General features: G+C 43.9%; 1 protein-coding gene across 1 annotated transcript; it reads right to left on the bottom strand.

Moving 5' to 3' along the window:
- Window positions 1–54,216: 54,216 nt before the first annotated feature.
- On the bottom strand, window positions 54,217–438,855 carry LOC132436391 (transmembrane protein 132D-like). Its single transcript, XM_060029294.2, has 5 exons — window positions 438,834–438,855; window positions 436,852–437,728; window positions 323,090–323,236; window positions 167,747–167,930; window positions 54,217–54,420 (listed from the first exon to the last, which is right to left on the bottom strand). The coding sequence occupies exons 1-5, from the start codon at window positions 438,853–438,855 to the stop codon at window positions 54,217–54,219; spliced, it is 1,434 nt and encodes a 477-aa protein (XP_059885277.2).
- Between the last annotated feature and the right edge of the window lie 3,646 nt (window positions 438,856–442,501).

The raw sequence follows: 442,501 nt of genomic DNA, 5'->3' as shown, positions 1-442,501 counted from the left end.
CCCAGAGCCAAACCACCCCGGAGCACCCGAGGCTATAACTTCATGACAGCGGCCGAGATTCAACAACCATCAGACGTGGGGAGACTTGCCCAGGGCCTGAGGCTTCCGGCAGGTCCGGAAGCTTTCCCAGGAGCCAAATGTTTGTCCTTTACTCATATACAAATGACAGCAAATAAGCCAAAGGCCCAAGAAAGTCGACCATTTAAGAATATGTAAACAAGCGACGCTCCAGGCATTTGCTAAATACTGGGGCTTCTGAAAACGCTCCTATCTTACCCTAGAGTTTTGGCCAGGCTGAAAGCAGAAGGCCACAGAAATACTCCCTCAAGCCAAGAAAGAAGCAACTAACGCAACCACAGCAAAACAGATCTTTGCTTAATCGGTGTATCTAATTTTCTGAATGAAGATGTCTGGCTGATCAAGAGGAAGGGTGAAGATGACTGGCGTTCTGTGCCGGACACCTCCTGTGTCTTGTCTCGTACGCGCTCACCTGTGATGGTTCCTCCTGCAGTCAGCATCTGCAGGCGTAGCCCAGAAGATTGTCTCCGACTGCCACGCTGACACCTGGAGGAACCTGTTCATGGGGGTGACCAACCATCCCGAGGTGCCCAGGAGGGAACAGCACCCTAGGATGTGGGACTTGCAGCACTCAAAGTGGGGCAGTCAGGGCAGCTGGTCGCCTCCTGTCGGCCGCAGGGATGCCCGTGCACACTTGAAGCGCAAGGGCGCTAAGAGTCCTGGTCGCCCCTGGACCAGTGGGGGATGGGAGCTGGTAGGCGATTACTCCCCCTCGTGGTGTCCTGGGCAGATGATTCTCAGGTGCCCTCTGCACGCCTCCCGAGGGTCCTGAGCAGGACTGAGCCCTGTGGCCCACAGCTCTCTGGTGGCTTTCCTCCTTCCCTGCGTCACTCTCCCCAGTCCTCCAAGCCTGCTCCTTGGGATAACACTGAAGTGAGGTGGACCCTCCATCTGCACGTGGGCACGTGGCTCAGGACTCGCTGAGTAGAGCGTCTCATTTCCTTGCAGTCTTCAGTTAGTTGAAGGTGCAACTGGCCGATAAAAGTTCTATCCACAGCCGTTGTTGGAGCTATGGGAATACAGGCTGGTATGTATTTCCTCCAGGGTTACTAAGGTGGGGGAAGATAAACTTAGAGCTGTTGGAAACCATATTTGCCACCTAATGGAAGAGGCTGCCTGAGAACAAACCCGGTACTTAGGGAAGTAGAGCCAAGAGATGGAGAGAGACAGGTCCTCGGGACACCTCTTGAGCTGCTGGATCCAGCAGTACCTGAAGCTCACAGGATTTTAAAGTTATAGGAACCAACAGAGTATTGTGTATATTAAATTAGTTTGAGTTGGGTTTTGGCCACTTGCCAGAGAAAGAGTTCTGAAAACCCAAATTACTAACAACAGAGTTACGTATGACACTGCCCTTTCTCCAACCAGCCTTGAAACGTTTGTTCTCATCAAGTACACAGACAGGGACAAGCAGCCTGGAACTCTAGCGGGGGCATGGCTTGTTGCTCTCCCTCTGCCCACCTTGTGATTCAGGACTGGCTCCGTTTCCTCCTCCTGACAACAGCTTTAGCTCAAGGTAATTCTTTTCCCTGACACAGACAGGGGTTGAAAATGATTTAGAGCCTTTATTCTTTGCCAGACACTGTTCCAAGGACCCTGTGCACATTATCTCATAGAGGCCATGTGACCGACGTGTGAGGTAATTTGTATTATTATTCTCATTTAATAGTTAGAAAAGTGAAACTCCAAGAGGATAGCTTGTCCGGTGGTATTCAGTAAGTGACTGATGGAGTCCTATTTCAAGCCTAGGCCGCCCACCTCCTAGCTTGGGGTCTTCACTGTTACACGAGGTACGGGATTGTGTTCTTGGCCCTTACAAGGCATATTTCCAAGGACTGAGGGAGACTCTGGGCTCAGCAGGTCAGAAAAAGGTTGTCTGTGGTTAATGGTCTGATCTTTGATGGTGGACAGACCAGCCCACTGTAACCACTCGTTATGGGGTGACGTTGGGCACTTAAGCAAAGACCTAAATGATTCCTCTCATGGCCATTCCTTTGATTATCCCACTTCTTCTGGGATAGACCTCATCCCGCAATTGGCACAGGTCTTGGCTGGACCCATCACAGCACCTGGCTACAGTGACCTGTCCAAGGATGTGCCCTCAACCCAAGCTGGACCAATCAGAGTCCTGCCCTCAACCCAAGCTGGACCAATCAGAGTCCTGCCCTCAACCCAAGCTGGACCAATCAGAGTCCTGCCCTGGTATTTTGCTTCAAAGGAAAGTCTATGAAGAGGCATTCTTTCATCCTCTCTGGTCATGGGTCTCCATGATGGAAGAAATACATGAATTTCTCGTGCCCGTGCTCCCATTGCCACGGGGAAAGCTTGCTGGGGGTAAGAGGAAATTATGTGAACACAGGAAAGACCAGCCAGGATGGAGAGATCAGAGACTGAGGACAGTTCCTCGGTCTTTTCTGATCACTCACGATCTCGACAGTTCAGGGAGTATCATTCAGTTATTTGGGAAAATGCCCCCTGATTTGGATGTGTCTGGTATTTACTCATGATTCAACCGAGGTTATGCATTTTGGGGAACAGTGGTGTGCCTGTCTCGGGGGGACATTAGCACCACTTCAAAACTCTATTCGAATTTGAAAAAGAATAGATACATGTGTATGTGTAACTGAGTCACTTTGCTGTACACCTGAAACTAACACAACATTGTTAATCAACTCTACTCCAATATAAAAGAAACATTAAAAAAGAAAGTTCTATAGCTTCCATGTATAAGTTCTAAATGAAAACCAATCACCATCATCGCCTTTTATGATTGCCAACCCTGTGCCAGGTACTGTGTGAATTCCTTCATAGTCACGAACTCATTAACTCTCACGAAAATCTGATATGATAGGTACTATCACTACCTCCATTTACCAAGTTAGAAACTGCGGGTCAGGGAGACTAAGTAACCTGGTAGTAAGTGGTTAAGTTAGACCTTGAATCCAAGTCTTAGTGACTGTATGTCCCATATTATATTCACCCTTCCTCGAATCTGATATTCACCCCTTTCTGCCCATACAGTGTTCAGTGCTGCAATGTGTCTACTTTTCTAAATTCCCTTGAAGGTGCCTGGCTATGTGATACCTTTTGGACAACAGGAAATAAGCTAAAGTGTTCTGGGAATATTTTACTTTCTTGATATAGTTTGTACTCCTTTCGGTTTCATTCTTTGTCCTGTTTGGAATGTAGACCCGTGGCTGGAGGTGAGGCAGCCACCTTGCAACCATGAGGCAACAGACCTGAGCAAGAAAACCAACCTGCTAAAGATGGCGCCGCAAAACCAAAGAAAGAGGCTGAGCTCCCTGTTAGCATTGCTGAGCAGCTACAGCAGCTCTGGACTCCAACCTGTGGACTCCTTGTCACAAGTCCAATCACAAAAATAGAATTTTGGTTTTGTGTATGTTGCTACTGTCAGATCCTTGTTATTTTTAGCAATGTGGGATCCTGACTGATCCCCAAACACAAACACAGCTTCCTTCTGTTTAAGGCATGCTAGTTTCTAAACTTTTTTTGTAAAATTTTTAGTCAAATTTGGGGGTCACCAAAGTCAAATGGCTCCAGAGGGTATATACCATAATATAAATAATAAATAACATAAATAAATGAGTTAAATGTGAACTAGAAAGCTCCCTCCCAGGCAGAAGAAGAGCAGCTGTTAGATTATCTCACTGTTGCCTTGTGAAAAAGGGGGTCAGCTACCAGTTATTTCATTCTCTAAGAGAAGCTATAAATCCCATTTTAATATAACTTCTAATGTAACAATTCCAGATTTTAAAATCTTGGCCACTATGCTAAAACTTTAAGGCCAAACACAACGTGTGTATTGGCTGCACGTGACCCAAGGACCTCGAACTGGCAACCTCTGACTTAGAATAAAAAGCTGGCATCATGATATTTATTTATTTTAGGGATATAGGAGAAGAAAAGTGCTTCAAGAAAGCAGGCTGGAACCTTGTGATCTTTGAACCAGCCGTAAAAACAAACAGCAGAAACACGTTGACAAATAGAATCTTCTCACATTGCCACTGTTCATCAACACAGAGGCTGGAAACCATGCAATATTGTGACGGGAAGCCCGTTCTTCCGGCCTCTGCTGTGTCTCTAACTGTAGCACCCACACCAATGACCCCCACCTTCATTCTGATGACAAATGGTTGCCCCCAGACTCAGCCTTGGACGCTGACTTTTAGAGTTGGAAACAGCAGCCCTGACTATTTTAGTAAGAGCACATTAAAATCCTCCCCTCACCCAAACACTTTTTTTCTTTCTTTTTTGCAATATTAGTTGAAGTCTGCAGGGAGCAGGAAAGCTGAGTCCCAGTTTATAGTTAGAAAAACAGAGAGGGAAAAAAATTATCAATTCTCCGAGATCCAGCAGGAGGAAATTTGATGTTGTCTGGAGCACATGATGGCTTGGCATGACTTTCAAAGTTTTTCTCTTTCCAGTAGTTTCTGGCTCCAAAGAAGGTGTGTGTGTGTGTGTGTGTGTTGGGAGGTCTGAATGGTTTTTGAGTTGCTGTTACTTGCAATGCTGGTTTTCAGAATCTTCGACTTCCATGGCTAGAATGGCCACCTAACCAATCAGATACCAGCTGTCAACTCGCGGTTCAGTCACTGAGTGGAATCTTGCTGAACGCCCACCTTGGTCACAGAGAAGACCCAAAGGGGTAAGGACAGAGGGAGAGAAAGGAAGCCTATGTACCCGACTGATTCCACTTGCCACTGGTAAATAATGACATAAAAACACATTTGAAATCTTGTCTCTGCCGCAGAACTGTTGCCTGGTCAAATAAACAATTGGTTCTTCCAAAGGCTGTATGCACTTATTTTAGTGTAGTTCAAAGTCTGTAGAAATACATGCGTTTTTCAAACCTGCCATGAACTTGTCCCTCTTTTTTGTTTATTAGGATACTATTCACATAACAATAATATTCAACAATATTAAGCGTACAGTTTGATGGATTTTGGTATTTGCATACAATCGTCACAATCAAGATACGGAACAATCCTTCACCCTGTGAGTGTCCTACGCCCCTTCTTATGGGATTCCCTTCCCACACTCCTGACCGCAGGCGACTACTCATTTGCTTTCTGTAGTTATCGTTTTTTTCCCCCCAGTACTTCACACAACTGGAATCCTACAGTATGGAATTTTTAAAGTTTACTTCTTTCATGTAGCATCATGTTTTTGAGATTCATTCATTCCTTTGGATGGCTAAGAAGCATGCCCTCGTACGTGTATAACACAATTTGTTTATCCATTCACCACTCACTGGACATCTGGGCTGCTTCCAGGTTTTGGCTTTTATGAATAATATTGCAAAGCCCCGACTTTTGCCTTGATTTTTAGCACTGCACCTCACACTGATGGTCTTGCAGATCTTACTTAGAAATATATAAAAATAGAGAGAAGGAAATAACTTGGCTTTAAACAAGTTTGTCACTGGTATCCGTAAAACTATGAAAGCCACAAGAAGGTTGATGCCCTTGGTGTTTATGTTCCTTATCAGGTTCAATGGCCGACACGATTAGATGGGAAATCATTCATTCAGCCAACAAATGTCAACTGAGCACATTTTTTTTTGCGGTACGCGGGCCTCTCACTGTTGTGGCCTCTCCCGTTGCGGAGCACAGGCTCCGGGAGTGCAGGCTCAGCGGCCATGGCTCATGGGCCCAGCCGCTCCACGGCATGTGGGATCCTCCCGGACCGGGGCACGAACCCATGTGTCCTGCATCGGCAGGCGGACTCTCAACCACTGAACTGAGCACTTTTGATGTCAAGCCCTGTTCTAGTATTTGGGGACACGATTATGAATTAGACAGAAAACGTCTTGGTCCTTTTGGAGATTACAGTTTAAAATAGGGGGTGGGGCAGGAGGTGCACAAAGTGAAAAAATAAATGAACAAGAGCACTTCGGGTATTTAAAGGGCCTGATGGTGAGCCCTGGTTTTGATTGCGTGATCAAGGAAGGCCTCTTTGAGGGGTGTCGATAGGAAAAAAATGTGGTCGTTTAGGGAACTCAATTGACAACTGTCTTTAGACTTAATTGAAAGAGACCAGGCATAACCTAGGACAAATTATTGAAAAATAGGCTTCTTTGGGGCCGCGCTCTAAAGACTCAAAACAAGCACCATTTTCATGGAAATGACAAGATTGTTTAAAGGTAAAACTAGCCGGAAGCAATAAACTGGACATTTTCTCATAAGCGGACAAAATGTACGTATGACACAAACCGTGTCCCACTAGTCACAGATCTGTGGTGCATCTGGGAAGGTGCCCCCAGGTCTCCTGCTCCGAAGACAGAGCCCGTCACCTGCACGTACGTCTTCAACCTCAGCAGATGGTGACCTTGATCCTCTGCATGAGTGAAGAACATCAGATGCCCCCAAAGGAATAACAACGTGAATTAGAGACGAACAGATTCACAACCATGGTGTCAGTTTTCATTTATATCCAGTTCCTGTGTGGTTCAGTGGGTTGGTTTTATATTCTTTGTTTACTGTGTGTTCTGCCGAGTTTAAAGCATTTATGAAGATCTGATATATTAAACTTGTGATTTTAATTGAATGCTTGGAAATTTATAATTGATTATGTTTATAATCAATATTTAAATCTCATCTGTAAAATCTGTTGAATTCAAAAGTATTAAACTTTTTGGGCTTCCCTGGTGGCGCAGTGGTTGAGAGTCCGCCTGCCGATGCAGGGGACGCGGATTCATGCCCCGGTCCGGGAAGATCCCACATGCTGCAGAGCGGCTGGGCCCGTGAGCCGTGGCCGCTGAGCCTGCGCGTCCGGAGCCTGTGCTCCGCAACGGGAGAGGCCACAACAGTGAGAGGCCTGCGTACCGCAAAAAAAAAAAAAAAAAGTATTAAACTTTTGAATGGGAGTAATATATGACACTTTAGGGTGTGTTGACTCATTGGTTAAAGATTGATCAATTGGACAGGAGAGACAGTACGAGGAGTTGTGAGCACTGTCTTCTGAGAACAATGGTGCCAGTGGGAAATTCTCTCTCTCCACGGCTTTCCTTTGCTGCCTTCTAGTCATAAACCTTCTCAGGCAAGCATGCCCCTTTGGGTGTATGATGTCTACTAGCAGTGCCAGCCAATTTTCCAATAATACACGCTAATTTCCAAGACTGACTTTCATTGGACCAAGCTGGGTCCCATGACCATCCCTCAACCAATCACTGTGACCAGAAGGATAAAATTTTCTATCCTGCAAGACTTGAGCCAGAGAGGGTTGAATTGGTCCATTCAAACCACAAGCACACACGGGATACTCCTCTGCCCCTCCTCAAAAAACCTCCAGGGGAATGGCCAGGCCGAACCAACATACCCTAGATTGATGAAAAACTGCAGAGATAAGGAGAAACAGCAATTCTGAGTTCCTGGCAGCCCGTGCAGATGACAAGTTTTTACTGAATTCCTGTGCTTCTAGACTGTTCTTATTTCCCCCCTGAAAGCCAGTACAGTTTGAGAACTCAAATGACGCCCTTCAGAAGAGAGGTGAGCAGATCTGCTGACCGGCCTGGTGACCCCGCCCACTTTGGCGCTCCCAGAGGAAATTCCCTGGATTTTTTCAAAAAATAAATTTATTTATTTTATTTATTTGTTTTTGGCTTGTCGGGTCTTTGTTGCTGCGCACGGGCTTTCTGTAGTTGCAGCGAGCGGGGGATACTCTTCCTTGTGGTGCGCGGGCTTCTCATTGCTGTGGCTTCTCTTGTTGTGGAGCACGGGCTCTAGGTGCACGGGCTCACATCAAAGGCAGCATGTGTGTGTGTTTATATATGTACATATAAACACATATATGAATTATTTATATGCGTGTATTATTTTATTCATGCATAGTGAGACACAGTGTTCCTATAGAAGCACATATAACCGAAACGAAAGTGGTAAAAAGCAAGGCTTGCTTTTGCTACATCATGCATGTTATTTCCTTTCTTTTCATCCCATTCTTTCTCTTGTTCCCTCTCTTCCGCTTTCTCTAATTCTGGTTAACCCACTAAATAGATTTCACAGTCCACTAATGGCTCGTTACTCACAGTTCAGTCCCTGACCCAGAGAAGAGGTTTTTTAACCAACGAGGAGGGAGCGGTTGGGGGGATGAGCTTCCAGTGGTCGTTCCTTAAATTTATATGAAGATTTCTCAGCGGAAGTGGGCATGTGCGTTTTCCAGGAGAGAACCACAGGTTTTGTCAGGTTTAAAGACCCTGCCACTCATCCTGAGAGTCACCCTGTCTGGGTGACATCATCCACAATCACATGGTCACCAAGGTGACAGTGATAACCCTGAGCTCTGGGCTCACAGCCAACAGCCTCTTGGACATTTCCAACTGGATGTCCATTAGTTTCCAAACTGTTTCAATTTTTTTATTGTGTGAAAAACATTTAAATAATTTAATACATTTAATGCCTTTCTTTCAATTTACACTATGACAAATTACAAAGTATTGCTCACTTCACAAAACAAAACCATTTCCAGATAATTTTTTTTTTTTTTTTTTTTTGCGGTACGCAGGCCTCTCACTGTTGTGGCCTCTCCCGTTGCGGAGCACAGGCTCCGGACGCGCAGGCTCAGCGGCCATGGCTCACGGGCCCAGCCGCTCCGCAGCATGTGGGATCTTCCCGGACCGGGGCACGAACCCGTGTCCCCTGCATCGGCAGGTGGACTCTCAACCACTGCGCCACCAGGGAAGCCCTCCAGATAATTTTTGACAGTATCCAGAAGTACATAAGCTACAACCGACAAACCTGTACAGCTGGGAGGAACGATAACTGCAGGGACCCAGCAGAAGCATCTTGACCCCTGTGGGCCAACAGAGGCCATTCACACAGTCCTTGGGCTGTTCCAGGATGACAACTGCAAGTCCTCTGCCCCAAACGAGCTCCTCCTATCATTTTCAAGCCAGAAGCCTGAGAAGGCATGCTTTTTTTTTTTTTATTGAAGCATAGTTGATTTACAATGTTGTGTTAATTTATGCTGTAGAGCAAAGTGACTCAGATATATATACATATATATATATGCACATATATATTCTTTTCCATGATGGTTTATCACAGGATATTGAATATAGTTCCGTGTGCTATACAGTAGGACCTTGTTGTTTATCCGTTCTCTATATAATAGTTTGCACCTACTACCCCCAAACTCCCAATCCACCCCTCCCCCACCCCCTTCTCCTTGGCAACCACAAGTCTGTTCTCTATGTCTGTGGGTCTGTTTCTGTTTCTTAGATAAGTTCATTTTTGTCGTATTTTAGATTCCACATATAAGTGGTCTCATATGGTATTTGTCTTTCTAACTTATTTCACTTATGATAATCTCCAGGTCCATCCATGTTGCTGCAAATGGCATTATTTCATTCTTTTTTATGGCTGAATAATATTCCACTGTATATATGTACCACATCTTCTTTATCCATTCATCTGTCGATGGACACTTAGGTTGCTTCCATGTCTTGGCTAGTGCTGTGAATAGTGCTGCTGTGAACATTGGGGTGCGTGTGTCTTTTTGAATTAGAGTTTCACCTGAGTATATGCCCAGGAGTGGGATGGCTGGATCCTATGGTAGCTCTATTTTTAGTTTTTTAAGGAACCTCCATACTGTTCTCCATAGCGACTGCACCGACTTACCTTCCCCCCAACAGTGTAGGAGGGTTGGGAAGGCATTCTTGGTGTCTGCTCGACACCCACCAAATCAGTCACCCAAACTGTGTCGGTTCTACCGATTTTACCTACTAGACATCTGCAAATCCTTCCCTCCCGTCTAGACTTTCTGCGGTTTCCCTGGTTCCGATTCTCATGATCTGTTCCCTGGATCGTCACCATCCCTGTCCACTGGCTGGCACGTCACTTTGATCTGTCAGGTCTAGTTTCTACCGCAGCTACCAGAGTGGTCTTTGAAAATTTCGAATTGCTATGCCACCACTGACCCGTCTGAATCTACATTAGTCACCCAAACACCGCACTACGGAACGGCAAATAGTAACACTCCTTTGCAAGGAAGAACCACACTTCGTCGTCCGGCCCCTGCTCAACTGTCCAACTTATGCTACGTCCCACCTCTCACTGGAGTTTTCAGCAACATTTCCCTCGAATCGACAATGCTCTTGCTCTGCAGAGCCAGCTGGCAAACTTTTACCCATCTGCCAACTCTCAGCTAAATATGACCTCTTCTAGGAATAATAACAACACAGTAGTTCTGCTGGGCACAGAGCCCCCTCTTCCAAGGGCTTCATGTGAGTTAGTTCATCTGACCTGCACACGGCCCGACCAGGGAGGTGCTGTGTGTATCCGTATTTTACAGATGGGGAAACAGGCACAGGCTGAAGTTCACATAGCTAATGAGAGGGCACGGCCAGGACTCAGCCCCAGGCAAGTCTGGCTTTGAACTCACACTTTGCTCACTTAAAAAATGCTTTTTATTTGGAAATAATTTCAAACTTACAGAAAAGTTGCAAGAATAATACAAAGAGTGCCCTTGACCTACATTCATCTACTGTTAACATTTTACCCAGTTGCCGTAGTTTGTTCGAACCATGAGTCTATTCTCTATCGTCACTCTATCAATTTATCTATCTATCTATCTGTGTTTTCTTTTTGAACAATGTGACAGTGAGTTACATACATCGTGGCCATTTGCTCTTAGAGACTCAAGTATGTATTTCTCAAGAACAAGGATATTTCTTCTTGAGAAATACATACTTGAGTCTCTAAGAGCAAATGGCCGTGATAACCATGGTGCAGTTATCATGGCCATTTGCTCTTAGAGACTCAAGTATGTATTTCTCAAGAACAAGGATATCCTTCTTGAGAAATACATACTTGAGTCTCTAAGAGCAAATGGCCGTGATAACCATGGTGCAGTTATCAAATTCAGGAAACAACATTTTATTTAAATTCATCTAATCTTCCTTCCATATTCCAATTGTCTCCACTAACCCAGGAATCATGTTTTTCTCTCCAGTACAAGAGCCAGTCTTAGATTGGGCATTGCATTAGGTGTCATGGTTTTTCTTTAATTTGGAACATTTCATCATATATCGCTTATATGTGGAAGCAAAAAAATGATACAAATGAACTTATTTACAAAATAAAAACAGACTCACAGACTTAGAGATCGAATTTATCGTTACCGGGGGTGGGGGGAAGAATAGATTGGGGGATTGGGATTGACATATACACACTACTATATATCAAACAGATAACCAACAAGGACCTATTGTATAGCCCAGGGAATGCTGCTGAGTATTCTGTAATAACCTAAATGGGAAAAGAATTTGAAAAAGAATAGATAAAAGAATTTTGGAACACTTCCTTGACCTTTTGTTCTCTTTCACAATATTGACATTTTTGAGGAATACTGCCAACTTTTCAAAATAAGATGTTCTCCATTTGGGGTCCGTCTAACAGTTTCCACAGGATTCGATAACTCTATGCCTTCCCAGCTGGGATGCTACCAAGGGGATATTGTATCTTTCTTGGGGGAATCCCAGCCATAGGCACTAGATGTCCATCTGCCCCTCATTAGTGATGTTAATTGACACCCTGGTCAAGGTGTTGTCTGATTTCTCCACCCTAGAATTACTACCTTTTTCCTCCTTGCAACGAATAAGCTTTCTTTGGGAGACACTTCAGACCGTGAGAACATCCCACTCCAACAAACACCCCTTCCCACCCTAGATTTAGCATGACTGACGATTCTTGTCGGAATCAACTTCAGTATGATTGTTTCAAAATCATGACTTTCCTTTTCTAGCACTCTCTCCTCGTTTCCTGGCCAGCACCTGCACATATGCCATGATTTCCTTCATTCTTCCAGATTTAGGCATCCCTCATCTATTTCCCCATGCTACTATAAGAGTAATGTATTGCTTTGCAATTGTTTCGTTTACCTAGCTTTTTCCTCTATTAAACCTACAAGCTAATTGAGGGCAAGCACCCCACCTTTTCCTCTTTGTATCCACAGCGCTTATGAAGAGCTTGTCCTAAAATCTGCTTTTGAATGAGATAAATCTGTAGCCTAGTGGGGTAGACAGACCAATGGCCCCCCCAAGATGTCCACATCCTAACCCCTGGAATATGCTGCCTTACATGGTAAAGGGAACTTTGCGGATGTGATTAAGTCGAGGCTCTTGAGATGGAGAGATTAGCTCTTTGGCTACCCCAGACCCCTTCCTGGGACCCTCAAGACATGCCCATTATACAGCAATTAAAGGCAAGGGCAGGCTTCTGGCATTGACTCTGTGTCTGCTGCCTGCCTCTGCTACCTTTGTTACATATTTGAATATCACCTGTCCAAAACCCCGTGCCTTTAATATTATTATTTAGTTACTCTGTACCTTTTATAAATTCCAGCTTGATTGAAGTATAAAATTGTAAGATATTAAAAGTCCACATGGTGAAGATTTGATCTATGTATACATTGTGAAAGGATTCTCCCCATTTAGTTAATTAACCCATCTATCACCTCAGATATTTATTTTGTGTGTGTGTGAAGATTTAAGTTCTACTCTCTTAGCAAATTTCAATGATATGGTACAGTGTTACCACCTACAGTCACCACAGTGTACCTTAAATCCTCACACCTCATTCATCGTATCTACCTTTGAATCAACTCTCCTTTAAAATCAATTCACGTTATGAATTATATGAAACATTTAAATAGCTACATAGTTTTTTTTTTAATTTTTAATATTTTCAGCTGTGCCGCAAGGCTTGCAGGATCTTAGTTCCCTGACCAGGGATCGAACCAGTGCCCCCTGCAGTGGAAGTGCAGAGTCTTAACCACTGGACCCCCAGGGAATTCCCTAAATCAATTCGCTTTAAAACAAACAAGCAACACATTCTGGGTTTCCGTGGCTGGGCTGGGACATTTTCCCTGCGGTCCTGCAGCCTCTGTTGCTAGGTGATAGGGTGTTGAAATAGAGCATTTCTCTATATTCCTGCCAACTTGAAAATTCCATCAGCCGAGGTCTTAATGCAGAGACTCCAACCCATCTCATCTTCAATCTGCATTTTGATCAGTGTCAGGGGAGGGAAAGCAGGGGCAGTCGGACTTGTTAACTCTCCAGTCCTCTTAACTTTCTGCTCAATAAGGCAGGCGCACCACGAATGTGCTTGAAAATCCCCCCGATGGGACCTGAGATAGGTCCGGGCTCTGGCAGGAAGGCACTGCAATGAGCAGCAGTTTGCCTTGGGCTGGCCGCCCTTTCAAGAACCTCCAGCCACTGCTGCAAGGGCGTTTTCTCCCCCAGACAGAGAAGCATTCCGGCGCATCCAGGGAGAGAATCGGCATTCCTGGAGGCCGGCTCTCTCTCTCTTCTGTAACACGGAAGTTATATCCTGCGTACCTGGCATTTCCTCCTATAAATGTCACCCCCACCCCTCCCCGTCGCCTTCCACTGCTCTGAATCACACAGGTCTTTGCAAACCATTCCCAGGCTTCAGTGTCAGCTGGCTTCCAGGTAGGTCAGGCCACCTGGAGGTAGGGGTGGGAGGGGTAGGAGCGGGGATGCTGGGGGATGTCCCCACTCTTCCTGTGTCTTCCATAGCATCTCTGGTAGGGGCCGGGTCCCTCCGTGGTTCTGCAGACACCGCCTCCTCCGTTCATCCTTCCAGACCTACCACTAATGGTACGTGCTGTTGCTAATCTCTCGGTTCTTTCAGCATCTCCCCTTTGCCCTTTCAGCTCCTTGACGCCAGTCCCACATCTTAAGTTGCCTCTCTGGAGCCTGCTGCCTTGGTTTCCAGTGTCCTGATTGGACTTTGCTTAACGCCCTGACTTTGTATCCAGCCTGGCGCCAGGTATGGGGAGAGAAGAAGGATTCAGACGTGATGATGTATCAGGTGCAGGCCAGAGAGACGTGCGTAAGGCATCCTTGGGGGAGCGGGCGCTCACCGATCACAGAGTTTAAATGTGGCATTGCCCACAGCAGAATCCGAATATGGTGAGATCAGGGGTTTCTGCCTACAGACATGGACATAGATGCTCTGTAGCTTCTTCTGTCTCTCCCCTGAGGCTGGATCTCGGCGTTCAGGTCCCAGTGATATGTCACAACCTCCTAGGCTCTGTTGGGGAGACAGGAAGAAGAGCTGTACACACTAATCATTTCTACCCTCGACTTTTCTGTGCTTCCAGCTGACTTGGTGAGGCACTTTCATAGTTCTAAACAAATATGATAAATATTCCATCTGAAAAATGAATAAGTGCTTTTCAAAACTGCCAAATCAGAAGGAAGTTGGCTTTTCCCAGAACCCCAGGCTTGGTTGACTGTGGCCGCCACCAGCAAGACCAGGATTTCCTGGGACCCCCTCGTTTTAACTGAGAATCAGCAGAGAGGCAGAGTTATCAGGTGAAGTTTATTGGGGTGACTCTGGGGGTGGTGGTGGTGCTCCAGCATCTTCGCCTGTGCGCCTGGGATGACGTCGGCTCTGATTTCAGCTGGGAGTCATTTCATGGACTGGAACCTGACATGGGAAATGTATTTTGCAGGAGTGAAGCCCTTTAGAAGTCGGGAGATGATACATCACAGCTGCCCATCCCAGGCAAGACCATTCAGAACATTTACTAAGTTTCCGGTTACTCTTTCACTGTTACAATTTTCTTTGAAAATCATAATTCATCTTATGTTTAAAATGCATGACATCGTCACGTTTCATCGCCTCTTTTCTGACAACTGAGAACAGCTTGATAGATTGCTGGGTGGTCCGCAGACCACAGTTTGAGATGTTCTGGGGATGCAGTGAGGGGGAGTGACAGAGAGACAGTGCACTGGTGGGATTATAGTTCAGTAGGGTAGCAGAGACACAGGCAGGTACCAGCGTCCAGAGGGACACCTGTATCATTCAGGTTTGAGCGCTACCTTCCTGCACGTTTTCAGAAACTGTGGAAAACATGCTTAAGTTTCCCCAATTTTGCAATTTATATTAGAGAGCTAGGATGAGATGACATAGATTTATTCGATAATTCAACAAATATTGACTCTTTTTCATCCATGAGGATTCAAGATTTACAGAGAGTGTAGAAGATGGATCTCGCTTTGGGGTACTCTTTCTTCAACGTTTGGCATCCTCAGATCATTTAATGAGGATTTGGATGCAAAACACAAATTTATAAATAAAAAATAATATCTTAAAATGTAATAACAATGATACGTATATTACTAAGAAGGGTTGTATTTCTGATAATTCCCTGTTACATCTCTGAGTCAATGACAGATAGCTTGCACCCTAAGCCATTTTTCTCACTCACTTGGTTACTTTTCTCTCTCTTCCTTCCTTCCCTCCTTCCCTCCTTTCTTTCTTTTCTTTCTTTCTTCCTTCCTTCCTTTCTCTTTCTTTCTTTTTCTTTTCCTTTTCCTTCCTTCCCCCCTTCCTTTCTTTCAAGTTTTTTTTTTTAAAATGCGGACAATTTTTAAAGTCTTTATTGAATTTGTTACCATATTGCTTTTGTTTTATGTTTTGGTTTTTTGGCCGTGAGGCATGTGGGATCTTAGCTCCCTGACCAGGGATCGAACCCACAGCCCCTGCATTGGAAGGCGAAGTCTTAACCACTGGACCACCAGGGAAATCTCTCTTTCTTTCCCCCTTTCCCTCTTTCCCCCTTCCTTCATCTCTTTCTTTCTTCCTCCCTCCCTCCCTCCCTCCCTCCCTCCCTTCCTTCCTTTCTCTCTCTCTCTCTCTCTCTCTCTTTCTTTATCTTTCTTTCTCTCCCTTCCTTCCTTCCATTCTTTCTTTCTCCCAGCTCATGAGAGACAGCAGGTAGAATGCATTGGTTCTAACAGCTCTGTATGTCTGAAATGACCACAGACCCAGAGCCTTTGATGTGGCTTTTAATTGTCAACTGTTTCCTTAGAGTTATGTAATTCCTGCCCCTTTTGCCGCACACTCCCTAAAAGGACATATTCCCAGGACATCTTTGATCACATTTACACCTCTCTGGCATTACAGAGTCAAGATCAAGAAGCATATTGTTGACCACAAAATAATGAACAGAATATGAAGTCATCTAACGTTTCTTTCTCATTCACACAGGGAACAGCATACACACAGAACTGTTTTGTTTGAAACACACGTTATCAGTGATTGCTTACATTTGTAAAATAAAATATTTGTGAGAATACACAAATACGAATGATTGCTTTTCCACATAGAAAGCCACCTGATAAAGGAACTTACCAATACCGTATTGCACTCTCTCCCCAAGCATCTCTCGCATTCAATTTGCACCTGACTTTGCAAGCTTCTTAGAACTAGTGTGCTAGGTACTCATTTTATGGTACAAGGAATACATACGTCTTTGTTGGTGATTATGTAATTTTGATTTCTTTACCTTTAACCATGATGCTAGTTTGGCACAAAAAGCACTATGTTGCTCGTGTTATAACGGGTTTATCAGAGAGAGACTTCTTTTGAAATGTCGCAAATATTTCCATGGCTTCCTGTCAGTTTAATAAAATCCAATTTTCAGGGAGTCATTATCATTCTTACTAGTTGGTCTTTTCTCTTTCATGAAAACTCATCATATTGGCAGATTCACCAGACTCAGTACCTTCAGATCTACACTTGGGATCTGTCCACTCTTTATGTTAATATCATCATTCTAGATAAAATACTAATATTGCTATTTTAATCACTCAGTTTGACACTTGGTTAGCCTGTGTGGAGTCACTGACCCATTTTTATGAATTCGGAATATAATGACAACACGATAGAAGCAATCCACCTTGCATACTTAACAAATGTCAATGAAACCCACAAATTATATAAAAATACAGTAGCTGATGTTAATTCCACCCTGATCACTGAATGTTCGCTGCAAATAAAACCCCAGGCCATCTGGTCTTTGCAGCGCCCACACAGCTTGAAAGTTATAATGATTATTAAGAACAGAATGCGGTTTCCTTGATAATCACAGCCCATATTTACAATGTATGACATGTCTAACTCCATTGCTTTTTCCCCTGCAGCTGTCAAAGCACTTGCTAGATGGCTAGATGCAATCTATCAGGAGTAGGGTGTGGAATTTATAGCACAGTGTGTTGGTGGAAGAGTAGTTCAGTTTGGCTGGAAAAATACTTTTTTTTTTTTTTTGCGGTACGCGGGCCTCTCACCGCTGTGGCCTCTCCCGTTGCGGAGCACTGGCTCCGGACGCGCAGGCTCAGCGGCCATGGTTCACGGGCCCAGCCGCTCCGCGGCATGTGGGATCTTCCCGGACCGGGGCACGAACCCACGTCCCCTGCAACGGCAGGTGGACTCTCAACCACTGCGCCACCAGGGAAGCCCAACGCCATAGACTTTTAAAACAGGCTTCAAATATAAAACCCCAGAACTTTCTGGTTAGCAAAGCTTTCTGCAGACATTTAGCATGATAACTGAATTATCTCAAGGAGCTATTTCAGAGAGCTGGGAAACATTTATAATAGATCCCTTCTATGTTAACAAAACAAAGGCAAGCATATCTCACTTCTAAACCAATCCTTTATGTGTTTCCAGTAATTTTACAGTCTCTTATGTAACTGTTAATGTGTAAGAAGTTAGATCATAATCCCACTCTTTTCTTTCAGCTTCCAGTAAAGCATTACTCCCCAGAACTTGCTGGTTTTATGTCGAACTGCTAGGTTCTCCCTATATTTACCTTATCGTTTTGGACAATTCCAATATTTTTTCCTGACTTTTAATTTTTCACAGCCCCAGCAATGCCAAGATTTTTGTTAGGATCTTGTTTAAAAGCTAAAGCTTTGAGCAGATTCCGAGACGAAACTTTCTTCTTCCTCTATGGGCTCAAACCCACTTCTTTTTCGCTGTTACCCTAAATCCCTGAGTCATAAATTTCTCTTTGCTTCTCTCTACAACCTGGATTGATTCTCACCTGGTGGGCACATTAACACGCTGGCTGGCTTCTGTTCCAATTATTTGGTACCTTGGCCATTCTGGACCATGAACTGTTCCGAGTACCAGCTCCCCTACTTAGGAAACAGCTAAACAATCCCCTGAATCCCCTGAATCCTCTGCCCTCTTCTCTCCCCTCAGGTCCTAGAACTTGGAACTTATACTCCCTTCTTGAGAAATAGTTGGAATAGACAGGAAAAACCGAAATGCCCCTCATTGAGAAACAGATTAAATAAATCACGGTACATCCACGCCACAGAATACTACAGAGCGGTTAAAGCAGAATGATGCAATTCTATGTATGTGTGATATTGTGATTCATAATACGAAATACATATTTGGTCTTCTCCATGGTTCCTGACTCACAGCTCCCCAAACCCTTGGAATTTCTTCAGCTCTAAAAACAATGGGAGCATCTTTTGTTGTAATATTTGGTCTCTCATTCTCAGTTCCTGAAAAACTGTTTCAGAGCCATAAAGATGAAATGGGTGTCTTCTCATTCATAACAAGCCCCCTTCCACCTCAACAGCGTTCATGCTAATGAGGTGACTTTTGGAAATCCTTTAAAGGTGGGGAAGCTGGCTGCCAGGAGAACCACCCTTGAATAGAGTGTTGGAACTTTCAGTCCCACTTCCTGATTTTCTGGAGCAAAAGGGAGAGGGGCTGGAGGTTGAATCAATCACCAATGGCCACTGATGGAGTCAATTTTGCCTATGTAATGAGGCCTCCATAAAACCCCCAAAAGGATGGGGTTCAGAGACCTTCCAGGTTGGGGTATCAGAACACATCCACGTGCCACTGTGTCAGGGCCCAAACTTCACTAGGACAGAAGCTCCTCTGTTCGGGACCCCACCTTATGTATCTCTGTCTCTGCCTGTTGATTTGTACCCTTTAATATCCTTTATAATAAACCAGTAATCTAGTGAGTAAACTGATTTCCTGAGTTCTGTGAGCCATTCTAGCAAACTAGATGAACCCAAGGAGTAGGTGTGGGAACCTCTGAGTTATAGACAGTTGATCAGAAGCACAGGTGATGACCTGGACTTGCAATCGGTGTCAGAAGTGGGATGGGGGGGTTGTCTTGTAAGACTGAGCCCTTAACCTGTGGCATCTGATGCTGTCCCCAGGTAGAGAGTGTCAGCATTGAGTTGAATTGTAGGACACCCAGCTGGTGTTGGAGAATTGCTTGCTGGTGGGGAATTCCACCCCTCCCCCCAAACAGACACACATTTGAATGGATTCCTGAACTTTTAGTATGCTAATCTGATATGATCTCCGAGTTTTAGGGTTAAGTGGAAAAAGCAAGGAGCAAGACCCTACAAATAGTGTGATACATATTTGTATCAAAAAGGAGGGGGTTAGAACTGGATGGGCATTTGAACTGTTGCTAAGTAGAATGAGTAACTCATTCGGATGAGCTGGGCACTGGGGTTCACGTGTGCCTTTACATCATTTCACTGTCAAGACAGCATTAAAGTTAATATATGAGTCCTATAAGCAGACAGCCTGGGTGCCAATCCTGGCCTCTCCACTTACCATGAGTCACCACAGGCAAGTTATTTAACCCCAACGAGCCTCAGTTTTTCCGTCTCTACAGTGGGGATAATAATAGTATTTACCTTATATGGTTGTTACAAAGATTATGTGAATTAACATATAATAGTATTTACCTTATATGGTTGTTACAAAGATTATGTGAATTAACATATGGCTCATACTAAGCACTATATGAGTGTTCATTATTATATAATCCCTGGTTGGAACGCTTTACCATGGACATGTAAAGCCTTTGGTAAATTAGGGGAAAATGTGTGAAAAAAATAGATGAAGGTAAAAAAGTAAAACACTTCACACTCAGACCCTGATTTGGACTCAGAAGACCTCCTGTCAAGCCCAGGAAATGAATGATCTTTTCTCTTCACTGCCTGCTACCTCAGCTCCCAGCATCACCAAAGATGAAAGCAGAGAGAAGCAAGGCTGCCTAGAGAAAAAGACAGTACTTTTGAAAAGGACTAAATAACAGTGTCCACACGCAATAAACACCAAAGGACACGGTACCCAGAGGTTCTCAAGTTGGGGGGCTCCAGGCATCAACTTGAAAGTTGACTTGAAAATTCAAATGGACACTTGGAGCCTCCAGCCCACCTTCTATGGTGAGACCTTTCCTGGCCTGAGAAACTGAAAATAGCAAGAGCTCCACACTCTTCCTGTCAGTTCAGTTCAGAGCCCACTTCCTCTTCACCTCTTGGTCATGACCCTGTGGTTCTCTTTGTACATCCCTGTGACCCCTGCATGGCCAACGCCAAATTCCCTTCCTTCCCCTCCCCCTCCCAGAGGTAGCAAACATACCAGACTTTTACTGATTGTTTCAGAGTAAGAGAGGGGTCTGCTGGGCAGAAGAGGACAGACAACAGTTCCCCTGCATGCTGGACAGACTGCCAGCAGCACAGAGTTGCACGTCCGACCACTAGGGGGCGCCCCTTGACCATGGAGCGCCATCGTTTCTTCCTAGTCCCTTCTCTTTTCTTCCTTCCAAATGTCAGTCTCCAGCTTCTAGGTTGTTGCTTCTGTTCTTGCAGCACTCGCTTCATATTCGTCCCCTCCTTCCAGATGATGCCTCGTCCTTAGGTTTAAAGACAGTAGCGGGGGCTTCCCTGGTGGCGCAGTGGTTGAGAGTCCGCCTGCCGATGCAGGGGACGCGGGTTCGTGCTCCGGTCCGGGAAGATCCCACGTGCCGCGGAGCGGCTGGGCCCGTGAACCACGGCCGCTGAGCCTGCGCGTCCGGAGCCTGTGCTCCGCAACGGGAGAGGCCACAACAATGAGAGGCCCGCGTACCGCAAAAAAAAACCCCAAAAAACAAAAAAACACAGTGGCAGGGTGGAGACAGTGCCCGGTGGAGGGGGTTGTGGCTTACTTTCTGTCCTTCAACAGCTATTCAGGTGGCCTCCTGAATCTGTCAGCAGTTTCCCGAACCCAGGTTCTCTGATACAGCTTTGCCTCTCTCTCCATCCCTCTGCCAGGCAGGGGCGGGGTTGGAGGACCGTTGAAACAGTCATCCAGATTAGGCCTCCTGTCCTATGCCGACAGGCGGTCGCCACAGGCCCCCTTGAGGATGACCTACTTTGCTGTGTCAGAGTCCCATCATTCTACAAATGGAGTGTTAGGAAGCATCTAGTGTCCTGGAGAACGGGGGCAGTTAAAACCTGGGGGCTGCTAGAGCTGGGCCCTCCTAACACTCCTTTGGTTCTAGGAAGGAGGTAGATTTTTAAATCATGTGACGGTACTGAATGACCCCACGAGGGGACTGCATCAGGAGTAAATGACTAGTCTGCCTTGGTGACTCACGATTAGGACAAAAGCCCAAGGGTGTTTTTTTTTTTTTTTGCAGAACATGTGGTTTCACCTTCTGGAGTGTCATGTTTTGGAGAATAATCGTTTTCAGTTTTAGACTAAGTTGTGTGTCTCTCCCCACCTCCAATTCATATGTTGAAGCCCAGTACCCCACTCCTCCCTACCACCTCCAAATGTCTTTGGAGATTGGTCCTTTAAGGAGGTAATCAGGGTCATAAGGGTGGGACACCCTAATCCAATAGGACTGGTGTCTTTATCAGAGAAGGAGGAGACATCAGGGTCCTCCCCACTCCCCCGGCCCTCACCCATGCACAGAGGGAAAGCAATGTGGGAACACAGCAAGAAGGTGGCCATCTGCAATCCGGGAAGAGAAATACTGGAAACCAACACTGACGGCACCTTGAGCTTGGACATTCAGCCTTCGGCAGCGAGAAAATAAATTTCTGTTGCTTAAGCTGCCTGGTCTGTGTTATTTTGTAACAACTGCCCGAGTAGGTTAATGCAGTGAACGTGTGAAGTAAGTGAGGGTTGATCTTGGCATCTGTGCAGGCCTGTCTCAGACCTGGGTTAGCAAGGTCTCCACCTCAACATCAACCACGTGGCCCCTGGACTCTGCAAACCCAGGTCTTGACAGTGCCACCACGTGGCTGCAGGATGCAACAGCAGTTGTGAACCTATCACAGGGCGACCTGTACGGGTGGGAAACTTCCCCCTCGCTTCCCACCTATGCCCCCTATCCTCCTCGTTCTCTGAAAGCCCCTGTAGCTCTTGGACAATGCACGAGTGGGTGGCCATGGAAAAGAAGATTCTAGACATCCTGATAACAAGGCAGGTGTGTGCTTAAGAAATTAGTTTACAACAGTACAAGAGGTAATTAATTGTATTTGTGTCCAAACTGGTGAAGCGTTTCATGAGATAACAATGCAAAAGCAGCTGCAGCAGTTACTGTTTTTGTTTTTTTTTTTTTTGCGGTACGCGGGCCTCTCACTGTTGTGGCCTCTCCCGTTGCGGAGCACAGGCTCCGGACGCGCAGGCGGCAGCCATGGCTCACGGGCCCAGCCGCTCCGCGGCACGTGGGATCTTCCCGGACCGGGGCACGAAGCCGTGTCCCCTGCATCGGCAGGCGGACTCCCAACCACTGCGCCACCACGGAAGCCCAGCAGTTATTGTTTTGAAAAGCATTTTAATTTCTTCCTCCTACAGCTGAGCAACAGCTACTATGAATTCAGTGAGCTTTGGGACTGTACTGTGTGTGTGTTTTTTTTTCTCTTTCTGCCTCTTTGGATACATTCTCTGCCCTTCCCTGTCCGTGTCCTCCCCCAGGAAGCCGACGTCCATGAATCAGATCAACAGATCTCCTTTTCCCACTTAGATTCTGGGCTGGCTTTGACCAAACGAAGACAGTGACAGGAAATCAGACTGGGTGCAGGGAAAGGCGGGGGTATTTATTCCTGCCTGCCGGGGTGCTGCCTGGCCCCTGGTGCCTCTAGTTCCTGTATACACGGGCACAGCTACTCAGGGGCAGTGTCTCTCCTGCTGTGACTCTTCCTGGGGTCCAGCACCAGCTCCTTCTCGCTGCCCCTCCCACCCCAGGAGTTAATGGTTTCCCGCTGTTACTGTTTCCCGGGCTCTCCACATTGTCTGCCTACACCTCTGAAAATGCCCTCCGTTCAATTCTGTTCAGTTCCCTCTTCCAGTTTCCCGCTAACCCTGAGTGGTATAGGATAATGGACTCCTTATTCTACTCTTGTTCACCTGTCTTGACTCCCCAATCCGCTTCACCCGAAATGACAATCTACTCTGTAGGAAAGAGGAACGTTTAGCTGTTCAGCTGGATGGAAACTGGTACCTAAGGATCGTCTGTTCTTTTTCCAAGTGTGTGATTTCTGTGACGCTGCATGGCCTCCTGTGGGACCGAGGACCCCAATACTGTGACCTTCTCCAGCAACTCAGCGAGTTTCCCCACAGGCATCTTGATTGATAGATATGCAAAGTCTTCAGGAAAAACCCACAATGCACGCTTGGGGTCTGGAGGCTGGTGGGAGATCATTTCAGCTCCCGGCTTTGTGCTCACCAGGACCCACGTTCCCCGGTCAGCCAGCGGCAAGAACTGGATATGATCCATTTGCTCTGAACCAAGTCAAGCACTGACGTCCCTGGTACCCACAGTTCTACGCTGGCCCGGTGGCTCCTTCACTGCAATGGGATCTGACTGTGCACCCACTGGAGCGGCTGCCATGAAAAGGGCTAAAGGCATCATTTAAATATTGCTTGAACGTTGGCAAGAACGTGGAGCGACTGGAACTCAGACTTGGTGGGTGGGAAGTCTGGCTGTTTCTAATTACAGGAATCGTACACCTAGCTTATGACCCAGAAATTTTACTCACAGTTACAGGAAAGCCATGAAAATACATGACCACGTGAAAACCCAGAAATGTTCACACCAGTATTCATGTGAGCTAGAAACTGAAAACGTCACAGGGAAACTCACAAACAGTGGTATATTCAGACAATGGAAAACTACTCAGCCATTAAAAGGAAAGAATGATTGATTCACACAGTAACATGAAGGAGTCTCAGATATATTGCACTAAATGAAAGAAGTCTCCCACACATACTGAATGATTCCTACGGAGCAGCGAGCTCCCCTGACAACGCCTATAAATAGCTGGCATCTGACACCAGACTACCGGTGTCTAGGTCGTCTGCTGGTTTACCAGGTGCTAGGGCTGCTTCACACCTGCCAGGTAAAACGCAACGGCAGCAGCAAGAGTCAGGGCCCCTCTGCAGGTACCCTGCAGCCCTTGGTCTCAGCACATCTCTCCACGGGACGATGAAAGATCAGGGGAACTTGCCTTCTCTCGCTGCTTCCTGATTCATAATTTTCCCCATTAAAGCCCATCCCTTAACACGTATCGTGTGACCCTGTGGACTTCGCCGTAACTCCCTTTGCACAAGAGGAGGCATAACGTAGGTCTACAGGATGTGCGTCTCTGTAACATTTAAATAATCTAATTTTTAAAAATTATTATTTATTTATTTAGGCTGCACTGGGTCTTTGTTGTGCCACGTGGGATCTTTAGTTGCGGCATGCGGGTTCATAGTTGTGGCATATGGAGTCAGTTGCAGCACGCATGAGGGATCTAGTTCCCCAACCGGGGATCGAACCCAGGTCCCCGGCACTGGGAGTGCGGAGTCTTACCCACTGGACCAGGGAAGTCCCTACATAATTTAACTTCGAATTCCAAGGGCAGTTTGACAAGTTGGGAGCCGGCCCACGCCCCGCATGCAGAGTTTCTAAGATATGCGAGCTCAGGGAAGTGCAAAGAATCACCTTGGCCCAGAATACTACGGAGGCTGCCCTGAGCACAAGGGCTCATGCACTCTGTAGCTGCTCAGGGAATGTGTGAGGAGGGTTGGAGGGAACCCTCCAGAAGAAGAAAGCTGTCGAAAATAAGTCTTCTTCCTCTGATCCTCTCGTAGTGGTTTCCAAAACAATCAAGCCTTTTGCAAAAGGTAAAAATGACAGCCATATTCACAGAGAGAAGATGACAAATTCAGAGCTAATAGAAGGAAAAGTACCAAGTCATGATGATTCTTGGAAAAATGTATTCTCTTTTGAAAAAAGTTAAGTTATTAGCAGTGGGGAAATTGCAGCTTTTTCTATGAGATAGAAAGAGAAGTTCCCACCGCAGGTAATGCTTTCACTAGAGTCCTCTGTTTAGGCTTTTCATTTCATCCCCTCATCCTTTTTTCCCCAATAATATAGTTCACATACCATAAAAACAACCCTTTTTAAGGGTGCAATTAAGTCGTCTTGAGCAGATTCACAGAGTTGTGTAACCATCACCACTTCCAATTTTCATCACCAAAAACAGAAACCCTAGACCCATTAGTAGCCACTGCTCTTTCCCCCTCCTGCCGGACCTGGGCAACCAATAATCTACTTTCTATCTCTATAGATTTGCCTCTTCTAGATATAAATGGAGTCTCACAATATGTGGCTTTTTGTGTCTGGCATCCTTCACTTAACAGAACGTTTTCAAGGTTCACCTGTGTCGTGACATCCCTAGAGCCATCTCAGGGCTCCCCGGCGTTGGCACTATTGACGTTTGGGGCTGGATAATGCTTTGTTTGGTGGTGCTGTGCTTTGTACTGTAGGCTGCTCAGCATCGTTCCTGTCTTCCACCCACTAGATGCTAGTAACACCCCCTCTCACTTTGGTGGCAACCAAAAGCGTCTCCAGATATTGCCAATCGTCCACTGGTGGGGGAATCGCCCCTGGTTGAAAACCACCGATCAGATCAAACCTCTTCCCAAACCTGTCCCCCAACTCCCATTACCATCTAAATAAATAAAATCTGGGAGGTTAAGTTACTTCCTGAAATCACACCGTTCGCTAGTGGCCGAGAGAAGGACCAAAACTCTAGCACTTGATACCTACTTTGTCTTTTTAGCAACTACCTTTCAAACTTAAAATCAGGCTGCTTTTTACCCAAATAGCATTTTCCTAAAGCAGTGTTTTTTAAACTTCATCATGCAACGAAATCATCTGAAGGGCTTGTTAAAACATAGATTACTGGTCACCACCCTCAGAGTTTTTGATTTGGTTGTTCTGGGGTGGGGCCCAAGAATTTGCATCTCTATCCGGTTCCCAGGTGATGTTGATGCTGCTAGTCTGGGGATACCACTTTGAGAACCAGCGGCTGGAGGAAGCTCATCCTACCCTTTATTATGGACTAAGACTCTCAAACACAAACATCTGCTGTGGCCAGGCAGGAAACATAACCATGAGACATGGTGGTGTGAGGATGTTGTAGCTGGAGCTGTGGCAGCCATTCTGTGACAGTGAGTTAAAAAGCCAAGAGATCACTGGAAGCCAGGTTGGAGCCCTGATATCAGGGGCTGCTGACACAGCCGCATCTGGAACTGGCAACCTCTGGGCATGTCGTCTTGTAGAATGGATTGTAACTCCTATTAACCACTTTTAGTCTGTTGTTCTATTATTTTTATCTGATAGCATCTTGAAAGATCCATTCCCATCTTAGAATGTAAATACACTGAGGGAAGTTACTTCATCTGTTTTTGGTTTATCTCTGTATTTCCATTATCTGTTACCGAAGAGCGTCTGACATTCAGAGGGGTTTCAAGATGTACTTATTGAATGAATAAGTGAAAGAATGAATGAATTTTCTGCTATGACCCTTGTCAAGCTTCAGTCATCCATATATACCATTTTCATTATTTTTGCCATGTATCTAAATACCACTTCTACTTTTTTCTTTTTTAACAAAAATACCCTTAACCTTCTTCCAAGCAAAATATTTGCAATCCCAGTTTTGATATGTTACTTATATTTTTCTAAGAGAGTAAATGAAATCCACACATACTGTGTCTCAGGAACATCCATCTATGTCCCACCTAGAATCCTCGTGCTTGCTATGGGCTGTAGTCATGTCCACACTTCAGGATGCCCTGCTGGACCACAGCCAGTCCTTAATTGGGTCCAGGGCAGTCTGACTTTTTCGTGAATAATGAGGAAGTCTCCAAATCCCTTTCTCATTTAGAGCTGCTCCTTCTAGGTCAGGGGTGAGGTGATGAGGGGAAATTGTTCCTGAATGCTCTTATCATATGCAAACTGTGAATAAATAGAAGATAATGACATCTGAGGCTGGCAGAAAAGATCCTCAAGGCAGTAACTAATTCACCATCAGATCTGGGGTACGGATTACAGTGAAGAGAGCAAAGCAAATACGCCCAGTAGGTATTTGTTGCTCTAAAGATTAATATACCTTGTCTCCTCCAAAAGTCTCTAAAATGGACTCTGGTTTTAGAAAAACTACTTTTGAGGTGAAGGACATGATGCTTTGTGCTCCTGGACATTTCTCTTACATCGCACCTAAAAACTGTAAAAAGGATGTTCCCTAATGAGACATTATTTCTCAGGCCAGTTCAAGCAGCCTTTTTCTAGCTGCCTCTTTTTGTCCAAACCCCGATTATTTCTCACCAAAGATTTCCAGGGGCTTTCCTGGTGGCGCAGTGGTAGAGAGTCCGCCTGCCGATGCAGGGGACACGGGTTCGTGCCCCGGTCCGGGAAGATCCCACATGCCGCGGAGCGGCTGGGCCCGTGAGCTATGGCCGCTGAGCCTGCGCGTCCGGAGCCTGTGCTCCGCAACGGGAGAGGCCACAGCAGTGAGAGGCCCGCGTACTGCAAAAAAAAAAAAAGGTTTCCAGCCTGGGGGACTCTTCAGCCCATGAGTGGGTGATCTTTTCAACACCAGCAGTTTCTGACTCTCATGTTGCACCGATCCAATCTTCTTTTGTGATTTATACTTATGCCGATGTTCAATTCTGCCCCCTTTTCCTTCCCACAGCCGCAATTTCCTCGCCAATGGTTTGGTCCTGATTCCATCATTTTTGTAGCTACGTCATAGGCTGTTACTTTACATTTATGAACGGAGCGAGAAACGTGCGTGGTTATTTTTATGACTGTCCATAATGACTCATGCATCGATCGAATCTCTAGGAAGGGGTTTTAACTTCTGCCTAATGGACTGTCCCCCCACCGCCCACCCCAAATGCTCAGCTTTTTAACACTCTGCCTGTGCGGGACAGGTGACGAAAATCTGTCATTCTTTTTCAGATGTTCTTTTAGATATTGTGAAGAAAGCCAAGCCTATCCTCCAATTGCTTGAATTTCAGAATAATTTTAAGTTGTGGTTCAAGACAAGAGGGTGATGCACATCTATTTTAATAAAAATTGGACAAGGATGAACTTAGCCTGGCTAATATAAATACTCCTCCAAAGTCATAGTGAGGCCGTCTGGAGAAACGACGTTCTGCTTTTGCAAGGGAGATGCAGTGTGGTGGGCTGGTATGACTCCAGGGGGGACACGCAGAGCCAGGTTCTGATGCCACCTCTTACTTGTTCATCTGATATCAAGCATGTCAGTTAACATTACGTATTTCAGTTTCCCTATCTGTCTTACAAGTTTTTGTAAATGAGGAGAATATAAGAAATTATTCAGAAACCTGTAAAGTGCTACATAAATAAAATCACCCTAATAAGGCGAGGCCAGCTTGACCAAATTTATTACTGCTGCAGAGGCAATGGTGCTGTGTCTACCTAACTTCCTAGCATTAGTATCCTTAGCCTTCCAAGCTTGTTTTTGTCACACCCAGGGACCGTCTAGTTTTAGCAGAATGGAATCTCCTATAGGGGTTAGGATGGAAGGCAAAATATTTTGGAGAGCCCACAACCCCCTTTCAAGCTCCTTAGAGCAGCACGGGGCTGGATCTGGAGACTGTCTCAGTGATTCCAACACGGTCGTGCCTCCTCCCAGCACTTGACTTGGTCACCGTCTCTTTAGCTGGGCAGTGGATCCAGTGAAGAGGCTTGTACCAGGGACCACGCTGTGTGGAACCAGGTATTTTCAAAAGCTAGTGCGGGAAGATGCTCACATCCGGAGAAGCATCTGGGGAGGAAGATGGTCAGGGGAAGAGGAGACTCTGGCTCCCTTCTTGCCATTGGCCCCAGGGAGCTCCTGTGTGTGTGGAAAGTGGGTGGAATCTCCTTGTTATCTGATTAAGGCTTCTCTCTCCAAGCTCATGCATGTACTTGAAGTTCCATGACCGAGTCACACACGACGTGGCTCCACTGGGCCTAGCTCTGACGCCTGAACTTCATAAAATCTTCCCACCACGTGGCAAAGGCCATGGAGAAAGTGGGTCTCCAAGAGACGTCTGAATATTAGAAACACAAGCTTTCTACGCTACAGAGACGACCCCTGACCTTCTGGGACTTGCCATCTCTGCTTGGATGACTCTCTCTACAACCCAGCAGAGAATACACTTCTAATTACATGCATTAAAATCCATTTTGAGGATGGAGAGAACGTGAAACATCCTTCTGTCAGTAATTCGCTTTGCTGAAGGGCAGCCAATGATGGCAGGCCTGGCACTGCTCGTCACAGCTGTGAGGACCAAGTTCAGAGGGTCGCGTCTAAGAAACGAAACGACTTTCCTCGACACGCGCCGTGGGCACTGCCCGGTACCAGCTGTGACGAAGCAAAAGGCCACGTGCAGAGGTGTATTCAGCCTGAGAAGAAAAGCTGCCATTTGGGAAACAGTCTGTCAAACACGTTGCAAGGAAAATATGCCAATACAGCCAAGGATCGCCTTCAATGGTCGTGCGCGAACTTCACCGTTACTCTTCTCTTTAACATGGCGCATGGCTTGGAGATTCCTTACCAAGGAAGGCACCCAGAGCCCTGAAAAGTTTGTTGGTGAAACCACAATGGGTGAGGTTTAGTCCTCAGGAAATGGGGAGTTGATGGAACTCAAGGAAAAAGGAATGACATTAAATACTTATAGGTGGAATCACAAGGAAGGGCTTCTCTCACTTGTAAGTTAGGTTCTAAGTCAATGAATTCATTCATTAAAACAAATGTTTACCGAGGGCCTAATGAGTGCCTGATGAGAAATGTCCCCATATGGGCTCCATCAGTCAATACAACAAACAAAAATCCCTGTTCTTATGGGTCATGTATTCTACTGACGGTAAAGAGACAATGAACAATCAATACGATAAATAAGTACGTTACACAGTAAGTTGGAAAGCGATCCATGTTACGGAAAAATAGATCAGAGTAAAGGAGGATGGAGAGTCCGTGAGATTTTAAATAAGATGAGTAGCCTAGGCTTCCTTGAGGTGATATCTGAGCAGAGACTTAAAGAGGATGAAAAAATAAGAGTAGTCAGAATGACTATCAAAAGCCCTGAAATTGCTTTAAAAAAATTATAGAATACATGATATGGGTGAAAAAAAAAAAAACAACGGCTGCACGTTCATGCCACGCACGTGCATTTGCTACTGGGCTTTGCTGACGTCGCTACCATCATGAGACCGATGTCTTCACCCCTCGCACCTGGGTTTGCTCCTGCGGCTGCTTTGGCCAACGGAACATTAGCAAACGTGAAACAAGCCGAGGTTTCCAAAGCACGTGTGCAGTGCGCTTCTTCCCTTGCTACCCCTGGAACCCTGGGACCACGGTGAGAACGGCAGGAACTAGCCCGCCCGAAGATAAGAGATGCATCGCGAGTCACACCCACACCTGAGCGGGACGCCAGACCGTAGACCGTCCTGCCCCAGATGAGCAGCCAGGTGACTGCAGCCCTGTAGATGTCAACTGAGCTGGCCTGGGGTGAGGTGTGGCTCAGAGAAGAGCTGCCCTCTGCCACACAGGTGGGGCTGGGCAAAATGTGGTCTCTGGAGGAGGATGGAAAACCCATCAGCAGGAGGAATGGGATGGAAGAGGAACAAGCAAAAGGGGCCACAGTCCCAACAACGACTCCCAGAAAACCCAAGCCCAAGCTGCCCCTTCCCAGTGCCGGGGAGGGGGCCCCTCCGGAGGCGGCTCTTCTGGAGAAGATAAAGGAGCTATAGCTTCTCAAGCTGCGGTAGGACAGCTGTAAAGAGTTTCCAGCTTCTCTCCAGTTTGGGAGTCAAGACACAGGGGGCGGGGGGATCCCTGGGGTCTTGCTCTGTGGCAGACGAGGAATCTGGTGTCATCCTCATCAGCTGTTTCAGGATCCAGAGGTGTGGAGGGACGCTGGTGCTGCTTCCTTTATTTCCATCCTACCAAGGCCATCGGGCGATTCAGGCCTGGAGAAACCATGGCTTCTCTCTGTCTGTTTAGAAGGCAAACAGACCCACAACGAATTGTACACTTTCTCACTGGCTATGCAGTGCTCACGTAGGAAGCTGCTGACCTGTGGTCTTATGAAACATGAACTTGGGTCTGATGAAGACGGGGCAGCTTTTATGTTGTCCCCAGCTTCCAGGAAGTGACACCAGGGAGGTCAGAGCACTGTCATAAATGGCAGATTCTACACCTGCCATTCTCTCTGGACCACTGACCAGTGAGCTTCCTTCAAGAGATGTCCAATTTATTCTCAAGCAACACAAACAGGGAGGAGAAGGCAGTCTGTACTTAATCTTCTCCTCCCTCTATATACGTTCCCCGGGCAATGAATCCTTTCGCATGGTTTCAACAGCTAACTTACATGAAGGCAACTCCAGCTGGGCACAGCTGGCCCACAGTTCTTTGAGGGACACCCTGACTCATGCCGAGTGCCTGCGTATGCATTTATCCGCTCGTTCACACACTCATTCGGCCATTCATTTATGGATTTCTTCAACACTGACATGCTGAGCCACTACTGTGTGTGTGCCCTGCACTATTCTAGGCATTTGCAAGATGCTGAGGCCAAGATAGTCAGGTCCTTGCTTTCATGGATCTTAGAGGGAAGCTTTCAGAGAGTGTTAAGCTCTGTGAAGGAAATGGGGGGAAAGATTAAGCAGAGCAATGGGATGGCTTAAGATGCGGGTGGTCAGGAAAGGTCTTTGAGAAAGTGACATTTGAGGGCTGAGTGACGGGAAGCAGGTGGCCGTCCCCGGACCTGGGAAAGAGCATCGCAGACAGGAAACAGAAAGGGCAGAGCCCCTAAGCTCCTTCTTTAGTCTCCTGGCTCATCCAGAATTGGCCTCCAAGAGAAAGGGAAAGAAGACCAGGGTAGTCATAACACGGTGAGTAGGGGTAACGTGGTCAGAGAGAGGGGCAGAGGCCAGAGGACATCAGGCCTTATAAACCACGGAGAAGAGTTTAGATTTTTTTTCCCTGGTGGGATGAGAAGATACTGGAGGGCTTCAGCAGTGAGAGGACATGATTTGATGGAGTTTATGGGACCACAGAAGGAAATATGGACACTCATAAGAAGGATGTTGCAGTTATCCAGGTAAAGGATGATGGTGGCTGGACACAGGTCGTAGTAGTGCGGCTGGGGTATGTGAGCAGATACAGGAAATGCTGCAGGCAATACGTACTCATTATAAACAAACTAAGTTCAACCATTTTTCTGCAAATCTGTTCCTTCTCTCTTTTTTTTTTTTTTTTTTTTGCGGTACGCGGGCCTCTCAACTGTTGTGGCCTCTCCCGTTGCGGAGCACAGGCTCCGGACGCGCAGGCTCCGGACGCGCAGGCTCAGCGGCCATGGCTCACGGGCCCATCCGCTCCGCGGCATGTGGGATCTTCCCGGACCAGGGCACGAACCCGCGTCCCCCGCATCGGCAGGCGGACTCTCAACCACTGCGCCACCGGGAAGCCCCCTTCTCTTGCTTAAAGATCAGGTGCTGCTCTCCACCCAGAATTCTGGAAGCCTCTGAACTTCCTCCTCCTCCTCCTTTTCGGACACCGAATCAGTCACCCAAGCCTGCAGACTCCATCGAAAGACAGCCTCTAAAATGCACCCTCTTCTCTTCAGCCCCGTTTTATCATGTCTCGCTCAGACTATTACCGTGGCTTCCAAATGGATCTCTCTGCCTCTGATTCCTCACCCTGCTTTGACTGATTCTGCAACATGAGGGCGATTTTTCTGAAATGGAAATCTGAAGATGCCTTTCCATTTCTGAAATCCATTCAGTGGCTCCCATCCCTACAGGACAAAGCCTGAACCTCGGCAGGGCACACGTTCTGCTCCCCGGATGATGCTTTCCCACGTCTCCTGCCTTATTTCCCAGTGAGCTCCAGCCCTAACTCTAAGCAAGCCTGCCGCGCATAGGATGCAGGCTGTTTTCCCCTCTACGCCTTGTTAAAAGCCATTCCCTGTGCCTAGGATGCATTTCTTCTAAACCACATACTGGATGAAAGTCTGTGTGATCTCAGATGACCCAGCTTCAACGTCATCCTCTGACCATCCTCTTCCGCCGCGTAGCTGTGACTATTCCCTCCTGTGTGTACCTGCTATACTCAGTTTACTTTTCTATCATCTCCCATGCAATTCTTTATTGCACTATTTCGAAAAACTGTTTTTCTTTTAGTGCAGATTTCTCTGTTTCTTACTGCCACCGTGTGTTTCATTCATCTCAGTGTACCTAGCACCTAGTAGAGCATCTGACACACATCAAACACAGAATATAGCCGGTGGAAGGCATGAGTGAAGGTAAGAAGAATTTCTCTGCCACCCACGTGAATGAAATGTGGGGCAAAAGCAATTGACCTTCCTGTTGACCGGTGCATCCAGCAACCGGAACACTGTCAACACCAAAACCAACCACGCTTGCCCTGGTGGGAAGGTGCACAGGTCAGGGTTCTCTAGAGAAACAGAACCAGTGGGACGTATGAGTGTGTGTGTGGGTGTGTGCCTCTGTGTTTGTACACGTATATTTATATAGACATCTATAGATATCAGTGGATATCTGTATCAGATATCCATACCTGATATAGTGTCTATATCAGATACTTTGCTATATCTATGTATCTATCTATCTACCTTTGTATCTACCTATGTATCTATGCATCTATCATCTATCTATATATCTATGTATCTATCTTTGTATCTATTATCTATCTCTTTGTTATCTCTCTACAGATCTACGTTTTTATGTATATCTATGTATCTGTATGTATATTTGGCAAAGATATATATATTATAATATAGAGAGAGATATTAGATATATAGATATGGCAAAGTGTCTGATATAGGAACTATATCAGATGTATCTATGATATAGATCTATGTTTTTACAACTATGTATCTGCATGTATAGTTGGCAAAGATATAAATATATTAGAATATATATAAAGATATTAGATATATAGATATGGCAAAGTGATGTAGGAACTGTATCAGATGTATATGTCTGATATACAGATATAGAATCAATTGATAGCTATTGATATCTGTCTATGTTTCTATCTATCTACCTATGTATTTATGTCTTTGTCTATCTAGAGAGATTTTGCGGAATTGGCTCACGAAATTGTGGAAGCTGGTAGAACCAAAGTCTGCAGGATAGACCGTCAGGCTGGAGACCCAGGGGAGAGCTGATGCTGTGATCTGAGTCCAAAGGCAGTCTGCTGGCAGAATTCCTCCTTCCTTGGGAAAGGACAGCCTTTTTTCTATGAAGACCTTTACCTGTAGATGAGGCCCACCCACTTTACGAAGGGCAATCTGCTTTACTCAAAGTTCACTGATTTATAGATTGACCTCACCTAAAAACTAACTTTACGGATGCATCTAGAACAATGTTTGATCCAATACTCAGGTACTGTGACCTAGCCACTCTGACACCTAGACTTTACCGTCACACAAGGGAATGACGTCATCCAGCTGTTTGATCCTGTGCTGCTGGGGGACACATTGCCCCAAGGCTTAGTGGCTAAAGCAACAACCATGTTATTGTTTCTCGAGATCACGCGGGTTGGCTGGAGCCCATCTGGGTGGTCTCCTGCTGGCCTCCACTGGGATTTCTCATGCTCTTAGATAGCAGCATGGCTTGGAGGGGATGGCTGGGAGGCAGAGACTCCCCTCTCTCTCCACACGGCTAAATAAAGCTTCTTTATGACAGCTGGATTTAAGAACAAGTATTCCAGGAGCCAGCCCGTGTGTGCACTTATCAAGCCTCTGGTTGCATCACTCTTGTTAAAATTTCATTGGTTAAAATTGCCACATGGCTAAGGCCAGCTTCAGTGTGGGAGAGGACAACATGGGCGTGTCAGTACCAGGAGGCCTGTTAACAGTCAACCACAGCAGTCAATGCCAGGCTGCATGGCAGCCTTTGATGCCAGAGGGCACGTTATAGGTGGAAGTGGTACCCTTGCTGCTCCCTGAAAGGAGAACTTCCTGTCACTGTCTTCTCACCAGTGAGAAAGTTCTCTGGAGCCAAAGGCCATTTCCTGTCTTTGTTTTATCACTGTTCATCTGTAAGAACTTACCTTTGCCTGTGCCCCAGGTGCACTTCCATTTCCACAGCACTGGAGCTCTTAGATTACAGAACTTCTAGAAGGAACCTTGGTATATTTTAGGCCTGAGGTTACTTACAGTGGCCTTTCAGCCACATTGGGCTCATGGAATTTGTTTTTCTTTTTTTCTTTTTAACATGTATCTGTTGCCACCATTTCAAAAAAATGAGAGATTTTACTTTCAAATGATGAATATACTAACAAAATGTGGCAGATCTATATAATGGAATATTATTTGGTCATAAAAAGGAAGGAAGTACTGTCCATACATGGATGAACCTGGAAAACATGATGCTAAGTGACAGAAGTCAGTCACAAAACACCACATGTTCAATGATTCCATTTATATGAAATATTCAGAGTAGGCAAATCTATAGAGAAAGAAAGATTAGTGGTTTCTTGATGCTGGGGGGTGGGGATGGAGAAACGGGGAGGGTGAGAGCTAAAGGGCACAGTGCTCTTTTGGGGGCAATGAAAATACTCTGAAATTAATTGCGGTGATGGTTGCACAGCCCTGTGACTCTACTTAAAAAGCTGAATTGGAGGCTTCCCTGGTGGTGCAGTGGTTGAGAGTCCGCCTGCCGATGCGGGGGACACGGGTTCGTGCCCCGGTCCGGGAAGATCCCACGTGCCGCGGAGCGGCTGGGCCCGTGAGCCATGGCCGCTGAGCCTGCGCGTCCGGAGCCTGTGCTCCGCAGCGGGAGAGGCCACAGCAGTGAGAGGTACCGCAAAAAAAAAAAAAGCTGAATTGGACCCTTTAAATGGGTGAATTCTATGGTATGTGAATTATATCTCAATAAAGCTGTTACCAAAAAGAAAAAAAAGAGAGAGAATTTACCTAAAAATCTGGGTTTCTAGTTTCTGTTGAAGAGCTACTAGCTCCGGCAGCACGGGGGCGATGTCTGGTCACAGGGACGATTATTTGGGGCTGAGTGGCGGCTGGCCCCTTGAAGTGGGGACCTTCTCGCCAGTTTTGCAGAAGGCCCACCACTCCCTGTTTTCCCTCCGAAATTAAGTCACGCGCCAGATGCGGTTTATCGTTGAGCGAATGTTGTTTTTCTTTTCGTGGAGGCACATTTCCCCGTGACCGTGGTTTTAACCCAAGAGAGACAAGAAAAGCTGGCCTGGGAGAGGGATGTGCTCCTCAGACCCCCCACCTCCCCGCCACAGAACCCACTCGTGTCACTGCCCTGCTCCGTGCCACCACTGAGCCTACAGTCCTTGGCCAGACCGACTCGAGTGGAGCCAGGCAACCCTGCATCCCCGTCAGCAACAGGGCAGGGAAGAGGGAAGGATCTGGACAGGCTCCAGGAGAAGTGGGGATGCTCTCCTATCTCATGCCTCTCGCTGTCAGAATTCCTCACGTCTCACAAATGACCAGTACGGAACCCAGAAACTGGTCTCATTTCAGGAGCGCCTGTCTGCCTTTGCATTTCAGTAGAGGCCCGAGGTTTTCAGAGCTACGCTCCTCTGCCAGCTGTCCTTTGTATGAGCTGTTTCGAAGCAAAAGAGAAGCGTACTTGCTGATGGGCTTCCGTGGGGCAAAAGTGCTTACAGGAGTCGGGGGCTTAAGGGCTGTCACTCCCGGGCACATTCACGGCATCCCCATAACCTACAGAAGGGTTACACTGGGTTTAGTCTCTTCATGGCTTTCATATGTGAAGTTCAAGACCACCCATCCTCAAGCACAACCCACTCTAAGAAGATGCACTTGTGATCACATCCTCAGGGTGGTTTTGTTTTCCCCCCCAGTGGCCTCTTCTTTTTGGCCCTGTATTGTTCAGCGATAGCTCACTTAGCTGAGTCTGACTCAGAGAGGGCTTCGTGCTGCTGCCCTTAGCACACTTCCTCTTTCCTACAAAATCATCTTTGGTTGTTTCATCAGAAATGCGATACATTAAATTCTGGGGAAATCTACCCAAAAAAGAATTCGTAAAGACGATCCAAGACCACAGAAAAAGAATGGAGGCACAGATGGAGAAGATACAAGAAGTGTTTAACAAAGAGCTAGAAGATCTAAAGAACGAACAAGCAGAGATGAACAATACAATGGCTGGAATTCCGGTGAAAAACAGGACAGGTGTTCGGGTGAAGGCAGGATAGGGGCCTGTGTGTTTCTGCCTCAGGCGACCTGAGCTGACCCAAGCCTGAGCCTCACACGAGAGGAATGGGGACTAATTTGCTAAACAAAGCAAACAGAACCTGGGTAGAAATTATATCGTGGAATCTCAAGGCTAAAACCAATGCACGTGAGCTGGGTTGAACCTGCACTTAAAATGTTTATTTTCTAAAATTACAGAATCATCTTGGAATTGAACTTGAAGCTGATCTTACAGGTTAAAATTCCCACTTCTACCTCCACGGAGAGAAGATGCAGGAGCTCATTTACGCCACCCCAAGAAATGGACCAAAGGATACACAGAGCATCAGGAATACGGATGATCACCTACATATGAAAAAACATGGCTAAGGTTTCAAGAAAAGACGATTTCTGTTATCTGTCAGCACTAGGACAAAGGGTGTGGCAGGACAGAAAAGAAGAATCACACTTTCAATTCAAAAGAGCCTTTAAAACAAAACAAAAGAACAAGTTATCACATGGCAAGTTCTTGATTAATTGTCCACCTAGAAAGTGATTTTTTCCCCCAAATATATCAACAGTTGGTGATTTAGTACGTCCAACATTCTAAGCTTGCTTCTCAAAATCAGCTGGTTTAAGATTTCCCATAGGAATGCTTGAAGTTTCTATCTATCACCTATCTATCTGCCTTTCCATCTGTCTATCCATCCATCATCTATCACCTATCTATCCATCAATTCATCTATCTCTATCTATCATCCATTATCTATGTCTATCTGTCTATTATCTGTCTTCTATCTATCTGTCTTCTTATCTATCTACCTATCATCTACCTATCAATCTATCTAGTTTGATAGGTAGTTATATCTAGTTATATCTGCCTTTCCATCCGTCTATCCATCCATCATCCATCTATCATCTATCTATCCATCCATCCATCAATTCATCTATCATCTCTATCTGTGTATATCTATCTATCTATCATCCATCTGCCTATTATCTATGTCTATCTGTCTATTATCTATCTGCTATCTATCATCTATCTACTTATCTATTATCTATCTAATCTATCAATCTATCTAGTTTGATAGGTAGGTAGTTATATCTAGTTATATCTGCCTTTCCATCTGTCTATCCATCATTCATCTATCATCTATCTATCCATCCATCCATCAATGCATCTATCATCTCTATCTATCTGTCAGTGTATCTATCTATCTATCTACCCATCTGTCTATCATCTATCTGATCATTTCCATATCACTGAATATAAGCAATTTTGCTCTGAAATAGACTGCATATAGAGCTTCTGAAACAATCCAGAGACCCTGGAAAAGCGTCTTATTCTAATGAAGTGATCTTCCCCTGACAACACCGTGGGAAACCTCTAAACGGAGCTGCCACAAGAAATCCTCAGACCTGTCGAGGGTTACACTAAAAAGTCCAGATCTGGTATTGAGCTCCTTGACTCCCACTGACAGCAGAGCTCAGAGCCTTGAAGTCTGCAAAATGCCCGACCCTTCCTTGAGGAGGTGGCTGGGATTCCCGTGGAGGGAGAGTAGGTCCAAAGGGGTCTCATTTGTGCACCTGTTCAGAGTGCAGGAGCCTTTGCATATTTGAAATCCAGGTGAGCCAAAGCCTCCCTTCTGGCACACCTCCGGCTTAAGCCCTGCTCCTCTGGCCTGAGATGGGCATCTGTGTTTGCAGCCTCTGTAAGGAGCCCTCCGGGCTCACCCAGCCTTGGCCCAGCTTCGCCTCCTTGACGCCTCTGCTGGGCCAGACTTGACCTTCATTCCTCCCAGGCCACCGCGTTTCCCCCTGTGCCACTGGAAAGGGGTCCAGACATCCCCTGTGGAGCAGAGAGCTCCGGGCTGCCTCTCTGCACCTCCCTCTGCATGACCGTCCACCCCATCCCTTCGGCAGTCTGCATTTTCACGGGTCCCCACTTTCTGAAGGAGGGCTCTCCCTTTTTTTTGTCTTCTTGTTCATCACAAATTGTGTTTATCTGTGATGAGCACTCTGGAGAACGCTGGAGCCAGACAGCCTGGTTCCAAGCTTGGGCATGTGCCCCGGATTCCTCATCTGTAGCACAGTCCCCTTATGGGGACTTTAGGAAGGTGAAATGAGGAACGGGTGTAAGTGCCCAGGACAGTGCCAGGACCAGATGACCATAAAAGGTTAGTACACTTATCATCATTTGCTAAAATGTAACAACAATTGCAAATTCATTGCAAAAATCACAACGTCATTTTTTTCAGAACTGATTTTGCATAACATTAGTATCTCATGTTCTTCAGAATTCATTAAATTAAATATTTATTCATAGAAACACTATTTATAATAGCCAAGGCATGGAAGCAACCTAAATGTCCATGGACGGATGAATGGATAAAGAGGATGTGGTACATACACAGAATGGAATATTACTCAGCCATAAAAAGAGTGAAATAACACCATGTGCAGCAACATGGACGGACCTAGAGATTATCATACTAATTAAAGTCAGTCAGACAAAACAAGTATCAAATTATATCCTTATATGTGGAATCTAAAATATGCTACAAATAAACTTATTTACAAAACAGAAACAGACTCACAGACATAGAAAACAAATTTATCATTACCAAAGGGGAAAAAGGGGAATGATAAATAAGGAGTTTGGGGTTAACAGATACACACTACTATATATAAAATAGATAATCAACAAGGACCTACTGTATAGCACAGAGAACTATATTCAATATCTTTTAATAACCTATAATGGAAAAGAATCTGAAAAAGGCTATATATATATATATATATATATATATATATATATATATATATAAAACTGAATCACTTCACTGTACACCTGAAACATTGTAAATCAACTATACTTAAATAAAAAAATTTTTAAAAACCTAAAATTTAACACATTTTAGATATTATAATTTTACATGTTATACAAATCTGTAGTAAATCATATATTTCTAACATGACACATGTGGAACAACTACTGTCAATTTAATATAAATAATTAGTTGCTATAGGCTCTCCTACATCTTTAGATGTGAGTCCCCTCCACCCGGAGAGAGCTCCTTTGCCCCTCTTCTTCACGGGTGCACACCTAGCCCCTCTTGCACTTAGGTAGGACCATGTGACTGTGTTCCAGCCAATGGCACATGAGCAGAGGTGCATCCCTTTCAGGCCTGGCCATCAACCATTGGGCATGATTTTCCATGCTCTCCGCAGCTCCACCAGATGGCGCTAGAGGAGCCCCAGGGACGGAGGCGCCACAACAGGGAAGCTCGGGTCCCTGAATCACCATGTGGAGGATGACAGCCAACATCAAGACTGGACTGTTTCACAGAAGAGAAGGAAACTCTGATTGTGTCAGGGCCCTTAAACACGGAGGTTTATTTGTTCCAGCCGTAAGCCTTACCCTAACAGATGCAGACAGAGAAGGGGAATGGGAGAATACTAAGAAAGTAGCTTCAAGGTATTGGAGGAAAATGGGGCTGGAGGGATTTAGGTGAGGGTGTCAGGGATGTAGTGGTGATGTGGGGGTGAGTAGGGAGGAACTGGAGTGAAAGTCTGAAATAGTATTACTTAAAAGGTATTTAAAAATTAGCGCAGGTTATAAACCTCTAGCATAAGCATGAAGCCAGAACCTTTAATTTTTAAAATAGTAATAAACTCAGTGGTGCAAAGTGGACGCTTCTTCTGTGTACGACTGCATCCTCACAGTTAGAAGCGATGGCTTGCAGCTCTCTGCCTTCTAAGAAGTGATGCATCATTGTGCGACACTGGAGCTTTACTTGTGTCTTTTCCTGTAGAGTCATACTTCTAACGAGTATAAAACAGAGCAATTGGGAATTTCCACAAAGAGGGATACCTGTGCTTATCGGGGTAGGTAACAATCTCTCCACTTGAATGCAGTCATATGTCAAAGCAGCATGGTCTGATCACTTGTGTACAACCTTCACTGTTGGTCACTCTACCCATGTACCACCTGTCTTATCATTTACTACAATGTTTCTTTACATCTTCTTTATACTAACAACTTTTAAATTTAGTCTGGTCCCAAGGAAGAATATACATAAAATCACAGTTGGACGTCCCACACGTGTTATCCTAGTAAACATTAGAATAAATAGAAACCTACTAACATAGAAAACGTTCTCACCCTCTAGAAAAATGATGTTATTCTACCTTAGAAAACACTGCATGAAAGGATCCAGGACATGAATTTTCCTTAAAAGCAAACTGCTCAGTGTGTGAACCCTGGAGGCCTTCCAAAATCACTATTGTGTTCTTTCAAAGTCTTACCTCAGGGGTGACTTTTCCTTTGGAAATGGCATTCAGCTGTAGGTTGCTATTCAGTGAGAGACTGTTTCCCAGTTCTGAGCCACGGAAAACACAACAGTGCTCACTGTTAAATTTCTCTGAGCTCATGATTCTCGCCCTAAATACCAGATGCACCCCACCCAGTGAAACACATCCTCTTGACCCACATTTGGGGTGACCACACATCCTGGTTGGCCCAGAACAGGTCAGCTTTACACCTGTCATCATGAATACTGTCTCCTTCCATTCTCAAAAGTGGCCCAGTGTGAGAAATATACTAAATTATATTCTACCCATAAGCTGTCCTGATGACACTATTCCCTCAGCATCTGAAATCTCAAACACAGCATCTGTAACATCTGAACTTCATTTCTCCTCCCATCCCCCATGAACCTGCTTCTTCAGTATTTTGATGAATGGAACCACTGTCCCCAGATACGCTCAAGCCACCCATGGCTGATCAACCAAAGGGTTCGGGATTGCAGGATAAGAGGTCGTTCTATTGGGGGAGGGTAGTGCTCCTGAGAGGAACTCTCTCTGGTCCTCAGTTCCCCTTGAGAGAGGAGAGGAAAGCCCTTGAGAGGTTACTGTCCATCAAATCATCAGATGCTAAATCACCTACAGCATTTGGAGGTGTCCAAGCTGTCCCCTCTCACAGAGTCAGAGGCTGATGACCCGCGATCTGAAAATGTGGGGGCCCATGGACCAATAAAATGCTTGGTACTGCTTGGAGGTAAAGAAAGTGAGAATAAAAGGATGGTCTGATGTGAAAACTCTCAAGTTGCCAACTGAGAGTAAGGAAGAGGGTTCCTGCTCAGGCTTTGGAATCGGGGCCAAGAGATTAGATAACGGTGGGGGTGAGGCATGCTTGCTGGAGGCAAGAGGGACATGTAGAGGAATGTGGAGCACAGCCCCACCCATTCCTGCAAAGTGCAGCTGGATATGAAGGGCTGTACTGGCCTGGAGCCAGCAGTCCAGGCATCCCTACTGATGGATAAAACGTGTGATGTTCAATCTGGAAGAAGATGTGCATGGCCGCGGCAAGCCACGGGAGGCCACGTATGTGCGTGGCCATGGCAAAGCCACTGGAGACCATGTATGTGCATGGCCATGGGAAACCACGCGTGTACATGGCCACGGCAAAAGCCACGGGTGACCACGTATGTGCGTGGCCAAGCCATGGGGGGCCACGTATGTGTGTGGCCGCAACAAAGCCACAGGAGACCACATTGGGTTTTTCTTTCTCCTGTTGTGTCACCTCCAAGCCAGAGACGTTTGTTCAGGAGAAAGGGGTGTACGTGACACTTCTTCATCTAAATATCAAGAAAGGCACATCCAGTTGGCTGAGAAGTTGGCAAGATGGCAGTGGTAAGCAGGGCAACGTGCCTCCAAGGAGGCCGACACCCTGGTTCCTGGAAGCTGTGCGTAGGTTGGGTTACGTGGCAAACGGAAATGAGGTTTCTAGGTTCCTAGATGGAATCAAGGCTGTGATCAGCTGACCGTGAGCCATGGAGATCGTCCTGGGTGATTCCAGTGGGCCCAGCGTTGCAGTGGAAAACAGAGGCAGAAAAAGAGAATCAGAGAGAGCTGTGACCTTGGAATAACAGACCAGTCAGAGACGCAAAGCTTTGCAGATGGAGGCAGGGGCCACAGACCAGGGGCTGAGGGGGGCCTTTATTTACTTACTTTCTTTTTAAAAAATATTTATTTATTTATTTGTTTATTTGGCCGCACCAGGTCTTAGTTGCGGTACGCATGCAGGATCTAGTTCCCTGTCCAGGGATCTAACACGCGGCCCCTGTATTGGGAGCACGGAGTCTTCACCACTGCACCACCAGGGAAGTCCCTACTTACTTTCTTAAAGGCAGATTTTAAATTTTAAGTGGGAACATCTTTGAAGTTTTAGCCAATACAACTCCTGCTTTGTGCATTTAGACAAACCTTCCCTAAGGATATTGAAACGTAAAAAAATAAATACCTTTTTAAAAGCATTTGCCTAAAGCAGACTTTACAAACCTAGGATTCTGTCCCTAAAGGACGACTGAATTTCATCTGTCCTAAGACTGCTCTTTTCTCCTTCCCATGTGTAACATCTCTGAAACCAGGACGCACTTTACAATTAACAGTGTCAGCCTTGGGTCCTGTTTTTAGCTGCAGCATTTTTCTTTCTTAGTGGTATTTGAAATCAATGTGAAAATCAATGATGGATGAAATCAGATGAAATATGAAAATGGATTTATTCTTTCATTTTTTATAAGTATTGTATTTTACTATTTTATTATAGCTGTTTGTATTTTACTATTTTATTATAGCTGTTTGTATTTTACTATTTTATTATAGCTGTTTGTATTTTACTATTTTATTATAGCTGTTTGTATTTTACTATTTTATTATAGCTGTTTGTATTTTACTATTTTATTATAGCTGTTTGTATTTTACTATTTTATTATAGCTGTTTGTATTTTACTATTTTATTATTTGTAATCCTTTCTGTTTTTATGAGTTTTGCTTTCACTCAGAGACAAAACTGGAATCACCACTGGTTTCAATATTAAACCTATTTTTTCCTAGTTTTTTTCCCAGTTTTTTTCCCCTTGCTTTATTGGGATATATTCGACATACAACATTGGGTAAATTTAAGGCGTACAACGTGATGGCTTGATACAAGTATATATTGTGAAATGATGACCATAATTAGGTTAGTTAACACCTCCACTTCCTCACATGGTACTGGTGATGATTTTATTTGTAGTGAGAACATTTAAAATCTGCTCTCCTAGCAGCTTTCAAGCATATAATACAGTATTATTATTTTTTTCTACATGATGTACAGCTTTATTTTTTGGGAGGGGGTACATTCTTTTCTAAAATTAAAAAAAATTTAAATTGAAATGTAGTTGATCTACAATGTTTCAGGTGTACAGCAAAGTGATTCAGTTATATATATATACACACACACATTCTTTTTCGGATTCTTTTCCATTGTAGGCTATTACAAGATACTGAATATGGTTCCCTGTGCTATACAGTAGGTCCTGATGGTTTATCTATTTTATGTATTGTAGTGTGTATAACACAGTATTATTAACTGTATAATCACCAGGCTGTACCTTCGAACCCCAGAACTTACTCATCTTAAAACTGGAAGTTTGTATCCCTTGACCAACATCTTTAGAGGATGATAAAGTCAAGGGAACAGATTTTCCCCTAGAAACGTCCCGGAAGGAATGCGGCCCTACTGACCCTTTGATTTCAGCCCATACTGGCCTTCTAATCTACAAAACTGTAAGATAATTAATGTGTGTTACCTTAAGTCAATACATTTGTGTATTTTTTTTACAGCTGCAATGGAAACTCATGCAGACTTCAAGGGGGTTTGAGCAGTCCCGTCACTAGCCATCTACGGTCTACAGCAGCCAGAGACCTCCCGCCACGTTCAGACAGATGGCGGCCCCGCTCTGGTCCAGGCCTGCTGGCTCCCGGCCCCATCACGGTCAAGGCGCGGTTCTCGTGTCCCCACAGCCTTCACCGACCTGCCCCTCTCACCGCTGCTCCCAGCTCTTCCCCGACGCTGTCTCTCACTCACTGCTCTCCACTGCTGTTGCTCTGGTTCCTCCCACACACCGACGGGTTCCCACCTCCGGCCCGTCCTGCCCGAAACGGTCCCGCCTCTGCTCTCAGCGACGCGCTCACTCGGCTTCGAGATCTGGACCCAGCGCCACTTTTCCAGGAGGCGCGGACATTTTATATACACATATATATGCGCACACACATACACCTTGCTGAAAAGGCACAGAGGAGGAAGATAGGATATATGTATGAAAGTATTATATAGGATATAGGACTACATATATATAAAAGATAAATATAGAATATATATATGAAAAGAGGATATCTATATATGTGGAACTATTATATAAGATATAGGACATTACACTACATATGTATAGGATAAATATAGAATATATGTATGAAAATAGGATATTTATATATGTGAAATTACTATATAGGATATAGGACATATATGCTACACATATATAGGATAAATATAGAATATATATATGAAAAATTGGATATTTATATATGTGAAACTATTATATAGGATATAGGATGCATATATTATACATATGATATATATATATGAAAAGACTATGTAGGAAAATATGTATATATAGGATATATAGAAAAGTGAAACTATCTCTTCTTTTCCTCCCCTATAAAGGACACTATATAGATGAAACGTTCTTTAGGATATAGATAGATAGATAGATTATATATAATATACATACATATATGTAATATGTATATTAATATGTAAATAAATAATACACAAATAGGATATTTACATAGGTGTCCTATTTTTTGCCTCCATGGAAGAAACTATGTGAAACTATATATAATATATATGAAAGTATACATATAGGATATATATCTGCCTATATGTTAAACTATATATTATAGCTTATATAGGATATAATACATATAAGAAAATATCTCCTACTTTCCTTCTCTGTAAAGTATATATGAGAAACAATGTTTGTGAAGAAATATATGTAGGAGATAGGAGATATATATATACATGAAAATAGAATTTTCTGTTTTCCTCTTCAAATCATGAGGGCAGGACTTTGTTTTGCTCACTGCTGAATCTACAGCACCTGAACCATGCCTTCTGTGCGTCAAAAACTCAGCAAGTATTTGTTCAATGATTTATGTTTATAATTTAGCTCTTCATTAGACCAGTTACAAGCATTTCAGTGCAGTTTGAATTTTGACTACCATATGGGAGCCTCCACAATATTTTCTGCAATTTGGGCTTCTACAGTCTTAACCTGGCTCTGCAAAAAAAAGAGTATTTCCATGTACAGTGGTGGCCCAAACGCTCATCTCTGGTCTTCACCAATACCTGAGCATTACCTGGGCTGGGCCTCTGCTGTTTCTTACAGCCTGACTTGTGTTCAGACCTGCTGGAGGCCTGGGATTTGGGATGGATCTCTGAACGCTCCATCCAGTTGCTCAGAGATTTGAGGGTCCAAAGAGGACCCTCATTTGCGATTTGAAACCACACGGATTCCCCTCCTTGACTGTGACCATTGCCTCCAAACTGAAAAATCTAACTCACTAGTTTTACTTGGAAGGGCCCTAAGCTGGGCTTTCATCTTGGTCACAAACACTCATTATGCTCCTGGCACCGTCTCTCCCTCTCTTCTTGGATCAAAGATCACTCCCTCAGGGGAAAGCCAGCAGAAACTTCTGCAACTCACCCTAAAATTAAAATCAAGACTCTGTGTCAAGCTCTTGTCAGACAGAAACCCTCCAGTGCCAGGCCCTGAAGGACAAATAATGAAAAAAAAAAACAACAACCTTTTGGCCAAGTATAATCTCAAATTTTGGATTCCACATGTACATTTTTGCCATCCTTTATCCCCCTATTAATTTTAACTCAGTAGAAGCAGAAGATAAGGATGTGCTGCTGGGTTAGTACTAATTATTACTGCTATCTTCATTAATGAGAATTTCTGATGTAAGTTGGGGTATGAATCACAGCAGGTGTGTTGTACATTCAGATACATTTTACATGTGATGTGCGAGCTGGTAGCTGTGTGCCTCATTTTACCACCAATGGAGGTTTGACTCCTAACTCATCATGCAAAACACTACCATTCTTTTGTTAGGTTTCAAAAGAACAATGCAATGGCTTTGTGCCAATGACATGCATCCTGTACATGATGCAGTCTTCAAATGCCTGAGCACTGAGTCAGAGGATTTAAAAGGGCTTATGACTCATATCTCATGCCTTAATGCACCTGTTGTCAACATGTTTTCCTTCTTCATATAACAATGTCCTTGTAGTCACAGAATTATAAGTCAAAGAAATAATTTCCATCACAGAAATGGAGGGGAATTAGCCAGGCTCACCATTATAGGCATGTTAGAATCCTGGAAGGTGCTGTGCCTGCAATTTGGGCTTCTGCCACCAGGAGGTGCCCATCAGGAATCCTTTGGCTGATAATGAGCACCTGGCTCCAGGTGTACAGAGATGATGCCTACTGGCATCAAGCAAACAATACATCCGAAATCCAAATTTCACAAAGTATGTGTGTTAACAAAAAAAATCAATGTAACAGAAAATACCATGGGAAGGGAACGGAAGATCTGACACTTTGTGCCTTGCTGGGTGTTATTAATGTTCAACACAAATCTGGGTTTATTCTACCATTGATTCATTCCACAAACATTTATTTATTAAGTAACTGCTATGTGCCAGGCCTTCAGTTAAGTCCAAGAACACAGAAATGAGTCTGACAAATACCCAGTCTAGAATGTCTCCAAACCTGGCAGTCTGTCCACACATAAATAACTGAGGATAACCACATCCCAAGCACAGTCACACCTTTACCTAAGAGTTAAGGTCTAAAGAAAGGTGCCTTCACCTCTAGTGAAATTACTCTTGAAAAATTTTTTAAATTGGGGCTTTTTGGACGATGAATGTATTGTTTGACCTCTAAAGAGGTTCCATCAGAGCATATCCCAGAATTTATATAGGACTGGCCTAGAAACCATATATTCTTTGCTCTTGGATTTGAGCCAGTTCTGAGACATCCATTTTGCTCCCACAAGGGGCAGCCTCTGTGAGAATGAAACTCATACAGAAGAAAATGTGGCTATAGGTGAGGGGGTGGGAGAGAGAGACAAGGAGAATATTCTCATGGTATCTCTTGAGGTTCTGAACAAAACCCCCCAAAACTAGCCCTGAATGAACTTTTCAATTACATCAATCACACTTATTTTTTTATATAAACTTATGTCAGTGTGGGTGGGATTTCCTGTTATTTCCAACCCCTAAGAATCACAAAGGATAGTCTCATCAGTATCTGAAATGCATCCTGAGGGACCCACTGCCTTCTTAAAAACCCAGCATCCTTGGGAGGCGTAAGGTATCATGTCTTCACATAATTTACAATTCAGCGCGAATAAGCCTTCCAGTGATTTCCTGAGAGGAGGTTTTGATATGGATGGAGGAGAACACAGCAGCTTACTGGGCCTCTGGCTGGGAAGGAAGAGAAAGCAAATAAAAATAAAAAGATGGGGGGCAGGGGAGATGGGCTTTAAAGACAGACCTGCTGCTCAGAGGTTTCCCAGGAGCCTCTGAACAGGTGTTGAGATGCTTCTCCAAGGACCCCTTGGCTTCTTTCTCAAGGGCCTCTAAATGACACCGAAACATTATCTACACCAAGTGATTCTCTTTCAACACCTGTGATTCACAGAGCAGCATGGTGACAGCAGTGTAGGTTGTGGATTTTGAGTTTTAAGTTGTGCATCAGGTGGTGAGTCCTGTGGATGGATGTGAAATTGAATGCAGGGAGCTTCTCTACTTTCCTTGAGTCTCTGCATTTCTGACGGTGATTTCATGACTCCCAAGATGACTCAAGTCATTCGGAACTCTTTAGGGCACAAATATCAATGCAGACTTCTTTGATGACTGGTATGGTAAGACTTACACAAATTGCTTTGCACAAAAGGACTTTATTCGCTCTTATTTAGGAAGTGGTGTGGTGGGATTCAAGTGTTTGAGCAGTGTCATAAGGAACTGACTTTTCTGCACAGCGGTCCTGGCTTCCTCTGTTGTTTTTAACTCCCTGGCAGGCTCTTTTCTCAAGATGGACCCTAATAACTCCAGCATATCCTCTCAGGGATAAGGAATAAGAACAAAAGGAGATAAAATGCTTCTCTTGCAGGAGTTCCAGCCAGAGTCTCAGGACTGCATCTGATTGGCTGGGATTGGATACTGGGTCTCTCCCTAAGCCAATGACAGTGTCCAGAGGGATGCAGAGCTTTGATTGGCCACGACAGGTCACATGGCCACTGAAAGCTGAGATGGACATACCATTTAAATTGCATGGATTTAAAATAAATGAGGGACCTCCCTGTGGCGCAATGGTTAAGAATCTGCCTGCCAATGCAGGGCACATGGGTTCGATCCCTGGTCCAGGAAGATCCCACATGCCGCGGAGCAACTAAGCCTATGAGCCACAACTACTGAGCCCGCGAGCCACAACTACTGAAGCCCGTGTGCCTAGAGCCCATGCTCCGCAACAAGAAGCCACCACAATGAGAAGCTCGCCCACCACAACAAAGAGCAGCCCCTGCTCGCTGCGATTAGAGAAAGCCCACGCACGGCAACGAAGACCCAACGCAGCCAAAAATAAAGAAATTAAAGAAATAAATTTGTAAAATAAATTAACTGAGCCACGGGTATGAAATACACACTGTGGGAATGCAGTCAGTAACTATGTATAACATCTCTGTGTGGTGACAGATTGTAACTAGACTTACCTTGGTGATCATTTTCAAATGCATAGACATACCAAATCACTAGGCCGTGTACCAGGAACTAACAAACATAGTGTTGTAGGTCAATTATACTCCACAACCAACCAACCAAACAAAAGAGATCAGATTTGTGGTTACCAGAGGCGAGAGGGGAGGGGAGGGGGAATTGGATGAAGACAACCATAGGTACAAACCCTTAGTTACAAGATAACCAGGTACTAGGGATGGAATGTACAACACGATAGACAGAAGTAACCCTGTCGTGTGTTATACATGAAAGTTAAGAGAGTGAATCCTAAGAGTTCTCATCACGAGAAAAAACACTTCTTTCTGTTTCTTTAATTATGTATCTATAGGAAGCGATGGATGTTCACTAAACTTATTGTGATACTCATTTCACGATGTAAGTCAAATCATTATGCTGCGCACTTAAACTTAAACTTAAACAGTGCTGCATGTCAGTTATATCCTCATAAAACTGGAAGAAAAACATGAAATAATTAAAAAAAGAATTTTGAAAAAGAAAGAAAAAATTTGCACAAATTTGCTGCAAAGACGTGGAGGAATTTTCTAGAGAAAACCAGGTTATTGTTATCAGAAAAAGGGTGGATGAAAGCTGGAGAGACAAAGCATACACGTCCATGACAGGAATCGGCAGTGCTTCCTAAAAGCTGTACAACCGAGAAGAAACGCACAATGGATGACATACCCCGTTCATAACAAATAACCGACAAGTAGACTTTCCGGAATATAAAATGACACGCAGAGCGTCGCAAACCGGAAGCTGATAAACGTTTAAGTAATAGACCTCCCCAGGGGTATTTGTGGTTTCTGAGATCTTTCTCTTCTGCAGGTTCACCTGCATAGTTTCCTTAGCACTTTCCTGGGGCCGTGATGGAGAGGGTCCTCAATAAACGATAAACCAGACGGAATGGCATATGGCTTCAGTGATAAGGAATAGCGACGTGGGGCAGACGCATCACAGAAGACTTCATGGAAGAAGCACATCTTCAACAGGACCTTAAAAAGCAGGAAGAGCTTGGATGGGTCAGAGCAAGCTGGTCAATGGTCTTCTTGGCCGAACTTCCCGATCGTGGTTCAATAAATGCTTGTTTGAGGAAATAATAATAAAGTTAAGTAAACCACCCCTCTGCCTAGACTCTTGCAGTGATTATCTGACATCTACAGGACTAAAACCCCAGGACCCGGCTTCCGTGGGTCCCCTGCATCTGAGTTAGACTCCCTCTCCAACTACACGTCTTCACATATCAGGTTGTGATGTTTGACTAGTGAAATGAGACCCAGTTTCCTTATTTTTCAAATAAGGATCCTGCCCGTCTCTAGAAGTCAAGACCATCACTGCTCCTGGCACGTAGCAAACGCTTCAGAGAAGGGAGTTATTTTTATCATCAAAATGAACGATCATCCTCCCACATTCAAGCCTTGCTGAGCTCCAGTAGTTTTCCAAACATCCCACGATCACTCATGCCTCTGTCCACTATCTTAGTTTGGAGTCTCTTTTTAAAAAATAATTAATTAATTTATTTATTTACTTTTGGCTGGGTTGGGTCTTCGTTGCTGGGCGCGGGCTTTCTCTAGTTGCGGCGAGCGGGGGCTACCGTTCGTTGCAGTGTGCGGGCTTCTCATTGCGGTGGCTTCTCTTGTTGCGGCGCACGGGCTCTAGAGCGCAGGCTCAGTAGTTGTGGCGCATGGGCTTAGTTGCTCCGCGGCATGTGGGATCTTCCCGGACCAGGGCTCGAACCCATGTCCCCTGCATCGGCAGGCGGATTCTTAACCACTGCGCCACCAGGGAAGTCCCAGTGTGGAGTCTCTTGAAAGCAGAGCCTGAGACCAATAGCTGTAGGCAGGAAAGTGGTTCCTGGCAGCAGATGGGAGGAAGGTAAGGAAGACAAGAAGAGGAAGGAGGAACGACAATCAAAGCTGTGCTGTTGATTTGGTTGCCCCTGAAGCATGGGGGCTCAGCCCTGCTGGGGGCTTCTGAGCAACTGCGTGGGAGGCACAGGCGTTCAGAAGGACGGAGGCGGCAGCTGCTCTACGGGGGTAGGGTTGCCCCTGGGTATGCTCACTCCCCAGAAGACTGAGAAAGCTCTCCCAGCTTTGGAAACATCCCTGAGACAGATAAGCTGAGAGGCTCACCAGGCTCTAGGGCGGGACACCGTCAGAGCATGTGCAACAACTTTCCACTTCAGTTACAGCTGAAATCACAGGGGGCCAAGGTAATATGGCCACACAGCACCAAGACCACCTCCGACCACCTTCCTTCGCGCTGTTTCCTCTGCCTGCCATGTCCTTTCATGTCTTTTTCCAATCTAGCCGACTGGATGTATACTCATCCTTCAGGTCTTAATTGAAATATTTCCCCTGAGAACACTTTCATGATTCAGTTACACATTTCCTCTTCAGCGTTCCTTGTTCATTACTGCACTGTTGATTCCTTCATTCCACAAACACCTGTTGAGTACCTACTACAGGCCTGGCATTGTTGTAAGCGACGGGGATACAGCAGCGAATGAAGGGGAACAAGGTAGCACTGCCCTCGTGGAGTTTACATCCCGGTGAGGCAGTGTGACAATAAATAAAATGAAAATTTTGAATATATAATATAGTTGAAGACATATAAATGTATGATGTACAATTATATAGACTAGACTATAAATAGATGACATATATGAATAAATATGATGGATAAAGGGGAAGCAGGGATGGAGAAAGGCAGGGCTGTGTGAAAATTTTACGAACTTTGTGCAGGAAAGGCTTTGGCAGGAAGGTAAAGGAGGGAGCGGGCTGGGCAGCCATCGAGGCGAAGACAGTTGGCAGATGGGGGAGGAGAAAGGGTTTCTGAACTGTAAGAGGAACAGCAAAGTCTCGTGGCTGGAACAGAGGTAGCGAGAGGGAACTTGGCAAGAGGTCGGACTTGAGGCAGGCGTGGCCGGCTGGGCTGCACTTGCCCCGTCCTCGTAAACACTCTGACTTTTCCTTTGAGATGGGAGGGAGCCAGTGGATGGTTCTGAGCTGAGGAGTGACATCAACAGGCTTGCACTTGGGTCATGCCGGCTGCTGCATGCGGCCAAGGTGGCCCCTGGGAAACCAACGAGGAGGTCACCGCTTTGACCCAGGAGGGTTACGGCGGCTTGGAGTGGGGTGGTGGCAGGACACCTGGGGAAGGGTTGGCTCCTGGCTCCTCGGTGTGTTCAGATAGCACTGCCAGCGGGAGAGAGAGAGAACGGGAAGTCCAGGGTGTGCCATGATGCTGCTCTGGGCCACTCGAAGGATGGATGTACCATGTACTGATGTGAAGGGGCTTCTGGAATAAGTGGGCGGCGGCGTGCCATGTAACGTGCCACAGGGCTCTGTCGTCTTCTCCCATCTCTGCCTTCTCTCCAAGCAACTAAGGACAGGGATGTGCCTCTAACTTGTGGTCCTAACATCTGAGACGGCACCCAGCGCTTAGCGGCGAGTCAAAGCTGCGTTTGTCCGCGGCCCTCTCGTGGGTGGAAACGCGCCCTGGGGTTCTCACGGGGGCAGAGAGGTCCCGCGGTCCATGCGCAGAACGGGCAGGAAGGCTGTGCCTAGTGCCGGGACCACAAGGCTGGGAGTCCCCCTCCCCGGACCGCACCCCTCACCAGCCTGGGGCGTTTGCTGGCATCTCACAGCATCAGAGGAGGTGCCGGGATGCCTTCGTCTCCACAGTGGGTGGTGGCAGCGTGACAAACCCCTCTCCGCTGCCGACTGGCATCGTGCTACAAGCTGCCTGGCAGAGCAAACTCAGTCCCCCGCCTGGCACAGCCCCCAGGGGGCCTTTGCCTTAGAGCACTTCTGCGTTCAGTGGAAAAGGAGAAAGGAGACGCCAGAGGAAAGGAAAGAGTCTGCGGCACTCACATGAGGCCCGGCGGGAGCTGGTCACCTCATCCCTAAGTCGAGGAGAATTCTGCGGCTTGGCCAGGGAAGCGGAGACCGGTTGTGAATCAAAGCTGGGGGTAACTGTATACTTTATACCCACACTGACGTTCCCCAAACGCTTTGCGCGCTGAAATCACCCCAGAGCGTGGCTGCATACGTGTTCATCTAGCTTCCCTCCCCTTCCCAGCCGGGCGGTCGGGGGCCCGGAACCTCGCTTAGGACGCTGGTCCCTCACCCTCGCAACCTCCCCAGGAGGTGGGGAAGAGGCCACAAGCACTTGGAAACGCGGAAGGTCAGAGCATCACAGACCAAGACTCCTCCCCAGACCAATTCTCATCCTGTTCTATTCCTGGGCAGGGAATGGAGGCGGCAGGATAACCAGAGCGGGATCGGGGGGCATCCCGAAGGGCCCCGTGGTCCCAGCGGGTCAACCAACACTGATGCCGACACGACAGCGGATTTCTGCGGGGGCCGGGAGGTGTCGACTTGCCTTAATGACGTCTTCATCGGAAGAGCGGCACTCCACAGACTTGAGATCGGTCACGGCGCCGTCCTCCTCCACGGAGACCACCTTCACCGGCACGGCCACCGTCTTCCCAGTGAGGACGGCTGTGTTCAGGATCTCCGCCTCCTGGAAGACCAAACACACGCTACGGTCACACCCCTGCACGCACGCAGGCAGACCGCCTTCCCCAGCCTCCCTACCAAGGGCCCCACCCCTACTCAGGCTCAAAAAGCCCGGCACTGGGCACCGGCCGAGGGGTCACGGCGGCCAGGAGAGAACGTTCCACCATCACCCAGACTTGCGCAGGGAGAGTACGATGGAGAAGGGGTATCACATGTGGGGGCGAAGGAGCGAATGTATCACTAATATTGTGCTCGACAAACCTCACCACGTACCAGGAACTGCCCTAAGCACTTTATAAATATGGACCTATGAATTCTCACAGCATCCCAACGCACATTCGTATTCACTCCTTTTTGTGGATGGCACAGAGAGGTTTTGTCATTTGCCCAAGGTCACACAGCTAGGAAGTAGTGAAGGTGGGATCTGAACCCAGGATGCTCAGCTCCTGAGTCCATGTGTTCGCCATTCCAATTGGTATAAATCCACACAAAATGATTCCAATGTCAGCAGTCAACTGTTGACCAGAGGAGCAGGGTGCCTAGATTAGTAATGATGCAGGGGGCAGGCAGAGGCTGTGAGAGACCCTCACTCTGTAGGCTGTCGCTCAGGCTTCTTTCACTTACTGCCAGTTTTCACATCCTGGCCTCTGTGCTTGTCTGGAACGCTGTGATGGCCCCAGTGACACTCCCAATGCCCCATCAATGTGACACACGCACGCACAACACACACCCAAGCACGTGTTTTCCCTACTAAACACTCCCTCCAGAGCTCAGCTCAACACACGTGTGTCCTCTGGGACACCCCCCGCCTGCCCCTGTTATTTGCTTGCAGAGGCCGAGGACATGACAGCCCCTCAGAGCCCAGGAAAGAAAGGCAGGGCCTCTCCTTCAGGCACCCGACACACCTGCCGTTTTACTGTTACTTATAGTCGTTCAATCCTTTCATCCCTCTTCTAGAAGGTAAGCTCTGCGGGCTCCATCTGCTTTCTGCTCACCAGAACCTCGCCCAGAGCCCGTGGAAGGCATGGAGAAGGGCCCAGCAGGGAAGGAACTGGAATCCACATCGGCATGAGCATCTCCTTGCTGTGTCTCAGTCCTCTGTGCATGAGGACCTTCTTTTATTAATTTTAATTTTTATCGAAGTATAGTTGATTTACAATGTTGTGTTGGTTTCAGGTGTACAGCAAAGTGATTCCCTTACATATATACATATATTTATTCTTTTTCAGATTCTTTCCTACTATCGGTTATTACAAGATATTAGAGTTCCCTGTGCTAGACAGTAGGTCCTTGTTTATCTCTTTTATATATAGTCGTGTGTATCTGTTAATCCCAAACTCCTAATTTATCCCTCCCGCACCTTCCCTTTTGGTAGCCGTAATTTGTTTTCTATGTCTGTGATTCTATTTCTGTTTTGGAAAGAAGTTCATTTGTATCATTTTTTTAGATTCCACATGTAAGTGATATCATATGATTATTTGTCTGCATGAGTCCCTTCTTGGCACTGGGTACACAGGTGACTTTTCCCGGACACTGAGCAACAATCCCTACTCTGCACTCAGTGCGCCCAAGCCCTCTCTGGCTGCTCTGCACTCAGTGCGCCCAAGCCCTCTCTGGCTACTCTGCACTCAGTGCGCCCAAGCCCTCTCTGGCTGCTCTGCACTCAGTGCGCCCAAGCCCTCTCTGGCTGCTCTGCACTCAGTGCGCCCAAGCCCTCTCTGGCTGCTCTGCACTCAGTGCGCCCAAGCCCTCTCTGGCTGCTCTGCACTCAGTGCGCCCAAGCCCTCTCTGGCTGCTCTGCACTCAGTGCGCCCAAGCCCTCTCTGGCTACTCTTACTTATACTGTTGTGGCTTGTGAACTGGCACAGTCCTGGGAGGTCATATGAGCCCATTTCTCAGATGGAGAACACTGAGTCCTAGGAATCTCATTCTTCTCTGCAGGGATTGTCACTTCTAATCACATGAAAATCAAAGTCCCTGGGCTTCCCTGGTGGCGCAGTGGTTGAGAGTCCGCCTGCCGATGCAGGGGACACGGGTTCGTGCCCCGGTCCGGAAAGATCCCACATGCCGTGGAGCGGCTGGGCCCGTGAGCCATGGCTGCTGAGCCTGCGCATCCGGAGCCTGTGCTCCGCAACGGGAGAGGCCACAACAGTGAGAGGCCCCCGTACCGCAAAAAAAAAAAAAAAAAAAAAAAAATCCAAGTCCCTGTGTAACCCGAAATCTCTGTATAACAAGACTTCCAAGTTCTAGCCCATGGCATTCTCAGTTCAGCCCCCATTCATCACACGTCCATCGTGTTCTAAGAGGTTCTGTGTCAGCACGCACACCGAGTTTCTTCTGTCAGTCTGAACTTGACTGACCTAGCCTTGGAACAGCAACAAGAGAACATCTGGACAGGCCTTAGGAGCTGTTTAGGGAGGTTCTGCATCTCTTACAGACAGGCTTGCAGAGATTCTGGTTAATTTGGTTTTCATGTGAAATCACAAACGCCTGTTTAGCCGCACGCCAGAAGAAGGCGTAGAAGTTTATCATCTTAAAATTACATAACCGTTTTCCTTATGTCAACTTTCCATTTCTTATATAAGATCTTACTTTTCCTTTATAGGACATGGTTCATTTTATACTTAGCTCATTTGGTTTAGCCTTTGGAAATGATAATATATATATACACATATATGGATATAAATATACATTTTGTTCCTTTATTTTAATTCTGAAAGACAAGACTACAGTTTGTAATGTTCCTGAATTTCAAAGACCATGCCTCAAACTGTCTGAATATGCATAGGCCTCCAAATGCCCCATTGCTTATGCACCTTTTTTTTCCCTCCCCTGTGGGTTCCCAGCCAGATTTTGTTTTATTTTGGGTACAAACATAGTAAAAGAATAAAGGAGCCCAGTCAGAATGTGGTGCTACTTTCTGTTGCCTCTGGGAAGGAAAAAGGCCAGCCGTATTTTTCTACTCTAAAGGGTAGAGATCAAAGGGAACTATTCTCACTTTGGGAAGAAGTGGAAAAAATGCATTTTAACTCTCGGGCCCAACCTGGCCCACTTCACAGGGAAAAAACAGACTAGAGGAGCAGCATTAGGACGCCAGTATCAAAGAAAACAATTTTGCACATCAGTGGTGGAAAAGTAAAGAGCACGTCTGCTCCAACTCAAAGGCCTTTAATGCATTTGCAGTCAGCTCAGCATCATGAGAAACGACCCTGCGGTAACCAATGAGCAGCTGTGAGCCCGCACATCTGGGGTGTTTTCTTATCCTCTAAACAGAAAGCATCGCTCTGCCTGCAGGATCTCGGTGGGGATGAGGGACTGAGATTTCAGGCTTGGTATTCCCCTGCCTTCTCTGGGCAATTCTTTGGTATTAAGAACCTTCTCTTAACTCTGCTCAATATTCGGTAATAACCTAAATGGGAAAAGAATTTGAAAATGAATAGGAGATATATATATATATATATATATATATATATATATATATATATATATATATATATATATGTTTACAGAGGGTATATATAACTGAGTCACTTTGCTGTACACCTGAAACTAACACAACATTGTCAGTCAACTATACTCCAATATAAAATAAAAATTACAAAAAAAGAAACCTAGATCAAATCCACCCAATAATCCGTGGATTTCATGGTTATAAAAAGCAATATATTCCCTACTGCTTTTTTTTTAAGTTGTTGCTGTGTTTCATTTGAGTGAGTTAAGTTTGTTTCTTTCACTTGCATTAATAAAGTTTTGAGTAGTGCAAAAAATAAAATAAAAAATAAATAAGGTGAAAACAAAAAAGAACCTTCTCTTGTGCAGCACGGCTTTCTCTAGGACGTGAATGGTGGGTGGATGGCTCACAAGTCTCTAGACAAGAGGGTGGTGGTGATAGTACCTGCTGAGCCCTGGCTTGGGCTGAGACGTCATCCCATAAAACCCTTGAACTCAGCTGCCTTATTGCCGTGAGTTCACCTTACCAGAGCCCCTGCGCCTAGGAAACAAAGGCAGCATCTCTTGAGAAAGCTCTGTCTCAGTCCTTACCGATAGCTCCATGCTCGCCTTCTGCCACCTGGACATCCTGTTCTTGCCAGTAAGTCCTTCCTGGGAATCTGACAACACAGTTGCAGAACTTCAGGGTCACCAGAGGATAGGAGGGAGTGTGGGTGGGGGAAGAGAAGCTGACTGTGGCACCAGAAAAAGGGACAACCTCCTGAGTGAGGCCACACATCCTTTTCTTGGAATCTAACTAATTATCATCTATTGTAAGGAAACAATAACCGTCCTCATTTTGCTGGAGAAATGATGACCCGCATCTCGTTTTGGAAAGCCCCTAGAATAGATGCTGGGGCGAGGACTCAAGGGCCACTTGTTTGGGAGGTTCAGGAAACTTCAGGAAGGGAGTGGGGAAAGGATACTGGGAGGAAGAGGCAGCCAATGAGGGTGTGTGTCCTGCCAGCAACCACAGTGGAGGCTGGACCTTAGTCCTGCAGGGGTTGATCTCTCTTACGAAATATACCGTGCATTTTATATATTTCAATAGGTTGAAATGGATTACGATATATTTCCCTGCGGGGACGTTATCTGAAATCACCCCTAAAAATAATTCCCCGGAGGGGCAAGGGAGCTGGGGTATTTATACATTCGTCCAGCCTGCTGTGTGTGTAGGCAGACAGGCTTCGACAGTCCCAAGGAAAGCTCCTGGCAGACGGTAACACTGGGAATTGGTCTGGAAGGGTGTAAGGGAAATGCATACAGCACCGACAGTCTGCTGTGACTTAAGTGTGAAGTAATTTGACATATGGAGGTCTAACGGATTGGAACCAACATTAGAGTGTTTGTTTGTTTTTTAAAAATTTCCTCCTGCTTCTAGGATTCCAATTTTCTCTTCGTGTACGAGCACCGTCATGTGTTCACAGGCACTCTTGAAAATTAATTGTAAAACAGAGAAGAAGATAATGGGCACAGGAAAACATTACATGAGACAGGAAACAGTCTAAATCACGTCAGAAACAGAAACAGACTCACAGACATAGAAAACAAACTTATGGTTACCAAAGGGGAAAACAGGACAGACGGATAAATTAGGGGTTTGGGATTAACAGAGACACACTACTATATATAAAATAGGGAACTAACAAAGACCTACCGTGTACCACAGGGAACTATACGCGATATCTTGTAATAATCTATAAGGGAAAAGAATCTAAAAAAGAATATATATGTATGACTGAATCACTTTGTTGTACATCTGAAACTAACACAACGTTGTAAACCAACTATATTTCAATAAAAATTTTTAAAAAACACATCAAGGGGACTTCCCTGGTGGCGCAGTGGTTGAGAGTCCGCCTGCCGATGCAGGGGACGCGGGTTCGTGCCCCGGTCCGGGAAGATCCCACACGCTGCGGAGCGGCTGGGCCCGTGAGCCATGGCCGCTGGGCCTGCGCGTCCGGAGCCGCTGCTCCGCAACGGGAGAGGCCGCAAGGGTGAGAGGCCCGTGTACCGCAAAAAAAAAAAAAAAACACACATCAAGAGATGGATCTGTGTGTTAGAGACAGTTTGTAACTCACCCAGTGTGCATTCTGCCTTCCTGCCTACTTACCAAAATGCCAATTTCGTTTCAGGCTGTAAAATGCCCAGCTAAAATTATTCCATTTCTCTGGCTGTACTTAAGCTGTGACACAGTTCTGGTCTGTGACATATAAATGGCAGTGACTGGGTGAAGCTTCCATGGAAGTTTAAAAAAAAAACAACAGATCCTGAAGGTTGTTTCGTGCTACCCCTTTCTTCCTTCCCACGGTGCACAGATGATGCTGGAGTTGGCGCTGTCTCTTGTACCCCCAAAGTTGGAGTTTTCTGTTAAGAGCCACACGGTTCAGTGTAGTACAGTTGGTTAAGAGTGTGGAAGCTCTCCCTGGTGGCACGGTGTTTGAGAGTCCGCCTGCCGATGCGGGGGACACGGGTTCGTGCCCCGGTCCGGGAAGATCCCACATGCCGCGGAGCGGCTGGGCCCGTGAGCCATGGCCGCTGAGCCTGCGCGTCCGGAGCCTGTGCTCCGCAACGGGAGAGGCCACCACAGTGAGAGGCCCGCGTACCGCAAAAAAAAAAAAAAAAAAAAAAAAAAAAAACAGTGAGGAAGCTCATATGGGACCATTGGGTTCAAATTCCACCTTTGACACGATTCACTGGGTGACCTTGGGCAACTTAACTCCATTTTTAAAAAATTTTTTATTAAATATAATTTTTTTTTGACTTATTGGCTTAGCTCCCCAAACCCGCGCTCCCTGCATTGGAAGTGCAGAGTCTTAACCACTGGACTACCAGGGAATCCAACTTACTTAACTCTTGGTGCCTACATTTTCTCAACTATAAAATGAGGATAACAGTATCCACCCTCGCGTTTGCCCTATAGGTTTAGGTGAGTTTATAATTGCAGAGTGTTTACAACACTGCCTGGTGTCTAGGAAGTTCTAAGTGTTCGATAAAGACAGTAGGTCCCTTACATACGAACCTTCAAGTTGCGAACCTTCAAAGATGCAAACGTGCATTCCATCAACGTCAGGCGTGAGTGCAATTGCAGCTTGCCCTCCGTCTCCTATTGCTGACGATACTTCAGCTCTACCATCTCCCACCTCCTCTCCCTCCTCCAGTCAGTAACTCTTCCTGCCTGTTCACTCGATGCCAGCCCCTGTGTGCCAGCTGTTGTACTGGTACTACTGTACTTTTCAAGGGACTGTATAGTAAGATTAAAAATGTTTTCTTAATTTTTTGTGTTTGTTTTTTGTGTATTATTTGTGTGAAAAGTATTATAAACCTATTACAGTACAGCACTATATAGCCGATTGTGTTAGCTGGATACCTAGGCTAACTTGGTTGGACTTGAGAAGAAATTGGACCTCTGCACCCGCTCTCAGAATGGACCTCAGAATGGACTTAGTGGACCCAAAGGTGCACGATGACTGCAAAGGAGTAATGTCCCCCAGAATTCCTGTCCGCTTGGAACCTCAGAATATGACCTGATTTGAACATAGAGTCATTGCACATATAATTAGTTAAAATGAGGTCATGTTGGGTTTGATAATCCAATGACTGGTGTTCCCCATAGGAAGAGAAAACACAGTCAGAAGCTCAGGGAAGATGGTCCTGTGAAGATGGAGGTGGAGACGGGAGGGATGCAGCCACCAGCCGAGGGGCATCAAAGATGCTGGCCTCACCAGAAGCTGGAAGAGGTAGGAAGTGTCCTTCCCAAGAGCTGGCAGAGGGAGCATGTCCTGTTGACAGCTGGAGTTTTGATCTGGAGATTGCTGAACTGTGAGAGAATACATTTGTTTTTTTTTTTTTTTTAAATTGAAGCATAGTTGATTTACAATGTTGTGTTAATTTCTGCTGTATAGCAAAGTGATTCCATTATACATATACATACATTCCTTTCATCTTCTTTTCCATTGTGGTTTATCACAGGATATTGAACATAGTTCCCTGTACTGCACAGTAAGACTTGTTGTTGATCCATCCTATATAGAATATCTTACGTCTGCTAACCCCAGACCCCCAGCCGGTCCCTGCCCCCGCCCCCTTGGCAACCACCTGTTCTCTATGTCTGTGAGTCTGCTTCTGTTTCGTACATAAGTTCATTTGGATCATATTTTAGATTCCCCCATAAGTGATATCATATGATATTTGTCTTTGTCTGACTGACTTCACTCAGTATGATCATCTCTAGGTCCGTCCATGTTGCTGCAAATGGCATTATTTCATTCTTTTTTATGGCTGAGTAGTATTCCACTGTATATATGCACCACATCATCTTCATCCATTCATCGGTCGGTGGACATTTAGGTTGTTTCCATGTACATTTCTGTAGTTTTAAGCCACCGCATTTGTGGCACTTTGTTAGGGCAGCCCCAGGAAACTAGCACAATGACTGAGCCCCGAGGAGAAGCAGCCTGGATGCTGGAGGCCCCACAGCACTAAGCTGGGACAGCGTCCTCTGAACACACCTGGAGACAAGACTAAAATCGTGCTCATTTCATCCTTCTGTGTTTGTGTGTCCTGCTACTCACAGATAATCACAGTCCTATCTGACACCCTGGAGGGAAGAAATCCTCATCAGTTTTCACAGGTCTTAGGCTGAAATAAGCAAGGTAAATTGCCTATTGTCCCTTAATGAGAAGAAAACCATGTTTGGACCTTCAACATTACTGTGGCTTTTGGAGATCATTTTAACATGTGGTTTTGAGACGATCCCACGTTTGTTCAACTGGACAAACATGGTTGGAACAGAACAAATGCGGTGTCAGCCGCATCCACTGCTTCCTCTCTGAACGAAAGCATCATAGATGAAGCCGTGGGCACCCCACTGGAGGAGCGGCGAGAAGGACAAATGTCCCATTAAACAAACAGAACGGAGCACAAATGGAAGCACCGCCTTCGGCTACGATGTGCGAAGCTTGGCTGCACGTCCGCGTCTGGGAAAGTTGGAGGCTTGTCTGATCAAAGCGGTACGCAGCCCCATCCCTTCACCTCCAAGCAGGGCGTTTCACATCTTTTAACTCAGTGAGAGAGAAATTTGAAAGATGGGCGTTATGAGGAGTTGGCAATAAAAGTTAACTGGCACACTCAGCTTGCTTTTACTTAGATTTGCACAAAGATAGCATCTCCTCTGGGGACTTATAAGGACAGAAGAAGAGGGTGTAAGCTCTCCAACAAACAAGATTTGAGTGAAATATCAAAGTAAATTTCCTTATAATATTTTTAAAGGAAAATAAAGAGTTCCTGGGATGGACAGCTTTTGTTTTCACCTGCCCCAAGTCCTTCTGCCTAACAGGACTTCAGTTTTCCTTTGGGGAAACCATCCCTTCTTTTTAGGACTGAAAATCACCATAACCCTCTGCCCCTGGCCACAGAAGTCGGCAGACCTCTCTGAAGCTATGACAGTCAGGTCCTCCTACCCTGGATTTGAACTTCATTCAAGAAGAGTGAGGCAAGGGCCAAGGATGTTTCTATTTCCTTCGTCCCACTGGCGGCACCTGGAAAAGTCTGTCATTTGTCCTCTTATCTGTATTTCCACTAAGGTAGTGGTTCCTGCCTTTTTAACTATTTTTATCTACTCTCTGAGAGAGCCTGGATTCATTTGATAAATTCCTTTTTAGAGGGTAGAACTTATGTTAAGTGTTCTCACCACACACACTAGTAATAATAATAATAATAATAATAGGGGAGGGAAGAAACTTTGGGAGGTGATGGATATGTCCATGGCCTTGGTAGTGGTGCTGTTTTCACAGGTACAGTTAAGTCCCCTACATACGAACGAGTTCCACCCTGAGAGCGTGTTCGTAAGCCCATTTTGTTCTTAAGTCCAACACAGTTAGCCTAGGTACCCACCTAACACAATCGGCTATATAGTACTGCACTGTAATAGGTTTATAATACTTTTCATGCAACTAATACATAAAAAGAAACAACACAAAAAATAAGGAAAACGTTTTAAATCTTACATCGCAGTCCCTTGAAAAGTACAGTAGTGCCGCACAACAGCTGGCACACAGGGGCTGGCATCGAGTGAACAGGCAGGAAGAGTTACTGACTGGAGGAGGGAGAGGAGGTGGGAGATGGTAGACCTGAAGGACCCTCAGCAATAGCAGACGGAGGACGAGCTGCAATTGCACTCACCCCTGACGCTGATGGCTCAGGTGCTGGTTCCTTGCTGGATTCAAGTCTATCCACCCTCTTGAAAAAATGATCCAGTGATGTCTGGGTAGTAGCTCTTTTTTTCTTGTTGTAGATGACACGGTAGCACTGGATTGCATTCTGAACGGCAGCTGCAACCTTCGTGTACCGTTCTACGTTCGGGTCCTGTGCCTCAAAATCTAACAGTGCCTCCTCAGATAAAGAAAATCCCCTGCCACTTCCTGCGTCGTGAATCTCTTCGGTTCTTCAGTTACTTCTTCTTTCTCTTGTTTCTCACGAAAGCACAAACACTTGTAGAGGATACACGCACGTGACAATGTACGCCAGACACGTGAACTAACTTATGTGACTGGACATGTGGACGGACGTTCACGTCTTTGAAAGTTAGCAACTTGAAGGTTCGTATGTAGAGGACTTACTGTATATACTTATCCCCAAACTCATCAAGTTGTATACTCTAAAATGTACAGCTTTTTACATGTCAGTCATACCTCAGACGTGGTTAAAACAAACAAACAAACAAAAAACAGAATCATTTTCTTTTGCTTACAAAGAATCCTACTTGATAAAGGCAACCAGGAGACTTTAGATGAAAGCACATTGTTTTATAGGGTTTCCTTCTAATTCTTATTGAGAGGCAGACTTTTTATTTCTTTAATGATTATCAATTTGTTAGCCAATCTGCAAACTGGATACTGCATTAGTTTGAGTTTTCCCCCAAAGCAGAGCCTGAGACAAGGCTCTGGATTGAGTTATTTATTTGCAGGGGGTGGGAGTGAGGAGTGAAGCATGGGAGGCAGGGAAGGAGGGAAAGCCAACAGTAGGGTGTGCACAGGCTGGAAGCACTCGTCCCCAGGGGTGTACCCTCCACACTTGGGCACAGGCTCCCAGGATATAAGAAAAGCCCTGGACCCACCTGTGGGAAGTTGTCTGAACGACTCAAGCTGGGACCAGGTCAGGGAACTGCCCAGAGGAGGGCTGAGGGCACGTGACAGGGCACCAGCGACAGCAGCTCCAGAAATGGCCCCAGGTGTTAGAAAGTTGCTCCCATGTCGGGTAAGAAATTTCCCAGGATAAACTCTGGGATGAGTATTTTACTTCATTTTTTTAAAAAAGAAACACACCTGGACATTCCCGCTTGCACGGAAATATGTGGGCAGAACTCACACTAATTTAAACAGCAGGTTTCAGAACTCAAGCTTCTTTGCTTTCCTGCTTATCATCCTTGGATAGACTAAAATAACTTATCACTGAATAAGACCAGATCAAATGCTCCACTGAAGCAAAGACACAAACACGGTGGCATCCCTACGGGTCGTCAGGAGATGAAGAACTCACACACCCTGAATCAAGGACCTGCACTGAGAGCAATGGTACCATCTGGGGAGCTGACCTTGTGCCTTTGGGAGCACAGCTGAGATCTGCCTGCAATTTGCAACATTCGTATTCTTTTCCTGACACTTCTGCAACTTCCTGTATTGCTAATAGATTTGTTTTTTTTTAAAAAAAATAGGTACTCGGGCTTCCCTGGTGGCACAGAGGTTAAGAATCCGCCTGCCAATGCAGGGGATACGGGTTCGGGCCCTGGTCCGGGAAGATGCCACATGCCGCGGAGCAACGAAGCCCGTGCGCCACAACTACTGATCCTGTGCTCTAGAGCCTGCGAGCCACAACTACTGAGCCCGCGAGCTACAAGTACTGAGCTTATGCGCCACAACTACTGAAGCCCGCACGCCTAGAGCCCATGCTCTGCAACAAGAGAAGCCACCGCAATGAGAAGCCCACGCACCGCAATGAAGAGTAGCCCCCGCTCACCACAACTAGAGAAAGCCCACGAGCAGCAACAAAGACCCAACACAGCCATAAACAAATAAATAAAAATTAAAAAAATAAAAAATTGGTACTCGATTTCTTACCATATTTACCCATTCTTCAAAATATCTTGGAACTAATGTGCAGTTCCGAGAAACACTTGTCAGTCAAGGATCTCAGTTGCAGACAACAGAATCCACCGTAGCTCATTTCAGCTGAAAGGGATTTGTCGAGTGTGGGCAGAGCCCTGCACTGTTGATGGACTTGAAGGAACGGTCTCCAGCCCACGTCCCAAGATCAAGGCCTGGAGCCATGGACTTGCCGCCTCTGCCATGATTAGGAAGCTGACAAATCAGCCAGATTGTTCTAGAAGCTCATTACCTCTCCCCAGATGTCAGGCAGCCACAGGGATGCCCACACACTTCCTTGCCCCAGCGTTGGAAACAAGGCATCACAGGTGCCTCTAACTGGCAGAAAGTAACTCGCAAGCCTGAACCCTCAGACACTTGGCTCTCTCCCAGGAGGGCTGCATAAAGTAGGCTTCTGGAAGTTACCTAGAGAAGACGAGATTTATCCTGTGGGGAGCTCTATGAACGCCAAGAGGTGCGTGCCTCTGGGGCAGCTACGCACGATAGTTTTCCACTACATATATCAACACTACATGTGCTGGTATTTTCCTGATGTTGAAACACAAGAAGGCATATTCTGTTGTCTGTTAATTCCCTTAAATTAACATTTTATCATATTGGCACTATGCACCCCTCTGATTTTGATGCCAACTCCAGTGACACAACAAATAATACCTTATGATTCCTTGTCCGCAGCAGACTGCATTCTAGGACATCGAGCGTCAAAGGGATATAAGAAGCGAGAATTTAGGTTTCATACTAAAATAAATACACTGCTGACTTAAAGACGGATGCCCAGATCAGGTCTAAAAATGATTTTTCCCCTTCTTGACAAAATAGATCATATTCAAACGTGACATTTAAAATACAGGTGAGGGGAAACCCTAAAACACCAGTATGGCATGGGTACCCATCAATCAGAAGAGATGCCTGGTCAATCAGTCTAGATGTCGGTGGGTACGCCATGCAGTGAATTCCAGCTGACACCAGAGAAAGGAAGGCTCAGCAAATATGCCATTTGCGCCTCTGTATTTTCCACCCTTGCTGTTAGGTAGGGCCACGTAAACACTTACAGTCACTAAAATGTTAGGGTCAATGTTGTTTGCTACCTCTGGGTTGAGGCAGTAACGCTTTCAGGCACAATTATCCATTCTTATCCATTCTTTCCCATCACCTGCCCTGATTGAAGAGGCTGCACATTCCAGCTGGTTCAGCTCCAAGATGGTAGAGCCTGTTAGACCCAAGTCAGTGTACGGAGAAGAGCTTCCTGCTGCCCCATGTGGGACACAAAGCAGGAGGAATAAAAATGCTTTCCTTGTCTTATGGCAATGAGACGGCAGAGCTACTTGTTACCGTAATATAACCAAATCCACCCTAATACACATTTCCCAACTCCAGTTTCAGCAAGTATATATCCATTGAGTTCTGGACTGTGCCCCCAGCCAAAGGAGACGGCTCAGGTGTGAAAACTCAACACTGCTAGGCGACTGGCCCTTCATCTCCTGGTTGACCGGCCTGATTCCTGCTGAAATGAGCTGGGGCGGACCCAGCCTAAGTCAGTGGGGGACCTAACATCTCTGTAGCCAAGCTCTTCCTCAATGTGATTCCCTCACTGCGGTTAATTTTTTAAATCTTTTCAATTCACTTCCCAACAAAGATCAATAACCTAATAAATAGAATAGTGGCTCATTACCCTGTCTTTGTCTCTTGCTTGTTTGGCCAAGCTCTGTTATTCCAGTACCCCTAATGAATACCAAACGTGCCAATTCAAACCACATTAAACAGAAGAGCCATTAGATGACCACGCAAATACTCATCTCATTAGCGATAACGGTACATCACGATCAATACTCTCTGTGCTTCTCTTAACAAGTGAAAGCATCAGTCAATTTGGCACCTGCATTGCAAACAAATTTATAAACCACTCTGTTTTTTTAAGGTACATCAGCCCTTGGGTTTAACGGCTGTCGTGTGGTATGGAGAATTATTTCAACAGCCATACGGGGTAAAATAAAACTATTCTCCCTCTCATGGGGAAGCAGGGCAATGTCACACCGCGGAGCCGCAAGGAGGCTGGCGGTCTGCTCATGCCTTTCACCAGTTAGGCTGTTTTTTGGATGCCACTGAACCACAAACCCAATGCACGGTGCGTTTACTTTTTTTTTTTTTTTTTTCCGGTACGCGGGCCTCTCACTGCTGTGGCCTCTCCCATTGCGGAGCACAGGCTCCGGACGCGCAGGCTCAGCGGCCATGGCTCACGGGCCCAGCCGCTCTGCAGCATGTGGGATCCTCCCAGACTGGGGCACGAACCCGTGTCCCCTGCATCGGCAGGCGGACTCTCAACCACTGCGCCACCAGGGAAGCCACGTTTACATTTTTGTGTGAATTTTAAAATTTTATCAAGGTTACACAACCTGGTTGTTAAAATATTGCATTTGTGATAAAAGGTTTATCATAAAATATCACGAAAAGCCATCCCACCCATTTTTGTTCTCAGGTAACCACTTTCAACTCTCCTACTACGTTATGAAGACTTTTTTCCATACATCTAAATAACATGCCCTATTACAGTTTCTTGACATAGTAGGTTCAAGTACTATCTACTGATTTTCTGGGATGATGGATGAAATCTTCTCTGTCCCTCCGCAGTCTCTCCTGTCCCTGTCCATATGATTAGGTTCCTGTTCTGGTCCCTCTATTAGCTCTCTTTTTCATTTTAAGCAAACATACCTCTCATCAAGAGATAACGTGTTGACTCCCGAGTGGTTTAAAAGTCTGTTTGCCCAGTTCTGACACTTTTCCTATGCAGAAGTGGAGTCTAGGGACCCTCCCCTGCAGTACAGGCTGGCCTTAGCGACTAATGTCTGAAGCTTAGAGTGCAGTGAAGTGATGCCCTGTTATTTCTGAGGTCGGTCATCCAAGGCAATATAGCTTCCACCCGGTTTTCTCCCTGGGGCCCCTTGTTATTGGAACGCAGCCGCCATGCTGTGACGAAGCCCAGGCCACATGGAGAGGCCGCTGTCGTGTAAATGATCTGGTCGGCAGCCCTGACCCACCAGATACAGCAATGAGGAAGCCTTCGAGGGGACTCCCCCAGCTGAGCAGAAGCCAGCTAGCCGAGTCCTGTCAACTCCCAGAACCACCACAGAAAACAACATAAATGACAATCGCCTTGGTTATGCCACAACGTGAGCTTTCTTATGCAGCGAGAGGTAACTGAGACTCCACACACTTTAGAAGATGAGAATATTAGCACCGCTTAAATGCCCCTTCAGCTCTTAATACCACACGGACCTCCCAACTTTTCTCATTTCTAACTTTTCCTTTTATCCTCTCAAGGCTGATAATATCTACATTGCGTCCTGAAGTATAATGAAGCCTCCGGTGCTTTCTACAAAGGCTGAGTCTAAAAGCTGGAAACCAGTAATGGATCCATTATACTCATACAAATATGTTCACTGGGGAGCAGAGGTTCTCCGTCTAGATGCTATTGATGTTTGGGGCCAGAAAACTCTTTGTGCTCGGTCTAGTCTCTGCACTTTACATGTTTAGCAGCGTCCCTGGACTCAGCACACGAAATGCCAGTATCATCCTCCTGTTGTGACGGCCAAACATGTCTCCAGACTTCACCCAATGCCACCTCAGTTGAGAACCACCGTGGTAGGACTAAAGAGTATCCTAGGATCCGTTTCTTTCCACTCTAATATTTACAGATGATGGTGTTACTGATCACCTGTCTCTTCTACCTTTCTCAATTTATCATTTTCATAACCTTCATTGTTGTCAAGCTCTTTACTGACCTCTCCATTCTCCTGGGGGTCTTCCCAGCAGAACTTCCCGTGCTTCTGTTCCAACAGATACATTCTCCAAGGAAACAGCATAGATGTAATTTGGGGACTTTCCTTTACTAGATTCAGAGTTTAATAAATATATGCACCAAAGGATGGAAAAAAATTTTAAATGCTAAAGCAGGAGGGAGGGAAATCCTTAATTTTCTTCATCAGCAGCAATTACAAACTCTACTGTGTACAGGGTTTCGTGCAAGCAGAACTGGCTGTCTATAGTAGATGTGCCTTTGAAAACTGAATGTAAAGAAATTTTTAAAAATCATTTTGTGTGTGTGTGTGTGTGCCAGTGGAGCGCACTGTTAAAAATGATCCTAAAATGGTAAGATCAAGGTCCGGCTCAAATGCTACATTCTTCTCAATCTCTCCAGGTAGAAACAATTGTGGAAAGTTTATTATAGATATTATAGAAAATAAATTATATATGGAGACAGCAGAGCATAGAGTGAAGAATACTGACTCTGGAATAAGGCAGCCTGGCTTTGAACCCCAGTTTCTATACCTACGAGCTCTGTGACTCCTGCAAACCAGTACCTGCGCTGTGCCTCTGTCTGTTCATCTGTACAATGGGGGCTGTAAACGTTTCCATGTTATTGGGTGGATGTGAGGATTGTATGCACGAAAAGTACTTAGAACTGTGCATGGCTTGTGGCAAGCAAAAATACATGCTAGCTATAACTGGACAAAACTAAAATTCAGGAAGATACACGCACCCCTATGTTCACAGCAGCACTACTTACAATAGTCAAGACATGGAAACAACTGAAATGTACACTGAGAGATGAATGGATAAAGCAGATGTGATACACACACACACACACACACACACACACACACACACACACACACACACACACCATGGAATATTACTCAGCCATAGAAAAGAATGAAATAATCCCATTTGCAGCAACATGGAAGAACCTTGAGATTGTCGTACTAATTGAAGTCAGAAAGAGAAAGACGAATTTCACATGCTGTCACTTCTCCATGGAATCTAAGATATGACACAAATGAACTTGTTTACAAGACAAAAACAGACTCACAGACACAGACAGCAGGCTTTGGGTTGCCAAGGGGGAAGTGGAGTGGGGGAGGGATGGATTGGGAGTTTGGGGTCAGTAGATGCAATCTATTACACATAGAATGGATAAACAACAAGGTCCTACAGTATAGCACAGGGAACGCTATTCAATATCCTGTGATAAACTATAGTGGAAAAGAATAAAAGAATACATGCTAGCATTGCTATCATCATCCGCTTTGCCTGACCTCAAGACCCCTTCCAGCCCTGCCTCATACGCTGTGGGAACAGGAGAAAGGGAGCCCAGTCTGAAGGATTTGAGCCCCAGCTTTACACAACTAAGCGACCTTGGGCACATCGTGACTGCTCTCGGGGGCCAAGTTTTCTCACCTTAAAAGAAGATCTAAATGAGATATCGTAGAAGCCTCCCTCTGTGTTTCCTGCTCAGGCTCTGGACTCAGCCTGCCTGGGTTCAAAGCCCAGCTTTGCTCCGTCCTAGTTCTACGACTTTGCAAGTTACTTAAACCCTCTGCCCCTTGTTTTTCTCATCTGGGAACAGAGTTCTAAATAGCATCTATCTCTGAGAGTTCTTTTGAGGAGCAAAGGAGTTAATGCATGGGAAGTGTAAAAACCGTGCGTGGCATTTATTAAGTTTTCACTAAGGTTGTTTATCATCGGCAGAATCATGCGATACACACCATGACAGATACGTATTCAATATGTTCTTGGCAACTGACATAGTGAGAGAGGGAAGGAGGGAGACGAAACCATCACACCATTCAGTGAAACCCTGCTGCGTGCTGGGGGCAGGCAGGAATTCTCTGTTCCCTCAGTCACTCTCAGCAACACAGCCCCTCCCACTGGGAGCACGGGAACCGCACTGACAGTCACTCTTGGATTAAGGATGTATTTTTCACACATAGCCTCCCCGCCCAGAAGCCAACTTGGTGTTCAACCAAGGAACGCTAATCTGCTTCAACGCCGGAGGAAAAAACTGGAGGTTTTGAGGCTTCTAGATTGTATCTTATCAGCGGTTGAAGGAATTTTCAAGGGCAAGGTGGACTGCGTGTTATTTTCACGTCACACATTCACTTTGGAACCCGAAATCCCATAGAAGATGGGCCTCCACTCCCATGTGCAGTGCCTGGCACACAGTGGGCTTGCAGAGAGATGTGGTTGAATGAAATCTAAAACCATGAGTTCATGCAGATGGCCAACAGGCACACGAAAAGATGCTCATCATCGATAATCATTAGGGAAATGCACGTCAAAACTACAAGGAGGTACCACCTCACACCGGTCAGAATGGCCATCACTAAAAAGTCTACAAATAATAAATGCTGGAGAGGGTGTGGAGAGAAGGGAACCCTCCTGCACTGTTGGTGGGAATGTAAATTGGTGCAGCCGCTATGGAGAACAGTATGGAGGTTCCTCAAAAAACTAAAAATAGAGCTACCATAGGATCCAGCAATCCCACTCCTGGGCATATGCCCTGAGAAAACTACAATTTGAAAAGACACATGCACCCCATTGTTTATAGGCACTATTTACAATAGCCAAGACGTGGAAACAACCTAAATGTCCCATCGACAGATGAATGGATAAAGATGTGGTACATATGTACAATGGAATACTACTCAGCCATAAAAAAGAATGAAATAACGCCATTTGCAGCAACATGGACGGACCTAGAGATTATCATACTAAGCGAAGTAAGCCGGACAAAGAAAGACAAATATCATATGATATCACTTATATATGGAACCTAAAATACAACACAAATGAACATATCTATGAAACAGAAACAGATTCACAGACCTAGAGATCAGACTTGTGGTTGCCAAGGGGGAGGGGGAGTGGGGCAGGGAAGGAATGGGAGTTTGGGATTAGCAGATGCAAACTATTATATATAGGATGGATAAACAACAAAGTCATATAGTGTAGTACAGGGAACTGTATTCAGTATCCTATGATAAACTGTAATGGAAAAGAATATGAAAAAGAATGTATATATATATGTGTGTGTGTGTATGTCTGCGTGTGTGTGTATAACTGAATCACTTTGCTGTACAGCAGATATTAACACGACACTGTAAATCAAATATACTTCAATAAAATTTGTAAAAACTTCGTGAGTTCTTGGCCACATTCATTCTTCATACAAATCCACATCGGGTTTATTTCTGGAGGAAACATCTGGGCAGGACTGCAGGATGACGCAGCTCAAACCTGGAGCATTTCTAGTCATATCCATGTTTCCTATGGAGGTTTTCAGAGCCTCCAGGTGAGGGCTCACATGGCATCTCAAGGGATGGGGCAATTCTCATACAGTTTGCTCTTGCCTTGAGTGGCACCTTATCTCTTTGTCCAGACAAATGTGCCCGGACTCGGTGTCTCAGGACATGGTATCAAAGCTTTGGTTTCAACCAGGGGCCTGGAAGGTGATGATGGTGAACTCTGGTGAACCTGGGTCTCATGCCTGATCAAAAGTGGGCGGTTTTAACTCCAGCTAAGGGATGCCTTGTAGGAACGTGGACCTGGGGGTTGCACATTTCCAGATTTTTTGAGAGAAGCCAAGAATCAATATTTTTATGTAAGATCTCTGATTTTTCTTACATTTGGCTCACCTTTGGTGAAAGCCCCTTGGAAGTCCAAACAAAACACATTTACAGGTTGTGTTGGCCTATGGGCTCCAATCTGTGACTTCTGTCCTAGTAGATAATAATCATCCCTAACAGTAAAGTCCTTTCGGATAAAAACAGGAAGAGTTTGAACTCTACTTGTCTGCACTCCCCAGCGAGTTGAGTTGAGGATTTTCCCAGGACCCCAGTTCATCTTTTTGGGTCACCCCACGACCCCTGCTGGCTGCGAATAAGGTCCCCTTTATTCTGGGCCACCTGAAGAAATCCCCTGGTATCACAAAAGAACTGCTTACTTCTGCATTACTAATTTCAAATCTTATTTAGCATCAAGTTTCAGAATTAAGAAGCTAAGTGACAGCTGTTTAATTAACTCCTTAAGCTGATTAGACAGCATTATTGAAATCCCCTCAAGGAAGAATGTGTAGCTGTAGGGAGAACCCAGGGCCATGCTGCTGCCCCTGTTTAAATTCTGTAAGATGCTAAACCCATCAGCCAAGCAGTCTTGACATCTTCAAGGATGTGGTCAAATATAGATTTTTATTTATTACATTAACGGCTACAGAAGACTCCAAATGATAACAGTCACACGAACTTCTTTAGATCTGCTAAGCAAACGTGTCCTGCATTGAAAAAAAAAAAAGAAAGAGAAGAAAAAGGAATTTATTGGGGGTTTCTCAAAAAGCACTTTATGACGTGCAGAAATCCCAAGTGTTTAGTTGTGTTGTATTAGGAGAAGGGTTTGAATTCCCCCTTGGTCCTCACATAATGGGTTGTCAATCCTCCTCCTAATTAAAAAGACAAAGGCATATTAATGAGTTTAAGACTTTAAGCCAATTTTGTCTTCAACATTTTTGTTTTTAAAGTGGAATTTCCAAGGAAGGGAGGAAGCCACCATTTTTTGCCTGATTTTAAATGTGAGTCTGAGGTTGGCTGGACATCCCTGCACTGGAGAAAGAGTACAAAATGATGGATTTTTAAAAAAAATTTCCACTTTTTAATCCGTCCAGGCAACACTGAGCAGATGCCAACAGAACATGGAGTGAAGAGAATGTCAAAGATCTCGCGGCAGAAAGAGAGGCTGGAGCATAAATTCCCATTTGCCTAAATTCTTTAGAAATGGAACGTAAGTTTAACTTAAAAATTTTTTAAATTTCGTTTTTAATTGAAGTATAGTTGATTTACAATGTTGTGTTAGTTTCAGGTGTACAGCAAAGTGATTGAGTTTTACATATATATAGGCACTCTTTTTCATACTCTTTTCTGTTATGGTTTATCACAGGACACTGAATATCGTTCCCTGTGCTATACAGTAGGACCTTGTTGTGTATCCATCCTATAGTGGTTTGCATCTGCTGTAAGTTTAACTTTTGAATTGAGTTTTAGGGGGACGTTTTCAGGAGGCTGGGGAGGCATGGTGTGACACAGATTTTGTGGGCTGGTTTTGTGTGCTGAAAATTTCACCTCCTTGCTCAAGGCACAGAGGTTTTTGCTGTTATCTATTTTCCAGACAGCTTATGGAGATGTAATTCACATATTATACAGGTCACCCATTTAACATTTACTGTTTTTTAGTTTTTTTTAAATTTTTGTTTATTTATTTATTTTTGGCTGTGTTGGGTCTTTGTTGCTGCGCGCGGGCTTTCTCTAGTTGCAGCGAGCGGGCTGCTCTTTGTTGCGGTGCGCAGGCTTCTCACTGCGGTGGCCTCTCCTATGGTGGAGCACGGGCTCCAGGCGTGCGGGCTCAGTAGTTGTGGCCCGTGGGCTCAGTAGTTGTGGCTCACGGGCTCTAGAGCGCAGGCTCAGTAGTTGTGGCGCACGGGCTTAGCTGCTCCGCGGTATGTGGGATCTTCCCGGACCAGGGCTCGAACCCGTGTCGCCTGCATTGGCAGGTGGATTCTTAACCGCCGTGCCACCAGGGAAGCCTATTTATTAGTTTTTAATATATTCACAGGTACATGCCACCATCACCACAGTAAATTTTAGAACATTTTTGTCACCTCAGAAAGAAACCCTGTATCCGTGGCTTTTCTTCCCCTCCAATCACCACCCCTACTCTGACCCTAAGCGATTACTCATCTATCTCCTGTCTCTAGGGGTTTCTCTGTTTTGGATATTTCAAAGGAATTGAAGTATGCAATATGTGGTTTTTTTTTTAAACCTCACTTTTTTTTTTTTTTTTTGCGGTACGTGGGCTTCTCACTGTTGTGGCCTCTCCCGTTGCGGAGCACAGGCTCCGGACGCGCAGGCTCAGCGGCCATGGCTCACGGGCCCAGCCGCTCCGCGGCATGTGGGATCTTCCCGGGTTCATGCCCCCCTCATTGGCAGGTGGACTCTCAACCACTGCGCCACCAGGGAAGCCCCTCACTTTTTAATTTTAAAAATTGAGGTGTAACTGATGTATAATATTATATGTTACATGTATAAAATATAGTGATTCCCAATTTTAAAGGTCATACTCTATTTATAGTTATTACAAAATATTGGCTATATACCCCCATGCTGTACAATATATCCTGGTAGCTTATTTTATAACTAATAGTTTGTACCTCTTAATCCCCTACCCTTCCCTCTTCCCTCTCCCCACTGATAACCACTAGTGTGTTGTATTTTTTAGATTCCACATATAAGTGATATCTTACAGTATGTGTCTTTCTCTGTCTGACTTATTTCACTTAGCATAATGCCCTCCAAGTCCATCCATGTTGCTGCAAACGGCAAAATTTCATTCTTTTTCATGATTGTGTAATAGTCCATTATATATATATATATACCACATCTTCTTTATCCGTCCATCCACTGATGGATGGACACAGGTTGCTTCCATATTTTGGCAATTGTAAATAATGCTGCTATGAACACTGGAGTGCATGTATCTTTTCAAATTAGTGTTTTTGCTTTGGTTTTTTGGATATATAACCAGGAGAAGAATTGCCGAGTCATAGGATAGTTCTATTTTTAGTTTTTTGAGGAGCCTCTGTACCGTCCTCCATAGTGGCAGCACCAATTTACATTCCCACCCACAGGGTAGGAGGGTTCCCCTTTCACCATATCTTTGCCAGCATTTGTTATTTGTGTTCTTTTTGATGATAGCCATTCTGACTGGCTTCCTTTACAAAGCATAACGCGACCACGGTTCATCTATGGTGTGGTGTGTATCAGTGCTTCAAATCCTCTCATGGCTGAATAATATTCCTCAAGGCATGGAGTTTTACTGTCTTCCATTTTGCAAAAGTCAATTCTAATGCTGTTCAAATCAGAGTTTGTAAATTAGGGCTCCGTAGACTGAATCCAGCCCACAGACATGCTCTGCTTGGATTGTACAGACTTCATTCTTTTTAATGGGTCACAATATTTAAAAATTGGTACATATGCAAAAATCTGGATTTTTGGTCTGTCCTGAAAAATCAGAGGTGCAGGCAATTCTGGGGCATCGTTCAGTGGGCATGGAGTAGTGACCTCTCTCCACTTCACCAAATTCCACTTCTTTGTACAACATGGACGGCCACAGGAGGCTTTGAATCTGGGGTCCGTTGTTTAGGTCTTTGCAGACTGGCAACACGTGTAGAATTCAGCAATGCCAGGATGCAAGCATTGCCCAGTCCCAACACTAAAGCTAAAATGTATCGTAAAGTATGAACGACACAAGGGTAAGTACCCAACTTCCTTTATTTATTTATTTATTTATTATTATTATTTTTTGCGGTACGCGGGCCTCCCACTGCCGCGACCTCTCCCGCTGCGGAGCACAGGCTCCAGACGCACAGGCTCAGCGGCCATGGCTCACGGGCCCAGCCCCTCCACGGCATGTGGGATCCTCCTGGACCGGGGCACGAACCTGCGTCCCCTGCATCGGCAGGCGGACTCCCAACCACTGCGCCACCAGGGAAGCCCTGTGACACTTTTTTTAAAGTAAATTTTAAATACAGTGATTCACTGCCCTCCCTGATAAGGAAGTCTGACATATGACAAAAATACCATTGAGCGCACTTAACATATATCAAACATTGACAGCTCTGGACGTTGGTGAGGGTTCTTCTAAGAAACTTAAACTTCATGTATGGCCTCCAAACAGCAGTTCCATGAAACTCAGCGTGAATATTTAATTTATGTCTGTTGACAGAATCCTCTTGCTATTGTAAAGTATTTGCTCTTTGAAAATGGGGGAGTTTTTGCCTATAGCCTTGAACGAAACCAGCTGTCAGACCCTTTTCCCTATCACTACAGAAAAACGCATGTCAAATTGTCAAAGGCGACAGAATTTTCCATAGGCTGGGAGAAGTTTATTGGTTTTATGAAACCAAGGAATTAATTCAGTTGAGGTGGAAAGGACATACAGAATTAAGAAACATGAAAGAACTTCGTTTAGCTGAATGGGTACACCTAAAAGTGGGTCTAGTTTAGCATCTCAACCCTCCAGGGGGACTGTAAGTGGTTCTGAGTGCTTTTCTGACCTGCAAGCCACAGGGATCTCAGCAAGACTTATTGGTGGGGCTTGGAGCCCAGCCTTGATTATCTATGCTAATGAGGATTCAGTGGTACGGCTAATTTGAAATGGTGTAAAGTCCAAAAGTCGTTTGCAATTTGGCCCCGGAATACATTATGTGCTTTTTCCTTTTTTCACCAGACAACTTCTTAATTATGTTTTTCTTAGGCTAATGTCAAAATGAATTTGCATGTCTTGAGCCCAAACTAATTAGGAAGAGAGCGGACACAATTAACGTTATTCTGGGAGGCAGGGGAAAGTCCATCTGGGATTTTATTTTATTTATTTAATTTTTTTGCGGTACGCGGGCCGCTCCGGACACGCAGGCCCAGCCGCTCCGCGGCATGTGGGATCCTCCCGGACCGGGGCACGAACCCGCGTCCCCTGCATCGGCAGGTGGACTCCCAACCACTGCGCCACCAGGGAAGCCCCGGGACACACAGTTTTGAGGGTATTATCCCGCTGTGGCCCCCCTTTGCCTGGCAAAGCAATGAAGCTATTCTTTTCTACTTCGCCCCAAACTCTGTCTCTGAGATTCAATTCGGTACTAGTGTACAGAGGCCACATTTTCAGCTACAATATTCACATTCTGGTCATTTCCAGAATACGTCTCCAGCTCTGACCTTTCCCATGAGCTCCAGACTAAGATGTTCCCTACCTACTCGACCTCTCTGCCGGGGTGTCTCAAACTCTCTGGGTCCGAGACAGAAGTCGTGATAGACTCCCTCAAACCAGCTCGTCTTTTCAGTGTTCCATGCACTGGGCAACTGGCTGCTCCCGCCAGAACCTCAGGCACCATCATTCATTATGTTCTTCAGCTCATCCCCCAGGTCACATCCATCCACGAGGTCCTGGCCGTGGAAATGGTCCTGTGGGCATCGTTCCAATACGTTCTGTCAACCCAGCCACCTCCTTCCAGCTCCACTGCCATCACCTTAAATCAAGCCACCACGATGTGTAGTAGTCAGGATTATGGAAAAGCCTTTGAAGCCACCCATCTTGTTTATTTACTCCACAGGAGAGCACCTGTCACTCTCAGACATCACTTTTTCCCTCTGAATTTATTGCCTGTCTGACCACATCAGAACATAAGCTCTAGAAGGGCAGGGCTTTTGTGTGGCTTCTCACCAGCCCAGAGCTGACCCCAGGAGGCAAGTGGGACTTGCATGTCAACCTGCAGAGGATCACGTGCTTAACGCGGGACTCATCAGCACTCCTTGAGTTGGTGTTGAAGTCCTTCCCATAAACGTCCATCTTCAGCAGACACTCTGCATCACGGCCAGGTTCTCTTTGCTATTTTGTTCCGCGGTGAAAACTAAATACATCCTTGGTGGATCCTCGTAGAAATATCTCTAGCGCTCCACATTTCCTGGCTGGAATTGGGAAATCTTGTCACATCCATTACAGCTCGAAGTGAAAAATGAGTCACACGTCTAAAGCAACCAGACTTCATTGGACTTTGTCCCATTCAGAGCAAGAACTTAAGGCAGTGTTGCTTCATTCGCTGGGATCGCCAAGCTGTGACCACCGTGTGTCACCATTATCGTCATTAGTTTTTATTTAGTTCAGCTGGACTTGGGCAGGAGTGTTCCTACTGATGGGCAGCAAGGTAGCATCTGCCGCTGACGAGTTCGGCTGGTCGCAGCACAGTATTAATGAGCCCAAGGCCATGGGTTCACCCTACCTGGCTGCAGTTTTGCTCAGAATCAGCTGCTAATTTTTGGAATAAATATTCCAAGCAAAACAGAAAGACAACGACATCGAATATAAATGTATCTCATGACTTTCAAACCAAATCTTTCACCCAGATTCTGGCCAACAGCTTAACACGTACAAGAGGAACCATGGACATATCAGAGCCAAACCGTCTTGTCTTCCTAACGCTCTGGGGCACTCGAGGTTGAGTCCAGAACACTGGTTCTCAACCAAGGCTATGGAGGATAATCCCACAGGGAGGCCTGAAAAACACCAATGCCAGCGATCCCACCTCGAACCAATTATATCAACATCTGGGGAGGGAGACTCAGACACCAGGCTTCTTTTCATATCTTCACCAGTGATTCTAACCCAATGGTCCTCACACTCTGCTGCACATTAGAATCACCTGGGGAGATTAAACATACTGATGCCGGATCCTGCACCCATGGATTCTGATTTAATTGTTATGGGTTGCAGTCCAGATCTTGGGAGGCTTCAAATCTCCCCAAAGTTCTCATGAGAACCACTGAGAATCACCTGTGTCCATAAAGGATGGTCACTTTCCTTAGTGGTTCAAAAGCACCCTCCACTCTGTCTGATGTATAAAACACCTGGCCCACGCACCAACATGGCCCAAGACAAATGACTAGACAGAGAGTGCAATCGGCAAAGCCGTGTGAAACAACAGGTTTACTGCTCAATGTTGAAGGAATATTCAAAGAGAGTGATGGTGCCGTTAAAGGAAAAACAGAAGCAAGGGAAGCCGGCTGAGTGCAGAGCTAAATTCAGGAAGAACCACGTGGGCTCTGACTTGCCTGTTGGACCCGATCTGGTCCAGAGGTTTCAAGCTGTAGCCCAGGCGAGGCACTGCCTCATAGCTCCAGCTCTTCTTTCAGGTTTCCACTCCAATACCATCGTCTCAGAAGGGCTTCTTCTCAAACTGATTTACTATTGTTTGTCCCAGGTCCCCAGCCCTCCTCACAGCCCTCCCCACCCCTCCCCCATTGCGACGCCTCCTTTTTCATCTTCAGTTGGAAATGATCTTATTTTTATACATATTTAGTTTTAAAATGTAATTTATTAAATATTATTACATGATTTAAACACGAAAATAATTAAAATGACTGAGTAATTAAGATGAATTATTTAAACTTTTAAAATGTCTACCTCCTATGCTAGACTTTAACATGCGTGCGCACAAGAAGGATGTGTGTTTTGCTCACAGCTCTGAGCCCATCCCACGATGTAGTGATGCACAGTGCTGGCTTTCAATCATCCTTGAACGGACGGATGGATGAATGTTACCATGGGTTTTAGAAGAAAGAATTCTTTTCTTTCCTAGACTTAGTCTTCTTTTCATACTCAAACCCCCCAAATGGTAATTTTTCTTTCAAAAATGATGTCCTGCTATAGTGGTTTTGAAAGCTCTTATATCCTAACTCATTATAGGATATATTTTTGGTGAGAGCAGGATTGATTCTGTGGAATATGCTTCCTAGTATATTGGAGAAACTGAAGCAAACAAGGTGATAAATACCAATGAAACTTGGGAGAATAGATTGAAATCACAAACTGATATTAATTTTTTTTTTTTACGTGATTGGGTCTCTATATTGCCAAGGGGCAATGGATTAAAATAAAAACAGCAAAGTATATATTTTAAAAATCACTACCGGGCTAAGTTTTGGAATAAATATTCTAAGCAAAACAGAAAGACAATGACATCGAATATAAATGTAGCTCATGACTTTCAAACCAAATCTGTAATGAGGGCTGTAAAGCCTACTTTGTTTTCCTGACCCATAAGTCAGAACTGCGCATACAAATAGGATTTGAAATGTAAATTCTGCTCAGCCTGTGGCGAAACGTGACTTTAGGAGTTTGGCCATTGAGAAGAATTCGTAAAAGTGATGGTAGAAAAAAATTCAGTCTAATCCGTATCTTCTTTATTGCAATGCAGGAAGGATGGTCAGAAATTAAAGAATGGAAATTAAAAAAAGGGAAAAGCATGAAGATCATGCTGTTGGTCATTTGCAAATCTAGGGAGGTTTGGAAATGGGGAATTGAGAAGCCATTATGAAAAGACATGATTGGTCTTATAATAATATTCTTAGAAAGTCCTGTAAGTAAAGGCTTCCAAGCCTTTCTCATTGTACGCTCTGCAGCAATGTTTAAATAGCTAATCTTTTCTGACTGGTTCCAAGAGAATTTATGTTAATGCCCCTCTGTGCTCAAGAGAATACATCTAGGCTTGACTTCCGCTTTCCAAGACTGTGCTTGAAAACTCTACATTTCTCCAAAATCTGATTTATAATCACCTGTAGACTTGTTCTCACCTGCCCCGAACACAAAACCCGTATTTCTTTGCTCCTTCTTTACAAGAATGAAGTACATTTCATGAAATTTCCTACTTTATCTAAATCTCTTTAAAATACCATAGGCACACAGAATCACAAATCCATAAAGAGTGCCAATAGTAATGACTTCTTGTGTTAATTGGATAGGTTTTTAATAACTGATATAGAAGTGCTATTATTGTGGGTGCATATAATGATTTTTATTCTCAAAGGCAATCTATGTGAGTGAAATCCATTATCTCAGAAGTATTCTGATACGGATAAATCTGTGGAGAAAGGGCTAGGCATCTCGCCTGCTACTGTTAGCTCCATTAAACATGCTGCATGATTAGTTGGCCGAAGACTCTCATTAGATGTACATTAAATGGGTATTTAAGGCATATCTGAGACACTTCATTAAGAGCGACATGGTAAGCTTTACTGCATACCTTTAATAAACATTCTAGTTAAATTAAAACTTAAATTTATGGTCACTCTTACACTTTCTTTGCGAATAAAGTATTGCCTTGAAGTCTATTCTATTTTTTTTTCCTCCACAAGGACCAGTCTTGGCCATGTTACATATTTCATAACTGCTGTGTTTGGGTATAATTTACATACAATAAATTCAACCACTTTAAAGAATCTGACGTTTTAGTAAATGTATACAATTTTGCAACTATCACCACAATGCAGTTTTATTTTTTTTAATTTTTTTAACTTTTTTTTTTTTTTTTTTGCAGTACCAGGCCTCTCACTGTTGTGGCCTCTCCCGTTGCAGAGCACAGGCTCCGGACGCGCAGGCTCAGTGGCCATGGCTCATGGGCCCATCTGCTCCGCGGCATGTGGGATCTTCCCGGACCGGGGCACGAACCCGTGTCCCCTGCATCGGCAGGCGGACTCTCAACCACTGCGCCACCAGGGAAGCCCTTAACATCTTTTTTAAAAAAATTATTTTATTTATGTATTTATTTTTGGCTGCGTTGGGTCTTCGAAGCTGCACATGGGCTTTCTCTAGTTGTGTCGTCGGGCTTCTCATTGCGGTGGCTTCTCTTGTTGCAGAGCACGGGCTCTAGGCGCGCAGGCTCAGTAGTGGCACGTGGGCTCAGTAGTTGTGGCTCGTGGGCTCTAGAGCACAGGCTCAGTAGTTGGGGCGCATGGGCTTAGTTGCTTCGTGGCATGTGGGATCTTCCCGGACCAGGGCTCGAACCGATGTCCCCTGCACTGGCAGGCAGATTCTTAACCACTGCGCCACCAGGGAAGCCCTTTTTGTCACATCTTTATTGGAGTATAATTCCTTGACAATAGTGTGTTAGCTTCTGCTGTATAACACACACAGTGCACTGTTAGAACATTCCATCACCCCTACGAAGTTCCTTCTATCCCTTGGTAGTCAGCCCTGACTCCCAATCCACAGCTGATTTTTTCACTAGTTTCGTATTCCTAGAAATTTCGTATATGTGTCGTCATACAATACAGCATCTTTGGTGACTGGTTTCTTTCACTTAGCATGATGTTTTTGAGATGAATCTATGTTGCTGTGTATATCAGTCATTTTCCTTTTCACTACAGAGTAATATTTCATTATGAGGCTATAACACAACTTGTCCAGACATTTGCCAGTTAACAAATACTTGGGCTGCCTCATCTGGCTGTGATGAATAATGCCTAATTGAATATTCACATACATGTCTTTGTGTGGACATATGTTTTCATTCCTTTTGGAGGGTGGAAATCCTGGGTCACATGGGAGTTTATGTAACTTTGAAAATCTGTCAGCTGTTTTCCAATGAGGCTGTACCGTTCACCTTCCTGCCAGAAAAGTATGCAGGTTCCAGTTTCTCCACATCCTTTCCCACACTTGATCTTTCACATTTTAGCCATTTTAGTGGGTTGTATAGTTGTATCTCATTGTGATTTTACTGTGCATTTACTAATAACTAGTGCTGCTGAATATATATAGATTTTATATTTTATTTATTATTTATTTATTTATTTATATTATTTATTTTTGGCTGCGTCGGGTCCCAGTTCCTTTGAGGCACGCAGGATCTTCGTTGAGGCATGGGGGGGGTCTTTCGTTGAGGCGTGAGGTCTTCTTTCTAGTTGTGGTATGCAGGGTTTTTTTTGTTTTTTTTCTCTTCTCTAGTTGTGGTGCGCAGGCTCCAGGGACACGGGCTCTGTAGTTTGCTGCATGCAGGCTCTCTAGTTGAGGTGCACGAGCTCAGTAGTTGTGGCACGCAGGTTTAGTTGCCCCACGGCATGTGGGATCTTCGTTCCCCGACCAGGGATCGAACCCGCGTCCCCTGAATCGGAAGGCAGATTCTTTACCACTGGACCACCAGGGAAGACCCTTGAATATATTTTTAACGTGCTTATTTGCCATTTGTATATCTACTTTCATAAAGTGTTTATTCAAATCATTTGGCTATTTTTATAGGACCGTTTGCTCTATATCCTGACTTATAGGACTGACATTGAATTATAAGTGTTTTTAATACACACTGGATACAAATCCTTTGGAAAAGATGTTAGTTTTTGAGTCCCTTTGGTGTCCTTGAGTGACTATAGTATTGGCATAATCCTGGCCTCATAAAATAAATTGGAAACTTGCTTCTAATTTAAAAGAGATTGTGCAGGTTTGGTATTGTTGAATTTTTTAAATTAAACACCTTTGTTGGCGTATATCTGTCATGCAATCAACCACACATATTTAAAAGTCCACGGTTAAGTGTTATATGTATACCAGTGGAACCATCTTTACAACCAATACAATAAACATATCCGGCAGCCTCGAAATTTCCTTGTGACCCTTGGTCATTCTTACTTACACCCCTGCTACCACCTCTCTTCCCCACCCCATCTCCTGGCAAGTATGCTCTGCTTTCTGTTATTATAGATTGGTTTGAATTTTCTAGACTTCTATATAAATGGAATCATTACATAAGTATTACTGTAACATTCCACTAAGTTTGAGAAAACCTGTATTGAGGGTTGAACTGAGCCCCCCCGCAAAAGATATATTCCAACCCTAATCCTCAGTATCTGTGAACCTAATTTGGAAATGGGGTCTTTGTACATGGGATCAAGATAAGATGAGGTCTTAGGGCTTCCCTGGTGGCGCAGTGGTTGAGAGTCCGCCTGCCGATGCGGGGGACACGGGTTCGTGCCCCGGTCCGGGAAGATCCCACATGCCGCGGAGCGGCTGGGCCCGTGAGCCATGGCCGCTGAGCCTGCGCGTCCGGAGCCTGTGCTCCGCAGCGGGAGAGGCCACAACAGTGAGAGGCCCACCTACCGCAAAAAAAAAAAAAACCAAAAAAAAAAAGATAAGATGAGGTCTTACTGAATGAGGGTGGGTCCTAATCCAATGACTGGTATCCTTGTGATAAAAGGGAAATTTGGACACTGACACAGAAAAGGGGGAATGCTACGTGACTGCTATGGCAGAGACTGGAGTAATGCATCTACAAGCTAAGGAGTGCCAACGATTGCAGCCAGCAGCGTTAGGGCTAGGGCTAGGGTTAGGGCTAGGGCTAGGGCTAGGGTTAGCGTTAGGGTTAGGGTTAGGGTTAGGGTCAGGGTCAGGGTCAGGGTCAGCGTTAGGGTTAGGGTTAGGGTTAGGGTCAGGGTCAGGGTCAGGGTCAGCGTTAGGGTTAGGGTTAGGGTTAGGGTTAGGGTTAGCGTTAGGGTTAAGGTTAGGGTTAGGGTTAGGGTTAGGGTCAGGGTCAGGGTCAGGGTCAGGGTTAGGGTTAGGGTTAGGGTTAGGGTGGCAAGGAAGGATTCTCCCCTAGAACCTTCAGGGAGACAGCACGGCCCTCCTGACCCTTTGATTCAGACTCCTACCTCTAGAAGTGTGAGTAACTTTCTGTTGCTTTAAGCCATCCAAACGTGTGGGAATTTGCTAAGGCAGCCTTACGACACTAATACACTTTGTCTGGAACAATTGTGATTTCAGTCCCCCGGGTCTGGACCCAGATTTCCTGAACATACTCCCTCTCAACAGTTTAATAGAACTGGTCTTCTCTTAGCAAGGAAAAGTGAGAAATGGCCACAAGGTTTGCAATCAATGATGTCTGTCTCCCTGTCCAAAAGGATGGATATCCATTCTTTCGCATTAGAGATGAAAGTGGACTCAGTGTTATTGCAGAACATTTGGAAGCTACATCTAAGCCTAAAGAAGAAAATAGACATAAGCAGGAATCCTACCATCCAGACAGAACTACTGTTAAATTCTCATTGCATATCCTCCAGGATTTTTTCCAATATGTATGAATATCTGTTGGTTTCATGTATAAAATGACTCCCTAGCTTGCTTGTGCCATGTGGATGCCTCGCGTTTCCTATTCTACTGCTCATGTACACGTGTTCGATCCTGGTCCAGTAAATTGGTTGGAATTTCCCCCAAGATAGCAGTGATTATGATGCTCAAGTAGATGTTACAACACAGAGGGGCTGAGGCAGTTGGGCATCGTCAATTCTTAGAAAGTCTGTGCTGAATGAATAAGAACTTTAAAATTATCCCAAAGGAGCTTGTATCCACCTAGACAATATAATGTGTCTAAACTAGGACATCAAGAAGCTGAAGAACGACGCAAGTCATCAGAATCAACGTGCAGAATACCTTCCTGATTTGTGATTTAAAAAAGAAGGCTTGGTGATTTTTAAGTGTTGAATTCACCTCTGTCATCATTATATTTTTATGGATATTTTCTCCCTCAGACTGAATTCTTCAAGGTCGAGGCACTGGGCCTTGTTTATATTTGCACTAATGCCCAATTTCTAAGGTACTTACTTCAAGTTCAATAGACACATACCTAAGCCTATACTTCCCCCACAAACTTGGTTTGCTTCAGTTTTCCTCATCTTAGCGAAGCACATTACCTTCTCTCCAGGTGTTCAGGCTATCAGCCTAGGAAGTTAACAGACATCTTCACTTCCCTGTGCATCACTGTTCTGTCTCTATTCAACCTTCTGACTCTCCCCCTAGCCAATCCCCCTCTCTCCACATCCATCCCGATCCACAAACACCCTCATCCAAGCCACCATGTTCTCCTGCCTGTGTTCTGGCAACAGAAAGGACTCACTCATTGGCTCACGCACCTCCAAACATACTCCAGCCAGAAAACTCCTTGTAATCTCCTGGCACCCCATTCCGCTTGCCCTTCCCCACCCCTGGCCCCAACCCAACTTCAATACTTTCCATTGCTCTTGGAATAGCAAACCTTCCTGGACTGGCCCACAGGTTCTGAGTGATACAAGCCATTGGCTACCTCTTCCTCCACTATTTATGACACTTGCCCTGCTCTCTGTTCTCCAGTCGGAGTCCTGCTTCCCGCATCTCTGTGAGATGCTCCCTCCTGCCCCAGATTCTCTGCATGTGCTGTTTCCTCAACCTGGAACACCGTTCCATCCCCTGGGACCCTGGTTCCCTCCCATCTACCCTTTAGATCTCTAAGTATCACTTCCTGGGAGAAAGCTCCTCTGACCTCTCTTAATAAGCCAATCTCTGTACTGTAGCTCTTCTAGCACGTCCTCTCTCTCCTTCATAGTACTTGCCAGAGACAAAGTTTTAAATTTATTTGTGTAATTATTTGATTAAGATCTATCTTGCTCACCGGATTCTGTGCTCTCCAGGGGCAGAGACTGAACGGAGTGCTGGGAAAAGAGCAGAAGACCAAAGATATTTCCTGAATAGAGGATGCACAGAAGGTGCCCATGATTAAAAAGAGGAATGCAAGAAGGGAGAAAACCAAACTTATTTAAGGAGAGAAAAACATGCACTATCTCCTTTGATCTCACTATTCTGAAGGAGAGAGAGAGAGACCCTGAAGATTGAGCCACTGATCCTGGGTGTTTGGTCAAGGGATGTTTTGTGACATCCATTCCTAGTGGTCAAATGGGTCTCAACTGGGACACTAGAGTCCATCAATCAAAATGTCGTTGCAAAAGTGGCTGTCAGCCCTATTCTTTCCTATCTCTGACAAATGGGATTTTACAGCTTCTCCCATTGACTAGTTCTACAGTTGAATCCTCCCCCATTCAAGAAAGGTTTCCTTATGTCTAAAAAATTTGCTTTTCATCTTAGGGGAGGAGTAAGGTTTCAGAAGCCTCTTATTTTTGGTGAAATATTTATGCATTTAGAAAGGGTATAGAATGTGTGTATATGGGTACATGGATAGATAGACAGATCTATCTATGATAGATAGATATAGATAGATAGATAAAGACCATTTGTAATATGTCCCTTACACTTTTTGCTTTAAAATCTATTTCACTTGATAGTTATATAGCCACACTAACTTTCCTTTGGTTAGGATTTGTTTAGTATACGATTTTACAACCTTCTACTTTCTTTCTGTGTCCTCATTTTGTAGGGGTGTGTGTGTGTGTGTGTGTGTGTTTAACACAAACATACAACTGCTGTATTATATTTTTAAAGTTTAGTCTGACATTCTTGGTCTTTTAATTGCAGAGTGTAATTCATTTTCATTGGTTATCATTACCTATATGTTTGAATTCATTTCTTTTGTGATTTGTATATTTTGTGCTTCCTATTTGCGTAGGCTTTTAAAATGTGTGTTTTCTTCTCTTCTTGTCTTTATTTTTTCTGATTTTTTTTGATTGTGATTTTCTCCTGTCTTTCAATTTTTCTTCCTCTTCTATTTTCTATACCCTCATCTCCCCACTATTTTCAGTAATTACTCCAGAGATTTTATTTTTAATGGTCCATTGATTCGTTCTTTAATCATTTAATTGCTATTGAACTGTGACAAAATGTCAGACCGTGGGAATGTGAAAATGAATATCTAGCATCCTTGAGGACACTAGAGTTCAGGGAGAGAGGCAATAGTTTTCAATTAGCGTCTACAAGTGTGGCCCAAAGCCTGGCTTTCCCATAGCTTGTGTATGGAAAACACTGTTAACGGAATGCAGAATCTAGACTTCGTTTCATGATTCTGTTCAAAACCAACGGTTGGATTCAGCCCTCCAGCACAGCAAGGCGACGCAAAGCAAGCACACGTGTGCACGCGCCCACACATTCACACACGTGCTTCTGCCCCCTCTGGTCAGAATAGATGAACCATCACACAAATCTCTAAGCGCTTTTCTGAATGTAACGTAAGCACACGGAGCGTTATAGTTGTAGCTAAAAGCACTTCTACTCGCTCACAGCTTTTCCTCGTGGTGGTATTTCCTATTCAATTTTACAGATGAGGACTTGTGAGTTTAGTAGTCAGCAGAGTTGAACCCAAGATTTACGAGCAAGTCTGGCCCTCTTTCTCTTATACCGCAGTTGCTGGATAAGCATAATTTTCATACAGGACATATTTAGGTGAGAGTTGCCTTGTTGTTGGTAGGCTGTAAACGTGTATACGGGTTAGAAGCCCTGGGGGCGGGGCTTGCAAACCTCAGCTCAACCTAGTCCTACCCTGCATGCACGTGCAGGTGCTGAAGCGGTATAATTTTGCACCCCAGGTTAGAACAGCTGCAAAGGGTTCGACCTTTGGTTGATCACTTGGTCAACACAGCGCTTCATCTCCAGATACTTTGTAAGTTTCATTGTTATCATCAGGTGAGATTTGATTTCCATTCTTGTATAGGTGAGTTTAATGAAAAGTAAATTTGATTCTTCAAGGGGATTTTCTTTAGCATGAATAAGAAATATAAAATGTCAATATCATACAGCAAATTACTCTTGACTAATTTTTTTTTTTGTGGTACGCGGGCCTCTCACTGTTGTGGCCTCTCCCGTTGCGGAGCACAGGCTCCGGACACGCAGGCTCAGCGGCCATGGCTCACGGGCCCAGCCGCTCCGCGGCATGTGGGATCTTCCCGGACCGGGGCACGAACCCACGTCCCCCGCATCGGCAGGCGGACTCTCAACCACTGCGCCACCAGGGAAGCCCTTGACTAATTTTCTAATGGGTTTAGCTAACAGCCAATTGAATACACCTTAGATAAACACTTCTATGACCCCCGCATCTTGGAATTTTAATTAACTGTTGAAATGCTCCCGTTTTGATGGATTTCATTTTCTTGGGTAAATGAAGCAGGTACCTGCCTTAGGTTTGCATCTGGGATCTTAACACCCCTCAGGGGAGGAAGTGCTGGGGACTCCAATAGTCACAGTCACTGTTCCCACAAGGATAGGGACAGTGGTGAACAGTGAGGGGCATCACGGAAAGTGACTGCCACTGACCACAAAACAAAGGGCAAACTTTAACATGTCTACATGCATGTTGAGTCTACTGTGGAGAAATGAGAAAGGGGCAAGAAATGAAGAGGAAACTAGGAAAAGTGAAGCGGGTGGACTTAGAAAGATCGGTTTATTACACCAGAAAATAAAAATTTAAACAGCCACTTAACAGCTCTCTCTTAAGCACTGAACAGTATTCCATTGTCTGGATGTGCCTCCGTTGGGTCATTCATCTGTTGAAGAACATCTTGATTACTACCAATCAGGGCTCAGTTATGAATAAAACTCCTCTAAACATTTATGTGCAGCTCATTTCTTATTATGTGAGTATATATTTCTGGATAAAGACAGGTTTTGCCCTTGGTCGATTTCTGATGTCAGCTGATAAATTAATAGCTGTCACTGCCCATATTTTTATGGGGTTGTGGTGTGTCTGTAAAGGGCAGTGACAGCCAATGTAGTAGGAGACAGGGCATTGCTATGGGCTGCAAAGCAAGTAGTGGGCAAAGTGGCAAAGAGAGAAGAAAATTGACACAATATGAAACAGAACGTGAGAACTGTCATCCCAGAAGGCAGACCTGGTCCACGGATGGGTTCTGCTTAGCCTGCCTAGTGTTAAAAAACAAAAACAAAAAACAGAGTTACTTGCCAGCCTTTAAAAATCAGGAAGTTTCACCTAAAAATAAGGAATTAGGGATTTTATTGAAAAAACTGGAAAATCTGCCCACTTGAGGTGTTATTCTGGCGGACATCATTTGACCGAGTTGAGAGGCAGAGGCTCCTCTTAGGCTAGAACATGTATTGGCTGATTTGTCATCTTTCCTGCCTGGCCCTTTTCATAGCATCCACTGACTTCTACAGGCATTTACGTTTTTCATCTCACGAAGAAGGGTACCATGTTCATAGAGAACTTAAGGCAACTGAAGTTATTATTTTAGAGTAAAGATCACTAGAAGAGAAAGGAAGGATGGTGTATCATGGCAGGACGCAGAAGCGTCGAGGCTTTTTCTTTTCAACATACGAACCTAAGCTGGTAGAAGAAGAGAGATGGAAATCAGTGGAAAGAGATGGAATAATAGCTCAACAAGGTCACAGAGGAGACTGTACACAATAGGATCAAAAGTTCTCATACCCGAGGGACTTCCCTGGTGGCACTGTGGTTAAGAATCCGCCTGTAAATGCAGGGGACACGGGTTCGATCTCTTGTCCGGGAAGATCCCACATGCCGCGGAGCTACTAAGCCCATGCACCACAACTACTGAGCCTGCGCTCTAGAACCCATGAGCCACAACTACTGAGCCCGCATGCTGCAACTACTGAAGCCCGTGCACCTAGAGCCCGTGCTCCACAACAAGAGAAGCCACCACAATGAGAAGCCGGCGCACCGCAATGAAGAGCAGCCCTCGCTTGCCACAACTAGAGAATGCCCGCGTGCAGCAATGAAGACCCAACACAGCTAAAAATTAAAAAAAAAAAAAAAGTTATACCTGAGACATGCCAAATACATTATTATTATTATTATTTGTACAGCAGAAACTAACACAACATTGTAAAGCAACTATATCCCAATCAAAAAAAAACCAAAACCAAAACCAAAGTACATTATTATTTAGCGATAGGCCAGTTTCGTTCATTTACTGGAATGGGAGGGTCTTTTATGGTCCAGAATAAATTATATACTCATACAACCAATTTTTTTTCTGCTCATTAAGTTGGTAACAAAGGTATGAAAACTGTACATACTATAGTATGGATTTTTTTGTTTATGTCTCTTGTTCCTTAATCGAAAAGGTGTTTCAAAAGCCTTCTGAGTAGCTGATTTTGTTTTCTAGAAAAATGTATGTCAGCAAATTGCTAAAGCTAAAAATCTGGGAGTCAAAGTACAGATTTTCTTTGGGAAGTGGACAAATTGTTATCAACTTATAGTTCACTAATTCTTCAGATTTGGGCTTAGTCGTAGAGGTTTTTCTACATTTCAGGCCTCAGAACATAAACAGGCAGACCTCACACGTGCGGAGGGCAAGGGTTGGGATCAACATGTAAAATGATGACACTTACAAGGGATGTCTAGACCAGATTGCCAATTTCTCCCTCTCCGGCTTTCAGAATTCTCAACACATATTAAGCTATCAGCCTCCTAAAATATTACTAAAATAGGTCACGCTCTGGATTTGGCAACTAAATGATATTTTCTGGTATATAGATGACCACAAAACACAAATCCTGAACTGCTTTCTCTCCTGTAATACTGTTCTGTGGCTTCTCATTCTTTTTCACAGACAGGAAACAAAATTTTAATGTAAATTGTCCTGATAAGATTCACAGGGACGCAGAACAGAGGATAGACACAATACTATCGAAAATAACTAGACACGATACTATCTAGAATAACCGGATATAATACTGTCTAGAATAATGGGGCAGAATACTATCTAGAGTAACTGAAACAGTCATTAGCTCTCAGGAAAGTTCCCTCATAATGGGGGGGATGTCCTTCCACAACATCTCAAGTCAAGGTGCAGCGTTGGCTAGTGTGGAAACAGAAAATGATTCTGCCTGGCTAGAAAGGTGTCACTGCAATTGGAGGCTTCCAGCCTCAAAGAGCAGTTTTTCATGATAAAACTTGAAAGAATAGAATAGGAAACTCGTTGTGCTTTGAAGCAACAAAGTTCCAAGCTAGCAATGACATTTTAATAGATAAATAGGATTGCACTGATTGAATATTTACATACCTATAACACAGAATTTAGGTCAAATCTATAATTATTCTCTATCTTGATATCATGGAGTGGAACCTCTGCAAGTCTATTTGCAAAGAAGGGTAAAATGTTTTCATATCAAATTCAAATACCTAATAATTCCAATCACTTTTGACTTGTGATTTTGAGACAAAGGATGATTGTTGAGGAATCTACCTGTGTTGAAATGTCTGCTGAAGGAAAACAGCATTTGTTCCCTTAATGCTGAAACTGTCATAGATGGTTGATTTCCCCATCAACTTGGTGCCGGAATTCAATATAATCCTCTGATCTCACACTGATTAACTCAGCTATCATGAAAGGATGCTGCAGACACGCTTAATATTATAAAATAGCGAAGATATTCCTCCTTGCAAAATTCATTCTCCAAGTAAAATGAAGATAACTCTAATGGATTAATTTTAAAATCGAATTCAGAATCTCATCGTGGTATAGCATGGAAATCGCTGAAAGCGCTAAATGAGAACGAAATAAATGGTTATTTACTGCCACACAAAGGACTTAGAAGCTAATGAGAACAGAGAGGTTTTTTTTTTAATTAAAAATTCTGTTTTAAATTTTCTTTTCAGACAAGATTGGTTATTACAGAAGCTATCTCATCTCTAAAATCCCACGATGCTATAAGGGAGCTCATTAAGCATAATAAAATCACCTTACAATCATGTAGGCAGTCACGTTTCAGAATACTGAATTAAATAGAAAAATCACGTTCATAATCAGTGCTTCCTGGGGAAGCCCTAAAATGCTTTCCAAATCTTTGACTACCCGAAGTACCCTGTCACATCCAGGCATCATACAGTTGCTTGAAGAAGGTCTTCTTAGCATTTAGAATTACCTGCAATTACTATGTCCATTTATTAGTTTATTCATTGTCTGTGTTGCCCCCCCAGAGGAGGCACCACCAGGAAGGGGTTGGAGGATACACTTGCTTGTGGAGGGAGTGAAGGAAGCTGTTGTCCTCAGGAGGTCACTGTGTGACAGGTGAGGGGCTGTGGTCCTGGCCGCCTAGCCTCCGTCTAGCTGCCTCTGCTGGCCTTCTTCCATGTCTCCTTCCAGATGGAATCTCCCTCCCTTTGCCCCTGCTGGGTGGCCTGGGTAGTGCCTGGTATGGAGTCCCTTTGCCCTACCGGCTTCTGGTTTGGTTCCTGGATGGGTTCAGCCAGTGGGAGGCGCCAGAGAAGTGGGAAGCTCTTGATGGTGCCCATGGCCCTCCTCCTTGCAAGTTGTCCCCTGATGGCTCCATCCCCTTTACTGAAGGTCTCTGTAGCTGTAAGTCAGCCTTGGCCACACAACCCTCTCTGCCTCCCACTTCTGATAATTACTTTCTCTTCTCGTCCAGTCGGGTTTCAGGGGTCTGCTGTCACTATTCGTATCACATCCTGTGAACAGCTCTGCTAAATTCTTTGTTAAAATCGCCTCATGTCTCCTAATGTGAGTGAGTCATGTGTTTTCTACTGGGACCCTGAACGATCCACTGTCCATTTTCTAAATGTGGTTCTAGGGTTTCCCCTGTGATCCTTTAAGCCATTCAGTATCTTTTCACATATATTCCTTTTCTGTCTCTACCAGCCAAGGGAAATATCTGTTATTGCAACTGAGAACCCCAGTAGACACAGCAATTGGTCACTCCACATGGGCAAGACCCTGGCCCAGCTATGGGGACTGGCACATAGTAGGAACTCAGTATATGTTTGTTGAATGACTGAATGAGTGTGGCTAATGAAAGAAGACTGATGATCCAACATATGTCACAATTATATGCAATGACTTCTGGGACATTCAAAGTTGTTCCCTTGGAAAATCATCTATTTACTTCATTGCTCAAAGTATTCTTGGAAAACGATGCGACCAACAAAGGCTTAATTTCCCAAATATACAAAGAACTCATACAGCTCACAAACAAAAAACCAAATAACCCAATCAAAAAATGGGGAGAAGACCTAAACAGATACTTCTCCAAGTAGACATCCAGAGGGCCAACAGGAACATGAAAAGATGCTCAACATCACTAATTATCAGAAAAATGCAAATCAAAACTACAATGAAGTATCACCTCACACTGGTCAGAATGGCCACCATCAAAAGTCTACAGATAATAAATGCTGGAGAGGGTGTGGAGGAAAGGGAACCCTGCTACACTGCTGGTGGGAATGTAAGTTGGTGCAGCCACTGTGGAAACACTATGATGTTCCTCAAAAAACTAAAAATAGAGCTGCCATATGATCTCGCAATCCCACTCCTGGGCATAGAACCAGAAAAGATGAAAAGTCTAATTCCAAAAGATAATGCACCTCAATGTTCATAGCAGCCCTATTTACAATAGCCACGACATGGAAACAACATAAATGTCCATCAACAGATGAGCGGATAAAGAAGACGTGGTCCATATATACGGTGGAATATTACTCAGCCACAAAAAATGAAATAATGCCATTTGCAGCAACATGCTGAACCCAGAGATGACCATACTAAGTGAGGTAAGTCACACAGAGAAAGACAAATATTATATGATAGCATTGATATGTGGAACCTAAAACATGATACAAATGAACTTATTTACAAAACAAACTCACAGACATAGAAAACGAACTTATGGTTACCAAAGGGGTAGAGGGAGGGAGACATTAGGAGTTTGGGATTAACAGAGATAAACAACAAGGTCTTATTATATAGCCCAGGGAACCATATCAAGATCCTGTAATAAACTATAATGGAAAAGAATCTGCAAAAGAATAAATGTATTATATAACACAACACTGTAAATCAACTATACTTCAATTTAAAAAAATTCTTCAGAAGTCTTCTTTCGGAATTACTTTTAGAGTAAAACAGTTCATTATCTGTGTAAATTGCGTGGAAGCAAGCGCTTACTTCAATTGGCTCAGCAGCACGAATCCTTCTCAAGTCCAATCCTCTTGCACATCTAATGAGGGTTTGGGGCAGACAGAGCACTTCTGCACAGGGTGAATTAAAAGAAGCCATGAAGTCCCCAAGCTGCTCTTAGATCCGTGGTCCCTCTTAGACCAAATGTCTGCTTATGCTTAATACAGGGAGGGATTCATTCATTTTTCTCTATGGGGTGGTTTAAAATGATTTAATGACAGAGCTGCCCACTTTCCCCACAAATATACGGTGCTAGTGGCTGACCCTGGGGAGGATAACCAGATCCTCCAAAGACAAGAACACAAGCCTGCCTGGTTCTGGTCCTTTGGGCGAAGTTCATGTACCCCAGGCTCATGAGATGAGAGGACAGTGGGAGTTACTAATTCATAGTATTTCTACCCCAGATTTCCTGATGCAGAGGTGTTGTATTTTACATAAGAGGTAGTTTAGGTCAGCAGGTGCATAAGGTAAAACTCTGTGTAATCAAAAAGAGTTTTGAAAATCGGCTTAATTGCCCATAACTTTCAACTTCCATGGTTTCATGTGTGCAGCCCTGCCCAAACAATTCTCATGCACGATGAAGTTTGGAAGCACTGAGCAAGATGAAAGGAAGGGGTGGGAAGACAGCTCTCATGTGGACCCTATAGGCCATTGAAACTCCTCCACCTTGAAGTTCACCAACAGATCCCTTGCATGGATGAAGGATGGATAAATAATTCTCAAGTGTGTTCCTACTCGTCTGCAGGAAGTCCTTCAGTTTACCTTACAGTAAGCCTCTGACTTTCACATCTTCACATTTTCCTTGAAGACTCCATGAGATGGAGAGGCTGCATGTGGTGTTAAAGTGTTAAGGTCATGGTTTTGGGCAGAAACTCGGGCTATCACCTACCTTCACTCTCCCCTTTTTATAGGACACAAGGCTGGACTACATTTCCCAGCTTCCCTTGCTGTGGGCTGTGGTCACGTGACTCAGAATGTCCAATGAATGGGCTGAGATGGAATAACGAATGCTCTTTGGAGCATCTCCTTTAAGAGAGCAAGGGTGCCTGCTGCATGTTCTTTATCGACTTGTGTGCCTGGACGTCCGATGTCATGCCTCTAGGGCGATGGCAGAGACACAGGATAGAAGGAACCCAGGCCCCTAGATCACTACTTGTATGAGAGCTCCTTGGTAACTGCAAGTGTCAACCTGTAGTTTTATGCGAGTGAGAAATCCTTCTATTATAGCTGGGCCACAGCAGTTTAGTCTCCCTAACTAATAATACGAGGTAGTCAAGTCATTCACCTATTTAATAAATATTTATGGATCTACATGCATATGATGAAGAGTACAGAGCCTCCCCGACTCGTATATTTCAAATTTTCAAAACCTGAGAAAAATGAGAGGATTGTTTAGAAAATAAAAGGAGGGACGTAGGCATAAGATCTCAGCCCAATAAAGAAAGAGAAGAACCAGAATATGGACAGAGTGTTTTGTCTAGAGCAGAGGACTGGTTGTGGGATTTGCTTGTCCCCCTGAGATGGAAGGGCTGTACCCGTGTGTGTGTGTGTGTGTGTGTGTGTGTGTGTGTGTGTGTGTGTGTGTGTGTGTGTGTGTGTGTGTGTGTGTGTCTGCAGGGACAGAGGGCAGGGGGCAGGGGGTACCAGGAGAGAAGGTGATTTCTGACTTCAGGCTTCTCGCCATCACCGCTGGGGAAGCGTGAGCACCCACAGATGCGACTGGTGGTGAAGCCAGGCAGAGCAGACCACGGGTCGCCTCCTGGAAAGATTCCAAGTTCCCAAGCGTTGCCTGGAACCCTCAGACAGCTCCCGGTTCACGCGACCAAGATTACCGAGGCAATGGCCCCCCAGCAGTGACCAGACTGGGTGGGCGATCCGAGGACCCGATGGGCCCACCCCACCCTAAGTCCCAGTACTCTGAGCTCATTCACCACACGTTTAAATGACTTCAGAAACAAACAAAATGACACCAGGGTTAATTTTCCAGCCAAACCATAAATAACGGGGTCTGGGAAAAGTAATTAAGTTGAGTGACAGCAAAACAAAGAAATAGTTCTTGGGGAACTGAGCCTGTCCACTGAGATCTATATCCACTAGAGACAGGCTTTGGGTGTTGAGAAAAACGGAGACCTCAGGTCTCCTAGTCAGGAGTGGGTTTTCTGTTCCGTGTCTCAGCTGAGCAAAGGGTGGGCGTAGCAAGGCAAGTAGCCTTGGAAGGAAGTGCAGATCTAGCTGGGTCCTTTCTGGTGCCTCTTGGGGGATGCCTCTTTTGTTTTCACTTCACATTGTGGGAGGGAAAGGGACCTACTTTCCCGCAAACTCAAAGACTCCTAGCTGAGCATCTATGCTTCTAGGTGAGCTGGGATCTGGTAAGTCTTCCCACGGTAACAATTAAGAAGAGAAATAAACGCACAGTTGTGAAAAATTAATCTCCTACCACAGCCATTTGAATCGAAAGAGCTCTTTGAAAGGAACTGGGAGTGGGCAATAGAAAAACTCAAAACGAAACCCAACCTCGCAGACTCTCCCCGAAGGGATCGGACTTAGGGATGTTGGCTTTCTCCGCGGAAGTGGAGGAACTGATGTAGCGATAAGGCCGATTACTGATATTATCTTACTGTGGGAGGGTCTGGTGCCGAAAAGAGCTGAAGGCACAAATCCTCCAGCCAGGGCATCCCCACCATGTGGGGTTTTGTGGGAAATTACCCAAAGGAGAAAACTGCGTGACAAAGCAAGACTCAAAATGGAGGGGGGCTTTGAAGATGGTGCCTCTGTCTCACGGCATCCCTTTGAAGGGTGGGGAATTTAAGTATGAGCATGGAGTGTTACGTGGCCTTGGTGCAGTCCCCAGCTCTGCCACTTACTGGATCTGGGACTTTGGCAAATCCATCTTGTCCAGTTAATCTCTCAGATCCTTCAGTAATCAAACGGAACTAAATAAGAGTATCTAAATTGTAGAGGTGCAGGGAGGATTCAATGAGACCACGTCTGTAAAGAACTCATGGCAGTGCTTGGAACATTCAAAGGACTCAACAAACGTCATGGAGTTTTGTTTCTCCTAAGAGAGCACGCCTGACGAGAACAAGGCTCTTATGACCACTTCTGGGATGGGCCCTGCCCAGGGACACGTCTGTGAGTCTCCTTTCTCATCTCCCCCACCTCCTGCATCTCCTTATTTATGTTAATAAGGGGATGCATGTCTTTTATTTATGTTAATAAGGAGATGCATGTCTTTATTTATGTTAACCAGGTTGCAATCCAGTCTTTCTAGCCTTGAAGTCTCCTCTCTCTCTCTACACTGTCCCTGGGTAGTGGTCAGGACCCAACTCAAGCTGAAGCTGAAAGGGAATTTATTGTTTTGCAACTGATGAGTTCAGGCAAGGCTTGATCCAGGGGCTCAAGCTGTGTCCCCCTACAGGGACCTGATTATACCCCATCTCAAAGCGTCAGCTTGGCAAGAGTTAGCAAATAAAAATACTGAGTTTCAGATAAACAATTTTTCCTTAGTAAAATTATGTTCAAATATTGTATGGGACATACTTATACTAAAAATTATTTGTTGTTTATCTGTATTTTTGTCTGGCAATCTTATGGCTTTATAAGTTCTCAATTTCCACCTCTCTCTCACTGCACCCCCTAAGTGCAACCCATCTCTGTTCTCCAAGATCAGCACTCTTGCGAGTAAAGTAGCCACAGTATTGCCAGACTCCAAGTCTTCCGACGATGTCCATAGAGGGAGAGGAAAATAATTTACAAAGGAGGGAGTTTTCTCTTTTTCAGAAGCGCTAACAAATATCTCCTTACTTCTCATTGGCTCTGATCGGGCTTACTAGCCGTTCAGGAACCAATCACTATGCCCTGTGGTGTGGAGCGTGCTGAGTGGCTTACATCGCGCCGGGGCCACCCCTGTAGTTGGGGGAGGAGTTAATCCCACCCAAGTCACGGCTGATAGAGCAAGACGGCACCGTTTGAAGGATTCTCCCATAAAGCGGATGGCTAGGTGCTGGGGGTCAGATGAAACGTGTCCATTTCCCCAAGTAGCTCTTCTCTGATAGGACACATCTTGTTTTTATTGTTTAACTACCAGCAGGAATCCTAGCTTTGAGGCTTCCTGGGATTTTAGGCACTGTCCACAGGCAATTATGTGAGCAGATTCTCCAAGAGTCCACTCTGATGTTCTAGAACTGGGTCAGAGACCCACCACGTGGTACGCAGCATCCTAGCTCACCGGGAGAGGCCACGTGCCCACACGTGACATGCCAAAGGGACTTGGCAAGAAATGAGCTCACGGAAGAGTGAACTTACCTGTGTTTGACAGGTAAACGGAGCTTGGCAGTAGAGGCAGTTCTAGCGGCACTCCCCTCCCCGTTTTGACCACCATCCGCCTTTGTCCTGCTCAGGCCACCCCATGATGTACTGCCAAGGAACCAAAGCCTCTTCCCATACCAGCCTAGTCCAGGGGTGAACACGTGACTCAGGTCTGGGCAATCGGAGCTTCGCATTCTTTCGGGCACAGCAATGGGTCTACATATGGCTATGTGACTTGTGCAGAGATAAGGCAGCAGAAGAATGTCACTGGGGTTTCTAAGAGATGCCACTGGATTTGAATCTAGGAGGATCGAACTTGAACTCGAACTACTGTGGGCATCCGGACACCACATGGCATTAAGCTGTCTGGGAATGGAGCGGGCTCAAGGGATGGAGAGAAAGCAGATTCCAGTGACCTTGTTTGAGCTCCTGGATCCAGCCACACCTGAAGTCAGTGCTCACTGACTGTCCTATTCCCTGTTATTTACATGCGATGTAGAGTTACACGAGCCTTTTCTACCTAAGCCATTTTGGGTTAGGTGATCTATCTCTTGCGACTAATAGAGTCCTAACGAATGCAATAATTAAGAGAGGATGCACAGCCCTCACACTCTGCTGTTTAAATAGGACACACTTTTTTTTTTTCCATAAAACTAGACACATGTGTTTGAATTCTATTCGAATCCCTTCTGGATGGCTAATCCTGGCCAAGTCATTTAAATTCTCTGAGCTTCAGTGTTCTCATTTATACAGCTGGGCTAGATCCCACCTAACTTACAGGGACTGAGGGTTGTTTTTGAGAATTAAATGAAGTCATCTACATAAATCAGAGAGTACATATATGAGCCACAGTCAGAACACTCTATCCAAGGTAATTATTATTATTATCAACATCACGATTAATAGTAACTGGAGTATCAAACATGCACGTATATAAGGCGACTCTATTCTGGACCTATTCTGCAAAAACGGAAAAGGTGCATTCCATGCCTATAAATTGCTTATCCTCAAATTAAGGAATAAATCATTCCTAATATATATTGGCTTATAGTAGGCCAATGGGAGAAATCATTTCTGAATGGGAAGTTATGTGACAGTCCTAAACGAACTCCCATTGACATCTGCAAGGGGAAGGATAATGACCTGAGCCACGTGTTCACTTTTTGCCTCAGTGCCCGAAGCCAGTCAGTTTGCTAGTCGGTCACGGAAGACAGGCTGCCTGCTTTGCGTTCACTCATTTGTTCAATTTTTCATTTTCTTGTGTAATATTTCTAGGCACCCATTATCTGGGCTCGAATGGCACTGGACATGCATCACCTCCTTTCAAAGAACTTACAGCGAGAGAAACAGACAGAAAATAAGCAAACAAATAGATCGACTGGATACATTTAGAACATGATAAGTGCTACGTAGTAAATAAATAAGATAATGGGGTAATGTGTGTCTTTGGTCCAGTTTCCGGAAGCAGAGTCCGAGATGGGGTTTTGGGGTGTGTGGCTTATCGAGGGAGTGGTCTTTAGGAAACACTCTACAGTAATGAGGGAAGCAAGAATATATCTCAAGCAGAGTCCGGGCTTGGTGGACCCTCACGGGCTTCTAGGGCATCAATCATACAGCATGAGCGTCCACAACTTAGATGCATACCTCAACCAACCGTTGGCTCTGGGCCGCCCTCAGGAGAGGGAAACGGGCGTAGGAACATCGGTGGAGATGCTGGGCTTAGAGCTGGGGTTCCCAAATTGGCAGTGAAAGAAGAGGGCTGTGTGTGGACGCTCGGGTCACTCTCGATTTGGGGAGTTGAGAAGAGCTATCCAAGGAGACCAAGAAGGAGTGGGCCACGAGGTGGAAGGAGAAAAAGCAGGAGAGCCTGAGAGAACCGCAAGTGTCTGGAGGGAGGGAGGCACGCACTGTCTTAATTCCGCGGGCGCTGGTGGTGGTCAGATGAGAAGAGAGGGGACACCACTTGACTGGGCAGGCTGGACTTCCTTGGTGACTGTGATAAAGAGTGGTTTCAGCCACGGGGAAAAAAAGTGAGATGTGAGCCAGGCACCAAGACACGCATTGAACAATGTTTCCAGGAAAGCGGCTTGTAGCTGGAGGTGGAGGGGAGGTCTAAGGGAGGGTTTTTTCCCAAACTGAAGCCTAGTTCCCGAACCATATATGTTACAGGTGTACAAGCTGGTGATTCGCAATTTTTCCAGGTTATACTCCTGCTATTATTACAGAATATTGGCTATGTTCCCCGTGTCGTACAACACATCCCTGTAGCTTATTTCATACCTAGTAGTTTGCACCTCTTAAGCCCCGCCCCCTATCTTGCCCCTCCCTCTGCCCTCTCCCCGCCACCACCCCGGTAACCACTAGTTTGTTCTTGATATCTGTGAGTCTGCTTCTTTTTCGTTCTACTCGCCAGGTTGTTGTATTATTTTTTAGATTCCACGTATAAGTGATGTCATACACTATCTGTCTTTCTCTGTCTGCCATTTCACTTAGCATAATGCCCTCCAAGTCCATCCATGTTGCTGCAAATGACAGAATTTCATTCTCTTTTTGTGCCTGAGGAGTATTCCATTGTATATATACACCACATCTTCTTTAACATTCATCTGTTGATGGACACTTAGGTTGTTTCCATGTCTTGGCTGTTATAAATAGTGCTGCTGTGAACACTGGGGTGCATGTGTCTTTTTGAATTAGTGTTTTCCTTTCCTTCAGACATATATCCAGGAGTGGAATTGCTGGGTCCTATGGTAGCTCTATTTTTAGTTTTTTGAAGACCCTCCATTCTGTTTTCCACAGTGGCCGCACCAATTTATACTCCCACCAAGTGTAGGAGGGTTCAAAGGGAGGGTCTGTATTAGTGAAGCTCGCCTTCAAGAACAGAAATGTAACTTTCTCACAATTCTGGAGGCTAGAAGTCTGTGATCAGGGTGTCAGCAGGGCTGGTTTCTCCTGAGACCTCTCCCTTTGGCGTGTAGATGGCTGTCTTCTCTCTGTCTTCGCTTGGTCACCCCTCTATGTGTGTCTGTGTCCCAATCTCCTCTTCTTATAGGGATACCAGTGATTAGGGTCATCACCTATTTAAAGACCCTATCTTCAGTTACATAATCTTCTGTGGTGCTGGGGTGAGGATTTCAACATATGAATTTGAGGACATTACATTACAGGATACTACAGCATATTTTCTTGTTGATACAAATGGGAGAAATTGACGATGCAACAGAGAGGAAGAAACCTCAGGTGGCCATGTCCTTAGGCTGGTTAGAGGGGATGGGTCCAGTGGCACCAGCACAGGGGCTGGTCTTTTCCCGGAAACCCCTGTAGCTGAAAAATTCCCTCCAGAACCTATGCTTGTGTATTACTGCCTGTCATGGCTGCTCATGTACTATTTGTGAAGAGGATGTACCAACAGAGCAGAGTTTCAGCTAATTTCTTACGGTAATATCCTTGATCACGTCAAAAGACCTTCACTGTATAAGCGATTAGCTTTGAAAATATCAGTGCACACAAAGGCATAACAAATGAGTTTTCTAATTATTCTTCCCTTCCAGAAGCATCAGCTGTTTTGGCCTTTGACAGGAACCTTCTAACCCTTGTAGGTATGCCATTAACTTCTAGGTACGTACTGAGTTCTGGGCATGTTAAAGGTATAAGGCGGATGTCCCAAGCTCAAGTGTCTGCTGGGTTGGGAAAGTTTATGATGGGTGAATGGCTACAGAGGATCAGAGCCATGAGATTCTGGGAAGTACACACTGCAACTAAAGAAATAATTGTGGAAGAACGTGGGTTCAGGGCTGCCTGATGGGTCTTTCACAAAAAAGGCAGCAGGACCCAGGAAGAACTTGAGTGTATCCTTGTCGATATGACCCTAGAGGCTCCAGTGTGCCACCTCTGGTCTGGGGTACCAGCACCCCTTTCAGAGGCTCATGGTTCATGCAGAGGAGGGTGGGAAGGTTAGCAAAGTCCACGCCTGAGGCGTTCAGAGCACAGCTCAGGACAGGGCGAAACAATGACAATAACGTGTTAATGCTTGTCTTCTAGGTACCTCATCCTCCAGACCAGTCCTACCCTTCCCCAACCTGCTCAGTGACCTGGGGGTTGACCAGCACGGCATATCCATGGCTCCTTGGCCTTGGGTTTCCAGTTGGGTTAGTCCAATGGGGAGCTCCAGCAGCAGACCAGAGAGAAGGGAGAAGGTAAATCTCGGGGTTCATTCCCCTGCCTGAGCACCTGCTCTTCTCTGCAGGGTCACTGCCTGAGCACCTGCTCTTCTCTGCAGGGTCACTGCCTGAGCACCTGCTCTCTGCGGGGTCACTGCTCGAGCACCTGCTCTCTGCTGGGTCACTGCCTGAGCACCTGCCCTTCTCTGCGGGGTCACTGCCTGAGCACCTGCTCTCTGCGGGGTCACTGCCTGAGCACCTGCTCTTCTCTGCAGGGTCACTGCCTGAGCACCTGCTCTTCTCTGCAGGGTCACTGCCTGAGCACCTGCTCTTCTCTGCGGGGTCACTGCCTGAGCACCTGCCCTTCTCTGCAGGGTCACTGCCTGAGCACCTGCTCTTCTCTGCGGGGTCACTGCTCGAGCACCTGCCCTTCTCTGCTGGGTCACTGCCTGAGCACCTGCTCTTCTCTGCAGGGTCACTGCTCGAGCACCTGCCCTTCTCTGCTGGGTCACTGCCTGAGCACCTGCTCTTCTCTGCAGGGTCACTGCCTGAGCACCTGCTCTTCTCTGCAGGGTCACTGCCTGAGCACCTGCTCTCTGCAGGGTCACTGCCTGAGCACCTGCTCTTCTCTGCAGGGTCACTGCCTGAGCACCTGCTCTCTGCAGGGTCACTGCCTGAGCACCTGCTCTTCTCTGCAGGGTCACTGCCTGAGCACCTGCCCTTCTCTGCAGGGTCACTGCCTGAGCACCTGGTCTTCTCTGCAGGGTCACCGTGGGCTGGCTGTGTCCTCTGCCTGAGGCCGTCGCTTGTGCTCAGCGGTCCTCTCCACCTAGCGTCCCTCTGGATTAGAGTAACTGCACCCTCTGCTCATTTCTTGAGATCTCCGGGTGGAAAAGTTTCCTTGCTGTTACTAATCCTGACACACGACACTGTGCTTTGTTGCTTCCCTGCATCCCTTTATTGTACTCTTCTCGAATGCCCCCATTTTGGTGTCCTTTCTTTTTTCTGATGGGATCTAGAACACACCAATAATGTTGTTGACAATGTTCTAACTGGTTGGAACTCACTTCATCAAATACTATATTATTTCTATTTCGCAGGCAGTAAGACTGAGGTGTAGACTTGCCCAAGGTCACACAAATGGTAAGCGGTGGAGCTGGGGTTTGAACGCAGGCAGCCTGTCTCCAGATGCTGTGCTCTTGACTGCCATACAGAGGGAAGCCCTTTATACCAAGATAGGAGGAGGCCACAGTGATCAGGACAGTCTTAAAGATGAGCTATTTTAACCGTGTCCTGAAGGATGGACATAGGCAGAGAGGAAAAAAGGAAGAAGGAAGGAAGGACACACCAGACGTACGACTGCTGTGAGCAGAGGAGGGGGTTCTGTAGACGTGCCGAGGGGCTGATGAGGCAACTGTTCTCACCCGAGAGTAAAGTACAAGTCCTAGAACAGGGGAAAAGGAAGCAGAACGACACGGCAGGCAGGGTTCTCTAGAATCACTAAGATGGGTCAGAATATAAGACAGTGAGTGTAACTAGTCAGTATGATATCAGATCCAAGTGACAGGAAATTAGTTGAAAACAGACTAAGAGAAAGCAAAAGGAACTTGTGGACTCATGTGACTGGGAGTCCAGGGGTGGGCGTAGCTTCAGGGCGCTAGAGTCTGTGACCTGAAGGAGACCATCGGTCCTCGCTCTCTCCATCTCCTGGCCCTGCTTGCCTCCATGATGGTGGTCACTGTTAGGCAGCCCCTCCCCCAAAGTCCAGGCTGCCATCATCCTGAAAGATACAGTCTTGGTGGGAAGAGAACGGTCCTCTCACAATCGTTCCTACAGAATCCAGGACTTCACTGTGAGCTGCCTGGCTGGGGTCTACTGCTCACCCAAGGACCAATCACCAGGGCCAGAGGGATGACATGCTTTCATTGGTCATTCCAGGACCAAATGACCACCCCTGGAGCTGGGGGGTGGGGGTTAGCCCCATCTGAACCATGAGGATTAAGGGTGGGGCAAGGATGGTTCAATAAAGAAAAACTGGGTTGAATGTCAGGCAACTAAAAGAACGAACGTCCACTATAACGGTGGATGGCAAGCCACAGGAAGTTCTTGAAAATGAGGCGACACGGAAGATCTGTCTGAGAAATCTGCTTTTGCTCGGCACGTGGCGTGTAGAGCTATATACGTGGCCAATAATCTACAGTGTTGTCTAAAACACCCGTACGCCCTTCTTCACCTTACCTGAGCCCCATCTCCCTCGGAGTCACACCCAGCATTCTTCCTATGACCTGCGTAGCCGTGCGCGAGGGGTCGTGTTCCTCCTGCATCCTCATTGCTTCTGTGAATACATCTCTTCTCCCCTCCCCTTGGCACCTAACCTCCAGCCACCACGGCCACCTCCGTGGGTCTGCATCACTCTCCCATGGTAGGTTTTTGTCCTTGTTACCCTCTCTGCTTGCTGGGCTTTGCCCCCGAGAAACCCAGGCGCTCAATCACTGTCTTCCTGCAAATGTCATGTCCCCAGTGACGTCTTCTCAGACCGCCCTAACCAAAATTTCTGACCCCTCCCCTTCCAGACACTGCTGTCCCTCTTACATGCTTTATTTTATTCTTGTTAGCACCTATCACTAACAGAGCATGCATCTTACTCGTCTCGGTTATTATGTCTTCCCAACAGTGATGTCAAACAAAGATTTTTTGTTTGTTCATCGCCTAGCTTGACACCTAGTAGGTGCCAGGTAAATAAGCACGTTGAGTTGATTGGATGAATTCCACCTCCATCTGCTCCATTGGGGGTTCTGTCTTGGCTACTAAGGTCACTGATGGCCTTTGTGTTGCCCTATCAGACGGACATTCCAACCTTCTTATCTTTGCAGAGGCAACATGAAGCACAGATGTCTCCTACCTCCTTGAAACACTTTCTTGTCCCGGCTAATGAGTGTCCAATGACCACCACACAGTGCTTCCTCTTCAGCCTCCTGGGCTGGCTCTTCCCTCTGTGCTCAGTCTCTCCGGAGCCAAGTGCCAACAGACTCTCTCCTCCTTCCGTGTTCATCTCCCTCCATCTCTGCTACGACCGCCCGATCTCACCCAGACAGACAGGTCTCCGAATGTTGCTGTATCTTCTCTCTCTCTGGACCATCCCACATCCCCATCCATTCTTCACCCAGCAACAGAACGAGCTTTCAACACCTCTCCCTCACTGCTTTAAAAACCTCCAGTGCCTTCAGATCACACCTTGGAACCAAACCCAACTTCTCACAAGCCCTGAGACAGGGCACCCCCCAACTCTCTGAGCTCCCCCGTTTCCTTCTTTCTCTGGGTCATCACATTCCAGCCACAAATGCCTTCTTTCACTCTTCAAACAGGCCAATCTGGTTCCCGTTTGGGATTTTCCACTAGCTGTTCCCTCTTCTAATTACACTTTTTTCTGATCTCTGCGTTACCAGCCCTTTCATCTTACTCAGATCTAAAGACTTTGTCGGAGGGAAACTTCCAGATACCCCAGCCTAAGGGGGTCCTTCCTATTGCATTACCTTACGTCCTTTCCTGAACAGCACTTATTCTGATATTTTCTCCCCACTCCTTTTTTTTCCTCCCTCCCCTCCTTCCTTCTGGATGTCTGTTCCACTAGAATGTTAGTTACACAGAAGCAGGGACTTTGCCCACTTTGTGCTCCGCTACCTTTCCCAGGCCTAAAGTGGTGCTTCGTACGCAGCAGACGCTCAATAAATATTGTAGAATGAATGAATGAATGAATGAATGCATTACGTGTTCAGGGCCAGCATGGCAGAGAGAACTGAGAGGGTTATCAGCATAGGATGACTGCAGAGCGGGGAGGGGATAAGCCTGGTGACTTCGTACTTAGAATCCTCAGGGACCCTTGTTCTCAGTGCTGCTTCAGCTCCTTCCCCCTCAGTCCCACTGGCAGTCTGGTGCTTTGTGTCTCATTATTGGGTTAGACCCAGACCCAGCTTCCTCCAAGCAGAGACTAGATCTAATTTCCATGCTGTATGCAGAGCCCAGCAACTTGTTAGTGAAAGTGTCAGAACAACAGGGCTTCCGCTACTGCCACTTAGTAATGGATGGAACGTGACCAAGCTCCTCCAAAAGGGAAGGCAGAGGCGTGAATTCAAAGGGGTACCATCTGATGAGTGAGTGACACTGACAGCCGGACCGGAAGGGGAAAACCAGCTGAGGAAGCGAGGAAAGGGTCTCATAGGGCTCTGGCTTCTCAGAGTTGCACTTCGTTTTGATTCTCGGTGCTGGTGTCCTGTAGGCAGATAAGTTTATGCTGGTTCTTCCTTTGTTCTTTTCTCATTTTTCTTCCTGCAGTGATGCCTCATCAGCACCTCTGCTAGAAAGGTAAGTGTTGTCAAGAGCAGGTTCCCACAACCGAAGCTCAGTAGCCGCATCAGAATCAGAAACCCAGCCCCCGCCTGCCTGGCCTGGTTACCACAGAAACCGCCTGGAGCACAGGGTACCACCTGAGTTTAAATTCTCAGACCGAAGAGTCAGGGATGACTTCTGGAAAATGAAGGTATTTAGACAATCTATCCAAGAACTGACTGCATCATTAGGCAAGATGGTACCAGCCTGCATGTGTCATCTTGTATTTCTGTGAAAACAAAGCTTTGCGACATCCCCTACTTAAATGCCATTAGAATCAAGTCTAGACAAATCTCCATCAGGTGACAGAATATGAGATGCAATCGCATATTCAGAGGGCTTCCCTCTAATCTCTGGAAGTGCCTTCCATTCTTCACGGTCAAAAGCCCACAGGGTTGGCCTGAGCGTGAGAGCGTGTGTCAAGGGAACGGGTGGGTGATAACAGCTTACGGCTCAAGTCGCAAAAATAAGTGCTTTACTAGGCAAGTGAGATTCTAAAGTGTTCCACCAACAGAAGGCTGAGCTGCTTTCAAATTAGCCCTCATCCTCCAAGTTGGTCACATGTCAAAATATTAGCCTCCATTTGGAATTCATCACAGATAATGACAGTCATGACAAGGTTCAACTTGCATTTTAAAACTGGTTGTCACTGAGTATCTTCCAGGAGCATCTGCGGGCCTGGTTTTCTGAGATGCAGGGATACTTTTGCCACAGACAGTGCTTCCCCATGACAGCTGCCTCAAAGGCTTCATTGTTGAGAGCAAATAGAGGAATAAGGCTCATTTTTTATAATGCCACAGACGGGCACACAATGGTTTTGTTGCTGTCTTTTGGTTTTTTTTTTTTTTGGAGTATATTTTCCCTAAAGCTGTAGCTTTTAAGTCATGTTTGTGAAGCTGATTTGAAAAAAAAAAAAGACCAAACCATGTTTTACTGGGACTCAGTGATGCTGCCAAGGGAAACAAGACAAAAAACCACCTCCTAAAAAAACACCACCACCACCACCAACACCCCCCCAAAAAAACCCAAAAGCAAACAAACAAAAAAAAAACCCAGACAATCCACTCTCAGAAGATTGGGGGCTCCCTTTAGTGGGTATTCAAGAAGACTGTTATCCTCAGCTTTGTAACATCACAGCTAAAAGCAGGGATAGAGAGTTCTCCTGTAATGTTCTGGCTCGAAAAATTATACCTCTTCTGTAGAAGGAGAGATCTCAGGAAGATCTTCCTTCTCCAAAGTTGGGGTGGTTGAATGCCAGGTACTAAAACATCTCAGGGGTGATAGGACCAGAAAGAAAAGGACACCCCAAGCCACATAGCACTTGGCTCTTCCGAAGAAGGTCCTTGGGGCACCAGAGATGACACCGGAGCTTGCTAGCAATGCAGAGTCCCAGGCTCAACTAGACCAACTCAATCAGTCTTCACTGTAACCAAATCGCTAGGGAATCCATATGCAGATCAGATCTGGGAGGTACTTTTCTATCAAGTCAGGGGATTAAGTCATCAATAACCCTTGACTGTAATACTGAAGGATCACCTACCAGCTTTTTTTCCTTTTTTTAATTTTTAAGGGGTATAGTTGATTTACAATGTTGTATTAGTTTCTGCTATACAATGAAGTGAATCCGTTATACATATACATATATCCACTCTTTTTTAGGTTCTTTTCCCATATAGGCCATTACAGAGTATTGAGTAGAGTTCCCTGTTATACGGTAGGTCCTTATTAGTTATCTATTATATATATAGTAGTGTGTATATGTCAATCCCAATCTCCCAACTTAACCCTCCTCCCCCATCCTCCCCCACCGTCCCCAGTAACTATAAGCTTATTTTCTACCTCTGTAACTCTATTTCTGTTTTGTAGACAAGTTCATTCGTAGCTGTTTTTGTTTTTAGATTCCACATATAAGCGGTATCATATGATATTTGTCTTTCTCTGTCTGACTTACTTCACTCAGTATGATAATCCCTAGGTCCATCCATGTTGCTGCAAATGGCATTATTTCATTCTTTTTTATGGCTGAGTAATATTCCATTATATATATGTGCCACATCTTCTTTATCCATTCCTCTGTCGATGGACATTTAGGTTGCTTCCATGACCTGGTTATTGTAAATAGTGCTGCAGTGAATGTTCGGGTGCATATATCTTTTCGAATTATGGTTTTCTCTGGATATATGCCCAGGAGTGGGATTGCTGGATCATATGGTAATTCTATTTTTAGTTTTTTAAGGAACCTCCATACTGCTCCATAGTGGCTGTACCAGTTTATAGTCCCACCAACAGTGTAAGAAGGTTCCCTTTTCTCCATATCCTCTCCAGCATGTATTGTTCATAGATTTTTTGATGAATGGTCATTCTGACCAGTGTAAGGTGATACCTCATTGTAGTTTTGATTTACATTTCTCTAATAATTAGTGACATTGAACATTTTTTCATGTGCTTCTTGGCCATCTGTATATCTTCTTTGAAAAAATGTCTATTTAGATCTTCTGCCCATTTTTTGATTGGGTTACTTGATTTTTTTGATTTTTTTTTTGATATTGAGCTGCATGAGCTGTTTGTGTATTTCGGAGATTAATCCCTTGTTGGTTGCTTCATTTGTAAATACTTTCTCCCATTCTGAGGGTTGTCTTTTCGTTTTGTTTATCGTTTCCTTTGCTGATTCATGATTCATTTTGTAATTTGAAATCCCACAGATCTTAACATCTTAACACTTAACTCATGAGCCCGTTCACAAATTGGATATTTCTTTACTATTGAAACACAGTCTTGTCCTTAAGTGTGTTTGCACCTGACTTCTAATACAGGACTCACCATGTCTTTACTTTGCCAGTTATGGAGACTGAAAACACACCTAAATTAGACGTCCTGTACTTGCCATGGTAAAGAAGATACATTCTCTTTGCTGTGCGTCCCATCGTTGTGGAATAGAGAGGATGAACTTTAAAGGACCAGCTTTCCCCTAAAAATGGGGAGCTGGGCATGAATGTGAAAAAGCATGGTGGCTACTTCGTTCCCCCTGCCTCTCCCCCTACGGGAACACTTTTACTCAACATTGCGGGCTCTTCAAGCTTATAGAAAACAGGACAGAAAACTACAATGAGGTATCACCTCCCACCAGTCAGAATGGCCATCACCAAAAAGTCTACAAATAATAAATGCTGGAGAGGGTGTGGAGCAAAGGGAACCCTCCTGCACTGTTGGTGGGAATTGGTACAGCCACTGTGGAGAACAGTAGGTCCTTGTTAGTTATCAATTTTATATATAGTAGCATGTATATGTTAATCCCTATCTCCTAATTTATCACTTCTCCCCGCATTTCCCCTTTGGTAACCATAAGTTGGATTTCAAGATCTGTGAGTCTGTTTCTGTTTTGTAAAAAAAAGTTCATTTTTATAAGTACAACCACTATGGAGAGCAGTATGGAGGTTCCTTAAGAAACTAAAAACAGAGCTACCATAGGATCCAGCAATCTCATTCCTGGGAATATATCCAGAGAAAACCATGGTTTGAAAGGATACATGCACCCCAATGTTCACTGCAGCACTGTTTACAATGGTCAAGACATGGAAGCACTGTATGCATGGAAGTATCTGTCAATGTCCATCGATGGATGAATGATAAAGGAGATGTGGTACATATATAAAATGGAATACTACTCAGCCATAAAAGGAATGAAATAATGCCATTTGCAGCAACATGGACGGACCTGGAGATTACCATACTAAGTGAAGTAAGTCAGACAGAGAAAGACAAATATCCTATGATATAACATGGGGAATCTAAAAAAAGATACAAATGAACTTACCTACAAAACAGAAACAGACTCACACACTTAGAAAACAAACATCGTCACTAAAGGGGAAAGGTGGGAGAAAGGGATAAATTGGGAGTTTGGGACTGACATACACAGACTACTATATATAAAGTAGAAGAACAACAAGGACCTACTGTATAGCACAGGGAGCTCTGCTCAATATTCTGTAACAACCTGAATGGGAAAAGAATTTGAAAACGAATAGATACATGTATATGTATAACTGAATCACTTTGCTGTACACCTGAAACTAACACGACATTATTAATCAACTATACGCCAGTATAAAATAAAAATTAAAAAAGAAAAAAAAGAAAACAGGACAGAGTCTGCTCCAACAAAAGATGCCCCTGCAGTGGAATACCTGGGTCTGGAACTTCTCAGAGGATGGCCCTGGGGGAGGTTTCAGTTAGTGACACGCAGGGTCCCCACTTTATTCCTCCACCAATGGTTCTGAGGACGTTACAGGGTTTGATGCTGATGCGATTTGATCATCCTTCAAACACTGCCAACACCTCCACCTTTTCTTCCTTTTAACAAAGAGCAAGAAGCCTTTTCCTGGCAAGGAGATGCACTGGGATCGTTTGCTTTATAATGCTGTTATTTTTACACTTACACTTTTGTAAGCAATCATAGCAATAAAAGCGATATAAAGTGTCGTTTAAAACATATTTATTAAAGGAAAAGTTGAGTCTGTTCGAAGAAGAGCACGGAGCTGTTAGCAGAAGCAGGAACACAGAACTGCCACGCAGGTTGTACTTGCGTGACTAAAACGGGGCCAAGCCTGCTGTGATCTAAACAATAACGTGTTTATTCATATTTAGTATCGGTCTATTTCTGTGCCACTTCCCAGCTTTGAAAAGACGCTAAAAACGCAAAACACGTGCTCAGAAAATGCAAACTCCTTGTAGAGTTGAGTTACCAAAACAAATGGTTCAAGAGGGACCCAGGGCAGCTCAAATACCGCACCCCAGGGGATGGGAGGACACAGAGATGAAGGTCAGAGGGATCCGTGTTCCATCTTTTTTCATTCTGCAGTCGTTTTCAGATTGCTTCCAGGTCCCACATCCCCTGTGAGTCACTAAAACTATTCTTGAGATCAGGGAACTTTCCCGCCCCCAAAGGAGTAACGTCTACAAGGGTGTGGAGCCTAACCGGGTCTTTCAGACTCTGTCCATTTAGGAAAAGAATATCTACATAACTCCCTGATCATTCTTGCACGCAAACTTTCTCTTTATATTGTTACCCAAAGATAAACTGTTTGCTACCCAAGGCACCATTTCGTTGAATAGCAGCTTTGATGGGAACTGAGTCATTGGTAACTCTGAAAACCATAGTGTCAATCTGCCGGGAGTGTGCAAAAAAAAAAAAAAATTTTTTTTTGAGATAGCTTTCAAGGACACTGACGATAAATCTTGAAAAGAGAGCTACTTACAAGCCAGGGATTTATGGAATCTGCCAGTCACTTGTGTCTTTGCTTTTGTCAATAGCAGTACAATTTGCTGTTGGTGCGGAATTAACGACCGACCTAAATCCTAGCAAGCTATCAAAATCTGTTTCTCAGATAAAGTCGTGCAGGAGTGCGATACATATATCAGTGCCAGGCACGAGGCCACTCCACAGAGGGGACTGTTTGCGACTCCTTTCAGCGCCGGACAAAGTGGGGAATCAGAGATGAATCACAACGGACTTACACGGAGAGTTTTTCAACCATCACTAAGCGCTCATTGTTTAAGAAGTACAATAACAGGATCGCTGTCTCCTGGTTTCCTGCAAACTATTTAAGGATAATGACACACAATTTGTTTACCTAATGCACAGCCCAAGAATTACTGACAAGGCCAACGTGATTTATTGTTCTTACATTATGCAAAGTGCTCCGGGGAGATCACGGCTCATTATGCAAAATCAAAACCATTGCTGTTCACTTGAATGAGTCCCAACGTGTCATTGCCAGGTACCCTCCTTGACTGACGACAGCGTTTGTTAGCGTGCCGCTGCCGAGGAGTTCACGGCAGGACCGAAATGCAAGTACGCAGTCTTATGGGGGGAGACGCAAGTTTGGACCAAAGGCTGGGCTTCCAAAGCCAGCACGAAGAAAGCAGCACAGAAGGTGCTCAGTAATAAAAAGGTGAACTTCAGGGTCTTAAAATACAAATGCAAGACAAAAAGGTGGCTGTGTATAAACAGAAACTGTAGAAACAAGCCTGCCTTTCTCCCTTTATTTTTCTGGCTAGAGGGATTTGGACTTGTGTGCCTGTGAGTCTCTTTAAAAAAAAGATTTATTCTTCTCAACTACCAGACTTAGCGGTATCTCTGTCAGATTAGAGTTTCATCATTACTTTGAAATATATATATATATATATTTTTTTGCGGTACGCGGGCCTCCCACCGCCGTGGCCTCTCCCGCTGCGGAGCACAGGCTCCAGACGCGCAGGCTCAGTGGCCATGGCTCACAGGCCCAGCCGCTCCGCGGCATGTGGGATCTTCCCGGACCGGGGCACGAACCCGTGTCCCCTGCATCGGCAGGCGGACTCTCAACCACTGCGCCACCAGGGAAGCCCTCTTTGAAATATTTGACATAAAAAAAGTTCATTTGATTAGCGATCTACTCATATTATCACAAAAAATTTCAACATTAAATTTGTCAAGGGAAAAAAGAAGAGGTAGCTTCAACTGCTGTACATTTTTGAATGCTTGTAAAAAATGATTAAAAAATTTTTTTATCAACTGCTCATCAATGCTATCAAGAAATTGAAAGATTCATTAAAAAAAAGATTTGATGCGGCCATTTCAAGAATAAAACCAGATATTTAGAAGTTATGCTCAGGCATGCCAGGTAAAGTTTCTCATTAAGAAATTTAAAAGGTTGTATTTGGAATTTATAAACAAATTTAGTATCTAACGTTTTTCTTAATTGCTTCTATTGTGTTTTTCCTATCATAATCATATCCTCATAAGAAATATACCACTTTTTCAGGGACCCCCATAGACGCTCTGAAATGCCTCTCAATCCCCCCCAGGGCTGCTCAAGTGTATACGGATGATAAAGCTTGGTACATGCGGATACCGAGAATGATTTCATAGGAGTAAGAACCCCCCTCTCCTCATATCATCTTTGAAAACTCCCATCTCTCTGTAGAGACAAATGTCCAGGCCTTAGTTGAGTATCAGCTTTCTGGTCGACCCTCTGCCTTTTGCAACGAGTGAATCCAAGCCAGGGGTAGAGATCAGAGAACTCAGGAACAGGTGGTCCCAACAATAGGTCCTCCTCAAGACAGACATGGTCCTAGGCTAGCTTGAGTCTGTTTTCTTTTTTCTTTTTTAACTTTATTGAGGTGTAGTTGATTTACAATGTTGTGTTAGTGTCAGGTGTACAGCAAAGTGATTCAGTTATACATGTATACATATTCATTCTTTTTTAGATCCTTTTCTCATGTAGGTTACCACAGAATATTGAGTAGAGTTCCTTGTGCTAGACAGTAGGTCCTTGTTGGTTATCTACCTTATATATAATAGTGTGTATGTGTTCATCCCAAGCTCCTGATTTATTTCTCCCCCCACATTTCCCCTTTGGTAACCATAAGTGTGTTTTCTATGACTGTAAGTCTGTTTCTGTTTTGTAAGTAAGCTCATCTGTATCATTTAAAAAAAAATTAGATTCCACATATGAGTGACATCATATGATATTTGTCTTTCTCTGTCTGACTTGAATGTAAGTTGGTAAACCACTATGGAGAACAGTATGGAGGTTCCTTAAAAAACTAAAAATAGAACTACCATATGACCCAACAATCCCACTCCTGGGCATATACCCTGAGAAAACCATAAGTAGAAAAAATACATGCTCCCCAATGTTCACTGCAGCACTGTTCACAATAGCCAAGACATGGAAGCAACCTAAGTGTCCATCGACAGATGAATGGATAAAGAAGTTGTGGCACATGTATACAGTGGAATACTACTCAGCCATAAAAAAGAACGAAATAAGGCCATTTGCAGCAACGGGGATGGACTAGAGATTGTCACACCGAGTGACATAAATCAGCTTGAGTCTTAATTACTCTCTCCTTTACATACCAACCCAACCCCTGCAAGCCCTCAAGTGCAGTGCAAGCTTTCACAGCACATTTCCTTGAGGCCTCTATGAGTTCAGCACAGCAGCAAACTTCGTATCACAGTGGTGGACGTCAAATGAACGATGAACTCAGAGCTGGGGAAGGGGAATTCAGGGACTGTCATTCCTGGGAATGACTCAACGACAGCAACCACACACACGGCCCCGAACGCCCCTGGGTGATGCTATGTTACTGCTGGGTGACTAGAGAAGGTCAATGAAATACCTGGGGAGGAATTCTTCAAAGAAGGGAAGGGATTAGTACAGAAGGGAGCAATAATGATTTCATTCCAGACCACACACTCTAAGACTCCATCCTAACCCCAGTCTTTCAGCTGGGTCCCAGCCACTCTTGGCTTTGAGATGAGAGAGCACAACACTCTCAACTTTCTAGGGTCAAGTGACCATTTAACTGCATTTTGATTCCTCCTTAGGAAACAGGAGAACTACCGCTATTTGAAAAAGTCACCTGTGGCACGAAGGGCTTCTGTGGACTTTGGGTCCGGGAGGAATAAAGAGAATTTGGCTTTAGAAAGAATCATGCTTTCCTTCCTTCAAAGAAATCTACTATGTAGTCTTAATAGCCAGCCCTGGATGGTCCAGAGGGTAAAAGAAATGCAGAGAAATGAGCAGAAGACAGGATAAGCGTCACGGGCATCAACAACTTGCTCAATATTTATTTAGAGATCACTTTGTTGTTGTTGCTGTTTAGATCAGAGGTCTCCCACAAATGCCTAGATGGGGCCAGAAATGGAGGGGACTGGGTGGGTCCTGAGGTCAGCTGGAAAATGCAGTGTCTGAATCGGACAAGCTCAGCTGGCTGTGACCAAGCAGAGTTCTCACCTGCACTTCTGAGTTTTACAAGAGAACTCAGACATCCAGAACTGACATAAAATTTGCCGATGTTAAACTTAGCAGTGAAATTTAATTTCGTTTTCTTTTAGAAAAAAGCTCTGTGAGTAATCAAAATGCCCTTCAATAGGTGAATGGACAGATAAGCTGTAGTTATTGTTTATAGATTTTTTGATGATGGCCATCCTGACCGGTGTGAGGTGATACCTCACTGTAGTTTTGATTTGCATTTCTCTAATGATTAGTGATGTTGAGCATCTTTTCATGTGCTTTTGGCCATCTGTATATCTTCTTTGGAGAAATGTCTATTTAGATCTTCCACCCATTTTTTGATTGGGTTGTGGTTAAAAATTAAGTATTCTTTAGGGCTATAAAGAAATGAGCTATCAAGCCATGAAGAGACAAGGAGGAACCTTAAATGCACATCCTTAAGTGAAAGAAGCCATCTGAAAAGGCTGCCTACTGCCCAATTCCAACTTACGACATGGAAAAGGCAAAACTGTGGAGACAATAGAAAGATCAGTGTTTGCCAGGGGCAGGGTGGGGGGATGAATGGGGGGCACAGAGGAGGCTGAGGGAAGTGGAAATACTCCATATGAGACCATATAATGGATACATTTCGTTACACGTTCGTCCAAATCCACAGAGTGTACCACATACAAGTGGACCCTCAGGTAACTTATGGACTTCCGGTGATAATGGATGTCAGTGTAGGTTCATCACTTCTAACACATGTACCACTTTGGTGGAGAATGTTGACAAGGGGGTCATGCCTATGTGGGAGCAGGGGGTGAAAGGGAAATCTCTGTACCTTCCCCTCAATTTTGCTGTGAACCTAGAACTGCTCTAAAAATATAAAGTCATAAAAAAAGGTCCTGAGTAGCCAAGCCCAGCATATCTGACTCACGGGACACCAGTCTGCAGCTTTTGATTCAAAAGGAGACGTTACTATCATCTAATTAGTGTGTAAGAAAGACACTTAGGGAAATAGGATTTTCTCTCGCAGATTAATGGTCAGTACCTAAAACTCGGTGAAGCCAATAGCACATTAAGTAAGTAACTCTAATGGACCTTGGCAAAATAATAAATGTTACGGCAAAGGATTCTTTTTTCCATTTCCTTTGCTTCTTAACGAAATTTTAGGAATGAGGACTTTGTACTCCTTTAGGAGAGAACTGCCCAAGAGTTCCAGCAGCTTGCGAAACATCATTGCTAAAACTGCAAACCTGGAGTAGAAATGGTAACCACACTTCATGCTGTTTGAAAAAACAGTCTGAGAATTCCCTAATGGGTACAATCTTTAATATTTGATTTTTTTGTTTGTTTTTGGTAGAAAAGCCCAAAACCTAGGAAATCTTTTAGCAAGAGATTAAATAATGAATCAGAGCCAATACTTTAAGGGTGTTAGGTCAATGGGAAACCCACCATCTCTAAAGGTGGAGCTTTTGGTCTCATGAGTGAAAACTGAGAAATCGTGCAAAAAATTTTCTGTCCATCCTTCCCCACGGCTCTGTCACACGACTTGGAAAATCGATAGTAGTACAAGTATCCTATGATGATCTCATTTTATTTTTTTAAGGAGCTGCGTCCATTCCCTTCTAAATGACAGGACTTCATAAAGGACAGAGTCAGGTAATTCCGTTGGATCTGAAGTCGAGTACGTTAATGTAGCCTGAATTAATTTTCTTGGTGTTGAAGTGCAAACTGGGCTAATAAAAGTGACAAACTGACTATTCTAGAGAATAACGTGCGGCTTATGAGGGATGGCAGAGCATAAATGAAAATTAGCCTCAAGACAATGTTAATTATCCTCTATCCATTAGCAGGAGGGGAACTGAAGTACTCATTTTATAGCAAAGAAAACCCTGCTGGCTTCCTAAAGGGAAACTATAGTATTTAATGTTCTAATTAAGGCTAACAATGTAGCTGTATAGAGAGAAGAGGAAGTGAAACACACAGAGTATATTCGGGATACAACCTGTGAGTGCCACCTTGTTGAGTTCTTTTAACACCCTCATCATCCCTCTAATTTGTAAGGAGGTGAGTCACGAAAGGCGTTCAAGACAGGTGCTATATAATGGCAGTCATTTCTACGACACACACACTGACCCTGGCAACACACAAAGTCGGTGTATCACTGCCGATGTAATTTAAACCAACATAATTGTGTTTACAGTGGAGTCATAATACAGTGTTTGTTTTTTCCAAAACAAACAACAAAACATGAATATCAAATGATTGATTTTTTACAACCAACGGCCATTTCCTTAGGTCTTTTACCAAGTCCAACTCCCTACTCCGCTGTGGACCTTCAGAAGACGGCTGAGACGGGCTCACGCTAAGGCTGCTGGTGGATATGTATGGACTTCCCAGTGGTGTGAACCTCAATTCTGTGGATGCAGAGGCATCTGTTTTGCAAAATTTGCAATACTGTGGCTAATCTAGATTGTCAACTCGCTGAGAACGGAGAGGAACTCCTCGATGCCCAGCGGCGGAGTGTAGCGCTCAGATGTATCCAATTATCTTGTATGTCTAGATAAACGGGACCATGAAACCCCTATCCCAACCCTGAATCTGCTCTGGTGGTTGGATGCTAACAGCTCACAGCTCAGGAATCCCTGAGAACTGCCTTTGGCCAATGGGACCTGCCTCCCCTGGTATTATCTGGAAGGTTCTGCTCTTCTCGAAAGCCAACCCAAACCACTGCCCAAGTTGGACTGATCGGGAAGACAAAAGACCGTCTTCTTGGCTTGAAGGGGGCTCACGTCAGTGATGCATTCACACCCTGGAGCTCTCCATGGGGTCAGGCTGAGGTTGGGCTTCCCTGAACCTTTGCCTGGCTTCTCACTCTGCTATCTGGTTCCCTTCCTTCTCTCCTTACAGGTTTCTCCTGAGAACCTTCCCTCAATTAATCACTTAGACGAGAAACTTCATCCCACTCCTAGAACACCCAACCTAAGACAGAGTCATAGCCGTGATATCCCTAACCCAGAAATAAGAGTGAAGAAAAAGCTAAGGGTTCCTGAGAGGGCAGCTGTAACCTGACTCCATCCTGGGCTGAATTCCAGAAGGAATAAGGTCACCTTCAGGTAAGGGTGGGAATACGAGGGCAGAGGGAACAGAACCCTCCCCCCAATTCCATCCCAGAGCATAAACTAGGAGCTGACAAGGGGTAGCCCCTGAAGACAGCAGCTGAAGTATAAAAAGAATCTGCATGAACAGACTCACAGACTCAGAAAACAAACTTATGGTCACCAAAGGGGAAAGGCGGGGCGGGGGAGGGAGGGATAAACTAGGAGTTTGGGATTGACATATACGCAATACTATATATAAAAGAAAGAACCAACAGGGACCTACTGTACAGCACAGGGAACTCTACTCAATATTCTGTAATAACCTAAATGGAAAAGAATTTGAAAAAAAAATAGCTACATGTATATATATAACTGAATCACTTTGCTGTATACCCGAAACTAACAGAACATTGTTCATTAACTCTACTCCAATACAAAATAGAAATTAAAAAAATAATCTGCATGAAAATAGGGGTTGAGACAGACACGGACCCTGCTACATCTCCCAGTGGCACAGGGAGTAGAAAGGGCACAGTCGTGGCTCGGAAAGCTGGCGTGTCTGCAGAGGCCAGTGGTCCCAACGAAGACCAGTATCATCTGGGTTGACCCACAACCCCAGGTGGCAAGAAGGACTGACCCGGAAGTTCAGTGACCTTCTCTTGAACCCAATGCATGCTGCAGCAATAAGAAAGTCCATGGAATTTGTACCGGATCCTGGAGAAAGTGTGAGTTCAGACTTTGGATCACCTGAGATATAAGTGGAATGCAGGAGAAAATGAAAATCAAGTTGAGAATTAGAAAACTACATACATTTACATTTCTTGCATGGCTAAGTTACTGAGATAATGGTTGTACCCACTAGGCTTCAGAAGCATTTCAGGTCCTGAAAACCTGTTGGCTGCTACGGCCCCAAAGCACATGCTATGAAAGGTCAAGTATCTAAACTGAAGCACAGGGCTGGTGGTGCTTTTCTCACTTGTGAGGCCAGCCAGAAGGTGGGAAACTCCCCCAAAGCCCATCAACCGACGAATGGATTAGCAAGATAGGGTCCATCCCTACAAAGGAATCTGATTCAGCCATAACAAAGGGATGAAGTGCTGACAGACACATGCTACAAAATGGATGGACCTCAAAAACATTATCCCAAGTGAAGGGAGTCGGACATGGAAGGTCACATATTGTATGATTCCACTTATATGAAACGACCAGAACAGACTAATCCATAGAAACAGCAGCAGGCAGATTGGTGGTTGCCAGGGGCAGGGCGAACGGAGTGGGAGGAATTATTTCACGGGTACGGGGTTTCCCTTTGGGATGACAGAAATGTTCTGGAACTCGACAGAAGGGGTGGCTGCCTGACTTTGTGACTGCAACTGAATTGTTCACTGAAATGGTTAATTTTATGTTATTTGAATGTCACCTCAACAAATTATATTCAAAAGCAATCATATTACCTTCATGCCACTAAGACAGTATCCTTAAGTGGTGACGCTGTCCTTTGTGCAGGAGGGACCCGTTTAAATCTCAGATCGGGACCATAACGCAACAACAGGTCAACAGTAAACCAGACAAAAGGTACCATTCTGATGCCAAGAACTGGGAAACCAACCCCAGGTCACTACGATTGATCAATGACATAACTCGAGAAAAATATGTCATCGTAAAAGGGAAATGATTGAAATTCATTTTCACCTTTATTTTCTCAAGTAAGTTCCTATTTTGATACTTTTATATTTAAATCAAGTTGCCTAAAATATAGATGTGAAAAGAACCTACTTTCTCCTTCCATCATTCTAAAAATATAATTTCAGTCCACCTCAGTCTTCTCTTCCTACACCAGCAATATTCTTCCTTCTGCTTCTGCAGTTTTTCCATCAGAATCTGCTTGTCAGAGAGGCTGCTAATCTAGATTTTTCTTTAGCCATAGTTTGTGGTAGAAATGATGTAACTTTTTACTAACCACATCTCACAGTTTCATATTCTATTTATTCAGATGGGTGCTTTTTAAAAACATGTTATGGAAGTCTCTGATTTTCTTCTTGCTAACAAGAGAGGTGTTTTTTTTTTTTTTTTTAAATGAACAGTTTATAGAAGGCTGTGGCCACCAACCCCTGAGTCTAATTATGGAGAGAAGGTTTCTCTAGTTTTGGGTTCATTAGGGGAAAAAAAATCAAACTAAAAATAAGGTAACTAGAATCAGAGTTTCAGACATACCAGCTTGCTACAATCCACTTGAGATCGTTATACAGGGAAACCAGCTGATGACAGACGCAGAAAAGAGTGCAGAACCCAAAATATATGTGGGCCATGGTGTTTCACTTGTGGTGGCAACTAAAATTCAGAAAACATCACCATGGCCATATTTGAAGCTGTCCTGATCTTCTTATAGATCAGCTGAGATATATTTTAGTTACAAGGAACATGGATAATCTACTGGGAATGTGACCAAGGAGACAGGCGTGAAGGAGTACATCGTGGGGCTATTTTTAAGAGTGAAAAGTTGGAAAAACAGGACATGGGTAAATAAACTACCGAGGGCTCAGCACACTGAGTGCTACTGTAGTGGCAACGATGCTCTGTGCTCATCACATTGCATCCTCTTCTGGGTACCGGAAACATAAGATTTCTGTCTCCCTGATTCTTAGGCTGGGAGCATGTGATGGAGAGCTGGCAACTGGGAATAAGAGCAGGGGACGATGCACTGTGTCTGTTCAAAAGCGGTGAAGAGCAAGTGTATGCCCCTAGGACCCAGATCGTGGAGCCTAAATAACGTCTCCAATAAAAGGAATCAGGGATCCTTGGAGAAATGGCAGATTCCAGTCTGTGACATGAAAAGTACCAGGTGAGCCTGGGAACTCTTATGATGGCGGGACATTTAAAAAGTGCTCCAAAAAAAAGGATGGTGACATCCCCCAAAGACACAGGACCAACTGGAAGCTTCTGAATGGACACATCTGGGATCATTTGAGCCAGAAACGAAATCATGAGAGTGATGGATTATATCCCATAGAATGAAAGAAATACCCACGGGTCCACAGCTGATATAAACACCTAATGGGACACATCAATGAACCGCAATTAATAAATATAGACGCAATGATGGAAACAGAAAACCAGCAGGGGCAAACACCACGGTGATGATTGTTTCGGAGTACAATTATCCAAAGATGCTACGATTTGTGGGCAAAGTGTGACAATGAATAGGATATTTACATAGTGTCAAAGTATCTCTAGTTATTTAATACATAGGGGAAAACAGAAACGTTACAGTTGATACATCTGGCAGATGCTATCCTAACCAAACGCCCCAAGCTAACCTCACCTGTAACAGGATATGATGACATCATCCACCTGCCAATACAACACACCAAGAAAGGCACAGCATAATTTCCATGGTGTTCAAGCCAAAAAAGGACATCCTGAATTTAATCACAAGGAAACATTAACCAAACCCCAACTGAGGCACATTTTATAAAATAATTGGCCAATAGTCATTAAACACGGCAAGGTCATGAAAAACTAAGACAGTATAAGGAATTACCCCAGAGTAAAAGTGTGTAGCCCTGGGCTAGCTCAGTCATGCCAGAAAAGGACATTAATGGGTGGAATTCAAATAGGTCTGTATTTAGTCACAGAGTTCCATATCAATGTTTATTTCCTGGTTTTGATCAGTGCACTGTGGTTACATAACACACTTTGGGAAGTTCAGTAAAGGGACTATGGGAACTCTTTCCATTATTTTTGCAACATATTCTTAAGCCTAAACCTATTTCAAAATGAAAAGGGAGCAAATACAGTCCATGTGTTTCCTTCACCCCTCTCTTTCCATTCCATGGTATTCTTGGAAACCATGCATTGAGGTGGGAGCGTCACGAAATGGAAAAAGCCTGGATCCCTGAGTCACCAAATGAAAAAGCTCCTTGCCAACCTGACGGTAACTCTACATGAGTGAGAAATACATTTTTGTTGTGCTAGGACCCTGAGATTTCAAGGAACGTTTGTTACTGTATTATAACCTACATTATTCTGGTTAACATAACTATGTGATAGTTAACGGGAATAGCTGGTTCTAGGTGTAGAGACGTAGGCTGATCTCTAGAAATAGTGCTGGTTAAAGAGAAAGGAAGTTGCAGGACAATAGTTTCAGAATGACACCTTTTATGTTGAAATAAAATTCAAAAATTCAATATAGGTTTCACCTGTGCAAGAATGTGTACGTGTATGAGATGTGGATGAATGTGTAGGAAATGTGTATATGTTACATGTGCATGAATGTGTGTATGAAAGTCTAGGAAAAGGTCAAGAAGGATACACAATTGAAACAGTGGTCATTCCTGATGAGGGGAGAAGGCGTCAGAGTGTATACAGGAGGGGAATTTTATCTGCATATTTAAAATATGATAATATATTCAGAAATCGTTCTTGTAATTAAAATTGAGAATAAAAGCAGGCCGTCTGTTAACTTGTTGACTTCAATGAAGTGATTTGTAAACCCACGGCAAAGATGTATTTTCATAACAGACATCATTAGTCTGGTAGGACCAGACTCTCTATTTACTGTATAATGAAGTTGCATCTCCCCAGAGGATAGAGGCTCAGAGTCAGAGCAAAAGGCAGAAACAGCATAAAGTTCATTCCTCTTAAAATTTTCCTTTAACTGTCCATAAAGTACAGTGTAGATGGTTTCATGAATCCAACACAATACAGTGATTCTCATGGACTTGAATGTTAAAGAATCACTAGGCTAAAGAGAGAAGCCAGACAAAATTCTAGTTGCAGACGTTTGGGCTAAGTCCCTCCAATGTTAAGTACACAATACCTAATGGTCAATGGCTGGAGAAACATCCCTGCATGGTTTCTTTTATTTTATTTGAATATTTTCTGTCTCTAGTATAAGGCATGCTAAGAGATGTGTCCGTTGTTGGAAAATTAAGTAAAATAATGAAGTTTCACCTTCCTGGGGTTCATTTCCAAAGACAGTTCGTAAGTTAAAGTAATTACAGCCCAACTTCACTTTACGAGGCTTTCTTTTCTCTTTCTTTCTTTCTTTTTTTTTGTAATTGGAGTATAGTTGATTTACAATGTTGTGTTAGTTTCAGGTGTACAGCAAAGTGAATCAGTTATGCATGTACATATATCTACTCTCTTTTAGCGTCTTTTCCCATACAGGGCATTACAGAGTATTGAGTAGAGCTCCCTGTGCTTATACGGTAGGTCCTTATTAGTTATCCATTTTATATATAGTAGTGAGTATATGTCAATCTCAATCTTCCGACTTATCCCTCCCCCACCTCTTACCCCCTGGTAATCGCAAGGCTTTCCTAATGGGGGCTACATCTTGTCTGTAGTCTTTGCACCTGGCTCTTCCTTACAATGATCTGGAATAATTACAATTCTCTTGCTTTCTTCTTGTTCATCCAGACGTCTTGTCTTAATCTGAGCTACTGAACTGCGACTCAGTCCCCCGTCTCTCTCCCCCTACCCACACCTGGATGGACCAACTTTTGAGATACTTATTCAATACTTTTACAACAGCAGGTAGGCAATAGAGGAAGATGCTCAGTAAGAATTGGGGGCACAGGCTATGAAGTTGGAATTTGAGGTCTCTTCAGGGTTAGTTTTGACTTGAATGTTAAGATAGCCCATGGACCACAGGGTTCCCTCCAGCCACTCCAGGGCTCCCTGGTTCCCTCTGGGGTCCTGTATCATTGGGAGAGGGAGGATGGTGAGGGAGAGAAGATCGCTGGGAGAAGGGCTCAGGAATGATTATAAGGCCATTGCAGAGCAATGATTCCTGGCCTGAGCAGAGGCTGGGAAGCTGGGTAAAATCAAAGTAAGTATCACTTCCAAGGGAGAAGGCAAAAAGGTTTGCTGCAGGGAATCAGAAAGACAAAGTGAATGGGTTTGAAGAAGCCCACGTGAGAAAACCAGGAGGTTAGGGCACATAGGGGAGAAAGCGCTGTAATGTGAGTGCACAGCGCAGCCTGTGGTGGTGAGGAAGTACTGCAGGCTGAGATGATTAGAGCATGCCTGTCACATAGGATGGGGTTTATAATCAAAAGAATATACATATATCAATGGAACAGGATAGAAAGCCCTGAGATAAGCCCACACACATATGGTCACCTTATCATTGATAAAGAAGGAAAGAATGTAAAGTGGAGAAAAGATAAGTCTCTTCAATAAATGGTGCTGGGAAAACTGGACAGCTACATGTAAAAGGATGATATTAGAACACTCCCTAACACCATGCACAAAAATAAACTCAAAATGGATTAAAGACCTAAATGTAAGGCCAGACACTATAAACCTCTTAGAGGAAAACATAGGCAGAACATTCTATGACATAAATCACAGCAAGATCCTTTGTGACCCACCTCCTAGAGAAATGAAAATTAAAACAAAAATAAACAAATGGGACCTAATGAAACTCAAAAGCTTTTGCACAGCAAAGGAAACCATTAACAAGACCAAAGGACAACCCTCAGAATGGGAGAAAATATTTGCAAATGAAGCAACTGACAAAGGATTAATCTCCAAAATATACAAGCAACTCATGCAGCTCAATATCAAAAAAACAACCCAATCCAAAAACGAGCAGAAAACCTAAATAGACATTTCTCCAAAGAAGATATACAGATTGCCAACAAACACATGAAAGGATGCTCAACATCACTAATCATTAGAGAAATGCAAATCAAAACTACAATGAGATATCATCTCACACCAGTCAGAATGGCCATCATCAAAAAATCTACAAACAATAAATGCTGGAGAGGGTGTGGAGAAAAGGGAACCCTCTTGCACTGTTGGTGGGAATGTGAATTGATACAGCCACTATGGAGAACAGTATGGAGGTTCCTTGAAAAACTACAAATAGCACTACCATACGACCCAGCAACCCCACTACTGGGCATATACCCTGAGAAAACCGTAATTCAAACAGACACATGAACCCCAATGTTCACTGCAGCTCTATTTACAACAGCCAGGACATGGAAGCAACCTAAGTGTCCATCAGCAGATGAATGGATAAAGAAGATGTGGCACATATATACAATGAAATATTACTCAGCCATAAAAGAAACAAAATTGAGTTATTTGTAGTGAGGTGGATGGACCTAGAGTCTGTAATACAGAGTGAGGTAAGTCAGAAAGAGAAAAACAAATACTGTAGGCTTACACATACATATGGATTCTAAAAAAAAAAAAAAAGATTCTGAAGAATCTAGGGGCAGGACAGGAATAAAGACGCAGACATACAGAATGGACTTGAGGACACGGGGAGGGGCAAGGGTAAGCTGGGACGAAGTGAGAGAGTGGCATGGACATATATACACTACCAAACGTAAAACAGATAGCTAGTGGGAAGCAGCCGCATAGCACAGGGAGATCAGCTCGGTGCTTTGTGACCACCTAGAGGGGTAGGATAGGGAGGGTGGGAGGGAGATGCAGGAGGGAAGGGACATGGGGATATATGTATATGTATAGCTGATTCACTTTGTTATACAGCAGCAACTAACACACCAGTGTAAAGCAATTATACTCCAGTAAAGATGTTTAAAAAAAAAGAATGTACATATATATGTATAACTGAGTCACAACATTGTAAAACTCAATTATACGTCAATAAAATTTTAAAAAGAGATGGAAGAACATGACTAAAGGACAAACTTATGTCCACTGGTGCTATTCACATTCTTTGTATGATTCATTGAACAAATCCATTCTCATCAGTAAGAAGAGATATGGGTCCCTGTAAAGATGCTTCCTCTCCCATTTCCCGAACATAGCTCTGATGTGGTCAGCAGAGCAATAAGAGAAGAAATCTGTCGATTTCCTCCCCATTAGCCTGCCTGAGTGTAGCAAATACTAACAGAGCAGCCACAGATCCTCATAAAAAGGAGGGAGCCACCCACATATGCCTCTTATCGCCAGTCAGATCACATCCACGCGAGCAAATGAGGTTGATCCGTCCTTTAAGGAGAATCCTTCAACTAGAGAAGGGCAGGGTTAATTAAAGGAAACAGACTAGCACACTTCAACCTATTCTCGGGCATCTCAATTCCAGCCTCAGGTTTATAAACCTTACTTCTGGTTCCTCATATCCTGCCACCAATTTTCCTTAGTATAGAAGGACATGGATAAATGCCAGCAGAACCACCCAGAAAGTCCAGCTGGTATTACTGAGGATTATAACGACATTATTTTTAATAATATTCAATGATGAAAAATACAGACATACACATGATCAATTATGCCATTGTGTGGGACAAGATGTGTGAATAAAAAGTAGAGAAGAAAGCAAAAGGAGAGAAAAATCTTTTCCTGGCTTTTAATTTCCAAAAGTCTACACTGGAATAGAAAAGAAAAATACAGCCAGTGTTAAGATTTGAGGGAATACTCAGTGAGTAATAGCAAGGGTCCTTTAACTTCCTGAATTTGCTTTCTCAAGCTAAAAATAGGGGAAGATGATCATCGAAGAAGTGGGGTTGGCGGGTTTCACATAGAGTCTTTGACTTCAAGCTAAGAAAAGACGGGATCTGAGAACAGAGAATCTATTCCATTACTTGCTCCCTGTGGCAAGTTCCCAGGGATGTGGAGAGTCTCCGGAGAGAGGAATTGCCCGAGATTTCACTAGGCTGCCACAGCATCTTGGACACGTACCATGCCCTGAGTTGTAGAGAAGCACACAGTTCTTGTGTGCCCAGGAGTGGCTTGGAAGTAGCCGAGAGAGCTTCGGGACCTGAAAAGATGCTTTACTATACAGACGAGGGTAAAACGCTTTTCCCAGTGGCTTGTGTGCACGGGAATTTTCATGGACCAATGTGTAAAAGCCAGATGGGAGAGCTGGCATCTCAGAAGACGCTCACATGAACAAATTATATGCACTCAGATGTCCCCGTCTCCATACGCGTTGGAAATACATTCTGGGACTTCCCAGGATGTAAACAATTCAAGAAGAAAAGGGGAGGTGGGGCTTCACAGTGACGGAGATTAGGTTTCTGGTAACTAGCCTAGCAGAACTTGGAAACTTGAAACAAATCAAGTTACTGAAAAGTAATAAAAATATTTATCTTGCGTCTTGAAGTTTATGGCTCAGGACACCGTTCCCATGGATTGATCACGAACATTTATGTAATCAGAATAGTGAGGGATACGGACCAAAGTTCAATGTCTCTTCCATGATTCAGAACACACTTCAAGACGTTCGGTGCCTCACATGCAAATTATGGGTACAGGGAAAATCACTGGTTGGCAGATCTCTACGTCTGTTTCCTAATCTGCAAAACAAGGTCATTGGCTGAAATATTTTATAAAGTGAAACAACGCAGTGAAGCTTACTGTAAAATCATAAAGCTGGTCATAAAGTTGCTTGCCCTGTGTTAGTGATTTGGGGCTCGAGCAAGGAAGGCATCGTGGGGAGGCGTCTCACCATGGGGTGTGCAATTGCTTAGCACAGTCTCCTGCTCAGGACAGAGCCTCTCAGCAGGGCCAGAGCCTTTCTCACTCACCCTGTCCAGACAGCAACCCTTCTGTCTCACAGTGGGAGCTTGGTGGACAGGTGACACTAGCAAGGGCCGCAGGAGGGGCTCTGGGAGGGTTAAGTATTTCTTACACAGAGTTTCAGCTTGCCTTCCTATTTTCAGTAGCACCTCACACTGATTTCCAAGATAACTGGAACCAAGTCCTGAGCTTTTTTATTCTCTCTCTGCCACACACACGCTGCCTCTCTCTCTCTCTTAATCAACATATCCCCCAGACCGCTCTGCACGTGGTTAGCTACCTCTGGTCTGCTAATTCAGTGACCACCTGAGAGGCTTCTTTCCACAATTTCAATATTTTGTTGCAATCTCTTATATGACTGTTTACTTGTTTCTTCAGGTGATGGGTGTTTGAAAAAAAGATTCTTCACTGTTGCAATGGTTAATTTTACACATCAGCTTGACTGGGTTACGGGGTGTCCAGAGCGCTGGTTAAAACATCACCCTAGGTGTTTCTGTAAGGATGTATTTGAATGAGATTTTAACATTTAAAGCACATGGCTCTCCATGATGTGGTGGGCCTCATCTAATCAGTTGAAGGCCCGAATAGAACAAAAAGAATGGTCCCTGCCAAGCAAGAGAGAATTCTGCTGCACACTGCCTTTGGACTTCACTGCAACAGTGGCTCTTCCTGGCTCCGTAGAAGACGGCCTTTGGACTCACACTGGAACATTAGCTGTTTGTGTCCTCAGTCTGCTAGTCTACTCTGTAGACTTCAGACTTGCCAGACTCCATAACTGCTCTTTATAATAAATCTCTTCATATATATATATATATATATATATATATGTGTGTGTGTGTATATATATGTGTATATATGTATAAAATTCTGTATACGTACATATAATGTATACATACATTAAACATGCATATATAATGCATATATGTGTGTGTCTATATATACATATATATGTAAAAGTAAAAAGTATATATAGGCAGAGACCTCATTCCATTGTGCTTTGCTTTATTGTGCTTTGCAGATACTGTGGTTTTTTTTTTTGCAAATTGAAGGTCTGTGGCAACCTTGTATCAAGCAGGTCTGTCGATGCCCTTTTTTCCAACAACGTTTGCTCACTTTGTGTCTCTGGGTCCCATTTTGGTCATTCTCTCAATATTTCAAACTTTTTCAGTATTATTATACTTGTTACAGTGATCCGTGGTCAGTGATCTTTGATGTTACAACAATGACTTGCTGAAGGCCCAGATGATGGTTAGTATTTTTAATCATGAAGTATTTTTGAATGAAGGTGTGTGTAGTGTTATTTTAGACATAATGCTATTGCACACTTAATAGACCACAGTATGGTGCAAACGTAACTTTTATAGGTACCGGGAAACCAGAAAATGCATGTGACTCACTTTATTGTGCTATTTGCTTATTGGCAGTGGTCTGGAACCAAATCCACAGTATCTCTGAGATCCGCCTGTATATATACTATTGGTTCTGTTTCTCTGCATCACCCTAATACAATCGTAAATATAAGTAACAGTCCACCACAGAAATCTAGATTTGGCAACAATAACGCCTTTTGACTGTGTTGTATGTACTGGGAGAATCTGAAGGCATTATCCCATTTAAACCTCCCAATGGTGTTGTAGAGAGATGCTTGGACTTTTGACAACTGGATTGTCAAAAGGAAAATGGCAGTACAGGTATTTTTTAATATGAAAAGTGTTTTCAGCTTTATTGAAGCATAATTGACAAATGAAATGATAATATAGTTAAAGTGCAGAATATGATGATCTAACATATGTATAATTGTGAAATGATTATCACAATCAAGCTAAAGAACACATCTATCACCTCACCGTTCCCTTCTTTTTGAAAGAACACTTTACATCTACTCTCTTAGTAAATTTCAAGTAAAAAATACAGAATTATTAACTATAGTCACCACGCTGTACACTAGATCCCCAGAACTTATTCATCTTATAACTAGAAGAGTGCACCCTTGGGCCAACATCTCCCCATTTCCCCCACCGCCAGACACTGGTAACCGCCATCCTACTCTCTGTTTCTATGAATTCAACTTCTCTTTATTTAGATTCCACATATAAATGATACCAGAGAGTGTCTGTGTTTCTCTGTCCAGCTCATTTCACAGTCTCATGTCTTGGAAGGAATGTAAGTTGGTGCAGCCATTATGGAAAACAGAATGGAGGTCCCCCCCCCCCGCCACCCCTGCAATTTAAAATAGACCTACCATTACTATCCAGTGATCCCATTTCTGGGTATATATCCAAAGGAAATGAAATCAGTATCTGGAAGAGAGATCTGCACCCCTGCACTGCAACGATTGCAAACTTATTCACAATAGCCAAGATAGGGAAACAACCTAAATGTCCACTGATGGATTAAAAAAATGCACTATATGTATACAATGGAATATTATTCAGCCATAAAAAAGTAGAGAATCCTGCCACTGGTGACAACAGAGCAGATACTTTAATCTAACTGCACTACACCAGAGTTACCTCTCTAATCACCTCTAAATCACCTTTATGTTCTGTTCTAGAAGCAACAAGATATTCTTTGGGCAGGACGAAAGAATCTCCTGCGTTATGTACTTTGCCTTCATGCTTTTCACAGCCATGCGGCATGATCAGTGGACGAGTGTTAGAAGCTTCCGAACCATGCTCTTGTTTCTATGTCTGAGTACTGTGTAAATCTGGATAAAACCTGTAATTCTGTTTTACTGAAGTGTATCTTCCTCCCCATAGTTCCATCATGTCCTAGGTGTGTGAGGCACTTTAAGGCATCTAAGAAAGAAAAGGCACCCACTTCTTCCAAATAAATCATAAATCGTCACTCAGCCTGTGTGGAACAGAAAGCAGAGCCTGAGGCAGAGGTTATGTGCTATGAAAGCACGAGGGGCGTGCCAGCCTTGGGGCAGAAGCGCCGGAAAAAAGGAGAGGGGCAGGGAAGGAAGGAAACTGATGAACACACGTGAAGGAGTGGGCCAGTGTTTGATATCAAGCATGAGAAATTGCCCAAATCTGCCAGACTCTTTTCTGGGAGACCATACTAATGGCTGCTTCTCAGATCCGTCCACCTGGGGAGGGGTTTATCCACTAGTTTCAATCTTTTGTTGGTCAAAGGTGTGCCCTGCAGGATGCTAATTCCTCTTTGCTTCTGGGTAGCGTGTGTGTACTTGTCCAGAAAATGTTGCACGTTACAGAGTGAACAAGAGAGCCCTAGGGCGGGACAGCACAGGCCTAAGGTCAGGCACTGTTTTCTTGTGCCAAAGCAAATTCCCTGGTGTCATTAGGGAGTTTAGTGCTACAGCAGCTGAAAAAAACAGCCCAATGTCCCTGAACCAGGTAGACCTGGCCTTCAGAGAAGGTCTGAAATGGCACAGAGATGTGTAACTGATAGAAATTCTGTAGTCCAGCTCTCTTACCCTGCCCTCCAAAGGCCATGGTGGGTGATTCTGGCCTGGCTAAATTTCACAGTGGGTACAGGGCAAGTATCCTGATAATAGTGTTTAAGCGCCTGGATCAAGCCATACCTGAAACCTATGTGCAGACTGTTTCTTATGGAAGTCGACCAATATCTCTCTTCTGTTTCACCTAGTTGAATTGGGTTTACAGTCACTTGCAACAAAGGGTTCTAACAGTTTCACATTAGACGGATGTTTCTGAAAAGCACATTTTGGTCCAAAATGATATAAAGAATCATTTACAGAAAGCTAGGGCAGCTCAGAAAATGTTTTAGGTGTGACAACTCATGACAATCTCCACCATCCCGTCTCTCATCAAACTGGACATTTTTAATGAACAACTGACATTTTAAAAAAAAAAACTCCTGGAACCTGCAGACACTATTAATAATCAGATCTCATTTTGACATCTTCATTCGCACTAAATTTAATTCACTGCTGAGACAAAAGGGAAGGGTACCCAACATCTTTCTCAGATGTCCTTCAGGATGTTCTCACAGCGGTGCTAAAGAAGAGGGAGCTATCATTTCTATGAACATTTTGTGCTGTCAAGTTAAACCAGTTTCTTCAGTGAACCATCAGGCAAGCATCATACCTCGAGCCCTTTCCTTGTGCTTTCAAAATTTGAAATTAGTCAAACACAAAGATAACTTGAGTGCTTTAGAAGTTGACCAAAAAAAGTGCAAAAATGAAGGAAAAAAAAAACCTCACTTTTTTTTTTTTTTTTGCAAGTCTCCACATTTGGAGTTTGGGCACAAAGAAGCTTCAGAGAACAATGGCTGCTTTAATGGGCCTTTCACAATGTACCGGGAAGCCGACTCATCTTAGAGGCGATGGTGAACACCTGAGCAGCTACTTTATGAAGATGCAGGAGTGTGGGGTGTGAATGCAAAACTCCCACTGGCCAATCAATGCTCAGAGAAGCCATGAACCCGCAGAGCAAAAGGCACCTTGCCAGAGAGTCACCCTGTAAAAGGAGAGAATTCTGAGAGTCATAAAAACGGGAATGTCATGGACCCGCTCTGTGAAAAGACATCCGATGTTGTTTGGAAGCCAGGGCCAGGGATGGAAGAACAGGCCTACAGATGAGCATGCTGGGCCCCGCCCAACTTAAGAGCTCACACACATACAAGTACCTGTTAAGGACCTTGCATTAGTTTCCCGTTGCTGCTGTTAACACGTGACCACAAGCCCGGCGGCTCAGAACAATGCAAATGCATTCTCTTTCACTTCTGCAGGTCAGAAGTATAAGAGCAAGGTGTCCACAGGGCATGTGCCTTCTGGAAGCTTCAGGGGGAGAATCTGTCCCCTTGCCTTTACAAATATCCAAAGGTTGGGGCTTCCCTGGGGGTCCAGTGGTTAAGAATCTGCCTTCCAATACAGGGGACGTGGGTTTGATCCCTGGTTGGGGAACTAAGATCCCACATGCCGCGGGGCAACTAAGCCCGTGCGCCACAACTACTGAGCCCACGCACTCTGGAGCCCACGAGCCACAACTAGAGAAAAACAAAAGCCCTTGTGCCACAACTAGAGAGAAGCCCGCAGGCTGCAACAAAAGATCCCACGTGCCGCAACTAAGACCCAACGCAGCCGAAAATAAATAAATAAATAAAATTTAAAAACATATACATATCCATACAAATCCAGAGGCTGCCAGCATTCCACGGCTTGTGGCCCCTTCCAGCATCGCTCCAATCTGTTGCTTCCCTCCAGCCTCCTCTGAAAAATCCTCACGTGCGTGTCCTACTGTAGCCGATTCTCTGCTTTTCTCTCCTTTATCAGGACTTTTGTAATCACATCCATGTGGATGAAGACGGCAACCACCTTGTGTCACACCCTTAACCACATCCGCCAAGCCCCTTTTGCCCTGTAAGTTAACATTCCCAGGTTCCAGAGTTAAGGATGTGGACCTCTCGGGGGCCATTCTTTATCCCACACAGTCTTGAAAGTGGATGATTGAGATCAAGAGCACAAACTCTCATTCTAGAAAGGACTGTCCCATTGGAGCAAGCCCTGGGTTTGGCTGTGTCATTTATTCAAGCTTCTTGCTAATGTCTGGTTTTTTTTTTCCCAGAGTCTGGTTTCTCAGGTCCCTGTATTATAAGTATCTGGATCGTCTTCTGGGTGCTTGTATAGAGCACATCCCAGTACAGAGCTCGGGGCTGGGCTGAGGGCTCACGGCATTGTCCCACTCTTCTCTATCTCTTAACATTTATTCAGTAAATGTTGAGCAAAGACCTTTGGGGAGATGTTTAAAGAAAAGAGACTCATACAGGAGACTGAAGTGTCCCTGGTAATTTACCTCATCATCAAACTTGCTTCCAAAGCATAGACATTCTTCTTATTTTCCAGATTGGGAACCTAAGCACTTCTGTTGTATTAGGCACTGTTCTAGGACTTTTATGTATTATTTACTTACATCTACCCTCCTCCCCAAGCTGAGTGGGTGGGTATCATTGCCTCATTTAACAAATGAGGAAACTGAGGTTTAGGGAGATTAAATGAAATACCCAACAGCAAGAGCAAATAAGTGGCAGATACAGAATTCACTCTCAGTCTTGCCTAATTTCCGGGCTCTGCCTTTTAAGCACCACATTCTATTGTCTCAAATGATGACGTCTCTGGGAGGGAACAGAATATTTTAAGCGGGTGCATTGTTTTTTGTTGTTGTTTAATTTTTATTTTATACTGGAGTATAGTAGATTAACAATGCTGTGTTAGTTTTGGGTGTACAACAGAGTGATTCAGTTATACATATACTTGTACCAATTCTTTTTCAAATTCTTTTCCCATTTAGGTTATTACAGAATATTGAGCAGCGTTCCCCGAGCTATACAGGAGGTCCTTGTTGGTTGTGTGTTTTAAACATAGCAGTGTGTATATGTCAATCCCAAACTCCCGGTCTATCCCTCCCTCCGACCTTCCCCTCTGGTAACCGTAAGTTCAAGTTCGCAAGTGCATTGTTAAAGACCTTCACAGCACCAAAAGGCCTGGAGAGCTATCAACTCTTTTCTTTTTTCTTTTCTCTTTTCTTTTCTTATCATCTATCTACAGCATTTATCTTAAGGACATACACTGTAGCTACTGTGAAACCTAGCAGATTCCCAGGCTCCAAAGGCTTTGCTTATGAAGAGGCAGAGCAGGGCTTATCCATATTCATAAGGCTTGTCTGCCACACTTCCTACGGCTGGGCTGGTGCCTCTGAAGGGCTCTGCCTCAGTTAGCCAGCGGCGTACCATACGGAGCGTTTATTCTCAGCATCCTTGATCCGTGGATAAGATGGCGATGCTCTGCTTCAGGCTGCGGGTCAGCTGAGCTCAGAAGGTCCACAGAACTTGGCTCCAGGCTCCACATGGGGTTCAGGCCTGCTCCACACTCTCATTCTTCTGGGGCCGTTACATCTCGTAACGATGTCAGAAGCACACGAGGGCAAACCCAGCCACGTAAGCACATTTCCAGGACCTGCTCCGCTCACCTCCGCCAACATCGCCTTGGCCAAAGCAAGTCGCGTGGCTAAGTTCAAAGTTAACGGGAAAGGAAGTGAACTCCACCCACCAGCAGGCAGGGACGCAGCTATAAAATACGGGACGGAGGGCTGGGGTCCCAGTGTAATCTACCACAGCCTGTTCGTATCTGGGTTGTTTTCCCTCACTGATGGTGATTCCCTCACTTCTGCATCTGCTTTGATGGAGGAAGAACCGAAAAGTAAAACCCAAAGTATTCTACTCCACTGACAAGTTCTTACTCTTCATTCCATCCCCATATATTGAATCCACCGCAAGCTCCAAGCGTCAATGTCTCCACCCGATTCTTCATCTGCACTGTCTCACTGCAGCCCACCTCCCACATCACTGGATACTCAGAGCCTCGAAGCAGTGCCCTTGACTCAAGACATCCCCTCTGGACTTCACACACTGGCTGGGGTGATCCTTTAAAGTGTAAACTCCCTACCTTTCACCTCTGCACGTACAATAAAATTCAAATTCCAGATCATGCCCTAAAAGACCCCATCTTCTCCAAGCCCCTGCCAACCTCTCTCATGTCATCTTATAACAGTCCCCCACTCTGACCTCATGTCCCAAGCATACCTGGGTCCTTTTTTTTTTTTTTCAGCTCATGAGTAAGTTATTTATTTAAGCCATCTCCTGCCATAAGCAAAGGATGAAAGATATCAAGTATAATGGTCATCACCGGACACAGGAAGGTGAGCTTAAGGTCCCCTAACTTTTCTGGTCCATGTGTGCAGAGTAATGGCCCAAACTAGTGCTGTGGTCCCCACTGTAGTGGTCCAGGTTCTCTTTATTCATCTTCGTAGCCAGTTGGAAGCAGATTCACATGAGGGTTATAGACAAGGGTATGGTTACCATCTTCCCAGGGAAAGGGCTTGGATCTGATGCGGAGATGGGGGTAGTCGACCGCCTCTGGTCTGTCCTCCTCTCCGTGGCGCGACTTCAGGAAGACGTCCAGCATGCTCGCTCCACCCTGGGGAGCGCCACGCGGCAGGTGAGGGCCTTCCACATGCGAGCTGTGGGCACCACTCGACATAGACCGACTCAGCTGCAGCCGGGAACGACCCAGCGGCCCAGAAACCCGGGATCCAGCTGCTGCCGCCATTTTCAACCGGGATCACCGCCTACCTGGGTCTTCTCATTTGTTGTTAGCACTTGCTGCTCTCTTTGTCTGGTGCCCTGGGACCCCGGATCTTCACACTGCCAGCCCTTCTTGATATCCAGGTCTCTTAAAGGCTAACTGTGCTTATAGAGAAGCCCGCACCTTCCCACGTCCACACTACGTGCACCACCACGCACTAAACTGTTCTCAACTGTTCGGATTTTGGTATCACTTGGGCAGTGCCGGTCTCTTCCTTAGAAAGGAATTTAACTGACAGCTGAGACCTTATCCGCCCAATTCAGCGTTGTACCCCAAATAGGAAGGCAGAGACCTTATCCGCCCAGTTCAGCATTGTACCCCAAATAGGAAGCACAGTGCGAGCTTGTGTTAACAGCTTGCTATATACTGCATCGAATTCAAAAATGATCAAAGGCATCTGAACAAGAAACTCACACGTGCTCCAGGAAGTTGGAGGAAGCATGGCTTCATAGAGATTACCGGAAACTAAAGCACTATTGCTCTAAGTCTGAGCTGCTCATCAACGTCAGCGGACGCCTACACGCATCGCTGATATCTGGGAAGTGGAAGCTTGATTTGAGTTTCACGGAGTCCAAGTGTCACTGTATTCCTGAGGCTTGGCCAAGGGCCCCCAAAGAGTAGGGGCCCCCTAAGAACATTGAGTTCTGTGTTAGTTACCAAGTCAAAGTGAAGGAATTGGGCCCCCGAATTGGGCCCCCAATTTGAGCCCCCAAAGAACATTGGGTTCTGTGTTAGTTACCAAGTCAAAGTGAAGGAATTGGGCAGGAATGTATGTCTGAGGACAGAGAGCTATGCGATGTATTGCAAGGCTGGTGAAAGACAGCATGATAGGAGTGTGAGCTTTGGAGCTGCACTGTCTGAGTTAGAATTTGGTCAGTTTCTTAACCTCTCTTAACCTCAGTCTCACCATCATTAAAATGAGGACAATAATAGCGCCCACCTCCTAGGTTATCACGAAGATTAAATGGGTTAGTTCATGCAAAGCCCTTGTGAGCACTGCCTGGTACAGAGTGAGCAATCCATCTGGCTTGGCTATTATTAGTATAAATAAATATTAATTTGGATCAAATTGTAGATACAAGCAGAAAGAGGGGGAAAATCATAATTAGAGCTGTTAAATAACACTTGGTATAATTTTCTGTGCTGCCTTCTCAAAATAAGGTCTTCTGTAAATGCTACTTCAAATCTCAGAATTCAGCAACTCACCCACGAGCCAGCTGTCAGGGAATGGGTTTAACTCGTAGAAGTGGTTCTGTTCAGCCATTTCTTTTTCTCTGACAATGTTATCTCAGGGTTACCCGGTAGAAAAGTTACACTGCTTATTATAACCACAGTACAAACAAGGCCTGGGATTTATATAACACCCCAGATACCAAAAGCTAAAAAGCACATCTAAGTGATGCAGTCCTGTCTCTTTTCACAACATCCACTCAAAATCAAGAGTTTGATAATATTGTCCCCTGAGCAGATAAAGAGATTAAAAAGAAATCAAAGAACTTCTTCAGGGAGACCCAGGAGAGAAGTTCCATAGCTGAAAAGAGGTCTGAAAACCAATGTTAGCCTACCAAGCCTTCGGTAATTTACCCGCCTTTACATTTTCAGTTTGTTTACTTATGTTTCATCTCTTTCCAAAAAAGGAATTGGAAATATATTTCCAATTAAGAGATCCCAAACTGCATCCCATGGAACAATTACAGATGGTGGTCATCGTGACTTGGGAAATAGCCACTGGCAAATAGGATTCCACGGTGAAGAGAATCTTAACTCCTCTCATGCAGAAAAGGATCCTTACTTACAGTTCCGGGTGGTCTGACTGTGGAGAATCCTGCTAACTTTGGTTCGCCCAGCATCTTACATCCCTGGCAAAGCATCTTTTAAAATACAAAATCAATACTACTCAGGGCACCAGTCTTCCATGAATCATCTGTTTGGGACACGCTGACTTGAGGAAATCACGGTGCAGAGAAAAATGAGGGTGATAATGAGAAATCCAGGGTCAGGGGAGTGCGTATCAGTCCAGACCACCACCCTCTCTGCGTCCAGCTGCTACAGGCGGGATGCAGACGTGGCCATCAGCATATCCTACAGGCCAAGGGAGAGGTAGGAGTACAAGCGGTCCTAAGGATCAGCTTATGGACAACAGGTAAATCTGGAAACAGGTAGTTTTGGGGGACTTGGTGAGCCTTTAACCCAGGCTTCTTCTTCAAATATTTCAAGATCTGAAATGAAGAAGCAACACAGGGCACCGAGCAAAGACTACCCTGGATTTTCTTCCCTGAGCAAATTTAGCGATTCCAAGTGCAACGCGTGACATTCATAGAGGCACTATTTAAACTTGTTTTAAAATTAGTGCTACTAGTTTGAAAATGGTAGTGTATATTAATGCAGAAAGATTTTAGAGCTTCTAGAAGTAGAGAGAAACTCAACAACACCATGGAAAGGATATAAATTTTAGAAATGACAGCAGCTATAAGGCACCTACCGTGCACCTAACAGAGAGCGGGCATTCAGCAAATGACTCCCTTGTTGTTATTATTACTGCTATTTAAAAAAAACAAAAAACACCAGTGGAAATACCACAGCTTAAGCTTCAATGCTGTGCTTAGTTGGTAATTCAAGCCTAGAGATTCTTCTTGGCAATGAACATCTGATTTATATGAAGGTCATAACCTTAACATAACCTTAACTCTTCTTCCTATTTCCCAAGCACCCCCAAATTTACATATCGAAAACTAAATTTTTTTTTATTTCTCCCTGAAATCATGCCACCCCCTTCTTCACCTCTCCAGTTCATAGCAAACGCCTCCTTATTTCCATTTATTTGAAATCAGACACAGACTTATCAGGATCCTCTTCTTTCTCTCGATGCCCCCATGACCATCCACCAGCAAGGCTCAACAGCTCTCATTATTATACAGTTAGTCCCCTACATACGAATGAGTTCCGTTCCGAGATCGCGTTCTTAAGTCCAGTTTGTTCGTAAGTCCAACAAAGTCAGCCTAGGTGTCCAACTAACACCATCGGCTACATAGTACTGTACTGTAATAGGTTTATAATACATTTCACACAAATAATACATTAAAAAAAGCAAACAGAAAATAAATAAAACATTTTAATCTTACAGTACAGGACCTTGAAAAGTACAGTAGCACCAGCTACATCACTGCTGCTTTTACGCTTGTTTCTGGACACCCTGGGCTCGAAATAAAGGTACTGTACTGCTGTACTCTATACAGTACCGTACAGTAAAGTACACAAAAGCACAACCACTTGCAGAGGATGAAAGCACACGACAATGTACGCCAGACACGTGAACTAACTTACCTGACCGGACATGCGCACGCACACTCGCATCTTTGAAAGTTCGCAACTTGAAGGTTCGGATGTAGGGGACTCACTGTAACCTCAGGGAACTTGACTCCGCCCCCTTCTCGCTGCCCCTCCCTCTGCCATTGTTTCCCTGCAGGACGCTGTAAAGTAGTCCGCAAATTCTCCTGCTGCCTGCATCGCTGCTCTCCTCCAATACAATCTCTACTCACAAAGTATTTAAAATTCATAAAATATATATTTAAAATTTCTCTAATTGACACCCCCCGAATTCTAACCGCTGCACTTGGAATAAAACCCAGATGCCGCTTCAAGCTCATCTTGGGACACTTTTCTCTGACTCTTTGCCCTCGGGCCACCCTGGCCACTGTGAGCTGTTTTTTGCCTTAGACCCCACCTGTAGAAGGTTCCTTCTGTCTGCAGCGCCCACATCTCCTGAACTGTGTAGGACTGACATGTCTCTATCCCGCAAGCCTCAGTTTAAACACCACCTCCTTAAGGCTGACCTTCTCTGATTTTCCAAACTAAGTGTCCCCCTTCCCCAATCCTTAATTCTCCATCACTATATTCTGTTTGATATTTTAAAGCATGTTGTCTGATACGTGCAATGTTCACTTATTTATTTATTTACCTGTTCATTATCTGTTTCCTACATCTTTACCGCTAACATCACAGGAGTGGGATTTATCTCTGCTTTATTCACCAAACCTTACACTATACCTAATATATTCAAGACACGTGCACACACACAGATGCACATATTTGTAGACTATATGCACGACTGAACGAATGAGGAAAACTCCAGAAAGGATTCTTTATGAAAAAGGAACGTAATTTGATTTCATGGTACAGTATGGAAATCATTTGTAAACCATCCGTGAAAGGATGATTCACTGATTAATTCCCTTCCATTTTCTCTCTGTCGCAAAACCCACTTTGGCCAACATATCAAAATACAAGCAGGGCTTGCTGACTATTATTTCCCTTGAAAATAATCAACGACCCCTTGCCTGTTTAGAAATCATAAATTGATTGCAGCTGCAAAATAAAATCATTCTCCAGAAAGAGCAGAATGCCACTAAGTTAATTCTCAAATGAATAATAAAACACGATAAACAGCCCATGCCACTTAGATGTACTTATTAACTAGAGTTCAGGAAAAGAAAGAGCAGTCATAATTCAGCCAATCTTTCTGGGGCACTCCCAGCTACACGTGCGCAGAGAATGTTCGATGGAATGAGAATGTCCTAGGTAAGTGGTCTCTACCCACCAGGACGGGGTCAATAGCAGACTCTAGGTCGATATTGATTAATTCTCCATTTTAGATGTTCATCTAAATGACATTCTTATAAGGGAAGTAGGTAGTTGCTGGAAAGGAAGTAGGTAGCTTTTGGTCAAAATTTGTAAGGAAAATTAAGTAAGGATAAGTAGCTTACGTAAGAGGAGAGCCAAAGAGTTAGTCCTCAGGATGTACGGGATGCTCTTCTGAGCCTCAGTTTACTCATGCATTGGAGGGAGGCCGACCCTTCCTCTCTTTATGTCACCTGTGTAACCTCCTGAACAAACACACTCAGAAGCCAGCTATGTAGTATGGCTGTCAAGAGCAAAAGCTATCATCATTATCTTCTCTAAAGAGTGAACTGCAGGGCTTCCCTGGTGGCGCAGTGGTTAAGAATCCGCCTGCCAATGGTTCGAGCCCTGGTCTGGGAAGATCCCACATGCCGCGAAGCAACTAAGCCCGTGTGCCACAGCTACTTAGCCTGTGCTCTAGAGCCCGCGAGCCACAACTATGAGCCCACGTGCCACAACTACTGAAGCCTGCGCGCCTAGAGCCTGTGCTCCGCAACAAGAGAAGCCACCGCAATGAGAAGCCTATGCACTGCAACGAAGACCCAACACAGCCAAAAATAAAAAAAATAAAAAAGAGTGAACTCCACCTGGGTCCTCCACCCTATGTTCCCTCTGGTTCTCTGTGAAAGTTGAGTCTTAACGTTCTTTTTATGGTTGCTGGTGACATGTTGCTGTTGTTAAACACAGAGGTTTAATAGTTGTTAAACTGTCCAGTCACCTATTTAATTACTAGTTCAGCAGTTACTTTACCACAATTAGGTACCAAATTATCTCAGTAGCTTTTGTTCCAAGATCTGCCTTTACAGCCCTCTGGGGTTTGTCTCCTTAATGTAATTCTGGCTCTCTCTCTCTCCACACATGAACGTGGGTGGCGTCCATAGGGATGAAAGTAGGATTGGGATTGGGGTGACACATGGTTAGAGATGCTCTGCAGGTGATGATCCAACCTGCAGTCTGGTTTCAGAAGGACTCCCAGCCTGACCATGTAGGGCAGAGCTGGGCTTCGTGCAGGACCCGTGAAATCTGACCTTCGCTGTCCCTAATTGCTAACTGGCCCCCGCACATCAGGAGCACTAGGAGTCTTACACACTGAACCATTAAGATGTGCTCAGTGAAGCTCTTATTGGAAAAAGAAACACAGGGCACTCCAAGCTCACTGGAGGTTAAGAGGCGGTCAAATCACGTAAAAGGGAATCCTGGGAAAAAAAAGAAAAGTGAAGCTAGAGCTCAGAAAACTCTAAGAAAGCAGACTATAAAAGCTAGAACGGAGTCACTCTCTACACTTGGAACGTTCCCACGAGACACCTGGCTGAGTTGGAAGTGGTCAGTGGGAAAAAGTCACTTGTCACCAAGCAGGGTCACAGAAGGAAACCGGATTTCTAAAAGTTTTGAGAAAAGAAAAAAAAGTTCTACGGACAGAAAATCTAGATGAGGTCTGACCAAGGGGGAAAACTGAAATTCTGATTTCACAAAGGCAAATGATTGCTAGAGGAAGGAAAGCCAAAAACATCTGAAGGTCTAAGTTTGGCCAGGGAAGGGACAGCTGGGGGGCTGTGGTGAGAAGTGGGTCTTTTTTAAAATTTAATTTTTATCGGAGTACGGTTGCTTTACAAGGCATTAGCTTCTTGCTGTACAGCAAAGTGAATCAGTCATACGTATACATATATCCACTCTTTTTTCTTTTTGTTTAACTTTTTGTTTCCTGTTAGACTACAGCCGATTAACAACGTTGTGATAGTTTCAGGTGCGCAGCAAAGCGACTCGGCCGTACGTGTACATGTATCCATTCTTCCCCGAACTCCCCTCCCATCCAGGCTGCCACATAACATTGAGCAGAGTTCCCTGTGCTCTACAGTAGGCTGTCATTAGTTGTCTCTTTTATACATAGTGGTGCATATATGTCAGTCCCAATCTCCTTGAGGGAGGATTCCTAGAGCATCAGTCAGGGTCCCCAGAGAAAACAGGAGAGCAGGTGGATAAGGGTTAATTTAGGAAGGTGGCGACACAGAGGGACCACAGAGAAAGCATCAGTAACCTGGAGCCAGCACCTGCCCTGCTGTTGCCGACCCTTGGGGGAGGAGGGACGCTGCTGGGAGGAGCAGTGATGTTTGGCAGAGGGACCGCCCCCCGCGGAACACGCAGAGAGAGAGCCAGGAGGCAAGAAGCTCCGCCCCCCTCCATTGCTGCCCTCTGGCCTCCTGCTGGGGCTTCCAGAGGCTTCTCTCTGGCCAGATCTGGCTGCAATCCAGAGGCTCTTGAAGTCCTCTAAGGCAGAATATGCAACAGGATGGCAAAGCAAACGGGTCTGCCCGAGCAAAAAGAAGGTTCCAGGCGCAAACATCTAGGAAAAGGAAGGCTTCTGGAAAATGGTATCAGCTACCAAAACAGCTCATTTCCATTTCTGCTTCGATTCCATTGTCAGAAAGTCATCAGAGCAGAAGTGAGAGTGGTTAAGAAGGAATTAGACCCACGTTGGGTGAGTAATTTGCAAGCCATCACCGAGCCTTTTTAAGCGAGAGCAAGCCTCCAGAATTGGGTGTATCACTCCGAGGGACAGACAGACTTTGTAGTGTTTTTACTGAACCTGTGAGGAACCATATACAGACAGAGAGGCCCCAGAATAATTTCCAGTGAACAAAAATGGACAGGACAGAAAGTCGGTTATGCAAACTGCAGACCAGTAAGCCTGATATCAACACAGACAGAGGTGCAGCAAAGGTTGTTAAAAATATCATGCGTACTCTAACAAAGAGCTACCACTCCCTAGAAGATGCTATGGCTTCATAAGGACACGTCATGCCTGAATAACCTCCGTTATTAATTGCTTGGATCTTAGATGCACCATCGTTTAATCATCCAGCAAGTATTTTGAGCCCCTACTATGTGTCAGTTCATGTTCCAGGTGTGTGGATACTGCATCCATCAAGGTGGACAAGCTCCCTGTGTTCAAGTCTAAAATCTAGTGGGGAAAAATACTCGCAAGGACACGTAAAAATAAGGAGGATAAGTTCCCATGATTAAAGGTAAATCAAAGCAGGTGAGCCATGTGATGGAATAAACATGTCTTGATGGCGGTGGGTACAACACTGATTTCTTCACTGACTGAAGAAAACTTATACAGAAGGACAGGACGAGTGATGAGTCAGCTGTGAGACAGGCTTGTGGAAGAGACCTCCAGGCAGGGGAACAGCCAGTGCAAACACCCTGCGGTCAGGGGAAGTTTCAGGAACACCAAAGGATGGGAGTGTGAAGCTTACCGGCAAGGGAGTTGGTTTTAGGAAATGAGGTCAAAGAGGTAGGTTGGGACCAGACAATGAAGGGGTCTTTGAGTCTTAGTAAGAACTTTGAATTTTTCTGTAAGTGTGGATGGAATTGGATGCAACGATCTTAGGCAGAAAGGACGGGTAGGTGTCTGGTGTTTCGAAAAGATCTCCCAGCTGCTATTGGGGAAAATGGGTCAGGTGGGAGTGGGGGTGTGGCAAAAGTAGAGGACAGGAGACCATGTCGTTAGGGCAAGAAATTAAAGTGTCTTGAACTCGGGGAATAGTAGAAGAGATCAAACTCAAGGATATACTTTGGAGACAAGACTAACAGGGTTATTGGTTGGCACGTAGGGTACGAAAAGTCAGTACCACGGACAACTCTTAGGTTATTGGTTTGAGGACAGATTTCAGGCTGAAAACATGGGAAGAAAAGGTTTAGGGAAAATTTTTAATTAATTTTTAGAATATGGCAGACATGTTGTATCTGGGATATTGGCCAGACAGTGATAGAGTATCTCGTCGTGTTATTGTGGACAGTGGGAAGTGATACGAATCTGAATGAGGGGGCGCCTATGATTTATTCATCTGAGACATTTTTGAACACTTACTGTGTACTACAAACCGTTTTAGATACTAAGAATAAACACGTAAGAAAACACACAAAAATTCCTGCCCCCGTGGACTTACAGTTTGAGGAACCAACCAATAAACTGAACATCAAGTGAAAGAGATGGCGTGTCCGCTGATGTCTCGTACCGGAGTATTAGCCAGATATATGATCAGGTTCTGGATTTACTGTTAAGGTAGAACTACTGGGACCAACCAAGAGACTGGATGTGAGGTCTGAGAGTGAAGGATTCCATAGTTTGGGTCTGAGCAACTGGAACGATGGAATTACCATTGACTGAAATGGGGACATTTCCAGAAGGAATACGTTTGCAGGGTGAAGATCAGAAGTTTGGTTTAGGACATGCTAGTGTGAAACGCCTACTGAACAGCCGAGAGTAGCTGTGGAAACTGGAGTTCAGGGGAGAATTCCAGGCTAGAGACATACATGGTGGAATTATCAGTGACTAGATGATATTTAACATCACAAGAAAGGATGCCATCACCAAAGGATTAGATTAGGCAGGAAGGAACTCTAAGGACTTCCCTGGAGCAGAGCAGGTGGGCAGATGAGAAGGAATGAGAAAAGGGGTTCAAGAAAGTAGCCCATGAGTTCGGAAGAAAAGCCGGCACGTATGTGTGTTAATCTCAGAAGCTTTGGAATTCCACAGAGGGTGCTGTCCTCGTCCACGTTCTGTTCAGAATTCCTAATGAACTGAATGCGGACACTGATAGGATGCTAATTACAGTTACACATGACATCAAGCTGAGATGTACCATCAAAATGCTCCACGACAGATTCAGGATCCTAAAATATTTCAAGGAGCTGGAATGACAATGGACTGCATCCAACGAGATTAGCTTCCTGGCCCCAAACCCTCACGGAACCAGAACAATCAGCGATAAGATGCAGCGGAGGACCCGCATGTGAAAAGAGCAGAGATCTATGTAATTGGGAGTCGACAATGCCACGCAGCCTCCCAAGAAGGGTCATGGCAAACTGGCCGGCATTCGGGGGAATATGTTGCCCCAAATAAGATGTTAAAGCCCAGCTCCACTCTCTTCTTGTCGGTTCATGCCCTGAATACTATTTTCGGTTCCAGGACTAAAAATTCAGTTTGGGATCAAAACTGAGACTCATGGACAATTGAATGCTGAAAAGAGGAGAAACTGTCATGTCCAAGGATACTAACCAACCCAAGGGTATTTAGGGAGGAACGCCTGGCTTAGTTAGACAGTGATAACAGTTGAAAGAACTGAGAGATATTTAAACTGGAGAAAGACTGGATTTGCCAACTCCTCCGGCAGGGAAAACGACACTTTTCAGCTCTCTTATAAAAGACGGTGATGCTAGAAGAGGCTGGAAAGGGAGGCAAGGGGTAGATCACAGACAGTAAGTAGGCTCCACGTGCCGTCTTAAGCATTCTGGTGTCTCTTCCCAGAGCAATACGTCATGTCATTCACATGTTTCAAACGGAAGGTAGTAACATCATCAAAGCTGAATTTCTAAAGGATTACTGTCTGCCACGTAGAGAGCAGAATGCAGAGGGATTAAGAGTGGATGAAACATATGTTATGACTGGAAATGAAGATAATTTGCACTACGATAGTGGCAGTGGATACGGAAGAGAAGGATGGGTTTGGAATTAGGAGGTAAAATCAGAAGTTCTTGGTACTGGGTTGGATATAAGGATACGGGACAGACGGGTATCAAAGATGGCCTGAGTGTGTAGTGAAATGGCAGAGATGCCATCCACTAGATGTTGAACATTACAAATCTCTCCTCTCTCTCTCTGCCTTTATGTATATGTCACCTATAGCTAAATTATCTCTATCATTCATATTCATATCCATATTTTACCCATATCTTTACCTTTACCTATTATGTCTATGGTGTGGGTTTCCCTAAGAGGTAGTGCATTATTCTCTATACCCAGAGAAGATCCGTAAGAGCCTATACAGTTCCCTAGAGGGGAGTGCTGTAGAGGAAATTCCATCGTAACATGGAAAATTCGTTCGCTGTTGTGAAACAGATCACCACTGATCTAACAAAATGTCAATAATTCTATTCAATGGATGGGCTCAATGCGGCAGTATTTCATAGATAAGAAAAGGGAGAGAGGAAGACAGAAACTTGCCAAAGTTACTATGAGAAGAGGTGACAGCGACAGGGGTTTTATTTCTTGGGAGTCTCGTGTATTTTCTCCTGTCATTTAGAAAGCTCCTAACGTCATCTGTCTACCACTTAGTCATACCATAACTCTGCGTTTTCGACTTCCAGTTTGAAGGTAAATGCATACAGGATCACTGCGTGAAGTACAGCTTGACCATCCATTCACATGTGGGACTGATGCTGTACGTCTGCTCATCTTCAGGCACATAGATGTGCCTTATGTCCTGCATCTCTGTTCAGAGGACAAGTGATGCTTCTGCATATTCTTACTGGCATAGCTCCACCCTTAAACCCTGCTGGTTAACAAGTACCAGACTCTTTCTAGCCGTGTGACTTTCAGTAGCTTATTATCTTTCCATGAGTCTCAGTCTTCCCATCTGAAAAATGGCCATGATGCCTCTCGTGTTTTTGTGAAGCTTAAATAAGAAGTTCTATAAAGAGCCTACCTGGTGAGTCAGGGAACAAAACACAATAACTCCCTAGATAATCAATAAATGAGACAGTCTCTTTCTTTTGCAGGATTGAGCCCTTTTCTCAGTAATGTGTGCTTATTATGATTCCCCAACTTCATTACCACAAAGGGAATTTCTTTAAAATAAGGACAGAATTTTCTAGAAAGACATGGGCCCTGGGTTCCATCACTCTACCTGGATTCATAGACTGGGAGGTTAACTTTGCCACCTGTCTTGTATCTCGGAAATGAGTTCAAACTTTTCCTATGTTTTTAAAAGATGAATCTGTTATACACAGTAAGAGGTAGGTAATACCTAACCCGCTTATATCCGTTAAAAGAATTAACTGGCTAGTCACACATATTTTCGAAGTGGAGAAAGGCAAGATTTATGGATAGAACCCTCAGATCTCTGGTAACATGCTTAGCAAAATCCTTTTCTTAATTACTCCATTGCTTTTCCATATGTTACCTTATTATACTTGCATATAACTACAAATTCATAAGGCCTGATGGCCTCCATTTCCATTTTAAAATTGTCAGGCAAACAGATCTGCATGGAACACAGGAGCAGTTTAAATGCTTCCTGTCCCACAGTTTGTTGCTGACACGTTTAAGAAAAATAAGGTCTGTTAAAAAAATCACTTTGAACTGTAAGTACGTCATCCCTCAGGTAGTAATTCTGAAGAATTCTGCTGCAGGGCAGTCGTTCCGCTGCTTTACGGTACAGCTGCCTTTTTAGACGAGGCATAAAAAAGTCCCTTCTCCCTGTTACTGTTAATATTTCTCATGTTTTTACAATTTAAAAAGCTTAAAGAGTAACTTCTTCCATCTTTTCTGATCTAGCCATGATATTCTCTGACACACACGATCATTCTATTAGTAGAAAAATGGATACACATGCATTTGCTACGGCCTTGGGGATGAACACCAAGCTTTGTGAACACATTCCAAACAGAGAAATTAACAGACAAACACAATCTAGCCTTAGATGAATTAATCAACCAAAGACTCCCCACCGGGGAGCCACAGAGAATTAAACGGATTCTGAAGGAGAGTGCTGATTCTTCAGGAAAATGTGATTAGAATTAGTTTGGACTTGAGTTTCAGATTGTCCGATGACTCTGTTTCATGTTTGTTAAAATCCCTTTTAGTGGGAAATTCACAGGCTATAAATAAACACATTTCAAGGCTTTAAACCTTGGCCGACACTCAATCTTTGGCTTCTAATATCACCAAGCATTTCAGATCAGCTATGGACGATGAGCTACAGCAGGACCAATATGTTTGCTTCAGTAAGGACCACGGTACCGTTGGTGATATTCCGAAGGTGGGAAGTAATCTGTTTCCTACTGTACACAGGTGTGTTTTGCTAATGAAGGATGGGTTCTTTCTTCACATGTCTATTATTTTGATTTCCGATCACCTTTTCTATAGGAAGTGTTTCACTGTTTTTGTTGGAGGTTTTAAGGTTCGTTTTGTACATGATATGGAAAGGTAATTAACTCCTTTCACCCAAAACCCTATGCAATCATATTTGTCCTGTATTTTTCCGCCAGGGATTTTCTAGGCAACTTTCATGTAATTTCATGCTTCCATTCTTCCTTCCCTCCTTACTATCAGAAACCTGGTTTTATTCAAATATCCATCCTTACTTACAGCCTGTGGATTCGGAGAGCTGACGCTACCTGCCCTCCTAACCGAGCACGTCAATCCTATCCCCTCGGCTATGATGAGTTTAGGAAGCCAGCCTTAGACTTTTCAGAGCATCTGGTGACTGTTCAGGGGCAGGTGATGGCTTAATCTGGAATGAGCTGACCAAGAGGAAGGACTTCCGTTTGAGAGTTGGAGGACAGCTGTTCTTTCTGTGGCTGGATCCCTTTGCTCCAGTGGTTTGGTGATAACCACGAAGGGAGTGTGGAGGACAGGATCCCACAACAGCCGAGCAGGACTGAGAGGATTACAGTGAAACAGGGTTGGCACCTGGACTGGCCACCCCAGACACCGCCCCTCTAAACTCCTTAGGGTGTGGCACGAGAAGTCTGCTCGTTGGGTCTGCGTGCTTGAAGTGGGCCCCCTGTTTCTTGCATTCTGAAAGTGTCTCAACTGATAACACACTGACACCTGATAAATTCAGTAATAAGCTCCTTAGGCATCCCACAAGCTAAAGGCCCAGGAGAGCTGGCAGTGTAAGTCCAGGCTGGGTCTGAAGGTCTGAGAAACGGGGGAGCTGCTGGTACAAATCCCAGTCTGAAAGCAGGACAGGGTGAGATGAGACGTCCCATCGCCGGGAGGGAAAAAAGACACAAATTTCTTCCTTTTCTTAGTTTGTAATGTAATATTAATATAGTATAAGATAGCATAACATTAAGAAAAGGAGAATACTAAGAGATAATGATATAATATATATCCCTCCTCATCTGTCTGTCTCTCTGTCTAGATACATATATAGATGTAGAGATATAAGTACATAGACATAGAGATAGATATATCTATGTTCCTATCTATCTATCTATCTGCTATTGATTCTGTTTCTCTGGAGAACCCTGACTAATACAGGAGGAGAGAAAGGAACAGGGGAGAGAGAAGAGGAGGGGAGAAAAAGAGGAAAGATAGTCTCCTCCACCAAAGTAAGAGTAGGGAAGTGATGTCTTCTGCATTTGCATTCATAACCTCCTCTCTGAAGCAAAAGAGAAATTGCATTTAAGGATAAATCAATCACTTCCGCTTAGGCTACATTTAAGGGATAACTGAGCCACACACTGAAAAGACTGGTTTATACAAACGGAGATGGCAGATTTTTATTTCTTATTTGCCCACATGGTAAAGCTCTAACTCTGCATTTACCATCCGTCACACAAAGATGAATAAAGAAGTTGTGGAATTGTTACTTCAAAAGGAGTTTTCTTGAACTCTACACCAACTCAAATTTCAGCATCTATTGAAATTTCCACTTTTCTTAGCATCTGTCAAGAAAATATTTTTTTTTGTTGATAACTTCCCAGAGTTAAAGAAGACTGGGAAAATATTTCAGTCCCACATGAGACAACCACTACTTTGTGAAAACACATACTTTAATGTGCTATTTGAAAACAATTTTCAAAAATTTTAATATTTTTTTCTCAATATGACTGCCACGTAATTACCAACGTGTTTGTATTTAGATTTTTTCACGTTTTGTATGAAATGAGTTTTCTCCGCTTTCCCGTATGCTTTACAGCCAACACTGGTGAATACTGAATGGCTTCTTATCTAAGACAAACATGGTCTAAAAGAAAGAAAATAAGGTTCCCTGGAGACTCTCTTATTTGGGGCTGTTTTTCACATGCTGCTCTATTACATGACATCTGCATCTGCATTTAAAAAAATTTTTTAAACATTGTTATTGGAGTACAATTGCTTTACAATGTTGTGTTAGTTTGTGCTGTATAACAAAGTGAATCAGCTATGCATATACATATATCCCCATATCCCCTCCCTCTTGCATCTCCCTCCCACTCTCCTTATCCCATCCCTCTAGGTGGTCACAAAGCACCAAGATGATCTCCCTGTGCCATGCAGCTGCTTCCCACTAGCTATCTATTTTACATTTGGTAGTGTATATATGTCAATGCCACTCTCACTTCATCCCAGCTTACCCTTCCCTCTCCCCAGGTCCTCAAGTCCATTCTCTACGTCTGCATTTTTATCCCAGTCCTACCCGTAGGTTCTTCAAAAAGAATAAAATACCCAAGAATAAACCTACCTAAGGAGACCAAAGACCTTATGCAGAAAACTATAAGACACTGATGGAAGAAATTAAAGATGATACAAACAGATGGAGAGATATACCATGTTCTTGGATTGGAAGAATCAACATTGTGAAAATGACTATACTACCCAAAGCAATCTACAGATTCAATGCAATCTCTAGCAAAATACCAATGGCATTTTTCACAGAACTAGAACAAAAATTTCACAATTTGTATGGAAACACAAAAGACCCCGAATAGCCAAAGCAATCTTGAGAAAGAAAAATGGAGCTGGAGGAATCAGGCTCCCTGACTTCAGACTATACTACAAAGCTATAGTAATCAAGACAGTATGGTACTGGCACAAAAACAGAAATATAGATCAATGGAACAGGATAGAAAGCCCAGAGATAAACCCATGCACATATGGTCACCTTATCTTTGATAAAGGAGGAAAGAATATACGATGGAGAAGAGACAGCCTCTTCAATAAGAAACTGGACAGCTACATGTAAAAGAATGAAATTAGAACACTTCCTGACACCACACACAAAAATAAACTCAAAATGGATTAAAGACCTAAATGTAAGGCCAGACACTATAAAACTCTTAGAGGAAAACATAGGCAGAACACTCTATGACATAAATCACAGCAAGATCCTTTGTGACCCACTTCCTAGAGAAATGGAAATAAAAACAAAAATAAACAAATGGGACCTAATGAAACTTAAAACCTTTTGCAAAGCAAAGGAAACTACAAACAAGACGAAAAGACAACCCTCAGAATGGGAGAAAGTATTTGCAAATGAAGCAACTGACAAAGGATTAATCTCCAAAATATACAAGCAGCTCATGCAGCTCAATATCAAGAAAACAAATATCCCAATCCAAAAATGGGCAGAAGACCTAAATAGACGTTTCTCCAAAGAAGACATACAGATGGCCAACAAACACATGAAAGGATGCTCAACATCACTAATCATTAGAGAAATGCAAATCAAAACTACAATGAGGTATCACCTCACACCAGTCAGAATGGCCATCGTCAAAAAATCTACAAACAACAAATACTAGAGAGGGTGTGGAGAAAAGGGAACCCTCTTGCACTGTTGGTGGGAATGTAAATTGATACAGCCACTGTGGAGAACAGTACGGAGGTTCCTTAGAAAACTAAAAATAGGACTGCATCTGCATTTCAAAGTCTTGAGTTCTTACTAAAAAGACAACAAATGCTTCACTCATGTCTTGACAATACTTTTGGATAGTGGAGTCACCAGGTTTTGTAGAAGCTATGTGGCCAGACATCTGAATTCTCAGTCTTGTCTAATGGGTTTGCAGGCTACTTTGCAGAGCAAATCGGCAAAATCTATGGAAGTTCACCTCTACTGGGCAACATAAAGAGGCACAGTGGAATCCATTTGAGCCCCTTCCAGCATCCAGTTCTTTCCTCTCCCATTAACAGCCACAGATAGTTCTTTGAGGAACCATTTCTCTTCCCCTGGGTTTGGAAAAATGAAGATGTGCAATCCGTATAGTCTTCAGCATTTTGCTGCCAAGAGGGAATCAGCCTGAGGATGAATCTGGTTCCTGGATGAGAATACGGATGAGAGAATTTCCGGGAAGCAGACTCAAATCAAAATCAAAACAAAACAAACAAACAAACTCGAAACAAAATCAATCTATGATATGTTAGGTATCAAGAAATACCATGACGAGAAAGAAAATGAAGATGAGGGGGTCAGAGTGATTGAACATGCTCATTAGACAGGGTGGTCAGGGAAGGCTTTTCTGATGAAGTTGGATTTTACGGACCATGACCTTGACCACATGCTATGTAATGCCAAACTCTGACCCTGACATATAAGCCAGGTGGAGCTGGATGTTCTCTCAAAATTACGTGGATCCTGAGATCTTCCAAAATTTTGAGTTGGGTTTAGGTGGTGTCTCTTGTGAGAAAGATAACTTTCACAGAGAGGAGAGACAACAGTGGCTTGGAAGTTGGCATAAATGTCTGAAAAGCCTGTGGATCGTCCATGCAATCCCATTTTCTGAGCGGTGTTTTCACCTTCTGGTAATTGCTACCAAGATTTCAGAGGTCTTGGAGACAGCCAGGCTTTGAGAAATAATTCAAGAGGCAAGGAATTGTCGGCTCTGAGATTCGGTGGCAAGCACGCTCATAAATCCGTTACCACCTCTCTCCTTCCTGTACCACCTTCAACTCTTTGATAATGAGGTTAATTGAAAGGTTAATGGAAGGTGTACCGCCAACAAATTTTTATATCATCCAGTGGATATCACCAAAGAGGAAGATGATGATGTTAACCAAACAGCACGAGGGATACTGAGGCAGATTTAAGAAGAATAAACGTCCTGAGGGTGGGGGACCCCCCAGGACTCTAGAAAGATGTGAGACATTCATTTGACTGTAAGTGTCAAGAAGGGTTTGGTCAAGAGGGGAATTCACAAGCGTGGGGCTGAGTTGTCAAACCTGAGATGTTGATCAAGGCTCAGACTCTCTGCTCTGGCTAGCCTGAATCTTGTGGAAACTCTCCACAGAGTGGAATACAATGGGAAATGCATCCCTCTGTACTGCAGAAAATACACGTTTCTCATGCTAATGTTACCTTTTAAATTTGTTTCTATTTTTAGGGAAGTCTTCAGGCAAGGAGGTCAAGCTTTACAGCATGACTGGACCCCACGGGAGGGATGTTCTCAACCTCCAGAAGGAGAAACTGAGACAAAGATAAGAAGAGGCTATGTCTACCTTAGACCAGGGATGGGCAAATCATGGCCTGCGAGCTGTAGTTTTTGTACAGCCTGCAGCTAAGAGTAGTTTTTATATTTGGGAGAAAAAAATAGTTTTTACATTTGGAAAAAAATCAAGAGAAGCATACTTTTTTTGGTGACACATGTACATTACATAAAATTCAAATTTCAGCACCCAGAAATAGTTCTGCTGGAACTCAGCCACACCCATGTGCTTCTGTGTTATGGCTGCTTCTGAGCTACAAGAGTGGGGCTGCCTTGCTGTAACACAGACCGTATGGCCTGCAAACCTGAAAATATTTACTACCCGTGCCCTCACGGAAAACACGTGCCAACGCCATTGTTTTCAGCCCTATTTGAGCTATTGCTCCTTTTATATAACAAATGAAGTATTTTATTTATTATTATCCCAAAATAAGAACCATAGTGAATATAATCTACCAGCACACATGCTTCAAAAAATCAATATAATGTCTTAACTGAATTATAAAAGGAGAAATACAAGCGAATCGTTTATAATAAAATAATATGTATTTCCACACATGCATTTGGGGGCAGGAACTATACAATAAGACATAATAGTGCATCAGATACTTCCACCTAATTGTAGAAGAAGTGTGAATAACACAACGATCGGTGCATAGGGACACAGATGCTTGTCTTTGCGACACACACCCCACAACTTGTACTGACCCTGTCCCTTATTCAGAATGTTGATTGACAGGAGCTGATGCCATTGGCAGAGCAACACAGCCATTGAGAGACTGTGGCCCATCAGGGAAGGAGGTAGGGGACGCAAAACCCAACCTTTCTCTTCACCCAATATCTGATCTTCCATTGCCCTCCACTGACTGGACCCAACCAGAATCCAGTGGACAAAGCAGCCCGCTGGAGGCAATCCATACAGGAAAGACTCCAAGGGCATAGCTCAGGGTGCAGAAGAGGGAGTGCGGGTCCACAGACCACGTGGCGAACGTGCAGACCACCACCTCAGAAAATAGCATGACAGCCCTCTCAGCTTCCCAAGCCAAAACCTTAGCACTGTACCGCCCAACCTGATAGCCACCAGCTCATATGGCTATATAAATTTTAATTAATTCGATTACATAAAAATTCAGTTCCTCCGAGATATTAGCCACCCTTCCAGAGCTCAATAACCCCACGTGGCAATGGCCGCCATATTGGAAGGCTCAGATTTTAGAGCACTTGCATCACCTCAGAGAGTCCTACTGGACTGTACCGTCTAGTCTAGGCTCTTTCATCTCTCCCGTGCAAACACGCTCCTTGTCTATAAGCAGGTTCTGACGGCTATACTTAGAAAGGACATCCCGAGACCTTCCATTTGTCTTCAATATCACCATCATCTTAGCCCAAGTTCTCATCTCTTTCCACTTGAACCATTAAAGTAGCCTCCAATACGGTCTTTCCATTTCCATTGTTGCCCCCCGCCCCAATTGGTTCTTCCCTTAGTGTTCAGTGTGATATTTTAAAAACAGATCATGAATCAGATGAGATTTAAACACAGTAAATCAGAATCCTACTGCACACACCATGGCTGATTAGGTGCCTAATCCAGTGGCTGCCGGCTCTGACCTCATCTCCCCATCTCACTATTGCCCAGCTGCACTGGACGTTCTCCATTCTAAGGTACACCGAGCTGGCCCTGCTTTGGCATCCACTTCTCCTTCTGTCTGCAAAGCCAGCTCTTCTTGGATCTCCCCAAGCTGGATCCTTCTTCGCAGCTCAAATGCCACCTCTGCAGAGATGACTCCGTCTCAAAGAGCTCGCCCAGCCCGTCCCCCTTCTTCTCAACATCCTGTTCTGTCTTCTTCCAAGCATAAGTCAGTTCTGAATCCATCTCTGCTCAATTATTTTTTACTTATTTTTTTAAAATTAAACTATACTTGATTTACAAAGTTGTGTTAGTTTCAGGTGTGCAGCAACATGATTCCACTATACACATATATATATTCTTTTCCATTATAGGTTATTACAAGATATGGAATATAGTTCCCTGTGCTGCACAGTAGGTGCTTGTTGTTTATCTGTTTTATATGTAGTAGCGTGTATCTGTTAATCCCAAACCCCTAATTTATCCCCCTCCCTTTCCCCTTTGGTAACCATAAGTTTGCTTTCTATGTCTGTGAGTCTATTTCAATTTTGTAAATAAGCTCATTTGCGTCATTTTTTTAAGATTCCACATATCAGTGATATTTGATTCTATTTCAGTTCTATTTCTATTCTATTTCTATTCTATCAGTGATATTTGATATTTGTCCTTCTCTGTCTGACTTATTTCACTTAGTATGATCATCTCTAGGTCCATCCATGTTGCTGCAAATGGCATTATTTCATTCTTTTTATGGCTGAGTAATATTCCACTGTATATACGTGCCACATCTTCCTTATCCATTCCTCTGTCGATGGACACTTAGGTTGCTTCCATGTCTTGGCTATTGTGAACAGTGCTGCTGTGCACATAGGGGTGCGTGTATCTTTTCAAATTAGAGTTTTCTCTGGATATATGCCCAGGAGTGGGATTGCTGGATCATATGGTACATTTTTACTTATTTACCAGCCACCTCCCCTGAGCGGGATACGAGCTCTGTTATCCCCTCCACACAAAGGTCAATGCCCGGCACGTAGAGGGATCTCAGTGAATGTTTTGTGAACGGACTGCCTTTCTGTAGTGTCTACAAAATGAGTTACATTATGAGCATTTGTTCACTGAGAGCAGTTGGTTGTCCAGTCTCTGGGGCTGTAATGACCACCCAACAGACAACAATAGCAGTAAACCTCCTGATTTGTTTTGTTTGTACCATGCACCTTTAAAAGCCCTGAGGTGCAGCCGCCGCTGTCTCATTATAAATCACCTCTGGAGAGGGCAGCTCATTAGGGAGCACCAAAGGCAGCCGAGTGGGCTGCAAAGAAAAGGCTGTGGCTTTATTCGTAATAAACAATTCATTTTCAGATGACTTTTCCTATTTCAGGAAGACTTCTCAATTTCATGTTTGTATGAGAGTGCTTTCTTGCATTCGCATTTTCCAAAGATCTTTTTGCACACTGAACTGATCAACAGCCTTAACTCTGTTTTCACCTAACTTTGTTTTCGCGCTGCAGTGCACGGGTTGCGAGCACAGACTCTGGAGCTCGTCAGTCTAGAATCTACTTCCAGCTCAGCTTCTCAGCTGAATCACTCGGGGCCATTCTTCAAACACGGTGTGCTTTCATCCATCTGTGACATGGGGATGAGAGGAGTACCAGTATCAATGGGTCTCTGTTAGAACTGAATGAGGTAACCCCTAGAAGGAGGTACCTAGAGCCATACCTGGTACATAATAAACAGTAGGTACCTGGTGTCATTATTACTGATGCAGTTTAGGGGGGTCACGGTGACTCAACAGAAACACAAAGCCAGAGTGCGTCTTGGGGCAGAGATTTTTCTCAAAGCCTGTTGCAGCATCTTAATTTGCACTTGGTTGAGAAAGTGTAAAAATGAAAGCAGTGCTGTGCTGTTCAGTGTGACTGAATTTTCAAAAAGTCTTGAGGAAAACAACAGAGGGTATCTGGCATATTAATTAACAGGCTGACACAGGAAAAGGGTATCACGAAAAGTCGAATAAAAAGGAGCCAAGAGTCTGCTTTCATGCCAAAAATTACAAAAGAAACTCCATTATTGGAGCCAGAAAAGACAGTTTCCCTCCATAATTTGGGAGCCTTTTCTCAAGTTCTGATCTCAGAAGGTGACTGTCACGGCCAACGACCTGTGCTAAGTTCACAAGTGATGGGGGATGAAGCAGCCAGTGTGACCCTATTCCACAGACCCATATGTATTCCAGTGGGTGGTAAGACTGTTCTCTGGGCTCCTACTACGAGTTGTGCCACGCCTTCTGCCAGGTGTACAAACGGGAAGGGGACATAGTTTGATAACAGTCACAGAGTTGGCAGGAGATAATTCAGGGAAGGTGGACGAGCCAGAAGATTAAGTCCTGAGGGTTCTAACGATTAGGGGAGGGCGCAGTGGATGAAAAGGCAGTTCATTTTATCTAACAAGAGAAATGTATTCAATTCAGGAAAGCTTATGGAAAATGCATTTATTTCATCAGAAGCTTTACAATAGTAAATTATATGGTTATGAACACATGGGTGAGTTTTGTCTGTGAGGTTTACAGAAATAGGATTTCTACTGAATCCTAGATTTACGAGGACATGCCCTGATCAGCAAGATTTAAGAAGATGCAGATAAGATGAGAAGGGAAGACGTTATTTGATGATTACTTTCTTGGAATCCCAAGAATTATAGAAGAAAGAACTCAAGACTCAATCAAGTAAGTGAAGGGTCTGGTGAAGTCTTAACTGCATGGCTCCTACCTGCCATTGTCTGGGTTACAGAGGCCCTTAATGCAAGCTCATGAGAAGAAGGCATTTGAACTGGAAATAAATGGAAAGTCAGGAGTGGTGCACCGGAGTCTAGCTGCTTCTACTTTGGAAGTGGGACTTGGAGATCAGAAGGGTTTAGGTGGGGTTCCAACAATAAGGTGACATAAGGAAGGACCTGGAAGGTCAAATGGACATCCTGAGTTTAGGTCTCCCCAAGCATCTTGGGTCCATTTCGACTTCCAATGGTGTGATCTCAACGGGCAAAAAGAACTCAAGAGTGTTTGAATTCCCCAACTTGACTACTGTCCTCGATGTGAGCAAGGAAACCATGCGGTAGACAGAGCAGGAGAGCCAACAAGAATCATGTCTGGCTCTAAGGATCCAGGAGGACCCCCTGGAGGAGGTGGCATGGGTGGCGGGCTATACAGAGAATTCTGAGTTGTATCTGTGCTCCCATGAGTGTCACATTTGAGCAAAGGCTTGCAATATATCAAATTTCACCTCACAAGAGCACGTATGACTCTTTGATCTTGCTTAAAAAGCTCTGTTGGTCTTCTCCAAGCAGCTGCAGGCCTGGGTCTGGGAGACACACCTGTACTCTTATAGCATCTCATGTAGACACCATGAAAGGCTGCCACCGCCAGGTCACTTTAGGATGAGAGTCCTCCTTTGATTTTTTTCAAGGATGACCTGTCTGTCCAGACTGTATCTCCTGATTACATTTCATCTAAAGTCACAACTCAAGTCTAATCACTAAAATTCAGTGGTCAAGGCTGAGACACAGCGAAATGAGAAACTCATCAGAAACCCAACACGGTAAAAGGGTGTGTCCTTACAAACCAGAGGAGAGCTGAGTCACACACATCCATCCCACACTTAGAACAGCTACCACAGTCACGGTACCTGAACAGCCACTGCCCAACAGGAATGAAAATAATGTTTGTTTTATTTTAAAAGAAAGAGCACATGTTAATATGTTTGAAAGGATGTTCCACTAGCCGGTATGGCATTCAAAGTGATGAATATCAGTATCATTATGTCTGAATCCTGGCAGAAGCTCAAAACACTTATTTTAGTGGAAACTCAGGAGGCAGATGGGAGAGAAGAATAATGAAGAGCTTGAGAAACTGGGCACCCCCTGCCACCCCAGAAGGATGTGTTTCAACTCTTCTAAGAAATGCAAACATTGCTCTCCAGAATCTGACACTGACACGCAGCTACAGATATGCACTAATTAGATTAATGGTGGTACTCACTTAATGACCTTTTCCTCAGAATTTTCTCCCAAAGGACAAAAAAAAAAAAAACAACAAAAAACAAAGATTGACCCACGACATAGTAAGGCATCATTTCCTGAACAGAAAAAAAGAGTAATGTGATAAAGTCCTAGAAATACATGAACGGATTTAAAAAAAAAAAAGAAAATGTTTTAAGGCCATAGACATCAGGAAAAAGTATGCAAAATATCGAGGAAGAAATAAACGTCTTTTGGAAAATGAGCTTTGAATGGAAAGGCTTAACTGCGTCTCATCTCAAAGCTTTCCTGGAGATGGAATTATATATCCTACAAAGAATAGTGGGTCATGTGCTCACTCCCGAGTTGATCTCAAATCCTTAAAAAGAGTACAAGGAGTCACAACTGCGTTTACTTTTAGCATTCTTTTCTGAAGATTATAGTTCTACCTATTCAAATATGCTGTGTGCGGGTATTTTAATATTTGGAGGTTTTACGAGAACACATAAAACAGGCACGTTTTTTTCTTCTTGGTTATAACTGGGGGAGAGGAAGGAGGTCCATTATGGAAAAGATCAGTAAATTTGACTACATCAAAACTAAACAAATACCTCCCCCTCAAACGTCTGCATGCTATTATATATACGATCTGCGACATCAGAAGGCAAACGGGAAATTGGGAGGAATATTTGCAGTATGTCGATCAAAAGGCTGGTATCACTAATACATGGAAACTGAAAATAGAAGGTGGCTTCCAAGGGCTGGGAGTAGGGGGATGGGAACTAGCGTTGAGTGAATGTAGAGTTTCAGGGTTTTGCCAGATGAAAACATCCTGGAGATCTGTTGCACAACAAGGTGAAAATATTTAACAGCAACAGTTAAATTGCTGTTAAATTGCAACAGTTAAATTAAATTTAACAGCAACTGTTAAATTAACAGTTAAAAGGGATCGAGATGGTAAATTTAATGTTTTGTGTTTTTAAACAGCAATGAAAAAATATACTTCTTTTAATGACAAAATAAGAAGCTGAATTTCCAATAGGAAAAGAAAGTTGGCTCAGATCAAATGTTTAATAAGGAAATGTTGAAAATTAAACAAAACAGGGCCAACGAAAGCCACACTGAGATATAAGTTTTGCTTAACAAATGGTCTACTTTATGATTTTAATATTCTGTGTTAGTGAAGTTGCAAGGAAATGGGTATCATTATACACAGCAGGTGGAAGAGTAAATTGGTTAAACTTTACGGAAGGCAGTTTGGTGACCGTTATCAAAAAAATACTATAGTATTGCAAATCCTTTGATTCCCATCCTTTGATTCAAATGTATTTCTAAAGGTTTATCTCAGGAAATTAATCAGAGATGTGTGCGAAGATTAGAGGGCAAAAAGGTAAATCATAGGATATTTTATAATAGAAAATCCTTTAAACATTTCAAGTTTGTGTGTTGGTATCATGGAGATATACAGAACTTTGGGGTTGGGTCTAAAACTAGAATTTTTTTTGCCAGTGCCAATAATTTTTAATATATTTTAAACAAGTTTAACATAATACATTGAAAAATGCACAGATCATAACTGTACATCTCCATGAATTCTCTCTCCTAAAGGTAGCCACTACCCTTAGCTTTATGGTTTAGTTTTGCCTGATTTTTGATCTTCATGTAAATACAACCACACAGCTTCCGCCCACCCCTGCTTCTTTTGCTCCACACTGTATTTTTTTAAATCGAAGTCTAGTTGATTTACAACGTTGTGTTAATTTCTGCGGTACCGCAAAGTGACTCAGTTTTATATATATATATATATATATACTTTTTAAAAATATTCTTTTCCATGAGGGTTTATCACAGGATATTGAATATAGTTCCCTGTGCTCTACAGTAGGACCTTGTTGCTTATCCATTCTATACATAATAGTTTGCATCTGCTCATCCCAAACTCCCAATCCATCCCCCCAACGCCCCCTCCCCCTTGGCAACCACAAGTCTGTTCTCTATATCTGTGAGTCTGTTTCTGTTTCGTAGATATGTTCACTTGTGTCCTATTTTAGATTCCACATATAAGTGCTCTCATATGGTATTTGTCTTTCTCTGTCCGACTGACTTCACTTAGTATGATCATCTCTAGGTCCATCCATGTTGCTGCAAATGGCATTATTCCATCCTTTTTTATGGCCGAGTAATATTCCACTGTGTATCTGTACCACATCTTCTTTATCCATTCCTCTGTCCATGGACATTTAGGTTGCTCCCATGTCTTGGCTGTTGTGAATAGTGCTGCTGTGGACACAGGGGTGCCCTCCCAAATCTGCTCTCAACGTAGTGCTCTTCTAAAAAGATACATCAGTTCAGTGGCTGCTGTGCTGGAAACCTTCCAGTGGCTTCCCATCACATTTAAAGATTTGCCTCATTCTAGCTTACAAGCCCCTGTGGGACCCTGAGCTCAACTCAAAGTATTCTCTCCTCATGGACTCATCGTGGTCCAGGTGAGCTGGCCTTCCCTCTGCCTCTCTAACATTTCAAGAATGTGTAACACAGATGTGTAGATAAATAGATGCAATGATATCAGATGCCTTTCAAAATCTCTCAGTGAATGCATAATGAACAAAAACAAAGTAAAGATGAAATAAAATGGCAAAAGGTCTGTTTATGGAAGGTAACGCCCCTAAAAATGGCAGAAGTCCTTTCACCAGTCAAGTCAAAGGTGAAATGAAGCAGCTTTCTCTGGAAAAGGGACTCAGCATTCCAAATACAAAAGACTGGGGGTCAGTACTCTGAAGACTTTACTCTTAGTTCCAGAGGAAGATGCTCAGATAGTATTAGTAAAAACTCACCAGACCAAACATGTTTTTTTTTTTTTTTTTTGTGGTACGCGGGTCTCTCACTGTTGTGGCCTCTCCCGTTGCGGAGCACAGGTTCCGGACATGCAGGCTCAGCGGCCATGGCTCACGGGCCCAGCTGCTCCACAGCATGTGGGATCTTCCCGGACCGGGGCACGAACCCACGTCCCCTGCATCGGCAGGAGGATTCTCAACCACTGCGCCACCAGGGAAGCCCAGACCAAACATGTTTTAATGCAATTCGTTCATTTCAGTTCAAGAATCAGTGAGCATCCCCCAATGTTCCTAGCAGCATTATTTACAATAGCAAAGACACAAAGAAACAACCTAAGTGTTCATCAACAGGTGAGCAGATAAAGAAGATGCGGTACATATACACAATGGAATATGACTCAGACATAAAACAGAACAAAATTTTGCCATTTGCAGCAACATGGATGGATGTGGAGGGCATTATGCTACATGAAATAAGTCGGATAGAGAAAGACAAATACTGTATGAAATCACTTATATGTGGAATCTAAAAAATACAACAAACTAGTGAATATAACAACAAAGAAGCAGACTCACAGATATAGAGAACAACCTAGTGTTTGCCAGTAGGGAGAGGTGGGGGACAGGCAATATAGGGGAGGGGGTGGGAGGTACAAAATATTGGGTGTAAGACAGGTTCAAGGATGTGCTGTACAACACTGGGATATAGCCAATACTTTGTCATAACTGTAAATGAAAAGTAACCTTTTAAAATTGTATAAAAAAATCAGTGAGCATCTACACAGTTCCTAGCACTCTTCTTATCTTAGGATCATTCCCTTCCCGAAAGAATTTACAACATAATTGCCAAGGAATTATTTATCCTTTGCATTCTGTAACTAAGTGATCATAATAAAAGCAAACATTTACTGTATGTTTGACTGTACTCGGTACTCTTCCAAGCCCTCTTGAATTATCATTTTATGCTTACATCAACCTTATGAGTAAGTATCATCTCTCCCCACTTTACAGATGAGGAAACTGAGCCACAGTGAAATTAAGCACCGTTGCATAGCTAGTAAGAGCAGACCAAGATATAGGTGTCTTATTTTGCTTCCCAGGAGGCCCAAAAAGATGAATACAGAATGGAAAACACTCAGGTGCCGGGATGAGGGACCTCTCTGAGCCTCAGTTTCCTCATGTGGAAATGGAGGAGGATTGTTTCAAATACTGCTCATTGCCTCAGAATATCTAACCTCCTCTTGTTCCCTTGTAATAACAAAGCCTGAGCGATGTGTCATGCTAAAAAGTCAATTTACAAGCCTTCCTTCCAACTAAGCACGTCCATGTGACCAAGTTCTGGCTAATTGGATATAGCCAGAAATATTATGTTGGATTCTTGCGAAGACTTCTTGCAAGGGAAAAGGAACTGATCCAGTGTGATTTGCATTCTTACTTTTTCTGGTAAGCAGAATATGGATATGTTGGCTGGCACTCCAGCAGCTATTTTGGACCATGAGGTAACCATGAGGATGGAATCTATACCCTTGACTGCTGAAGCAGAAATAAAGATGGAGCCTGAATCTCAGATAGCATGGGGAACCATACCAGCCCTAGACCACCAACCTTAGGAGTTCTTTTACATGAAAGAAGAAACCTACTTGTATTAAAGCCACTATTGGCCTGGGTAGAGTGGAGTGAGTGGGGTTCGTTAGGGTTACGGTAAGGGTTATGGCTAGGGCTTGTTCTCGGCCAAATGCAATTCCTAACTGATAAAAGGGTCAGCTAGGTCTTAGCTGAGATTCTTTCTAGCTCTGCCATTACACACACTTCTGTGATTACACGTATCATAGCCAGAAAGGTTGATGTAAGGTGAGAACGGTTTCAGAGACCAGCGGCGGACAGAGAAAGAGGCTCTTGTGAGCGTGGGGATTCCTGTGAGTTGTGAAGAACAAGGGGGTTTGGAACGGGTGGACAGTCCAGGCGGGAGAAATGCTGAGCGAGGGAACCAAGCACAGCACCTGGTGCAGAGCCAAGCAATGGAAGCCGCTCAGCGTACCACTAAAAGCTCATCAGACCAAAGGTGCTGAAAGGGAGCAAATTCAAATAACTACTTATTTGAGACAAATGGTCTCGCCATCCCCAGTCACAGAACCACGAATAGCCTAAACGAAGGACTGCTGCTGTCACACATGAACACATGAAATAATGTACCAGGGGAGGCTCGGTGCCTTTAAAATAAAAGAAATCGTTAATAAGAGCCCTGATCAACTGAAGGACCTCAACAACTTTGCGTTTCCTAATGAACAGTATAATAACTAACTTATTGTCCCTAGGCAACTGTCCGCGTCACCTTGTATTGAAAGACTGATTCCTGACGTCCTTTCACAACCACGACACTTGTCAATAGTTCCTAATAGATGGTGAGGGGGAGACAGCAGGCTGTCAACGGATAGGTCAACCCATCCCTCATTTCCGACAGCAAAAGTACTTTTGTAACAGGAGAAAGCTCAAATCACCGTCCTCAGTCACAATCCCAAGGCATTTGAACTGGGAAAATTCCCATTAAGAAAATGTGTTATTCCTTTGCAGAGGCCCCGGGGAAAGGCGGGGCTAGAGAGGGCTTTAGTGTGCTTTGTTTAGGTGAACCTGGGTGATCAGTCCTCCCACAGGCAATGTATTCCGTTGCATAGCAACCAGGGGGCAGGTCCTTTCAAGGAGGAAAGCCCATCTCTGTTCGACAAATCCTAGGAAACACATGGACAGACCTAGAGTCCTAAACCGTTTAGAGGCAGGTGACAAGTTATACATAGGTGGCCTGTGAATGAATTATAGTTAACTCTTTCTTAGATGGGCTTGATTAAAAAAAAATTAGTTCTAACAGGGACAAATTGCTGTTTCGCATTAAAACTATATTGACGGCTTCTCTTGAGAAGTCAGTAGATATTAAGAGTTCAGAATCCGGCTTGGTTTTCCTGCGTGGCAAACACGGCAGGGCCCTTTCACTGGGTAGGTGTTTGGCAGTCGCCTGCCACATTTCACTCAGATACTTGATCTGTCTGGTCTCTGCAGGTGTATGTGTTTGAGATCCTTGAACAGTCTCCAATGTATCATACAAACATCTCGATTAAATCATTAATACTTTTCATATAATGGAAGACCCAAATCTAATTCCTGGATTTTGATTACTTTCTAAAGAATATTCTAAAGATACTACTTAGAAAAACATTTTTACAGAATCGGCGATTTGCAGTAACTTCATCATTCAGTTTCCCCCCACCCTGGTTCTGAGCTCACTGATATGTCCCCACTGTGTCTGGGTCACGGTGTGGTACCTTGCCTTTCCCTGAGGTCTGTACTAACAACCCAGGGCAGGGACATTCTTACCATGGCTAGTGGGATGACGCCAATCAGGTCCTTCTGGCTCACGTAGATCTTGGAGACGCCCAAGTCAGATGTGATGTCTCCTGGGTATTCAACCTGCCACGTAACAAGCTGTGTGGTTGGCGGGTCACTGGCCTCTTGGATTTCTACGTCGATCTGCATGACTTCATAGGAGGCGCCCTCCGCACTGGAGAGAAGGAGAGAACAACTTTGAGGACTGGGGTGGGAACCCTTGGCAGGCAATGGACTATTTCAATGTGTGTTCACATCACCCCTGCAAAGAGCTTGTCAGAAATGTGATCCCCAGTGTCCACTGACAGATGAATGGATCAGGAAGATGTGGTACATTTATACAATGGAATACTACTCAGCCATAAAATAGAGTGGAATAATGCCATTTGCAGCAACATGGATGGACCTAGAGATGATCATACCAAGTGAAGTAAGCCAGAGAAAGACAAATGTCATATGATACCACTTATATGTGGCATCTAAAAAAATGATACAGATGAACTTGTTTACAAAACAGAAATAGACCCACAGACATAGAAAACAAACTTATGGTTACCAAAGGGGAAAGCAGGGATGGGAATGGAGGAATAAATTAGGAGGTTGGGATTAAAAGATACACACTACTATGTATAAGATAGATAAGCAACATGGACTTAACTGTCTAGCACGGAGAACTATATTCAATATCTTGTAATAACCTATCACGGAAAATAATCTGAAAAAGAATATATATGAATCCCTTTGCTGTACACCTGAAACTAACCCAACATTGTAACTCAACTATACTTCAATAAAAAAAGAAAGAAAGAAAAAAAAGAAATTCGATCCCCAAAAGAACAAACAACCTTTAACAAGATTCACAGCCTTCGTCTGGCCTTAGACACCCTCACTCAAACTTCCCAACCCCTGTTTTCTGTGAGCTTCTCAGAGTCCCCAGCACAGGTGTTTGTGGATAATTATAGGAAATGCTGATTGAATTTCCTAAATGCTTTCTTCCCTGTGCTCCTTCTAGGAGGGTGGAGGATAGGATTCTTTCCCTCACTCCCAGAAATCTCTTTGCTGCCTATATCGGATTTTCCAAAGCCACGGTCCATTCAAGTTGGGTGCACAGAATTTTAAAGGACTTTGAGGGTGATGTGGCTTTGTTACCCAGTGGGGGCGAGAGAGAATTGCAGAGAATCAGAGCTGAGGCGTGAACAGGAGAATGGGACCACAGGACCCACACGGATGAACAAGGAGACGTAGCCAGATGTTACCTGGATACAGGAGTCATTCTGACAATGATTAGTTTTTAGACAGTCTGGGTTTTCTAGAAACACATATCCAGAAATGAACCCAAGTTAGAGTATCGGGATGATTTTTGCAGCTATTCTGGTTAGTTTAATTTACTGGCTACCCCTTCTTCTTTTTCATAGTCTGCTTTTAGAAAATGTGTGCTCTTCTAAGTGACAGGTTAAAAAAAAAAAAGGCAGAGGTGGTACCAGACACTCCCTGAGGGAAGAAGTGAAGAAATACAGGTGAGAATTCACCTGGGAGGCAGCAAGGAGAGAAACTTTTTAACCCTTCGTGACCAAAGCCACTTCCACCTATCACATCCTTCTCCAGAGGTTTGAATTTCACATAATTGCAAAATGACCACTGAGTCTGACATTTAGGAGGACAAGGTTTGGCCTTTTATATACATATGACCAAGCTATTGAGACTTCTTTATCAAACCCACGCAAATGTATCAATAAGAAGCTCAGAGATAAATGGTGGTGATTTCGGGGAGCCTCCTTCTTTAAGTAAGGGATGAGGTGGGATACTGGGATATCAGGGGTGACTAGGATAAGAGGAGAGAGGGAGGGAGGAAGGAAACAAGAGGAGGAGGAGGGCAAGAAACAGAGAAGGAAGATCAGAAGTGTTGCCCAAAGAGACTGCCCCCGCCACAGAGGTTAAATTCCTGCACGAGCACTGGTCTGTCACACAGAACAGGAGTAGCTACAGTTGTTAAGAATCCGCCTCCCAATGCAGGGGACATGGGTTCGAGCCCTGGTCCGGGAAGATCCCACATGCCGCGGAGCAACTAATAAGCCCGTGCTCCACAACTACTGAGCCTGCTCTCTACAGCCCACGAGCTGTCAAATTCCTCCCATTCCGCAAGACCCACCTAGAAGACAACATCAGCAATAATTTTTATTTTTATTTTTTTATTTTTATTTTTTTGCGGTACGCGGGCCTCTCACCACTGTGGCCTCTCCCGCTGCAGAGCACAGGCTCCGGATGCGCAGGCTCAGCGGTCATGGCTCATGGGCCCAGCCGCTCCGCGGCATGTGGGATCTTCCCGGACCGGGGCACGAACCCGCGTCCCCTGCATCGGCAGGCAGACTCTCAACCCTGCAATAATTTTTAAAGTGCTCTATTTACTTCCTCTAATTTTATTCCTTCAGTAACCTTGCATGGTTGTCCTATCAAGTTTGATTTTCTCTTTTCCCTTAGACCCCTTGTCTGGCCAAGATGTAAAGGAAACAGTTTCTTTTGAGCTAACTTTCCTCTATCTGACGCGCTGATGAAAACACCCTAAGTTGGGAATTCTTCACCTGGAGACCACAGCAAACTTTAGGAAGGTTGCGTATCCTGAAATGGTAGCTTTTCTTGAATGACTCCTTAGCTTGCACGAGCGTCTCAATATTTCTGATGCAGGAGGGTGTGCACCAGGTTCCTGACAATTTCCTCTGTAAATTCTGCATATGGTGATCTAGCTTTGGAATAGCTCATCATGTGTGTCTTGTCGAGTCAGTGGAAATTTGAATTTTAATAACTTTTTGTAAATATTTAGCACTTGAGAGCTTCCAGAACGCTTGCATATTTGGCAACGTTTACCACGTCCTCATGTTTAACTGGAAAGCTAAGGGCTGTACCTTTGCAGTTGGAGTGTGTGTTTTAGCCTGAAGCATCCTGAAAAGAGTAGCCATGCTTACCCTCTGTGGCCAGCACAGAGGATGATGCCTGGCATCTGCTGTGTTACAGGAGATAAACAGAGTAGAATTAAGTAGAATTTTATATAACGTGGCTGCGTATTTTACATGCGGTGGTTCTCCGCTTTACCAAGGCACTAGCGTGGCCTGGGCAGGGGGAGCTTTCCTGGTGGTCCAGTGTTTAAGGCTCCCCACTTCCACTGCAAGGGGCACGGTTTGATCCCTGGCCAGGGAACTCAGATCCCGCATGCCACACGTCAAAAACACCAAAAACCAAACAAACAAAAAACTGCCTGGGGGAATTTTACAAATAAACCAGTGGCCACAGGCACCACTCAGATTTCTGACTGCTCCTGAGTGGCGTCAGGCACCAGTTTTGTTTTATTTTCTCTTCTTTTCTTTTTTCTCTTCTCTGCTTTTCTTTTCTTTCTTCCCTTCCATTTTCCTTTCTTTCTTTCTTTCCTTCTTTCCCTCTTTCCTTCCTTCCTTCATTCTTTTTTCCTTCTTTCATTCTTCTTTCTTTCTCTCTCCCTTTCTTTTTCTTTCTTTCTTTCATTCTCTCTCTTTCTCTCTCCTTTTTTCTTTTTCTTTCCTTCTCTTTCCCTTTTTCTTTCTTTCTTTCTTTCTCTCTCTCTCTCCCTTTCTTTTTTCCTTTTCTTTCCTTCTTTCTTTCCCTTTCTTTCTTTCTTTCTCTTTCTACTTCTTCTCCTCCTTCTCTCTCTCTCGCTCTTCCCTCCCTCCCTTCCTTCCTTCCATCTTTCTGTCTGTTCTTTTATCCAGGTGATTCTATTATGCAACCAGGATCATGAACAACTGCATTCGAGGTTTATAAAGGTTTAATTATGTGGATATCCACGCTCTTGGACGTACTTTGTGTATACTGGTATTAGAAATAGAATGTCCTAAGAGAGTGCATTTGGGAAATACGGTCAGTAAATCGTGAAGACACAGATGAACCAAGAAGAAGAAACATTCAGGGTTTCCGATGTCCCTGAGTATGAAGGTGAGGAGGGACAAGAACAGAGTTCCAGCCGAGGGGGGCAGAGGGGCTGGATTAGCATAAAGCATTCAGATGCCACTTCTGGTGGCCCTACACCCAGCCCCACCCTCCCTACCTCCCTGCTGTCCACCCGCCATGGGCGAGTCAAATAGCAACACGGATGGGCAACGCTCGATGTGTGAGCTCCATCTGGAAGGCGGTACTGCTGTCGAGTGTGGGCAGGGTTTGCTTGGAGAACAGTGCAGTCACCCACGGCGAGGCTCAGGGCTGGATATATATAGGCCTCAGAACACTGTGGGCACGGAGCTGCCTGTAGGTTTAGTTTCTCCCACGGCATAGGTGCTACCAGCACAGGTAAGCTAGGAAGCCAGCTTCCTGCCCTGTCCTGCTTGCAGCCATCCTTTGTATGGAAGACAACAGACGTGGAAGCAAAGGAAGGAACGCAGGCTCTCCTGGGCACCTCAGATCCCTACTGACTGGTTCCACATGTGCGGGTGTGGAGGGATCTCTTTGTAGTTTATTCTCTTTGACAGAGAAGATGAATAACATCTCGATTTGAGGAACTCTTCTCATTTTCCAATAACGTTCCCCTACGTGGGCCCCTTGGTACACTGGGTTCAAAATCTAAGCCTCTTAGATAAGCAACAAGGACTTACTGAATAGCACAGGGAATTACGCACATTATCTTGTAATAACCTACAGTGGAATATAATCTACAAAAATACTGAAACACTATGCTGTACGCCTGAAACTAACACAATATTGTAAATCAACTATACTTTAATAAAAATCTAAGGTTTTTTCACTAGGAAGGGCTCCCTTTGCATAAAGACACACGGTTGGTGACCTAGCCTGAGGCCTCCCCAAATTTAAGGAAACTAAAATGCCCTTCCAGGAAACAAGACACTGGGTCAGCTCAGACACAGGCAATGGCCACATCCTCCAGGGCCACGGCTCCCAACTCTAAGAAAGGAAACTGAACATGAGGCTTTGCAGGACCACCTCAGTGCATCCCAAGGCCACAAAAGGGCATCATTTTCAAAGAAGAAGAAAAGCCTTGCTTTGGGATGGTCATGCTGCTTCTTCCTGAGTGCTGGAACAACTAACCTTCATTGAGTACTTTTAATGTGATAAGCACTGTTTTAAGGGCTTTTTATGTCTTACGTCGTGCAACCCTCAACGTATTCCAATAAATAACTGTTATCTACTCGCAGTTTGTAGACTAGAAACCTAGGCTCAAGAAGGGGAAAGTATTTGTCCAGGGTCACCCAGCTACTGCATGCAGGAGCCAGGTGATCTGGTCACAGGACGCCCACACTCCTGATCCTGGGTTCCAAGCCCCCCACCTCCTTTTCCAGTGCGAGGACAGGCGTGCTTATTAGCGATGAGGATCATTAAAGCAACTTCTCACCCCCCAGTAGAAACACAGGTCAGGACGTTACATAGGGCTTCTTCAAGACCCCCAAACTGGATGCTTTGAGCGAATTCTGCACAAGCAAAGCTGGGACATTTCTGTAACAAGATGCTTTGAGATGAGCATGTCTTCATGGTCTTCTGACAACTCTTTAAGTTCCGTGATGTGTCGATAAATCAAAGCAGAGATGGGCAAACGAGAGCTTTAGATACGGAAGCCTACCATTCATTTGGAGAGATGAGAAACCAAGCAGACACAGACCTGCTAGCACTAGAACAGTTAAGAGCTAAGTGTTTGAGATGCAAGTCAATGCGTCTTGAAGCTACCTGTATTTTTCTCCAGTTTAGAAAACCAGCATATCACGGTAGGTCCTTACAAGAGCACACCAACGATCAGACCGCGTTCTGCCACCACCCACGTGGGCAACTGGCTTCCACCGCGAGTGTGAGTGTCGCAGGTAAGCTCCTGGGGTGGGTGGGGGAAGAAGAGAGTGAAATTCCATTTCCAACTTAGGTTTTTCCAGATGGCTCTCTAAAGGATAAATGGGTAAAATTTCTGGAAACAAAAGTAAGGCCGGAGAGAGGGCGAATCTATATCTGAATGATCACAATCCTTAGGAAAGAGTTGAAGATTTCTTCCCAAAACTTCAGGACACTTTCTAGAGGTCATATGAATGAGAGCCATTTATGGCTGGGGAGCAAGTTATGGTGGACAGTGTCAGGGTTCCCCCCAAATCTCCTCATATCCCTTCATCGTTTCCACATGCCTTACCCCTGGCTTCTAAGTGCTTTTTCTTTTTATAATTTTAGGTTTTTAAGTCTTTATACAATTTTTAAAGGTTACTTTCCATTTACAGTTATTACAAAGTATTGGCTATATTCTCCGTGTTGTACAATACATCCTTGAGCCAATAGTTTGTACCTCCCTGGCGCCCAGCCCTACGTTGCCCCTCCCTCCCTCAGTGGTAACCAGTAGTTTCTTCTCTATATCTGCGCTTCTGCTTCTTTTTAAAATTATATTCACTAGCTTGTTGTAGTTTTTACATTTCACATATAAGTGATATCATACAGTATCTGTCTTTCTCTGTCTGACTTACTTCACTTAGTATAATACCTTCTAGGTCCATCCATGTCGCTGCAAATGGCAAAATTTCGTTCTCTCTTATGACTGAGTACTATTCCATTGTGTGTGTGTGTGTGTGTGTGTGTGTGTGTGTGTGTGTGTGTGTGTACACACACACACATCACATCTTCTTTATCTATTCATTGGTTGATGGACACTAAGCTTGTTTCCATGTTGTAAATAATGCCGCTATGAACACTGGGGTACATGTATCTTTTCGAATTAGTGTTTTTGTTTTTTTCAAATATATACCCAGCAGTGGGACTGCTGGATCATACGGTAGCTCTATTTTTAGTTTTTTAAGGACCTTCCATATTGTTCTCCACAGTGGCTGCACTAGTCTACATCCCCACCAACGCTGGAGGAGGGTTTGCTTTCCTCCACATCGTAGTGCTTTTGTTTTTCATGACATCTACCTGTGGCTGTTGTTTTTCATGACATCATCTACCTGTGACTTTCCCCGGGTGGCTCTTCTTGAGTTTCTGGAGCTATCTTGCCCACAAGTGCAAAGAGCTGCACGTGCCTCAGTGTTTCCTGCCCTGGGAGATGGCCCTTGGCCAGCGTCTGATGGTGCAGCAGGCAAACCCAGCTCCCTGGCCTCCAGCTGGGTCAGTTGGGGGCACTGTGCATGCGCCAGAGTCCCCCCATGGGATTAGGCTGAAGCCACCCTGCACGTAACTTCCGAAACGGCACTAGTGCTTGGGTTCTTCTCTTCTTCTTTTACTCTCTCTGCTCTCTTACTGGTTTCTCGGGAACTCTTCCTTCATAAATCACTTGCACACACATTCTTGTCTCAGGGTCTGCTTCTTGGGAAACTGAAGAAATTTTTCAAGTAAGGAGGACACCAAGGGCAACTGACAAATGCCATGTGAAAGATTCTGGCAATGGAAGAGAAATGAGGAATGCGTGAAGGGGCGGAGGGGCCATTATTCAAGGTACTAAGCTGTCCTAGCTCCACTTGGAGAAATCCTTCTAACCAAGCCAATATTTGTCTGCAATGGCATTCTGGAAATCTGCATCAGACCCAGACACGGGCAACCAGATGTCTCCCAAATGCAGGAGCCGTGGTCCTCGTTTTCCTTCCCTTCACATCTCATTTTCAAGATTAAAATAAGGATATTACTCAAATTGTTTCTTCTTAGACATTATCACAGGATTAAAATTTTCCATTACTGACATCTTTTTTCTAAGCTTTTTCATTAGCATATTCAGAATAAAAACTTTTCATTATGAAGTAAAGTATACTCAATCCCTTTAATGCATGTACTTTATAATGAGATTTTTGTCCCCATAAATTTGTCTTCTCACGTCCTCTTGTTTCTGCCTTATAATACTCTGAGGTCTGGTAACCACGGTTATTCTAGAGAAGAAAAATGGAAAGCTTGCAGCTTGAAAGAAATCATGCTGCATTTCTTCCTTTTCTTCTGTGCTTCATTGCTCTCTGTCCCAATATTTACTTCATTCATTCATTCAAATGATATTTCTGTAATTCTTCTTATTTACTGGACACTCTTCTGGGTGGTAGAGATGCAGATACAAAGTGAGTTTAAAAAGATGGAGATCCAGTGGTCGCCCAGACCAAGCTGATTCTCAGCACCTCTTTCCACCTCCACACTCAGTGACATCATTTTGCTAACTTGACATTGACTAGGGGGGGAATATTTTTTTCTTTTTTAAAAAAATTTTTATTGGAGTAGAGTGGATTTACAATGCTGTGTTAGTTTCTGCTGTACAGCAAAGTGTATCAGTTATACATATACATAGATCCACTCTTTTTTAGGTTCTTTTCCCATATAGGTCATTTCAGAGTACAGATAGAGTCCCCTGTGCTATACAGTTGGTCCTTATTAGTTATCTATTTTATATATAGTAGGTGTATATGTCAATCCCAATCTCCCAATTTATCCCTCCCCCCATTACCCCCGGGTAACCATAGGTCTGTTTTCTACATCTGTAACTGTCTTTCTATTTTGTAGATAAGTTCATTTGTATCCTTTTTTTAAGATTCCACATATACGTGATATCATATGATATTCATCTTCCTCTGACTTATTTCACTCAGTATGACAATCTCTAGGTCCATCCATGTCGCTGCAAATGGCATTATTTTGTTCTGTTTTATGGCTGAGAATATTCCATTGTACATATGCGCCACATCTCCTTTATCCATCCCTCTGTTGATGGACATTTAGGTTGCTTCTGTCTTGGCTATTGTAAACAATGCTGCAATGAACGCTGGGGTGCATGTATCCTTTCAGACCATGTTTTTCTCCAGATATAGGCCCAGGAGTGGGACTGCTGGGTCATATGGTAGTTCTATTTTCACTTTTTTAAGGAACCTCCATACTGTTCTCCATAGTGGCTGCACCAATTTACATTCCCACCAACAGTGTAGGAGGGTTCTAGCACGGGAATATTTACACCATGGAAATTGGCAAATGCCATAACTCAGGGTTCCCTCCAAACCCCCAAAAAGCAGATGGCTGAAGATCTTTGCTCTTCTCAAGCATACAGTCTAGTGGGGAAGATGGTCACGCAATAAGTTGTCACTTCAAAAAGCGTAAATTGGCCACTGTAAGAAAAGATGAGAAACAGAGGTAGCTGGCGAGATACAAGCTATGTTAGAGGACCCTGGTGTAGTCAGTGAGACACGGACACGTTCCCTGGGGCAGCAGGGCTTGGGCTGTGATCTCTATACAGGATGGGTTCCAGGCAGAAGGAACTGCACATACAAATGTCCTGTGCTTGGGGGAGCAGGGTGGGTTGAAGAAAACAAAAGAAACTGGCGTGGATGGAACACCCAGAGGGCTTGGAATTGAGGCGTGAGATGCAGGGTGGGTAGAGGGAGACAGTTCTCGTAGCCACATTCAGAGCATCTTTTTTTCCAGAGTCAGCAAACTATGTCTGGTCAGTCAATTCCAGCCATAGCTTGTCCATGCACAGATCTTAGGCTAAAAACACCTTTGACATTTTTAAACACTGTCAGAAAATAAATAAGAATATGCAGACTAAAACTCCATTGTAGTATTCCCCCACTGAATAAAGTCTTCCTTACTGTAAAAAAAAAAAAAGAATATGCAGGCTACAAAGCGGAAAATATTTACTATCTCACCCCTTACGGGAAAAGTTTGCAAATCTCTGCTCTTTATCATGGGAAACGGGAAATCATTAAAACTTTAAAAAAATAATAAACTAACATTGATTTCAATATGTAAATGCTTGGAAAAAATCATCACTGGAAGAGATTAGGAGATGGGCCAACATTTATTCCCAATGATGAAAAATAAAATTTGGGTTTAAGAGTTGATCTGAGACTGTTCTGAGTAGGAAAAATAGGAAATGAAAGAGCACGGGTGCAGGCAGAACTCCTGGAATAAAAACTGTAGCTAGGATAAGAATTCACAGACCAGACTTATTTGTATAAGATAAGAAAAAGTATAGAATGACACAGAGAACTCTATTCAAAATCCTACGATAAACCATAATGGAAGAGAATATTAAAAAAAAAGAACGTATATATATGTATAACTGACTCACTTTGTTGTACAGCAGAAATTAACACAACATTGTAAATCGACTATACATCAATTTTTTTAAAAAAGTACAGAATGGTCTTAATTGAACTAGGAACAGTTGGTCAAGCCAAATTATAGATCATTGTAATGGGAGAAAAAAATGGAAACAAAAAGTGACATTCTTTCAGATGGGTTATGAGTCCTACAAAAATGTCTGCAGAACATTAGCATTTGAAACAGAGTAATGGACATTCTTCATTGTGTGGAACCACCTGTCATCCTGGGCCCTGCCCTATAGGTGCTGAAAGCAAACCCCAATTATTATGACAATTATTATTAGGCTGAACCACACCCAACACTCGCTAAAGAGAAGCACAGACCCGCTGCGCGTCTAGGATCTTTAGTCTGATTTATCTGTCCTTAGGGAGTCCTTCTCTGAACCAGGTGGAGAGCAGAAGTGGTCATTTCCTTTCTTTTCTCCCAAGTGCACACCCTGTTTTGAACACCGCGATCCTCCATGTGAAAGTATAAGTGTAGGATCAATGGGGATGAAGGTGGGGGGACGGACAGAACAAGAGGAGGGATTCTTGCTCAGGCCTCTGGATGGGGGGAGAGGAGGAGGCAGTGGTGACTCTGCTCATTCCACAGCGTAGGGGTGTGGGACAGGCTCCCCTGAAACTTGCGACCACAGCTACCCTCCATCTGACCACCCAGTGAAGGTTCCTGACCTGGGCATGCTGGGTGGGTTTGCAGCGGGAATGCGGAAAGAGGGTTTTCCAGATCAGTCCACGGATGGGTGGGGGTCAGGAACGGCTCCCACAAGGAAGTCAATCCAAGAAGAGGTGAGGTCTCCCCTGGAAACGTGGCCACCACCTTCTGGGCCAAGCAACTCCTGATTCCTCACCTGGATTCCTCCCACGGCGCAGTATGGCTTTTGCCTTCCCCGTTCTGATGACAAAGGTGGCTTGCAGAGTCTGCATTTCAGCCTACGGCTCCTTCGTGGATAGGCCCACTGCTGGGGTCTGACGGAGGGGACCCTAGGGGTCAAGCAGTCAAACCACGTACGGGTTTGTCCTTGTCTAGGAACACAAATGAAGTTTAGTAGTCAGGGCATCCTGGGGTACACCAGGACCCTGCCACCTGCCAAAGCAGCCCTAGAGTCCCACAGTCTAACTGGGAGTCCATCAAAAGGGTGAATGGTTTGAAAACATCAAGACGGCTACAGTGTTGAGAAAGGATCAGAGGTGGACCAGAGAATACCCAGTAGAGATTCAAAAGCAATGAGGTTGTAGGAGAGACACACTTGAGCTTAGGTGGGCGGTAGGAATGGGCAGGACTGATGCTCAGGGTGTACGTATACGAGCTTCTGTCTTGATTTAAAATTTTAAGCTCCTGTTGGTAGAGCCACTGTCTTCCTGCCCAATGACTGTCTCCACTGGGTACCACATTCTAGTGCAGATTTGCAAGAACACAGACACACCACAAAGGTATTCACTGCTCCTGTTAACCACAAAGACACTAAAGCATATAGACCAGCCTTCCCTGCAGCAAGGAAGGGTACATGAAGCAACTGAAAGCAGGGAAGATACTTGAAGAAATATAGGGGCTCCTTGTATCTGGACAAGGATTCTGTGATGTGCCACTGACAGAAACACAGACCTCCTTCAATGATCTCTCCTCACTCAGCACCTGCATCCTAAATGTCCATCATAAACGTCACTGCTATGCAAACTATTATATAGAGAATGGCTAAACAACAAGGTCTTACTGTATAGTACAGGGAACTATATTCAATACCCTGTGGTAAACCCTAAGGGAAAAGAATCTGAAAAAGAATGTATATATATATGTATAACTGAATCGCTTTGCTGTACAGCAGAAATTAAATCAACTATACTTCCATTAAAAAAATAGAAAAAAACAGATTGAAGTTAAAAAAATTAACTAAATGTCATTGTTGATTGCTATTTGTATATAGAATGCAGTCACAGGCAAACACCATGCAAATCTACTGCAAAGGGATATTTTTAATCTTTTAAAAGATGTCATATTTAATAAAATCCACCAATGGAATCTTGGGTAGAATTGCTTTCATTACTTGATTCACACATGAAATGACTGATAAATGGGGACATGGCAGACCTATTAGTGCTTCAGATACAGGGAAAATCAGGAAGGATGATGACAATTTAAGAACTTCAAAAACATATGACATGACTAACAAAAGCATGAGATAAGCCTTTGATAAAAGTTGATGAAGACCTAGATCACTTTTACAAAATTGATCAAAACTGAAAGAGGGTGTTTTGTTTTTCCTTCTGAAAGATTACCTCTCCCACCCAATGAATACTGGTTTCAGTCTTTATCTGAGAATAAGGCCATAATTCTTTTTTTTTCCTGCTTTTTTTAAAATTATTTTTTAACATCTTTATTAGAGTATAATTGCTTTACAATGGTGTGTTAGTTTCTGCTTTATAACAAAGTGAATCAGTTATACATATACATATGTTCCCATATCTCTTCCTTTTTGCGTCTCCCTCCCTCCCACCCTCCCTATCCCACCCCTCCAAAGGCCCTAATTCTAATTATAACTTTTGTTTACTTAAGGTGAAATAACCTGATCTTCTCTGTCTTAAGCTTCATTTATAAATGGCAAGCTCCTAATCAAACTCATTTGTAACGAATTTTATTATGACATTTCAACCTCTATTTGACATACATGGATTTTTTTTTTTAGAGTATAGTTGATTTGTTACATTGATACAATTTTGATACAATGTTGTGTTAGTTTCAGGTGTACAGCAAAGTGAATCAGTTATACATATGCATATATCCATTCTTTTTTAGATTCGTTTCCCATATAGGCTATTACAGAATATCGAGTAGAGTTCCCTATGCTATACACTAGGTCCTTATTAGTTAGGTATTTTATATACAATAGTGTGCATATGACACAGATGGACTTTAAATGATTTTTTTAAAGAGTATGTATTATCCTCAGTGAAAGAGGGTTTCCAACACTCATAGTAAAAGAGACACAGGGATGAAGTGGGAAGGATGGAGAGTCAGAAACCACGAAAGGTCTCCGCTCAAAAAGAGGAAAGAAAGGCAAAGTCCTACTTAAAAGTGAAATGTTCTTGGAGTGATCCTGGAAGCGCCCCCACACCCTCCCACCCCCATCAGGAGGTGTTTTCCACACGTGAGTTGAAACTTCTGCTGCAGACAAATATAGAAAGAAAAATATAGTAAACTCTTTCCTCTCCATATCGTGACATTTTCTTAAACATATTCACTTGGAGATGGAGAGATATTTTATTGTACGTATTTCTTTCCGTCAGGAGTTTTTTTTTTATTATTTAAAAAATCCGATTTGTACGGCACAGACACATTAGCATCCTTGCCAGGGCTGCGGACGGTTGGAGATCACATCGCATCTGCATAAACGGGTAACAGGAATGCCATCAACTCTTTCTGCCTGGCACCTCCGATGAAACCCTAGATGCGCCTTGGGCAGAACACACAAAATCAGAATACAGCGGAACTGGCAAGGAAGGGGAGCAAACTAATTATGTGCAATTAGCTCTGAATATCTCAATCTCTCCTCTTCGGGTCTCAGCCAGAGGGTCTATCTTTGAAACACCAGCTCTGCATGCAAGCTCCTTCAGCCTTGTAACTCAGACTGACAATTGTACATGGCACGGCGTTTCCCCTTAGTCTTTGTTCTTGATAATTTTTAATGAAAAATATTTCCTCTGCGATTTACTGTATAGTACAGGGAACTATATTCAATACCTTGTAATAACCTATAATGGAAAAGAAAGTGAAAAAGAATATGTATATAATAGATATATTATATACATGTATAACTGAATCACTTTGCTGTATACCTGAAACTAATACAATATTGTAAATCAACTATAGTTTAATAAAAATAATTTTAAAAATTAGTATTTCACAACTTCAAAAAATGTTTCCTCTAATCCCTCCACTTTTATTATATTTTCTTATATTTTAAGAAGAACACACTAAGAGCAAAGTTCATCTCAGCAGACGGGTTAAAGGAAGGCAGTTTGGAATGAAATTCTTTGTGTGTGTGTTTTTTTTTTTTTTTACATCTTTATTGGAGTATAATTGCTTTACAATGGCGTGTTAGTTTCTGCTTTATAACAAAGTGCATCAGCTATACATATACGTGTATCCCCATATCCCCTCCCTCTTGCATCTCCTTCCCACCCTCCCCATCCCACCCCTCTAGGTGGTCACAAAGCACCGAGCTGATCTCCCTGTGCTATGCGGCCGCTTCCCACTAGCTATCTGTTTCACGCTTGGTAGTGTCTATATGTCCATGCCACTCGCTTTGTCACAGACAAGGGTTTTTAGTACCTCGTCTTAGGGGAAGCACCACGGCTCACAAGTGACGGCCAAAGAACTGTCTCCATCAGGCAAGCAAGGTAGGATTCCCCAAACGTGCACCTCTGACAGCTACACTGAATGTAAAACCTTAAGCACGAAAATCTAACACCGTCAGCTTGATCCTGAAAGAAACGACAAGCAAAGACGAATTTTCTTTACCTAGCTGTGATCACTCGAAGCGCACAATCGAATTGCTGGAGTGGAAACAAAGGTTCTCCGTTCATGTGGACATGCAGACAGGATTATTAACTGATGGAGATGACCATGCTAGCTCTCCCAGTGGTTTTCTCAACTCCCATCTGATGCGACAAATGAAAGCACTGAGAGGCTCAGTCATTTTATTCTTTCGCAATAAGAAACCAATTAAAATATGTATCTAGTTAACTGCTCCTAGGAAAGCGAGGATGCTGTTTCTTTAGGCTTACCTGGTCCACTCCCACACGAACAAGCCACACCACCCCCCACGATCAATATGGAATCGTGCTTCAGTCCCTCACGTGCTCCAGGTCTGAGGTTGAAGAATTAATTTGCTGGTTGAGTTAATAGAATGTCAATGAATTTCTCGGTATAAATGTCAACACATTCACTTAAGCTTCATGATTTAAATATAATTAAAGATAAACTTTAAGTCAATGATGGCTTTATGGTTTGGAACAAAACTGCTGGGAAGGAGAATTTCATCACGAGTTTGTTTTTCTCCTGCAAGCAGTTGTGTTCGTTATCAGTTTCAAGTGAGGAAAGAGAAGTCACTCACATGATTTTATTGACGGCTTCAAACATCCACCTATTAACCTTCACAGTTCGGGTCACTCCCAGAGAGATTTTACAGCATGGAAGTTTATTTGGTCTTTGTGAACATTCTCTAAATGGGATATAGTAGCTATAGGCAGGGAAATGTAGTGGTTGAGAGAATGGACTGTGGACCGAATTACCCTCAGAATAGAATCCTATGTTACCAGTTATGTGATCTAATTTTTTTTTTTTGCGGTACGTGGGCCTCTCGCTGTTGTGGCCTCTCCCATTGCGGAGCACAAGCTCCGGACACGCAGGCTCAGCGGCCACGGCTCACGCGCCCAGCTGCTCTGCAGCATGTGGGAGCTTCCCAGACCGAGGCACAAACCCATGTCCCCTGCATCGGCAGGCGGACTCTCAGCCACTGCGCCACCAGGGAAGTCCCGTGATCTAATATTTAATCTCCTTAAGCTTCAGGTTTTTCAACTATAATATAGTCAATAATCACAACTATCTCAGCACAAATAATCCCATTTAATCATCATCACCAGGGCAAGGACTCCCTCATACATCCGTTCAGGTCGTGCACTGCCCAAGTCAAAGATATACCGCACTGACTGTGTGACTGATGCCCCTTGAACTGTTCAGTGCGCCACCTGCACACTGTACTTAGAGGGCTGACCACCATACCAAGAGACAGATGCGATTCTTGATTAATTACCCATTTTCATATCTGTTTCTCTTAGCAGAGAGTAAATGTTTTGAGGACAGGAAATATTCCTTCCCTTGCTTCTCATTTCCTTCCTCCCCCCTTCCCTCCCTCTGTCCCTCCTTTCTTTCATTTCTTTCCTTTCAACTGTTTCTTTTACTCAGACTTTATAGACCCTGTATGTTCTAGGTTCTCAGTAGATTAGTATTCCATAATGGCGTGATTCGATAACTGTGTGACCAATGTTGGATTTACTCAAATTCCATTCTCCCCTCCCTCTTTACCAACAGAGCATGATTTGTTCAAGTTGAAAATACCTACCCCCCACCACCAACAAAAATATAACTGACTGGGAAGCTGGGTTATGTGTATATTTCTGGCCAATAAGATATAAGCAGAAATCTATTGTGTGGAGCTTCCAGGAAACAAGATTTTCCCCTGATAGAGAGGTGGAGTTTCAGAGGGCATATGTTTTTCACCCACCCTCCTTTCTCTTTCTTTCTGGAAACACTGATGTGATGCCTGGAGGTACAGCTGCCATCTTGTGATGGTGAGATGGCACAGGAGGAAGGTAGAAGAAGGAGACCCCATTGCATCAGTTACAGCCATCATACCAGCCACGGAGTACCTACCTATATCTTTTTGTTGTCTGGGATACACAAACCCCAATGTTTTAATGGTAATTATGTTTGGGCGTTGGTTACGTGCAGCTGAATGCCATCCTAATAGTACAGAGAGGGTGTATACCTCTTGCTGTGTGTATCTGTGGTGTCTGTGTGAAGGTCTGCTGGGATACAGGAAACAAAGCCGGGAAAAGGAATGTTTGCTTTTCTGGACAGTATGTGACAAACAGAATGCTCCCTGCCCAGCTCCTTAATCAATAACCCACCTTTAAAAAATCTAACTTTATAAAAATGATCTGTTCCTCATGCTGTTTTTTTCTGTTTTTAATGCAGGTATCGGTCTTGTTGTATTAGTACTTCTGTATCTGAGCCTTGTCAGGAGAATGAGGTAAGAAACTGACGGCACGCTATACTAACCTGGAGAATACAATCACAGGGTTAACCCATCATGTTTAAATGCTCACAGGTAGCTGGATCTGATCCACGGGAGCCAGCACCCCCTCTGTCATTTATTCTTGAAACGTCCTGCCTCGCCGTTGAGAAGCAACTTGGGGCGGATCTAAATAGCTGGGTCTCTGTCTGCCAGAAAGCTAATTTGCAAAGATCGCTGCATGATGAAAGTGATATGAGACATGACAACTGAATTTTCCAGCAGCAAAGAGAAGAGCCGAAGGCATGAAAGTCATCTTAAGCTACAAACAGGGAAAGGGAGGGGGAGAAGTTTCTCTTAAGAAGAGATTAAAGCCAGGTGAGATCAAGTAATTTTAGCGTGCTTGTAAGCTCTCTTTATCTTTGACACATACAAGGATATAGGACTGGGAAAGAGAACTCCAATTTCAAACACTACAAAGGCCAACCAGGTTAAACAGTGAGGGGCGCAGCCAGCTGAAGGAAAACAGCAGTGGTAGACACTGTCGTCAAACGGAGGAGGTTCTGGAAAGAAACGCAATATTGGCAGATCTTCTGATTCTTTTAAAAGGAAAATCCATCAATCCGCTTTTAAAAATTCAAAGCTCCTGATTATTAAACATTGAAAACGAATTCAAAAGTTCTTAAAACCCCATGTAGACCAAACAAATATGTCTTCAGACCAGGTCTGGCACAAATGGTTTGCAATGTCTTCAAGGAAACTTAGAGACTGGATGTTTCATCCTTTGTTGCCACAAAGCTGTGAAAGGGATAAAGGTTTCTGGAGAATCCTCCTAACTTCTGACATCCATGGTTTCCAAGGAAGGCTGGCCCGTACAGTGCTCGTGTGAATGAGTTCACGGCCCCTTCTCTCTATAGTGACAGCTCATGGCAAGAGGCATGGGGTTGGGGTTCAGAGCCTTCTGCCTGCAGAACTTGAATAAGCAGGCTTGTCCATGAGGGGCCTCCGTTAGGTCTTAATCTCAGGATGGAAGGTATATTCTCTTCTCTCCACATTTGATAAGTCCACTTTTCTTAGTAAAGGTTTTACAGAATAAAGTAACACTAACTATCTGACCTTTAAGAAAGATGATTTTTATGATGAGGACAAAGGTGGTGATGATAATAACGATAATGATGGTGGTGAAGGTGATGGTTATGGTGATGATGGTGATTATTATGGTGGTGGTGATGATGATGATGATGGTGGTGATGGTGATGATGGTGATGGTGGTGGTGGTGGTGGTGATGATGATGATGGTGGTGGTGATGTTGATGATGGTGGTGATTATTATGGTGGTGATGGTGGTGGTGATGATGATGGTGGTGATGGTGATGATGATGGTGATTATTATGGTGGTGGTGATGATGGTGATGATGGTAATGACTATGGTGATGATGGTGGTGATGGTGGTGATGGTGATGATGATGGTGGTGGTGGTGATGATGATGGTGGTGATAATGGTGATTATTATGGTGATGGTGATGGTGGTGATGGTGATGATGGTGATTATGATGATGGTGGTGATGGTGGTGGTGATGATGATGGTGGTGATGATGGTGATTATGATGATAGTGGTGATGGTGACGGTGATGATGATGATGTGGTGATGGTGATGATGGTGAGATGGTGGGGCATTGATTAGACATGGAAAAATACTGAAGTCTATACATATCTATACTTATCTGCTAAACTTAGATCAGTGTTGTGGGCTTATCAAAAGACATTTAAGAGCTCATCTGCCCCACATTGTCTCACCACACCACGTCACGGCCATGAACGGCAGGACACTTGCCGTTGGGCCAACACATGTTCTGCAGCCCAGATTCTGACTGCGCCAATACGCTTGCTGTGATGGTACTTAATGCGTTGGCCAGGCCGAGCATGTGATACAATTTATCCCTCAGTTGTTACAAAGAAAGAAGGGGCTGTTTCAGTCAGCCCCAGGCAAGGGAGGTTTCCTGCTGCCGTTGGATAGGTGGGTGTCATACGGCAGAACTGAGGGCTGTGGAGCAGGTAGAAAAAAATATGCATTACTGCTTTTATTTCTTTTTCTCTATCAGGTCCCCAATACTTCTTTCAACTAAGAACCAGTGTGGTCAGCTGACTAATGACCCCCAAAGACACCCACATCCTAATCCAAAGAACCTGCAAATGTTTCCTTATATGGCAAAAAAGACTTTGCAGCTGTGACTAAGATAAGGCTCTTGAGATGGAGAGATTATCCTGATTATTCCGCTGGGCCCTAAATGTCATTATAAGTGTCTTCATAAGAGGGAGATGGGGAGATTTCACCACAGGAGAGGGAGAAGACCGTGCGACAGGACAGAAACAGAAACTGCAGGGGTGAGTTCTGAAGATGGAAGGAGAGGTTATAACCCAAGGAACACAGGTGGCCTCTAGAAGCTCAGAAAGACAAGGAAACAGATTCTCCAACAGACCCTCCAGAAAGCCCTAGCCTTGCTGACACCCAGTGAAACTGATTTCAGACTTCTGACTTCCAGATCTATGAAAGAATAAACTTATATTGCTTTAAGCTACACGTTTGTGATTACAGAGGTTCATAGGAAACAAATACAACCAGGGACTCCCTCCGTGTTAGAAAAACCAACTTACTAGGGCAACATGCTATTTCAAATATTTAGAAGGTCACATGCCAAGTGCTATAGACTGAATGTCTGCGTCCCTCCAAAATTCATGTTAAAACCTAACCCTGGGGACCTCCCTGGTGGTCCAGTGGTAAAGAATACGCCTTCCAATGCAGGGGACGCGTATTCGATCCCTGGTTGGGGGGCTAAGATCCCACGTGCCGCGGGGCAATGAAGCCTGCATGCCGCAAACTATAGAGCCCACGCACTCTGGAGCCTGAGTGCCATAACTAGAGAGAGAAAACCCGCACACCACAATTAGAGAAAGGCCCGCACACCACAACTAGAGAGAAGCCCACGTGCCGCAAGGGAAGATCCTGCATGCCGCAACTAAGACCCGAAGCAGCCAATAAATAAATAAATAAATAAATAAAATATTTTTAAAGACCTCCCAAACCTATGATGTTAAAAAAAACAAAACAAAATAGGGCTTCCCTGGTGGCGCAGTGGTTGAGAGTCCGCCTGTCGATGCAGGGGACGCGGGTTCGTGCCCCGGTCCGGGAAGATCCCACATGCCGCGGAGCGGCTGGGCCCGTGAGCCATGGCCGCTGAGCCTGCGCGTCGGAGCCTGTGCTCCGCAACGGGAGAGGCCACAGCAGTGAGAGGCCCGCGTACCTCAAAAAAAAAAAAAAAAAAAAACCCCAAAAAAACACCTAACCCTTAATGTGATGGTTTTAGGAGATGGGAACTTTGGGAGGTAATTAGGTCATGAGGGGGAGCCCCCATGAATGGGATTAATGTCCTTATAAAAGAGACCCCAGAGAGCTCCCTGGCCCCTCCCATTAGGTGAGGACACAGCCAGAAGAAGCCATCCATGAACCAGGAAGAGGGTCCTCACCAGACAATGAATATACGGACACCTTGAACTTAGACATCCCATCTCCAGAACTGTGAGACAGAAATATTTGTTGTGTAAGCCCAGTCTATGGTATTTAGTTATAGCAGCCTGAGAGGGCTAAGACACCACGTTATTTTTACATAGATACATGCATCTGAATGCATGTGGAAAGTGATTTCATGCCATCACTTACATGAACAAATCCTTCCAGCCTAATTTATTACCTCTCCACTACCCCATCTTTCAAACCTCATTCCAATAATAACTGTATTTAAGTGATAAAAGTTTGGGCCTCATAAAAATAGAGAAACAGAGTAGGACCTTACACTCAGCATCATGAATTTGTTAAAAAAAAATTAGGTAGGAAACTTGTTGGCACGTAAATAAACACTTCCTATTTCCCATTGGTGTCATCCGGGTCACATTTATATTAACTCTAGAAGGCCAAGATCTGGTTAGTCCTTAAAGATTTCAAGATATAAAATTAAGCCAAGTCAACTGAGGATTATGGTAGGGTAATGTTTTTGAAAAAAATTAACTGTTTATTTCCCTTTTTCTTCCTTTCACCGCGTTCAGGCAGAGAGGGTAGTTGGTGCTTAGTGTTTCTGGGAAACAAGAAAAAATGGAGTTTACTTCCTGGCTGTTAAAGGGCCTCTCACTGTTGTGGCCTCTCCCCTTGCGGAGCACAGGCTCCGGACGCGCAGGCTCAGCGGCCATGGCTCACGGGCCCAGCCGCTCCGCGGCACGTGGGATCTTCCCGGACCGGGGCACGAACCCATGTCCCCTGCATCGGCAGGCGGACTCTCAACCACTGCGCCACCAGGGAAACACGAAATGAAAATCTTGAAGGATAAAAAGAATGTGTAAGAATGCGTTTCCCCCACTGCCCAGAGAATAGTCCAACATGCTTTCTTCATTGGCCGGGGCTGCTGGAGCAGAATATCACAGACTGGGTGGCCTAAACAATAGAAATTTATTTCTCACAGTTCTGGAGGCTAGAAGTCCCAGATCACGACCGGTTCTGGTGAGAGCCCACTCCCAGGCTTGCAGACGGTCGCCTTCTTTCTGTGTCCTCACGTGGTGGAGAGAGAGCTCTCTCTTCCTCTTCCTATAAGGACTCTAATCCTATCAGACTAGGGCTCCACTCTTATGACCTCATTTAACCTTAACTCCCTCTTAAAAGCCCTGGCTCCAAATACAGTCCCTTTGGGGGTGACGGCTTCAACATGAATTTTGGAGAGGGGAGACACTATTTTGTCCATAGCAGATGCCTTGGGCTGTGAGTGGAAGGGGATTCAGAGATGGTAGGAAGAAGATGTCTCTAGGTGAGACGTGAGGACCCGTGCTGAGGAGAACAGAGTCATGGAACAGACTCACAGCCTTGTTTTGAGAAAGCCAGGAGGCATCATCACCAGGACCCCAAGAGCTATGCTGAGCATTTTCAGGTTGCCTGTTGAGTACTGCCTTTTGGCCACTGCAGCACAAGTCCTGGTGAGTGACAGCAAGAAGGACACTCCTTTTTGCCCCAAGAGTACTTAATATACTTTGGCTTACTTGACGTAAACAACCCATTGACCCAACAGTATTTCAAGAAGCATCAGAGAAGGAGGAGAGAAGTTGCTAGGGTAGCAGTAGAGTGGAGTATAATGCTTCAAAAACTCCACTTGGATGGGGCTTCAGGTCACCCCTGGCGAACCACCAAAACGCACCCCAGCTCCAGGAAACATCACAACGACCCCTACCCCGCGCTCTCCCTACCTGGGCAGAGCACCAGTACTCCAGCCACTGAGAATAGCTATGCCTTTGCATGGTCGACCAGGCGAATTCTCGAAGTGACATAAACGTCAGCCACGATGCAATGCACAGGGAGCTTGGGCGCCCTCCAGCTTACTTTATCTGTCATCATTTCTGCCACACCGAATCCAACAGTCATTTGCCACTTTAAGTAAAGGAGCTAATAAACCAACATCAAATATATTATGCTCAACCTTATAACAATTCAATAACTTATTCACTACAGCAGTCAGTAAACACAGAGCAATTTACAAAGAGCCCAGTCACAGGAGATTGTGATTCAGGCCAAACATCTGCAGTTGTGTCTACACTGCAGACTCAAAATCGGTGTCATGTTAGAACAGAGGTTTAGGATGCTGGCTGCATGTTGAGGATCACCTGGGTTGCCAGGTAATACGGATGCTGAGGTTCCGCCTCCCACAGAGTTGGATTTCATTGGTCTGGGGTGTGCTCTGGGCATGCCTTTGGGTTTTAAAAAATGTTGCCTTGCATGCTTCAAATACAAAGCCATGATTTAGAACCATCATTTCTGAGTGCAAGGAAGCTAAACTGGGGCGGTAATCCTATCAGATCTGGGGAGGAAGTGTGGAGAAGGGACCCTTTAAATCAACGTCCTCACCTGGGCAGCATATTAGAATCACCTGGATCAGGTGAAGCCTCCGCTGAACTGGAGGTCAGCATCCCCTTCTCCCCATTCCTTCCTCCCCCATTCCCCCTTCCTCCCCAATAAAACTTCTGCACCCAACTCTTTTCCTTAAAGTCCATTTCCAGGGAACCCTACTAAGAGAAAAGCTCTGTAGAATACATAATGAAGGGAAGGGATAGAGATTCCACTTTTGATATGGTAGGCATAGGAGACGTTACGGGCTGAATGATATCCCCCCAGCATTCATATATTGAACTCCTCTTCCCCCCAGTACTTCAAAATGTGACTCTTTGGGGAGAAATGACTCCTTTAAAGAAGTCTTTAAGCTTAAATGAGGTCTTTAGGGTGGGTCCTAATCCAAACCAATTGGTGCCCTTATAAAAAGAGAAGATCGGGAAACAGACACACACAGAGGAAAGGCCACGTGAAGACAGAGAGAACATGGCCAGCTACAAACCAAGGAGAGAGGCCTCAGAAGAAATCAACCCTTGAGCTCAGATTTCTAGCCTCTAGCACTATGAGAAAATAAATTCCTGTTGTTTAAGCCACCCAGGCTGTGGTCCTCTGTTATGGTAGCCCAAGCAAACTAATATAGAAGGCTTCTCTGGGCATTGGGCATTTCAAACAAGTCATAATTCAAGAGCGATGTGAGCCATGGGGACATCTTAGAGAACAGCATGCCAGAAAAGAGAAAAGCAAATGCATTAAGCTCTCAACCTATATTGAGCAATATTAAAAGAAACAGTAGAATAAAAATGAAATATTCTTCCTCATTGTTGAGATCTTGCCAAGGGCGTGGTCTGCCATATTCCATAGTGGCCCTTCTCTGAGGACCAATATAAAACATCTACTCAGGTCTTGTTACCAAGAGAAGTTGTGCATCTACTGAGTAACTAGTTTGGATCCATTTTGTGGTCACTTTGAATCTTTTACTTGATTGCATTCTTTGGGCTGTACATCACTAGGATTTTAGAAAGAAACATCTGGTCTACCCCCTGCAACTGTGCAGAACCATGCGGTATATATTTCCATTATGAATCCCCACTTGACTTTTCTGTCTCCATCCAAGTTTTCCTTTCCTTTCCTTTCCCCTAATTATTTATTTTTTAAGTCTCTTCTATCATTAACTAGAGTAATCAACCACTTGAAATCATCTGTGGAATGAAGTAGGTATAATTACACAAACTATGAAGTATTCATATCATCAGTATGTCTGAACTATGGTCACCATCTCCAAAGCCAACACATCACATGATTTTGTAATCTTATCAGTTTCTGCCACTGCTGGACGGTATCCTGAAATATTTGCGCGCATCTCTTTTAACGACATTTAATAATCACTACCGCCTCTTTTCTTTCTCAAGGTCACATCAAAATAATCACCTCCTCAAAGTGAAACGTCAAAATATAGTGGAGAACAATGAAGTGCCCTACACCTCAAAGGGTATTTTAATTAAAAGTGAGGGTATTTTAAGGGTGAGAACATGCACATCATACATCCAGTTCTGTAGAGCCAGGCAAGTCCAGCCTTTGAGGCCGCCTTCCAAGTCTAAAGTTGATCAAAGCAACGTTACTTTCAGTTATCCAGTACTTTGGGGGCAGTTCAAGCACTCTTGAAGCTAATTGAAAGCTGTGGTCAGGCTGTGTCCTGAAACACACACACTTTCAAAGTTGTCAGTGGCTAGGAGTAGGTTTCTCAGGAGCTAATCAAAGGTTTTGGGGGGAACCTGAGACAAATAATGTCAAAGCCAGCTGAAAGCTAAAGAGCTTTGGCTGAAACTAAACATTAAATAATGGGGTCTCTCCATGCTTTGCTAGCTCGCTCTTAGGGCTGTCTGCCCTGAGCAGCATGGGCCAGCTCTAAATGGAAGAATGCTACCTTTCCATTCAGCTACTTGCAGGATCCCATTTCCTAGCTATCGGGACTCGGTGAACTGTGGCAGAGCTGAGCTATTTTCAAACCTAGCCATCAGCACCATTATTGCTGGCTGTACATTTTTAGCAAGGACTCGGATGCCTTTGGAAGGTTCAGTCAACACAAATGGCAGAGCTGATGGAGTAAATTTTGCAATAAATGTCTTAAGCAGATTCAGAGACAGAAACAAATATAAGCTCTGAGTGGTATTTTCAATCACAACATATGCCTTTGAATGCTGTAGGGAGTTAATTGCCCGGGAACACTGGTGTAGTCAATCAGATAGGTCTGTTGAGAATAGGCCTTTAATTCAATCAATGGATTACGTTTAATGAACCTGATTATGCGTAATAAACGATGAAAATGTGTTATCCTGGGGAGGGCTTTCATTCTAAGATGTGATTTAATGTTGTGGAAATACTCTTTCAGTCCTGTCTAAATTTGTTCACAGCCCTGCTGTCAATTACACACACACACACACACACACACACACACACACACACACACACACAGAGAGACAAGCAAAGGTGGTTATATTACATGCTTAATAGATTTTACTCAATAAGAATAGAAAGAAGGGAAGATATTCTGCACAGTTTTTAGAGCTGCACCTATTGTCTAGGTGGCAGCAATCACCAAAGGTCTATGAATGAATGAATAAATGAATGAATGAAACTGGGCTGAAGATGTCTCTTTCCACAACAAGACATTTGGATTAGTAAGTGGGAAATACATATAATTTTAAAAGATACACGCACCCCAATGCTCAGTGCAGCACTATTTATAATAGCCAAGAAATGGGAGCAACCTAAACGTCCATTGACAGATGCATGGATAAAGAAGATGTGGTGTAGATGCAATGGAATACTACTCAGCCATATAAAAGAATGAAATAATGCTATTTGCAGCAACATGGATGGCCCTAGAGATTATCATGCTAAGTGAAGTAAGTCAGACAGAGAAAGACAAATACGATACCACTTATATGTGGAATCTAAAAAATGATACAAATGAGCTTATATATTGTACAAAACAGAAAGAGACCTATAGACATAGAAAACAAACTTATGGTTACCAAAGGGGAAAGAGGGGGAGAGGGATAAATTAGGGGTATGGGAATAACATATACACACTACTATATATAAAATAGATAACCAACAAGGACCTACTGTATAGCACAGGGAACTCTACTCAATATTTTGTAATAACCTATAAGGGAAAAGAATCTGAAAAAGAATACACACACACACACACACATATAACTGAATCACCTTGCTATACATCAGGAATTAACACAACATTGTAAATCACCTATACTTTAATTAAAAAAAGAAAACAAGTGGGAAATACAACTGTTGAACCTGAGATTTAATCACAAGCCTACATTATCAGAAACGCCCTTAGTAGTAGGGAAAAAATGCCAGTATTCCTCTCCTGGCATAGTTGAGTTTTAATAGGAAAAAACATTCCACAAAAATACGTTTTATGAGAGGTGGGTGACAAGAAGGTTTCACACATAAATTGAGATGTTACAGAGGGAGAAATATTTGCTTACAGACATAACCCACAGACCTTGCTGAGCTGTATAGTTTATTTTCTTGCAATGCCAGTGACAAACCGAAGTTGGCCTTACGTTGCTTTATAATATCTCTCTGCTATTCCCTCGACCCTGAAACGTCTTCATTTCCTCAGTTCTAAGATGACTTTTTCCCTTTTACATTTTCATCCCTTTGAAATTGGCACGATGGGGTTGTCTTTGCAAATGTGTGAACTTGGTTGTTCCACCGCTGGTGTACCTGAACAAAGGCCACCCTTAGATATTTTTTACTCAACAATCCACTTCCAGGGACATTTGAGGGAGGAATATGAGTCCTGGTTGTGTTCCGAAAACCTTTCAGTGACATCGTCTGGAATATCAAGAAAGTGTCAAACTCTAGCATTGCTGCTAGAAGGGGTGGCAATGGTTCGGAAGGGAATTCTGAAGACAACAGTTGAGAATCCTTTCAAGAAGTGCTTTCCTCTTGAAGGTGAGACGGTATTACTGGGTTGGCCCAAAAGTTCGTTCGGGTTTTCCATAAGATGTTACAGAAAAACCCAACATACTTTTTGGCCAACCCGTACATACTCTTCACAACCGGGGTCACTGATAACTCAGAGGTGACGTGACTCAAAGAAGTTAGACTCGATAGGAGAGGGTTAGAAATGCCACAGCCAATTTATTTTGCTCTATCTTCCTTTATGTGATAAAAACCTGAGTCTAAATAGGTCTAAAAGAGATCTTTCATTTAGCATAAACAACGATGAAGAAGAAAGATGGTGTCATAGTTTAAATGGCAGAGTTTTTCTTACGGCAGTCAACATATTAGTACATTTTATAACCTGTGGCACTTCAGCTCTAATAGAACACGGTAGTAACGACATCCACTTACACGAGAAGGCAATTAATGAGGTATGTTTCTAAAAACTCCAGACAAATATGTCATAAACTGCCAACTATCTTGAGGATTCCCTTAGTCGGCAAACACATGATGCAGAAAAGAAAACTTTCCATTTCTTTACAGGAAATATTTTTAAATGATCAACACTCAAAGACTGCACATTTGTGGTATTAATTGAGTATTTTTAATTTAAATTTATATTGAGATAATTGTAGTTTCATGTGCAGTTATAAGAAGTAACAAAGATCTCCTTTACCCAGTTTCTCCCAATGGTAACATCTGTGCAATATCACAGTTAAAATACTGGCATCGATTTAATCCACTGATCTTATTCAATTTCTCTGGTTTTACTTGTACTCATTTGCGTGTGTGCGTGTGTGTGTGTGTATTTAATTCTACACAATCACAAGTATTGGTTCTGTATCCATCACCACAATCAGAATACCGGAGTGTATCATGACAAGGATCCCTCATGTTGCCATTTTATGGCTGCATCCACATCCCTCCCGTCTCCCTGCCCCCCATCCCTAATCCCTGGCAACCACTATTCTGTTCCCCATATCTAAAATGTTATCATTTCAAAAATGTTATATAAATGGAATCATAAAATATGTAACCTTTTAGGATTGGATTTTTTTTCCCACCCAGCATAAGTTTCTGAAGATTCTTCCAAGTTATTGCATGTATTGATAGTTCATTCCTTTTTATTGCTAAATCAGGTGTTTTAAAGAAAGAAAATGGATACTGGATCTTTTTCAGTATTGTTCTGAGTGGGTATTCGGATAAGTGTATGAAGAATGTCATTTGTATGGTTTCTGTAAAGGATAGAAGTGATCCTTCGAGGCTAGTCGTAGCAAATTTGATATAAATCATTAATCACGCCTGTGAGGTGATAAGAGGGCTGAAAGATACAGCTGAAACTCACCGGTAATTCTAGAAGCTTACTGCATCTGAAATCATCTTTTCAACACCTGTATTTTCTTTTTACAACAAAGTTACTGCTAAGCGCAACTATGCCTCTTGGTATGTGATTTCTTGTTTCTTTCCTCCTGCAAACTCATAGATATACAAATAAATAGTGATAAAGTTGCCCAGAATACCTAGCAAATGAGGAAGATTAGGCTCTGAATGGCTCACCAAAGGATCATCTGCCTCTGAGAACACTGGAAATCACTTCTATCCTTTCAAACAATCACCCGACTTGGAATTACAGCTTTTCATTGCAGTTAGGTTTGGAACATTCTTTCTGGGGTTTTTTTAGAATTTATTTAACAAGTGCTTCTAGAGTGCCCGCTGCCATGTCTGAGGTAGATCTTCTTTTTATGATTCCCATTTTTCACGTGAGGAAATGTAAACCCGTATGGTTACAAGAGTTTCCCCGGGTTCTGTGGCTCTGAAGGGAAAACCCAGCATCTGATTCCAGGCAGTCTGACGCTACTGTTGCCTCTACTCCCTTTTCACTGTTTACACTTTTCATTGAAGTATATGACGCCTATGCCACGTGGCGTAGGTGCAGAGCTTGACAACTTTTCACAAAACGAATTTGTTGGGTAAAATCAGCAACTGGATCAAGGAACAGGAAATTAACAACATCCAGAAGTTCCTCTCCAGATACTCTGCCCTTTTGCCAAACAGTAACCACTTATCTGACTTCTCAAAGCATAGATTTGTTTTGCCTGTTTTGGTACTTGAAGTAAATGAAATTACAGAGAGTGGACTCTCCTATGTCCGACTCATTTAATAAGACCTCATCCCTATTGCTGAGTACAATCTTAGATCATTTATTCTCAGAGCAATATAGTATTCCATTGTGTGACTGCGTTGGAATTTATTTATTCGTTCTACTCTTGAAGAGCATTTGAAAAGTTTGCCATTTGGGGCCATGTTCTATGAATATTCTAGTACATTATCTTCTGGTAACATACATGCACCCGTTTCTTCTGGAGTATAATTCACTCAGGAGTGTAACTGTTGGGTCAGAATCCATAATCTGGGCTTCCCTGGTGGCGCAGTGGTTAAGAATCCACCTGCCAATGAGGGGACACGGGTTCGAGCCCTGGTCCAGGAAGATCCCACATGCCGCGGAGCAACTAAGCCCGTGCACCACAACAAGAGAAGCCACCACAATGAGAAGCCCGCACACCGCAATGAAGAGTAGCCCCCAATCGCCACAACTAGAGAAAGCCCGCGCGCAGCAACGAAGACCCAACGCAGCCAAATAAATAAATTTATATTTTAAAAAAGAAGGTGCAGACAAAGAGTTGCATTGAAAATATTTGGGGGACAGCTGGATTAGCAAAACCTTAAAACCTTATGTATAAAAAAAGATGAAAATGCAATATTCAGCTACCTAGCCGATTATGAAAATTTAAAAGAGCTTATTGAAACTTTGAGTGAATTCAACAAAACCGAACAAAGCAAAACAAATAATGAATAATAGTCAAAAGACAGCTGGCAACGAATTGCATCACAATAGGATGGGCTCCACAAAGCTGTCTGGGGGTAAATCTGCAAGAAACTAACATTAGGTAGGACTCCTGGGGATTTAGACCATGCTTTTATCTTTTCTGCAGATGAAAACATCTCAAAACTCAAGGGTATCCCTGGGTTCCTAGGAAACAAATGAAATGACAACACTTTGCTCTCCTGGCTCTATTTATGGAAGGAGGGTCTACACCAGGTTATTGTTCCACTTCTTCCTCAAGGACAAACCCTGGCTACTCAATGTGTGCTCCACGGACCAGCATCTCTTGGAACTGGTTGGAGAGAACACTATCACGCCTGCTCCAGACCTCCTGAAGCAGAATCTGCATTTGAACACAATCTCCAGGTGATGCATACATACACGACAGTCTTAGAAGCACCAGAAAAAAATGCCCTCTATTTCTTCCCATGTTAGGCTACAAGTGTTTTTGCTTCCGTTTTAAAGTATCACGTCCTATTTTAAAGTTTTGGAAATTCACAAGAGGAAGCCAATCACCCCTCCCTCCCAAGACAGAATGTGCTGATAGACCCCTTCTTTTTTTTTAAGTGGTGATGGATTTCATTTTATTTATTTATTTAAAAAAAATATTTATTTAATTATTGGCTGCACTGGGTCTTAGTTGCGGCATGTGGGATCTTTAGTTGAGGCATGTGGGATCTAGTCCCCCAATCAGGGATCAAACCTGGTCCCCCTGCATTGGGAGCGTGGAGTCTTAACCACTGGACCACCAGGGAGTCTGATAGACCCTTATAGAGCAAAACCGTTCCATTTATCTCAAATTGTCTATAATATACATACATCCTAGAAACTACAGTTTTGTCCCTCTCTGCATCCAAAGAGCATTTTAAACGGTTCAAGTTCTTCTTCAACTTACTGGACTACAGATCTACTAGGATATTTGCAGGAAAATAGTTTTGTATCTTGGTTATTCCCAGTGACCTGAAAATAAACGGGTTATGCATTCAGCTCCCGCCCACCACACTGGCTCAGTAACTGATCTCTGACTCTCCGGTTGGTTTTTAAGAGAATAAGACTGCAATTTCCCTCTTCTTTAAAAAAGCAGCAAGAATTAGTGGGAAACACAAATCACATTTCCTACGCACTGACAGGAGAGTGAGGAGACAAGATGAACGGCTAAAAATGTCTGTCTTATCTTTAGGTTTAATAATTTAGAGCTTGAATTGTTTGCTCAGAAGGCAAACCATGTCTTCTGTTGCATATTTCATGACTGTGTATTACAGAGAGCAGTGGGCTGACCCACTGGTGCCTACTTCACGGACTCCTCGGGGAGAGAAGCTTTATTAGGGAAGAGAAGGAAGAGGATGGGATCAACGCTGGCCAGCGCAGAGGTTCGCAGACAATCAACTCACTGCAGTGAGTTAAGAACCTCTTCATTAATTTCCACCAGAGACAGGCCGCTCTGTGGCGTATGCAGCTCACAGGCTGTTTCTGCAACCTCCCGTCCCTGATGTTCTGTCTACACACCGGCCAATTAGGACAACACTTCCCTGATAATTCACGGTGCCTCAGTCCTGGGTAACCAACTGGTTTATGGGATGCACACAGCCCTAATCCCCTGTTACATCCGGCTCTCTGACGCTGGGGATGGAAAGACCTCTGCCCAATTATGGAAACAGTAACAATAGCATAGAGTGACTGTTTCAAAGGGCTGAAGACACTAATACTAACACCAATACTAATACTAACCCTAATACCAACACTAATACTAACCCTGACCCCAAACCCAACACTAACACTAATACTAGTACTAACCCTGACCCCAAACCCAACACTAATACTAATAATATTAACAACAAACCCAAACCCAACACTAACACGAATACTAATACTAACCCTGAACCCAAACCCAACACTAATACTGATACTAACCCTGAACCCAAACCCAACACTAATACTGATACTAACCCTGACCCCAAATCCAACAGTAACAGTAATACTAATACTAACCCTGACCTCAAACCCCAAACTAATACTAACACTAATACCAACCCTGACCCCAAACCCAACACTAACACTAATACTAATACTAACCCCGACCCCAAACCCAACAATAATACTGATACTGATACTAACCCTGACACCAAACCCAACACTAATACTGATACTAACCCCGACCCTAACCCAATACTAATAACAGTAACACTAACACTGTTACAAATACTAACTCTGATACTAACACTTAACACAAGTAGTAACCCTAACAGTAACAGCAACACTAACCCTAACCCTAACCCCAACACTAACACAAATGCTAATACCAACCCTAACACTAATACCAACCCTAACACTAATACTAACCCTAACACTAATACCAACCCTAACACTAATTCCAACCCTAACACTAACAGCAACGCTATCCCTGACTTGAACCCCAACACCAATACTAATGCCAGTGTTGATGCTAATACTGTGCTATGTTCATACCAACATGAATGCTAATACCATGCTAATACTGAAACGAATGATATTCTATAAATAAAATAATAAAAGCTAACATAGATTGAGCATTCACTATTTGCTCTAAGCTATTTAAAGTTTTGACTCATTTAATTCCTGAAAACTTCTCTGAAGTAGAGATAGTCCCACTTCCAGGAACAGTTGAAGAAACCGAAGCAGAGAGTGGCTAGGTTGCTTGCCCAAGGTCAAATGTCTGATGAAGACAGAAGGTTTGAAGATGGGCCGTCTCATGGCATAGCTGAGGCTTATAATTCCCCTCCTACCTGGGGACATGTCAGGTGTTAACCCCACAGATGGGTTTCTAGGACATGCCGTATAGGAACCACTGTTCTCAGTGAGCATCGGGACCTCCTCTTTCAGCATCAGGATCCCACTTCACAGCACCGAAAGCTCGCCACCAGCCGGGATGCTGGAGGACCAGCTGGGGAGGAAGGTAGTTGTGTGACAGGGGTTATCACTGTTGTGGATGCCCGGATGTTCCTGTACTTTCTAACAGCAGTAAACTTTTCTAGAGTATAGTCTACACCAGAGGCTAGCCAACTATAGCCTAGGGCGAACCAGGCCTATCTCTGCTTTTGTACATAAAGTTTTATTGGAACACAGCACACCCACCTGTTTACAGATGACCTGTGTATCTCTAGTGTCCCAACGACTGGGAATGAGTACTTGTGCCGTCAAAGCAAAGATATTTACACCCCGACCATTTTCTGGTCTATAATTACCACCTGAACTTCTTTACCCCTTCACCTCCCCCTGCCCCCATGATGATCTGGAGTCCACGCCACTGACCAGAAACAGGTTTCCAGTCCTTCTGAAGTTTCTAGAAAGCTGCAGATAAAAGGCACAGAGGAGTCAACTCAGAGTGGCTTCAACCACAAAGAAAGCATTAAGTGCTTTTTAGAACTAAAAAGATCAGACTGACGCTGGCTTTAGATGTGGAGGGAGCCAGAGATTCCTGAGGTCCTCTGGTCTCCACGTGGTTGAGCCATGAGTCAGGGCAATTCTCTAGAGTAGAACCCAGGTGTTCTCACTGGCAGAGTGGGTCCAAATGCTGGGAGGCAACTGATACGATTGTCCATTATCACCTCCCATTTGCTGATTTCAAAGGACTGCTCTTGGTCCTCATGCTTCTTCTTGCTGGTGACCCTGTGATCACCATTCCTCCTGATCTTGTCACCTGACACTACCTGGGTCAACTCTCTATCTCAGGCTATCTTATCCAGAGAGGGTATGGAGCCAGGAGCCAGGCTGCGTTCTCAATCCCAGCTCCACACTCTGGGTGGGGTGCTGGGAAAGTTACTTAAATTCTGTTCATCTTAATTTATTTATTTGTAAAATGTGGGTCTTAATATCACCTATCATAGGATTCGTGTGAATCTTAATTACTTAATACGTGCTAACACACACGCATACGTACGCACCATATATACATCTAGCACATTGTAAGTTCTATATATCTGTTAATTATTATATCTGCTGATTATTAAGATCATTATTCTTTCCGTGGCTACCTTTCTCCCTTTAACCTAAGAAAGTCAACCCCAAGTTTCTGCCGTTAGCATGCTTCTTGTAATTTCATTATTTCCCTTAGGTGAACTCACGTCTACTTGCACATTGACACAGTAATGACGTAATAATAAGATTATCAGCAGATGATATGGCGTGCTTGCAATATACCCGTTCTAAACATTTTGAGTGTATTATTGTATCTGTTGAGAAAGCCCTCCCCTCAAAGGATACCGATAGGTCGGTGGTGCTCTAAATGAGACCCCGAGGCCAGCTGCCTAAGGATCACCATGAACTTGTTAGAAATACAAGTTCTTGGGCCCCCAACTATGTTTACCGAATCAGAAACTCTGGGTGGGGCTCACAACCTTTGACGTAACACCCCCCCCCAGCCCAATTTTCATCCCTTATGTGAATTTGATGCATATAAAATTTGAGGACCGCTGTGATGTGATAACCCCATTTGAGAATATCTGCACTATATCAAATGTGACAAAGTCAAATGCTTATAAGGACCAGACAGGTAATTCAAGTGAACAGACTGGGCCAGTAATAAGAAAAATAATAAGACAAGGTGGATGGTAAATGCCTCATGACGGTCCCCTTCATGTTGAAATAAGCATCAGAGAGAGGGATGTGGCTACCTGGAGCTGGGTCCCATCTCAAGGCTCTACTCATCTCCGATCTATGTTACAGACGTTTTTGATTTTTCAAGATGCTAGATGCCCAGATTTTCAGGTGAAAGCCCTTGATTTTTCAAACAAGGCATGTAATTAATTTTAATTGAAACACGATTCAAAACCACATCCCATGGCAGCAACGTAAATGTCCACTGACAGATGAATGAACAAATAAGATGTGGTATATAAAGACAGTGGAATATTACTCAGCCATAAAAAAGAATGAAATAATGCCATTTGCAGCAACATGGATGGACCTAGAGATGATCATACCAAGTGACTTAAGTCAGAAAGCGAGAGATAAATACCATATGATACCACTTATATGTGGAATCTAAAGCATGCTATAAATGAACTTATATAAAAAACAGAAACAGACACAGAAAAACTTATGGCTACCAAAGGGGAAAGGAGGTGGGGGAGGGAGAAGTTAGGAGTTTGGGATTAGCAGATACAAACTACTATATATAAAACAGATAAACAACAAGGTCCTATTGTATAGCACAAGGAACTATATTCAATATTTGTAATAAACAATCATGGAAAAGAATATATTATATATCCTTATATATACACATTTATCTTATATATATCTTTTATATGAGTATATATACATATATATATATTTGAATCATTTTGCTGTACACCAGAAACTCACACGACATTGTAAATTAACTATGCTTCAATTAAAAAAAAATCCTATGGGACAACAGAAGACTTATCTGTGGAACAGACTCAGCCTGTGGCTCTGAGTTTCTGATTTCTGATCTAGACTGTGGAAGTTCCTGGAAGGAAGGGCTATGCTGAATGCACCATCTTTGCCCAGTGTGTGTGATTGCAGAGGCACAGAATGGTGTTCACCGAATAAATGAGTGAATGAATGAATAAACCAAAACGGACACCATCCAGCTCTTTGTTAAAAACGTCCATCCACCTGGTGTGCCCAATTGTTTAAAATGGTCAAAATTTAGTGTCAGTGATTTCTGGGGATTCTCCCTGTCTCTTTCCAGGAGAACAGTGGTTGTGTCTGAGGAGTGGCTGAGAGTATGTTACGGGGTTTGCCGAAGACATACTTAACCTTCTTCGGTTTGGACGGCACGGGGCCAGACTGCAGCCTTCATGTTCTCTTTTTGAGGGGAGCAAAGTTCACAGAATTGCCGTACGCTGCTTCTCGGAAACTTGGCTACATTGAAAACTACTCTTTTCCCCCTATCCTGAAAAACTTTTCAAAAGCCCCTCTGGAAAAGTCTTGAGTGGCTGTGCTCTCATGAAGATAAATAGACTCCAGCTGGCTTGAACGCAGCCAGCAACTCACGGCAAACTGAAGTAGTTTCCCTCTTGCAGGTAACATCCATCACTCAAAAATGCCCATCACAACCCACAGCGGTGCATGTACACAGAAGGAGCAAAGCAGTGCTCGCCAAGTACCGACCCTGGGAAACATAAATATCACCCCAGAACTCAATCACTGATCTTTCAGCCTTCTCCAAAGACACATCCACCTCGCGACCAAATAGAAATATTTTTCTCGACAGGCCCATCATTTAAAATTAATATGGAAATAAGTGACAAAACTTTTTCATCATCACCACTTCGTTAACAAGGCAGAATTACAAGTTGAATTAAACGGCCTCCATCTCAAAGCGGTTTTGTGGCATTGCACGTTTTTCAGTAACAAGCCAAGAATGCTAAACCACTGATCAAACTCTGCCATCTCAGAAAGATGGGCGGGGAAAAAATAAAACTGGCTTCTGAGCTGGGAGTCGTAGCTGTTACTGTCAATTACGATTTCTGCTGAGAAGCATGAAGAGATTTTATCCTGGCTCCCTGCTGCTTCCTTCAATACGTTTTTGTAAGAACTGGGGATACAAACCCCGAATGTGAAAGGAGGCCATTACAATTGCCCGCTAAGCTGAAATACGACTCGGAAACTTGAGGACTAGACCCAGTTGGTCAATAAAATGATTGAGATCAGTTGGCTTAGAAATGACAGTAAATGTTTTTCTCACTAATCACTAACTAAGAAAACAGCTGGATCTCTGGGGGCCTGCATTATTTCTTGGAAATTTTGTGGGAGGTTCTAGAAGTGATAAAGGACTCCCAAACCTGGGCCATCCCGGAGCTGGGGGAAGTCAGAAGAGGTATCCCAGGGGGAAGGAGTTTAGAAGCAGGGGTACGTCAGTGCAGCATGTGATGACATTCTGGGCTTGGTGGCTCTGATGCGCTAAACTGTGCACATAAGATGCCCCCAAACATACTCCGTGACATGTCACATCACACCTGCTGGAAACACAACAACATTGAAAAGACCACAGATTATATGATTCCATTTATACGACATGTCCAGAAAAGGTAAATCTCTAGACAGAAAGTAAGCGTGTAGCTGCCTGGGGCTGGCGGCAGGAAGGGAGACTGACTGCAAAGGCTCACGGTGATTTTTCTGGGGTGATGAAGGTGTTTTAAAATTGGATTGTGGTGACGGTTACACAACTCTGTAAATACGCCAAAAGCCACTGAAGTGTACACACACAACAGGGGAACTGTATGAAATGTAAATTAGACATCTATAGAGTTCTTAATAAAACATGACATTGAGGACTCTGTCATCCATCCACCGTGCTCTCCATAAGCACCCCTCCAAGGGTATGAGTACTCCAAGCCATCTATGAGTTTCTACCACCAAGTAGAACAGGAGACTCAAGTAGAAATTAACTTGTGTTTTTGATTTGAATTTTATTTTATTGTTTTATACAGCAGGTTCTTATTAGTTATCTATTTTATACATATTAGTGTATATATGTCAATCCCAATCTCCCAATTCATCTCCCCCCTGCTTCCCCCCTTGGAGAAATTAACTTTTATTATGAAATATTAGAGGTGCCTTTTTTTACCCACTAGATGGGTGCCAGTTATGATGTCTGACAGTGAGAAGGGGAGCCAGAATGAGGAAGTGGTATTCTAGTGTAAGACTGGTGGGGTGGTGAGTTGCGAAAGCCACTTTGGAGAGGAATTTGGCTGTACTTGGTAAAACAGAAAATATTCATAACCCAGAGTCCAGTAACTCTCTAGTATACACCCGAGAGAAACTCTTTTTCATGTACTCATGGGGATATGCACGAAGATGTTCATTGCAATAATGTTTATCCCGGTGAAAAAGAGACAACAACAAAAATGTCCAAATAAGCCAATGAGCCAAAAAAGGATGTATTCATAGAGTGAAATACTATTTAATAGTTAAAATAATCTAGAAAAATGGTATAGATGATCTTATCTGCAAAGCAGAAATAGAGACACAGACGTAGAGAACAAATGTATGGATACCAAGGGGAAGAGGGGGTGGGTGGGAGGAACTGGGAGATTGGGATGGACACATATACACTATTGATACTACGTATAAAACAGACAACTGATGGGAACCTACTGTATAGCACAGGGAACACTACTTAATGCACCGTGGTGACCTAAAGGGGAAGGAAATCCAAACCAGAGGGGATATATGTATATGTATAGCTGATTCATTTTGCTGTACAGTAGAAACTAACACAACATTGTAAGGCAACTATACTCCAATAAAAATTAATTTAAAACGTTTAAATAACGTGATGCATATATACATTTCTATACATGGCATGTTTCTATGTGTATATGTAGATATATTCACACATATACAAATATGGGTGTGGCTTAATCTCAAAAAGCAAATTCACTGAAAGAAAAAGTTGCAAAATGATATGTTCAGTATCATTATTTACGTAAAATGAAAATAAATACACATCCACGTAAAATTTAAAGGTGCGCACCAAACCAAGGGCAGAGGTGGGTCGCGGGATGGTGAGGAAAGAGATGGGACTGGAGAAAGAAGTTGTGGCAGGAACTGCTAACTGTCTCCCGTATTTCATTTCCCTTCCTCCTGCTCACAATAGGAACCTCTGATTTGTGAATTGAGCACATGGCCCCCTAACCTCATACCATGTGCTTAGGTGCAGACATGCGACTAAGCTGTATCCACTGGAAGAGGAGAAAAAATCATTTGTGCAACCCCAAGGTCACATCCATAAGTGGGATGTGCTTATCGGCCACCTGCCCTTTCCCTTTCCTACTAACTGAAAGAAGGACTTGATGGTGCTGGGCCATTTGTGTCCATGTGGACGAGGGCACCATCCTAGAAAACAAGACAATACAAGGAGCCTGGGTCTTATAAGATGGTGTAGAGTGGACCTGCCTTCCTCATCGGGGTGGCCCGGCAGCCTGGCTTTCTGTGGGAGAGATGAACACATCTTTTATCCTGTTCACACTGCTAGTGACTCTTCCTTAAAGCACCTAAACTCAACACCCTGCATAAGGTCATATTTAAAGATGATGTTATATCTGAACATTTTTATTTCTTAACACATCCAAGAGCACATATGATAAAACCAAATTGTCTTTCATTTTTATGGAGGTGAGCTATGTCTCCGTAGTTATTTCTACATCTGTGTTAGTTTTTAAGCTTTCCTGAGACTTTCAAATGTACCCAAGAAAATATAAAGACAGTCACGTCACTTGTACACCCAAAATTGTGATCTAAGATCTGTTTCCAGGGACTTCCCTGGCGGTCCAGTGGTTAAGAATCCACGCTTCCACTGCAGTGGGCCTGGGTTCGATCCCTGGTCAGGGAACTCAGATCCCGCGTGCCACGAGGTACAGCCAAAACAAAAAAAAAAATTCTGTTTCCACAAGGGATCTATCCATTTGTTTGGTTTGTGGGTCATTTGTTTAATGTCTCAGGCATTTATTTAATGCTTCTGCCAAGCCCTGAGCAGAAGAATAACCCCATTCTTAAGCTTATAGGAATATTGCCAACACGCTCCCAGGTTTTTAGTGCCAAGGTCTATACAGAACCCACAGTCCACTTTGAGCATCTCACCACACACAGTGCATCTCAGCACAGAAAACGCAATGGGTATTTATTAACCTCTTCAAATAGCCTTTTATAAATTCCTCTTTGCCCTGTGAGCTTTCGGAGGAGTCTTGCTTCTCCGGGAGATGGAGTTTCCCATGCCCATCACTCACCAAGTGTGTGGCTGTCACTTAGGGTCAGAAACTAGACTGAATTGTGTTCTTGATGAACAGGGGTCTTTACAACTCCACCAGTCCTTAACTGCGTGATGCATTTAACCTTTCCAACGAACACCATAAGACTTAATGAAATATAGCCCCAGAAGGCAATCAGAGTGGTACCCATCAAACACTTGATTGAACACTTTCTCGTCTCTTGATTCCATTAAGCCTATCCTGGGACCGAGGATAAACAGAGAACAGAATCTGGGAGTTGAGAATTCAGGAGAACTTTAGTGACAATATCTTCACTGCCTGGGAACGTGTCTGACATAATCAGTGATCATTATGGGTTGGTTGAATGATTTTCCAATCAACAAATAATTCTATTCTGTCTCTGCCAACATTTTTCTTTTCCAAAATGGCCTAGAATGGAAAGCAAAGCTTGAGAGCAGCATCCACTCTTGAGAATTCACATCTGCTTTAGCTACACTACTTTGATTCATCTCAAGTTACAGAGCCAGAAGTCTTCCAAGAAAGCAAAGTCAACCCGCAGACATGGAGCTGACGGACCTCTGCAACCAGGGCCTCATATGTAGGGCCAATACTTTGGTTCCTACATGGGAATGTACTGGGGAAATAGTGTACGTGGTACCTGAAAGTCACAAGAGGTGAGAGGAGAGTGGATTGGGGAAACTTGTAACCCAGGAGTTCCAAGGGAGATCCAGAACGAAGACTAGGTGAAAAGGTCAAGTTCAGGGTTGGTGGGAGCAAACACATAAGGCCAAATCTCCAAAATTATTATCCAGATGAGGCAGGCTGGGACCTGGGCCCCTTTGCTGCAGGGCCTGCACCTGGACAAACCTCTCCTTCAGCAACAAAATACAAAGAAACTATAAGGGACTAAAAATAACCGCTCGGCATGAGCAGTTGGAGCAAATTATGGACAAAAAGATACAAAAACGCCAAAAACCCAACTGCTGGGGAGTGTGCGCATAAAGGTGGTGGTTATAGGACCACCCAAGGTTCTAGTATTAAAAGATGTGCTTTACACACACTAACCCATTTGACCATGTGAGGAAGGACTGCTATTCTCCACTTCAGGCACAGAGAGGGTAAGCAACCCCTCCTAGGTCACACAGGCAAGGAGCAGGGATTGCAGCCCGGGCTTCTGGCTCAAGTCTGCCTGCCCTTCCCTCCACTCCTCTGTTCTCCTGCCTCCTCACCCTCCGCGTCCAGCACAGTCTGGCACTCTCTAGACACGTGATCACGTTGAAGGATGTGAACAGACCCAGCAAGGTCAGCCTGTGGAACGACGCACTTCTTGATGCGTCCGCTGGCTCTGTGATGGTGGTGCCCGTGTCGCAGTACCACCAGGGGAAGTGGACAGAGGGGGATGAGTTCCCAGGGGAGCCCAGCCACCAAGCCTCCATTTCCATCCATTTCCACAACCCAACGTCTCCAAGGACAGAAAACAACTACCCCAGGCAGTCTGGGGGGTCAATGTGCTTCTTGACTAGTCAGGTCCCATGTCTGCACTTAGCATCTACTTTTGGAATTTGTTGTTGTTGTCTGTCTAGGGAATGGCAGAGAATGATGGGAAACTCTTAGGGGAGTCTTGATGACAAACTTGTAACAGATTTCCTAGAAGTCTGCCCCTAAGGCTTCATGAAAGAAATCAAACTCATGTGCTATCTAGAATCCTACATTCGTTTGAGCCTGTACAACTCCGGTCAATGACATTTTCCCCCAAAGGAAGAGGGGCTGTAACAGTCCCTCTGAGTCCCTCTGAGAAAATGCCCGGGAGGCAGGGGTTAGTGTGTATCGCACAGGTCTAGGAGATTTCGTCACTGGGGTACTCACCGGAAATGTTCAATCTCAGCTAGTCAACATGCTTCAACCCTTTAGTCCAAGGACGGGACATGGTCCACCCATTTCATTTTTTAACTGATGGGATAGAGAAAGTGTTTCTTTTGCATTGGCCATGAGGCTGAGAGGATGGGCAGGGAGTCTGGAGGGACAGCTGGTGAAGAGCAGAGAGACTAAGGATCTAGTCCTGGGGGTACTTCTCGCAGAATCCAGCGTCAGCCTTATTTCTGAACGGCGGCTTACATACACCAACCAATTCTCCTTTGTTTCGTAGTTTGGATTGTGTTTCCAGCCATGGAAGCCCCATCCAGCAGAATCATTTACCAGGATTGTGGTAGGCTCTTTAAAAGTCCCAACTCAGTGTTAAATACAACTTATTAAAGGACTTTAAACAAGAGTCTTCATTCGAGGTCCTTACTAGCCACCTCGATACCCAAAGGATAAAGTTCCCAAGGCTTGAGTAATTCAACTGCTTGTTATCAAAGACTTGTCAGGCAAGGCAACTGCTACAGTGAGCCTCAGATTCGAAGATTTATCTAGAAAGCTCAAAAGCAGCACATGGCTTCAGAAAACGCTCCCAGGCATGTCTCTCTTAGGAGAATCTAGACACATCCTTGAGAATACACACATATCTCCCTCAAAAAAGACAGTGTAGCAAGGACTAAATTCACAAAACAGAGGTTAGGAGTGATGGCAAAGCAACCTGAAGTGAGCAACCTCAAACAGAGAACGCATTGATCACTTTAAATAGATTTCGACCTGTGAAAATTCAGCTCACACATAACTTTTGAGGAACACACCTGGTGTGGAAAGTGCAATGCACTTGTAATGGGGAAAAAAATCAGACAAAAGCAAGGACCCCTCCTGAACAATTTGTCAATGTTCATTTACGTGTCCGGTTACCATCTCTTGGGCATCTGCTGTGTGTCAGGCAAGGTTGTAACAACTGCAGATACAGAGGAACATGAGAGGGAAAAAAGGTCCCTGCTATATGCATCTGTTAAGTGACACTGGGTTAGTTTTTTTTTTTTAATTAAAAAAAATTTTTTAATTTTAAAGTCTAATTTTAAATAAATTTTTAATGTAAATATAATTGATTTACAATGTTGTTTTAGTTTCAGGTGTACAGCAAAGTGATTCAGATTTTTTTTTTTTTTTTGCGGTACGCGGGCCTCTCACTGTCGTGGCCTCTCCCGTTGCGGAGCACAGGCTCCGGACGCGCAGGCTCAGCGGCCATGGCTCACGGGCCCAGCCGCTCTGCGGCATGTGGGATCCTCCCGGACCGGGGCACGAACCCGTATCCCCTGCATCGGCAGGCGGACCCTCAACCACTGCGCCACCAGGGAAGCCCTGGTTCAGATTTTTTTTTTTTACATTCTCTAAAAATCATAAATTCATGACGATGCTGTAAAGTGGATGGAGAATAATGAGGACATTAATTAGAACGGTTGGTCAGGAAAGGCTCTCTGCACAGGTCACGTTCAAGAAAAGAGCTCGGGCTGCCAAGTGGCCCAATTAGGGTTTCTTTTGGAGAGCAGACCCAGCAGCATTTGCTGATGGACTCAGGGTGGGCCTTGGGTGACATAAGGAAGTCCAGGCTCCTTCCAAGACTGCCATATTTCTTTACAACGCAAATCCCTCTCTGCTGACCCTACGCTCTCACAGCTCATCACTTGTAGGGATACAGAGTAAGTAGAAGACTTCCTCTGAATCTTAAAAAAGAGGGGAAGCAAGAGTTTATGAAAGATACCGGGCTTTTCTTTAGCATTCTTTTTTTTCTTCTGGAGGGGAAATCTTAATCAAGTTCTCTATTTTTAGATAATGGTGCATTAGACAAATTAATTAAAATGCCCAAACGTCCATAAAACTCAATTTGCTAATTCACTCAGAAACCCCATAGAAAGACAAGTATCCTTCTTCATAAATATACATACATTTTCATGACGGTTATATAAAAATGAAATTTCAGACCTGTCAAGGCTTTAGGTAAGTATTTGTATTTTAGAGTAATTCAGCTTTACAACCTATACTTTTTTAAAACAGTGCCTTTTTATATAATTTAACTGAGAGTGATTTAGGAACAAAGAAGGTTATTTAAGCAGACTTCAATATATAGTTTTACGAAATACATTCACATATACCTACTTATACACAAATATTTATACACAGACAGACAAACGTATATAGGTGCACCTGCACATCTGCACACACGCGCTTTGCGTGTTAATGCATACATGCGTATTTATGTGCTTTGCGTGTTAATGCACACATGCGTATTTATGTAGAAGCACACACACGTGCGTATTTATGTGTAAGCACACACACGTGCACACACCATACACACATGGCGCACGCTGGGCACGCACAGAAACTTTCAGTACTGAGATGACAGGCTGGGCTGCTTCACAGGTCATGTGCTGTGTAATCAGATTCTCATGTGAATGGCGGCAAACACCCCACTCACCCCAGACTGTGCAGTGCGCTAGCTATACCCCCAGGAGCGGCGCTCTCAGGTACAGACACAGGAGATGTGAGATCTGTTTCCAGCCCATTCATTTTTCTCCTTGCCTTGTGTCCCTCTGCCCCAACACACCCTGCATATTAATGACAGATTAATTTTCTTTTATCCATGTCCCTATTAGATAAAGCAAAGGTCCCCTTGATCCAGGAAAAACTTCTACAAGAAAAAGGCAACTCGAAGTGAATCTTCTTAAGCCAGGGTCCAACGTTTCAAAATCAACAATGAAAAAAGGCTTAAGGCTTGATTAAGACTTAATTTAGGAAGCTCAAGTTATTAACATCAGTTTGCTTCACATCACATCAGCAAAATTTAGGTCCTAACTGCAACTATAGATGGATTCTCAGGAAAAACAGAGAACGCAAGCCAAGTCATTCCCTAATTAACACAATTTTTACAGAGGTTAAAAATGTTAATTTGTTAAATATAAACCTTTAAAATGCAACACCACACTTGTAACTCTCTTTGCCATCTCTTCATCGGTAAGAATCATGGAATCCTTACAAATGGGAAGTGGCCCTACCCCTCTACCAGACTCTAAGAAGTTCAGAGAAAAAGGCGTAAGGCTTTAATAAATTTATTAATAAATGATAAATAATTTAATAAAGTCATGTATTTGTTTTATTGGACACAAATATAAAAATATCTAAACCACCATGGTGGGATGATTCGAAACGTCATCATTAATAGATGCTAAATTATTAAAATACACAAGTTCGTTTCTGGATTAAAGTCTGTGCCGTTGACCTATCTTTTCCAGAGAAACCTTTCCCGGCAATCCAGCCGAATGTAGCATCCTCCTGACCCTGGGCCATCATCCCTCACAACACACCGTTTCATTTTTACCATCACTCTTGTCCATAAGCATTTTCTCTTTGTCTCCACATATGACAACATAAGGGATCTTGCTTTCTTGCTTATCTTCTGCACTAGGACAGCACCTGACATGATACATACTCGCGGAATATGAATGTTTTCCATTTCTGTATCAGTATTATGTAGTTATTAGCACGTAGATTTATAGTTTGTTTGTAGCATGTGTCTTCCTTCGTTACGTCCTTTTTTATGAAATCTTTTGGTTCTTTTAAGCATTTGTTCTTCTAGATGAATGAGAATTATTTTGTTATTTTTCTGAATACCCTGTTAGGGTTTCAATGAGCGTAATACTGCATTTATAAATTAATTTGCTGTGAATCTACCACTTCTTGGTATCAGCTTTTTTTTTTTTAATCATCTAGGAATATGGAATGCTATTTCAATTACTTAAATCTGTTTCTTACCTCTTAGTTGAGTTTGGGAGTTTTTTCCATGTTGTTCCCAAACAACTGTTCTTGAGTTTATTATTGGGTATTTGACATTTTTACACAAGGCCATTTAATATCATTTAGAGACGTTCAGAGGAAAAATAACAAAGCATGCTCTGGGTCAGTGGCTCCAAACCTTTTTGCGTCATGAATTTCTTTGAGAATATGATGAAGTTTAGTGACATTCATGAACTCTCTGTACATATGAAATGTGTGTATGTGTGTGTGTCTGAGTTTCATGGGTTCCACGACCATGGGTTGACCATAAGTTAGGTAAACCTTCTGTAATGACTTTTTTTTTTTTTTTTTTTGCTGTACGCGGGCGTCTCACTGTTGTGGCCTCTCCTGTTGCGGAGCACAGGCTCCGGACGCGCAGGCTCAGCGGCCATGGCTCACGGGCCCAGCCGCTCCACGGCATGTGGGATCCTCCCGGACCGGGGCACGAACCCGCGTCCCCTGCATCGGCAGGCGGACTCTCAACCACTGCGCCACCAGGGAAGCCCTGTAATGACTTTTTAAGTACAGAAACTGACACACCACCAGAGAGAAATCCTCTTTTATTTAAAGAGATCATTATGTCCGTACGTCTGTCCTCCAACTTATGTCTTTCTTGGGGAAAAAAAAGAGTGAGGAATAGAGGTAAATTAAGGTAGGAAGCCTGTCCATCTGACTCTTACACATACGCATGCACACGCGCACACACCCGTGTGCTCTTAAGTTCAGGAGACGACAAGGAAAGCCATGTAAACATTTTTCTGGATCCTCTGGGAGAAAACATAAACATTTCTGTGTCTTTAATCATTTCTGTTCCAGCAACAAAAACACCATGGGAGAAAAATTTTCATCCTGTAGATGCTGAGAACCTGGTGGTGAATCACCTGTAGGAACTGTGAATGGCTGCGTTCAGCAATTCGGGAGGTTATCTTGTCAGCAGTGTTCTGAAACCCCCCTGTACTGTTCTAACTTCCGTAAAATACACAGAAGCGTTTCTTTACATGTGGAGTGTGAAGGCACTGGGTATAATATAAATAGTAAATACACGTATTTGAACAGTATTTTATTTCATATTTATATGTTACAGAACTCCGACTGCGGAGCTTAATAATGCATATAAGATAGTAAACACCATTCACTCAATTTGATACAAACACAAAAGCACAACTCAAATGCCTGAATGGCCCAGAAAGGCGGGCATGTTTATAAATGGAGAGACAAAACACTAGAGGGTTGTAAAACCTGTTAACAGATTTAATTGGGTAATTGAGCGTCACCCAATCGGTAAGGCTCCAGGAAGCTGATATGCCTTTGGAATAAATCTTTGTTTTTTTAAACACTGTATTTTAAAATACTTTTATAATGAACATTCAAATAATAAAAATTGTAATCATCATAAGCAATAAAGCTATTTCCACTCAGAGAGTAAAAGGCATACTATCACAATATAATACAAAAATTCATTTGAACGATGAATCCTAGATCATTGGTCAACATTACATGAACAGAGCCCGATAAAACGGCATCACTATTGGGTTCTCGGGATACAGCCCTTCATTTAAGGAGGTCACCCACCACCAGCGCAGAGGTCGGCTCAGCAGCGAGGGTACTGTGAATCCGGCTGCGGTGAGTTCTTGGGCTCTCACCTTAACAGCTTCCTAGGGCTGTCGCCCTGGGAACTGATGGACAACCGTAAAAAGGGCCCAGCAGCCCAAACCCGAGTCCAGTCTGAGTGAAATTGCATTTGGAAAGAACTTGCATGGCTGCTTTTAAAATCACCCTTTCATGCACTCAGAAACCTCGTTCAAAATACTGGGTCCTCGTAATAAAGATGTTGGTGCATGTGTTGGGATTAAAGGGAAGATGTCTTGGCATTTCCCGAGGACGGACCGTTCCTTTACAGGGATCTTATGTCCTCTAATACTTTGATCATCTGCTTGGATCGCCTGGCATGCTTGTTTCCACATAGAGATACTGAGGTGCGGAGAGTCTGTGTAACTCACCCCAAATACAAGTTGATTCTCTCATTTTTCCAATGAGCATATTTCTCCAAGTTTCTTTTCACCCAATTGGATATATCTATATTTATATCTGTATCTATATGATATACATAAACCTTTAGGGATATAAATGAACTCATCAAATAACCAATTACACACTTTTAATATTTTAAAAATTATGTGATTGTGACATATTGATTTGGAAATATTTGTTTCCCAGGCTGAAATTTTATGATAATTTTGTACAAACTCTCCACATATCTTTTGAACATAACTTCACTTAATTGGATATACACACACACACGCACTCACACAATATATGATATAGAAGACTTTAGGGATATAAATGAACTCATCAAATACTCAGTTATACAAATGTCTTTAAAATTATACAGTGTATACAGTGATATATTGACTTTGAAATGTTTATTTTTCTCATGCTGAAATTTTATAATTTTGTACAAACTTTCCACGTCTCTTCAACATAGCTGTCTTTGTCACAGACATAATTGTTTTAGTGATTCAAGATTTTTATAGATTATACTCCATTTCAAGTTATTATAAAATATTGACTATCTTCCCTGAGCTGTACAATACATCCTTGTAGCTCATTTATTTCATACACAGTAGGTTGGACCTCTTACCCCTATCGTGCCCCTCCCCCTTCCCTCTCCCCACTGGTAACCACTAGTTTTTTTCTCTATAAGTCTGTTTCTGTTTTGTTATATTCATTCCTTTGTTTCATTTTTTAGATTCCACATATAAGTGATAATTTGTCTTTCTCTGTCTGACTTATTTCACTTAGCATAATACCCTCCAGGTCCATCCATATTGTTGCAAATGGCACAGTCATTCTTTTTTATGGCTGAGTAATATTCCATTGTGTGTATATATAATGTATATACCATATTATGTATATACCATATACCACCTCTTACAGACACCATTTTTCAATCACAGGTTTTCAGAACACATGGTGGTTACCCCCATAAAGGTTGTTTGAGGACATGTGTAACCACTTATGATATTAACACTGTAAGTTTTACTCCAAGCTGTGAGAACTCCTTCACGTAATATATGGACAGTTGATTTTCTCATTTATTCTGTAGGTGTGTGCTCACGAGCCTTAAAAACTAACTGCTTACTGTACTGCTTTTTAGACCAAATCTTCTAAATCATGTTTGCAATCATGGTCATTTCCTCAGGAATAATAGTTTGTTAAATTTCATCCCTCCCCCCTCCCTCTTATTTTGTTTAAAATCTGTCCTGTTGAAGCTCTGTAAACCTCTAAAGCTACTATTGGTTGAGTGAGGTTCAGCTGATGTGTCTTCCCCAAATGGCTATTAGCAAGTAAATAAGACGGTTTCAGACGCTCCCTGCTTTCTAGAAATCTCGCTATGATCACACTAAGCAATGTTTCTTTTTACAATCTTTGTTTTCACCAGCACACAGGGCTACAACGTTTTTCCCATAAGCAATTATATTTAGCACAAGGTAACCCTTGACTTTTACCTTTACTGCTGTCTCAAAGTCATACGCTTTAAAAAATAATCACTTTGGTATACGTTCAAAATCAAACGTCATCGTGTAAGAAACTTCTTAAGAACTTCAATATAAGAATCCTCCCTCTTTTCTGAAGGATGACTTTTTGGGGAAAACTCACTTTATATTTGTTCATGTAAATGTCAGACACCTGAATTAACCCTAGAATTTGACTCCAGAACGTATGCTCTCCTCACCACACAGCCACTAGCCCCACGTGGCTATCCAGCACTGGAAATGTGGCCAGTGAGACTGAAAGACAGAATTTTAAATTTTATTTCATTTTAATTTAAATAGCCACAGGTGGCCAGTGGTGTCCATACTGGACAGTATATTATGAGTCCACTTCCATGTAATAATAGTGAGAAGCAAGAAAACAAAGACCACATGGATTTAAAAATACCTGGTTTATTTGTCCTGGTCCTAACAATGCCGTGGGATGAACAATGCTTGTGCCCAAGGTGCCCTCAAGCAAGCAGGCTCACATATTCTCTTATTTACCTCCCGAGCCCTTCTTTGTATGTTCTTACGCTTTCTTTTTGCAAGCTCTCCCAACCCATCTCCTAATTCCTCTTCACAGGCGGTGCTTACAAAACAGGTGTCACTATCGCGAATTACTGTTCATGTCATCTGAATAGGATTCTATTGTTTGTGATGTAATTACAGGAGCAGGGGCCAACAACTGAGCACACTGCAGTGGTACCCAAGCAGTTCAAATGTAGGCAGATCTCAGCTCCAGTGGTGAAACCCCACACATTTTTTACTATTACAGCCTTGCAAGAAAGTCTTGTGCATATCCAGCTCTTCATATACTTGGCAGTGTACCCCGGAGAGAGATCTCTTGGCATGGAATTGCTGGTCAGAGAGCACATGCCTGGATAATCACTGGGATATTGTCAGATTCTCTTCCTTGTGCCGTTTTTTATTCATCAGAAATGTAAGAGGGTGCTCACTTCTTCACGGCTATGCCAGCAGAGGATGCTGTGAAACTTTCAGTCTTTTATTAATTTGGGGGGTGAGATGTGGTAGCTCAAAATACTTTTCATTTGCATTTCTCTTTTTATGAGCAGGACTGAGCATATTTTAATATGCTTAAGGACCATGTGCTTCTACCTTCTGCAATCTGTTTATATTTCTGACTGTTTTTCTATCGGGCCATTGATCTTTTTTCTCCTCCGGTTTTAAACTTTCTTACAGGGATATGGTCAGGTCTGTCTTACGATTTGGAGATATTTTCTAAAGCTTGTTATTTTCGCCTTCTTATGAATTTTTCCCATGCATATCTTTATGTCATCCTGTTTATCTTTTTCCTTCTGAATTTTGTGTCCTAGAAGACTTTTTTCTCAGTTTCAGATAACAGAGGAATTCATCCATCTTATCTACTAATACTTATATTTATTGTTTCAATTTGTTTTGTTTTTACATTTAAATCTCTGATTCCTTTGTTATTCATCCTGGTATGATATGTGCAGAGCAGATCCAATTATGTAATTTTCATATGGCGTTTCCAGCTATTCCCATACCTCTTATTAAAAACTCCATCTTTTCTCCACTGATTGTGATCCTACTTTCTCTTATAATAAATTTCAGTATGATAAAGGTTTTTTTTTTTAATTTTCTACTATGTTCTATAGACTTATCTTGCTACCCATGTAACATACCGCAAGGACCAATACTATAACCCTGCTTTAATTACAGAAGATCTCTGATGTGTTTTAAGATCTGATAGTTATACTGCACCTTATTCTTCTTGTTCAAGCTATTCCTGGATCTTTTTGTTTGTTTATTCTTCTAAATGGATTTTTAAAGCAACTTGTGTAGCTCCAGAAAAAATATATATAATGGTAATTTTACTAGAAATGCATTGAATGTATTTATTACTTTAAGGAAAACTGACATCTTCACGATATAAACACTTCTTATTCAAGGACATGGTGTATCTTTCCATTTCAAGTGTAGGTTTTTTTTTCCTTTTGAACACTTAAGACGGTTTTATAGTATCCTACATTTTGGTTTTGAAATTTTTTTTGCTAAGTTTGTGCTTCAGCACTTTAATTATGTGTATATATATATATATATTTTGCTATAACAAGAGGGATCTTGTTAACTGTTTTGTTGTTTGCATATACAATGGCTATTAATTTTTGTGCTGATTTTTATAAATCCATTATTTTGTTATTTTGTCTTACTCTTTTTCTTAGTTTTCCCATTGATTACTTGGCATTTTCTAGATACATAATTATATCATCTGCAAAGAGAGATGCTTTCACTTCTTCTTTTCCAATTCGTATGCCTCTAATTGCTTTCATTTGTCCAATGAATGACCTGATATCACCAATGCAATGTTAAATGGTTGTGAAGAGAATGGACATCTGTATTTTGCTTCTGGTTTTAGAGAATTCCTCTCCATTTGCTAAACGGCTCTAACACTAGCTTTCTGCAAGACTTGATATTTTCAAGTCCTAAGCTCTCTGAGGTTCCGAGAGGACACGCAGCCCTTCAGCTGTTCATCCCTACGCCTCTCCCCAGCCCCTTCCATCCACAGAGACCTCGACATCCCCTCCTCACAGGTCCCCAGTCCCTGTCTTTCTCTGTTGTGTGTTCATAGCTTTTTCATTTCTTTCCTATATTTTATATGGTAGGGAAGGATGTAATATGTGTGTATAATCCTCTCCTTAAACTAGATTTATCAAACGAGAAGTTGACTGAAATATAATCCTCTCGTCCACCACCTTTTTCTGTTCATTTGCTTTGAAAATTAGTTTTTTATCAATAATCTGCATTGGAACAATTAGCCAAAATGCCAGAAAATCTCATTTCAAAGATAGTCCAAATACACACACACATATATATATAATATCAATATTATTTTAAATGTATTTATATTTAAAAAAGAAATATATTTAATATACATATAGAATATACATGTATATGACAGACTATCCTATATATAATATACATGTCTATGACATATATATATATTTATGACAGACATATATATGTGACAAACACTATGGTAAATGCTATAACAGAGGTTTTAGACGGTGAGTTAAAATGTACAAAAACACTCATTGCTTTTGCAGAGTCTAAATTCCTATTTGTTTGGGATTTTTTTCCAATTCGCGAATCGCTTGGTTTATTCCACACAATTACCACACAGATTAGTCAAGTAGCGAAAATAGAAAAGAGGGGAACGAGCCTCTCCAAGAAGTCTGGGAAGGAAGAAACTTCTTGTTTTTGAGGAAATAAAATATGACTGGGCTCTCTCTCCAAAGCATGAACAGCTTGAATAAATTGACTCGTTTATTCAGGAACCCTGCGTGGATGACATTGCTAGTCATCTATCCATAATCCAGTTCCCTTCTCTCCATTATTTAGAAGAACCTCAATTTTGCTTGGGTTGGCAAAGATCCTACCCTTGACAAACCCAAACAATGACTCCCCTTGCCTACAGGGTGGCCGGGGCACAGTTCTGCCCAGCATTTAGGACGCAAAAGTCTGCCGGGGATTCTGAAAACACCTTGCTTTCCTGCTGCAAGCGCCACCTCTGTCTCGTTCTTCCTTCAGAGGAGGAAAGAGGGGGAGGAGCCTCTGTCTCGTTCTTCCTTCAGAGGAGGAAAGAGGGGGAGGGGCTTTCTGAAAACCAAGAGGGAGAGAAAGCCATGCTTTGGGGACAGAAGAGTGGAAATGAGCCAATCTCGGACTTTCGATGCATCGCGTCTTGGGCTGTCTTCATCTGGACTAATTTTTTTTTTTTTTGAGAAAAACATAATCCTCTTTTGGGTTAAATAGGTTAAATTATAGTAGTCCAGTTTTGGCCACACAGATTCAAACACTATCTAATCAATGCACGTTTCTGGATATTTAATATTATTGGTTTAAGATCAAAAATTCCTATAGAAAGTAAGCTATGCTATTTCCTACAGTTTGGGCATAAAACTCATTTGGGAAGATGGGGTGCTTTTGCACCCTGAGAAATATAGGCTATATTACAAAACGTCAGATAAATCCCTTTTTCAGCAAGCACTATTCTAGAACCTTTAGCCTTTGGAAGATGGTAGTACAGCCCCCAAGGTTTTATGTTCCACAAATATTTATTACATGCCAAGTGCTTCGCTAAGTGCGACATGAAGAGGAAACTCTTACCTTGACCTTGGAGAGATTACACTCTATTCTAGGAGACAATCAAACAATATGCTAAATACTGTAATAGAGGTTTTGGACAGTGATCTACTGAAGTACAAACAAAAGAGTAATTATTCTTTCCATGAAGTCATATGAATTAAGTACCAAGAACATCTTAGCTGGCCACGAATTAACAATGTCTTACACTCAATAAGCACTCACAAGATACTTTGTAAATAAAGATGTTAAAAAAAAGATACTTTGTAAATGGAATTAAAGCATTTCATCCTCCAGGGAGAACACAACCCACGCATAGCTCCGAGTGCTCTGGCCCTGTGACGCTTTCTTATAAAGAACCAAAATCAAGTCACTACGACTGAACTGTGTGCCTGGGCTACTCCTGTTCAGTCCTCCTGGATCTCTTTGTACAAGCCGGGATGCCTTATTACTCTTTCTCTTGACGCCACACACTTTTTCTTCTTAGCGCTTATTACAATTTTAAGTCATGTGTTTGTTTTGTGTTTATTTTTAACGTCCGTTATTCAAACAATATTGGAACCTTTGTGAGGGAAGGGAATGGATCTCTGGCTCGTTATTTTTTCCAAACGTCCAGCACATAGTACACACTCAATAACCACGTTAGCTAAATGAATGAATGTCAGGGTTGCTGTGAATGTGTGATAGCCATATTTGAACTTGATATTAATAAGTCACTTCTTCCTTTGCAAGTAGAAGGTCTGGTTTGACACAGAGACCATTTGTGATAGGGAAATGTCAAGACAGAAGGGAAGTTCTAGCTTTATAATTTGAAAAATATCTTATACAAGAAACACAGGTGAGTAGACATAGATAAATAATGTTTTCTGCCTGGGACTAGATTCACTTCCCAATACTGTCTCTGACCCAGAGGAGCTGTGACTCAGGAGACATCTGCTGAATTACCTTTTAAAGTATAAATGTCATTCAAGGGCAGTGGGGTCTGGACCTCGCCTGCAGTCCCCACGTTAGTATCTAGGTGGCGCCAGAGGATCCACGTCTTTTGCAGTGATGCTCTCCATCCCCTCCTCCAGCAAACTCACAAGTGCATCTGGTTGCACGGAAAGCAAGCAGTGCCTGCCTTTAGGGACCATTCATGTCAGTAAATCTGGTGATCAGACAATAGGTGGAGGCTTTGAGATTTTCACTGAGATCAAGGAGAGCCTGATTCTCCCCTGGGGAGTTCAGACCTCTGCTATTCTTTGCTAATTTTTGGCCCCTCGGGGTTTCGAGGTGGGTTCTGTTTGGCTTAAGGAAGTTAATACTTTCCCTTCTGTATGGGGTTGCATAGTAACCCTCAAATATCCATGTGTACAGACTTTATGATGATGCCAAAGCGATATGCATTCAATAGAAACTGTACTTCGAAGTTTGAATTTTGATGTTATCCCAGGCTAGTGACACGCGGCACAATCCTCTCTCGAGATTCTGGGCAGCGGCAGCTGTACCTCCCATCAGCCATGCCATCACCAGAGTAAACTGACACACACCATCCTGGATGCAGACCACCATTCTGTTTTTCACTTTCACTACAGTATTTAACAAATTACATGAGACATTCAACACTTCATTATAAAATAGGTTTTGTGCCAGATGATTCTGTCCAACTGTAGGCTAATGTAAGTGTTCTGAGCGTGTTTAAGGTGGGCCAGGCCAAGCTATTCTGTTCAGCAGTTTAGATGTATTAAGTGCATTTTCAACTTATAGTATTTTCAACTTAAGATGGGTATATCGAGACATAACCCCATTGTAAGTCCGGGAAATTGTGGACTTGGAACCTCAGAAGAACTTGACCTTATTTGGAAGTAGGTTGTTATGGTTGTAATTAGTTAAAATGAGGTCATACTGTATTAGGGTGGAACTTAAATCCAACAGCTGGTGTCCCTAAATCCCAACGGCTTGTCACAAAGGCAGATAAGAAGGCCATGTAAAGATGCAGGGGCACAGATGCACGTGGGGAGAAGGCCACGTGATGATGGAGGTGGAAATTAGAGGGATGCAGCTACACCCAAGGAACACCAAGGATTCCCGGCAACACCGGAAGTTGGAGGAAGCAAGGAAAAATCCTCCCCTAGAGCCTCCAGAGGGAGCATGGTCCTGCCTACACCTTGATTCCAGATTTCTAGCCCACAGAACTGTGAGAGAATAAATTCCCATTATTTGAAGCCACCCAGTTCGTGGTACTTTGTTCCAGCAAATTAGGGGCAGGAAACTAATACACCATCTTTTTTGTATTTTCTTTGGGGAGTCACCATTTCCCCAGTTTAACCCCCAGGTTCAGGTGGGGCTGATGCCATCAGCGTGTTCCCATGGTGATCACAGGACCCATACCTGGCCCATCAGCCTCGGCTGTGACGGGGTCAGGAAGAGGGATATGACCCAGTTTTGGTCAATGAGAGAGGACTGACTCACAGAAATTCTGTGGAAGCTACTGAAGAGTCTCTGTTTCCCCTGGATGCTCTGGGATGAAGATGTAAGTTCAGGCACTACGGCAAGTATTTTGTCACCATGAGGGAGACAGGTGCTGGCAGGAGACGTGTGTGCAGCTTAAAGATGAAGACTTCTACAGAAGAATATGGCAAAGGAGATAACAACCCTGCTCCTGGTAACATCACTTAGGGTAATTCATGAAGCTTAGCCTGAAACCAGAACTAACACTCTACTTTTCAGTGGCTCAAGCTAGTATTACCTTTCATGGGCAATCTACCTCAGCTTGTACTTTCTGTTACTTACAACCAAGAAAATCCTAAATATATACATACTTGAAAAGGGCTATACTATATATATAGTTTTCTTCACTGCATCTATGTTTAACCCTACCCCATATAAACGTAAATTGCGAAGTCCATGGCCTTTTGTTTCAGAGGTAGCAAGTTATCTTTACAGATTCTATATAGCCATGTCTTTCTGTAAAATGTAAACTTATCTGGGGGCTAACATTTCTAGGGGGAGGGTTAATTTTTGTTTTGTCCTAGTTGACTATCCCTCACCATCTAACCAAAATGAACCTAGGATATTAAAACTGTTGTAAGTAAAAATTTAAGACAAGTTGGGCAAATTAGTTTCATCTTGAATGGCCATCCTTAGACCCTGGTAGTAATTTCTGGAGAACAGTGTTAAGGAGGATTCTGAGTTCATGACAGCTCAGGGGAGAAGTGTGCTGTGATCAATTAATGATGCCTGTTAGAGCAAGATGCTGTATATCTTTAACTATCACAAAGAACATTCTGAAGTTCATTTTAAAAGATTACACATTTTGGAGGGATTATCTGGGCCACTTCCATTTGCAAGAATAATTGTCAGTCATCTCCACCTCACACCAGTCAGAATGGCCATCATCAAAAAATCCACAAACAATAAATGCTGGAGAGGGTGTGGAGAGAAGGGAACCCTCTTGCACTGTTGGTGGGAATGTAAATTGGTGCAGCCACTATGGAGAACAGTATGGAGGTTCCTTAAAAACTAAAAATAGAACTACCATATGACCCAGCAATCCCACTACTGGGCATATACCCTGAGAAAACCATAATTCAAAACGATACATGCACCCCAATGTTCACTGCAGCACTGTTTACAATAGCCAAGACATGCAAACAACCTAAATGTCCATCGACAGAGGAATGGATAAAGAAGATGTGGTACATATGTACAATGGAATACTACTCAGCCATAAAAAGAATGAAATAATGCCATCTGCAGCAACACGGACGGACCTAGAGATTGTCATACTGAGTGAAGTAAGTCAGGCAGAGAAAGACAAATATCATTATGATATCACTTATATGTGGAATCTAAAAAGAAACGATACAAATGAACTTATTTACGAAACAGAAACAGACTCACAGACTTCGAGAAGGAACTTATGGTTACCAGGGGTGAAGGGTCAGGGGGAGGGACAGATTGGGAGTTTGGGATTGACAGGTATACACTGCTATGTTTCGAGTAGATAAACAACAAGGCCTACTACCACAGGGAACTCTGCTCAATATTCTGTAACAACCTAAATGGGAAAAGAATTTGAAAAAGAATAGCTATGTGTATATGTATAAGTGAATCACTTTGCTGTACACCTGAAACGAACACAACATTGTTAACCAACTATACTCCAATATAAAATAAAAAGATTAAAAAATTGTCAATCATCCCCACACAAAACTGTCACTGATAGGCTCCGCTAGTTTTTACGTGAGCACTGACAGTTCCAAATCATGTCTAAGACAGCGGAGTGTAGTTTCCTGTGATCAGCACCATGGCAGACCTGCCTGATAAACGAGGAAAGCAGCAGGGGGACAAATGCAAGCCAACAGGACAACCAGAACCGACAGGAAAGCTAGTTCTTGCTTTATATCTTTATTGGAGTATAACTGCTTTACAATGGTGTGTTAGTTTCTGCTGTATAACAAAGTGAATCAGTTATACATATACATATGTTCCCATATCTCTTCCCTCTTGCGTCTCCCTCCCTCCCACCCTCCCTATCCCACCCCTCCAGGCGGTCACAAAGCACCAAGCTGATATCCCTGCGCTATGCGGCTGCTTCCCACTAGCTATCTACCTTACGTTTGGAAATGTATATATGTCCATGCCACTCTCTGTTTGTCACAGCTTCCCCTTCCCCCTCCCCGTGTCCTCAGTCCATCCTCTAAAATGTTCATTGCAGCTCTATTTACAATAGCCCAGAGATGGAAACAACCTAAGTGCCCATCATCGGATGAATGGATAAAGAAGATGTGGCACATATATACAATGGAATATTACTCAGCCATAAAAAGAAACGAAATTGAGCTATTTGTAATGAGGTGGATGGACCTAGAGTCTGTCATACGGAGCGAAGTAAGTCAGAAAGAGAAAGACAAATACCGTATGCTAACACATATATATGGAATTTAAGGGAAAAAAATGTCATGAAGAGCCTAGGGGTGACAGGAATAAAGACACAGCTATTTCTTTTGCTGGCTTGTTTGTGTGCTGTCTCACCAAGCTCAGGTCCTGCAGGAAGTCACAAAGGCAGGTAATTATTCCTGCTGCTAAGAATCTGTCTGCCCAACTGACAAAACGGTGAGGGATAAAGCCCCTGGTAGACACCCTCATTTCTGTCTGCCTCTGAAATCTGTCTCCAACTAAACCAATACAGAGTAGGTGCGACCTCCAAGTAGTTTTTGAGTACTGACACAGGACACCCAATATTAACCTATTAACTGGCGAAACATTCCGGGAATGTTTATGTTTCCATATTTAGTCATTCCATATGGTGCCTGAAGGGGGTCTTTGGTAACTAGCCTTCATCCAGTTAAGAAAATTCTCATCAATTCCTACAATTTGAATGTGTGTATCTATTTTAAAAACCAGGAAATGGCATTCAATTTTGAGACATTTTATTTAGACGTTTATGAGACATCCGTTGAGATGCACATATGTTTTTTCATTTATTCTGCTAATCAATGATATTAATCCAGCCGTTCTCATCTAGGGGAGATTTTGCTGCCTGGGGGACGCTTGGCAATTTCTGGAGATTTTTTTTTTTTTTTTTTTTTTTGCGGTACGCAGGCCTCTCACTGTTGTGGCCTCTCCCGTTGCGGAGCACAGGCTCCGGACGCGCAGGCTCAGCGGCCATGGCTCACGGGCCCAGCCGCTCCGCGGCACGTGGGATCCTCCCGGACCGGGGCACGAACCCACGTCCCCTGCATCGGCAGGCGGACTCTCAACCACTGCGCCACCAGGGAAGCCCTCTGGAGATATTTTTGATGGTCATATCTGATGGTGGAGGTTGCTATGACATCTAGTGGGTAGAGGCCAGGGATGATACTGAATATCCCACAGTGCCCAGGACAATATCCCCCGACCCCTCGACAAAGAATTATCTACTCCCAAATGCCAACAGTGCTGAAACAAACACACCAGGCTGGAGAGACTGCTAATGCCGATCCCCCCGATGTCCTAATGTTGAATTCCTAATGAGCTACATTCCAAAATAATCTCGACTTGGTCATATTTTTAATACATGGTTTGACTTGATTTACTAATATTTTATGTAGGATTTTTGCACCTATGCTCGTAAGTGGTTGACATTTATTTTTCTTTGTTTTTCAACTATTGTCAAATTTTGTGATCAGGGTAAAGCTAGACTCATAAAATAGTTGGGAATCTTTTCTCCTGTCAAATTTGATTTATTCATTTAGATTAACGTGTAGTACAAGTCCCTCTTAGCGTGTGCATTTCTGTGAGTTTTGACAAGAGCATAGTTACGTGACCACCACAATAGTAAAGATACAGGAAAGTCCCATCAGCATTCCCCCCAACCCCAAGATGACTTCCTTGTCCTGCCTCTTCATGGTCAAATCCTCCCTTAACTTCCTTCCTTCCTTCCTTCCCTTTTCTCTCTCTCTCTCTCTCTCCCCGCCAGTCCCTCCTTCTCTATATTCTTAATTTTAAAATTAATTCATGCTCATTGCCATTAATCAAACCATACAGCAATGTCAAATAATGCTTCTCTATTCTTCTCTCATTCCCACTCCTTACTGGAACTAAGGTTAGTATTTAAGAGAATATTTACATACTTGGGGATTAGGAAATGTCCTCTACAAGAGACAACACTTCACATCCATATAATTTTAAAACTTTTGTCGGTGAGAGTCACCACCAGCAAAACCAAAAGAGGGGTGTGTGGTTGCCGTATCACCACACAGAAATGTTGCCTACTCGCCACAGGACAAGAGTGCCTACAGTGGACAAGGTAAGACACACAACGAGAAACAGAAACATTAGCAGAGGGTATCAACAGGCAAGTACCCAAAGAGAAGATGCTAAAGGCCAAGAAACATCTGGAAAATGCTCTTCCTCATTAGTAGTCAAGTCAGTGCAAAATAGAACCACAAAGATAACACTTTTCCTTATCAGATTAGCAAGAAATAAGCGAACATCTAAGTCTGGGAAGCTCACTGGTAAATAAGGGCTTTTACAAAGCAATTCAGACAAATGAATTGCTTCAACATTCTGATAATAATCTGGCCAACGTCTGTCATCCTAAACAACTCAACGTATTCTTTGACCCATAAATCTCACTTGGGAATCTATCTACAGTAATAAAGTCACTAGTAGGTAAGGATGTGTGCAGAATTATTGATACTGACAAAAATATTGGGAGGAGACTTACCTGTCAGTAGGTGAATGGCTGAATCGATTATGGTTAAACTATTCTTTTGATTATCATGCAGAGTTTTAAAAAGAGAAAGAATTCATTCTATAGGTATTGCTCTGGAAGAACATACAGAACATAGTTTAAGTAAAAATATGTTAATCCCTTATGAAAAAACATGCAGACACATACAAACACTTATTTAGACAGGTGTGGCTGACAGTTTAAGTCTGAAATGAGATCATTTGATAGTTTCCTTTCTTTCTTTTTCCTCTCCTGCATGGAAGCATGAAGAAGTGCTCCGCAGATTAGAATCAAATTAAGGATGGAGATAAGCCCAGTGGACTCACATGACGGAGGGCATTGCAAGTCTTTGCACTGGTGACAGTCTCTGTACCTGCCCTGTCTTGTCACACAAAACATACTCTCTTCTGTGACATTTTGGTGACATTCTCATTAGAGGCCTGATTCTTCCGGAGTTGGGGCAGCGAATGGATTTCAAGAGACAAATTTAGTCGATTGGTAGTGGCAGCCTGGAGCCACATCAGGGCTCGATGGGAAAGCATCAGGATTGATCACCAATGCCTTCCACACATGGGGGAGGGGATTGGCGAACGAGAGTCTGCATGCTGCCAACCTAGTTCTAGATGCTGTTCAAGACAGGTGCTCTAGGGGCTTCCCTGGTGGCGCAGTGGTTGAGAGTCCGCCTGCCGAAGCAGGGGACACGGGTTCGTGCCCCGGTCCGGGAAGATCCCACATGCCGCGGAGCGGCTGGGCCCGTGAGCCATGGCCGCTGAGCCTGCGCGCCCGCAGCCTGTGCTCTGCAACAGGAGAGGCCACAACAGTGAGAGGCCCCCATACCGCAAAAAAATAAAAAATAAAATAAAATAAAAATAATTTACAAAGACAGGTGTTCTGGGGTGGGAAACAGAAATCGCTGTGTCCATCAGTAGAAGACACTAGTACCAGATACCTTCAAAATGTCTCCATACATAAATATTAACTCCTAATATTATCTATGGTAATATCTGTTGACTTGAAATAGAAAGATGTCACAACTTTGGACAAGGAAAGCCCACTGCATCCTAATTTTTAAAAATATATTGTCCAATCAGAGCCATTTAGGGCATGAAATTCAATTCATTAAAGCCAGACAGATCATAAGTCTGAAAGTCCTTCAATTTTTTTAAAGATTTTTTTTTTGATGTGGACAATTTTTAAAGACTTTATTGTATTTGTTACAATATTACTTCTGTTTTATGTTTTGGTTTTTTGGTCCCGGGGCATGTGGGATCTTAGCTCCCCAACTGGGGATTGAACCCACACCCCCTGCATTGGAAGGTGAAGTCTTAACCACTGGACCACCAGGGAAGTCCATACTTCAATTTATAATAGCCTCCTTTTTTTCAAAAAAACTTTTTGGCCGCATCCCATGGCATGTGCGATCTTAGTTCCCTGACCAGCCTCATGGGAAAGTCTCCTGGGCAGCTTTGGCTGAGAAAATATTTAACACTTTTAGGAAATTACATAAAAATTTTCCAACCTTTTAAAAAAATCACCTTCACAAAGATGTATTATTTTCTATGAGTATTATAACTGTCTGCTACTAATGACAGTTGGATGATGATGGTGATGATGATGATGATGGTGATGATGACGGTGATGATGATGATTATGGTGATGATGATGGTGATGATGATTATGGTGGTGGTGATGATGATGATGTTGGTGGTGATGATGATGGTGATGGTGGTGGTGATGATGATGATGGTGATGATGGTGATGATGATGGTGGTGATGATGGTGATGGTGGTGATGATGATGATGGTGGTGGTGATGATGATGGTGATGATGATGGTGATGGTGATGGTGGTGAGATGATGGTGATGATGATGGTGATGATGGTGATGATGATGATGGTGGTGATGATGATGACGATGGTGTTGATGGTGATGATGGTGGTGGTGATGATGGTGGTGATGATGATGGTGGTGGTGATGATGATGATGGTGGTGATGATGATGGTGATGATGATGATGATGGTGATGATGGTGGTGATGGTGATGATGGTGGTGATGGTGATGATGATGATGGTGGTGATGATGATGATGGTGTTGATGGTGATGATGATGGTGATGGTGGTGGTGATGATGGTGGTGATGATGATGATGGTGATGATGGTGGTAGTGATGGTGGTGATGATGGTGATGGTGGTGGTGATGATGATAATGGTGGTGGTGAAGGGGGTGATGGTGATGATGATGATGGTGATGATGATGATGGTGATGACGGTGATGATGATGATGGTGGTGATGATGATGATGATGGTGGTGATGGTGGTGATGAAGATAGTAATGATCACTGTGATGACGGAGATTGTGAAGAAGGTGATGATGATGATAGTGAGGGTGGTAACAGTGTTAATGATGAAAGGACATGAGGATGGGGATGACACGAGGATGGTGATGGTGATACTGGTGATGATGGTGATGGTGGTGGTGGTGATGATAATGAAATTTCGAAGCATCTCTGGGCATGGATGATTTACTTTCCAAAAAGCTACTTGTAAGTCTTTTCATTTGTGCCCAAGGGGAGTCTATGACAAAACTTCCATAAACAGAACTTCCACTGTTTTTACCACCAAGTTTCCCAAGTATGTCATACCTTTCTCCTCCATTTACACCAGGAATATAGGTGTTAAATCTTGGGGCTGACCCTCCAATAAAACACTCAGCTTTTTCCATCCCATCATCCTCCCCTGCCTCACCCTGATTTTGGCGTAGCCAAGGCATTCCCACCTTTTATGTGATAATACTCTTTAGCCTTCAGAATTCTTCCCGTTTTCTGATGACTCCTAAACAGGAAGAATTCTTCACTGTGAAATGACTTTGGGGTTTTCAAAAACATGGATTGAAGTACATCTTAAATAGTATTTAATTCAACTATTGCTGGTGTACATTTCAATTATTTTAATTACATTTACCAAGTTGTGCGACCATCATCCTAGATCAATTTGAGGATATTTCCATCATCCTAGCAAGACCCCTCATGCCCATTTGCAGTTAATCTCCATTTCTGCCCTAAGCCCCTGGCAACCACCAATCTACCTCTGCCTCTGTAGATTTGCTTTCCCTGGATACTTCATATACATGGACTCATGCAGCATGTGTTCTTGTGTCTGCTTTGTTCCCTTAGGATCATGGTTTTGAGGTTCAGCCATGTTGCAGTATATATCAACAGACCATTCCTTTTTATTGCACAGTATTCCTTTGTACGACTATAACACACTGTGCTTATCCATTCATCAGCCGATAGGCATTTGTGTTGTTTCCAATTTTTGATTATTATTAATAATGGTGCTAAAATCGCTCATGTGCAAGTCTTTGTGTGGATATATAATTTCATTTCTCTTGGGTAGACATCGAGCACTGAAATTGCTGGGTCACGTGGTAAATTCATGTTTAACATTTTAAGACAAAGTTTTCCAAAGCTGCTGCACCATCTTCCATTCCCATCAGCGGGATAGGAGGGTTCCTGTTCTCCACACGCTTATATTGTAGGTTTGTTTTTTAATCCCTAGGTTTGTTCCATCGTAATGGAAGCTTTTATATTCCAGTTGATTTTAACCTAATTTACATTATAGGATTAAGATACACCCAGTGTTCACAGCAACACTATTTACAATAGCCAAGATGTGGAAGCAGCCCAAGTGCCCAACAACAGATGACTGAATTAAGAAGATGTGATACATATGCAATGGAATATTACTCAGCTATAGAAAAGAATGGAGCACTGCCATTTGCAGTAATGTGGATGGACCTAGAGAATATTATGCTTAGTGAAATAAGTCTGACAGGGAAAGACAAATACCATATAATATCACTTATATGTGGAATCTAAGAAATTCTACAAATGAATATATATACAAAACAGAAACAGACTCACAGATATAGAAAGCAAACTTGTGCTTACCAAAGCGGAGAAGGAAGAGGGGAGGGGTAAAGCAGGGTATGGGATTAACAGATACAAACTTCTATATATAAAATAGATAAGCAACGGGGATTTCCTGTACAGCACAAGGCATTACACCATTATCCTGTAATAACCTATAATGGAATCGAATCTGCAAAAATACTGAAGCACTACGCTGTACACCTGAAACCAACACAATATTGTAAAGCAACTATACTTCAATAAAAAATATTAATCTCTTTTGAAAAACACTTTGGAAGCAGGACAACATGCCGATGACTAATGACCACGGTGGTCAAGAATAAAGTGACCACACACACCCCCTGATATATTTTAATCCTGCCCTGCCCTCCTTTCTGAAAGTGGAACTTTGCTCCCATTTACATAGTCAACTAGAAGTGATTCTGCGATACTGATGTGGGGAGCAGGATATGGTATTTGCAGCTGACATTCACCGAACACTTTCCAAGAACAAGCATCTACTGAAGTAATTTCCAGCTTTATTGTGTGTAAAAGACCCAGTGAAGCAGCTTCCGCTGTCTCCATCCACAGGTTCACAGACTGATGTCTGGAAAAGTTCAGCACATTCCTCAGGGCCACACGGGCCGTAGAGGACTGAGTAGACACATGAAGGCCTGCTTGGTCCATCATGAGGTCTTTGGGAGGAGAGTCTGACAATTGGTGCATGTTTGAGGAAGAACGGGACATTGCTGTGTGTGGCGCACAGATTTTCAGGGGCCCATGAAACTGGCAGCTGAGAGACAACCATCTCCCCATCTAGATCCACTGAAGGTCACTGTTTGTATTGGCTAGAAATTATGTTCAGGTGCTTGTAAGTGAAACCAGAGGAGCGATTCATTTTTCTCAAATGCCCACAAGTCCAGAAGTAGGCACTCCAGGCTTGCATAACATCTCCTTGTGTCTTCATGACCTACTGCATGGCCTTCATGCTATGACTGTCTCATGGTCACAAGATGGCTGTACCATCTCAGTCCTTCTATCAATAATTCAGGAAGGGAGATTATGAAGGAGAAAACAAGGAGAAAGGAGGCTCCCTGAGCAAAAAAGCAAAACCTTTCCAGAAACCTTCTGGGAGCTGTCTCATAGGACCTCACCTATGAGCAGAGGAGACTCAGAAATGTAATCTTATAGCTGAGACACTTATTCCCCAGTGCAGAGTCAAGATTTTATAATAAGAAGGAGGATGGGGAAGGTAATGAGCAGTAGTTACCACATTAATGCCCAAATGTCTCTCATCATGCTGAGATGCTGAACACCCTCCTCCCTCTTTGATCCTGTCTTAAATTGTGAAAATATTGGAAGAAGCATTTGTAAGCATGAAGTTCTAAATAATAATAGCAGCAGCTAATACATGGTGCTTACTCTGGACCAGGCACTCTTCTCTAAGCTCTTTACGTGTATTAATTAAATTTAAATCTCACAAACATCACGTGAGGGAAGCACCATCATCATCACCATTATTCAATGGGGACATTGAAGCACAGAGAGGTTGAGTAATTTGCCTCAAGCCACACAGTCTGGAAGTGGCAGAAGTGGGAGGGGCCACGGGGCAGCACGGCTCCAACGTACATGTTTCATTCATCCGACCCACTGCCTCTCACAAGCAGAATGTGTGGTCTCGTTCAGAGACCTACAACCTCTTAAAAGATACATGACCTTGGTCAAGTCACTTTCCTCCTGCTGAAACTTTCTTGCTCATGTGAAATGGGGGTGACGACACAAACCTCAGAGGAAGCTTGTGAGGAATAAATAGGATCCCACACGTGAAGCACACAGACTGAACGATCCTCGTATTCTCAGCGCGTTTGCCGAACTGTGTGTCATCTACTCGATTTGAATCTCCTCCAGGGTAAGAACCACGATGTGTGGATGGTGAGAGGGAGACGGACAATCTAGGAGGTAAACTTGCAAGGTCTGGCCGAGAGATAATGTTGCATCACTTCTCGTGTTCAGAACATAGAGCCTAATATTATGAGGGCACCCTCTGCTATTAGTTCGATCCTGGTCATTTCCACTCCCTTTGCATCCCAGTTTTTGTAAGAAAAATGTAAAATTAAAATGTACTTTTAAGAGAATGGGCTTGAGGACACAGGGACGGGGAAGGGTAAGCTGGGACGAAGTGAGAGAGTGGCATGGACATATATACACTACCAAATGTAAAATAGATAGCTAGGGGGAAGCAGCCGCATAGCACAGGGAGATCAGCTCGGTGCTTTGTGACCACCTAGAGGGGTGGGATAGGGAGGGTGGGAGGGAGGCGCAAGAGGGAGGGGATATGGGGATATATGTACAGGTATAGCTGATTCACTTTGTTATACAGCAGCAACTAACACAGCATTGTAAAGCAATTATACTCCAATAAAGATGGTTTAAAAAAAGAAAAGAAAAGAAAAAAAATACTTTTAAACAACTGCATTTCTGCAAGAAAGTAACTTTTGTAAATTTCCTACAGGAGGAGAATAAAATAGTCGATCTTAGGATACCGCAAGGCAGTAAGTATTAAGACTTTGATTTTACTTCAAGGGTGATTTTCACTTTAATTGCTATATTAACAGATTTTCCAGGTATCAAGTCCCACTGAGTTGATCCCAATCCCCCTTTTCCCATCTTATCTCTGCTCTCATTGCTGTGTTTTCAAACCTCTCTAGGATTAATGGAAATTTCTGGATGGGTCATTTAAGCTTCTATAAAAATGTATATATGAGAGTAAATGTTTTCACCGACCTGACAAAGAAAAACCCAAAATTCATGAAGAGTGGATACAGGGACAAAAAACAAAAACAGAAGCACAAAGAAGAGAAAACCAAGAACACGGTTACGTCAAATGTAACAGAATTAGGGATAAGAAATCTGTTTCTTTTATGTGGATTTATAAATCAATTTTTAATTGGATAATTCAGCTTCCAGGTGTACTTTACAAATATGCCACAACGCAACAGCATCATGTTAACAGAACATCAAAACACCTTTCCTTTAAAGCAAAAACAAAAGAAAAGTAAAACCTTCAGGGCCGGAGTGTGAAATTTAAATGATGAAGACCAAAGAGGTGAAGCCTTCGAATTTGCATTTTTCTATTTTGTAACTTTGTGATTAATGCTATCCATGTTCAAGAATTCGTAACAAGTGTTATTGCTTGGATGAGGGATTTCATTGCTTTTACTTGACATAGAGGGTTCAAACAGAAACCTTCATTTTTATTTATTTTTTTAGCCCTAGGACAAAATCTAGTTTTCCTTAGTAGAGAACAATTTTACATATTCATAGAGGCTGACATAAAACACATTTGGCAAAAAACACCCAAAACAAAACAAAACCCAAAAAACAATATTTGGCTTCAGGAGGCATTAAGCTTTTTATGCAAATGCATGACTTGGACATTTTCTCAAGGGAAAAGCTATTAGGATTCCTCCTCACTCCTTAAGAAAGCACTTGATGAGAACAATGAATTCCTTTCACTACCGCGGGGGTGGGAACAGAAACATGCCATCAGCGGTGGCTGGATGTTCTCATCCGGACACAGAAGACTCCTTGGGAGCAGCTGAAAAAGTGTGAATTTTGTCCCTTAATTGCATTCAACAGTTCAACATCACTCGTCAGAAATCACTCATCAGAAATGACCAGGTCTTCGGGACTCGCGCCCTAATTCTACGGGAAGATGGATTATATGAGCTGGGTCTGTCCGTCGGGGTTCAGCTGACATTCACAGAAACCCCCCTTGTGGTGGAGGAAGGGGGTTCAAGATGGGATGACTTTGCAAAATCATTGTCAGCGCTGGAGAAACTGGCCCCAGGGTGGGATTCAGGAACCCACGGAGGACGACCACCTCGGAGCAGCTGCAGCCTTTACTAATCAGGAATCCAGAATTCGGGAAACAGTGCCCCGCCAGTGGCTCTTGGGACACACTTCAGCTCTCGCTGGGGAGGTTTTGCCAGAAATGCTGGATCCAGAACGGCGCTGGCCCCGCCAGATCCACGCCAGGGAAAGGATGCCCGGCACCTGCTGCTTCTCATCTTGTGAGGTAGTTTCGCATTTTGATTGCGTTTGAGAGCATCGGATGGACAGATCCTTAATCTGCAAGGTCCTGGCTGCCAGGGAGTCTGTGAAGTAGAGTTTTTAGCTTTTCTGTCTTTAAAGTCTCAGAGGATGTTGACTGGGCCAGCTGACCATTTCTGCCGCACCTGGGTTTAAATCCAGCTCTGCACTTTGCCTGTGGAACAGCCCTAGACTACACTCTGCCTCATTTTCCTCATCTGTAAACAGTGATAAGCGTCACCTTTCTCATAGGGTTGACTGTGAGAATTAAATAATCTCTATGAAGCCCATGACGATTTGCAAATGCACAAGAAACGCTGGTTCCCTGTGACTTCCCTGACCTTTCCCGTGGGTACGATTCCCCAGCTGCCAACAAGAGCAGACTGACATGGAGACTCAAGGGAAGGAAGATGTTCTGGCTCCTTAAACTTGGGGAGGGAAGTGGGGAAACTGCTAAGGGGAGTGGAGGAGACCAGCATATTTCTCAGCCAAATTAGATTGAACACCGAGCTCGCACTCTGGCTGGGCTTCGCGGATGCACACCTGGTGGAGGGAACCTGGCCTGAGATTAAGTGTTAATGCCAGTCAGCTTAGACCCACTGGGCATAGGTCCCAGGAGCTCAGGTTCACGTTCTTCTGCCTTATTCTGGGGAGCTTCCGCGGATGGGAGCTGGTCCCGCACATCCTTAACACAGCGAGTGGGAAGGACGCCTCCCACCTGTGTCTCATCAGGTCCTCACAACTTCCCCTCACGGGGGCTACTGTCCTTAGCCCATATTTGTGACAAAGGACACTGAGTTTCACAGTGATTCAGTGACTCGACGATCCCAGCAGCTGAGTCTAGAGTCTGCGCTTTTCCAGTTCAACATGCTGCTCTCCTGGATTTCCCCAATGATTATCCCTCTTGGCCACAGATGTTCCAGAAAGCCAACTTCTTTCCTGTTTACCTCTCACAGAATATGAAGGGCAAAGACACATCTGTCATGTCTGGGCTGAGAGCCTGAAAACCCAGCTACCTGGAGTGTCTCTCATCTTCTCCAAAACGATGCAAAAACAGGATTCCTTTTGGGTATTGGATGCCAACCTGTGGGCCCTACTCTACAAACCAGATCCAGCTTCCAACCACATGTTCCCACTCCTGCTCTGGTGCAAGCCATCCCGGATAATTACAAGAACCTCAGGCCCTAATGCTCCACCGGGACCCCTACAATTTCTTGTTCATGCAGCAGCCAGAAAGGACTCAGAAGAGGCCCCTCCTCTCCACGGGTTTCCCATCTCACTCTGGACAGAACTTAACTGAGCGCCGCCTGCTCAAGTCCCCGTATGATGTGGAACTGGGCTACTTGGTTGACTCACCTCCTATCATACCCTGCTGCCCCTCTGCTCTATCCCCACTGGCCTCCTTGCTTTCCTGAAGCACAGCAGCCACAATCCTGCCCCAGAGCCTTTGCACATGCGGTTCCCTCTGTCTTAGTGCCCTCTTCCCACATACGTACAGGACATTCAGGTCTCTGCTCAGATGTTACAACATCAGAGAGAACCTGCCCTGACATCCAATACAAAATTCCACTGAACCCTGCTCCATCACCTTGCTTTATCCATCTCCAAACACTTATCATGACTCCCAGGTTACGTACGTATGTATGTTTGGATTTTACTTCCACCCACTAGAATGTAAGCTTCTTTTAATGCATACATAGGTCAGAATTTTATATATATATATATACATATACATTATTTTTCATATTCTTTTCCATTGTGGTTTATCACAGGATATTATATAGTTCCCTGTTGGGCCTTGTTATTTATCCATTCTATATGACTTTGCATCTACTAACCCCAAACTCCTAATCCATCCCTCCCCTCCCCCTCCCCCTTGGCCACCACAAGTCTGATCTCTATGTCTGTAAGTCTGTTTCTGTTTTGTAGATAAGTTCATTTGTGTCCTATTTTAGATTCCACATAGAAGCGATATCATATGGTACTTGTCTTTCTCTTTCTGACTGACTTCACTTAGTATGATCATCTCTAGGTCCATCCATGTTGCTGCAAATGGCTTTATTTCATTCTTTTTTATGGCTGAGTAGTATTCTGTTGTATATATGTACCACATCTTCTTTATCCATTCATCTGTTGATGGACATTTAGGTTGTTTCCATGTCTTGGCTATTGTAAATCGTGCTGCTATGAACAAAGGGGTGCATATATTGGTTTGAATTATAGTTTTCTCTGGATATATGCCCAGGAGTGGGATTGCAGGATCATATGACAACTCTACTTTTAGTTTTTGGGAGAAAACTCCATGCTGTTCTCCATAGTGGCTGCACCAATTTACATTTCCACCAACGGCGTAGGAGGGCTCCCTTTTCTCCACACTCTCTCCAACATTTGCTATTTGTAGACTTTTTAATGATGGCCATTCTGACCAGTGTGAGGTGGTACCTCATTGTAGTTTTGACTTAAAATGCATAGGTCAGAATTTTTAAGTACAAGCAACAGAAATCAACACTGATGGACTTAGCCAGAGAAGGAAGATGAGGCAGCCCCAGCATCTCCCAGAGGAGGAAAGCCAGGCTCAGCATGAATCATCTGGGAGCAGAGGTAGACAGGAAGCTGCAGACCTGGCAGCCCACGGGCATGTGATGCTTCTAACAAGCAGAAACGGCTGAGCTCACCCGATGAAAGCTCAGTACCCGCCATGGAGGTTGCTGTTGCTGCAGGGGCCACGTGCATCACACCTCACAGCCATCCCCACCTGACCTGCTTCACACCTTTGCGTTACTCTCCTGGCCACTGCAGGCAACTGACTTTGATGGTCAAATCAACCCTAAAGGTTGGTTTCTCACCTCCTCGCTTTTCCCACACCACCTCTCTACCTCAAATGTTCTCCTCTCCATTTTCCTTGGCGAACTCTCCATTCATCTTAGGGCTTACCTCGCCAAGAGACTCCTGGAACCCCCTGGTTTGAGCACCTTAACACAATGCTCAGATAAGACACCTGTGCAGACCTATATTCCTGCCCTTGCCCCATCACTCATCCCTCCCGCTAGGACTAAGAGCCAGCATCTATGGTCTGGTACTGCTCTACGAATATTATATATAACCAATCACTTATTCTTTACAACGAGCCAGCAAGGAAGTACGGTTTATACCATCTTCATTTACAGAAGAGGAAACGGAGGCACAGAGGGTTGAACGAGCTTTGGCCAAGGATATTCACTCAGCCCGTGGCCAAGTCAAGACTTAGTCTCAGGTTACCTGGCTCCAGAGTCCAGGTCTCTATTTACTATATGAGACTATCTCTCCTGTACACTACAGTTTGTTTATTGAAATGTCTCCTTCATTAGTGAGAAAAGTCCTAGAAGGGAGGGGATTTGTCTCTTCCATCCTCTCCTTCTGTTGCTGCGTCTTCTCTTCTGACCTAAGAAGGATATTTTCATTCTATGGTAACTCACATCTACTGTATGTGAGACCCTAGAATGTCACTCAGGTCTGTATAACCCTGGAAAGAACACCAGGGATGGTGTTCCAGGTTGCTTCTCCACCAAAATATTCCCCTGGTGACACTTCTCTCGTTCCTTGGTTATTGGATATGAATCTAGAGTCATAAACTTAGATGCACAAGAAATATCAATGTCTCTGTTTTCTACAGCTCAAATCACTTTCTGATTCCAGACCCGATCCGTCCGCCTGGAGGGACACTTAGCCTTTGTTATGCTCAAGGATTTTTCCCCAATCCTCTCGTTAAAGGGTTTTTAAAGAATGGAAACATGATCATACTTGTATTTCCAAAAGATCAAAAAATTAAATTAAATTTAAAAAGACTTTCGACGATGTCAAGTGTTGGTGAGGACACGAAGTAACTGGAACGCTCCTACACTGCTGGGGGGAGGGGTGGAACTTGGCATAATCAGTTTGGGAAAGTGTTTGTCAGTGTTCATGGTCAACATACCTATTCCTTACGACATAGAAATCCCATTCCTGAGCACACACCCTTGGGGAATGAGTGTTCATGTTCACCAAAATGCACACGCAACGATGTTCAGAGGAGTATTCTTCATAACAGTCCCAAACTGGGAACCACGCAATTACCCACCAATCAACAGAATGGATAAATCTTGTGCAGTAGACACATGTAATGGAGACCACACAACAACAAAAGAAAACACTCCTCCTTACAACAGCATAGATAAATCTTGCTGCTATAATTTTGAGCAAAAGAGTGTATACTCTATGACTTCATTTCTGTGAAGTTCAGTAACAGGGAACACTAGTTTATGGTGAGAGAGGTCCAAATAACTCTTCTCCTCCAGTGGAGGCGGGTCCTGGCACAGAGGGACGAGAGCATCTGTTGGGATGATGGAAAAGTTCTGTATTTAGATCTGGGGAGTGGGGACCTGACTGCATATATGACATTTCATCACGATTGACACTCAAGATTTTGCACATTCACTGTATATATTAGAACTTGATAATTTAAAAAATTATATTGTTCTATCACCAATTAGTTGAAGAGAAATAAATTCTAATTAAAGGGTAACTCAGACATAATATCACAGAGCAGTATGTGTTTTGAGAATCAATTTACTTGTCAGTTCCATGTATAGTATGCCATCTGCTTTGAAAGCTTTTCTTTCTTTCTTTCTTTTTTTTTTTTTTTTTTTTTTTTTGCAATTCTCAATGGAATCGCTTTCACAATAGCTTCTTGGCCACTAATTCCTCATTCCAAATCCCCAGGTTTTATCCTGATTAAAAGTAGACCAATAGCTACCGGATTCACAACTCTTTTCCAGGGCTTTCCTCCTACAAACAACACTGCAGGAGGTTAGGGGGAAAGGACACTCAAGCAGGATTTGGGACTTTGGGAACGACTAAATACACGGGAATTAATAGTAAATACCCCAAACTGGAAATGCACAAAGTTAATCAGGTTAACCTTTGGGAGCAGATTCCTTTCTTTGGGGGCTCTGAAAAGCAGTACGAGAACTTCTGTTTGAAAACAATACCCTCATCTGGTAACAGAAAAATCCCTGTAAGTATAAGGTCAGTTCAAACGCCTGATGGCCAGTGCTCTGCTTGCATTTATGGTGAGACCACGTTTGTTTGTTTTTTTAATTTTTAAAATTGCACTATAGTTGGTTTACAACGTTGTGTTAATTTCTGCTGTACAGCAAAGTGATTCAGTTATACATGTATATACATTCTTTTTTAAAATTCTTTTCCATGATGGTTTATCATAGGATACTGAATATAGCTTCCTGTGCTATAGAGTAGGACCTTGTTGTTTATCCATTCTATAAATAATAGTTTGCATCTGCTGACCCCAAACTCCCACTCCATCCCTCCCGCAACCCCCTCCCCCTTGGCAACCACAAATATGTTCTCTATGAGACCATGTTTTTTAACATGACCTTAGGTCCTCCTCTCCCCACTCTCTACCTTTTCTCTTCACCCACTTTCTCTCCACCATTCACACATAGGCTAGTCTGTTCTGTTCTGAGTGTTCAGCCTAAGGGCAGACACAGAGTGTCTTCCAGGCACTGACATTTTTGAAAGTGTGGTAGATTGTTCTATCGTTTCCGAATACGTGCTGGCGCTCCCTTTGGTAGGATTCTGCCTTCCTGCCTACTGACATCAGGCTTGGGCACGTGACTCACTGTAACCCATGGAATACGGGCAGAGGTCATGGAGGGCACCTGGGGGCAGACACCTGAAGAATTATGATGCGGCTCTAAGGTCTCACTTTTCCCCAGAACAAACCCGTCCTGACAGCAGCAGCTCCTTTGCTCCTGTCCCAGAATGGAAAAGAGGAGGCCCATAGCTAAACACCACCAAGCAGAGGCTGGCAGTGAGGGTAGAAAGCAAGCTTCGGCTGGCATGAGCCCGAGGCTTTGGGTTCATCTGTTACGTACGCTGACTTCTACAAAATACAGTTCTCCTAGGAAACAGGAAGGATGCAGGTGCATAGAAGAAGTAGTGGATGTTGGAGGATCCATGATAATTTAAGAGCGAAACTTCCCGTTGTCAAGACAGAAAGTTGTTTTTTTCAAATAACTTTACAAGGTAGATATTTGAAAGGAAAGCAAGGAATGAGTAGAGATCGTGGATGTCCGATTTAAATGGCCAGGTCCTCTCCCTAAGTCTCAGGGAGAGAAGGCCGTAGATGAAGAGATTTAGAGAGTGAAGAGCACCTCTTAACTAGAAGCAAGAACCCAGAGAGGAAATGGGGGTCTGGGCAGCGCCCCGTGGCATCCATGAGGCTGTTTCTCTTCATATACCAAAGGTAAGGAATTAGAAACACTGGGTCATGAACAAAATGCATGTGACTTTTCCCTTGTGCTTATTTGGACTGTGTTCGTGGAAGGAGAGTCCGCCTCCCCCGTCTTATCCAAATGCAGCTTGTGCTGTGTTGGGTGTGAATTCCAGCACCATCAACCGTAAATATGCGTTCAGTGTTTTGCTGTGCTTTGAGACTGCGGTCATGTCCAGCACCCTGTTCCGATTCCGTCTCTGCCACTCAAGAGGTGACGTGACAGAATGGAAGGGGAATTGGGTGGGTCATCCAAAGACTTTGTGAGTCCTGGCTTGTATCCCTCAGTACATGAGGGCTGTTCAGGGACTTTCCCAGGGTTACACGGTGGGGAAAGAGAAGAATCTTGAGCCTTTTAAGTCCAGGATCACTTCTACTTTAACACGGAGGCATGGAGCTCGCTCCCAAGAACAGCTGCGCTAATTATCTGGGCAGATGTAGAACCAGGCGTTTCTGGCAAGTTGCTCACAGATCCCTTCTTCACACTTTCCTTGCTGTACTCGCGATCACAAAGGGTTGATTGCTCCAAATTCCATTTTTCAGGCTCCCTTGCTCCCTGGATGCTGGTAAGGTTCAGCCAGTGGAAGACGAGTTTAGGAGCTTTGAGAGCAGAGACACAGGAGACTCAGGATGATTTCTCTTTCCTCTCTCCCTTCCCCTCCCCTCTCTCCCCCTCCCCTCCCCCCTCCTTCTCTCTTTCCCCCTCTGTCTCTTTCTCTCTCTCTGTCTCTCTCCCTCCCTTTCTCTCTCCCCCTTCTCTCTCCCACTCCCTCTCCCCCCGCCACGTCTCTTTGTCTCTGCTTCGGGCAGCAGTCATGCCTCCCCTGTAGCCCCCCCAACACCAAACATCCTCCGCCATGACTCCAGCTCCTATCAGGTGGCTTCAGTTTCTGGCTCTGGTAAGACCACCTCCTTCTGGTTGCCTCCCTCCCTAGAGAGGTGAGTTGCTTGCTGCCATCACTGATCCCTGGGCTGCCTCGCTATTTCCTCGTATGGTTTTTGGTTCTTCCAATACCTTTTGAAGTTTTGCTGAAATGTATTATGTATACAGATAAGTTCATATAATTTTTCACATCTCTGGGAACATCCAGCATCTTCTAAACTAATCCCCTGGATTAAAGTCACCCTGTTAAACTCCAGACAAAGTCGGTGTTTTCCTGACTGGACTCTAAATCCATAAAATTACGAATCAAACTTAGATAAATGAAGACCTCAAAAATAATTGGTAAATAGAATAGCGATGGATACAAATCCCAATCTAAAAACTCGCAGGAGTGAGACCTAATCTGATTTTTCTGTAGTTGATCTTAGGGTCTATTTCAAACTTCCGTTCTATTCGAAGAAGGCCCGTCAGTCTCAATCAACTCGGGTTCTTTCACACACGCACCCTGCCTCTCCGGCCTCCCAGTCTCTTTGAACAATTGCATCTACGTTCTGAGTGGTCTGCAGTTACCAAGCATTCGAGAGGAAGGTGAAGGGAGGTCGGATTTGCCCATCGTTTCGCCAGCTGACGTCTCCGGAGATGTCTGAGGTCTACGTGGACTTCAGGTGCGGGTCTGTCCAGGTTGTTTCTACATCATGAATCTGTCCTGCTACAGGTCACTTGCATGGAGATGTCTCTTAGATACCCCCGTGCTCCTATGGGACACGTGAGCTGTTTATCCTCATGCTCTTACATCACTGGATCTGGAGAAACTCCACCCTCTTTTTTGAGTTCTTTGCCTCGTCACACCCCAACGATTCCCCAGCTGACTGGAGCACTGGGGGTGGACACTCTCTGGGAATTGCCCCCAGATAAAGAGAAGCACCTCCCCTGGAGTCATGCTCCCTCCCGGATAGAAGCTCCCATCAAAAGACTGGTCAAGGTGAATGCAAAGACCTGGTACCCTGGCTTCACCCCAGCTCCAGAGCTCCCCTTGGGGTGGGCTAGGACCTTTGTAGAAACCACATTGAATATGCCCAATCCTGCTTTCTCCATAAGCTTTTCCCAAGGACACACTTCCAAACACGCCCTGTACACACCAACCTCCATCTCAGAGCCAGTTCCTGGGGACCCCGCCAGGGATAAGTGTGCATTTCAGCAACGGGATCCTCAAGGCTATCGGCCTCCTGCACTCTGTCCCAAGCCTCAGGGGCCCTGTAACTCCGTGGCACTGCAGAACCCGAGCATTTGAACCGTCACGTCCCATTCTGATATCATCAAAAACTGCTTTACATGCCCTCTGATGGGAGGATAAATGTGGGAGGATAAAAGCGAAGCCTGTTGAGCAATGACTCAGCCTAAGATGGGTGCCCAGGTGTCCTTGGACACGGTCTCCCATGGTCTCCCCCCACTTCCGCCTCTCCCCTTCCTCCCTCTCTCCACGCCCTCTCTTCCTGCCCCCTCTCCCCTCCCAACTGCAGTTAACATGTTTAATTCCCACTTTACTGCTCACAGCGTCTCTCCTTTCCTCTGGAGAGCCACCCTCCTCTGCTACTGGTCCATGTGATTCAGAAGCTATGCATGCTTTCCTGCTCCAGAAATAAGCATCTAACCCAGGCCTGGTCCATAAACGTATCTCATATTCTCTGTCCAAAGCCATTGCTTTCAGTTTGACCATCTGATCCGAATGACTACAACGATCTAAACCCGGCATTTATTTTTCTCTGAACTGACAAGGGAAAGAGTCTCTTTCTTTCAGAATCCAGAGTACTAGGATCTAAGCCTTCAGTTTCTGGAGGCCATGTTTTCACTGCCTGAGGTGTCTGCCAGAGACTAAAGCCAACCCAGAGGAAAGAGGAGACAAAGGTGGAAAGAGGTTAAATGATGGTATCATCGTATGAACCCCTGGATCCAGCTATACCTGATGCTCCCCCCACCCTGGATTTTTCAGTTTATGAGTCAGTCAATTGCCTTCTAGGCTCACGACAGCATGGGTCGGGTGTCTGTCCCTTGCACCTTAAAGTCCTAGAGTTCACCCCAATAAATCAATCCCAGCAAATCTCACAGCAAAGCCCTACATGGCACATTTTTACTCTTAGGTGTTGCAGCTCAGGCTTCCCAGGAAGCTGATTCTGAGGTGGATTTACATGCAGAGAAGTTACTGAGGAGTGTTACTGGGACAAACGCCTGTAGGGGAAGGAAGGAAGGAAGAGGGATAGGACAGAGGGAAACATCGAACTGTGATGCCGTCACAGGGAGCCTATCCCCGGGGAGGTATGGAGCTTGGGGGGCCCTTCAGGGCTGGAGGTTGTACACAGCTATGTCCCCCAGTCACTGGCCAGGGGCTGCCTCCTGGAAAGGAGCCAGACACCCAGGATGCTGCCCAGGGCAAATCCAGAAGAGGGGCTACACGTTGATATGCACCGGCTGCTCCCATCACTCCCCACCCCAGTAGCCAGGGCGGGGGAAGAGCCTCAGGGCTGGAGCAGAAGATCTGCGGGGCGGGGGGGCAGTGCACCAAGACCCCCACCACTGGTGCAGCGAGTCCTTGAGGGGAGAGAAAATGGGAGACGTTCGAGAGAATATGGTGTGACGTGGTCAGTCCTTCCATCCCTAATACCCAGGGCTGCATGACTGCTGCTTAAACGTGACACGGCCTGACTTCCAGGGGTGTGCAGGGCGCCCTCCAGAGCCGTGCACCTTAGCTGCCCTGCTGGTTCCTATGCAGAAATGACTTATCTTTTCATTTGAAGCTATTTGCTGGGAATCCAGTGTGCCAGATGGAGGAGGTAGAGCAGGGAATGAAGGGGACAAGCTCAGTGCCGCCACGTGGAATTAGATGAGCTCATGCATTTATTAGCTGATGGTGAATGTCCACTTTTTTTTTCTGAACAACAACCAGGGCCAATTTTATTTTTATTTATTTATGTTGGCTGTGTTAGGTCTTCGTTTCTGTGCGAGGGCTTTCTCTAGTTGCGGCGAGCGGGGGCCCCTCTTCATCGTGGTGTGCGGGCCTCTCACTATCGTGGCCTCTCTTGTTGCAGAGCACAGGCTCCAGACCCGCAGGCTCAGTAGTTGTGGCCCACGGGCCCAGCTGCTCCACGGCATGTGGGATCTTCCTGGACCAGGGCTCGAACCCGTGTCCCCTTCATCGGCAGGCGGATTCTCAACCACTGTGCCACCAGCGAAGCCCTGAACGTCCACTTTTGACATGAACGTTTCTCAGACCTCTGTCCTTAAAGAGCCCAGTCCTCCCCTGCCTTCGGAGCAGTAAATATCTCCACTGTTCCACGTGCTGTGGCCAAGGCAGGTGCGTGAAACTCATTAAAGGGAGGGAATTAAAAGCTGAAGTCAACAATGTCTTTCAGGCTTTGGCTTTTCTCCTTCTGTTACTTTAAGAAGGAAAAATGCTGTAAGGGGTGAGTTCTTTATCAGAAACAGCAACTGCGCCTGCCCACGTTTAATCAACTCGTCTGGCCGTGAGACCAGGCTGGCATTAACTGTCTTCGGGAATGACATGTCTCCGATTTTGAGCATACGAGTAGCATGGGGCCAAGTCCCCAAGTGGACACAGCATTATTTAACTACCATTTTGACTCTAAGACAGAAACCTACAGCTCTGGAATTCCAGGTGCTGGGTTTGTCCTTCACAGACAGAAACTGACAATTTCTCTGTTTCTCTTCGCATCTCCCCTGACTGCAGGGAAGTGACTTTTCGGCACAGAAGCCAGTGAACACATGCACAGTTTGCTTTTCCAACTATTCAAAGTTGCGCTTCCTCCAATCTTATCTTTTCTTTAAAGAGTTATTTTTAGCTCAGTAAATAGTCTGGCTCAGGGATTTTCTACTCCAGTCATTCTGGAATCTGACGTTTGTTCCATATGCATGCAAATGGCACTCTTATGCAAACGTAATATTTTTATTAAATTGACTTGCTTTCTTCACTTAAATACATTCATTTGGAAGGGAAGTTTTATGGCACAACTGTTAAGTGAAAATGGTGTCATTTGCCGTAAATAGAAAGCAGTCGTAAACATAGGCAAGGAGCAAATAAACAGCATGATTAATTCTAAGCGTATACTGTTGCCTGCCAAAGGCCCTGCCTCTGACTTGTATTTCACTGTGAAAAATGAGGGAAGCGAATACTGGGGTTTAAAGACAGCCTGGAATGAATGGATAAAGAAGATGTGGTACATACATATACAATGGAATATTACTCAGTCATAAAAATGAATGAAATAATGCCATTTGCAGCAACATGGATGGACCTAGAGATGATCCTACTAAGTGAAGTCAGACAGAGAAAGACAAATACCATATGATATCAGTTCTATGTGGAATCTAAAAAACGATACAAATGAACTTATTTACAAAAAACAAAAATAGACTCACAGGCATAGAAGATACACTTATGGTTACCAAAGGGTAAGGAGGGGAAAGGGATAAATTAGGAGTTTGGGATTAACAAATACATACTACTATATATAAAATAGATGAACAACTAGAACCTACTCTATAGCACAGGGAACTATATTCAATATCTTGTATTAACCTGTAATGAAAAAGAATCTTAAAAAGGATATATATATGTATATATGTGTGTGTATACATGTGTGTGTGTGTGTGTGTGTAGAACTGAATCACTGTTCTACACCTGAAACTACCACAACATTGTAAATCAACTACACTTCAATTAAAAAAAAAAAAAAAGGACATCCTAGAATCAAATAGAGCCTTTCTCTGTAAGGGAATCCGCATGGTTGGAAAAGAAAGGAAATGAGGTTCACATTCTTACCCTGGGAATCATCGTTATCTACTGCTGGGTCCACGTACCTGCACTGAAGCACTTCAGCTTTCCAAGATATACACTAACGTAAATATTATACACGGTCATTCATTTGGTGATGTGGAAACAGCAACAGGATCAAGAGACCTTAGTTCCTTGTCTCTGCCACTAAACCAGCTGTGTGAAGCTACCTAATCACTTTGCCCATCTGGGTACCACTCATCTGAGCTGTAATAATCTGTAAGTCTGGCTGCCAGCAAACCATGAGCTCTGGGAAGTTGAAAACTACCTCTTATGCGCTGCTATCTTCAGGACAGGAACAGAAAGAGATAAGGTCTGTAGAACCTTCAGCACGATGCTCAGTGCGTTGTAGGTCCTTAGTGAACTTATGTGTTGAATGTCTGTGCACCAGGCACTTTACATACTAATCTCTTTACTCTTGACAATTATACAACAGAGTGTTCATTCCGTGTGTTTTACAGTTAAGGAAACTGAGGCTTACTTTGGTTAAATAACTTCTTCAAAGGATGTAACAATATATGGTGAAGTGTGTATATATATATATTTTTTAACTTTTTTATTCTGAAACACTTCAAGCCCACAGGGAAAATAAAGGCAAAGACATAATGAAAGCTTGCAAATCCTGCACCTGGATGTAAACGGCTGTCTGTGCTTTGCCATATTTGCTTCATCTCATACTGAAAGGCAGAAGTACTTCAACGTAATATAGTAGTTTGTTATTAATTCCTACACTATACTTTCTGCTATAGACTGAATGTCCCCACCCCAAAATTCATATGTTGAAAGGCGATGGCCAATGTGATGGTGTCAGGAGGTGGGGGCTTCAGAAGGTGATGAGGTCATGAGGGTGGAGCCCCCATGAAGGGGATTAGTGCCCTTATAAAAGATGACGGAGAGCTCCCTCTCCCCTCCTGCTATGTGAGGACCCAGCAAGAAGCTGGCCGTCTGCAACCCTGAAGAAGGCTGTCACCAGAATTCACCCTCACTGCTCCCTGACCTTGGACTTCCAGCCTCTAGAACTGTGAGAACTAAATTTCTGTCCTTTGCAAGCCGCCCAGTCTGTGGTATTTTGCTATATAGCAGCCCAGACAGACTAAGTTCCTATTTGACACAATGCCACTAACATATCACAAATGAAATATCTTCAAATGACCAAAAGTAATAAGACATGTTATGTACTCCAAATCTCCTAAAAGAAAGACAAGGTACCCAGGTATTCCACCCAGTCATTAGTCCCCAGCAAAGTGTGACGAAGATTTTGCAGCTCTCTTACCCCCATCTGACTTGCCTGCTTTGTATCTTCTGATAAGTGAGATTTCACTGTTCACGGTGGGAATACAGTTTGATTGAGGGGATGGGGAGGGTGCTAGAAAGAGCATGACTATTGGTGTTGGGAGGTCCAAGGTTCAAATCCCAGGTCAGTCACTTCATCAGTCTTGGGCATTCATCTATTAACTAGTGACAATTAGAAAAATATCAACTTCATAAAAATGCTTTGCAAATAAGCTACTTGAGGACAATGTTGAACCCTGCCTAGTGTTCAGTTAAGGAGCAGGGAACTGACCAGGTCAAGTTCTAGTAACCTTGCAGTGGGTGGTTAGACTGCACTATAAGTTTCCACCACACCTACTGGGGCTTCTGAGGCTTAGGAGAAGGCTCTGAGGTGTGACACATCTTTATGTCTTCATACGTTGTTGGGGAAGCAACCATTATATGACCCTACCCTCCTAACCCACACCCTAAGTGTGGAGCATTCCTGAGACGGAGGCCAGGTGACGAGCACTGTTGGTCCGGATTCTTCTTCCATGTTGGGAGAAACCTTTCCCACAGAATGAACTTCATAGTACTGGCCAAGGATGTGGTCATATCATGTGGGGTCATACTGGCCCCACCAGTACATCTGCCCTCCATGGGGTGCAATTGAGTCTTCACCTTCAGCACGAGAGGGGTCTCTGCAGCCCATTGCCTGGTGTGGGCTTTTGGGAGGCACCTGTCCCTTCTTCCTGTGAAGAAAGCATGCCAACCTGTCCCTTGTGTGTTCAGCCCTCCTTGGCATCTCCAAGCCTGGAGAAGATGCAATGGCCCTAGGTCTGTGGGCACCTGCTTCCCGTGCGTGGCAACATCAGGATCTTCGTCCTTCACACCACGGAAGGCCTCCCTTGGGGTTGGTAGGTGGATCTTCCTGACTCCCCCGGCCATGCTAGACACCAGCACAAGTCCTGTAGAATCTCAGCATATATGTGGTCACTTATACAAATGCAGCTTCAGACGACATTGACCATCAGGTTGGCTGGCCATCCGACTGGTCAGCACCTTGGAGAGGGATGCAATGGGCGACACGGATGTGCTGTCTTCTAGAACCTCACAGTGTGAAAAAAAATCTGAGCACACGGAGTAGGAGTCCAGGGTTTGAAAATGTCCATTTTCCTGCAGTGTGGTCCTCGGTAGCAGCCAGCCAGCGACCTCCTTGGGTGCTCCAACAAGACAAAGCGAACCTCCTAAGACAGAAACGATGGTCTACTCCGTGCTGGGGGATAAACGGATATGTTTGATTAGTTTAAAGTGAGTGTATGGGTCTTGTGATGAGGGATTTTCAAAAACGATTTTGCCTCTAAGTGATTTTCAATGATGCTTTGATTTCAGTCTGATCCTTATATAAGTTAAGATTCCAGGTATGATTTTTAAGTAGAAGTGAAATGCACTCCTATTAGAAAAGAAAAAAAGCGAACTCTGCTATGTTTTGAAAAATTATTAACGAGAATGTGCTGACAGTAGCATCAGCAGTGAAGCCTGCAAATTCCTCTGCTTCTCTGCAACAAGCAGGTGTTAGTGCTTATTAAAGAAATCACTTGGCATCCAGACATGCATTTCGTCCCGGAAAGTTTCCATAACTTCTTATCAAGGTTTCCCGGGCTCACCAGCAAGTGTGTCTGACTTTTGCTTCCTGATGCAGTGACGTTTAAATCATGGCCCACAGATGCTCTGTCCTCTGTGAATGCTCACTTCTTGAACTTCCCACAATGACTGAAGCTCCTCCGTGTTCTCAAGGAAGATAAAACACACAGATGCTGGCAAGGAGGTCTTCATAAATAAACATCACCAAAATCTGCTGGAATGCATCCAGCTGGCACCACGGAACCATGATAAACAGGCACTAATCATGCAGAAACATCGTTAAAACTCAGATCTGCATGACTCTATGCCTCTTGTTTCCCTGTGTAAACTTTCTGCTGCATGTCCGGTGCCTGCAGACTGAACACTAGTTATAGCTCCTACGGAACTCACACAGAAGTCTGAGTGGCAATCGCAGGGTAATACCTCATGTAAATTAATGAAACATTCAGAAAGAAGGGAACCAGCGTACGACTAACCAAGCAAAATTATTATGCAAAGATCTGTAAAAAGCCAAAGAAAGAACTTTAAGAATGAAGCAGAGGTAGAGTGAAGTCATTCAACGTGTCAGAAATCAGACACCTGACTATAGAGGTTTGTCATTGTCTCAATGCGACCTGCCTAAATCAAGGTTTTTCTTGTGTAACAGGAACGTCAGATAAAGGATGGCCAGGATTGAGCAGCAGCTTACTAAAGGCCATAGGAACCCAGGCTGGAGGGGAAACTGAAGATGTATGTCACTGAAGTATATTCTCCTAGAAGCTCCACCTGGAAAATTCCACCTGTGCTTATTACAAGAACTGTGTCACATGCCTTCTTAGTGGCAAAGGAGTCTGGGAGGATGGTTTCACCTAGAACACTGCTCTCTCCCACTGTTAGTGGGGAGGGAGTGCAGAATTGATATGAGGCAGACAGATAGCCATGTGCCACGGTGACATAGAGGCTAGAACCAATAGTTCATCTTGAATCTGGGTTCCTTGAGGTCAGTTTAAAGAGATGAAATGCTACCTCCCGGCCCTGGAGCATGCTCCCCGCTCCTCATTTCCTCGGAGACACCCCATGGGAATCATGACGGATGATACCTCCCCACCACTCCATTTGGCCCACTGTGCAGAGCAGCTAGGAGGATTATTGGATTTTGCCTGAAAAGAGGGCAGTGCAGTATAGCGCCTGCTTGGGGGCGGCGGGGGGAGTAGTGTGCGGCTGACAGATAGAGAACCAAAGTCCTCAAACTTGTTCTCTTGTCTGTCAGTAAAACTCGGAAGCCACCTCCAGAGGGAAGGATGCAGTTGTCATCATCCGCATTCATCCACATTCACAAAGGGATGCTGGTTGCATTCCTTCCTCTTGCTTTTCCTGGATGTTGACTTAACTCTTGTCGGGGTTATTATCTCCATCACAACCCAAGTCTGCGATTGCGTTTCCCAGCCAACATCCGGGAAAATGAAAGGGTGTTCAAATCGGTGGTAAAGTTATCTTAACAGAAACATCCTGGGAATTCATAAGTTGACCATTTTTCTTTCTAAACCTTTGTTGATCCATGGTTTGAGTATTTGTTAAAAGGAAGGAAGGAGGGAAGGAAGGAGGTTGGGAGGGGAAGAAAGCTGTTTTTTGCCTCTTTTGTTTTTAGAAGCACTCATACCCCTCCCTCCCCCATGCCGTGCAACAGCTGAACCAGAATACAGTGTAAAGATTCTTCTGCAACGTTTTAGGATTCGCTGTGTATTCTAGCTCTTAGCACAAACCCAGGCATGTTGCAAATTATCTAAGAGATCTTTGCAGACGAAGTGAGCAAACTTTGCAAAAACTTTTCAAAAAGTGAGCAAAGTGAGTTTCTGACTCTTGGCTTCTGCGTGTGGCAGTCCTTTGCCTAGAATTCCCTCCCACAATGTCCCATCTTTTTTAAACCCCAGTTGTGTTCAAAGAAGGGGTTAAAGCTGTCTCCTCCAACTGGACAGGACCCTTTCTAATAACAACACATGTTCATCTCAGTTGGTTGCAAATAATAGAAACCTCAACCTAACTGAAGCCAACGATAATAATGTAAAAAAAGATTTATTTCACATGCAACGAAACAGTCTAGCAGTGGCTGGACCCAGGGCTTCAAACCAGGTGCAGGCTTAGCTGCTTCCTCTAGTTTTTTTTTTTTTTTTTTTCCGGCTCTTTTCTAGCTTCATCGGGGTGTAACTGACAAATAAAATTGTCATATTTCAGGTGTACGATGTGGTGATTCCTCTTGACTGGGCGATCTTCCCTGTGACTTCACTCCATCCCCTGGACAGGCCCCGAGAGCTCCAGGCTTCCCATGCTCAGTGCCATTAAACCCAGGGGATTGGAACCGTCTCTCCTTTGATGTCTACCCAACAGTCCTAGAATTGAGTCCCAGCACGTCTTATTGACTTAGCAAGGATTCTATACCCACTCTGGAGCTAATCACTGCCCCTCCTGCGTGTGTACGTCTGTGTATCTGTGTTTGTCTGTGTGTGTGCATGTGTGTCTGTGTGTATCTGTGTGTGTGTGTGTATAAGTGTGTGTATCTGTGTGTCTGTGTGGGTCTCTCTGTGTGTATCTGTGTGTGTCTGTTTATATGTGGGTGTCCCTGTGTGTATCTGTGTGGCTATCTCTGTGTGTATCTCTGTGTGTGTATCTGGGTGTAACTGTGTGGGTCCGTGTATATGTGTGTATCTGTGTGTGTGTCTGTGTGGATTTCTCCGTGTGTGTATCTGGGTGTATCAGTGTGTGTCTGTGTATATGTGTGTATCCCTGTGTGTATCTGCTTGTATCTGTGTGTCTGTGTATACGTGTGTGTAGGTGTGTGTGTGTGTCTGTGTGTGTGTGTGTGTGATGCTCTCTTTGCTCTCCTCTTGTTCTCACATCCCCGCTGGAGCCAGTGTCCTGTCATTTACTCAACCACATGACAGGACAGTACAGGAGAGGTAGCTGGAGTTCTATTTCTCAAACATACTAAGCAGCAACTGTAACATTAACCCTCTATCGCCACTCATGTTACACCTTGTATTATAAACCTCCGTAGCGTTTGATTATCCCTCAGGCCAGAACTCCTTGAGGTTACATTCTGTGTCTCTGGGCTTTGTTTCCTGCCAGTGGTAAACAGAGCGCGTTGACTATCACGCGTTTCACTGAATGACAGTTTTGAGCATCGCTATTGCCACTGAACAAGGATACTTAACTCTTCTAGAACTACTGCATGGGAGACATTAAACTACTATTAATGTTGCAAATACGCTATGGAATTTTGGAAAAGATTAGACTTCAGATGCAGGGCTTTGGGTGTAAGGCCCTCCCCTCAGCAGTGACGGAGCGGTGGGTGTGATGCAAGTGACGGACTCAGGAGGCAAAGCCAACAGGGGCAGAAACATCTGGGAAACAACCAAGGCACGTTCCTGTGAAAGATTTTCCTTGTGAGAAGATCACACAAGGGGCTACCACTGACTTTAAGAGTTTCTCCCATTTTGCTTCCAGCTGGGGGATGAAGGAGTTCTGAGATGGTTGATTTAAGGCACTCTAGACACAATGATACTTCACTAGCGAGTGAAAAGTGTCTTTCCCAACATGATACACCAAATGATTCTTCAGCTGGTGTATGAGACTAGCTTACGAAGCCCTGCATTTGCCCTTCAACACGGCAAGAGCTTTCTCCCTAGAAATCACCTCTTCAGCCGTTGCATTAGCCAAGGATGATACGGTCTGAGAGAGAGCTGATTCTCCTGCAAGAGGATGCGCTTCCTGTCTCTCTCTGCCTCTCCTCTTCAGTTTGCCAACGCTCCCTTCTGAGCCACTGTCTGTGACTATCACTGCAATCCAAGAGCTCCGCGGCTGCACACACTGGGCGTGGCCTCCCATCTTTAATGTTGACAACCAAAGTTAAGTGCAAGAAATCCAGCTAACTCACAGCCAACCTTTAGAGAGTCTGAAAAGAGTCCAAAAGGCAACCAGCACTCACAACCCAGCTTGAATGCCTGGAACCACGGGCAACATGTCTAAAGCAAACAGACGTAGGTATGGGAGCCCCGAAGCTCGCAGGGTTCATCAATGAATACAGTCCAGTGTCTGGACTCTGGCTACTCATTCCAAGAGGGAAGCTGAGTTTATCCAATACACATGTATTTGGGTTCTATTACGTTCTAGAATTATAAAAGTGTAAGGTAGTCAAAGACAAGTATATAAAGCCACAGGGATGCGACACACAGAGCGCTGAGTGATTCTAGAGAGGAGTTAAGAATGAGCAAAGCTTGGGGGCTGGGGTGTTGACATCCTGGGTTCAAATCCGACAGCAGCACTTAAACGCTGTGCATCTTTGGGCAGAGTACTTAACCTTTCTGAGTCTCCATTTCCCCAACTTTAATTGAGAATCATACACTTGTCTCACCAAGCTTTTCTTGTTTTAGTACTACAGGAGGTAATATGAATGACTTAGTTACTATTTTAAAGATTACAGATTTGAGGTGGAAGCTGACTTCAGCAAAGCGATTACAACACATTGTGATGACAGACACACAGAGTAGAAAGGACAGAAAAGGAAGACGAGTATCTGAGAAGGAGGAGACTGGGAAAGGCTTCCAAAGAGAGCATTACTCCCCTGGGTGCTGAATTATTACTAAGAATTCTCCATGGCAGAGGGGGTCGGGGGAGGAAGGAGGGAACTGCGGGCGGAAATCACAGCAGGTGCAAGGCCATCCTGTGTTCTGGAAGGGGTCTGATACATGACCCATTAAAGCTCTTCAGCTTGAAGAGCAGGAAGCAGTGGCCTCACGAGAGGCTGCTGGTGAGATGGGTTTAGACCAGCTTGTAAGGACCTTGCCTGAGGCGAAAAGGAGACTGAACCTGTCCTCTGGGGAGCCAGAGGTTTTTAGTTCAGGGTGACACAATGGCTGTGTTTTTCCCGAAGGACAACCCTACTTTTCGTGTGTAGAAAGGACCCACAGGGAGGGACAGGGCAGGCAGGGAAATGATTTCAGGGCCCATTGCCATCACCCAGTGATTGCACACTGGGTGTGCACAACGGTGGGAGGTGAAGGGTTCAAGAGATGCTTAGTAGCTGGAACACCCAGAACGACGTGATGGACTGAACGTGCAGAAGAAAGGATATTGCAGACGTTAAGACTCGAAAAGCACCTGCTTCAGATCTTCACTGTGCTACCTAACCGCTCTGTCTGGATACGTTATTATGCCTGCGGATACGGTTTCCTCATTTCTAAAGTGGAGACAATTTTAGTGACTCTTTTTTAGGGCCCTCATGAGGATTAAATAAAAGAACATATAAAAAGTTGTCAGCATAGAGCCAGACACAGGGAAAGCGTCCAGTAAATGATAGCGGCTGTTACCACTGATTTTATTACTGTTGTCATTATAATGATTGTGGCGGCGCCGGGGAGGGGGGAGAGGAAACACACCGAGTTCTGTGTTCTCCGCACTCCTGGCGAGCCCGTCTCAGGGGTCCCCTGGCTTAGAAGACAACCCCAGTATCTTCCCTTCTTTCCAATCACTGACTCCCTAGAGTGTCTTCAGATTCCTTCTGGAACAAATGGAGCTGGCCTTCCAGATGGCTCTCCGGCTGCAGCTATAACGCAAACAGTCCCTGTGCACGAAATCAAGAGTCTGTGTTTGTCCCTAAAAAATGAAGTGGCAGGGCTACCAGCCATTTTCTTTTGAGCTGTAGATAACGTAGGCCTCTTCATCTGCTCCCTTTATCAATAAATGATCTTTGGAGCTGGGCTTTCTCTATTAATATCACCCCTCCCACCAACCCATCTGCCACCCCAGGTCCACGCCCCTTCCTTCTGCTCTGCTGTGGGACCCCCTATAGGCTGCATCTCCGAGATCCCTTACTTTCTGGCTTCTGGTTGGTTTTGGACAAAGGGCAGAAGAAGACAGCGGAAGGGGTGTTTATACCCCAGTTCTACCCTGATTTGCTGCCCTATTTCTGACAGGAGCTATGTCTCTCCGTGGTGAGAGCTCCTACCCCCGGGGCCTTCTTCCAGGGGTCCAGCTCGACCTGCACTCTGATGATATCATTTTCTCCCTCTGTCCTCCAGACCCGGGGAAGTAAGAACTTCCTGCTGCTGTTGGTCACTTAGTGGGTCTTTCTTCCTCCCCACACCTCTGAATAATCTCTACCTAATTGTTCCTCTGCATACTCACTGTGTGTCTCCTGTTTCTTGGCGAGACCTCGGCTGTAACAACAATAAATGGGGCAAAAACTCAGCCAGGCTGGCTCGTCTTTTGGTATAAGGCCTCCCTCTCCACTGCAAGGGATATTAAAAAAATTAAAAGTAAAACAACAATATAATAGTGTTGCTATTTCACAAGCTGGTATTTGCCTTACATCTGAGAAGGAAAGGAAGAGGATTGTGTTTTCCTTTGTTCTCTCTTTTTTATTTTAAGATGGGGTTTGAGTCCACTGATAATGGTATCACAAGACACAAGCTAAATTCATTACAATTTTCTGCCTTTTCTACTAAAAGATCTTCTGAAGTGGTTTAATCAGATGCATCTGATAAGGATAATGACACAGTGAGCTTTGGGCATCACACGGAGATAGAAACGGATTTGGAAGAACTGCTGATGAAACTCGGTCCTAAGGGGATTTGAACACACAGCCTTCCAAGCAGGAAGGAAGAGGCGACGGGCTAAACGATGGAGTTCCAAAGGAACACCGTGCAGGTGCTAAATTATTCCCCAGAGAGGCCCACGGTGGTTATGAAATTCATCAGATACGACCTACAGGAAGACTGGAATTGAACACACACATATAAGTTGGCTCTCCACTTCTGACAGTTTCACCCAGTGAAGTGGAGAGAGATGACATCCAGCTCACAGCTGGTAGGTAAGACCCACTGAGTCACGGACCTGGGAGCTGGAAGGCAGCTCAGAAACTGTGGACTCCACTGTCTCCCCTGAGACAGAAAAAGGAAAGATATTTTTCTGAATTATCAAGAAAGAGCCCAAGGCTAGCGTTTGCTGTCTGAGGCTTGGAACAACGCAAGTTTCCTGAATAAGAGCATCAGGGCTCGGGGCTCAGCAGGTTGTAATGATACCAGAAACACCTCCTTGTGTGTTCCCTGAACATCTCCGTAACTTTCCTGTCACCTTGGCTCCTGGTGGCTTTCTGCTGGATGGATATCCTGGGCAGCTCAGAGAATCACCCAGAAATGAGGACAGGCTGCAGACCGGCAGTTCTATTGGTGCCCCTAAAAGGATCCCTTCTGCAGTCAAAATCAAGAGAGTAGCTGTTTTGTTCAATGACCAGGATCAGAACACTCCTTCCTCATTTGCAATGCTTTGTTTTTGCACGCTCTAAATGATGGGTCACGCTAACTCAGTCATCAATCCATCAAATGTTTATTGAGCCTCCGTAACTTGCCAGGAGCTGTTCTTGGTGCTGAAGTTACGTGGTGGACAAGTTAGACAAGTTTCCATGATGGTGGGCCATGCAGACCATGGCAAAATGATTTCCATTTGTCATGGAAGTATGTATTTTAGAAAATGTGAATTGCCTGGCTAGAAGTATTCTAGAACACTGGTTAAAAGCAAGACTGCATCCAGGCTGGTGTTATGAATTCTTGAGCGATATGAATATTTGGGACTTGCAAAAGAGAAACTGAACGTCCCAGCAATTCTCAGAGGATTTTTGAAATCACAGATTATTCTTAAAATACTTCCAACACTCTTCACATCCTTTACTCATTATTACGGATAAATAAAGTGTGTCTAATAAGTACTACTTTTAGTTGCATTTACAAATAACGAGAGCCCATGGTGAATATTCCAACACTAGAAAACACCAGCGAACATTTTGGGGTAGACTATGAATAAATTTACATTAAGATGTCATACCAAGGTTAACAGCAATCACAGATTGGGGTTTGAAGTGCCTGATTTAAGGACTTATTTTGCTTCGAAGATGTGTTATATCTTGATATGTCATCCCAAGTGTTGACATAAAGTATGCTGTGTGTAAAAACGTTTTGCCATTTCTTTTATTAGCAATAATGAAACTCACTGTTAGCAGAAGACAGGGCCCCCAGCAAACATCATAAGGGACACAGTTACAAGCAAGACCCATTGGATCGCAAGGGCTTCAGTCCTACGTGCTGTGGCTTCACTGTCCCCAAATGTCCACCTTGTCCCTCAGGGCCACTCCCAGTGTCCCCTCTCTTGTTTTTCCCTTGACTTTGGTGGATTCTCCTGGAGCAGGACACCTCTGTGTGGTTTGTTGAGCTTTAATAACTTGTGTGAAAACTGTCATACTTTTTCTAGATTTCCCCACTCAGTTTTCTCAGGATTCAAGATTTGGAAGAACAGATATGTTTCTCATGACAGGCTGGGAAGAAATTCCTGCCTGGGAACGCTAACTCATGCTGTCTGGGTCAGAGGAGCAGCTGCGACTTTGGACGTGTTTTCTAACCTTCTATGGGACTCCATTTCCTACTCTGAAAAGGGCATAAAAATTAGCACCCATGTCATGGAACCGCAGTGAGATTCAATTCTTGAATGTACAGAAAGCAGTGAAAACAGCGTTCGGCATGTCATTAGCACTGAATAAATGTTAGCTGTTGTTAAAAAGGTTACAGTGGGGGATTGCTGAAGACCACCTACAGATGACGAGGGATGGATCGCTGAAGAGACTTACTATGTGTCTGCATATGCGTGTGCGTGTGATCAGTGCCTATAGAATTCAGAGAGCTTGATCAGAAGGAGAGACAGCAGGAGAGCCACACACACACAAAGGCCTATTAAGGTGATTATAAAGACCTTATTTCCCATTGAGGGGCTGACGAGAAGTACATGTTCAGATGCCTGTGGCTATAAAGGCAAACCCAGACTGCTGGAGACAGAGAAATGGAAGTGAAGTTGAGAAGCAGGTGTGTGGAGCAACTCACTGGATATCAAGCATGCATTAAATGAGCCGAGGTGATGCGGGCTTGTCGGATGTGAACGGAGGTGGTCCTCGAAGAGGTAATGGGGCTCTCTGGCTGCCAAGCTCATCACTGTGAGTTTAAGTTACGGCAGAGCTGGAAATTTTAAGGCAACTCTGCTGCGCAAGGCTGAAGGTGACGGGGGCGTCCAGTCAATGTAACGATGAAGAGTAGAGGCTTAGAGGAAACCAGCTGGATGGAGGAGGGAAAGATAAGAAAGAGCACAGAGGCTTGAAGTTCAGGATATTTTTACTGGAAGGTTCCGTTCAGGAAGATGAAGCAAAAGCCAAGAAAAAGACCGAGAACCAGAAAGGGGACTCCGAGAGCAAAGCCACGTGTCATCGGCTAACCTGAGCTTTTCAGGGGATGCGGCGAAAGAGATTTGAACAGAAGCCCTTAGAGGGCAGGAGTCGAGATGTGGATTGAGAAACCAGACCCAAAGGCTCTGTTAGTCCAGGGGCCTGAGAGGTGAGAGGGGTGTTTCGTTTGTAGATAGACATAGATGGACTCATATGCAAAAAGTAAATACAAAACAAAACAGAAAAACCAAAACCCAAAGAGAAACCAGGAAAGTGAGACAAAGTCTTCATCCTTGTGTCTCATGAAAGGATCAATCGAAAATTCCATGTTCCTTCTGACTCATTCATTTGTCTTTTTGAGGGTCTTCACATCAAACTGGAAAGGCTCGAGGGGGCTGAGCAGATGTGTAAGCTCTTCTGCAGAGACCAAGGAAAGAAGAGAAGAGAACCAAGTGATGGGTGGTTGGTACACACAGGTAGATACATACAGATGAACACGTTCTTCTCAAAGACGGAAGGTTCAGTTCAAGACTAAGCAAGGAGGCATCACAGGATAGACATTCCAGGAAACTCCAAGACCATATCTCAGTGGATTCTCCAAAATTCCAGAAGGTAGGCGTTGCTATCTCGTGTCACAGGTAAAACACTTCAGTAGGAAGAGTTAAGCGACTCTCACTCCAGGCTTCAGAGCCAATAGGTCGTGAGCGGGGATTTGAGTCAAATCTGAATGACATCAAAACCCAGGGCATTTCTCCTAAGAGGAGTCCCCAGGCAGAAGAGGTAGGAGAGAAGAGAAATTCACAAACCGAGGAGAAGTGAATCTTTGGTGTGAGATCACTGTAGGGGCCTCTTGTTCTGAAAGTTTAAAGAGAGGTATGAGGGGGAGGTGCTGTTTCAAGGAGTGCTTACGAAGCTCATTCCATAGCAGGAGAAAGAAACGGAGACAGAGACCAACAGAAGGCAGCAGAGATGGGAAAACAGAGCGAGGGGACCATGGAGGAAACCTAAAAGGAAGGAGGGCGGTTAATTTTCATCTTAAGACGGACAAGGAATTTGAAACATTGAAATGGTATCACAGCCCAGAAAAAAAAAAGTGTTCCAATCTGAGTTGTAATTTTCGCGTTTGTATGATGGAAATAAAATGATGCTCAGGACAGGGTTTTATGGCCGCCTTTGCAAAGGAAATTATTACGAAATCTATGCGGTTAATAAACGCTATTCACATTACCGCTCTCTCAGCCCTCGGACTATTGTGGAGGTTGAAGCATAACACACCCAATTAATTTCACAATGGCACTAAATATCCCTCTTTGTTAGACAGAAATTGCCTCTGCACAAACAAGACTCCAGCACTTACATTTTGGCTACCCTTGGGATACGGCAATAAAGAATCCTTTTGTCCAATTAACAATTTCAAATTGATTATAAACGGGACTTGGCGAATGGGAGGTCAAGGCAATAGAGAATTCACCCACTGAATTCCAAGCCTTCCATGGAATGAGACACGTAGTCCATACATACCCTGTCCATCTTGTGTCTTTCACTGCGTTTATGAGAAGGGAGGTCTTGGCAAATAGAGAGGCAGGCTCCGTCGCCTTTGCTTCAGGAGACCTAATCCAGGAATTCTCAGAGCCCACAGCAAACCCCAAAGATCCTGAACTGACAAACACCTGAGATTCTTATTTTAAGAATTCTGACCTAAGGGACACACAAAGGGACACTGGGTCCAGCCAACATCACTTGTTCCTCAGATACAGTGGATCAGGTGGCTGTGGACAAGAGCTCACAATGGAGACAGTCCTTCCTGGGATCAAATTTTGGTTTTCTCTCCTACTAGCCTTGAGCGAGCATATCCCCTTAACATCGAATGAACTTGGTCAAGATGAACAGCATCCCCTAGCCCCGTTTCTCTCATTAAAAACAGGGATATTCATAGTTTCTGTATCGCTGGATCAACGTCAACAGTGATTGACACAATGCAAGTCAATCGCTCGGCACAGAGAAAGCACTCCACAAATAACAAACCACTGCTAGTTAAGAATATTTTTGTTGTTGTCATTTGCTACATGCTCAATCCAATTAAATGTCAAAGACTGTCATGTCTGGTCTCCCATTCAAAGTTGGTTTGGCAGGAAGGACCGGTGTAACACTGGTTGGTTGAGGAGACTTTTAGGTTTCATATAAAAATTTACTTATCTGAGCCTCAATTCATCACTCCTTCTCATAGTGATAGCTGTTATGAATCTTCTACTACCTATAATAGCACTTGACAATGACATTCACTCATTAACTCACTCATTCAATGAACATTTATTAAATATACTCCATGGGGGAAGCACTGTCCTGTAGGTACTTCAGAGATCATTTGGGAACACTGGACAGTCTTCCTGCCATGACGAATTATGTGTACTTTCCCCCAGATTCACTATGTGTGCTCTTATCTGTTCTCACACATTACTTCCTTAGCCTGGAATGCTTAGTCCCTGGTGGCCTGTGTAGGAAACTCCTACTCATTCTTCAACATGTAGCTTACATGTCACTACCTCCAGGAAGTCTTCTCAGATATATCTAGGGTTGCATGAACAAGGGAGATTCTCCAAAGTGTCTAGTGAGATACTTTGCACTGCTGTAATTATTTACATCTCCCCCTTTAGTCATTAGCCCTTAAGAGGTAGAAATCTGACAAACAGGGAATCCGACAGATACTATGTACTTAATAAAAATGTACGTTAAATGAATAATTGAGAATAAAAATTAAAATATGCATTCATGATTATAATCCAGCCAAGAAAATAAGTACTACTGCTTTTATAAGTACCTGAATGAAAAAGTCAGTAACGCAACTCTGGCTTAGACCAAAAAATTAATAATAATTTATTGGATAATATTCCTGGGAAATTCAAGTGGTGAGTCTTGATCCAAACCTAGCTGAATTTAGAGTTTAAACTCTGTCTTCAGGTCGTGCTTTTAGCCGTGCTTTTCTCTATCTCAATTTTATTCCCAAGCAGATTCTCAAAGATGGTGATTGAGCCCTTCCAAGATTAAGTGATATCAGCTCCGTACCACCCGTGCAATGAGAGCTATTTTCCTAATAGCTCCAGCCAAAGTCCTGGGATGGGATCTTATTGGCTACGCTTGAGTCACATGATCATCCCCGACCAATCACTGTGGCCCAGGGGAGTGGGCTGTTCTGATTGGCTGAGGCTGGATTACCTGCGCACACCTGTGAAAGGGAGCAGGTTCCCCTCACACACTCAGGATGCAACAAGGGTAAGAAAAGGCAGGGATGCTGGGCAGCCAGAAGAGCAGACCTCCACCTTTCAAACCTTATAAAGAAAATGAGATGCATCATAGGAATTCGGAAATGATGACAGGGCGGGCATGGAGGGGTCAAGGCATTTGCACTTGGCCTTCAAACCAGGAAGAATTTAGACAGGTACACGGGGCTCTTATGGGAAGAAGGCACAACGGGGTGATGCGTTTTGCGTTGGAGCAATTATAATGGGCTAAACATTTGGAAATGCAGTTTAGAACCAGCTCCCCAAAGGCCTTGAGTGCTGGGCTGCAGGCGCTGACTTTTACTTGGAAGCCAGTGGAAGACCACTGGAGCTCTTCACTTGGAAGGAAGAAAGCTGGACCCTATTCGTGCTTTCGAAAGATGAATCAGTCAGCTGCGCGCGCTATGCCCTGGGCGGGCGTGGAGAGAGCGTTTCAGTCATCCAGGTAATAGGTAACGAAGGGCTGGCGTTCTAAGAAAAGCACACGGGACAAGGGGGTTGTAGAGCAGCTGGGTAGGGAAAGGTCGCTCCTGAAGTAGTTTTTCCACCCAGGCCAACTCCGCACTTCAGCCATTCGGCGTCTGGGGATGGCATTTATGAGAAAAGCCAAGACGTTTCCAAGCGCTAGCATTACGAGGCATTACGCACAGCTGCATTTTTTTTTCTGGCTTCTGCCTCCCAGGGGTTGCTTTTGCTTTCTCTTGCAGAGAGAAGAGGGCAGTGAGCTAGGAAGGTGAATTCCGTCACTCTCTGGGGCGCTCGGACCCTGAGCAAGGCCACTCGTGGCGGATTCCTCCCAACGGTGATGACCAGAGACAGAGAAGGCAGAAAAGCACATTCCTGGCTCCCTTCCTGGAGGCACATCAGCATTTATTATTGCAAAAGACACGTGGATGATGCCAATGCAAATGTCCCCCAGGCATCATTCCTGCATCCCCCGGAAGGTGGGGGGGGGGGACAATGAAACAAACAGAGTTCGTCCCCAACCCCGGCCTCAGAGAAGCTCCGAGCATCTACCCAGCCTCCGGAGACCTTCCGTCCACAGCCTCTGGTTTTCGTTTTTTCACCTTTTTGCCTTCCCAAAATGCAAATCATGAGGGCTTCATCAAAAATGCAACTAGATCCATAAATGTTTCCCCAGTTGTATCTTGGTGATTACACTTCTTTCAAACGCTCCTTAGCAGCCTCTGCGTGGCCCTCTTCACACTTCATGAAACAGTGTTTTCCGTAACGTACTTTGCAAACCGCTCTCTCCCCCGACAGCCGTGTATTTCTAATGACGCCAGGCCGAGGGTGCGTGCTGCACGCTGCATTTCATCTTGCTTTATCTTTACGATTAGATAAACCAGTTTTAACGTCACACCTTTCAAGTCTGGCTTCTTCCCGATGAACAGATTTTTGCTTTCTTGAAGGTGCCTTAATGAGGCGTTCTCTGAAAGAGGCCCAAGTGGTAAGACAGGCTACTTAAATTCTCCTCTCTTACGCTGTGCTCCAAACCTGCATGTCACCTAACAGGGCGGTCCCCAACCTTTTGGGCACCGAGGACTCGTTTCATAGAAGACAGTTTTCCCGTGGAAGCGGGTGGAGGGGGGGATGCTTTAGGTGGTACCGCGAGCGAGGGAGAGCCGGAGGGAGCGGCAGGTGAAGCTTTGCTCGCTCGCCTGCCACTCATCTCCTCCTGGGCAGAGGGGTACTGGTCTGCGGCCCCGGGGTTGGGAACCCCTGACCTAACACATTAAAACAGCAAGAAAACAAAACCTTTCCTCCCTGACTTAATGAAAAAAATTGGCCCACAAACAAGGGACCTTAAGATCAAAAAGAAAGAGTTTGGTTACATGCTGTAAAGATACAAGAGACTGTATCTTTTAAAAAAAATTTTTTTTTTTTTTTTTCCGGTACGCGGGCCTCTCACTGTTGTGGCCTCTCCTGTTGCGGAGCACAGGCTCCGGACGCGCAGGCTCAGCGGCCATGGCTCACGGGACCAGCCGCTCCGCGGCATGTGGGATCTTCCTGGACCGGGGCACGAACCCGCGTCCCCTGCATCGGCAGGCGGACTCTCAACCACTGCGCCACCAGGGAAGCCCTAAAAAAATTTTTTTTAAATAAGGTTTTTAAAAATTATTTTCTTATTTCAAAGTAACATACGGTAATTGTAGAAAATTAGGAAAATGCAAATAAGTAAAAAGGAACAAGAATCAGCCACAAATATACCGCTTGTATATAAGTTTTTTAATATAAAACAATTTGAATATTTTCTTTTTTTACTTTAAACTGTGTGCCTTTGTAATCTATCTACCTACCTGTCTATCTATCATCTATCTCTTTTCAATGAGGTCAGACTATACATACTTTGGGCGGTTTCCTTTTTTTCCTTCAACAATATGTCATAGATAGCTTCAAAAGAATTACTTTCAAGTAGTTCTTTGCTTTTCCCCCATTCCCTTTCATAGAAAGACCTGATAGCTCTTCAATACTGTACATTCATTTATTTTGAATTATTTGATATAGTTTTTTAAAAAGTGTCTTGTGAACAGCCTCATAGTAAGTTCAATCGGTTTATGAAGAATTTTAACTGAGAAAGTGTCAAGGCAGGCAACGAAAGCAGAAGCAAAATGACCAGGACTAGAGAAGTGTTAACTAGAAACATAATATTCTGATATTTAAATGAAAACAAACCACTCCAATTCCCAACCTGTCTCAGAGCTCTTGTGACTTATATCTCAATTCAACACCCATTATTCATAAATTGCTATCGTGATTGTATTCCTATGGGTGACGCGAGGGCCTGTAGTCCCACAGAATGATTGCCTTTTAGATATTTACTGCATGTTTCACCCATATGAGGCTGTATCTTATGCAGTCATTCAGAGAGAGCAAGGTTGCTACTTTTTTGTCTCCGTTAGTACAACAGACATTTATTCATTGCCTCAAATCAAGAGGTTAAAAATGTCTGTCTTGATGAATAGATAAAGAAGATGTGGCACATATATACAATGGAATACTACCCAGTCGTAAAAAAGAATGAAATAATGCCATTTGCAGCAACATGGATGGACCTAGAGATGATCGTACTAAGTGAAGTAAGTCAGACAAACAAATATCATATGATATCGCTTATATGTCAATTTAAAAGAAATGATATACAAATGAACTTATATACAAAACAGAAATAGACCCACAGACATAGAAAACAAACTTATGGTTACCAAAGGAGGGGGGGGAGGGATAAATTAGGAGTTTGAGATGAACAGATACACACTACTATATAAAATAGATAAACAACAAGAACCTACTGTAGAGCACAGGGAACTATACTCAATATTTTGTAATAACCTATAAGGGAAAAGAATCTGAAAAATAATAGATATATACGTATATGTATAACTGAATCATGTTGCTGTACACCTGAAACTAACACAACACTGTAAATCAACTATACTTCAATTAAAAAAAAGTCTGTCTTTTCTAGTTTCTATGCATGCAAGACATTTTTCCTTTCAAGTCTACAGATGTTTAAAATAATTAATGGGATGAAAAGTGATAGGAGTTCTCAAAGTGTGTCCCCAGCACCAACTGGGAGCTTGTTAGAAATGCAAATTGTATGCTAACACATATATATGGAATTTAAGAAAAAAAAATGTCATGAAGACCCAGGGGTAAGACAGGAATAAAGACACAGACCTGCTGGAGAATGGACTTGAGGATATGGGGAGGGGGAAGGGTGAGCTGTGACAAAGCGCGAGAGAGGCATGGACATATATATACACACTACCAAACGTACGGTAGAGAGCTAGTGGGAAGCAGCCGCATAGAACAGGGAGATCAGCTCGGTGCTTTGTGACCGCCTGGAGGGGTGGGATAGGGAGGGTGGGAGGGAGGGAGACACAAGAGGGAAGAGATATGGAGACATATGTATATGTATAACTGATTCACTTTGTTATAAAGCAGAAACTAACACACCATTGTAAAGCAATATACTCCAATAAAAAAATTTAAAAAAAAAGAAATGCAAATTCTCCAGACCTGTTGAATTAGAAACTCTGCGAGAGGCCCAACGATCTGTGGTTTCACAAGCCCTCCAGGTGATTCTGATAAGTGTTAAAATTTGAGAACCACTCCTGTCGGGTAACTGAGAAATTAAAAACAGTCTAATAAGAGAACAGAATGTTTATTCCATCCATCACTCAAGCAATCACTGATCACCTGTTCTGTTCAAGATACACGACGTTGACCATGCCACCGGGCACAGAGAGTGAGAATACTGCTCATTATTGCTGCTGTAGTATAGCTCTTCCTTTCTTACAGAGCCAGACAGAATGACCCTTGTATGCTTCTGAAATTTACACAACGCCTTCAGATTACAAAGGGCCAAACACTGCGGGTTTCCCGCTGGGGTAAATCTGTGTCGAGGGACTTTCCCCTCAGGAAGCTGAACGGACACACTTCAGCTTCAGTCTTCACATCACTTCGATTTTGTCACTTGTTGTCTCTGTTGAAGATCAAAACCCCAGAAGCACCTCTAAAGTGGCCTCACAGACAATGTCTGGCAAGCTGAAGCTAAGAAACTTGAAACTGAAATTCCCCAGCCCCTGCTGGACGCAAAGATAACCTCTATGAGTTACCTCCTCCCCGTCTCACTGGGGTCACATTCCCCTTCAAGCCTTTAGAAGACACGCTGAGTGGAAAAGGTATTGACTATGTAATTTTGAAGAGGGATGGAGTGCGGCTGCCGGGCCTGTGTACAGTATGCGAATCAACCTGGAATCTATAGATGGGAAGATATCGGGGTCATCAATCTTTATTCCCATGCAATGAAGCAAAGTAGCGTCTTCAGCTCTCCCCACAGACAGCTCCTAAAATGGGGTAGTGATCAAGGGGTCCAAATTTGTAGTTCTGACTATAAAAGCCATTTGTTTCGTGGAACTGTCATAAAAGATGAATGCCTTAGGGTGACGAACTTCAAAAACAATTCCTCTGGGTAACTCTGCAAGGCTCTGCCGCAGGTTTCTTTATGAAGTTACCACGCAGTTTTCGGGTATTTTTATGGGCGTGTGCGTGTACATCATTTTAGGCGATTTAAGTGCCTACCAACACACCTGGAAGCGTAATTCATACTTTGCGATCCTCTGAATGACACGAGCTAGCAGTTATTAAGGACTCCCTATTTTGCGTCAGGTGTTTAATGGGGTTTTGCTTTTGATTCCTGATTTAATGTGTCCTCCTGATAATTCTATATGTGGGGTATTTACTTTTCGTCTTTATTTTTCGGGTGAGGAAATTACTGCTATAGCAGCGACGTAACGTGCCCAAGGACACACAGCTAGTAAGCCAAGAACGGACTCAAGGCTGTTTGTCCCTAAATCCCGTATTTCTTAAGGGGGTTGCAAATATTGCGGCAGTTGTACGTGCCGGGTTCCAGGTCACACGACAACATGCAACGATGGGTACAAATCTAGAAACAGCTTCTTCCCTCAAAAACGGACATTTATGAAACGAGTTGCTCCTTCAGGGCGCTAAAACTAGCCCATACGTTGTCTTAGCACCTTTTGCCCCTAGCAAAGCAGAGGAAGGTTGCCATTTGTGGTGAGAGTCTGCAGGTAACCAGGGCTACGTGTAAGTTAGTAAATGATCAGAGAACTAGTCCGCAGGGTAAGAAGAAAAAAGGAGAATGTAATAGAGATGAGGAATCATGAGGACCCAGAGAAACAGAGAGAGATGAGAAAGTAGGTACCCGAGAATTCTGGGGACCTATGAAAGCTGACCATGTATCTTCCACTAATGTGTAAGTATTTGGATTTTCAGCATGAATCCTTGATGACATAAGCAAGCATTTGTGAGTTTCTCCTTGTGACATATCCACTTAACTAGGATATAAACTACAGTCTATGAGCTACAAGGAAGCGAACATTCAATCTTTCTTCTTCACCATTGTTTCCACATGCCTAGCACAATACCGGGTACATCACAGGTACTCCACCAAAAACTGACCAATGGGTGAATTAATTCCTTAAATACGTGTGGTTGGAAACCACGTTTCTGTACAAACAGCACAAGCCAACTCTGAACCCCTGATCTGTGCCTTTTGGGTGGAACTCTGGAGACTTAAACAACAGGGCTTTCCAAAATGCAGACACTGGCAAAGTGGATCAGTGTGCGTCCCCTTTGTTTTCCTTTCAAAGATCTGTCTTCTCCCCTTCTGACAGTTCCGATGCCTGTATTAATTCAGGTCAATGGATGACAGAGTTATTTCTCAAAGTTAATCCTTCAAAGGCATCTGCATTATAATAGAGGATTCTGGGATACGACGGTCTTCCAAACTGTAGAAACACTATTAATAACTACATGTGTGCAGAGATACATTCTCTTCTAAAATATTACCCATTAATTTGTGGAGTGCTTGCTCTGGTCTAGGTCTAGTGACGCTTTAGGTAATTTATTATGTTTGATTCCCACATCAATCCATCAATCGGGTGTAGCTGGTGTGATTATTCTCTTGCTAGGGCTATAGAAACTAAAGCTTAGAAGTGAGATATTTTGTATAAGTTCACAGAAAATAAGTAGAATAATTGGTGCTCAAATGATGTCCATGGCACCAAAGTGTGTAGGGCTGACATCCAGCTCACTGTCCTTTTGTTCAGACTAAACCAGTGTCTCTACTGACCCACTGGAGTGGAAGGGATCCAGTGACAGAAGGCTGGACGGATACACTTAACATTGTGCCACACCGGGAGGTGAAAATTCCATCAACTTGCATGGCTCACGTCGACCGTCTCTAGCCTACAGGCCACGGCAGGGGCAGTTACAGGCAAAGACTAAATCATAGGGTATCTCTACCGGCTCAGTCTACTGGTCCATTTGTCCAACTCATGTACCTGACTGTCATGCCAGGAGATATTTCCTGGAATGTGTGACATTGACCTGTAGATGTTGGTACCATATTCTAGCTTCTCAATATCTGAGAGAGACAGAAAAAGAGAGAGAAGACACACGGAAAGGCTAAGGTTCCAGGTAGACTGTGCTGGGGGGGAAGAAGCTTTCTTCTGCCCTTCTAGGTTCATCTGGCTGGTCTAAGACTTGGGAAGCAGATAAAGAGGAAAAACTCAAACAAAAGTTTAATCCCATGTATACTTGGAAGAGACCCAAGAACACTGAATAACTCACCCAAATGGCCGAGACCCTCACCTTAAATACCATCTTCAGCTAAAGACAAAAGAGGATATTGGGGTAGAGGTTTGGGACCTCAAAGGGGAGGGAAGGCAATTCACATGGAGATGGAAAAGCAAATGTTTGGTAAATAGATGTTTGCTGGGCCAGACAGAGACAATGGAACACAGAGAGGAATTTAACAAACAGACCTTGCACGTTCCCCCCTGTCTCCATGGCTAGTTCAAACTATGGTACAGGTCCTAGATCTACATTCTTTAGGCAACTAAGGGGAAAGGTAAAAACTTCCCGAGTCTTCTGTTTCTTTTTAAAAGAATAAACCTAAATGAATCGTCATGCCAAAGAAACACATTTTGGGGTGGCCTATTTTGCTCTCCTACAGTTTTTGGTTCACTGAATATTTCCTCTGTCCCTACTCTGTGCTAATATCAGTCACTCCTGAGCATACAAAGGTGAATAAAAGACTTTAGGAAGCTTGTACGTTGGAGGAGTTAACAGGAGACACACAAGGGGGCAAGACCCACGTGTATAATTATAAACTGGGTCATTGCTAGTAACAGGCTGGGTCTTGAGAATGCACACCAGGGGGACCCTTTCACTCTATTAACAAGAAAAGTGGCATTAACTGAGATCATAAAGAGTAAGCTGGACTCTGCCCCATAAGTAGTGAGGGGCCAGCATAGATGAAGATCCTGGTGTAGAAACAGCTCGGTGCTTCAGGAACCTCAGAGAAGGCCACTGTGGCTGGACTTGCCCAGATGTGGGGAAGGTGGGACGTTGAACTTAGGCAGGCATCTCCCATCTGCCACCTCCCATTCCTGTGCTACTCATTCTGTGCACATGACTCTTCATGCAGCCGGACCTGCAGAAACAGGCTTCCCTCCACAAACTGCTTCTTTGATTCAGGGAAGATAGGAGAGAACACACATAAGGCACAGAGAGGGAAAATAATGGGGTCAGACCTTCTCGAAAAGTAGATTTTGCCTTCAATCTGTCCAACACAGTATTTTCAATGCCCCCTCTTTGTAACAAATATTCTGTTTTGTCCTCTTTCATCTCTAAAGTGAAATTCATAGATAAGGGGATTATCTACATCCATAATTCAAACGAAATACAATGACTTAACCATAAGGTAATGGATCAATGAAAGGAAAGTGATTTCTAATGAAATAACACGCATGTCAATGTGAAGAGGCATCACATGACTACTTTGAAAGGCAGGAAGAAGTCATCAAAGGCTTTTGCCATTTGAAGACCTATCATGAATGTGATACCACGTAAAGTGATAGAACTCTCTGGAAAGCTATACAACTTTTGAAAAAGTTCTGAATTCAGTGGAATGCAATCTTGTTTTGCCCAGTGATTGCATCCTCAAAATTTGGTGTAGAGTAAAACGATGCAAAATACATTGTGTTTATATATAAACAGCCTCAAGTAGGAAGATCGAACACTTACATATAGGCTACCAATCTTTCATCACCATTGTACCGCAGGGCATGTGAAAATCGTGTGTGCACGCAGGACTCGATTCTCCGTTGGACAGACAGTCCCCCACACTGCAGGGCATTAAACATCCCTGGTCTTTGTCCACTAAACACCAGTGGCACCTCCCAGTAAGTGCGTCAACCAAAAACAATGCCTTCTACACATTAACAAAATGTCCCCTAGGCATACGTGCATGCGTGCGTGTGTGCGTGTGTGTGTGTGTGTGTGTGTGTGTGTGTCCACGTGTGCACGCAGTGGGAGAGATTGCTATGGAAATTTATGGGGTTGTTGCTTTCGGTTGGGGAATCACCGTTCTGAGAAGTGATACTGCTTGTGACCAGAATGACGAAGACACCAGGACGACGTCCCGAGTTTTACAGGACCAGGTGACCCACGGCCATTTTGAAATATATTGACGTATTAATAAAGGAGAATGAAAACAACATGATCAATGGAATGTCATATTCCTGAAAAGAAAAATTCATAATTTCAAAGGCATCTGTCCCCCCCGCCAATTAACCTATAAATTTATTACAATTCCGATCCACATACCAATAGTAGTTATTAGGAGATTTTCCAAGACAATTTTTAAATCCACACGAAGGAGGAATCTGTAAGAATAACCACCACGATTTTGCAAATGGTGAACCATTATGAAGGAAGTGTGGTACCCACGACTAAAGGCAGAAGTATAAAGTTCATACAATTAAAACAGTGTTAAACCTGTTCAGTGGAGAGGGGAGCAGGGGATGAAACAGAATATTGAGTCCAGAAATAAATGGACTGGATTCACATGTAGAGATTTAGTACACACCACAATTGGGCACTTCAAATCAGCAGGAAAGTAAGACTATATATTTAGTAAGTGGTCTCGGAACATTTTGGCTATCCACGGCAGAGCTGGTGGAGGGGAATCTATAAGGTGTCTGTGAGCTCAAATAGAAAAACGAGAAAATGCAAACTGAAAGAGTACAGCAAAGTGGTTACTACAAACGAAGTGAATCAGAAATGGTAGAATGTAACAGTAGATTCAATGTGAAGAATGACCCCTACCCCCCAAATGAGCCAGTGTTGAAATTCAGGATGAAAAGCTGTATGATGGTTAAAGGTCGCAGTGCCCTGACTATTCATTTTTCAAGAAATATTTAGTTTCTTCTAAAAAATAACATAATGAATTCACTAATTAATTGATCTGTGGATCCCCTGCACAAAAACTAAATTAACTCCCAAAGCCTTGGCTCTCTGACTCTGGGTGTTCCACACTTTGCTTAGGTAACAGAGTTGCTCAGGTGTACAGAACGTGGCCCAGGTTACCCTGACCTTGATCGTCCCATCACTACCTGGGGCCAGTGACTGACGCCTGCCACTCGGTTTTATGCTAAAGCTCACTTCTCTAAATCAATTAAGAGCACATCTCTGAGCTCGCCATGATGGAATACTGTCAGGCACACCTTCTCAACCTGGACATTTTGAGCCAAATAATTCTTTGTTTTGGGAAGCCATTCTGTGCACTGTAGGATGTTCAGCAGTATCCCTGGTCTCCACCTGCTAGATGCCTGTAGCAAACCCCTCTTCTGCCAAAAATGTCTCCAGAATTTGCCAAATCTACCCACACTGAGAACCACTGACATGAGATGTGATATTTGATGTCTCTTGGTAGTCATATGAAAAGAACGTACACAAACTCTTCAGCTGTCTTAAGATTGCTCCTGCACTTTACAGGCTTAACGTCCTGAGATATTCTAGGCTAACTCTCATATATGCCCCAGGCCCAAATGGAGAGGCCAAGGGAGAGACAAAAAAAAAACACTATAATTTTTTAAAGTCTTGTCTTTTCTTCACTAGATTGTCACCTTCTATTCCCAAAGTATCTCCTCCTCTTAAACCTGGCCTCTTCTTCAAGGTCTAAGTTTGGAGAGAATCAGGTAAAAAATATATTTGACCAAACTGACAAGGCTAGGGTTTGAATTGGCCCTTCATCTGTGGGGCAGTTCAGAACTTGCAGGCCAGTATTTCATTTGGAACTAGACCGAGGCACCCAGCAGTGTCTCTGCAGCCCACATCCCAAACCTCCTTCAGTGTGCTGAGAGAAACTCCTCTTGGCTTCAAAACTGACTACATATGTAGCTGTGTCCAAAATGTCTTGTATAACTGGCAAATCTCAGAGGCTGGGGAGCGTTCCTGGACCCCCACCCTAAATCCAAGAGCAGGGATGCAGGATGCTGACTTCAAATTTTAGAATCTGAGCTTCATGAAGAAGTTTTCTTTGAATGGGTCTGAAGCTACAATAAAATGTGACTACCTGCCTCATTTATTTTTATTTTTATTTTTTTTTTAGGATTTGGTATTATGCCCTCCAACCTCACAAAGACTTAAAATATGTTAGAAATACATAAAAAACGAAAGCTACACACATGGATGAGGACATATTCGCTGAGCACTGCCGGAGCCGAATTCACTGTTACCTCCTCTCTGCTCCCTGCCCTCTGTGGGACTTCCAGCGCCTGCATCTCTATTTTACACCCAGTGGGTTGGGACCATCTCAAGAACTTGGTCCTGAGATGGAGCTCTTTCAGACCATGGTGTTCTCTCAATCGCCTCTGAATCTTCAGCACCCAACAAAGCATGTGAAATGACTTTGATTTTAGTTTGTTAACAAAGTATGCTGAAAACCAGGGAAGTTTTTATTATTATTATTAAGGGAAGTAGGAAGGGATTGGACCACGTGAATAAGCCCTGGTAAAACAAAGCAAAACAAAACCCCCATTTTGCTGCAAATTTATGGACTCTGTAGCTAGATCGCGAAGGAAGAGAATGATCTTCTTTACTGGTTGAATGTCTGGAGTGGAGATCAACTCTGGAGTTTCTGGGAGGATGGAACCCTGATGGACACGACTGGCCCTCATCACCTCTTAAATATTTATGGAGCTCCCAGGATGTCCCAGGCACTGGGGATACAGGAGTAAGATAGCAAAAAATAAAATAAGATCCTGTAGCCATCTAGTGGAAGATGATGCTCTGTGGGCCAGCCCAATCCTCGGAGAGCCTCAAGCAGAGCTTTGAGTGGTGCTGTCCAATAGAACTTCCTGCAGCGACGGAAATGTTCTCTAATACATGATCATCTCATCCTGAGACCCCACATTCAAACATTTCTTTAGGGTCAACTGGAGGACTGTGGATTTCCAGGGTCCAGATAAATTTGTTGCCATATTTAGAAAGTAGGACAGTGCTAAGTGTTGGCAAGAACATGGGGAAAAAGGACCCACCCTGCAGAGCAAGCTGGAAGAACGCGCTGAAATGAAGTCGACACGTCCCCTCCTCCCCAGGGATCCCCTTCTGAGACACAGCCAGAACGATTCCCACGTGGGACCGTAAGGCACACGTGCGAGGATTCTGCTGCAGCAGCGTCTGTGCAGCAGGGCTCTGGGGCCAACCTGATGGCCTCGATGGGGATGGGCAAGCACAACGTGGTCCATGAGCTCTATGGAATATTACACAGCGGTTAGAGGTAGCTCACTAGAGCCACACAGATGGACTGTATAATCACGGGGTCACATGATTAAAGTAGGAATCAGAGGAAGATCTAGGGTACATCAGAAGTCCAGATATCTAGAACAGGTACACACAGCCACACACATGGACTCTGTAATCACGGGGTCACGTGATTAAAGTAGGAATCAGAAGAAGATCTAGATCAGAAGTCCAGAGATCTAGAACAGGTGGTTCCTATTGAACTAGAACTTAGGGAAGAGATTCACACACAAAAAGATCCCATGAAACTCTACAAGAGCCACCTTTATATAAAAGGAGAAAAATATAAAACAATTTACAGAAGGGGAAATTCAATGCACCAACAAATATATGAAAAGATTCTCAATCTTAGTCATGGCAAAGGAAATGGAAACTAAAAAGATACCAACTTTCACCTACAATATTGTCAAATTTAAAAAATTAGCCTTTACTATGTACATTGAATTAGTAAACGAGCTCTCATACGTTCCTCGCGATAATGTTAATGGCCACACCTTTCGGGAAGGTGATTTGGCAGCGTTTACTAAGATTAAAACTGCTTATACCCTTTGACCAAGTAAAACTACTCTTGGGACTTCCCTGGCAGTCCAGCAGTTAAGACTCCAAGCTTCCACTGCAGGGGGGCAGGGGTTCGATCCCCAGCAAGCCATGCGGGGCGGCCACAAAAAAAAAGACTGCTCTTGGGTGGCCCCCAGTGAGCCATTTCTCCCAGTATTCACAGCATTCTGTACCCACCCATTGCCACACACCCACACAGACACTGGACTTGACCGTGACACTTGCACTGGCCAATGGGACTTGAGGAAGTATGAGACATGAAGAGGTTTGGATCACTCCCTCTTGGAAACCTGAGACCACCCTATTGTTAGAAACTCCAGCCACATTGACAGACCATCTGTTGGAGAAATAAGGGGTCCAGCTGACCAGCCAGAATGAGGTCCCAGACCTACGGCCTTAGTAGAGCTGTTTCAGCCAAACCTAGCCATTCAAGCAATCCCAGCTGAGACCTCAGATGTCATGGAGCAGAGCTGAACCATCTCCACCACGGCTGTAGCATTACTCCAGTCAGTGGAGTGGTGAAAACTGGAGGCAGCCAGGATGCCCACCAACAGGGGGATGATGGAAGGACTACATCCATCCTACAGACTCATGTGTGAGGACCACAGAAGGAAAACTCTTACACCCGCCCATCCAAACACATACCATCCTATCATAAGTGGAAAAGCAAACGGCAGCATCGTGAATAATCCCGATTTTGTAAAAATACATTCAAATCCTTAAATAAATGCAAAATAAATGTGTGCAGGAGCAGGAGAAAAGTGGAAGACTGCATTGGGTTGATGACACGACTTATTTCAGGAAGGTGGGAGGAGGGACATGGTGAGGTGGAGATTATTGACTTTTTAAATGTGTTTTTAAAGTAATGCACTCATTACACGCACGACTCTGCTAATTAAAGAAAATCTAATGAGAAAAATGGGAGTGCAAAACCGGTTTTTAAAAAAGATCAGCCTCTGAAAAAAATCAACATCAGAAAACTCGGAAAGTAAAGCTGAGGGTGTCTGCAAGAAGTTTCTCTCACGAATTTGAAATGCAGCATCTTTTCTTTTCTTTTTTTTTTTTTTGCCAGCCTTAAATTCAGATTAATTCTGTGAAAAGTTTCAGTAGCCTTTTTCCACCTGGGTTTTCAAGATTCATTTACTATGACTGTTTGGCACTTTTCCTAGCAAGTTCCACTGGAAAGGGCAAACATCTGGTTTTATCTCTGGGAACATATTTACTGCGTCTGTGTGTTGCAAGAGGTGTACTGAATGATCAAACCTTCCAGAGCAAAAGGATTTTAATTCCTTTTGCTCAGGAATTCAAGTGACCTGAAAGCTTAAAAAAAGATCTTGTTTTCTAAATACCAAACTCATGAAACAAATGGCCCCAAATGCTGCTGTCAGATAGATCCCTGTCATTGTGTTTCTTTTTTTGTAGGAAACTTCTGCCTGTACAGTAGCATCTGGACAAATACATGCCAATAAGCTTGACTTTTTCCTTCTTTTGTCTAATATGCTGGTCTCTACTTTGCCTTCCCATTGGAATCTTCCAGAAGGCTCTGGAAAAAATACAGATGCCTGGGTCCCACCCAGAGATTTTGATCTAATTGGACGAAGCCTGGACATGAGGATTTGAGAAACAAACCTCAAGTGATTTTAATCTGTACCCAACATTAAGAGCCATTGGTGTTATGATGAATATAAGTCATAACTATTCTCAACGAACACTTAACATATTCTTATCTTATTTTTTTCAAATCCGTGACAAATTGAATTATATTTCACATAGTTTTAATATGAACTTCACTTTATGGAAGTTGAGTCGTTTGAAAATTGGTAAAAGAAGTATCATTTAATTAAAAATTCTGCTAACCAGGAACATAATTTAGAGTGAACACAAGCCTTGTGTGAATGCTAGAGGTTTTCAGAGGCTGGCATGTGTGTCTCCATGTCAAAATATCAATGCCTCACTTGAAACGGACACAAAATACAGTGTCCAGGACTCGGTGCTGTAATTAGGTGGCATTTCGTAGCTCTTTTGTAATATTTTATCAAGGTTGTAGCATTTCTTTCACAAAATTGCCCCCATAAGGTAACCCCTGATAAAAAGTATCTGCATTTCTCAATGATTTTTCTCTAATTTAGTTTGAACTTGCCAAAACACATGTGGACAAGCTCTCTTTAAAATCGTGAACTTGCCCTGAATTGATCTTTACTCAGTTCTTTATTTTTAAAAGCATGTTTTGAGCACTTGATTTACTGCCTCAAATTCCCCTAAACTCTTCCTCTGGACCATACACTTCTCCAGGGGACAGAAAGTTTGTATTCACAGTGCTAGGCACACGATAATTAATTAATTAGGTAATTAAATGCCTGCTCCCCTGGTTAATATTTTTGCCTGGCAATGTTGTTTGCTATAAAATATCATCCCATGTGCTAGAAAGGTCACAAATACTCTGGCTTATTTGAGGAAAGGTCATCAGCTCTCCAGGGACCTGACAAGTAGTGTATCTGCTCTATGAGCGGTGAGACAGACTTCATCTTGTTGCTTTTCTCAAAAGGTCTGACGTGTTCTCTTGCAACTCCTGTGTCTTCATCAGCCCAGGATACTATAACGAAGTACCACAGACTGGGTGGCTTATAGAAAACAGACATACATTTCTCACAGTTCTGGAGGCTGCAAGTCTAAGATCTGGATGCCAGTGTGGTTGGGATCTGGTGAGAGTCTCCTTCTAGGTTGCAGCCTTCTTGCCTCCTCTTATAAGGGCACTAATACCATTTCTTGGGGCTCCACCCGCATGACCTATTCAGCTTCCAAAGGCCCCACCTCCAAATACCATCACACTGGGCATTATGACAATGACTTCCGGAGGGACACAGACATTCAGCCCATAACATCTTGATCTGGGGAAAGAGTGGCATCCACCCTCCCCTCTCCTCTCTGTCCCCACTTTCTGGGAAAGTTAGAGGCAAGTTAGCATCCTTAGCTCATTTACCCAGTGTTTTCCACAGAAACTTCAAGGAAGTTTATTAACTGAAATCACCCCTAAACACAGTTTTCTTCCATTTATTAGAAATAGCTGGCACATGTCAGAAAGAATGCCACATAAGAAACCCAAAGATCTGGGTTTTTAGAAAGCGATAATAATTACAATACAAATACCACTGACGGGGCTCTTACTAAGGCAGGTGGGGGTGCTCCTGGCCCCAGACCCATTTGTAAGGGACCCTGCTCGGTCACTCCTCCCCACAGGACAAAAGGGGCAGGGTCACCTAAAACTGTGACACGCTTCTAGACCATACTATGGGGACCCAAGGGAGATAAGAATGTGAGTGTAAGTGTTTAATTTGGAAGGCGATCTCTAGAGCAACCACAGAGGAATGTGAACGTTGGGAGGGAAGGGAAGGATGCCAATACATGGTGTGTTACAGGGCACGTGAATCACTGTGGCCAACTGGGTTCGGTCTCTCTGGGGAGCCCCGTAGATCTCGCCCCAGATAACCCAACTGTGCACGGGTGAGGGAGCAGGTTGGGGGCAGCTCTGGGTGGCATGAACCCTCAACACATCCAGCCTGCCCCACAGATGAGCTGAATGCACTCCAGCCATCAAAACAAACAAACAATGACAAAAAAACCAGGAAAGTCACAGGCGACTGCCTTTGGCAGCTGTGAGGTGAGCTTTCAGGGCTACAGTGAGGGCAGTGGGGCTAGGAGTCAGGCAGTGTCCGTGTTCACCCTCTGGGGACCCTACAACGTGGTGTCCCAATGGACCAAACCCACTTCCACATCTGCACATCCTCTTCCCTGAGGATCCTCTAAAGGATGGACCCACCCTGCCCACGTGTTTACGGCCAGACCCAAGCGGTGGCCCGGGGGCAGCTCTTTGTAGAGCTGCACCAAAAGGACCCTTCAAACACCTGAATATGTCCCTTGCAGTTACTGAGACAGTAAGCGTGGGACGTGGTTGCAGCCTGCTTGTCCCACGGCAGGCAGACTCCAAGGCAGAATCTGAGGACTCACGTCCAAGAATTCTGAACTCTAACGTGGCATCCCAGGTAGTTATGAAGGTAGATTTGTCACGGCGGGAGGACAGAGCATCTTTTATTTATCAGTTTGTTCGCTTGATTTACAACTCTTGAGCATGGAGACCTATGCTGTGTGCAGCAGGTGCTGCGGGTGCCCCTCCCGTGGTCCTGGGCTTCCCTACTCAGGTGCACTCAGCCTGACTTCCAACTGCCAGGTCGGCACCTCTGTGCCTTGGGGCTTCTGGTTACTGCTGGAGTCTGCTCTGCTGCCGGGACAGCAGGCAGAACAGGCAGAGGAACGGGGCTCCCGGGAGCCACTTCCAACAAAAGCTTGGTGGCCTTTGGGATAGAAGTAGCCCAGGCTCCTCACCCTGGGGTGGACGCTCTCAGAGCTTCCCTGTCGGGGGAGGCTACAGTCATCCACAGGAGGGACGTGCTTCATGATGCCTTTTATTGGCTCTCTTCCCTTCCTGGTGCTTTCCTTTGTGTCCGCAACAAGTATCTGCACGCTGACGCTTGTCTCAGCACCTGCTCCGGGGAGAATCCAAACCAAGGTGGCGCGTGGGCCTCCATCTTGTCCCAGGCCTACAGACGTGAGGGTGTGGAACCGGCGTGACCGCTCTGTCTCATGTGCGGTGGTTAAGCATCTCACTCACTACAGCCAAGTGAACAAGGTTATGATGATCCCCATTCAAAAAGGCTTTGAGCGTGAAAGTCCTTTGTCCAGGGTCCCAAAGTAAGACATAATAATAAAAACATGCTTGTGACCTCAGCTCTGTCCCTTATTTGCTGTGCATCCTTGCGCAGGTGGTATCTGATGCTCACGATGGGGACGATGGGGAGGCCGTATCCACCTGACCTATTTACTGGGTTGCTGCGAAGGTCCAGGGAGATGATGACACCGAGAGATCAGATACGCTATAAACCACAACATGGATATCAGGATTGCTATGTCCACACTGCCGTAACCTCAGGAGCATGGAATTGGGCCCCCATCTCTTCTCTACCTGTTTATCATTTTCTTATTTCATCCTCCTTTTCCTCCCCTCCTTCCTTCCTTTCTGAGGACTGAATGATAAGAATGAGGATTTCTTATTCTATGAAAATCACAATTATTTCGAAGGAAGAATTTTTCTTCTGGAATCAAATTTAAAAAAAGATGAAATTTTCTCCACGAATGACCCTCTTTCTCAGTGTCACTTCAGCTGAACAAATACTAAGGTCTTTACTCTAGACTCAGTGCTCTGCTAGAACCATGGAGACGTCAGACATCGGCATTCCTACTCAAAGAGCCTACCAGCTCTTGGGAATACATGTCATCTTTAATCAATGTTTACTGGGTCTCAAAAAGGCTTCAGGCATCGAAAGAAAACAACAATATAAGATACTACCTTATTTATTTAAAATAAAATGATAAGGGATACTTGTAAATGTCTATGTGTCACTTGTATATGTCAAGACACACATTCACTGGCCCTGTGGTGCTGACAATGGCAGCTGTAAATGTTCTCTGGCTTTGGCCTTTTAAAGAACGCCATTGTTTATGTGTTTTCGTCCTGTGAGATCATTTGAGGGAAATGGGAATCATTAGATTAGAATATAATTATCTCTTTTTAAACTTTTATTATTTTCTAAAACACGCAAATAGTGTTTCTAAACAGTAGACAAGTTCATAATTACAGATATGCAAGTGGATTTTTAAAGTGATCATTATAAAATTCCGCCATCCAGAGATAATCACATGAGCATTTGGGTACAGGTTTTCTGAAGTCTTTTAAAAAGTATCTATAATACAACAGTTGTCCACACGAATAGTTGACCCATCCCTTCAGAACAGTGACTAAGCCCTCCTTCTTACTGTCCGTCTGGTCAATGAGAGAGAGAGAGAGAGAGAGAGGGAGGGAGGGGGAGGGGGAGAGGGAGAGAGAGAGAGAGAGAGAGAGAGAGAGAGAGAGGGAGGGAGGGGGAGAGAGAGAGAGAGAGAGAGGGAGGGAGGGAGGGAGAGAGAGAGAGAGGGAGGGAGGGAGAGAGAGAGAGGGAGGGAGGGAGGGAGGGAGAGAGAGAGAGGGAGGGAGGGGGAGGGGGGGAGAGAGAGAGAGAGAGAGAGAGAGAGAGAGAGAGAAACATAGGCCCATAGGGACAGAGACTAAATTCAAGTACCTCCCGAAATTCTACTAAGCATGCTCTTTCTTAAAGTGCTTTGGGCTTAACCTATATCAAGGATATCTTTCCAAATCTATGTCATCATATCTAATGACCGCATGCTATTCTGTTTAATGTAGCTACTATAATCCATTTGGTCAATTCCAAACGACTGTATATTTGAGTCTTTCTAGTACTGATCTACTATATGCAATACTCAGAAAAAAATAAGCTTCTATACTCATTTCAGTGCACTTGACATACTCTGCCAAACTATTTGCTGTAGGTCTCCAGATACCCACCTGGGTTTCTAAGACACACAAAAAAATCAGTTCCTCCAACTCTCAGCCAGAAATTTGCAAACTGATGACCCACAGATGTATGTTGTCTGTCCTAGACAAACAATATTCCCAGTATTTGAACATATGCCGTATGAATGTCTGAACGTCTTCCTCCTCAGAAAGATCTCTGGCCACCCTAGGTCCACGGCTCCATCCAGCAACAACAAGCAGGGTCTGAGTTTCAGTGCCCCGTTAGTCTGCACCCCAGCTTCCACAACAACCCCCCTCCCCATACCCTACTCACAGTTTGTATGCTCATTTATATTTCCTGCCTGCCCTCACTCCCGAGTCATTTCCACGTGTGACGCTCTGTTGGCCGCCATGCATTTCTTTGTCATTGAACGGCACCAACCTATGTCATCCTACAAGCATTGGAATCCGGGCCAAAATATGAGGTCCCAGCAACTTCAAACAACTGAGTCTCCCTGAGGCTGAATTTTCCCTCTGACCCTATCACCTCGTTAGTTCATGACATTTGTGAATATCAAATGTGATGACTCATGTTGAAATCCCTCTGAATACAGCACCATCCCCAACGAACGTGTGGTATAATCATCAGCGGGTGGGGAAAATCTTCCTGGTCTATTAATGTGACCACTTTTGACTGCTATATAAAAATGAGGGCAAGGGTAGGTCAAGAAGACCAGTTAAGCGACTGCCCCACCCTATGACATAACAAAACACCAAATTTACAGTATTTATGTAGACAATGCTCATTGGCTGTTCACCAAAGACCATTTCTTCTCATCTGTGGCACAGAGCTAGACTACATTTCCCAGGCTCCCTTGTTGCAGAGATGGTCATGTGACTGAGGTCCACAGAACCTGAACGGAAGTGATGTGCGGCCACTCAGCACAATCCCAACAACCTCTCCCATGATCCTCCCTGCTCTTCCCCCTCCCTTCATTCCATCCTAATGACTTTGGTAACCTTGGAAACCATGTGCTGAAGACAAGGGGACCAAAACTTGAAGGAGCCTGGATATGTCAATCTTTGCTTAGTGGAGAACTATCTATTAGCAATACCTGTTTGGATTTTACCTGCGTTGGAAGTGAACTTCACTTGTGTATGAGCCATTATCAATTTGGGTGTGTTTGTTAAAAGAAAAAAAAAGAACGTTCCATATTAAAGAGTGTCAATGGAAATAATCAATACACCAAATATATAACAGGAAGAGAAAAGAATTTTATTCATGCCAAACTAAGGACTATAGACCAGGAGACACAGATTCAAGAAGCACCTGAATTCTGTTCTGTCGAACTACAAAATGCGGGAGGCTTAGAAAGGAAAAACTGCAAAATTACATAAGTTGTTTTTCAAGAATTAGGACTGGAGTTGGCAAGAAGTAAAGGTGCTTATTACAGCAAGGAGTGGTTGGGGTCTGAAATGGTTGCTTAGTTACAAGGAGAGACCTTAAGACCATAAGGCTGCAGGTGGCAGATGCTAACAGACATTGTTTTGAGAATGGTTGGTGGTATCCTTGAGTCTGATAGAGTTCAGAAAAATTCAAGTTCTCAGTAATACAGGAACGTGTCTAAACCCAAGTCCACAATGGCCACCCAGCTCCATTTTTTTTTTTTTTTTTTTTTTCCCCAGTACGTGGGCCTCTCACTGCTGTGGCCTCTCCTGTTGTGGAGCACAGACTCCGGACGCGCAGGCTCAGTGGCCATGGCTCACGGGCCCAGCCGCTCCGCGGCACGTGGGATCCTCCCGTACTGGGGCACGAACCCGTGTCCCCTGCATCGGCAGGCGGACTCTCAACCACTGCGCCACCCGGGAAGCCCCCCATTTTTGATGCTTGAACCACAGTTGCTACATTTTGAGTGTTTAAAGGCATTCTTTTATTTAATGGTTAAAGCCTAAGCACACTGCATGTTTAACAGGCCACCAAGAGGCTATTTTGTTTACCTTAAAGTTCAAGTGAGATCACGTAGAAGCCAGAACGACTTCCTCACACCTCAATATGTAAAAATTTCTTCCATCAGTCGTTTGTAATGTCTGAAAGATTATCAGGTCGAAAAACTTCCCGGATTTAGTTATGAGATTCTTTTCTTTTTCTGTCTTTCTCTTTTTTTTTTTTTTTTTTGAGTTAAAATTAGTAAGAAAAAATAGCAAACGTCAGTTCCAAGCCAATTAAGAATAGTTTTGGTTACAAATGCAGTACTTGGAAACTGATTATGAAATACTTCCTGGGAGACACATCTCCTTGCTCACAGAGTTTGCTGAAAAGCAATTAATTTTTATTTTAAGAAAACATGAAAGAAACAGACATTTCACCAAGGAAGACATACAGATGGCCAAGAGGCACATGAAAAGATGCTCAACATCACTAATCATTAGAGAAATGCAAATCAAAACTACCACGAGGTATCACCTCACCCGGTCAGAATGGCCATTATCAAAAAATCTATAAACAATAAATGCTGGAGAGGGTGTGGAGAAAAGGGAACCCTCCTGCACTGTAGGTGAGAATGTAAATTGATACAGCCACTATGGAGAACAGTATGGAGGTTCCTTAAAAAACTAAAAATAGAACTACCATACGACCCAGCAATTCCATTACTGGGCACATACCCTGAGAAAACCATAATTCAAAAAGAGACATGCACCACAATGTTCCTTGCAGCACTATTTACAAAAGCCAGGACATGGAAGCATCCTAAGTGTCCATCGACAGATGAATGGATAAAGACGATGCGGCACATATATACAGTGGAATATTCCTCAGCCATAAAAAGAATGAAATTGAGTTATTTGTAGTGAGGTGGATGGACCTAGAGTCTGTCATACAGAGTGAGGTAAGTCAGAAAGAGGAAAACAAATACCGTATGCTAACGCATATATATGGAATCTAAAAAAAAAGGTACTGATGAACCTAGTTGCAGGGCAGGAATAAAGAGACAGACATAGAAAATGGACTTGACGACACGGGATAGGAGGGTGAAGCTGGGGCGAAGTGAGAGTAGCATCTGCATACATACACTACCGAACGTAAAACAGTTGGCTGGTGGGAAGCAGCCGCATAGCACAGGGAGATCAGCTCCGTGCTTTGCGATGACCTAGAGCAGTGGCATAGGGAGGGTGGGAGGGAGGCTCACGAGGGAGGGGATATGGGGACATGTGTACGCGTGCGTACGGCTGATTCGCTTTGTTGTGCAACAGAAACTAACACAGTATTGTTAAGTAATTATACTCCAATAAAGATCTATTAAAAAAGAGAGAGAGAGAGAGCTTTTCAGTACAAAGCGATCAAGAAAGAAATCTGTCTATAAAGTGCTAGAGCATAAATGCACTTAGGTGGACAGCAGAGAACATCTAATTATGTATCATATTATTAAATACACCATCACAGAATCACAACTGGTGCACAGAATATAACCATATGCAGCCCCCGGTCTCTGTATCACCCTGCATGTATTCCACTCATCACCTCATCACATCTTATGATTTTCTTTTTGCCACGTTACTCATTAGGAGGTCTTTTTTTTTCCTCAGAGGTCCAAAGGAAATGCAGTGTACACACAAGACAAAGTTGACTTTGCCTTTCATGTGATGAGCGTGCCTTTTTTTTGGCGATGACGCCCTAAATTTTGTCTGTAGGGGCATCTATTTCCCATTATTTAGAGACACAAGAGGCTGCCCTACCCTCGAGTACCTAAGTCTGCCATAAACCAAGCCTGGACAGTGGGGCCTGTCCATACTCTAAGGCTCAGAGGGACACATGGCCCGAGGCAGATCACAGAGTTACAGACCCGGAACTTCTGTTGGGATCGTTGTGAATTAGCAATCCTCCTTTTTCCTGACATCATTGTCTACATGGTGAGCCCAAGCCACCACATGGAGTCTCCTGAGAATAATGAATAATAAAGCTGAGTCCAGCAGTGGAAAAACCATGCCCTCAAGACACCACCATCTGTGTCCGCATGTCCAGCTGTACCTGAAGCTACGTATGCTGTGTACGTCCAGGTCCTTGAGCCGATAAACGTGTGCTCTCTCATTTTTGTTTTTGTTTGTTTAATTCTGAGTTGGGATTCCATCACTTGCAATCAAAGAGTCCAAATTAATCCAACAGTGAATGGAAAAACATTTTCTTACAGCTACGATGATTAAGCATCTATTCTAGGACAGGTATCAAACTTGGTAATGCATAAACCCACTCAAATGTCCAAAACAATATTAAAGGTGATGTCAGTTAACATTTATTAGGTGCTCGCTGTAGGCTGGACAGTGCTCTAAGTAATTTTTATGTTGAAATAGTAGTAGATACATATTGTTAAAAAATTCAAACAGTACAGTTTAGTGTACAATTAAAAGTCCCTTCACTTTCCCAGACCTCATTCCCCAGTTCTTTTCCTCAGAGTTAATACTATAGCCAGTTACTCTGTAATCTCTCGGGAATATTCTATGGAAATAAATGTGCATAGTAATAATATGCAGAGATACATGGAGGTGAGGGTGCGTTCATTTTTAACCCATACAACACCAGCTAACATGAATTGACTGGTTATCATGGACTAGGTACCATTTTAAACACATTACATTTGTTATTTAATTCTCATAACACTCAGGACGTAAGTCATCCTATGAGGAAGACGAAACACGGGTAAATCAGGGAAACCAACCAGGCAGTCGCCTTCCAGGCAGGAATTCTAGAAGCCACCCTGCTTGTGGACATGTTAGGAGATCGATAAATAACATCCCAGTTCTACACCGGAGTTTGCAACTCGTGCTGTCTTGCGATCAGGGTTAGGTTGTAGGACGCGTCTCAGGAATACCATTGGGAGGGTGGAGGATTCTTAAACCTCTCCCTTCCATGTGAGGAAAAGGGAGCCCTCCTACACTGTCAGTGGGGATGTAAATTGTTGCAGCCATTATGGAAAACAGTACGGAGATTCCTTAAAAAACTAAAGATAGGGTTGCATATGATCCAGCCATCCCACTCCTGGGCATATATCCGGAGAAAACTCTAATTCGAAAAGATCCACGCACCCCAATGTTCACTGCAGCATTATTTACAATAGACAAGACACGGAAACAACCCCAGTGCCCCCCAACAGACTAACGGATTAAGAAGACGTGGTGTATATACAATAAAAAAGAATGGAATTCTGGCGTTCGCGGCAACATGGATGGACCTAGACAGAACCACGCTTAGTGAAATGTCAGACAGAGAAAGACAAAAATTATGTGATATCACTTCTATGTGGATATATTTTTTAAAATTTTAAAACTAATACAAATGGATGTATATATAAAACAGAAAGAGACAGACACAGAAAACAAACTTGTGGTTACCAAAGGGGAGAGGGAAGGAGGGTTGGACAAATTAGGGGTATGGGGTTAACAGATACAAACTACTATGTATAAAATAAGCAACAAGGATTTAGTGTAGAGCACAGGGAACTATATCCAGTATCTGGTAATAACCTATAATGGAATGTAATATGCAAAAATACTGAATCACTATGCTCTATACCTGAAGCTAACACAATACTGTAAATCGGCTATATTTCAATAAAATCTTTCCCTCTCTGTCTCACTCCCACCGTCAAGTCTAGAGTTTGGAAAGTTAGAATCCACAGATGCAAGGTCACCCAACATTCCTGCCTCACGCTGGTGGGGATGGAGAGGAAAATTAAGAGACACAATCCCCATGGTTCAGGCATTTAACAGAAACTTGGATTTAGGTGGAAAACTAGGTGGATGCCACCTACATAGTAAGTAAGAGGCCAGAAATGGTTCTCTGGTGCCTGTATATGGACCCATGAAGAGTAAGCTATTCGTGTTTTCTTTAGCATCCTTATCCAGTTTACGGGGAATTAAGGATCAGAGAAGTTAAGGAATATGCCTAAGGTCACACAGCTAAGTATCAGGATTGGAAAATCTCTGTCTCCAAAGCGTGCACTGACTGTCATGAGCTGTCTCTCAGAGACATGCTGCATTGAAACACAGGGGCCGCCTACCTGCAGGCACACCTTTTCTTTTTGACACGACCCATGCATCTCATTTTCTTAACACTGTACGCGTATGCCTGCCATGTGGACAGGATATGCAAATGACTTGTTTGCCTTGGCATATTAAGAAGTGAACAAAGCAGTATAAACCAGCTTATATGTAATAGATTTTTCAGCTTTAATCACTGGGATTGCCTCCAATTCTATTCCTGGGCCTCTGCTGGTCTTTGATAATATTTTATTGTAGAATGATTACCCCTCCCCCCGAAAAGAAAAAAAAAAAAGACAAAGCAAGTCATATCCCTCCTCTAACCTCACCAGTATCTTCCCATCACTGAATCAAGTCAGATGCCCGTATCCTGGCCTCGGTCCTACCTCTCCTCCTCTCAGCTCTAAGCATCCTGGCTTCTTGTTGATCCCCGAACACTTGAGTGGTCTCGCCTGCCTTCAACAGTGGATGTCCAGTGTCTAGAACAGCGCTTGGCACGTGGTACATGCTTCAGCTGAATAAAGGGCAAGCATTTCCAGGCAGGGCAATGAGCATTTGAGGCCAGCATGGTGAGTAGGAGGAAAGAGGCTCTGAATGACAGGGTCCTGTAGGTCTGGAGAAGGGGAGCGGGCAGAGGCGGGCTTGGTTGTATCTTGAAAAACCTAATTTTCTCAACAAAGGGGTAAGGAATTCAGCCGTAAGATAATATGTGTTTCGACTGTCAAATGAGATTCACACCAACAACAGATCAAAGCCGTCATCAAGCTTCACCAATAATTTCAAGGATACAAATGTTTAGGCAAAGCGGGAACAGCTTCAGGACAGTCAGGTTTTTCTCCTCACTTTGCACACAGCTTGCCCAGGTGAACATCTGAGGTCTCCAAGTGGGGCGTGTACAGAGTGCATGTCACTTAGAAGAAAGCTGGCAGTCATCAAGCATCTCGGTTTTACATGCAGATGGTCACTAGCTGATGTGATTTTCCTACGAGCCATGACCCATGACTCCATCGATTCCAGTTTTGTTTTTGTGGGCAAAGAATGTCTCCTGCCATTTCAGTAAAGAAAGGATGTTGCAGCCATTAAGCCACTGCAGCCGCCCCTGAAGGTGCATGCAACCCTGAGGGGATTCAGGATGGAGAAAAGCAGGATACTGACCCTAGATAGTTAAGGTTCATATCAAAGGAATCATTTCAGTAAACCCAGACTCTTGCATCTTCCCATCCATAGAAAAGTGTTAAATTCATTAAATTGATATGTCTGGGTTTTGTGATTAGCAGTAATCTTTTGATGTTCGACTACATGTGTGTTTCCAGCAAAAACTTCTATATGTCCTGGCTCCTCCCAGACCTCTTTGGAGTGGTCCCTCAGAGCTCTGGGAGAGGCTGCCATCTACCATAAGCAATCTTAGCCTGAAGTATTACCGAGATAAGGACACTTCTGCCAGCAAGTGGCAGGAGGTCTGTCATTATGTTCCTGAATTGGTCGACTGGACCCGTGCTGGGGTCCTAGCCCCAGCTGAGGCCCCCTGTCCTGGCCAGGGAGGTTCTTTTTCTGCTCGGATGAGCACAGCCAATAAGGAAACCAATGCTGAGACAGGAACAGCACAAGCTTTATTCAATGGCCAAAGAACGGAGAAGTGAGAAGTTGGTTCGCAAATCAACTTCTCAAGCCAATTCGGGCAGAGACTCCATATAGAAAACAGGGTCAAAGTAAAAGGGAGGGAATTGGAAAGAGTGGGGGGAATGCTGATGACTTATCCAAGAACAGGGGGTGTGGTTCAGACCCAGAACTGATGCAACTCTCCTTTTTGGTCCTTGTCTGGGCTTCTCCGGTGGTTGTCATGGCAACTGTCAACTGTCATGGCGCCAGGTGTGTATGCCATTTAGCTAATGCATTACAACGAGTGGGTGATGCGGCTCAAGGTCCGCTGGAAGTCAAGTCTTCTGCCCTCTTGGACCTCGGTGGTTCTAACCAGTTCTTGTTTTTCTTTTTGCACCTGCCTCCCGAAACTCACAGTAATTGGCTTCCAGTTGAGGGAGGGGCAGGGGTATGATCCTGGGATGACCGCCTTGGTAACAATTAGTGAGTGGACAGGAAGTGAGATGGAATCACCCGGCTTCCTTCTTTCTGGAGGTGTCCCCATCACTGCCTCCTACACCGAGGGAGAGAATTGTGAACCTGCTGGTTAATAAGCCTTTCCTTCCAAACCAAAAACTGATGGAGAGCTTTGAAGGGTTTTTAAAAAGGAGTAACACAGGACACGATTAGACTGTCTTTATATCAAGGAGTTGCTTCTGATCACCCTCTAAAGAGAGGGGCGCTGCTTTAACATCCTTGGGCTGAGGACCACGGCTCGGGATTTTTTTTTTTTTTAATGGTGTGGTGGTGGGTGAGTGCTTTCTTTTTTTTTTTTAGAGAGCTTTTCTTTCTCTCTTTATTTATTTATTGATTGGCTGTGTTGGGTCTTCACTGCTGCACTCGGGCTTTTGTCTACTTGCAGGGAGTGGGGGCTACTACTCTTCATCGCGGTGCCCGGGCTTCTCATTGCGGTGGCTTCTCTTGCTGCAGAGCACGGGCTCTAGGCTTGCGGGCTTCAGTAGTTGTGGCGCACGGGCTTAGTCGCTCCGCGGCATGTGGGATCTTCCCCGAGCAGGGATCGAACCCGCGTCCCCTGCATCGGCAGGCGGACTCCCAACCACTGCGCCACCAGGGAAGCCCTCGGGTTTTTTTTGAATCTCCTTCCACCCTGGAGTAAAAATGTCAACCTCTCAACCAATGTTTTTTGAAGTGATTACAAAATAATTAGGAGTTTCATTTTGACTTTTACAAATGCATTACAAAATAAGATATGATAAATAGAAAACATGGTAGGTAGGGGGTCCAGAAATTCACTATGAACACACAGAGAACAATACACATGCTTTTTTTTTTCTTTTTGGCAAGAGATTTATTAGTGGAGAGCTTAAATTTTTTCATTCATCACCGTACCCTTCACATTTAGTCCAGTACATCCATACAATTAATATTTCCTGAATGAATTTATTGAACGAACACCAGTAAAGAGAAATTCTAAGCTACCGAGAAGGAGAACTGCTCTATTTAGAAGTGCACTTAATGGATGGGGGTGGCAGGGCTGAGATTTAAGTGCACATGCACTCAGAGAAAATGACTAAGCCCTTTAGGAGAGAATCTTAAAAATCAGGAGACATGCTGAACTGGTTTCAGCAGCAATGGGAAAAAAATATCACGAATGATGACAAGGCTGGCTTGTTGAAGAAAGAAAATTGTTTGGCCGTGTCAGACTGGACCCCCTGATGCTGAAAGAGTAAAGGCTTAAGCAGAGCACAAAGGGGGCAATGACAATAGTTAACGCAGGAAATGATGTCGGCGTGGATAATATAATGGGCAGGGTAAGGATATCTTTCGGAAACGTTCCAAAGGTCGTAGCAGGCAACTCACCAGCCAGAAATAGTCATGTGGGAAGAAAGACAATATGAATCTCAGGAGTAATAATATTATTATATTTCCCTATTGCAACTTAGAGTGTGTGTTGGGGGGGGATGGGATGGGGAAGTCGTGAACCACCAGTACAAGGAGAGGAACCAGAAAATCCCAAAGGTTTCAGTGGCTTTCGCGAAAGTAAACAGTACGCATCGACCAAACCCAGAATGCAGAAGACTACTGAAAGTCACGGGGTGCCGATTATTTTCTATTTGCCTCCCCCTCGCCCAAGATTCATGCTACAGCTCCTATCAACCCAGGGGCTGACTCAGATGGACCACATCCTCCAGGGGCTCAGATCAAGGTCTCCCTTGGCCTCTTCAGCTTCCAAATGGGTTTGCCAATGGGATTTCTGGCATGAGACTAGAAAACAGGAGGATAGGTGTGGGTTTCTTTTCCCACTTCTCTGCTTTATTCCGGATTGCCTATGGAGGCTGTATTTCTTCAAAAGTCTAGCTTGGGACAGGTGGTCCCTCATCTGTGAGTCCACCACTCACGGGGCCCTGGAACTCTGTTCCCTTCCTCCCCTTGTCAAGCAAGAGTCATGGCTTACTACCCTTGGGAGTCTCTGGGGGCACCAGTACAGCCGTTATTTCCCTTAATCCCGCTCTGACCTCACTCTTTACTGAAGTCTCTTCCATTCGAACCATCTGGAGTTTCCTGCTGGAACCCTGGCTCATACGAAGTACTTCAGATTCTTTCACAAGGTATTTGAACACATCTAGAATTCCAGAATGACCTGGGAGTGTCGAGTGACTATAGCTGCGAGGCAGAAACCAACTGTCCATTGGCTTCCGGAAAGTATTAGAGAAATTCCATCATTTGAGGCTCTTTTTTTTTGTACTTAGCTACAGGATACTGACAAATTTCCCAGGCTTGGTTGTTGTGTTTCCCCTTTGAACAGTGAAAATTAAATAGATAAAAGAAATCGCACTAACACCCTTCCCCCGTGGCTCACCTCCCCACGTGAACCCAGAGAGGAAAAAGGACATGGGAAGCCCAATAATAAAATGTTCCAGTGGTTTCTGAGAGAGTTAAGTATGTCCAGGCCCCGTTAGAATGAATATCTCCAGGGCTGTAACTGCAAGATGAGACACAGCCTACCAGGACCTTGATGACTAGAAACAATGCTAATTGCAATTTCCCAAATCCTTCTCCTTCTCAGAAATCTACTGGCTGCTTTGGGTCAGAATGTAGAGGTTTGGGTACATAACAATTCAAATACACTTTTAGACAAAATAAAATAAGCTACTCCGTCTAGAATAATGCCTCTATTGAGTATCTCTTGTTTGCCTTTATCAGCTAAGCTTCTTTGGTGGCAAGAAAGAGAGTTTGATTCAAGGTTGTTTAAGAAGAAAGAAGTCTCACATGGGAATCCAGGACCACCCTACGGAATCTAAGGCTGGGGATATACAAGGACTCAGACAAGAACCGAAGTTAGGGGTCCGTACGGTCAGGGCTCTCTCTGCTGCACCCCGAGCATCACCTCCATCCTTTCTCTATTTCTCTATCATCTTCTATTTCTCTGCCTTTGAAAAATATGCTGCCAAACACAGTAAAGTACCAGCTCGCCTCTATTCATTCACTCATTTAAAATATTTATAGATTCCTTATCACAGGCACTGTATTATTCTAGGAGCTGGTGAAACCGTAGGGAGAAAAAAAGGAAGGTGATAAAGTTACTGCTCTCATGAAGTTTGTTTTCCAGTGGGAGATACAGGCCATACAAAAACATGTATATATATAAATAAATGGTGTGCTAATGATTTATTTTGTATTTTATCTAATTACTTACTATCATATAACTACAAAACATAATGAAATCACATCCTAGAATATGTAAGTTTGACCTTTAGAAGATGGCTTTACATTGTAAATTATAAACCCCGGAGAGAGGACCTGGGTGACATTGATCAGAACAGATCATTGCACTAGAGAAATGAACAGAATACGGTCAGAAATTAGTGTATAACATGAAAAGCCATGGATATGAGGTTAAGCATGCTTCAGATATCCTCTGTGTTTCTAGAGCAGAAATGCAATGTTCTACCAGTTGACCTTGGTCCGTGAGACCAACGGCGAGGACAGAGGTATCGTAAGGAGGATGCAGAGATGCAGGGTTTTGACCTTCTTGGAGCCACAAGAACACATAAACTGAGCACACCAGTGGAGTCTGGTCCCAATATAAGAATTGTTCCTAATATTCAGATAAGGGGCTTCTTCTCCACGCTGGTGACATCACAAAGAAAACAAAACGAAGCAAAGTGGATAGGAATGAGGCATTACGTGCTACTAGAAATGCAATTTGGGGACCCTCTCTGTAGGGGAATCTTTAGGGTAAGTTTGAGGAGGAATTTGAGTATGATCTCACCAAGAGTGAGGTCATACATGGGAAGAGTTGTCTTGGTCACGGCAGTGTCACTTGATGTTTCCCCCACAGAGAGATCCAAGTGGGGAAGCAACTCACATGACCTCATCTGTCCCCTTGTTTCCAGCGTGGCTTAGAGGAGCTCCCTGCGTGGAGGAAAGAGACGACCCCAGCCTCTCAATGGCTGTCGTGAGTTGCCTGGACCACCAGCGGCTGTGAAGTCTGCACCTCTATCCTTGCTGCTGTTAGAAGAGGTAAAACACGCCCAGAGGACATGGGGTGGGGTCTTCCCAGACAGAGTGAGGCATTTAAGTGTCTGCTCCAACACTTGATGAACAAAATATGTCATTGCATGTACATTCACTCAACTGCACCCTCAATGTCCCACTTCCCCTCTCTCCCTGTTTCTGATGGACGAAGAGAAGTTCTATCACGGGTTCCCAGGAACATGCCTACTGAAAGCAGCTCGTTTGCCCCTTCCCTGTTTGCCCATTTCTGTTCCCCTCTAACCTTAAAAGAACCTAATTATAGGAATGAGATCCCTAGGCAATCTAACCGAATTCCTGACTTGTGCTCTCCTGAATGCACACCGCCCCTTGCCTAACCTGTTGATTCTTTTCCTACATTAAAAGAAGTCAGAGTAAAGAAAGCAGTTAAAGAATGACTAGATCCCTACCGCCAGGGGCCCCCTTAGCAATCCTGCAGGCAGAGAGTCAGCCAGTCTGCACACAATGGAGAAGGACGCAGAACCCACACCGCCCCAGGAACTCCCTGGTGGTCCAGTGGTTAGGACTCTGTGCTTTCACTGCTGAGGGCACAGGTTCAATCCCTGGTCGGGGAACTTAAGATCCCGCAAACTGCGCGGTGTGGCAAAACCAACCAACCAACCAACCGATGAAGAAACAAAAAAACCCAACCTCCTACCTTGATGATTCACTGAGATTCTTCCCTCTTTTTTCCTTTAAAAACTGTCACGGCTGAGCACGATCTTCGGAGTTGGTCTCTGGACGGGAATCCACCTCCCCAGATTACTGGCTTTTCTGATTAAAACAACTCTCCTTTCTATTGACACTGGCCCCTTGCGTTACTGGTGTTTGAGTGGTAACAGCACCTGAACCCTGAGCTCGGCAACACTCCTTGCTCCCCAGCTGGATTCCTCTCTGGCAGGAGACTGGACGTTCAGCTCATGAACGGCCACCACGTGCCCAACGCTTAACTGTATTTGTGTTATTATGCATCTCATTTTCTACACCAATGACCCTGGTCCTTTACGGGCATCTGATAAAACATCCCATGGGAGTGATAATAAGTGTTTTATGGCAATTCCAATGGTTTACAAGAAAACTGGGCAGGTAAAATGAGTTTATCTTCAAGACATTGTAATTTCAATCATGATAGCATTTGCTTCTTTTCTGTTTTCCCCCACACTTTCCCCTGTAAATGAGGGTACAGTTTGAGCACCTTCTGTCTACCCCAAAGCACAATACCCTACATAAAGAACAGAACCTAGAAATTGCAGCATCAAAGTAAAATTAGATTTCAGGCTATCAAAAGAGGTGCAAAATGAAATAAAGCTTCCAGGATTAAGGGGAAATTCATACTTAAAATGACAACCAAAGTGAAAACCATTTCACAGAGATTGAAAGACTCAAGGTCTATCACCTCAGGTTAGAAAAATGAGGCAGGGGAGGAGAAATGGAGGTTTACTTAGACAATCCTAAAATGCAATCTCACGTCTCATGATTTCTGAGGCTGCTAAGAAAAGTAGCTTGGGGAACCACCCTGCAATTTCTCCCCCCCCCACCAAAAAAAAATCTGATTATATCAGATAGATGTGCTCATTTCTCATTTAAAAACTTTCTAAAACCTTCAGACTTCCAGAATATCCTCACAGCAATACATGGAAAAAAATATCAAAAGTGTGCAGCAGATTCTGAATTCAACTAAGGCTAACTCCCACATGGGAGTTGGTGATGATAACTGCCTTGAACATCCTGAGATCTGGATTCTAACAGTCCAGCTCAGAACAATTTCTCCATCTGTGAAATATATGTCTTGGACCAAACAATCCCTACTCATAATTTCTGTGATTTTCTTAATTCAAGTGGTGTTGGGGACCACCAGGGAGGCAATATCACGTATTAGATCATGGCTTCTCAATTTGGCGAAAGATGGGAAATCACAGGGTAACAAATGTTAATATATTCCCCACTTGTAATATATTCCCCACTTGAAGGCACAGATCAAATGAAGAGACACTCAGAGGACATCCTCCCAAAGACTTAAACATTTTAATATAAGCCGTATGCGTACTTAGAAGCCTAGCAGTCTCAAGCTCTATATCTTTAGTCATTTAAAATCATTGCTTTTGCACACTGGCTGGAACCAAAAGCTCTTCTTCTTGTGCCATTTTTGCAATTCTGTGACATGTACTATAAAATAAAATCTGACATTTTTATACTAATTAATGGTATATAGTCAGAACTGTAACCTGGTGTATAAGACAGGTCTGCAAAGGGCAGAAACCCAGCTTCAACTGGTTTTAGCAAATAGACGTGATTGGCTCATGTATGTGACAAGCCTAGGGAAAGTACGGACTTCAGGTAGAGCTACATCTAGGTGTAAAACATGGCTATAAGGAATCTGGACCTCACCTTCAATTGGACGCTTTTCTCCGTGCATCTATTCTCAGGAAGAGTTATGCCACATTACTGGCAAATTAATTACCAGCCGCTCTAAGTTTGTATTATACCATTCCAGGTAGAAAGAGCAGAAAGAAAAAACAAAAAGCTTATTTCCTGCAAAAGTCATGGGGATGATACTCATTGAACCCACGTATATATCTCTCACTCATCTACCTATACATGTGTCCAGGGGAATTGGTTAGATGTGGACCACGTTGCTGTCTCCCCTAGAGTTAGAATATGGAGTTAGCTCTACTCCAACCAAATGAACTGAGAACTGGGGCGGACTGGTCCCACTTTTATTTAGTTACGTGTTAGTCTGTCTTTTGCCCGTAGAATATAAGCTCCATGAGGGCAGGAAAGTTGTCTGTCTTCTTTACTACTGTATCCCTAGTACCTATAATACCAAATATCACATAATAGGCACACAACGAATATTTCATGAATGAATGAAAAGAAGAATAAAAAATGATGGTCAGTCAAAAGCAACAGAAGTCCAGTACCCAATTTATTTTGTAACCTTATAATAAGTATGGAGTATCTGGTTGCAGTCCACAGATCTGTAAATCACCAGAAACAGGCTTACAGATATCAAGAGCAAACTTATGGTTACCAAAGGGGAAACATTGTGTGTGTGGGGGGATAAATCAGGAACTTGGGACGAACACACACACACACTACTATATATAAGACAGATAACCAACAAGGACCTACTGTTACAGCACAGGGAACTCTACTCAATATTCTGTGATAATCTGTACAAGAAAAGAATCTAAAAAAGAATGAATGTATGTATATGGATAACTGAGTCACTTTGCTGTACACCTGAAACTAATGCAACACTGTAAATCAACTATACTGCAATAAAATTTTAAAAAATTAAAAACCCAAATCTGTAAATCGCCAAGACTTATTCTATATTGTTTAGTACTTTCCAGTTGCCCTAATATGTACGTGTCACATGCAGAGTCTACAGAAGATTCCCCCTCTGGAGAAGGAGATAAAAATCCCAAACAGTAACATATACACACTACTAAGTATAAAATAGGTAGATAACAAGAACCTAATAATCTATAACGGAAAGAATCTGAAAAAGAATATCTATATAACTGAATCACTTTGCTGTACACCTGAAGCTAACACAACATTGTACATTAACTATACTTCAATTTAAAAAATGGTTAAAAACATCCAAAACAGCAAGTAAATTATGGACACAGCGTTATGGGAGTAGAGAGAAGAGACAGATACTCTGATCTTTGTTCAGGGGGCTAGGGATCGGCGATGCCCAGAAATGGGGACGTTTAAGCTGAATAATAAAGCATGCGTATATTTGGATAGGCAAAGCATGGAGGGAAGGCCATTGCAGGCAATGGAAAGAGCATATGTAGATGCAAAGAGAATTTGCTTAAAAAACAATCTTAAATATTTTATTCACATACTTTTAACCTACACGCTGCAGCTGTTTGATAGATTGCATTTCACAGCACCATCACTTAGCTCACACAGGCATCTACCCCCAGGTTGTAACCACCATCATCTATACCATCAAGCTTTCTTAAACCTACTGAATCAATCCTAACAGTACCACGGAGGGGGCTGAGATGCAGGTAAAGAAGGATGAGAAACAGGCAAAAAGATGGACCCAAGTTTCTGGAATGTTTCTTCTCTCTGAAGTTGCAGCTGAGAGTCCAGTAGGTGTTCCTTCTTTTCCTTCCGTTCTGAAACATCAGCGTCCAGATTCTTCCTCCTCCTCTTCCTCTTCCTCCTTCTCTTCTTGTTCTCCTTCCCTTTCTCCTTCTTCATAATCTGAGCCCTCGTTCAACTGTTCTCTTATCTCTCTGGAACTCCAAAGCTTCCACGCCCCCTGTAAATTCATCTAAAGCCTATTCCGACATCCAACACTTCATCACTGCGGATCTGTTCCTCTCTGGCTCTTCCACATATTCTATGTGGTCCACTGCCACTCAGCATCGTGGCCTTCACGCTGTCCCTCTTCTGTGTACTCTTGAGTATACAGTCCAATCCACCAGCTTCGTGAATGACGATTTTATCCTCTCCTCTGAGAGGATGGGAACAGCCGTGAGCTTCAACTTGAGGACGGCAAGTGGTGCTGGAGGCATCTATGGACCAGACATGCTGAACGGACAGAGAGATTCTAGAATCTGAAGGGCTCAGGGGAGTGCTACAGGGTTTTGTTTATATTATACAATATTATTTTCAGTTTTTAAAATGCTATATAATATGTGAAAGGTAGTGCTTTGGAACTCTTTTTTCAGGTGTTGGCATGGAGGGAATATTTGATTTTTAAAAATGAAACTGGGAATATTTGAGGAGAGAATCAATTCAGATCAATGGCAGTGACGCCAATTAAGCACTGACTGCATGCTGGTTGAAGCAATGGATAAACCAAGACATGAAAGTATGAAGGAAACGGACATTAAATAAACCTTTATTTTAAGTAATTTCTCGGGACTTCCCTGGTGGCGCAGTGGTTAAGAATCCACCTGCCAACGCAGGGGACGCGGGTTTGAGCCCTGGTCTGGGAAGATCCCACATGCCACGGAGCAGCTAAGCCCGTGCACCACAGTGACTGAGCCTGTGCTCTAGAGCCCGTGAGCCACAACTACTGAGCCCGCATGCCACAACTACTGAAGCCCTTGCACCTAGAGCCCGTGCTCTGCAACAAGAGAAGCCACCGCAATGAGAAGCCCGTGCAGCGCAACGAAGACCCAATGCAGCCAAAAATACTTTTGAAATTAAAAACAAAAATTTCTCTCCTTCTCCTCCCCAAACATCCTCTTCTTCATCCTCCTTTTCACTAATAGAAGTATCGTGTAAGAGAAAGAGAGTGTTTGAATGCTAGACCTGAAAATTCCTAGCTATGTGACCATGGGAAGGTCACTTCATTTACGGACCTGATGTTTCCTCCAGTGTAAAACGGAAGAGTATCTGTCCTGGAAATTGTTATAGAAATTAAAGGAGATGCCACATGTATCAAAGTGCCTGTAAGTGCAGACCCCAAACCACGTGTACCGGATAAACTAAGGGTTTTAAAAGATACCTTCAGGGAGTGATCAGGTACAGGCAGGCCTCAGAGATATTGCAGGTTGCATTCCAAACCACCACAAGAAAGCTAATATCACAATAAAGGTCGTCACAAGAATTTTTTGGTTTGCAGTGCATACAGAAGTTATGTTTACACTATACGGTAGTCTGTTAAGTGTGCAACTGCATAATGTCAAAAAAACAAGGTACATACCTTAATTTAAAAAGACTTTATTGGGACTTCCCAGGCGGTCCAGTGGTTAAGACACTGTGCTCCCAACGCAGAGGGCACGGGTTTGATCCCTGGTCTGAGAACTAAGACCCCACATGCTGCACCACGCAGACAAAATAATAAAAGACTTTGTTGCTAAAACGTGCTAACCATCGTCTGACCCTTCAGTGAGTCGTAATCTTTTTGCAATCCTAACATCACACATCACCGTTGCAAATATAACAGTAACGAAAAAGTTTTGAGATATTGTGAGGATTACTGAAATGTGACACAGAGACACAAGGTGAGCAAATGTTGAAAAAATGGCGCCAATAGACTTGCTCAATGCAGGGTTGCCGCAAACCTTCAATTTGTAAAAAACACAACTTCTGCAAGATGCAAGAAAGCGAAGTGCAACACAACAAGGTCTGCCTGTATTCAAAATGAGTGAAGGGTCCTGGCTCTCAGGACTGTGTCCTGATGCAACCAGGACTGTGATCCCTCCAGCAGAGGGTACCCACTCCACGCGCACTGATTGTAGCCACAGTCTGGCAGACCCAGACCTTGTCGATTTGCATGAGAAGCAAAAGGCTACATTTGGACGTAAAATTTCCCAAATTCTAAAAGCACAGGAGGAGGGAAATAAAATGTCTATGTAGCCTTGATCTGGCCTGCAGGTCACCCCATGGCAAGCCCTGATTATACACGTTGTTTACTGAAGCTACCATTTTGATCAATCAAACCAACTGCATGCTTCAGAACCTCCCTGCCTGCTGTACGGAAATGTCTAAACCTGTGCCAGCTCGATTTATCTGAGGCCATTTTAGAGGACTCGGTTTCTTTTACTTATCACCAGAAGGCTGTTTTAAACACCTGGGAGGTCAGATGAGGCCATATTTAAAAGTTAACTTGGGCTTCCCTGGTGGCGCAGTGGTTGAGAGTCCGCCTGCCGATGCAAGGGACACGGGTTCGTGCCCCGGTCCGGGAAGATCCCACATGCCATGGAGCGGCTGGGCCCGTGAGCCATGGCCGCTGAGCCTGTGCGGCCGGGGCCTGTGCTCCGCAACGGGAGGGGCCACAACAGTGAGAGGCCCGCGTACCACAAAAAAAAAAAAAAAAAAAAAAGTTACCTTACTTTTCAATGAAATTTATTGAAGTACAGTTTGCATATCATAAAAGGCACCCACTTGAAGCATACAGCTGGATGAATTTTGACAAATGTATTCAGTCATGTAACCACAATCAGGTTATAGAACAGATCCATCAATGCAATAAGTCCCTTGTGAATCTGTGTAGTCAATTTCCAGCCTCTCCACTGCCCTAGGTAACCCCTAACATGCTTTCTGTCACTATGGTTTAGATTTGCCATTTATCGAATTTCGTATAAATGGAACAGTACACTATGCACCCGTTTGTTTCTGGCTTTTTCTACTCAGCAAAATGTTTTTGGGATTCATCCATGCTGTGTGCATCAGTACTTTACTCCTTTTAATTTTCGAGTTTTATTCCATTTACGGGTATTTGGAAGTGTGTTCATAAATTCACCTGATGCGGACACTGGGTTATTGTGAACAAAGCAGCTGTGAATAAATATGTAAATATAAGTCCATCCGTCTTTTTAATAACTAATAGTGTTGAATATTTTTTCATGTGCTGATTTACCATCTGTATATGTTCTTTTGTGAAACCTCTGTTCAAATGTTTGGTCCATTTTTTAAACTGGGTCACATTTGTCTTCTCTCCTGGATGCCAGCCCTTTGTCAGCAATGTGATTTGCAACTATTTTCTCCCAGTCTGTGAACTTGGTTTCAATATCAAAAACAATATTCTGTATTTTACAGAGTTTCCACATCCATCACCTCATTTTATCCTCCTTGCCAGGGAGGGAGAAGACACGTTGTATCTTAATATTGCAGACGAAGACAATAAGAGGAGAAAAAATGACTTATTTTATGTTACACAGCTGTTAACCGACAAATATCGGGCCATTAATTAGATCTGCAGTGTTTTTAACCACCTCAGAATTCGTTCACCGAAAGGTAAGCAATACGAAAAGGACATTTTTTTCTTTCTTTTTTTTTTCTTCCTTTTTGTTCCCTGATGTATCTCCAGGGCTTAGAACTGTGCCTGGAACATAACAGTCGCTGAAATAATTGTTGACTAAATTCCTCTTTTCATAATAAAACTAAGGTCTGACTGATAGAAAACTGCCTCTCACCCGACCCCTTTCTGCATTTCACTGACTGTTCCTCTCCATCACGTGACCTAAGTCCCAGCCACAGCGATTGGTCCAGAGAGAGGCACATGACCAAGGCTGGTCCAATCAGAGTAAGTCTCAGGATTTCTGGAGGAATTAATTAGAGAGACACTTTATCGTGTCTTTCCTCCTGGATTGGAAAGTGCGATGATCTGATGCTGGAGCAGCGGTACCCAATGTGCCATGAACAGAGGTGACCTTTCTGAGAATGTAGCCAGCACAGAGAAGAGGCAGATGACAGACAGAACTTCAGTAACGACGCCAGCTTCTGAACTACAAATCCAGATCGTGTAACAAAACAACAGTAAATATTTATCATCCTCGTGTTCTTTGAGGTCAGGGATTTGGGAGGGGCTTAGTTGGGATGTTTCGGCCCAGGGTCTCTCAGGAGGCTTCGGGCACCTGAAGGCTTGACTGGGCTGGAGGACGTGCTTCTGACGAGGCTGAGACACAAGGCTGGTAAGCTGGCACTGGCTGTAGCAGGGGTGCTTCCGTGCATCCCCGCGTGGCCTTTCCATGCACTACTTGAATGTCCACATGTCATGGCAGCTGGCTGGCTTGTGCCACAGTGAATGTTCCAACGAAGCGCAAAGCAGAAGTGGCGATGTCACTGACGATCTGGCTTCAAAAGTCACACCTCATCACTCTGCTAGGCTTAGCCACTAAGTCGGACCCACACATAAAGGGAGGGTTAGTAGACTCTGCCCTTCTTTTTTTTTTTTTTGCGGTACGCGGGCCTCTCACTGTTGTGGCCTCTCCCGTTGCGGAGCACAGGCTCCGGACGCGCAGGCTCAGCGGCCATGGCTCACGGGCCCAGCCGCTCCGCGGCATGTGGGATCTTCCCGGACAGGGGCACGAACCCGCGTCCCCTGCATCGGTAGGCGGGCTCTCAACCACTGCGCCACCAGGGAAGCCCTAGACTCTGCCTTTTGAAAGGAAGAATGTCAAAGAATTCCTAAACATTTAAAAAATGTATTTCCTTGAAGTATCGTTGATTTACAATGTTGTTACTTTCTTCTGTACAGCAAAGTGTTTCAGTGATACCTATATGTGCATCCTTTTTATAATCTCTTCCCTTATGGTTTATCACAGGACATTGAATAGAGTTCCCAGTGCTATACAGTAGGACCTTGCTGTTGATCCATTCTATATATAATAGTTCGCATCTGCTCATCCCAACCTCCCACTCCATCCCTCCCCCAACCCCCCTCCCCCTTGGCAACCACCAGTCTGTCTTTAGACATTTTAAAGCCACCACACCAGCCACACTTGAAGCTCTACTTCAAGAGTTTTTTGTTTCATGAGCCAATAATTCCACCACCACCATCTCCACCAAATCTCCTAATTTACTCTTTTTTTGCACCTTGAGTAAACTAGCTGGACCTCAGTTTTCTGTCACTTTCGCTAGAAAGAGAGAATCCTAACTGATATAGAAATCAGAAATATGTCTTCTCACTCTAAATGTAGCATTCCTCCTGACACACCATAGCTGTCAAATTATGGTCTGATTTTTGACACTGAAAGGCTAGATTTTTATGTTGTACATACAACACTGGGGCTTCTTAAAAAAATCAATAGTAATGCGCACATCTCTCATCTTGCTTACCTCAATGAAATGACATCGTTTATCTGTGCACAGGAGCTGCACGAACACGCAAGGCTGCGTTTTATTCTCTTTGCATCCCCAGTGCCTAGCAAAGTGTCAGTTGTAAATTAGATGTTTCATATACATTTGCTGAACAGGGCAGATTGAATTGCACTGCTTGAAATGAGTGTCAGTGTTGAAGATGCTTAGCATTCTGCTTCTATGATACATTCTTTTCATAGTTATGATTCGTTGGAAGCTGGAGCCTCTCCATCAGCAATGCAACCCTCCAACTGCAGCCCTGTTCTTATGGGAAAATACGGTCCAGTGTGAGACAGATATGCTCTACGATTAGCGATGCTCCAGAATGCCCAGTGATGGAAAACAAGAAGTGCCGATAATAGAATTGCTCTTTAGTCATTCAGAGAGACTGATTTAATCAAAGCCTTCCAGCACCAACTGCTGCTTTGTGCCATGAGAGGCAGTTTCCAAAGAACATTAACTCTTACGTCTCCCCAGAAGCCCAATTCAGCATGCTTTTTAAAATATCTATCTATCTATCTATCTATCTATCTATCTATCTATCTACCTATCTATTTATGGCCGCGTTGGGTCTTAGGTGCGGCATGCCGGATGCTTTCACTGCTCTTCGTTGTGGCTCACGGGCTTCTCTCTAGTTGTGGCGCGTGGGGTCCAGAGCGTGTGGGTTCTGTAGTTTGCAAGCACGAAGGCTCTCTCCTTGAGGCGCGTGGGCTTAGCTGCCCTGCGGCATGTGGGATCTTAGCTCCCCGACCAGGGATCGAACCCACGTGTCCTGCATTGGAAGGCGGATGCTTTACCACTGGACCACCAGGGAAGTCCCTCAGCATGTTTGGAAATCAGCATTTACCTCCTAAGCACCGTGGATACAATGCTACCCACTGAGTTTCCTCATCTCTTAATCTAGATGCCTGTCAATTTTCCCAGTAGGAGACCACGCAACCACACACACAACTGTCCCCAGAAGTCAAAACTCTGTGTCTCATGACTATCAGTAAGTTGCTTTTCAGACTTTCACTGCCTTTTAAACTCATTTCAGGAAAGATTTTTGGACACACACCTCCCCTCGCATACTACTTATGAATAAGTGAGTGAATAAATAAATGAATGAATGAAGAGTCTGAGAAACAATGAAATTTGACCTCTGAAACTTTACTGGCCTTATAAAGTCTTGCAGGGGCACCGACAATGACGCAAGAATCACGCAAAGCGCTTTTCACGCATCAACCTCCTCCATCCTCAGGACCCCTGAAGGCAGGTGTCACTATTATGTCCACTTCACACACGTGGAGAGTGAGATTAGGAGGCCATATATCCTGGCCATCGCCACACAGCTGACAGGTGCCAGGGCAGGGACACTGTGAATCCGCATTCCCGTTCACTTAACCACTAAGCTTTCATAACTCCGGGCGACCTTACTGGAGTCAAATGACCTTTTAGTGCAGCATTGCGGCTGAGAGCTCAAGCTTGGGACCCGTCTCCCTTGGGGTTTGAGACTTCATTCTGCCAATATTGCAGGAGTGAACTAGGGAAGTGTCCTAGATTCCTTTTGCTGCTCTAACAAATTACCACCAACTGAGTGGCCATTCTCTTACAGTTCTGGAGGTCAGAAGTCTGAAATCAGGGGTCAGCTGGGCGGGTTGTTTCTGGAGACCTCAGGGGAGCAGCTATTGCCTTGCCTTTTATAGGTTTTAGAGGCGGCCTGCATTCCTGGGCCCCTTGGCCCTTTTCTGAATCCTTTAAACCCCTGATTCCATTGTAACCTCTCTATTTCTATAATCAAGCCTTCCTCTACTTCCCCCGTGTAAGGACCATTGCAATCACATTAGGTCTCTACCAGGATAACTCATGATACTCTCCCCATCCCAGGATCCCTAAGGTAACCACATCTGCAAAGACTTCTACCTGGTGAGGTAACACAGTCACAGGTTCCAGGAATTAGAACACAGACAGTTTCTGGGCGGAGGGAAGGAGGGAGGCATTATTCAGCCTACGCCAGGGAGTCACTTAGGTTACCTAAATTGTGCTGGATCTCCGTTTCATGATCCATAAAATGAGGATGGTATTTTTGCCTTTAGTGTTGAGAGAATGAATCAGATGAGCTCAGCGTACAGTAGTTATAGGTAAAACACTTAGAAGATGTTGGAACATACTCATCTCTTAATAAGTGGAAGATATTAGCAGTCGATTTACTGTTTGGAGGCGTCCCAAAATAGACATTATACTGTAATGAAAAGGGCTAATCTGAGGTTCTGGGAATATCTAAAGATGGAGGAGATGAGGGAGGGGATCAAAGACAGCAAAGCCATTGGGGCTTGGAGGGACCACAACTGCCCACCCAGGGTGGGATAGAGCTGACCTCCATCTTCAGTGGTGTCAAGCCATCTCATTGCCCTATGTTAAAATAGCCCTCGCCAATAAATACTAAATGAAATTTCCCTTCCCCATGCAAAATTCAATTCACATCTTCTCATAAACCCTGCCTAAGCCTTCTGCTACAATTTCTTAGGCTGTAACCCCATCACAAGGTCGCTCTGAAATTAGTTTGGAGGTAGTTTTCTCTGTGGCAGGCATGGGTGAATAAGGAATAAGGGAAGGAAAATTATGCTTTTTTTAATATTTGTGCTTTAAAAATAAAATTCAACTTCTGATACTATCCATTGAGTCAGAACTTGTTGATTTCCTTTATTTTATATGATTTTGATATATGTCCTAAGAGTATTATATAATGGATCAATTCCAATGTATCTTACTAAAAGATAAGCAAGGTACATTATATCTCATCAGCACTGCAAGTATTTTCATTAATCCAATCCAAAGTGAATTTAGCTTTGTGTTCTTAAATGAAAACACACACAAAAATGTACCATGTACGTAATTACTAAGATAGTCAGAAGGCAATCATTTTTCAAAGGTAATTCTTTTTCGAAGGAGAGTAAACGATTTCATGAATCCCTTGACAGCTCCCTTCAAGCCAGCCCTCGTTTCAGTCCTAAAGAAAATGTGTGTATTTCTCTATGGCAAGTTTAGGATAAAAATAAAAGAATTAAACCTTCTCGATATTTTATGTCATTAATAAAACTAATCTATGCTTATTGTAAAGACTGGCAAATGTCAACAAATGAAAGACAGACTTAAGATCCATGAGAACAGATATTCTGTTTTGCTTAGCATTGAACCCATGTACAATACAGTACCGAGCACATGCTGGGTTCTCAAAAAAAAAAAAAGGTGTATGGTCTGAATTGAAGAGAAAATAAATCTCACCCATAATCTCACTGTTATTAAAATTTTGTGGTAGAAATTTCATTTTTAGCCTTTGGACTATGTTGTATGTATGTGTATGCATATCAGAAAATTAAGAGCATTTTCTTTTACCAGTAAATCTTGAAAATAGCATTTTATTGGTCCTGTCACATTCTCCTATGTGAATATGCTCAAGTTTTTTAATCATTCCCCTATCCTTAATGTTTAGTGGATTCTAAAATTTTTACTATTAATTAAAGTGTGAAGACCATGCTTAATATTTCTGATGGATTATTTAGGATAAGTTCCTAGAATATAGGACCAAAGGGTTAATCAACATTTTAACAAATCCTGGCACATACAGATACACTGCTTTTCTGTGTGGGAACTTCTATGAAGATTTTCTGTTGTTTACAATCATACTCATGTGAAGTTGTACTAAAAGAGACTTCTCTCGAATGCAGCATAGAGGGGTTTAGGCTTTAACATGTTACAGATATTTTGTCCTTGAAACATGTCTCACCCCACTTTTTTTTTTGTAGATAGTGGCCACTTTAATTCACGCAATGATTGATACAAACCATTTGAAGGCAATAAAGCAGTTTGACACAGAATTTTTTGGCATGAAAGTGGAGAGGGGGTGAAGAGAAGAGAAAGATGCTGACATTTCTGTCTCACCCCATTTTAAGGCACCTAAACTTTAAGGAAGGGTTATTAATCTGGTGTCCATGGAGATGGAATTCAGGGATCTTGGATGGGAAAAATGCATCTTTATATATATATTTGTCTATCTAGCCGTGAACTGAAATCTATCTATCTATCTATCTATCATCTATCTACCTATCAATCTACCTATAATTATCTGCTTTTCCATCTGTCTATCCATCCATCATCCATCTATCATCTATCTATCCATCCATCCATCAACTCATCTATCAACTTTGTCTATCTATCTATCAATGTTCTGTCTAGCCTTGAACTGAAATTTAGCATATCCTTCAAAAATAAATGTAGGCAACGACCAAAGTAGTGGTGACGGTGACTTTTCAGCAATAGAAGTCACGGTGATCTTCATATCACATTGCATTTGTAATAGAGATGTCAAAATATATTCCACCCTTGACGTATATTTAAAAGCGCAGTACTTATCAGACGTGCCGCTAGGCTTCGTTCTTAGGGTTTTATTAAGGAAGCACACATACCGCATCACAATGGAAGATATTTTGAAAGACGTAAAAGAAAAATCTATGCACACGGCCATGAAGCCGTGTATGTTGACAAACATCTTCATTCCAACTCATTACTGGTATTTAACAATCATTCTCTCCACACAGCCCCTTCAGGGACCCATACTGTCGCATTTCTTTGCTAGGGCTTCACACAGGTTTTCTCTGTAAGGATCTGTTATACAGGCACCGACACGCCACACAAAATGCTGCTCTCATCCGCGTTCCATTCAGCTCCAGGCGTGTGTAATCAAAACCACATTTAGCGAGTATCTCGGGCTTCAAGAGTTCCACGAGGAAAACGGTGAGTGGTTATAGACAAACACAATACCCTTGACAGAAGCTGATGTCGACTGACTTGAAAGAATACCTTGGGGTGTTTAAAGAGTCCCACATGACTTCTGCACATCGTGAAACTGATCCTAACACAATTACATCCTGCCTCTATAGGTATTCTGCCCACAACTGAAAAAAACAACAACGCTTTTTTCTTCTGAAATATTTCAGACTTCAGAGTATAGGAAAGGGGTCCCTGACCTTGCAGAGTGAGTCATCCTAGGCACCTTATTTCTGTAGTGTATTCACTGGATCTACCTTTCTGACAAAGATGAAAGAGCTAGAGTCCCCTACATTGACTGACTGGCATCTTTTGTTTAAAGAAACAAAAGCTCTTTAAAATAGTGAGATGAAAGCTTTTGATGCTGCCTGTAATTAGAATGGCCGGTCAGTGGGTCATTTCTCCTTGTGATGATTACAGAATATTTAAACTGAAGCTGTTTTCCTTTGAGAGGAAGTTTTCTAAAACTTCTAAAAGAGCAAGTTTATATAAAAAGAAAAGGAAAATCAATTTAGAAAGAATTCAGGTAAACTGGTGCCTGATAACTTAGTGGATCCCAGTGGAAAGCTGAAAATCAAGTAATTTAAAATGAGATCTAGAAATTGTAATATACAGCCACCCCTCGGTAACTTGGGGGATTAGTTCCCACCCTCACCTCCAAATACCGAAATCTAGGGATGCTCGAGTCCCTCATACACAATGGTGTTTAGTATTCACGTATAATCTATGCACATCCTCCCACATACTTTAAATCATCTCTAGGTTACTTATGATAACTGATACCATGTAAATGTTACATAAAGAGTTGTAAATACAATGCAAATGCTATGTAAATAGTTGCTGGTGCGAGCAAATTCAAGTTCTGCTTTTTGGAAAATTCTGAAATTAAAAAAATATATATTTTTGATCTGCAGTTGGTTGAATCTGCAGATGTGGAACCCGTGGTAAGGAGGATTTCCTGTATGCGGACTCATAGAATGTGTCATGTCATGTGACTGGCCCCTACCTCTCAGTATACTTCTGAGATTTATCCAGGTTTTTTTTGTTTTTGGGTGGTTTTTTTTTGCCATGCTGCACAGCCTGTGGGATTTTAGTTCCCCGCCCAGGGATTGAACCTGGGCCCTCGGCAGTGAGAGCGCAGAGTCCTAACCACTGGACCGCCAGGGAATTCCTTATCCACGTTTTTTCATGCATCAGGAGATCGTTCCTTTTCACTGCCATGTAGTATTCCACCGCTAAAATGTAGCACAGTTTTTAATCCACTCACCAGCTGATACACATCTGGGTTATTTCCAACTTGGGCTATTACGGAAAAAGCAAAATTATGGATTCAGAAAAGAGACAAGTGGTTGTCTGGAATTAGGGAAGAAGTGGGGATTCATGGCAAATGGGTAAAAAGGGACTTTTTCTGCTGATGGAAGTGTTCTTAAACTGGATGGTATGATGGCTGGACCAAAAAATAAATTTTCTAAAACTCATTTAACTGCACACTTAAAATGGGTTAAGTTTAAGGTATATGATTTATAACAAAACCTGTTTTTTTTTTTTTTTTAAAAAAAGAGCTCTAGGTAGGAATATAAAGTCCCAAGCCCTTATTGCTAATTTTTCTAACTATGTCTCAGTTCAAGTACCATTCCTAAGAAGTGAAAGTCCACCAGGCTAACTGCTGACAAAATCAATCACCAGGGTTAAAAGACTAAAAAGTTACCAGAGACACTCCTTGAACTGGCACACAGCATGGAAGATGAGGGCTGCCAGGGAAAGGTGCGTTTAGAAATGATAGCAAATCCAAAACACAGACACTTAAAAGAAGACATCCCATCCAAGAGCACAATAATCAGAGTGAAATTTTTAGAACGTAAGAAACAAGGTGATGCTTTTCACAGTTGGACAGTAAATAAAGCTTCTGTGGATGGGTCCCATCATTTTTTCTTTTGTTTCTTCTTTTAATGTTCCATGAAATACTATTATCTTTCTAAACTGCTCCCCAGGCTTTCAGGAGATAGATGATCCAATTACAGCATTTGCTTCAGCAAAGCTGAGCACACCAGGGAGACCTGGGGATTTCGAGATGCTTGCTAGGGTGCTGACAGCAAAGGACTGTCATGGAGGATGAGAGGTCCGTACAGCTACGTGATCCAAAAACTGACTTCCCCAAAGAACTTGGCCCTCACTCTCAAAAATATCTAAGGTATGCGGAAATCTGTGCACCTTTTTTTTTTTTTTTGTATTTTTGCGGTACGCGGGCCTCTCACTGCCGTGGCCTCTCCCATTGCGGAGCACAAGCTCCGGACGCGCAGGCTCAGCGGCCATGGCTCACGGGCCCAGCCGCTCCGCGGCATGTGGGATCTTCCCGGACCGGGGCACGAACCCACGTCCCCTGCATCGGCAGGCGGACCCCCAACCACTGCGCCAACAGGGAAGCCCTTTTTTTTTTTTTTTTTGTATTTTTGTGTGCACCTTTTTTTTTACAGTGGAGACTTACCAAAACAAATATGACTACAAAAGCTCATGAGCCTTTTAAAATTAAAATAATTTTATATTATGCATACATATGTAATTATAAATATAGTTAAGTTATAGATACGGATATATATGTAGAGACAGAGATAAAGATATCCAGATATATAGATACCAATTTACACAGATATAGACGTGTTTTTTCCTGTAGGACTTTTATTGATAATGTTTTCCATGTTTGGAAGGAAGGACCCTAAGGGCTACGTATCCATGGCTGTAAACACACACACACACATTCACTGAAGTTTCAAGTTCAGAAATTTGCATGAAGACAAATATTAAGCCCATGGTTTTCTTGATGGGATGTTCACATATCACATCAGATATTTCTGCTACTGCAGATATTTTTGGTCGTTCCAATGAATGAAGATGCTTTGTGAAATCACAAGCCCAGGGCAACTCAACATTAGCCATGATCTATGACCCTGGAGCGTGTTTACGAAGTATTCTGATGAACACCAGCAAGTGGTACCATACAATTATTGTCGCTATTAGGTTATTATTTATGCTGCATTGGTGTAGCTCTAGCAGAAAAAACAGTCGCTGTTTTTTATTACAGCGCCCTGGAGATCCTATCCAAAGCAAAGGCAATTTCCCCAGTAAAGATGTGCAGCGGTAACTCACTGCTGTTACCCGCTGAAAGTGGGTGCTAAATAATTTAATTCTAAATTTGGTAGTCTACTTGGAAATGGGAGATGTTAAATACCAAATATATGGATGTAATAAAAGTAAAGCAACACAAAGGTAAATTAAGGCAAACCTCACACTTCCCCGTGAGACTGCCTAATGGGATTGTATGCGTGTCAGGAAGTGGAAAATGAGTCAGCCTGGGGTATAATTTCATAGGGAACTGGGCTCATAACTCTCCTTCACTGTAATGCCATCTGCTTGAACGATCACCGCTTCCTTTCCTAGTCTGTATGTTTCTAATGGGAGTGATACAAATAAGCTTACATTTCCTGGGACACACTCAAATGCTATTTTAGGAAGATCTTAAAGCGCTCTCTTCCAGGATGCCTGCGAGACATCCTTGCACACCTTCCTCTGGGTTGTCTTTCAAATGCTGGTCTTTTAAGTAGCAGCCGTGTCTCATCCCGTTTATATCTGTATTATTTCAGCATTTTTCTGTGGGTCTCTTTTTAGAATTCCTAGAGTGGTATCATACTGTACATGCTATTATTCAAGTTTCCCACTCCCCTTAACATTACATTTTCAGGTCAAACTGAGACAGGCTGGGAACTGGGACCTGGGACCCTCTGCTGCACTGCTTGCACCTGGACACACCTCTCCTTCAGCAACAAAATACAAAGAAACTATAAGGGACTAAAAATAACCGCTCGGCGTGAGCAGTTGGAGCAAATGATGGACAAAAAGATACAAAAACACCAAAAACCCAACTGCCACTTCTGAAGGGCCAGGAGCAAAAACAGGGTGTTGGGAGCAAAAGCAGGGCACTGCGCATGCCCCCTGCACTCAACACCACCAAAGGGGTGGGCAGACCTCCTAAGCCACGCCTCTGCCCCAACCCCTGGACCCACGCCTACCCTCACCCCAGATAAGGAACAAGCTCGCCCCCCCTCAAGGAGTGAACAAGAGAACCTGTCCCTTGTTCTCGCTCCCCACTACTGCAGCAGGGGCCCCAATAAAGCCTTTCCTGTATCTCGTATCAATTTCTATTCATTAAGGAAGGCTAAGAACCCTAGTTGGTAACAAAATTAATGTCGATAAACATTAATCACTACATGTAGGCAATTCTTCATAGTTGCTGCATAAGTTTCAATTATATGAATGTATCATTTTTAAATCAATTCACCTTTTGATGGATATTCAGGTTGCTTTCAACAGTTAGCTATTTTTTTTAAATGCAGCCATGAACACTCTTCTGCACATCCCTCCATATCCACGGCTAAGCTTTCACCTGGAGGAGAGGTACCTAGACCTGTCATTTTAGGGTCACGTAGATGCATGTTCTAAAAGTCGGTAGCCAGTAGGTCCTTGTTGGTTATCTATTTAATATATAGTAGTGTGTATATTTTCATCCCAAACTCTTAACTTATCCCTCCCCCTCCCCTTTGGTAACCGTAAGTTTATTTCCTATGTCTGTGAGTAAGGACCTACTGTATAGCACAGGGAACTATACTCAATATATTGTAATAACCTATAATGGAAGAGGATGTAAAAAAAGAATATAAATATTTATATATATGTATAACGTTGCTGTACACCTGAAACTAACACAACATTGTAAATCAACTATATTTCAATAAATTTTTTTTAAAAAGTCAATAGCCAGATATTGATAAGTATCCCTCCAAGGAGGACAAACCATTTTATAATTCCGCCAACAGTGTATAAGGATTCTGGGTTCTCCCTTATTCTCAGAAAAACATTTTATTATTTGCATCTCTTTTTCTGCCAATACGATTAGGAGAAATGATATCTTGTTCTATTGGAAACAATACCTTTGTCTGTTGTATCCCTAATGCAGAAGTGATTAAAACAAACTTGAATGGAAATGCTTCTGACAAATTCTAAATGTAAAGACGATCTTAAAAAATGACACAAATGAACTTATTTACAAAACAGAAACAGACTCACAGACTTAGAAAACAAAGGGGAAAGGTGGGGGGAGGGATAAATTAGGAGTTTGGGATTAACGTACACACACTACTAGATATAAAGTAGATAATCAACAAGGACCTACTGTATAGCACAGGGAACTCTACTCAACAGTCTGTAATAACCTATATGGGAAAACAATCTGAAAAAGAACAGATACATGTATATGTATAACTGAATCACTATGCTGTAGACCTGAAACTAACACACTGTAAATCAACTATACTCCAATATAAAATATAACAAAAGAATAAAGACAATGGGGAACCTTTGCTCACACTTGATACAGACTCCATGTACAACTAATGTAATTCGTCTGGTACTTTGAGAAATTGTCAGGAAATAAAGTATAATCTTTCATATCTAGGAGGACTTGGGTATATGTGCCGCATATACTATGTAGTCACATTAACAACTTAAGGACAATTAATAGATGGGTTTTCTTGAACTGTTTTTTTTTTATATAAGATGCATATTAAAAAGTTTTCTTTTTTTTTTACATCTTTATTGGAGTATAATTGCTTTACAGTGGTGTGTTAGTTTCTGCTTTATAACAAAGTGAATCAGTTATACATATACATAGGTCCCCATATCTCTTCCCTCTTGCGTCTCCCTCCCTCCCACCCTCCCTATCCCACCCCTCCGGGCGGTCACAAAGCACCGAGCTGATCTCCCTGTGCTATGCGGCTGCTTCCCACTAGCTATCTATCTTACGTTCGGTAGTGTATATATGTCCATGCCTCTCCCTCGCTTTGTCACAGCTTACCCTTCCCCCTAGAAAGCCCAGAGATAAACCCACACACATACGGTCACCTTATCTTTGATAAAGGAGGCAGGAATGTACAGTGGAGAAAGGACAGCCTCTTCAATAAGTGGTGCTGGGAAAACTGGACAGGTACATGTAAAAGTATGAAATTAGAACACTCCCTAACACCATACACAAAAATAAACTCAAAATGGATTAAAGACCTAAATGTAAGGCCAGACACTATCAAACTCTTAGAGGAAAACATAGGCAGAACACTCTATGACATAAATCACAGCAAGATCCTTTTTGACCTACCTCCTAGAGAAATAGAAATAAAAATCAACAAATGGGACCTAATGAAACTGCAAAGCTTTTGCACAGCAAAGGAAACCATAAACAAGACCAAAAGACAACCCTCAGAATGGGAGAAAATATTTGCAAATGAAGCAACTGACAAAGGATTCATCTCCAAAATTTATAAGCAGCTCATGCAGCTCAATAACAAACAAACAAACAACCCAATCCAGAAATGAACTGATGTTCTTGACTGATTATTTCAAAGTTTGTCTGGTCACATGCAGGATTATGTAGAGTCTCACAACAGTCCAGCGAAGGCTGACATTGTTGGGGCCGATGGTACAGAACAGGGTGTTTTGCCCCTTGTTCCGTCTCTGGTGAAATGTGAGATGGCTACTAGCATAAAAATGAGAAATGAATATTAGATTTCCTGAATCCTACACCCATTCTCTTCCTACTCTCTGTGAAGCCATTATCTTTCAGATGGTAATATGTATGACTATTACAAGCCGTAAGAGCCAATGATAAGGATACTGAAAGCATTTAAGGCGTCAGAAAAATCCCACTCACCACAGGAAAGACATAACATTTTGATAACTTTATACCATTGTCTCAGGTTTTGTTGTTATCAAACTCAGGTTCCGGATGTCCGTAGAGCTGAACTGTCTTGCCGAAGACAGATTGCTAGAAAATACCTCTAATCAAATTATTATATTAATTAAAAACCTCAAGATCTTTTTTTTTCCATCACTCGATCTGTTATCCTGAGTCAAGAAGCAGTAAATTGCAATCATTAAAACTGCTTTCTAAAGCAAAACCGAACATTTTTAAACAATCTATAATATCTCCATTACAAGTAATTTTTGCCCAGAACAACAACCAAAAAAAAGGCCAGATCTTTCTGGCTTCAAATTTGGACAAGTCAGCAGATGAATTAAGCATCCCAAAATTGTCAGTATGCCACTCGGCGATGACAAGGACAGATGTCCAGACTCTATTAAACAATCTTCCCAGCCACGCTGCATTATAACTTTATTTATTGTTTGTTTTCCATATCTTATCTTTTCCTAATTAAAAAAAAAATCTATGTTTACTATGGGACTTTTCCAAAATACAAGTAATATTGCCATCATAGACAACAGCCTGACTGAATATCTTCTAATTTTCCCTGTCCTATATTTATTGATAAACAAAATTGGTATTATCTCGTAGGCCCTTTTGTAATCAACTGATTTTCATAACAGATTTATCAAGATATTATTCATATGCTATAAAAGTCACCATTTTAATGTTTACCATCCAGTGGTTTTTAGTTGAACAACCGTCAGCACTATTTAATTTTAGAATATTTTTATTACTTCTGAAAGAAACCTCATAACCATGACCAGAATCTCTCCATTTTCCCCTCCCCAGGCAACCACTAAGCTACTGTGTCTAAAAATTTGCCTCTTCTGGACATCATGTATAAATGGAATCATACAACGTATGGTCTTTTTTGTCTGGTCTATTTTACGTAGTACCATGTTTTCAAGGTTCATCTATGTTGCAGCATCTATCAGCACTTCTCCCTTTTTTATTGCCAAATAATATTCCATTGCATGAATAGATCACGTGTTTGCCCACTCATCTATAATATACACACACACACACACACACACACACACACACACACACATGACAAATGCTGCTGTGAACTTGTGTGTTCACATGTGTGGACATTTGCTTTCAGTTCTCTTAGGTGTAGAACTAGTAGTGCCGAATCTTATGGTAACCAGGTAATCTCCAGCTGTTCCTGTGGTCATTCTTTCTATATACTCTTGCTTGACTGGTTTTCAGGTGTTTCTCTTATTTTCACCTCTTTCTCATTCTCTTCTGAAGGTTCTCTTTCTCCTAAAGTTTTCTCTCAAGTTCACTGATTTCGTTTTCTACAGCAGCAAATCCAATAGACATGGAGTTTCTCACCCCATCTTTATCTCACATGGCTTCTTCTCCTTGCGGGCTTCCTCTGTCTTTGATGATACCATGCTTATTTTGAATCTGAGACCACTGATCAATGCTTAAAATCATCTCTATTTCATGCACAAAGTTCTGTCTTTGTCTCTGATACTTAAGAGTTTTCCCCCAAATTCTTATGGTTATATTTTCATATGCCTATGGGTTTTCTGCCTGTTTGGGTATCTGCTCCAAAGGTGTGTTCCTCACCCAGTAACGGCCTTTTATTGTTACTGGTCCAGAGAGGAAACCTTGCTGGCTTTGACATGTCCATGCTCACCTGTACCAGCACCTACTGGCGATATTAGGAGGTAGGCCTGATTTTTTTTTTTTTTAATGCCTGGGTATCCTCCACTCACATTCCTGGTCCTTTTCTTTTTAATGCACAATTAAGATTGGCGATCTTTTCATCCTCCTTCAACCCAGTCCTGCAGTTTTCACAAACGCTTCTCTATGTTTCTAACATACACATGATAACTTTTCTTATTTATTTAATTGGAGTATAGTGATTTATAGTGGTGTGTTAGTTTCCGATGTACAGCAAAGTGATTCAGATATATATGAATAAGGTTTATTACAGGATATTTAATATATTAAATGTACTTAACAAGCACGGGCAACATCCTGATTGAATATCTTCTAAATTTCCCCTGTCCCATATTTATTGATAAACAAAATTGTTATTGTCTCTTTTCCATTATGGTTTATTACAGGATTTAATATATTAATAGTTCCCTGTGCTATACAGTAGGACATTGTTGTTTATCTATTTTAAACATAATAGTTTGTTTTATATACACTAGTTTGTAATCGTAACTTTTCCAGTGCATTGCTAATGTGGATCTTCACACCCTTATTATAGTTCACTGGAAATTTCCATGGGAACCTGGTAGAATGAAGGAGATAGTTAGGTACCATGCTCTTTCCATCATCCTATTGGAAACCCCACAACATTTATTCTTTATAGATTTCTGAGATCAAGGTTTCTGGTTCCCCAACCCATCCAGTTTGCTTTTCTCTTTGGAGCAGAAAACTGATTCTGAGTTAAGTATACTGCTGCCTGTAATACATGATGTTTCTCACCTCCCTCTGAAGTCTGGTGTGGCCATGTGATTAAGTCCTGACCAATGAGAGAGAGGCAGGAGAGTATTGGGGGTTGGCATGAGTTTCTAGAAAAGTTCCTTAAAAGGAACTGATCCAGTGGTGAAGGCTCTTTTCTGTCAGTTTTCTTTAGCCTGCAATGCAGATGTGATGACTGGCGCTCCAGCAGCCATATTAATCTATGAGGATAAAAGCCATGCATTAATATTGTGTTAAAGAAAGATAGGTGCCTGGGACCCTGACAGTACTGAGGAGTTGCCATGCCAGCCATGGCCTGCCTACATCAGGGCTTCTTCTATGTGACAGAGAAATAAACTCTTACTTTAAGTCACTTTTTTTTGTTAAGTCACCCTTATTAAATAATCAAACCTAATCCTAACCAATGTATTATGAGATGGATTTATCATGCCAGCATACATTTTTCTGAACATACATTCATGACTGCAATCTTATCTCTGTATACTTTAAATATTACTCTTTATTTCTGACACTCATGTTACCACTTAAGCTATATTTGTTTTAAAATGAAACATGTCGTAATGGGGAAAACCAAATCTGAATCCATATTGTATCTCTTTCTTTTACTTTAACCTGTGTATTCTATTGCTTTTGCTACAAGTTAAGAATTTGCCTAGACCCTGAAATATACAAGACAGCCCATTCTCAAGGCTCTGACCTTTAAAGGTATAACACTTTTCCATTCGTATAGAGATAAAAAGTTGCAGAACAGAGTGTAAGGTTTACAGAAACAGGGACAGTTGCAAGAACAAAGGATTCCGGCACCAAGAAGTGTGGCGCAACCAGCCACACCCCTCCCCTTTTAGTATAAAAGAAGGCTGAATTCTAACTCGGGTTAAGATGGTTCTTTGGGACACTAGTCCACTGTCTCCTGGGTCTGCTGGCTTTCCGAATAAAGTCACTATCCCTTTCCCCAACAACCCGTCTGTCAATTTACTGGTCTGTCGTGTGGTGCGCAGGCCGAGCTTGAACTCGGTAACAAAATTACCTATAAATAAATGGAAAAGCGGTATAGTACGAAGGATTATAAACAGATAATTATGAAAAAGGATTAAATCAAACTATGCACTCTTGCTTGTCTACAATCTATTAACAAAGGATAGAGATTTTATAGACATATTAGCCCCTAAAAGAGAAGAATCTCTCTTCAATCAGTAGTCTTGCTGGAGAACTGGAAAGCACATATGTTTCTGTCATTCAAGTCAAATATTTGACCCCATTTCTTTGTACCACCTAAAATCATTTAAATAGCAACTGTGGCAAACTCTGGAAAATGCTCATCTGTGCAGAGAAGAGCAAAGAAATAAAAAGTACATGTACATGACTTTTGTTACACATTTATCTAAGTTTCCATAGTGCTCTAACAGTGAGCAGGATTCAGAAAACGTCAAATGAAATTTGATGGATGGAGCATAGTTAGTTATCCTCCTTCTGTTCCATAATATTTCCTGGCAATGCTTAGGCAAAACAGATCTGATTGATAGCTGTGGGTAACATTCAGATATTAATACTGTGATGATAAGGCTTTCAAAAACCAAAGTTCTGGGCTTCCCTGGTGGCGCAGCGGTTGGGAGTCCACCTGCCGATGCAGGGGACAAGGGTTCGTGCCCCGGTCCGGGAAGATCCCACATGCCGCGGAGCGGCTGCGCCCGTGAGCCATGGCCGCTGAGCCTGCACGTCCGGAGCCTGTGCTCCGCAACGGGAGAGGCCACAACAGTGAGAGGCCCGCGTACCGCAAAAAAAACAAAAACAACAAAGTTCTTCAAAAAGCAAAGGATGTATTTCAACTTAGATAAGAACCTTCACTCACTCCTGTTGAGTTCATCACTAGCACAAGTGTCTCCTTAATCCATAAAATTACACCTGTCACAGGGACTTAACTTCCTTAAGACAACTTCACAATCCACGGTGAATTATTACCAATACACAATCCATGATTCTCAAGCTCATTAAGGCTCCCTTTTTTGCATCTCGATGATCTGATTCTGACTTTTTAAGAATAACTGAAAGTCAAAGAGAGTGGGAAGAATGTATAAAGCAAAACAGCTCCTGAAGCAAAACCTACTAATGTGAAAACATCCACTCCATAATACATTCTCCAATTATCCTTCAAAGAAAAGAGAAACAGATCTTCTCCCGGTCCGTGCGCGATCCCAAAGAATGGAGCATGATTCTTCTGTATTTAATTCCATAAAGACAGAAGCGAAATAAACAATTCTGAAGTGAGGAGAAAGGCTGAACATAGAAATGAATATATCGTATTCAAAAAAGTCTACTTTAACTGTATACATTATATTAAGTGGTAATACAGGCACATAGTGAAAACCAAATCAGAGCCCAAATGGCTCGCAGTAGAAAGTAATTTACGTTCAGTGCCCTCCCCCAACCTGCCAGCTCCTCCAGCAGAAATCACAGCTGCTAGCCCCTTTGCTCAAAAAGTATTCTTCTCTGGGTTTTCCCCAAATGGGGCATCAATATAGACGCTGTTGTGCACCTTGCTTTTTTGAACAGGTGTATCGGAGGCCATTCAATACATGTACGTACAGATTTGCATCATTATACATAGAGTAACAGAGATACAGTCTAATTCTAGAACATCAGTAAACAAATATTTATGGAGAGCCTCATGTGTCCCAGATGCTGCTGTAGGGACTGCAAACAGCTACCAACCAGACCGACACGGTTCCCCAACTAAAAGAGCTTGCATTCCACAGCTTCCTCATTAAGCAAAGCCTTCCTGGCTGCAGTGTAAGAACTGGATTCCAAAAAAAGAATAAACCTCTGCACCATCATAACACACATGAGTACATAAATCACATAAAAATGTACATGTGTATATAGGCACATATTTAAACACCTGTATCACATATATGTTCTGTATACACAAACTATATATAGATATACTGTATATATACCATGTATACATATATGATGCATTACAAAGACACATAATGTACTGTATATGCACATATAGTATTCTATATATACACATACACATATATTACATACATAGACATACATATGTGTGTTTGTGTATGTCTGTGAGTGTACATATGCTTCTTCCATCATCTAGACCCACAGCAGGAAACAGAAAACTGACTTCAGAATCTACAGAGATAAGGAATATTCTCCACGGTGAATGGCATGCTGATGCCAGCCCTTTGAAGGACTAGGTTGATGGTCCATTCGGGGAATTTGTTTCTTAAAGAAGATACTGTTACAGATAAAAGGGGGAAAGAAATGGCAAGGACCACACATATGTATGATTTGCTATGTTCTAGAGCTGTTGATTTTTTGTTTCATTTAAGGAAGTGTTAAAACCCCTTGGGAGTGCCTGCCTTATTTGATCTATGAAAAGGCAGCTTACACTTTATACCTTAATGGGGATGAGCTGCCCTTGGAAAGTTTCCTTATTTCTCCATGCCCAAGACGAACCGAATGAATACTTAGCCAGAAATTTAATAAAATGTTTCAAAACGGTTCAAATCTCTCTGCATTTCATACGTAACACTACAATCACTACTACTCCCACTAACCCACAGAGGAAATAGCAAGAAGAAACACGAGGGAAAATCAGCACATTGGTTGAGAATTCTCCCAAATCCCCCCACTCTTTCTGGTAAAGAAGAGTAAAATATCTATCCATCTATCATCTATCTATCTATCTATCTATCTATATCCATCTCGTCTACCTATCATTATCTATCTACCGAGCTACCTACCTATCTGCCTATCTATCTATCCTTCCTAATTTTTGCTAACTTCGCAACACAAAGGAAACCTTTCATGGAGGTGGCATCTTATTTCCCAAATCGTATCACTGGCACAGACACCTTTGGAAGTGAGCTTGTTTGTAAGCTCAGGAAGGTACTCCGTGTGGCACAGCATTACTATGTAAACATTTGGGGCAGAACTCAGATACAGACTTCTTCTTTGCCCCTCTCATCTGCTCTACGAGCAAATCTTCAAGAAAAACATCTTGAAACACTGCTCACAAAAGCAAAGTCACAGGCCAGAGCTTGACAGTTGCTAACCCGAATCCCAGAGCACCCACATGAAACAGAGGAGCACAGAGCGAAATCCACATCACATCACCCCCAAACTGGCATCCAGTGCTCTTTGGAAATAAACCCCCCAAAAGCAGAAGAGCCATCAGCTGAGATTCACGACCTCTATATTAGAATAAATAATGGAAAATAAATATTTTCCAAACATTGAGCTATGAAGTTCAAACAGCTGACTCCTGAAATAGTGCTACATACCTAGGACTGGTCCATTCGTAATTATTTCTATTGCCAGCAATACAGGGAGCAAAAAGCAACCAACCTGAAAGTGGCAAAAACCGATCGGAAATTTTCTGGAGTCACAAATGAGGTTTCGGAAACAGAAATAAACCAAGAACCACTGAGCTTCCAAGTCTCTGCCCAGCTGTGAATAGACTGTTTCTAACTTGGTGGGTATCAGAGACAGCGTCACAATTCCCTATAATTCCGCAGCAGATCATTCACAGGTGCATCCGAAAATCCCAGCACAAAATGCAACCCACGCGTCATATTTAAATCGACACGGCAAATGTGCAAGGCGCCTTCGTGTGCCACGAGATCTACAAGCTCTGGGTGTTTTGTTTTGTTTTACAACAAACTCTTGTTTGAAACGCTTGCCAAATGGGCCATTTTATCAGAACTGCCCAGACTTCTCGTTTTACCTAATCATCTGGGATAGAAAGAGGCCGTGTTGCAGTGGAACATCATTTCGAGATAAATTCCGTTTGCATGGAGTAGTCCCTGCAGGGGACCGGGAACTGTGCTGGGATCGTAAGTAGGTCCACTGTGAATAATAGCCCACCTTTTTCCAAGTAAAGGATTCTATCCATCTCACCTGGAAGCACTAATACTATAGACGACGCTCCCCAAATGCAAACCGCGGTCAAAGTGGCTGTCAGCAAAGTTGGGAAAAAGGAGGCCATCGTTGCAGCTAATCTGAATATATGGCAGGCCACTGGGACTCACCTGTTTTCCGAGCCAGCTGATTTCTTCTGACAAACGATGACAGCCGGTGTGTACTTCCCAGCGTAATCCATGCTCTTCTTAACCTCCCACACGGACGGGCTGCTGGCTCTCACCCCAATGATGTTCATGCCTTTCATCACCTTTACCCTGTTGGAGACAGCAAAACGCACAGCTGAGACGGCTCCGGGGCATCCCTGAGTTACCGCTGCTTCTGGGGACACAGTGTACTTAATGGCCCATTGTCGCCTGCCAGGTGTAAGCTCGTGTTTAATAGAATTTAATCACACACTGGCAATCCCCTTCCAATCCATCTGCCCTAATTTTCCCCCCAGTCATTCCTTCCTTTAACAGAGGAGCTAGAACAGTACACTGACATAGGCAAGCATCAGTCACATAAAGAAACAGAGTAACGCTGTGCTAGTGGAAGGCTTTACTTTTAAGAAAATTAACTGAATACCCTCAGACGGTTAAAACTAAATAGAAAAAGGAAATTCATTAACACTGCAAAAGTGGGATTAAAAATGACAACGCACATTCATTGAATGCCTCTTCCATGCCAGGCACTGATGGGACCGTTCCTCCGTATTATCTCATCTAATTTCCCAAGCAACGTTCCAAGTTCAAAGGTGGGGAGGGGCTGCGGCTCAGACAGGTTTGGGAATCATGATGGTTCATCGCAAAACACAGGTGCTGAGAGGTGCACAGAGGCGCCTGACTTCCACGCGTGTGCCCCTCCCATGACATCGTCATCATCGTCGTCATCAGCAGGACCATCATCCCATCATCATCACTATCACAACAAGCCAGGCGCTCTGCTGAGTTCATGGCACTCATCTCATTTCACTCTCACACACGCCCTGTGAGGTCAGTACCATTTTAATTTTCACTGACTGGCTCAGCAACCAGGGCGATCAGGTGGCAGGTGACCCAGGATTTGAAACGGCTCCCAACCACAGCGCCGGTCCGACCAGGCTCAGTGCTTTCCTTGGCATCACATAAAATGTCCCGGTGCTGAAGCCACTTACTTGACCTGCTCAAGTCCTTCGTTACCCAACACTGGCCAGTACCTGTCCTGAGACCTAACATCTGCTCAGACTTTAGACAAATTTGCCAAAGCAGGTGTGCCCTCCATCACAGACTTGGCTTATTATTTCTCTCTTCCATTCACTTATTCCTTCCTTCCTTCCTTCACAGAAAGGGACAGGTGACTCGCTTATAGGTTTTTCTCGAGGATGTCAGAGAAGCCGGATGAGAGAGGCAGAAGGATGTGCAGCAAAACTGGTTTCCTAATATGCCCTAATGTCCAGAAGGAGGAGAAAGGTTCTGGAGGTGGAATTAATCACCAATGCCTAAGGATTTAATCAACCACGACTGTGTAGTGAAGCTACCATTAAAATCCAAAAGGAGGGGTTTCAGAGAGCCTCCAGGGTGGTGAAGAAGAATGCCACTACGTGCCACCATGCTGGGCTCCAAACTCCAGGAGGACTGACGTTTCTTTGTTCTCGACCTCACATATATACACTACCAAATGTAAAATAGCTAGCTAGTGGGAAGCAGCCGCATGGCACAGGGAGATCAGCTCGGTGCTTTGTGACCGCCTGGAGGGGTGGGAGGGAGACGCAAGAGGGAGGAGATATGGGGATATATGTATACATATAGCTGATGCAGTCTTTTATACAGCAGAAAGTAACCCAACATTATAAAGCAATTGTAGTCCAATAAAGATGTTAAAATAAAAACATATATGGAATGGAAGGGATATGGTAAAAGGACAAGGCAGTACATCGCAGACAGTTAGATGTGTAAACTGCTGCAAAAATTCATGTTTCCTGTTGTGTTTTCTTTTCTTAGTCCCTTGAGGAAAATAAAAGGGTTTTGAAGCAAGAAAGCCAGGGGACAAATGGGGCAGGTTGATGGGTGGCTGGGTGGGAGATGCTGCCAGGAGGGGCAGCCCTGGAGGAGGTACACTCCCCAGATTTACAACCGTGGTAGCTGTATGAGCACAGAGGCAAGGAGGTGGGTCCTGAGGCCGTCTCTTAAATCCTCGTTCTTATCATCAGAGGAGATGATCCAGGCCACCCCCTGATATTAGGATCAAGGCGAGAGGAAAAGATGATATGTTTAGGGCTGGCGCTTGGCGAGCAAAGGACATGCCTAATAGAACTAAGAACGCTCTCTCCCACAGAAACAGCTTGGAGACATATTGTGCAGAAGAGTTAACACTGCAGCTCTGAGACCACCGCCCTAGAAAGGCCTACTGGCAAGGCTGGCCCCTGAGTGGCATCTGGAAACTTGGATTTCAGGAGGGGTTCCCCAACTCCTTAATAAGAGGGGAACACGGAGCCTCTGCTTTTTTACAAACAATATAGCTGCTGCTGGACACCTGCTTTCCTTCTGGTGGTCTGGAGGTATGGTGCCTGTCAGGCAATGGTGCCCAGGGGACCCGCCCCCAGTAAAAATTCTTGGCCCCCAGGCTTGGATGAGCTTTTCAGACAGACAACAGTTTACCCCTCTTGTCACAACTCATTGCTGGAGGGGTGACAGTCATCCTGTATGATTCCCTGGGAGTGGACTTTACTGAGCTTGTGCCTGGTTCCCCCACACTGCGCCCCATGTGCCTTTTACCTTTGCTGAATTTGCTTTGTGTCCTTTTGCTGTAATAAATCTCAGCAATGATTATGACTCTACGCTGAGCCCTGCTGAGTTTTCCTAGCAAGTCATCAAACACAGGGGTGGTCTTGGGGACCCCAAAACACACACTGATTTGGTCTACAAAGACAAGAGGAATCGCTTCTCACACGTGGCCCCCAGGGCTAAAGCTAGCATTTTTAGAAGGTGAGCGCCACGTAAAAATGTTTTGTGTTGTAAATAATCCTTGTAGAAGCCAACGTTTTGAACGCAGTCATTTAGAAATCGGGAATTGCATGCGCAGGCCAGAAAGCCATCTGACCTTTTCGTGACACACGCTATGATTCCTCATTTAAATTGTAAGCAAACTAGATGGGGTGATGAAAAAAAGTTCAATTCACTATGGACAGCTGCTATTATATTAAGATGAATTCTAAGTGCTGTCCCAATTACTGCGTACTGGAATTTTCCTGAATCAAATTTGCTTTAAATAAATAGGTCATCAACCTGGATTTGGCAACCTTTGTATTATACAGGAGCTATCAGTAGCTAGGGCTTTTCTGATACAGAATGGGCTCTTATTTTTCTTACATTTTATTCACAGGTAGGTCACTTGGAATTCAGAAAATGTTTCTCCAATGAATCATTTTTAAGTTCTCAGGAAAGAACATGGTTGCCTATTTAACCCAGAAGTACCCGATATCTGTTGCTAATAATTCTAGGGCAGCTACACAGAGTTGTAATTTATAGCACTATTTCTCAGAGGAGATTCTGAAATTTAGTGCAGGGCAATAGGAAATTGTCTTTCGTAGACACAGTGTTCTCATAAGAGAAGACACATGTCTACGGCATACTTCAGATGTTCTGAACTGGATAAGGGGTCCCTGATCTGTACAGCAAGAATGAATGTGTGCAAGAAATCGAATGGTTATTTCTCAGAGACACTTCTATGTTATACACTGAACACGGTTTATGTTGGGTTCATAGTTTTGAAACACTTAGAGCTGTAAGTGGCGGCGTTTTGGAACTATTAAGATAATCCTTAGAGCATGTGAAATTTGGCTTCACTGGGTCCGAACCAAATGCTAATTACTTCCTTTGTTTATGAGAGCTGAGTTACTTACATTCATTAGTGCAAGTTTTATAACCTACTTGTGGCTCAATAAATACAGGTTACACTGACAGCTTCATTACACAGAGATAAACATAGCACTTGATTTCCAAAGACGTTTGCTATATATTTACACTTAATAATATATCTACTATAGTGATTTGGGGGAAAGCCATAATTTCCCCACCATAGAACGCACATGCACTGTGGACTGGAATAAACACTGCTTGACTTAAGGGTATATTGTATTTTTAAAACACAACAGAGCTATTGTGTGTGTGTGTGTGTGTGTGTGTGTATATATATATATACACACACATACACACACATATATATACACACACAAATATATCCATACGTAGACATATATACAAATGCAAACATAAAAACACACACATTTATGCACACAAATATAAACAGAGATATACACATATATACACACAGACATATACACATACAGACATATATACACACAGAGACATATATACATGGACATATATACACAAACATATATATACACAAATATACACGTATATATACACACATATAGACACACATATAGACACACATATAGACACACATACATGCACACAATGACATATACACATGCACACACATAAACACATACATATATACACGGACACACATATATACACAATGGACATACATGTAGGCATAATACGTATATATACACATACACACATATATACACACATACATATATACACATATACACAACACATACACAGAGATATAGAGGCACTCACATAAACACACATTATGCACGCATATACACACATACGTATATACAGACACACGCCCATATATACACACACGTACACACACACATATATGTGTGCATGTGTGTGCTCCAAGCACAGTATCCAGCAACAAGGGGAACAGCCAGCAGCGTGGGATCCGAGCTGTGCTGTACACATTTTGTCTCTGCTCCACCACATCCCACCTCTCATATGCTGGGTAACAGAAGGATGCAACACACTGCCAGGTGTTGTGGGTTTACTTAGTGGCATCCTTTCCGATTAACTGATGGGAAACCTGTCTTTCCCCATTGGGAAATTATCCACATTTATGCACATATTCAGAGTATTAAAAATTGCTATTGGAAAATTATAAATGTTTATACTATAAACCTGAAAATATGCAATAAATATGAATGAGATTTTTTTAATTAAAAAAAAGCCATTCTAGAGCTAAATGAGTCCTGTACATAATCCTCAGTCTTTCCAAGCATCTGGGTTTCCTCTGACTCTCAGTTCATTCATAAGAAGGTTCCAGGGACCCGTCTCTCCTAAGGGCACAAATTCAGAACAGATGTGGTGAGTAGAAATAGGACAGACGGGGCTGCACACCAAATGGGAAGCACACCCGCAGGATGAATATGGATACCAATGGTTAGAAGCTTTGGAGGATGGGACGGTCGTCCCCTACCAGCACCCCTCCCCCGACCAAAACTTAAGATATAAATGCCTAAAGCAGGTCATGAATAACACTAGGTGAGCAAACCAAACCTGTCTTTTGTTTGCTTATTTGGTCATTGGTTCATTCAACAAACACTTTCTGTGTCCCACCTGTTTCCCAGGCATCATTCACAGTACTGGAAAGTCATTAAGAAGAAAACATACACGCTTCCTCTTGACATGGAACTAACATTGTAGTGGGAGAGCCAGAACACACACACACGCACTCACACACACATTTATTATGTTGATAAGTTCTACGAAGAAAACGAAAGCAAGACAGGGAGATGGAGAGCCCAGTATGGGTGGCTATCTTAGAAGATCGATTTTATTTTATTATACACATAGCTGGCAGCAACCAAACCACATGGGCAAGTAGAAGGGAAAAGGGTGTACTCTGGGGGGAAACTTTGCCACCCCAAAATGTGGCATTCAGATTATTTCAAGGTGAAAACAAACATGACCCAAAAGACTTAGGAAGAAACTCTGACCTTCCCCCTAACTGCATGAAGAATTTTGATAGAGGAGCTGTTACAGGAACTGAGCTGTCACCAGAGACACCTGCAAAGAACATGGACCAGGTGTGGTGAGGGGAACTCACAGAGGTCAGAGACCTCGCCGTGTCCACTGCCCCTGCCTGGCCCAGCAAACATCTGTTCGCCAAACATTTGCTTTTCCATCTCCATGTCAGTTGCCTTCCTCCCCACTAAAGTACCGAACTCCTACCCCCCACACCCTCTTTTGTCTTTAATCGAGGATGGTATTTAAGGGGATAGCTTTGGCCATACTGGCAACTTACTCAGCTTTTGTGGTCTCTCTCCTGTACACATGTGATTCAACTTTTGTTTGATTTTCTCATGTTCCTCTGTTTCATCTCAATTTAATTCTTAGACCAGCCAGAAGAACCTAGAAGGGGAGAGGAAACTCGCCCCGTCCCCAGCAATACACATTGGATATCTTTGCCTGGCATGTGAGCGGGGAGTACAATTCTCCTTGTTCCTACTGAAAATAGACCAACACCCAACAGTCAGGGATGCTATTCAAATATTCCACAGCTCATTATGTGAGAGTCCAGTTTACGGATTCCTTGGGAAAACCAAAGCCTTGATATAGACAAGGTCGCTCAACACAGCCTCCCAATAAATGATGGCTGAGTTGGGAAGAGGTGGAAAAGGAATGCAAAAGATGTCGCACGAGCACATCACATTTCTGGAAAGACAGGGCAAGTTATTTGCCTCACTGGTACCAAATCATTAAGTGACCACACTCTCTGAACTTCCCATATGTGCATGATCAGAATAGGGCCACCTCATTCTTTAAATGCTACTGAATCTCCCATCGTGGAGTCATCAAATAAATCAGCAAACATGCAAGAAAAAATAGTCCTGTTCTTTGTCGAACGTAATGAACTCTACAAGATACGGTGGGCCAAGTCCATAACGCCCGGTAAAAACTCATTTTTCTCATTATTATTATTATTTCCCTTGTTACACAGAAACCCGGACACCTATTTTGAATCAATTTTCACTCTCCTTCCATCTCATCCATACAACAGTCACTACCCAAAGCCCCGGTTTTCCTAAAAAAGCAAAACAAAATGAAAAAAATCCATCTGTGCATTCTCGTGGGAGGTGGAAGATGCAGACTTGAAGTTCACATTGGTCTTAGAAGTTCCATATTTCGCCAAGGCCATAATCTCAACAGCAAGCAGGATGAGTATTTGCAGAATAGCAAGTCTGGGTGGCCTTCCTCAGTAACTAGTGTTTGGGAACATTAGGCTCTCTTCCCTGTTCCCAGGGCACCGAGAGGCGCTGGGGGCTGGGATGGGGCTGGTTCCCGGGTTTGAGCTAAGACCTAATTTTATTGTCTCTTATGAGTCCCAATCCTCTAATTTCACTACAGCACATAACAGAGCAGGACTGCTGTTTTCTCTAGCCTTCAAGGTTACCAGGGTTTTAGAGGGACTCTTTAAATATACTTCTTTAATTAAAGGAAACATTCTAAACTAAAACCAGAACTATGGTTAACTAACATATTTTCAAGGACCCTTTTCTGAGGGATGGTTACTTTTTTTTCGTTTTAGAAATATTTTTATTATTTTTAAAAAATGTATTTATTTAATTTTTTTTGGCTGCGTTGGGTCTTCATTGCTGCACAGGGGCTTCAGTAGTTGTGGCACGCGGGCTCTAGAGCACAGGCTCAGTAGTTGTGGCGCACGGGCTTAGTTGCTCTGCGGCATGTGGGATCTTCCCCGACCAGGGCTCAAAACCGTGTCCCCTGCATGGGCAGGTGGATTCTTAACCACTGCACCACCAGGGAAGTCCCAAGGGATGGTTACTTTTTAATTAACATTTTTTTCATTGAAAGTAATCATACAGGCATGTTGGTGAATGTTCCAATATGACAAAGGGGGAAACACAAAAAGTTTCACTGCAGACTTCTATCCCCCTACTTCTCCCCAGTTTAGTGTCCATTTTCTGGGCGATCAACACATTGAGAAATGTAGATCTTTAAAAAATACCAATGGCAACACACTGTATGCACTTTTACGCATCTTATCTATACATATACTTAAAAATGTATCTTGTAGTACGTCTATATCAGCATTTAAAGATCCACTTCCTCCTATGCACTACTCCAGTGTGCAGATTTATCTGAACAAAATCTAACTGCCTGGTGTCATCTGATGGACCCACAGGTGGCTTCCAATCTTTGCTACTACAATCTGTGCTTCAGAGAATTTCCATACACAACCAGTTTTGCACGCACACACAGCAGGTCTACAGTGTAAATTCCTAAGAAAAGAAATTGCCAAGTCAAAAGAGATGCCCATGGACAATTTTGATAGAACTTTGCTAAATTACCACTCAAGGAGATTCTTCCAATTTGCACGTTCACTGAGTGTCTTAATGTGTCTTTTTGATCTAATAAAAACAATATTTCATCAAGTCTGAGGGGCATTGAATATTTTTTCATATCCCTATAATCTTCTTTACTAAATGCCTGTTCACATCCTTTGTCCATTTTTCTATTGTTTTGTTGGTCTCGTTTTTCATGTCTATTAGAAAACTGATTAGTAAGGAAATTAGTCCCTTGATCCATCTGGAATTCATTTTAGTGCGAGAAGTGAGTGAAAGAGGGATCCAACTTTACTTTTTACCCATATAGTTTCTACCGACACTATTTATTAAATGATTCACCCAGTAACTGTTGATTTAAAATGCCATCTTTAATATGCACTAAATTCATCTTTTTTAGCCTTACTTTGGGCTCTCCGTCTGCTTTTATCGATCTGTCTGCCTTCTCATGTGCCAGTACCCAGATGTTTTACACACAATAGCTTATGACGTTTTAACATCTGGCTGGGCTATTCCCTTCTTATTCTTTCCTTTTCTTCAGGAGTATCTTGATGCGTATTTTAAAAGGAATCATTTCTGTCGGCACATTTTCAAAGGTGGCCTGTCAGTTTGCAAGAAAAAAGAAAAGAAAAGAAAAATGTGCTCCTGTAACATCCCTCTCTGAAACTGAAGCTCATACGTGTCCATCAATTATGAGGGGTGACGGCCGCAGCAGAAGTTACCTCTTCGAAGGGTAACAGGCAAGTGTGCTGCTGTTGGGCGCAGGGTGACTGCTGGATCCGAACACAACACCGGCTGCTTCACACACAAGGTTCTTTACAACAGTGGTAGCCTTCCAGGGATTTGTGGTTTGCCTTGAAAGTATTCCAGTTCTTTGGGGAACAGCCTTGGGTCCATGGGGGGCTACCCTTAGCCAATCAGCACACTTCCTCCTTCTGGTCACAGTGGTCCAGTCCAATCAGACTGATGGGCTCAGGAATTTTCCAGGATCTACAAGAAAAGAACCACCCCCTGCCCCCCACTGGATTCTCACCCCTGACCTAACCAGAGCCTTGGGAGGGTGTGGGACTTGAGCTATTGTGCTGTGCAGGGACCGAGACTGAAGTGACTCCAGGAGCCTGGAGGAGAGAGATGGAGTCTGGCTGGTCCTGGAGTCCTGCCTCCAACGGTTAGAAAAGAACGGAGACCAGGCTTGAAGATTCCTCAAGCAGACAAAACCATTTACCCACAACAGCAAAACGAAGTGCAGCCTCTTTCATGAACGTAAGCGAAACTGAACTTGGCTTATGTCTTGTAAGTGCCTCTGATCATCACAAAAGAAACTTAAGTCATCTGCCTCAAAATGATGTAAGATCACCACTTTGAACCAATCCCCTGCCATCTGGAAACCCCCGTGGTAATAACCTATGGTTGTTAAGGTTAAACCATCCTCATGTCCATGTTATAAGCCAACCCGTACCGACATGCCTCTGAGCTTCACATTCATTTTGAATTTGAAAGCTCCCAGTTGGAGAACTGTTCTTAGAAGCACGATAAACTCTTACTACTCTTCAACTGATCTGGTGGCTTTAACTTGCTGTTTCTGGGTTTTTGACATAACCATGTCTGAAGCAAGATCTACGCCTGCCTGCTTGTTACCAATTCCCCATTAGCTATCATCCATCCAATTCTCCTCCATCCCACATTTTAAATTTTGTTTTCATCATTTTGAGTTTGGGCTTTTTTTTTTTCATTTTTACCTTTACTTTTAAAAAAAATGTGATAAGAACACTTAATGTGAGATCTACTCCATTAACACATTTTTAAGCGCACAACACCGTATTTTATTCATTATATCTAAAAAGACTGTATTTCCAAATACAATATCTCCACAGGTACAGGGAGTTGGGAATTTAGGGGGACAGAACTCAACTCACAGAAAGGTCAGTTCAGTGGGTTCTCTGAGAACTCTAGTGGACAGCCTTTTATTAATGCAATTCCACCCAAACGTGATAGACAATTAAAATTTGTTCTACTCGATATTCTCCAACTAAAAACTGACTAGAAAGCGTCCAGTGAATCAATTAGTGAATGTGTCTTTGCTTAAGACTTTAATGTTTAAATAACACTTTTTAAAAATTAATAAACTTTATTTTTTAGAATGTTTTAGGTCTACGGCAAAAGTGAGCAGAAAGGAGAGAGATTCCCTGTGTACCCCTTGCACCCCTCCGCACACAACCTTCCCCCACCAACGTCCCGCAGCACAGTGGATGGACCTACAATAACACCTCATCATCACATCTCATACTGTGTTTCTGGACAGAAAAATCAATACACCACATAGAAGAATCTTGTCCAACAAAGAGAAGAGATGTGTGGTTGCCAAGGGGGTGGGGGTGGGGGAGGGATGGAGTGGGAGTTTGGGATCAGCAGATGCAAACTATCATATGAAAACTGGATGAACAGCAAGGTCCTACTGTAGAGCACAGGGGACACTATGCAGTATCCTGTGATAAACCAGAATGGAAAAGAATAGAAAAAAGAATGTATGTATGTGTATCACTGAATCACTTTGCTGTACAGCAGAAACTAACACAACATTGTAAATCAAGTGTACTTCAGTTAAAAAAAAAAAAAAAAAGAATCCTGCCCGGAAAATGGTATAATTTTGCAAGGGCAGTTATGGAGACAAGATGTAGCCTCATTTTACAGATGAAGAAACTGAGGCACAGAGAAGTTAAGCAAGTTGCTTAAAGTCCCACAACTAATAAATGGTAAGAGCCAGTTCCAGGAGCCCTACTCTTACCCACTACGTTCTACTATGACTTTTCTCTCCCCGTAGGGTATCTTTTGGCCATCTTGACAGTCCGCGCCCTCAGCTACCTTCCCTGTCCCTCTAAGGACACGTGGGGACCTGGCCCATGGACACCTCTATAGCACACAATTACCATCAGGCTGACATAAATGTAGACCTCGCCTCACCAAGCCCTGACGATCAGGTCGCTGAGTAACCAAGCCTTCAGACAATCTCCTCTCAGAGCCCAAATGCTGCTTGCTAGCAGAGACCCTTCTGGCCTTGGAGTTCCTGATGACTTTTCTGGCAAATTCCTCTCTTCCTGATCAGGGTTTCTCTGCCCCGCTGGTGGCAACACAGACACACAGCTCACCCTGTTCCCACTACCTCTGGCCCCTTTCTTCTTTCCACAGTCCCTCAGGCCCACATTTATGTCCTCAGAGGTGGTATTTGGTGTTTGCACATCCTCTTCTCCCCCTCCCCCTATATATCGTGCAGTATAACACAATCTATTGATTGTGTCTGTCAGGTCTCCCTCATGGCGTGTGACCAAGGCAGGCTGGCATCAGGAATACTGCCAAGAGATTCTTCTCTCGCTCCATAAACCTGACTTTCCAACGGATGGTCTCTCTGAGGACAAGAGAATCCCACTTTGGAAATCAGGAACTGAATATTGACCCTTTTTATTTCTCTCTTTGACTGCCACGCTGTACCGTTCCCTGCCACGATGCCATGGGGTGGCTTCAACTCTTCCAGCTCCCACCTGAATTCCACACCTGTCAGTTGCCTTCACGTGTTATTGGCCACAGCAAGTCACGTGACTACACCTACCTTTAAGGGGGTGGGGTGGGGAAAGCTGATCCTACCATCAGCCATGCTTAGGCAAGCAGGTGCCTTGAACTAAGAAGAAAGTCGTTTACCCACACGAAAGTATTTCCAAAACATTATCAACTTTCTCATTTTACAAATGAGAAAATAAAGACTAAAAAGAGATTAGAAAGACTGGCTGTTTCCTTAGAATACCTGAGTGGCCTGTTAGACACACAAAGGAGAGGGGACACTTAGCACATGCACTGTCACTTGCTGAGCATGGCAGTTGGTAGGGCTTTACTCAGCTTTTCTTCCAGGTACGAGGGAGGATTTACTTCTCCACTCCCCTTTGAAGCGAGGTATGGGCTTGTGGTTCTGGCCAATGAAATGTGGGCTAGAGGGGCACGCATCACATTTGGTGAGGCTGGAGGAGTTAAAGCATGCCCCCAGTGACCGTGAACGCTCCAGACGGTGGCTTTCCATCATCTGGGACCCCGACTGAGGATACACCAAAGCAGAGGCACCGGCAGATGTGTACTGTGACAGAGAAATAAAACTGCGGTTTCAAAGCACCGAGGTCTGGGGGTTGTCTGTTACAGCAGCATAACCTAGACTATACTGTCTCTTACAGAACTCCTTCTCTGACTCCTTTTCCTAGTAGCAGGTAAACTGAAAGCTTGAGTAAGAATCTGTGAAGGTTTACTCAGGCTGGATTAGGTAAGAGGTAACTGACCTGGTAGTCATTGGAAAGATTTATTCTTTGGGTAGAACAGAGAGAATTTTCCAGAATCTATGGCACTCACTGGGTGAAAAAGGACACATTCCATTTTAAAAAATGTATTTTATTGAAGTATAGTTGATTTACAGTGTTGTGTTAATTTCTGCAGTACAGCGAAGTTATGCATATATATATGTTCTTTTTTGTATTTCAATAGTCCTGTAGAATTTGGCAATATCTTTCTTTTGATGCAACTTTTTATAAATTAAAAAAATTTTTTTTAATTTATTTTTTATTGAAGTATAGTTGATCTACAATACTGTGTTAATTTCTGCTGCGCAGCAAAGTATTTCAGTTATATTGTACATATATATACATTCTTTTTCATTATGGTTTATCACAGGATATTGAATGTAGTTCCCTGTGCTATACAGTAGGACCTTGTTGTTTATCCATTTCTAAATATAATAGTTTGCATCTGCTAAACCCAAACTCCTAATCCACCCCTCCCCTTTGCCCCCTCCCCTTTGGCAACCACAAGTCTGTTCTCCATGTCTGTGAATCTATTTCTGTTTCACAGATAAGTTTGTTTGTGTCATATTTTAGATTCCATATACAAGGGATGCGTGCCGTTTTTGAAGCTAGTTATTATTCCACCGTGATGTGTTTTCTTGTATTTTTATATTTAAAACAATCCTGATAGAGAAACTTGATGCTGAAACCTTGGGAGCCAAAGGTGAGGACTTAATCCCTCTGCTTTCACACCTGGAAAGGGGGGTTTATTCAACAAGGGAAGGCTCAGGATTCCTCCTCTCTGATTGCCCCCCACCACCCGGAGACTGTTCTTTTGTGCTGTAACTCCTGAGACTCCTGAGCGACACTGAAGCAGGATCCTCAGCGGCACACCTGAACCAGCTCCTCTGTTGACACTGCGTGGCGGCCCTGCACAGCCCACAGGCTGCAAGGCTGGTATTCGTCAGCAGCCGCCTGCTTCACTTTCTGCAACACTTAAGGAACAATTTCACAGCCATTACCACCCTGCAATCACGACACTGTCTGGAAGCTAAGTATTAAGCCGGTTGCAAACTACAAAGCAATCCAGGCGAGGTGAAGACAGACACTTTGATAAATAAGGAGGGACAGCTTGTACATTTTAATCAGTTGACTAAAATCTCCACTCAGCTTCACTTTCATCACCTCAGTCCACGTGGTGTTTAGCAGATACGGGAGACTGTCTTTTCCAAAGATGACCCCAAGAGCGTCTATCTCTGGTCCTATGTGCCCTTCCTACACCGGGAGCTTGTCTCTCTTTCCATGAAGGAGGAAGGCTTGCATGGAGGGTGAAAGAGATGCTATGAGACTGTGAATTAGGTCATAAAAGATCCATCAGCTTCCACGGTCTTCCCATGAGCGCCCCCCGAGCAGTCTGAGACTGCCATGCTGTAGGGCAGTCCCACCGCTAACGAGGCCATGCGCCAGGGTCCTGGCTGACAAGCCCAGCTGAGGGCCAGGAAAGAGCAGACATCCAACATCGGGCATGTCTGCAGTGAGACTTCAGAGGATTCCCTCCATCAGTGGTCTTGTCTGACCTCTTTGAAGCCCTCCTGGTTGAAGCCTCAATGATCATGAGCAGAGACAGTTACTGTGTATACAGCAGTCCCCAGCGCCTGACACACAGAATCCACCAACGTAAGAAAATGACGGCTGTTACAGCAGCAGGTTTGGGGTGCTTTGTTACGTAGCACAAGAAAATACAACAGCGTTCTGATGCAAAACGGGAAAACCTTTGCCCGCCTGTCCTTGGTTTCCACTGGAGGCTAGGCTCTACTTGGGAAGATGGGTCTCTCCCTCGGAAGTCATAAATGGCAGCCCATGGACTGAACTTAGCCTACAAGTCTCTTGTCTGACATCGTTTTATTCCATTTTGAAAATCTGAACCAGTTGTTCTAAAATTAAGACATTTCTGGGACTTCCCTGGGGGTCCAGTGGTAAAGAAGCCGCCTTCCAAGGCAGGGGACACGGGTTCGATCCCTGGTTGGGGAACTAAGATCCCACATGCCGCGGGGCAACTAAGCCCACGCGCCACAACTACTGAGCTTGCACGCCTCAGCTAGAGAGGCTGTGTGCCACAACCAAAGAGAGAAAAACCCTCACGCCACAACTAGAGAGAAGTCCGCGCGCCGCAAGGAAAGAACCCGCGTGCCTCAACGAAGATCCCGCATGCCGCAACGAAGACCGGATGCAACCCAAAATAAATAAATAAATCTTTAAAAAAATAAATAAAATTAAGGCATTTCCTTTAAAAATCCACATCATTGGCTTGTCTTGAAACGTAGTATTGATATAATAATACTTGCTCTGCTGCCTTAAACACCAATCGGCTAAGACCGCCACCTGTAAATAGTCCACGTGTTCTTCAGTTTTCCATGGTCTCCACCATCCCCTAGCCATCTCCAAACACAAACATCTTTCTTACACCCAACCAACCTGAATTAATTCACTCAATTTTATTACCTGCCCGTCCCCTGAAGGCAACTGAGTTTGGGACCCCTGCTTTTGCCCTTGGAACGAACAAAGGGTCCGATGTTGCTTGTGCATCAGCAACTGTAGAGTCTAATAATTTAAGTACCGTCCTGTGACATTAAACAACAAATGGAACTCAACATCCTCTGATATTCTGGTTGAGGTGATGAATATATTACTGGAAAGACAGAAGTAACATACATGGGCAGAAACAACAGGAAGTCCTCTTCTGACTGGGAAGTCCCTGTACAGAGTTTAGTGAGGCGTCTCTCCTGCTCTAAATTCCTTCCCATAAGATTGGAAAGGAATATGTCTGTTGAGGCCTGAGAGTCCATGAATAAACTGTGTTTGGAAAGAAACATCACAAAGAGACGAGCAGGGTGAACCCATGTGTTACACGGACAACTTCCAGACACACCATTCTCCCTATTCCTGACGGAGTTCCAGTCACTTGCATTATGCTCTCCTCTAGCCCTTCTGTGACTTAAACATCCAGTCTTCCAAACAGTGTATTCTCCAGCTATTTTACCATCTCTCTGTGTCCTTCCAAGACACCAAATATACCACCAGTTCTTAGGCTGCCAGTGAAAACAACGCCAATAGGAACTGCACCATCACTAAACCCATCACAATGCCTTCTTGCCCAACTTGGAAAGAGAAGCTGATTATACAGAACTTAAACTCATTGTTTACTCGGGCTCAACAGCCCAGTGGCATTGATGTAGAGCTGGCTGGGTGTCAGCCAGATTGAATGCCTAAGAAAATATTTAACCTACAATAGAGCATATTTGAATTTGAGGATGCCTTAATGAAAAGACAGGTTTGTTCCAGGCATTACCTTTCAAAGAGCAAAGCCTGCAGGTGGCATGACCTGCGTCTGCAGCCACAGAATCACCCTGCATTGACCCCCCTGGCAAGATGGTAACTTGAGAAGAGTTGGATTGTCTACTGGGTAGAACAAGTGTCAGGCCTTGCGAAACACACTCACAAAAAAGCTAGGGAAACAAGAGACATTTATGGCAAAGGTACTGATCTATAAAAGGACATTAGATTGTCATCAGAAGAAAAAAGATTTTTTGGACTTTTGAAAATGTATTTTGTAGTTCATATTTTATTTCTACTTCAAATTAATTAGCAGAAGAAAGTGGATCTCATGATCTGACAGTGCCCATGACTTTCAAGGTTCTTAATGTGATTCTGCTAATCTACGTCAAATCTCCCCTAGAGTCTGAACAAAGTGAAAACAAAGAGGAAAGATCAAGAAAATAAACTTGCTTATGATATAGATTTAAGTGAATAGATTTTTTCTGACATTATAGTTTTCATTGTTTATGCTCCTTCCTGTAGATAATATAGATGAAACTAAGAAAGCTGGACATATATGTCAAAATTGGATAGTTATACCTTAGGCGATTGGGTTACAAGTGACTTACATATTTTGCTTTGTATTTTCTCCATCAAGACACCATTTTCTATCAGGAATATGCATGAATTATGTAGAAAGGGAAAGTTTAGAAGATGTCACATGCAGTTTTACATTTCCTTTTTGCCTTCACTGCTTGCATATATAATTGGGCTTAATACCGCCTTGAGGAATGTGCGGGGCAAAGGGAAAAACATTCACTTGCTTTCTGAGCTGTTCATCCTCGAATGTAAACACCTGCAGCCGACCATCCCCCCATCAATTGTCCACACTTCCATCCCCCCCCCCATCACTTGTCCATGCATCAAAGTGGGAAGGAAAGGTATCTCTGTCTGGGCTACTACTTCTGCCAACACCTGACCACTTGGCATCTGGATCTGCACTGGGCTGAAAGAGGTCCCTGAAACTCTGCTCCATCGGTCCGAGCTCAGGCAAATGTCGACACATCCCTCATTACAACGGGGTGCCTCTCACATCTTCCTCTGGCAATGGACTGGGGCTTGATCTCTCAAAGGTGCTGAAGTGGGAAGTACAGGGTTGTCTCTGTATTTGGTGAAAGTTTGCTGGAAAGACCTCAGATGCTTCTTTCTATAGTAGGTTACCCTTCTTTTAAATCAGTGAATGGAAATAATATCACAATTTTACTTGGACGTTTTTTAACATCAGAGGGCCCAGTAACCTAGTCGCCTGGCTTGCACAGATCCTGAAAATGCACTGTCCAAAAAGGTAGCCCATGGTCATGTGACTATTTAAATTTAAAATAGTAAAGATAAAATAAAATAAATTCAGCTCTTCAGTGGCATCGCCAGAATTCGAGAACGTGACAGCCACATGCAGATAGAGGCTACCGTTACATAGTACAGGTAGAGAACATACTCATCAACGTGGAAAATTTCATGGGATAGCGATGCTCTTGAATAATTTCTACAAAACTAGGTGCGCCCAGGCACATTTTAAAGCTGACATTTAAAGCTTTCCCTCCTCAGCAACAAAGGTTGAAATTTCCAGTATATTGTAACGACTGACATTTTAAAATTAAACTGTGATATCATTCTCTTAAAAGCATTCACTGGAATCGGAATATCATGGTGACTTGATATCTACCATTATTTGTTTTCAAAAGGAACACAGACAACCCCTTCTTTACCGGGCTTGAATTTTATATTTCTTCTCTTTTAGTTTGCATATCCATTTTATTTCTTTCAACAGAATTTTATTTCAATGTGTTCTATTTCTGTGGCAAGGTCTTTTATTGATCACTCTGTCATACTTCTCTGCAACAAATATATGTATATAAATTCAAATTTATTTTTCCTGGTGTCCGGAAGTCTCTAAATGTGGTTTTTAAAATTCTAGATTGAGATGCATTACAATTATGTTCAGTACGTGCTTAAGAAAAAAAATATATATCTATAACTTTGAAAGAATAATTATTCAACATAAGACAGTGAAGAATTAGTGGAGATGCACTGATTAATAACAGGAATGGGGGGCTTCCCTGGTGGCGCAGTGGTTGGGGGTCCGCCTGCCGATGCAGGGGACATGGGTTCGTGCCCCGGTCCGGGAAGATCCCACATGCTGCGGAGCGGCTGGGCCCGTGAGCCATGGCCGCTGAGCCTGCGCGTCTGGAGCCTGTGCTCCGCAACGGGAGAGGCCACAACAGTGAGAGGCCTGCGTACCGCAAAAAAAATAAAATAAAAAAAAAAATAACAGGAATGGGGTTATACAGTCTGGAGAGTCTATCTTATGCTCGAGTAACAAACAACCCTGACTCTTACTGGTTTAAACGAACAGATTTATTTTTTGCTCCGAGTTAACATTCTATGTGGAGAGGCAGGAATTCAGACTGATGGCACTCATGCTGTGACGGCGGCATCACTGCACGGTGCGTTAGAATTTGCCAACCAAAGGAAGAGAGAGCATAAAATACCACCGTGTGCTTTACACGTGCTTCTGCATGGAAGTGATGTACATTGTGGCCAAGGCAAGTCACACGACCGCAGTTTATTTCACGAGACCAGAGAAATGCAAGGCTCCTGTAGGGTCCCATCCGGATAGAAAAACTGAAGCAAGTCTAGAATGTTCCAAGTGGAAAGTACTAGGAAGCAGAAACTATTGGCAAGCTGGAAATGAGGGCTGGGAAGCTCCTTCCAATTATCTCCACCATCTGCTGCATGAAAACGGATGATTTCCGGCACTGTCTCCCCAGCTGCTGGGAACCTCCACCACCTCTGAGAAGCCGCAGGAGAACCATGCCTATTCTCTTCTACTTTCCAAATCCTCACGCGTCTCCTTGGCAGACTCACCCAGAATGACGCGGGGAAAGGGCGTCTGGGAAGTGCAGGTGCAGGTTTCTGCCCCGAGATGCAGAGAAGGATATAGAAGGGGTAGCAATTATGGTGAGTGGCTACAAGCTGCCGTAGTTCAGGAACCTTCTTCCCCAGACGGGACATATCAGTGGATCACAGGGCGCATTTCATGTATGTCAAGAATAAGACGGTCAACTTCTGTTACACCTGCATCTCCATGCCATAGGTGGGGTCCAACGCACTTTGTTACGGCAACATCACTCAGGGCTCCCAACTCCTTAGAGGAGAAAAGCCACATCGTGATCCATCCTCAAAAGGGATGTTTTAAGGTCTGACAATTCGATCAGGTTCCCCTCCTGCTTTGTCGAAAGCAAAGCATTAGAAATCATGTGGTTTGCAAAGGGATGTGTTATCTAGTCATCAGAGTAACCTGCTTTCTCAAAGGCACATGCACCAACATCACTAAACTGGCTACCAGCTGTCACCTCATATGCTTCTACCCCGTAGGGCAATCCATCATAGGGAGATCCTACGTGGGTGAATAGAGCAAATACAAGGCTGACCACCTCGACGGGTACTTTCTTAGCAGATCAACTTTAGCAAAGAAGTAGAGAACTCAGAAAACAGATTCTCTTAAAACGACCTATGTCTATATACTCCTTGAATGGCTTGGTATGACCCCAGGCATCCACATGCCCAGTTTAAAGACTTTTACAATTTAACAATTCCTTCAAAATTCCCAAAGGGGAACAGAGCTCAGGTAGATGAATAACCACAGCACAGCCCGCCAACACCCAACTCAACACACCAGCTATGTTTCTTCCAGCAGCTACAAAGACTCTGAGTTTTCTGCACATGTCATATTTTGTACGTCTTGAGGGGTCACATGAGGTACTATCTTAGAGAATAGGGAGGAAATCTATTTTAATTTCATTCTTCTTCACCTAACATGCAGAGGTTAGGATTTAACCTTGAACGATTCTCCCTCCCTAAATCAGAAGTGTTTATTCATAGTCTTTTCTATCTTGGGCTCAGTGTCGGAAGGTACCCCGCAAAAGTCGACTAGACAGATTCTCTGATATGAAACCCACTTTAAAAGACTTCAATTTCTCTATAATATTTTTTGATGTAGAAAGAACAAGCCTACATTGCTTTCCGTCGTGTGAATCTAATCTAAATCCGAAAGATACAAGGGAAGTTTTCATATTGAAAATCTGCTGGTAAAATAAGAAAAGACATGGGCATGGCTTCAAGTAAGATGAGACGTGTGAAGTGGAATGGGGTGTGGGTGGGAAATGAACACCTGTAAAGGCCAGAGAAAAGTATAAACATGAAAGAAGGCATATTTTGGTTCAATGTGAAGAGTGTCAGAGCGCTCAAAGCTAACTGAAGCTTAAGGAGGCAAACTCATGAAGTGCTGCAACCTGTAGATTTCCAAGAATGGGCCCGATTATCCATCAGTGAGATCCAAGCGTTTTACAGTAATTCCCCTACATACGAACAAGTTCCGTTCCGAGAGCGCGTTCGTAAGTCCAATTTGTTCGTCAAGTCCAACAAAGTTAGCCTAGGTACCCAACTAACACAAGCGGCTCTACAGTACTGTACTATAATAGGTTTTTAATACTTTTCACACAAATAATACATAAAAAACAAACACAAAAAATAAAACATTTTTAATCTTACAGTACAGTATATTGAAAAGTACAGAAGTACGGTACAACACGGGCTGGCATCAAGTGAACAGGCAAGAAATAAAGATACTGTACTACTGTCCTCTATACGGTACTGTACAGTAAAGTGCACAAAAGAACGAACACTTGTAGAGGATGCATGCAGGTGACCATGGACACCAGACACCTGAAATAACTTACGTGATTAGACATGCGAACGCACGTTCACATCTTTCAAAGTTCTCAACTTGAAGGTTCATAGGTAGGGGACTTGCTGGATTTGAAAAATTAAAAACATTTAATATGCATCATCTGCGTACCTGGTACTTGCTAACTGCTAGGGATACAGCAGCGTACAAAATATTCCCAGTTCCTACTCTCACAGAGCTTATCACCTAAGTGGAAATGAATCAGTCAGGTTAGGGCATGTGATGCTGCAGTAACAAATAACACCTACAAAATAAACAATACAGGTTTATTTCTCATTTGTGCACCTGCTCACTCAGGGTCAACGACTTCCTCCCTCAGGGGCGCAAAGAGAGGCTGTACCATCTGGAATGTTGCCAGACCTCCACTGGAGAAGAAAAGATGGACATTTTTTCACACCAGTTTTTCCTTGCATCCACCTCAGAGGGACTTGCCACTTTCACTTATTTGTCCTTAGTCTGAGCAAATAATATAGCATGCCTGACTTCACGGTGATGGGGAAATATAACCCACTCCTCTTCCTAGAGAAGGTATTAGTGGATGGTAGCAACGGCCAATAAACGGAGACAGACAATAAGCGACTGACAGATCACGGTGAGCGTAAGTAAGAAGTCGTCTAAGACGCCATGGGAAAGTAAACGGGATCTAATGGAGCTCGAGAGATTCAGAGAATACCTCTCCAAGGGGATGATGCTTAATGTGGGATGGAAAGGAGCTAGTAGGATAAGAACCTAAAAATCCCGTCCCACTTGGAGAGTCAATGACCTTATCATTCTGACTCTAACCTGACTATACCTGTGCCTGATGCAGGATAAACACTCTGAACATCTCATCCAACCACCGGCTATGTGAAGTTCTTTCCCGATGGCCTTGCATGAAAGCCTGGGTCCCTCTCTGCCTGTGTTGCTATTCACCAGGGACAGAAGGCAAGGCTAGTTTCTCCAGAGTTCATCTCATTTATGGGACACTAGGCATGTCGTCAGTGCTGTTCTTCATAGAAAAAAGCTCAGAGTTTCTTCATGTCACTCTAAGAGTTTCACTGATTGAAAATCCGCAGCAGACAAGAACCAGGAGTACCCGAGGTACCAGGAGTTAGAATAAATTATGCAGAGCAGTCTAGCACAACACAAGCTATTTAGAGTTGCATAATACACCCGCACACTCTTATCAAGGGCTGTGGTATTCAACCCTAGGAGACAGAAACTAGTTATCAGTATGCATCACCATGAAAGCAGATTAAAATAAATCAATTTGTTTATCTCTGGGTTCTGTGCCAAATGAACAGTTCAGAAAGAAGAGCGTTCCGTCCAGATAACAGGACAACCCTCATTCAAATCGAGATATTAAAAATATAAATCTCGGGAGGTTTCAGTGCTGAATTTAATTACCCAAAGGGCAGAAGACCAGCTTATGAATGGTTTGCACTACGAGTTAGAGCTGGAATTCTTGGACACCATCCACTTGAATTAAAGGTAGGTAAAAATTTTCTGTATATGATAATTCCGATCATAAGTGGATTTCTCTCCAGAAACAGAAAGGCCACTTTATTTTGATGGCTTCTGTATGTGTGTGTTGTCATATATACATACACACATTTCTTAAAAAATGTTTTACAGTGGAACATTGAAACTGTGGTAGAATACTCTATGTATGTAATACGCCATGTATTTATAAATTAATAAAATTTATGGAGGCCTCTGGCTTCACCTAACCAAGGATGTTCTCCAACTCCCAAGTATCTGGCTCAAAAGTACATGCCTCTGAGTGTGGAAAATCTACTACAGCTGATTTCCACTGGACGGTCCACGCCCAGGTAATTCTTGGATTCCCAAATCATGTGCTTGACGAGTGACACTGAATTCAGCGATTTTTCCATAGTAGAATGGAACGGACTGCGAGCATAATCTTTCAGTCAGGAAGCTAATGTTGCTTCAGGACCAATAGCCCACTTTAAAGAGTCATCCTTACTAGCAAGCAACACTACTTTTTTGTGTGTGTGTGTGTGTGGTACGCAGGCCTCTCACTGTTGTGGCCTCTCCCGTTGTGGAGCACAGGCTCCGGACGCGCAAGCTCAGCGGCCATGGCTCACGGGCCCAGCCACTCCGCGGCATGTGGGATCTTCCCGGACCGGGGCACGAACCTGTGTCCCCTGCATCGGCAGGCAGACTCTCAACCACTGCGCCACCAGGGAAGCCCAAGCAACACTACTTTTCATCAAATTAGTTAAGAAGTCATTCACAGACAGATAACCAGACAACAGAGAACAGATTAGAATAGAGACACTGTGAGTAGCCCTGGGTCCCCCAAACCTCCTGGAATCTCAGGGAGTAGTAGAAGTATCCCCATCTTAGCAGAAGGAAGCCCCAGATTTCAGCTGAAGATCGGGCAATCACTAACTTTTTCTTGGACAAGGAGCCCGACAATCTCCCTGAACCTCAATTCTCAAGAATCAGCAGCCTGTGTGAGTACAAGACCTTGACCACTGCATCCTCGGCCATTCCCCACATTATCCCCACACTCCCATACGGGTGTTTAAGTGCCCATGCTCTTCCTTGGTCTAGGATGTACTAAGACCTCTTCCTCACCAGCATAAATCTCATGCTTCCTTTGTGACTCCGTTGATAGAAAGTCCTCTAGGGAAGTCATCCCTGATTTACCCTTCTTTGACCAAGTTAGATAAACCTCCCCTGTTCTCCAGCAGTACTTCTATCATGGCGTCTGCCACCTTGCATGTACTCAACATGCAATCAATGTGTAATGTATCATACTAAATAGCAAGCCCTTTATCTGTGTGCTTCTCACCAAGGTCACCCCGGCCTCTGGCAGAGCCTTATGCATGATAGGTGCTCAATTAACAGGGTGACATCACATGGGTTATTTTAGGGGGTGCTTTCATTTACTGCAGATACAAAACTGGGATGCTAAAATTATATAACAGAAGATAACTGCGAGATATAACTCCCCGAAAGAACATTTAAACATAAAGTATTTCTCTGTCCTCTCCATTCCTCCGTTCATCTCTATAAAACTTCCAAGACCTTGTCCAAGGGCCATGGTGACATAAACGTCCACTTTCCCAGAATGCTGTGTTTTTGGTCCTCAGCACTTTGGTTCTGCATACACAGGTGCACCACAGATGCAGATATATATGGATGGCTTTCCCCATCCTTCTTTCCTCTATTCCTCTCCTTACCCTTCTTGAGGGATAGAAGGACAACCACCCAGTTCTGCTAGAGAGACCCAGAACCGGGCAGCACAACAGAACAGTTAACCTATGTGAAAGCTTACGAGAGAGATGTTCATTTCGCCGGTAGATATTTAGTTCTCTACAATCTGAAGGACGTAAAGCCTCCTCCTGCACTGAACATCAAAGATCAAATAAAGCTGTCCTTTCAGGAAGAATTCCTGGAGACCCTGGGGGAAGAACAGCCTGATTGGGAAAAGACATAAGATTGTCAGGGAGGAAAAAGAGAAGGCTGACGGAGAATGAAACCCTTATCTGAATGTCCATCTGAGATGGAGTTTTGTATCCGGGGGTAATAAGCAAATGATTTTTAACAACTGGTACCTTACTAAAACCAGTCAGGACAGCCATGCATTCTTATTTAGCTGCCCCTGATCTGGGATAGCGGGGGCAGGGGGCGCTAAGAGGAAATGGTACTGAAGAAAGCATCAAACCCGTGGCCGAGCTGATAGGAGGTAAGTGTTTATTTCTGAAGACAGAGGCCAGCTACTTTTACACACTGGCAGTATTTCAGGTAGACTGACAGAGGGAACAGACCAAGAGGAACATAACACGACAGCAAAAGGTGTTTCACAGGATTTTCACTTATTTCTCCCATAGAATCTGGTCTATGCAACGAATTTAGTGATTACCTTGTCAACCTGCCTGATTTTTTTGATGAGAAGACAGACACAAGAAGTTGAAGGACACACCCTTGGGACTTCCCTGGTGGTGCAGTGGTTGAGAATCTGCCTCCCAATGCAGGGGACATGGGTTCGAGCCCTGGTCCAAGAAGATCCCACATGCCACGGAGCAACTAAGCCCGTGCGCCACAACTACTGAGCCTGCGCTCTAGAGCCCGCGAGCCACAACTACTGAGCCCTCGCACCTAGAGCCCGTGCTCCGCAACAAGAGAAGCCACCGCGATGAGAAGCCCGCGCACCACAATGAAGAGTAGCCCCCACTCGCCGCAACTAGAGAAAGCCTGCACGCAGCAACGAAGACTCAATGCAGCCAAAAATAAATAAATAATATAAATAAATTAAAAAAAAAAAAAGAAGTTGAATGACACACCCAAAGTACAAATCACTGATCAGTGGCAACACTGGCCTTAGAATCTGCTTCTCCTTGACTTGTTGAATTTATTGAAATAAAAGCAGGCATTTTTCTGATGGGTCATGTGACACAGTTGCAGTGCGGTCATAGGATCTGACAGGGTTAACAGATTAAAAGGAACTTGAAACAACAGCCCGGTGCCTTCTGGCGAGACAAGGCTTGAATCCTCTGGGCCAAGGTCGTCTTCTTCGCTCCCCAGTAACTCTGAGGACAAAGGGCCTCACAACCTCCTTGGACAGCTGTCTGGAGCATCCGCTTTTTTTTTTTTTTTTGCGGTACGCGGGCCTCTCACTGCTGTGGCCTCTCCCGTTGCGGAGCACAGGCTCCGGATGCGCAGGCTCAGCAGCCATGGCTCACGGGCCCAGCCGCTCTGCGTCATGTGTGATCTTCCCGGACCAGGGCACGAACCCGCGTCCCCTGCATCGGCAGGCGGACTCCCAACCACTGCGCCACCAGGGAAGCCCCTAGCATCTGCTATTTTGTCACCTTTCTTTAACTCTTCTTTCGTTAAAACAGTGCATTTTTGTTTCTCCAGAGAACATTTCCCTCACCCACCCCCCAGCCGTGCGGCTTGGGTGGAAATGAACCTTCTCTCTGTTGCAAGAGGGTCCTTGATGGCCTCTATCAGTGATTCTCCAAATGTAGCCTGGGTACCCTCAGAGAATCCCCAAAACACTTTCAGGGGTTCTGCAAAGTCAAAACTATTTTCATAATGAAACCGAGATGCTACCCACATTTTTTACTGTGCTTTCATTTGCCCTAATAGTGCAAAAGCAACAGCGGATAAAACTGCTGTCACCTTAGCACAAAACAAGACAATGAAATCAACCTGTACTCCTAATAGTGATATTATTCACGGTAACACACTCAAGGTTAAAAAAGGCCAATTTTACTAAAGGATGTCCTCGATGGAACAGAAAAATGATTATTTTTTATTAAATGTGTCCTTGAATACATGTCTTTTTAATATTCTGTGTGAAAAATGTATGTATACACTTCTACTACATACTGAGTTCTTAGGGTTTTCTCGAGGAAACATATGCATGTTATTCTCTGAGCTGTGAGCTGAGCTAGCTACTTTTTTTTTCATGGAACACCATTTTCATTAAAAAAAATAACTAACAAACTATGGGTATTCAGTCTGCGTATCTGACAAACAGTAATGAACAAAGCGAGCCTGCCACTTCAAGAAAAACATATGACGGTACTTATTACCAAAGATCCAAGTACAGCTTTCATGGAAAAGGTGAATTCTGGAAAACGAGTACCTGCCACTGTGATTTCTGAAAGGTTCTCACTGGGTACAGGCTCTTTCTGATGAGATTGCTACTGATGTTTAAAAGAAGAAGTGAATTTTTGATGCTTTGTAATAAATGGGCCACCGTATGAAAGTTGTACTTAACCAGTCAATCAGTATTTTCCAAAGGACCAATGCATGATGTTGTAAGTCATGTTTAGGTGAGGGAACCAGTAAAAAGTTTTAGTATCCACATTGCAACTAACCTTTACGTTTTGGTGTAGTATTAAAAAAAAAATACACTCATACAAACACACACACACACACACACACACACACACACACACTGATCTCTTTTCCAACTACACCTACATGTGAGGCCAAACTCTATCTATATGTCAATAAAAACAATGTTATCACCACAGATTGAATGCAGAAGCAGATATGAGAACCCAGCTCTCATCTCTTAAGCCAGACTAAAAAATCTGCAAAAATGGTAAAGAGTGCTACCTTTCTCATCAATTTTATTTCGGTTTGGAAAATAGAGCTGTATTTCATAAAAATATATCATCCCGTTAACATGCAGTGGCTTTACGGTTGTTTTTTATTTCTATTTATGTTTTATTTTTTGGGCTACACCATGCAGCTTGCAGGATCTTAGTTCCCCAACCAGGGATTGAACCCGCACCCCCTGCAGTGGAAGAGCAGTCTTAACCACTGGGCTGCCAGGGAATTCCCAGCTGTTTTTTTTTTTAAAAACAAACTCATAAATACACATTTTTTGCGTTTCTGAGTTTTAAGTCCTAATGTGGTAATAAGTATTGATAGGTACAATCTAAATAGACCAACATTTTCTGGAGTCCTCAATAATTTTCAAGAGCGTGAAGAGAGCCGGAGACCAAAAAGTTTGAGAACTTTAGGCCAATGAGTGCATCCCAACGTCTGGCCATCGTAGGTGGTTTCACGGATGGACCTGTGACCTGAATAGAACAAAAGTTAAGAAGATGTTCTCAGACCTCCGGAAGAGAAAAAAATCAATTTTATCACCCACTAGGGCTTCCAGGAGGTGCCTGTTACGGGACCTTCAAGGGGAGAGCCGACAGCTGCTCCGCACAGGATATGATGGGACAGCCAAGTCCGAAAGCAAAGGTCTTGGGGATATTGTTTGAAATGCTCAATTAAACCTCCCTAAAGGCACCTTGTACTTGGAATGTTCAGTTTCACAAGTATATATTCCCTTTGCTGTTAAGTGAGTTTGAGTGTTTTCTGTCACTTGCCACCAGAAACCTAATTTATACAATTGCCCGAGATGATGGCCTATCACCCGGTAGTCAATAATTCACGGCACCGACACATCAAAATTCCCTCCCGCTAGAATCTGAGGAGAGTTTTATATCCTGGAAAGCAGACATATCCCCAGAGGACTCATGAATCATTATTTTATGACATAATTTTCCCTAGGATTGTTTCTTAGACATTAACTTTGATCATCTTGACACCATTATAGTAGAATGTATCTGTTGTATTTTAAAATCTCAAATCAAATTGTTCTCCTCCCTGAGAAGTCTCCCTGCACATCTGCAGAAAGGCAGGTCATTTCCTAAAAAATTTGTTTCTAAAAAAAAAATCTTCAAACACATGAAACTAACATAACATTGTAAATTAACTAGTCTTCAATTTCAAAAACCCCACAGATTAAACTAATTAAAAGAGAACAGTGTTTGAAAAGATAGGTGACTACCACACAGTAGAAAGAGCACAGAAAATGACACCGGTTGGTAATTGTATGGTGACACTTTTTTCTCTACCAAAATATTTCCTTTAATCTTCTTTTCTAAATGTTCATTCCAACTTTTCAGAAGTTTACTAAACTTTATATTGAACAAAGAAAAAAAAAAAGTCCAAGGAAATCAGAGGTTGAAACAGACTGGAGGTAAACTTGGACATCTGGGGACAGTTTCAGTACATAGGTACAAAAAAATAGATAATGGTTTTTAGATCAGCATTATAGTAATAAGATGTTTGCCACTGGCCACAGCAATTATGCAAATGTCACCATCTTCTGGATTTGATCAGTGATTTCAATGACCGCTAATACCCTACTGTGTGCTCATTACTATAGGAAGTGCAGGGTGACAGAGAGGTGAATGAGAATAAAAGCGTTTCTCCTCTGTATGACACTGCAGAGTGAAAATATTTCAGTATTCAAAATTTTAAATACAGGTTTATTTGACTTTTCAAAACTACATCTGTAAAAGGTGTAAGCGCAAAATGAAAGCATTGCTCAAGGTTATACAACGTGCCGATTTCCAGAACACCCATCAAAGCTGATCCTCCGGGCTTTGCAAAGGAACCCGGATGAAGTAACCGCTTTATCTCACCAAGCTCCCCTGCGAGGTGACTGCCTGCTGGAAACTAACACCTGGGACCAAAACTCAAGGTGAATTCTCACCCAGTTGCTGCTACCATATTGGGAAGAGGGAGCCTTTTATTTTCACTCTTGGGTTTTTGTGGGAGGTGGATGGAAACTTACTATGATCGTTTTTAATTAAAGTGGACATAGCTCATCAGCTCCGAATCCCTGTAAAGCAGTTGCTGTGTGATTTTTCCTGGACGGCAAATAAAGCCAGCTGTTTCTTCAACTCTAAAGAAAGGGGCTCTTACTTAGTTAAAAAGAACGAAATAATGCCATTTGCAGGACCATGGATGGACCTGGAGATTATCAGACTAAGTGAATTAAGTCAGACAGAGAAAGACAAATATCATATGATATCGCTTTATGCAGAATCTTAAAAAAAATGATACAAACGAACTTGTTTACAAAACAGAAACAGACTCAGAGACTTAGAGAATGAACTTAATGGTTACTGGGGGAAAGAGTGGGGGAGGGATAGATTGGGAGTTTGGGATTGACATATACACGCTGCTATATTTAAAATAGGTAACCAACTAGGACCTACTGTAGCACAGGGAACTCTGCTTGACACTCTGTAATAACCTAAATGGGAAAATAATTTGAAAAAGAATAGATACACATACATGTATAACTTTGCTGTACACCTGAAACTAACGCAATGTTGTTAATCAACTCTACTCCTATATAAAATAAAAATTACAGAACAATAAAAAGATTAAAATGAAAAAAAAATAAAGGAAGGGGCTCTTAGTAGAGGAGCAGGGTGACAATAAATTTTTAAATATTTTTCTGTTGGCTAAATAAGGCCACCCAGAAATGACTTAGTAGAGACAATGGTGGGATCAAAAGACCAAACAAACAGTGGGACATCAGTTAGGATGCTATGGCCTAATATAACAAAAGACCATCTATAAGCTGCTTAAATAAATAAGGAGTTTATCATCTTACAAACCACTAAATCCAGAGGCAGAGCAGTATCAGGGCTGGCTAATTTCGCAGCTCAGTAAAGACTCTTCTTTGCTGCTATCTAAGTCTGGGGGCTTCCTCTCCTCATGATGCCAAGACGGCTATGGTACCTCCAAGCTTCTCAAGGGGGTGCAACGACATCAGTCTTAATTTAGTTTTATCTAGAATTATACTCTGAGGCAGGACTCAAGTGCAAGGAGTTTATCTGAGAAGCGATTCCAAGAATCACCAGCAAAGACTAGAAGAAGTCTGGGAAGGAAAGGCAAGAAGTTACAGATTCATTACGAAGCCAGTTGCCACTACAGCTAACTTCTGGTTAATCCTGCTGGAAACTCTGATAGCCAGCATGAAATACACAGCCCAGCATATATGCGACTGCCCTAGATATTGGATGAGAGCTGCTCCTGAGGTTGCTAATTCCATGGCAGTTGTCCCCAGAGGGATGGGCAAAGTGAGCACCAAAAACAGTCCCCAGAAGAAGTGAGGATCCTGGCTGTTGATGTTGGATGGGAATGTACCAAGTGACAGGAGCAAGGAGGTATGGTCCAGGCACCAACAGCACCTGTTAAAACATCCATCAAACAAGAAGGGGGTTCCCTCCCATATGCTTTACAGTTGGTGTTACTAGTGCTTATAGCAGTGATACTGGGAAAGGGAAAATCGTTTCTCAAAAGTCCCTTGGGTCACATGTCCACAACTGAACCAATCATCGACACGGATAGCCAGACCCCTGAGGCTGGCCCGGTAAACCATGACAGACCCTCTGGGGCTGGAAGGGGGTCTTATTCCTCCAGCCCAGGAAACACAGAGGATGAACACAGAAATGACCTGGGCTCCGCAGTCACCAAGGAGAAAGCGGAGGGGCTGGTGGAGGAAAGCACTCCTGTTTGGGGGAATTAGCCTAGGTTAGAGAGAATTCCATTTATTTAAATGTGACTGGAAGAGAGGGCCTCTTCTTTGTCCCCAGGTGGACACTGCTGAACAGAAATTTCATCCTTACTGCAGGGGGGCTAAAAATCCCCGTGAATGCTACACGTTATTTGCAGATTACTCTCCACTCTCCATTCAAATATTAATTTAAAATTTAAAAAGTGTGCAGGGAATGGAGGTGGGGCACACATACCTTAGCAGTGGTTTGTAGAAGAACTCAGTGGTCATTTTGAAGCACGGGCATTCACAAAGCTCACCTCTGTAAACCTAGGGAGTGACCATTTGAAAGTAAACTGATCCCATTCTTACTCCGATATTCCAGATGGAAAGGGAGGAATAGTACCCACTACCTTAGAGAATGGAGGAAAAGGCAAAAAGGAGAAACTTGAGAAAACACGTCGTCCTTCATTAAAGATTTTAGATGGTGCAAATCAAGAGAATGAATGCCTGCTCTTGGGAGATGAAGATAACAGTCAGTCAAGAAATACAACAGCTAGGGCTTCCCTGGTGGCGCAGTGGTTGAGAGTCCGCCTGCCAATGCAGGGGACGCGGGTTAGTGCCCCGGTCCGGGAGGATCCCACGTGCCGCAGAGAGGCTGGGCCCGTGAGCCATGGCTGCTGAGCCTGCGCGTCCGGAGCCTGTGCTCCGCAACGGGAGAGGCCACAGCAGTGAGAGGCCCACGTACCGCAAAAAAAAAGAAAAGAAAAGAAAAGAAAAGAAATACAACAGCTAAAAGCAATAAGGGGTCTCTGGGAATTACACCGATGGGGATTTTTGAAATGACTTTCTGCCCCAAGAACGAGCCACTGCAGCCCCGGGTGCCACGTCAGCAAACCAAAACTCATGTAACTTTCACATCCCTATAAATGCTGCGTTTATCCAGAAACACAGTGTGTCCAGACAGCCAATCCGAAAACGCCAAGCCAACTCTGGGCCTTCTCACCCCAAACGAGGTTGAGGCTGTGGCCCCAGAAATTGATATTTTCCATTCTTCTCTGCCTTTCTCTTTAGCCTTTATCCTATAAGAGCTTCCTGGCTTCTGCCCCGTTTTGCAATCCTCTGAAAGGAGACTGCCAGCTTCATGAAGCGTTAGGTTGCCTGCATCACCTCAATGCAAACAAGCGTTAGTTTGCCTGCATGGCCTTCTTTAATCATTAAACAGGGGATACAAGGAAGAGGGAGAAGAGGGGACACACCCTAGCCCTGCTCCCTCAGGCTGCACAGAACCTAGAACACTGAACTCTGCTCTGCGGGAGACGGTGCTAGCCGTGGACCACAAGTGGCTTCACTGCTCCTCCCAGGGAAGACACACTTACATCCCAGAGTGTAACCCACACTGACTGACTCAGACACGGGGACACACTTACATTTGACATGAACTTGAATTATGTAAATTCAGAACAGCGCAATATAAAACACGTAAAAAAAGCCTTGCTGTATGCACCCTATTTGAAATAGCACTGAAGTGACTTGACATTACGCTTACATGTGTAATGAGCAGACAGGAATAAAGACCACCGCCCTGAGCAAACAGGTGGAGTGTCGCAGACAGTGTCTGCAGACTAGAACGGGACGGTGGGTGGATATGGGGAGACACGCGCGGATTGAGGGCAGAGGCGTCTGCTTATGAACCGGAGGTTCACCCCAGCAAGACTTGCATTTCGAAATAATCAGTCCTTACATACTGTCACTTGGATTCTGGGGAAAGCCAGTTTAGTGCTGTTGAAGTCTTTTCTTTCTTTAATTGAAGTATAGATGACTTACAGTGTTGTGTTAATTTTTTCTGCTGTACAGCGAAGTGATTCACTTATACATATACACGTTCTTTGTGTGTGAATATATATAAATATATATACACAATCTTTTTTTATGTTCTTTTCCATTATGGTTCATCACGGGTTATTGAATATAGTTCCCCGTGCTCTGCAGTAGGACCTTGTTGTTTATCCATTCTATATATAACAGCTTACATCTGCTAACCCTAACTTTTCTCTTTTAAATTAGTCTGATGGCCACAAAAGAGCAAAGCAGCTTTGTGCGGGGGTCTTGGGACGACTGAATACCCAGGGTGGTAGCCTTGGAGACCCCATGCCTATAAGGGGCGGCCAGTTCTTATAAGGGGATGATGCTTCAGCCAGGACAAGATTCATTACCATGAGGAATGGTCCACAGCACGGCTGGAGATGATAAAAGGAAAGAGCAGAGGGCACTGAGGTGGGCAATTCTAGAGAGACCTGAGCCCAAAGCTTCTGCTTTCCCATATGGACCAGAAGAGCCGAGAAAAGGGAGGGGGATGGTATTTTCACCGCTCCAGTAACATTTATCAAGTACCCGATAGCTTCAACTTCTGGAGTCTCTACCACGTGGAATTCAGAAGATGTCAGGTTAAGCAACATTATGTTTCATTTTCACAAGGACTCAGCCTAGTAATTATTACCTCCGTCTGTATCTCAGGAAGTTGGGACATCTGAGGTTCAATGACTAGCCCAGGCTAACTCCGTTAGTAAGTAGAAGAGGTGGCATTTCCCTGTAGGTCTCTCTGACACCAATGTCTAAAGTTCACATTCTCCACCTAGGCTTTAAAAACTAAAACTACGGATCATGACAATTTGGAGGGTTTTCCTTGTTCACATACTCACAGTAGCTTTACTTCTAAGAGCCCCAAATGGAAACAGCCCAGGTATTTACCAAGGGGAAAATGGATAAAGAGTTGACGGCATTTTCAAACAATGAAAAATTACTTCGCAATAAAAGTACTGATACGTACAGCTACATGGATGAATCCCAAAATATTACTGTGAGTGAAGGACGCATGCATTACACAAAAGAGTACGTGTTGTCTGATTCTATTTATAAGAAACTCTAGACAAGGCAAATGTGATCTGTGAGGGAAAACAAAATACAATAAGGATTGCATCTGGTGGGGGAGAGATGGGACTGACCGGGAAGGGGCATGAGGGAAATGTGTGGGGTGATGGTAATGATCTCTATCTTGAGAGGGTGATACCTTGGTTGGTATTCATCAACGGGTACATTTCGAGTGAATCATTTATTGGAACCCATCAACTACTGCATTTCATCGTGTGTCAATTTTATAGTAGGAAGAACAATGAACAAATATTGAACTCTAGTTAATGACATGCACGCTGAGATATTCAGGTGAAGTGTATGGATGGCTGCTAATTATTTTGAAATGTATCAAAAATAAGATGGATCAATAAATGCAAGGAAAGATACATTGATAAACGTATGATAAAGCAGACATGATTAAAATGTTATTTGTAGAATCTAGATGACCAGCATGGGTGTTAACTGTAAAATGTGATTGACATGACTGCATGTTTAAAATTTTTTATAATAAAATGTTGGGGAAGTATGTATGCCAGAACTCCATCCATTTTGAATCAGGATCTTTGGGGATATTAAAACCCAAAAACTTTACAAAACTTTAACAAAAGCCCAAGCTATTACACACGCTGGAATTTATATTTGTTTTTCTAGGGAATGGATGATGTTACATGAGCAGGAATGGCAGCTGTGTGCAGAGCAAAACACATCACAAACTACGCTGACGCCCATTCACTTGTCTGACAGTGCGGGGCGGGGGGGAGATGTTATGGACGCCCTTTTGAGCGGGGAGGAAGCTGAAGCTCAGAGAAGGAAAGTGATGTGTCCAAGCTCACACAGCAACTCAGCATCCGAGTTATAATGCACATCTAGGAATTGAGTTCACGGCTCTTTCCCATATTTGGGAATCTAAGGTTTGTTGTATCCTTCAGGGTTCTCAGATATCAAATGACAGATGATGGGATACGAAATGAAGTAAATGAGAAAGACCTCCAACTAAGGAAGCAGCAAGGTCAACAGGATAGAAGCTACGAAGAAGCTTGATGCCGGAGAAGAGGAGCCAACCATTCTACCATGGAGATGGTTCCATGTAGAGATGGAACCAGAGGGACACTGCAGCCAAAAGTCTATAGGAGGGCAGATCATTTCCTCACCACGTCTGCCAGGAGGTACGTATCAAGGCTAAAGAGATCTTTCTGCCACCCAGAGTGTGTAAGGAAGTTTTTCAGAAGAACTGGTCATTGAAATGGAAATCCTCAGTTTCCCGGGCGATTTTCAACACATGAGCACGGTTGATGGTCCCTGCATTACTATGGCTTCCCAGCTGCTGTTTGTTGAAATTATTCAATGCTCTTTGTTTACATGCAGGTGTTAGAAATCTCTCCAAAAATTAGTGAGTAAATAATTCTTTATGGTCAAAAGTGAAATGATTACAGGAGCTGGCTGGTAATATAAACGGGCTGGGCGTCAAACAGGAAACAGGAAGTAATGGTACCAGTCAGAATGGCCATCATCAAAAAGTCTACAAACAGTAAATGCTGGAGAGGGTGTGGAGAAAGGGAACCCTCTTGCACTGTTGGTGGGAATGTAAACTGATACAGCCACTATGGAGAACATATGGAGGTTCCTTAAAAAACTACAAATAGAACTACCATATGACCCAGCAATCCCACTACTGGGCATATACCCTGAGAAAACCATAATTCAAAAAGAGTCATGTACCACAATGTTCATTGCAGCTCTATTTACAATAGCCAGGACATGAAAGCAACCTAAGTGTCCATCGACAGATGAATGGATAAAGAAGATGTGGTACATATATACAATGGAATATTACTCAGCCATAAAAAGAAATGAAATTGAGTTATTTGTAGTGAGGTGGATGGACCTAGAGTCTGTCATACAGAGTGAGGTAGGTCAGAAAGAGAAAAACAAATACCTTATGCTAACACATATATATGGAATCTGAATTTTTAAAAAAATGGTTCTTAAGAACATAGGGGCAGGACAGGAATAAAGACGCAGATGTAGAGAATGGACTTGAGGACACGGGGAGGGGGAAGGGTAAGCTGTGACAAAGTGAGAGAGTGGCATGGACATATATACACTACCTAACGTAAAATAGATAGCTAGTGGGAAGCAGCCGCATAGCACAGGGAGATCAGCTCGGTGCTTTGTGTCCACCTAGAGGGGTGGGATAGGGAGGGTGGGAGGGAGACGCAAGAGGGAGGGGATATGGGGATATATGTATACGTATAGCTGATTCACTTGGTTATACAGCAGAAACTAACACGCCATTGTAAAGCAACTATATTCCAATAACGATGTCAAAAAAAAAAAAGACAAAAGGAATGGAAGAAAATACATCTGAGTTACTATACATGGAGCTGCCAGAGTGGTTGAACGCATGATGAATTGTGTTTTCTTTACCCTATTTTTATTGTTTTAATGATCAGCTATAGTCTTATAAAGACAAATGATATTTAATTTTAAATATATTTAATAATGATGTCTCCAGAATCACATCCAAAAGGGAAAATAGAAAAATCACTTATCATCAGTATTCGTGGGAACATTATCAGAATGACCTTCTTCAACTGTGCCCTACAATGTTGGATTAAAACAGGAAACTTCCTTGCAGCAGTGCAAATGGTTTAAAAGAACTCACTCTTTTTTATTTTTTTTTAGACAAGGGGGACATCCCTGCCAGAAGTTCTTTTTTGTTTTCCTGATACATTTATTTATTTATTTTTATTTTTAATTTAATTTTTAATTGAAGTATAGTTGATTTACAATGTGTGTTAGTTTCTGGTGTACAGCAAAGTGATTCAGTTGTGTATAAATATACATATGTATACATATACACATATATACATATATTTATATACATATATATATACACATACACATTTTTTTCATATCCTTTTCCATTATGGTTTATTACAGGATATTGAATATAGTTCCTGGTGCTATACAGTAGGTCCTTGTTGGTTCTCTATTTCATATATAGTCGTGTGTATCTGTTAATCCCAAACTCCTAATTTATCCCTCCCCCTCCCTTTCCCCTTTGGTAACCATAAATTTGTTTTCTACCTCTGTGAGTCTGTTTCCATTTTGTAAATAAGTTCATTTGTATCATTTCTTTAGATTTCACATGTAAGTGATATCATATGATGTTTGTCTTTGTCTGACTTACTTCACTTAGTATGATCATCTCTGGGTCCATCCATGTTGCTGCAAAGGGCATTATTTCATTCTTTTTTTATGGCTGAGTAATATTCCATTGTGCATATGCACCACATCTCGTTTATCCATTCATCTGTGGATGGACACTTAGGCTGTTTCCATGTCCTGGCTATTGTGAATAGTGCTGCTATGAACCTTGGGGTGCATTTTCATCTTGAATTAGAGTTTTCTCCAGAAGTTCTTTACCTTTGGGGAGGGCTGGGGAGGAATTGGTAACTGGCTACAGATACAAGAACAAATGCTCCAAATATATAGATAAATATCTACGTCCAGCTGACCTTTTTGCTATTTTCTACTGCAAGTCTAGATCCCCACACAGATTTTGACGATTAACTAGCACCGCAGGGGAAGAATACTGAAACAGGTAATACACATTCTTGAGGACAGCCCCTTGATTTCCACTTGGTTCTTCTGGGCCAGTGAAGGAGGCTGACCTTCACGGCTGGTTTGGTAAATTTACTGCACAGTCCCGCAGTGAGCAGAGAATGACCACATCTCAACATAAAAACATTTATTTCAATCTCCCCAACAGGACTGTCCATTAGGCAGTGAATCTTCTGTTGCAAGACTGGTGTGATCAGACAGACCTCACTGCCTGGATTGTTCCTCAGACCTTTAGAGCACATTTCTCTCTTTTCTGAATTTCACCGTTTTTCATCATTTCCTCCTAAGACTATGTTAAATGATTCCCCCTTCCATCTTTCTGGCTTCAAATCTGTTACATTACAAACTACCCTTTTAGTTACCACTAAGGATACATATTTAGTTGGTTTCATCTTCCTTCATAAATCAATTTCTTCAGTATCTTGGTTCATGTGTTGTTCTTTTTATGTTTAATTTTTTTCCCTCCTACAAACCCCTTCCGATTTGCGTGCATCTCTCTGATACTAAGGTGTCTGCAATGAAATGCACTTTTCCAGGTCTCATCTCATTTGTGAGTCTGAGATGAGCAAGCCCTTCCCATAGCTCTCTGCCACAGCTCCCGAGATACCAAGAAAAGCCAGACCAGGGTGGTCCCTTTCCTGACACAGTCACCATTGAAACAGATCTTTTCAGCACACGGCCACCCCAAAGTCTCTCTTAAAACAGGTGAGGCCCCTGTTCCCACCAATTACCCGTTTTTCATATCACAAGTTCAATTTAAGGTGCAAATTCTTCCAAATGCCATTTCACTTTTTGCCTCTCTTTCTCAACATGCCCAAAGAAGAGGACAAAGAATTTCACTCCCTTTCCTCCTGGCTGGCTGCGTGAAGGAGAGATGAGGGTTGTATCACTTAGGGTAAAGTTGCGGCGGCTGTAGCAGAGAGCAAAAGCAACAGTGTCTTCAATAAAACAGCAGTTCCTCTTTTATTTTTTCTATTTTTTAATTGAAGTATAGTTGATTTACAATGTTGTGTTAGTTTCAGGTGTACAGCAAAGTGATTCAGTTATATATTTTTTAAGATTCTCTTCTCTTATAGGTTATTGCAAAATATTGAGTATAGTTCCATGTGCTATACAGTAGGTCCTTGATTTTTATCTGTTTTATATATAGTGGTGTGTATATGTTACTCCCAAATTCTTAATTTATCCCTCCCCCCCCCACCTTTCCCCTTTTGTTTTCTATGTCGGTGAGTCTGTTTCTGTTTTGTAAAGAAGTTTATTTGTATCATTTTTTTAGATTCCACATATAAGTGGTATCATGTGATATTTGTCTTTCTCTGTCTGACTTACTTCACTTAGTGTGATCATCTCTAGGTCCATCCATGTTGCTGCAAATGGCATTATTTCATTCTTTTTTATGGCTGAGTAGTATTCCACTGTGCATATGCACCACATCTTCTTTATCCGCTCATCTGTCAATGGACATTTAAGTTGCTTCCATGTCTCGGCTAATAGCGGCTTATTTATTATGCTGTGTAAGCAGCCCAGGGCTCATATGGTGGTTCAGTGGTGATGGGGTTGGAGCTCCTTCTGGCTTCGCTCTCCATACTGTCCTGTCCGGGAAGCCTCCCTTCCACACCCTCCTTCTAACCAGCATGGAGGAGGGAGGGAGACTTGAGGGCCTGCCACCTTTCTATGGCACAAGTTGAAAACTACACACGTGGTCTTCATCACATGGCATATGGTGTCACCCAGCGCAAAGGGAAGTTTAAATGTCCCGCCTTTATCATCAAGTGACCAGAAGAAGTTGTGGTTGTGTTATAATGAGGAGGAAAAAGAAGGAAAAAAAAAGAACGTTAAGGACAACCAAGAATCCCAAGCATCGCAAGAGGGATGAAGGTGGAATACCTTCAGATCAATGGGAAGGGAGGAAGAGGTAAATGAACTCTGACGAGCAGAAGAAAACCCTGGAATGAAGCTGAGGAAAAGGAGAGACATTGTGAGGGCCCTGGCAAAGGAGATGCTCTCCCTGGCTTTCTACAAGTTCCTGATTGACCCGTGCATGACAACATCACTTACCTACTACAGGTGTCTTCCCTCTGAGGATGGCTGTGGGGAGAAAGCGCTACAGCACGCAGCCTCCAGGTCATAAAACGTTGTCATGTTTCAGTATCAACTAGAATATCGTAATGTTTCAATATCGACTAGAATAGCACACTCTGGAAGAGGCTTAAACAGAAATGAACACATAGGGTGCTTTGTAGTGTTACGACACATGCCACTCTCTCTTTCTGAAAGCATCATTCACAACAAATAGAATTAATTCCACCATTCAATCAACATTTAGAATGAGAATGGTTTTTCGTTTTGGGTTTCTGTTTTCAGAACTATGATGGGGCCATAAAGATATTTAGCAAGTGTCTGCTATGAGACAGTCCCTAAAGGTAGAGCGCTAGATGATTTTTTGGAAAGTCCTGCCGTCAAAGAAACTTTTTTCAAGGGGCAAGGGTTGTTAGCCAAATAAATCTGTGCAGAATTCATTCCTACAGGAATGAGAAAACAGGAAACATGGAGGGTTTTGAGCGCAAGAGTGAATGACGTGATGCGTATTTTGAATGGATCATTTTGGTTGCTTAAGAGTTAATTGAAAAGATGAATGAAAAAATCATCTTTCCATAGGAAATTCGAGATGGATCCAGCCTGACAGCGAAATTCAGCACCAACAAAAGTAGTCCTGAGTGAGTAACCTAGAGAATTTGCACTGATCAACTCGAACATGGATCTAACATTTGAAAAAAAACACAAATGGCTTTCATTGCTCTAAATCACATTATTTGTTCTAGTTTCCATTGTAAAAAGTAGCACATTTCCCTGAATCTAAGACACCACCTATTTGCAAGACGTGTGATTGTTCATGTATGACTAGGAAGGCAAAAACACTGCTGAATCTAATTGTAAGACACCGCCGAGGATAACACCCATCTGATTTCAGGAGTGAGAAAAGAGAGTGACTTGGAATTGGTCAAAAATGGTGAAATGTCTTGCTTTCCTGTCACAGAAGGTGTTCTGTCCCCCGGTTTTACTAATCAGCTTTCTAGATGGAACAAGAGGTCGTGAGGAAAACTAAAAGGCAACCCCAAATTACAGACTGTTGAAAGACTACTCCTGCCTATCCTAAGTACTATGACATTAGCTAGGCTTTGAAATCTCCCTTTTCACAGGATAATCCAGTAGTCCTATAGAATCTGGCAATACCTTTCCCTTGGCCCACATTTTTTTTAAGTTTATAAAAAATTATTTTAATTAATTAATTTTATTTTATTTTTGGCTGCATTGGGTCTTCTTTGCTGTGCACGGGCTTTCTCTAGCTGCGGCGAGTGGGGGCTACTCTTCCTTGTGGTGCATGGGCTTCTCATTGTGGTGGCTTCTCTTGTCGCGGAGCATGGGCTCTAGGCACATGGGCTCAGTAGTTGTGGCTCGCGGGCTCTAGAGCGCAGGCTCAGTGGTTGTGGCGCATGGGCTTAGTTGCTCCGCAGCATGTGGGATCTTTCTGGACCAGGGCTCGAACCTGTGTCCCCTGCATTGGCAGGTGGATTCTTAACCACTGCCCCACCAGGGAAGCCTCTATAAAAATTTTTTAATTTATTTTTTATTGAGGTATAATTGATTTACAATGTTGCATTAATTTCTGCCATGCAGCAAAGTGAGTCAGTTATACATATATATACATTCTTTTTTATATTCTTTTTCATTGTGGTTTATCATAGGATATCGAGTATAGTTCCCGGTGCTATACAGTAGGACCTGTTGTTTATCCATTCTATACGTAATAGTTTGTATCTACCAACCCCAGACTCTCAGTTCATCCCTCCCCCACTCCCCTCCCCCTTGGTAACCACAAGTTTATTCTCTATGCCTTTGACCCAACTTTTAAGTATTTATTAGGCAGCCGTGTTTACAGACGTCTGAAAGGATATAGGCACACGAATATTCTGCAGCACTACATGAAATGAAGACTGAGGACAAGCGAAATATCCAACAGTCGGTGACATAAATGTCACCGGATGACATAAATCATGGTACGTTTACCCGATACAATACTACCCACCTGTTAAAAAGAATGAGTCAGCTCTATGTGTTCTGATATGGAACTTACGTGGAAATACCACATAAGATACATTGTTAGTAGACACAAAGCAAGACGCGGAACTGTGCTTTAAATATGCATGAAGACAAAACGAGGACTATACAATACAGTTGACCCTTGAGCAATGCAGAGGCCCAGGCACTGGTCCTCTGTGCAGTCAAAAATCTGCAGAGAACTCCGTGCGCCTCCGTATCCACGGTTCCTCCACCATCTCAGATTCAGCCAACTGCTGATGTAGGAATCACAGTACTTGTGGCTAAAACATGAACCGCGAAAGCCCAGAAAGAAGTGAGCCCCTTGTTTTTGGTAGGAGGCCTTGGAAATCTGTCAAAATGGAACCTTTAAGGCTTTCTGATCGAAAAGAGTTCCCATATAAGTGGACCCGTGCAGTTCAAACCCATGTTGTTCAAGGGTCAATGGTCTATACAACTACATAATCTTGTATAATCCTTATATATAACATGGATTATATGTAGGTCGAAGCAGATGTCTGAAAGGAGAGACCCAAGGAAAAGGCCACAGCTCAGAAACTGGATGACTGGGCGACGCTGGGTAGAGGATTCTTCTGATAGCGTGTATCTCTGTACCTTGTACTTTTTTCATGTATATATATACTGCCTACTCAATAATAATGAGGAGGAGGGTGAGGAAAGGGAAGGGAAGCAGGGAGACGAAAGCCAGAACACATTCCCCAGCTGGCATGAAATCGTGTCCAGGAGTACCTAGAGCCCTTTGAGGTTTGGGTCTCGTGAAGTTTCTTTCAACAGTCAGAATACACATTTCGTAAGACCAATCGCCACGAAAATAGGTTCACTGGTGAGAGACAAGAGTACATATAGGGTCAGGGAAGTGAAATGTTTCGAACGTCTCTCATTCTGACTTGCAACGTACAAGCTGGTAGGGTCCCAGACAGCACAATGATGGTGAAGGAAGCTTTCCTGTACGGCACGCTGGTAAAACTATACCAACTCAAGGACAGAAGATGAAAACGCCATGTGACCCAGATATTTTATGACGCCGTAAAAATTCCATTACCCAGCATGGGAGAAAAGCAAGTAAAACTGGTCACATACAGTGGCTGAACTCAAGTGTGTTTTAATATATCAGTGAAATAAATCAGGCCTCAGACACCTGGAAGCCAGAAAAGGCTTGGACTGATTTTAAATGTACTGGAAAGTGGATGGGTAGCAAGAGGCAGGGAAAGTGTAGAGACTAAGTTAAGAGAAAAAATATTGGTCCCAAACACTAACAAATTACGGGTTTGGCTTTGGGGGAAAACCAGCAATTCTCAAAGCACGAAGACCAACTTCTGAGTGGAAGAGGTTTTTTCTTAGTTGCTCAGTATTCGCTATTTTAGGCTAAAATAAATAAGCACGGTGCTGAATTTCAAGGCTATACTTCTCACCTTCCATCCTCGGGAGGTATACGCAGGGGCAGCTGTGATCAAATGTCATAGGGAACTCCTCCACTTGACAGGGAGTTTTCTAAAATATTAAGTTCCTTAAAGCTTCTAGGGTTTTTAAAGCTTGCATGATTTCAGCTACTGTTCACCAGCGCCCTTCCTTTCCCTGACCGCTCCACGTATCACCCTGATCTTAAGCCACCGCCTATTATCTATCATTCGATGTCAGACTAAGAGAAATCCCTAGAGGTCCCACTCTGACAGCTTTCCAAGGCCTTACCAAAAACAAGGGCCTTGCTTCTGGGCTTTCCTGGTTCGTGTTTAAGCTGTGACAAAGTGAGAGAATGGCACGGACATATATACGCTACCAAATGTAAAACAGATAGCTAGTGGGAAGCAGCCGCATAGCACAGGGAGATCAGCTCGGTGCTCTGTGACCACCTAGAGGGGTGGGATAGGGAGGGTGGGAGGGAGACGCAAGAGGGAGGAGACGTGGGGATGTATGTATACGTATAGCTGATTCACTTTGTTATAAAGCAGAAACTAACACACCATTGTGAAGCAATTATACTCCAATAAAGACGTTAAAAAAAAAAAGTCCTCAGGGAAAAAGGTTAAAGGTGAAAGCTGGGCAGCCTGTCTCTGTTTATTACAACCACACTGTGAGTTAAGAAAGTGCAAACATGTACCCATATCTCAATATCCTACCTTCCCCAAAAAACAAACACTGATGCCAGGACATATTGATGTAGCTATCGAGAATCTCTTTAAATTTTGCTTCTAAAAGCAGACAGCAGTAAGGCCTGGATGCTGCTGGCTTATTTAAACGTAGGGAGGAGACAATGACAAAATGAAAAGCACAAGAAAAAATAGCTGAAGAATAGAAAAAAGGAACACAGGAGGGGAGAGGGAAGTTGAGGTAATACTGGAGGTTTATACCAGTCACCTCCGACTCTCATGACATCAGCTTTCCGGCCTAGTGACTGCATTTCTTTGGGCCTAGTATTGATTTCAGTCACAGGGACGTACGCTATGTTTGATCCAGAACATCACAGATATCATCATTTCCAGACCTGACCCAATCGCCCAGTCTCTGGTAATTGTTTTCAGTTGAACGAGGAAAGAAAAGATGCATTCAAAGCACTATAAGGCAACTAACCAATCGGAAAATGACACAGATAGGAAAACCCCCTCCCTCGTGCCTGAAGCATCATCATACTTAGATGCTGAGGCATGAGATTTAATTATCATTGTCGTTATCTAAGCTTGACTAGCTGCAGATGCATTTCAGGTTCCAGGTACACATCCAAGGCACAAAATTAAGATGCTGTCAGCAGACTTAATATTAAACCATACAAATGCATACCTTCCTAAGAAAACAGCTCTAATTAAAACAGCCTTGCCCTTGGGAGAGAGAAGGGGAGTGAACACTTGGAGACCTGAGATATCAATTTCAGAACAAAGATTTTTCCCACTTGAGTGACCTATCCACATACTAATTTTAGAATTTTCCGCTTCACAGTGTAGATATTTATAAAATGGAATCATTTTTCCTTAAAATTTTCCTTATTTTAAGGAAAATCCAAGACAAACCCAAGATGACCTTGATGGGACTTACTCTTAAAGCATCTCATCATCGGTCCTCTTTCAGATTTTTTTCTCACTTATTTTGTAGTTTGTGTTCTGTGTCACGCAAAAACACACCAGTGTGTCAGTGAAGACTTAAACGTGGTGGGTGTGATTATAAAAGTGACGTGCACTTGTGGGGACACGACTGTGGATTTCCTCTCTTACTGATTTATCCCTAAATGTACATGGACAAAATACACAGCAGGAGACAACTGGAAGAGGACACACAGATGCCCTCACTTCAAATCCTCAACATGCTATGAAGGTTCTAACCTCTCTCTCACCTCCAGGAAAAAAACGACCTTGTGGCATCTTATATTCTCCTGAACGCCCTTGATTGACACTTGGATCTCAGGGCTAGAAAATTCTCTAGTTCCTTTTGTAATAACGTCATACCTCCCACACAGCTGTTCAATTATTAATGGGGCAATTAGGGCTCCCGATATAGTATTTGTATTTAGGGAGAAAAATGTGCTGATTAGCAAACACTCATTTGGAAGCCTTGAGAGTCACGTTTCCCACTGTAAATTAATAACCAGGCAATGGAGTTTTTCATATATCCCTATTTTTACGGGTTGGAGTTCTCGGTTGTAGTCAACAGCAGCCGCGTTGAACCTGTGAAGGCCAGATAACCAGGCTTAGTTGCTTGGAAGCCAAAAACAAGGCAGCCAGGAAAAAGGCTCTGCTCTCCCCCCGTGGCAACAATGTCACAGCAGATGTTACTCCTTCTGTGCAGCTGTACAGGCTACGGATTAGAAGACACACAAAACAGAGCCGGCTAGGACGGACCAGACTCTCAGCCTCCATGCTTCGTCATTTCTCTGCACAGGGTACCCTGAGCTCTTACGGTGCTCACTTCTCCCCCTCGGTCTTGTGAGCGGTGTCTCCTTGGGAGAGCAGGTTATAGATGGAATCCTAGCTACGAAGGCCTTTGGGAAATGTCACGTTTGGTTTTTTTTCATCCTTCACAGTATAAAAGGAAAGCTGGAAGGGAGTCAGAGTGGGTGTGGATGGAGACAAACTATAGATGCCTCTACAGACTTTCTTGAGTAAAACCTGGGGCAACTGGCAAGGGAGATGCAGAAGGATGAGCCACGTGGGGAAGCTGCTAAAATTCCCCTGTATCCATGAGGCGGTATAGATTTTCTCAGTTACCAGCTTGCTTAGAGAGAAGCCTGCAGAGAAACTGAGCGGGGCCATAGCTTTGATGGGAGTGGATGATAGTTGAGCAACAGGCTTAACAAGATGGAACCCGTGAGCACACCAGCATCGCCCTCCATCACTCCAACCCAAGACAGGTACTACCAAGCTGCCTGCAACTTAGAAGCAGCTTCCTGGGAAAGGCAAAGAGAACTCCAAAAGAACCGACCAAAAGAACCACACTGAATTACCTATGACCGACTGAGATGACTTTTCTGCCGCTTGGGTAAAAAGAAGGGGGCAAGAAAGAGAAATTACCTTAAATTTGAAGGAATACAACTGCACCTCTTATGTACCTGAGTATATCATCTGATGTAAGCACCCTCTACAAAAATGCCTGGTGTAGAGTGTAACTCTCAGAATGAAGCCTTATTCGAAAGCATGAGTTTGTCCATAGAAAGGGCAGTATATGCAATTGTTCCTTTGCATTTCCAACGAGGCTTAATTATGCTCTTCCGCCGTGGTTGGTTTCCTTATCTCTCTTGGCAATGAAGAAAGAGACTTTGTTCTCGTCTCTGTATCTCCAGCACTAACATAGTTCCTGGCTTTCTGAGCACAGGTGGTCCCCCACGTTTACCCTGAACAAGAATCCACGGGAAGAACTCAGAGAACTCAATAAAGCTGTTACACGTACAGCTACGGTTTATTACAATAAAAGGACGCAGACTAAAATCAGCAATGGGGAGAGACGCATAAGGGCAGGGCCCAGGGGAGACGGGATGTAGGGCATCCTGTGGTCCTCTCCAGCAGAGCCATACAGACGGTGTGTATTTCTCCCATCAATGATGTGTGATAATATGCATGGAGTATCGCCAGCCAGGGAAGCCCACCTGAAGCTTGCTGTCCAAAGATTTTACTGGAGTTTGGTTCCATAGGTATGGCTGACCTTCGTCTCCATGTCTTAGAGACTTAGCCTCTAAGTCTCTCACCTTAGTCTTAGCTGACCCAAAGATGGAGGTGGTATCGTTCAGATGGATCAAAGGCTCTGCCGCAAATCATACTGTTGGCATGGACTACCTGGCATGGCCCAAGGTCCCTAGGTAAACAAAGATTCTTATCAGGCAGCACATTCCAAGGGCTTAAAGGTTGCCCCCCAGGAGCTGCAGACTTAGGACCAAAACTGTCTTCTGACAAGGTTAATCTTTTACTGCACCATCCAGTGTTTGTTGAATAAACAGAACCTCTGACAAATGAATAAATGAATGAATGAACGAACGACAAACTCCAAAGTAAATTAAATAGGGACTTCCCTGGTGGTCCAGTGGTTGGGACTTCGCCTTCCAATGCAGGGGGTGCGGGTTCGATCCCTGGTCGGGGAGCTAAGATCCCACATGCCTTGGGGCCAAAACAACCCTCAAAAAGCATAAAACAGAAGCCATATTGTAACACATTCAATAAAGACTTTAAAAATGGTCCACGTCAAAACATCTTTAGAAAATAAAAATAAATTAAATACGTATTTTGAATGCCTCTTTCTGTATCTACGAGCACTTAGATTTCATACAGGCTTCCCTCTACAACTCTCAGAGATCTAGACGTTGCTTTCTGAGTTGTTCGTGGCATGAATTCATCTTTTAATTCCATCCATCAGCTTAGGACATACTTTTCGAGGTCGGCGTTACCACCACCCAAGTGTACTGTACCAGATGATGATCCCGAGTCCCCAGGGGATGCGCTGGCCGGGGTGGAGGAGACTGACAGATGAGGAGATGTTTCTGCTAGGTTCTGTGACATATCGATTGCTATGGGGAAACCAGATAACACACTGCAAAAACAACAGAATCACCACCCACCAATCCCTGGCTTTTAAACGAAGATCACTGTGAAGGAACAGTGAAGTGTGTTTTAAGGAGTTTTAATTCAGCCCTCTTGACCCTGCAGCGGCAGAAATAAGAAAGCTGATGTTTATTCATTCGAAACGCACCGCCTTTGCACTTAGCAGACTAGGGGAGTCTGCAAAGCCTAACAAAATGCCAACTTTATCGCAGGGGGTGGGCTGTGATTCCAGCCGGGGAGACTAAAAGCTCTCTTTCAAAACCCATCTTCATTCCATCCAGATCCAGAGTTGTTTTTCATCCGCAGAGATGGAGCCTATGTCGATGATGGATGAAGGTTCAAATGTCACAAGAAAAGGTAAGAAAGTCGTGAGGCAGGACAGCTCTTAGACAACCACAGCCCACAGTTGACAAATGACGGATACCATTAATAAGAGGTCAGTTTGTTCACTGGATGGAAAAGCAATTGATTTCCTTTTTGAAACCTGTACAGAGTCCCCTTTTTATTCACTTTGTTTCTGGGGAAAAATTGCTGAGTTTACAGATAAAGAACAACATTCTGTGCCCTGTAGAAAACTACGTCACTCCTGTTAATGGGTAAACCCCAAATACCAATTTATTGACCCATCAGCTCCTGTCTTTCTCTGTCTCTGCACCATCCTTATTCCTTCCCAGCCCACAGTTTCCAGACAACTCTCATCTTACGTTGGCTACAAAGAAACCTATCAGAGAAGGTGACTCTCAAGGCTCAGGTGTACCCCCAACCGCCTGTTGGGCTTGTGAAAACACAGATGGCTGGATCCCACCCCCAAATCTTCCAGTGGCACACGTCTGGAAATTTTCACTTCCAGTAAGCTCTCAGGAGATGCTGATGCTGTGGACTGGGGAACTACCCTTTGAGAGGCACTGTCTTAGGGATTCATCAATGTATCACTCAAAAGAAAATTGCAGGGCTTCCCTGGTGGCGCAGTGGTTGAGAGTCCGCCTGCCGATGCAGGGGACGCGGGTTCGTGCTCCGGTCTGGGAGGATCCCACATGCCGCGGAGCGGCTGGGCCCGTGAGCCATGGCCGCTGAGCCTGCGCGTCCGGAGCCTGTGCTCCGCAACGGGAGAGGCCACAGCAGTGAGAGGCCCGCGTACCACAAAAAAAAAAAGAAAAAAAAAGAAAATTACAGGTGTCTTAAGCTAGGATAGGGAGGTAAGTGACAAGAGCATAGTGATAAGGGGCAGCAGGAAAGTGGACTCGTCTGACCTCTAAGGTCTCGTCAATGATTCATGCCTCCCTCCTCCCCTGGGCACGAGTGGTATCCCAGGAAATATGGTGGCCTCTTGCAAGGTTATAGGAAAACTGACAATGATGCAGGGCTTAAGGTAAGATCATGGTTATTGACAAGCGTAGATTCTGTCTTCTGATCACACCAGGGAGGGGCTGGTACTCCCCCAACCCAAATGCTGAGCTGGCAGGGTGGGCTCAAGATTCTGCCACACCATCGTCCTGCTTATGCGCTGGTCCCAAATCCCGCTGGAGGGGGAGCCAGGGCTTTCTCCATCGAGCTCAAGAGCTGGGACCCCTCTCCTTTAACACTTTAACCCTGCTAGGTCTCCACGTGCTGCTCTAGACAGCAAGGCTAACTGGGACACACACACCTGCCACCTCTCCTATTTCTGTGATTTTTCTTCCCCCCAAAAGCAGCGTTCCACAGTTTGGTGTATATGCCTCTTGCCCATTTGCCATTGTTTTAAAGACAACTAGAAAAAAAATGATGAACTTTTTGGGGGGGAACATGGACGTATGATCCAAAAGCCTTTGTAAGAGGCAGCAGAAAAAGTTAACAGGTTTTCCTCCCTGGTCATTTTTTTCATATGCCTATTACTGCAACTGTACGCCTCTCTCCAAACAGATTTTTTTAAGAGTAAAGATTATGTTCGCACTCAACATTTCTCAATGTTGTGGTTAAAGTGGAGATTCTGATCCTGTAGGTCTGGTTGGGGTCAGAAATTGTGTTTCTAACCTACTCCCAGGTGATGTGGTCCAAACTTATGTAGCATGGTCTTAGCTCACATTTTTTTAAATCTCATGAATGTAGAAGAATAATTAGTACACAATGGGCCCCAAATTTAATAAACACTTCTTTAATAGGAATAGATAAGCACTCTACTTCTGAATCAGTCACAATTCTTAGTTGCAAGCAATAGAAACCAACTCTGGTGAATTTCAGCTTGCTTGTTGAAATTAACAAGAATCAATTGCAAGGACACTGTCCACAGAATTGATGAGAGCTTTGGGGATGGGCAGGAGGTTAAAAACAGGAGTACTGGGGGCTTCCCGGGGGCTTCCCGGGGGCTTCCCTTGTGGCGCAGTGGTTGAGAGTCCACCTGCTGATGCAGGCGACACAGGTTCGTGCCCCGGTCCGGGAAGATCCCACATGCCGCGGAACGGCTGGGCCCGTGAGCCATGGCCGCTGAGCCTGCGCGTCTGGAGCCTGTGCTCCTCAATAGGAGAGGCCACGGCAGTGAGAGGCCCGCGGACCGAAAAAAAAGAGGAAAGGGGGGCAGTATGTTATCACCTTGAACGGACACACACGCTATACTTTTTTCCATCTTAAAACTGGTAACCTAATCTGTCTAAATAGCTCCAGCAACAATATTCCCTAACATATTAATGGATCCACTCCCTGTTCCAAGACAAAACCTTCACTTCTATTTCTTCCTTGTCACCCACTTCAATAAAACATTTAAACAACTCAAAACACCTGAGATTCTTTTTCTAAAAGTCAGGCCATTTCCTGGAGGCTTGGGGGTTCTGTTGGAGGTGCTCTGAGAAGCTATCATCCAGCCAAGCAGAAGGGAGGAAAAGAGTTCTGATCGCTTTGGTCCACACGTGCATGTCCAGCATCACTTAAAATGTCAAATGTATGAATTTGGGGGCTGTATTCCTCGGATTATAAGCAGGCAAGGAATGGATGACATTAACAGGAAAAAAAAAAAAACCGATTAGGAGGTGGCTCTGTTCGTCGGTAAGCGAATTACACATGTGTTCCTAGGACGTGTTAGCAAATAAACAGCACATAATCGGAGGGATTTACAGGGCGATTAGGTTAAGTACCGACAAAAGTGCATTAGTCAGACACTGCACTAATATTCTGATAACAGACCTGAGAAATACTGGTCCAAATTGCTCCCCAGGGAGAAGCTCGCATTCACCTAGATCCCGGAAGAAAGCAAGGTCATTAATCCCCCCACCTCAGGATTGCGACACGTCTCAGTTAGGTACTATCACTATCTAGATCTCACTTAGGAGGAAACTGAGGCATGGAGAGGTAGAATGGCCTGCTCCAGCATGACCGCACTGCTGGGGTATTTTTACGGTAGTTAACATCGGCACCCTGACTGTGCTGCCCCATCCAGGAGGGATTCTCTTGTCTGTAGTTTTGCTTCTGGGTTTGCATCTTGGGGGGTTTTCCTCTCCGTTATCCCCCAAGTACATCTGAAATGAACATGGTGGAGGAACCGGAGGGCTGCACAACTTTCACACTTGTTCCTTCTTCCTGGAAGCTGGGGGGCCCAAGGTTTATTTTAAGCCTGACACAACAAAATTTTCATTCTCACTCACACCAGGTCCCGTGTGTAATGTCTGGCACTCTCCTCCATCCCCTGACTCAAGCAACCAGGCCCCCGCCGTCCTGTGACGCCACCCTATCGACACAGTACTTCCACGTTCATCCCATCCCGGGAAGAGAGAGATGGAGAAGGCACACTGATGCTGACTTTCCCTGGACCTGGGCCTGGGATCTGAGGTGATGTACTAATTCTCTTCACATCCCTATGTGCCAGAACCCAGTCCCAGGGTCTCACCTCAGACCACAAAGGAGGCTGGGGATGCAGGAAGGCCAGTGGACTGCGGGTATTCATGGTCATCTCAGCAACAACCGGGATGCAGAAAAGCCAGCATGGACACCCAGGCAAAGTGGCTCCAGAGACAATGCTCTCGGACATTCGTCAGTTAGTGGTGTACTTAGGTACAAATAACGAGAATATAACTAGAGCGGCTTAACCAAAGAGGCATTTATTTTTCCCACATAACAGAATGCCCAGAAGCAAGCTATCTCTAGGATAGTTTTAATAGCTCTGTGATGTCAAGATGGACGGAGTCATCTTAGCTGTAAAGAGGCTGGAAAGGTGGGTGAAAGCTTTGTCATGAGTGTCCTGGATTAAACAGACTTTGGATGCAGAGGAAGAAGATAAGGGGACAGTTGACAGCCAGTCGGCACAGATCCAGTCGTTCTGCTGTAGCCCCTCTTGGTTGGAATACTTCTATTCCTGGAGCTGAACTTCCAATCACATTCACCTAAAATATCTTGGCTGTTGTGAACTACAGTATACTGAATTCTGCTAAAAGAGAGCTGAACTTCACTGAGGAGTTACAAACTGAATGCCCGCAGGGGCCAGGTAGATAGAAAAAATGAGCGAAACAGACTGGGTGGGGACCGTGGAGAACTGGGATCCACACGCACGTTGTGCCCCAAGGAAACACGGCGGGTGGCAGCTCTCGATGTCAGCAAATCGGGGCCACACAAAGCAAGTCATCCCACATCTCCTGGGGCTGCAAACGATAGTACAAATGTGGATTCTGTGTGACATGTCCCGATTCTAAAAGGTGGTACTTGCTAATTAATTTGTAATGTGCCCTTCCGCCCCCAAACCTAGAATGGTTCTGCATTCCTGAATCACAGCTGAGATGCTAACAGAAGAGATTTGATCAAGCAGGAGCCAGTGGGATTCAGAGAAGGATAAAAGTCCAGATGGACATGAATCCCTACCCCCAGTCCCAAGATCGAGATCCGGTTAAGGGACTATGGGGACCAGACCTGCTTTGATGACAGAGAACAAGGTAAGAACGAACTTGGGATTGGATGGAAACTAGGACCCAGGCTGAAGGACCTCCAGCAAGTCTGCTGATGCTGAGTGACAGAGTTCCTGCAAAGAAACACAATACCACCTCGTCTAAGGTCTAAGGAAAGACTGAGCCCTGAGCCCCATGCTTGTGGACAAAGTTTAAGTTTGGGTATGTCCCTGCCAATGAAGGACTTATTACCTAATTAAAAACGGAGTCACTCAGCCAAGTTCCCCATGTTTAGCTAATGTCCCAAAGTGTTCCTATTCGTAGGTATTCATCTGTCCTGGGTTATCCCACCCTCTCTGCCGCTGTTTGATTTTTTAACTTTAGCCAAATTGCCTTCTTTTAAACTCAATTAACTTTGGCAAGGAAAGGTATCACCATGACCCCATTTGCTGAACTAAATTCTCTTAACGTTCCCATTACCAGTTCCTGTTTTCAGTGTTTTAACTAGGAGGACCATCTGACATTTGGTGTAAAGGTCGCCATCAGTAGTGTTGATAAAAATCGTTACACTTGCTTTGATTCAAACAGAGCTTCAGTCATCATTTTCTTCTTAAACACCACCAAGAATTTTTTTTAAAGGACATTTCATTTTACAATCGAGTGCACTGTCCTAACAGGAGAGGGACATTTAGGACATGAAAACCAAACTTTTCTCTAGAAAGATATCCAGAATTAGCTGTATTTGATTACAGAACCCTAAAATAGCCCAAAGTCACCCAATCCAAGTCAGCAGTGTCTCCGTTCTATACGCATCCATGTCTGCTTTTGTCTCGAAGCCTGTCCCACCCACGAGAGCCGTCTGCCGAATCTCTGGGTCATCTTCGACGATGCTCGCTCTTGCTCTCACAACCAGCCCACCAGTGAATTCTGGTAACGCAACCTCTGAGACTGAGCCAACGTCCAGCCACCTGTTACCACCTTCCCTGCCCCCACCGGGGAGAGCCACCATCTCCTCTGGTCCAGACTATCATCGTCACAGCCTCTTCTATTTGTTCCCAAATAAAAGTTTGTGTGCCCAACACACAGTGAGGCCAAACGGCGGAGTCTGGAGCAGAGAAAGGTTTGTTGCAGGGCCAAGTAAGGAGAACGGGTGGCTTGGGCTCAAAAACCCAGAACTCTCCGATGGTTTTCAGGAAGAAGTTTTCACAGGCACAATTTGGGGTGAGGATGCATGACTCTCTTCTGATTGGTTAGTGGTGAGGTAACAGGCGGTGCTCCAGGAAGCTTGTGCTCAGCCTGAAGTTACCATCCTCCACCTGGGTTGGGGCCTGAGTCCCTGCAGAAGAACTCAAAGGTAGCGTTAGGTATACCCCTCGAGGAGGACCCAGGATCCTGCTTTCATCGCTGCACTATTGTTTCCTGACTGCTCCTCCTTTGTTTCTGCATCCCCTTGCTTCTCTGGTTAGCAACTCTCTGAATCTGCTCTTTGGTATTCAGGAAGGTCTAAGAGGCTGAATGAAGCCTATTTTCTATAAACAAGAAATGGGGGACATAGAAAGGTTTGTACCCCAGAGGCCCACAGGGTCCTGCTCAATTTCATATTCTGCACACAGAAGCCAGGGGCATCCTTTGAAAATACACCAGGCCATGCTATGGCCGGATCCAAGCCACCAATGGCCTCCCATATTGCTCAGAGTGAAGTCGAGGTCAAGGTCAAGGTCTCTCCTGCACCTTCACTGGCCCCCATGTTCCTGCCCATCCCCGCCCCTCTGACCACGTTCTTCTCTCTTGTTCTCACTCCAGCCACAACTGCCTCCTTAAGTTCTCCAAGCCAAGACATGCTGGTCTCCAAGCCATGGCCACAGTTGGTCCCTCTGCCCAGAGTGCTGTGACCCCACCTCTGCCAGCTCTGCCCATCAAGGAGGGCTTCCCTGTCCAAACAAGGAGCAGTCACCCCCCTCCCACCACCCCAACCCTCTTATGCTGCTGTAGTTCTCTCCGGAGCACTCAGTGCTGCCTTAACACAGAATGTGTCAGGGAGGAAGAGAGTTTCCCTGCCGCTTTCACATTCTTCTGGCTGGTCAAGTCCAGCAAGAAAATGATCCTTAGAACCAAGGACAGGAATCTAAGGGAGAGGTGACACTTCAAAGTAGGAGACCCTCATTACACTGAAACCTGAGATGATTGAACATGTCTTAGTATATGTTACCACCCTTCTGCTGATTTCAAAAAGCACCATGACAGTCCTAGTTTGACCTCATAGGATCAAACACTCTCCTGACGGATGCGAAGGAAGAGCTAGTGAGGTAAGCCTGACGTCTATTCAAAGAATGCGGAAGAAGGCAGTCTTTACCCCCTCCCCACTTTCCTCTGATTATAACAATGCAGCCTGTTTAATTCTCGGGGCAAAGCCCCCTCACCTACCCCCTTGTATCCGTCACAAACATCCTGTATGAATAAATCTATTTCTTGCTTATCGCTTTGTCTCTCGCTGAATTCCTTCTGTGCCAAGACACAAAGAACCTGAGCTTCAGTAAGTCCAGACACCAGGTGAGTGATTCTAATTAAAAGACTGTGGGTTCGGGCTTCCCTGGTGGCGCAGTGGTTGAGAGTCCGCCTGCCGATGCAGGGGACGCGGGTTCGTGCCCCGGTCCGGGAAGATCCCACATGCCGCGGAGTGGCTGGGCCCGTGAGCCATGGCCGCTGAGCCTGCGCGTCCGGAGCCTGTGCTCCGCAACGGGAGAGGCCACAACAGTGAGAGGCCGGCGTACCGCAAGAAAAAAAAAGACCGTGGGTTCAAGTCCCAATCTGAGGTGCAATATGGCCAAAGGCGTCACCTTAAACGATCCTCAGCTAAAGACAAAAGAGGACGTGGGGATGGCGGTTTAGGACCTCAGAAGGGAGAAAGGCAACTGACACAGAGATGGAAGAGCAAGTGTTTGGTGAACGAATGTGCTCTGGGCCAGGAAGAGACCATGGAACACAGAGTGGACCCCATCCCTCCCTCATCACACCAAGCCCGTATTCTTTAAAGAGATCTCTGGTGGTCGCACTGTTCCCAGCTACACCCCTCGATCTAAATTCTTTTAGGCAGTCAAGTGGGGGTGGAGGGAGTTTCTTCCTGACTCTTTTGGGTCTTGATTGTTTTTAGCTGGAAATAATCTGCCTTCCAAACAGGCATGTGGGGCTGCCCAGTGTTGTTCCCCTGCAAATGCATTCACGTCTTTATTTTCTCTCTCTCTCCACTAGAAGGTACATTTCACGAGGCAGGGACTTTGCCTATCTCTTCACTGCTGTATCCCCACTGGCCACAACCGCGGGCTCGGCACCGTGTCTGTACTCAACAAATGATGCACATGAACGAGGACCCTGGCCCCCGGCTTTAGTATCATATTAAAGTTAGCCGATGCTCGTGGGTACCAGGTACGGTCCCCGGTCTCTCAAACATTCGCACATTAAATCTTCCAACTACGTGAGGTCAGTTCATTATCCCATTTACCAAGAAAGAGTTTGAGGCCCAGAGAGGCAAGAAAACGTGCCAGAGGACACACAGCTGCTTGACAGGGGCAAGCTGTGAACCCAAGTGGTCTGGGTCCAGGGCGCCTGTGCATACCTGCTCACAGCCACTCCTGCTGAGTGCTGTTATTTTCTTTATCTATCTATTATATTTGTCTATGCCCAGCACCCACTTGACTCTTTGGAAAAGTGAAGAAGGTTGTACTTTCTCTGACTTAAAACCCTGAAAGGTCATCTATCCGCAGTGAGGGAGGGGACTTCTCCTTTTCTCAGAAAGAGATGCAGTGGGTCCACGGAGAATGATCTCGGTTTAGACACATGCGCTGAGCCCAACGAAGGTGGAGATGTTGGGAAAGGGAGTCTGCTAGACCCTGGGGGGACACCTGCCACCAAGGAAGGCAGGCTGAGCTCTCAGAGGTTCAGTCCTGGATGGGAGGCAAGGACCAAAAACCTGCAGATCCATTAAAAATGGCTGCGACCCTGGGAATCTTCAGAGCTGCCAGCACACAGGAGATGCTCTATATGCAAATGTAGGGGAGCCCTTGAAAATCTTAACGTATCACGTGGGAAACTGAATGTGAATAAACTGGGGGGAAAGTAAACCTAGGAAAAGGTTCAAAGGTCCGACACTGAAATGGTTCTCTGATGTTCCACATCCTATATCCTGGGGCAGGTCCAGCTTTTCAAAATATAGAAAAAAAAAACCCCAGCTGATCCCCCACCTCCCTCAGGTGGGAGAGGACCCATAACTATACCCGCCAACAGGGCTTGCTTCCTTCTCTGCACTCCTCCACTAAGTGTTATTACAAATATCACGAGCCCCTGGCTATTTCTATAGTGGAGACATGCCTGCTTTATCTCCCCAGCACCCCTGTCTTATCTGCGTGGTCCCCGTGGAGCTGTCAATCATGGTGCCCTACTCGCTAGTTACAGGCATGACCACGTGACACAGGACGGCCAATTAGAATAACCCATTCTCGTTGCCATGGTGCTTGGCCAGGGCATGGACAGATGACCCAGTCTAGGATGGTAAGAGCCCTCCTTTGGACTCTGTCACAGCCAGCGGGGTAAACCTGGCTTTGGGCGGGGGCGCCGAGGAATAAAAGTTAAGGCTGGAATGTAGGCATCTTTCCAGGATATATGGTGCAACGTAAGTTCGTCAGCAATAGAGGAAAACGAAAATAACACACAGAGGAAATCAGAGCTGAGAGGAAGGTAAGAAGGAGAGAGAGAGAGAGAATCTAATGGGAGCACTTGACTAAGTGGATCCAGCTGTCTGGGAAGGCAGAAGCATGCTTTTTGCTTAAACCGGTTGGACTTGGGTTTTCTCTCTTATTTAACAACAGCCAAGTGAGAGAGTGGCATGGACATACATACACTACCAAACGTAAACTAGATGGCTAGTGGGAAGCAGCCGCATAGCACAGGGAGATCAGCTCGGTGCTTTGTGACCACCTAGAGGGCTGGGATAGGGAGGGAGACACAAGAGGGAGGGGATATGGGAACATATGTATAACTGATTCACTTTGTTATAAAGCAGAAACTAACACACCATTGTAAAGCAATTATACTGCAATAAAGATGGTTTAAAGAAAAAAAACCCAAAAAATCCCTAACTACAGATTTTAAGTACCATTTTCATGTTATTGTGCTGTCTTCCTTGCTGGATTCTCAGCTCCTTCCAAAGCAAGAAACTCAAATAGACATTTGTCTATATCTCTCCACCTCAACCCTAGCACACAGCACAATTTCCTGCCTATAGGGCATCATTAAATAAAATATTTGGTTGAATAATCCAATACATGAATGAGCTCATCATACCCCCTTGCTTTTGTTTATCTTACCTTGCTCTCCTGGAAAACTATGTGGCAGAGAATATATAATCTTTAATTATAAAGCACATCAAAGTTTATTTAATTTTCATCTCTTGATGGACATGTAGCTTGTTTATACTTCTTCAACTTTACTACAGTACTATTATGATTATCCTTCTCCATGTCTTTTAGGGGCTGATGCAAACATTTCTCTATAAAAATGAATTCTACGACCACGAGAGCTATAAGCCTTCAACTTTCCTTTAGGGTCCTGGCAGGAAAAAGCTGGAATATCCAAATGGAACATTGAAAAGCGTTTTATGAAGAGCCTATTCACAGAGATGTGGATGAGATTAAGAAAAAGCTACATGGGCCAGCGAATCACTCTGGGACAAGGAGCTGTGTAGAGCCCAAAGGGACAAAGGGAGGGCACAGTTACCAGGACTCCTCAAGACCAACATGAAATACCCACTGCCGATGCAGAGGCTGCCAAGTAAGGAAAGCAACCACGGTCAACTCAGGGCCCATCGAGAGGATGACGAAGGAAAACGCCTTGGGCTCACCTTCTACCTGACCTCAGATCTCCTGCTCATGTGCCCAGTGGCTGGGCTTCCCAGAAACTAGAGGGAAAGTGAGCCCATTGGTTTGCTGCATCCAGACATCCTCTCGAGGTACAGAGCAGAGAGAAGGGAGGAGAAGGGGTGTGGCGAGGCTGAGGGGGATGCCCGGGCAACACCACTGGGAATCCTGTTGTTCTCCCTAGTGACGTAGGGCAGCTTCTACCCTTCCATGCCTCACGGTACTCAGTCCCACTGCTGGTACTGGCAGATGTCTTAGCATTGGCCAGCTCGATAGGTAAGGATATTGCCTCACTGGCTACTTCATTTCCCCGTTGACCATCTTTTCCTAGTCTCATGAGCTATTCCAATATCCTCTTCGGACTGGCCCGTTCATACCCTTTGCCCACGTGTCTTTTGGGTATTCATATATTTTCCATTGATTGTGACGAGGTCTGTATGTTTTCTAGATTCTACTGAGCCCGTCTTTTCAAGACCATCCAGGTCTGGCCCTGGTACCCAACGTTTTTTAAAGTTTCAAGAGAAAGATACAGAAATATAATTTTCCCCAATCAAGTGACATTATTCTTTGGACCTGTTTTCACTCTTTACAAATTACTGTTTTACTCCACCCTAGGAACCTACACTCCAAAGGTTTGTTTTTGTCGTGTTGATACCCAGAGAGCTAGTGAAGGGTAAAAACAAAAGCAGAGAAGCCAGTTCTGTCTCTAGGATCAAAACGTTCGCATGACTCTGGTGTCCCCAGTAATGAGCACCGCCTCTGTCTCAGACTGATGTTATCTACAGTTTCTGCAGTTTGCTTCAGTCTGCAGACCTGCAAAGCAATTACTGTCTCCAGCAGTTAGGGTGTGGTTGAGATCCGCCACACTTCAGAAACACTAGTCAAACACGAGCTATTTCAAAGAAAGCCCTGCACAGTAGCTGCGTTATGTAAAGACGGGACTTATTACCTCCAACACAATTAGTTACTGTACACCCACAGGAACTTCTAACCCCCTCTACTTGTGCGGTTGCATTTAAACAACACCTACTCAGAGGGGGTATGTGAAGTCTCAATTTGGGATGTTTCAAGATGATTGCAAATTACATAAATAACTCTGTCTAACTTTAAACAACTTAACTTGGAGAACTGCTCTTCCTGTCAAAAAGGATATAATTGACTGTAGCTGTAAGTGGTCCGTGGCTATTATAAACTTATCAACTTACAGTTGTTTTTCCACTTGTGTTTCCTTGGAACACTAGCTTCCAATGGAATTTTAATCAGTATTAGGTTGACAACAAAAAAGCTCCACGGTCTATTAACTTTCAGAAACACTGAGTTAAATAAAGCTAGATAGGTCTCTCCTCTGTGTGCCTTCTCAGAGGCCCGAGTGGTGCAGGGCTCTGAGATACTCTGGGCGGGGCGGGGTAGATCCAGGATGCAGTGTTCTCCAAACCTATTTCATGATAACCTGGGTTATGGGCAGTATGTGTTCCCCTCAAATGATTTTAGAATATCAGCTTCCAGCACTTTCAGGAAACTTTGATCAGGAAAGAATTAGCTGTTGCTATTTATATTATGTTTCAAATTTTGCTGAGTTTCTGAAGGACAGGTCCAAGAGAGGGCAAAGTGATACTGCGGGGGGCAGGAAGGGTAGATGGACAGAAAGTCTGCTCAGGCATGACCCCTGGATGCCCCCGGATGTCTTACCAGTGGGTGGAGTTGGTTGTATCACAGACAAAGTGGCTGTTAGGCTGAGAGCCTTGGCCAGTCATTCATACATTTTTTTCCTTCCTTCAAGAAATACATATTGAGCACCTACTACATGCGAGGAACCGTGCTCGGCTTTCGGGATCCAGCAGTAAACAAGAAGGACCTGGTCTCCAGCTTTGCGGAACTTACCGTCTAACTGGGGAAACATACAACAGGCAAGTAGATAAATAAGTGAACAAGTCAATTGCAGAAAGTGATTCGTGTCACTAAGGAAAACGCAGAATAAGGATATCGGGTGTGATCACACTCTCGCCTCGCCTCTCTCATCTTCTAGTGAAATTTCTTCACTCACTTCCTACCGTCTTTAGAAGAAAGGCAGAATTCCTTACGGTGGTCAACAGACCGCATGGGGTCTTGCTTCCACCACATTTCTGTTTTTATCCATTCCTCTCTCTCTCACACACACACCTTCTCTGTCTCTCCCTCCATCCCTCCTTCTGTACCAGCCAAACCCAAGCCCACCTACAATCCTCTGCTCCCATCACAGTGCCTTTGCATGTGCTGTGTCCTCCCTCTGGCATATTCCCCCCTCCTCTGTCCCCCTAAATAGGCTCCTTATCTTTCAGATCTTGCCTAGAGCATCTCTGCCCCCAGGGCAGCTTCTCTTCACACTCCCTGAACCTTCTCAGAGTATCAGGTAAGGCTCCTTGGTAGCACTTACCACAATTAGAATGGAGATTTCTATTTACCATGTCCCTCGTTCTACCCCTCGCGCCTAGAGCAGCGCACGATATAAACGTATGCTGGACAAGTTTCTGATGAATGAATCCATCAAAGCTCAGTTCACCTGTCTTCTTCGACCCCCTTCTTCCACCTGGAAGACATCATCCTCAATCCCCTTAATTTACCTCCACCTCTTCCACTGTACCCATCTGCCACCTTCTTCCCTCCAGTTACTGAAGCTCATGTCTTATGCTTCCTGTGACTTTATTTGTGCTCTTGTATTTTACTTAGGAGTTCGGTCCTCCAGTGCATGCATAAGAGAGAAAAACTGTACCATCAAAATCATCCTTGAAAACCCCTCCCCCCCGCAAGGTCAGCATTTACGACTTTGTACACAAACCTGTGACCATATACTGTCTCTCAGTGTGGCCACAGAGAAGGGGCAGAGCACCAGATGGGACAGTGTGTCTCCTGTTGAGGAGACACTTTGTATAAAAATAGGAACACAAATAGCTGAATGTTTGAAGTTAGGTAACTGTTTATCTGGTAAAAGTGCAATGTATTCAAGGGGGAGGGGCACATGAGGGGCATGGAATTCAGAGATACAGACTGTGTATTTTATTAAACTACATATAAAATAGATAAGGGCTTCCCTGGTGGCGCAGCGGTTGAGAGTCCGCCTGCCGATGCAGGGGACACGGGTTCGTGCCCCGGTCCGGGAAGATCCCACATGCCACGGAGCGGCTGGGCCCGTGAGCCATGGCCGCTGAGCCTGCGCGTCCAGAGCCTGTGCTCCACGACGGGAGAGGCCACAACGGTGAGAGCCCCGCGTACCGTAAAACAAAATAAATAAATATAATAAAATTAAATAGATAGCAACAAGGATATATTGTACAGCACAGGGAATTATTGCCATTGTCTTGTAATACTTTTAATGGAATATAATCTATAAAAATACTGAATCACGACACTTTACACCTGAAACTAATATAATACTGTAAATCAACAGTACTTCCATTTTTTAAAAGTGCAGTGTATCCTTGAAGAGCAAGATTTGTTTCTGATTTATCTTTGGATTTAGACAGCAACTGAAAAAGAGCTTTGCACACAGCACGCAGTTCATGCGTATCTGCTGGGTGGCTGGTTACCTAGTTTTTCAAAAGTGGCGTATTTTGATACATACCAAATACACAAAAAGCATTTGCATGTGAGGTCGGCATGAAGGTTTTCCAGATGTTCCCGCTGGCCTGGGAGCTCGGGTTTATGCCTGTTGTCTAGATATAATAATGGGTACTGTCTATTTTCAACTGAAAAGTGCTCTGGTTTGGAACGTAAATTATACGTGGCATGCGTGTGTTCGAGAAAAACAGACAGATGGAAACAGTGCAGCTCAATGGTTTACGTCTGGAGTTCAGGGCGGTAGACACAGAACGAAAGAAAAGAGGAAAATCCTGCAGAGGTTCAGAAGACATCCAGGAATCAGATGGGGAAACCAGGAATATGAGGACTGCAGAGGCTGTTCATTCTTTGTACAGGGATTGTCGTGGAATAAACAAAAGGAGTCAGAACATTTCCTGGGTCACAGAGAAATGAGGTCTCTCGGAACACTGCTAGTAAGGAAGTACTTAAAACATTGAAAGAAAGCAAACAGAGACGGGGCTGTTAGCCAGACCCAGTAATTTCCACCTAATCTGTCGTTCTAGTGATCACAGTAGTTCTCAATAATAAGTGATATTTACTGAACGCTCATGACATGCCAAGCCACATGATGAATCCACCCCAGGCCTATTCTTTTACAATGACTATATGGGGTACAGCCCTATAGTTACAATCATTATACCCATTTTACAGATGAGAACACTGGGGCTCAGAGATGTTCATCAACTTTCCCAAAGCCACCAGAGTAGGAGGTGGAAAAGCCGGGATTCAACCCAGGGCTGTGATGTCAGAACCTGCTTCCTTCAGGGCTCCTCTACACGTGCTCCTGGATAGAGGTGAAAAGCTCTGCACAAAAGCCCTGCACTGTCCAGTACCATCCCATGAGAATGAACAGAAAGCAACAAAGTCCAACCTTAAGAGCAAAGGCTTCATCCAACCATCCAAAGGAGCAGAAAGGGTTTTCAACATACCTCAGAAACCTCCAAACCAACAGAAGCCACGGATTCAGACATGGCTTTTGACACATGTTACCTATGAACAACTTCATGTCGTAACGACAACGACGGAGGGAAATTCTGAACGTCCAAGCTGAGTGTTTAGAAGCACACACTTAGAAAAGCAAACAGGTTCTCGAGGAGTGAAGCAAAGCGGCTGGGGAGGAGATCACAGACCTGATGATCCCTGGTGAGGCATCTGACAAACTTTAGCTGGGAAAAGACCATTTGGAGACAAAATGAGACGTCAGGATTCTCCAAAGTCTTGCCTCCCAGACACATGAACCTTCATCGAAGAGCTGCATTCAGATAGTTCGTATCTTTCTGACTGACAATCGGAAAGGATGCGCACTTCGTGAGCAATGCCATTCTAAGGAAGAATCCCTTGTTAACAGTTGTGACTGTGACTTGTGGACAAACAATGTCACAGCCTGCCATTTTGGTAAACAAAATATGTTGTGGCCATAAAGCCATTAGTCTTAGCAGCAAGCCCCCTGCACCATGGTGTGCCCGGAGGGGAATTCAAGACGAAGAAAAACAGGATAATGGCCCTGCAGAATTAAGGTGCGTATCAAAGGAATGAGTTCAACAAGCCCAGACTCTTGCATCTCCCCATTGTCATGAAAAATTAATCAGCTGGGCTTCCCTGGTGGCGCAGTGGTTGAGAGTCTGCCTGCCGATGCAGGGGACGCGGGTTTGTGCCCCAGGAAGATCCCACATGCCGCGGGGCGGCTGGGCCCGTGAGCCATGGCCGCTGAGCCTGCACGTCCGGAGCCTGTGCTCCGCAAAGGGAGAGGCCGCAACAGTGAGAGGCCCACGTACTGAAAAAAAAAAAAAAAAAAAAAAAAAAAATGTTATGCTGCTTTGGGGAGCAGAAACCGTGTCTGGGTAAAAGGACTTGAACCTCCTGGGCATCTTGTGCTGCTCCTTTCTTGAAATCTTTGCATTTCCAAGCCAAGTCTACAACTGTAATAAAATGTCGCCCCGTAACGTAGCTCTCTTGTTGCATTTACATATACATAAATTAGACTGAATTACGAACGAGAACATTTCTAAACCTTCTGTCTGATGGCGATCCTCACCTTCCCCCATGGTCCCAGTAACCACGTACCTGGTTGTGGCATGTATATTATTTGCCTAAAAATGTTGGTGGCTGAGGTCTTGTGTCATTTCATCTCTGCGATATCCGTATAAGAGGAAGTCCTAAAAAAACCTAAGCAAACAAATGCGAACGGAAAAGAGATCGCCCCACAGAGAGATGGAGGTGAACAGGGGCCAAGCGGCCTCAGAAAAAGGAGAAGTCATGCAGGTGAGTGACCTGTCTGTCCCCACGACCTCGGTTCCTGGCAAGCACCCTCCATCTCAGTAAATACCTTCCCTACTCTGCCATCTTCACTCCAAGCCGCAGCTGAAGTTGAAACCGTCGGTCAGAGACAAGTACTTCGTCTTCATCTGATGGCACGGGGCTCTCATCGCTCGGAATCAAAGCAAGTTTTCATTGATTGCATTAGGCAGAGATGACAGTTAAACATCTGGAGAAACAGTCTGTCAACACACAGCATCGTGTCCACATCCCCGACCTGGTGATTCCCTGGCGTTTGCCCAGGGGATGAGCAAGTATCTTTGTACAGATGCAGGGTGAGCGTGTGTGTGAGAGAATGAGAGAGACAGAAAAGAGGAGGAAAGCGCGGGGGGGGAGATGGCCTGGATTCAAAAGTCAAAAGTGTTAAAAAGAAAAACACAAGCCCAAGATGGAGTCCCATATGTGAGGCCACCGAACTGGGGCTTAATATCTAATTCACCTCATTGAAGCTGCAGCCTCCAAAAATGTAGCCTTAACCGGTCGGTCAGGAATCTCCCGGTCAGCACCAATGAGGTCACCTATCACAAGGGCCCTCCCCATCCCCTGAAGGAAGATAGAGTATCTGACACACAGACCCCTTCCTTCCCTCGCAGGTAGGTTACCTAAGCCCAAAATAATCTTTTTTAAGACTCTTTGTCTTGCCTTTAAAAGCTCTCCCTTTCTGTAGCCCTCTGCAGATGCCCTCTCCTCGCTAGATGGGAGGCTGCCCCATTCACGAATCGTTCAATAAAGCCAATTGGATCTTTAACATGTACTTGGCTGAATTTTTTTTTTTTTTTAACAAAGGTGACATCTGAATCTCCTTTTCATTCAGGGTGAACTTTTTCTCCACTTTTTGGCAATCGCAGACCATGTCAAGACTAAGGATAAATGAGGATAAATGAGGACCAGACAGTTACAACATAGCTTTGCATTTATAAAGTACCCATAATGAGAAGTGACTTAAAGATGCCATAGACATAAGACTGCTGGGCACCGAATCCCCCAACACTGACACACACACAATACTGCCACACGTACTTCTCAGCGCTAAATGGCAAAACACACACGGGTCAAATTTCCAAAGCAAAGATGACTCGGCTGTACACAACCGCTCTAAATGCTTTGGATAAAATTACCACGTCACCCTACAATAGCTTTTTTTCTCAAAAAGCTTTGATTTAACTAAAATAGCCTTTTTGGTTAAGCTTATTCCTTCCCTACGCAAGTGACTCAGCAATTTGTTCAGTTAGTTACACTGTATTCAAATCTAGACTTTTTCTCTAAACTTTACACTGAAAAATGCGTCTGTGAACCTGCTTTTCTCTTGGATTTTCATAAAGGGAATTATTTGAATACCTTGGGGAGATCATTATTAGGAAGTTTCCTAAGTTTTCTTTTTTTCTATAAAGAAACCATGAATTAAACGGATAATCACTCTTCAGTTTACTTTCCACACAGATCTAAAAATTCCAGGATCAGGTTTGCATATCTTGGGGCAGGCGTGGTCCTATGTCCATGACCCAGAGGGCTTCATGGCCGCCTCAGCATGACTGCACCGTAGCCAGGCTCCGCCGGCCTTCAGCCCTCACTGAATCTAGACAGCCTATCCATAGAGGCCCCTCCCTCCCTTTTTTAGAGCATTTACTTTAGAAACCTTGTCACCAGCAAGTTCTCTCTCTGCCCCTTTGAGGTGTTTTAAAATTTTTTTAAAAGCCTCTTGACAGTTTTGAAACCCAGGGATGTCTTTCTCAAGGAAGGACCTGGGAGCCAGCCCTTTGAAAAGTTAACTTCGAGGGAGGCAGTGCCCTCGGCCTCCCAGTCTTTTAGGAAGGGAAGGAAGGTGGGTGAGAGCCATGCTCTAAGTTGTCAACCTCCCTCCGGTGGGGAAGACGTGAGAAAGTCTCCTTTCCTTTGGATCAAGTTGATTAGCACACACAGCTGGCCTCAGATCTCACATCCCAGCTCTTGCCAACCCCTCTGCCCTTCTTCAGGGGAGCTGAGCTCAGACTGGGTACCTGGTCTCTCTCCTCTGTTGCAACAGCTTTGAATAAAGTCTTCTTGCTTGTTTAACTCTATCCAGTGCAACATTTTTGCTTTGACACCTGTTTTAATTCATGACTTGCTACAACAAAATTGTGATCTAAGTATTATTGTTTCTCCATTTTACAGGTAAGCGGTCGTGAAGGCCCCAGGTCCCACTGAGTGTAACTGTTGGGAGTCAAACTCAGGCTGAGATTCAAATTCCAGAGCATGCTTCTTACCCCACAGAGAGTAAGGAGACATGTTTCCCTGGAAATATCTTACAGGTTAAATTTCTTAACTCTCACACTTAAGCCAACTCCTTCACTGTAAGTGCTCATGGCCACTTCTCTTCATTTGCAAAATTCGAGGTGAAAAAAAAAATCAATATGAACTATGAATCTGCCATGCCTCTACTGAAAAGACCCTGAAACAGTTCTGTTGCTTTCTGGAGACTTTGAGAAAAGGGCTGAGTATGATACCACTTCTCAAATAACTTCTCTGTACCCAAAATGACACAGGGGTCAGCCCGCCAGCCAGGTACTGGAAGACGTTCTCTACGCACCCATAGACATTTCAAAGTGACACAAGACACCTAAAAGAAGATGGCGGAATAGCTAGAACCTTGTGTCCTTACTTCTTTTATTAATTTGATCTCACACCATGATCTTGATTTCAGAACAGTGGAGTGCCCTGCATGAAAGAGCTCCAGTAAGTGAGATTCAGAGTACAAAGTTACCTGCAATTCCCAGTCCTCCTGTATCCCTGTTTGTAAATTCCATGAAGGTGCACATTGTTCTAGAGGAAAATGAATCCTCTGACATTGAGGATGATTTCTCCTGTGATGTCAGGGGGGCAAGAGTAAGCTCCACGTCGCACGGGAAGCCAGACTTGCTGCCTAACGGCTGATAAATAACCCCCAACCTTCACCCATAAACACTGGGACACATGCGGGGTAGGAAGGGCAGTGTTCTAGGTTCAGCCCAACCACCTGGATGATTCTGTGAAAAGAGGTGATGCAAAGACACACGTGGAATTTTGAAATGAAATTCCCTTTTTCACTGCCAAACATTTAACAAAAAAATATTGTTCCTGAACCACTGAAGGCATATGGAAAACGGAAGTATCAAATCTTTAACAGTTGTGGATGCTATCGGCACCTCTTTATAGACTGTGTTCTCGGCTCCGGCAGGGGACTGGTCAGCCACACAGGTGTGAGGCTTCTGAGCATCGTTCCCGGGTAAGCACAATGTGACAAAGGGTCTCTGCAGTTACGTGTCTCAAAGGTAATTAACGCTGAAGGCGTCCACACTGCTTCCTCACTTAGCACGGCAAGTGTGCAGGCACCTTAGATTAAGCAGAGATCCACGGAGCCCTGGGAAAACCAGGCGTTCCCGACGGCAAAAACGAGACCCAGGGGTGACCTGTGCAAAAGAGGATGCATTTCTAATCATCAAATTCTTGGAGCAAAAAGTCCACCACGAATGGGCTTCAATTTGAGTTGGTAGTTTCAATACTGTATGAAAAGTAGTAACTGTGAGAGACACTAGCCCTCAGGGAACACGTATTTCTACTGTTTCAATATGTACCTGCACAGAATGTTCTTCCTGTAGCTCCCGCTCATTTTTCCCACTTGATAGCCCTGTGCCCACCTCACTGCCCCGGTAGCTTAGACTACTGGCAGATATTCCACCTGGAGTTCACATTTGCACACCGGCTGCTCTAAAGAACATTTTCTACAGGGCAAGCAGCAAATGTAAACAAGTAAATCACAAAGAACTAAAAATAGAGCTGCCACAGGACCCAGCAATCCCACTCCTGGGCATGGATCTGGACAAAACTATCATTTGAAAAGATACATGCCTGCCAACGTTCGCTGCAGCACTATTTACAATAGCCACGACATGGAAGCAACCTAAACGTCCATCAACAGGTGAATGGATAAAGAAGATGTGGTACATGTACACGGTGCAATACTACTCAGTCATAGAAAAGAAGAAAATAATGCCATTTGCAGCAACATGGATGCAACTAGAGATGATCATACTAAGTGAAGGAAGTCAGACAAAGACAAATACCATACGATGTCACTTACAGGTGGAATTTAAAATATGACACAAATGAACTTATCTATGGAACAGAAACAGAATCAGGGACATAGAGAACAGAATTGTGGTTGCCAAAGGGGAAGGGGTTGGGGGAGGGATGGATTGGGAGGCTGGGGTTAGCAGATGTAAACTTTTATATATGGAATGGATAAATAACAAGGTCCCACTGTATAGCACAGGGAACTGTATTCAAACTCCTGTGATAAACCATAATGGAAAAGAATATAAAAATGTATATATGTATATATATATATATATATATATATAACTGAGTCACTTTGCTGTACAGCAGAAATTAACACAACATTGTAACTCAACTCTACTTCAATAAAAATAAAGTAAAAAAAACCTAATCCGGGCTTCCCTGGTGGCGCAGCGGTTGGGAGTCCGCCTGCCGATGCAGGGGACGCGGGTTCGTGCCCCGGTCCGGGAAGATCCCACATGCCACGGAGCGGCTGGGCCCGTGAGCCATGGCCGCTGAGCCTGCGCGTCCGGAGCCTGTGCTCCGCAACGGGAGAGGCCGCAACAGTGACAGGCCCGCGTACCGCAAAAAACAAACAAACAAACAAAACCGAATCCACATCACCTCCTGCATTTCACGTGATTTCCAATGAAGCCATCGAGAGCCATCAGGAAGTTCTACAAAAGCTCCACTGTGTCCTGGCTCAAGGGAGTTTCATCCGGATGGGCCTCACATGGCCACAGACTCTCAGACCCCTCCCCCCCCGCACTTGCTCCGCCTGGGCCCCAGTGACACGAGCACCACCGCACCCACCTGAGGAGCTACTGTCATAACATCTGGAGCCGAGCTCCAGATGGCATCTGAGACTCATTCCACTGCCCTTATCTTTCAGATGAGTTCAAGCAGCTTGGAGTATGCTTTTCCTTGTACAACAGCAACTCCAGCAGCAGTGACTTTTAAGAGCCCATTATTCTATTTTCAGATTTTAACCGTGCAAATGTCTCATTGCAGCTCATTTTGTGGCTTACTGAGCTGTGTTTTATCATGAAGATTCTCCAAGTACAAACTGAACATGTCTCAGAGGACAATATTACAGCTCCATCCCACCTTAAACCAAGCAGAAAATCCAGTGGTTTAGAGGTGTGGGGATGGCAGGATTGCTAACAGACAGAGGAGATGCTGGCCGGGAGGGCTAAGGCTACATGATCTGAGATTAACTGGGCAGCTCTGAATGGAAGGGGTCTCTGTTGTCAGACAGACAGAGAGAGAGAGAGAGAGAGAGAGAGAGAGAGAGAGAGGATGGAAACAGGTGAGAGTTCATCATAGACTTTGAAGAGTTACAAAAGCAAATGCATTAGTTCATCTCCTTTCACCAAAGAAAATGCTCCCAAGTTCCACTTTCTGTGATTGCTAAAAACAAACGCATCAGATCCCAAGCAAGAGAGGGCAAAAGGCCCTCATACACAGCAAGTGTTGTTATGGACGTCAGCCCTAAAATGACACAGGGGCTGGTTCGTGTCCAAAAGAAAGAACAGCGCCCGGGAGGAAGTACAGTAAATCACTGATTGTAGCCAGAGTCACTGCTTTACAGATGCCCAGACCAACCAGATGAACTCTCTCGCTCCATCCTTTGACTTGTTTCCACTTCTGACCCCTGGGTCCAGCTTATCCTGTATTCTCTAACCATCCAAGCTCAGGCCAAGCTTCCAGCCCCCAGCTCGGCAACCAAAGCTCTCTGCAAGAGGATTTGTCCCTAACAGGCTCCACGGTTTGGGATCGGCTACCATGCTCTGAGCTTCATTTTCTTCAACTACCAGAAAATGTAGAATTTGGACAAGAACTGCATCTTCCATACCTCAGGTATTCAGGTAGAGCCTCTGTGACTTTTTTCGGAATGTATATACCACCAATCTTGTTACAGACTAAAGACTGTCCTTTTTTAATAAATTTATTTATTTTATTTATTTATTTTATTTATTTATGTTATTTATTTATTTTTGGCTGCATTGGGTCTTCGTTGCTGCACGCAGGCTTTCTCTAGTTCAGGCGAGAGGGGGCTACTCTTTGTTGCGGTGCGCAGGCTTCTCATTGCGGTGGCTTCTCTTGTTGCGGAGCACAGGCTCTAGGCGCACGGGCTTCAGCAGTTGCGGTATGTGGGCTCTGTAGTTGTGGCTCGCGGGCTCTAGAGCCCAGGCTCAGTAGTTGTGGCACACGGGCTTAGTTGCTCCGTGGCATGTGGGATCTTCCTGGACCAGAGCTGGAACCTGTGTCCCCTCCATTGGCAGGTGGATTCTTAACCACTGTGCCATCAGGGAAGCCCTAAATACTGTCCTTTAAATCAATTCACTTAAATAATACATTTATTTTGAAAAGAAACCTCACGTTATTACTGTAAATTGAACCCCATTAGCACTCTAGAAAAAGTCTTAGTTTGGTGACGGTATGTCTTTGACACCTATCTTTGCTGAAATCAGAAATTTTCAAGAGTTAGAGACATGTTAAACACATTCTGACTACAACTGAGAATTTCTCCTTGACATCACCAAAAGGACTCACAAATAATCTGAAAAGGAATTTCCTTCTCAACTCTGGGCTCACATATTATGTGTGCTGAGTCACTGAACGACCTAAAATCATTTCACACACCCTGATGAAGGGGTTGGCAATCTACAACCCATCCGTCCAATCCTGCCCACCGCCTGCTTTTGTAAAGAGTTTTACAGGAACACAGCCCAGGACAGTCATTTATGTATTTTTTTGTGGCTGGTTCCTCTACACAGCAGAAACTTGAGTAGTGACAACAGAAACTGTATGACCCCCCAAAGCGAAAAATATTGACTATCTGGCTTATTACGGAATATGTTCGTCCACCCCTGCACTAGTGGATGTATGCAATTCTTAGAACATCACTGTCTATGAAGCTTCTTTCCTGAGTGCATACAGCTCCTTCCGGGCTTCCCTGGTGGCGCAGCGGTTGGGGGTCTGCCTGCCGATGCAGGGGACACGGGTTCGTGCCCCGGTCCGGGAAGATCCCACATGCTGCGGAGCGGCTGGGCCCGTGAGCCATGGCCGCTGGGCCTGCGCGTCCGGAGCCTGTGCTCCGCAACGGGAGAGGCCACGACAGTGAGAGGCCCGCGGACCGCAAAAAAATAAAAATAAAAATAAAGCTCCTTCCCTCTGCTTCTCAAACACGTTTCTGTTACAGACTCATCACTGCCTTAATTGTTCGTCCATGCATCTTGTGGCTTTAATTGACTATCAGCTCCATGAAGGCAAGAAGGACTCAGAAAGAACGTTACTTTGGAATCAGAGAGCCTGAAGTTGTGAACACAGACAGGTGACTAACCCTCAGGAGATACGGTCTGGTTCCTTCTCACGAAAGGAGGAATTATAATACCTATTATGACAATTAAAGAATAATAAAGGTTCAGAGAAAACTCTAATTCAAAAAGATACATGCACCCCAATCCCAATGTTCACTGCAGCACTATTCACAATAGCCAAGACATGGAAGCAACTTAAGTGTCCACTGACAGATACTATGGATAAAGAAGGTGTGGTACATATATACAATGGAATACTACTCAGCCATAAAAATGAATGAAATAATACCATCTGCAGCAACATGGATGGACCTAGAGATTATCATACTAAGCGAAGTAAGTCAGAGAGAGAAAGACAAATATCATATGATATCACTTATAAGTGGAATCTGAAAAGTAATACAAATGAACTTCTTTACAAAACAGAAACAGACTCACAGACACAAAACAAACTTACAGTTACCAAAGGGGAAAGGGGGGGAGGGAGGAGGGGTAAATTAGGAGTTTGGGATTAATACACGCACCCTATATAAAACAGACCACCAACAAGGACCACTGTATAGAACAGGGAACTCTCCTCAACAATATCTTAAAATAACCTATAGTGGAAAAGAATCTGAAAAAGAATATATATATCACTGAATCACTTTGTGATACACCCGAAACTAGCGCAACACTGTAAATTAACTATAATTCAATTTAAAATGGTTTAAGAAAGAATGATATAGGTACACCACCAAGCACATCCTATCACACTCAATGCATATTTTGAGACTAAATGAATGAAAAAAACCCATCCATCAACGTATTTTTAACACACTGATTTTTCTCTTCATTCCAATTTAAAGCCCTTAGATCTATTAGTAATTATACCCAATCAACGTTAGCCTAGTCCTCTAGGGCTACAACGTCCAATAAGGCAGACGCTACTCAATGAGATGCAGGCCTCTTCTTAACTGAGCTGTGCAGTGTGTGTAAACCCTGCACTGGATTTCAAAGCCAAGTACAAAACAGAAGACCGTACCATGAATATCTGTATGATGATTCTATGTGGAAATGACCATCATTTGTATTTCCTGGATTAGATAACCTATTTTATTAAAATTCATTCATTCTGTTTGTTTTTTAGCATGGCTACTAGAAATTTTTTTCTATTTATTGATGTATTTATGTATTTAATGGGAGTATATCTGATTTACAATGTTGTGTGAGTTTCAGGCGTACAGCAGAGTGATTCAGTAATACATATACACATATCTATTCTTTTTCAGATTCTTTTCCCATGTAGGTTATTACAGGGTATAGAGTAGCATTCCCTGTGCCGTACAGTAGGAAATTCTAAATTCTATACGTGACGCACACTTGTGGCTCACGTTATATTTCTCGCGGCCACCACTTCTCCACAGTTGACAAAGTGCATTTCTCCTTCATTGTTCACCACTACCACTGAGCAGTAATGACCTTGCCCATCTTGCAGAGGAGGAGGCTGGGTGTCCAAGAGGCTAAGTATTCCGTCTTGAGGGGGACTTGTTCATAACTGCTGGTGCCTGGACGCCCACTCCTCACCTGCCTGCCACATAACCAAGCCTCTCTTGATCATAATGGTCAGCTAGGGCTTCTTACATCTCTTCATATCCACATAAGAGAGGGGCAAAGCCTTCTGTATCAGGAAATATTTCAGGAATACAAAAGACGTTGCTGTATTAGAGTCAACATCCATGTGGACACCACCCAGTTTAAGAGGAAGACACTCTTCCCAGATCCCACGGGACTCTCTCCTTCCCTCAGAGGAACTACTACCACGAACTTGCATTTATCGCCATGAACTTGTGTTCATCATTCCTAGGTGTGTATTTATACAAATGTATGTATGCATATAAATATATTTATATTTATAGAAACGTGCATATACACACATGCACATATGCACACAGATATATATACACATATATTACATGTAATATATATGCATGTGTTTTTAATATATGTGTTTTTAATATATATGTGTGTATATTACACATGAGCCAGAGTACTACTTTGCTTGTTTTTCAAATTGCTACAGGATCACATCATGACTTTTCAACAACTCGCCTTAGTTGCTGACCGTCTGTTTGCATTTTGGGGGGAATGTGTCCATTTTGATGCATAAGTGCTACTTTTTAAACTCACGTCCATTGCACTATCCTATGCATAAGCTACATGGTTTGTATCCAATTCTTTCCCTGATGGAAGCTCAGATGGCTTCTAATCTTTCTCTGTTGCAGCGAGTGGACATCTTTGTAGCTGCCTCGGGTTTCAGACGCAGAGACCTTCAAAGGTGTCTGTCTAGAAGAACTGCCAGGTCACAGAGGAAGACCCTCCACTTGGCTAGATATTGTCAAATTGCTCTCTTGAGTGGACACACCAATTTCCACGCCCACCGCCGGGGAACCAGTGTTCCCATTATCCCACCTCTCATCAGAATTTACCTTTCTGCCAATAGGATAAATGTGAAATGACATCATATATTTTGCACTTTCCTGGTTCCTGGAGACACAGAGCATCTTATTGGCTGGTGACATTCTTTCCTCTGAGAACGGCCTATCCATGCTCTTTGCTAGATTTTCTGTGTTGTTTAGCTTTTTCTCACTGATTTGCATGAGATCTTAATTATTCTGATCTTGAGTTATCCTTTGTTGTTTCAGACTCAGCCTGCTTTATGATTCACTTGTCATATACTTTACATAGTGTGCCAAGCACAGGGCCTATGCTTGAAAAACAATAAAGGATTAATGATGAATTGTTTTCACCCTTAAGGATGTATCTAGTTATGCTCAATTGTGATACATGTCAATTTTATCTGCAACAAATCCTCAACGCCCTGTCTAAACAACTGTATTTTATTAACATAGAATTTGATTTCAATGAATAATGCATCACATAAATGGGAAATTCTGCTCTAAAATTTTCATATGATACACACGTTCACTCAAATAAAATTTATTAGAATAGTGTTATAAATTTGTTTGTATAATTGGTAAACTAAAACCTCAGAATGAATTAACAACAGACTGCCAAGCACAATGGATGAGTCCCGCCAAACCTAATGGTAAACACACTTCATATGGCCTCACTGGGGATGCTGGGAGGGGAGAGAAAACCATCTACTGTGGGCAGACATAACTCTGCAGGCCTTAGGTTCGTTTTTTCATTTAATCCTCACCATAATCCTGTAAGGTAGTGTTGGAATAATCTGGGGTAGGCCGCCCCCAAATGTGCCTCGTGGCATACTATTTTGAATTAAAGTTACTTAAGAAAAGGCCAAGGCAAGAGAGACACTCTAACCTTCCATGTCTGTCTCCCTGAAGCAGAAATAAATCTCCCATGACAGGGGATTCGCATCTGGAGGTAGAAGGACACCCTATCACCGGAGATCGGGGAATTCAGGCCAAGAAGCCTCTATAAACAAACCTTGCTGCTGCTTTAACTGACTACCCCAAGCCCCAGCTCTGTTTAGGCTCTTCACCAACTGGGCACCTAAACCTAAGTTTCTTTGTCCTGTCAGTTCTTCACCAGTTGATTATGCTTCGTCTAAAAAGTATAAAAGCTGCCTGCTTTGGCGACTTCTTAGGTCCCATTTCTATGAGACTGAAACCGAGCAGGACCCTGTGGGGCTGGGGCTCCTGGGCACGGAAGCCTTTCTGTATCCCCCGTTTCTTGATTACAGGAAATAGGCTTCATTCAGCCTCCATGACCTTCCCTGAGTTCCAAAGGGCAGGTTCACACAGTTGCTAATTAGGGAAGGGAGGAGATGCAGAGACAAGGGAGGAGCAGTCAGGAGACAAGAGTGCAGCCTTGGGGCAGGTGCTGGCTCTCCCGCAAGGGATGCACAGAACAATATCTTTGAGCTCTTTTGCAGATACTGAAATCCCCACCAGGTGGGAGAAGTTAACTGCATGCTGCCCACAAGCCCTAGACCCCAGACCAACTGGAACCAGAAGGTTGATGATGCCGACTCCCACTTACCTCACCACCAACCAATCAGAAGAAGGTCCATGAGCTGACCACGCCCTCTTTGAGCCATTGCTATAAAAGTCCTCACTACCCACTCCAGGCTGGGGGACACAGTTTTCAGGGCATTAGCCCACTCTGGCCCCCTTTGCCTGGCAAAGCAATAAAGCTATTCTTTACTCCTTCACCCAAAACTCTGTCTTCAAGATTAATTCGGTACCAGGGTACAGAGGCCAGATTTGGCTTCAAGACCACCGTGTTGCAGGAGTAAGATTTTTTTCTTTTTCTCCCGTTCAACTGTCTTGCATCAATTTTACTATCACTCCACCCACAGCACTCAAGACCGGTACGGGGGAAAATTTCCCCTCCCTGACAGTGGATATTACTTTCCAGTGTTTTCAAAGGAAGAAACTAAATACTCATGGAGGATGAGGAACTTCCCTGAAGTCACACCATGAGTGATGGGGTCAGGACTCACACCCACATCTTTTATTTCTTATTCAACAAGAGTTTTCTTCTAGTGCACCAGGTACTGAGTTCCAACAAGACAGATAAATGAGGGATCATCACTTAACTGGCTTCCAAATGCTTTCTCTTATGGATCCATCCCCAGATGTGGAGGATGGTAGAGGGTAGCTTGGAGCTGCACCGTCCGCTCTAACACGCCCCCTGCCCGCCCCCCGGCCTCGCCCCAAAGTCATCAATTAGCTAAATACCAGCGTAAACATAAGAAAGCATTTCAAAAAGTAAGAGAGGGCACAGAATGAGATGGAAACCTTTCTAATTTGACTGTGAACTTGTTATCACCCATCACTCTACGGTCTTTGCAAAAGAATTATGATGAATACAACTATTCTTCTCTAATCCCTACAGAAACCTGAACTCTAAAAAATGTGGTTTCAGTTACTTTCTTTATTCAGTTTGCAAACTATTTCAGATACACGGTAAGACACAGGTACCTCACACTCAGCTACAGAAATGAAATATTACAAATCCACCTGAAGTCCCCATGTAACTTCCTTACTGTTTGCTTCACCACAGGCACCCCATCACCCCTCCACCCAGCCACCAGGTATCCATCTCCTACCCCGTACCTGGTGTTGCAGTTCATATGTATATAATTACACTCTCAGTACACACATAAATCTACATCTATGTTTAGATGCAACTATTTTGCAAGTTTACAGAAAGTATATCACACTGTCCATGCCTACCTAGAATTTGATCTTCTCCCCTCACTATTGTGTACGTGATACTGACCCCGCTGCAGTGCATGCATTCTCTCTGCTGCAGAATACGCACTGAATAAACATTTCCTAATTTATGTATCCATTACTTTTTGATAAACATGTATGCTGTTTCCTGTGTTTTTCTATTAAAAGCAATGCAGTTTTGAACAGTCTTCTATTTATCCTAGTTGAGATGAGCAAGAGCTTCCACAGAAACAGATAATTTTAAAAAAAGAAACAAAGCCAGAATTACTGGTCATTGGCCAGATCATGTATCTTCAAGTCAACTCCACGTGGCCAAATCACTTTTCAAAACAGTTGTAACGTTTGATCTCCTCACTGGCAACACGCTGGAATGCCCACTGTTTCATTTCATCCCCAACAGTTGGTCCTGTCACACTTTTTCATTTTTTCACTCTGACGGGTGTAAAACAGTCCCTTGATGTGGTTTTAATTTTCCATCTCCATGACTTTATTTCATTTCATTTCTTTGTGAAATTGAGCATCTTTTCTATGGCCATTGACGATGCCGGTTTCCTCTCTTACGGATCACCTGTTCACTGTTGTTTTTCCATTTTACTTTGAATATTCTCCAAGACAGGGCAGCTGCCATGACTTTTACACCTTGAACACTTTATAAGTAAGTTACTCCTACTTTGTTTGACCTTGAATACTGGCTGGCTCGTAGGTAAACAGGGAAATCAGAAGTTAGCATATATAAAGCCCCAGGGCGCCCCCGAAACCACTTTATCTTTCTACTTCGCTGGCTACTGCATCCAACCCAGCATCCCTACACATGCATCAGCACCTGGCCGTGGTGCTCCTTATGTAGTCCCTAATCCCAGGCAACGAATGAGTTTTGGCCTAGTTACCATATTCCTTTCTGGATGGGCCAGTATGCTTGTGGTCATTTTGGTTTTTGTTTTTTTGTGTTCTTCTTTTTTAGATTTTTAAAAGGAAGCTTTATTTTGCTGAAAATAACAGGAAACCAATATCAGGGGCTGCCAACAGAAGGTGTCTTCGAAAAGAAACACAATGGAAAGAAAACACCATGAAAAACCAGCCTTTACGGTGTTCCTTGCCTGTTGTTTTTTGCTTGTTTGGTTGGGTTTTTTTTGTTTGTTTGCTTTCGGGGTTTTTTGTTTTGTATTTTTATTTTGTATCGGAGTAGAGTTGATTAACAACGTTGTGTTAGTTTCAGGTGCACAGCACAGTGATTCAGTTATACATGGACGTGTATCTATTCATTTTCAAATGCTTTTCCCATTTAGGTCATTACAGAGTATTGAGCAGAGTCCCCTGTGCTCTACAGTAGGTCCTTGTTGGTTATCCATTTTACATAGAGCAGTGTGGACATGTCAATTCCAAACTCCCAATCTATCCCTCCCCCCACCTTCCCCCCTTGGTAATAAATTCGTTCTCTGAGTCTGTCTGTCCCTGCTCTGCAAACAAACTCATCTGTATCGTTTTTCTTTAGATTCCACCTATAAGCAACATCCCATGATATTTGTCTTTCTCTGTCCACCCACCCCACCCAGCATAACAATCTCCAGGTACATCCACCCTTTATTCCCGGGCAATGAATGAGTTTTTGCCTAGTCATTGTATTCCTTCCAAGACGTGCTGGTATGCTTGTGATCATTTTGAACACTTAACCCTCTCTTCCAGCCAGGAGAGAGCCACTGTGATGCCGAAAACAAGGACTTAATCACGTTGATTTAAAGATGTAATACACCCCCGTGTTAGCTGAATCTATTCTCTTCCTTTGTGACCGAACCTCATTAATGCTATAAGGCAGGGGAGTTACAGGGGGATAGTGCACACCCATGGTTCCCAATTTAGTTTTAATCTTGGTTCATGTACACAAAACAAAAGATCCATTTCTCTTTTTTTTCCCCCCCGGTACGCAGGCCTCTCACTGTTGTGGCCTCTCCCGTTGCGGAGCACAGGCTCCGGACGCGCAGGCTCATGGGCCCAGCCGCTCCGCGGCATGTGGGATCTTCCCGGACCAGGGCACGAACCCGTGGCCCCTGTACCCACAGGCGGACTCTCAACCACTGCGCCACCAGGAAAGCCCCAAAAGATCCATTTCTTAGGCTGCTTCCCCACCATATCCTGCTCCCCGGTGCGGGGGAGGAGGTGGATTGCACTAGCAAAAATAAGCACAGTATCGGGAGAGACATACATTTTATATGTTGAATATAATAAATATTATTTAGATAACATAAATATATTTAGTGTAATAGATATTATATACTTAAGATAACAGAATATATTACAAATTTCCCCAAATTGTACTTATTTATTTATATACATTGCTCTTATATTTATATACATACCTGGAGCAAAGGGGATATGAAAACAGTTTTATTTAAACCACAGCATGTCATTCAGTGCAGCTAATGGAAAGTTCCAGGCTATTCAAGAAATAGTCTCTCCAGCCTCACAACCATTCTAAAGTTAAACAACCCCAAACAAATGAAGTGGATATAACGCGAGTAAAACAAGCAGGGTCGTTCATAACTGAGAAGCAAGAAAAGCAACGACTGAAAAGTGCAAACAGCTCAGGACATCCTGTCACGGCCACTCTCTGGCCACACATGCACACAGTAGGGGCTTTGTATTATTGCAGGGGTTATGGGGCTATAGCCTCTTTAGTATAATAACACGGTCTTCAGCAAATTGCACGAAAATACTGATTTTAGTCTTTGAATTCCAAATTTCTGTAACTTTGGTAACTCAGCCGGTTCCTAGGAGTAATCTTTAGTCACATGTAAAAATGACAACTGTGGCCTTGCAAACCATTGAAAGAATCAAAGCAAGGGTGGGCAGCTTTAGATCAGTTGGCCTAGAAGGGGGCTCTGATAACCTCCACTAGTGCTTTGAAGCCCAGTTTAGGAATCACCCATGTAACACATTCTTTGAATCAAGGTAACCCATTGGAATCCCTGCCTGGTTCTCTCCAGCGAGAAGAGAATCATCTATTTCTGATAATGTTCAGCAGGAGACTGCAGGGCCCGCCTCTGCCTAAGAAATTTTGATGGAAAACACTCATTCATTCACTTATTCATTCATTCAACAATTATTAATGCATTTTGAGCACTGCTGGTAAGCAGAAAAATAGCCCCCAAAGATACCCATGTCCTGCTCCCAGGAACCTAAAACAATGGAATACTATGACGCAAGGGGGATTGAGGCTGCAAATGGAATTGGCTGCTAACCAGTTGGCCTTAATGTCAGATGATCTTGGATTATCTGGGCAGCCTGATATAATCGCAAGGGCCCTTTTTATGTAGAAAAGGGAGGCAGAAGGTCAGAGTCGGAGAGAGATTTAAAGATGTCATGCTGCTGGGTTTCAAGATGAAGGAAGGGGCTACAAGCCAAGGAAGATAGGCAGCCTTTGAAGAGCAAAGAAACAAATTCTTCCCTGGAGCCTCTAGGGAAAAATGCATCCCGGCCCACACCTTGACCTTAGCCCAAGGAGATCCATCCACTTCTGACCTACACAGCTATAAATTATAAAATTAGCTGTTTCAAGCCACCATGCGTGCGGTCATTTGTTACAGCCGCTACACAACACTAACAAAAGCACCACTGTTTGCCAGGCATGTGCGAGGGGCTGGGTGCAGTGATGAGCCCAACGGGTCTGTTCACACGTCTCTGTCCATGACCCCACCGTCGGCCCACAGTCCAAAACAGTAACTAAGAAAACAAGCCATAACATATATATTTTTTGTTTTTGTTTTTGCGGTACACGGGCCTCTCACTGTTGCAGCCTCTCCCGTTGCGGAGCACAGGCTCCGGACGCGCAGGCTCAGCGGCCATGGCTCACGGGCCCAGCCGCTCCGCGGCATGTGGGATCCTCCCGGACCGGGGCACGAACCCATGTCGCATGCATCAGCAGGCGGACTCTCAACCACCACACCACCAGGGAAGCCCAGGCCATAATATATTTTAAATTGCCTTAAGTCCTCGAAAGAAGTTAATGTGATGTTAAGGAATAAATTAAGTCGACACATTTTAAGTAAGACGGTAAAGGAAGCTCCCTCAGACAAGGTGGCCTTTGAGGCAGCTAGGTGAAGAAAAGAGAGATGAGAGCCCAGTTGGAGGTCATGATGGCTGGACATACAAGAGGAGAAATGGTCGGAATAGGGCTGGAGACGTAGGCAGGGCCCAGATCATGCCAGGCCTGTTTGGTCTGATTTCAGTCTAATGCAATGAAGCCACTGGGACAACTGAGCCTGACTGCCAGCTTGTAAGCGAAAGTGGGGTCCGGGCCGCTCACTGCTCAAAAGCCAATAAAGAGGCCAGGTTGGTGGAAAGGATTTTTTATTTATTTATTTTGGATGCCAGCAACCCGCGGAGGGGGACGCAGGTCCAAAGGCCGACTCCCCCACACTGACAATCGGGGGCAAGCGCTTTTATAGACGGAGCGGGGGGGCTCCATGCAGAACCAGCACAGGCAGCTCCGACAGGCATCTTGAACTTGGTCATGTCATGGTCTCATCAGCGTCATCTTGATTGTTCTAAGTACCGTTAATCTTCAGTTCCAGGGTCGGTTTGTTCCCATTTCCTCGAGGCCAGTTCTCGGAATGGTGGCAGCTTATGTCATGGCTACAGCCTGGTCATCGTGTAGTTCACTTCTTCTACCTGGGAGGGGTTTCCGTGTCTACAAGACGGCTCCCAGGACACGGCTCAGGATATGATCTCTAGCCCTTGAAGAGGAACTAAGGAGCCTTGACTTTGCCTACTGACCAAACTATTATATTATTATTTAGTCTTGTTGGACGGTTTTCCTTTGTTTCTTCATTTTTCTCACTTCTCTGATTAAACTTATTCTTTGGCTGAAGTTTTTCCACAGACGAAAGGCAGGTGGAGGACATGGGTGGGAAGGACCATAAGGCCCCGCTCCGGATTTCAAGTTTACGGTGCAAAACAGGCACACAAGTGCATCGTGAAAGATTGTCTCCTTGGAAGAAGCCTCAAGTTATGTTGCAGTTCATTCTATTTTGCTACTTTTACTTTAAAACTAACTGAATCAAGGGAGAAAACTGAGAGTAGGTAATCTTGGATAAGATTAATTCGGATCAGAAAAAGCCAGCAGTCACTTCAGGACTGGAACTGAGCCGCCCACCAACTGTAACCAGCTGCATTTCTGGATCAGTGTTTTTCAGCCCTTAATTTTTTCATTATGGCTCCCTAGGGAGACTATTTTTAAATAAACTTTTAAAAATTTTAGAACCGTTTTAGAAAAATAGCGAAGAGAGTACAGATCTAATCTGTAGATCTAACCTGTAGATCTAACCTACCCCACACTCAGCATCTTCTATTCCTATAGTACATTTGCTACAATTTGTGAACCAATGTTGGTACATGATTAATTAAAGTCCACAAGGCATTCAATTTTTTTTTTTTTTTCTTTTGCGGTACACGGGCCTCTCACTGTCGTGGCCTCTCCCGTCATGGAGCACAGGCTCAGGACGCGCAGGCTCAGCGGCCATGGCTCACGGGCCCAGCCGCTCCCCGGCACGTGGGATCTTCCCGGACCGGGGCACGAACCCGCGTCCCCTGCATCGGCAGGCGGACTCTCAACCACTGCGCCACCACGGAAGCCCCAGCATTCAATTTTTTACCTAATGTTTTTTAGGGATTTCCAGGAGCCTAACCGGGGTATCATGTGACATTTTTTCACCAGATCTCCTTGGGCTCCTCTTGGCTGTGACTGTTCCTCAGACTCTCCCTCTTTCTGATGACCTTGACAGTCTTGAGAAGTACTCACAGGTATTCTGTAGAATGTTCCTTAATTGAAATTTGATATTTTTTTCCTGATTAGACCGGGGTGAAGTATCTTTGGGAGGAAGTCAATACATGTAAAATGGCATTTCCCTTATATCATGTCAAAGGTACGTGCCCATCTGTGGCTACTGGGAGCTTTTTCAGGTGGCTTCTGTGTCTCTGGCATATTGCCGTGTGTGTGTGTGTGTGTGTGCGTGTGTGTGTGTGTGTGCGTGCGTGCGTGTGTGCCAGCACTTCCATTACAAGATGTTCCGGCTCTCAGAAGCTCTGTTACGCATATATTTCCTAATCACTTCTCCCTATGAAATTTTAAGACCACAGATGCACTGTACATCTGTTAAGTACTTTAAATATATCTGTATTTTCTACATAATAAGGGAAATATTCTTTTTGTCCCCCACCCCGCCCCCAGCAAAGAACCAATTATATGCCTTTGGGGGGCAATTCTAACTGCACGGAAAGTGCATGACCTATACCTATATTTACCACTTCAGAAAAAGCCTTCACTATGATGATGCCAGGTCACCATATATAGTTTCCAGCCTGCTCCTCGCTAGAGAGAACAATTGGATAAATGATTGACTCCTGTCTAATTTAGAATTGCTCTTTTTCTTAAGGGCTGCTCAAAGACTCAGGGTGTTTGACATCTGCTGGAGGGGGAAATGCATCTATCTGAGAGAAATGAAAAGGGTATACCATTGAAATGGAGGGAGAGATTCTAAAAACCAAAGAAACCAACAAACCACAGCCCTTTATACCTAAAACACTTTCCTGCCATTTCTGTCTCCTCTCATTTCCTCGAATTCCTCTCCTACAGCGCTGGATGACTCTGAGTTTTCAAACTTCACGTAAGGACACCGATAGCTGACTTCACAAACCGTGAGCAGCCGTGTTCATCACCCCAGCGTGGTCTCAAACCCTTCATCTGTGCTGTAATAACTGGCTAGAGCAGAAATGAGCTGCCGGTAGCTGAACCAGAAAACAGCATCATCTTAAAAGAGCCATTTCTGGGATGGGGCTGCATTTTGTCTCTCTTTGGATAATGCAATATTATGAAAAGAATGCGAACACACAGAAGCAAGTGTGGTGACTTTCTGCGTGCTGAACCGTTTGGATACAGGCAAAAAAGTAGCCATGGAGATACAATTTTAAGTGAACAAACTTCTCGTTCGGTTTCTCTAGCTTGCAAGCGGGCTCCCATGAACCCAGGCTCCCAGGATGCCCCAGTGCCAAGCCAGCCCCCAAAAGAGCGGGCTCTGATCCCTTAGGTAACAATGAGGAAGGACAGAGCTGACCCCAATCTTTCCACCATCAGTAGGGATGGTGGAAACAAAGTCTCCAAGCAGACCTATAACCACCACTCAAATATATGTTTGCAATTAAATTCTGAAGGTCATCATTTCAGAGGGCAGCCTCCCCTTCGAAGCAGCAAGGGCTTGAGGTCTATAAAACTGCGTGGGTAAGTGAATGGCAATGAACGCAATGGGCCATTTGTCTTTCTCTCATGTGCAAAGCACTTGGCATCCAGTCATGGGTGGTGATGGTCTGCGGGAAAACAACTGTGGTTAAAGAAGGAAAACCTGAAACTGAGATGCTGAGTGGTGAACACGGGTTGCTGATAACAGACAGTTTCCTGAGCTTGCAGACAAATCACATGGGCTTCTGAAAAGGAGGCTTGGTACCTGGCGTTTTCCTTTGTGTATTTGACTATTAATTCAGAACACCCTCAGGCCATCGCCACCCTGGACTGAGTGCAGAGGTGGGTGGTAGATGTGAACCAACCAACCAATTCTCCTCCTGGACCCTGCCTTCCAGCACCTTGGGACAGTGAAGCATTGAAATCAAACAATACAAGGGGACTGCCCTGGTGGTCCAGTGGTTCAGACTCCATGCGTCCACTGCAGGGGGCACGGGTTCCATCCCTGGCTGGGGTACTAAGATCCCGCAGGCCACACAGTGTTGCCAAAAAAAATACATGTAAATAAAGCAATTTTAGGTAATGATACGTGCTGGAGAGAATTGCTCTGGAAAGTATCTCTGAGGAGCTGACATCTGGATAGACCTGCTCCCTGACAAAGCACTAACTACGCAAAGATGACAGGGAGGGACTTCCCTGGGGGCGCAGTGGTTAAGAACCCGCCTGCCAATGCAGGGGACACGGGTTCGAGCCCTGGTCCGGGAAGATCTGACATGCCACAGAGCAACTAAGCCCGTGCACCACAACTACTGAGCCTGCGCCCTAGAGCCCGTGAGCCACAACTACTGAGCCCATGTGCCACAACTACTGAAGCCTGTGTGCTTAGAGCCCTGCTCTGTGTGCTTGTGCTCTGCAACAAGAGAAGCCACCACAATGAGAAGCCCGCACACCTCAACGAAGTGTAACCCACACTCGCTGCAACTAGAGAAAGCCAGTGCACAGCAACGAAGACCCAACACAGCCATAAATAAGTAAATAAATAAATAAATAAATAAATATAAATAAATACATAAATAAATAAATTTATTTTTAAAAAAAGACAGGGAATGAATGAGCTTTCCAGGCAAAGGAACCCACCAGAACCCAATAACCCCTGGTGATGACAAAAACCACTAGTTTGAGCAATTTAGATAAACGGTTGCAAATAACTTAGGTAAAGTAACTCAGAAAGGTCTTAGAATGTCTTCTTTCATGTCTCCCTTAAACAACTGCCTTCAACAACTGCCCTTTGTCTAATAGGGGATTTATTCCTTGTCATTAGTCAACAATTCATGGTTTACTCCCTTCCCCTAAATTCATTCCTTACTTTCAAGCTTTTCATCCTATAAATGTCAGCTCCACAAATCAGCGTCTCAGACTATCAGGGAAACCACAGTAGCAAACACCAAATGGTACATTAAAGAGGGCTACAAATTCTTTGCTACTCCTTCCGTTGGAAGGTGACGTCTGATTCCCTTGCCCTGCAACCTGGGCTAGTCTCCATGAACTGCCTGATAGACAGAACGACTTCTGAAGCTAGGTCCTCAACAAGACTGAAACTTCAGCTTAGTTCCTTGTATCATGAATCTTTGGAAGCCAGCCTCTAGGTAAGATGTGTGGCTATTCTGAGCCCAGCAAGCTGTGAGAAGTTTGGGGATGGAGTATACAAGGCCACATGTAAAGAGGCCAAGGGCACCATGGTGCTAGGTATGTGAGTTTAGGAGCCACTTTGTCAGTGGGGTTCCAGCTGACCGCACTTGGAGCCGAGATGAACCTCCCAACTGAGCCCTTCCTGAGTTTCTGACTCAGAAAGAATTGTCAACAAATTAAAAGCTGTCTTAAGCCACTAAGTTTGGGGGTGGTCCCTTATACAGTGATAGAGAATCAGAATACATCTTTTTTATCAAGAATCCCAGCACGGGGCTTCCCTGGTGGCGCAGTGGTTAGGAGTCCGCCTGCTGATGCAGGGGACACGGGTTCGTGCCCGGTCCGGGAAGACCCCACATGCCACGGAGCGGCTGTGCCCGTGAGCCATGGCCGCTGAGCCTGCGCGTCCGGAGCCTGTGCTCCGCAACGGGAGAGGCCACAACAGTGAGAGGCCCGCGTACCGCAAAAAAAAAAAAAAAAGAATCTCAGCATGATCAGATGATTGCGTGTCTACTCAAAAGGAAACTTCCTAAAATATTTGCCATAAAGGGAAAAAAGGTCATTTTCGTATATTCCAGCTACTTAGAAATTCTCAAAAACGAATTAGTGTTTACTCATGTCCCCTGCTTCTATCAACTGTAAAGGAGTAGTCAGCTTGAAAAGCTGTTACTTTGTGAATTGAGAACAACTTAACTTTCTCCTAATAATGGGTAAGATAATAGGTGAGTAAAAAACAAACAAACAAACAAAAAACCCAGAAACAAAAGCCAAAGCCCTGCTGCTCTTCTCTGTCAAGTTTTGTGCAATTAGTCTTAAGAACACAGAATACCTTTTTTGGTAGATTATTATAAATAGTTTTAGCAATATTACAATATATGACAGGGTGGAGTAGATTCTGATTATGACTATTTTCTTATGAAATGCCGTCAGCTCTTTAAAAACTAATAACCTATTTCAGAGGCTGATTCAGTTGGATTTACTGAACAGTATTCTCTAAAATCTTCCAAGTAGGTATAACGAACAAAAGGGTTGCTATCCTTAAGTGAAAACCAAGGAATTTTATTTGGGAACGCCTGTGAGTTAAGAATAAAGTGGATGAGAAACAGAGACCCAGACACAGAGAACAAACGTATGGATACCAAGGAGAAAGGGAGGGGGTGGGATGAATTGGGAGACGGATTGACATATATACACTATTGATACTATGTGTAAAATAAATAACTAATGAAAAAATTTTTTAACTTACAGCCTCCGATGGTCTTAAATTTTCTATCTGCCACTGTAAAACGTCCTGATGTGAAAATATTTCAGGATGGAAAAATAAAGCCTACAAACTTCCTCTGTTTAAAAAAAAGAAAAAAAAAAGTATAAAGTGGATGACATTACCAGGAGGCATCAAGTAGATGACCCAGAAAGAATGCCATCTGAGTTGTGAGAGCAATTATCGCTGGGTCATGATTCAGAGTCACCGTCTCCGTTCCCAGAAAAAGACCAGAATTATGCTTTACCGGAAGGGGTGAGAGTAACGGGTCGTGGAGGAGGATGGAGGCTCGTGGATGGGATCAAACACATATTGTAAAAGAAGAGACACGCCCCAATTACTGGAGGTGACGTAGTAACATTATATGGATGTATGAGGAAGTGATAAATAAATGGGAAAGGTGATTCATTCTGTCCCCAGGTGCTTTGAGACCTCCGGGGGGTCTCATGTCTAAGATGCAAATACAGCTCCGGGGAAAGCTGTAATGATGTCGTCTTCTTATTATCGCCTCTGAAACACGCGCTTCCTCTCTCTTGCTTCTTTCGCTTGCGTCCCCTATTCATTACACTCCCGACAAAAGTCTGGTTGAACTGGCTTGTGGCCATCCAATACGGAGAACCACGTTAGGTGGATGGCTATGTCCAGCGCTATACTGAATACAACTCACTGACGTGGCCTTGCTTAATGTTGGCGTCCGTGTTGATCCCACAGTCTGGTCCAATCAACTGTGCAAGAATAAGACTCCCATGGCATAAAGCTGCAGGCTGGTGCTTTCCTTAAGAGAGGGCTGTCCAGCTCAAGCTCAGGTGCAGGGGCTACTCATACGTCTTGTGCCAAAACGTACCACCTTGACAGCCCTTGTTTGTGGTGCTGAAGATACGCCATGAACTGGCAGAACAGACACCAATGGGATTTGGCAAATCAGGCTCCATCACAGATAGCTTCTATCTTATTTTCTCCAACTGACATCCTCTTGACACAATCTGGTGGGAACATCACTATTGCCAGTACCTGGACTGAGGCAGGAGTTACGTGGGGGACTAAAACTCACTACCACCAACATCCCTCTGCGAACTAAGAATGTCACCTGCCCAATCAGTGAACAAGCCCTCAGCCACTGCAGCTGCCCTGCTCGCAGCTGTGCACCCTGTGGGGATTCAGGATGGAGCAAAACAGGATACTGGCCCTAGATATTTCAGGTGCCTATCGAAGGAATGATTTCAGTGAGCCCAGACTCTTGCATCTTCCCAGACACAGAAAGCACTAAATTCTTTAACTTGTGTTGTCTGGTTTTCTCTAATGAACAGTAATCTGATGTCCCAACTACCTGGATGTTCTTGCAAAAACCCTTATATATCCTGGCTCCCCCCTTACCTCTTCGGAGCCGTCCCTCAGAGCTCTCGGAGAGGCTGCCTCCCAGGTTTAAGTCCTCAGAAAGCCCACCTAATAAAGCATCATTCTCAACTTTTAGGTTGTGCATTATTTTTTAATCAACATCTCCTACAATGTTTATTTTTCCAAAGTCCAATTTACTTCCGGAGTCTTAATGGACCACTCAAATACCACTGCTAAAATATAAGCCACAGTGTAGCAAGAGAAAAAAAAAGTCTCTTGCAGGAGAAGTTGTTTGCATGGTCTGGGTTCAAGGGAATCTCCCACCAGTGGCCATGTGTATACAAGGCCTCTAGACTTGAGCTGGTGTTTGAAAGCCAGGGACACAGGCACATTTCTGTGGCCATCCCAAGGCCACTACATTTTCATGGAAATGAAGCTGCCGAAGGTTCATTCTTCAGGGGCTTCTGGAATTAACAGATGAAAAGAAACTCACTGAAAAGCTAACTTTCGCAGACTGCAAAACACATTTCAAAAATGAAGAAGAAGGTGGAAAGGTTACTCGGTGCTCTGAAAACACAGTGCTCCGGTGATGTGCTAAGCTATTTTAGTCTCTGAAGCCCCATTAGCCAGGAGACTGGACCTCAGCTTCATACCTCCATAAAGGCCAAACTGTAGTCGACAGCACCACAGCTGAAGGACGATTTGACGCATCTGATATGCTACCTCAGGTCGTAGGTGGGAGCACAGTTACATGCGCCTTTAAAACATTCTCTCCAGCTGGGTCTCTCTGTTCTCACCTGTTTTACCTCTGAACGCAACAGTACTGCTAAATGAGCAAAGGAATCAAAGCAAACGCTTACTTGCATGTCTATCGGTATATACACATATGGTTAGCCGACAAGGGACCAAAGCACTGCACTAGGCTCTGGCCAAACATATGCCCCCCTATGAATTACATGCTCCTTGTCATCAGGGGTAAAGAAAAAGAGGAATACAATAGCAATGCAGCAAAGACGGAGCTGGTATTCTCTCTCTTCTGCTCCGTAAGTACGCCCCCACTGAATTCAGCAAATAACACAATTTGACAGAGTCCACAAATCAGTACAGGGCTAGATGTGCCCTATGGGATATTCGAGTCATATAAAAAGTCTATGATGGGGGGGTGTGGGATGAACTGGGAGGTTGGGATTGACATATATACAGTACTATGTATAAGACAGGTAACTAATGAGAACCTACTGTATAGCACAGGGAAGCTGACTCAGTGCTCTGTGGGGGCCTAAATGGGAAGGAAATCCAAAAAAGAGGGGACATATGTATGCCTATAACGGATTCACTTTGCTGTGTAGCAGAAACTAACACAACATTGTAAAGCAACGACACTCCGATAAAAAAAAGTCTATAGTATCTTCTTAGATGATTGGCTGGAAGGGTAAATATGATTAATATTTAAGAAAGAAGGAAACAATTTAGCTCTAACACATGGTACAGCTCAGAAGTGTAACAGAAGTTCAGCTGAGGGAATATTCTCGGGCGAGAGCAGGCAGGTTAGCTATTCTGTCAGGACACATGCTAAGAGCCTTGAGATTAAACACGACCCGACCCGTGAGCTGGGTGTAAGTTTGAGCCTTCTCTTTGTGGTAGCCAGGCCACAGATCTCACGAAGAAGATGAGGATAGGTCTAACTTTTGCCTTAAACTCAGAAGTCTCTTCAGAGTGAAGACAGCATCAAGCCACCTTTAAGTTGCACGTGGAGCTGCTTCCACTCAGTAGAATTTGCTGGCTCATGCATTTGTGGATGGACTCTTACCTGGTCCGCCTCTGCTCCCTGAATTACTCACAAGGAGTAGCCAGGTTCAAGCAGGGCAGTCTTGTAACTCAGTAAAGCTAAGGACCTAGGTGGAGAGAACACACAATCTTGGCTTTTTCTGCCCAAGGCTCAAATCAACTGACCTAATAAGACAGGTAACAATATGAGTCATTAACAATTAGGACAGGGCTTCCCTGGTGGCGCAGTGGTTAAGAGTCCGCCTGCCGATGCAGGGGGCGCAGGTTCAAGCCCTGGTCCGGGAAGATCCCACATGCTGCGGAGCAACTAAGCCCATGTGCTACAACTACTGAGCCTGTGCTCTAGAGCCTGCGAGCCACAACTACTGAAGCCCGTGTGCCTAGAGCCCGTGCTCCACAACAAGAGAAGCCACCGCAATGAGAAGCCTGCTCGCCACAACTAGAGAAAGCCCACTCGCAGCAACGAAGACCCAACACAGCCAAAAATAAAATAAATAAAATAAATTTTTTTTTAAAAAAAAAACCAATTAGGGGGCTTCCCCGGTGGCGCAGTGGTTGAGAGTCCGCCTGCTGATGCAGGTTCGTGCCCCGGTCCGGGAAGATCCCACATGCCGCGGAGCGGCTGGGCCCGTGAGCCATGGCCGCTGGGCCTGCGCGTCGGAAGCCTGTGCTCCGCAACGGGAGAGGCCACAACGGTGAGAGGCCCGCGTACCGCAAAAAAAAAAACAAAAAACAATTAGGACTGCAGGTAATAGATTTAATCACAGCAGTTTAAAAAAAAAAAAAAGGGAGATCTTTTTCCCCTGTAAAAGAAATCCAGATGCAGATGAAAGGCAGAGCTGGAGCCGTGAACTGAAGAAGTTAGCAAGGACTCAGGCTCCTTCTAGCTTCCTGCTACCATATCTAGATCATGACACTCAGTCTCCTGGTCTCAAGTTTTATTCTCTACACCCATCCTTATGTACCAGGAAGGAAGAAGGGTGAAAGGCACATAGTGTGCCCTGGTTACCTCTGCCCTCTTTTATCAAGACAAGAATAGTGTCCCAACAAGTCTCTTCCAAAGATCTCCAGTTAGATCTCACCAGAACATACTGGATCACTCCAGGGTCTCAGAGTGTGTGGGATTTTCTGTGGGCACTTTAAGAGCAGACTCTGCTTCCTACAGCTCTCCCGCACGCAAGCTCCCCTGACCTCCAAAGCCAGATGTTCTGGGGCCTTGTCTTCCTGGTTCAGGACCCCTGGGGCTGGGGAGCCTGATGTGGGTCCTGGATCCCTCGCTCCTTGAGGAAAACCTCTGCAACTATAATTATCCTCCTGTTTGTGCGTCGCCTACGAGAGGTGAGGGTCTTGACTACTCTGCATCCCTGCCCCTCCTACCTATCTCAAGTGGCTCCTTCTTTGTATCTCTAGCTACGAAAAACCTTTCCTGCTAGTCTTCAGGTCATTCTCATCAACAGTTGCTCTGTAGAATAGACGTGTAGTTGCCAAGAGGGAGGGGGGTGACGGAGGGATGGATTAGGAGTTTGGGATGAGAAGATGCAAACTGTTATATATAGAATGGATAAACAACAAGGTCCTACTGTAGAGCACAGGGAACAATATCCTGTGATAAACCATCATGGGAGAGAATATGAAAAAGAATGCACATATATGCATAACTGAATCACTTTGCTGTACAGCAGGAATTAACACAAGATTGTAAATCAACTAGACTTCGATAAAATTAAAAAATAAATAAATTAAAAATACTCGCTCTGAAAGCTGTTGTAATTTTGGTGTGCCAGGGGGACAGGTGAGCTCGGGGTCTTCCTATTCTGCCATCTTGGCCACATCAGAAACTGAAGATTTTAACTGGACGCCTTGCCCCCCTGAATTACATGACTAGTTTATTAGCAAGAAATAAGGGGGAAATGGATGTTGGCTAGGCAACTAGCAGCTTCTGGCAGACTGACCACGAATTAATTCTACATAATTGATAGCACATCAACGTGTAGTCCATCTGTGGCTATCCAAGTAAAGGAACAAAAGGAGAAGAGAGACTTTTAGTCCATGACAATGAATACATCCTGCTCCCCAAATATTTGTATTATGAGATTCCCTTGGGGGAAACTCTCCCCCACGGGATCATGGAGTGTTTTTACTTTCTGTTCTCAAAGGTACAAATCATATAGGATTAAGTGACTTCGAAAATTATTCTCAAATTAGGAATAATCACTCTTTGGGGGCCTTTTTCAAAAGTCAGCCTACAGTATTTGTCTTTGTGTGACTTGCTTCACTTGGCATAACGCCCTCCAAGTCCATCCATGTTGCTGCAAATGGCAACATTTCACTCTTTGCTATGGCTGAGGAGTAGCCATAACAATGGCCAATACTCCATGATATCACTTACATGTGGAATCTAACATATGGCACAAATGAACCTGTCTACAAAACAGAAACAGACTCACAGCCATAGAGATCAGACTTGTGGCCGCCAAGGGGGAGGGGGTGGGGGAGGGATGGAGTGGGAGTTTGGGGTCGGAAGATGCAAACTATTCCGTTTAGGATGGATAAACAACAAGGTCCTACTGTAGAGCACAGGGAACTATATCCAATCTCCTGGGATAAACCCTCATGGAGAAGAATGTCTATATGTGTGTAACTGGGCCACTCTGCTGTACGGCAGAGATGGGCATGACGTTGTAGATCAACTATACTTCGCTAAGAAAAAAAAAGAAAAGAAATACAGTTAGCACTTGCTACCTGCCAAGACTCCCGCAGCTTCTGTGTAAGAACAGGCACAGGGTAGGTCCCAAACGCTACCCTCTTCACACTTACCAGTAGTGCCTCCAGCTTGGCTGACGGGCAATCCTAGGTGTGGAGATTTCCTACGACCACACAGTAGCAGTGATACTCCAAGAACGGGCTGACCGAAATCTAACCCAGGTAGAAACCTAAGAACCAGGGGGATGTGCAGATCTATCAGCCTTGGGAGATACCTCTGTCTTTCATGGAACGTGCAGTCCTCAGAGTGATGCGAGCAGGGCTCAGTATCTGCCTGACAGATATGAGAGAAAGGTAGGAAACCAGAGCAGATGCAAGATGAAATAGGGCAAAAGGCAGCAAAACGTGGTTCTCATGGAAAATTAGAAGCAGAAAGCAGAGGGATTCAGAAAGGGACTTGTGTTACATTTTTTTGTTTGGTTGGTTTTTTTTAATTTTTATTTTACATTGGAGTATAGGTGATTAACAATGTGTTGGTTTCAGGGGTACAGCGAAGTGATTCACTTATACATACACATGTATCTATTCTTTTTCAAGTTCTTTTCCCCTTTAGGTTATTACACAAAATTGAGCAGAGTTCCCTGTGCTATACAGTAGGTCCTTGTTGGTTACCTATTAAATATAGCAGTGTGTATATGTCAATCCCAAACCCCCTACGTTTTAATATTCTATTTAAAATACTGACCTCTTTCAGACACAGAATAACTGAACACGTCATCATTTGCCAAGTCATTTGCAAAGTTTCATGGGGCTTTGTAGACTTTCTAACTAAGATATGAGCATCTCTATGGGTAGAGATTGTTTTTATTACCATTTTTTCTGTATAACATGTACATATATATATATATATATAAGACGACCTTTTATATACATATACCTATAACGTATTTTTCACGCTGTGATAGGCATATAGGAAACATTCGAATACATTTTGATTTATTGTCTAATAATTAAGAACTTCAAGGCACTAATCTGCTTTAGTACAATTTGAAAAAGTCTGCAAAACTCATATTCGATGCCTTTCTTCTGTATTTGAGAACCAACTAGATTGAACTTGGTAAGTCTTGAGGGGCCTTCAATCACTTTTTTTTTTTTTTTGCGGTACGCGGGCCTCTCACTGTCATGGCCTCTCCCGTTGCGGAGCACAGGCTCCGGACGCGCAGCCCCAGCGGCCATGGCTCACGGGCCCAGCCGCTCCGCGGCATGTGGGATCCTCCCGGACCGGGGCACGAACCCGCGTCCCCTGCATCGGCAGGCGGACCCCCAACCACTGCGCCACCAGGGAAGCCCCCACTCTCTCTTTTTATATGAAGTATGTTCTATTTTAATTCTTCTTCCACAGGAAAAAAACCCCTCATTTCTCTCTTAGGCACTATGGAAACAATAGCTCAGAAATCCTCCCGGGGGCGCCGCCAAAAATCTGAACTGGGGTTTGAGCCGGGGGGGAAGCCGAGAGCTCCGGGAATATTTGGAAGACACACGTGTTGACATTTGGCGGGAGTCTGTACCATATTTCTTCCTCATTTGCCAAAGCAAAAAGAAAAAAAAAAAGAAATTTGGAAGCTTTTGTTAAAAAATCTTGGAACTATTTCTGATGTTTCCTTCTCATTGGAGTGAGGAGGTGCTAAAAACTTCTTTTGGCAAAAGAGAGAGGAAACGAAAACAAGGAAAACATTGAGATAATATATAAAAGCTATTGTTTCAGAATATCCCAAGCAGAGGCAAAAGAAGAGTAAACAGTGACAGTCAGAGGAAAGAAGCCAGGTGGAAACACTTTTCATATTCAGGAACTTGTATTACTTTGGGGGGAACACAAGCAACTTAAGATCAGTGGTGGATCACAATTTGTGCGATAGATGTGCCCCAATCCCTGGTGAAACAGTTGTTTCCCATAGGTTTCCAATGTCAAATGGAGAATGAGTTTCCACTATATTCAATATTCTGTAATAAACCATATGGAAAAGAAAATTATATATATATGTATATACTGAATCACTTTGCTGTACACCTGAAACCAACATAACATTGTAAGTCAACTACTCTTCAATTTAAAAAAAAGTTTCCATGACAAAAAATGCACCCCAATAAATTAAGGTGAGTGCATTCTTGGATAAGAAGAAGCAAATATGTCTAGGACCCTGGCCAGGGAAGGCTTTGTCATCACTGTCAGAAATCACAAGACCAGCTGTTTATTAAAGAATGTAGCATATTGATAAATACCAATGGGGGTGTAAGAAAGTGAGAAAACAGAGCTGGCTGAAGTCGTAAGGAAAGGCTATATGGAAAAGTTACAATAGTGGGGCTGAAGTGTTTAAACAGTCTGGAGCAAGGCTGGGGAACCAAGCGTGATCACAGGAATAACTGGGTAAAGGTCACGGGGGAGAGGAAATCCCCAAGGAAACAAAGACCAAATTCTGAGTGGAGGTACGCATGGATCAGAAGGGCAGTCCACTGGTGTAGGGTAAGGGGATAGGCACTCTTAACTACTGAAACAAATACAAAGAGTTCATTCGTAAATTTAGGAGAGACCGTAGCTCATCTGACCTGGAAGAAAAGCGATGGAAAAGCCAGGTAGCAACACAACAGCGCTGCATGGCTTGCATTCCTCTAAATCAGGAGCCTAAGAGTAGACAACAGAACAGTGGGGATCAGACCACAGAAGATGAAGGGTTAAAGTAAAAGGAAATGTAAAGCATTTTTAATGTCAGGATGTACTTTCCAACTCCGGGTTGCTCTAGTGATAGAATTCCTACCTCACAGTAATGACATGATAATGGGGGGAAAATGCAAAAGAGGTAGACAGGGATTAAGGGGAAAGTACCATGTTACCTACCTTTGAAGACCAAGAATAAAATCATGAGGGATGTGAAAGAGACGGCCATGGACCAAACCAGCATCATCTGAGCACATGGCCAGGTCTCATGTTCTCATGGCCTTTGAGTCATGCTAACCACGTGACCAGTGGCATCTGGCCAACAGCATCTGGGCAAACTGGTGTCCATTTCCAGGATGGTCCAAACTCCCTACATGACCCTCCACACTCACTTCCTACCTACTGGCTGGAAGTGAAGGACTTCAAGTCCTATAGGCTGGCAGAGCCTCAGGGGAGCCTCAGTCCCCACATCCTCCATGGAAGCTCCCTAATGAACACTGAACTCTGTGTGGGCAAGATACACACATGTATCTGAGATGTAGTGGCTGGCTTGTTACGGCATCTGCAGATACCTACTCTAACTAACACAATGAGAAAGACCATGATTTAGGTAACCAAAGCTAACCAGAGCCTGTATACTTGAGAAGAAACAGAAAGAGACCATCCGGGTTGAGGCTGACAGCAGCAAGAAATATGGAGTTAAAGATTGATAGTTTCATACAATTAACTTCATCCATTTGACATGTTTGTTGAGTTCTGACAATTTGACAGAGCCATGTGATCATGCAATCTACGTGCATGTATATCTGTATGTCTGTATATATGTATAAATATTTTGCTGTCTGTTTTCTGAGTTTTCAGACCTGTATTGATTCAGGTAACCACCCACACAATCAAGATACAGAAGTTTCCTCACCCTCCAAACCTCCCTTGTGTATCCTTTTGTAGTCAAGACATCTCTCCTCTCAATCCCTAGCAACCACTGACCAATTTTCCATCCCCACGCTTTGCCTTTTCCAGAATACCACAGCAGTGGAAGCACACAATAGGTGGCCTCTTGTGGCTGGTTTCTTTCCCTTAGCATACTGTCTTTTAAAAGCCGATTCTTAAGAAATGTTGGTGAGAGGGAAAAACGACACAAAAGTGGTGAAAGTTGGTAACTGATGGATCTGGGCAACTGGTTCATGGAGGTTCATTATTTCATGCTTTCTACTTTCATACATGTTTGGAAATTTCAAGAATAAAACGGTTTTAAATTTTGAAAAAAATAATGTCTGTTTCCTCTGGTCGTATATAAGCACTGCTGCTTAAAAGGGATCTAAAGATGGGACTTCCCTGGCCGTCCAGTGGTCAGGACTCTGAGCTTCCACTGCAGGGGGCACGGGCTTGACCCCTGGTCGGGGAACTAAGATCCCACAAGCCGTGCAGTGCGGGCACAAAATAAAAAATAAATTAGTATCTCTTTAAAAAAAACTTTAAAGAAACCAAAGACGCTGGACCGAGAAAAAGCCTGGACTCATTCAGTCCAGGCCACCTGGTATTGGAATTATGCTGGTATCCCTGCAAGAGGCAAGGAGTAAACACCTGACAGCTTCTAAGTCTGCATTTTTAGGATCTGACTGTTCCCAGCCTCTGACGATGCCAAGAGGCAATGTCCTATTTCTCCCGCAAAAACCAATATCAAACCTTTGCTCTTTTCCAGTCTGAGAATTCCTTAAGTTTCTGATTCAAAGGCTCAACAGAGCAGAAATAGGCCAGTTCCTTCCCTAAGATGAAACTTACCTAAAATGAGGGAACCTACTGTAAACAATGGATTTTGCCCCTTTTCCAAGGTGACACAGGTCTGTAAGGAGAAAAGACCTACCCGATCAGCCCAGCACAGAGAAAACTCCTGCCGGCAGACAGCGGATGACAGGGGAAGCCTCAACTCTGTGCATCCGAGATCCTCTCCATTTGTACTTGTCTGAAAGATGAGCCCCCCCGAGTCTTCTTTGCTGTTAATACAGTCAGGAGTCTGAAAAGCAGAATTAAAATAAATCTTCCTCAAACCAATGGAAAAGGGCATCAGGTGCTAATTTTGAAGGCATCAAGGAATTGAAATCAGCTTTGGAAAGGACACATTTTCTGAGCAGCATGTTGGCAATCCAGGCAGCCCGGCCATGGGTTGTCCCTTCTGGCGAAGAAAATGGATAGATCCGCCTTAAGAAAAGGCGGCTTTTCATGCACTTTGATTTTACTTAGGTAGAGAATGTCAGCAGCTTTTTCTTCTGAGAACGTGTATTCAGTTTCACCAAAGCCACCCGATTTTCAGACATCTTTTCCCAACAAATCATGTCTCTAGCAGCACAGCGATTCTCTTGTTTGATTAATTCTTGGTTTAAAAGATACTCCCAGACTGAAGTCTTAACTCCACATTTATGTTACATTGTAATCCTAAACCCCATCCATTCTGGGGGAATTTTCCACATAGAAGGTGGTGCTGGACCTTATGACACCACAATCACTATTACTCTCTTATATTCTGGTTGCTTTTAGCATGGAAGTCTTGGCCCTCAACAAACAGTTTCCTCTGCTTCTTTTGTTTTCTTTCAACACTATCTAGAAAGTGGTAATATACTCCTCTTCAGAGCCAAATGAGACTGTCTACCAGTAAGTAACGAGAAATGCCTAGAAAACACCAGGTGATCATGGCAGAAGCATGTAAATCCTGACGAGTCAAAGAATCAGTGAGAGGATGGCTATAAACTTCTTTGAAGATTACTGTGCAGGTGAGAAAGGCGGTCTGGAATTCAACTAATATGCCATTCCATGATAAATAAGAAGGAAAAGTTTCCTTAGGATAATAATAATGGCCTCAACCAAGGACGATCTGGACCCTGAGGAGACATTTGGCAATGGCTGGAGACATCTACAGGTCACAACTGAAGGAGGAGGCAATGGCTGGAGACATCTACAGGTCACAACTGAAGGAGGAGGAGGGCTACCAGTTGGTAGAGGCCAGGGATGCCCCTCGAAATCCTACAAGTTTTAGAGCACTGCCCCCCTCCTCACACCCCACACAGAGACACGGCAAAGAAGTATCCAGTCCAGTCAGTGGTGCTGGGGTTGAGAAACCCTGCCTTAGGATAAGAGCTGGGAAAAACTTAACCACAGAGTCTGAGATGCAGGACCAGAGGCAAAAGGTCATCCCGTTTCCACATCAGCAAAGCTGGGCTCTACCAACACACAGAGAATCTTTTAGCGCTTTTAAATTCATCATGGTCTTTGGCTTTATATTAATCAAAGCACTCGATCCCCAGAGACATGTGGGGATCGACTACGTGTCAGACACTGCACTGGGGTTTTGAGCATGCGCGAGAAAGGAAAGAGATCTGCTCACGTGGAGCTCACAGAGGGAGGAGACCCAACAGTCAAAGCACAATGACCCAAACAGCTGAATTCCAGGCAGTGGTAAGTTCTAGTAAAGAACATATTAAAGCAAGATGATGGCGGGAAGGGAGGGACCCTGCTTGAGATGCAATAGTTAAGGAAGACCTACCAATATCTATGTATCTATGTATCGACAGCCGTCAGTCATCCACCCATCCACCCATCCAGGTAAGCACTTATCCATGTATCTTTGTATCTGTGTATCTACCTACCTACCTATCCATCCTTCCATCCATCCAACCATCCATCCATCCATCCATCCATCCTCTCTATCTATCTATCTATCTACCTACCTACCTACCTATCTTCATCATCATCATCATCTATCTATCTATCTGCCTTTCTATCCATCTACACTATCCCTTCTTTTGCCCTCACTTTTCTCACCTAATGTTTTGGAAAACTTTCATATCACAAAAGCTATATAGTTTTCTGTGAATAGTGTTATGCTAATGTAACATAACCACTATCCCTTTAATAGCACTTCAGTGATCTGCAGACATCGCTCTATTACCTTCTGCATTGAACAGCGTGGAACGTTACTGCGGAAAAGTCTACAAACAGCCTGAATTTCTTCCCCTGGTAAATGACAAGTGACTCGCTTTTTCCTTACAAAGCATTTTGAAATCTGGCACGTATCACTCACATACACACACACGTACATAAGTATATATAAAGTATTAACTGAAATTAGATATATGTAGTATAAAGAAAAGAATATATATCACAAATGAACAGTTCAAAACACAACAGTAAACACTCTTGTACTAGCGCCCAGGTTACGAACTAGAATATACCCAGTATCTTTGAAGCCCCCTGCATGTTTCTCCCCATTAATGTCCTCATTCTCCCCACTGAGACCTATTATTCTAAATTTTGTGCTCATCTCCTTGTCATTTTTTACAGTTTTACCTAAATGAATGTATATATCCATCAACCGTGAATACTTTGTTGTTAATGTATGCCTAATTTTTAATCTTTGCATAAATGTATTTTTCTGAATCTTTCAATTAAATATTTTATATGAGAGATTACCCACAGGGATGTAATTAAATCATTTTCATGAATGTATAGGATTCCACTGTAGGAATATGTCAACATTTATTTATCCATTATCCTCTCAACGGTCATTTGGGACATTTCCAGTTTTTTGCTATTAAAACAGCACTGCTATGAATATTTATGTATGCCTTCTGGTAAACAAATACAAGAGTTTCTCTAGATTCTAGACTTTAGAAGTGGACATTTCGGGTCATAGTGCATGCGTATCTTCGACATTGCTGGGTGTATTTCCTAAAAAGGCAGCACCAATTCTGCCCACCAGGAATAAATGAAGGTTTCCTTTGTTCCACATTCTCTATAACTTGTGCTATTATCAGGCTGCCTGACTTCTGGCAACCTGGTGGATATGAAATTGAAATGTATAGTAGTTTTAATTTGTTCTTCTCTGATTTCTAATGAGATGGAGTATCTTTTCTATTTATTGGCTACTTTGTGTTTTTTCTTCTGTGAAATGTCTGTCCATATATATATATATATATATATATATATATATATATATATATATATATAGGTTTTTTTTGTTTGTTTTTTTTTGCGGTCCGCAGGCCTCTCACTGCCGTGGCCTCTCCCGTTGCGGAGCACAGGCTCCGGACGCGCAGGCTCAGCGGCCATGGCTCACGGGCCCAGCCGCTCCGCGGCATGTGGGATCTTCCCGGACCGGGGCACGAACCCGCGTCCCCTGCGTCGGCAGGCGGACTCTCAACCGCTGCGCCACCAGGGGAGCCCTGCTCATATTTTTTGCCCATTTTTCTTAATGAATTACAGGCATATTCTTTATATATCCTGCATCCTAAATCTTTGTTGGTCTTGATGTGTTATAAATACCTTCCCCCAAATTATGGTTTTTGATATAAAAAAGTACTTCTTTTAAAATATAGTCAACTGTATTCATTTTTCCTTTGTGGTCAGTGTTTTGGTGTCTTGTTTAAAGAAACCCTTTCCTCCAGAGCTTGTAAAGATATCCTTTAGTATGTTCTTCTGCACTGATTTCTTTTTTTCCTTTGAATACCAAATTGAGCTGAAATTGATGTCTAAGAGATCTGATTCCTTTTTTTCTCATTTGGATAATCAATGTCTCAGTGCCATTTCTGAAAAATACATCCCTTCTCACTGATCTGCAGTTGTAGTTCCCTTACACAAAATCTCCTTTTTCTGTTCATTATTCTATATACCTATGGTGTTCCACTATCACACTGTTTGAATATCTATGACTTTCAAATAATCCATCTATATTTTTCTTCTCTTTAGTGTTCCATCTATTCTTGACCGTTTTATCTTCATATAAATTTAAAACTCAACTTGTCGGGGCTTCCCTGGTGGCACAGTGGTTGAGAGTCTGCCTGCCGATGCAGGGGACACGGGTTCGTGCCCAGGTCGGGGAATATCCCACATGCTGCAGAGTGGCTGGGCCCATGAGCCATGGCCGCTGAGCCTGCGTGTCCGGAGCCTGTGCTCTGCAGCGGGAGAGGCCACAACAGTGAGAGGCCCGCATATCGAAAAAAAAAAAAAAAAATCAACTTGTCAAGAAGTTGATTTGCATTGGATTGGAATTGCATTGACTCTACAGATAAATATGGGGGGAACTGTACACACTTCTATCTCTGAACATGGCATATCCTATTTCTTCAGTTTTTTGTGAATAATTGTTCTACCTGAATGATTAGCTAATTAGCAATATGACTGAAATTTCGTAATTAGGACATGTCTAGGCATTGATTTTCGTTACTCATTTTTTTCTGTAACACAGAATACCTTCAGATCTACAGATTTAACTAGTCCTTAGTTTTAGGAAAAAATGTATTTCTGAATAAATTTTTTGGTTCATTTTGTGGAATTCTTAGCTCTAGGACATTAATCATCCTTATATTGGATTAACTTTCTTCTTTTCTTCCAAATTCTTTCCTTTATATAAATTTATTTATTTATTTTTGGCTGCGTTGGGTCTTCGTTTGCTGCACGCGGGCTTTCTCTAGTTGCGACAAGCAGGGGCTACTCTTCGTTGCGGTGCGCAGGCTTCTCATTGCAGTGGCTTCTCTTGCTGCGGAGCACAGGCTCTAGGCACGCGGGCTTCAATAGTTGTGGCTCGCAGGCTCAGTAGTTGTGGCACATGGACTTAGTTGTTCTGCAGCATGTGGGATCTTCCTGGACCAGGGCTCGAACCCATGTCCCCTGCGTTGGCACATGGGTTCTTAACCACTGAACCACCAGGGAAGCCACCCAATTTTTTTAATCTTTGCATTTCCCCAGCACTCACCAAGATTATCTCCATCTTTTCTATACACGCCAGTAATCCCTCTTTAAACTATGTCTATTCGTTCCTTGTTTTTAATTTCTATTTTGCACAGTCTGGATCTTCAATTCCTGTATTAGCTCTTTGGTCTACCTTATTATCTTTGTCATTACTTCCTTTTTATATTTTAACTCTTCATTTATTAAGTTCATGTTCTTTTAAAAATTTTTTCGACCCATTTAAAACTCACAGAAAAGAATTACTTTTGTTTGTTTTTGTTTTTGTTTTTGCGGTACGCGGGCCTCTCACTGTTGTGGCCTCTCCCGTTGCGGAGCACAGGCTCCGGACGCGCAGGCTCAGCGGCCATGGCTCACGGGCCCAGCCGCTCCGCGGCACGTGGGATCTTCCCAGACCGGGGCACGATCCCGCGTCCCCTGCATCGGCAGGCGGACTCCCAACCACTGCGCCACCAGGGAAGCCCAAGAATTACTTTTGGTTTATGCTTCTTCCCAAATAAATTCTTCCTCTCTCTTATAGCGTTGTATTTCCTTCCTCCCTCCCTCCCTCCTTCCCTCCCTTCTTCCCTTCCTTCCTCCTTCCCTTCCTTCCTTCCTTCTTCCCTTCCCTTCTGCAATCTGTCTACACAGATGGACCGCCATTTCTCTTGTAATCTGATTCATGCCCCACTTGGACGACTCTGATCCACACCCAGGCCTTCCATCTGTGTGGACAGAACATGGATGAGTTCTACTCAACATGCATTATCTTACAAAATATACACCAACACCTGGGTTTTCAACAGCCTGGGGTCACGGAGAGAGGAGGAGAGTTCAGGCAGGGCTCTGATGGATGGAATGAGGACCTGTTCCCCCTTTATGCAGTTTTTCAGATGCTCTGTGCCTGCGTCCACTCAACGCTTTGTGTGTTGAGATGGGAAAACGGAAAGGGAGAGAGGGTCAGTCTTGTATTTCTTCCATCTGCTTGGAATAACCCTGGGCTTCAGATTACACCTCCGATTCATCTCCGGGTCTGGGATCCTTGCTTTTGATAAAGACAAGCAGCCCTGGATGATCTCTTTTGTCATCAACAGTCCTTCCACTGCCCAAAATGAGAACAGAAAAGAAATGCGAACGCTGAGTTTTCACATTTGCATAAGGAGCTCACAGCCTGAAGAGGAAAAACTATTATCTTGCCTCTCTGTGTTCTTTCTTCTGCCTCTGGCTCCTTCCAAAGCTGTTATCATATTTATGATGTTTTCTGTTTGGGCAAATGCATTTCTGCATTGCTTACGACCCTTCTGCCTTTGCTCCCAGCTGGGGTTGACACAACTTGACAAACCTTCATGATTGTCTCTGCTTCTGGTACAATATGGAGTTGATGGGAAAAGATACTCTGCTTTCATAAAAATTATCTTTTCAAACAGCTACACCCACAGGGTCAAGTCAGGGAACAGAAACCACAGCAGATAACTGACCAGAAGGGCTTTAATACAGAGGACTAGTTACAGAGGGGCTGAAATTGCTGGCAGAACAACTAGATGGTGATGCAGCCCTGATATAAATAACTGCAGAAGTCTTTTCTCCTCGGGTCAGAAGGGCAAAGCAAGGAGGGGGCATCATAAGAGGCCATCGGCAAAGTCTCCCTGTAGGATTTGGAGCCGTGGCACAGGCTGCCTGGCGGGAGCTGCAACCACAGACGGACGAGCTTTCTGGCCTGAGCAGGGACCGGGGAGCAAGACAGAAAACTATGCCGACTTCTCCCATCTTCCTGGCCACAGGATTCCTGCCACTGGGTCCCACTGGCCGAAGCCATCAGAAGCCAGATCTGGGCAGTGTAGGGCATCTGGGAAATGCAGGTTACAGAGGTGGACCTACTGAGAGTCACAGCAGAGCAGAAGGGTGAGCTGTAAACTGCAGAGCAAGCAGCCGCAGGGCATCACCTCTGCCCTTTCGCAAGCAGAGCTTACGGGCGAAATTCCCTCTGATCGCTAATTACTTACTACTGCAGCTAACAAACTACCCTAAAACTCAGTGCTTTAGAACACCACCATGTTGTTATACATCACTTTTTATGTACCAGGAACCTGCACAGGGCTCAGCCGTGAGATGTGTCTGCTCCACCTGGAATTGGTGCGGTCCCCTGGTGGTACCAAGTTGTCGGCTAGCTGACCTACAGCGGCCAAGACAGCTTCACGCATGTGTCTGGGGCCTGGACAGGAATGGCTAGAAGATGGGGATCACCAGGTCCCCCCTCTCTCCATGGAGCTTCAGAGCTTCTCATGGGATCTCCCAGAAGACGAGCTGGACTTCTTACAGGCGGCTCTGGGCTCTAAAAGCAAGTGTTCCCGGAGACCTAGGTGGAAAGTCACAGCTTCTTAGAGTGTCTAGCCTCAGAAGTTCCAGATCCTCACTTCTGCTATATTCTACTTGGAAAGCAACACACCAGGTTCAAGGGGCAAGAGGTGGGGAAGAGAATCCAAGTATATAAGCCACGTTCAGGTGTCATCTCTCTTTCAAAGAGGCTCTGAAGGAGGGGAAACTGCACACTTGTGGTCAGATGCACACTTGTGGTCAGATGCACACTTGTGCTCAGATGCACCACGTTGGTTTTTGCACCTACATCACTCAGCCGATCTCTATCTTACTCTTGAGCTGATGCCTTCCCCAGGCCTTTGTGTGTTGATGCCGGAATGATTTCTGCTGGATTTTTTAAAATCAATTGACTTGCATACCTTCAGAATGCAGGAGACAGAATTCTGACACCTGGGTCCGCTCTCCTGTCTCCTACCAGTAGGTGCTGAGTCAGTCGCTTTCCTAAGTGACCCAGGGAAATGCTTCTTCAGCAGCTTTGAACATGCTCCTTCGTCTGTTTCTTCTTCATCGTTTACGTCGGAGGCGACCCGCGCCTTGTGTTAACACGGCCCTCTTTCAGAATGAATGGACACTGCTCAGCGTGAAGTGACCTGAGGTCATCTGTCTGCATTTCAGCTGATACCTGATGCGTCCCTTGGGTGACTGGTTATTTCCTAAATGCCTGATCTGAGGCCACGCAACCGGCTCACCTGTCGTCTTTCGTTTACACCATCAACACCGGAAAGCTAAGAGCCCAGAGACTGAGGCTCAGTGACCTTCGATGACCTTCCCAAGGGTGCGCAGGCAGTGAGGATGCCAAGATGGGTGCCCGTGGCCCTGGCTCCAGCCCTGCGCTCTTCCTCATAAACCCATGTGGTCTCCAAGAGGTGTGCCCCCTGGATCTGAAATTGCCATTCCTCGTGATAATTATCAGCGTCTGAAGTGCCCGGAAGGGCCCACAATAATCCCCTGGCATCCTTCGGAGCTCTTTACACTGCAGTGACTGGTAAGCCTGACAGATGCTCATGACAGTGGACACACCTTCAACTGTCTATGCTCCAAAGCACTGTCTTAAGTTGGCATCTTATCCTGCCAAACAGACCCCCTGGTCTCTCTCACAGCACCGACTACTCAGTACAGGGCTGGGTCCGTGTCTCGTATTTGCTGTTACATCCCCGGCACCAAGCTTCACACTCAAGAAACGTCTCCTCAATGAGGGAAATGTTTCAGGTAATTCATTCCCTTAAGTGCTTTTAAAAAGAATGAGATTTAGGAGTATCGGTGTCTACCTTCCCGCCTCGCATTGACGAAGAGGGATTTTCCAAAACATGGTTTCTGGGATATAGGTCAGCGAGGGCGAGTTCTCCGGACCTCAAAGTAAACATGTTATGAGCTCTAGGGCGTCTGTCAAGTTAGTCACCTCTTGTGTTTCTGTGCCCAGTTCTGGAAAACATAGGTGATAAAAGCACCTACTTCGTGGGGTTGTTCTGAGGATTCAATGTGTGAAAAATATTTTAAGCACTGAGAACAGTGCCAGACACAAATAGATACTTAATGACTGCTGCCTATTATAATTACCATTATTATTATATCCAGCTATCTCCCCAAACTTCCTGGACCCAGCACATCACACCTGAGTTCCCACGAGTAACCCAGAAGAGATACAGAGAAATCACATCTGAAGGTGCTGGGAGAAGGATATGAAGATATTCCCTCAACAGCCTCTGTGGCCAGCCAACCAAAGACCACCTTGGAAATGGAATCTCCATGGATACCAGTGAATGAACAGATGACACTAAAGACGAAACCCATCCCCAACTCCTCCCCACCTGGCCTTGTAGAAACCTCTACCATCTCCCCACTCCTTTCCACCCCAGAACACAGAAACGTGACTGGGGGCAGGGAGAGGCCGTAACACTCTCAAATGGCTGAGTGCTCTCACCCAACACGTATCTACCTTTGCTCACCCAGATCTGCAGACCCACATTCACAGCAGCCGTCAGAGCAATCAGCCGGGTACCGCCATGATACACTAGTGAACCCAGCCCTTTCCCTCCAGTGGCTTTCAGTCTGGTTGAAAAGGAGACTGTCAGGCGGGTCTACCATGCAGGGGATGTGATAAGGTCCTTACACAGAGATGAAGGTCAGCTCAAGGTTACAGAGTATAAACAGCGATGAGCAGAAGCTGGTATAGCCAAAGAAGATCCCAGAGAGCTTTGGTGGCCAGACTTCGATCCCCAGAACCTCTTCATCTTAAAACTGCAAGTTGGTACCCTTGGATCAACATCTTCCCTTTTCCCCCTCCCCTCAAGCCTCTGGCAGCCATCCACCTATTCTCTGTATCTGCGAGCTTTTGTTAGGCTCCACGTATAAGCGATAGTATCCAGAATCTGTCTTTCTCTGACTGACCTCACTGAACACCATGCCCTTGAGGTTCATCCATGTTGTTGCAGAGAAAATAGAAATCACTGCGTCAAAGAGGTGCTCCCCTGTTCACTGCAGCATCGTTCGCGATAGTCAAGACATGGAAACAACCTGAGTGTCCATAGTGGATGAATGGATAAAGAAAATGTGATGTACATACACAATGGAATATTATCCAGCCACGAAAAAGAAGGAAATCCTTCCATTATCTTCTAGAACTCCCAGCCCTGCCAAGTTGGCCAAAGTCAAGTTCTCTTGCTCATGAGACAAGCCTCCCACTAGAACATGGGAAAGAGATTCAGTGAAACCTCAGGCAACTTTCCCAGTACCAATCTGGGAGCACAGCTGGTGCCACCGTTGGTACCTTCCTCCTCTCTTCTTTTCCCCCAAGAGGATCAGAGCCGTCGACCTTGGTCAAAAAAAGTATCGCCAGAAAGGAAGCATAGCTGTCAGGTGATGGAGGGATTCTTGAGTTGGAGGTCACTATGCATTAACATCCTGAAATGCGTGAAGCCCGTGAAGTTGTGGACAGAAAGGCTGTGTGTATTGTCACACAGTGGAGTTTGCACATGCATGCAATTATGTGTGACTCAATTATACAGGGTGGGGGGCACAGGGGACTGAGAGAGAGAGAGAGAGACACAGAGAGAAGGCGGTTTAAATAGTTAAATTTCTAACTTGACCATTCTACTCAATAAGCATAGCCCAGGATAGCAAGAAGGATGACACGGACCCAACTCCAGCTGCATGTCCGCATCTCTTGGACACCTTTTTAAAAAGACTAACACCAGACACAATACTGTAAATCAACTGTACATCAATTAAAAACAACAATAATAAAAGAGATCATGAAAAAGACTGAAGAACCATTTTTTAAAATTTGTTCACAGTATAGCTTTAGACTTCCGTTACCTTAAGGTATATGAACTGTAATAACAGACTGATGAATTACTTAAAGAAACTCATGTGCAGACATTTAGCTTCATGGGTATTTTTGTTACGAAACAAAATACTAACACCAAGGCTTCACCCCAGACCGGTGCTGGGGCCAGAGGATCTTAGGACCACTCACCACTGGAAGCAGTGGCCTCAGCTCATCTCAGCTCCGGGTCCCTCTTACAGCACAAGTACCCTAATACGGCTGCACCCGACCCTTGTCATCTTGTATACATGACATGGCCTTGAAATAGACCAACCCTCTCACCTCAAGTCTCACAGAAGAACCTGCTCTCTGGCCCCTCCCTTAACAGAAGGTACATGGAGTGGACTCATGGCACCAGTGACAGCCATTCGATCCCCCAGTAGTTGACAGGTGTCCAGGGCGGGCCAGGTAGTGCATGAGAAAGGAGGAAAGGGCGGTGAGCAGACCGAAGTTTCTGCCCTCCTGCAGCATGCATTCAAGCGGAAGTAAAAACGTGTGGCAGGTACAACTTAAGGGATTTTCCAGAAAAGCTGGACCCTACCCAGTGTTACCTTCATTCTAAACTGGGAACCTCCCTCTGCGTAAGAGCTGAGTTTTTTCCCGACAACCAGGATCATAGTTTTTCACTTGCAGGGGCGATTTTATCCCCGAGGGGACATTGGGAAACAGCTGGACCCATCTTGGGGTATCAAAATTCGGGGTTGTGTATACAGTGGGTTGAGGCCAGGGATGTCGCTAACCATCCTACTATGTACAGACCGGACTGCCCCTCACAACAAAATATCTGACCCAAATGTCAATAGCTAAAGGCTGAGAAATGTCTACTCTTTTGAATTATAACCCAAACTGTAAAGTCAATTTCCAGAAGCCCTTACTGAAATGAATGAACGATTGAATAAATAAATACGTGAGGGAGAATAAGCAAATTTCACCTGCAGGATTCCAAAAAAATTTACGTAAATATACCACCCACAACGAGGCAGAGTGTAGTTCCGTAATTGTGAGCTGTGGATCACCACTTCCTTCTGGAAAATACAGTATAGGGAGTGCAGAGAAAAGCAACTTTACAGACGAAAAACCTGAGAAATACCACACCGGCCAGCAACCAGATTTCACATCAACAGTGATTAAGTCAGGGCGGGAGTACGCGTTCTTGATACAATGCAATGAAAATGGCATTTTTCGTTTGTTTGTTCTTGAAAATCCCAATTGGCTTTTATTTCAAGATGATGGGGGAATAAAAAAGAGCACAGAGATACACCTGATGTCTTTGTGCCTTTACCTGTGCTGTCCTCTTTGCCTGAAATCCCTTTTTTTTTGGCCCATAAAACCACTACATAATCAACAAGGACCTACTGTACAGTACAGGGAACTCCACTCAATATTCTGCAACAACCCATATGGGAAAAGAATCCAAGAAAGAACAGACACGTGCATATGCACAACTGAGCCATCCCACTGCACACCCGAAACCAACACAACACCGCAAGCCAACTACACTCCAATACAAAACAAAAATCAAATTTAAAAAAAAAAAAAAACACTACATATTCTCCACTCCCCCAGGGCCAGGTCTTACTGTCTCACGCTCCTGTCCCTTAGACAGGACTCATCTCTCCTTTTTACTCATCTGTGTATTTCCTGACTTCCTCAATAAATGCTTCTTCAGTGGAAAGTGAAAGAGAATAGAGGGGATGATTTTAAACTCTTGTGGTTGGCAGACGAATAAAAACAACACTTTATCTCTGTGCTGTTTTACCCCCAAACCCATTACTTCGGTCTCATCACGAGGAAAACATCAGATAATCCCAACAGAGGGACGTTCTTCAAAAAGTCTGAACCGGAAGTCTCAAAGCTATCAAGACAACAGAAACAAAGCAAGTCTGAGAAGTTGGTCACAGTCAAGCGTAGTTCCAGACATGATGACTAAATGTACATGATATCCTGGGTGGGAGCCTGGAACAAAAAAGGGGCCATCGGGCAAAGACTAAGGGGATGTGAACGAGCGTGGACTTCAGTTAATAATAATATGGGTCACTGATTGTGACAAATGAACCATGCTAATGAAAGATGCTGATTACAGGGGGAAACTAGCCACCAGGCGCTTGGCATTGTCCTGTACTCATTTCACAACTTTTTTTGTAAATCTGAATATATTCTCAAACAGGAGCTTTACTGAAAAGAGAGGGAATGGCCTCCTTTCTCCGTCTGCCTCTCACTCCATTCCGCTCCAGAAGCAACTCCCTTAATTCCCACCGGATGGCAAACGGAGACGCAGTGCCAGGCACAGAGGTCACGGACCTGTGCAGGGTTTCCAGATACCCAACATCATCCTCTTCTTAAAAGCACCCGGTTTTCTCAGGAGGGAAACACTGCCTCCCCGGGATATGCTCTTAGTGAAAGATGACTCCAGGAGCCCACCTCTCATTCTGGAAGCCACACCGGCTCCCTCCCCTACCTCGGGCACAGACAGCAAGTAGGTAGGTGAGCCACTGGGAGCTTCCCAAGAGTCTTTGCACCTTTGATTATAGTAAGAACAGAAGGAACTTCTGAAGGAATTCGTTGTGCCGGGCCGGGGAGGGGTGCTGGGCAAGAAGGCTAATTGCATCTACAGCAGGGGCAACTTCCCCCTCCCACCCTGTGCATTGCCAAGGCTAGCGCCCCCGTGCCTTATTAATATACAAAAATATACATCCAACTAACCTTTCGTGTATTTATTTTCTTAGATTAGCAGGCTGGGATTTACGGCCTGCAGCTAAGAATATTATTGGCTACACCAGGGCATAGTTCACCTGAAATAGAATAAGAAGAGATCTTTTCCTGGTCCAAGGCAGGTTCAAAAGCTACATCATTCAAGTGAATCGAGTTCAGGGCCAAACCACCTCAAACCACCACATATTATTTCTAACAGTTGAGATTCCCAAACCATCAAAGAATATCTTTTGAGGCTTACCAACCCCAGGCCCACTTTGTCCCCTTGTCCAATATTCTTACTTTATTCTCTTTCTCTTTTGTTTACAACTCTTTATCTTTGCAAGAATATCTACTTGGTAATAATGCCTTATTCGGAGATGGTCTTAGGTCTGACCACAGTCTGGGCACGAGATTCTTAACAAACTCTTGAGTATTTAGCATGTAAAACTGTAAAGACTTCAGCAAAGTGTATGTATTGGTTAATAATTAACAATATGCCCATTCATTCAATCATTTAACCAATCTAAGCATATCTCTGACTTTGAGAAAAGCACCCAGGCATCTGAGTGCCAGGCCTCTTTTCTGGACCTTTCCACCTGCATTTCCTGGAGTATCAGGGAACCAAGCTAATGCTATGCAAATATCTGGCTTCACATTCAGATCTGACAACCAGACTCCTTTGAAACTGACTTCCTGTGGGAAGAAGCGACCAAAAAATAGGTGGGAAAGATGAGCAAGAAAGAGCTTTCGAGGCCTTTGATTCTCCGGACACGTAATCAGGCGATGGGAGACCTAGGATGCTTCTGACATTAGCTCTCTGTCGGGGAAGGAAAGGAGACGGGGTGGTGAGAACATGCAAGAAAGGGTACAAGTTCTGTGGGATACTTCTGTTGTCCACTGGAAGGAAAACATTCTCTGAAATTAAAAGGGATCCTTAGATGTCTAAAGAACAAAAGCATTTTGCTTTTCTTCCTTTGTGGAGGTCTGCTTTGGAAGACTCGAGCTCCAGGAGAGAACAGAACTTCTAAGATGACAAACAGCCCCATCCTGGTTTTCCTCTGTGCGATGGTCAATGCACACGCGTGCACCCTCCCAGCTGTTTTCGTAAATTGCCCTTACGGATCATTTGCGCGACAAAACTTGTTTCCCAGAATGGAAGCTGAGCCCCTGTGTGTAGCCACAGAGTCACCCAGAGATCACAGGCGCAGAAGTGACAGGAAGGTGGCAGTAGGTGGTCAAACACTGTCTGCAGCAGGAGTCCTGTTGGAGGCAGGTAATTTGGTCCCCCCTCCACCCTGGCCATCCTTAAGTGGTGAGGGAAGTCCTGCTGACAGCTGATCTATAAAACATTAGCCCGGCTCTGGACCTCGTTAGCACTGTCACCGCCGAGTCTAGAAACAAGTCACCCTTCCTGAGGAAAGCACCCAAAGATACTTGGCTGGATCCTTCAGGGTCATTTATAGCAGGTGGCCAGACAGAGCAGGCCCCTGCTAATTCTAAATATTTGGAAGCCATGCTCAACGACTGTCAAATGGGCTTCATTAAAAAAGATACACAGTTTCCTTATTTTCCAATTATGACAATTCCGGCTAAAGGCTAATGACATTACCAGATCCAGGTTTCCCTGTCAGCTGTTTTCATAAACAGATAAGACTCATTCCCAATTAGAGCATGTTAAGTATTCAACAGGCACATTATTAATGCCAGCCTTTCACAAGACGGAAAGCGTGCCACTTTACCAACTTAAACACACGTTCATGAAATATTTACCGATTTACTCTTGTCTTAACTAGAAAACTGATTTTTTTAAACACCTTTCTAACTGATGGACTCTGAACACATACACTTTGGCTTTACATCCAAAATTTTCCAATCTTTTGACTTGGAAGTGGAGCCACCCGATCTAGACGCCTCAAAGGTGCTTCTTTCTGAATCTGCAAAGACTTGGATCCTTTAGATCATGTAGCCCAGGAGCAGGTTTCTCCGTGTCACAGCTTGCCGATGACAAGGCAGCCCTCAGGACTCAGAGGAACACCTCAGTGGGCAGTGGACTGTGGCTGGATGCACAGCTATTTGTGAAATTTAATTCTACATATATAACCGATTCCCAAAAAAACCGACGTGGATATCATCTCCTGGAGAGTTAAAACTTTAAGAGATTCTGGTTCGTAAACCAGGGTCCAAGAAATCAACCGTCAGTAGTTGACAAACAGAAAAAAATGTCGGAATATGAAATCACGTGACTTCCCCTTATTCAGAACCTTGAGTTTCCATCAGCAAAATATTTCTCTATATACACAGCCATCTCCATGAAGAATATTATTTAAGAGCGCTGAGCCCGAGAAAACCAAGCACAGGGCTAGCACACCAGCCCGAGGGCCCACGACCAGCTCGATCTAGGGCTGATTTCTGAAGAACAGAAGGGGGAGATCATGAGGCCTCAGACCCACAGATGTGTTTATGTGCCCTAAATCCCTGTGCGTAATCCCCAGATGCGCCTCCAACCCCAGCCAAAGGTTTTACCTTCCAACAACCAGCCAAGTTCAGTCATGAGGTCAATGCTGTCTATTGGTTTCTGTTTCTTCAGTTGAGATTAAAAGGGAATTCCCAGCACTAGGTCACAATCAACAAAACTGAAACGTGCAAAGTGTAAGCAGAAGAATGACTCCTTTCTTAAACTCACCCACCCCTTAACAAACACAGAAAGAAGTTTAAAAAAAAAAAAAGAAAGAAAGAATGGGAGAGGGACAAGAGGGTGATCGTTACTGGATGAACTTTAAAAACCAACATATAAATGTGTGCCACGTCCACGAACCCTCCTGTGTTCAGAGGTCACAAACAAATTTGATTAGATGGTGCTTCAGATCAAGTTTCTGGAGTATGTAGCAGTGTCAGGACATATTTAGTGACCGAACAACACTTACACCAAATAGCTGTTATCATCAGACTCATCTGTGTTTAAAACAAACGAACCAAAAAACTGGTATGAAAATCCAATGAAGTCAAGGCAAGTCGCTTCCCTCCCGTACCACACTCCAAAGAGAAAATGCACGCATCCTTTTTCCCAAAGCTCACCGTACTCACTTTCAGTGCCTCGTCTTTGGTACAGTCTTACGGAAGACACTCGACAAATTCTACTGGATAGCCTTCACACTTTTTGCTCTTTTGTACTTTGAGCAGTAAGCTCTATTTCCAGAGAGAAACAAAATGGTAACTTTGAGGTTGGTACCATAGAGCGCACTTAGAACTCACACGTTTGGAAGAGATTTTGAGTTGGCGCAGCTGCATCCCTTATCCTTCCCGACAACTGTCTCCATCCCATTTGCAGGCTGATTTCAACTGTGAGCCATTTATCCTAAAACCTGCTGAGAACCGCCTGAGCCAGGGCAAAGGCAGGACGTCAGCCTCCTCCCGGCTTTTCTGGGATGGCCCGGAAAACCTAGGAATAAGAAGGTCTTCACCGCCCAGCTGCCAACGCGGAGAGATCCAGCTGGTCTCTCGATTTGACAGCGAACACGGAGCCTGTAAACCTGGAAGGATGCTTCTACCCCGGACAACGCTAACACATCGCTCCGGATCAAACAGACAGGGTTCCCAGAAGCACCCTTTGACCTTGGAGATGCTACAGGGAGATACTCCCAATGAACTCACCTCAGTGTGAAGCGGTCCTCGGTGGAGTTTTTGGAGATGGAGACGGGAAACGTCAGCACATCTCCCTGCCTGACCGTCTTTGGCACGTACTGCACGGCCACGTGGTTGTCCAAACGCAACTCTCTCAGGGGCGGCCGGCTCGGGGTCTGGTGAAGAAAAACACTGCCGATCCTCTGCAAGGGAGGCCCCGACTCATCAATGTCGCTGTGGCCCGTCCGCATCCCTCCGGCTCTCCTGGCACAGTCTCCGCGCTCGTCCCCGGGCTGCAGGGCGTAGTAGAGCTCCACGGGGCTGCCCTCGGGGGGCTCGGGCGACTTCTTCCTCCCGGCCACCACCGTGGGGGGCCCGAACCAGCCGGCCGGGAGCTCCAGCTGCGCCACGCACAGCCCCAGGGCCCCCTGCAGCCGGCAGCTGCCCCTCACCTCCCGGGTCTCCCGGAAGGCGAACACCCGCAGGCAGGGCAGCCTCTGCGCGGGGCCGGCATCGTCCCAGTCCCTGCCCACCACGTGGAAGAGCACGTGCACGCGGGGCCGGCTCAGGGAGATCTTGTCCCGCAGGATGTGCGCTTTCAGCTTCCAGTTCAGGGAAAACGTGCTGGTGAATCCGAACGGGCTGGAGGGCAGCATCAAGTCCTGGGGCACCACCTGCTCGATGGCGAAAGGCCCGTAGCTGGCGTTCAGGACGGGGAACCTCTTGGATCTGTAAACCAGAAAGGACTCCACGCGCGACTGCAGACTGGAGTTTCTCATGACGTCCTGGTTGGCTTCCTTCAGGAAGAAGGACACGTCCGCGTGGTGGATGTGGTAGGTCACTGGGAGGTAGGTGGGCAGCGAGGAGAACCTCTGGATGCTCTCCAGGATGCCTCGGCTTGCCACCACTGTCGGGAGGAATCGGGGTTCAGGGGTTAGAAACTCCAGGGCAAGGGTACCAGTATTTCAGACCTCTTCCCCCCCTTTATAAGGATTGCCTTGTCTTTGCACTAATTATGCAATTCTTTATTCAAAAGGTCTTACTTAAATCAACTCGTCTTATAGGAAATATATTTCTTCAAAAAAATTGATGCCACTGGAGTAGACAACAGGCATCACTGGCCATGCACAGAAGCTAAGTGTGCAGATAAATAAATTTCAGATCATGCCTTTAATTTTCCGCTAGCGGTCCTGGTGCCCTCAGGAGGCGATGGGTTATGCCTAAGACTTGTTCTCTTTTCGTTAAAGGGAGAGATGCTCATGAGAAAGGTCTTAAGGATGTGCTGGCATCCAGCAGAGAAGGGCATTCCCGTTAACTCAACCAGATGGACCAAGATCGCAAACGAGAATGACTTTCTCAGCATGTGGTTCGAGGCTGTGTCCATATCCCACCCAATACTATTTTATGTCCCACCAGATACACACGCTGCACGTAAGGACTCACTGACCATCGGGAAATGATAAAAGGACGTTAAGGTGGGCAATCACATATCAGTTGGACATCACATACTTTCCTGGGCGTTAAACTGAGAGATGGAGAGAAAAGTCCCCGGAAGGATAATGCTAGGAGGAAACCTCCAGAAACAGATGAGATGGGCTGACCACGTCATGTTGGGTCCCCGTGTCCCTAGAACCCAAGAACCAAGGGAAGCCCATCATTCATCCTTCGTAAAAGCTATGTTGACCCCAATGCACAGAAAGCATTCTTTTTTTTTTTTCTCCTTACTAAGTATATCCCTCCCTCAGGGGGAACATTCCAAAATGTTATTTTTACATTGTGCCTTATATTCTGGAAGAAAAACACAGACACAGAAATTACATAATTCAAGACCCAACTTAACAGGCTTTAGAAACGGAAATTATTGGCTCTGGGATCACTGACTTTCTAGGCAAAGCTCCACAAGATATCTGAAGCCCTTCTCATTAGTCGCCCTGTAATTATCACTGGTTCTTTTGCAGTAAAAGCAACGGAAGCCCTGACATTGATCGGGCCAAACTGTTTCAGAGGCTCACGTGAGCACACTTTCCGATGCATGACGCCTACATGAGCCTGGACCCCTCCTGGCTGTTGTCTGTGAACAGAGAAGGAAGCAAAGGACTCAGAGAAAAAGGGGTCCTGACTGTGGCTTTGCTGCACAGATCTCGAGAGAGAGCAGGCAAGTCACTGAGCCTCTCTGCCTCTCCTGGACTGGTCTGAAGTAGGAGGGCACCAACCAGAGTATGGAGGCCCCCATCCAGTTCTAACAGTGCAGGACACTCAGCTGTGGTCCATCCTGCTTCTGGACAAGAAGCCAGCCTGACATACACTCATCCCGAGTTGATGGACAGCCCCAAGGGAAGGGCTCCCTCAATTCCATGGTACCACCCAACTCAGGCCAGGCTGAGCGCCCCAGTTCAGCAACGAAGGTGTCTACGGCCCTGAACCATTTGAAACTTCCAGTATCTGAGCAGTTTCGATTCACCCAAGCGGCGATTTCATATGATTCAACCTAATACATCAGAAATTCTTTTTCAAACATCAGAATATCACAGACCTCACAAGAGACCTCATTCCTTTATCAGGACTACATTTTTCTTAACGTTCTGGAAATCCCTCAGGATTTATATTTTCAATAAACGTGTATTGTCACATGTGAGTGTTTCGTGAAGCTGAAGCAAAGGCAGTGAGTTTCGTGCTCATGTTCAGGGCTGAAGCTTCCTCCTTCATCCCATCTCTGGGTACCACCTCCCCTCCCCCACTGTGCTGGCTACACTCCTGGGACTGCTCAGGCTGCGTCATAAATGTCACTTCTCTGGAATGCCTCCTCTGACTGCATGATTCTGCGTTTCTATGCACCAGCGATGTCCTTCTGTAGATCTCATACTTCCCCATCACAGGACTTCATGCTCTTTCTGTAATTCCCTTCATGCCCCAGTGGGTTATACGCAAGTGAGCAGAGATGACATATATGAGCCTTTTCTCTGTTTTATTCATCATCCTTAGAAGAGCACCCGACAAATACTAGCTTCTCAGTAAATATTTGAAAAATGAATCAACAAATGAATTATGCTTCCAATATTATAAAAGCAGATTATATTTTTACACCAGGATTTTATATGCTGTCTCCTCCGTTGCCGTCACTCTATAATTAGAATCCTCCATCCTTTTATCCCATGAAGAGCTCCACGTAATCTTGGTGATAAAAGGCCTACATCCGTCACACAGTGCCCCCGATTCTTTTTTTTCTTTTTTAATGTCACTGGAGTGCAGTTGACTTACAATGTTGGGTTAGGTTCAGGTGTACTGCCAAGTGTTTCAGTTATACATATACATGTGCCCATCCTTTTTCAGATTCTTTTCCCATTTAGGTTATCACAGAATACTGAGTAGAGTTCCCTGTGCTGCACAATAGGTCCTTGTTGGTTATCTGTCTTATATATAGTGTGTGTAGATGTTCATTCCAAGCTCCCAATTTATCCCTCTCCCCAGCCCACGTGTCCCCTTTGGTAACCCTAAGCTTGTTTTTGAGATCTGTTTTGCTTTTGTAAATACATTTTTAAAAATGATACAAATGAACTTATTTACAAAACACAAACAGACTCACAGACGCCCTGATTCTTATAAATGCATCTCGGCACCACTCGGGTTGTCCACACACCAGCCTGTCATCCATTGTAGATACTGCTGAAGCCAAACAGCCAGGTTATAGATAGTCAAACAGTAATACCAGACACCAAGGCTCCGTGAACTTTCCTGCTGGAACACCTGGCCCCTATTTGAGTACACCAAACTTAACCGTGCAAACTAATTACATATTCCAAGGGCAGTGGCTGTGGGTCCTCTGACTTTATTTGGGAAAGCAACCAGGGGGACACCATGGGCACCATTCAAAGGGAAGTCATTTCTAAGCTTCATTCCACGAAGAGCCTATTTGTCTTTTCGCCTGGTAACTGACCTACATGTTTACTGCTTAAAAATGCTCCAAGTTGGGGGCTTCCCTGGTGGCGCAGTGGTTGAGAGTCCGCCTGCCGATGCAGGGGACACGGGTTCGTGCCCCGGTCCGGGAAGATCCCACGTGCCGCGGAGCGGCTGGGCCCGTGAGCCATGGCCGCTGAGCCTGCGCGTCCGGAGCCTGTGCTCCGCAATGGGAGAGGCCACAGCAGTGAGAGGCCCGTGTACCGCAAAAAAAAAAAAAAAAAAAATGCTCCAAGTTGACCTAAAGCTAGTGTTATTTCCTTTTCCTGTCTTTTTTTTTTTAAACAAAATTCAAAAAATAATGTTCCACCAAGCACAGAATAGATTAAGAAGTAAAACTTAACCTCAAATCCCCACGGGGGTGGCTATTATAACCTACCAGCACCAATTCCACATAAAAAAAAGAGCAAGGTATCAAATAACAAAGAAGTTGCACGTGGTAAATCACACTTAACCCATTAAGTGCGCACTTAACCCATTAAGAAAAAAAATTACATTTGATTTTGGTGCTGTGACTTTATATGCTTATTTGAAAGAAAGTGACATGTTCCCATCGTTAAGCAACGCAGTGACCTCATAGAGATTTTCTATTAGTTTACCATTTTGAAAAAATAATTTCCCCTAAATAATACTTTTACGAAACCTGAGAAAGATGGTGATTTGAGCACAGACTTTTAAAATTTCCCCTGAGTGGACTCAAAAGCAGTAACTAAGGGAATATAGTAATAAGTAAAAATCTGCGTCTGTTTGAATATTCAGTGCAAATTGCACGCCCTGGCCTGGGAGAATTCCTGAGAAGTTACATGGGATACCAATGCCTCATGCAGAAACACAGCATGGTGAGGGTTGCCAGATACAACATACAGGAAACCCAGTTATGTTTCCATTTCTAATCGACAGAAACGTTGCATGGGGCATGCTTGTAATTAAGAACAAGAACAAAATTTGTTGTTTATCTGAAATCAAATGTTACTGGGCACCCTGAATTGCTGTTGGCTAAATCTAGCATCTCTAAGCATGACATCATAAAAGAAGACAATAGCCTGGTGGAACTACCTTGATATTTCTAAGAGCAAAGGCCACTGTATCCCAGGGATGCCCCGCGCTGGGTAACGTACCTGATGCCGGCTGCTGACAACATCTGTAATCAGCTGGACTGAAAGACTCAGGAGTGAGTCAGACCACACTGTGCAGAAAACCCCAGAATCAGGGCCTCTTGCTAATGTGGAACAGGAGGTACGACACAGCCTCACTGTGGACTGAGTCCAAGCCAAAGCAAAATGACTTACAGGAACCTGGTCCCCAGTGTAGCAGCTGCGCCAAACTGAGAGAAGGGACAGTACCAGGAAAGCCAAGGCATCCCCGTGCTGCTCGGGCTACTGCATCACCGATATGGGAATGCAGGGCCAGCGCCCTTCCAGGTGGACGTTTCACGTGCAGCTCTAACAAGAGCAAGTGGAAACCAAATGGAAAGAAGAGGAACCCACTCCACTGTGTCAGGGAAATTCCAATGCACTAGAGGCTACCCTCATTCAAGGACAGCTAGAGAGAAGGCAAATACAGACGAAAAACAGAAGGAGAATAAAATGTTTGTTTCATAAATAAAACCTGCACCATCAAAGAAGGGCATTTGAAAGGGCCCTGAAGAGACAGAGGAACAACACAGCTTTGAAGGGTAGTTACCACAGAATACTGATGTACATTTTACACAGAATAACCTCTATGC

This window comes from Delphinus delphis, chromosome 13 (assembly GCF_949987515.2).
Source record: "Delphinus delphis chromosome 13, mDelDel1.2, whole genome shotgun sequence".
Classification (NCBI taxonomy): domain Eukaryota; kingdom Metazoa; phylum Chordata; class Mammalia; order Artiodactyla; family Delphinidae; genus Delphinus; species Delphinus delphis.
Note: the sequence above shows the minus strand (reverse complement) of the source record. Positions and strands in the feature narration are given on the sequence as shown.

What these genes read in the sequence shown, in the direction of transcription:
- LOC132436391 (XM_060029294.2), bottom strand. Translation starts at nt 438,855, where the DNA reads ATGCATCGGAAAGTGTGCTCAC. An exon ending in GCATCGGAAAGTGTGCTCAC is followed by an intron (nt 437,729 to 438,833) that starts GTGAGCCTCTGA and finishes TCCTCCCGACAG; the next exon opens with TGGTGGCAAGCCGAGGCATC. An exon ending in TCAGCTGGCTCGGAAAACAG is followed by an intron (nt 167,931 to 323,089) that starts GTGAGTCCCAGT and finishes CCTTCTCTCCAG; the next exon opens with TGCGGAGGGCGCCTCCTATG.